Source organism: Anopheles gambiae, chromosome 3 (genome assembly GCF_943734735.2).
Source record: "Anopheles gambiae chromosome 3, idAnoGambNW_F1_1, whole genome shotgun sequence".
Taxonomy (NCBI): Eukaryota; Metazoa; Arthropoda; class Insecta; order Diptera; family Culicidae; genus Anopheles; species Anopheles gambiae.
In genome coordinates this window covers 33,919,402-34,496,117 of record NC_064602.1, presented here as the reverse complement: position 1 = coordinate 34,496,117, position 576,716 = coordinate 33,919,402, and the positions used below count along the sequence as shown (strand labels likewise).

The 576,716-nt window shown below is 45.7% G+C and overlaps 12 protein-coding genes and 2 long non-coding RNA genes across 40 annotated transcripts in view; 4 read left to right on the top strand and 10 right to left on the bottom strand.

The window, feature by feature from the left end:
- The window catches only part of LOC1271428 (zinc finger protein 74), a 14,893-nt gene extending 14,558 nt beyond the window's left edge, over positions 1–335 (top strand). Inside the window, exon 5 of the mRNA XM_061657957.1 lies at positions 1–335. This exon is cut by the window's left edge and continues 679 nt beyond it. The gene's annotated coding sequence lies outside the window, so the exon portion shown is untranslated.
- A 155,155-nt stretch (positions 336–155,490) lies between these two features.
- Positions 155,491–161,451, top strand: LOC1271429 (uncharacterized). 5 transcript variants are annotated; one of them, XM_061659229.1, is made up of 5 exons: positions 155,491–155,735; positions 157,889–157,955; positions 159,985–160,191; positions 160,527–160,637; positions 160,734–161,451. In XM_061659229.1, the coding sequence occupies exons 2-5, from the start codon at positions 157,895–157,897 to the stop codon at positions 160,961–160,963; spliced, it is 609 nt and encodes a 202-aa protein (XP_061515213.1). In that variant the 5' UTR covers positions 155,491–155,735; positions 157,889–157,894; the 3' UTR covers positions 160,964–161,451. The 5 variants fall into 5 exon arrangements, with proteins under 5 accessions (XP_061515213.1, XP_061515215.1, XP_061515217.1 ...); XM_061659231.1 differs by lacking the exon at positions 155,491–155,735 and adding an exon at positions 155,871–157,115; XM_061659233.1 differs by lacking the exon at positions 155,491–155,735 and adding an exon at positions 155,872–156,992.
- Positions 161,452–163,361: 1,910 nt separating this feature from the next.
- Positions 163,362–179,601, top strand: LOC4578026 (uncharacterized). Its single transcript, XM_061658324.1, has 7 exons — positions 163,362–164,329; positions 174,594–174,874; positions 175,397–175,981; positions 176,067–176,517; positions 177,350–178,491; positions 178,555–178,697; positions 178,758–179,601. Exons 1-7 carry the CDS (start codon positions 164,239–164,241, stop codon positions 179,512–179,514), a joined length of 3,450 nt encoding a protein of 1,149 aa, XP_061514308.1. The 5' UTR covers positions 163,362–164,238; the 3' UTR covers positions 179,515–179,601.
- A 2,251-nt stretch (positions 179,602–181,852) lies between these two features.
- LOC1278533 (uncharacterized) lies at positions 181,853–184,276 on the bottom strand. The gene is made up of 3 exons (XM_559772.3): positions 184,089–184,276; positions 183,953–184,022; positions 181,853–183,858 (listed from the first exon to the last, which is right to left on the bottom strand). The coding sequence occupies exons 1-3, from the start codon at positions 184,139–184,141 to the stop codon at positions 182,158–182,160; spliced, it is 1,824 nt and encodes a 607-aa protein (XP_559772.2). The 5' UTR covers positions 184,142–184,276; the 3' UTR covers positions 181,853–182,157.
- Positions 184,277–192,978: 8,702 nt separating this feature from the next.
- Positions 192,979–484,638, bottom strand: LOC1271433 (CUGBP Elav-like family member 2). 17 transcript variants are annotated; one of them, XM_061659156.1, is made up of 13 exons: positions 483,066–483,341; positions 482,211–482,456; positions 425,598–425,839; positions 421,447–422,641; positions 337,703–338,118; positions 312,387–312,469; positions 295,916–295,964; positions 213,284–213,462; positions 205,913–206,204; positions 203,915–204,088; positions 202,246–202,275; positions 199,773–199,931; positions 192,979–199,454 (listed from the first exon to the last, which is right to left on the bottom strand). In XM_061659156.1, the coding sequence occupies exons 4-13, from the start codon at positions 421,956–421,958 to the stop codon at positions 199,183–199,185; spliced, it is 2,166 nt and encodes a 721-aa protein (XP_061515140.1). In that variant the 5' UTR covers positions 421,959–422,641; positions 425,598–425,839; positions 482,211–482,456; positions 483,066–483,341; the 3' UTR covers positions 192,979–199,182. The 17 variants fall into 17 exon arrangements, with proteins under 17 accessions (XP_061515140.1, XP_061515137.1, XP_061515135.1 ...); XM_061659153.1 differs by lacking the exon at positions 482,211–482,456 and adding an exon at positions 464,023–464,291; XM_061659151.1 differs by having other exon boundaries at positions 483,175–483,341.
- On the bottom strand, positions 233,785–238,160 carry LOC133393584 (uncharacterized). Its single transcript, XR_009766268.1, has 2 exons — positions 234,378–238,160; positions 233,785–234,294 (listed from the first exon to the last, which is right to left on the bottom strand). It is a non-coding gene; the product is annotated as an uncharacterized LOC133393584 (long non-coding RNA).
- Positions 292,399–293,112, top strand: LOC133393583 (uncharacterized). Its single transcript, XR_009766267.1, has 3 exons — positions 292,399–292,718; positions 292,800–292,906; positions 293,014–293,112. It is a non-coding gene; the product is annotated as an uncharacterized LOC133393583 (long non-coding RNA).
- Positions 484,639–499,975: 15,337 nt separating the features above from the next.
- Positions 499,976–510,476, bottom strand: LOC1271434 (uncharacterized). 3 transcript variants are annotated; one of them, XM_061662714.1, is made up of 6 exons: positions 510,203–510,476; positions 509,685–509,924; positions 504,093–504,314; positions 503,874–504,025; positions 503,446–503,808; positions 499,976–502,040 (listed from the first exon to the last, which is right to left on the bottom strand). In XM_061662714.1, exons 2-6 carry the CDS (start codon positions 509,752–509,754, stop codon positions 501,330–501,332), a joined length of 1,518 nt encoding a protein of 505 aa, XP_061518698.1. In that variant the 5' UTR covers positions 509,755–509,924; positions 510,203–510,476; the 3' UTR covers positions 499,976–501,329. The 3 variants fall into 3 exon arrangements, with proteins under 3 accessions (XP_061518698.1, XP_061518699.1, XP_061518700.1); XM_061662715.1 differs by having other exon boundaries at positions 510,040–510,266; XM_061662716.1 differs by lacking the exon at positions 510,203–510,476 and adding an exon at positions 510,002–510,159.
- Positions 510,477–515,034: 4,558 nt separating this feature from the next.
- LOC3291976 (ABC transporter G family member 2) lies at positions 515,035–529,438 on the bottom strand. Its single transcript, XM_061653101.1, has 15 exons — positions 528,825–529,438; positions 526,517–526,842; positions 525,437–526,452; positions 525,268–525,368; positions 524,705–525,204; positions 521,326–521,541; positions 520,681–521,255; positions 520,516–520,611; positions 520,146–520,445; positions 519,488–520,065; positions 517,434–517,672; positions 516,804–517,378; positions 516,647–516,742; positions 516,260–516,556; positions 515,035–516,185 (listed from the first exon to the last, which is right to left on the bottom strand). The coding sequence occupies exons 2-15, from the start codon at positions 526,741–526,743 to the stop codon at positions 515,584–515,586; spliced, it is 5,418 nt and encodes a 1,805-aa protein (XP_061509085.1). The 5' UTR covers positions 526,744–526,842; positions 528,825–529,438; the 3' UTR covers positions 515,035–515,583.
- LOC1271435 (ATP-binding cassette sub-family G member 1) lies at positions 519,128–522,910 on the bottom strand. 3 transcript variants are annotated; one of them, XM_061659135.1, is made up of 6 exons: positions 522,650–522,910; positions 521,326–521,541; positions 520,681–521,255; positions 520,516–520,611; positions 520,146–520,445; positions 519,128–520,065 (listed from the first exon to the last, which is right to left on the bottom strand). In XM_061659135.1, the coding sequence occupies exons 2-6, from the start codon at positions 521,529–521,531 to the stop codon at positions 519,464–519,466; spliced, it is 1,779 nt and encodes a 592-aa protein (XP_061515119.1). In that variant the 5' UTR covers positions 521,532–521,541; positions 522,650–522,910; the 3' UTR covers positions 519,128–519,463. The 3 variants fall into 3 exon arrangements, with proteins under 3 accessions (XP_061515119.1, XP_061515120.1, XP_061515121.1); XM_061659136.1 differs by lacking the exon at positions 522,650–522,910 and adding an exon at positions 522,361–522,615; XM_061659137.1 differs by lacking the exon at positions 522,650–522,910 and adding an exon at positions 521,626–521,804.
- A 218-nt stretch (positions 529,439–529,656) lies between the features above and the next one.
- On the bottom strand, positions 529,657–532,832 carry LOC5668142 (ATP-binding cassette sub-family G member 4). Its single transcript, XM_001688222.3, has 3 exons — positions 532,623–532,832; positions 531,485–532,558; positions 529,657–530,714 (listed from the first exon to the last, which is right to left on the bottom strand). The coding sequence occupies exons 1-3, from the start codon at positions 532,729–532,731 to the stop codon at positions 530,113–530,115; spliced, it is 1,785 nt and encodes a 594-aa protein (XP_001688274.2). The 5' UTR covers positions 532,732–532,832; the 3' UTR covers positions 529,657–530,112.
- A 592-nt stretch (positions 532,833–533,424) lies between these two features.
- On the bottom strand, positions 533,425–536,323 carry LOC5668141 (ATP-binding cassette sub-family G member 4). The gene is made up of 5 exons (XM_061659134.1): positions 535,366–536,323; positions 534,726–535,297; positions 534,404–534,654; positions 534,145–534,313; positions 533,425–534,059 (listed from the first exon to the last, which is right to left on the bottom strand). Exons 1-5 carry the CDS (start codon positions 535,608–535,610, stop codon positions 533,458–533,460), a joined length of 1,839 nt encoding a protein of 612 aa, XP_061515118.1. The 5' UTR covers positions 535,611–536,323; the 3' UTR covers positions 533,425–533,457.
- A 1,375-nt stretch (positions 536,324–537,698) lies between these two features.
- On the bottom strand, positions 537,699–552,172 carry LOC5668139 (ATP-binding cassette sub-family G member 1). Its single transcript, XM_061659133.1, has 7 exons — positions 551,063–552,172; positions 542,262–542,376; positions 540,900–541,089; positions 540,435–540,819; positions 539,024–539,575; positions 538,686–538,942; positions 537,699–538,612 (listed from the first exon to the last, which is right to left on the bottom strand). Exons 1-7 carry the CDS (start codon positions 551,331–551,333, stop codon positions 538,268–538,270), a joined length of 2,115 nt encoding a protein of 704 aa, XP_061515117.1. The 5' UTR covers positions 551,334–552,172; the 3' UTR covers positions 537,699–538,267.
- Positions 552,173–554,282: 2,110 nt separating this feature from the next.
- Positions 554,283–573,276, bottom strand: LOC1271437 (ATP-binding cassette sub-family G member 1). 3 transcript variants are annotated; one of them, XM_061659129.1, is made up of 10 exons: positions 573,121–573,276; positions 567,289–567,884; positions 560,693–560,810; positions 560,021–560,601; positions 559,818–559,940; positions 557,493–557,689; positions 556,626–556,794; positions 556,439–556,539; positions 555,994–556,149; positions 554,283–555,343 (listed from the first exon to the last, which is right to left on the bottom strand). In XM_061659129.1, the coding sequence occupies exons 2-10, from the start codon at positions 567,632–567,634 to the stop codon at positions 554,999–555,001; spliced, it is 2,136 nt and encodes a 711-aa protein (XP_061515113.1). In that variant the 5' UTR covers positions 567,635–567,884; positions 573,121–573,276; the 3' UTR covers positions 554,283–554,998. The 3 variants fall into 3 exon arrangements, with proteins under 3 accessions (XP_061515113.1, XP_061515114.1, XP_061515115.1); XM_061659130.1 differs by having other exon boundaries at positions 568,199–573,264; XM_061659131.1 differs by having other exon boundaries at positions 573,009–573,264.
- Between the last annotated feature and the right edge of the window lie 3,440 nt (positions 573,277–576,716).

The following is a 576,716-nucleotide window of genomic DNA, read 5'->3' as shown; positions in this document are numbered from 1 at the left end:
AGTACTCTTTCTTATGGGGTTTTAAAATGATTGTTTGATTTTCGAACACCTAATGCACTTACCTACTACACGAAAGGCTGATGTGTGTACTATTACTATTACAAAGGGAAATGTGAAAAGCAAGAGGGAAGGAAAAGAGAGAAAGAGTAAGATTGATAATTACTGTGCGCACGAGCTGCAGACAGACGGACAGAGATAGTGTAAATAGGTGTCACAACTTATCCCGATCTTGAGTTTTATCGAGACAGAATGGAATGATTGTACATAAGTGTTCCGCTGAGCAGTGGAAATTGTACAGTGCAGAAATAAATAACTTTATTGGAAAACTAATGAAATTCTATACGTGTTTGAAATCTTATTTATGATTAAAGAAAATTGAAAGAAATTAAAGATATTTGATGAAAAATGGCTATGAAATAGCAAAACGGTAAGTGTAAATTGGTGTAAATGAGCAATTGGAATATACGGGAATTCTCAAAACTTTGGGTCGTAAAAATGGTATTTACGTAACGTCTTTACACGAAGAACATTAAAAAACAAAGAAGTTATTTAACTGTTTTTTTTAAAGGAGTAAAACATCTCTAATACATTCAATTATTAACAAAAATATTAACTTTCTAAGCTCTGTCGAAGTAGTAAATATGTTTTGTAACAATAATATCTGTTGTTTAGGTGTAAAAAGGTTCCTTTTGTTATCAATTGTAGTAAAAGACGAATGATGACAACTTTTCTTTCGTTCAAACAAAGAGAAAAAGCATTTGATTGAACCCTGCTGTACGCTGCAAGTGATCTACTTTTTGCGCAATTATTATAGTCGCTTTTCCTCTGCATATGATGTATTTATCTTTCTAGAGCAGGTGAGCTGCAGAGTAAAATAAAACAAGCCAAGCACTCACATCCTGTCTCATGCCGACCGTACCGTGCTTATCATTTCTCTATTTGTGACAACTTTTTGATTAGAGTTGAGAAAGGAAGCATTTGTATAGCAGCCTTCGCAGTCTTCAGCTAGATGGCCCAATCGCCCACCTTCCGTCTACGGAGAGCGTACGCTCGTGCGCTCTTAGCCAAGTAGACTGGCGACGATTAGGATTGGTCAAGTGGCAAAATGAGTTATTGCTGTTGCGCTAATAAATCTATCACAGAAGTGTTGGCCAGTTTTTCCTTCTCTTTGAATAAAAAAAAAAGAATGTACATGAGTGAATAGGAAGTACTGCCGTTGCTGCTGCTACACCATTTAGTGCAGAATTCGCTGAAGGTAGTGGTTGGTGCTTTGCATAAATCATCCTTTCCCGTCCGACTCGACGCCTGCTTATTATCTCGGCCCTCTGCGGGTTGGATTGTGCTAGCGCGGATTTTTCTCCACTCTCTGCGAGGTTTTGAGGAGTTCTTGCGACCTTTTCCCTAGCTCGAGCCAGTCCCCCCCCCCTCCCCCCCGCCCGGTTTGTCCGGCAACATTTCACGAACCGAGTTGCGCGGGTTGACAAATTATTTCACGTCAATTGCGTGTCGCGCAGTACGTGGCCAGCCAGTGCGTGGTGTGGTGAATTACAACTTGTTTGTTTTTTTTTGTTTGTTTGTTCAAACCCTTTCACGTGCTTATGAGGGCGTGAGGGTGAATTCTAATTACCGGCAGTGCGACCGGTTGCCACTGGACTGTCTCCGAAAGGGGTGTTGGGCACATTGTCAACCGTAACGAGCGGGGTAATTTATAGGAGGCTTATGCTAATGGTGCATGTTAGAAAGGCGAGAAGGGCGAGGGCGAACCGTAGCAAAGCGAAGTGTAAATATTGGTTTAATTTGTGTGTTTAAATGTAATGAGGCTATTGCTTTTTATTTCACACTTTATTGACCTGGAAGTATCATTGGAACGAGTTATTGCTCGAGCAGTGATGACAGTTTCATGAGTTTTTATGTACATTATTAGATGTATTGGACTTGGAATGTATCTTTCAGTTTGAATTTTTCGGAATGATATTTGAACCAAAATTATGCAACCTTTTTTAATTTGGACCCTTAAAAACTGGATCACGCTTCTAATATGCAATAATTGCCTTTTGATTGGACAGTCCACGAAATGGGATACGAAAAAATGGTCCTCATATTTCAACACGATGTGCGCGTGTTTTCGAAACGAAACTGTCACCTGTACCGAATTGTAATACCGACACACACACACCACATGCGATCGTTCGTTTTTTTTTCGTTGTTATGAAAATATTTTGTGGCTAAACACGATCCCCGTCTACCTCGGGGGAGATTGAGCCAAGTCCTCACGTATCAACGCCGAACACAAAATAACATAGAAAACCGTTTGAATGACACACGACCACGGAACCTGATTTGATATTGATACCATAACTGAGTTCGGCTCGGCTGGTTTGTTTGCTTTTTTTTTTGGGAAAAAACGACCATAACTGTCCGCACCATCTACCATCCATGGCGCCCATACAGCCTTACCGTCCCGAAGGGGTACTTGTTCCACTTCGTTGCGTCCATTCGTACGATTCCAACAAGAAAAAAAAGAGCCAATTCATGTCTACACCGGGCCCGTAATTGACATATTTTCGTTTGATCGAATTTCTGATGTATCGATACGATCGACGATCGATCGATGTGCGTCTTATCGCACCGTACTGAAACGTACCAACCATTATGATCAGGTTGAGCCGTCTTCTGTCTCGCTCTGTTGCTCAATCTTGGGGTGTCTGTACTTGCCGTTCAAATGCGACCTTCAGTGTCCTTCAGCAAACCACACACATATTGAGCTTTTTTTTTGTTTGAAACAAGGATTTGTTTCCATCTCGCGTGTCTATGGAAATCATTCGCATCAAACTGTATGAAATTAGTTAAATTTATGTTTTGCTTTTCTTGCTTACTAATTTGAATGTGACAATCGCCGGTATCGACGCCTGGGAATGGAGCATACCTCGGTGATTGATAGGGGACCGATCATCTTTCAAACGAACCCGTTCTGTGTGTGTCACCTTCTCACCCACGGTTCGCTTCAGTTCGGAGCATTGAAATCTTACAACCGCACCGCAGACTAATTGCTTTGCTCGCACGGACCAACGGGATTGGAGTTTGGTGACGAGTTTGGATGAAGTTTTCGGTGTTTGGGATGGGAAGGAGAAGGCAGCTCCGTCCTTCCCCCATCCTCCCATGTTCAAGAAGCGAAGCCAAACCGATCCGAGGATCGAATTGTGGGAATTGGTTCACGAAAGAATTGGCAGCGTAGGGCCGTTTACGGGCGTTTCGGGCCAGCTCGAGGTATCGGTTTTGCTTATCTGAGCTTATCGATCATTCCCGTACCCGGCTGGTGAAGTACAATTGAACGCGATCGTTCACTCTCGGACTCAACTCTGGATGCCCAAAAGTGATCGGAGATGACGAGACGAGCACAAGGAAGAAACGGTTTCGGGGCCTTCGCCAAAGCTAACGAGTCCCCTGAGAGAGTCGGGACATGACGCGGTTGTGTTGCAGAAAATCGCAAAACCATATACATTTCACCGGTCCATGCAATGGTTTGCACGCTCGGCAGGGATGGGAGGACGTGGGTAATGGTAATATTTCGGCCTCGGCACTGATCCGTGGTCAACCACGGAATCGAGATGGATTGGTTTTGGATCGATCGGCAAAAAAAAACGAGGACAGTTCTCATCGAACTTGATCGGGGGGTTTTTGTTGTTGATGCTGATGCGATCGACTGTTGCGCGTCTAGCGTTTGGGAAGAGACGTGCCGCAGCAAAAATTGATACTGACGTCCGAATCCATACAAATGACGCGAAAGTTAGCGCCTAATGGACCGGGTGACACGTTCGATTAATGTGATTTTCGTGTTTATCGCTCATAAGGCGCATGCCGTTTGGGAATGCGATGACCGTAAGAGAAGCGAGCAGGACCTTTCTAAATTGAGAAATGATTTGAACATCTCAATGCCGAAAGCATTTTAAACGGAAACCATTCCAAAAAGCACTGCCATTCGGGACAGCAATTGAGTTAAATTTACTGTCGGGCCCGTAATGAAATAATCATTTATGAATACACTTCCCGTGCTCGTGACAGTGCCCCGCTCCCGGGGAGGACAGAAACTGCGCGCCACAGTAATGAGAAGCATAATCAGAAAAGGATGCTTCATTACTGCGCAACCCACCCAGCTTTTTTATGTGTTGTTGCTGGAGTAAGCAAACCAAAAAAAAAAAACCCTCCGCATAATGCATAATGGTGCGAGAGGGTCGTTGTACGGGGCCGCTGCTTCGTTTGACGAAGGGCTCAGATCCGATACCACCACCGTTGATGCACCAATTAGAATTGTATTGTTTGCGATTTGAATAAAAGTGAATCGCATTGGGGAGAAGCGGAGAGAGAGGGAGAGAGAGAGAGAGAGACGCTGACAGACCGTGACCGTCACCAATGCTGATAAAACGAAATCACCGATAATCATGCAGAAATAAATGAGCGAAAATCAGGTGAGGTCCGCCGGGATCAAGACGTCTACGGTTTCGCGACCCTTGCGCACCATTCTGTGTCTGTTTGTGTGTGTGTGTGTGCGCGCGCCAAGGTTGCATTTCCGCACAGGTTCCGCCTGTTCCCGCCCTGTTGACAAGTTGTCAGGCGCACGATTCATATAAAAAGTCAATCATTATAATTGAGGGAAAAATTTTACATTCATTATACACGGTGAATGTGCCCAGGAGGGGGGAGGGGGGATGATGTACTGCATGGCATCCAGCACGGGTAGTTCCGTTCGTAGATCGTGAATTGAAGAAGCAATAAAAAAAAGATCGAAAGCAGAAGTCCCTTCAGGTACTATTACGAGACGCTTTCCACGGGTGATTGGCCCATAGGGTTGAGCTAGCTGGTGGTAGGTGGTGGAACAAAAAACGTAAAGTATACAATCTTGCACCTGAAACGCTTAGTTACGCTTGTGTACACAAACGGAAAAACGGGTTGGGCAGGGTTTTGTGGAATTATACAATTGTGAAAAGTAACATTTGGGATCAATAACAGGAGAAAACATAAAAATAATTAAATGATCGGTTAGTTTAATAATAATTCATGAAGTTATTCATCAAAGACTTGAAGATTAAGATATCGATCTTACACTGTTTTCTCATTCTTGAGTGATACAGATATTTAAACATCAATCCAAAAGTGTTTAAAATTTTAGAATTGTATCACAAAACTTGTAAGAAAAACTGTTCCTAATTCTCATAAAACATTTTATTGCAAAAAAAGCAGTTTCAAAATTGTCTAAAGCATCTTCTTTTGCGCATTGGAATTTCCATTCTTGCATTCAGAATAAATCGCCTCCAGAAACCCCTGTAAAATCCCTGCAAGACATCTTCTCGTAGGGTGTGGCACGTTCAATCGCTCTTAACATCAATGTGCAGCACATTATCTGATTTATGATGTTTTTTTTTGCGGTAGTGTGTGATATCACCAGCATCCCTCCCGGGTAAAGGTGTCGTGATACGTCGCGTATCAAGTGGCAGCGAGCTACGATTAGACATCGGCCTACCGGCGATACAGCAGACACAATCGGACCAATTTCGCTCCGAACCTGTGCCATTATTTTGCACGGGCTGCTCGATTCGCTGCGGCATTCGGGGTGCCATCAGACGACTGGACCGCGCAAAGATCCATTTACTTAATTTAATAATGAACGCCGGATGCTTTCAGCATCGGCTGCTTGCTGCTGAACGCTGTGCCAGTTTGTTGCAATTTTGTCGCACCGCTTTGAACAGATTGTGTACGGGATGAATGGTGCATAAAAGAGGGGTTGACTGAAAGGCAATACGGTGAACGTAATGAGACAATTATGGAGCGGGAGAGATGTTTTCTTGGAGGGGTTTTTGCTCGTTCTGGTAGCGAAAGAACGTTTCCTCCGATGTCGATGCGCTTAATCTTCCACAAACAAGCCATCATCAAGTGCATCCGCCCGGGCTCTTAATCCACCGTTTCCTTTGCAATGAAGATGCACCGCAAATGCGGAGTGCCTGTTCGGGTTTGTTGGGCTTGTAGTGGTGGGGGGATTTTTTTTGCTGTTGCACCCTTAAATCCATCGATTTTGTAACACGCCAAAGCACGCCAATACTCGCGCGGCCATTAAGGTGGTGGAATAAATATAAATTTCAATAATTCAAACGACACACCACTTCGAACGCACGGTGCTGCGATGGGGCTGGCGCGAGTCCTGCCAGCCAGTAATGGCTTAATTTGCAGCCATAATTAATTGCTTCATTAGTGCGCGAAAACCGAGGGTGCGCGCAAGGGGTTTTCGTTGCGTTTCGGGAGCCATCGAAATCGATCAGCGATCGTTCGAATGGCGTTGATGATGATTTTTAAAACCGTGGTGTCGGGTCGGGTGGCATGCGCCGGGTGTGCGTATTTGTGGGCTGCTAAATGTTATGGTAAATTTTGCAAAAATGGCCACGCTAAAACGGCCACAAACATTCACGAGACAAGCGTTATGCGTGTTTGGGGACCGTTTCAAGATAAATGCGCGTAAATTTGCAAAATCGCTACATTGAGAAGAATCATCGAGAGACCTATTTTAAGGCTCATCGATTTTTGGGAAAAGTATTGAGTCGACCATTGGCAGGGATGGAAGGCATCGCAAACCGAAAAACAAACAGAAATAAATGTAAAATCCTGGACAGAAATGCTTAGTCTGCATCATTTTTCTTTTCCTTTCCGCCGGACCTTTTCCTTGTCCCAAAAAAACGAAACTTCCCAAACGAAAAGAAGCAAAAACAAGCGGAGGCAGGCAAAGATGAGGCCACATGAGAGCCCCACAGCAATTCGTTTCGTTCACCCGGCGGCACACTTGACTCCTGCGATGATACTCCAACTCGTACTCGTGCGTACCGTGGGGTAACGCGCGGCAACAGGTAGGCGACCGCGGGCGACGGGATCGCGCCCAAAGTGATCGACAAAACCGATCAAGTGCATGAGTAAACATAAATTTCACGGCAACCCATAGCGTCGTCGCGCCAGGGAGTGTGTGTGTGTGTGTGTCTGTACCAGGGAGCTCTTGGCAGCTCTTGGCTTGGTGCCGCGAGATTGCGCGCGTGAACAATTCCCACCGCGTCTGGCTGCCGGTGTGGCTGCGTTCGAGGCTGCGGGACTACCATTGCTCGCCACCGGGAATCGGGACCACGATTCACGAGCCTGGGCTTGGAGTGCCGTGGGTGACTTTCCTTCAGCGATGATAAATTAAAAATCTAAACAATACAGGTGATTGTAATGTTTGATTAAATGAGGCTACACGGCGAAGATGCTGGGAGTGTGTACGGTCGCTGAGGAGGAAACTAATTTCATTTGACGCACGGCACGGCGGCGACTATGGCGGCGACGGCTAGAATTTCGGCTCTCGCAAGGCAAGAATACCCCACGAGCAGGCAGGCTCTTGAGTCGGGAGACGAAATGATTTCGAAAGCAATGTGAGCAATCGAGCCGACCGGGGTGGGATTTGTAGTTCAATTTCTAATAATTCTAGGCCCGACCCGGGCGACCATTTCGAGCATGGCCGGGCGCCTGCCGGGGAGAAGTTAGTTTTCGAGGAACAATTAAAATGTTGAATGTCTCTATTTGATGTTTTGGGCGATGATGATGCCACCGAAGAAGACGATCTCGAGGTTCGAACGGTATTGAGATTGCGGTAGGTTGGCGATGACGATGCGCCCGCTACACGCTGCGGCAGAATGGAGCATTAATTGCGCACTGTGGGGAATGTGGTGAGAGAATCGATCGTTTTTGCGGTCCAAAACGCGAACAAAAATGCAACATTCTTCGGCAAGAGGAGCATGGAGTGGCGCAGTGGAAGTTGAATGCTGTTGTGTGCTGAAAAGTAGCTGAGCGGACGCAACCATCCCAACCACGCGTGCCACCAGCTTTCCAAGGGACAATGTCAAACGTGGGGAGAGAAAAAACCGCGCCAATGATTAATACGCGACGGTCACACACGGCAGAGGGCAAAGCGCATGCAAAGCCACTGTGTGTTGGTTGCTCCCGGTGCTGTCCGTTCACGGTATTGCACTGACATTGTTTCTCACGCACGGGCTTGTGTAGCATAGGAGGCTCAATATCAGTCAACCGTATCGTTCGCGACAACCAATCCAAACGTAATAAAAGTTCAATTTAACACCTCGTGCGCGCGCGCTCGACAGTCGTATTTGGCAGCGGTGTATCGAGACGGGCTACTAGAAGGAGCTGCGCGCGCGGCTCACAACGAGCTTGTTGTGGTCGATGCTGGTCCTTTGGCGTTGCCCCGTAAGGGTGTAGCGAAATGACAATTTATATTTATTGTAGGTATGATTTAAGTTAACCACCGTTTTATCCTGTTCTGCACATGTGGCCGGCCTGTCGCTCGTCAGAAATGCGCATGACCCAGCTGACCACACCGGCCATTCGCGCGGCGGCAGGTAGGTCTCGACCCCGGGAGCAGCAGTCGCTATATAGTGTGCACCCGTGCCTGCATTTATGGCGGGGTGTAGTTTTCAACCAGCTCACCAGTGTCACCCAAACGGGTTGACTTTGGAGCGGTTTTGTAGGGTTGCACCACGTTTAAGTGGTCGTAGCAAACGGTAGTCTTCATTCGCGGGGACGTTAATCCAAGCGAATCTGACCATCATAAATTATACAGTAAAGCAGCAGCAGCTGCTACGGAGGCACGGATATTCGTCCAACTGTTCTCACATGCTTAAGGTGTCATAGGCTTTACTTAATACGTTAAGATTGCTGTAGAATAGCATTTGTCTGAGTGTAAGTTTAAACATTAAAATTTGTAAAAAAAGGAAAGAGCCAATTTTGGTTCCAAACTTTGACTTTACTGGCACGAACAACAGGTGGTTTTTGATAATTTTCACCATTTTACCATGAAATAAAATTATTTTAAACAATGACACTATAAATAAATACAGTAGCTCTTCTTAGAGTGCAAAACACATTCCTGCGAATCTCTTTGAAAAATACTCCTTAACACAGCTGCATTCCAACGTAACAATAAGTCCTCTGGCAATGGTAAATCATCGACATCTAATGCTCGCATGTAACCCACCATCCTTAAAGGCCATAAAACAGCTCCTACCTGCCCTGGATTCCGTTGTTTCGATAAGGAGTCATCGTCACAACAACCGCCACAAACAACTTTCCCGTCGGATCACTATCGGGGTGCCAGCTAGGTAAGGAACTTCTAGCGCTACTCGGCGGCAGCTACTACCGTGTTTTGCTGCCGCCCGCCAGCAAACCAACCACCGAAACAATAAAATTTAAATTAGCACCCAAATACGGCATAATTGAGTATTTGTTACAAACCGGGCCAGGTTCACCCGCAACTCGGCCCGCAACATAAAAAGGCCCCACAGCACAAGCAAGCGGATGGGAGGGGATAATATTTTTGTTTAATGTTAAAATCAAAACATGCCCTACGATATGATCGTAGATTGTTTGCCGTGGCGTGGAAAACGGTGTGCGATGAAAGGGCCACGGGCCGTTGGTTGAATGAAAGAAAAATGGCCCTAAAAAGGAGTTTTGGATCGGTTGCCGTTTAGGTGCCGCACTTTCTAGTACACACAGCGAGTTGGCATCGGTATGGTCGACTCGAGGCATTGTGCACTGCGGCTTCCGGATTGCGCGTAAGTTGTTTAGCTGTTGCTGCATTTTCTAATGCGCGTGTTGATTTACTGGAAAAGGAGGCTTTCCTTTGGTCCTCGCAACCAAGCAGTACGGATTGACCTAATCCGCGAGTGTGTGTGTGCGCCGATTCCTTTGCCACCTTCGCTTACGCCGGGTATGGGCCGCGTGCGACGCAGCCAACTCGTCTCGTTATGAATATGGAAATCGAGCGCTTTGCTGCCGCTGTGTCCGATATGCAGATTTGGCAAAACAATTGTTTTGTAAGTTATAGTCAATTGGTTTGGCCCGGGCACGGGGCTGGACAGGTTGCACCCAAACAAGGGTTGCGAAGTTGCGAAGCAGCAGTTGGAAAAAAAGGAAACCCCAGCGAGCCGTTTGTTTTGCGTTTTGCGACAATGGCGATACGATCTGTGGTGGCCATCGGGTTTGGGTGTAGGAGTTTTGCAATCCCCCAGTGGGGTAGTGGCATGATTTGAATAAATACCCACTCGGCACTGGTAGCCACTGTCAATGTTGCCTGCGCCATTATTGATTGTTTTGGCCCGATCGGGCTAAAGTGTTGTTCATTACGGGTCTAATGTGTTGCGCTGTAGTACGGCCACCGATAAAGCAATGCGAATGGAAAAAAAGAAAGGAACGAATGCTGTGGAGTAATGATTTTGAAGCCAGAGGAATTAAATGTTTCGCTTGATTTTGAGTTGCAGAATGTTTCTTCTTTTCATTTGCAACACACACCTGTACCAGCTGACTTCGTTCCGCGATGACACCGTGGCGATTGCTGCTGCAACAAAGTAGCAAGCCCCCGCGGCCAGGAATTCGCGTTTGGCACGCCGGTCGCAGAGGATGCAGGGAACATAAAAGAACTCAACGTCCGATAAAGCGACGAACTCTGCACGGTCAAACAAATAGCGTGCCAGCACCGCCTGACCAAACGATAAGACACACACTCACATACACATGTATGATCCCAGCATGATCAAGCGAGAGAGAGACAGAAAGGGAGGAGAAATTTCTCTTCTATTAACCGATGATTAATGATTTGTTTGTTGCGTTTGTTTGCAATCAATGCTTTCATTGTTTTGATCGAAGTCGCTGCTGGTGAGCGGAGAGGGGGAGGGCAGTGCCAGGAGGCGGCGTCCAATCGAACACCGAACAATTTCGTGGGAGCCGAGGTGGATGATGAGCCGACGATGATTGTGCGCCCACCTCCCGGCGGCTTTGATTCGTCGATGGTAGGAGAGTGGATACGATCTGAGCTGAGGTTCGTCGCTTGCACACCCAGGTGGAGCAATACTGGGGATAATAATATTATTTAAGTTTAATTATTTCTAATGCTTGAAAGGCAATGAAAAGGAATAGAAAAGAAACACAGTCTTTATAAAGCGATAAGTCATGCTAAACGTACAAAACGATGGGTTAAGCGAGGATCTTTGTTTTTGAAAGAATATTACGATCGGTTTTACGGCGAGCTAAGCCAGAGCTAAGCAGCAATAACTAATGGACGGCAATCAACGCGCTGGATGGGGGAAAAAGGAGCCATGGTGCCATAAACGGCTCATCAGCAGCAGCAGCAGCAACAGCATATACAGCTGCCGTTGGGCCGTCTAGTTCAAATCCATGCGCGCTCAGCCTTCCTCTCCAGGCAGCCTCGGTTGCTCGGTGTCATTATTATTCATTAACTGTCATCAAACTGAAACACTCATCGCCACCGCCACACACTGGCGCGCTGTGGGAATATGGGGATGGAAGAGTGTATGTGTTTGTCTGTTTGTTTGTTTTTGTCGGTTTTTTTTATATGTTTGTCTACCCCGTACCGTGCAACAGGAGGCTTAGGTTTGGCGCGTTTGGCCCGCATAGATCATCACGCCCGGTCTATCTAGCACCGTCGGCGACAGGCGACGAACCCCCGTCCGTTACAGGTCATCGAAGTTTCGTGTCGAAGCAATCGAACTGGGGCTCTGGGCGGCCGCCCAGTGCAAGGGGCGCTCGTAAAATTGATTTGATTTGATTCTTATTGGCTTCTTCTTGCGGTGGAGGAGAAGCCGCTGCACAATGTTCGTCGTGGTGTCGTTTTTTCCCCTTTCCTTTTAAACCACAAATTCAAATCCCCGGCCTGAAGCCCAAATTGAAGGGGACCCGCGCGCGCGGTGGTGATGGTGGTTGATGGCGGAGAAAAATCAATAAAAACCGGACCCTAGCATCGGTTCGATTGTTCGATTCGGGCGAGAAGATCGGAATCGAACGATAGCGAACAGGTACAAGGCACAGTCGTCCCCCAGTGGGCTGCCTGGTTCGTTTTGGCTTTTTTGGTTTGTTTGAGAAGCGTATCACAAGATCACGAACGAGCTAAGAAGCTAAGCGTCTTCCTTAAAAGCATTTTTATTAGAGTTCGAAGTGTACCGGTCCGGGGTTGCGATGGAATATGACAGGCAGTTGTCGACCGACACGTACGAGACAGCCTGCCGATCGATAGAGCAGTACGGGTACTTATGAAGTTTCCGAAAACGCCCCGGGGCCGACGTTATCGACGGTAAGAATCTGGGAAATTCGTTGTAAGCTCATCGGATTTATGATAATGTATCCATTTTCGGGGCTGCTTCGGGGGTAAAATAAGGAGGCACAACGGGCCCCTTCGGGCCACGGGAATGCCGTCAAAGGCGATAATTGGTGCTTCCAGTTTGACACTGGCATTCGGAGTTTGACGAGTGTTTTGAATAGAAAATGGATCAGTCAGCGTGCGCTAGATGTGAAATGCAGCGTTTGCAGTCGGATCAAAAGCTCAACAAGCTTGAACCATATTTCTGACAGTTGTAGATGACACGCAGCAGTCGGTGGTGTAATATCTCTCCCCCCCTTTGGTGGTAGAAAATTGCAAACACACGCGATCGTGCAGCAACTGCAAACAGAACCACATCTAATGGTGTGGTGGGGCGCAATTTTGCCCCGGATCGGAACAAAATAATCAAGCGAAGAGTTATTGCTAGGCTCTCCCGCATCTACCCCACAACAAAGTGCCACAATTGAAGGCGACCATTTCCGTAGTCCACTGCCTGGGAGTATCCAGCTCTAGCGCTACTGGAATGGCCGAGCTCCGGTAGCAATGCTTGGGAGGTGAGGAGGAGTCACCGACACCATAACGCTGTAATTCAAGCGTCTGATTATGGCTGACCTTAATCATCCAGTGCAGTGCGCGCGAGCCCGTTCGCGCTAAAGAACGGCTCAACTGGACACACACACACACACACACATAGAGGAAGACAGTCCACAATGTGGTCCACACTGTAATCGATATGTTGCTATGGTGTATCGCGCGCACGGGCTCCGGATGTTACTATCCGATCATGCCGACTCACGCGGCGCATCATTTGCTGGATGGGGAGTTTGAATTAGATCGCCGCAATTACACTCTCTTATCTGTGGCGTGTTACCGCGACCACCGCCAAACAATCTACCGGCATCGATCATACGATCTTGCCATTCGTCTTGCTCTTGGAACTGAGCGCCCTCCATCGGTGAAGGTGCGAGACGTCACAGCGGATGCTCCGATCTCCGGCCAATGAGGCACGCGTTCCGTCGGCATTTCATCGTGCGGAGGAGTGTGGAGATACGGAAAAAACCCGTGGCGCGTTTTTTTCACTCCCCCCCTCCCCCCCCAGTGGCGGCAAAGTGCAAAAGAAATCAATAGAGCGCCCAACCCGTGGCCCGGCCAGGCCAGGCTCATGGAGCGATGCTAATAAAGTGAAAATTACCATTTATATTCATGCCTTGCCCCGTGTGCCGGATCTTCAAGGACTTCAAGGTCTGGCCCATGTACGGTGCCGCGGCTTCTGTGCTGCTGCTGCTGAGCGCGGGCGAAACAGCACACAATAGAACCGGCGAGGAGAGGGTGAGTTTTGTGATCATCATCACCATCCATCCTCATCCGCCGGCTATGCCGACCATACCGTTAATAATCTGCTTCGTATAGAGTTATTATTGAATCAAAATAGATTTCAATTACCCGCACCCGCACGCCAAGCCTCTTTGGGAACACGCAGATACCTTAGTTTGGACTGGAGCCTTCCATATTAGTTACACTGTATCGATGGATGATGAGGATCTAGAAAGAATATGAACACTTTTTGGTGGATTTCGAGACGGTTTGGAGATCGTAACATACTAGCGAGTCACTTTTATTGGCAATATCTGCCACCGGATCGCATCATCTCTGGACCGATGATGAATTTTCAATTACACCTCATCAATCAAGAACCTCACACTTCAATCGCAATCCCAAAGATGACGAATGCGATCGAACGCGACAATGAAGGCGACGAAGACGCACGAGCTCCCTCAGCAGCAGCAGCAGCAGCAGTTGCGCCCCGGGTGGAAGACGGTTGCGAGACGACTCGCATTGATTTCATACGGCTCCCCCTCCCGACCGGCGCGCATGATGTGGCATAAGACACCGGGCAGGGATGCTCTTTCCCGAGACAAGAGAAGGCGGAATCGATCCATCCAGCCGGCGGAGCGGCGCGATGACGAAGCGAAGCCTGCGGAGATAAAAGAAAATGACTGTCCCGCTGCTGGTCTCCCCACTGCCCTGGCCACTATCCCCGCTATCGCAAAGCAGAACAGCAGAAAGGGAGCGTCTTTATTGTGCTATTGTTGTGTACCGATAATGGGATTTCAATAATAGCTGCCGCGTTTGCGCAGAAGTTCGTTCGGTTTGTTGTTGGTGGCGGCAGAGAAAATAAGCTTCAGTCGAGGTGGCTGGCCTGATACCCGGTCCCGGGAGCTAATAATCAACGGGTTAGGTGTGTCCGGGCTGACTCGTCTGTAAGCCGATGGCGCGGGAAAAGGGGTGTTGAACGAGGACAGCAAGAAATGGTAAAAGTGAGGTTAATTTAAGGAAAATTAATCAAACAACAGATTTTTCAGCTCATTTGAGTGTTCGAAATGGCGATGGTATGGTATCGCGGCAAGCAAACGGTATGGATTGGCAGGTTCTTCTCCTGGACGGTGTACGACGTGTAGAAGGACTTACTTTGCTGATGCAACAGGATGTTGCTGTTTGAAGGAGGGAATGCGTTAATTATATTTTTATGCTGTGTGTCAGTCATTTATGTGGCTCCAACCATATTGTGGTGCAGTTTTGAAAAGGCTGTTTGGTGGTAGAACACGCCGTTTGGTAACAGACGCGGCTGTTTGGTGGTAGAATAAAGTCCAAACTTTTTGGTGAATTGAAGAATGTTTTAAATGTGATCTGAATAAGCAAAATTTGCTTACGGTTACTCTTAGCACACTAGTCGCTCAATGTAGTAACTGGATGGAGTGTATGGTGTCTTAAGATATAGTTGATCCGATTAAGAGTTGAAGTTTGGATACTCTAAGGCATCGTTATTTCTCAAAAATATTGGAGCAACTCCAATACAGATATCAGATAATTTTACCGGTATCAACAAGAGATAGGAAAAAGATATAAGATGTAAGATGCTATGCTATAATTTGTATGGATATTGGAATTCCTGTTGTAATTCTGGCATAAGTACACTAATTCTTTGGTGAGGTTCTCCTTTTAGAATTCCCATTACCATATTCAGGTTTTGAAGAGTTTCCTATGTATAATTCGTTTCCTATGTATAACAAGATCATGAGTTTCTGGGAGAATACTTCTCTTTAACAGTTTTAATATACCTGATCTTCCAAATGTTGCGAAATGTGGAATATAAAGGGTACTCCAGGTTCTTGTGATAAAAACACTTCAACACTCCATGATCAAACCAAAACCCATTCTAAATCCATTCAAACACATCATCAAACCAGCAAATAAGTTCCCGTTTTCCTCCATTTTTGCACTCCCCGGCGCTATAAAAATGTCGCCCCGATTGATCGTACCCGGCTACCCGTCCGGACGAACGCATCATACGCGAGGCAACACATCCTGTGCCACTGTGCACCTCCGACATGAATGAGCTGGCGCCATGTCGCCAGCTGGTTAAACCACTACCGATTCGCCGTTCCCACACTCCCTTTTCTCCCGCAGCTTCCACCAAAGGCCGACAGTCGTGAATGAAATGGGACTTCCTTCCCGGCCGACCGGCCGGCGACGTTGTTGCGGAGCAAGATACGGGCAAGATATGGGACTCCTCTCCTGCTCCACGTTTGCAAAACCCCTGCCGATCTGATGCGAGATCGAAGTCAGATCTTAGAGCCGCACCGGGACGTGCACGGTTCTCGTCGTTGCTGATTATCCCTCGCTCTTTGACAGGGCACTGACTGGGAATGACACTGATGATGATTACGATATTTTAAAATTTTAATCCATCAATGTTGGCCGGTGGTGCCCCTTCGGTTCAGAGTGGAGCAGCATGGGGAGGAGCATGTGGACGAAGAACAGAACCGAAAGCATAGATCGCAAATCACCGACCGTTTGGTTCGGAAGCGAGCTGTAGCCGCAGGCACTCACTCCGGCCAAACAAAACGCCCCGAGAGCAAACGGGCTGACAGTTGGGTCGCAAAACGCAAACGCTTGGGCCTTAAGCCCAGATGACGACGTGGACGCGGACGACGACGACGACGACAAGAATTTGTCTCATTAGGGAGCGGAAAAAACGGAACCGCATGGTTGTTCTTCTTCCTTTCCGCGCTCAGTTCGATTGTTTTGTGAGCCTCGAGCCTTTAGGGACGAGTAGGGGAAACGGCCAGAACATACGGGACGACAGATCGGTTCTGACTTTGCGCGGCCGGACGCGGAAGGAGCACCGTGGTAGTACCCTTCAATCCGGATCCGATCCAATTTATTTATTTAAAGTATAAATTCCTTTCGGTGACTCTGCAGTGGCACGAAGAGGGGAGGGATTTTGAGTCGGTTTAACCTACGATAAAGCGCCCGCTGTACAGCATTCGCTCTCAAAGTGACAGATTGTGGGGATCGCATGGAACGGTACGCTTTTTAGTTTTGCCAATAAAAGAGTGAGAGAGAGAAAGAGAGCATCATTGTCTCTGTTGCGCCAGTGTGTGTTCAGCCCAGGCGGGTAAGTTTCTGAGCAGATCGCGTTTGAAAAACTTGTGAACTTCCGAAGTTGTCGGCCCCGCGCTGATGAGACCCGCGATGGTGGTGGGCGCATAGCATGGCGTGCAGGGCAAAACTACAAGGCAAAGAGATGGGGAGCATAGTGCCGGTAGAGGCATTATGCTAATATCTATATTACGCTCGACCACGAAAGGAAACGAGAAATGACTCCCAAAGCCAGTCGCCCGAGAGTGTCCCGGGCGCGTTATCGAACGGTCGGATCGGGCGAGCTCCCGGGTACGGGTACGGGACGGGTCGCAAAATCCTTTGCCCGATTCGGGTGCACAGCCCGAATTGTCGACTCGGCCGATGTGTGGGGAGCAGGGTGGTAAAACAGAAGCACTGTAACGCCGTGCCCGAGGAGCCAGATCGAACCCGATCGATGGGCGGCTGCAGTAGACGACGACGACGACGACGCTGACGCGGACGACGGGATGCCGTGTTTGGAGCCCACGATCGACTGTGGGAACCGCGAACGAACATTGCGAGGATATAATCTTAATCACTTAATTTCGTTAATCTTGTGCTTCTCGCTGTCGGCAAGCAGTTGGAAGAGCATTGCGGGGCGGTGCCAAAGGGGGCGAGTTTGGCGAGTACAGTACGGGGCATTATTTATGTTTTATGTAGATCAAGTTTACGTACACGTAAAGGTTGCTGCTTGTAAAAAAATGAGAAGGAAGAGGGCAAGGACTGTGTTGTACTCGGGGCGCTTGGCGTTCCTTTGCGCGGGTTTTGCCGGTGTTATCAAACGAAGCGAAGATGTAGCGGGGGAATAGGGAGGCTGAGAGCAGGGGAGGAAGAAGTGTTACATGGCATTACCCCGGGATGGATGCGCTTGCGGATGATCTACGATGGGGGAAGCTAACGCGTTGCGCTAACGCCTTCGGGGGACTTCTGGCGAGCGCGAACGGACCAGAGCCAGGACCAGCAGGCGGATCAAGCGGATGCATTCTGACGGTGGGGGTGAAATTGAGACGCGGTGGAGTGTAAAAAGTATCGAATTATCGACCATCTTCACCAACGGGCTGCTGCCGGTTGCGTTGCCAAGATTCGAGCGCTTTCGGCTTTCGCGTGTACTTCGCTCGGGTGTGTGTTTTTCTTCCCGAAGTTCCTTGAAGTGCAGCATGCGGGCGACTGAGGGCGCGACGAAGATGGGGGAGGGAGAGAAAACGCTTTATTTGCATATTAAAAACAATTAAGTCTTAATGCATTTTAAATCACCGTACTTGTAGTATGTAAATCAGGCTACGGTGTTAAGGCTGAATCGGTGGCGGATCGCGTACTGCCCGCTGCATCTGGTAAGGTGTTGTTGGCAGAGGATCTGGCGATCATTCGGTCTTTTTTTTTCCTTTCCCGTTTCGGAGATCAGTAGGGGTTGCGTTTTTGGGATTCTGTTTCGTTGTTTGCACCTTCGATCTTGCTTATTCTCGGGCGAAGGTGGCGGAGACCATAAAGGCCCTGGTGGGACATCAGGTCTTGGTGATGTGGTTGTTGCAGGGAACGCATTCGAATGAAGTTGTTTATGGTAAATTGTTGAGCCAGTGGTACATGTCGATGACAACGAATCTATGGTCGATTTGCATGTTTAATCGATAAAATTCAAATCGAACGCGCTGCGCTTGATAACGCTGAGCTGTGTACATCCGGAGTGCGCCTGAAGTAGGTGTTGTTTTTGTGGTGGGATGAAATAATTTAGGGCCTTAGAAAAGGGGGCAAGATGGCGTAACTCGTGAACAATTCTGGATGTTTCTGCTGCAAGCTATGACAGTAAATCGATTGTAAAATCCTTTTTGAATGTTTGCAGTGTGTCTGATGTTGGAGACTCGTAACAATCTTAGTATCACATTACCAAGACACATGACAGAATGAGAAGAAGAATGATGACCGCGTTGAAGATCGTCAAGATGCAATCGATCTGAGTAACGGAAATTCCATTTTGACCAGTTCGCGCTTCCAATAGTCCACAAAATGCAGGTTACCGTTATTGCTTTTCCATTCCCTACAAATGATCGTCTAAAACAATGGACGAGAAAAGTCGGTAGAACACAACGAACGGACAAAAAACTGTCGAGCAACATAATCGGAAAGTCAATTTTTAAAAATATACAACCATAAGCATACATCCTCGGACCAACAAAAAAAAATCCCCCAAAAGATGATTGCAACATCCCGTAACGGGTCTGTGGGGCAAATCCGGCCCTGGTTGTGATTTATCTTATTCATTCAGAATGCGGTTCCCCGTTCGGCAAGATTCCTTGCATGGGAAAGCGACGGGAGGTGTGTGCAACAAAAAAGAAGGAACCCCAAACAAACAAAAAGAAATTAAAAAGTCCAATTTCATCCCCGCGTTCACATGATGGTGAGCGATGACGATGAGTCGAAGGCTTCCGCGTTTTTGGCAGCTTCGGGAAACGGAATCAGCCGCCTCCTCCTCCTCTACCAGGCGACGAACCCGTTTCCAAAACGGTAGCAATCGCCTTCCCGAAAATTTCGCATCGGATTGCATCGTTTTTGTCCATATTTTAGCGTTGAAAGAGACGATCGAGAGAAACACACATAAATTTCCTTTTTCCACCTGTAAACACACACATAGACACATACACGTACAAAAGAGGTTTCGGTTGGAAGGCAGGTTTTTTTGGGGAGGAAAGCGAAAAGTGCATCTCACTTGCCGCAACAGCCGTGCAACGTGAATGGAAGGAAGCAAACACACGGAACACCCCAGACACATTATTCAATGGAATAAATCACTGGTCGAGGGTGCTGGGGGGTGAAAAAAGGGGCAAAGAGACGAAAGTCAGAAGCCAACGGGGCCAAAACCGTTGAGTAAAGCTCCATTTATAAAGTTTGATTTCGTGGCGTGGGTTTGGGACCGATCGATCGACCAACACAAAAACCTTGGGAAACGACTGCAAACGGGAACCGAGTTTCAACCGTGGACCGGAAGGAGATGTCCTGAATCGTGAATTGATGTGCGGGACTGGCGATCATTTCAAAAGAATAACTGTTCATTGCACGATGGAATCGTTTTGGAGCAAAAACAAAAGTCTGGAAAAGATGTTACGAATGTCTTAGAGTCGTTTGTCGTTTTGGGAACGTCCTTCTAAGTCGATTGTCGAAAGAGATGAAAGAGAAGTAGCTAAAATCAGAACCATTTCCGTGACCAGTTCTGGAACCAATAGCTTTGGGGCATTGTTATGAGAAGTAACTTCTGAAAAAACAACACGACCTGTATGATAATCACGTCATTGTTCCGTCCGTTAGTCTGGTTCGCTGACTTAGAGGACGAACGGTGAAGGAAACTGCTCTTTTTTGTGGAAAATATTCCGCGCTCTATGTTTGCGCTCGTTTTGATGGTCGAAAGGGAAACCCTTTGCCAATACGGAATCCACCATCCTGAGGTCCTCTCGCGGTGAAATACGGTTCAATTCATAAATATCAATGTGCCGCGGCAGTCTCCCGTTAGACCTTGAAACAGGTAACACAATCGTTCCTTGCTGCGGCAAAGAGCCGCCATTTCGGCCATTGAAACGCTTCTCCGTTCAAGCATCTGGTTTGCAGGCTGTGGCGGTGTCCTTTTCGAAAAAAAAAAAAACAACAACCGTGCGCTCGCGCTCCGCCCCAAAACAGGACGTTAAAAAAGTCAATAATTTTTACTAAAATGCTACCGTTTTCGGACCGACGCGGTCGGGCGGGCTTTTTGAAGTTTGCCGATTGTTGACTTTATTGTTTTCGCCGTAATCGTTGCCAGGTTTGTGGATGAGATCAGGGCAAGGGAACACATAGAGAGAGAGGATTTGGCCTTGTGTTGCTGCTGCAGCTACTGTTTGAGGACAGCACCGTATAGAGGGAAGCATAATTGAGAACATATTGGTTCGAGTCGGCGCGCAGCGGGTTGATTGTGTTTCGCGCGGTCTCCCCCAAATCCGGCGATCCGGGACGGTAACGATCGCGTTTTTGGGGTGGTGCATCAGCATCAGCGGAAGTTGCTACTCACCGTGGCAGGATGAATTAAGTCAAAACAGGAGGTCAGATCACAGGAAAAAAACTCTCTTCCAATTACAATCACACACACACACACACTGGGACAAACACCGCTGCATGATCTGGTAGTCGTCGCCGCCGCTGCCGCCGCTCGGTGATATCCGTTACGATAGTGTCTATTGATCACTGCGATACGTTACATGCTTTACCCGTCGCGCAAGTCACCGGTGGCTTGCGTTTTTTTTTGTTGTGCTCCCTGCCGCTCTCCTTTTGGAGGACAGCGGTTTGGGTATGTGCATTTTTTTTTTCGGCTTGTTTTACTTTGAATGGAACAATGCGTTATTATTTTCATTCATCGATTCCGCAGCTTCCTGTTTTGGGAAGGTGGAAAGGTTTTGGGAAGAAGATGTGCTGGATACAGAGCTTTTTTTTTCTTATCTCACCCCTAACGTACAAAGTTCTCCTTATGGACGGGTTTGTGGTCGTTGGAGTTGACCGTGATAGTCACCGCTGTGGAGGGTACATGCACCTTCATTATGGGTACGGTTCTTAAATCTTTTTAGGACATCTGAAATGGCCGAATGGCCGGATACAGTTGCAGTATGTGGGGCAGTGAGTGATTGTTTAGATTTCAATTGGAATGGAACACATTTTGTGAAAAGGTGGGTTCTAGTACATTGCTAGGATCCCAAAAGTAATATTTTTTATTTTATTTTGTGAAAATTTTGTTTGTTCGTTTGTTTCAAATTTGTTCAAACATCCTACTATTTGCGTACAGTAATTGCATAACTATATGCGTAATTATGTATTATGTTTACTAAAAGGAATTAGATTAGATGGTTTGTTCCAGTGACTTTGAACTAGTGATGAGCCTAATAAAGTTTTCGTAGAAATCGATTCCGGCTAGCTTCGAAGTATTCCGGAATTGATTCTGAATAGTAGGTCTGCAATCAGTTTCCGGCATCGATGCCAGAATATGCTTTGGAGATGGATCCGGAAACGAAATCGGCTCCATAATCGAAACTAGCTCTGAAATCAGGATCGGCTCCGCAATCCGCCCCACAACAGGAAGTTGAGTCTTATGCTTTTTAGATTTTACTGGTAGTCTAAAAAAATCCAAATTTATTCTTATGGAGATTCCACGACTGATATTTTCTGAAATTTCTGATTTCAATTCCGGAACTGATTCTGATGGGTTATTTGCTATGCGACGAGGGAGCTTTTTCCATTTCCGGAGCCAAATACAATTCCGGAATTAAATCTGATTCTGGGTTCGGAATTGGCATTGATTATACGGACATTGATTATAAAGAGGTAGAAATATTCAGATCATTAATTTAAATACCAAAAAAGTCTGTAGTTTCGCTTAAAATATTTTTACATTTTTTTAATACATGGTGTGCGAAAATCGAGGAAATATTTATCCAAATTACCGTCCCGGAACCAAGACTGGACATTATGCTTTCATTAGCAGTAGTTTTCCGTTTTCGAAAGCGCCCTGTTATGAGCAAATGATTGAAGCGAAGCAGGAAAAGTACAATAATTTCGCACTCGTTCACAATTATAATCCAATCAAAGCTGACCCGGCAACAAATCACCGCCCGAACTCGGTGCGGATGTGCCAAAAACGACACGGCGCGAAAGGATACAAAGAGCTCACCACCAAAAAGCCGTGTGTGTAGTAGTAGCCGGCAGTGGGTAGTTTTGACGAAATCGACAGAATATATGGCACTTTGGTGGGGCTGCAGATTAACCGGCGCAACTGCACATTATTGGTCATTTTTCTCCGATGATGCACTCAGCAGCGCTCATCTAGAGTCGCTTTACTCGTGCTCACTTGCCTGATGGCGGTTTTGAGGCGAAATTTCATCCCTGAGCAGAAGGGATTAATTTAATAATGCTAATGATGATGGACGAACGGAGAGTTTTTGGGGGATGTGGGGGCATTCTTCTCACCGAATTGGCGCGCACAGGTGACGGTTGAGCAGAAATGGCGTGTAGTAATGCTTCACCCGAGGCTCAGCGCGACCCGAGCAAGCGCTGGGAGTGTTCTCACGGGCGAGAATACAGACGATCGGGTTTCGGATTCTGGTGGGATACAAGCATAAACAACGTCCCCCTTCTACCAGTACGATGCGCTACAGATGCTGAGAAAGTATCGATATCATTACTTCGCACAAATCGGGTACTCGATGAACCTGTCCCGTTTGGTCTGGCTGATCAAACGGAAATATGTCGCGCGGGACGACGCGATTGCTGGCTTTGCGCTCCTCCCGAGACCAATTCGGAGCGTTGCCGATCCATTTCAGTAGCGCAGCTTGAGTGACTTCGTTAGCGAAACCGAATCAAGCGTGTATGGCCAGAGGAAATATTGCACAGTACGCTCGGGGAGGGAGAGAGAGGGAGAGAAAGAGCGGTTGTGAGAAGACGTTGGTGAACCGTGAAACTACCACGACTCCATGAGATGACTTCCAAGTTGCAGTTACGCTTTCTTTACAATATCGAATCCTTTGGGAGTTGCTTTTTTGCATAATTTAATATAACCGTTCTGTGTGTCTCTTTCTCTCTCTCTCTATCTCATCGTCATTTCCTTCCTTTTTCGCGACGAATTGGCATCGCGACAGGATGCATACGTTCACGGGGCAGATGGGATCGCATGTTGATGATGTCTTTATAATGATCTATAAATCTCCCCAACGGAACGAATGCTTGCAGTACGTCTGAGTGTGTGTGCAAACAACGGATGAGTCGTTCGGATTAGGCACTCGAGTGTGCGAGGAAATGAGGCTCATGTGTTCATCAGCTTCAGTGATCTTTTGGTCTGGTCGGGCTAACGATGCTCGGTGCTTGATTTCTTTCCCCCGTTTCTTGATGCTGTAGAGGGAGGAAAAACAGTCCGGACGGACACTTGATTCCAATATCCGGGGCCAATTCTGCCGCGATATAGATGGAAACCTGCCGCCGCGCCTGATTGCGCCCGTTGCCTTAACATGATCTGGTTGGGTCTCGAGCAGTGTTCGGCATCGATTTTCATTCGGATCGCGATTTTGTGCGATTTGTGTGATATCGAGCTTGTTTTCCGTTTTCCGTTGTTCGGCGGGCAGAAGGAGAATGATTATTAAACAGGGCTGAGCAACCTTTTTCGGGGTTTGTCTGCCCAGTAGCCATTAAAGCGGAGAAACTGAACAAATTTTATATTCGTTTTATGACATTTTAGTACTTTTAAGAGCAATACCACATAATCTTATACACATTTTTAAGCAAAATTGTTCATCCCTGTACTTCTGCTTCAGATTTGTACATCGAAGACCAGATTTGTAAATGATCATTGAGCACTGAGCAGTGTCGTCAGTAATCTGTAAAATTCTTGTCTATTAATATCCAATAGAAAGCAAAAAACAGTCTTCAACCTCTTCACCAAGCCATACAATGTTACAAAAACCTGCTCCAAAGCTAGCAAGAAAAGACTTTTTTGCTCGGCTACAAACTACCATCATCACACCCAAGGTTCCAGGTTCAATTTCAACCATACTCGCTCTCCCTTCCCCTGAACGGTCAAATTATTAGCTAATATACTAAGCGCAATATTTTATTCAAACAGAAAATCGAACCATGTCCCCTGTAAGCGTGGCTCTTCCATGCTCTTCCATCCTCTTGCTGTCGTCTCTGGATGAACTACGGAATGCTGGTGCCTGGTTAGGTGGCATCGTTTACTCCACACAGCCGCAGGATGTCACGCAGCCACAGCACCGTCGCATAGCAAATAACGCATTTATTTAAATAGATGCAGCATAAGTAATGTACCTCCCTGTGCGCTGGTGACGGAATTTATGCACTACATGGGCGTTGAACACGAAACCCCGCAACAACAAAAAGGGGAACGATAAGCTGAAGAGTGGGCACGAACGGGAGTGACTAGACGCTGGCTTTCGTGCTGAAGCTTTGATTCTTGATGGACGAAGAAGAACGGAGTACTGTATTTTAGACGACACCAAAGCGTAGTTTTCGCGCATACTGTTAGCTTAATCAAGCACCGATCAAACAAATGCCGTGAGTGTTCGGATGATTCCGGCCTGGAGAAGGTGCATCTTTTCGCGAGATCATAAACACGTCATACAACTTCTAGGTTAGCGTCAATAGTTCGCGTCCGAGGATGGAGGATTGATAAAACAATCAAGCAGTGCTTTCACAGCAATTAACATCTAACGCCATCAAACGCACTTTCACGTGCAGTTTATTCATTGAAAGTCCCGAGCGAACCATCATTAAGGTTTCGCCAGCTCAATCCGGACCGCCAAGAATGCGGGCTTGTTCTGTGGGTTGAAAAATTGCGCACCGTGTCTTGTTGCACGAAGCGAATTTGCCGATTTATTGCCACCGCTTGCCAGTGATGCCGCCGCCGATTCCCTTTCGCTTGGCCCGCGCACAGTGGAGAGTAATTATGAAAACGTCTCTGTAAATGACGATCATTACGGTGCCCGAGGACCGTTTGGGGCTTTGGGGTGGTACTTTTGTTGTGTGTCGAGCGAGTGTTTGCCGTAACGAAACGCTACGTGCAATTCTTGCACCGAGAGCGTATTTTGTGGCCGTTCGATCGATCGATCGATCACCGGACTCGAACGAAACAAAACCCCGGTACCCCACCGCCAGCAATCCGGTCGTTGCAGTGACGCTCTGTTTGGAAATGATGATAAATGAACCCGTTTTCGGGTTAACACCTTCCGTGCTGGGAGGGGGATTTGAGGGCCGATAAATCGAACGCCGTTCGGTTCGGTGAGACAATTAATAACCTCTATGGGCTGGTGCCGTCCGGGCAGCAAATGTGGAAAAAAGGAAGGATAATTAAAGCTTCCAGCATTTGAGTCGCGTTACATTCGAACGATCATTACTCATGTGCAGGTTGATCAGCAAAACAGAACCTCACTACGGTACGGTGGCCAAACCCTTACCGAAAGCCAAAACGGGGGGGTTCGTGTTCTAGCGCGCCCTCCGTACGACGGGGAATTGTTTTTGTTGCCTGCAAATGATCATTAACGCTTAAGAATTCGGGTGTGTTTGTGTGTGTGTCTAAGGTCAAGCCAGCGTTGTGTGTTCTGTGGAAAATAATTACGCAAAAGACGCGAAACGCATTACCGTTATGCTTCGCGGGCAAGAAGGGGGGGGACGCGCCTAATGGGCCATTCGTTCAGGTTGACCCACGCCCGTTGAGGGAAAACTAGCCGTGAAATCAATTTCTCCACGCAGTGTGCTTTCGTCATGAAAGTACGAGCGGGTGGAGGAAAAATCCATCACCAAGAAGAGATGGAAAATGGTTGCTCCAAATCGCGCGACGCGACCCGCTTTTTTGCTTCACCCTGATCACCTGATCGGTCCGTGCAGTGGATCGGAGCAAAATCGATCGATAATCCGGTGGAAAACGAGATCGCCAACATTTTACTTAATTATTGGTGCAGTGTACCCTCTGTGTGCGCCTTTCTCTCGCGCGTACTGGGAGGTATTGGTGGTCCGAAAATGGGCAAGATTACGCGGATTAGCTACGACCGGGCAGGGGAGGGGATCGGCCACCCCGGACTTTCTTTGGGTCGCCTAAAGTCTAAAGCAAAACGAACCAGGACCATTCCGGGGGTTTGTTGTAGATCACGATGTTCCATTTACATCGCACCGGTGTGGCCGATTCCATTCACAATCTTTTATCCTCCCACTCGCGTGCACCACTCGCGTTTGATCTACTTTTCCCCTTGCTTCGGGGCTTCGAAAACAATATTGTACTTTCCTTCGCAAGGTTCTTGCCCGCGATGGCTCGTGCTTGGAAGCGTGATCGTTATCTCACGTTTTCTAGCGCCACTGTACGCCCGGTGGGTCCTCCCTCAACCCCCTCCACACCGGTTACACACATTCCAAGCCTTTTGCGAGGTCTTTTGCTGCCACATTGCCCGTTCCTTTTTAGCGCGCGTGCTTCCATTGTGGCGCCCCTTTTTCTAGGCGAGCCTGCACGACGAAACTGCCAACTTTGGTGCGCGGTTTGCTGCCGCCGCCACAGAGCTGGTGACGGGTTCGGTTTTGCGAATTGCACTAATTAACGTTTTATTTCGTGTTTACGCTGCAATTTAGAGGCGGGCACCGAAGGAGACCGGGGTTTATGAAAGACGCGCGAGGGAAAGCACGTGCCTGTCGATTAGGGAAAATGGGACGAAAGAAAAGCCTCTCTGGGTTATCAACCTGGGTGGCGAGGCGGTAGGGAAAAGAAGGCTAGACAATTTTCACCTTGGTGTGGGATTTGCAATACGTTGGTGGTGGTGGTAGATGAGCGTGCTTGCACAGTGTGACACATAGGGATCATTTTTCTCTTTTTGACGGCAATAAGAGATAATGTCCCGAGGCGGATCCGTAGTACAATTGTCAACTTGTACGACTTAACAAAATGCCCGTCGTGGGTTCAAACCTCATTAGGACCGTCTCCCCATTAGCAAGGACTTGACTAGCTGGCTGTGTGGTACCTCAAGTCTCGAAAGCCTGTATCCGACGGTATGATCACGTAGCTTGTTGCGCCAATAAGAAGAAGTTACTGTGTATTCCAGTTCAGTTTTCAACGTTCAGAATAATATTTAACGGTTGAACTGTCAAAATATCTGACATGACATCTGTTGAAAAGCACAATGAGTGTTTAATATTGCTGCTTATGTTATTAATCAAAGGATACTAAGATACTAGCAGTTTTAATAAAAAATTTGACACTTGGAATCATATCAAAACTCCATACACATACCATGAACTATTTATCTCGATTGAACTCGATTATTTCGGCTTGCAAAATATGTAAAAAAATGCCGATTCGTCGCAGGTTTGATCAGGCTATGAATAATTGATTATTATTTTGCCGAAGAAAAACTAGTTTGTCAAGAAAGGTTTGATTCAATACTGTATATGTCCATGCCCGTCGTGGGTTCAAACCTCAAAAGGAATGTCCTCCCATTAGCAAGGACTCGACTAGATGGCTACATGGTACCTCAATATGTAAAAAAAGTATTAAAACCAATTTCAAACAGTAAAAAAGTAATCTAAACAACTTAAAATACATTATGGTTCCTCCGCACATGATGAAATTCAATATGGCGAAACGTAACTCACAAATTGACACAATCTGGATGATATATTATATATTGTTCCACTGACATGCCTGGATTCCAGATTTCTTGCTTAAACTATCAAAGGGGTCAATGAAAATGTTAAACAACTTTTATCCAATTTTATATTTTTTTCATTCAAATGCACCATTAAAATAACTGCAATCGTGTAAAAATAAACTGTATGACCTTGCCTTGTACTTCTTGTTCCCACCGTACCGTTGCCGTGGCGCAATACGTCCACGTGGGCAATAAGGATGCTTTATTAAAATAGTTTCATTGCGCGCCATTTTTACAAAAAAAAAAAAATCCATCTTGAACGCTTCTATGGCGAAAGAATGAGAAGAGGAGAGAAAAAGGGAGAGCCACATATCGTCGTGAGTTATTCCCGCACGCGCAGGTATACAGGTGAAAATGTGACCATAATTGACATGGCCGACGTGATTTGTGGTTCGGCCGCGCGCGCTTGCAGCAAACGAATCACGCGTTCGCGTGTGCGGCACGTCTTTGGCTCGGATGCAGGGGAGAGGGGGATGGGTTTGTCTAATTGGGATCGACACTATTCTATGACCGCTTTTGCAAGCCAAACGGTCAGCCAGGCAGGGCCAGCGAGGAGCAAGAGTGCAGAAGTTTCTTCAGAAATCATTCCGGATGAATGGTGTCTATCATTAAAATGGAATTAGATAGAGTTCGGAGACGGCCAGAAACATCTATGATTAGCACGATGACCGCAAAAGCGGTGGCTTCTTTCGTTTCGTGTGTGTGCCCTTGTGTGTAGAAATACGTTACAGCTGGTGGATGAAAAAAACAGTATCCGTCAAATTTTGTACGCTTGCGGGAGTTAAACGCGCTATTCTGGGATGCGGAGCAATCACCACCCGAACAATTTATTCGTGAATTGACCACCATGAGCTGTGGTGTACCTTTGAGTAATGCAGCAAAAAAAACGAAACGGAGTAATTCAATCAATAGCGCTTCGGATCGCTTCCTCTGCGGTATCCGCATATATAATCCATTAAATGACGACAACAATCTCAACCTTCTCCCTCCCCCAGAAGGTCTCGGAGAGCGCAAAAGAGGGCGCAAAGGTCCCAAAGAGCGTTCCACCGGGTACCGATCTCCTCCGGTCACGGCACATTCCCCACGCATTTGCCCATTTGGAAGCGGCTTTTCACGTTTCACGGGATTACAATCAGCGCTTCTGGTTGCGCGCTTTTGGTGGGCCGCAGCAGGCCCCCGCCAGCAAGACATGCGGTCCATAGCGCTCCGATCTTTATGAAAATCACGAAACTTATGCTGTCATGTCACTCGCGTGAACCCGAAAGTCATTTATCATCTCATCGTACCACCTCGGCTCGGCGTCGTTCTTGCTTTCTCGCGTTCGCGTTTTGCCGTCGTTAATCGCCCGTTGTGCCTTGGTGTTGTGCACCGCAGCTAGAAGGAAAGGCTGGCTGAGGGAACGCAAATCCTCAGCGCAAGAATTCAAGTGCCCAAGAACGTCCCCGCCCGCGATTGTGCTGAAGCCGAAAGGGAAGATCAAACGTGCCATAAAGCTGACCGAAAGGGGCACGAACCCGCCCGGGCCCTGCTCGAGCGGGTCGCTCGATTCGATGCGCGCGGTTCTCGCGGTCGCGGATGCCACTTTGCGCAAACGGTTGAACGGATGCGAACGCGTTCTAAAGCACCCACTGGCAGCTCTGGTGCAATTCGTTTGATTGAACCGTTTCGCTTCAAGGTGGTAGCAGTTATTCAATAAAAATTGAAAATTTCACTGCTCTTTGCAAAAAGCGTCGGCCGGGTCTCGTGGCAAGGTGAGCCTTTTCTTTATCGCGAAGGTACACAGGGTGTGTGTAGAGAGAGAGAGAGAGAGGTGGAGAGAGCGATGGGTGTAGGAGGGCATCAGATCATGATGCTCGTCGGTACGCGGTCGGGGAGAAGCAAAAAAAAACACACCCGGCATAAAATAATTCTACCCGTAACGACCGTTTTGATCGCACCCTGATCGACATTCCGAACAATGTTCCGAATGTCGATCAGTCTTAGCGCGGACACCACATTCGCCCCTCTTCGATTTGATACGATGGGAGCGAAGCTTATGGAATTATGCGCTAAGACCGATTAAACGGGTGATTTATTTCGGGTCAGATCGCTCGCAATGCTGCTTCTCCTCACGGTTAGGGATTGAGGAAGTAGAGCGAGGAAGGGAGAGAGAGAGAGAAAGAAACAACTCGTCGGATCTTAAAACGTCGGCTTTTCGGACCGGACCGGTAGAAGTCGGCGGTCGTGAAAGGTTTAAGCATTGCCGCTTGACCGGTTAAGATCACCCGTTTTCTTTCGTGTTTAATTCCACATTTTAGGCCCGGAGTAGGTCCTTCTCGGATCAATCAAGATCTCAGGGCAGGGGTTGGATATGGTTTACAAAAGGAAGCCGTGATGGGCTACGATCGGCCGAATGGCTCAATTTCTGAGAATGAAAGGTACGGGGCGAGTGATACAATTTGAACTAGATCGGGTTGTTGGGGATGTTATTCTAAAAATGTTGTACGGTTGTCGCTCTTTTTCATAGAAGCGGACGCTTACAACTATTACAGTTTTATCGAAATCATTTCATCAGCATGTAGGTTTGCTATCAAAAATGTTAAAAAGATGTAAAGAGTGTAATAAAAACTAAACCTATCATCTGTTGACATCTTTACGGGCTTTTGGTTGCTTTTTTAATGTCAACTGTAATGACAACCACCGGTCTCGTAGTACAGTCGTCAACTCGTACGACTTAACAACATGCCCGTCATGGGTTCAATCCCCAAACAGACCGTGCTGCCATACGTAGGACTGACTATCCTGCTATGGGGGGAATCAATTAGTCACTGAAAGCCAAGCCCACAAGTGGGTACAGGCAGGCCTTGACCGACATCGGTTGTTGAGCCAGAGAAGAAGAAGAATGACAACCACAGTTTTGATACCTTTCAGGACAATAATGTGAGTAAGTTATGAGGGACATCTTTTTATTTTCACAACAATACTGCAAAGAAAGTCAAAAGAAAGTCAGCTTTTACCGAAAACATTTGCCTTTTTCATCCAAAGATCTTTCGATGTCCTTGCTTTTTGTTTCGTAACCTGAATTTTATGTTCTTTGTTTGATATCTTCCTAAGCCCGAGGACGTTTGTTGCTCAAAATTTAAATTCTAACGGTAACGAGCAGCTAAAATTGAAGCCGAGAAAGAAAATCAACCGTCCCTTCGATTCGATCCAAACAAAAAAATGCGCCCAATTGCCAAACAGGTGATATTCTTAATGGCAGGTATCGTTCCCTTTGGGTCCCGAGGGTCGACCTATCTTACGGCCTATTGCTTTTATCTGACACACACACACACGCAAAAGGTGCTGCTTGTTTAACTTTACCCTTGTGGTAAGGTCTTGGACGTCTTGCCGCTTGATCGTTTCGACCAAAGTTCGTTATTCGTGGTCTGCTAGAAGGAGCCCTGTTGTGTTACACCTGTCGCGTGAGTGGTGTAGTTGTGGCAGTGGGTCGTCTTTGAAAAATCATCCCCCGACAGTCAGGCGCAACCTAACGCACAGTCGTATGACACGATTTCAATCGCGCACGATAAGCAGAAAATAAGGGGTTCGTCGTTCGGTTACAGTCTTTCGTTTTATTCGTTTCCCGTACGGGCAATATGTGCTCACAATATGACCGGTGACACATGAACCACATTTTTCGGGTGAAAAGGGGGATCTATACGATTAATCGAGAACAACAAAAAAGAAGGGGGAAACACGAAGCAAAAGAAAACGCACGGAGACATTTTTGGCGCGAATGTACGCGTTGTTAATTTGTAACCGTCAACCTACGTTCGCTGGCGAATGCTTTAAATCTTCGCCCTTAAAAGATGCTGCTGCCGGTGGTTGCGAAAAGGGATTGTGTTCTCAGCGGCAGCAGCAACGGGCCAAGCAAGCAAGGGATCTGAAGCTGAAGCTTTAAGCCCGCGATCGAGCTGAGCCCGAAAGCAGGGGTTTAATAAATTTATTAAGACATCAATAAATATACATTTAATAATGAAAGCGCATACAAGCCGCACTGCACCGTTCACTCCCGCATCTCCCGGTTAAACTGCAGGCACTGGATCAACGGCAGACAAAAGGAGACCGAAAGAGAAAGAGAGAGAGAGGTGAAAAAAGCGAAGCACAAGAAAGCACCGATGTTGGCGCAATAAATCATGCGCTGAATTACAATGAAATATCGACGTCCAATAGCCGGCTGGAGACGTCGATTCTAGGGCGTCCGGCGAAGGCGATTTGCGTGTCCGAGGGAATGTGCGTGTGCCCTTGTGTTTTGCGTGTAGGTGTAAGTATGGTCTAACATTTTTCATTTCCCATCCCGCTTTTGGTATGGTTCGGAGGAGGGGAAGAAGAAGAAGAAGAAGTGAAAAAAAGGTCGAACATCCCTGTTTTCATTCTATCAAACTTTCCCGCAGAACGCATTCTATGGGAACAATTTGTCCACCTAGCCAGACATGCCGTCGTGCAGGCGCAACGTGACCTAGCCTTCCTTAAGGCCAGGAATGTCCTCGGGACAAAACAACACACAGGGACAGTGCGATAACTCTTCACGGAAGCGCATGTGCGCGACCGTTCATCGCACTCGAAGGTCGATTGCGGAGACCTTCTTAATGCGCTTTAGTCAGGGAAGGGTGCTGGCTGCACGTAGCAGCAATATAGCGCTGCAACGCGATACCGATGGTCAAGGCAGGCGGGCCTTCTTCTTGCAGTGCCTTTCTTGGTGCTGCTCTGTTCCGAACGGAAAGGTTAAGTCAATATGTCCGGGACAGCGTTTGTCGTCGCTCCCAAAGCCCCCTTTGCTGTCCCGGCTTCGTGTTAATCTTTCCCCCTTCGCTGATAGTATGGTAAGCACCGGCATCATCAAAGGAGTAATATTGAGATGTTATGAGTTGAAGATAAATCCGTAACATCGGTAACGATCGTCGTGGTACATAGTCCGCGCAGTCGACGCGCTGCGGCCTTGTTGTTGTACTCCTTTCCCCGCCGAGGTGAGGAATCTTGTAGGACTTTCTCTCGAGCGTTAACCACAAGGTACATAAATAATGTGCGTGATAAATGGCCACTAACTGGGGGGAAAGGATAGAAAAGATAGAATGTAGTGCACGGAGTGTGTAAGCTTTCATTGCTGTGGCGTTACGCAATATTAAAGTTTTGATGTGGAAGTAACACTGAAATGTACCTTGTTTAGACTTGCCAAAACTGGCGCAAATGAAATCCTTAATTGTCTATTATACTTTTTTGATGATTTTCACTCCTAAAATGTATCCCTTTCAACCATCCTCTATCGATGAAAGTACGTGAAAAACGTGGTAAAAGAATATTATGAGCGCCGGAAATCAAATCCAACACTGACACGCTCGAGAAACATTAAATCGACCGTTTCCGACAACACCAACAAGCAGAAAAAAAGATGGCTCGTGGACAAGATCCGTTCTATGGCACCCGAAACGTCATGCTGTTACTTATGCCCTCTGCTCGTCCCTATGCTTTTGCAACCCGTGGCACGGGAAAACGATACACGCTAGCACGAGCTCTCGAATCCGAAGCTCATCGAATCTGGTTGGGCACGGCACGGGAACGAACGCTACACGGAGAGAGAGAGTTTTTTTTTCTAATTTTTTACTTGATTAGAAAATAGTCATGCGTTGATAATTTCATTGTAAACATAATTACGGTTTGATATTCGCTCACCGGGCGGTGTGTGTGCTGTCCCAACCGGGGCAGGGCTGGAGGCTGCTGAAATGAATTGCTTTATAATGGTGGTGGTGGTGGTGTTGGTGTCCCTGATTGTCTTGTTGTTGTTGCTGCTTTCTTTCATTCTCGAGTGCCCTCTTCAGGGGATGCTGTCGTTAATTTTTTGCTCTTCCTTTCACTCCCAACTTTCTGCCTTTCTCGTGCACAACACCTGATCTTCGTGTTTTTTTTGTTGTTGTTGTTGAGCTCCCGATCGCGCAACCGAAGAAAGGAGGTTTCTCGCCTACGGGCGCATTGAAATCCTTCGTATTGCAATCAGGTATGGATCGGGAGTTTTTTTTTACATTCGCTTTGATTGCTGCTGTTGTTGGTGCGATGTTTTTTTGGGATGGAAAGATGATATTGTACCAATTCCCTTCGTACTCTCGCTTTCTTCTTGTCCCCCTTTCTTCCTGGGGTGAGCTAGAGCGTTTAAAGCGTTACACCAAATGTCGACATTGACTTCGGTAGATCGGTGAAGCATTCCGGGTGTAATTGAGTTAATGACGGGTGCCCTTCAGGGGCTGTGGAATTTTGGGATGAAATCGAGAGCTTCTGAAGAAAACCGTTTTATCACGCCAACGTTACCAATAATAGCAGACAGGGCAGCAGGAAGGGATGCGAATTCGACAAACTAATCAATTATTGCATGCTTATGATTTGAGCAATGTAGGGGCAAGCAACGCTTTGATTAGCCACAATCAAAGCGCAAGAAAGCATGTGTGGTGCGTTCTGGGAAAACGAAAAACAGTCGCTAGACCACACTCGACGAAAGGGACAAGATTGTACTTGAGACAAATTGTGCAGGGGTTGCAGTAATTATCTTCACTTCTATCGCACACATCACGCTTAAGTGTTACTTTTGAAAAAAAAAAACTACCCTACACCCCAAAAAGGAACTGACAGTTTGACGAAGATGGCCTGCACAAGCACAATCAATCGGCAAACCCGTACAGCAGCGTCAGCACTCAGCCATCGCCCGTCATACGTCAGTAAGGATCCATTGTTTCGTATCCCTCCGATCGCCCGATTAGTGTGTGTGTGTGTGTGCCCTACCCTTATAAGGGTGTGCTTCCACCTCGAGCATCGCGCGAAGAAACCAGGGGGAATTATTAAAACATTAAAAATTAATTCACATCACCTTCACGCGGGAGTCACGCAAGCACACACACACAAAAGCCTTCATGATCCCCGCGGCTTCCGCACATTTCGCAAAATCGATCGCGAACCTGTCAGGCGTCGTCTGCTTCGTCGGAAGCCTGCGCAGATTGGTCTCGATACCGGATGCCCGGCGCTGCTGCAAACGTTAAAAGCCGGCAGCATAAAACCATAAAACGCTCATCCGCGCCGAGATAATATTGTTCTAGTGAAGTGAGTCGGGCGGCCGGGGATTGACCGGTTTGAAGAATCTCGCCGTCAGCACCGTTTGGCGTTACGGGGCACGTTACACGGTTTGTGCGTCACCATACTCGGGATGCTCTTTGCGAAGGACATTAAAAAAAATTCCATACAACCACAAACACTCACACACTTAAACGCTCTTATACGCAATGTGTTGTGCACTTTCTGCGCCTGCATCTTTTATCTCGCGCACAGGAGGGTTGGATGGATCTTGTCCTTCTCCTTGCCACCCTTGCGCCCGGCAAACCGAGTGTCTGGGACTGAAAACGGATGCTGTAATAATAAATTTTATGCTTTTCACTGACATCGGTCGAGACCCACACGTGCGTGGTGGAGCAAGTGCGTAAGGGGTGGTTGGGAAGCCCGGGCCCGGACGGACCCGGAGGAGCCATATGTCGATGGCGATGATGATGATGAAACGCATAAAAATGCACTTAGTGGGGATATCTTTTTTAATAGAACTTTGGACGCCACACGGCAAACGATTTCCTCCGCAACACGGGAACAGGTTTAAGCTGCTGGAGCTGTTGGTGTGTGCATGCGTTTCTGTGGCGCTGGAGACGAGAGGGGCAACATTATGCGTATGCGCGAAGGAACAGCTGCAACGCAACGGGCGCAAACAGGAACAATCTTACGGTGACATTCTGATCGTGCTCGGCGCTGGACGGAAATGAAGAGGCGATAAATAATAATAATGCAAAAATAGCATTACACACATTTTGGAGCGGTCGGGACGAATGGTGGTTTGAAGTTGAAGCATTTCAATCACATGATTGGAGCAATAGGAAAATAATTAATAGATAATTTTACAAATCGTTTTGAAAACGTGGTTATATCTGTTATAATTTTCCAATATAATATGTTTTCAAGTTAATATGTTCGACAATATTAGAGTAATAATAAGTCTAAACGAAAACTACATATGAACTGCAGCTTTGAGTTTATTGTTATACACAAAAAAGTGGATTTTTTCTGAGGACTATTGCCTCCAATTCGCTTTTATGTCAGAAAAATAAAATTTGAAGCGTGATGGACACCAGGGTAAACATACCTATAGTGGTGGTAGTGGTGGTATTGCACTAAAATGCGTTGTATACGATAAATTAAAAGTAATTAAGTTATTTATGTTAGTGTGAAATTTTCTCTGGCCTTTAACAAAGGGTTTAAAGTTAAATGGGGCCATTCCGTTACTTGATGACCTAAAAATCCATTATTTTGTGAAATGTGTCAACATTTTGCCAAAATCCTTAGGATTTCATAACGGAGCTCATATCTTTGTTAACGTTTTAAATGACCACATAACAACTCAATTTTTATTTTTTTAACATAATTGTTATCAAACGATATTGTTTTATTAAAATGTATTGCCTTTTGACCATATTTACGTGTTTTTTATGTGTTTTTTTACGATAGGGCCATTATAGGTACACAACACAGGGGTGGTCTTAGTGGTCTTAGTTATAAAATCAATAAAAACATGACATTTTAGTTTTTTTTATCGACGATATTTTTGACATTCATTGAGATAAGCAACAGAAATAAGTTTTCAGTAAGTAATTTACCACCCAAAGATCAAATTTCGCTTATCTGGCTGAGTGAAAAATCGACCTAAAATCTAGCTTTCTCTTCCGGGTGTGGGTTGATGACAGGTGTTATACAGTACTGTAGTCAATATTTTTATCAACCAATTATTTTTCATCATTTTCTCGTAAGATCATGTTTATGTAAGAAATCGAAATTATAGCAATAATTCTTGCTATTCATACAAAAACAGCCTCAAAACTAAGTTCCATTGATATTAAACATTGTTTTTGAGGCATCTTTGTTAACCACCACTATAGGAACACAAAAAAGATAAAACATATTCCAATTGGTATGTGTTAAAATATTCATGAATTTACCTTCCTGGCACTTTAAATCCATTAAAACACATTTGTACCACTACAAATTGCACCACTATTGGTGCATTTACCCTATACAAACAAGAGTAATATAGAAAATTCTATAAAAGTAAATTAAAAGCAGAAACGTTTCACACGAACGTTAAAAAAAAGTAATCATAATAAAAATTCAAAATTATTACGGAAAACGTAATAAAAATTAAAAATATTTCGGAAAACGTAATAAAAATTCAGATACATCAGTCAGTTTAGGTTCAAATTGCACTACTTGATCGTGTGTAGTGTAGACAAACAACTGATTTGAAAGTGTTTATTTTTAAAGTTTATGTTTTACACTTTTTTTATCACCGCCAACGCTGTCTTTTTTAAAACATTTTTTTAAATGTTGTTATCGCTTTGAGCAAGTAATTTAACAAGTGATATGAATAATCCAAGAAAAGGATCGACTAAAACATTTTTTTAAGCGAAATTAACAAAGTCGTTTGAAGGAGCTGTGTGTTTGAGGGGCTCCAAGAGATTCCAATTAGTTTAATATTGTTTTTGCATTGCCATCATAATAATGATAATTAATTTAATCAAAGCTGCATAGCCAATGAAGCGCCTGCGTAATGAAATGGCCCTTAATTTCCCCGCTCCGATAGTGTTTGTCAATGAGTATGTGTATATTTGGTTCGATCTAAAAGTCAACATCGACACGACACCGCAAGCAACAGCAGAAAGAAAAAAATCGCAGCATCCCGACCTTCCGGTGCATGGCAGGCAGGGGTTTTTCTTTCCGGGCGTGTTCCGGTTTGCAACCGCACCATTCTTAACTTCATTCGCCTTCCTCCCACTCCCCTCGTCCGCAGGATTGAAAGCAGGCAACGAAATTAAATCGTAATTTAGCTACCGTCCATCGCAAACGCTTCCATGCTTGGCGCAGGCACTCTGCCCAGGGATGGCAGAAACACATCTCCCCTTGCCATCCCCCATCAGGCCAATAAGTTCTTGCACCGCTTGCACCTTCGCACTGTATGCCACACCACCAACGGCATATCGGTGTGTGGTTAATATCTCCCCGTGCCCAGCATGCGCATCGCGCCGTGGAAGGTTTCGCGCCAGTCGTCTGCGGATTGCGCGCCCTCCGGGGGCGAAGGGCTACGAAATTTATCGTCCTGACGTGGCCGAAGGCTATAATTATTCCGCTCTTCGGGTACCAATCTTTTACCGATTTCCGATCTGCTGTGCAGCATCCCGATTCCTTCGCCTTCCCGTCAAGTGGGGTTTGTGGAACGGCTTCTGTTCTGGTGGTGGTAGCCAGTTTGCGCTGGTGATAAGGCGACTGGTGCCACTCCTGCCGGCGGTGGCGGCGGCGGCAGTGGTGGTGTTGATGGTGGTACACAATCAGTTTTATGGCTTCTGTCCCCACCACACACGGACCGGTTTTGGAGAGTGGGGTTTGCGTTGGTAGCGCCTTCTTATCGCTTCCCATTTCCCATCCCGCTGCTGCACCGTGTGGTGGTGGAGCGACTTATGAAAATCTGTGGCGCGTAGTTAATAACAATTTTCAATAATTTCCGTCCGTACCGGTAGGCCGTAGGAGGAGGAGGAGGAAGAAAGGGGTGTTGCCGACTGACGTTCTGGTTTCGATTCAATTCGATCCGATCGCAAGCCTTATGGCAAACAGGGCAGAAACGGCAAGAACAATGAACGACCACGACCGGTAAGTCGGTAGCCCGCAAGAAGATGTTGCACGTCGCAACACATCCTCACACACACACACACACACACACACACACACAAACCAGCGGTAGATAATCACCGTGGTGCATTGTGGATGGCCGGTGAACCACTGTCCGTTTCGGCCTGTGGCAATTCTGTCCTCGCGATCATCGACTCAACCTTCGTTACTTCCCCCTTCAACACCCAACACCAACCGTTCGACACCGAAAACGTACCAACCAGAGTGCATTTTCAGTGGCATTTCATTCATCATTCACTGAACTGGGACGGGGCGAATGGGGGTTTTTTTGCAGCCGGGAACATGAGCGACCGGAAGGTTCGTACGTTGCATCGCGTTGAAGTCACCGAGTGGCGAAAGACTGTGAAGGCCGGCCGGGAGAAGATGAACCGCGGTGCGAGCAAGAGAGAGAGAGAGAGAGAGAGAGAGAGAGAGAAAAAAGAGAGGCAACAGAGACAGGAACAGACACCCCAAAACCAATCATTACGTTTCCGAAGCCCTAGCCAGCATCGTTGTCGTCTTGGTCGTCGACGACGCGAGCTCGGCACGGGGTAGGAGTTTCGGTGTGCAGGCGGCGGCTCTACGGTAGCAGCCTCGGGGCGCAGTTTTCTGTTTCTGCGTGGAGTAATGAAAAGCGAATTGGCCTGAAATTAACATTTCTTATCATCGCCCGGGCATCACAGATGGTTTCGGATGGTGGTGGTGGTTGTTGTTGTTTGCTGGTTAAGGCGAGCTGGTTTGGCTGCCAAAGGGTGTTTCGTGCCAATACTGGAGATACAGAAATGCGGGAAAGTAATGCAAATTATATTAAAAATATTCTCGGTAGTATTTAAATCCGTTTTCTGATATGCGTAAGATTGGATCCAATTGGAACTGAGGAATAAATTTAACAAATAAACCAATAGGATTTTATATCACAAATCAACCTGTGGTGGACTTTTCTCCTATAACTTAAACCTTCAATGTGCAGACCACAGACCATTTTCTCTTTGTTTTATTTTAGCACATTCTGGACGAGTCACCCTTTAAATATTCAGCCCACTGCATTCCGCTGAGCGGGTATGTGTAGGCCCTTTCTGCACAAACCAAAATAATAATAATAAAAAAAAACCCTCCTGGCTATTTATTGCACCGTATCCCATAGTGTGCAGACAGGGTATGCTGCTGTATTACTACTGCAGCGCACCGTGTCCACGTTTAAGGTGTTCGAAGGTCAGCCAAAGCAAAACAGCTGCAGCTGTGTACAAAAAAAGGGCAACTACTAGGTCCTGTGCGCGACCGTCTAGACGCGGTGCTACTGATAACTGCGACCTTTTAAAGCTGGCGGACTTCGGGCGACTGTGAAATATTACGCCATTGATGAAATGAGCTTGTACTTCAGGTTGCAGTAACTATTTGGGGTTTTTTGGCGTACAGTTTCCAACAGGATGGATGTTGAAAGAGTAGTTTAATTGGATGTAATAATTGCATCCACGCACATACGAACCGAATAGCAGCATTCTAATTGAGTTAATATTGTTTGAGGGCGATGCTTATGATTTCTTCACGCTTACCTCAGTTGCTCTGAACTAATGAGATAGAAAAGGGAGAAAAAAAATCCCCGCACAGTACCCACCGATCATGAAATTATGTTGTATTATGTGTAGCTCATCATCGTACTGCTTGCTTTTGATCGGTGGAAAACGAAGAGCTGAGAGCAAGAAAAAAAGCAGATCCAAAGGCATCCGAAACTAATCGCGCCCATAATGCTCATGGTTCAGTATTGTCCCGGCCCGGCTCAAAGGCTTCCGGATGGAGCACATTAAAAAAAAACGATCCCCTTCGTGAAGGCTTTCCCTACATGCTCATAGACTCACCGCGGAGGGTTTTGATGAATAATGAGCCTCCATTAAGGAAGGGTTTCATCCTTTCGTTACACAGACCCGTGGCCACCACGGCAACCCGTCGTCGCTTGGTCTACGGATGGGTCAAATTGAGACATTTTCATCATCCCCAACCCCCACCAGACAGGGCCCTGCCGTGGCCCAACCTGACGGCAGGTACGATAGACGGGAAGGTTTTTGGTCTATTAATTTATTGTTATGACTCTCCATTAATATATGCCCGAGTGCAGAGCCTTTGGTTCGGAAAGTGTTGAAATTAAAGCGGGAGGTTTTATTATTTCACCTCTTCACAGATTGGAGCTCATTAGAGTTGGTTGTGTGGGAAACAGACAGTCGCCTCCTTTGCAGGAGTTGCTTTGTACGCAGCAGCATTCGTCATATTGCGTCCTTGTGGCAGTACCGCTGAGAGCTTAAACGTGTGCGTTTCGGTACTTAATGGATGATAATTGTTCCATCACCATACGACGCCAAATGGTATTCGTGGAAGAGATTGTGTCTTTCAACACTACTGCTAGTGGACTGGTAATTTCCTTCTAAAGAACACTTTACAAAGACACACAGATCCCAGGCGGTGTCTTTGATGCGTGTTGGCGATTTCTTCCTTCTATTTTTTTTACGTACGCGGTAATAGTTTTTAGGCGTTTAGCAGCTCTCGAAGATTAGGATTATTCGAAGATTAGGACCATTAGGATTATTATCAGCGATTAAGCACAAAACAAATGGCGCGGGACTTGCGGGACTTGCGGTTTATTATGCTATTGCGAATTCTTCACCATGCTTGCCTGCTTCCAAAGAACTGCTCAAGGAAAACCCCAGTGAAAGAAAGCAATCCGAAAAAAACACATGTATCTGTCATCATTGCTCGGGAAGACCGTTTAACCGTCTCCATTCGCGAGGGAGCGTTTGACGTATCGACGACGGTGTACGGCGCAATGATGTACGATTGCGCGCTAGCGCATCCCGTGTCGACGTTTTACGCGTGAAAAGGTTGAAAGCTATTAAAATTTATGCTTCTAGCCTAGCTCACGGTCGCGATCGAGTGCCCGCTAGATCGCTAGTACTTTCACGGGTTTGCGAGATTCGATGCGAAATGCGAAGTGATAGTGTACCCACAGCAGTGCCTTGCTCCTTGCCTTGCCGCACTCCTTTATGTGGTGCAAATGCGCTCCTCTGGTGAGTTGGATTTGCGGATGAAAAATCAAACCTCAAACATGCTAGGGGGGAAGAAACAAAACCGAGGAGGGGGGAGCGCAGGGTTAAAATCCAATAAATAATAATACGAGAATATGTTAAAAAATAAAGATAATGATATATCATAAAATCTAGCTACTGCCATCCGCACCGCCATCGATCAGGCAAGAAACTCGGGCTGCAGCTCTAACTGCAGCAACAAACAGGCCCCCTTGGTAGCGATCGCGGCAGATCGGGGAGAGAAGCAAAAAAAAACGTATGTGTGGCAGTTGCAACGCCCGTGCAGAATGTGCAGAAGCTGCGCAAGTTGAGAGCCAACGGGCAGTAATGTTTTGAAAAGATATTTATATTCATGAAGAGGGAGGAGTCGCATAACGCTACACGCGGGGTGGAACACGAGGGATTGCAGGCGGGTGTACAGATACACATACTAGCCATGCTGCTGCTGCTGCTGCTGCTGATCGTTTTGGAAAGACGAGCGAAAAACGGAGCTGGAGAAAAATTATGATGCTGCAAAAGCTAATTTTCTCTTCATTCATGCTTTTGCCCGCTGCTTGGGGGTCGGGAAGATCGGGAAGGAAGAGGCCCGGGAGGGCAAGGGATGATGCGTTTCGTACGTTAGCGCTTCTGCACTAGCAAGAAGGGCTTCGGAGTGGACCAGTTGGCTGGCTGGCTGGCGGGCTGTGTACAGTGGCCGGTTTATGTGCTCTCGTTAGGGCAGCACCGGGTGAAGGTTTTGAATTGGCGTCGCCCATCACCCCCTGAGGGCGAACCGTTTCGCCCCGAAGCGAAGATGCACCCGCAGACGGAGACGGCCGGAACATGTGCGGTGTGTGTGCATGTAGTTCGAGTGCGCTTCGCCGTACCCGTCCTTCCGTGCGGACTGCAAACTACAACCAGAAGCGTTTTTCGGACTATTTCGAACCTATCCCTCTCCGGATGAGGTTGCCGCCTTCGGTAGTAAATCATCATGTTGAAATATGGTATTTGGCTGCGACTGTAATCACGTGTATTGAAACGATCGCCACACGGCCAAAGTACACGGTAGGACCCAGGCCCAGATAGTGACGGATGTTGTTGCCGTCCGTTTGCTACCGCCCTTTCTAAGGCCCAAAGGACGCTGTTGTGAATGGGCCGGGATTGCGCGGTATCACGAGCGTTCGTTCGCCGTGAGCGCGAATGAATGCTTCAAGCTGCCGCTAGGCTTCGGCCAGCTTCTGGTATTTGAACTATTCGTCTCGGATCCGCGCACGTGGTTGTCAGCCCCGCTTGGAGAATCTAATAGAGACCTTTCCGCTTGTTTACCGCTTGTTTTGCCATAATTGCCGGTGAGGCGTGAGGCGATGCTTGTTTTCACTGTAGGAATATTGTTTCATAACTGGTTCGCGCGCACACACGGTGCTAGGGTTGTGTGGCAAGAATTTTAATAGACACCAGGGCTCTAGAAATGACAAGCAAATCGAGAGATGCTGGAATGCAGCTCACAACGATACAATGTCGAAAACTGTGTCCTCAGACTTTTGGTACCAGGCTCGTACCTCAGCATTAAGCATTTTTGCTAACCAAAGTGAACGTTGTAGATAATTCCCTTGAAATGCTGCTTCCCCCTTAATCAATTATCCCGCACAAACACACACACACACACACACACACACATACACAAAAGATCGTTAGGCAGTAACAGCAGGAACAGCGACTGTCAAACTACCGGATATGAATTATTTCGTACCCGAGAGACTGATTGGGTGGTAGAAGCGACGAACCTTCTCTTCCCTGGTGCCGAACCAAGCTGCACAAAACGGCACCAGGAATTAAGCGGTGTGTGATTAATTATGTGTGGTGCTGGAATAGCGATATATTCTGCCTTTCTACGTGCGGTGGGCCTGCCAAGAAAGGCTTCCAGTGTTTATCAGCCCGGGCTGATCCTTTCACCTTCTCCGGTTGCAAATTATTATGAAAGCAGCCTTGTCTCGTGGTTTTTTTTCGGGTTCGCTGTCTCTCTCTCTCTTTCTGGCTTTATTTCCCCGAAACTTGGCTCCACTTGGCTTTGGGAAAAACAAACAGCAAAACACACACACACACACATGCGCGTAGAAAAACGAAATACATTCCGCACATGTTCGCGCTGGAAAGTGAATCGACGGAAAGATTATTTATTGCACAAGCCCCGGCTTGCAAAAATCGGCAAACCCATAGGGACCCCTCACGGTGTGCCCCTTGCCGCAAAGGGTGCCCCCACGAGGTGGGAATAAAAAATGGACTCAAATTTGGCAACAGCCTGGCGTGTGCGTTTTCGTGTGGTTGTTTTGTTCCGTTGTTTTGGGGGCACCGAATGTTGCTTACCGTTTCCTGGTGAATTGTGCGCCTTTTGCACCCGAAACCCGTTTCGCTCTATGTTTCGCTGCATCAAACGGGATCGACGGCTGCCGGCTGCATCGATCTACAGTGGTTTGTGTAGTGATAAAACGTGAAAAAATCTAACTGTTTTGCATACATAAGTGGCGTTTTCTTTAAATAAATGTGTTTATTGGAGTTGTTTTCGAAAAAAAATGAAGACACCTGATTTAAATAACCGTTGGAAACATGCTTAAAGATAATGATAACCCACCAGTGTAGTTCCTGCTCCTACTTTTCCGCTGCTTTGTGGCGAGTTTGTGGCGAGCACAAAAATCTACATCGAAACCCAACAAAAAAATGCCTTCACACAATCCTTTTGCGTACAGGAAATACGGCAACGGGCAAACAACCTTCGCGCGAAAAAAGGGCCTCACAATAAACCATACGGAACACCTGCTGGAAATGGAGGTTTCAGTTTCGATATGGCATCGCATGCTGACCAACTGCGACTGTCCCAGGACCCGGGGGCCGAATGGGCACAAGCAGGACAGCACTACACCACTGGGCGACCCGTCTACCGGCTGTCTTGAAGCCTTCGAAACCTGCCAGCCACGGAAACGGTTGGATATATCGAAAATGTTTTAACCGTTCCCCCCTGGGGGTGGGTTGACTCGGTCGGAATTTCATACTGACGTTGGGGCGCGAAGGGCAGAGAGGAATTACAAAAAAAAAAACAAACCCATAATGAAATAAAATAAAAACACACATACACAGTCCACACCGCACACTGCCTCAGCATGCTCTGGTGGCAATTTTGGAATTCGGCAGACGGTGAAACGATAAGCAGCCGGCTGGGCTCATGTAGCGTGTATAGCGTTTAACCGAATGGATTATAATGATCGCGATAATGCGAGACTGCTGGTGAACTGCTGCTGGCAAAGCTTACCGCTCACGCTCAGCAGGTACGATCACTAGGTACGAGAAAGGGGAAAAAGGGCAGGCAAAAGGCCTGCAAAGCATTACATCGTGTTGTTATACACGATTGTTCATAATTAACTATGCATGATTTATGGAAACAAAACCGGAGTCGAGCCCGCGGGTCGAGCCTGGTGGTCCGCGGTATCAAAGGCCCTGCGGTGCACACATCTAGTTGTGATGCCGGCTCAGCGCCAGTCTATCAATTAGATCGACACAAATTTCATCAAGCTGATTCGCCGATTAAAGGCGCTCTTGCACCACCACCAGTACCCTTTTCCGATTGTTTCAATAAAAACGGTTTGTTGCCTCTCACCAGCAGCACAATCGATTGATTATGATCAATGATCGATAGTGCACCGTTTGCCGTGTGATCAATCATGCGTCAGCTCTCCAAAATTTTGCTCCAAAACAACACCCAAAATCCGTACAGGAAAACAATCAAGCTTGGGAGACAAAACACGCCAAAAAAGGAAGCTCAATCCTGGGAAGCGTTCCGGTATTGGGTATGTGATCAGAACCCGCCCAGTCCCACCGATCGTCGGATACGTCACGCAATGGTCGGCAAAAGATCAACAGTGCCGGCATCTTGCCCTTTTTTGCGATGCGCGATCTTGCGACGGTATGCGACAAAATTCCGGCACGACAATCGGCTGCTGCTGCTGCTGCTGCGAGATCCCAAACATCAAAGCGAAGCGTACCGATATCTCGGTGTCCCGGATATTCCCGGCCGCTTCCACGGGTGCCCGCGCGCGCAAGGATCTCCTGGAGATGCAAGGAACCAATATCTATATTTATGTGCACCACGGTAAGCCTTCTGGTTCTGGCCGGCGAAACACGCAGCGGCGAATGACGGCACCACAAGGACGCCAAATCGATTTGGTCAATCTAATTTGTGAACATTTCTCGGGCCCGGAACGCACAGGAATTTCATTTCAACGCTGAAATCTCACTTCGGGATGTTCGGCCAGGTCCCCTAGCCGCAATCCCGCCCGTGAGGTGTATTATTATTTTCATTAAAATACACGTGACGTCGAACGGGCGGGCGGTGGCCGCCTTTTGCTGACCCGTGGGAGATTCCAGCTCGTCCGGTGTGACGCTGTGCTGAGGGAGCGATCGGCTTGTGAGCGATCGGAGGAATTGTTGACATTCCTGCAGTGACTGCCGGCAGTGTCAGCGTCAGTGTGACGACGGCTCGGTGTGACTGATATAAATATCGAAAGTGTTTTGCACCGAGGGGCGAGTAATTGCCTCTTTTAATAGAATGGAGCTGACAAGGGTGTGAGGTGTAGGGAAGGTGTTGAGTTTTCGTGGGGGGAGAGGGTCACATCCCCTCGCTTGTTAAGCTATTAGTGAGATATGCTTTGTTGCAGAGCGGCAAGTCGTCGCGGTACTGATAAAAGGCATTCCTTGCTGGTGCCTGGATGAGATAGATCGGGTTTGGGATCATTGGAGAAGATCACTGTTTTTTTTTAAGTTTTGGAGCATCCAGGGAAACCGAAAATGAAGGTTCTTGGGAATCAAGGGTCCTATCTGAGGATCCGAAATTCGCTGGAAGTACATCTACCAGCGAGACGATGTTAATGGAGTAATCGGTAGGAAGTAATTGATCAGAATTACAACGAACAAAGCATATTCAGCAGCTGTACAATTCAGCTCGATAGCTTCAAAATGCACCATCGGGTATTTTGAAAGTTAAGTTGTGATCTTATCATTAGAAAGTTCTTTGTGTAAGAGAAAGCCCTCCTAAAATCTGATACCGTACAAGGACTCACCCCAAACCCAACAGCAAAAGGTGAAAATCAATTAATATCCTTGAGCCCTTCTCCCTCTTTTCCGATGTGTCACTTCCGCCACTTCCAAGAGCAATTGGCCTGCCGCAGTATGGCGGCTGACGTGATCACCAACTGCTCCCGGTACCAATGCAATGTGTTCCTTGTGGGCAATGCAACCGACACCGGGTGGTCGATTGAGTGGCCAATCTAACGCCCGCTCTTGCACGTTTGCTCTCTCTCTCTCTCTCACACACACACTCACCAGAAGAAAGCTCAAGTGAGGGCACACACATACACTCACTGTCAAACCGAGCAACAGGTGACATGCTGTGCCGTAGTCCTTGAAGATGCATGTAGCAACGTAGTCCCGGGGACTGTGCAATTATAAGCCAATTAAATGATTCCATTTTCGGGCTCGTACCCTGGTGGTCGGAGCTATTTCCGCCGGGAGCTCTTAAGCGGATGCGGTTTTGCTCGGGCAAAAAAAAAAGGTTTTTGAGTGGCACTGGGGAGGGGTGAGAGCAATTGTATGCAGGTCGGTGTACAAGATCCTTACCCGTAGGTGGTTGGCGTTGCAGTGGTAACTGTGGATCTGTTCGCGCCAAATCCAGACACCGACGGTGTGCGATTGTCCTACTGTTCGAGGTCAACGGAAATGGCTTTGAGCTGGCATTGAACTGTCAGTGCACTGGTGGTGGTTTGGTTTGCTGCTCTGCCGTGTAATATTGAAGGTTGTAAATTGAATCGTTGTGATCGGTACCATATCTATCGACAATGGATAAGGTATGGAAGAATCTTGGAGATCGTGAAATAGAGCCTTACGAGAGTATTTATGCATTTCAATCGTTTCTTCTTGAAACGCTCATAAACTCTCCATTGAAAGCCGGCTTAAACAGCGTGTCTTGAAGTTTGGCTCAGAGTTTGCTCAGCTTATTAACTTAGAATTGCAAAATCTTAAAACCCAAAAACCGCGTAGGCCACTGGCCCCAAAACCCACCCGAGAGACAAACATAAGGAACCGCAAGTGACCGTGGATCACCTCGCTGACCATTAGCGAAACCGGTTCGCCGCGCAGTTCCCACGCTTTACTACGAATAATTACATAAATCGCCGGCGATTGTGCAGATCGCACGAAACGAAGCTAGCTGTGAGCTGTGCAGAAAATGGGTAAAATCAACACCAGAACGGGACCAGCAGGAGTGTGATGTTCTAGTTGAACCCCCGGTAGCTCGCACCACCCTCTCTTTCCGCGTGCTATATGCAGCCAACTATGTCCAGACCTTTATGACGATCGGGCGATGTCGGACCTGTCGGGAGGTGGCCGAACCAATATATTCCCCCATCCGGAACACAATGGGCCGGCATTCATGTCGGCAGGTTAGCGTTCACACGCTTAATCTTCACCTACTCGCCTTGCCCCCCCCCCCCCCCTCCCAGACACGGAAACAGATTTGTCGAGTGTTGGAACACACTCCCGCCGCGCGATCGGGTCGGTTGGTGTGGTCCGGCGAGGTCCGTGAGATTGTTTTACGCTTTGTAGATTTCGGACTCCATTGTTTCAGCCCGAAGTCCGACAGAGGAGAGGCCCACAGAATCGTGGAGGAAGAGGGACGGAGAGTTGTTTATATGTGCATACATTTTCCGGTCATTTCCCCTCCGAGTGCGGGTCGGGGAGTGTGTAAGATGGATGCACGCCATCTTTGCTGACTGTTTTCAAAAGAAATTGACCTCTATGTAGCCGATGGAAGTGGCATGAATCTTCATGTGTGCGATGGTAAATTACGCGGGCGTCGGTTCTGGTGGGCAATATCCCCCCACCGGTTTGGCTTCTTGGACCATCACGCGCGCTATAAACACATCCTACACACTTGACTGGTAATTGTGGGAATCTACGCATGGGTGGGTCGCAACTTCAAGTGGCGCGCGTGGTGCAACGCAACCATTCCTAGCCGGCGAAGGCACTCTTCGTGGATGCAGTGTGTGCTAGCTAGAGATATCTTTTAGCAGCAAGTTCTTAAAGCTTAAAGCCTTCAAAATAAGGGTAAAACATATTCTGCCACCGAAAAAGGATACAAAAAGCGAAATTCCAAAGCCCCCCCCCAAATTTCGGGGCACCCTTTCCATGGGGCGAGCCTTAAAATTAATGGTCAGCTTCGGCGCGCAAAGATTATGCTCATTCCAAAACTAATAACCGATCGAACGCACCGGACACACCCGTCGCTTTTGTGGCCGTGATAATGGGGAAGAATCTTCTCCAAAGAACAAAAAAAAAAAAAAACAACACCAGGGAGTGGAGTGCAATAAAACCCGAAACAGCTTCCGATCGCAACGGGCAGAGCAATTGGTTGGTGCTAAAGGAAGGAGCGCGGTCGAGAATGCGAAGAAGGGCTGCTTTTAAAATTAACCGAAACTCACTGTAACGAACTAGGGCTCAATTTTTTGGGACTCAACATAGCCGGGCTTGACATAGCCTTGAGGGAGAATTGGGAACCCTGCTTTCACGCACACACATACAGCAAAAAAGCAACAATGAAAAAAGGACCGAAAAAAACATAAAAACCGGGAGAATAATTCCTTTAGGCGATGGGACGCTTCACAGATGGGACCGGAGTGTTGTGACCGGCCCAGAAGCTGCTGATTGCAGACAGCAGCATCCTGTTTTTGGGGATGATGATTGGAATTCTGCACACAAACACACACACACACACACACACACACACACACACACTTATACGCACACGCACTGACCGGATGCGCAAATACTCGGGCTCAGATTCGTTGGCCGTGCAAAACCCGCCCTTTACGCTGCGGTGGATTCTGTTTCGCTTGGAATGAGCAATTTTTATCTTATCTCTTGCCGATGCAGTTTCTACCCCTGGTGCAAACGGTTTTTTTTTCCAGTAGCAGTAGCCGACCGGAGACCATAAGTGCTAGCCGTAACGACCATAACGAAGACAGCGTCACCGGTGGTGGACGGATGCAATTATCTCGGCAGCTTGGACCGGGTTCAGCTCGGCTCGGGCCGCTCAACTCCCCGGGAGCTATTATCATTACGGGAGCATGTGATTAGAATTGGATTTTGTTGCTTCATCGCTAACGGGGAGGAGGCTGGGCATGCCATAAATCATGGCGATCGGTTCGAGTCGATCAATGGGTCGATTCGTTCTGTGGCAATGTGTTTCTTAAAGTGCCTAAGGACTAGGGAAAAGGCGAGAGAAGTAAATTTTATTTCTACTATTTATGAATACTACTAAAGTGACTAGCTAGCAATAAAATTAAAGTTATTTTAATAACTTTAACAACCTTTTTTAATCATTTCAACAATTGTAATATTTGATAGCACGGCGTGATAACATAAAACCTCTTTATTCCAGAAAACCTTGTCTATCTTCCAATGATTATTTTGTTTCTTTCACTCTCTATACGACTCTTTTTCTAATTTAAACCCTTCCTAAGCTACAATAAATTATGAAATCTCGATAACACGAATCTTCCCAATCGATCGCGATGCTAATTTACATGCTCGCCGCAAACTTTTCACGCCAACCAACCTGTCAGTAGTTGGAGTTGGGGAGGGAACCAGTCCGACGCCATCAGTCGCCGGAGTAATTCCAGTGGCGTTTGTGATAATTCTCCCTTTTTATTAATAACGATACGAAGTTGTCGATATCGGTCACCGAGGGCTGCCAGGACTCCCAGGGCAACTTAGGGATGCAGCAGTAGCAGCAGGCGAAAGCTGGGCGAACCGTGATAATAACATTCGCAAACGGGCGCACACACACACTGGCTGGAAGGAAACGCGCACGCCATAATGCAATCCGATCCGGTCGAATGTCTCGTTACGATAAAGCTGGTATCGATTGTGATCTTTGTAGCATGAGAGAGGGGAAAAAAGCAACCTTTTGCAATGTTGCTGGCAGTATGTGTGTGTGTGTGTATTGGTCGCCGCTGGCTGATACGGGGTCTCGGTACATTAATCTACCGGGATGGGGTTTCAATCGATGTGGCCCCGTATAGGAAACCACCGCTGGTCGCTGCAGTGCATTGCTACTTGCCAGTACGGTTGCTCATTTGGTGCGACCGATTTTTGCCAGAAGGCACTAATCTAGTAATTGATTCTGTGTGCCCTTATCTCCCGGCCACTGGCGGTCGCGATCGGCACTGGCAGTTCGGTAGCAGTTATGTCGCGGTAATAAATACTGTCATTATGCACCGCAGCGCCAAGGCAGTGGGATACCTGAGCCTGGATGATAAGACCCGGATGGTGGAGACTTTCCCGTGCCCTCTTTCGATGAGGCAGCAAATTGGAAAAGTCTGTCTTTTTATTGCAATTTGCAGCACAGGAGTATTGTTTTATGAATTGCACAAATAGTTACAGTAAGGTGTAGAACTTTTCCAACAAAACATACCCACGAATGTAACACGCTTCCGTGCTGCACAACATTAAACATTGCCTCTGTTTATTGCTTTCTTTCCCCTCCGTGCATGCTGAGCTTGATGAGCTTTTTTCGCTTCTGTTTTCGCCCACCGTTGCGTTTAATTCGATCGATCTCGGGATCGATCTCTGAGCACTCTTGCCTTCTTGCTTCACTTTCCTCCCCCAAATGCCCTCCGAAACAAAGCGATATCGTAAACATAAGAATAATTACATAATGACAGCAATAACAATAAAATATCGACGCAATTGTCTGCACCGGAGTTCGCTCGTTTGCGGTCGCCATGTTGTGGTCGCCATCAAGATCAGTTCGAAGTGACGGGGGAAGCATCCACGACGGGGTGGATGAATGGAGCCAATGGTGCGGGTGGAGACAGAGAGCGCGGCCTTTTTTCCAGATCGAAGCTCTATGCCGTACCTCGCCGGATTGAAACAACCGTAGGCGAATGTTCTTATTTCTCGCTCATTTCGAAATTCTTCACATCGGAGGAAGACACCGACACACGCACACGTGGATGGAAGACACCGAATTACCCAAGCGTACGCCGCCATCGGTGTTTTTAAAAACAGATAGAAAGAGAGCGAGCAAACAAAAAGGCAACGTTACCAGTTTGGAGTTTTGTTTTTTTGTGGGTGAGGACAAACCGAACAGTCGCCGGGCCCTATAACCGCCCACCCCATTGTTTTGCTGGCTGAGTGGCCTTACCGGACTGCGATTGGATCGCAAGCCGTGGGCCCGACCATACCGAGCTCCATGCGTATGTATGTGGTGTGTGGGATGACCATGTGGGAGGACCATTGCCAGCGCAAAATCGGCAGAAGAGCCCTTCGCGGCGAAAACCCTTTATGATGCTGTTGAGTGTTTTTTTTTCTTCTTTCAGCTTTTCTCGTCTCGTAAAATCGTAGGGTTTTTGTCGCTCATTCGCTCTTGGAAAGGTTGTGCTGTATAGGCAAAGTAGCGTGGAGGACGCAAATTTATTTTTTTCGCCCTCCAAAAGTACAGCCTCCTCTCTCTTGGACCATTTGGTGCTGCATTCGTTCGGTACGCGTATGGAACGGAACACTCCTTTCTCATTAAATGGCGAAGAGGTCAATTTATTTCTTCATTGTCAGAGCGGGGAGCCCTCGTAGGTGGCATAATGTCTGGTGTGCGGGTGCGGGTGCCTAAGCCGGTCATGGGAATCGGATAGATTTCCATTAATTTGTGCGCGCATCGGTGTGCGACTTTTGATGTGGAGCTTTTTTACATGTGACAGGGTCAAGCTTGGGGTTTTGGAGCGATCGGTGAGTTACTTTATAACCCACATTGTTTCCATGATGTGACACAAAAAAGCATTACTATGTAATTAATGTACCAATACTTCTGGCTCAAGGTTCCTGCATTGAAAACGATACAGGCTCAGGGTACCGTATGGTTGGTTTAGATTAGACAGAGATTATACTGAACAAGTTAAACCATATGACATTTTTGAGCTCAAATTTCTGGTTTTTGAGTTATTTCCCTTAAAGTGGAGCCTTAAACTTGCACGAGTTTATAGGATTTTGAGAAAACTAGCTTTAACATTCTTCGGATTTCGCCAGTAAATAACGTTTCGGATTGTTTCCGATCCGAGCCAGCCGAATTCTCCTCCTAATAATTCGCTCAACAGTTGACTTCAATGTTCTCCGCTGCTTTAAAACTCTCTATGTTGCTCTAGTTCAACGTCTATTGGAATATACCAGCATAATATGGAGTAAGCCGGTCTCGTGAAACACTCGTCAACTCGTAGGAATTAACAAGAGTTCAAGCCCCAAATGGACCGTGCCGCCATACGAAGGACTGACTATCCTGCTTCTTCTTCTTCTATTTGGCGTAACGTCCTACGCGGACATGCCGGCCTATACAGGCGTTCGAGACCTAATTCATTACCACGCAGCCGGATAGTCAATCCTTGCAACGGGGGGCGGTCCATTCTAGGCTTGAACCCATGACGGGCATGTTATTGAGTCGTTCGAGTTGACAACTGTACCACGGGACCGCTCCCCTGCTATGGGGGAATCAATAAGTCACTGAAATCTAAGCCTACAAGGGGTACAGGCAGGCCTTGACCGAGAACGGTTGTTGAGCCAAAGAAGAAGATGAATAAGGAGTCCTACTAGTATTAGCGGCATTACTCGGCTTAAAAGAGGGAAGAAACTCTTCACTAGGGTCGATATTCGGCCTTTTTCTCCAATGTCCCCATATGCAATGCGTTGTCAACCTTTGGATTTTCCCAAAGTTTTTTTTTTATTGATTCTTTAGAAAAGAGACGGCATAATGCTCAGTCTTGCTTCACTGCTGGTTTGATCCTTAGCACTATCGATGTTCCTGACTGTATCTCTACCATTAATCTGTACGTTCCTTCTAGGTCTCTCAGTCTTCGTCCACTATTAGCCATCCCCACTCGTCAAAGCTTGTACTGTCATAATGATCCCTTACTAAACTGCCTCAGACAATATAATACTGATTCCGATCATTTCGACTTTTCGTGTTCTTTACCTTCCTTCCGTTCCCACCTCCAAGCCACCACTTCTCCCACTTTTAACACTTCCTAAATAGTGCAAGTTTTGCTATGCATTACTCTTCACTGATTAGAGCTAGACAACGTTAGTTAGTATCCATTTATTTCAATATTTGAAAGACGTTAATGTCGTAAAATAAAATATATAAATAAATAAATAAATATACAAATAAAGAAATAAAAAATAAAATAAACAGATAAACATTTCAAGCATGTCATCACATAAGGTTCGGAAAGGACCTTTAATTTATTGAATATATAGTTGAATATATACATTTCATGTTCTACTTATTAGAATTGATAAAAATGTATTGAATGTAAATGCAAACATTGTATGTAGAAAATACTTTGAAAAATTATAAAGGCATTCTATTTGAATCTAAAAAAAGTTCTTCAATACGATCGTTTCCAAAATTACCTTCAGCACCTTACCCACTTTTCCCTATAAAAGGGCACGATATCCTTTTTGCACAAGTGAAACGTAACCGCTACTTTATGGATTTGTGCGCAGAGACATTGATTGTCCGCTTCCCCCCCACGCCGAACAAGACACACTCTCGGTGCCATATTTGTCAACTGTAAAATCAACTGTCAAAGAACATATTTCTCGGTCGTTCGGCGAGGCTGATTTGCGCATACGCACCGTACCGTACGAGCCGGATTTCGCATAAGGGCTAGTGGACACCCGATGCCGATAAAAATAATCAAAAGAGTAGCTAGCTGGGTGCGCGGCTCGATATGGTGCAGCAGCTGTACAAGGCGCTCGGTGGACACTTGTATCCCTCTCCTGCACCGGTTGATCCCATTAGAAATGATAATTTATTCGCGCCAATCTATCGTCATTTTTCGCAGCCCAGACACCCAGACCCGTGGAGAAGAGCTGACTCTGCGCTAGGATGTGCGAAAAGCGGATCGCTTCTGATCGCGTTCTGGTGGGACCCCGGGTTCCGTCGTGTCGCAAACGATCGACAAGTCGCACCGTCGCACATCCCAATATATCACTTTGATTGCGGGAAGATGTACGGTTCACGCTCGGACGTCAGTCGGCCTCAATACACACACACGGCTAGGGCAAAACTGTCAACTCTGGACGAGCATGGGACAAAAAATCGACGGCATGTGCGTGTGTGATACAAGCGAGTGTAAAACATCTCCCATCCTTACCCTCCCTAAGCCAGCAATCGAGCCGCAGCGTGTAAATTCAATTAAGGACCCCCGCTTTCGGGACAGTTCTGTTCGGAGCTGTGCCGGTATTTTAACAAGCTCGTTCACACAACTCCCGCCCGGTTTCGACGCGCACACACTCCCGTGGGGATTATCGGGGTTTTCCGCACACAAAACGGGGCTTTCGCGATCACCACACACACACGCGCGCGTCCACCATCAGCAGAAAAGTGGTGAAAATCAAGCGTAGCAAGATAATCGCCATCACCTTCCGACCGATCAAACCGAACCACAGATGGCCTCCCAAGATGGAAAGCATAAGCACAGGGAGAGAGAGAGAGAGTGAAGTAGGGTTGAAGATAATCCGATTCTGGTGCAAAAAAAAGGTGGTTGCAGTGTGTGCAGAGCCGAGTGCATCGCGCACAACATGACAAGCGCATACGGATACGACAACAACATAAAAGCTTATGCGCGCGCGCGTGTGCAGCGACAACTGCATGGACGGTTTCAAAAAGGCGAGATAGAGAGAGAGCGGGCAAACGCAACTGATGAGACGTTTGGACACACAGCGCTCTTCATCGCTTCGTGGTGGGGCCGAACCGATAAATCTCTATCCCGAGAGTGTCCCGGGAAGAAAGTACACACGTACACGATTAGGTGGGGGACCGTCCGACTCGGTGCGCTCTGCACCTTGCAAAACGATATTGGAAATGACGAGCATAAATAAGGCGACAGCAACGACGACGACGATGGTGAGCCAGCGGAATTTATTCACTTTGATTAACTTTGGAAATGCAATAAAAATAAACAAAACCACCGGTTGGAAGGGCTTGGTTGCTGTTGTTGGGCTGTGAAGCGATGAAAGGAAGGGGCAAAAGGGAGAAACTTTACGTTCCGGAGCACCCATGGTGGTGGTTAAGTGCGATGCGAACCGAAAATCAGTGCATTTTTCGGTGCATCGGTGGAGTTGTGTTGCGCAAAAATCTTGCGCTGTTATTTATGTTCTCACCGCGGAGTGCTTTTATATGCCCGTGCGCACTCATATCGCGAACGGTCCTAGTTTATTTTATTTTTTTTAGTACACCCGAAAAAGCACACAGTCACGCGTTTGTGGTCGCTGCAAAACGATAAGGGAAAGTGGGGCAAAGTGGTGAGCTGGGGCGATATGGTGACCTGCATTTTTGACAAATTAACTCGTGTAAAATGACTTCTGACGAGTGAAAAAACATCAAATTCAAAGTAAGATGCACATTGTGAACTCTTCATAACCCAAGACTTATAAATAAATGAATAAAATAAGCAATAAAACAATGTGTCAAAACGATGTTATTTTGATGGTCTCGAAAATAAGCTTTCGTACAAAATTTAAAGGTCGTTCCTCTTAGAGTCAAAAGGGTCGATATGTTTTGACAGGAGCAAAATCATGATGCTGTAGTGTAAGTAAAATTCGCTACAAAATATATTTGTTTACCATAACAATCTTGTACTGTATGTATTCTCAATCAACAAGACAAAATACTGACAACGCGTGAATTATTCAAATTTTCTTGTAATTTACTAAATTATGCAACAAAACACTTTAATACAAACCTTAAATCTCTACTCTCACAATTTAACCTAGAGGCAAGAGCTAAAACCAAAGCCTGAAGTACAATGTGTTGGTCCATTTTGCCCCATAGCGAGACCATTCTACTCTGCACAATACATTTTCATGACTTTTGATGTTAATGTTTAAATTTAATTGAAATACATTAATATGAGATGTTAATACGTCGAAGCATCGATTGCCATCAGAATATCACTATACGTGGTTTACCCAATGCTGTAGATAGCAAAATCCTTAACAGTGCTCAATTTTGCCTCGCTTTCCTTTATTCATCAAGCAATTGTTTTTGACGTTCTCCGTACGGAAGGACTGCACCACTTTACAGGTCACATTCTGCGCATCGACCGAATGCTGCGCATTGCAGTATCGCGCACAAACCTTCCATCGCGCGCGCACAACACGATATGGAAAATTAATTCAATTTTATGGGGACAAACTCAGCAATCGCGGGCTACTAGCTCTGCTCTGCTCCCATTTCGCGTGCGTACCGCCGAAAAGCCCTCGATTTTGTGCTGCAATCATGTGTTCTCTAGTGTTTCTCCCGTGTGTGAAGAAACGGTGGCTGGTGGAATTTTTCGGGGCTTCATCGCGGACGTGATTCGCATAAATTTACACGACACGTTGGCCACGTTCACCTTGCATTGCGGGTGCAGCACTTATGGGGTAATGCTTCATTACATTGTGATGGTTTCGATGCGGGACGGCGGGCAGAGCACAAACCCATAAATGGGAAAATTGACACAAAACGCTGTTTTAGGGAGTTGTTGTACCTACGTTCCTTTCGGTGTAGAGTAGGTCCCTTTTCGGGTTCTGATGACAGCTGCGGTGGCAAAGACGGGACCATTACAATCAGTGCTGATGCGCGCATCGTGTGCAATGCAAATGGCTCTGTGTTGCTGCCAAAAGTGGTTTCCCTGCACAAGTTCCAAGGACCAAGTGCTCTCATCATACTGCGTATCCGTCCCCACAAACGGAGCCTCGTCCACGGGCAGTCGAAAGTTATTTGCTCGCATTCCACATTTTCGCCTTCGATTATTGGCCCGCAGTTTTGCAGCTGTCATCGAGACGCGCGAGTGTGTGGCTTTTGTGCTGGCGGTACATTATGCTCCCGAGCATCTCCCACCAACCGCCGGGCAACTGGCAGGTGAGGGGGTAGCAATCCGGCGGTGGCATGGAACTGGTTTTAATTGGTTGATTTCAATTTGAAATTTAATTGATTGTCCCTACGCACGACGGCGAGCAGTCAGGTTCGTCGCTTACAGTTCCCGGTCGTTGAAGTTCTTTGCGTTTGCTTTCCGTTTTACAGCGGCTTTAGGTCACACGTACGAGGAACAACCTGTGAACGAACTGCCGCGCGGTCGTCCGGAACTCGTTTTCCCGTGATTCTGTTCATTCATCGGAAGCAAAAAGAAGTATTCCCGCTTTTTCAGCAGGCCCGTGTGTCTGGTTCCATCCATCCATCCATCCATCTGGTACACTGGGTGTGCAAAATCCAATTTCTGTGAAAAGCCATTTTTCATAACTGATGATGTGCCGTGTGCGGGTGGGGGGAGGTGGAAAGATTCTAGAAAATTACATTTCATTACGATGCGATTAAAAGTAATTGGACGGTGGCGGACTCGATACACGCGGTCGTCCGGTGGTTGCGAGCGTATTGGTGGTGACGTGACGGCTTTTTTTATCCGGCCAGGTACGGGGTTCAACCCGTTATCGATCCGTCTGAGTAGATGAGACAAAGGGGAGCAGCATGCATCCTGGTGATCGATGATTTATCACTCGCTGCAATGCGGTCAGCCAGCGGTCGTCCGTACTGCTTCTCTGTCTCGCTCTCTACCGTCCTTATTGCGCGTTGTTTGACCCTCGTCAAAACTGATTAATTTGACGGTGGAAAGCTGGTTATCGGGTGGAATCTTTACGGGAGCTGTACATACACACGGCGCATTCCACCGCAGGCAATCTGGTGCGATCTTGTCCTGCTGCGATCGGTATGGGAGAATCGATGCGGATCAATACACCCCATACGATCAGGCGGATGAGATTAGAAATCACTTCGTTCCGGTAGCCCGCCGCACGTTCGACAAACCAGTTGAGGTATGCAGTGCATTACATTTCATAAGCAAGCAAGCAAGCAAGCAAAGGATAGCACAGCAAGTGCACCTTAAGCCTCGCCAAGGCAAGACACTAACGGCAGGCCAGGATGGTCCTGCAGGAATGGGAATGGGAAAGTAATAATAAACCCCGGTAGCTTCGCCCAGAGGGATTCATCATAAATAACTCACTCGCGGGAGAGTCAGCGGACGAATGCGGCGTTGTTGTTTTTCTTCCACGCTCTTTCGGTGTTTCATCGGCAGGATATGGTGATTGTGAGCCTTGTTTTTTTTTGTTCTTTTAATCCAGAAGCTGATCGATCGATACGATACGGAGGATGAAGAGAGTGGAAGATTGCTGCAGTACGAGACGGCTCAGACGTCCCATTTGTCAGCGAGCCATAAGGTGAGCAGAAATAGATTGGAACGAGATACAACAGGGTAAAGGAAACTTGATATAATGCCGAGATGTCATAACGATTAAATTGTTCAGTTATAGTATTCCATAACAACGTTAGAATAGTTCATTAAAGACTAAAACGATGTTTTTGTAATGTAAATTGCATGCATTTAGGCGTATAATTCTATTTTAAGAAAGGGCAACTGTAAAAAATGAATCTTTTATGATCCTTACTTGTTCGTCTCTTGATTATAGTTCTTTTACACCAGGGGTCTCCAAACTACGGCCCGCGGGCCGCATGTGGCCCTCAAGACCTTATAATGCGGCCCACGATGACTTTGCTAGAGTTAATATAAATATTACGTTATTATGACTTTTTCAAATAGAATTGTATTTTTTACTTTTCTTAGACAAAAATCAAGCTTTGGTTACTCGAAGCTGTACTAGTAACGTTAGTATTTTGTTATCAAAACGAGATTTAAACGTTCAATCATCATTTAAAGGTAGCGTCAAATGGCCCTCAACATAGTTATTTTTGAACCAATGCGGCCCACGAGCTGAAAAGTTTGGAGGCCCCTGTTTTACACGATAATTATCTGTACCTGATGCCTATCTTTTCCATCAAATTCCGAAAGCTCTGCTGACAAATCGATGTCCAAACGAATCTCTACAAGAACAAATGCCCAAACGAAGCGACATTCTCCACTTCGATCACCTCTAACAACAACAACAAAAAATGCATAAATAAAAACGCCACCACGGTGAGGCAAGTAGACCACCGGCAGCCCCGCGCGAAGATCCGATAAATCAAGCGAACCTAGGCAAGCGACAACTTTTCTTCAATTATCCTCTTAGGTGTCGCATAAATCAGCGCACCGGCGCTAATTAGTCCGATCGCGGAACATGCCCGGTCTTGCCACCGACATCAGCAGCCTATAGCTTGTCGCTTGTCTAACGGCCCAACTGGAAACGGAGGAAACGAGAGGAAAACTAGAGCCAAGTGAACCAACGACAAACGCGAACAGTGCTGCCACTTTGGGGCAGCAGCAGCAGCAGAAGAAAGAAAGCATTGATCGGGGAGCGTTGGATCGGTGTTTTACGGGGCGCTCGCGTATCCATCGGCCATAAATCTCATCAAACCGAGCGAGTGAGTGAGGTGAGGCAGCCACTCTCCGCACTCCCCTTGCAACTAGTCGACTTCTTGATATGCTAATGGGTTGCATTTAGCAATTTCTGTAAAACATAATCTTATTAAAAGTGGCAATCCCGTCCGACATCGTTCGCAGGCTGGAGCTGCGGCCTCACAAAACCCCCAATCGTGCGGGTGGCGTGTGTCTGTGAGTACAAATGTACAAGAGTGTGTAACATGTAACGGTTACAGTTTGCAAAAATGCTGTCGCTTCGTCGTCTGTCCCAGACCCGGGTTGTCTGCTCCCACCATCCCGCGTGTTGGGGCAGACGGCAGAATTACGCTGCAGAATCTCACCGGTCGGTTGGACCGGGGAGCTCGGGACGGTGTGGAATTTCGCACACAATCACAAGCACATACGGCAAGGCGAGACAGGCGCAGGTGTATTTTTTGTGTGTGCTGTTTGTTGCTGTGCGTTTGTCCACTTCCAATTCCAGCTCAGCTTCTTTTGCTGCTGCGCTCAGGAAAAAAGGCAACACCCAGAAACTCGGGCGAGAGTCAGCGCGGAGGGTTTGAGTTCGGTTGTTGGCTCACTGATTTATCGCCACTGCACTCATTTATCAACATTCCTCTGACTTGTCGAATTCCAACGGCGCTTTTGAAGGGCGCGCAACGGGCGCAATGTGTGTTTGGCCGCGATGTGGCCGTCGTGTTTTTTTTTTGCCTTGCTTTGCATCGCGTGACCGTTTTGGCACGGAGGCGGCCGTCCGACGGCGGCCGTATGATTTATCCGTTCTTAACGAAATAAATCGAAAAAGAAATCACCTTTGAAAGGACGGATTACGACGGGGTGTATGTGTGTGTATTTTTTTATAATTTACTTCGCAAACCACCATTACTAGGCAATGATAAATGTAACGATGTGCATTGTTTCCCAGTGCATCGTGGTTCTACACGCGAGTACGTCTAGCACGCCAAGCATTAGGGCATTAGGTGCCGCGTTAAGAGTGTTAAATAAACTCGCCAACTCAACACCACCGACTTGATGCTGGACCTCGTTTGATGGTTTTAAGCAAATGAATGGCTTAATAGCGGCGAGCTGATTGGACTCATTTTCCGTAACGTTCTACCGGCGCACTGAGCGGAGCATAAAAGCAACAATCAACCATGCAGCTCATTCGTACTTCATTGTCGGTTCATTTAAAACTTCACATCACATAAGGAGCGATCATAAAGCACGGGAATAAACCCCTGTAAAGTGATGGTCCCATCATAAAAGGCAACCCGCGTGAACATAATCCATAAGTCCCGGTTCCATGGTGATGAACGGTTGAAATGAGGTGAAAAGATTGCTTCGTGTAATTCGTTTCGGACCGCAGGTACGGTACCGTTTCGGAAGGGATAAAAATGGATCAATTTCGCGATTGAAGATTATTATGATCTGGCAAAGCGATTGATGCTGCTGCCAGTGGAAAGTGCTCTAAGCGAAGTCAATAATGTTTTCACCGGTTTGCTTGTTATGGAGCGTAAAATTGCTGCTGAATGGAGCGTCGTTTACGGAGATGAATAATACAAACATCGTTCTAGTAAATGATCTTTTTAAAAAGAGCGTTAAGTCATCAGCGGTATTTGTTGAGGATTTTCCGCAACAAAATGTTTATAATGCAGTGAGAAATTATAATTTTGTGCCTTAAGTAATGGAATTTTCTATTGACTTGATGGTTTTTAGCTTTTTGATAAGAAAAATTATAAATTTGTGAAATTATGACAACATGAAGACGTATCAAATCTGACAATATTATAACATTATTCAAAAGGATTATGACCATAAGCAGATCAAATGTGTGATCGTCTGAAGTATTGAGTAAATCTGAATCAGATTCATGAAGCTGAATGAATCTTTGGAATGATTCAATAAATCTAAATCTCGGTTTGAAAGATTCATGAATCTCAAATATTCATTTATGTTCAAAGATTGATGAATCTCGAAAGATTCACGAATATCGCAAAAAATCATGAATTTCGAAATCATCTTGAATCTCTAAAGACTCATGAATCTCATAAGATTCTTATACCTCGAAAGATTAACGTATCTCTAGGGATTAATAATGGCGTGGTCATGGCAGCCTATGCAGACTTTCAAGACTTGTGGGAAAGTACCACGTACCTTGATAGTTTGTTTTGCTACGGGGAGATGGCTAATGCAATGCTTGAACCCACAACGGGCATTTTTAGGTGGGATTGGGAAAATGCAATATGTTGGAAATCAAACATATCTAAAGGTTAATGAATCCCTCGAGATGTATGAATTTTAATGGACTTATAAAGCTTATATAACAGATTCATGAAGCCCGGGAGATTTATAAATATTTAAATATTCATGAATCTTTGAAGATTTGTGAATCATTAGAGATTTGTGATTCTTTGAAGATTCATAAATCTTTGAAGATTCGACTCGAGATTCGAATCACTCATCACTGAAGATTCATATGAATGAATCTCAACGAAAGATTCATGAAACCTGGAGTCTAGTCTGGAGTGTCAAAATAAAGCATCATTCTGCAATGGATCGTTGTTTAGGCACCATTGTCAGCGTTTCACCCTAAGTCTTCAGCCTTCAGTCCGTCAGTCAGACAGAAGATCAAACGTCTTTGATCAATTTAATTATGAAAATACTATAAAATCAGTCGTAATTACAAATTGAAATATTTCGTTGTATCTTGTATCTGAAACACTAACATTAATATTTGAGAATTCCATAAGACACACATCAAGAAAAGCTTGCAAACTACATCTAACAGCGCTAAAACACCTTAAAGCGAGTGTTTGACCGTTTTGGTTGCAGCTTCTGTAAGCTTTATTACATTAAAATCTGACTAATATCACTTTATGTCTTTATTTTAATCGATAGTGCTTATGCTTAACTTAATCTTTCATTTACTTAATTTTCTCATCATCTTCAGACTTTGTTGCGTCGCTCCCTTCATCCATTCCCTGACAGATCCCTCTCAAGCACGTATGATCGATTGTATCACTCCCATTACCAGTGCAGCTTAAAAAGTGCAACCACTTCATCAACCAGTCTGCACGTCGCACTGGGCACCCCCGTTCTGGGCGTGCTGGCTCTTCAACTGCCGCGTATGTTTACATTTCTTCCCTACAGCCCATGTCACTACACCCATATCACCAAGCCCCTCAAACATCAACATTTGACTGAAGGTGTCGGTGTCTTATTGACAGTTGAACTGACCGACTGGGTTGGGGGATTGGGGGCAGGCTGATCACTTAGCTTGTAATAATCCCCCCGATGGGTGGGTGCGACTGTGTATAATTGATTAATTTCATTTAATCGTCACTCAGGTACGGTACAACGCGCGCGCGCGCGCGCTCCAATACACAATGGGCATTTGCCGGGATGAAATTCAAAAAATCAACTTTGTAATAGCGCAATTCCAAATAATAGGTTTTAATACTAAGGGTTAAACTAAGAAAAATACCAAATATGAGCTCTTTATCTGTTCTGGTTCTCTAGAAAACACCTCTCAAAGTCGAGATTTGTTAAAAAAACGCAGAAAAATCTTCACTTTTTTGGAAAACTTTAAACATTTGTAACTTTTTCAAATATGAACCGATTTTGATAAATTTAGACATTTTATAAAGGATATTTAGTCAGCTTTATAAACACATGAAAAATTTTGAGCTAAGTTAATTTTATGCAAAAATATACGATAATAACTGAAGAAACCTCCTGAAAATTTTCATCATTTAAATTTTTGACTTAATGCCATTATAAAAGTGGCGTAGAGTGGCGTTGTCTCATATATGTCACATCATAGTGTAATATATAAACTATCAATCTGTGAAGAAATATTCTGCGAAAGTTTGCGAACGCGAATTTTATTGAAGTTTTTTCACATCAACTTTTTCTAAAAACAGACACATGCGTAACTAGGCGGCTCCATAGGTGCCTAGTGTAGCGTATTTCGTGTATTCTACAAAAATATATTCTACGTGCTTTTGATCAACTTTCATTTCAATTACGAAGCTGTGTATCCTAGTTTCAGCTCATGTACTTATCTTATATGTAAATTTCTATTCTAACCTAACTTTATCATTAAATATAATGAAGCAAATCAGAACCAAATACCTTTTGGTCCTACTGCAGATTATAGAAGGATATAAGGAAAGTAATTCTTAAATTATACGCATAACAGGAAAACGTTATGAATGCAGTAGCATCTATTGGCGTTTTGGGAGAAGAAACTCCCAAAACTCATGACAAACTAAATATAAGGATAGAGGGGAGATGCTACAAAGAATATTTTGCAAGAAAGAAAATGCATCCAGAAGGACATTTTGTATAATGAGCTGTATTCCTCTGATTCGTTAACCAGTTCAATATCAGTAGCTACACGCACTAAAACAAAGACAGGGTTTAACTTTACAAATGAAGTAAATACTTAGTTTGTAGCTATCGTGCAATTTTGATTTTTTCAGATAGTTGTAAAACCAAGAAGGATTTTTAGTTTTATTACCCCTTCTGAAGGCAGTACAGCACTTGGAAAGGTATTGGATGAATATTCAAAGACAAACAATATGTGCTGCTTTTCATTACGAATTTGGGAAGTACTTTATTTCAATGCACCTGCTCTATCTAATTATTTAAATGCCTTTATTCATGTCTTTAGAAAAGTGAACTAGACGTCAGGAGCTTGTAATAGCATCCACCTAAGTTGTGTATGTAAATTTTTAATATTTGTACTACCTGTGAGTAAAAGTGACGAGAATTAGCTACAATTGTCCTATACAAAGCAGAAAAAATTATCTTATTCAAAATTATTATGTTTTGTTTATAAATTAATATTATTATTATTTATTTAATCTTCATTATGGGACATTACAGTATATTTTAAAATGGTTTATACTATTAGCAACAAATAATACAAGAAAAAAAACACACAAAATTAATAAAACTAAGCAAAGATCCCTTAAAACACTATTTTATGTAGCGCCACCTGGTGGTATGGATGCGAACTACAAATAAAATGTTATTTACTATCATAATACTTTACTACAAACGATAAAAACTAACAATTTCTGCAAAAATAATTTTATCCCGCAATTTGTTCTAAACTGCCCATTGTGCAATAACAAGGTGAGGTTAATGATGTACGATGTACGTTTCAATTACCACCCACCCACCGCCAGGTTCCGTACAATGAGCACGTGGCCGGGCTGGGCGGCAATATTTTGCCACCGTTGCGCGCACGCCTTTAGTGCGCGATTGGGGTTCGCTACGATAAATGCGAACACCGGGGCCTGGCGGAACAAACGGCCATGTTACACACTTCCTATTCACAAGTCACCGGGGTCGCATGTTTATCTGGTGTCCATTAAACCGAGGACCGAGGGGCAGGAACAACTGTTTTTGCGCTTCAGTAGCGAAAGGGTCTGCGTCTCACCTGCGGGTGGAGGGCCAAGAGGATCATAAACGAATTGCTATTGCACCCATTGCTGTTGGAGCTGCTGTTGGACCGGAAGAGCCCCGTGAACGAAGGGGGGAGGGGGGAAAGGCACAGTAACACAGCATCCCCCGAGGGCGCAAGCTCCTTTTCCTTTTGGGCGACACTCGAAGGGAAAGGAATTTATGCTCCGGTTGCATCCCATATAGATAGCGGAATCTTTTACCGGTTCAATGGCCACCGGAGCGTGCGGCTGCTGCCACACAAGGAAGGGAGACGCGATAGAATGGGTGCAATTTTTGCATCTTGCAGCATATGCATGCTCGCGCGCACCACAAGCACAATGGAGTCAATGGACCATACCGGATCGCTAACGATCGCTAACAGATCGCAACAGGCCCCGGTCGCTTTCGGGGACCGATTATCGTCGTGCATCGGAGCACAGAGGAATTAGGTCCAACCGCAGGACCGCGGTGCAATGAATGCATTCTGAACTGTTGCAACTCAAGCTGATGGTTATGCAATATCGCGACGGTGTGGCCGGGCTTCCATTCAAGCCTATCGGCCGCACGACCGTGGCTACGGGGCGTGCTCAAACATTTAGCCGGTGGATAATGTGCGCGTGCGGACTAGCGGGCAGCTGGTTTGCATGCCAAGCGCAAGGTTCTAGGCAAATATCTTAGATTTCTTTATGGCTTGTTGTAAGTGCCAACATCGAGATTACGGATCATATCAGGGAGCTGTACTTTCCAAGGAAGTACAATCTAAAACACTTCCTAATGCAAACATGTAACGACACAACGGGTTGTGTTGATGTAGTCACAAAGGCTACACGTTTTGAGGTTTCCAATCTCCAGGAAATAAGAATTCGTTTTTAATCGAATTAACTGTCCATGTCAGACTTTTAAAGTAATTTGGAATCACTATTTCGATTCAACTGCTTGATCCATTGGCTACCGAATCTCTCAAATCTGCAAATTGTATCATTTGTTACATTCTTTGAACATAATTTTGGACAGCATCTTCATTTGCAGTACATCGTTTTACCTCGAATCCAAAAAACATGTGATATTTTGAAGTTTCTAGTTCGTATAGGGTAAATGTACCTATAGTGGTGGTAGTACCAATAGTGGTGGTATTGCACTAAAATGCGGTTCATACGGCAAATCACAAGTAATTAAGTTATTTAAGTTAGTGTAAAATGTTCTTTAGCCTTTTACAAAGGTTTTAAAAGTTAAATGGGGCCATTCCGTTACTTAGTGACCGAAAAATCCATTATTTTGTGAAATGTGTCAACATTTTTCCAAAATCCTTAGTATTTCATAACGAAACTCATATTTCTGTTAACGTTCTAAATGACCATATAACCACGCAATTACTAGTTTTTCAACATAACTGTTATGAAATGTTACTGTTTTACTAAAATTATTTGCCTTTTGACCATATTTATGCATTTTTAAGTGTTTTTTACCATAGTGCCATTATAGGTACACAACACAGGCATGTTCCTATAGTGGTTATAGTTATAAAATCAATGAAAACAGGTCGTTTTAGATTTTTTCGAGGATATTTTTGACATGTCGTATTGTTTTCACTAAAATAATCAACAGAAATGAGTTTTATGTAGGTAATTTACCAAAAACAGGCCAAAATTGGCTGAATAAAAAAATGACTTCAAATCAAGCACACTCTTCCGGGTGTAGGTTGACGACAGGTGTGATGCAGTACTTTTGTCAATAGTTTCATTGATCAAATTTATACATTTTGTTACGATCAAATCACGCAAGAAACCAATATTATGGCAGTAATCTGTGCTATTCATACGCAAACAGCTTCAAAACTAAGTTTCATTGATTTTATACACCGTTTTTGATGCATCTTTGTTTACCACCACTATAGGAACACAATACGACGACTATAGGAACCATACCACCATTATAGGTACAACGAAGCAGTCACAAAAATATGTATTTTTTCGTAAATTTGATGTATTTCATGATAAAAATAGTTGCGATTGCGTAGATAAAACATATTCCAATTGGTATGTGTTAAAATATTCAGAAATTGTCCTTCCTGACACTTTAAATCCATTAAAACACATCGGTACCACTACAAATTGTACCACTATTGGTACATTTACCCTATGCGTTTACAAACTGTTATGATTAGTCAACTTGCATTGATTGATCGACTTCAGTTTAATGTAAGAGATGATAGAGTTACAAAACAAAAGTCTAATCCATTTGGTGAACATAACTTGACAATTCATTAGTTAAGATTTAGTCTTGAAACTTCTAATTCTTGCAATCAGACGATTCAAAACAAGCTATTTGAGCCTTGAATGTTATTGTTATGGGTTCTTTTTTTCAGAATTGCTCCCAAAACCATGGCAAGATCTGCAGTCGAGTGTCCACCGTGCACCCTGTCAGGCACCGCATCCCAACATCGCCCAACAACTCTATAGGCCTTTTGTGCGTCAATGTGTATGATTAATTATTTCAGCAGCCGATCCGAATCGATTGACTCACCGTGGCATAAGGGGTCCCAATAATTCGCCTCCTTTTGTTATATGATGTCATTGCCTGTAGGAGGACGCAGGTAGCACCAAATCTTCGTCTGGAATGCGCGTGCAATGTGCCTGGCGAGAAACGGGTTCACTGGTTTCAGGTGGGTTGTATCGAAATTTGATCGATGGACGAACATGGCCGGCCATGTCGCGCACGATCACCGATCGTTGACACATTCATCTCTAACGCACGTCCCGCTCTTTCACTTGTTGCTTGTTTCCTCTTGGCCCCATTAGGGGTTGCAGGTAAGGCAGATTAAAATCAATCAAATGTAAATCGTGTCGAGATTTTTGTTGTTACTGTCATTACTGAAACGGTCGCAAAAGGGCAGGTTTTGGGGGTCTAGTCCGGTTCCTGGTGGATGCAGTGCGCCAGTTTCGAGTCGATTTCGGTACGGTACTTCGGTAAGGCACACGGCTGGTGGGGTGTTCAGAGGGTGCACGGTGAAGAGAAATCGATTGAATAAACTGTAGCGACTGGTCCGTAATCCGCGATACTTTTTACACTGCACGCGATCGCCAACGATCGAGCGATCGACATCTTTCTGGCGGATCGGGCCCGGTTAGGTCAGGACTGGCTTGACCTGCTCGAGCCGTCCAGACACTGGCAATCGTTTGGCCGAACAAGTGTACTCTACTGGACACTGGAGAACACTTGTTTCGGTGCGATCGTATTTATTATTTTTTCTACCTCTCTTGACTCCAGCAGTATAGACCAGCAAGCCAGCGCCGCGGACAGGTTCTGGAAACGGGCTCAGACAACCCGAGCAGGGCCGTATGAATGGGACAGGAAATGGTTGGCACACGGTGGATTTACGGTTACAGTTACCACCGCGCTGCCTGTTGCGGTTTTGTGCCAGTGCTTGGCTGGTGTGTGTGTGTGTGTGTGGAGTGTATTAGTTCATGAGAAAATTGGAATTACTCGATCCGATCCGAAGAATTGCTGATAAATTATCTTCTAGCGACGTCCTGAGGTCTTGGGGCCGTGCCGTATCGCCGTGTCTCGCCTGCTGCCCGGTGTCTCGGCGGCTGTAGCTGTGGCAGGAGATTTGTTTTCATACGGATTTGAATACGTAATTGAATCAAGGTTACCGGTTCAGTCCACATCGATGGATTTGCTGCCACCTCCACCCTAACACACACACACACGCCCAACCGGTTGCCGCTGGGACGATGGTTGGTTCAGTTATCGACACGAACCGATACAGACACTTGTGTGTCAATTTCCTTTCGCACCAAACGCACCACGTAGACCCACCAGACGGGAGCCGGGACGGTTGGTACCCCAGAAGAGGCAAAGTAATCGGGCTCGGTAAGTGGCCGATGATTGAAAGTCGATCATTTTCGAGCCCCATTGTGGCGGAGTGGCCCAATGCGGATGAACTCATCTTGGGAACTCGTTAGCAGGAAGCAGCCGATCATTGTGCGCTGGTGTTGCGCCGTTCTCTGCTCCGAGAGCACGCTAAGTGTCCCGGGGTCGCCATATTCCCTCCCCAATTACTCACGCTGGGTTCCAAATTTGCTCCGATTATGAGAATGAAGCGTACGTACTAGTCTCACGATTGGTTACCCGTTCAGACCGTCCTGATGGAACTGCGTGTTGTCGCTGGTTTCGCGTCCAGGGAAAGGTTCACGATTCCCGCGTGCCGGGAATAGGGGTGGGAAGTCGTGGACCATATCCGCCATTCAGCCAATTGTTGACGAATAATTGAAACTTACTTAATCATAAGCACTCCCGGGTCCCTGTGGCCCGAAAGCCCAAGTGTCTGGAAACGGTTTGCGCCCGGTAAGGGGTCCGTTTTGTCAGCTGGGAGCTGGGAAAGGGGACGAGAGAGAGAGAGCGACAAGAGTTCCTTTTGGTCAGTCTGAGCGATGAATCAAATCAATGGAAGTCACGCTGTCTTGGAACAATTTGTAAGAGAAAAAAAAGGATGAAGGCAAAAACGGGCCATCACCCGGCCATATCATTAATGATCCTTGTCATTAGGATACAATAAGAATACGCACACACACACAGACACTCACAACGAGCGCGAAGTGTGGTTCAAGTGCGCGAACCGTACGAGAACGCAACCGTGCGCTGGGGGGACGTGCGATGCGCGCGAAGCCTCACGGTGGCTCCAAGAAACCGTCACTAATTTCCTTCGATCTCCGCACAAACGACCGAACGTTGTCCGCGCGCTCTGCCGGCCACGGTACGCGATCGAAAAGGATTGCTTTTGTCGGGCGCTGAATCAAAACCACAAAACGCGGGTGTGATCCGCGGGAGGTTGTGCTGTGTGCGCTATATTGTTTGGGCCAGCCGTCGGAGACTGCAGCCGTGCTCTCACAGCTGTATGCGGCTTCCGATTGGAGTCGGAATGTGAAGATGAATACGGCTGTAGCTAATTAAAAGCATATTTTCTACGGTGCATACCAATGCGGGGGTCATCTTTTTTTCTCTTGTGGAACGTGTTACAAAGTGTGCACCGAGAGGACCGACGTTGGACCAGATGAAAGCCGCTGCCGATTGGTATGCACTTCATTTAACATATTGCTGTTTTGAGGTTGAGCTGGGCTTTTGCTTTCAGGTTTTGTAGGTGCAAATTTTACCCGAACGGGCCGGGCGAATCGGTCGGACAGGAAATCAAGAGAGAACAAATGGACAAGTTGGTAAGGTTTTATATCTTTGCCGATCAGCTCCTCCCTCTGCTGAACTCTTCTCGTAACGGTCGGATTAGATGTAAAGGAAGCAGTTGATCACGCGGAAAGCACAAACGTAACCAATTAGCCCCGTTCTAAACCGGATTCCAACGTGTGGTGGTGGTGTTCTTTATGGTGTTGAATCGAATCCATCATTTCCCTTCGACATCACTGCTTGCTCTCTTCCACCGAGTTGAACTCCACGCTCGACGATGTGATGATTGAATTTAAATCCTCATCCGATCCGGATCCAAATGAGGAATGAGCGCACGGCGGTTGCGCGCTGTCCAGTGTCTACCCGCAGTCGATCGATTTCCCGATCGGCAGACGCGTTTTTCGGGCGCGCTCAGTCTATCGGGAGCAAAACTTTATGATCGATCACCGCGCCTTGAGGAGACGACTGTGGAAAAACACAACGCACACACAAACACCCGTTGAAGAAAGGATGGTTAATTATGGCCCATCCGTGCGTGCGTTTGGTGTACGGCGTGTTTGGTGAAATAATTGATTGACAATTTCCTGTCCTCTCCAGTTTCTTCGGTTTCCCCCAGCGTGATCATCCTTTATTACAGGTACAGTTCCGTGCGCTGGTTCGAATTTCATATTACACCGGATCAAGGGAGTGCACGATGGCGGGGATGTCGTACACCGATTAAAAGGACTTTGCCGATGTGACACACCGATCCAGGTACAGAGCGGGAACCAGTTTGCTCGACTCGCAGTGGTGGTTGACTGGCCAATGGATCGTTATTTCCAATTATAGTTGACCGAATCACTCGTCGCACTGTAAAACGGACGAGGTTCTTGAGAAGATGAGGAGGAGATGATCGATTCTTGCCTGGGTGCTGCATAGATAGAGAAAGGATGGAGTTCTTGAAAGATACTACGTTCTATTAGAGTAAAGCAGACTAGAAACTGAAAGAAGGAACATCTAGAAGGAAGAAGAATCTGGAGGAAAGTAAGAAAAGAACAATAAGGACATTGTGCTATAATTGTTTTAACTTGTTTCCAGAAGATCGTGAAAATGGTCAGAGAGTCACCATTACAATAACGTCTCTCCAAGATGCAGTCGGTCTAAGATATTAAGCTTGTCTGATATAAACATTTTCATGATTCTCGAATGTGGAATATCTCTTTGAGATGAGTGTATTACAAAGGCGTAATCTTAAAGCAGCATGTGCGATAAGGCTTCTATATTCTTTTAGACGAACAATTGAATGAAAAGAATACAAGAATATTGTATTTTTTGAACAATGGAGGCCACATTTCAACAAATACTTTCTTGGACATTCTATGATAAAACGATTAGAAAGATCATCTAAGTTGAATGTCTCTGTAGGCTAAAGATCTCTTCGAGATATAGCTTGGAGAATGTTCATAGTGTTTCAAATGATGATATGTTGAGAGTATATTATCCCATTACTGAACTTCTTCAAAATATAGACCCAAAAGTAAGGTAACATAAGCTAATTCATAAGATACTATACAAGATTGTATCAAATAGATATACATCCTGAAAAAACATCACATACGCTCAACATATCATTGAGAGTGTTGCGGATCTTATTCAAATCATGTGAATATCCTCAAGCAATTGTTTGAAACTCTTGTTGCATATCCACCAACATTAGATCACCAAACCTGGCAGCCTGTGGCACAGAATTCGTGCCGACGTGATGAAGGCTAACCAGGCGGCTACTTGATCACACGAAAGACAAATCAAAATTTCATCTCACCATCGTTTGATCGACTCGCCCGATATCTCTCGCTCAAATCAGTAATTATTCCCCAACCAACCGTGATCGTAAATCATTTCTGTTCCCTCACAACCCCCAGGCCTGCCGAAGCCGAAACAACAGCTCATTCCAGCAAACAAGAAACCAATCGACACCTACGTCCGGGGGGCACATATTGGGACACATTTGCGAACAGTTTTGATAGCTCCCTCGCCGCGCAGGTGTACCACCGCTAGTTGTGCAGATCGTGCTCGCCAGATCGATTGAGACGTCAGCTTTCATTTATCATTCAGCCACCGAATGTGGGTCAGCCGTCGGTGGGGTTTGTATGACCCCAAGGAGCAACAGTAGCAGCACACGCGGACCGCAGTGACAACACTGTTGCAGGAAGGATCGTACAGCGTCAAAACCAAACATCGACCTCATCGTGTGGAGAGTTCCGTGGTTTGCGCAGTGGTGTCTCTGCTAGCAAGAGAGCACCTAGAGCCGCTGCACTTGCCCGCTGTTAGTTCGACAATGGAGCAGCGGGAGCTCGTAGACTAGCAGCTATTACTAGCATGCTGTGAGGCGTACCTCCACACGTTTCCGAGCAAACCCACCGCAACGCTGCCCGAAGATCTTTACCTGTCCGAGATGTCTTTGGAGAGCTGTCATAAAGATCATTGCCCGATAAGATCTCGGTTTGTGAGAGAGTCCGCGGAACGGTGCACGGTTGAAACCAGTTCAGACCGAGGCAGCAAGTAGCACTGCGGTAGCCGACTCGGAGCTCTTTTGCCCGCGGTGTGTGTGTGTGTTCGGTATGCGTCTCCGGAGAGGTGAAATCCGATCGCGTAAATGAAACAAATATCGCAGGCAAATGTACATCATATTTTCTCCGGCCGGAGCCGGAGCCCGACCCGATGCGTGTGCCTTCGTTGCGTGCCACGATTCGGTCCCTACGCCGTTTACAGTGCGTTTCGTGCGTTTGGCCGGAATTTGTCAGAAGATTGAAGTTACATTCAGCGAGCGAAAACAACAACAAAAAAACAAAATATCAACTTGCCGTATTGGAATGCGCCCTTTCGGGTAGTAACCCGGCTCACGTTACCCACCCCAGGGCACAGGAAAACCACAGCATTCGAGAACGGAGCATTTAAATGTGGGGAGGGTTTTTACTGGAAGCAAAGGAAAACGCAAACAAAAATCCACAGCCACGACGGAAGTGAGTCAGCCGGGGCGATTCATCGGGCCCAAACATACGGCGCGCGCTGTTGCGGTGTGCCTCCTACACCCTTGGGTGCGTGTGACGTGACGTGTCGATTTGGTCGTGAAAGACACGGTGCGCACGAAACGCTGCGAGGCGCCTGCAGAGCCGCCGGAGCGAGTGTGCGCGGTGGAGCGATAATTAAATCAAGTGTCGTACCGTGTTGCGATACCACTTAAATCAATAAATGAGTGTATGAGTACGACTGTATGAGACTTATAAGGAGGGTGGAATCACTCCCAACGGGTAGGGGAAATACTGACGATGACATGGAGTAATTTAATATTGACAACTATCGGTACTACGGTTTCCGTGAGTGTGTTGTGTTTCCAACGGCGCGTTTAAACGGCCTTTACATGCTGCTTGGATCGTGCTGAGTGGTGTGTGCACGCGAAACTGATCGCGGAAAAGCGGCCCCATGTCGTAATTTATGGTCACTATGCAAAACGTGCCTGACAATGGATTAAACGCGCGTCTGACAGAAACTACCAGCCAATAGGCGCAAGACATCAATGCGCTCCGAAGCGACGACGAAACCACAAAACAGTTAATGGGAAACAAATTGCGAATGCTAAGCCTTTTTTGTGTGCCCCTTTTCCCGGTGGTGGCTTGGGTGTGATCAGCATTGGTGACGCTCTTCCTGCAAGAAGTTTGTTGCGAGCGACTTTCCTTTTCATCTCGACAATTGTGTAGCATCTTGTCACACGCCGTTGGCAGTCCTGTCAGGTACAATCAGGCTGCGGTTGAATCGTGCACAGGTGAAATGCTCACTTTCCCTGTGATCTCGTCACGACACGCTTCAAACATGGGCATGCTAGAACGGGCCTTCAACACGGGAAAACAGTGGACGACATTGAAGATCACCCACCTACAAAATTAATTGGCTCGCGAAGGAGCCAATGCTTCACAAAACGGCTCTATTTGGGGTCCTTCGACGACGACCATCGACTAATATCTACCACCTTAAATCGGATTCCAAAAAAAACTGAAACCAACCACTGGGTGAGTGTGGTTTGGCAGCCTGCCAGCCGATCGTAAAGTCAGCCTCACTCACGTTGTGTTGTGACAGTGAGATGCAGGCAATGGACAGTAGCATTGATCCTTTCACTCACCAAGCTCCGAACGGAGAAACCGAGATCAATTCCCGGTACTTCCCTGGTGTTTGAAGAAAGAAACCAAAAAAAAAACGACCTCCACTTTTCGTGCACTATCAGTCTTCCAAGACAAAACGCTCGGCGCTGAGTTCGGCGTATTGTTGCCACCAGTTTCCGGTTGCCACCGGGGGAGAGCACAACCACATTCCAGTCGAAACAAACGATCGAATGCGTGAGGGAACCCGAAAAGCGCTAGACCAGAAAACATGACCCCATACCGTGCTGCGGCAAATAACCTCCGGCCCTGCGCAGACACGCCAGAGCAAGGCAAGCCGTGGCGGGGGTTTATTGAGTGATAAACGATCAAACCTATTAACAAGTACAAACTGCTTCCAAATTAAAATTTCATCTCGCTACGCTCATCATCTGGTAGCTGGGAATTGGTTTGCGTACCTGTGGTGTGTGTTTTTTTTTTTGGTGGGGCAGTATGTAAGAGTGTATCGTCTACTAGAGACACACGCACGATCGCACGGGAAACGCTTGGGGTGGTACGGGCTGGTCGAAAACATAGTAAAAACATGACTGCCAGGCAGCCAGCAAAACCAGCGGGAGAAACCAAATCACCTGATTGATGGACAGCGAAACGGGCATTTTGGGAGTGAAATGGAGCGGTGGAAGGCTTCGTTTGTGGACAGGACTTCTGTTTGAGCGATTTGTTTTTGGGGGGTTTTGTTTTGACCTCCCTTAAACAACGCAATGGGTAGCGCTGGTTGCCGCAGGGGCTCCATGGGGTCTTGGTGAGGTTGTTAAGGTACGCGTAGGTAAAAATGGGTAGCAGCATTGGCACTGCACCAGACCAGCAGATAGCTTAAAATTGATTCCCTCATTTTTCATAATCATCCAACGACGGTGGCAAACGGAACGGGGAGTTTTACCGGGAAAAACGGATTTGTTTAACGAGACGCGGCGAAAGAAACTTAGGCGAGAGTAAACTCTCTTTATTTAATTATGAATTTGAGTTTGACTTCAATGACTTAAAGTTCATTGTTTTGGGCAATTGCCTAATCCTTTTTACCCCCAAATTCACACCCAACAAAAGCTCCATTCGATGGACATAACAAATTAATGTTGTAATCGTTTCTATTTTTCCGCACAAGCTCCCATTGCAACTCCACAACTCCAAGAAGCATACCCCGTTTAAGGTTTGTCGCCGCAACACCCGCGCGATGTCTTTCAGTTCGGTGCGATTGAAGGGTTTTGCAGGTTTCGTGTTGATTGCCACCACAGCACACGACGCCGTCATGTACCAGGTTGGCTCGCGACAAGAAGGTGCGATAGAAACTACATAACTAATAATACTGCCAGGCCAACATTGGGCCGGGGCAAGACAACTAGAACAAAGAAGTCAATTAGAATATCGTCCACAACGGGCGCGCTCCTTCTTTCGCGGGCTCACACTCCGGGGCTTGCAGCTAGCGTGTGCTGGCTGGCTGGCCGTGTGCGCAAGACTCTGCAAGACACACGGTGCACGTTGGCGGACGAGTCTTCGCTCGAGTTGTGGACGCTCGAAACCCCGTTCGACACATTTTAATTTATCTACTTTTCTCATGATCTCGGCGGGCCCCTTCCCAAACCACCGGCCCCGTTTGTTGTTTGCAGAGTTCCAGTCAGCCAGCCGGGGCACTCCGATCGGAACCACTTTCCACAGTGTCGAGCCGGCTGTGTGTGTGTGTGCGAGCGCGCTTAGCACGCTCTCGCCCTAAGTGCGATTAAATGTCAACGAGGGGAAAAGGCTTTAAATTAAATGTACACATGCGATAAAAGTATACTTTACGCGAAATATTGATATCAATAATGTACGCCTCGTCGTTCGTACGGGTACGTCTGTCAACCCTCCCTTCCCTTTCCGGGTCCGCCTTGTTGCCAGCACCAGGGCGTGATTTGTCCAGACACTACCACCACCACCACCGACGGTGTATCAATAAGGGTAGAGAAATAAATTCAATATTAATTTATTGGGAGAATATTACCAACATGATATTGCAATAAATCTCGTTTAAGATATGTTTAGTCGGCTTTAATTACGTGCAAGGAAGGCATTTCTTCTTCCCATCGCGAGGCTCGCCGGGCGCCTTGGGCGCCCCGAGTTTTTTTTTCCTTCCCTTCTGGTGCTTCAGCACATAAAAGAAAGAACCGGATGAAAACGGTATGTAGAACCGGGGAAGAAACTGTTAACACGCGATATTGCACCATGTCGTCTTGGTGCACACACTGGCGTTTCCCCCAACTCTGGTCTGGGTGAAAAATCTTAATAAAATACCTCGCCCCGGCTCGGCTGTTGTGATAAAGTTGAAGTGTAGAGGAGAAAAATAAGGCTAGGTACGGGATATCTTGACGGCCGAGATTGTAGGACGGGCTTGTAGTTGTACCGATACGGACGACCCAGCATGTGTGTGTGTCCAGTTCTTACCGATTTGAAGCTCACGCTTACAGCCTCCAAAACAACCAATTTGATGATTGATCGTAATTTAATGTACGGTTACGGGCCAGCTCTTACTTCCGGTCGACATGGGGAATGCCACATTTTATAGCGCTGGCGCTTGGCGCCACCCCGCACGGCATGCTACGGCCAAAAGGTGCGGGCGAGATTTTGTACGAATTGAAAAATAATTACCGCTCGAACAGGCAACAAACTGATGCGAGCATCATTAATCACCCTAGTAACATCAAGCGAAGCAGTGACATCGGGATGTTTGGGATGTTTGTTAGTTGGTTAGCAGCCGATGGGTAAGCAGTTCGGAAAACGATGCGCTGTTTCCGGTAGAGAACATGTGTCGTTAGCTTCATTAGTTCGCACCAGGAAGTTGTAAAATAGGAATTTGTTACTATATCGCTTCAGCATGGGTTTATAACAAGTGCGCTTCCTGTCAGGGTTAAGTAGTCTTTGTTAAAAAATGGGATTTTGTAGAAAGAAAGGTATAACCCCAGGCGTTTGGTACCTTGAACAATACATCCATACGTAGCTAAGATGATATACCAAATCAAAAGTCCCAAGTTGTACAGTTTCTTTCTTCTTTGTGCCCGCTTTAGATACACCGGCTTACGCTGTGTTGCATAGTCCAATCGATATTTACCCAAAATGCTATTGGGTACGGTTCCTTGTACGGCACACGATTACATATTATGCAATTTCTGCACACACAAAAAAACTCCCGTAATGACTTACTTTAGGGCATTCGGCTTAACTAAGCTACCGTTCCGAATTGAGACAAAGCTCATTTGCCCTCTCTCCCCGCGACACGCAAGCTTTGGTACCTGTATTGTCCTTCACAGCCGACACGGAGGCCCAAACAGACCGAGGCAGGTTGTCATAAGCGCTCGATTTGACAAGTCAATTAATGGCACGGGGCTGGTTTGAATAACCGAATTCCCCAAAGTATGATAATAACTCATTCAACCGTCCTTGGGCTTCTCCCCTCACCACCACCAGCTTTGGCAGTCCCTGTTTGTGTGTGTGTGTGTGTCCGGGCGGCTGATTGCGACCATACAGGCCCTGCGATTCGTTTCGGGCAAAACACATGTTGTTTTCTAATATCTGCATTGCACGCGGCCATCGCGCGAACAATCAAGCCCAGGTGTGCTGGTCTGTTTTGGTTTAGTGTAGATAACGACATTTTCTCGATATGTTGTGGCAGCTGCTCGCGGCTTGGAGCTATGTTGCTTGAGTGTGTGTGTGTGTGTCTGTTTAGCCAGGGCTAATGGTTTAATTTATTAAGGGTCGCGGTTCGCCATGTGTGGCTGAATCGATTGGGACAGCAACTCCAATGCTTTGTTTTCGCTTCACAAGGTGATTGGGTGGTTTAGAATTCCGTAGATTGTGAAAACCGTTTACAGATAAGATAACGTACAAGCGGAGCGCACGTTTGACAAGAGCGTTGGTGAAACGCATTTACAATAACGTCTTGATTGTGGCACGAAAACGGGTGCAGAGCGCTGATCTTTTCCGTCGTAAGAACGCTTCTCGTCCCACAATGATGCCATACCCATTCCGCACTAATGACGCGTTTTGAGGGTAATTTTGCACCATAGAAACTCTCCTGTAACGATCCCATCGCCCAGACGCCATTTGATGGTGTTCTTTTGCGGCGGGCGAAAAACGAAACTTCAACCGCAGCAGTATCGCGCGTTGCACAGTGGAAGCAACAGGCTCCCCGAAAAACAAGCTGGAAGCGATATAAAATTTAATGACAGAGCACCCTTTTTTCTTCGAGCTTTTCACTCCACTCGGCGTACACCGGGGCGCGCGCGTTCACGGGAAGAGGTACGGGTAGGTAGGCCTTTCATCCAGTTCAGGGTGCTGTTGCAATTTTTGTAACTCAACTTCAACTCGAGCCTTCAGCTTTCTGTATTTCCGGACCTCATTTCGCAGTGTTCGTTTCATTTGCGGTGGTGCCGACTGGTGCCGACAGGCTGCTGGTAACGCAATGGCACAGGGTAATATAATAACCCCCCAAAATTCGCGTTCGCATTTTCGGAGCAGCAGACGAGGGACGCGAGCAAACGAACGAACGCAAACTTTCCACATGTACGTACGTTGACGCGCCAGGCGTGCTATCATTGCTGTGGTCTGTCGGGAACTTGTCATAAATTTCCTATACCAACCGACCGCATCCAAGGCACCGGCAGTGGTACGACCCCGGAGGGGACCCATCGTCCAGTACCATGCCACACACACACACTCACAAAAAAACTACCCGACGATCACGACGATCCACCGATTCTGCAAACAGAGCAGCCTCATAAAGTAGAGACATTTCGGCAAGGGCAACACACAAATGGAAATGGTAGGAATTAAATTCCGAATTAACCGCAAAACGGAACAGTCCCAAAATCCCGAAGGTACTCCTCTGCCCCTGTTCTTCCTCTTCCCAAATGGAAATAAGTGGAATGCTGCTGGACAATCCGTTTCTGGCACGTTGAGCTTTCTGGCGACGACGACCACCGATGACATTCAAATGATGCTGTTTTGTTGGTGGAAGAGTGATCGTGTTGTCGTTGTTTTTATCGCTTCATCAAGAGCTCGATCATTTCTCCCTCGGGGGAGTAAGCGTGGTTTGGAGTGTTGGGCAGAAGAGCTACTTCTCGATACAGATTTGAGCTGTTGAGAGAGCGATTGAAGAGTTGTAACGACAAGAAAGAATAATAAATAAGCGAAATGAAGCCCTACTTTAGAGGGCAAGGTTGCGTGATGAGCAAGAAGCGTTGGAAAATTTTTGTTCATTTGAAGGTCAGCGCTAGTATTTACAGGTATATACATCATTTTATTTGGGAGAATGATTATTCAAATGAATTGGATTATTCAAATGGACATATTCAGTAAATCAATCGTTTGAGAGTTGAGCTACTTACAGCCGTTACCGTCAAATTTTGGCCGTAAGTCATGTATTTTTGTCTCGTAGGCGTCAATTTTTGGCAGTGAGCATCAATTTTTGTCTCGTAGGCGTAAATTTTTGACAGTGTGCATCAATTTTTGTCTCGAAGGCGTCAATTTTTGTCAGTGCGCATCAATTTTTGTCTCGAAGTCACCAATTTTTGTCTCATGGTCACAAATTTTTGTCTCTTGGTATTTTTTCGTTATTTTAATATTTAATAATTCCAGAATGCAAAACAAAATTAAAAAGGTTATACAATGCAAAGGAATCAATTCAGGAATTCTATATTTCACATAGTTTTACGTCTTATTTATAATAATATCAAAACAATTTAGAGAAGATTAATCCTCGATTATTTCTTCATTTTGGCATCGTGGCACATCTTCTTCTTCTTTTGGCTCAACGACCATTTTCGATCAAAGCCTGCCTGTACCACAACTTGTGGGCTTGGCTTTCAGTGACTTATTGATCCCCCCATAGTAGGATAGTCAGTCCTACGTATGGCGGCACGGTCCATTTGGGGCTTGAACCCATGACGGGCATCGTGGCAAATAGTTAAATAAATTCCTAAAATAGTTCTCACAATCCCTACGGTTTATCATTGTACTGCCATTTTCGATTAAGGAGTACAAAGTATATCCATTGTTCAAAAGCAATCAGCTGTGTTGATCTACGTACCTGCAATTTAGTAACAAAAATTGAAGCATTTTCCTTAAAATCCAAAAAAAAAATTATAAACCACAGATTTTTATTGAAATTAAATGTTACTACAATTAAATAACCCTAACTACGCGTCAAATCAGGTAAACTCATGTTAATATATTAAGAGGCAAAATTTCATGAACAAGCGACAAAAATTGGTGACCATGAGACAAAAATTGGTGACTTCGAGACAAAAATTGATGCGCACTGACAAAAATTGACGCCTTCGAGACAAAAATTGATGCACACTGTCAAAAATTTACGCCTACGAGACAAAAATTGATGCACACTGTCAAAAATTGGTGACTTCGAGACAAAATTTGACGGCAACGGCTGTATGGTCTTGAACTGATGACGCACTGAGTACAAAACTCCCGCTTTACATGCACGACTATTGGCTCGGCGTTAATCAACCTCACCTGATTTCGACTTGGTTCATAAGACACTCATCGTAGACTCATCGGAGAACCCGAAAACCACCGTTATGCGCACGAGCCAGTCCACGTGCCGGATTTTCGGGTACATAATGCTCAGTTAACTAACGCCGAGCGTGATCCTCCGTTTCTGATACACTGCTGGCTGTGTACGCCTGTTTAATGGTTGGTGAAATCGAATTACAAACCTCAAACCTAACTTCCGATGAGCCAGCAATCCGTCATCGGATAATGAAAAGCTACACCCAAGAATCTACACCTCTCCTCTTGCTTTCTTTCCCTCCATCCCCCCCCCCCCTGGGTTTCCGCTCCGTCACGCTCCACATTGACTTTAGAGCTCGAGTGGTGTTTCGCAGCTTCTTCGACGTCTTTTGCGGGAGTAATTGATTTCTTGCAGCTCGCGTGCCCGATACACAGGAAATTCGTTCTAAGCTTGCCACCACCACCCCACCTGGGGGAGGAGGAGGATTAAGCTACACGACCCGATATCCAGTTCTAGATTCGATCACCTCGATCAGTAGCGGTTCATTGACCATCCCCGGCCGGGGAGTTAGAAGCCGATTAGAGCGCACCGTACCACACGTATCGGATCTGGCGTGCAAATTTCTGTATTCACCCCGGGATTCCCGGGGTTCCATTTTACTTCTGTTGCTCCCATCCCGAGAGTTCAAACGGGACAAATCGGAAACGACTTGTGACTGTGAACATTAAAAAGACCTCGGCAAAACATAGGGCCTGGCCCCAGCCGTATACATCGGGGCGTGCAGGAAACACACTTAAATCATGAAATAAATTGAACCGCGGGATGAAGGGAAATTCTTTTCCATAATTGTAGGGTGCGGGCTCAGGCTGACCGCTAAGGATGACAAAAAGATCACCCCGTTCAATCGGGCAGGCGTATTATACGGTAGCAGCAGCGGCGTCGGGCGGTGGCGTTCTACTTCTTTTATGCTAACTTTAGTAACAGTGCAGGTCACGGCGCGGACGACACGCTAGAATGCCAGCATTCCGCTGCATTGTGCAGGTGAATGATGATCATTACACGTGACGAATGAGTGCTGAATGCAGGGGTGATTGCGGCACAGGGATGATTTGCACGATAGTGATACACTGGCGGTAGTGACTGGTCAGCAAAAAGAAAACGGGTGCATCGACACCCATTTGGCAAGCGGTGGGGTGGCGTTTCCCGTTTCCCAGGGCTCGGGCGCAGCGAGCGAAAAACGATCGCTGCTACAGGATCGATCATCGGCAGGATTAGTAGTCGCGGGCAGGAAATCGCCGATAAGGCATTATTAATTGCTTAAGAAAACCTACAAAGATTTAATATAATGTACCGACTGCGGTGGCTTCCCCGACTGCTCGCGGTTGGTGGGGCAGCCCACCGTAAGCATACTTTAATTGCTCCACCCCATTAGGCGGAAGTAGCAGCTTAGCTGAAGCTGAGAAATATAGACGCTAAGATGATTGAGTTGGGCACGATTGGAAAATTGCACACGGGTGTTGGGCACGCGCGCGCGCGCGCCCCTTGCCTAGCGCACGAAACAGGTCACAGCCACCGGTGCGGAACAACTTTATCGGCACCTTTTTTACGCACACACAGCCAAAGGTAAGGGTGGAAAATTCCGGTTCGATGGAATCATAAACAGTTATGGCCCACCGGCTTGCCCCGATGCGTCGGCAATATGCAAGCTCATTACCGGGAAGACGTTGAAACGATGAACTTAAAAAAAGAGGTACAAACTATGGATTCCTTTGACGCCCGGTCCCGGGAAGAGATGCCAGCACAGTAAATTCTTATTACAGTGGGCAGCCACTGTGTTGCTGCCGTCACGAAAATGCACTGAAAGAATCTAGCCAACCTTAATGCCAACCCCGCTTCGTGGGGTCTAATTGAGGCACCTGGGATTTTAAGACCATCGAGGCGAGGTGGGCCCCGCCGATGGAGTTTCGAAATAATTCCACTTGTTATTACCACCATTTGCCGGGAATAAATGTTTCAATTAACGACGATCTGAGCCGAACTGAGCCACTCTGCGTGTCGGTTAATTTAAAAGAGAACCGAACGCCGCGATCGCTAAAGCCTGCTGATGGCGGCGAAGATCACGACCGGAAAGCGGAGGGGGTTCGTCGCTTGCTCGTTGCATTCTTGCTTTACGGATTGCGGTGCTAATTCCACAATCGCCAGGATCGCCTCAGTTGCTGTGGCGAGATGAATCTTGCCGGTTCGCTCAATCGTCACTTCTACCGCCCCTCTACGTGCTTCTATCGTGCCACCACGGCATCGCGTGTGTGTTTTATGCGAATGTTATTTTATATGCACCTTTAAACGGCGGCCATCAATTCGAACCCGCGCTCTGCATACTCGGATATCGCAACCGATATCGGCAATCGGGTTGCAAGGGAGCGTAATTTGATGCGGTGATTTGTACACGGCACTTGCGCTTGGGCTGTGCCATAAAGAAAATGATTGAAGGCGCTCAACAGCCCATTAACTCGTACGACACGGAGACGGCCGAACATCGCATCGAGAGCAGGCGTTTGATTCGGTCACTGCCGGGCAAACCCGACCGTACCGGGAGCGATCAATTGTGACACAAAGTAGGTGTGCGTGTGCAGAGAGACCCCTTCAGGCGTGCGCAGAGGGGGTTACAACTAGTGGCAGGCCTTTCTGTTATTGCACCCGACCCATGTACGATCGCACCAATATTGAGCACGGGAATATTGCTCCGATTGTAACTCCCCGCGAGCGCTGCCACTTGGGCCAAACCGACCGTACCGATGCGTTCGCGGCTGCCGCTCAGGATATATTTCACATCCCAACTACCAGTTTTATGGCAGAATAAATACACCCTTTCGTTACGCCTCGTTTTGCTGCTATCCTCCCTCAGTTGGTGCAGGAGACACGCGGGGACTGCTACGTGAACTGCTGCTGTACACGATCCGGGGCAAACATTACGCCTTTAGCGATCGGGATCAGGGCCCAACCAGGGGGAAAGGATGACAGTGGAGGACACTCATTCTCTAGAGCTCGGTTTCCGCTCGGAATGGGGCGGTATCTTGGTCCGGCATCGCGGAAGAACACACGCACATTATCTGGGTAGATGATCGCTGCGGGGCTGGCTGGCGATCGCGGAATCGGACAAAACAGTACAAACATCCAAACGCGGCCTCCAAACGCGGGAATATGAATGAATCCCGAATGCCCGTTGGCAGTTTTGTATTCTTTCGTATCTACATTATATTACAATTAAAATTCCATTTCGCCATCGAGCCTTCGAGGTGGTTTGCCGGCCGTAGCTAGTTTTCTATTAATCGTTGCGTTGTAGAACGATTCCGAAGAGAGAGAGAGAAACGACACACAAAAAAACCAATGATCGGGTTCGTCGCTTTTTTCCGGCCGTTGATGTCTTTTGATGCAAAACGCCGCGTTTTGAGGTTTTGAGGAGTTCATATCGAACGCAAACAAACCGTAGAAAGTAATCACATACATGGTAACGCTGAACATTCATTAGTTTGTTCGTGTCTCTCTCTCTCTCTGTTTCTCTTTCTCTCTCCCTCTCTATAGTGCTTGCAGGTATAAGTAGCAAAGTGGAAATTAAATTTTATTTTCCCGTTGCTCCCTACACAGCATCCAAAAGCATGAAGCTCCCCCTGTTTCCAATGTCCGGAGACATTCAGGCACGCAAACCGACCGTTCAAGCGTGACTATCGCCAACACCGGCCATAACCATCGAACAGCAACACACACACATGCGCGCGCGAGGTCGTACATGGAAATGGGAAAAGCCCCGGGCTTGCTTTATGGTCTCGTGATCTGCACCAATCGTTCCAAATTGGAGGTCACGATCGTTCAGCGCAACAAACGCGCGGGGCCAATCGTTAGGCTCGTTCCCTTTGCTGACTTGCTGACAGCGGGTCAGGTGTGCCGCTGCTGGAGACTTCCGCGTGGCCGCTGTGCGGTGAAAGATGATTTGCGAATCACAGAACAGGAGAAGGAGCAAGCTTCTGAAACTGATGCCCCAAAGACGCTCGACAATTAATTAAGAAATTTAAATTGAACTTCGCTTAAAACCGTGAGCGGCGTTCGATGACGCGGTGAGTCAATTAATGTGGAATCGTATGGGAAGTCGCAAAAGCTCTAAGCGGCTGCAAATAGTTGATTCAAACGCTTACTCACGGCGCACCGGACGTTCGGATGGGTGCGCCCGTCTCTGGGGAAGAGCTCTCCCCCGGGAGGAGGAAGCTCCTCTTGTGTGCAAATAAATTAAGTTGTTTTATTTAAAACTGGGATAAACCTTTCGGTTCGAATATGTGTGCGGACGAGTAGTACCCGCAGTAAATAGAATTGACGATTGAATGCGCAAATCCGAGAGGCCACCGCCACCAGCAGCAGCAGCAACATTCGAACAATACGGTCACGATTTCGCAAAGGCAGCCGAGCAACTGCGCTGCCAAACATAAACATCGTCACCAATGTACCGCAAACCCGCGAACGTGCCCAATGGTTCGGAACGAGCTTTTCCCCCGCCTCGAAGAAGACGGTTAGATTTCCCGTTTTGTTTTCCTTTCCGCGTGCATTCCCCTCCATACACCGCGCCCTTCCCTCCCCGGACGATAGTTCAAACATCGAGAGCAGGTCACGGCGGTATGGCTTCCCAGGATCGAAGTGAAAAGTGAACGAATGTAGAGTGCAAGCAAACCCAACAGTCGCTGTCAACTGATTGAGCATGCATGATAAGCAGGTCGATCGAGTGCATCGAGGATGGAGTGGTACACACACACACTCACGCGGACAGAAGTAACGGCCGATGAAGGCGCAAATCACGCGAAGGTAAGCAATGAGGTTTGCAAGAAATTAAACCAAAAAAAGTATTAAAAAAAAACCAGCAAAATAAACACTCAACCCCACAATCAATGCGCCCGAGCAAAAAACAGGAACAGGGTTCGTCGCTTGACGAAAGTCTTTCTCCCGTGCGCGCACGCCCAGGTCGCGAAACAAATTAAAAATCGTTTAAATCAAACCGTAAACGACGCCGTGGAACCCCGCTCCGCGGTGTGCCTGTGAGCTCCAGAAGCGCACCCATTACCATTAATAAATTCAACACTGCTGCTTCAAACCACTGCCAGCACTCTCGCGCGCGGTGAAATTAAAACCCGAGTCCGGGTTGGGGCCCGATATTGGACTTAATTTGTTTCTATTTTATTTTCCTCCTGCGGGACACCATTTCTCACTTACCACGGCCGTGCGCCGTGGTTTGGCGCAAACGCGATTGCAATCGCGAAGAAGAGTGACCCCGTCCTGTCACACACACACGCGCGCGCGCGTCCACACACGTTGCGTTTTTGCAACCAGCAGCACAAGCAACAGTCATTCATAGTTCATTAGAAATGGAAACGTCCTCTCGAAGCGAGTGAGCGCGTTGCTTCGTCCCGAGCTTTCTTTCCCGGCCAGTCCACCCTTCGTACCATCCTGCCCTCATCGTTCATCGTTCGTGAGCTACGCACGTTTTCTTCGCCTTCGATTTGCTGCGAGTGTCATTATTTATCGCAAAACGGCCTGGGTGTCCTCGTGCGGTGACGATGCGACGGGCGACAGCGGCAAAAAAACCCGATCGCACATTCCGTCGCTGGCCGTCGTTGGGGATTAAAAATTACCCTTACACCGCGCCCTCTCCCTCTCTCCCATCCCTTGTATTACCAGGCCGGTACGGCCGTAGGCGCCGCTTGCCCTGTGGCAGCGATTAGCTGGCATGAATGACTGACTGGGTTACATTAACTAATCACTGTTTTTGCCCTGCTTGGACGCAGCACACACACACACAGAGAACACGATTCGAACGGTTGTTTTCTTTGCAAAAAGGAAAAAAAAACTTTTCCCTGCAAAAGTTTACTATTTTGAGGAATAGTTTTACAGAAAGCTATTTGCACTTCGTTTCAGTACAAATTTTGCATAAAATCGATGCGTTTTTGCTTCCCATTTCTTCCCCTTTCTATGCGTCATCCCATACTAGCAGAAACTGAACTGTCTACTGGGCCTGATGAAAGAAAAATTGAGTCATTTGTTAAAACGTTCTACAGCACCACCACCCCATCACTACCCCCAACCAGCCATTCAGCCAGCAACCCCTTTTAAGGTGCATCCAATTTGCTTCCCATTCGTGGTGCATTCCTTCCAATCGCAGCAATCAAATAAACTACCCGGGTTTTTTTTAATTAAAACTCTCCACCGATAATAAAATCTTCCGCTCATTTTTTCTCTTTGTGCTCCCTCTTTCTCTGTCTCTCCCGCTCGCTTCTGTTATAGTTATGGAAGATCCACCCGATGCAACAACAACAAAAAATCGCGATCGTTTTAATTGTGGCAATGCTGGTGACGGTGGTAGTGGTGATGGTGATGATGGCAATGCAGCCACCGTTGTGCAGCACCTGTAGCACGACCCCCACCTCCCCTCCCCTCCCCGTTGGAAAGGACACCCGATCGTTAATGTGTTTTTAATTTTAATTCCTCAAATTATGACCACTCGACCACGGGCGGGAATGAACTTTGTGCCCGGGGTGGTGGCTGGGCGCCGTAAAGTTAAAAACAAAACCAAAGCGAAGGAGAGGTTTGGCGCGATTGCCGAAAAAGTCGTGCACCAGTTCTTTTTTTGTTGCTTTCAGGCTACTATCGTTCAGTTGATGACAGAATAGGGTAGAAGAAGGAAGAGAGGAAGTGTGAGATGAGTGGGACACGGGGGTAAAACGAATTAAAATGTTCACCGATCAGCAATCCGCTGATCTGTTGGCCCTGCTTTTCTTTATATTTTTGTTTGGCAAAAAACCAGTTCCTGCCTGATCTGGGGCTTTCTTTGCGCCGAAGGAGAGTTTTGAGATCAAGCGCTCGTGCACTCACTTGTTTCGCTTCCTTTTCCTCCCGATGCAGCATCGCTTGCTGCAGTGATGGGTTGGCGTGTGCTTCGCTCTAACCGGCCAGCACAACCCCGGCGTTGACCCGGCGGGGTCAGCCAATATTTGCTTTTAAGTTGTTATAAACGGTAATTTCGTGATCATTATCGGGTGGTTTGATTTATTTTTGCTTTCTTCGGGATAGCGAAACAACCCGGGCTGGCGATGGTTAGACAGGGTAAGACAGCAAAAGGTGCAGAGTATGGCACCTTTGCGCGGGTCAGCGGAGGACCCGTGATGCTTTTCAAAATGATTTTGCTTCAAAAATCGCCCCTGGAAGCTATGCAAAGAAATATGAGGCACGTTCTTGCAGCTAACGACGCTTCCCTACACCCTTAAATCAATAACGATCTTCTGGCTGGCAACCGCCAACACTGCAGGTTGTTTTTCCCCCCGAAACAGGCCCAAAGTTTAATAGCGTTGTTGACCGTGCGTCGAAATTATGTTGGGCTATCAAAAAAGAAAAATTCAACATGTCTGCCGATTTGATTGGATTTAATTTCGGGACATTAAACCCGAAACCCCGCGCTCCGACAATGTTGCGTGCTGGGGGATTCGAAAAGAAGGATCGAAAAAAAAAATGCGGGAGCGAAAAGAAAAACTTGACTGTTTCGTGTTTAGGATTCGATCTCGACTTAACGACTGCTCGATGAAGATGATCTCCCTTGGAGCGTGTTTTCTCCTAAAGAGCTGCTACCGTGGCCAGACGACGCCGGCTGCAATCAGCTGTGGCTGCGCGTCCTGTTTAATAGCGTTATGTTATGTGTTTTATGTTGTGTTTATTTGATGGGTCCTTTCGGAATTCGTTCGATGTTGTGTCGATTCAAATCGATCGCGTTGACCTGATCGGTTTTTTAGCTCATTTTGAAGAAGATGAAGACGCACATTTAGACGCTCAAAATTTGACCACCGGCCGGAAGCTGCCGGCACTAGAGTGTGAACCGAACGCATCCTCTGCTGAAGTGGCCCGCGCGCCCGTGAGAACCAAACCGCAAGGAGATCGAACGGTGCTATCCCAAGATCCATCCGAGCGTTATGATGTTTTCTTATGGGTATGATAATTGCTCTTCCAGGGTTGCCCGATGGTGGCCAGCCGAGAAATCGATCCCGGTGCGGGCAGCAGCAATTAAAGCTTTCTTTCTGCTTGCTTAGATTTAGGCGAGCACGATAGAACGCTGGGCACGGGAAGCCAGTAATAGGGCTATTGGAACCAATTTTGAGCGATTTTATTGTCATGCTGCTGCTGCTACTGCTGCGTCTCCTTCCATTGAAATGATGTCAGTTTCTCACGGAAGAAGGACCACTTCAAGCGGGGCTGAACTTTGCTACACTTAACTAAAGAAAGGAAGCAAATAAAGGTGGGCAGGAAAAAGCAACCACCATTGGCCATACTTTGTATGTGAAGAGGCAAGAGCAATGGCGCGATTACATTTGCAACAGTTGTCCACTTGTCTCGCCAATTGTTATCCGTAATCCGAGCAGTGACTTTCAAGAAAAATAGCAGCTGTTGCAACCGTGATTGAAGAGCCGTATTCTTTGGCGTCCGCGAAGGCAATCGGAGAGGATTAATCATAAAATAATCCCACCCCGATCTGCCGGTGGTGAAAGTGTCCTCTGAGGGGCAGCCTCAGGGGGGGGGGGGGGGTAAAGGGAGCACTCGATCGATTACAGTAAGTTGCCACCGATCGATAGCACACTTTCGCGACCGCCCTCCCTCAGACCAGATGCAGATAATGTAGTATGCGGGACACCAACTTCAATTGAGCCGATCGAGAGAGATTAAAATGCCGCCTCACACACACACACACACACACACACACATACACACGCGTCTACTAAGTCGAATGCCTTGTGTGAGTGTGATTTTATAAGCAAATTACTTCACATCAAAAGCGCGACAGTGATCGATACGAGCCCGCCTGCAACTAATTCGCTACTTTTAGTATAACTTAATTAATAATTGATACATTTTTGATTAAACATTGATTCGAATCGATCGCTACCGGAGCTGTGCCCGTGTGCGTTGGTAGAGTGCAGCAACACTAATGATTGTTATTATGTGACCAGCGCGTCCATTAGTGTGACCATTCGGGTTCGGGCGCACTGTGAGGCTTTGACCTCCTGTCTCATGCTGTCGTCTTTGCTGTTTGTTCGGTAGCGAACGGTGACGAATCGGTTCGACAAATCTCGCATTAGCGCTCTTGAGGACCGTAAGCACCGGGGGGCTTGAGCACATGACACATGGTTGCAGATTTGCACTGGCTTGCACCAAAAGCTCCCACGCCGAAAACAACGGCCCCAGCACCGTCAAGCGCCCGATTACGATCGGCAAATGCCTTGCGCGCGGTCTGCATTATGCATTAAATTGTACGCTTTTGTACGTTCGCGTGGCTGCCGGATTATTCCTCGGGCCGCTCGGCCACTCGATGCATGTTTAACGTTTTGTTGAATCGATCTATCCAGCCCCTTTGTGGGTGGGAGAGAGCGATCGAGCGGGTACAGGTTCATCATCATCGTGCAACGAAACAGTTGTACGCAACAGCCTAAATGGACCAAGCGCTTTTAGTGCATCGATCCTGCGTGATGGTAATGAGGCAACGGTTTAATTGTGGCAGGCAGGAGGGGGACGGCACTTTAATTAGTACCAGCTGGCGGTAGTAGTCGTAGGCAACAACAAGTACAGCGTTCTTTGCTCGCGATTGCAAGGTGCACCACCAAGTCTAATCGCATTACACCGATCTATTGCGCACTCGCCCCACTCGGTCGGCGGCCAAGCGGCAAAGGCATTCGCTAAAGTAAACACAACGGAGCTTCGTCGATCACGAGCCCAATCTTACCCATTTATTAATTTCATCCCCGATCGACAGGGAGCGATTCTGCCAAAACCGTGCCAACGATTGGGCGAGTGCAGCCGACTGCCGATTCACAATCGCCATTTCGCGTTTTGCGCTAGAAGTAGGCAATAATTAATAATGTTGTTCACTACGATAAATTACCGTGTCCGTTGTTCCCGTGAAGGCTGAGGAGGGGAGGAGGGGAGGAAAATAAATAGCGAGCGTGAAAATGAGATATAGAGCTCCGATCATCCCGAGCGAAAAACGGATCGGATCAAAGCAATCGACTGAGAGAGCGCGGGGAAAGACTTCGATGCGACGAGGATCGACGAACCCGGCCAAGGGTTTTGCGTGCGCAATATTACGTCTGACGGTGGTAGTGGTAGTGCTGGCAAACCGGGAGGCGTTTAATTTGATTATTTTCAAATTAGCAATCGCAACGATGCGTGCGCAGGCTCGATTCGGGGCAGTGGCCCGACCTTCACTCGCCGGATATTGGGTAATGCTCCCGCTCTCGCGCACTAATGCTATGCTCCCGCGCTAATGCTGCAGGTGGCTGATGAGGTGGGTCTGACTCCTTCAGGATGATAATCAAACTACGAACGAGCGCGCGCGTCAGGTTGCGATACGTTGAATGGCGAGCGAGTGCCGATCATTTAACCATGCTGACCGCTCTGGCATTGATTGCGCGTGCGGGTGGAGTGTTGATTGAAACTTTCTATAAATCGTTATCAAAAGCCCATTAGCTTACTTATTGCTTTAATTAAAACAGGAGTGTATCAGATAAAATTAAGTGAAAAAATCATTATTAAATTGCATAATTGTGAAGAAAGTCATCATACAAGCCCGTAAAGCTTTTTTAACAGCTTCATTCTTCATTTCACAGAACAAAACCTCAACTTTTATCAGCAAACGTATACGTTGCCGTCAAACCCATTTCCTATTCTCCATGACTTGCCAAAACGCAACGACTGATGGACATGGCATGATTGTGAGCTACCAAAGTTTGTGCGCTTCCCCTCCTGATATTCCCTTCAAAAATCTCGTTTGCACGCTCACACAAACAACACAAAACTCGCCATGCCCATGCCATGTTGTGCATTAATTTCCCTTCCACACTTGCATGCCATGATTTGATGCAAATCTGTTGCAATTTACTCACGACAAGAGAGCGCACGGATACAACATGCAGACATGCTTCATTTTGTGCATCGCTTCGGACCGGAGGGGGGCGAGAAAGCAGCGAAGAACGCGGAACGAGGACAAAAATCAATTTCCAGATGTGATTCATTTTCCTCGCTTCCACCGCCGTTTTACAATGTACGACGACGACATTCGCTCGAGCGTCATTTCGGCAGCGGCGCGCGTGTTGTCAGAAAACTCATTCCAGAACGCATCCCCGGCCGGCCGGCCACTGGTCCTGTCATTAGCAGCGCAAGCATCGTCAGTGCACCTCATCTTCATCCCGGTTTTTGTCTGGTACGGGTTGGTTTTTTCCCCTTTTCCTTTATCTGTCTTGTTGTAAGCGTTATGAATATAAATGCAACAGTCACAGAAGTGGTTCCGCTGTTACCGGCTACCGGTGTTACGCTGTCGTTTGGAAACGCTGTCTGGCAAGTAGCAGCAAAGAAATGGGACGTAAAATTGATTTCAGGTCGTCTGTCGACTGTGTTGAAAGGAAACGGCTTTCCAGTTTCCTAAGTGTGGTGGACTTGGCTCAAAAAAATGGCATCATCATTTTTCTTTGCGTTCAGTTTTGACAGCTCGCGGCGAAGTGTATGGGAGATGTTTTTTTTCCATCCTAGTGATGCATACCCGAACATGCATCAAGCTCGTCTGGATCAATCCCCGGTCCATTTTCTATGAAGATATTTCTTTGCGTGTTTAATTAGCTTTTGCAAGCTAAGTGGTTTATCGTGTTGAGTAATTATAAACGATTGTAGGAGAGTGTAGATGATACTTGTTTAGACTCGGGGGAAATGGTTAAATGGTCCAAAGATGTAAAAGGCGTTTTGTTGAGATACTACGATGCATGCAAATATTCATAAACCTACCAAATATTTATCAAATACTTTCTGAAAAATCATTAAAAATTATTTAATGCTGATAAAGTACATGAACCCGTTCATCATACTAGTCACCTTTTAATACAGCAACCAACAATTGTTCAAATGAAATGATAAAAACATCTCTCATTAGAATTCTTATCATGCAGGTGGTGCGTTTGCAGGTCCATTGAACCCCTTTTCAAACGGTATCAAACACGTGCCAATCGTTTAACCTGCCATCCGGAAGGAAATCAAAGTTTTTTATACCCATCTTTTCCCAGGGGGCCGTCCAAATTAAACTCATCCCTGGATGAAAATTATCTTGTGTTTTGTGTCATAAAATGTTGCAGCTGTCTACCGGTTCCGGAGTGCCGTTAGATTTGACGGTATATCCCTTTTTTTACCCGCAAAAATTAGCGACAGGGTCATCCCACCTGTCACATGAACTCAAACAGAGAGTATACTATAGAAGGGAAAAAACATTATTACCAACGATAACACGTGTTCAGTGAGTATTTTTTTTCTTTCTCTCCTGCTGCTCTGTGTTTTTCAAACTAACATTTTTATCACCGTACACGCTCAGCGGGATAAAAACACATGCTTCCGAATCGATTGCATTATTTCAAAGACAAGCTGTGTCAGCTGTCTCTAATGAAGAGTGGAGCGGGGTTGATGAAGCGCTTAAATTGTTTGTGGTAGCAAACCAAAAAAAAAAAAAAATACCAGCAAGATAATTGATTAGTCTTTTATCATGCGTTTGACAGCAATGATCGTTTCATGGCAATAACAAAGAAGCTTTCTTTCTCGTTAGCAAGCACCTGACAGTGTAGCGAAATAATTATACTATTTTGGTTTCAATTTTCGATGACGAATTGGCAAACAACTTCAATGCTGCTGCAGAACACGAACCCTCAGAATGTAATTATTTTTAGCTCAATTTCTGATGACGATTTCGCAAAGAACTTCAACGCTACAACAGAACACGAACCCTTTTGGATCGTTACTATAGAACTCATAAATCGTGCACAAATCGCAATGGAATGTTCGCACGATTGTCACTACATTCGAAGAACCACTTGAACCTGAGCAGCGCGCTCGTTTGCTGAGGAATCGGTACCGAAGATCACATCAAAACCACCCGCCAATCGCCACTCAACCGGTGATGAGTCCCTGTGATCGATCAAACACCACTGTTCGTCTCACTTCAAACGCTTCAGCTGCTCAGTAGGGGAGCAGGTAGGAAAAGGGTGTTAAATTGTTTGCGCAAAATCGACGTGCCGCGGCACAGCGATCCAAAAGGGTGTCGGTCAGTCGGTACGCACGCCTTTGAACGTCATCGCTCATTACATTCAAGTACAATTGCTTCGTCCACACCCCCGAAAGGTCCGCGACAAATCGGCACCCTTACCCCGAGTACCGGAGGTTCACTGTAGAAAGTATTGTGTATGTATTTGTGTGTGCTTTCCTCTTCCGTCCGATTAAAAGACACCCATACGTTGTGAAGGGACGTGATCTTTACGCATGTGATCGTGTGCCGTTTTTTCACACCTTTTATGTTTGCTCTGATTTCAATTCCAAGCTTCTTGGGGTGCGTGTGCCGCGTATGGTTCGATTTTTTTTTGCTTTGCTTTCTTGCGTAAACGTGTTTGTTTTCTGAAACAGTTGCGCATATTGTTTCACAGCACCGTTCGCGCTATCGATGGATCACGGTTCGAGGGATTGAATTTTCCTTTACATCCATCCGATTCGTGCTTCGAGGGTGCAAACGCTCTTCAATTTTCTCTCTGCCACTCTTTTTATTTAAAACACCGTCCAAAAAGGATGCCGCTCGAGAGGATGAAGGTGATTATGAAGGCAAAAGGGGGACGGGTATTTGCCTCCGGCACGCGGCAAAACGCGGCCCACCGACGCTGATGGTGATGCTGGTGGTTTGTGATTTACAAGAGTTTCGCGGAACAAATTTCTCGATTCGGTGTGCCCCGCGTGTTTGGTTTGGGATTCGATTCACTTTATTCGACATTGATCGATTTGATTGAAGAAGAAGAGAAGGAGAAGGTTTACCGAAAAAAAGTGATTAAATTACACTTCCATTCCATCCCGAAACGGTGGATGTGGTCAGTGCGGGAAGATGTGTTTGAGCTGGTTGGGGATCACAAAAAGCGTCGCCACCTTTTCTATGCATGTTTGAGTATGGCTCTCTGCCGTGGCACCCGAAAGCCTGGGATCGAGAGGGTGAGCTTAGTCGAGTGGGCCAAAGCGGAAAAGCAGAGGGCAGAAAAGCGTCCCGAAAACAACAATCCCCTGATGCTGGTACACATCCACCAGTGAGCTCGGTTTCCAATCAAGCAGCAAACAATGTAATCATAATGTTTTTCTTACAAAATAACACTCACCGCAAACCGTGCCGGACGCCGGACTGGGCTCCGCCGTGGGGCCAACGGACTCATATTGTTCGGAATCGTCGTAACGATCTGGAGCGCCGCGCAACCGCCGTGACCGGGTCGTGCCGAGATCTCATTACCGATGATCTCAAGTGGCTTCGCGTCCGTTCTGGGGAAGGAAAAAAACGGGGAAAGAAAAGAAGAAGGACGTTTGTTTATTTTTTCAACCGTTCTAGAGGGGGCGATCAACCTGCCAGCCAAGTCATCGCTACGAGGGCCAAGGGTAGGGAATTGGTGTGGCAGCTCTACATTTGTGGTTGTGACCTAGGGGAAATTGAAGTCACGCGGCCACATAATCCGGGTTCTGCCGTTCGCTCGGCAGCACCGGTCAACCGTATCCGGAGCGTCACTGTTGAACCACTTTGATTCGATGCTTCAGCGCTCGATTAGATTTGTTTGGTTTTTGCGGGCGCAGGGCGTTCGCGCTCAAGAGGCCCCGGGCCTGTGTGCGAACCTCGCTCTTTGGGGCGTCACAATATTTCACCCCATTACACGTTATAAGCCAGCTAAGGGCTTCTAGATCCAACGGGGTCGCTCCGCTTCCTGTGCGAAGTGGGTCTGTGTGTGTCGAGGCGAAGGGTGTACACCCCTACTGCGATCGAGCGAGGACGGAGAGAAAAAATGGGAGCGACAGGAACGGCTTAAATTACTTACCGATCGGCGACCTAATCCGATTTTATGACGCAGCGAAATGATGATGGAATAATGTGCAGAACATCCAGCATCCATACGATTCCAGCACAAACTGTGGGGCAATGACCTTTTTGGAGGATTGGGTGGGATTTTGGGGTGAACGATTGTTTGGATAGCAACGGAGGAACAATTTACCCTTAACTTTGAGCGGTTATGGAAACAAACGTCAACCGTGGTAAGGGACTAATGATGAAAAATGGAGCATGGAGTTTAAGAACACGCGCGGACGTGACAAAGGTGTGAGAATTAAAGGTGCAAAGGGATCACTTTTTGACAGTTCGTTGCTGAGTTCAAGATATGCTTTGAGATTACCGAAAATCTTGGAGCTTAATTTCATCACATAGACCTTACAGGATCGTGCTTAAGTCTTCGATTGGACGAAGTGTTGATTTTAATATGGAGCAACATTGGATGTGTCTATAAAGGGGTTGGAACGTTATATCCTATTTTAAATCTACTTATGACATCTTCTTTTGACATTTGCCGAATATTGATAACTAATTCCAAAATTATGCTCGGGACAGATATCAAAGTCTGAAATGGAGTCTGATATAGGGGCCCTACACGATTCTGGTCAGTTTTTTTAAAAGGAGTTTGACAGTTGAAGGCTGAAATCATGTAAACACTCCATACAAAACCGTACACAAAACTAGCCTGCGATTTTCAGTCTTCATTATTATAGCCTCAAAGCTAGAATTAGATTCGAGTACTTGCTCGAAAAAATGGCAAAACAAGGTGGTGTTTTCATTTAATCCTAGGTGCACTAAAGAGATCATGTAGTAGGATCTAGAAGTGTAAAGTATATCACAGTATGTTTTTATAATCAAATTTCAACGTCACTTTTTGACAAGGTGGGTCTTTTGCTCACCTTAAAATCTTCATTCAGAAGCAAAAGCGATTGAAATCTGTCTTCTTAATACATACACCTCGCGATAAGCCCACCTATATATTACACCCACTTAGAAAGCTCTTCGAAAACTGTTATAAAATGCAAATAGCTGACAGGCTGAAATTTCAGCCTACGAACTTAAAACGAAAAGGGACCCCATAGTCAGCATAGCTCTGAATTTAAACCATTACGGAGTTTTTTTTCGTAGTGACTGCCGCGTTTGTAAAACATGCTTTTAATAAAAATGCTGCCTGGGTTTGAGATAAACAGGCGTTACGCGTAACGCTAACGTAGAGGATTGATTCTTAGTTTACCAACGTACGTTAATATTGGGGGAAAGCAAATGTTTTGTTGCGAATGAGTAATGTTCAGAAAGGCATCAACATTTCAGTTGGCCGTCAAAGGTTCACTCATAATTGAAAATGTTCAAAAACTGCTTAATATTGCTTATTAGGGTTCACAAACGGTGTATCTGGAATGACATATTCACCACATCTGAGATACATTCAAACTACAAACCAGTGCCCACGCGAAGACAACTCCATCAGAGCACTCCAAGTGCTGCACAATAAATCTACCACGAAGAAGCTGATCCATCAGCAGGTAATAACAAAACTGTCACATACCATTAAACACTCGCTTTATCCTCCAGAACAAAACAACCCCTCGGGGTGATATGGCAAAATATAAACATCTCCACTTACAAAACATCCCCCCCTCCGGTGGATAGATCTCCAATGTCCACTGTGGGCCCAGTTCTAAGAATGCTGCAGGCAGTAGCAAGGGCGGTAGCAACTACCACATCTTGGAACAGCTCTCGACCGAGCGCGATCCGCTCAAAATCCGCTACTGTCGCTTGCGCTATGACAATGGTATTTTTCGTCAAACAGAACATCTCCTATCATTAACCGTACAACAACGGGAGCTGAAGGTGAGGCGGCTAAGCTACCTTTAGGTCCCGGTCGCCGGCAGACCGTACCACAGCAGTTGCGTGCATTTTAATGTGGGGCAATTAAAACATGTATAATCTTCCGTTTGCTGCTGCTGTTGGAGCGGACAATCTCCAGGGGCTGGACACTCTTCCCCCGGAGGCTATCTGTGTGAGGGGGTTTAAGGTTGGAAGTGGTAGAGATAAAGCAGAGCACGGTACAACCAGCAGCTACAGCATCATCATTGTCGCTCCGGCTTGACAAAATAGCTGCCTCAGCGGAATGCATTCATGATGGTGGGCAAGCGACGAACCCGGCCAGCAGCTCCCCTGAAGCAGTAAAGAGCCCAAGAGCAGACAAACTTCATTGTAAAATGATGCTGATGGATTTGGTTGCTGTTATTTTTTCCTTCACAATCTGTCCTTTTCCCCGCACAATCATCCATACAAACATACACATACAGAGCCCTCCCGCAACATACCGGCATGCCACCGCGCGCTTGCCAGACGACCGGCGGGATGCGTCCGTTGTGACACCCAACAGCCAATTACAGTGTGTTTAATTACGGCAGACATAAATAACTGCTGCGCGGGTAGATCCACCGCGACCGTCCGACGTTCAGTGATGCTGCGGAAAAGGGGCAAAAACGGCGGAAGAAGAGCAAAGTAAAAACCTTGAAAGAAAGCATCGCGCCGCACCAAAGGCAAAGGTTAATGGAAGAGCTTTTCTACCGTGGCATTGTTTCGCCTTCACCGAGGGGCACGAGTCGTACACGCGTCTTCCCGGGCGAGTTTGACATTAAACCGGGATAGAACCTCCACCACACCGGGTAAAATCTTTAAATTGTAACCTTCTGCTGCTTCCTTCTGGTGCTGCTGGTACTGCTGGAGATTGATTTCAGTTTTCGGCACACGCCTCGATCTGTGCCGGAATCGGCTGTGAAATCGAATTACTCGATCGCATCGGTCATTGGATAATGAAAATCTACACCCAACTTCCTCTAGGCACGGTCGGCGCTGTGTTCGTGATGCTCTCCCCATGCTATGCTCCACTTTGGCACGGGCCGTTGGGCTTTCGGACTTTGACGTATTCGCGTCAGTAATTGATTCCTTCCACGGGGATCCACGGCCAGTGTGGCTTGGAGAGGCTGCCCAGAAGATCACGTGCCCCCGTGAGGCAATGATGCCCGCGCACGCGTTCTAGAGAGCTCACGGCTCGGTACGCTTGCGGTAGCGGTTCATTGACCAGCTGACACTACCCCGGGGCGTGTGCTCTCCCCCCCCCCCCCCCGCTCCGTCGTGTAAAATCCGGCGTGCAAATTATGGTACACATTGTGGCACGCTGCCACAAGAGCGCAAGATTTTCCAAGACCCCCGAATGGAACGAATCTGCTGCTCCTGCTCGGAAAAGCAGCCCGGCCTAGCAGGTCGGAGATTGATTCCCGATCGGACACGAATCGAATACGAAATCCGTTCCAACGGGATTGATTGTTTTCTTTGTTGGATTGCTTCCACGGAAGTTCGATCCTATTCGTTCCCTGCTGCCCGGGACGCGAGATGCAATTCAGCGCATCGAATCATTGCGCGCTAGATCTTCCCGTTCGCGTTCCTCCCCCATTTTTTGTTCCAATGTCGATTGTTGTCGACGAGGGGGGCCATTAAGCGAGGTGATGCCTTGCGCGATGCTATAAAGCATCTATCTTCCACTCGCCCCTGGAATTGATCTTCAGCCCTTCAAAACGGGTGAGCTGGCATTGCTGCCGCCTAACAAGTATCACGAACGGGAAAACGCTTTTGATGCACTTGCGCTAAAAGGTGCGATGCTTATCAATCAATTTACCGACCTTTACTGACACCGAGTGTCCCCGTAGGATGATGTTCTGGTTCTGGCAAGTGGTGTGCCTAGAAATTGACGCCGATCTAGGCCACAGAACTCCGGTGGACCACGCTGGCCGGCTAATTAATAGCTCAAAACCAACGGCATCCCAGAAATTACAGGCATCCATCATCACGGTGCCGTCGTCGATGTATTCGTCAAAGCGCCAAACGATCCGACCCGCCGCCGTCCACGCGTCATTTGAATGATCCCCCCGGCCGGCGTGGTTTTGGCGGACGCGGAGATCATACACAGGCAACAGCGACACACACGCGCGCGCGCGCACGGACACTCTCATTACGAATGTATCAATGTCTAATGATGATTATCTTTCCCTTTTGGAGTTTCTCCGCTTACCGCGGTGGTAGTTGGTGGAGAGTTTTTTTTGTTATGTTGCTTCTTTGCGAGCACCACCGATGCTTACTTCCCCTGTTGGGTGGTAGATGGACCTCAAAGAGCATGAGGTCAGCGCGGTATCATGACGCCGTATCCATGGTTGGAGCTGTCTGGCGTCGCGGTCGTTTTTTTACGAGCACGTGCTATCTGTTGGGCTCACTTTAGAGGAAGGTTTAAATTCACCTTCTTTTTTCTCAAACATAGGAAGCACGACCGACGAAACGAAACCGGACGGTCAGCTTCTGCTAAAACCCGAGCTAATGATAGACAAAACACCTGCACCTACAGCTTCCAGCCACCTTTTGCCGCCCGTTGGTCGTGGTGGTTGTGGTGAACATTACTTTTTTCTTGAATCCTACCCTGTGTCGCCGCCATTTCACAGTGACGCATGCCACTTTGCCCTCATTTTTGGCCCATGGTCCGTCCTGCCCAGGAGGAGCAAACGACAAAACTTTCTCGGGCGATAGTAGTGCGGTCACCCGTTTTTGGAGCGCACGCAGGTACACGTTCCAAAGTAACCACTAATCACATCGTTTAATGATCTTTTTCGGGATTTGATGCTGGCGTAGATGGAGAACGAACAACAACAACAAAAAAACCGCACACACTGACACTCGCTTCCCTTAATTTCCCTACAGCCTACAGTTTAGACAGCGACAGGGAGTTTTTTGGAGAAACACCTCTCGAGTGCTTCTACACACACAGGGCACGATCGGGAAGCGTGACCATCCCTCCCTTTCCCTCCTCCCTCTGAACCGATCAGTCCGAAGAAATTGATGAAAATTACCATTTAGTGGCAAGTTGGTGTGAACCATAAATCAATTAGAAGCGATTAGCGCAAAACTCCCGAAACATTTTCCGCCCCTTCGGTGTCGGGGGGAAGGTGTCTTCCATTGTGGCACGAATCGGTGGTCACAAAATGTTGTTGTTACTGGTGGGAGGTTGTATACTACACACAAATCGCCTTTTCTAGCCGAAAAAAAAGCTACAGCAACTCGTGCTCTAGTGGCGTGAACCTAATTATTCAAATCCCAATCACTTCCACATAATGAAGGTGATTAATGATTGTCGCCCATGGAACGATCGCTTTTACATACTTACTGCTGCACAGGAGGGAGACCAGGTAGGGTAACTTTTTTTTGTTACTGTGGGTTTGGGTGTTTTTAAAGGGCAATCGTGAGGATAATTGTGCCCGGCACGGTTATGTTAATGTGTGTTGTTTTCGTCACAAAAATAAAGAAAACATGTGTTTTTTGTGTATCAACGATATGAGAAATGGATTTTGTTGAAAAGGATCAAGGGTGTGTTGGAGGTTAGAGCGACGATTATGGAGGAAAGCTTTATTGTTAAAATGAGAAAATACTTAACCATTTGGTACGAATCATGCAAGTTCCAGATGAGTTATTGTAGCTTACTCGTTGAATGTGTACAATTATTAGAATAAAGGTTTGGCCCTAGAAGCTTATCAAGTCCAAGAATAAATAAAACGTCCAAGCATAAAGCGTTGCTTCCAACGCACTTTATTTTGAGTGTGAGTCAATAATTGTTGCCATCAAAGTTCAAAATTGATAGGATTCATTAAAACATATGGAAATGACTGTTCCAGAATTGATAACCAACGTAAACAAGTTTCGAATCATCAAAACAATCGTAATAATGTGACTACTACCGTTATGCTTCAAATTACGGACAGCTTCAATTTCCGGACCTTGGCATGTTTTTATTGAATATCTTCACATATAGTCCCTGGTCATATCGCTTTTTACTTTTTTAATAATTACCAAGATGTACTAGAATAAATTAAAAATGTGCCTGACCCCTAGTAGGCCCTGATGCCGCAGTAAATAAATATTTTCTGTCGATCACCACCAGAACAGTTTTGCTAAAAACCGATGCCAGTGTTATTTCTTCAATAATTGCTATTAATCGTGTTTACGTGCAATGAAATTAACCACAATCCATTGTGGAAGTATTTATCAACATGAAAACAACAGTGTTTTATCATATTGTGCTCTGAATTTCATTAAATCACGTAATTAATCCGGATATTCGAAGCAAGATTTTTATCTTGGTTTAAATTCCAGACAACCGAAATGAATTGCAATTTTTTGCATAAAAATATGTTTTTACACAGCGATAATAACAAGAAAACAATGATATTTGAAAATGTATGTGACAAATGCATTGACGGCCTTGCGGGAAAGACCGTCAATTCGCGTAGCAGTTCTTCAGTTCTATTCATCTACGAGTACAAGAGAAAAACAACATCCAAACCCCGTTGTTTGTAAGACCGTTGTTCTGTCGATCTAGGAGGACTCTGACACCCAGAATCAAGGGTCCAGACATTAAAACAAGTTAAAAACTAAAAAGGTGTAGTGTGTGTGTACCTTTGAAGGTTATAAAAGGAATTTGGAGGCTGTCCGGAATTCGAATCAAATCGTCCGTAAACATGAGCTCAAAACTGTCCGGAACATGAATCAAAATATTGTAGCAGTTTTATGATGCTTAGCAATGTTTCGAGTAAAATGACTGGAAAGCTTTTTTTTCTCCAAAGTAGAAGGTTTACTCTAGTAAAGTAAGTAATACAGAGGTTTGAACGATTAAAATTGAATTAGTAGGAAAACATTTAATGCCAAAAAGCGTCCGTAATTCGAAGCAGTACGGTATTTAGGAAATTATTGATGAAACGACATAAGTGAACAAATTTTAGAGAACATACACTACAGAAATGAGATTTAAAATTCTAAAAAATGATATTAGAAATGCATTACCAACTTAGCAAATGTACAAAAGAGAGCAAATTACGTCTTGAAGACTGATTTGAGGACACCCTTTTATCAATTGTTAGTAAAGATTGTACATTAAAAACCAAATTCTAATAACGTTCAATAGATCAATTGCGCTTGTAGCTTTAAAACGAATAAAACCAGCATGTTTAGACACCAAAGGCCAATTTTTAAGTTATAATTGCAATGATATGAAGCATTCTATTGATAGATAACACGTGGTGAAATTTATGAAATCGATTTTAACAACATCCATCGGTTCATCATGCCACTCAATAGTCATGTAGAAAAATTCTTCCTATGTTGTTGTTTGAATTGTTTATAGAGGCTTTGGCTCCAACGGAGTTCCTTCGCATCTTAAATACTTCCTATACTACAATCACACAACCGAACCACAATCCACATCACCACTGTTCGCTTCAGCACCCACAACCACCCACCCACCCTTGCGATCCCGTAAATAACGACCTCTAATCCGTTCGACAACTCAGCGAATTCAATATCCCTCCCCGAGGGTTCCGCGAGCGAGGTTGTAGAGCTCCTAGCAGCAATAAAATTAAATCATCGCAAACCCCTGCGTGAAAGCAACACCCTTCGGTCCTGCTCCTACTGTGCTAGCTGCCTGGCCAATCGTTCACCCCCATCAAGCAGAGCCCGTTATCTGAGCTCGCCTATCGCTGCACTAAACGGTTGCAACGGGCAAGCAAGCCGAGACAGTAATTACCCGTGCGCGTCACGATTTGTTAACCGACCATCTCCAACCAACTGGAGCATACGCAGCAGACAACGCTTTGACAGATTCAAAGTGATGTGAAAACACTTCTCATATTGTCTTATCGGGGCCGTTTCATCTCCGGGTGCACAGAGTGGTGCAGGTCGTACGTACGCGATCTGTGCAAAGTCCCATACACTGTGCGCAGTCCCGGCCTGCTGCTGCTGCTGGTGGACACCCACCTGTCTATTTACAATCATAAATTTCGCGCACCTCCACCCAACGGTGCAAGCCGTAGCCACGGGAACTGTGAGCTTTTTTGTGTGTGTCTCTGTGTGTGTGCGAATATCACAACAAAACACAAAAGTGCCCAGCAGTTGCCCATTTGCCCCGAGGAATCCGCGAACCGATCGTAGATAGTTCTATTAAATTTATTATTTTTAATAATCGATACGCTCGTAAATGTTTTGTAATGTGTATGGCCTCTCCTGCCGTTTGCCGTTTCATTTCCCACCCCTGCCCAGGGCCCGATAGAGATCTTTTCACCTGGACCAGCCGCGTTTAGTCTTAAGACGTGTAGTACTGCAGAGAAGTACGACAGTCACACCTAGACAAAAAAAAACGATTCAATTCACAGACTAGCACTTCTACGACAACGACGACGACGTTCGATCGACGGGTGCTGCGCCTGGCTGCCCACCGGATCAGCTTACAGTCCCGTGTCATTTATGCGCCCCGCAACAGTGGAGCAGCACGTTATGGCTCGAGACGTACAGTCACCAGCTTTTCCCATGGTGCTTTTTGTTTACTTTTTCCCTGCAGACAAAAATTGTCGTTCTCACCACACAGCCCACAACACACCAGCAGCGGCAACTGCATCCCGTGCACCGGACGCGACCAGATTTTCTCACCTGCAGTTTGCGCACGACCAGGCACGCACTCTTGTCTAGCGGACAAGTTTGCGCACGGCTGGATTCGGTCGCGCATAAATTGACCTGAATTTGACAAATTCCTTGCATCCTTTACGCCCGCCAGCACACGCAAACCACGTGTCGTACTGGGAAATGATAAATTACATCCGTTGTTTTGTTGTTGTTGCTTTAATTCTGTTTCTTTTCCGATCGATTTTGCATGCTTTCCAATAACTTGATCCTGTAGGTGTGGCAAGAGGTCAAGGCTGGTGCCTCATTGGTTGCTCTAAAAACATCACATTACTGCACATCAAGATGACGGTTTCTTAGACCGTACTGGAATAACTCCTAATCAGGTGTACGTTTTTTTCTCTTGCTTTTCTTTTGTCAACATGATAAATTATCGCCTGATGTCTTAATCTTTGCCCATGGCGTAGTGGATTGAGCCGCCCCGAATACGAACTGGGCACCACCAAACACTCATAACAACGGCCGAGAGGTCAGCCAGAGCTCAAACGCACCTTTTTCCCAATCGTCACTCAAAATGGTATTCGAACTGGTAACAGCAACCATGCGACAACAGCGCAAAACTTGCACCCTACGACCCCACCGTCACTGTCATGTGTTTGCGATGATTAATGTTGTTTCGGGGCTGGTGGTTTTGCACGATCATATCTCGTGCAATGTGTGTCTGTGTGTGCCTCGCTCAACACACTGGGCCGGTGAGTTCACACTTTCTTCGCCTCACCTTTCACACCCTGTTGACGACAGCCAGGCTCTAACTGGCACCAGCGACCTTTGGGTGCTAACGAAACGCGGGAAAGAATAGCCACCACTGGAAGGCTTACTTTCCCATTTGCCTCGATCGCTGCACGATCCCCACGCCACGGTTTTTCCACGGCCAACATGTCACACGATCTCTTCTCGATCCCGATTCAGGCGCAAATTTTCACGCGCCCGCCAGGTTCTGGCGGCTGCCTTTGCCTTTGAAGCCACCGGAGACACCCGTGATCGTGAAGATATGACACACTGGGAAGGGGAATTTTGCATTGATCGTTGCTATCAAGCACTTCCTCAATTTGTATGCTCCAGAAAAGATGGGACAGAAGAACGACAGCAAACTCACACAGAACCACTTGTCGCTTTATGCTCGGCAGTTTAGCGCAGAGTGACGTGTGTTCCGGCGTGCAGACTCCTGGTCGCTCGCATATTCTCATGCAAGAAATAAAAGCCCCTTCCGCTTCCTTTTCGCACGCCGGGCTGCGGGTCATGATTTACCGCCCCGAGACGCGCTCTCCGATTTGCTGTACATGGCGGCCATGGCGCCGAACCCGTTTCCGAGCGCAAAGTACGCTCGTAGGCAAATCTTCTCCGCAGGCCCAAGCGCTCTGCGTGCGTGTGCAGGAATCGATCCGCGGAGAGTGACAGTGACTTCATTTCGTTCGGGAACTATAATTGGAAATAATGATGCCCGATCGATCGAGCGTAGAAGCGGTAGCGCGACCGGTCGTGTAATATGGAATCAGCTTCAGCAAAGGTCCGATCGGTCGATCGGCCGATCGAACAGGTAGCGCGCAACGCACAGGAATCGAGCAAATTAGAGATTCTCCCAGGGCTTTTCCAGGAGCGAACCTGGGCGACAGGAAATTGTCAATCAATTATTTCACCTAGAAGGGGGTAGGCCTGTCTGTGTCTGGATCTTCGGTCGCGGATGCCCACCACACTCCCCCGGCGCGATAATTAGTCTCCGTTTTTCCGCATCACTACCATCACCAGTGGGCACACAGTTTTGAAGCCGGCACGAAAGGAAACCGCACAGTTAAGCGATCGTTGATTACTGTTTTCGCATCGTTTCTGCAGTGCGGTTCTAAAAGCCATACGCACACGCAGGCGGGTATGTGGAACTGCAAATGGCACGTCACGTCCACACGTCCGCCGTTGCAAAAGGTAAAGTTTCCATAGTGTTCTCTATACGGCGGGCGACATAGACATCCCCCCGCGTCTGTTTGTTGCCAAAATAATTGGCAACAAATAGCTCGCTCAACGCATTGTTGTGCCGCTTCTGCCAGTCCAAAACTTATGGTCATAAATCGGGTAGGGGAAATTCTTTCTACGCCCTCTCGCACGCTGCACACATTGCTGTAGGTGCTCTCCTTTTTGGTGTTCCAATTTTTTTTTTGGCTGACATTTGAAGGTTCGTCGCTTGCGCGCAATCTTTCGTTTTCTAACGTCAAACGTGCGGCGGTAACGGGAATCGAGTGCAGTGGCTGAGCGCAGAACCGGGACAGATGGACCGGACGGCGGTCGACACACACACACACACACACGGTGCGGCGCATACAGCGAAGAGCCCAGCAGAGGCAGAAATAATTACATGGTGTCACATTTTTGCACCCGAGCGACCTGCTGCTGCTGCCTCTCTTGCGTCTGCCACCGGTTTCGGTTTAGTTGGTAGAGCTCAGGCTTTTGGGTCGCTTTATGCATGCTCTCCGCATCGCTCCGAACTTGTTCCGTGCAGCCAAAGGGAGAACCTTCCCGGTTTTTTTGTTGTTGTTTGGTTTCCTTCTTAGGCGTTTGCAGCCGGAAAGATTGTTGTGTTTGGTGTTTGATGCACCAAAAGCTTGCTCTTCTTGCCCCACGGAGCTAAACTCTTGTAGTTTGATGTAGTTTTTTTTGCTTTCTTATCGTTTGGCTTTTGAGAGAGAGTAGAAGTGGCAAAATGACAGCGGGTCGCTCTCGGCGGGATTCATGCGCACCGGGTGGAATTTCGCAACACACACACACGTGAGTGTGCCGCTAGTGGAATGTGGCGATGTAAACAAGTTTTTAATTAGCCATCGAAACACTCCATCTCGGGATTAGTGTGCCGGGCGGGCACTGGAAGCAGCGCACTGTGGTTGCAACATATAATTTAAGATAAGCACCACCACCAAAACACGCGGGCAGAGAGAGATGTGTAAGCTGCTCGTATGAGTTTGTAATAATAATCTGTTCTACTGCGCAAACCAATCTTCCCTTGTTGCCACATTCTTCCCCAAAAAACGCTGGAATCCCCGCTGGTGGGTGTGGAATTGTTGCAAACGGCCCATCATAACACACCATCGTCATCATCATCGTTGCTCGAAATAATGGCAAAATTGTCCCGTAATGGTCTCCGGCGTGCTCATCCATTACAATTCATACCCAACTGTGCGATGCGCGCTCTTCTACGAGCGTCTTCCAACTCGCTCCTTCCAAAAGATTTCTATCGCGCGGGCGCGATATCTTCATCCGTCATCCGAACGGAACGGAACGGGCACCTCTTAGTTGTGCGGTGGGAAATAAGAACTGAGCGACACGCTTGACCCGCACCCACCACCACCACCGTCTGGGACGATGCTTACGATAATGAATGACATTTTGAACTGGTTGCGTTTGGAAATTACGCATTTAGGTACGGTAGTGCGCGCTTCTGTTACGCTTAAATTTTCCCCCGGAATGTCCCGGAATCTCGGCCCTCACCGGTTGTCCAATTGTCGTCCGGGCTCGTTCCGGTGCGAGCTAGAAAGTTTCAAGCAGCGTCCAAATTATGGTTATTACTATTAGATTGAGATAATTCACGTAATAAGATTTAACCGGATCGAATCACATCGAATTGGATTCCCGTACGGTTTTGACGTTTGCTTGTGAACTACGTGCCACCGTGGTGTCCAACTGGTACTGAATGGCTTCGGCGTACCTCACCACACTTATGAATGAAATACGACCTAAAGGGAGGGGGGGCAGATTTTTGGATTTGGGACCTTTATGCGGAAATCAAAGATTAACCAATTATCACACACAGAGAGCAACAAACGGTGTGTGGAATGGAATGTGCTCGATGCCTTGCTGTCTGGTGCGGAAGCTCCCGTTTTTTGTTGTTGTTGTCCTTTTTCGATGTGTCTCTCTGTATCGCTCTCTTGCTTCCCTCATTACACTGCAGCTGGGGGTGGGCACCAAGTTTTTTTGTTGTCGTTGCCCCCGCGGAAAACGACATAAATCAGTGCGTGTTGAAACGAGCCACTGCGCTTTTGCGCCGCTCCCCCAATGCGAAAGTCCATTAGTCCTTATTTGGAAGAGGTCTATTTGAATGTTTTTTGCTGAGTTCTTTGCACGGGGGGGACTGGTGAGAAGAAAGCGAGCAAATGCAGAGCAGATAGGGTCGGTAGAGGTTTGACCGATGGTATCTTGTGTTTTGTGTAGAAGTGTCTGTTTGCTGCTGTACTCGTCGTGTTTCACCATTTGTTGCTGGTTGAGTTTTATCTCAAGGAACAAGACATTGTGTAAAGTTTGCTATTTTTATAGCAAACTGGTGGAAAGGTTAACAAAATCTAGAACATCTTCTTTAGCCATCATCATCATCAATCAATTATTTGTATGCAAAATTGTAAACTAAAGGAATCTAAAATCTTGCTTAAGCAAAATACAATTGGACTCAAATAACTTTTTTCCTTTTCAAATAACAATCAAGAAAGCTTTTAAAATGCTCTTAACGTTTAAGAACGCATAGCTTACATACCAACTACCACCATGAACCTTGAACAGAAGTGGGAAACTTATTTCAATTAGCAATAATTAAGTAATCTGATCGGCTGAATCGTTTGATATTTTACCCAAGGTTTGATATTTCCAGTTTCCTTACAATGAAATAGGTAGATTCTGACAGGCTTTATACATTTTAAAGTTAAAACATTTTTTTTTGTGAAAACTGTAAACTCTGCAAAGAAAGACAATTCAATTGAGCTCCAATCGTTCTGGAAAAATAAACCAGAATTTTGTATTATGCAAAAATAATGATTTTTTTTTCCTATTTTTACTCAAAGACAGAATTAATTCAACATAAATATGTTCAACATATTCTTTCCATTAGTTCGACCCACAGTGGAGCTCGAGCAATGTAGCGTACAATGTTGTGCGCTTGCTTGGATGCAACAGTTTTCGTCACCTTTCGAGTAGTTGTACACAGTATAACCTTTAGTGCAATATTGCATGCAAAAAAGTACAAGGAAATCAGCTCGAAAAGGGAATTTCATTTATTTCTTGATTAGTTGAGAACAAAAAGCATCAAACTTAGGTTTCTTGTATAAAAAACGCTCTTGTAAATCATTAAACGCATTTAAGACCCTTGAAAATGAAATAAAATTGAGCTTTTCCACAGTAGGACAATAGTTCAATCGTACTTTAATGGTCCTTCTTTCATCCGATCTTCAAGACGTTGATAAAGTCTGGTAACGTCAGTCATTCCTCTTAGCCGCTAATTCCTCGCAGCAGACGGACAAACACCCAAACGTCCGATAATCTTAATTAGACTCACGCCAGAAACGATACTTATCAATACGAACTTACTCACCACGCCACAGTCAGTAGTAATCGTTCTCGGATCCTGGGGTTTTCCGACTAGTCCGGTCCTTTTTTCTTCGAGCCGAGCTAAGGCGACATACACACACACACATACACCGACCAATCATAGCGACGGACTTTCGCCGAACAAAGTAAGATAAAAACTTTGCGTCCCGGATTATTTCGTCTACACTTTATAACGGCAAATCGCTTTCCGAATTTCCCCCGTCGCTGAGCACGCGAACGTTTGTCTGCCCGCCCTCAGGCTAGAGCCAACCTCTGAGTGTTTGAGTGGGCCATCTCAGCTAGAAAGATAAGTGCGACACCGAGCTGTCCGCTGGACCCGCGACCTGCGCCCCCAGGGCGGATGCGATTTCTTTGGACAGATTCCGACAGGAGGAAAGTTTTAAGGCAAATCCCTTTCTCACGATAGGAAATAATCACTATGTGTTGTCTCACCGGGGTGGCCTTGGCTCCCTTGGCTGGCTGTTTGCTTCGGTTTTGTAGTTGTGTCTTGTGTAGCACACAGCCGATTGAAAGGGGAGGAAGACGGGAAGGGAAGGAAAAGCAAACGAAAGCAACTAACAATGAAACAAAGCCCGCACCCCCAGCCCGAAACACACAATACACAATCCGTATCCGGCTTCGGGAAAGCTGGCTTATTGAAATTCGAAATTACATCGTCCCGGTTGCTTTTTTCCTTTCAAAGAACGATAGATTTCGGAAGATTCGATTCACAACAGTCCCGGGTGTGCGGGACTCTGTGTACGCCTGCACAAAGTTTCTGTGGACGTGAACTGATAAACTCTTGCCGCACTTCCAAATCTATCGCTTTGGTTTGTGTGTGCGGCTACACCAACGATGGTATCGATTTCCGTGGAAAAGCATTGCAATCTTCAATGTGTTCAAAGTGTTGTGCAGACAAAATGAAGGTAAGAAGTAGACAATGGAAGTGTCAAGGAATCCATTTCCTGTAACAAGGAAACATTCATTTCAGTAAAAAAAAGCCACACACAGCATAAAAAAATAGCACCATATCTTACCTAATGAATTATAGAACGAATAAGACACCTTCAACCTCGAAGGACACACCGTACGGAAAGACACTCTTCATAATTCAATCTTCATTACTGCCACAATTTATTTCCCCTGCTTCAGCACCGATTGCAACAGCCCCGCAGCAGCAGCAGCAGCACCCTTGCACCCCATTTGGCATGATTATGACAGGTTATTACAATTAAGCGAAAACGTTTGCACCACGTTTCCGGCCGCGTTCTGTAGCGCGCGCGCTCTTGTCTTTAGATTGGCGCCATCTTTGCTTGATTAATGCAGCAGCAGTGTAGTAGTAGCAAACCCAATGCAAAGCCAGGTTGGTAAAGAAAGGAGAAATAAAACAACAACAAAAAAAGGTAGCAGATACGTTGGGAAAATCTGCACCCCTCCCCCGGGACAGGGCCGAACGAACAAACGCCCGTCAGGAGCGCCACAGGTGCGCCATCATATCCCGGGCGCTGAGCGCCACGCGCGGATGCGGGAAAGTTTTCTATTTATTTATAAGCCCGTAAATGAATGCAGACACTTTCGCGGCCGCAGCAACTCCAGCCAGGTGTGGGCAGGTGTGAGTGAAAAATTGAAAATAAATCCTTTTGCTGTGTGCGGTAAAGCGAAAGGGCTGTAGTACGGCAACGACGAGCCATCATACTTTCCACAAGACCGGCGACCGGATGAGTGTTTGGGCTTGGTTGGGGAGAAAAATCGAAAGAAACAAACAAATCGAGCAATTTCCTCAATGTTTCTACCGACATCGACAAGTACGGATTTTTTTAGCGGATTTCTCTCCAACTTTTCCATCTTCCGTTACTCACCCCGCCTTGATTGGTGTGCATCGCGAAGGTTCTGTTTACCTTTGCGTAACGGTTTCAAATTGCTTCATATTGCTACGGCGCAACGGTGAGTGGAAATTTTGTCACGCTTTTCCACCGCCCGAGGGCCTTGAAAGCCTTGGCAGGAAGAAAATAATACACCAGCCGGCTCGGCAGGCACGTCGACCGGATACGCCACCGGGCCACCACGCCGCGTCTTGAACCTCGGGTGCCCTTTTGTTCTTTGCCAACTGATAAATGAAAAATCATCCTACGAAACCACCGTGCACCACCAGGAGCGCACACGGAGACTAAATTGATATTCCACACACGCCAAAACCCCGAGAGCGTGTACCCGAAAAAGCGTCCGAGAGTGGTCAGATCCGAAAAATCAGTATGCAAATTTTGCATTTCTGCCACATAATCGTTTCGCGCAAGGAGGATGTATCGGCGTTGCGGGAAGCAGTTTGAGTGGGGGAATGGAAGGGCGAGAAACGTGAGCATTCATTAGAGCCGGCCCATGAATAAGGGACATCATCAACTTTTCACCCCGGGATGAGATTTTACTTGTGTGAGGCACGGCCACTTTTTTTCTCGGAATGACCGGGGGAAAAGCATGCTCAAACTGCTTCGGAATTCCAATTCGATGTGTGAGTGGGATGGAATAATTTGGCAAACCGCTTTTGCCGCTCCGCTTCGAGCATCGCCCAGGAATTTGCTGGAGGTGATTTTGACGTGTAACAACGGTTAAATTATCTTCTAACTTGCCACTTGCTGGGAGCCGGGTGTTGGGTGTTACCAATATTTATCTCGAAAGTTAAAACACGCTCGTATTCGATTTCACGCAACGAGTGGTAAAGTTTTTGGCCCACACCTTTTTACTCGAACCCAATTGTCACCTCGATCGCTTACAGCCATCTCTTGCAGCGTAAGAGAACGGGGAACGGTGGAATTCGAAACGACTTGTGCAAATCTTGTTATCAATCCTCCAAAATCTGATGTAAAGAGGTTGGGGTTGTTACATCCAGTGGGTTTTACAAAGGGGGGGAGCGAAAACTTTACACCGTACAGGACGCGCGACGACGACGACGACGGAGACATCCAAAATCCCGTTGTCCATGCGCTCTGTCTCTTCCAAAAGGGATCTTTGTGATCTCCTGTGCTTTTCTGTACTGGATTGGGTTTTGGGTGATGGTCCACCACCACCAGCCGGCGCCAACAGTACGCGGACACGAGTGCTGGCACTAATTTAACTAATTTTCTTTGCAACTTTGATTACATTTGCTACCCCGAGCAGGGAGCTTCTGTTCTGTGAGTGTGTGTCTGTGTTTTTTTCTCCTTCTGTCTGACTTGTCTGCTGTGTTGGAATATTACTGTACAGTGGAATGAATAGCAGGAAGTAGCTACCGTTAATCTGGGCCAGTGTGTCCGGTGGGATTTAAGCGACTCGCCCGTTTAAAGCCGTGATTGTTGGTGTTACATTTTACGCACCGTTCTTTCGGTTGTGGGAAAAAACAACACTAAAGTTATGGTAATGACATTTCATGAATCTAATTTTCGGCAACAATGGGCAGGTTTTGTTGAGAAAAAGAAAATATTTGGGAAAAACAAGTAAATTTACGATTGAATGACTGGAAGAGAATTATTTCTTCAGTAAAAGTAAGAAGATTGAGAACTTCCATCACATTACAGTTTGAAGCTAATTAAAGAACGTTAATAAGATATGTTTACGCTTCATTGGAAAAAGTATGTCTCATTAGAATATGTCCAGAAACAATTCAGTTCAATTTGAATGCAGTATTCGATCCAGTAGCCGGAATAGGAATAGGAGCCGGTCTCGTAGTACAGTCGTCAACTAGTACAACTTAACAACATGCCCGTCATGGGTTCAAGCCCCAAATGGACCGTGCCGCCATACGTAGGACTGACTATCCTGCTATGGGTTGATCAATAAGTCACTGAAAGCCAAGCCCACAAGTGGTACAGGCAGGCCTTGACCGACAACGGTTGTTGAGCCAAAAGAAGAAGAAGCCGGAATAGGTTTAGTATCATTTCCAGAAAAGATATGGGTTCGTGATCGATGTATGAGTTCAGAATCAGTTCCGAGGCTAGTTTGAATTCAAGATCAGTATCAGGTTCGGTATGAGTTCGATGTTGGTTTCAGTGTATTGGAACTGTATCAATCCAAGAAACGGCATGGAAACTTTATCAATTTCTAGGACGTTATGGGTGCATGGGACTGGTATAGGTTCAGTATCAGTTCCAGGACCCGAATGGGTTTAGTATAGCATCATGATCAGTTCCAGGATCGGGATGGGTTGGATACCGTTTCCAGGACCGGCATGGATTCAGAATCCGTTCCAGGACTGGTTTGGATTCGGGATCACTTTCAGGACCGGTATGGGATAGTAACCGGTTCCGAGACCGGTATGGGTTCACAATGACTTCCAGGACCGATATAGGTTCAGAATTAGTTCCAGATCTGGTTTGGGTACAGAATCAGTTCCAGGACTGGTTTGGATAAAGAGGATCAGGAACTTGACTAGGAATTACATTGGAACCTGTACCAATCTATGAATATGGTCAAGTGGCTGGATAGTAAATTGGCTTAGTTTAAAGGTAAAAAAATACACCGCTACAATTCTGCTGCGTGACCCTGTTAACAGACGAAATTATCTAGCTCACTTAAAATCGTCAAAAAAAAACAGATAAAATAACAAATGATTGCGAAAAACGTACCCTAAATCACAGCCCGTCACGTAGTCCATGGTTGCCGAAACGAAAACCAATAAAAGACAAATTAAAGTGACATGAATAGTAATTAATTGCTGCTGTAAACTGCCAACCCCCACCCCCGGAAGTAGCGTATCGATAACGATTTGATAATGAGATTAGCAAACGTCAGTTCAATTCACAAACTCAATACAGCAAAAAGGGAGTTTTATCTATAAAAAAGGCAAGCCAACAGCAACAACAACAAACAAACATTCCCGATTTAATGACATGAAAACGCCCATTTACCCATCTCGTCCACTTTTATCCCCATAAGCCCCTCCATAAGCCAGCAAAACCACATCACTGAATCATTGGGTCCGCACTGGTCCGACTGATAGTGAACAATTACACTTCGTATGTACCCGTGTACAAAACAAAAAAGAAAGAAGCAGAAGAAAAAAAAACCGAAACGGAAGCAATTTGCTCGCCAAACCGTGTCAACCGATGTGCTCACATCGTACCATCGGCACACACAATTAGAGCTGTACGATATGTTTAATTAAATTCCTAAAATAATTTATGACTTTAATAATGAAATATCTACCGCTCGCGCGCATTTGCCCACTGCCCACGGGAGCGACACAGGATCGCGGTGACACGGCTACACGTGACCCCAAACAATACGCTGGTGCCTTCGGAGAGCTGGCAGTGGAAACGAAACGCAAAGGCTCGCCCCGCTGCTGCTGGCAAATTGTAATCCAAATCGCATCCACCCAGCATCCCGACGGTGATGCAATCAGAAAATGGTTTGGAAGCCAACTGGAAACTGGGGAAAATCACACAAAGGGGAAAGGGGGTGGGCTAGGCCGATTAGATTCCACCGGGTCCGGGATGAGGCTTCACAGCTCACTAAAATGTCGGCGTTTTTCACGGTAACCTACTTTTCCTCTCACTCTCTCTCTCTTTCTCTCTCTCTTGACACAAGGAATTCAAGTTGTTTTCAGCGCGCTAGCCAGATAAAGAGCAGGAATTATTTCATCCTATCGAGCGTGTATAAATCACGGGAAGGTCAAACGAAATGGGCCTGGAGAGTCTGCCCAGGCCCAGGAGAAGAATCTTTCTAGAAGAGCTGAATAGAAATGATAAAATTCTATCAGCGCATGCTGGAAATGCGGGGAAAATTCCCCTGAAGAAGCACTACAGGTGCGTAACGTGAATGTTTTTGAAGCGTCAATTGTTCTTCAAAGAAGTCTCAATCGACGGTGGATGATGGGAAGATTGCACAAACCAAAGTTCCGAGGAAATGGTAAATAATAGAGAACAGTTCTATGGAAAATAGATGAGCTGTTGTGCAATTTCCCATTTAGCATATACAAATAACATCGAGCAATAGTGAATGATGATTCATTTTTTCAGTTTATATTTTCGACCGTAGTACAATGTGTTACCGGAGAATCGGAATGCACGGTTGGTTTCCCCATGTTACATCACGCAGGACCACAGTGTAAAACAAGAAGCAGCAGCCAAAAAAGAAGAAAAAACCTTTCAAAAAATTCCACTGATTTCTGCGTCAACAATCAACATGATGGCTGGATGGATGGTTTGCATTTTTTTGTTTTGTGTGATATATGCATTGGAGCGAGGTTTCGATTTTTCACACAAAAGTTCACCCAAACCCACGCCCAGAACCCATCCGGCGGGGGGTGGGCAAAGGTAAAATAAATCATAATGCATTTTTATGCGAACAAATGATGATGCATTGACAATTTGTTGTTTGTTGACAACGGCAATGAAAATGGAAAAGGAATGCAAATTTTTTCTCTCCCTTCTCTCTCTCCTCTGCCCATAGCAATCCATTTTCCAATCGACAGCGACAGGTGCGAGGGGAGCGAAAAAAACAATAAGCAGTGCCGGGAATGAGGAGTCGCTGGTCGGTGGCATGAGGCACACGTATTCAATCAAGCCCGGGTTGCGACCGACAACTGCCACCGACAACACCTGAGGTTAATGCAGTGCCTTGTCGGATGCAGGCGCGTGCACGCAAAATTCCACCCATCTTCCCCCTATTCCCCCAACTACTTTTTGGCCACATCGTTGCTACTCTACAGCGAAAGTATCGAGGAAAAAAAAATGGAACCTCCAACGCACAGAAAAAGCCCGTGCGAATCTCATGGAATCCAATTTCCATCTCCATGGCTGATGGTTCGCCAGCCGTGGGCCGTGAAGCTTGCTGTTTTATTTGTTCACTCGTGCACCGAGAGGATGCCGGCACGGTGGACAGAAATCGACGAGAAATGTCATCAATCATTGACTGTTTATTTGTCTTGAGTCGCGCGGGCATGGCCTTACCCGCCGCGTGCCGAAGGTTCGCGTCGCCGATGTTGCACCGTTGTGTGAAGCGCGTTCCTCTCAGATTCATTAATTACACCGTTTCTCCGGGACCGGGAGGGTGACAAACACAGAAGGAAGGGGTGGTTCGAAAGGTAGCAAAAAATGGGCCCACAACTGCGAAAAGGTCAACCCCCGGTAGCAGCTACCGCGTGCGTGGTTGTGGCTGGGTAGAGTTGGTATCCATTAAAATCAATTAAAAAAGGATGCACTATTGAATCCAATCTCAATCTGTCAAGGGGTAAACAGTGTGCATTTGCGCTTGCTGCTTCTGACAGGGAGAGGGCACATTGCTTGAGACCTTTATCAAACGTAGAGCTTGGGTTTTTGTTTATTGTTTATAGAGGAAGGTAGACTTAACTTTTTGACCGATCGACAGAAGAGTCAAACTCATCCTTTATTTAGAGAGAAGGAGTTTGAAGCAATGAAGTATTTTCTTTGAATTCCGTTCTCAAAGTTATGCTTTAAAGATAGATATGCACAATTAGAACATTTAATTAGAGACCTTATTATTTAAAAACTTAATCTCAATCAGTTCTTTACTTACATACTAGTAATGATTAGTATTAAACCATCATGAAGAGTTTATTCAACTTGGTTTAGAATTAACTCTTTGCTGAGACTCGTAGCTCACGCATCTTGAATCAAGTCATATGTGAATTAAATCACTCTTTTGTGAATGTAGAATCGATAATTGACTTAACCCTCCAAGCAGTCTAGTTATTATCTTACAGTGAATTAAATAATTCGTGAAATGAACACTTTCGACCGATATCTCTCGCAAACTGTTTCAAAAGTTAAGTCTCGTGAATCCTCCCAAGAGTAACCTCTCTATGAGTTGTTTAACTCACTTCACAGCGAGTAGTAGCTCACAGTGAAGCACAAAGAGAAGCAAATGAGGTTTGTAGACTCAGTATAAAAAATTACCAACATAGAAGGGAACATTGGAGTACATTGTCCGTACTCGCTAGTGTAATTTCGATTTTCACTAACGCACATCTGGGGGCGGCTGGCCATACAATTTGGAGCAGCTTCAGAAAATACATGATATTTCCGTGTTTTTTTTTTCTTAAACTGGACTGAAAAAGCTTTGTAATTGATAGATAAATATGTTGTGCAAGTATTTCAGCCCATAAAAAACGGTAAAAAACTACTTAAAATTGAGATCCGGCAAGACCATTCCCTCGATGACCAAAAAAAGGCTTCCACCAGCCTCCGCCAGATGCACTAGTGAAAATCAAAATTACATTAGCGAGTACGGACAATGTTACTTACTTACTTACTTACTTACTTACTGCGAGCTTGATACCCTGTACGACAGTGAGGTCGCCGTACATCTCGTATAGCTCGTCATTATAGCGGCTCCTCCATTGTCCTTCCACACATACGGGGCCAAGGATCCTTCTGAGCATCTTCCTCTCGAACGCGGCTAAGAGGGTTTCATCAGATTTAGACAGTGTCCATGTCTCAGAGGCGTATGGTTGGCGTATCGGTATTCATACCGGTACTATATAGGTGCTATATAGTGCCAGCTTCGTTTTCCGGCTGTAGAATGTCCGGTTGGCAGCCATCAACCTTGCGCGCAACTCAACCACCATGCTATTGTCGTTGCTGACCTTAGATCCGAGATATGTGAATTCTGAGACGACTTCAAATGTACGTTCACCTATCTGTACGTCGTGCATATGTTAGTTTGGATTTGTTATTCGTTGGGGCGCTGATGTTGCCACCAGCAGTTTGGTTTTTGTCTCGTTTATCTGCAATCCGAGGTTCTCTGCCGCCTGCTCGATCCCTTTGTAGGCTTCTGCTACATAGGAGAGCCGCAGACCAATGATGTCTATATCATCAGCGTATGCCAGGATCTGGGTTGACTTATAGAAGATGGTTCCCGTAGTCTCCACCCTCGAGTCGCGGATGGCCCTCTCTAGCGCCAAGTTGAATAGGAGACAGGCAAGTCCGTCCCCTGACGCAGACCCTTGATGGTAGCAAAAGGTCCTGAGAGTTTTCCATCCACCCTCACATGGCAAGTGACGTTGGTCATAGTCATTCTAGCTAACCTTATCAGTTTGGCCGGGATTCCAAAAGAGCTCATAGCGTCATACAGTTTTACGGACAATGTACCCAGGCCTTAACTCTTCACTCTGGGTAGTCACTCAGTCAAAGAGAGTTAAATGCTTCAACACTCATGGACAGTTTATAAGACTTCACGCTAACTTAATTCTGGATCAATTCACCATTCATCAACCAGAACTAACGATCAGCTTAGAACTAAAATGCCTTCTACGTGTATGTGGACGACCCAAAACGAATCCAAGTGATATACCATCCAGTGCCATACGAAAACTTTAAATCATGCAGGCCGTTTGACAACTCTGCCTTTACTAGCCCACCTCCCACCACTATAACACATACACACAAACGCACAGGCACACATGGCTTTGAAGCTGACAGCTTGTTATAATGAAGCAGTAAGCAAAACAAAGACGAAATTGATTTTGACAACCGTTTTTCTACACATTTCCAAACCGGTCCCGCGCTACCGAGGAACATCAATCAAACTAGGAAGGCTTGTGGCGTCGGCGGCGAAAGAGAGTTGCGGTAGTGTGCCGCATTTTCCGGACATCGCCCGCCACACGCAACCAAGCGCATACCCGGACGCGAGCCGGACGAGCGCGCGGTGAACCTGTCAGCAAACTCGGACCCCGGAAGCGTTCGACGATTTGTCTGCCATGGCGCTTTTGAGGACGAGCAAAGGGTTGAGTTTGATGCAGTTAGAAATGAAAAAAGAAAAAAATATAGAGAAAAAACAGTACTGCACACAGTTGCATTCCATTACCCACACCCTTGGACGCCCTCGACGGAAAGGTGCAAGCGAACGTCCCATTTTATTGGACTTCCGTTTGCGGAAATTGCGTTCTGCAGCAACTGTTTTATGCTTCCTCTCCCTGCGCCACTGCGCTCCCCAGCAGCTAAACCACTTCTGTAAGATGGCTGTAGAGCTGGGGCCACCATGTGCAACCCTTCTGGTTGGCTCCCCCATCCAAGGCCTTCCCTTCAAAGCGGAGGGGAAATTAAATTTCTACCGTAAATAAGCATGAAATAACCTATCTTTCTATCCGTGATTTCGTAATTGAATATTCGTTGTGCAACTGCAACTGTCTTCGGGCTGTAGTGTAGTGTGAGTGTAGTGTCTTTGAACGGTGCGGCAGCAGTGATGTTCTCTCTGCTGTGCTCTGCAGCAAGTGATGGATGGATTCGGTTGTTGCATCGCACTGCCGCGTGCTGCGGAGGCCTTCCTTGCGTTCCTTTATGTCTCGAACACTTGGTGGTCTGCAATTTCTTCGTCATTCGATCGCCTACTCCGCACGTATTCTTAGGATCTGTCAGTCTGTTACGCGTTCGCTCTTCGCACGTTCTTGCCTGCCCCTACCCGATTGTTGAAGAATTGCAACGCTTGGCACTGTTCTATCTGGCTGTGTCTTTTTCTGCTACTGTTGTTTGTTGCAGTGCGTCAGCTTCTGTGAGTTGAGTTGCGTCCGAAACGCAAAATTCAATTTGCCAGCAGCTCGCACTGCAGGGCTTCTAATGTGAATGGGGGTAAATAGGGAAGAGACGGCGAAGGGTATTGCTTCTTCGTGCAAAAACGGAAATTGCAACACTCTAAAGGTGCCAAGTGCGGTCTGCCCACTGCCTGCAAATGTCATTCGATTTAGTACAGAAGAAATAAGATGGACTTGTGAAGATAAGGGCGTACTGAAAGCAGGTGACAATAGCGTGTATAGTGTCTATAAGTGCACAGTAGTAATATTGCAACAAAAGGCTGAGGAGTATCATAATGCACTGTGACAGACTTAAGGTAAGGTATGGCTGGATAATTCCCTTTCAACAGTTTCTCTTTATTTTGCAAAGAAAAAAGTCATTGAGCTGAAGCAGTAATGCCTCTTCCCATCAACTGTTGGTTCTGTTCGGAGCCTTGAGCGCCTAAAAGTATGCTAAAACTGTACATTGGAAGTTAAAAACGGGGTTATAGTTTAAGAATCGTTTGTCTTGTATGTAAACACCTGAACAAAATGAAATAAGAACACAAAATAAGGAACGAGATTCGTACAACTAACGATTCTTAAGGCCGTGGGACATTATCCGCACTCGCTAGTGTAATTTCGATTTTCACTGGCGCATCTGGCGGCGGCTGGTGGAAGCTTTTTTTGCTCATCGAGGGAATGGTTTTGCCGGATCTCAAATTTAAGTAGTTTTTTTTACCGTTTTTTGATGCGAAAATGGCTGAAATAGTTGCACAACATATTGCCCTATCATTTACAAAGCTTTTCTAATCCATTTTAAGTTAAAAAAACATGGAAAATCACATATTTTCTGAAGCAGCTTCAAGCTGTTAGGCAAAATGTTTCGGTCAGCCGCCGCCAGATGCCGTAGTGAAAATCGAAATTACACTAGCAAGTACGGACAATGTCTCCCGGCCTTTATAACGATCCAAGGAACACAATAACGCCTTTCTTTCCGATGCGTGTCAATTGCAGAACTGATTAAATTCCTTGTCTATAGCATTCACAGTCGAACAATCCAACAGATTGAAGTGATTCTTCCATTTCCCTCTGATGAGTGACAGGACTAGAAACGTTTCGATGCAACACGAAATGCACCTGCTGGCCCAAAACCCAATAATGCACTTTATTGAACCCTTTCCCATCTACAAAACCCAATCCATCCTAGAGCCTCAAATTTTCACAATCCCCAAACAACTGTCGTTGACCGGGCGAGCAGATAAGTTTCCCCGAAATAATACATTGCAAGTTCGCACAGTTTGCCCAATTCACTCAGCGCAACGAGAATGATTCTTAAGGATGCATCTTGCGAGTGGGAGATGATGCGGGAAGGTAGAAGTTCACTTTACAACTTGACCCCTTAAGCACCGTTTTCCGGAACAACAAAACTCTCATCATCTTCACACATTTTCATGCTGTAGCTGCCCCCCGGAAGCGTTTCCCTCCCTTCGCTCTCTCTAGCGGTTGCGCTTCCGGCACCAAACGAACAAGGTGCCAACAAACTGCAATAATGCATTAATTTGATTCCGCTCCTTCGCAGTACCCCCACAGCAAAACACACACACACACACACACTGGTCTCGCTTTTTCCTTGTTACAGCTGCACTCCGAGCTCAATTACACATACCTTCCAATTTCAGCACAAGGACGATGTGAGATGGCAGCCGAGGCGGCGGTTTGCCATCACACTTCCCTCCCACCCATATGCCACCCACTAAAAACAGCTCCCGCTTTCCAGGGCTAAGTGGGAAACACAAGATTGTGCAATAAACTTTACTTTACACCGTGGGCCAAAAGTTTCACTTGTGGTGCGCGGCTTTTGACGGCATTGGGCGGGAGAGCGTGCAATTGTGCATCTTGCACTTATGCTCGGCCATCCCCTGCTCGTCTGTCTTTTCTCCTTCACACACACACACACACACTACGCCTTCAAGATCTCGCAGCGAGTGAAAAAGTGCTGGAAGCAAAACGGCACACCAAGTGCGAACGGAAACGTACGGGTAGTAAGTGAATCCTTCTCCGCGGGTAAGTGATTCGCGCGCGCGCTTGTGTATGTGTGTGTTTGTGTAGTAAGGAAGAATTCATTCTTTCCCATTTAAGAGCAAGACACAAAGAGGCAAGCGAGTAAATGAACCATTTTTCCGGTGCCATGGCTTGTATGAAACATCGAACAGCATTGTGGAATAATTTCATCGTAAAATTACTACCACTAACCTCGCTTAACAGTTATCGCTGTTTTCGCAGCCCAAAATCCTTCATTATACGGTGTACAGCCGCAACTAGCACCAAACTAAAATGGAAGCTAAATAAAAAAAACGTAAAATCAACAAACTCCAGAGATAGTAACAAAACAGTGATAAAAACTTTCATCCATTCTTCCGCGCGCCACCGCATCCGGCCACCAGCTTTCGCCAGGGGTTTTTTCGGGGGGAGGTTGATGTGCTTATTAAAAATTCACAGATTAGTGCTAATTATTTTGCGGTGGTCAAAGAGAAGAAAAAGACGCAGGGTATGAGAAAGGCAGAGGCAAGCCAAATGTGCTTGCAAATGACCATAATTAGACACCCCGCTTCTGGTTGGTTATGTTTTTGGTTGGGATTTCCTTTTTTTTTTTAGATTTTTCCTCCAATTAAAGCCATGTCAGTCGTTAGTGTTGAACATGCAACGACCTCTTTCCCCTCTCTCTCTCTCTGCCACTGGGCGGGAAGTGTGTGTAATGCATTTTCAGCTAGCTTCCTCCGTTTCTTTTCTCTCGAGATCATCTGCTTTTGACTTTTAATGGCTTGCTTTCCCCCCCCCCCCATAATAATCGTTTTGATGCGAACTGCCTTAAGGATCTCAACGGGGCCGCCAGCAATGGGTGTACTCAAAACAAATCACCAGCCTCAGTCGATTGCGGAAAAAGGAATAAAGAGCGGACGGGGGGAGGGGGAGGGGGGTAAAAAAGACACACGTACAGACAGATTACGTTCCCGAGTGTGTGTGTGTGTGAGACCATCAGCCGTAACAGTGTATGATAATAATCCGCTTTTTTTCGCAGCGCAGGCCAGGTGTGGGTAAAAGGAAAAATGGGGGCAAAATTTTAAAACATTAATCCGCTTTGCACAACACTACAAAGAGCATGGGTGTGTGTGTGTCCGTGCGTGGTTCTGGGTGCGATTTTACCTACCCAAGGGCGGCCCATCGCTCGAAGCACTCAAAAAAAGCATTTCAACTCGTACCTCGTAGTAGAGCGGTGTGGTACGGGAAGCACACATATGCGTCGGGTGAAGATTTTCGTTCTGTGCTCCCTACCACCAGCTTTGTGTACATTCCAGTATGGAAAAGTGGTTTCATCGCTTGAGGCAAGTACGCTTCCCGGGATGGCAAGAATCCAACACAACCACAGCCAGTAGGACAGTATGAAAAACCTCCCACAGCTGGACGATAATTCCATCCCAGCCGTTTCGGGGTGTTGATGGCCGGCGTCTACCAGCCCTTCCAGTCTGGACTGTCCGGTGCTGCAAGGGATAGGATAATATTTGCCAGCGTATGAAAATATTTCGTCGCCCGGGACGCGTATTGACGAATGAGTGCGTGCCCGAGGAGGAGGACAATATGGTCGGTGGAATTCTCACTCGTACGATAGCAAAAAAAAAGGAAAAAAAAAACTCGCTATAAGTAGTCAAGTGCGGCGGTAAAAAACAGCACATAAAATGCTCATCATCGGATGATGGGCAAATGTGGTACCAACAAAAAAAAGGAAGCAGAAAACGAGAATTCCCGGATAAAGTACACGCACGCAGGAAAGGATTTAAGCTGAATTGCTGTGGAATTTTGCCCGTGAGGACTTTTTTTTTGTTGTGTGCTTGTTCCCTTCTCCAGTTCGAATTTACTTTCATTCCTATTGAAGCGGTGGTGAAATACCATGAAAATGGGCCTGCAGGAGCGGAAGACGCAACATGGGAAATTATGCCTTTTTAAATTTTACATCGTTGCTTTATGACATGGCTAAAATGCTTATGGCCGAATGCAGATGGATTGGGCCCTGGAAACCCCCAATATCGCATCGGTACGATTGTGAGTGGAATCTGGAACAAAATAACCAAAAAAAAAAAAACAGCATCCTTTCGCGTAGTTTAGTAAGTGTGTATGTGTATTATTTGCTCTGGATGGGGATTACACGGTTGCTACTGTCGCGCTACGGGTCTCGGGTGGATCGAGCGGATTACGTTTTAAGTAATTACCTTACACGCGGAATTTATGCACCGGCGGTGCAGCTTTATCCTCTTGCACTCGAGCACACGTGACGGATGTGGTTTGGTGGTTGTAGCATTTCGTCGCGTTGCGATATTGTGACGCTTTTCGGGAGCGAGTAAGCCTCGATCGACGGTTCAACTATAACGCTACAAGGGGAAACAATTACACGTCATCCGGCATGGTATTTATCCAAGCGATTAGGTTAAAGAATTTTGAACCGGAATGCTATTTTTGCAGACTTTTTGTACGAATTGTTTAAGATTTACAACGAAAAGTAAAACAGATAACAGATCAATCAAATCACATAGAATTTTGAAAAAATCAACACAATTTTCTGATTACGCCTGCACGTAGGCAATCGTAATGATAGGGACGCCTCAAAGTATGCAAAAAAACCCTAATGCTGCCTCTTAAGCTGTTGAAGCTCATTATTCGTGAAGTGAATGTTTCTATAAAATTCCAAAAAAGATCCAACTATCTAATTGACATGCTCCCTTTGTCGAAAAAGCTCTTAATTGCGTTTTAATACTCCTCATTGCTATCACAACACTCACACGCAAGTTGTCATGAGCAGCCCCTGTACATAATCCCACCGTAAAAGGAGCTTCTGCGTGGCCTTATCAAAATATTCCCCGTTTGGCTCACTTGCCTGTGAGACCTGCACGCCGGCACTGCACGCCGTCGCTGCACGGCACTCGGGATGTATAAATTTATGGTGCATGCTAATCAACTCTGCCTGCCCATGGCCAACTAAACCATTGGGCCAGTCGAAAAAGCCGACGCAGTTCGGTGCATTTCGATCGCCAGCCACAGATCGAGAGTGTCATTCCCACTAGCAGTGGCATCCCTCGGTACAACTACCGAGCACAGCACTTCCCGATAAAGTGGACAGCATCGCCGCAAACGACGCTTTGGATCTTTGGCACGGCACAATCACTGTTCCGGCACTGTTCCGGCACCCTGGTCGGGGGCGTTGGAGCATCATCATTAGACCGGTTTGCAAATGCCAGATGCAATTAACTTCATCGACCATCGGCGGGCTTGGCGGGGACCCAACCAAGACACAGGCGTCGGTGCTGGCGCGCCAAAGCAAACCTGCGTACGCAAAGCTACGGCCGACACGAGCCGTAGAATTAATTTATAATGTAATAATCATGACACTGGCCAGATTCGTTCGGCCGTTTCGGACGGTGCCGTGGCCGTTCCGGACGGTTTGTTGCTTTCAGTTGCAGTAGTAGAGGTTTTAGCACTAGCATTTGTGAGCCCGTTGCTTGTTGCACTCTCCAGCCGTGTGTCTGGGACTGGATTTCCATTTCAAACCCGTAAAGTGTCACACGGGCAAAGTGTTGAAAGTTGAACCGTCCCTCGGATGCGGGGTGTTGAAGATGAGCAGCATTTTGTGTGCCATCAGTAATCAAACGATCTTATCCTGCTTGCGATCCAATAATGTACGGTCGATTTATGTACCATATACAATGTGCGTTAGGCAGAGAGATGTAAAAATCGAAGCAAATGATTGCATAACTTTAGGCGCATGCCGAACGCGTTGAACCTTGCTCCCAAAACGCCTAACATTACGGAATTTTCGTAACAAGATTAGCTTCATAAAACCTTGCAAACAGTTCCAAGCGCTCTTGGCCTTATCACCACACACAATCGGGATCGGAAGCCCTGCAGGAATGTTTCACCCGGCCCAGCCAATTACGGTCCTTTTACACCAGCCAATGCGCTCACCCCAAAAACTAGCAATACCAGCCCGGCTAAACGCTTACCAACCTCTCCCACCCCGTTCCATCTGCACTGATTGGCCCCTTTGCCACTTCCGCTTTCACGGCGTTTGACGGGTGTACGGGAGACCATTTCGTTGTTTCAAACCGTCCCGCCGATGGAGACGCATGATGTTTCAATCAATCGGTAAATAAATCATCAAAGCAAAATACAACACGAGCCCATAGACACACACACAAACACGCACACACGTACATTCGGTACATTCATCCGTGGATGGCAGGCCCATTAATCTCAATTTGGATCCGATTTTTCTCCGTCACCGGTGCGCGCGCGTTACGTTCCGCATTTGCTCTGCAGCATCGGTGGTTGCCTTTTGGGGGGGGGGGGGGGGCCGCTTGCCTTTGTTTTGCCCCACCCATCCCACACGGTGATGTCCACGGTTTAATCGATCCAGATGATGCGCTATTCCTGGGACGGGTCTGGTCCACACGGTGGCTGCAGACACACGCATCCGCATCTTGCACGAAGCGGAAAATAAGCCGCCGGAAAATGGCCTGGATTTTCGTTCGGTTCGTCCGTTCCTGGATTTTTTTTTGCTTTTTGCTTTTGGTCCATCTTGTTGCAAAAGGCGCAACCAGAGACTCGAAGAGGCCTTCGATTCGAATCAATCAATCAAACGGTAATGATCACCACCGCCGCCACCGACCAACGCCGACACTCGTGCAAGCCGAGGCGTTGCGTGTACGAGCGACCGTGCCTATCACGATATTGGTCGCATTACACTCCGTTACTGGCTCCGTACTGTGGCTGGCGGCTGCCACAGTGGGAAGCCGTTTTTCCTTCTGCCGCCGTTTGTTCCGAAGTTCATCACAAGAAACAGGGGCACACACACGCGCACGTACGGAGAGAAACACTCGGCATTGGGCTCTTGTGTTTGCGTTGTCGCTTCCACTCTTTCCTGATCACGTTGTTCAAACATCGTTTTCCGGTTTTGATCTCGTCGTGCGTTGTGTTTTTTTCCTTTTTGCTTGCTCCACTACCATCAATGCTGCTCAACCGAATCTGAAGGAAAAAGATTAATGCACTTTCGTTCTGCAGCACGATGGTTGGGATACGCAGTGCGTAAAACGGAGAAAAGCCGAGACACCCTGGCTGTAACGAACTGACCTGAACCGACCCCCTCCTCGCTCCCACACACGTTGGACTATAAACTTTAATCGAGAACTCAATCAAACGTCATAAAAAGGGAATTGGTTTTCTTCCGCTTCTTCTTTGCGGCTCGTTTGAAGGTTTCCCGAAACCCGGAGTCGTCACACCGGAACTGGCGAACAACACGCCGTCGTTCCCTTTGATGATCCGTCCGAGAAATGGGTTTTCGTCACCATTAAACGGGAAATCTTGTATCGAGGTCGAACGAAAGAAATCTCTCACACACACACCAACGTGATGTGTGTGAGTCTTAAATCCGGTTCCGGCCTGTTCGCACGAGCTTTATGTGGCTGTTTGTTCAGGCAAATTTGATTTCTTATCGGTTGAACCACATCCCCATTGGGCTCCGTTTGATACTCGGAGCATGGGCGGAGAATGGTTTTGTTGTGTGTTGTGCCCCCCAAAAAAGCGATTCACTTTAACCTAAGCTCTGGATGTCGAAGGAAACACTGTACACCCTCGAAGTGGGTGTGAAATGTATGCCCGGTGGTGAGGTGGTAAGATGCAGCGCCGTTACCCTCGGTTGACATTTTTACGACCAACTGTTTTCCATTCCGGCTTTGCTTGTTAATCATGTGGCCTGCGTTGGCCCCGAACGGCAATCAATAACCACATCACGATCCATCAAACTTATCAGCTAGCAGGAGCTCGCAACAAAACATGTAAATAGGATCGTAAACAAAAAAAAAATACAAGCCACTCACGAGCTTTTCCTTTGTCTTTGTGTGGGATAAAAATGAGGCGGAAAAATGTTCTACCCAAGAAAATGATTAAATTTGCTCACAGCGCAAGTAGCTTGCAAGCGATGCTGTCGTGCTGGCTGCCGTATGTATAAGCTGCTTAAGGTGAAATGCAGCACACGAGATTAAATCGCATGATCCAATAGTCAACAAGTCAACAAGCAGCGCCGGTCAGCCTCGGGCTGCAAATTAGCAAAATCATCTCCAACCCCCAGAACAACAAGCACAAGCGGCAAGAGCATCAGCAGCAGCAGCAGCCCTCATGTAAGTTGAAGACGTGCTGCATTATGATGCTGGTTTGGTCTGATAAACCTGCCGGCGCATAACGAGCTGCCTCCTTGTACTTGTGTACGCGATGCAACAAACGAGCAAAGCGGGAGAAAAAGAACGTCCCACCACGTCCCTCGTCCGCCGTATGCTGCATGTGTAAGCGTATAGCAGGGAAGATTCGGTGCAGTGTTCTAGCTGGCAGCGCGGGGCGCAACATGCGCACCCACGGCCCATCGCCTCAAGTGTCTTCAATCTACATCCGTCTGAAGGAACCTCCCGGCCCCACGGCCCATCCCGTCAGCGCCAGACACTTCGCTCCGTCCGTGTGCAACAATCATAATATCCGCTTCCGTTTGCGCCCTTCGGGCGGGACTCTCGAGCACAACCGTGTACCGGGGCTGCTTCACCAAAGAAGGAAAGCCACCGTGCAGCGGCTAAGTGGAATGCATCAGCAACAACGGCACTATTACCCAGTCAATATTGAGGTATTATAATTTTCCAATTTCCAAACCCAATGCATATTTTGTGCTCGGTTTGTGCAACGCGGTGGGCCGGAAATCGAATCGGAGTGAAGGCGGTAGCAAATCGTAGTAAGCCTGCCAAGTGCTTTGTCATCGTTGTTATGCCATATGAATGATGTATGACATTTTAATCTTTTGAACGAAACAGTCTCGTGGGAGAAATTCGTATTGTTTGTATCGCATGTTTTAAAAACAGAAAACAAATAAAAAGCGTTCTGGAATATGACAAATAAGTTTGTTGTTTCGCACAGCATCATTTCCTTTTACTTGAAGTGTACATGTACGCCTAAAAGGATGCTAAAATCAGAAGATGTGCTTTATACATTGAAATACGCCTAAAGGTATGCAATTTCTTTAACATAATGCTCTTTTAAGTCGAACTTTAACCATTTTAAACCATGTAGACCATTTTTGAACGAAATCATCTGAATTTCCATCAATTTTAGCTCCTTTTTCGTGCAAAAGCAGCTCTACAAGCATTTTCTTGCCTCAGAAGCACCGTACCGTACCCCGATCGAGCACAAAAACTAGTCAAGGATGGGTACACATTTTCGTAAACATGTTTGTTTATGTAGGTATGAGCTCGTTTTCCACAATTCCATTCCGACGGATGCACTCGTACGGATGCTTCTAGTGCATCGTTTCCCTCCCTAGATATTGCAAACACCCACAAATGCACGTTGGTTTGGGATGATGGTATGTGTTGTTTTTTTTTTCCTCTCGCATCTTGATAATGTTTTGCTACCAAGCTACCGATGCATTAAGCTTTCCTTAAGGAGCTGCAACAGAAACCAAGTCCTATGGATGGGATGGAGGGGGATGGCATTTTTATTGCCTTTGTTGCTTTTATCGAGAAAATCCCCGTCGTCACACCTGTGCAGGACAACGCGTAGCGCCCCTGTGAGGTGTGGTTGAGCATCCAAACTAACAAAACCCACAAACTGAGTTACACTGCAAATGGCCATCGATAGCTGTAAAGGAGGAGAGAGTGTGTGGGAACAATATTGGAAAACTATGCAAACTTCCTCACACTCTAGCTCCTTTAACGGATGGCAAACTACATCTTGCATCGTGTACGACATTTATGGGAAAAGTTAGCATACAGCGGGCGGAGACTCCACCACACCCGTCGATTGGTTAGCTCAACTGCTAGATTATGTCGTTTGGGTGATAGGATCCGAATCATCACCATCACCCAGTGACTGGTGACGACAAAACCTCCGATAAGACTTTCCGTATGGCAGTGTCTATAAAGCGGGAGGTAAAATACCCGGAAGACTCCACCATTAGGCAAGAATCAGGCACGGGGGAGAGAAATAGGGGCAAATGGTGGTTGATATTTTGCTCATTTGCTAACTTTTTCAAACAGCACTTTTACCTCGTGGTAATTGTGCGGCTAAAACTACTCGACAACCGCCCGTTCCCCCCACGTTTTCACCTTTCTCTTTGGGGTTTTTTTTTATCTTCCACGATTCGCTGGGATAGCATCAAGCAACAAGATGAGCCGGCACAACCTTCCGAAACCGAACAAACCGGATTATACGGATTTGATTCCAGTCATGCTCAACGAATTAGATTGTCGAACAAGGCGAGCAGGGGGGACGTGGACGTGGGCAAAAAGTTTCGCGCAGGACGGCATCCCCCGTTATCGACGACGTTTGCCCACTCGACTCGGGACCACCTCCTTTCGTGTATTGGATTGCACTAGTTTTCCTTTTCTTTCCCTCCTTTCGCTCTTATTCTTGTACTGTGTTTCGACCGTGTTAAGGTTCGGACATGCTCTAGACATGGGGCAAAAAATAAAACGTACGATAAAGTCCAAAACCCCGCTGACCCCGTGGCTCTTTCGAAGCTTGGAGTAATCGAAACTCATCAACTAATTACTTCCTGTTTATGTAGTTTGTTTGCGCTTATCGCGAGCACACTCTCTCTCTCTCTGTGGGTGTGTTTGTGCTTCATCCACTAAATCCCCTCAGCACCGCGTGTGATCGGGAGTCAGTTTCGCGCAGTTTTGTTTACCGACTTTGCAGGGAGCTTTTTTCCTTCTCTTCATTGCTGCATTTGAAGCCATCTGAATTGGAGCTCTGAATCTTAAACGAACGTGGAAAACCCAAACGATCGAATCATTTGGGTCCGAGGTAGGACTTTTTTGTTGCGCCTCTTTCAATGTTAGTTTTTCCTGTTGTTTAACGCTCTGTTCCTCATGTTTGGTACGCGATTTCAAGCGCAATGCATTAATACGCCGAGATAGGGTTTTTTTGTATGTTTATATCCTATTTTTCCCTCACAGAGCACGATCATCGATTGGATCTCGTCCCTTTTTGAACCACCAACTACCACCATTAACCTCGCCGCAGTGTAAGAAAGTTGCTCATTTGATTCCGTTCCGATGTTTATCTAAGCGAAGCGGCGAGTAGTTTGCTTGCTGTTTTACTGTTTGTTTCTTTTTCCTCCTGAGGTTCTTTCAGTACTAACGGGCCGGAGAAGGAAGCCAGCATCCTGCTTTGGTGGACGATGAATTCCACTGATGGATGGGGTTGTGGTGCTTTCGTGAACAACTTTTCCCTTCCAACGGAACTGATGGCCGCGCACTCGAAAGGAGTAACAGCATCGATAAGCTAATGAAGTAGCTGATCGAAGTGAAGAGTTGCTCAGGTCGAAACATGGGTACCCGCTTCACTGGATTTGCTGCTGTACTGGGTTTTTTTTACGGGAAAATGTACCAATAAGAAGAAGCGAACTAGTTCCTGTTTTTGGGCTATAAGTTTAAATGGACTCAACATTAAAGGGGAAAGATTTAAAGAGGCTGTTAGATTAGCTCGTAATTATATTAAAATGTTTGAGAAAAAACATGTTCTACAGCAATAAACTAACGTAATCTTGTACAATATATCATTTCCATTGCAAATTGCACTTCCACAACATGACACATTTCAAACGATAAGACACCTACCAACTATGCTGCTGTTGCGAGCATATTTCTCCCGGGGTTTTTTTTCTATTCCTATCCCAACAACCTACATCAACCTGTACGAGGGTACGCTTTCATGTGAAATAGATTCAACAATTTTATTACATCCATGCTATTTCCCCCCTTTTCGGTCCGTTGCGTTGTGTGAGTCGTTTTGCTGTCCGTGTAGAGCATCCTGTTCTGACCTGGGTTTACACCTGGGTCGATCCTTGAGCTTGACAGCTGGCCTCCGAATGGTGTTGCCCTGCCCTTTACAGGTGCAACGTTCCTGCAAAATGCTCACCCTTGCGGGATCATCTTCTTATCGCCATTCCAAAAAGAAGGGGGAAATTGTCTCCCAACAAACGACGACGACGACGACGACGAAACGCGTCTATCATCGGGCACATCGGGGTGCAATTTGATTTTCATACTTTTGCACCCTGCTCAGCTGGAGCTATTTTGCTTTTGGTTTGAGGCATTCCTTTTTTGTTCACACTGTCTGTAAAATATCTTTCGGTATGAGTATGAGTGTCTTTTGCTTCCTGCTACTACCATTTTCTCCCTTTATTAGTTGTCTCGCCCGGCACTTCAAAGCGGATTACAATGACACAATACACACAACCAGGTAGGAGTGCATTTAATTTAGATGAGCATTGTGGACGGCTCACGTGGTACCGTGGTGGGCCCGGGTGAAATCATGTAGAGCGAGCGTTGTGCATCAAGATGATATGGATATTGCATATGGCTGCGTAATTGATTGAATCATCCGGATGTTCAAACCCTCAGTCCCCGGGAGAGGTACTGCTGCAGCATACCACTCGTCCGCTCGGTGTGCTATGCTGCAACGGTGCCCAGACATTCCTGCAGCACGGGGAAGCTTTGTTTGCAATTAAATTCCTTACCCGTTCGGTTGGAGCATTATTAGAAGGAACGCTCTGGGGGTGCTGGACCCTTCGTAGGTAGGAGTATGTTACAGTGTATTATTGTCTCTAACAAGGTGAGCTAGATGAAGAATGCTTTTCTTTGCTGTATATTACTGTTTGCAGCGTACGAAACACATTCCACAGCAAACATTCTTTCACTGTGTTTACCCTTAATAGGGCTTATTGTGATACTGTTGGATTTTGAGATAGGCAGAACACACCCGCGAGTTAGGCAAAGAATTAACAACGCCTATGCATAGGCAACACGCATTACATGTATTTTCACATTAGACAGAATTCCCATTTAGACCAGTTCAATCCCAAAGAATCCAGTTGGAATATAGCCAACTTAACAGGATTTAAACAGGAAAATGTATGTATCGCTAACGGAGCACGTCGGCTCCTGATAAGAACCCCCCAGAAATCACCAATAAATCGAGTTAGAATTCCAAAGTTAATACATAGTTCTTTCTCCAGTTTTTTTGTGAGCATTGCTCTTCTAGAGAAATTCGATTCTCTTTAAGAGTGGCAAGACCCCTTTGGCAATATTCGTTGTTAGGCGGAAGTTTGCATCGGGGTGCCAGCCTTTTTCAAGGCTTTTGCTCGGGAGTACTGCTCCCCTTTCTAAAAATACAGTCCACGAGACGGAGTAGGCCGTAGAAACCTACAGATACGTTGTGATCATCACTTAGAATTACTAGCAAGCCATCGTTTTAAGAAAGTACTTTCTGAAAGTTCAACAACTTAATAGTGGATGCAAAGTTTGTTAAGATAAATAAAGCTGAAATATATTCAATATTCAACAATGTTGCTATGGATCATTACATATTGCACAACAAAAATGCCTCAGGCAACGGTTTTGAAGATTATTGCTGCACTCAATTGATGTAAAATATAAAACAATAACTATTTTGCGGAAGTTTTCCATTGATTTAAGTACCCAAATTTCAATGAACTCCTATATCCAATATAACCATCATTTGGACTACAGTGTTAAGGTAGACTGACGTGACTCTGTCCTTAAAATACGCCTAAAGTTAGGCTAAATTATGCTTTGAAGCTTTAGTTACACAATTATGCAGCGCAAACCTTGCAATTCATAGCACACGCTTTTCGGAAACATTACAAACAACAAAGCTAAATTGATTTTTATTTCAACAAAAAGGTTTAATTTTTGCTTACGCCTAAAGGTATGCAAAATACGATGAAATTCCTGCGCCATTCAAATCAGCTGCTGTTACCAAATCCGCTGTCGAATACGGACTCAAATAATTGGACCTACGCTAAACCATCCCAACGCCTTCCATTGAAGAGCATTGAACACTTTCCCGAACCACTCCCCCGAACCGCTCTTACCCCTTAACTAAGCAATGCAATACACCACATACATTTCTGAATGAAAAACTGGCACTGTTTACGCAAGTAAACCCGAGAATCCTCTTATCGTTGCCCTTCCTTTGCACCACCTCCCCTCAATGGCAGTGGAAAACAATCCCCACAAATATCCTAAAGCACACACACACACAGTTGGAGCATTTTCCCACCACACTCGGTGGTGGAAAATGGCCGACGCTTTTCCTTCATTCAACGCGCCGCGGTTGCACCGTTATTACATCGCACCGAAATCGCGCAACCCAAGGACTGGTACCGCCTATCGGTGCGGAAATTTCGGTTTCGGTTCCGTACCGCGTTCGTGTTTAATTTTATATCGTTATAATTATCGAACGCGAGTATGTGTGCGATGCTCTGTATGGAGAAAGCGGGCCCGTTCTCGATGCTTCCGAAGAACTCGTACTCGCAGCCGTGGCGCAAAGGCTTTGTGCGTACGTGAAGCGTATTTTCTCTACCGCCGTGGAGCTGGGTGTGATGTGGTGTGGCCGTGTGTGTGTGTTCGGTTCAATGCATTTTGCCTGCGCCTAATGAGTTAAATCAAAAGCATCAACTCGGGCGGTCCTGAGGGTTGCAGATAGGCGCACATAGCGCGCATTCCAAAAAACCCCTGGCGAAGTAGGCGACGAACCGGGTCCATGGGGTACAGGTAACTGCGGTACAGGCGAATGCATCAAGGTGCCCGGCACGGTTAGGAATGCCTGCCCGTGCAACATCATCATCATCAACACGCTCTGGACTTCATCAGAGCAAACGGGCCACACTGGCCAGTAGGGCCACCGCACCATTAGCAAGGGCCAGTCTCCGTTTTGTGCTGGAATCGGCCAGTGGGATACTGGCCGATCCATCTGTTAATGAGGTCAAATAGATAAAGCCCCGACCGGGTGCTGGATTGGATTATTTATATACCGATTCATCTTTGCAGAAAGCACCAGTAGGATGAAAAGGGGGTCTTGTTTTGATGAGAATTTTAGACACTTTTTAGGAGAGTATTCAGACTTTCTAGATTTTTATAATCAATTTTATCGCTTTGTTATTTACATCAATTATTTACCACAATAAATCTCGCTTACGAAAGCATCATCACAGCAGTGCTCCCGAACTGTTATTGTTCTTCCCCCCTTACCGAACGCGTTGCAATTTCCAGCCAACCGGTCTCATTATAGTTATTAGCAGGCCGTTTTCGGGCCACCGAGCGTAAAGCGGACCCCTTTTTCGCGGGCTGAGCAAGAGGGACGATAAGGCCGACGCACTCACGTCACATTTACCCCGAACGATCGATGCTGGGTGCAGTTTATTATACACACACCTTTTGTCCCATCATCCCACAGCAACGCCCGGCACATCCGCATGTGTTTCTCTTCCCAACGTTCGGTCCCGTCCCCAGTGCAGTGCCGCATCCCGTGCCGGGTTAGTTATTTTGGTTTTGGTCCAGTGAGCTTCCCCAATGTGCGTTTGAGTGGAAAACGCTCCTTGCGAAAAGCGGGCCCGGAGATGCGTTCGCAGTGCGTGAACGACGTTCCCGGTCCCGGAACAACCCCTCTGTGCACACGATACACACATAATCTGTGTTGTTGTTAATTGATCTGCCCGTGTTATCCTTGCCCTACACAGGAAGCGGAACGTTTCGGGGTGCACGAAGCAGTGGTGTGAGATCTTTATTATACATTGCACGGCCGGAGCTTATCCTGCTGCTTGAGTAATTATCACTGTTGTTCATTTTGCTTCTTTTTAAATTAAAAAAATAAAATGTGAAAACAGACTACACGAGGGGAGTAGTTTTGCATGGCATTGAAGGTGTTCCCTCCAGGAAGAAATTCTTTATTCCTGCTGCATTAAGTCAATCGTGCGGAAAAGCACCTATAATGGTTGGTTGGCAATTTTTCCAGGCTGATGATGTTTGCATTGCTACTGTGGATCAGAAAAATTGCCCCAATCAAGCCGTTTGAACGCAAGTTTTACGTTGCAAACAGGCAATACCTTTGATGATTTGTAAAAACGATTGCCTACTTGGAGGCGCGTAGCAAAGCGAATAGGGCCGTAACTGTCATACTTTATCAAATTATATAAATACGCAACGGGAAGACACATAATGGATGCGTTTATTATTCTTTAACAGATTACAATTTTGTTTAGAACGAACGAAGATTATTGCGGGTTAGTTATGCTTTTTTTTAATAATAAACCGAACGCTTGCATGTAGGCAAACGAATGCCGTTTGCATCATTTTGCCACAGAGGAGTGGAGTAGGTTAAATGAAGTTATTAAAAATACAATATCAAATTGGAAACAAAGCTCTAATAAAACAAGAACAAGTCCATAATACGTTAAAGCCTACCTGTTTAAAATTCTTTAAAATAGTACCAAGTCGCAGTAAGGTACAGAAAGCGTGTATGTTGCATATATTTAGGCGCTTTTAACTTTCAATACGATGTTGAGAAGCCAGCATTTGCAACAACAGATAAATTTAAATTAATAAATACACACAACACAACACTTTTAACATCAACTAGAACGAGTGGATTAAAAAATAATCACATATCTTAAAGTTGACAGTTGTACGAGCTCCAACGGGTAATTAATTAGCTTTCTCAGGAAATGATTCACTGCTACCATAAAATACTCTCCTTCAGATGCTAACGAGACTTTTCGCAACATTCTGCTCTGTATTCACCATTCAACGACTTCTTTTAGTAGTAAAATTTCTCCTCCTGCACAACCGATCATTAGGCTTAATTAATGTCTTCCTTTCTAAGCCGTTCTGCTGTCGATTTTTACACCGAATCGAAGCTGCTGCTCCGCATTGTAAAATGTTTCCCCATCCCTTTCCTCTGTGCCTTAGATTAATTAGCTTCCGATTAGAACCCCTTTCGAAATAGAGGCGAAAATCGATCAAAATTCCATCGTCCCATGCTACCAGCTTCCGGCATCTTTTCCCAGTAAGCTCTTTAACCAGGTACCAGGAGCCGCCTTGCGGGAAGATAAATGTGCCCGGCCTTTGTTTTTGTAATCCAGATCAATCAGGCACCCCTTTGACGAGCTAATGTTCGGTACTGAACTTAAGTTCCCGCCGTTGCTGCCAGGTGTGACAACGATTGAGTTGGTTTGACATTAATTTATGGATCGATGATTAGTCGTAAAGTTAAGGCTGCTAACGACTACTTGGTGGGTTGAGCTAGTTGAAGCTGAGAATGATGGAAATGAATTGATTTGAGCATATTTTAAACAAAGCATTGAGCCACACTTTTATGAGAAGATTTTTCGATTCAGGCTTTATAAAATGAAATGAAATGAGGCAGAAGAACAAATTTCTATCATACTGCCTTAAAGCTATTTTTTAACGCAAAAATACATACAACTTTTGCAGTATAATAATATATTTTCATGTAAACTATCAATTGAAATTGCACACAGCAACAAACAGTATAGGCAAGGCTTGACGAAAATGTAACAAACACGTTCTAAAGATTGTAAAAAATCAACAGCAGTTCAATCGCACAGAAACACTTTTCGCCCAACATGTTCGTTGTCCCCGACCAGGCAAAAGTTTAATTTCATCAAAAGTCAGAAGTAATTTTGAGTTCACTTCACACAAACACATCCAAACCCTCCCATACAGGAAAGTACTGGTACAGTTCTGCACCGGCGTTTTCCGATCGATTGCGTTTCACTTTGTTCGTGTTGGCTTTCCACCCCGCCACGGGTACAGCACCTTAACACCCGTCACCCAGTTTGGCCAGTTTAAGATTTTCGCACGACAGTTTTTCATTTAACTTTTTCTCGCTCGAATTAACTTTTCCCACTTTGAGCTTGAAGTTCGGCGAGCAGAACACCGATATCGACGAGGGCGAGAGAGCGCGAAAGTCGTCACGAAACTCGCAGCTTCGCACGCCCTGCTCCGGCGCACATTAAACTGACTTTCCGATACCGAGCATGGTGTGAGACGGTCGATTCAAGGGTAGTGAGACCATCCTTAAACCAACACCTAGCACGCAAACACGCACATCGCCGTGCTGGAAGGAGCACTCTAGCACTCCACACTAATTCCCCGCACCGATAATAGTAACGAATCGTCTCGCATTTCCCACCATTTTTTCATTTTTGTTCCACTCTCCCTAAGTCAAAGTTGTGCAGCGTTACGATTTCGACCTTCGCTTTTGCACCGACAAGATTGCATCGTGCCAAGGTGCTATCGTTCAAAAATCGCATGTGAATATGGTATCAAGCATTACACGCTCTGCAGTTTATCACCGAACTTGCTTCCTGGAGGATTTATTTTTTTCTCTCTCATTGAGACGACTCGGAAGTACGAAAATACATCTCAAACTCCTTTCTGACTAACTGAGATCTGCCACTGAGTGCGCAGTAGTGTGCGCCGCACATACACCAAAACGAATAAGAGCCAGAAAGCGTTACCAAAAGACTTCGCACAAAGTCAAACTGACTGACTGACTCCTCTGCACATCACGCGGGAAACTGGCGTGCCTTGGGCGCATCTCTTTTAGCAGCATCCAATTCATTATCATCGTCTCCGGGTCTCGAGCGTCACCGTAGGACGGGGAAAACTTTCTCACACGAAGACATAAAGTTGATTTTAATCAAGTAAAATGGTGATATCTCACCTCCCACATGCACCGGCCGACACCCGTGTCTCCCCATTCCCGATGTGTGGGTGTTGGTGGTGAACTTTTGCACCATGCAGCAGCAGCACAAAAATATTGCACAAAAATTTATAATCATCAAGCATCACCGTCCGACGCTGCTTTACGGTTTGGTTTTATTCATTTTTTTTTTGCTTCTCTGCTTGAGTTGAATACTTTCTCCCCTTTCACGAGTTAACAGTGAGCAACAGGTACAGAAGGTTTGGTTGGGTTTTAGCGGATCTTTTAGACACATCCTTCAACCAAACACACATACACATACGTACGTACCGTCTCGCAATCAAGGGTTGACGGTAAACTTTTTACGACGATTTGAAATGAAAAAAAAGGCAGCAAGAAAGAAATATCACAGCAGTTGGCACAAATCATCAAACAGGTTCCTGATCTCGCTGATGCTTGAGACTTGCGACCGTGGGGAGTGGTAACTAACTAAACAGTCGCTCTGTCGCTGCTCCTCAAGCAAGGATGCAACTTTGCTACCTCCATTTTGTATTTCAAGGGCCATTAAGAGGTTGTGGAGAAACGGGAAAAATATATTTACAACCACTTTAGCGCCTTAGCTCGCCGTAGCTCGGAAGACGTCAGACAGTTGCACTCTTCGTCCCATGACAACGTTAATAAAGTTTGATTTGATATTACTTTCGTTGACGTTGCGCCGCATGTTGTGCTGTGGTGCTTTGCGTTTTAAAAATAAAACAGTTTTAGAGCTAAACTATTGCCTAAGTACAATACAATAAATATGGTCAATCAGCTTTTTTTTTATTTATAATTTAAATATGTTCAAGATTCGAATGGGTTTTACTAGATTATTATCGCATTGCTTAGATTGTTCCATGAACTATTAGTTTGTGAAGAAGGTTGCATACATTTAGGCTGCGCAAAGAAAGCATCCCTTCTTAAGATATGCAAATTGTGTTAAAGTACGTTAAGCAACGCCAGAAGTTATACTATTTTCGAATAATAATAAGCAAAGGTGTTAATAAAGCAATAAATTGCATACCTCAAGGCGTCCAGCCATATATACAACCGTAACTGAACTTCTTAATCTTCTTTAGCTCCAAAACTAATGATTGTAAGCTTGTTGAACAATCCGTAGCGAACCTTCCAAAACATTAAATGATGCTTACAATGCAAATCTCCCAACCCACAGCTAAATATTAATATCACAACAATAAACTTATTTTCACAAGACTTAACAACACTCCCACCACTGATACCTTCACCCTTAGACGTACACTTCACCCCGTACCAAACTTAGCAACTCACAAACTAAGACATCTTGACACGATGTCAATTCCCTTATTTCCAAGACCACGATCTCACTGCAAGTTTCATCACGTTTTACGCAAACTTCCACCCCGGCGTGGTTTTTGATAAGCTAAATTAAATATTACCACTCTCCCACGCCAACTCCCCACCAACCTTGCAGTGGAACCATTTCCGGAACCTCCGGGACGATGCCGAGCGCAATGAAAAAAGTAGAAAAAAGTGTCCGCGCGGAAGCGTTGCTCTGCGCGAGTGCAACTTTCAATAGTTCTTAATTTGTTTAATCAAGACGTAAACTCTCACCGCGCGGCCCTGGTACTGAGGTGCGGAAAGTGAAGAAAAAGGAAATTCTTCACCACTTTGGGGGCAAGAAGAAAAACAAACGCCCGAGAGTTGCTGGAATTTGTTTTGCTTGACTCGATGCAATACGGGCCGTACTGTGCGACATCAACTAGAACGGAGAGAGAGTTGAACAAAGCAAAATTAATGCTTGTTCCAAATGCACACGGCAAACGGTTCGCTGCGCGGTGCGGTGCTCGGGCGTATTACACTGCACTGCTCAGCATAATTGCCATCAATATTTGCCATGCTAACGATGCACTTAATTATCGCTGATTGATAGTGCCATAATCGTTCCTGCTGTCCAAACACCGGAGTGACCGGATCGTGGAACAAAATTTATGATTTGTTTGTGCGTGTCGGTGTCTAGTCGAGGTGGGTTCGAGCGATTGCAACCGAATAAGTGCGCTAGTTAATTGAATTCATGTGACATTAAAACCAACACCGCTCGGAAGTCATGGTGAAGGATTAAGAGATTAGTGAATTTCAATACGTTTGTAATGTTTTGAAATTTTCCCACACATCGATTAAAAAATCGCTTTAAAAAAAGCAACAGCTTTAATGTGGAAGGCGAAATGAACTCATTTGCTCCATCAACACGGACTTCCAAAAGCCAAATCAAATAAACACATTAAGCTCATCTTCAAATACCGATCCACCCTCGCTCGGTGTGTGTATAATGCGAGTCGAGCAGCAACAAAAACGGAGAACGGACACAAAAAATCGCCAACGCAAACTGGTTGGTCCTCGAGCATCGGGAATGATTCTGCAGCGGCCATGGTACTGCACCGACTGCAGCCCCAAAATGCAGCAGCAAACGAGCATCAATAATAGATCGAACTTGACTTCTGTCGACTTCAACACACACACACACATTCACAAGGACCAATTCCAGCATGGTCTGGTCGCTTGCAGCAACCGGTGCAGCATCCGAGATGGTCAAATTCCATTAGCGAATTACTATTGCGTCGTGGAAAAAGTGCCAATTTCCGTTTGGGTTTTCAGGGCTCATCTCCTGCCCCCTCTCGCTGTCGCTGATTGTGTGCGCATCTCCCTTTACCTGCTCTTGGGCGGGGGTTGCAACGACTGCAAACGGGCTGGCTCGATAGCTATAACCTCAAACTGACGTGCAACATCACAATGCACTCATTGCCCCGTTTGCACTTCGGTGCTTTGCGTAGCGGGGCGGCACGGCACAGGGAGGAACTGATCTGGCAACGTTCGATCTGCTGCTCTCTTTTTTTTTTTCGTTACGTTTCTCTTCCTTTTTGACTACACGGTGGAGTTAGCTTGACGTTCCGAAACCCGGTACCCGTCCTGGGAACGGAGCTGAAGAGAGCCACCGTTTGCTTAATTTGATCAATCCAATCTGTGTTCATTTTGCCGGGACCCGTCGTTTTTGGGAGGAATGGTGGTGCAGTTTGTGTGTTATCGAAAGGCAGGCTAATAGGAATTTATTTTTCAGCGGATCAACTGTAGATCAGCTCTTTATTTAATCAAGATCAAGGGTGAAAAAATGATGCACAATGGAGCTTCTGATTTGATTATCGATACACACGCCTTGCGGATTTGTGTAGGGAGCAGAATGGGTGAGAAAAAGAGCATTGACACTAGCTGCAAATGCACTTATTTGAATTAATATAACAGCCCCGATGAACGTATGCAGTCTTACATCACGAAGTAATCGACATTTTAAGGCCGGGCTACATTGATCGTACTCGCACGCGTAATTTTGATTTTCACCAGCGCATCTGGCGGCGGCTGACCGAAGCATTTTGCCAAACAATTTGGAGCCGCTCCAGAAAATACGTTAATTTTCCATGTTTTTTACTTAAATCGGAGGAGAAAAGTTTTGTAAAACGTAGATACACATGTCTTGCACGCATTGCATCCATTTTTGCAATGGAAAACGATGGAAAAACTACTAAATTTTGAGATCCGGCAGGTCCATTCCCTCGATGACCAAAAAAAGCTTTCACCAGCCGCCGCCAGATGCGCTAGTGAAAATCGAAATTACGCTTGCGAGTACGATCAATGTAGCCCGGCCTTTACACTATTTGCAGCTCCGAATTTTGATTGAGGTTTTAGAGCAAATACCCGAAGAAACAGCAATTATCACTTAAAAAGAAAGAATACAAATGAGAAATAGATGTGAAATCATATTGATTTCATCATGAACTACTTGAAGAGCAGATGATAATGATGAATGGTTAGAAATGTAAGTGTCCGGGCAGCGAAACGCTTGGTTTGGTTTGGTTTCTTCCTTATTGACGCAAGTAAAGTGAAAAACTGTTAACATTTGTCACCGAATTCTTGCTATGGAGAAAGGTTCTTTGGCTGTCGCTTCATAAACTATTAAAAAAAATCATCAAAATTACTCAAAAATAATAAAATACTATTTGCATACCTGCAGGCGTATACTTTTAACAATTTACTAAACGACTCTAAATGTATGCAATATGGTGTAAAGAAAACTCAGCACTATAATCGCAGCTTTAGTTTGCTGTACGATGATGTTCGTTACATTACACATTGAAATCTATTCCACAAAAATATATTTAGAATATTTACTTGACGTTTTGAGACAATTTTGTTTCATTTCAAATACATTAGAATTGCATTATTTCAAATTGAATAAAATATTTTATAAATATTAGCAATGATAAACGCCGTCTATTTTACATGCAACCTTGCACAGACTTGTTTAATTTCGGTATCATTCTAACATTGAAGCCCTTATTTAATGTTTCAACTCCACTATCATACGAGCTGGTTAATGCAGACCCTTTGTAGCAGTCCTCATTACGCACAACCGGCGCGGAAGGCATTCATTGCAAGCTAATGCGCCATAAACAGGGCCCCCACCACCAGCAGGCAACCTCCCCAAATGCACTAAAATGCATTAATGCAACAGGGACTAACCATAATGTGCATTGGAGGGGCCTTTGCCACTCTAACTCCTAACTCTCTTTCCCTCCTAGACGTTCACGGGGCTAATGTGTATTTCTGCGAGTGGAAGTAATTTCCACCGGAATGGTTTAAATTTAGGGGTTCAGCAGCACGGGAGCAGTGTAGTACAGAAATCTATTAAACAAATGACTTTACTGCACAGCTCGCCGTTCTCCGTTTCTTTCTTCTCCTTCACACTAACAGCACCAAACAAAAGTCCCTCCCGCAGTGGCAAAACAGCCAAAAGGTACCCCAATCTGCCGGGAGCGGTAGAAACTTTGCTAAACTGCAAAGTCAACAGTAAATCACTCCCTCACGAATTGAATTGAAGGTACTTTAGTTAATTACGCCGCTGCATCTGGAACGTAACGGCAACCTCCCGGAACACGAGTGCAGGCAGTCGTATGCATTTCGAATCAAAATTAGAAGGGAGGAGTGCTCGCCAAATGCCGGCTGCAGTTCGGAGAAGACCGCTATCCGATTGAGGAAGATTGAGCTAATTCGAGTGCTCGTTTGGTTGTATTATCTCGACGTAATCTTTCCCCCCAAAACGCGTCTTTGCTTCATCTCTGAAAGCAAAGCGACTGATAAATCTTTATTTACTCAGTCAATACTCATCCTGACGTTCTATCCTCCCCCCAAATAAATCGTATCGCAAACAACGAACTTTGTCGCCCCAAAACAGAACCATCTTTCTTCCCAGCTTTAAATAGCTTTGCTTGAAACTTTTGCCCCCGTTTTTTTAGGCACAAAAGCGGGCGCTCGATTCGATTTCATGCATAACCTCGTCCTACTGCCACCTTGCTGGCGCAAAACTGAGCTCATTTTTGCCCAGCTTCCTTGCGTTCTAGGCATGGTGGAAACAGCGAAGCAAGCAAGAGCATCCGTTAATTGCTACCAGCAGACACACACACACAGCGCGAAAATCGAAACCATTCGCCGCCGTCCCGCAGCAAATGATGTTGAACGCTTCAACACCAGGGAACGCTTCTCCCGGCATGGCATCTCACCTCTCCCCCGCACTGACTAATGCTGACCAGCTGCCGCGCGACCCGGCATTCTTATCACAGCCAGCGGACTCTCCTGGCAGGCCTCCTGGCCTGATAAATGTGACCGAAAAGTTCTTCAATCGGAAAATGATGCGAATAATTTGAATAATTTGATCACGATCCAGCTCAGCCTGCTTCCGCCCCGTTTCCCCGTAATTTGTCTTTCAACTTTTCCCTCGCCCACTGTATTGCCGTCCAAATTGTAGGGGTCGAGTATTTCCACTGTGGGTTGTGCTGTTTTTTTTTATTCTGTGTGATGAGTAAATAAATAAAAGAAATCAACACTTTTTCGTCCGAAAAATCGTCATTCGAAAGTTGGGAATAAAATGAATAACAGCAATTGCTATGGATTTAAAGGTAGGAAAGAACAAATAGGAAAATGGAAGTGACATAATGAAACGTTCAAAACCTCACGCTCAGCCAAGGTTTATAGTCAGTATAATAGCTTTATTGTTTTATCTTTATCGTACAGTGTAATAAAAAAGGCTGTTTATACATTTCATGAAGAAATTTTGAATTATAAAGTTCCAATTCATTTTTCGTGCCATTTGCTTGGATTACTACAATCACCGAACTGAAATATGCTTGATGCTTTAAAATCAACAGTAATATCGGTTTATAAATAAAAACAAAGAATTGTTATCCAATCAGGGAATATCCGAAAAATATTAAATTATTGAACTCTTTAAAACATTTAAATCACCAAAATAATGTTCAAACCATATTCTTGAAATGTTCCCAAATTATATTTTATTTTCATATTAATTTAATATTCTTGAAGATAAATTAATATTATAGTGTTATTCAAAAAAAGTTTAAACTGGCATTACTTGCCCTTCGATACCTTTTTTAAAGCACACAACACATGGTGGCAATGGTCAACACTTGAAATAAATTAAAAACAAGCCCAAAAATCCCCAAAACCTGTGGTCTGCCCCACAACTCTTACGCACGCAGGAATAAAATAATATTCTGCCCCCTCGGAAAATATAAAGCAAAAAAAAAAACTGCCGATGGTTCCCCACCGCTTTCTAATGGAACGCCACAAATCGTTTCAATTCCAATATCATTCTCAATTAAGCTAAATTATTATTGTCCCCGCCAACCTGCCAGGGTTCCACCTCAAACCTTTTGCGTTATATTTTTTGTTTTCGAATATTTGCACACTTTTCCTGAAGTTTGTTTCAAGAGGAAATCCCATGGTTCCACTCAATACCGCACCGTTGACTGCAAAATAGATACTCCAACGCTATTCGTTTTGCGAAACGGTACAACCATCCACCACCGCCCGTCCGTTCTGCACTGTGTTTTCCCTCGGCACCGCACTCCGCCGCACAACGTGAGGAAAAGCTCGACCCAGAGCAGAGCAATTCTCCTATTTTCCCCCTCTGTGCACACGCAAAACCATAAGTAGATTTATGGTTAGAATTTAATTGAAAAATTTGGAAATTTATTCCAAACCCAGAAGCCCCAAAAACAACTCAGCACACCCGAGCGGGTGGCCCACATTTTGCTGGTGCTCGTGGGATGTCCTCCACGCGGGTTCACTGGATGGACCCTCGTCTTACCACGTCCTTCTCGTCCCCGTGAACCACCGAAATGGACACGAGACGAGATTCAATAAACACTCCACCACAGACACACACACACATACACACCCGCTCACCCGGACACACTTCATTCGTGCCAAATACCGTCGTCTTTTCGGGCGCTCTCAGTCAGTGATTTGTGCAGCAAAGCTCCTGCCCTCCCGAAAATTGGTTTTCTTGCGCACTCGAACTCCGAACAACTTTCGCCACCCTCATGGGGAGGGTACCCTGCACGACCCAAAGGGAACTCCCCCAGTGCCGGAGATCGAAACCACTTCAACCGCGCGCCGGATGGAACTGTCACGTTGTCTCGGTATTTTGGGTTCTCCCGCCCGTGCTGGGCTGTGTATAATTGATAGTTTGACTTTTCCTCGTGCGGACCCACTATAAATCGTACTCGGGCACTTCTTTTCGGGGAGTGAGGGAGGAATCGGCCCGGCAGAGAGGTACTTGAGACTGTGTGACCGAGAAGCGGGTAGTATTGTTTATTTGTGCTTGGCTTCGGGGTACCGAAGATTAACATCCCAAGCGTATCTGAGCTTTATTTATTTTCAGAATAATCCATCAGTTGGTAGATTTATCGGAGCTTCTGTCCGAGTGCCACACAATTAACTTCAAACTCAGCTTAGTATAATGCTTGCAAGTGGAAGGTTAATTAGTTATTGGTAGCAGGATTAGGTTAGATAAGGCAATGAGTTAATAACTAAAGAACAAACTGAAGAACTACATAACTGAATAATTAAAGAACTACAAAAGTAAAGAACCAGGTGATTACAGAACTAATTTACTAAAATAAGAAATAATCAATGAATATGTAAACCAAGAGTAAAACCATAAGAACAGAAAAACTGAAAAACTATTAGCATGGAAAACTAATTAAAACTGGAGGCCTGAGCAATTCAAAGAATGATATTAACCAACTGCATAAATAGCGTAAGAATTAAAGAATTAAAGAATTAAAGAATTAAAGAATTAAAGAATTAAAGAATTAAAGAATTAAAGAATTAAAGAATTAAAGAATTAAAGAATTAAAGAATTAAAGAATTAAAGAATTAAAGAATTAAAGAATTAAAGAATTAAAGAATTAAAGAATTAAAGAATTAAAGAATTAAAGAATTAAAGAATTAAAGAATTAAAGAATTAAAGAATTAAAGAATTAAAGAATTAAAGAATTAAAGAATTGAAGAATTAAAGAATTAAAGAATTAAAGAATTAAAGAATTAAAGAATTAAAGAATTAAAGAATTAAAGAATTAAAGAATTAAAGAATTAAAGAATTAAAGAATTAAAGAATTGAAGAATTAAAGAATTAAAGAATTAAAGAATTAAAGAATTAAAGAATTAAAGAATTAAAGAATTACAGAATTAAAGAATTAAAGAATTACAGAATTACAGAATTAAAGAATTAACGAATTAACGAACTAACGAACTAACGAACTAACGAACTAACGAACTAACGAACTAACGAACTAATGAACTAACGAACTAACGAACTAACGAACTAACGAACTAACGAACTAACGAACTAACGAACTAACGAACTAACGAACTAACGAACTAACGAACTAACGAATTAACGAACTAACGAACTAACGAACTAACGAACTAACGAACTAACGAACTAACGAACTAACGAACTAACGAACTAACGAACTAATGAACTAAAGAACTAATGAACTAAAGAACAAAAGAACTGAGAAATAAAAACTAGTTAAATAGCTAAGGATACAATCAAATAACCAAAAAACATAAGAACTAACTAACAAAACATGTAAAAAAACTTAATAACGCAAGAACCAAAGATAGTGAAGAACTTCAGAAATAAATAACTAATCTAATACAAAGCTGAAGAATTAGAGAACAGAAAACAACAGAAGCAGTAGTGAAGTGAAGTGAAATGAAGTGAATAAGTTAACGAAATCAATCTAAAGATATTAACTGTAAAACTATGAAAATTAAGGACTAACTTACCGATAAACTAAGCATTTGAAAAAATAAGAAAAAATAATTAACATTTTAAAACACAATGTTAATTATTATAAAATGTTAAATTAAACAATGTTTTGGGATACAAAATCATACCAAAATCATTCAGGACTAAGACAGAAGCACGCTACGCACTAGAGTAAAGAGAAAGGTACTAAAAAAAATGAAGCTCGAAACAACCAATTACACAGCAAACCGGCGGCACTGCAACGCAGTTAATCTGAAGCCTGTCGCAGAACCGAAAATTAATCAAACCTCTGGCGTCTGTTTGCTTAATTCGATTCAAGCATCCGTCGAAACCACGTGTCCCCGCGTACAACTGAACCACTTCCCTTGAGCCACTCACAGGCGCAACCACGCACGATCGGCCCCATAACTAGAGCACACCGCTCTCCGGTCCAAAAACCCGTTAAACACCGTCGCCACAGCTGACCGAGCATACATCCGCTCCTTTTTGCGGATGCTGGATTCGGTTACGCGGGCGAATGGCTTCTCTTCTGTGACTGTGGCTGACCTTGGCTACGCACCGCAGCCGAACCGAAGAAGCAGCAGCTGCTGCTGCGCTCGCATCTTGGCACTACCGCCGTCTGTGGTGCGTCGCAGACGGACCAGACAGCACCAACAGCAGCAGCGACAGTACGCTGCGGTCTAATTATTTTGATCTGAGGGTTTTGATGACGCACGAGGGGGAAGGTTTTATTAGTGCGTTCCATCCCTCCGCACAGGTACTTTGCATGCGAGCTTCTGCTTCTCTCCCCCCTCGTACGTGCAATAGCTTCTGCCCGTGATTGACGGTTTGGCCCGCGTACCCGAGAGTGAATGCACACGCGCGCCGAAGGTTACCCCTCTCGTTAAATCTGGAGCCTCGGCGAGCAGCGACGTTTTATGCGCTCGCTTAAGGTTAAGTTCTGGAGCTCAAGGGAGAGATATTGAATGGATGGGTTTTGTCGGTGGCCGGTGACACAAGTGAAAGATAATTCCGTGAAGGTGTTAATTCGGGCAAAGTTATGCGATGTAATGGGTTTGTGCAATGGTCGCAAGCTCGTTTAAAGCTAGGCCCCGAGCTGGTGATGCTCGTAATGCATTCCCAGCACGAAACATTAACACCTTTACGAGCAAATCGGAAATGACATTAGGAAATGACATGGATTGAGTTTGCCGAACTAAATCCAATTTAACAAGCATCCATTCCACAAGATGACTATTCGACAATCAAATGTGGAATGCTACGTGCGTGTCCCACTGCCTGTCTAGTGACTCTAATTAAAACTTTCCTCCTGAACGTGGTTACACTGTCACCCATCATTGACAGCACCCGGGATCGAAATTCACCCACCGAAACAGACAAAACCGATGCGTAATCAGTAGCAGGATAAGCCTACATTCCTGCCCGTCGCAGCAGAAGTCAGCCGGTGTGTGATTTTCCACAAACGATGTAGCATTCTGGAACTAAAATTAGTTCTTGGGTCCAAAGTGGAGTTTCAGCCACCGTTGCATACAATGGCACTAAGCAGAAAAGCATTCCCATTGGACGTTTTTTGTTCGAAAGGCTTAAAAAGCTACTGGAAAAGGTTATAAGATACATTTTCTATGAATATTTGCATACATTTAGGGTTTTTTTTAATGAGATTTGCCTACTTTTAGGATTATTTCAATTAAACATATGCTTAAAAAGCATTTTTAAGCCTACTTCACACAAACAAACGCATAGAAACCAGCTTAAGAAGACCTAATTCTTGAGTTATTAAACCACCTTAACAAGCCTGCAACGAAGGTTTGTTCCTTCTGCTAGAACCGTCGAACATTCCCTGCTCAAATGTGAGTACGTGCTAGACAAGTTCATCGGAACGGAACGATATGCAGCACGAAATAGATTTGTTTCTTTGCCCCCCAACACCCCAAAAAACGGTCCCCTTCGCCGCAAAAACTTCTAGGGGAAAACGCATCCACGCACAATTTCCAATCCAACGACATTCGACGTCCGTTCTTCTCCTACGCCTGCTCTATTGAAGCGTTAAAATGCTGCCACCGAGACACACAAAACCGTTTTCCGACCACCCGGTCAGCCGAGGTGAAAAAAAAACAATGGATTTCAATCCTCATTGAAGGATTGTAACACCGCATCCTAATCGTACGGCACCGACATCCTCGAATCGCTCTTGCCGTCCTTGTGTACGTTGGTACACGGGAGCCTCGGCACACATACGTACGAAGGGATTTTACGGGCATTTGCGCCGGCCCGTAACCGAAAGACAGATGTCCAACTCATTTAGTGTCTGTCAATGGAACGGACGGACAGCCGGAGCGGGACAGGCACAGAACGAGGCACAGAACAACAGACCGACGTCGTTCCCATCTTGGCCGGTGTGTGCTGGTGGAGCAAAGCAGTTTCTAGCCCGGGAAGGTGTTTGCCGGAACGTGCCGGAATCGTGTCCCGCCAGTTGTGTCGTGCGCGAACAACGTACGCGCGATGCCAAATGGTGAGAGAACCCTCGTAGCGTAGGGTTCTGAAGTTTAGATCTTGGAACAAAGCGGTCTTGAAACATGTCGCACCCGATTGTTTGCATGGTTTGGTTTGGATGCTTTTGCACTGGGTTGGCAGTTTGGTGTAGTCGGGTGTTCGCCAGCCGGGAGAGCGAAGGGGGAATTGGAGCAATCAGCTCAATCGGTTGTGGGTGTGATTTTTCGTGCCAGGGAGTTTGGATTTGTGACAGAGCGTGTGGTTCTTCACTGTGATGCTTCGTTTGTATTGATGAAATTGAATGTTGAGAAAAGTTTTTAATGGATTGAATGGCTGTTTTTACGCCATTTGGGCATTTGTTTTGATATTTAGAGCTTTAGTTAAGGAGGTAGCTTTTTTACATTATTTTAAACCTCTTTCATGCAGAAGAAACCTTGAAATATTTAATTTTTAATAGCTTATCTTGTATCTAGTCCTTTATTTGAAAGAAAGTTGCACCCTTTAAAGCAGCGATGTCAAACTCATTTGACCCCTCGGGGCAAAATGCTACTGAAAATAGTAGCACGGGCCGCAGCCAAGTATTTTATGATATTATATGATCCAAAAACCAGATCTTTATCAGTTTCAACAGAGTCATAAGCCCACCTGTTTTTTTCTCTGAACACATTGATCTTGGTAGGATGCCTCATGGAAAGCTTGTGATCGTTTGTAACAGCCAATCAAAATTAATACGTGTTTGTGCTGACATCTGATTTCATCTGTTCTCTAAATGTTTTGCACAAGTAAGATGTTCTAAGCTGCATCGATACGTAAAGAGGACTTCGACCTTTCCTAAAACAATATGCCACAAGAATTAAAAGCTTGCGTTTTAAATTCCTGTTGGTTGAGTGATTTTGTTAATTTTTCCAAGTCGGTTTCGTATAGAAATTTCTTTTTTTGTCACAAAGTACTTTGATGTTCCAAAACCTCATTCCGTAAGATACTTCCGGACATTCCGGGTTCTATACATTAGTATGAGATTGAAGCTAAAATGCGAGTTGTTTCTTTACAAAAATATTCAATTCAACAAATAAATGTTGGCTCAAGCGGTCGTGGGCCACTCCGAAAGACCTCGCGGGTCACATTTGGCCCGCGGGCCACTAGTTTGACATCTCTGCTTTAAAGCATGGCACACAATCACAATCACAAATAAATGTAAGACCTTGCAAATAACCTTCCGTTAGTTATCCGGAGCTTTTGCCATTGTTGACAAAGACTACCGTGTAGGCATGGTTTTCGTTTCTTCAGGATGCTCAGTTCCTGGCTAAATCGTCAAAGCGCAATAAAAAGATAAAACATAATTTAAACACTACCTCCATCAAAGAAGAAAAGCGAGGTCAACAACTCAATAACCTCACAATGAGTGACAGAAAAAGGATTAAGATGTACTTATTTTTCTATTTTTTACATGAATAAACCCAATTACTCGCCAATTACAATTAGCCGGTCTCGTAGTATAGTCGTCAACTCGTACGAAGTAACAACATGCCCGTCATGGGTTCAATCCCCAAATAGACCGCGCCGCCATACGTAGGACTGACTATCCTGCTATGGGAGGAAATCAATCAGTCACTGAAAGCCAAGCCCACAAGTGGGTACAGGCAGGCCTTGACCGACATCGGTTGTTGAGCCAAAAGAAGAAGAAGAAACCCAATTACTAAGTGCAAAAAACAAGAGCCAGGCAGTTCAAATCTTAACGGTCAATTCGGGTGCAGCCGCGCCCTCTGTTGCCGGTGCACCGAAACAAATCTAAACGCTCGTTAGATCGCTTTAGCAGGGCCGGGCACCCAGTGTTGCCTACGTGTCTGTCGTTTTTTGAATCGAATTTACTGTACAACGGTCAGTAGACTAATTCCGAGTGCCAAAAACACACTCCACTCAAGCACACACCAAATCAAGAACAAACCCCTCACCATTAAACCACCCCATTTAAGTTTGATCTTTTATCACCCTAATTGGTGATTAGAGCAGCATGCTGCCCAAATAAAACCTCAACTATTGATTTCCGCTTCAAAGATCATTCTGCCTCCCAGTGTGGGGCCACCAACCAGCCTGCCCCCCGTCCAAAAGGGACTGGCCTTTCAATTAAATCCCCCAAGCCTTTCCCATTCGATTGTGTGTCCTTGCTCCGCGCATTCGGAAACCGTTCCGGAGCCGGATCATAAAAAGTCAACCCGCAGCAATACCCTCCCACCCGGGCGAGCTCATTCTAACTGTTACTGTTGTTGTTGTTGTTGTTTGTTGTGCCGTACCAGAACCGCGATCACCGCGCGCTGATTCTTCCCGTTCGCTTCAGGGTTGATCCACATATGACTGCGAGCGAAGGGTGGGTGGTGGGTGAGTGGTATATGATCTCATCTCAAACATTCGCTTTTTTTTAAGAGAAGAAGGCCACAAAATTGAACCACCTCCTCCAGCTTTTCGGCAGAATCTTGAGAAAGGCACACATCACCGAAAAGACACTGTTTTCGATTGTATTCTACGGCGAGAACGGGGAAAATTCGTTCAAACTACGCGCGACTAGCTACAGAGAAGGTCGCGCGTCGTGCGTGCGGGTGGGTGGCTAAAGGGGAACACTCCTCACGCCGCCTGGAAAAGGGGGAAGCGCTGCACGGGTCACACAAACAGCATCCAACACAGGCAGTGAGGGTGACCGGTATCCCATCTCCCTCGAAGCATGGGCACACGATAACTCTTAGTTTCTCTCTCTCGCTCTTTTGAGCGGGGTGTGAGATCGCGAGAAAAAAAACTCATCTCAAGACACCCCCCTTTTTCACCCGCAAAACACCGCCCCCCACCCCCACGATCCGATTGAATTAGAAGGGAAGAGAAGCTGAGATCTGATGATTGTTGTCTGCTGTGCGGGAGCATAACGTAGAGGCAAACGGGGCAAAATGAGCCTAAGGGGCAATATGGGCACCCTTTATTTAAGCATAATTTCACAGCAAGGATAACGTGTAGTCTTTGCAGTGTTCTATGAACACCATGTAAGTTTTATAACCCGTAATTTAGAATAATAATAATAATAATAATAATAATAATAACAATAAGAAGAAGAAAAAGAAGAAGAAGAAGAAGAAGAAGAAGAAGAAGAAGAAAGAAGAAAAGAAAAGCATGTATGTTTTACCACTTCGAAAATAAGTTTTAAGTAATGTCACATGGATGCGTGGAAATTGAACAAGGCATATTTTGAAAGCCAAATGAATGCGTACTTTTATTAATATAACAAATATTATGAAAATGCTTCACGTGGGGCAAAATGGGCAGTCATCCTTGGGGCAAAACGGGCAGTCATGCTTTTGGCACTTGGTGAGGCTATGGTGTTGTATTTGTTCACACAATAACGTTAACAGACACAGCTTCAAAAGATTCTATTTAGTAGATTGAAACGTGTATTTTTATTTTAATCATACATTTCTGCAAAAAATTGAAGGGCTTTCATGAACAGCAAAACACAAAATAGGAAAAGAATACATTTCACGAAACGTGCGCAAAAGCTTTGACCTTTACCTAAGCGCTATTGTTGTGTCCCACATTGCACCAGTCTTTTGACGATTCACGTTTTGTTTACATATGCCAATTTTGCCCCAGGGCTATGCCCATTTTGCCCCGCGTGTCAAAATAGCATCACGTGAAACATCATCTCTTATTTTACACCTTTTTTCATATGTGCACGTTATTTCAGGCTATAGGTCGCTTTAGACCTTGCATGAAATTGAACGTGAAATTTTGGTTTTTTTTTTTTGCTATATTTCATTGAATATGAAACATAATGTCGCTTAACGTACATCAAAACAAAGGATATTCAATTCCCCGACTATTTAAACTGAAAAACATTTAGGAATAATGAATTGAATGCATTTCCTTGTGATTCCCCGTTGACCATTATTTTTTCACCGAGAACAAAGCGGAGGAAATGCATTTAATTTATTTATTCAATATCCTTTCTTTTGGTGTCCGATAAGCCGTATTCTGATTAATATTTAATGAAATGTGTCAGAAAAACTTAAAATTTCACGATCAATTCCAATGGAGCTGTAACGCGAGCTTATGTTGGTATTTTTCATTTTTACTTTCATTTTCATAAATTTCCATGAATGAAAAACGTTGCAATTTTAATCATTAGATCAATTAGATCAATATGACATATAATGTGATAATAATTGTGTTTTGTGTAAAAAATCCAAGCAATAATCGTTAATCTGCTTAACATGCCCATTTAGCCCCGCTTTCCCCCTACCTCCGGCGCGTGTGTGTGAGCGGGACGGTGTACGTCTAGTTGGTAGCATACGAGCGCTGCGCTCGATCTTGCGAGCGGATGCGGGCTTGAATGAATCAGTATGTGTTGACGGTTGCACGCGATCAGCACGTTTGTGGTTCTGTGTCGCAGAGCTCGCATGGGTCGCAGCGGGGTCGCTGCGAGTAGTAGTAGTACCTTCGTTCTACTGTAGTGTAGTGTACTAGTGTGTCTTGTGTCCATCAAACCAGTGTTTCGATCGATTGATTCTATCCTTTTCCCCCCCTATCTTTCCCTCGCGTAACACGCTCTCTGTGTTTGCGCTGCGTTTGTGTGTGAATAGTGATTAGAAAGAAGGTGCGAATAAGATCCCAATTATAATGTTCTAGCACGGGTGGCCCCCCAAGCGGGGGAAGAGGGCCTTGAAGATCGTGCGAATCAGACAGAAACAAATGAAAAACGGTGTGACTTCTGGTGTTAATTATTTCTTAATCAAGAACCGTGCCGCACGAGCAAAAACCACCTCCGAAGGTGATGCATGTATCACCACCCTCTCTCCTCTCTTTCTCTCTCCTGGTGCTCCCTCCCTTCACAAACCGTTTGAGATCCGTTTGCTTAAACATCGAACAATGCTCGAAAGGCCACAACAACAGCACGGCGCGCTAGGCAAGCAGAAAAAAAAACCAAGCCGTCCAGACATCAACACACAATCGGCGGGGCCCCAACAACAACGACAACAAAAAGCGTTCTCTCTTTCTCACGTTTCTCGGTGCTTGACATTTACCCAGATCGGTTTGGTGCTATGCTGCTGCTGCTGTGTGTGTGTGCCCCTGTGCTTCTGACTTACTATTTCTCGATCGCCCTCCAAAGCACAACCTCTTCCCCGGCGGCCCCGGCACATTGATCACATTGAGTTTTGCAATTGAGCGAGGAGGAGGAGGGGGGGGGGGGGTAGGCGTCCGCCCGCAAAAACCGAACGCTCCGAATATTGGGTCGTGCGCGGTGTGGTCACAAATTAGAGCGAACCACCCTTGCCACCCTCTCCCGCCCATGCACCAGGATCGATACAAAAAAACATCAAAGACGTAATATTCTGCCCAGCCCAAAACATAAGGAGGCCCTGCCCAAAAAGGCACCCGCTGCCTCTAGTGTGTGTGTGTGTGTGTGTGAGAGTGTGTGTGGATGCAGTGCAGGCTCCCTTCTTTTAATGTGGGTGTGTCGGTGGTGTGCATTAATCATACCGCACCGATGCTGCTCCGGTTGCTGCTAGCAACACCACCACCAAGTCTCAAGGGTCAAGCGGAGCGCAAATCGTCATCGAACAGTCGCGCGGCGTTCGTCGCTTCTCGCGTCATTGAAGTCTTTCGTAGTGAACGTATCTAGCGCGCGCACAGAGCGCTTGCGAGAGGGAGAGTGCGATCGAGCGAGCGAGTGAGCGACGGTTCAACGGCGTTGTGTCCCGCGGACGACGCTACTGCCACGGGTCTGCCTGAGTCAGAGGTCTCCCGCGGCACGGATTCGTTCTTCGACGTTCGCCCGCGGACGACGGGTGTTGTGTTTGTGCCCGCAGTGTGTTTGCAGCAGGAGAGCAAGAAGAAGCAGCAACAACAAAAAGTAAAAGTTGTTTGCGCACATGCAAAGTTAGATAATAGCAATCATCTTTCGTTACATCTTCCTGTAACATCTTCCAGCGACTAGCGGCGCGGGCGCGCACGTGTGTGTGTGTAGATGTGAGTGGTGCGTGTGTGTTTGTTTCTTGCGTGGGCCAGCCCAGCAGGAGAGCAGCGACTCTTATGCGATAATAAGTGGCCTTTCCCGTTTGGACTGCTTGTTTGCATGTCGGCCGCTCTTTCGCCGAGTGTGACTAGTTTTTTGCATGTGCAGAATCCCACTGGACAGTGTTATAGTGAAGTCTGGCAGATACGCTAACCGTATGCAAATAAACAAAAAAACAACCCTGCGTGCCACAACATAAACGATCCCCCGGACGCATGGATTCAAAATCTAAAGGCCGGGCTACATTGATCGTACTCGCAAGCGTAATTTTGATTTTCACTAGCGCATCTGGCGGCGACTGGTGGAAGCTTTTTTTGGTCATCGAGGGAATGGTCATGCCGGATCTCAAATTTAAGTTGTTTTTTCATCGTTTTTTATGCGAAAACGGCTGAAATACTTCCACAATATGTTTGTCTATCAATTGCATAGCTTTTCCAGTCCAGTTTAAGTAAAAAAAATGGAAAAATAACATATTTTCTGAAGCGGCCCAAATTGTTTGGAAAAATGCTTCGGTCAGCCGCCGCCAGGTGCGCCAGTGAAAATCAAAATTACACCAGAGAGTACGATCAATGTAGCCCGGCCTTAACGTTTGAAAACCTTTTGTGCGGCGCCTCGTTTCTCTCTTCTGTTTTTTTTTTTCTTGTTTGTGTGTGGCATCGTTTCTCAAAGTGTCATCTCGCGCATAAAAATTATAACTTTATCACCGTTTCTTTCCCTCTCGCCTTCTATCACAGGCCACGATGTTTCTCCGGCGGGTCGATTCGGTAGTGTTGCTGATATTTGGGTGTCTACTAATTATAGGTAAGCCTGCAGGAGCTGGGCGTTACATAACAACACCCCTTTTCTGTGCTGTGTGCTCTTGTGTTGGGACGCTGCTGTGTTTTTGTGTGTTGTGTTGGGGATTAACTTCACTTAAGGAAGTGTGCAAATGTCGCACGATGGTGCGAACCAAACACTCGTGTGTGTGTGTGTGTGTGTGTGTGTGTGTGCCTGTTGCCCATCTGCCCATTTTGCGCAGGGGCGCACACACTTTGGTTACTTCATCTTTCTTCCCCACCAGAAGGACGTTTCCAAGGCGGGCGCTCGTGCTGGTTTACGAATCCGTTACGATGCGGCGCTTCCAAATCCGCGTGATTTATGTTTTATGGGTCCTTCCCTGGCTCCCTCTCCCTCTCTCTCTCCCTCTACTGCAATTTGAAACAAAAGCGCGCCTTGGCCGGTCTTGGCCTTGCCCATCGGTTCGGCAATTTCCTTGACTTGGTGTTTGATTTACGCGCGCCGGGCGATGGCGGCGTTTTTTTTTTTTGCTCAATGCAGGGGTGAGAAATCAACAATCTTTAAAGACTTTGAATTGTTTGTAAATGTAATTGAACTTTTTTTCAATTTATTTTATGTATGAGACTAATTTTTACAACTTATGTAATATACCAATGAAACTAATTATAAGTAAATATTTAAATTGTGGAAACATTTTACACCGTTTTCGAGCCCAAATAAACAATGTTGTGCTGCTTTTGAGCATTCTTCAACTGTGAGTAAACATTAAACGGCCAAATGAAATACTGGTACCTATCTGAACTTCGTTCAATCGTAACTAATCGTTAATTCGTTTGCTGCATGGATGATTGCTTTTTGTGTGTTTGCCAATAATTTACCTCGATACCATCAATAATTTATCGTTGACTTTTCAATAAGTACAAAATCAATAATATTCAAGCTCCAAATAATCCAATTGCAACAACATAAACAGCAAAGAAACGAACCAAACGCAAACGTAATGCAAACGTACGTTAATGTTTGGGACAGCAAATGTTTAGTTGCGATTGAACAATGTTTAGAAATGGTGTAAGTAAAAATTTTAATTTTTGGATATATCACACATATTTTAGATTAGCTTACAGGCAATGCGTTTTGACGCATTTGAATATATAAAATAAAATATTTAGTGGCAGCTATGACACTTTATTTTAAGCTGTCTGTTCAATTTTGTTTCGTGATTTCGGGTTTCGGGAAAGCAGTCAAGCAACTCAAATAACATAAATTCAGGATATTTTTTGCAATTAATTGAGCTTTCATTAATTAAATTATGTAAATTTTATCAGTTTTCAGTTTACGATTATCACAATTAAAAGATTTGCTAACTTCCAAACAAATATTTGACAAAGTTCAAAATAAAATTTGTTTACAACCATAGAAGTCAACACCAAATAACATTTTATCAATTGCTCTCCCCTGGCAAAATCACATTGAAAGCTTGTTTGGTCCATCTCTTGCCAGTCTTTGTTTTCTGTTCGTCATTTTATATTTTTTATATCACCCCACGCTGCATGCGCGCTCTCAAATCGCTAATAGATGGGCTGATAGGCTCGTTTCAGAGGCTCCCAAATTTAGCCTCCCTTTGCCGCCTTTGCATACTTAATCGCTGGCCCGTAATGCTATGCAATTAAAATATTAATATACACACACCGAACGGTCTGATTTCAAGCCCCTAACCAACGGAGGGGCTAATTTTGAACGACTAACGCTTCTTTCCTTTGGAGGGATTGTTAGGGTGGATTTCAGAAACCCGACACCAAAAAGCGATTAATTAGACGGTTTCACTCTCAAATTAATTTATAATTATTGATCTTAAGAAGAAGAAAAAAGACCCCACAGCTACCCCTTTGGCCAATCGCAGCCGGCAAGCGTTTAGTACCATTAAATTGAATTTACGATCGTCGTGTTTTCTTCCCACCTGCAAGAGCCCCCCCTCCTACGCACAGCAAAGCAGAACCGAAAATAACTCTATTAATTTTATCTCTCCCGGTCCGGCCGTCTCGTTATCGTTCAGATGGGCACGAGGAAAAAAATCGCACCAAGCGTGGTCGGAACGTGCGGACATCGAACGCACCGCAGACGAACGCCGGGTCCGAGCCGAGCCAAGATCTCGATTCGAGCAGCAGCAGCAACAGCAATCAGCAGGATGTGCCCGTCATACCGCCCGGCTTTCTGAGCCCTTCCGTGCAGGAGTATCTCGAGCTGGGCAAATCCATTCCAGGTAAGTCGTGGCTCATTTAAATGCTAATTTGCCGCCGACAGTTGGTCGCTTCTCGCTTCGGAACCTTGAGTTGCGTTTGATTGATGTATCTTTTGGCAGCCGGTATAAACAAGCACCCAAAGCATCCCAAAAAGCACACACTATTGTGGCTGGTTCTGGTTTGTTTAAGGATGTCCGTTTTGTGGGTCGATTGTTTGCGCATGTTACTTTTTCAGCTGATAATTTTTCATTATTCTCACTGTTTCGCTCCAACAAAGTTCTATGGCGCCATTACTCGAAGGCCACCAGCTTTAAGTACCTTTTGTTTTTTTTTTGTTTTGCTCTTCCTGCAACAGGCCGGCCAGGAACTGACTACCCAATACTGGCCAGCATACCGTACACGAACTTCTACTGCGACGAGCAAGAATATCCGGGCTTCTTCGCCGATATGGACACGAGATGCCAAGGTAAGGCAGCGCTGCCAAAAGCCAATCGGCCACACTCAGCGCTCAGCACGCACTAATGTTCCCTCTTAAACACTCTTCACACGCTACCGAAACAAGGATGGCATTATTGCGACATCGATGGACGGCAGGCGACGTTTCTCTGCCCCAACGGCACGCAGTTTTCGCAAGCGGTGTTCGTGTGCGACTGGTGGTTTAACGTGCGCTGTGATCTTTCGCCCCGGCTGTACTCGATCAATGCCCGGCTGTACCAGCGGCCCAAGTTCAATCCGACGCAACCGCACCGAGTCATCACCCGCCAGCTGGTGGACGAGATTTTTAATGTGTAGAAAGAAGAGGTAGCGGTAGAGCGGGGACGAGGGAGAGCGGACTCGTTCCTCTTTCCGACGTGTTAAAATATCATCACTATTTATTTTTTAGTTGGCCCGTAGTGTTGTAAGAGACGAGCGCGTGCGCGCGCTCTAATGTGACTCCGTTGCGAAGTTGTTTCGTTTGAAGTGGTTTGATTTACCAGCTCATCAATTCCCACTAGCCAGCTAGACTACACACACACACGCAGACAATTATACACATACACACACATACACATACAAGATTCTATACTTTTGTTACCAAATCGGATAAACCACGCAATCCTTGCCGACAATGATGATCTTTTGTAAATGTTTTGCCTTAATTGACTCCATACCTTCCTACGTACCGAGAAGATGCTACCTTGCTAGAAGAAGCTAAGGCATTATCCGTAACACGGTTGTATTATTGTGTAAAGTAAATGTGTAAAGTGTAATAAAGTATGTAAATATAAATTTACCACCAACGCGATGACTGCTTTCAATTGCCTTTGAAGAGAGAAATGATTAAATGGAAGTTAAAAGTGCGAATGAGGTTCGTTTGCTGATGAGAACAATTATTTTTATACGCCAATTAGCGCCCCCGCTACGGGGCATGCTAAACAGTGTTATGGTAAGCGATTGGATTGATACAGCACAGAATGTAAGATCGAATCTCGTTTGGAATCGTGTCTACTTCCAGTTCTACTTAGCGAAGTGTTTTGATGTCACCCTATATGAGCAACTGAACCATTCGGCTAACCATTGTGTGCGAAAAAGTAGATAAGTTTATTCAACAACATTTACTACTCAACAAAAAAATAATTAGTCAATAGATATATTTATCAAAATACTACAAAATATATAAATATAATAAAATGAAAAACTAAATTAGAGAAAATAGATTATAGTAGACATGCTTAACCATACATTACATTACTTGTGCTTTCGTTTTTTACTTCTAACCCTTTTACTAATACTTTAATTTTTGCAAAGCACTTCAGTTAATTTTTTATGACATTTTTTAAATGACAAAGTGACAAAATATCACACTTTCCTCCTCAAATGAAATGTGTTGGATCTAAAAGACGCATTTAACTAAATTATTCCAAATAAATCATAAAACATTCCTTCAGGGAAGCCGTTAAACAGCAATTGGAGTCTTTACTGTAAGCTCTTGTTAATAATTCCACATGCTAAAATACGAACAATATTCAATCCAACTGAGTCTATACTGAAAGTAATTTGCATTAATTAATACTAGCGGATAATTATCGAGCATTTTGTGGAAGATTTCTATTTTAATTGCAACTTTTTCCCCATTTTAATAGGTAAACTAATTATTCAAAATGAAACTCTCAATATCTGTTCTACTAACACACACAAAATCTCGTCCAGGATAGGTCAACCGAACAAAAAATAGATCACTAGGTAAGTTTAGAAAGGTAAAACGAGACCATCGTCAGCCCTTTGACAAGAACAATACGATACAAATCGGATAAGGAAAGTCCAATTTAAATCATCATCACGGGGCTCAACCGTTAATTCCCCCTTTTGAACCCTTCCCAAAAGCTAATGACAGTTACACTCTGTCAAAACAAGTACCCCCCAATCTCTCCATTACTTATCAGCTTAGATTTGTCCCAAAAACACATACACACATAAACACAGAGAGTTTGGGGATTTTCCTCTTCCACTTTCTAACACCTCACACTTCGTTAAAAAGCCCACTTCCCGCTTCTGTTGCGCATTCCCATAACCTCATTCGCAGAACAAACAAAACGCCCGGACTTCCCGCGCGCACGTGTGTCCAAAGCAACCGACAAAAAAGGAGGTTAATTTCCGGACGCTTGAAGTTCTCTCTTGTGCCACATACGAGATATGTTCTGCGGCACATTAAGTCACCATTATTTTGCAACCGTATTGAAACGTTTAAAAAATGTAAGGCGACAAAGAAAGAAGAAAAAACCCTCCTGAGATCGGTTTGCAGAAAGCTTTCGCCACCAGACGGACGCTTTTTTAAACGGCGCACAAATCAAACGTGCAACCACAAAAAGCTTCCCGTTACTCTTTTTTGCTCTTGCCTTAAGAAACGTGCTGCCGCGCGGCCGGCGAAAAGATGCTCCGGAACGGTTTGCCAACGCTCCGGGGTTGCTTTCGGTGTGCCTTTGTTTGGTAGCAACCGAGCGAAAGCTTTGCCGGAGCGAGCTTTTTCTCGCGCGTCTGCGTTTGTGTGGGGGAAAAACTGCCCCAGCAAGCAGAAAGAGAAGGTTTCTGGGAGAGTGATCGCCACCGAGCGCAGCCACCAAACAAAACCCGAACATACGGCGGAGGAAACACGCTGTGGAAAACGCGGCCTCTCGGACGGGCGTTCGGACAGTACACGCCAGCGAGCGAGCGACCGAGCGCCACCAGGTTCAGTACGCCAGCGACCGTGCTCCCGTACAGTTTGGTGTGGTGGTGTCAGTGGTCAGGATCGGGTTTTTGCGGTAAACGATCGCCACCGTCCGGCGGGCGGTTTTGTGTGTTTGCATTTTATTGTTTTGCAGTTCCATTCGCGCGCGCGTGCGCACTCCCGCGCATCACCGATTCGTACAACAGCAGTTAAATCGTTCCTTGTAGTGCACGCGTTTGCACTCCGTAATTGCAAACCCGCGTTCATATCGACAGATAGACAGATAGTGTTTCAATTAACTAATAAAAAAAAGCCTACCGTGTGTCGTAACCAGGTTCGTCGCTCGTCCACTTCGTCCTGTTCTTTTGCACCGGGGCGCGTGTGTGTGCCAGTGTGCGCATGTTATGCGATCGCACTGTGCACATCCTTCCCACCCGCGTGGTGCATCAGCAGTGCTTTCGGTTCGGTTCGGTTGGTGAATTGCGGGCGACACCGATGCGGACCCCGTTCGTAACGGTAAGGTGCAGCTGATCTGCATCAGCTGTAGCGAATCGTGTGGAGTGTCTAGTGTCCGCGTGTGTGTGTGTGTGTGTGTCTGTGGATGTACCTGCACTGTTTGAGTGGTTTGAAAGTTGCATTTCCAGAGTGATTCAACTGATACGATAACGACACTTTCACTCTTCCTACACACATACAACCCGTGCATATATAACATGTGCCAGTGGAAAACGAATCGCTTTGGTGCAGGTAACTTGAAAAGTGAATAAAAACGAAAAGAGGAAGAAAAAGAAGAAGAAGCAAACACATTCACTTGCACAGCATCACTCCACGGCACACGTAACCCAGCCGTGTGTGCTCCAGTTCCGGTTCTAGTGCGGTAATGATACGCCGCGCCGTTCTAAGCAAAATGAACGCAAGACATCAACGATGGCTGAGGCAACGAACGCTGCTGCCACTGTTCATGGTCACAGGTAAGGGTTGTTTTCGCAGCGAGCAACGAGGAGGGGGTAATTTTTGCGGCTTTGCCATTCTGCGTGTGCGTGTGTCTGTGTGTGTGTGTGCGTATGAATCTGTGCACTCCGGTATGCGGAGCGCCCGGGCCCAAGAGTGTCATGTTGTTGCTGTGGCGTAATAAAATGCAGCTCGCACAGTTCCTGCTTCGCACAAGTTCGAGCTGCATTTGAATTTTTCGAAGGGCTACCAGAGCGCGCTGCGCCACTTGAAATGGACCTTTTCTTCTGGCTGGCCGTGCAGCTGCTGCTGCCGCTACTGCTGCCGCTCGTTTGTGTGCTGCAGGTGCGATCGTTCGGCAGGGTGGTGGGTGCGAGCGCGGTGGTGGTGGTGCACCCGGGTCCGTACTGAATTGAAAATAGTTTGTCATTACTGGAGTCGTGCGGGACTTGGTGGTTGGCGTTTGAGGTCTTTTCAGACAAAAAAAAAGAGCACAACCACTTCCTTCGCCTCGTTATAATCGAGCTGTTAGCTGGGCGATTATTGAAGGAAGGGACCCATTTACTACCCGCACAGTTTAAACTACATCCTTGTTTGTCGCCGGTGCTGAGTTTTGTTTGCTTTTCTTCCGAGCGGGGTTGCCGTAATAAGCTGTTGCAGTTTGCTGTTCGTAAACGATCGAATTGCCTGGCAAGTGCAAAGCCGATGGGACAACAAAAGGAAGGCCTAATTTGAAATGTAATGACCTCCCTATTTTTCATACCAGACCACAAAAGGGAATAGTTGCAACAAAAGTTAGAGATTTTTCAGTAAAATTGTACATGAAAATCTAGTATAATCTATTTGATTATTCAGAATAAAAATGCAATTGAATTAACAATCAACTAACTTACAATAATAAAAGTAGAGAACATGAATTGCACAATTTTATAGTGCTGTGTATAGTGTCTTACAGGAAACTCGCTAGCACATTCCACCCAAAGATTAAGCCATAAGAAACGAACCTGCTCAAGTCCTTCGATTTGTGAAAGTTTTGATTTGTACACGATCTATTGACATTCTGGATTAAAAAATCAAAAGATTTAATCTAATTATATAAAAAAATAAGTAACGAACCTTTTCCAGTCTTTTGATATTATAAAATGTTTGTTTTTTTTTTTAACATGATATCTTCTCATTTGTGATGTATACATCAAAAGACTCAATCCAATACTCGGCCATAAGCAACGAACCCCTTCAAATCATTTGATTTAAAAGTGATCTTAAAGATCTATTATCATCATGGATTAACAAATGTATTGATTTATTACAATACTAAGCAACGTACTCCTTCTTAGCTTTTGGCAAATTTAGCAGTGTTTGGTTTTGGTATGCTCTCTTCTCAGTATTCATGTACACATCAAATGATTTAATCTTATTTGATGCAACAAGTAACAAACCCCCTCAATTAGTTTGATTGTTTCACTCTTAACGTGTTGATTTTAACACAATCTCTTCTCATGATGAATTAACAAATCGAAAGATTTAATCCAATGCTGAGCAACAAACAACGAACTCCTTTCATGACTTAGGCATATTTGAAAGTTTTTGTTTTAACACGTTCTATTCGCAGTATTGATTTACACATCAAGTGTTGTAATCCAATTTTAAGCAACAAGCAACGAACCCCCTCAAGTCTTCCTTTTTTTTATTCAAAGAATGTGTTTTAACACGATCTTCTCTTAGTATGTAGATTAGCACATCATATAAAATTATTTCAATTTGAAGCAACAAGCAACGAACCCCCCGCTCATAAGTCATTCGATAAAACGAATCAGTCATTCCAACCCGCCGCAACCGTCTCACCCGCCTTCCAGATCTAGAACAAAGCAATCATGCCCTGACCCAATGCTTACGGTGAGCATAATGCAACCGACCATCGGCACACAACATGCACGACGCGCTGCCCCAGGAAAAGAAAGCCATAAATCAAGAGAATGTGGCGCTGAAGAAGGCGGAGAGCGGGCGGGCTCGCACACGCTCGATGCTGCGATGCCGTTTTGCTTCACTCGATCGCTTCACTTTTTTGTTGTTGTTTTTACGATCGCCTTCGAACGATTCGGTGTACCCCGTAAATGTCAGGCACCATCAGGTGATTTCGGGTGCCCGGTGTGGGTGCTGCGCTCTTATGCTGCTGCGGGTGAATGTGTAACGCAACGTTAATGCTAACGCAAACACCTCCGCATACTGCTGTGTGCGCCCCTCCTCCTCTCGTGCCGATCGGAAAACCCGGACACACGATCGTGCGGGCCCATACACCACACACATGCAGCATGCCAGGGCATAACGGGGGCTGCTGCTGAAGAAATAACACAGCCACTGTGAAACAAACAAACATAGTAGTGTACAGTAAGCGCACAGCAGCATAAGAAAAAGCCGATCTCATACACACACACACACTGTTTTGCATCGTGCTCTTGGCTGGCTGGCTGGCTGGCTGGCTGCTCTAGGCTCTAAGCTTCCCCAACCAGATAGGTTACCCGTCTGCAAACCCCCAGAGGCCTTTTACGCTCGGTCGGTGCACGGTACACTGATCCGCAATGAAACTGAAACAACAACGGCAGCAAAAAAAAATGCAAAAGAAAAAAACGGGGAAAAATTGGAGTGTGAAATAACGAGCCTTGCAATATTGGTGGTGCCCCAGCACCGTGGTGGCCCACCAAGAAATAACCGGAGGGTTTCGGTGAAGCACAATGTGAGGAAAACAGATAAACATCTCACGTCTGCCACGGCACTTTAATTCCAAAAGCCACACGGAATCGCGGAAAAGTTCGAAGTGCGTGCGCGTTCGACTCTCCACACACACACACATACACAGACACGGATTGGGTAGTAGTGCAAACAGTGCAAGAGGATGGGAAGCAGGCAAAAAGCGTGTGTAAACGCACGAAGCAAATAAGAAAAAAAAACATACACATCTCACATCATCTTCCCGCAGCACGGCGTGCAGCACTGTGTCACGTAAGAGAGCGTGTGTATGAGATGCTTTGGGGCACACTATTTGCCACCCTCCTCCTCCCGCCATTCGTGGGTGCATATACATTTTTTGGATGGATGGTGTGAGATAATGAGGAAATACACAAACGCACCAGAAAAGTTCGCCCAAACTGTGGAATTATCTGACTGATATGGGACAGGGAATTGAAGCTTAGAAGCGCGGAAGCAGGCACAATGCAATTTTGGGGGCTCTGGGGCAGTCGCTTCCTTCCGAGTGTGTGTGTGTGGTTAGAAAAGGCGGCTGCTTTTTGCGAATGGAAGGTAAAATGACAAATAAAAAACAGAGGGAGCGATGGAATAGGAGAAGGAAATGACGAACCGCCGGCAGGGTGTAGTAGCAGAGATAATGGATAATGGGGGGTAGTAGTCGCGCCGGCAGCTATAAATAGTGCCGCTCTTCTGGGTTGTAGTAATTGGCCGTAATTTAATTGGCGGAATGTCACTTTAAAAGTGAATTTAAAACGAGATGCGCTGCACTGTTTTGTTCCGTACGTTTATCTAGAGCAGAAGAAGCAGTAGGAGGCTAATTAGTAATGTTGCTTGTAGATGCATTATTTTGAGATCGTTTAATCGGATATGATCTTCACTTGTATGGCTCGATTGTTTCGTATCATTCCCGTAGCGATCGAGAAACAGGGTTTTCCAGGGGTTCTCATAGTTGTGGGACACTTTCTTGACTCTTTCCAATAGGAAATGTACTTCATATGCTGGAAATTGGACTCTATGGCATCCGTTTTGGACAAACTCATTCGAAATTCCTATTAGATCTGCCCAGCAAAGGGTGCTACATTACATTAAGTTCATTTCAAGTAAGAAAGAGTCAATAAAGTGTCCCACAGCTATGAGTACTCCTGGAAAACCCCTGTAATGCTTCACGTGTCAAATTTGAGACAACATTTAAATGAAAAAAAAACTGCTTTGATGCACAAATAAATCATGCTAATGTACGCGTATGCATTTTCCCCATTATTCAACTCTGCCAGGCCATGGAAAATGGAAGCAAGAAATTTGGGGTTTTTTTTTCTGGTGAAGGTGTTATTTGCATATTAGCCCCCGCCGTCTTACTGTTTTAAGCTGTCCATCATGCAAACAAAAAAGTCGTGTTAGATGACGGCGATTAGCTAATTTATGCACGAGGCGGTTGCAGATGTAACACGATCTGTGCACGCGACCCCTGTGCACTGCATAATCTAGCGTTGGCAGAATGGTTTCTGAATTTAATGGCGTGTATTGTACAATATGACACAGTGATGTGTTGTTTGCGCTGTTTTTTTTATGAATAAATTTAACGGCTTTTTGCTCCAAAATCAATAAAAAAAGCTGTTGGTTTGGATACCTTGAAGAAGAATTGAGAAGCGTCCATTCGCGATCTAAGCGATCTTCCCTCTTCATCTCCCCCTGTCATGTCATTTTTGCAAAACCTTTTCCTCTTTTGCCGCTTATTTATTCCTCCCCATACCACAAAAAAAAAACACAATATTTTGCTAAACCTTTCAATACTTCCATTATTCCCTCTCGTTCGCAAGCAAAAGTACGTCACGCGTGACCGCTGTATCTCGCGTAAACGATCAGTAGCCACCACCACCAGCGATAAACTTTTGCATATCAAGGCAGTAAAAAATTTGGCACGAGCAAAACGGGAAGTAAAGAAAGGTTTCTGCAGCCCAGCGCAGATTTGGTTCACGGGTCGCGGGACTCGACGTGAAAAGGCTTAATGAAATTTCTAGAAAGAAAACGTTGAAAGAAGAAAACTAAAACCCAACCCAACCGGAAAACTAAACCAACAAAAAACCACCCTAAAGTCAATAAAGATAAGATCGCAACAGCAGCGCCAAAAAAAAACAAGCCACTGGCCGATGCAAACTAGAAAATACGTCTTCCCGAGTCTCGATCGGAGGTGTTAGCGCCAAATTCAACAAAAAAAAACAAACACACACAGCACAGGAAGGATCATCCCCGTTGGGGATGGGTTTTATGTCGGATTTCCTTTCGGACATATACAAGAGGGGGGTTTCTCGCTTGTTGCCGGACAGCAAAATATGTTCTTCCCGCATTGGTGGCGCGTTTGTTAGTTTGTTGGGGTGGCGTGGTGGGTGATTTTTAGAAGACCAGCAATTATCCCGCTTTTTTCACGGTGGCACAATCAGTTGCATTCCTCGCCCCGTTAAGCCTAATCTCACTGTTGGGGTCAATTTTTGCATATATATTCCGCCCGTCGCTTTTTGGGGGATGGTTTTATATTTCACCCTTAATTCCACTCCCGAAAAAAAAACTGCTGCTGCATTCTTTAGGTCAAGATATAGGTTGTGTCTTAGCAATTATAAGATTTTATTCACCTTCCCGGCCAGCAAGCCACACGGTGTGACTTTCTCCGGAAGGCCATTCTCCCTTGCGGGTATAGACCGGCCTGGCGGGGCCTGGCCTGGCGAAAACCGGCCCGTTCTCCCGCAGCAGCAACAATGAAGGGCAGCAGCAGCAGGCAAACTGGGGAGGGAAAACGATTAAAGGGGCCGGTGCTGGCAAGAAAAGTTAGTTCCGCATTCGACCGAAAAACAGGTTTGATCGTTTTGTTGTTTCGTCGTCGAGCACGGTTCGTCCGGCTTCCATTCTCATTCCTCCTTTGGGTGGCGTTTTCCAATTCCCTTCGCCCGCCTCCCCTCCCTTTCCGTCTAGGGAAGAAAGGCAATATCAAAAGTGTAAAGAAAAGGCCCCCCCCACACATCACAGCCCCGACTTACTATCAAAATGGATTGTGTGTGTGTGTTTGCAAGATCAGAGTAGAAAGTAGAGCGACAATGTGTCAGCCTTCTGCTGGGGCCGGATTGATGACGTTTTTGAATGAAATGGTCGGTCGTTTAAGTTCATTTTTTGTGGTTGATGCCGATTGCAACCGTTTTGTAGCGACGATCGTCCGAGCGTTCATTTGTATTCCCCGGTGTCGCGCTGCTGCTGTAGTTGTTTGACCAAACGCTTCCCTCTCCTTTGCCCGCGTCTCGCTTAGGCAAACTCAATCATCTTTCGAATCGCAGGTTTGGTGTCAAATGTAAATCCATCAAAAAAGAGGGAAAGTTTTTTCGCGCACCCGACCCCCGAGCGCGATCGCGTGTCAATCCACCGTTTGATCGCTTTTTCTTCTCCCGCATTTGAGCGCTACAAATTATGCTCGCGCGATTGACATCCGAATTGACACACGCATTAGGAAAAGGAACAAACAACTTTCCTTCACCTGTCCCCCGTTTTTTGTACGCATTGAGAGAGTCCCCCCCTTTGGGATTGTGTGTTGTGTTCTTTCATTTTCCAAACCTCCGGCGCGATTGCAAGCATTTTGTTCTCCGGTTGGCGGTTGCGCATCGCATGCGAACTTGAGCTCACTTGCCTGCTGTACTTGCCGCCCCCCCTGATGACCCAGTTTGATTCCACCCATTCGCCATCCCGCGCCAAAAAAGCGGTGACCAATTGCGGTTTGATTGCAGCAGCAAGTGCGCTGCCCTTGCCTTGTTTGATATGGAGTGCCGCTCTGTGTTTTTTTGTTGCCTCCCTGTTGACCGACCGCAAGGTCAGTCTGAGAAATGGAAAGAGTGTAGAAAGAGAGAGAATGAGCGATGAAGAGTTTGAAAAACAGGGTGGAAGCTTTCCGATCAGCTGTGCGTGAGATGCGTGAGCTGGTCGCGAAGCCGCGGTTGCGCAGGTGAGAACCGGCGAAGGTTCGCCGTCTGCTCATTACACATTAATCAAGATGAAGTGTGTGTGTGAGTGTGTGTCTGTGATGAAAGGGTTGATTTATCGAACTGCTATTAGGGGCGGAGTTCGGGAAAAGGGGTGTTGAAAAATCCGATACATTCGACCGGGGTTGGTTGATGATTTTGATCGAAATACACATCATTTTAAGCTGACATTAATTAGGTTTCGTCGAACAGAGTGGTTAAATAGATCAGCAGCAGAATGGATGGACAGGAAAAAAAGAGAAAATCGTCAAAGTTAATATATTTCACACCAATCCAGATCCACTTCCTATCCATTCTCAAAATAAGTGAGATGTCAACCATTCCTTACTTTTTTAGCATTTTTTGTAGCAAAAGTTTTAAAAAATGTTTTTTAAAGCTTAAAAACACGTAAAAAGTTAAGAGTAGTCTTACAGAAACATCAAAATTTTGCTCTAAAATGGATAACAGAAACAGACGGAAACAAGTTTGAGTTCGATTAGAGACACGATAAAAGACTAAAGCTCGAAGACAGATTTCATTTTAACTTCCACACTAACTACTGAATGATTGATGACCGTTGTACCATTAATGCCCTTTTTTATGTTGAAAGCAATAGAAAGGGAAAAACTACTTTTCCACGACTTTTCAACAGATTAAAAAAAAAAACAACCCTTTTTTGGTACAGTTGGTCGCATAAATCAAAAGCCATTTATAGAAATCGAATCGACAGAAGCAGCAATTGGAAGTGCCTTAATGTGATGTATAAATTAAACACTTCGTGTTTCTTCAAATTAGATTCGATTGGTAAAAAAACAAGAAATCAAGATAGCCTTGTATTAAATTAGTTTCACCGGCTTTGTGGTCGATTTGGCACAGGAACTGTTTTTTACTTGTTTAATTATATTTTTTAATTAGCCATGACGTTTTCTACCAATAAAAATGACCGTAAAAATAATAAAATTTGCTGTTGATGGTCACTTAATCCTTCAGAATAAAGCAAACATCAACCGCTTACGTCATGAATAACCCATTTAGCGAACAAACTGTTTCTAGCATTTTGTTGCATTCTTTTCCAACATTCCTTCACCACACACACACACACACCAAAGAATACCATCCAATGAGCTAAGCGCTCAACCTTGAAATGACATGAAGAACTCCCCCCAGGTTTGTTCCATTTAGTTCATCACGTGCATTTCCGCACCACCATCATCGCCACCGTCAAAACTGCTTTACCGACAAAGGAAAGCTTTTCTTCAATTGAATGTGCATTCCTAACAAGTTAATTGGTTGCGATCGATTAAAAAGCCGCCCGCCGCAAACACTTCAATCTAATAATGATTTTATTATAATGCTCCAATCCCGCCACCATGGCGCAGCACGCGGTCGTGATCTTCAAGATCAGCGATCATGGATCTGGGCGAGTGAAGACAAAGGCACAGAACTCCCCCCAAGCCATTCTCCCCCATAAAGCGTGTGCCGCGTGTCGTGGGAATGGCACAACAGAGAGAAACACGGCGTTCTTGCAGTGGCAAAAAAAGCAAAAAAAAAAGATCTTTAAAACAGGGACCTAAACCAATCTCCGTGACGAATGCACGGCACGGATCGGGGGCGGTAAAACACACACTCCAGAACGCAAGGTCACCGGCGGCACGAAGTTTCCCTTTGTGTTTTTGTTGGGGGAAGGGGGAGGGGGGGGAGGTTCTCCAAAACCTGATGATCGCTTAAGCACAAACAGACACAGCGTACGCGAGCGGAACAAACCAGCGGTCTGAGAAAATCCTTCACCCTCATCCACCACCCCCAGCAGTTGGGGAAACTCATTGTTGGGTGGGGTAGCAGTAGTAGTCACCAACACCCACGCCACAACACACGCCCCGAGGACAATCATTTTCAAGCTGGTCCGGAAGGGAGTGCCTCAAACTGTAGAAAACTGCAGCAGCAGCGCCGGTTTGTATAGCTGATTGTCCCAAGGCAATGAGGCGACGAACCCGACGAGGGGGAGGGACGGAACGGTCAGCGGGCTAATAATCAAGTACAGTGGTGGACGGTCCCCGGTGGGTAGATTAATTTTTCTAGAGCACTAAACCACTTAACTGCAATTGCTGGCTCCTTTTATGGGGAGCTATTTGGGGGAAGGGGAGGAAGAAAAAAGGGGGCCCAAGTGAACAACGGGTCGTCGGATTAGATCGCAAACACGCGGGCAGACGCACGCCGGCCGCGACCGTCGCATTATAGTTTTGCCTGCAGTCTTCGTCTTCTCTTTTTCGGCTTCAATTTCTGACCCCAAAAAAGGTTGAAGAATTTGCAGATGAAACGAACGAGCGAACCGGGCCGTGCTATAAATTCCACAAAACCAACAGTCAGTCGGGGCTGCGGAATTCTGCCCGGTCCGAAAATTGGCCTACAATTTACGATGCGACGACCTGCTGCATCGTTCGCACGTTCGCACTTTGCCAACGCCAACGCCACCGCCGACGCCATGTGCGAATTTGAGCGCTTAAATGCGTGCCAATTGGCAGAACTGGCCGTCTTTGATTGCAACACACGGCATATGAGTGTGGCTCTTATATGAGGAGCAAAGCGAGTGGCGAGACGACAAAAACCTAAAAGGAAATCGATGATCTTTGATCGATCTTCGAGCCCAGAAATCGCGATTTCATAATTAGAGAAACATCTCTGTCCCTACCCTCAACCGCCTCACACACCTCGAGTAATTGATTTAGTTCGCTTCCCAACCCCGTCGTCGGGAATTAATAATCTTAAAGCCTCGCAGGCAAGCCCCCCCACCGGCCCCAAGGGTCACAAGAAAATTTCTAAAAAAAAGCTCACACAAGCGAGTGGAAAACCACACAGTGAGTAATCCATTACCAGCGGAGGCGCCACGGCTCCGACACGGCTCAGCTGCGGTTTGGGAGGGGGGAGGGGGAGGCGACGCGAGACGCACCGGCCGCAGAATGCGTGCGAGATCGTTGATTGAGTAACGGTTTTGTCGCCGTTTTTCTTCGATCGCCGCGGCCAATGTGTTTTTTCGCTCTTTTTTTATTCGCTTGAGAATCACTCATAAGCCTTGGAAGTGGAAGTTTGGGGCGGCATCTCACGGCCACCGCGGTGTGTCGAATGGCATGCGGGTGATCATCGTCCCCCCGCCGTCCCCTGCACTCCACCAGGCCGGTGCGTTTCTAAGCTCCGTCGCAAGTGTGCGCAAAAATTAATGTGTTGAAAACGAGCGTGACCAAATCGGCTTGGCCCACGGTCGGTCATGGTTGGACAATGTGGGGTGTACTTACCGTGACGCAGATGATGAAGGGTAGATGCAGGGAGCTCCATCCTCCAGTGTGTGTGTGTTTAGAAAACGGAACACAGCATAATTTCGAATTTGTCCACATATTTTCCACATTAAGCTTCGGCCGGTCAGCCGGCCCGCATTTCTATTTTTGCTTGCTTTTAATTTAATGACGGCCTCCCGGTGTGCGTGTGCGTGACCTGAAAAACAAAATCAATCTCAATCAAAACGCGTCTAATCTTCTTAATTATTTCGCAGCAATGTGCATCATCGGATTAGAGGGCACGATGATAAGACCCGGCCAGCCGTCAGCCGGACCATCAACTCACCTCACAGCCGACGGCGTTGGTCCTTTGTCCAACAGCAGCAGCAGCAGCAGCTCATCAGCGGCAACCGAAAGGCACCGGAGGCTGATCCCTTACATGCAGTACTACGTAACGTCCACCGCCGGACCACCGCCGCCGTCCGGGGACGGTGGGGCGTCCGATACCGGCGACTATCAGCCGTCGTTCAACCCGCTCTATAATTATAGGCCGATCGTGAGTATTGCCTTATGCGGTATGCAGATTGCTAGGATTAAGGCTTCCTCCCCCCTCTTCCTTTCACGTCCGTGAAAGGGAAAACGAGAGCACTATTTGGATAGAATAAACAATCCAATCTGGGGGCGGGGAAGGGTAGCTTTATGTAACCGGCCGCGAGCCAGCCGCTGGACAATGGCAATGGCGCCCCGCGAGCGGCACAATGGCACATGGCCTGCCCGGATCTGGCCGTATCGCGACCACGCGATCTTGCGTCCACAAGAATCTAGTCCAGATCATGGCCCGAGTCACGGTTTTGCAACAGCCGCCTTCCCTGTTTTGCTTGCGCAAAAGGGGCTTTGGTTTCGTACCATCGCCTGGCTCGTGGACATGTCCTGTGTGACGTGCAGCACTAAAAGCACAGGAAAAAAACGAGGCAAATGTCCGTTCAATACAAAGACACATTCGTTATTAGTTACATGATTCTGGCGTCCACTCACAAATGCTTCCTTTCACCTACCTTTTTTCTCCACTGTTGTGTAGAATGTTCCTGTCCGACAGGAGCCGGCCGCGGGGGCTGACATTCGAGCGGCCTACTACACCGCGAAGCACGCGAAACCACAGCAACAACCACAGCAACAGTCGTACCGGACGCAGGAGGAACCGTACGAGCTGCCCCGCTCGCCGGTCGTAGTGCACCGCAAACCGTACTACGGCACGGCGCCGGCCAAGTTGATTTCATCCACCGGGCTTAAGTCACTCCCGGCTTCGTCCTCTTCGTCCTCTTCCTCCTCCTCCAGCATTAATCCATTCACGTACGAGTACAATCACCGGCATCATCCGCAGGGCGTGAAGGTGGTGTCCGTTGGGGGTGGATCGGCTGGTGCGCCAACGTCGTACGCGGTGCTCAGTACGGGCGATCACACCGGCAGTGACCTATACGAGCGGCCCAAGTATGCGGTAATTCCACGGGAACGTGACCAGTACGAGCAGGTGGTAGTGCCGCAGCGCTTCGCCGTCCTGCCAGCGAAAGTGTACGGGCTGGAGGAGGGGGCCGATGACTTACCCGCCGGCGGTAAATACTTCCTACCGGCCGGACCCGGAGAACGCAGCAAACCTTCGGCACTGGTGAGTGTGTGTGTGTTGATTGTTGTGGTTGCTGGGTGAATGCAACAAAATGGTGTGTCATGGCTTGCTTTGTTTACCATTTCAGTACCAGTCAGTGCCGGTAGCGTATAAGAAGAAGATTATCAATCCTTTCCTTCCATCGAACACCATTCCGGGACCGTTCACACCGATGACTGGCGGAAGTAGTGGCAGCAGCAGTAGTAGTAGTGGTGGTGGTAGTGTGACAAACACATTCAGCACCCAGCATCAACAGGAAGGTACGCGCAGCGGTTCCCAAACGTCATACGTTAAAAGCGCTGTCACCGAGCAGCCGTCAGTGGCCGTCTACTCGTCGTACGATCATGGCGCTCCGGTGCAGGACCACCGTGGCCACGGAGAGCCCGTGGTTTCGTCCCCGTATGTGGTGGTGAAAACTGTGCCCAAATTTTACTACGAAAAGCCAAGAATTACGGGTCCAACGCCTGCACCATCGCCCTACCCGGTGTACTACAAGGAGAAGCCCAGCGAAGGACGTAAACAACACTCCAATCACAGTGGTAAGAACTAGTCTTTTTTGTTGCTTTTTTATAAATACTTTGAGCTAATTGGCCTCATTCGCCTCTTGGTGAAAATTAGTGGTGTGAGTTCGGAATCGGACCTACCAGATTCCGATTCCGGATCCGATTCCAGAGTCGATTTCAGTGTCGAGCCGATCGACTCGAGACTTCGGAGCCGATCCCGGAGTTGAATCCGGAGCCGATTCCGGAGTCTACTCTGGAATCCGGAATCAGAATCGGCTGCGGAATCGGAATCGACTAGGGAATCACAATATGCTCCCCGGAAACGTTATCAGAATTGACTTCAGAATTGGGATTAGCTCCGGAATGAGAATCAGTTCTTAATTTAAAATATGGAGTTTCAGAAGCGAAATCAGTCCAAGAATCTCCATGAGAATTGATCTTTTACAAGCAAATTTGGATTCTTTGTGACTATCAACCATCATCTATGACCCAAAAGCCTATTTTTATGAAGATGCCGAAATTGACTCCGATTTCAGAGCCAATTCCAGATTCCTTAGCCAATTTTGATTCCGGAACCGATTCTGATTCCGGAATAGATTCCGAAGCCAATTTCGATTCCGGAACCGATTATGATTCCGGGGCGATTTCGAAGCCGATTCCGATTCCGGAACTGATTCTGATACCGAAACCGTTTCAGATCAGTTCCAGAGCCGATTCCGAACAAATTCCGAATCCGAATCTGATTCCGGAATCGATTCCAGAAAACTTCGGAGCTAGCCGGAATCGATTCCGACGAAAACTTCATTTTTCCCATTGCTATCACTCTATCACTTTGTTTTTTTACTAACGAAATAATCCTTTTTTTAAGGTTACACAAGGCCACGGATACCTGGAGTGGTCCCGGTTAGGCTGGCGGTTGATCCCAACAATCACGTCACCGATGGACAGTCGGAGCAGCACCACTCACACCAATACTACAAAATCGGCCAGCAACTGTACAAGGTGCAGCAGGAGCATGGCGTGACTCCGACGAAACTTCAAACAGTTCCACCACCTCCTCGCCAACATCTTACCGAAACGATACTGACGCAGCACGCGACCCCACAAAAGCCCGCGGAAGTCGCTGGAAAGAGTCCACCCACTGGTCAGTACTACCTCACGCCAAACTACAAAGTGTACAAGGTGCCGGCCAAACATCATCATACCGTACCGGAACATCCGGCCTACCAGTATGCGCATCCCCAACCCGTCGCTGTCTACTCCAGTACCACTCCACGCCCGGTAAGCTATTCGAGCGTTTCACCCAGCACCACGCCAGCCCCGGTGCACGAAACGCCATCCTACCCGGTTTACCACCCATCGGTAAAGCCCCCCCGCCACAATCGCACCGAGTACGCCAACCGGCAACGCTTCTACCCACAATCGATGCGTCACCCAAGCCAGCACAAACCACGTCCGATCCCACTAGCTCCGGCACCGGTAGACCACGAACAAGCGCTCGGCTTCCCAGCAGCTCCGGCACCCGGTTCTTCCCTGGCGGATCTACTCAAAAACCTGCAGGACAACAATCTGCTGCCGAAAACGCTCACCCCGGACAACATTGACAACTCGATCCGCACGCTCGTGAAGATACTGAACAATTTGAAAGCGAACGGACATCCCCAGCGACCCCCCGTGGCAGAGCCGCCAGAGACTCCAAGAGAGCCGACGACGTACGAGCGAACGAACTACACAACGGTCGAGCCGGAATCGTACGTGGACACGGACAAGTACCGAGCGGGGCCACCGATGCTCATCAACAAGATTGTAACGCCCGGACCGAACACTGGCCGGCCGGGCATTGACTATCCCGCGCTGGCCGAGATCCCCGAGACCAGCTTCTCGTGCAAGGAGCAGCGGTACAAGGGCTTCTTCGGCGATCCCGAAACGAACTGTCAGGTGTGGCATTACTGCGACCTGAACGGTGGTAAAGCTTCCTTCCTGTGCCCGAACGGGACCATCTTCAGTCAGGTGAGTGAGACGGAAAGAGACTGAGAGAGAGCTTTGGTGGTTATGTTTGGTGGTCGTTTTTAGGTGGCATTGACCTGCGACTGGTGGTTCAACGTCAAATGCTCCACCACGGCGCAGCTGTACGTGCTGAACGAGCGGCTGTACAAGTACATCCTGCCCTTCACGCCCAAGTTCCCGGAAGATTACAGTGGACCACTCGTTGATAAGTATGTTTTTTTTCTGACTTATCTGTTAACAGTTTACTAATAATTTCCCTTTTCCCACAGATATCTTGCCCTCAAGTTCCAGGAGATGGAGGAAAAGATGAAGCAGCAACGAGCCAAGGGTGCCAAGCAAGGTTCTATTGAGATCCCGAACGCAGTCCCGGAGAACGATGAAGTTAACGGCAACACGCTAGAGGACAACGACGAACGATACAACCAAAATCAACCCTACCCGATCCGGTACGCCACCACGGAAGCAGTGCCGGAGCGTGCCACAGCAACTTCGGTCCGTCCATCGGATCCATCCCCCTCCTCCTCCTCCTCCTCCGTTCCGATCACACTCGAAGACATCGATGCGGAACTGCACCGTGGTAGTAACGGTGGTGGAATGGTCGAGTCATCCAGCCCCTCCTCCGGCAGCAGTACGATGGGACCTGTTTCCCCCATGATGGACGTATCGGAGGAAGAGCAGCAAGAAGACGAACGGCGATCACCGTCCGCCTACAGAACGTCCTCCGTTCCCACGACAACCACACTGATCATCGCGACCGAGGAACCACCGATCGATCCGTTCCGGTCGGAGGAGATGATGATGATGCTGCGCCCCGAAGGTCGGCAAGAGGACGATGATGAGGAGGAGGACGAGTACGCGAATGTGGTGGTCAAAGCGGAGCATCGGTCACCGTCACCACAGCACAGCAACAGCCTGCCGACGGCGGCCCCAATACTGAGCAAGATCCGGCGGATCGAGGTGAAAAACGACGGCACCAGTGGACATTTGATAAGAAATCCAAACTACGATCGGCGAAGGAAAAAGTAGAGTGTAAGTGATTTGTACGATCCAATACTCAGTACGGCGAAACTCAATAAACTTATTTGTACAATATTGTAGTAATTTGTAAATGTAGATGGAAACTTTGGTTTTTGGTATTTCCTTACCTTATTTGAGAACCTACCCGATTCCGATTCCGTGTTTGGAACCAATTCTGGAATAAAATTCTGATAAAGGAGCCAATTTCGGAGCCGATTCCGCAGTCGACTCCGAATTCGAAATCGATTCCGGAGTTGGAATCGGCTCCGCAATGAGAATTAGATCTGGATTCGGAATCGACCTGGGAATGGTAATTTGCCGATTGGAATCGGCTCGACAATTCGCTCCAGAATCGGCATCGGTTCCAGAATCGGAATTGGGGCCGGAATCGGAATCGACCTGGGAATGGTAATTTGCTCCGGAAACGGAATAACAATTGACTTCAGAATTTGATTTAGCTCCGGAATGAGAATCAGTTCTTCAAATGAAATAAGATGTTTTAGAAGCGAAATCAGACCGGGAATTTTCATGAGAATGGATAGTTTGGACAAGTAAATTTGGATTCTTTGCGACTATCGATACGTAGCATGATTGGACCCTAACGTCTATTCTTATGTATATGCCGAAACTGATTCCGATTTCGAAACCGATTCCGATTCTGGAACCGATTCCTATTCCGAACCTGATTCCGATTCCGGAGCCAATTATCGATCCGATTCCAATTCCAGAACCGATGGCGGACTTACGATCCAGAAAACTTCGGAGCTTGCCGGAATCGATTCCGACGAATACTTCATTTTTCCTATCACTAGCTCCTGTGATTCGTGTTATCGTGGTTCTCCCGGTTTCCCTCCAAAACGCCATGCCAGGTTAGCTTCATTTATCATTTTGTCGTGATAAATTAATGCCTCCTTCGCTCCGCTACCGGTCACCGATTGCCTGTGCCGAAGGAAGTATGGAATCGTTGGCCTGAGGGGGAATTAGTGTACCGGTACGGTAAGTCAAATACACACGCACTGTGTGCTACCGTTTGCTCGGTTCGGTAGAGCACCCGAAAAGACAACGGAATTCGAATTCCGTATCGGATGGGTAATAATCCTTGCACCAGCAATCGATTACGCATGATTTACAACGTCCTTTTGCACAAGGAGAACTTCTTCGTTTGTTTGTGTTTGTGTGTGTCTGTCTGGGCGGTTTAACCGAGCGTGTAAACCAAAGTAGGCCAGGTCAGAAGCAGGAGAAAAATCCAAACCCCCTTCGGGAAGGGGGGTAAGTGTGGATGTGGCAGTTGAAATATATATACATTTTGATCCGGTTTCGTTCGATTTGGGTAATTAATTTTCATGTTTCTCTTCTTTTAGGGCTACAGCATTGAATATGTTGCACCATATAAACTTAATGCTTACATAACTATAACGCCACAAACGTTCCCGATACACAATCACATCGATTTGCCTGCCTGCCTTGCCTGTCGCACGCTTCTCGCTTGCTCCACGGCTTGCTGCGATTCTTTACGCACGCTCGCACATCCAATCCACGGAGCGTGCTTGGGGGAGGGAAAGGCGCGTCGGTACATCTCTCCCTATCTGCGATATGAACATGGGCAAGCAATTCTCCAACCCCGGCGGGCGGGCCAATCGGCCAACAGCACAGATTGCAAACATTACATGCTTTGCTGCTGCTGCGCTGCTGCTGCTGTACTACACATGCTCTAAATCAAATTCCATCCAGGCGCGCTTTACATGTTTGAACTGTGGATTCGAGATACCAATCCAGGGGATGGTGGTATTGGTTTCCCAATACCCAAAAACCTCATTTCCCCCTTTCCCTGCCCTGGGGGTGGATCGAAATCATTCCATGTTGTTCCACCGATTTAACCACCACTCTCTTGCGCAAACATGCACGCAGCAACAACGGGCTGTTTGAGCACAAACGAACGCACCGACAACACGCCGCCAGTGATTGTGTGGTAGAATGTCTTAATCTAGTGCTTTTAAAATGATTTAAGTGGAAAAATGTGGGGCAAAACATTCCACATCTATCCTCAAACTTTTGTAGGAAGAAGAAGAAGAAGAAGAAAAAACGCTCTCCAGGTGCTGATAATTGTGCAGCGTCGTGATGCAGAGAAAGAAGCGTAATTCATAAATGAGGAACAAGTCGTTATAAATCAGGCAAGATTAAGTTACCTTTTAACTTCTGCTTTCAGTTTCTTGCTAGAAAAGGTTTCAGTTGCATTTGAAGATTGGCTTGTTGCACTTCTATCGGAGCATATTCTATGTTCTTTCTGTAGCACCAGCAGCGACGCCGGATGATGATAATGGTTTACACCACACTGCACAGGTTGGTGTGAAATGGTTGATAATTACATGCAGTCCTGTATTTCTACTTTCAGAGGTTTTTGTTTTTGCTTATTGTTATTGCTCGATGCATTAGCTTCTAGTGCCTAAGTTGTATTACCCTGTGCAGGATAGTCTTTTCTGTGTCCCCTACAGATGGGGAACATGCTGTTAAGCCGCCTGTTTAACAAGATATGCCCTGATCGTAACGCATAGCCTTCGAAAGGACAGCAGAATTTAACTAAAATTGCATTTTTTTTTACAAAATTAACAGCACAATCTCTACGTAAATCTACTTTCTCTCACTTTCCGTAGCTTAACTTGCCTGTACGTCATCGTTTAAAAATGCCAAAATGCACAGCTCCGGCTTAAAGTTCAGTATCGGATCATCGTCATCGTCGTCGGAACAGTCCGAGTCGTCCGAATCGCTAACCGGTATCGCTTCATCCTCCGACTCGTAGTACACGAGCGTTGCATTCGGGTGGGTTAGGCGCGTAAAGTCGTCAAACTTTTTTCGCCTCACACTCGACTTGATGCCGCTCAGATCGAGATCCTTCGTGCTGATGCATATCTTGCTGCTCGGCTGGTCCGATGCTCGGTCGGGGTGCGTTTGCTTGGGGCGATAAATTACAATACCCTGCGTTTTGTACTGACAGCGCCCATTTCTGGTCAACATCTGGTGGAAGTAGTCGGGCAGCGGATACTGGACGGTCTCGCTTGGAGAAGGTGTGGGGGTTTGACCATTTTCGGCGGATGGTTTGAGTGTGGGAACTTTCTTCGCGTTTGTGACAGGTGTTTGGTGGTGGTTGTTGGTCTGTTTGGCAGATGGAATTAGTGGTTTATCTAGTTCAGAATCATCGCTATCAAGCGTGGAGGACGTGGAGGACACAGATGAGCTTCGTTTGGTGAAATTTGACCTTTCTTTTGTAGCGGGCAGCTGTTTATCAGCAGCTTTTGGTGCTGTTTTGCTATTTTCCATCTGTTTGAAGGTGTTTTTCATGTGGTCCGATACGGTTTGTTTCCGGGCATAAGGCGTAGACGTGCGAATTGTGCTCTCCGTCGTTGATGCAGACGATTCGCTACCGGATGATTCCGAGGAGTCGAGGATAGTTCGTCCACGCTTTACCTTTTTCGTTGGCTTAAATTGAACTCGGTGCTGCTGTTTCTGCTGCTGATTGCCACTTTTGCTCCGATTCTTCACATCATCGATGACGCGCGTTTTGGGCACCGAATTCAACGCACTTTTCAAGATGCTGCCCACATTCGTCTTTTTAAGCGCGTCGATGTTGACACCCTTACTACTGCTGCCTCCTTTCGCAAGCTGCATTATCCTGTCCCTTGCCGATGCTTTCGACAGTTGCGTGGGCATTTTGAATGGCGTAATGTTCGGAATGCTTTCGACCAGACTGTTCAAATCCAACCTAGACACTGTGCCCGGCGACCCACTGGCACCTTCCGGCTCGATCGTCAGGTAGGAGGAAATGATCGTCTTCTCTACCTGGTGCACAATGACCCGCTTGCTGCGATTGCTGTCCGAGTACACGCAGCTAGAATGGTTTTCCATTTCATACTGTTGCTTTGCCGTCTCGTTCAGTATCGAGACGTTCTCCTTGTGGGTCACGTCCATCTGGGCGCTTCCATCGTACTCCGTGAAGCGTGTTTCCCGCTCCTGCGTTATCTGCTTGCCCGTGCCGGGCTGACACCCCTGCTGCAGCCACCGCTGTACGTGATCAACGCTGAGGGAAAAATTGCTATTAAAAATCTGCTCCATCCCGTTGCACTTCCACTCGGCGGTCCGTTGCTTCAGGGCAACCTGCAGCTGGTCCTTTAACGCAGCGTAACTGCTGCCCGACTGTTCATTCTCCTTGTCCGACGCATCATCATCATCGCTGCTTTCGCTCGCTTCTTCGACAGTTTGCTGCTGGTCGTCAGTTTCTTTATCCGTTTCCCCGTACAAGTCAACCGCATCGTCGAGCGTCAGACCGTTCTCATCGTTCTCGAATTGTTTGTTGTATTTCTAGCAAAACGAAAGTAAACTTCATTATGTTTCCCAGACACACACACACACACACACACATGCCGTTCGCTTTTCCGAGGAGCTTTATACGTACATCTAACAAGTTTTTCCACGTAATATAACGATTGGCGATGGTTTTATCGTCCGGGAACACACCCTCCGCCCTGCGAGCAAACAAAACACGGTCAACATTTGTCTTCTACCCCATTTCTCCCCGTTCGATCTCTTACTTTGGACTTTTCGATTTCCTGTTACTGGCCGGTTTAGGATTGTTAAGAGCCATTATAAAACCTAATCCGTAGCTTAAATACACACTAATTTTCAAAATATTAACAACAAAACAGCACACATACAATTTGGAATCCACGAACGCTTCGTCTGGTGATGGTTTGTAAACAACAATTTAAACCTTGTCAACCGTCATTTACCTCAAAACGTCAAAACGTGCTCCCCGAGATTGCCCGCTAGAGGGCGCGGTAGTGTTAATCTGCGCGCGTCATTCAAATCGTCGCGCTTGAATGTTTGTCATCCAATGCGGCAGAACCGTTATTATTTGAAGACAACGGATTTGTTACATACAATGTACCAATTGTTGAAAAAAATAAGCACAAATTCACTTAAAATTCATGAAATTATTAAATTTAACAAAAACTTGTTTTAAAAACACAATTGAGTAAAAGTAAAATATAAAAAAAAAACATCAATCAATACCCTATCCCTAGTAAAGTTGTCGAACGCCATAAGGAACGCCTGCTACTAGCTCTTTCTATCAATTATACCCAGCACTAATACGTATTTAAAAGCCCAAACCTCCATCGATACGTAATGTTTGATATCAGCCACTGAACAAATACAATTTTAAATGCATTAAATGCACTTGAGCGGCTTTATTAAATGCTCCAGGCTTGACAAAATTCCCCAGAAAAAACGGAACATCAAAGATTCAAAACAGGCCACGTGGTCATAAATGGAAACAGCTTAAACATGAAACAAATGCTTAAAATTAAATTAGAAAGACAAATATAACTCATTTCCCACCAGTACCGCAAGACCATCTTCCCCTTTTCCCTAGCTCAATTTCCCAGGACTTTCGCATACGTCCAATTACTCCGCTCCGCCATCGACCCCGTCCCCGTAATGAAACATTTATTGATTACCGCGCGGCCTTTGTTTAACTGCGTCCCATGTTAGGTGCACCCGTAGACAATGGCCGTTTTACTCATCCCCGGGTAGCACCGCGCACACAGGAGTTGATAAATCGATGCAGTCCCAATTCCGGGCCCGGTCATGCAACGCGTTTTGCGACCGACCAGCATACGAGCGAGTTCCAAAGGCCGGGAAAAGTATCGACAATAAAATATCGAAAGGCTTTGCTCCTCTCGCTCCAGGACACCGAGTCCATCCACCACAGACTACAGAGGACGACGACGACGACGACGACGATGAATGTCCTCGCTAATAGCCCGGTGGCGGGATCCATTTGGCGAGGATGGCAAAATGGACAGGACTGTCCGTGGTAGTAGCGTAACATTAATTGCGTTCGGTTGCATCTTTGCGCTGTCGTGCGTGTGTGTGTGTGTGTGTGCATGTCCATCCTATGTAACCCCCCTAATGATGGTCCGTCACGGCATTCGATCATCAGTGTGCCACCCCAACCGACCGACGGACATTGGCCGATACAGATGGGGAAAAAACGGGGCCACAAGTTATTGCCCGGCACAAGACTCCACCGTTGTGTACCGTACTTCGGTACAGTACACATTTTTTCTGTTTTAATTCCCCCTCATTACATCCCTCCTGCTCCACCGGAACTCGGTAGCTCGGAACACACTTTCCGTAACAGAATCTGTAACCGTCCGTACCCGTTGCTTAAGTATGAAATATTCATCAACCAGAAAATGTGAAATGTGCGGAGGAAAGAAGCTCACGGCTCGTTGCCGTCCTCTCGGCGACTTCGGTTCTCGGTCAATGGTAACGGTAGCGGTGGTGTGGCGGTACAAATGAAGCGTAATAGTTGCCTTCCATCAATGGTTGGACGGTGAAAAAAGGGCTGTTGTGTTGTTATGTGTGGTTCAATAATTCATTCGGCCATTTCGAGTACTTCACATCGATGCATCGATTTCGTACAGAAAATTGCATCGATCGGGGTTGACGTAGATCGGGTACACGATTGGTCGGTTGATGGTAACGCATCACAAATTACGAGTGGCTGTAAAACAACAAAATTTACACACAAAAAAAGGTAAATTACTGTTAAATAGTAAACATTATCACTAAACAAATAAAGTGAAATTACAACGCTGGTTATGGTTTGTGAATCTGCCGAATCAGTTACTTTATCGGAATAGACACTGCATTGGTTCCCGAATCGGAATAGGTTTATGATTTGTACCAGAACTTGAACAAGTTCAGATGAAGGTCCGAAACGGGAAAAAATATCGGAATATGTTAAGGCCGGGCTACATTGATCGTACTCGCAAGCGTAATTTTGATTTTCACTAGCGCATCTGGCGGCGGCTGGTGGAAGCTTTTTTTGGTCATTGAGGGAATGGACCTGCCGGATCTCAAAATTTAGTAGTTTTTCCATCGTTTTCCATTGCAAAAATGGATGCAATGCATGCAAGACATGTGTATCTACGTTTTACAAAACTTTTCTCCTCCGATTTAAGTAAAAAACATGGAAAATTAACGTATTTTCTGGAGCGGCTCCAAATTGTTTGGCAAAATGCTTCGGTCAGCCGCCGCCAGATGCGCTAGTGAAAATCAAAATTACGCGTGCGAGTACGATCAATGTAGCCCGGCCTTTACAGTGCTGGTATGGGACTGTGATCAGTTCCTGTACAAACGGATCGGTTCAAAGACTGGTAAAGGCTGAGAACCAGTTCCAGGACTGGCATGGATTAGGTATCAGTTCCCGAACCGACATAGATTCAGAACCAGTACCAGCACCGGTATGGACTCAGTATTAGTTCCTGAATCATTATGAGTTCTATATCAATTCCTGCTCTGATATGAGTTCAGTGTCAGTTCCAGATCCAGTATATGTTGGTGATCGGAACCGGTACCAGTATGGGATCAGTATCAGTTTCAGGACAGTTATAGGTTCAGAACCAGTCATTGGTTCTGCCATTGGTTCATTGGTTCAGTATCATTTCCTGAACCGATATCTGTATTCCTGGACCGATATGGGTTCAATGCCACTTGTAGGCCCGGTATGGGTTTGTAATCGGTTCCTGGACCGGTATGGACCCAATATCAGTTCCTAGATCGATATGGGTTCAGTATCAGTTCTAGAACCGGATTGGGTTCAGCATTAATTCCAGGACCGGTTCAGTATTAGTTCCTGTACCGGAATGGACTCGTTTCAACTTCTGTTCCAGAACCAGTAAGGATTGATGACAAACTCCAGGACCGGTATGGATTCAGTGTTAGTTACTGTAACGGTATGGACTCAGTATCAGTTACAGAACCATTATGAGTTAAGTATCAGTTCTAGGATCGGTATTGGTTCACTATCAGTTTCAGGATCGGTATGGGTTAGCTATAAATTACAGGACCAGTATCGGTTCCTGCACAGTTTCTGTTTCTGAACTAACACTGGAACATGAACATTACTGAACATTACTGGAATGAACTAAGTTCTTGGACCGACATTAGTTTAGTACAGTGGAGCGCCGTTTATCCGGGTACCTTTTATCCGGCTGTCCTGTTGTCCGTGCGGTTGAGAAATGACAGTTCAATACAATGGTGACATTGCGTAATGAGGAGGATATTTGAAAAAGCGGTTACAAGAGCACATTGTCGTAACAAAAGACACGATAATTCAAGCAAATTTCGAATATTCTTATGGAAAAAAACATGAAGGTAATAAAAACTGGGTTATTTTTATCAAAACTTTTTTCGGTTTCGGACACTCCTGAGGCAGGCCAAGACCGCAAAGCGGTTGTAGCGCCGGATAAGTAAGTAAGTAAGATAATTTTCCAAAAAATTATCAGGATTTGGTGATAAAATATATCATATGACTCATTTTCCGTGTTATTCGCATATCCGAGCGAGGTCAAGTCCCGAGAAGCCCGGATAAACGGCGCTCCACTGTATAAGTTTCAGAGCCGGTATAAGCTCCGTATCAGTTCTTGGAGTGATATGGTTCCAGAATCAATTCCTATAGCAGTATGAGTTCATGATCCGTTCCAGGACCGATATGAAGTATCATTTCCAGGCCGAATATGGCTTCAGTAGTATTAGTTTCATCTAATATGGGATCGTGCTCAGCTCCAGAACCGGTATCATGGGTTCATGATCAGTTTTAGAGGCAATATGAATTCAATATGCGTTCCTGGACCGATACGGGTTTAGCATCAGTCCATCATGCAAGTGCGTCCTTACCACCCAGTATTAATTTCAGGATCGGTATAGGTTCAATATGAATTCCAGGACCGGCATGGGTTCGATGTCGGGTGTCAGTTCCATTTAAGATTTGTCCTTATTTCTGAAACGGGTTTTTAATTCTTTTTTTATTTGCATCAACACCAATGTCGGAGTCAATGAGCTATGCCATTTTGCCCTTGAAGTTGTGCTGAGTAGCCCTGTAACCGAGCAACATTAACTAAAGCCCGACTCTTTAAACATAAAAGGCATCATTTTATTTTATTCCTCAATAATCACTTCAAAGTTACAGCAAGAAGTGTCACAAGATGGAAAAGCTGTGCTGCCGGATATACCCTGGCCGTCATTATCCCACACGACAGGCGCTAAAACAAAGCATCAAGTGGCGCCGTGTAACATCATTTGAAGTTCGTTTGGAAGATGTTCCACATCGATGAGATTTTGGTGGGAAAATGGATTGGAAAATTACTTCCACTTAAAACGGAAGACGACTCAGACTCAGATCGAATCCACAAAACCGTACAAACAATTTCATCTTATTCTGTCCCTTTTGTAGCTTTCCTGCGAAATTTCCCCTTAGCAAAAAGCTTCCCTGCTTCCTTGGAAAACCACTTTGCAAGCTCTGTTTGTAATGCCTGGTAATATTCATTAAAAACGCTCCGGAGCTAGTGTGCCCATCGCTGTGGAAAAACAGCGCCCATGAATGATTAAACAGCGGAACATGACAAAACGGGCAAACTAATTTCACCGGGCGGCAGCGGCCGATTCCCTTTCATTGCCAGTTGGTGGTTCGTTCCACGCTGTCGCTTTTTCGATTTCGCTTTTAATCCAATCAAAATAAACATTTCAACCGTGTACCGGAGAAATTGGGGAGGACCAGTGGCCGGTACGAAGCGCACGACACGACACGATTTTCCTTCCTCTATGCAAACGATGCAAAGAGACAAAGCAATTAGGCATCGGGGCTCGTTTTGGTGCTTGTAAACAAATTCCAGCAATAATGCCACAACGGCCATTTGGAACGGTCTCCTGTCTCCTGGCCTGTCTCAGCCCCCATTCTCGGATACACATAGATCGGGTGCAAAGGACGGAGTAATTAAAAGTTCACCACCTTTTGCGGACAGGCAGAACACACGGCAGCGCGTCAACGTCGGAACGTATAAAGCACTCATAATAATGGCCACGCGCCACGGACAGAGAGGGAGAGAGAGCAATTACGCGCGCAGAGGGGGGATGGGGACGGTGAACAGTGTCCTTGTTGTCAAGCGGCAAGCTCACGCCTCACCGAGTTCGCCGTCGTCTTCGGCGCGCCAAACGAAGAAGGATCGCCATCAACACCATCATCATCATCGTCACCCGACAGTCCAATAGTGTGGTAGTCGTCGTCGTCGTCGTCGTCCTCATCATTGGGGATCCTTTCTCTCTCTCTCTCTCACACTCTCGGTGCAGCAAAATACGAAGAAGCAATAACAGTCCATTGGTGAACTAATTTAGTGATTATGCAAATGAATACTTCTCCTCAAAAGGCCGGCGGTCTGCTTCTTCTTGGGAGGACCAGCAGGTCTTCTCGGGGACAGCAGGTCTTCTTGGTCCAACAGCAGCAGCAGTAGGAGCTAGTGTCAGGGCTAATTGAAGAATAATAGATAGTTTCAATATCCGATCTGGGAGCGGACACAGGCGGACACAGGCAGACACAGGCACGCGCGCTGGGCAAACTCTGTGGCATCATTTATCACACCGGAGTAGGTGATAGGGCCGGTGCCGGAAGGCGCACACACACACACACACCAAAGAGTAGACAGACGCTAGTTTGGACTAGAGATGAGTTCTCCGGATCGTTCTCACAGTTCCGCTAAGGTTTTGGCAAGATTGATTCGGATTCCTGACTTCAATGGAATTGCTAGCTCCGCTGGAATCGTCGGAATCGTCCGGAATCGTCTGGAATCGTCTGGAATCGTGCGGAATCGTCGGAATCGTTCGGAATCGTCTGGAATCGTTCAGAATCGTCGGCAACGTCTTGAGTCATCGGAATCGTCCGGAGTCATCGGAATCGTCCGGAATCGTCTGGAATCGTGCGGAATCATCGGAATCGTCCGGAATCGTCTGGAATCGTTCAGAATCGTCGGCATCGTCTGGAGTCATCGGAATCGTCCGGAGTCATCAGAATCGTCCGGAATCGTCTGGAATCGTGCGGAATCTTCGGAATCGTCCGGAATCGACTGGAGTCGTTCAGAATCGTCGGCATCGTCTGGAATCTTGTGGAATCGTCGGAATCGTCCGGAGTCATCGGAATCGTCCGGAATCGTCTGGAATCGTGCGGAATCGTCGGAATCGTCCGGAATCATCTAGAATCATACAGAATCATCGGCGTCGTCTGGAATCATCAGAATCGACCGGAGTCATCGGAATCGTCCGGAATCGTCTGGAATCGTGCGGAATCGACTGGAATCGTCCGGAATCGTCTGGAATCGTGCGGAATCGACTGGAATCGTTCAGAATCGTCGGCATCGTCTGGAGTCATCGGAATCGTCCGGAGTCATCGGAATCGTCCGGAATCGTCTGGAATCGTGCGGAATCGTCTAGAATCGTTCAGAATCGTCGGCATCGTCTGGAGTCATCGGAATCGTCCGGAGTCATCGGAATCGTCCGGAAACGTAGTGGATCGATACTAGTGAATGTGCGTACGACTTTAATAACACGATCGTTAAAGAATCGATTTCGGAATGTACCAAGCCCACATACCTACTATGAATACAACCATAAGTCACAGTTGGCTTAAACGATCAGTAGGTGTCAAGTGAACTGCGCCTTAGCTTAGAACAACAAAACAACGGAACAATACGAAGAAAAATGGTCCTTTTTCATAACCGAAACTATTCTGGAGTGATCGGAGTTCACTGTCTCCCTACCGATCGCATCGAAACACTAGAATACTGTAAAACGGGCAGTGTTAAAGGCCTTTTATTGCCAGTATACTATGCTCCAAACATTTTAGGGACAATTCCGGACAATTCCAGCCGATTCCCACACTTCTGAACGATTCCAGACGATTCCGAACTGTACCGGACGATTCCGGACGTGTTTGAACTTACCTTTTGGAGCTGGTTTCCAATAATTGATGCCGCTTTTCAGTGAATTTGGCCCAACTCTAGTTTGGACGCGTAGGCGAGGAAGAAATGTTCATGTCTTGTCTTTCGATTCTTCAATTATGGTGCAGCCCTGGCAGCGTTCTCGACCGCGTGATGTACAATGATTTTCTTTCGACACTTTCTCGTTCTGATTTCTTCACTTTTTTTCGGACATTTGTTTCACAAGCTTCACAAACAAAAAAATGCAACACACATTTCACAGTCAGTTGTTTTCAGTTTTGTGATTTTTCACGAGTTTCTTCCTCCATCTCTCTCGCTCTCTGCCGAAGAAACGAAACGGTTTTATTCTTATCAAATTTCAAAGTAAAATCAAATAATAGTAGTAAACCATACAAAGAAAGTTTTTTGAAGTGTTGGTGTGTAGAAGAAGCAAGGAGCAAAGAATCATCTTTATCGAGGTGGGAGAATGATAAAGAAAATTAGAAGGTTTTGAGGGGAGGGAGGCGGGGTACTATTTCCCAGTGTTTTCCCCCCGTTGGCACATGATGATGAGCAAACTGATGTACTAAGGATAAGAAGGTGAAGGCAATTGAGGCCCAAAGGATTTGGGCTTTCGAAAAGTTCACAATAGCTGCCAAAGGACACAAAAGGGAGCGTTTGGGGCCATAAATAGCCCAAAAAAACGCAACATAAAACTTCAGGAACGTTAACCTGGTTTCCTGAATTTTGCTCGGTGATAGTCGCCTTGTTGCCGCAGCATTGATGAGATGAGACATTGTTCGCTTTTGTTATGTTGTGTCTTTGCTTTTTTCAGGATTATTGAACTGTTTTTTTTATCTCTTTCTTCCCTTATTTTAAGGAACAACCAAATAAAGAAAGCATTATTTGTGTGGGGACAACTGATTTGTGATAACAAATCAACTAATGGCGCTGCTGCTGCTGACTTTACTGCTGACCAGCGAGAGGTAAGGTAAGGAAATCTTAATGCCAAGAGGGGAAACACAACGGGAATACACCCGACCCGACCGAGAGCTGCCATAGAGGGGACACAACATTAACGGAGGAAACAAAAGCCGGAATAGGGACCCTTCTTCGCTTCTTTTCTTTACTCCTCTTTCTTCTCGTGTACAGTTTTTCTTCTTCTCCGCCCTCTTTTCTCGCCTCTGTTGTATATAATATATATATTCATATATAAGTACCTAGTGTATATAATATATATATAGTTAAGTTTTTCTTCTTTTCTCTCTGTTTTTTTTTATCTCTCTTTTTAAACCGAATTTCGCGCACCTACGGCTGGGCTCTCTCTACTTGTTTTCTTTTCTTTTTTTTTTACTAATAGACTTTTTCACATCTTTTCTGTTTGTTGTGTATGTGGTTGTGTGTGTGTTTTCTTTTTACTACTACACTTCTTCCTTATTTACTATTTCATCAAATCATTGTTTCAGTGTTTTTTGTTTGTTTCTGTTTTATTTCGAACACATTTCTTCTCTTGTTAGGTTTCGATTTTTTTGTTTGTTTTTGGTTGCTCTCCTCCCTTTCGTTTTTTCATTTTACATTTTTCCTATAAACTGGCACATTTAGTATTTTCCACACACCGCTCTTTCACCGCTTTTGTTTGTTTTGTGTTTTTTTTTATTTATTATTCTTCTTCTTCTTCTTCTTCTTCTTATCGGTGTAAGTGTACAGTTTTTCTGAAGCTTTCCACAGCAGGAGGGAAACACGCTTTTGAAAGTTATCCGTTATCTATACATCATCACGATCAATCTGATTGTGTGTGAAAGTTCGGACCAAATCACACACACAAACACCGTGACTCTTCTTACACAAACCAAAAGAGGGTAGCCACTAACACATTTTTAAATCTTTGCTTTTTTTTACAATAGTACTTTTAACATTCACCATCCAGTGTGCTTGCTTTCTTTCCCCTTTTCTTTGTTGAACAAGGGTGCGTGTGTTTTACTTGTTTTTTTTTTAATCCTTTTGCGTTATTTTGCAACTCTCTTTCTTTGCTCTATTATCTACTGTTGCACTGTCTGCACGTTCACACTAATGATTTCTTCTTTTTTGTTTGTTTGTGTAATTGTCTATCCTTAAACATCCCATCCTGTTGTGATACACACCACACACACACAAACATTCACACACACACACAGACGCGAGCTACACAATATAGTCCGTAGATACATTACAAAGCACCAAATACCAGTGCCACACACACAACGATGAACGACGAGTTTCGTTCCGCTGTTTGCCGCTGCCGTTTCTGTTTGTTTGTTTGCTTCTTTGCCGGAGCACTACTACTAACTACCTAACTAAACTAAAACACTACTACAAACACTACACACAGGCTCTCTTCTGCGCGCGCTGCTCGCACTGCTTCGTATAATAGATATAGAAAATAAGAAATGAAACGTTGAGTACGAAGAAAATCAAGCAACGACAAAACAAAAAGAAAAGATAAAGTCAAAACAAAAAAACAGCACAACAAAGAAAAGAGCAAACAAACGAACAAGTGAAAACAAAACGCTCAGTAGAGAATTAAAGAAAGCATAAGTAACTGACAAAGAGCGAAGAAAATTATTACTATTTAATTATGCTTTTGGCCCTTAACTAAGAAGCGGAAAAGGGAAACCAACCCCACTTATCGAACGAAAATGGTTATTAATTATACAAACAAGATTTGGTTTTTTTGCCGTGTTTTCTTTGTGTTTTTGCTGTTGGTGGTGGTGGTGGCTGGTGCTGGTGGTGCACATTCCACTGCGCACTCTACCTTTCGCGTATAATTTTTTTTGCAACTTTATACACTGTACATTATACAAATGACGTTTGCGCATTGAAGATGGCAATGTACGGTTGTAGTTTGTGACAAAATGGCGACGATGAAACAGAAATTAAACACTCTACACATCACCTCTACCTCTCATCCTCTTCTATCTGGGGCCTTAGTGCGTTTTTGCTCTTTTGATGGAGGCGCCCCGTACTTCTGTGCTGGTGTGGCCCTTTGATACGCGAATTAATTTATCCTACAATTTCTAAACATTTACAAAAAACAGACGTTCGTCGTACGCGGAAAGTAATGTGTTTGTTAACCTTTTCCCCCCTCCGATCACATCACAAGACTGCTTTCGTTTTATTTTGCTAATAATTGTTGAAAAAGAGGATTTTTTGTAGGGACGACCACGTGTCTTGCAAGCCGTGAACCAATAAAACCGGTTTTCGCACACAAAAAGGATAGCACGATCACTACACTTATCAAAACCGGACGGACGCGGCATTTGGCTGTTCTTAAAAAGGCGTAATTTAAAGAGCATTCTCTGAAAAAATCGAAATGAAAGAGCATTTCGTGACAAAAACGGACATGACCCAATCAACAAAGAAGGAAAGAACGATCGATCTATACCCGAAAACAAGCGACACTAATTTGTGTCCGCGTATTTAGGGCAACTAGAAGCACAAATGGGATCAAATTTTCGCCAGTATTTCACAAGGACATGCTCCCATGTGGCCTGGGGCTGGGGCGGTTAATTGAATGTGATGCCAAAACTTAACACCTAATCAACCGCAACTTGCCCCGGAAGCTTGCGGGCCGCTTCGTGCAGATGGAAGGTTAGTATTCGCATACACTCATCATCACCTTGCTACACCTTATCCTTATCCACACTGCACACTGCAAGAGTGTTGGCTTACACGTACACCGCGGGCCGTGAGCGCACCTTGTCGGATTTACATAATTAAATAATTAATCATAATCAATGGGGTTTAAATTAGAAGTAACTATCGGACGGTGCACACGGCACGACCCACCCCCATCGCATTCGCTCACATTCACACCTCAATGCCAACATTATTACACCTATTGATGACACACAATATTGGCGGTTGTCGTCGGAGGTACTGGGCATATGTGCACCGTGTGTAACTGACCTCCATCTTCTCTTCTACCTGCCGCTTCTCATTGGCGCATTGTTTTCCACGGTACACACGTGTCTCATTGTCAACCAGATCTGACCTCAACACGCTTGTTAAATTTCCTCTGAAACCGCTTGCCTTCTTGCCTTGGCACCTGTTCAAGATGGATGCAGTGACCAAGCGCAACCAAGGATACTGCTTCCTCTCTCTCTCTCTCTCTCGCACAGAGGGAAGTAAAACCACGATATTAACACTGGGCACCGGTCAAACATATACACACACAAACACACTGAGTGCCTCCAAACAAAACAAAACCACACCAACCGGGTAGCCGGGTGTGTGTGTGTGTTGCCATTACTCATATTGCGCTAATTCCACGCTAATGAAAATTGATCCGCCAACCGGATGTGTGTGTGTGTGCGATCCCTTTCTCTCAATCTGCCACCCACACACACACACACACACCGTCAAACCACACCGGTGGTGGCTTGACACCCAACGCGAACTAATTGCAGAGAGAGAGAGAGAGTATTTCGCCACCGGATGTATTTCGTTCCGGATTTGCCCCGCAAACGGCCGCAAACCTCACACCTGTCCTCCGCCGTCCTTTTGTAGCTCACTAGGGCTACGATGGCAGGGAATGGGGGGGGGGAGAGGAAAGCCAATGAATATGGATATCCTTCTGGCAAATGATTATAGATCAGAGATCAAATGACGTGCCACATAAACTAGTTGTGTGCACACGGGAGCCGCCATACAAATTCAAACGCTTCCACCCACCACCCACTTGGTAGGGGGTCAGGTCAGGTGTGTGGTTGTGTGTGTGCTTCTTTCACCGGAACCAATGCCACAAACCAACGCCCGCGCCACCGTGGTCGGCAGCGCGAAAGGGAGTTTTGAAATATGAGCTAAAACCGTAGGCTGCCGCCGCCGCTAGCTGATTAATACCAATGTGGCAGCAGCGTCCAGGTGGTCGACCATGGGCCGGGATGTCATTTGTGGTTATCTGACCCTCCCATTCCCCGTTCGTCCTTTCCTCACACAAATCGAACCGAAGCGAACTTCCCTATCAATTTATCTAATTACGCCTGTAATTTGAAATTATAATCATTATCAAGCATGTGTGTCCACCAACAGAGAGCGCGCGCGCGTGCCAAGGGTTTTTCGCATTGGTGCAGCAGCCCCGATACACACACACACCGCCCGTCCGGCTGTGATCGATCTTGCAGGCTTGCAATGTACACAGCTGTTGCTGTTGCCCCACGCGGCCACAAAAAAAAACGGAACTGCTGAATGAATAAATGACATTTAATTCGATTGTACATAAACAGTTATACATGTAATACGCCAAAACACAATTGACGTGAGCACAGAGAATGTACCCAGCCCAGTGCGCGTCCCTTTCCTGTTTTTCTCCCTATACACGCGCGGTTTGATTTGGTTTTTCCATGGTTGTACCCTCGGAACGGGTGCACCTTGTTCTTGTGTGTGCGTGCCCCGCTTCCGGCACACTACCATTGACATTGACGACAAGCAAGGTGCGAGATAAGTACGGGGTTTTACACATCGACACAAACGCGCTGATACTTCTTGATACATCAAACACAGCTAACTTCCCGGTGAATGAAACACGATTTTCCTCTCTCTATCTCGCTCTTCAATTGCCTATCATTACCTAGCTCGCTCTTTCCAGGTGCTTGATACCGATCTGAACATTTTCGAAGGAAAACAGAAAAGGTTTCTACAAACCAAACATACTTAAGAGCTATGAGCGTTTGCTTTAAGTTCGCTGAGCTGTTTTTTTGTTTCTTCTTCTACATTTTAAACGGGAGATGACATACACACACACACACCTGGGTTGCGTACGCAAGTTTCCTGAACTAACTGCTGCACTGTGTAACAAATGCGCGTATTTCATTTCTTTTTTTGAACTGATCAAAGCCAATTGCTGTATAACTTATACATTGTAGAAATAAAGCAAAAAAAAAAAACGAAAATTAAGATTAACAAATCAAAAAGGAACATAAAAAGATAATGGGAGCAATATTCAAACCCAAAGTACAATTACATATTGTAGGGGGAAAATCTACCTTTTCCTCAATTTCATCAACGAACTTAAAACGATACTTTTGTTTTTGTGTATCCTGCTAAGTGCACAAATTCACTAAATTTATATGCAATTAAACAAACTAACTAACAAAAAAAAAGAAGGAATCAAACGAATAAGAAGGTTGTTTAATTACGATTACGGTGTATAAAGTACTGTTTTCAAGGTGGTACTGTCGCTTCACTTCGAAAAAGTATAGCAGCGAGAATCTCTTTTCAGGCGTCTTGCAACAGTTAACAAAGAAACATGCATTGAATTATGTTTAAACAAAGTTAAAACAGTTAAACCAAATAAACAGAAAAAAACCCTCATTCATTTCGGGGTATGCGCTACAGTAGTGTACCCACCACTCTTCTGCATCATGTGGGATGTGTTTACATGCAATATTTAACGTGAAGTTGATTCTTACGAAGCAAGTTTTTCTTTAGTGGGATGCAACATAAAACAGATAAACACAAAAAAGAAAACACCCCCATTTTTAAATAGTAATATTTGAGTCCCCACCCTTTTTTGTACGATTGCTCCATTGCTATTGCTGCTGTTCTTAATGTCCGCCTCCAAAAAAATGACAACAAAAAGAGCAGCACTGACTGATAAAACTTTGCAAGAACAGCAGCAATAATGTTAGTTATGTTGGCAAAGAAAGAAAAAAAGGGAAGGGAGCGCCACAGACTTTATACACCTAGCAGTCAAAAAATTGTGAGCGAAGTAGTGCGAAGAACACTTCACGCTGCTTGCAGATCAAAATAATGAAAAAAGGATGATGAATTAAAAAAAACTACAAAGGAAAAAGCTAAGCAAATAACAATCATTGTGCTAAGGATGAAAATTCCTCTACTCTAGTGAGAGGGATGATAATAACGAGAAAACGTCCAATCCATGGGCTCGTGAGTTCAGAAACAGAATAATTAATAATAGCATAAGAGATAAAAACGAAAAGTATTCCATAACGCAGTGAAACGAAAATCAAACCATGTAAAAGTAATTGAATCGGGATGGGCTTGAGTAGTAGTAGTAGTAGTATAAGAGAAAGTTGAAAAATAATGGCCATTTGACGTGAAAATCAGTTCAAAACCTCACACTAAACCGCCGCTAATAAGATCGCAAGCGCTTGGCTGTCAGCATTTGTACCGCGCACAGACTTGTTTGTGAAACTAACCTTTGCTTTAGCTACCGCAAAATGTACGATCGATCGTACTTGATCGTGCGTGTCTGTGTGTGTGTGTGATAATGTGTGTAAAACTTATAGCGTTAAACCTAATCAAAGCTAGAGCGAATGATCCTCAGCGCGAAACTAATATGCTAACTTGTTCTGACTTGTTAACGTTGCCCGCCGTTTTCCGCTTACAGAACCGTACCGGCGCGTCGTACAGCCCGGTTTGCTGTACAGATACAGGGGCGGTCCCCACACACATACACACACCGATTTGTCTCTCGTACTGGGCTGGTGAAGGACTGTGGTGGGTGGCGTATTTTTTCCTGCAGCGAACGGGCAAAGAATGCACCCATCGTGTGACACTTTCACGACTTACTTGTGACCCCGGACGACAAGTGATCCCGCCGGTTGCTGCTGTTGTTGCTAGTGGTGGTGGTGGTGGTGGTGCTGGTAGTAAATTTGAGGTTGTTTGTGGTGACAAAGCGGCTACTACTACTGCTGCTGCTGGTGCCGGCACCGGCAGGTGACAGCGTCCGGATGGACGCCGGAGCTGCTGCTCCCCCTCCATGCCGATTGATTGTTGCGCTTGCGATGATCGTGGCGGTAGCGGTGGCGACGGCAGCCGCGCAGTACCTCAGCAGCTGCGCGTTCACTGTCGCCGCCAGCTGCCCCAACTCCTAGTAGGGTTTGGAGGCGTCCTTGGAGCGCTTGAGCTGCACCTTCAGCCGCTTGGTGCCGATCTGGAACCCGTGCATCGCCTGGATCGCGGCCTGGGCCGACGACACGTTGTCGAACGACACGAAGCCGAAGCACTTGGACAGGTTCGTCTGCTTGTCGATGAACACCTTCGCCGAGACGACGTTGCCGAACGGCAGGAAGGTCGAGGCGAGATCGGTGTCGGTGAACTCCTGCGGCAGGTGGTAGATGAACAGATTGCAACCTTCCGGTCCTGTTCGGTGGGCGTTGATGGATGGGTGAAAAGTAGAGCAAAACATACGAATTAATAAACAACTCAGTTAGTTGAAGGTACACAAATACACTAAATTTAGGATTGTAGTAGGAAGATAGGGAGGAATTGAAACGAAAAATATCTAAAAAAAACCAAACAAACTCAGCCTTAAGCAATTTCTAATGTGCAAAAAGGGGGAAAGCATTTAGAAAGCGATTTGGGCACTCTGAGAACTCTGCGGTTCGCTTAACTCGAAATTGAGAAGGGGCAGGAGAGAAGCGCATGGTGTTAGTGTAAGCGTTTAGTGTTGATACGTACCTTCAATCTGCTTCCCGGCGGCGGCAGCCACCGCTTGCGCTAGCGTCGGCGTGGTTAAAGGCGTCGGGGTGAATGCGGCTGCAGTGGCTGCTGCTGCACCAAACTGCGGTAAGGCGGCGTACGAAGTCAGGCCCGTGGCTGTATCAGCACCGGTTGTCCCTATACCGGTCACAGTAGTAGCAACAACAAAGCCAGGGGAAATAAAACCAAAAATCGGGCAGATAGAAGGAAAAATAGAGAGAGAGAGAAAGAGAAAAAGTGGAACACAACTTCTATTAGTGAAATGAGAAGCGCTTTTTTTCCTCCATCGTCCGCAAAGGGAGGTTGGGTATGGTAGGGTGCTTATTAGGTAGTTAAAAAAACGGGGGGGACATTTTAGATGATATTATTATTTGCCAAATGGGGTGTGTCAAGCCAAAACAACCGAAACCGAATAATCAATGCACAAACCTATATGGTTATATATAATGGTTTAGTATTTAAAACACACTACAAAACGGATCGTTCCGTCAACTTGGCTAAAGAAACGTAGGAGTAGGAATTGAATAGTGTAAAAGTAATTTAATAAAAAAGATTAATTTATACACAAGATAAGGAGATCGTAGATAAAGCCATGCAGCGGAGCTTGAAAACATGATATTTAATTAAAATAGTTGCAAACATTAACAACAACTTATAGCGTATTATTACAACATGTTTTTTTATACATACAATTTAAGGTAAATGAGTAATGGTTTACTTTATAGATGTTTTTTGAAATTTTATATTACAAAAAAAAAATAAAATAAAATACCATTTACATCCTGTTTGACGCATCGTACACCCACCCACCAGCAGTGTTAAATGAAGTGCTATAAATAACGATTTTTCTGTCACGCCACCCATGTGAAATTGCCCAGAAGCTACCTTTCCCTCCCCCTTTTGGCAGACCTCACTTATTACTGCCAACTGGTCGGCAGGTCCGTCGGCCTCGCCTGCCGCCTGGAGGAGGATGGAGCAAAATGGGGTCTAATTAAATTTTTATGAATTTCATGTGAGTTTTTCCACTCATTTGGTAGGTCCAACCGACCAACCGGTGGTAGCTTAAAAGGATGTTTCCGAACCGAACGGACGGTACAAGCACATGCAGGTAGAGCGGGGCAAAGCGATGGGGAGCTAGCCCCCAGTATGTGCACGGTCGATCGAATCCATCTGTGTCGGACGGACTGGGGACCCGGACGAGTTCACCATCATCATCATCATAGAGCGAGAAGAGGCGTGTGTTAGTAGTTTCAGCAAAGTTATGACGGATACATTACTCGATTCTGAATCGCAATGATGTGTCGCGGTGCCACAGCGGGACGATAATAATGAACACGATCGTTGTGCGACTATTATGGGTGTGTCTGTGTGTGTGTGTGTGTGTTGGTCTGTCTAGCTATGCCACGAGTCGTCGTCCATCTGTACATCCGTCCGGGCAGGATGGCTCGCTCGGCCCGTCGTGCAAACCGTATCATTTTGTGTCCAGAAATGACTAACACACACACACACTCGTTCGTTTGTGAGCAAAGTGGGTAATTATCATCATTTTAAATTTTCAACGATTTTTAAAAGGGTTTTTCGCGCGCGCGCGCCAGGGAGAGACGGGTGCGGTGATGGAAGCATGATGGTACAAATTAAATTTTCACACACATGGTCGGGTATGATGTTAATGGTTGCAAAACCGCAGATCACATTTACGCGCGTTGTAGAGAGAACGGACACACACACGTGTGACGCCGCCCGGGACCAGGAAATGTGGGTTTTTTAGTTTTCCGGTTCGCGCGTGCACACACACACACGCTGTGTATTATTGTAAAAGGCAAAGTTAAAGCTAAACTATTACCACGAGCGAAGTAACTAGGTATTGGAGAGTTTCTGAACAGCTGGTCAATGTGTGTGTGTATGTCCAGAAAGAGTTATTAACAATGTAGTGTAACACAACGCGTAACATTCAGAAAAAAACATGCACTTTAGAAAACTAATAAAATAAAATATAAAACGACCACACAAGAATTATCTTAAAACAATACACGCAAACACACACATAAAAAAACCAAAAAGCTTTAAACAAAGAAGTAATGTTTGTATGGTGTTATTACAAACGCTGTCGTTTTAAAGCGCCATATACAATTACAGAAAAAAGAATAAAAATAACAAATTACCACAAACAACCAGTAAAAAATAGGGAAAAAACTGTTTAAATTGTCAAAATGATTATGCACATTATATAAACAGAGAGAGAGAGAGAAAAAAGAGAGCAAAAAGAGATAGAGCGAGCGAGCAAACGATGGGGAGCTTGGGAGGGAATAATCAACACACCTCATGCCAACCAAAACCGAACCAAAAGACACACTAGAGAGCATTCCAAAACAAAATAAAACAAAAAAAAATACGGGGAAAGGAGGGAGCTTCTTAAGATGGGAAGAGAAGGAGCTGCTGCAGCGGGGCTCACCTGACGTTGCTGTTTTCCCTAACAGACCGGCTGGTGGTGATGGGTGTTGTTGTTGTTGGTGGTGGTGGTGAGAAACGTTCGATTTTGAATTGACGTACAAAGGAGTTTTTGAGGTAACAAAGCACAATGTTGTAATAACATGTCAAATATGTGGTTTGTGGATGTGCCGACGAGGAGAAGCCAGATTCATGTTGCAGAAGGGGACGGAACACGGGAGACACGGACACCAGTGAAAAGAAAGACAAAGAGAATCGTTGTTGTAGGTATAAGAAATCACACAAAAGACAGAAAATATCGATTTGTTGATGTGTTGAACTGCTCAAAATGGTAGAAAAATCACTTTAACTGTATCTAAAATGTCCCTTTCGCTGGAAATGAAACGGTCACAGCGCCACCTTTCGCCCGGAGCCGCGCGGGAGCGCTATCATTCATCGGGAATTGCAGGAATCGACGCTAATTTAATTTAATATAAGCACGCTTTTGCCGCGCACCGCAAGAGTGCAACGATACACACACACACACATCTAGCTCGAGTCGCGTTTTTGGAATGGGGCGAAATAGGGCACAACCATTGGCCCCCCTCCCGCACCATCGGCCATCGATCGAAGGGCGGGTCGCGTTCACAGTTGGCGAATCCATTCCGGTGTGAGCCATAAAACAGTTTATTGCCTCGACAAGGAGCACACTTTTTATGGTACGCAGGATGATTGCTATCCTCCATTACGGCGCGCAACAAGCGCTGGTGGTCCTGGTGGCACATGCACACACACAACATCACAGACAGTGCAGAAGGGAGGAGGAGGCTAACCTTCCCGGGCGAGTGTGGCCAACAACGCACAGGTGAAGAAGCCATAAAACAGATAAAAGTAAAATCGTTCATCTTTATAACTTTTACGACTGTTTTAATGGGACATTGTTGTTGTTGCTGTTGTTGGCTGTTATGATTTTGGTTCGACGGGTTCGGGTCGGTGTTGCGGTGTTTTCCTGTGCCATGGCCACATCGAAGCATCATCGAGCGGGCGCGCGCGGTTCGATATTAATTTTACTTTTTTTACGGGATTTCCATTTTTTTGCTGTTGCTCTTTTAGCCCCAACATGGACGCCTGGGTGTAAGGGAAACAAAAATGGCCAACCACTCTAAACAACAACAAAAAACTGTACACCGATGTGCACTTGAAGGTAAAGTTTCCATTCCATTTCTTGCAGCCCTGTGTTGATAAGTTCAAGACGCGCACAAGGATTTACTTTCTAAGGGCTAAGGGCTTCCATTTTTCTTTTCGCATAAGTGGGTGCGCTACTTGAGTGTCTCAAGTGGGACACAGAGTGCTTTACGCGTAGGATGGACATTTCAGCAACGAGAGATGGGTGGGGCGAAATTTTATTGCAATTGTGCGCTTACTCCGGTGAACACATTTAGATGTACTAAAACTTTTCCAAAAGCCTCTCACGCAAAGCCTGCGCAAGATGTCTTAGACGAAATCGTTGAAGCAAAAACAACATCTTGTTGGTTTGAGTTATCGCAAATCTAGAAAATAATATCCTTGTCCCCCACTGAATGTCCTTCAACTTCTATTTAGAACACACACACAACCTGTGAAACGTCAACGAGTCAAGCGCTCTCCCGGCGCTCGGAGGCTTGACAAATTAGCGTACGACAGAGCATACTTACACAAGGAGGTCGCTGCATTGCTGATGGCCGTGGCCGGCGTCTGGGCAGCGGCGGCGGCGGCCGTTTGCAGCGACGGTTGCGTGATACCGGCTAGCGTCACCAGATTCTGCAACGAGATCGGCGCGAGAAGGCTTGCGGCGGCGGCGGAGGTCGTATCAGTCTGAGCACTAAGTCCTGCCGAGGATACACCGAGAATGACAAGAAAAGAGAGAGAGAGAGAGAGAGAGAGAGAGAGTGAGAGAGTGAGACCAAAACACCATCAAAAGCTAATCGTTCAATTCGGACGAAAGGAGCGATGGACACGCTTGCACATTGCGTGTGTGCGGCTAAATCCCACCCAACCCCACCCTTTTTCCTGATAAAAACCCATTCATCTTCGTCACGTAGCTGTGTGGCGGGTCTGTGTGTGTGTGTGTGCGGAGCAAAGATTTTGAGACACACACACGGTGATGGTGGTGATGGTGGTTCACATTCAGCGCGTGACGCAACATCGTCGTCGGTGTGACTACCCATTTGCGGTTATAGTTGGAACCGGCCGGTAGTTCCTGCCGTCTTCTAGCGGGCTTGAAAGGATTTGATGCCAACCAACACCACCACCCCCGAACCTCGACCAAAACAGGCCCAAAGTCCAGCAAACGGCGTGCGTGACGTGCGTTAAATTCGTTTATTTATGATCCATTGAACAATGCCAACACAACACGCTCATTTAAGAGGGTTGTGGAAGAAATCGCCGCAAAGTGGCGGAGTCGCAAAATTATAAAAAAGCTGACAGAAAGACAGAGAGAGAGAGAGAGAGAGAGAGAGAGAGAGAACGCATCGTGTAATGGGGTTGGCACCGTTTTGTAATCGTTTTCCTCTCCCCCAGTTTTTTAAACCGTTTCTTATTATTCTGAGTAGAAGTAGGGGAAACACACAGACCCTAACTACCACATACATCAATCAGGGGGGGATGCGAGCTGTGCCAGCCATCAGCACCGGTTCCAAACCAGCACGTGGATATTAAATCATTTCTAATTCCCATTTAGTGTGCCAACGGGTTTTTGATGTCCAGCCGCAACCCTGGCCGGTCGGTGACGGCGCTTTTAGTGTTACGTTAGCTGGCTGTGGTGTGGTGATCCTTTCAGCAATTGCCACGTTTAAATGAAGGTGACCAGAGTGACGCGTACCGGGAGGAGGGAATGCCCACCGGATGTCGGTACGGAACCGTCGTCATTTTGCGCCTTTTCGACACTATCGTTGCACGCACGCACCCGCGTTACGGACTAGAGTGTAGAGAGCAAAGTTAGCGTGAGTACCGGAGAGCACATATTGCGCTGGTTTCTAGCTTTCGTGCGGAGGTTTTGTCGTCGGCACCGGACACAACAATGGCAATTTTGGCAGTCGGTACACTGGCAATGAGCTGTGTGTGCGTGTGTGTTTCTGTCCCCAAATTTTCACGTGCTGGAGCGATAAAATCTGACCCATAATGAACGTAAAACCCCGTACGAACAGAGTCCACACCAACCTGGACCTGGACCGTTTGCCGTCGGACGGGGATATTGAAGTCGTTCTTTTCGAGTTACGGGGAGCATAGGGAATCAAGAGAAGCAGGTAATTATGTAACAGAACATCTGTAGCGCGCGTAGAGTGTAAGGTACGGTGTGCCCCGACGGTAACCTTAAATCGATTAGGCAATCTGATTTGTTTGATTAACTGGATTGTGCTGGCGCTACCAGGTCCGACCCCTACCCTAATCTCATTATGGCGTGGTCTTTCCTGTTACTTCGCTCTAAACTGATGCCACTGCTTGCGCTCTACGCCGAGCAACGGGGACGGGGTAAAAGACTTGATTGATTATTTAAATGTGTTTCCTCCCTTCTACAGAGACTTGGAGGATTCCACAGACACCCGTTTCTAGCACATCTAAAACATCTTTCTAGCTCCCCGTTTGCAAACTGTTGCTGTTAGGTGGCTTCGTGACTTGCAGCTTCAATGCGGTGACGTGCGCGGGCCCCGTACCTTGCAAAAGATGCTGCTGCTGGGCGACGGCCTGCAGCTGCTGCAGCAGCGAGAGCGGCGGGGAGATCGCATCGGCCGCCAGGAACGGGGTCTGCTGCTGCGGTGGGTTCGGATGGGCGGACGCGGTCAGCGGCGTTACCGATTGCGTGATCGGCTGATTGATACCGGTCATGCCCCACAGGTTCGTCTGCATCTGTTGCATCCGTTTGGCATCCTTTTCCTTCTGCGTGTCGGCAAACTTTACCACCAGCGGTGCCGAGCAGCCCTCCATCGTCTTGCTCTGGTGTAGTTGCTGGAAGAGGAAGAAGGAGAGCAAACATTAGGATTAGTGAAAATGCTGATAAAAAGGACGTCGGTTTGGGTTTCGAAATGGATGAGAAGCATTAAGAAGGAGGTGTCGTTTTTTTTCTTGGGGGATATCGTACGATTGAATGGCTAAACATGGAATGAATAGTCAAATAAGGTAAATGAATCAGCGCGTAACTGCAGCGATTTATCAGTGGTTGGAGGTTAAATGCTGTTCATTAATCGTAATGGGTCGAAATAAGTTGTTTATAATCCTTTAAAAATCATCTTCGGCACTGGTGAGTTACGGGAATTGAACTCACGACGACCGTAATCAGAAGTCTTCCATATAACAACTACACTATGCGGCTGGATCATTCCCTCACCGCATAAAACTATACAGTATCGTCCACGAAATGAAGCAATTTAAACAACAACAATCCTGTTGTTTTGTTTTATTTTCTGCTACTGATCCTTACCACCAACATTCCGCGGGCCCTTCCCACGCGCAAAAGAACACGTGATAACACGTTTGTGGCGCATATTATAATCATCGACATTAAACCAACCGTCGTCAGAGACGCCAGAGCGCGTCAATATCTCTCGCCCGTACCGTACACAGCCGAACGAACGTCGTCGTTTCGCTAAATGCGAGTGTTAATTTCTAGCCGAATTATACTTAATGGCCGTGTCACGCTTCCACCGTTGTGCGGTAAAGTCGATCCCTGGTGCAACATTTAGCCAAGCGCGGTAGCTGACGACGAGCAGCAACGGCGTTCCCGTCGTGTGCTGTTGTTATCCTTAACCTGAGCAGGCCTCGTTCGCCGTAATATCGTCGTTGTCGTGTCTTTTGCAGGCAGACAAGAGAGAGAGATAAACAGGGGACAGTTGGGGGTCGTTTTCTCGCCGGTGCAAGCAAGTGGTGCGGAAAGGTGAGAAAACCACGCCATTCTTTGTTGTAAATGAATCGCGTGTGGGTAGCGTTTGTGTCTCTTTGTAAGTGTGTGTTTGTGTGATACCGTGCTTAAAAATCATAAAATTTACATAGAACGTTTCCGCCGTTCCGGCTGTTTTTGGATGATCCCAAGTGTGTCGTCATACTTGGGGTTGTGGTGTGTCATGTTGCGCCGCTCACACTCCCTCTATTTCTCTCTTTTTGGCACACTTTCCACCACACATTGACAAGCGAACCATTCTCGATACCAAAAACTCGCACCGATATCTTCACAAAAGCGTAAGGCGAACACGAACCGTGAATCTTTCGATTTCCAGCAGAGCGAACACCAAAGCAGGAGTCTTTTGGCGCAACACACAAGGGCTCATTAAGGGGCAGCGTTTCTTGACAAGTGTCCCCGGCGTCCTGCGAGAGAAGCAAAGCGTTTTTGAAGCGTGGGGAAGGGAAATGTAGCAATAATGCTTGCCACTGCTAATGACGCCCCATTGACGAAAGTACGCCTCCTACCTTCGCCCCGCAGAAATGGGTGTGGGTAGGTGCGTGGGTGGTGGGGTACATGCTCTCGTTACAATCATGAAGCGAACATTTAACGGGCACATAATTATAAGCTTATGAAAAATAAAAATTACATTTATTCCCACTACAACACAACACAACCATTGAACGTTGTGTTGGGGGGGGAAAAGGCGGCTTCTGCGGGCAGCCCTACTCTCCTTCTCAGCAATTCAGCGGGGGGGTTCAAATACGGCTCGCGTTGTCAATTCGAAAGCAATAAGAAATAATCGTTACCGCTTTGGCCGGGGGCGCACACAAACGATGCCAACGCACGACACGGGGACGCGGCTTGCCTATATTCATTTTATTTCCATGTTTTTTTTCCTTCGATGAAACAAACCGAATTGATGGTGTTGTAACATAAATAAATATCATAACGACCGTGCGCTTCTTTCCGTTTGCCAAGCAAGAAATGGGAAGCGATAGCTCAATGAATGGCAAAGAAAAAGTTGCCTGTTATGCTTGTGGCGCTTTTCTTTCTGCAGCAATACACACAAAACTATCTCCCCGGGAAGGACGGCCCGTTAACGCGCACGCCAAGAAGCAGGCGTCAGCACTGGAAACAAAAAAAAAGGAAAGAACGGGAAACCAACCGTACCCAATTTTTATCATAAACACACTACCAGCACCACAAACGCGATTGCGAACTGAAGTATACGACTGGCTCTGTTTTAACACTGCAAGAAGAGAAGGAAAAGCGCCCGCCTTTCTTCCAGTTTCTAGCGCTCTTTTGACGCTTTCCGTGCTGTTTAACATGGCGTGTTTTTTGGCGAATGTGAAAAGATGACGACTTTTTCGTTGTTGCTGAGAGGGTTGATGTTGTTGATGGCGATAATGGTTGGGTTTCGCCCTGAGAGAGATACAAACACACACACGCACACGGGATGTCAAACATAACAAGAAGGGATGTGGCACAAGAACAAGCAAACGACAACAGTAACACAAACAAAAGAAAGTAAAAAAGAAAGTAAAAAATGTTCCCATTCCAAAACAACCATCACAATCACATAAACGATGATTATTGTTATTGATGTTTTGCATGGCGTTATGCTGCGGTGGCAATGTTGCTGCACTAATGGGGCATCCGCTCATCCCTCCTCCATTTGTTCTTACAACAGCGAGAAAATACAGGCTAAAAAGGAAGGCAAGTGGATGGAAATGGTTTTAGCTTACGGGGGGAGGGGCTGTGTTTTTGGCATCGAAACACAAGCGGATGGAACAAAACTCACACAGGAAGAGGGATCAAAAGCAACGAACTCGTCAGGATCACGGACACAAACGACAAACTTTTTCCATCCCCACCCATTTTGCGATGAGGACACAGTCACCGCTCGGACACACAGCACCCTGTGAGTGTGTTCTGCTGTGTTCTGACCCATCATTAAATTTTACTGCACCGAATGATGAGTCGCAGACAATGTGGCGACCACCATCGAGCGTCTCTGACCTTTCGTTAATCGTGATGGGAGGGGAGAATAAGTGTAAAATGTTTTTTTCCTCCGCCAATCAACGTTTTTGTATTATTTTATTTTCATTTTTTGAGGATTCAACAACAAAACCCCGCCACAAACAGATTCAATTCAGTTCAGTTCAATTGCATTCAAAATCGGGAGGGATGATTTATACCGCTTTAAAATATGCATCATTATCGCGCCGAACATCACAAAATCCTCATCGACACTTTGGAGTACCCCAAAAGAGAAAAAAAGTATAGATTATTCCTAAATAAATATCGCGAATGAACGGCAGGCAAAACAAAAACAAAACCTTCCAAAACATAATCGTTTGAAGTTTGTTGAGTACTACACACGCCAAAAATCAACTATGAATTTAATCACCCCGAAAGTCATCACATCGTCGCCGTCCTTCCCGGTAGGATGTGGGTAAAGCGTAAAACGGACGATTGAAGCTGGCATCATTAAATGGAAAAACCACTCGATTTAAGCCCAAATTGAATCTCAATTTTTTTTGTGGTGCAGAGTTGTTACAACTTGCCCCAAACAAACCAAAACTTCATACCGTAGGGCACCACCACCGCCACAAAACATATAGCAGCAGCAGCAGCATTTTTAATTCATCGACGAGAAATCTCACACTCACAGCATCACTCCCTCTCCACTCAGGTTGGTATTAAGCCACATGCAAAGGCTAGTTGGCTTCCATTTTAACCCTTTTTTTGGCGGGGATTGAGAAAGATAAACGAGACAAAACCACTTGTGCGAGAGGGTTTGCGAATCTCTTTCACCCTCTAGCTGAGATCCCTTTTCTCGTAGATACTACGTTACTACGTCAAACAGGATTTTTTTCTCCCCCCAAAAGCATGGCGTGATTTGCATAATGTTGCCCTCCCCTCATTCCCCATGTGGGTAGATTGAGTGGGGAGTTTTGCACGGGCAGGAGTTTGAGGGAAATCTTTCTAAACATAAAAACCACGCTTAGTATGCAGCAGCAACAACGCAACAATCGGTACCGAAATACATCAATTATGCACCATCGTTTGTTGGAAATTCGTTTGCCAACTTTTCCCCCTGTCCCTAACGCGCACACACCAAAACGCAACAGCTTAAAACGAAAGGGCACCGCGCTCGCACACGGTTAAAGTAAACTTCAAACTTCGTTTGTGGTGTGTTTGGGAGGGGGACGACCTTATGGTAAAATAATTGAAAATCCACGCTGTAATAACTCATCCCGACCGCTGGCTAACAGATTAATATAATAAAAATCGTTAATTCCACATCATCAATCATAATGCGATCGTTTTGTGCCGCCACCAACGGCACCCGGACCCTGGACGATCGCGCTGAAGGATAACGAATCATTAAAAACGTTTTGCATTCTACACCCAGAGCGCCCTCCACCTCGTCAGTCACCAAATGGTGCGATGGCACATCAAAAAGGTGCATCCAACCTTTTGTTTTCGGTTGGACGAATGGCTTTCCTTTTTCCCAGAAAAAAAACGAAGCTTTTCCCTGGGAATTCAAATGAAATGAAATCGATATATTATTGGCTCGGGTGGGACATGGTTTGATGGCTTCTGTTTTATCTCACTTTTTTTGTTGCTGCGTGTGTGCCACCAACAAACGAACGCACGTGGGGGATATATACGCACAAATCCAAATCTCAATCAATCGATTCAGTGGACAGGAAAAACGGGGATGGCTCATTTTGCCTGGCAAATGTACACATTTTCGATTTAATTAAACAGAACCAATTAATTCGATTTCACTAAGGCATCATATCTCATGCGTGTGTGTGTGTGTTTGTGCGCCCCATTAGCGTTTCGGGGGCATTTTTGCGTATTACGGTTGATGGTTTAATGATGGCCATTTATTCTTTTTTTTTCTATTGAACGCGTACAAAGCGTTTCGTTTCTATTTCGTGTAATGCTCGATCCAATCATCGCACGCTAATTACACACTGGTTTAAAGAGAGAAAATGTATCACATTACAACGCATTTGAAGTGTATTTTCAAATACACTTCAAATACACTTAAATTAAAACTGTGTTTATGCTCAAAAGCACTAGCAAATGTGGTGGTGTTATGTTAGTGATTGTAGTTAAATCGTTCATCGAGCTTAAACTCTCAAAAGAGTTCTCGATTTGACATGAAATTTACTTTGCATTTAGTGAGTTACGAGTCAGTGTGCAGATTCAAATGCCTCTTTGCGACTTAACTCTCATAACAATGATTTAACTCACAAAAGAGTTCACTCAATACAAATGAGCTAACAATCTGTGCGGAGCGTAAAGTAACTCATTCTCAAGCTCACGCTCACGGGAGAGCTTTGTATCACTGAAACAAATGAGTCAACTCGCTGTAAGAGAGCTAATAGTAGTTATGGAAAGTAGCATGGAAAGTGAATAGTAGTAATCGAGCATGAGCTCTCGAAAGAGTTTTTAAACTCACAAAAGAGCTAACCCGATGCAAATGAGCTACTAGAAGGTACGGAGCTTTAAATTACTCATCTATATTTAGTTCTCGAAATAGTTATACACCCCTAGAATGTATGTATTCCACTATCAGCTAGTTAACGAGGAGTATTAAATCACTCATCGAGATGTGAGCACTCCGAAGAGCTGTTTTTCTCACAAATGAGTTCACTCACTGTGTGTCAGTTGCTGCAAAGAGTTTAAATAGCAAAATATGTAAATCAACTCTTTGTGGTCATAAAACTAAACCATTCGACAGCAAATATTTAACTCATTACTAAGTGAAAATTATACACGTGAGGTATTTTTTCGGTTTGTTAATTTTGATGCTCTTCCCCAAACCCTCTTTCAACCCTCGCGTGTCGCTACTGAAATTAATTTCGTTGATATATGGTTGCGACTGTAGCGTAACATTCCTTGAACAAACAGACACTTCTTCCTCCACCACCGGCGTTACCCACCGGCAGAATGGGACTTTAACTGACCAACTGACTTGTGCAAAAGCCCTGCCGGCTAAAACCCATCAGCCACACATTCACTCACAACCACCACCACCAGAGGCACAGGCCAGGCCCGCGCGCGCACCACATTCATTAAATTGATATAGAAATAAATAATGGATTGAGCGGTGGGATGATGCGTGCTGCTGCTGCTATCGGGCAGGATAAATTTACCATCGCTCTTACGGGCGATAGTGGTTATAATGGTGGTGGAATGGGAGGGCAAGAACACCACATGCTAGATATGCCTGCTTTCAACTGCTTTTGCCCACGCTGCTACCGAATGATCCGCACACCTCCCTCACAGTCCACAGCCCGCGAATTCGTGCTGAGGGTGGTGAAAGCGATAAATAAATAACCCATTTTTTATCTCACAACCCCTTCTTCTCTCCATATTGCATTGCCCCCCTCTCGCATGGTCTGAAAGCAGCATCAGAGAGCTTATCACCCTTTCTTCGAAGTCATAAATCAAATAGGAGGGTTTGTGGTTCGGCGTTTCACCCGCACCCGCCTCTGTGCCCGTCTCATCATCGACAGAGAGGGAGAGAGAAGGAGAGACGGTGCATAGTAGTTGGTAAAAACGTTATGGAAAGATACACAAACACTACATAGGACGGAGTACAGCTCTGCTGGGTAGTGTTTGATATCGAAAAAAAAAACAAACAATCTCCACAGTGTATGAAGTGTTTCATGGTTGCAAATATATATATAAAAAAATGATTTATTTATCGATCCGACCACCCAGGGTCACCCGACCTGGATCGAAGGTTTGCTGCAACACACACACGTTTACACTGTGAAGCCACAATTTCCAAACCACAAATTGCTGCAGTGCTTATGGTTTTGGCTTGCGTGTGCGCGCGTCTGTTTCACCTTTAAGGGGGGGGGGACAGTTACAAAATACACTACAGTTGAACTAGAAAAGGATTATTTGAAGCTTACTGTAATGGAGGCGACGGATGAGGAGACGCGGGTTTGGCATTTCTAGCAGGGAAGGAAAAGTCGGAGTCAGCTTCTAATTGTTCTCGTGTTCTCATTAATCATCGCTACAGGAGACCTCCTGCGACCTGTGTGGGACGGGGCTCTTTCACAGGATTTCCCAGAATGGCTACACAAGCACCCATACAGACACCGAATACACTCACCTTAATTGCACCGATCGCGGCCTGTTTGGTTGCGAATGTTACGAAAGCACAGCCTTTACTCTGCCCGGACGGGTCGCGCAGCACCGTACACTCCTCGATCGTACCGTGGCCCGAGAACAGCTGTCGAACATCGTTCTCGTTGTACTTTTTGCTAAGCATGCCGACGAACAGCTTGCGCTCTGGAAGGTGGAAAAGAAAGCGAAAAAAGAGGAAAAGAACGGATTAGTCACTTGTCGGACCGATGGAGACGCATGGTACCTGGTGGAATAAACACGATTATTAGAAGGAAAGTATTTTTAATATTTTTTGCAATGTTCTATGGCGTGTTCTTCTGCATAGTATTACAACGACCCGCGCTTCAAAGCACTGTTTAACAATAAATCATCCCGCTCATTCATCTTGATGTCAGATTTTTCTTAATAACGCACGAAAAAAGGACCATCACCCTCCTCTTATACCGTTTGTCCTCCTTCTGTCAGTCTTTTCGACCCAAACGAGGGAAGGATGTTTTACATCATCAAGGGTGAACGATTTCCATTGACTTGGCTGGTTGGCTGCCTTGTTCACGTCCTTCTACCATCCCGTTAGTGTCACTCCGTGTTGTGTTTATCGTCACCAGATCGTTCCTATTTGCTCTGATCCGATCATCTTTGCCGAGTCATTGATTGACAATCAACACGACCGACCGAGCAACATAAGAATCACTAATGAAATCCGCTTATAATTTTATATTGCTTTTCAAACAAGGACACATAAAGAGACGCTGCAAAACGTGTTGTTGTGCGAGGGGAATTAAATTACTATTTAAGATGTGTAAATAAAATAGGCTTTTTTTATGAATAAGAATAAATTACTCCCTCAACCATTCCCATGTGATCCCCTGTTTCCTCATTGTTAGACTTGCTTCTACTTTAAATTGGGCATTTTAAAGAGGGCACGAATACTGCGCATTAACATACACCTCTCCTCTTCTCAATTGGACGGCAGATGCCCTGCCAATTGGCCAGCTTGTATTAAAACCTTTTTAACGCCATCCAGCAGCAGCAGCCTGTTCCATATTGTTCACATAAAACTTCACATAATGGCTAAATTATGCTGCCCAATCTGTTGATTGGACGCGACCCTCGGTGGTCTCTAATCTACTTAAACTCCATTTTTTTAAGCACTGTTTCTTCCGGCACCAAATCCGGCATATCCGGCCCCGCTGACGTGCATCGTATTTTCTCCAGATGAATTGTTTGTCCATTAGAATACCTAACACGTACTGTAGGGAGCAACCACCTTCTTGGAGCGATGCAGTTTGCCCGTTAAAGCACATTTTTGAGCTCCCGCGCACAAGCTGAAGCGGGCAGGAAAAATTTCTATTTTTATTCAAACCTAATAAAAGACGTTTGCTACGTAGAATGGGGATGATGGGGGGGCGAGACAAAAAATGAGCCCGTTATGCAAATGGACACTGCAAATACTTTCCAGCGGGCATTATACCAAAAGGAGCTACAGAAGAAACACCCTCGTGGAGTTGGACGCGAAGATTGCAGTGTCGGCTTCTCGGCCTTCACGGTTGCGCGCAGCAGTTCGCGCCGAGGAATTCGCAAGTGAAAAGCGGAAAAACGGCATTCCTGGCGTTAGCATAATGGTCGGCAGAAAATATGAGGCCAATTCCTATGCGGAATGTGCTAGTAGTAGCAAGCACATCTTCACACCTTTTTGCTCGGCAAGAGATTATGTCACCTCGGAACTAAATCGTGACCCGTGTATCACAACTTCATCTGGGCGTATCGCTTATGCTTCTGTCGCAGAAAGTGGTAAGAATTTGGGGAAGTGAATAAGCCACGGATTGTATTGTGAACAGGAGGAATAAATGTCAACAGTAGAAGGAAGTTTAATCGGAGGACAGAAGTGTTAAGCAGTTCTAGCTTTGTTTTTACATTGACGTTAATTGCTTGTAAACCTGTGACATTGATAATTCAGCAAAACAAGCTAAAATACATTGGCATTTTTAATATATTTATAGAAGGAAATCAATCAATAAAGTAAATAAAGCAAAAACAAGTAAATAAGAACATTAGAAATAATAATCAAATCATTAAATTTAAGAACCTTCAAATTGAAGGAGTCAATATGATCAGACAGTTAAAAAATATTGAAGCAAACAACTAAAATTACTTGTTCAATTAAATCAGAATGAAGCTTAATATCAAATTCCACTATCTGTACATCATTTTGCGGTTGCACGCCGTACATCAGTACAAGCAGAACTAAAACAAGGATGTTTTTCCCGTCTTATTTCCATGTACCAAATGCGTTCCAAACAAAAGCTGCAGCGAAAGAAGAGCATGTGGTGGTTGTGCTGTGCTTTGCAGTTAGTTTACTTGCGATGGGAACTTTACCCCAAACTTTAGGGACGAAACTTTGAGCGCATTGTATGCATTTCAGCGATCATCCAGGCAGGCAGGCATCTTCGACATGCGGAAGTTTAGAGCGTGTGGTTTAGTTTGGGCCAAGTTTGCTCATTCGGGCGAAGGTTGTTTACCAGTTCCGTGGTCGAACCGCATCGCAGTTAATGTGCGTTTCGACTGTTGAAAAGAAAATGCATCTAAGAGAGAGTTCCTCTACCCCAGCACTACACCGAACAGAGCAAGTAAGGGTACTAGGAGTAGCATAAAGAGGCAGAGGTGGAGAGAGAGATAGTTATTAATCCAACGTTCTGCTACGGAAAGCAAGTAAGAGTTTTTTTCCTCCAATTGCCGGCAACTAACAACACAATCATACAGCACAAACTCCATCCAAACCAAAAAGGGATTTTTAGATTTCCATTTTGTGGTTCGTGAGGCTAAAATCCACGCTGGAGGGCCGCTCATCCCTTCACCCCTGTGGATGGAAGGGCATGCAACTGCCACACCGAACAAAACATGAAAATCGTTCCATTAGTCTTCGAAGCGTTGAAGTAATCGGTGAAGGATACAGAGAGCATTTGCGGCTTTTGGATTTTTACCTTCACCAGAATTGGTGTTCCTTTCCTTCCCGTCGTAGCGAAGGATAAATGAATCCTTTCGACAAAAAAAACTCACACAAATCGGCTCTGCTTCTAGGTCTGTGTGTACTGGCGCTAGTGCGCCCCGGACTGAATGATGCGAACTAATATGGTTTTATCTTTTGTTGTTCCACAATTCTGAACGAACAAAATGGGGCGCATTTGACGGGCTTTTCTCCTATTCGGACTGACTTGAAAAGCAGACTCATTACATTACATGATAATCTATATGGCTCCTGTACCGCACCGAGTTCCTCCAGGAGCTCCTCCAGGAGAAACTCCAGGAAACTGATTGCTGGAACAAGCACGGCGGTACGTGTTTAACACATCCGGATAATTTGAGTGCTTGGCAAAATAGGCTTGGCGGCTTGCACAATCCGGAGCCGAGTTCCGAGCGTCGTTCTGCAATTTTCCGACATGCAGTGGTGGTTTATTGTTTCTTCAGAGTGCTGGGGAAGAAAATCCGACAAGATGATGGAAAATTGCTGGATCTCACTTCGCACCGTAATGCAGATCTCGAGACAGTGACGGAGGTGGTGCTGCAGGAGAAGCGTTAGCGGCAGCCAGTTATGATTTGAATCGGCTTTTCTCCATCGGGCGTGTGTATGATGTCTGTGCGTGTGTGTGTGTGTGTGTGTGTGTGCAGCATCGGTAAAACTACTGGAGCTTGATCTTCTACCGGAAATTGATAGGCACACACAATGCGACGCCGTACCATGTCTTTCTATCATAATTTCCCCCTTTGACAGTACAGCGACGAAGAGGCTTAGTGTGTTTTACGCTGTAACAAGCAAATGCCCCCGCTGCTTCTTGTTCTTCCCTTTCAGTAACGGTTAAGTCGGTTAGTATCGCCACTAATTGGCAATTAGCGAGGACTGCGCCTCCGTGGTATAGCTGCCGTTTTTGAAATGCACGATACATATGGCCGAGGATGTGTACTTTGTTCCGATTTGCCCATCCGAAAGGTAGTTTGACTGGAAAACCGACAGCCAATAGAGTATTATTATGATTTCAAAACTCGCCCGCCGCTTTTGCGGTCCGAGGCCACATCTGTGCATCCCAGGCGTTCGGATGGAAATATTATGTATAAATTCAACTCCCAAGTCTTCTCCACTCCCACTAGTTTTCCAGCCCGTTGCCACAATTCAAACCATGTCAATACATCTCCTTTCTTTAGCATCTTTATCGCGAAAAAGGGAATAGGAAATAGAGAGGTTCGTCGCCTGGTGTCAATGGGTTGAAGGAGTGGAAGGTGGAAGAATCAGAGGACGACAATCCTTACTAAAATTGTCGATGAATGTTGAGCTCCTCACTAAAAGGCCTCGCTTACTAAATATACTTATTCCCCAGCACCGGGACAAGCCTTTTCAAAACCGCGTGAAGCCGGTTAGCAGCAGCAGCAGTGACGGTGAATTCTATCCTATTCAACGACAAATAAACCTGATATCACGCTCCCGCGGCTGGGTATTACTGCGTTCGAATAATTGCTACACACGGAGCAGAGATATTGAATTTTCCAGAGCTTGTCAGTGAAAAGTGGGGGAAACAGACATTACTCCTCCCTCACTAAGCTTTGCGCTTTTGTGTTTATTGAAATCACAAATCCTCTTACACACGGGGCAGGGTGATTGATGGTACAAAAGCGTGAGGGAAAAGCCGTTTTTCTATTTCAAAATTTTATAATTATCTGGACCCGTGTCTAGTTGTCCAGAGCGACAATGTTGCTATGATGTTGACGATATTTTGGAAACTTTTTGTGCTCGGAAAAGCGGTTATTTTTGTAGTCGACAAACGGCAACATTCAGAAACCATGCAATATAGCATACAACAGATAAAGTTACATAGGGTTTTGGAAATTAAAAACAGAATGCTGTCCATTCACATGCCAACCACAAAGAAACAAAGAACCCACGCCCGTCATTGTATTTGGACACCTGTGTTATGCAAACCTTTTGCTGCTGATAACAATACACGTGCACAACACATCATCGAACGAGAGGATTTGTTTGCCCCTCCTACCACATCCTAATATTGTGGAAAAGCGCACAAAAAAACCGAAATAATTTGCACTCTCACAACCATTCTCTGTTGTTGTGCTAGTAGTGTGTGGCTGGACATTAAAAAAAAACCCCAATCTGCTGCACACCAGCTGCAAATGAAGTTCGCAAAACATACGCTTTGCACCGCAAACAACAAACCGCTCCTCAGCGAAGGAGAAATCACGTTGCGGGCTGATAATCCGTGTGCAGGAGGATACAACCACAGGACCATGTTCTCTCCCCTTCAGAATGATGTTATCCGATACTTTAGATTCGAGATTCGATGGTTTGATGGTTTGCCAGGGAAGGATGTAGTGGAAGGCCTGACCGTATGTAAGCGACGAGCTCCCATTACATCTGAAGCTAACGTTGAACATTTCCCAGCCCAAAAACAATGAACTTCCACTACAACACCCCCAGCAGCTCCATATTCCTTTCCTCGATTTATGGCGAACGGGATTTTTAAACTTCTCGCCCCATAATCTAACGCCTCAATGGAGCAAGCAATTAGAATTATGATTTCAGCCGGGATGATGTTGATGGTGGCTGTCTGTTTGTGGTGCAATTTCCCTCCCAGTTCGGATTTTCCCGGATCGCTCCGATAACTTCCAACCCAGCGTGCACTGCGCGCGTTTGTTATCGCTGGAAAATCCTCTCGTTCTGCAGTTGCAAGAGCAACTTTCCGACGGAAAGCGGGTGTGGGGGGCTGCATCCGATCCTATCAGACAACCAAATAACACCCAAAACACCATCATCGGCACAGCAGTAGCAGCAGCAGCGGCAGCAATGATACATATCTCCGAAATGCAAACAATAATCGTACGAAATGAGCAAAAATCTCATCCCGAGTGCTGCGGAGCACTTCTGGTGCAAATTGGTAATCATCGAGCGCATCGAGCGTTCTAGCACTCTTCATGGGTCGCCCTTTCCCACCAAAAAAAAACCAACCATATCACACTTGTGATGGGTAAAGTTGGCATAAATCCGGAGTCGACTCCGATCCGACTCCGATAAATTCGGAATCGATTCCGGAAGGTAGTTCCGCCCTGCATTATCCGAAGTCGTTTGGAATCGCCCGGTATCACCCGGAGTCGTCCGGAGTCGTTCGGAGTCGTTCGGAGTCGGAGTCATCCGGAGCCATTCGGAGTCGTGCGGAGTCGTTCGGAGCCATTCGGAGTCGTCTGGAGTCGTTCGGAGGCGTCCGGAGTCGTTCGGAGTCGACCGGAGTCGTTCGGAGTCGGAATCGTCCGGAGTCGTCCGGAGTCGTCCGGAGTCGTTCGGAGTCGTCCGGAGTCGTTCGGAGTCGTTGGGAATCGGAGTCATCCGTAGTCGTTCGGAGTCGTTTGGAGTCATTCGGAGTCGATCGGAGTCGATCGGAGTCGGAGTCATCCGGAATCGCCTGGAGTCGTCCGGAGTCGTTCGGAATCGGAGTCGTTCGGAATCGTTCGGAGTCGTTCGGAGTCGTCCGGAGTCGTCCGGAGTCGTTCGGAGTTGTCCAGAGTCGTTCGGAGTCGGAGTCGTCCGGAGTCGTTTGGAGTCGTCCGAAGTCGTTCGGAGTCGGAGTCGTCCGGAGTCGTCCGGAGTCGTTCGGAGTCGGAGTCGTCTGGAGTCGTCCGGATTTGTCCGGAGTCGTCCGGAGTTGTTCGGAGTCGTTCGGAGTCGATCGGAGTCGTTCGGAGTCGTTCGGAGTCGATCGGAGTCGTCCGGAGTCGCAGTAGTACGGAGTCGTTCGGAGTCGTTCGAAATCTTTCGTGGTCTTCGGAGTCCACCGGAGTCTTCTGGATTCTGGATTCATCCGAAATCGGCTACAGAAGGAGTCATCCGGAGTCGTCTGTTGTCGGCCGAGGTTGACCTTCGAAACAAAGGCCTGTATAAGAAGTTGCACACGCAAAGTGAAATACAAAAAACTCAACGAAAGGAAATGTCTGATCACAAGCACAAAGGATCCTGTTGACTCCGACCAACTCCAATTCCGGTCGACTCCGAACGACTCCGCTCGACTCCGGAAAGCTCCGGACGACTCCGGGCGGATCTAGTAGTTCCATTTTGCCGGAGTCGGAATGGGACTAACAATAGTTGGAGTCGGTTCGGAGTCGTGGGAGGGTTCCAGAGAGTACATCACTATATCACACATATGTTAGGGAGGCACAGCAGCAGCAGCATAAAAGCTTGCCCCGAATCGGTTGGTGGAAAAATTATCACGGCCTCCTCACAAACCACAGTGTTGTATCCGTTGGATGACCTGGGCCTGCACTGCTTATGCGATAATGATTCGCAAATAAATGTTTCACACTCCATTCCGCTCCCGCTCTCTACGCGCAAAACACGCCTTTTCCGCGGATGCATTGGTTATGCAACGGAACGGAAGCACAAAAATTGCACCCTTCAGGGCAAAATGGGAGCTTCCGCGGGCTCGCACACCGCTCTTACGGCGTATCAATTACGGCGCAGCATTGAAATTGCACCCGTCATCGCAATGCCAATGCGCGTGTTGTCTTCCAGTGCGCGCCTCTGTTATCTCCATCCCTAAAACATATTGGACGCCGGTGTGGTACGGCCCCACAGCAGCTTGCACCCCAAAACACACACAAACCAGCAGCAATCAAATACGAATGGCGCGCACAACATTGTGTACCACCAGCCGGCACACAACACACACACACATACACACTTCAACGTTTCGCGTGCTTTGTCATCGCGAATATCGCGGCGCTGGCGGCATCGCCACAAAATGGCAGATAGAATGCTCCAACCATCCATAATTATAACGATAGTGATTTGTCAAAATCCTACAATCTCATATCCGCGCGCCTCCTTCCTTTGCCTGCTTCCCTCTGTGTACGTGTGCGTTGCATATGATGACGTGGAAACGATACCCAATCTTCGTTATATCGGGCGGCGGGTGTGATGTGTGTGGCGTGCTTTAGTATTTGCTATCGTATTTAGCCACAACTCAGCTCAGAGCAGCTGTTCGGAGGAGGCTAGGCTAGGAGCTGTGATGGTGAAAGGGAAAGCATGGCCAGGGATGGAAGGAGTCGAGGGAATCGAGTTGCTCCAAACGCGCGAGAACAATAGCATAATAAATGTGCAAACAACCACCAGCGATGGCAGGAACAACACAGGAGCGGAGCTCGTCAAACACCGAAAAGAGCACCACTGCCTCCTCACATACCATTGCTAGTGGTGGATATGGATGCGGATGATAAGGGAAGGTGGGAAGTAAACATATTTTCCTTCCCGTAGTGGTGGTGCCCTAGCAGCAAATGGTGGCGGGTTCCGCGTCGCACCGGTTGAACGAAAACGGTCGCTCTGACTGACAACTTCAACTCTCCAATTCGAAACCCAGACTGGTATATCACATCCCATATGAGCATGTGTCTGTCTGTGTGTGTGTTTGTGTTTGTTTTCCACGTGGTGAGATGCGCTTTTCCCCAGTACGCTTTATCTTATTTTTCAAGCAGCAGCAGTAGTAGTGGCTGCAAAAGTGTGCTCGATCCCATGCGTTGCCCCATCCTTGCGGGAAAGCTTGCTCCCCATTGCCTCCTATATTCGCCACGCTATTTGATAGTTGATTTTTCCCACTCTTAAATCAACAATAACGCGAACAAACAACCAACCAAACAATCGCGGAAAGTGATACGTGCCCCATTTATCGGCACAGGCTGTGTGCTTGTTGTGCTGGGGGTTTGTGTCCTGGTGGCACTTGATGATGCCTCAAAACGAGCTATAGTGTGTGCGGAACACGCTGCAGGAGATGTTGTTGTGCCTTTTTTTTATCGGGACACAATTCTCACAAGAAGGGAACATCGAGCAGTAGTCGTGAGCGTCGTGTAACAACACATCATCATCATCATCGGTGGCGCTTCGGGGTAAAAACAGGAGGCCAAATATTTACATTCCAGTTAGCGAATGCGAGAAGAATTGGTTGTAATTACACGAATTAGAGCCCCGCTTTTCGGCACTGTCCAACAGCTTCTCGGAACGTAGTACACACACAGGACAGGGCAGGGAAAACGTGCAACAGTGTCATCTTGCCTGTTTTCCTGACACATACACAGCCCAGCAACAAGATGGATGAAGCCGGCGCTTCGTGGACCATTCTTGCCGCTTCCTTTTCCCCCCATTAGAAACAGATTCATGATGGAAGTGTGATGGTGATACGACCACCACCACACTATCAATCAATTTGATAGCGGAAGGAAATGCTTTCGGGCTAGAGAACAACAACAAGTCGACACTGTGGTTTCAGCCGAAGCTGGTTCCGGCTGCTCTGTATATGACGATGACGCGACGACACGCGCGCTAATGAGATGTGAAAATGATGCGGCTGTCGCTGCTGCTGCTGGTGGTTCTGGGTAGTAGTGTGATAAGGATTTTTTTTAATTAACTATCCCCGGATACCGAGAAAACTGGCTAGAGCGCATTGTCATTCATGACGGTTGTGACTTCGGGGGGAAATTAACTAATTAAGAGTAACTCTGTTTCCTTCCGAAGCATAGGCATTTCTGTTGGTGAAGTTTGCTTGCTGCAGAAGACAGGATTTAATTAGATCCTTTTTTCCTGCAAGCATGATGTGGCATTCGATACATGCCAAAGGAATCATTTGTAATTGAAAACTGTTCTGCATGTCATGTGCAATGATCTATTATTGAAGGTAGTGCGTAATTACAATCAACACGAGAAATAACACAATTTCCTTTTTTTGATGCTTAAACGCATGTTTTCCAACAGTCATCCCATTGTATGACACTTGTAGCATACATCAGGTATGTCACCACAAACATACCACTGCAGCTTCAATGACGTATGTAATTCTATATAAAATTTGAAATACAGTTGATGCCGCTAAATTTTGACTCTAATTCACCTATTTTGGTCTCGAAGGCACCAAGTTTTGGCAGTGTGTCACGATTTTTACCTCGAAATCTTCAATTGTTGACAGTGCGAATCAATTTTTGCCTCCAAGACATCAATTTTTGACTGTGAGTCAATCGCTTTATTAACAAAATTTTAAGTAATTTCTGAAACTGTGTGTTTTGAAATGATTGAAATTAAGTTAAGCAGTGAAACATATTATTGATAGAATTTAAAATAAAACAGTTGTTTTGCCAATTTTGGAAGTTTTAATGGAGTGAAAAAAATTGGCACGTATTTTCAGCTGTAAACAAAAGCTTTTGAATTTCTAAATTTCATAATTTTTTCTCAAGAAACAATCAATTTACACAGTTTTTGTATTTTTTTATGAGATGTAATATGAGATGAGATGTAAGAGATTTTATGAGATGTTAAAAAATCTGCTTAAATACCTTGTAAAACTGTCACGATTCCTACAGGAGTCAAAAATTGATGACTTACAGACAAAAATAGGTGCGTTAGAGTCAAAAGTTGACGCGCACTGCCAAAAATTGATGCCTTAGAGCCATAATTAAGTGGCAACGACTGTAAATTAAAACAAAAAACAAGCGACGAAACTCAGTTTTGTCTACACTCGGTTATTGCAGGTCGTTATATGGTTTGATGGAGATTATCAGTTCAAAAGTCTGAATATTTAGAAAATATTTTATTTTTGAAATATAAATAGACCAATACTTCCTCAATCTATATTTCAATATTCAAATGACAATGAGCTAACTCACACAATAATGTACTACTTTCAACTATACACTCAGTGACACCCAAAGTTTTACATTTCCTCACTAGAAAAGTGTACGAAATTTATGAAGCTCCAAAGAATGAACATCTTCTGCACGAATAAATTCCATTCCCTCCTCCAAAAAAAGGGAATCCGATGCTGCAGCAGCAGTAGTAGCTGTCCGGTATGTGTGTGTCTGTGTGTTCATTTTTGTCTCACGTACTTTTTGGCCATCCGGCTGACTTCCACTTCCTGAAAGGGGCCCACTCCGTCTTCCGTTGGGATAAAAGGTGCGGTGAAAGAAAAGAATTATTTCTATTCGCCCCCTGCATCACTGGGTGGGGTCGTAACCCCTGAGAGGAAGACGGCGTGCGGTGCGCTGCAGCTATATATGTGAACTAATGCGTGAATTATATTCATACGACGTCTTCCCCACGTTCACCAGTGCTATCTCTACGCGCTACTCCCTTTTGTCCCGATGCAAAAGAGTGTTCTCCATCGTTGTTCATGAAGTGGCGTTTCTTTTCTTCACCCTTTCTCACGATCTCTACACTCATCCGGCACGACGGTAAGATTGGGCACATCGACATGTTTCACTATTCCCTTCGTACCGGGGGAAAAACTTTCCGAGAAGTCAGTTACTGAGCGGGGGGTTGGCTACATTTCAATACGCAAGAAAGGATGCTCGGTTTTGGGGGGAAGAATTATTGAGCAACGAGGGACGTGTTTTTGTACGCCAACTTCCTCCATAGTTCTGGGGCTTCGAAAATGGAGAATGGAGGTTGAGTTAATCTATCTCCTCCTAGCTCAGTGAACAAAATGCAGCCGCATCGATGGTGTAAAGATTTATACCGATGACCGTCGCACACTCTTTTCGTCGCATTTCGGGTTTATTGATGTGGATGCAGCGGTGGGTGGCAAAAAATATGCAAATAATGCATCGGGCATGTTAGGGGAAGGTAACGCCCCAAAAAACTTAAATTAAAAAATGGCCTAGCATGTTTTATGACGACAAAAACCTGGACGGAACGTACGCAATCGATGTTTTGATCGGTTGCATTTAGTACGTTGACAGGGTGGCAAGGCATCACACAGTCATGGTTCAGCATAAATCAGCCATAAATTCCAATCTTTTGCTTCGGAAATCCGGTTTAGGATGCCTGGTGCAACAATGACGAATGTGTTGATGATGCAGAACAGGTTTAGGCAAAAGAAACTCACAAAAAACTACAATAAAATACAATGGAAATGAAAAGAAAATGGAACCAAATGTCCTTATCTTTACCATTTTACTTAGGCACACAAATATTGTCCTCAGATTTAATGTTCTTGTGTGGCAAGTTGCACTACCAAACTGAATTTTATCAAGCGAAATGGTTTAAATATTCACTCTTTTTTCTTCCACTTTCCAAAACCCGTTGGCCCTGCAGCCACAAACGGGAAACGTCCAGACGGAGAGAGAGATTTTCGTCTGCCGCCGCTCTAATGGTGGCTGCAGTTAAAATGTAATTAAAACCATATGCGACTTGACTCTTAATTTTTCCCATTTTCCCCCTCCTTTACGCTGTGCTCTGACATGAGCGCCACGGACGCCAGTGTGCATGTGTGTGAGTGCAGTTGTAAATGCTGATCATTGCCATCAAATTTTACGACTCGACTCGGTTCCCACCACCGCATGATCCGCGAAATCCACCGGTGCCCTGCTGTACACTAACACCGAGCATAATACTTCCGCGTGGCCATAAAGCGCGAAACGAGCGAAGGCACGACAACGACGAGACACTTTAGCCTTGCCTTTTGCTCTTGCCCAGGCTCCCCTCCCTATAGGAAGGACGTGTGCACAGTCAAATACAACAGTTGGTCAGCAACAAGCCTGGCTGCTGCTGCTGCTGCAAATTGCACACAATTGCACACTCATTGCACACTGTCCACTCTCCTCCCGGGGGGGAAGGAGTGTTGGCTAATCGTTTGTCATCGTCGAAACGGCCAGAGCTAATGCCAATGCCTAGGCGTCAGACGAGTGCCAACACGTGGCGCTTAACATAGACACTGAAACCACACAACGGTGACGTGACAGCCAGAAGAGACACAAAAGCAATTTAAGTTGCATTTAGTGTGGCTGCGAAACGCACGCGACTGCGTGTCAGAAATTTTGGAATTCGAACAACGGGTTTGAATATTGCCCTTTACGTTCAATACATATAAAACGAATTTTTGCGTATCTTTTAGGTTTATAGTCACGCTTTTAATTAATGAAATTTTAATGCCCTTCGAAAATTGCACCAGACGTGTGTGAATTACGCTAGTTTTTGATTGAACATTCATGTTTTAGTAGTTGTGCCTTCCTCTCACGCACCGAAACGCAATTTAAGCGGCGCCCGTGTGTCAAAAGGCTCTGCACCGCGGTGATTAGCGCCAAAAACGCGCAAATTGGTTCAACAGCTTTCCGTTGCAGGGAATTTTGAACGAAAGGAGGAGGAGCGCGTCATTAAAATCCCGACAAAACCTGCTCCCGATATCAATAGCAATCACCACCGAAAAATTGATGAAATAATTCAATACCAATCAACACGCGGTGCGCGGCAAGCAAAACTGGTGCTGCTTTTACACGCAAACACACACCTGATCGTATGTGGTGGTGTGTGCAAATAATACATTCGATGCATTTTGCCCATTAATGATTAAAAAGCTAAGCTCCCAAGCTGCTCGTTTTGGGAAAACGTTTAAATCATGAATTAATATATGTCAATTAATTAAATCGTAGGGATAGTTATTTTTTAGGGCAATTTAAATTAAAATCAGAAATGAGTTTTGCCACAGCGTTTTTTGTGGTTTTTGTGAGCAAATTGAAAAAGCGGGGTTTTCATTAAAAAAAAAACACAAAAACCACAAAAGTCATAAAAATAACAACCGCATAACACACAAACACAACACACGATGAACTCGAAATCATGTCAGGCATTTTGTAATTAAAGATAAATAAAAACAAACGCACACATACGAACACATTTCGGTGCGCAGGGTTCGTTGCTTGCGCCGCTTTTTGAGCCAGCCAGCGCGGCCTCTGTCTCCGTGTTTGGTGCATTTTTAGTCCCGGTTTTTACATTATCATTATCCTTGTGCGCTCTCTGGGAGGGCTGGGGTGGAGGATGGATTTGCATAAGCACCACTGCTGCTGCCACACAGCGTACCACTTATTCATTCATTACCACAAACCTTGGCCACATTCCCGTCCTTTGCTCCCCTATATCCTGCACAAAGTCCTTCGCAAGAGTCTCTGTGGCTGTTTGGATCTGTGTGCGTGTGTGAGCGAGAGCAAAGGCCACACCACAAAAGGGTAAAATCATAATTGTACTTAGCGTGCGGGCAAAGAAGGAAGGCAGTTCGGTTGCACACTCGGGTTGATGTGCACGATGCACCGACCAAACGGAAGCATATTGTGCTGTGCTCCCCCCCCCCCCCCCCCTTATCCACACGGGACCGTGCATAAAGATGTCCAGGGGACAAACCCAGAGCCCCACAGCAAACCATTGCAAGGCGGAATGGAGGAAAAGTCATTGTGACGACGACAACGGGAAGGAGCGCATTATTCTATGCTCCCAGGATGGAATTAATATTCTTTATGCGCTCTCCATTCCCCCGCCGGTGTAGGTTCGAAGCGCTCGCGAACCAAACGCACACACATAAACTGTGGTGAAGCACACCAAGGGGAGGTGTGTTGGTGTGTCCTCGGCGGCAGCGAAATCACGTAGCTGTACTTAAAGTTTTCCGGCTTCTGTGCCGGTTGTTTCGCCGGATTTTATGCGATTGGTTGAATGCATCTCTGGTGCGGACCCGCTTTTTGCCTCACCCTGAAAACCTCTTTCTCTGGCTCCACTATCCACAGAGAGTGGAACCAAAAGGAAAAAGAAAAAAACAAAACGCAGAGAGAAAGAGCGCAACCAACATGTTGTCGGTGGTGGGTTTATGAAATATTATTTTTAATGTCAGTGCACATTTTAATTTTCCACAAAACATGCGCCTGTCTTTTACATGCACCACCACTACCACCACCACCCAGTAGTGCAGCCCAGTGGTTGATGTTAGTTTTTGTCCAAACAGTTTGAGTTGGATTTTCTGTGTGTTGAGGATGGTTTGGGATTGTCGTCTAATTTCGCGTTCCGGTTACTGGTTTTGTGTCGTTGAGTAGTCCCCTCCACTATGGCACAGGAAGACTATTTGCGGCAACCGCATGCATATGATGGACTGGGGAAGGATATGTTACCCACAAACGGGACTCAAAAAAAGGGGAAGTAACAGTGCCAGGAAGTGGAACTAGCAAATGTTACCCCCCATACCCGTATGTAAAACAGCTTTAAAATAGATTCAAAGTTGGGAAAAATGGGTAATAAGGTGCATAACTGCAGGGAATTTAAAATTCCAGTCATACAGGGCTAAGAATTTTACAGCTTTTTGTATACTATTTGACTCTTTTAAGCCATCCACAACGATGAAATTAATTTGATGACTTGGATTGAGATTGAGTTAACTCTAGCAAAGCATTTCAGCCCAGTTCGGTGCCCTTTCGACGCAATCCAAATTAAATGCATCGCCAAAACATTCCTCCATCATTATTCCTGAATCAACTTGCCCGAATGGACAGTTTTCGACAGAGAACAAAAGACCAATCCAAACCAGCATCCAGAACAGCGTTGCAACAATCCCTTATCCGTACAATAAGGTGCAGCTGTGCAGGAGGCAACCCATCCAATCCACGGCTGAATAAATGCTTGGCATTGAAAAACCCCGATTTAGTGGAGCTTCACAACTGCACAAACCTGCAGGAAACCAGCAATGTGGGTGGGGGGAATTAAGAAGTGAAAGCAAAGCGAAAAGCTGCCTCCCATTGGCGACCGATAACAATCGGAGAAGATGGAAAGCAGTAGAAAGAAGAAAAAAAACTATTTTCCTGTAAAATTTGCTGCCTCAATAAACACACCACCGACCATTATTATTGTTCGGCATTCTACGGCCTGGTTTTGGTTACTCTCCTCCGGGGGAGGGTTGTACCAGTTGGCTAAGGAATGCGGTAACATACTTCACGACAGAAAGTAGAAGCAACAAAAAAGAGGCCTACATTCGGGCTACCCCGGGTGAAGTTCTTTAGCAAGTGATGTGGAAAGCACGACGAACCGCACACGGCACGGCACGGAGCGAAAGGATAGGAATAACCCGACCGAAGCAAACCGTAATTCTGTTGATGGATCAGCAGTTCCTTTGTCAGCTAACAATTTCCTGCACTTCCATTGTTCGCAATCACAACTTTGACCTTCTTCTTCTGTCATACGGTGTGTCGTTGAAGTGGGCAGCGAAACTACAAACTGTTTTCGTAGGTCTTAAAAAAAAAGACAACAAATAAATGAAAATTGAAATAATAGGAATAAATACGCATTATGTGACAATATGAAACGATTTTGTACAACAATGAGAAAAGGAAAAACTAATTATTACGATGAAATACTCAGAAACATAAATCATTTTACAAAAAATAAAAAAGATGAAATGCAAATATACAACAAATTGAAGTTCCTGATTTCAGCAGGCAATTTTTGCTACCGATGCTGTGGTAACGAGTTCTCGGAAAGAAAGTAATTAAAGTGTATGTCAAACCGGTATACAACAGACAGAAAAAGAGTCAATTTATGTACAACATTGTGTATGTAGCAACAAACGCTGGTCCGTATGGTTTAAAAAAAAAATCCAAAAACAGACAAGAAAGCGTAAACCGAACGCTTCATAGCTCGTTGCAAGCCGAAGCCGATAGCATGGAACCAATGCACTAACATCAACTCTACGTTTTTAATGAGATTCTACCTTTTTTCGTGGAACTATAACACACTCCCAAAGGGAATGGGCATCCTTTCTCAAGGCACTGGAAAAATCATCGATAGGCAATCATCAACAACATTATTCATCAGCACAGCATCGCGATCGTTTGACGTTACAAGTTATCAACTCGTATACATTATATTGCATTATCTCAACAGGCATACCACCGTGTGGGCGTCAGCAAATACAACGCTACACCTCTTGAAGACTCCCCTGAATTGGACAAGCTTCCTCTAATAGATACAAAAGGGAACACACAGAGAAACTGTGGCATAAGTTATTCCTCTGCACTGCGCGTCTTATCTGGAACGACCAATCGCTGTGTTTGGTGTGTAGGAAGCACCTGCCTGGGCACACCTGCTCTAACGAGCACTCCCACACTGCTCATCACAAAATGGTCTCCTATTTCAACTGCAACAGTACCCGCACACATAAGTCTGTTAAGTATTTTCTAAGGTGGAAAAGAAAAAGACACCTTCACAATTGACGCTGCTGCTGCTTCTGTAGAGGCAAATAATAATGCTTCATATTGCGATGCAAAAACAAGAAACACCCATCATAGCGCACGTTCGGTACGCTACCACGTGATAAAACATCTTCTTCACATTACATACCACACGCAGAGGGGGAGGGGGGGGGGGGTAGGGGAGAAAAAATGAAACGGCATGAAATGAATGTTCGGTGTCAGCAGATGAAACACACCATTCTAATCTACTCTCTATGTGTGGCTGTGTCCTTTTATGCTTTCAGCATGGCTTTTGGTTGCAGTGCAGCATTATAATAAGTGGAAAAATGGGGAATACGGGGAAAGATTTTCTATTATTTGCACGTTGGAGAAGAGGGCACAAGAGGAATGTGTTTTGCAAGATACAGAGGGGGAAAATTCGCTTCTATTATTAGAAATATGAGTGACAGGTGTCAATGATCTCTTCAATTTATTACCGTCTCGCTGGTTTCTTTTTAATGATTTCGAGCTAAAAATGGCGTGGAATTTGAAATAAAATGTCAAATAAGGTGAATGAAATCTAGGGAGCAGTTTTCTTATTTGCATTTCCAGTTTTCCAAATCAGATACAGTGGTTGCCGCACAATAGTGCATCCGAGTCGCCTAATTTGATTTTAAATGTAGACAGTGTGTTTCAAATTTTGCCTTTAGCGAACATAGTTTTGTCTAGTCGTCAAAATATTAAATAACAATTGTAATTAATATTAAGTGGTCAAAATATTACAATGTTTGTGGCGATTTTGGAAGCTCCCAGAGACTTTAATAAGATGAGAAATAATTTCCAGTTGAATTGAAACTTGGTTAAAACTAATTCTGATTTTCTTTAAAAAAAAAAACATTTGAATTATGTGTTTAATTTACCGATAAGAACTTAAAAGAGTTTAAAAATTAGCTAATGCCTTGGAAAATATATAATATCTTTATAAAATTTATAAGTGGAAAAATGTATAATTTAAAGACAAAAAGGGTAATCCAAACAGTCAAAAGTTTAGATTTTACAGGCAGCAATTGTTGCAAAACTGTCAACGGGGCCCTTTACGATTGTAGTCCGTTCTTTATATGAAGTTTGACAGTTGGAGACTGAAATCATGTAAACACTCCATACAAAACCACACACAAAACTAGCCTGCAATTTTCAGTCTAGATTATTCTAGCCTCAAAGCTAGAATTAAATTCGAGTACATGCTCGAAAAATGGCCAAACAAGTTGGTGTTTACATTTATCCCAAGGTGCATTAAAGAGATCTGGTGGTGGAATCCAGAATCAAAGTGTATCAAGTGGTCTCATAGCATGTTTTTTATAACCAATTTTGAATATCACTTTTTGACAGGAGCCTTCTGGAACAAGCTTTCTGGAGGCTTGACGAATACTCAAAATACTCTTAAAATCTTCATTCAGAAACAGAAGCGATAAAAATCTGTCTTCTAAATTCATACACCTTGGGATAATCCCACCTGTATATTATACCCATTTAGATAGCTGCTCAAAAACTGCTATACAATGCAAACAGCTGACAGGCTGAAATCTCTACGAACTACGAACTTACGAAGCGTACGAACTTAAAACGGAAAGGGCTCCACCATTAGAATCTTAGAAGCACAACATTTTGTGGCAACAACTGTAGCCGCCTAAAAAGCGAAATACTTTCTTGCACGTTATTGCCAACACGTCTGCGGACAAAAGTGTGAGGCATTTCTGTGCGGAAGGAGCGTTCCCAAAAATCGAAACAATTTTATTCCCTGCTTTCCCTTCCGTACTTGGTGGACACTGTCTCACGTTGCCCACTCCTTCTGTACTTTCCGGGCTGGATCAGCAAGAAACGCACACACGCAGGGAGTATGAGGGATGTGGCAAGTTTTGACATTCCCCTACCGTAAAATTTACTGCATACGTGATAAGAATGTGGAAAATTTTCAACACCACCACTGCTACACACCGGCAGGGGCACAACAGCGCCCTGTGTCGCCATCTTCAAAATGGGATGTACACTGTGGATGGCGGGGGTTTTCAGCAAACGTTTTTATGATTGCCTTTTGGTACTCACATAGGAAAAGACCGTGTTTTATTTCCTACGCCGAGGTGCACACACCTCAGCCGGTGTTCCGAGCTTCACATTTGAATGCATCGTAATTTTTCGGCTCTTTTAAATTGCACACCAGAAACAGGGATCAGCCAAATTTTTGACACACACATACCCCGCAGCAGAGCATTGTGTGTGCCGAGAAAGGAGTAGTGTCGAAAAGATTTGCCCCGAAAGGATGGGCGATACGGCAAATGGGAAGATTTATTTTGATTTAAAGTCGTCACCACAAGCGTGTAAAGCGTTGCACATTATGCACAAGGTCTCTCATCCTCTTCGGTCATCATCTTCAATCGAAGCATCCACACGAGACTGCACCTCTCTCTCTCTGTCATGTCTCGGGCGCGGGGCGTGCGAATGAATTGTTTCAATTTCAATGCGACAAATTGATCACGTACCGCCAGTCAAACGTCTTGTCATGATTTACACCTTTTGCGCCGTGGACGGCGTGTTGAAAGACTTGCAGTCCCGCACTTCCCGCAATCGTGCAGTCAGTCGCGTTTGCCACAGCCGCAAAAGGAGTAACGGCCTGGGCAACACAATTCGACATTAATGGGCGGCCGGCAGAGGTCGACAGAAAGAACGTTTGACGAATGGTGCGCAGTGTTGATTATTTGCAAATCAGTGACTTAAAATCGCTGACGCTGACGCGTTTGTTGTAGTGTGTCGTGAAGAAACAGAATTAAAAAAAAACTATCCTTCAAAAATTTAATATAAAAAAGCCTCCTTCCATCCCGCTTCAAGCAAGGTGACAAAAAAATCATCAAATTTCAAATTTTGTCCGCCGTTGGTCCGCCCGCGTGGCGGGCACGTATTATATTGCACTGCGCACGTCCAGCGACGACCCACCCCATTGTGAATGCAAACATGCTCCCGGGTCAAGACAGTAGTAAACGCACCGGGCACCTAAAAAAGGCCTGGGATTTGCATATTTCATATTTTTTAATTTTGGTTCTGACACATTTTAATGCCTTTTCAGCAGTGGCTCCCTGCTCCTGCGCGCGTGTCCTGTGCCTCCAACGGGGTTTGGCTTGCACCGGGGGAGCGGGCGGGCTTAGCTTGCGGCCTGCAATGCAATGTAACATACCCGGGGCACGAGGGTCTGGCGCATTAAGCGACAAGAAACGAACCTCTATCTCTCGCACCGGCTCTGACTTTTATGATCCATGCATACTGCGCTGTATCGTTCGCGCAAGTGACAGAAGAGGAGAAAAAAAGGTCAAAACTACAAAATAACAACAAGAGCAGAAGCAAAGAACAACAAAAAAAAAAACTGCTAGCACAAATTGTCAACGATGTAAAGTTTTACGTTGCGCGGCAGCCGCGGAACAAAGAGCGCGAGGATTTGTTCTTTTTTCTAATGTTTGAGGTTTTTATCGCACGCCTCTCTTTCGTCTTCTCGCGCTCTGTCCCTCTTCGCAATTCTATCAACCGGAGCTTTATGGCCATTTTATTGCAGTGTTTATGAGGGTTGAGAGGGCGCTTGATGCGGTGCTGATGAGACGACGGAAGCATCAGTAGTGTCCCAGCTGCTGGTGCTGCTGCTGCAACAAATCTCCCATGCCCATACCGACAAACGTCGAGAGCGCCACGCCGCCAGCCGTTTGTCGCGCCAGCGAAATGTGCCCGGGAAAATGAGTGTTAAAAGGATCAGCAAACTTTCCAAGCGCTGTCATAAAACGGAACAGGCAGGCTGGCTGGTTGGCTGGCGCTCGCATAAAACAGCGCCGCTGGACGGCGGCGGGTCGGTTTTGTTGGTCGCCCGCGTGGCAATTAAAAATTTAAAACTAATGCAATTCAAAACATTCATTTTATGGTCCAGGCTCTCACTCTCTTTCCCGGATTTGTCACGAACTAAAAGAAGAAAAAAGATGAAAATAGGCGACGAAACCCGAACACGGGAGGGCTGTAATTTGATATTAGAGAGCTTATCTCACCATAAATACGTTTAACTGACTGTATGTTTCGGTGTTGAAAAGGGACGAAAACGTTCCAACGAGCAGGTTTATTTGCTTTTACGCATTTCCCGGATTCGCTTACCTGGAAGAAAGATAAATAAAATATTTGGATTAGACTTTGGAATGCACAGTGTACGAAATATTGAATTTATCACAAGCGAGACCGTCTCAACTGCTGCCGACTTTCGACAGCTAAAGCGCTCACAGGTTCATCCGTTGGAACAACATTTCGATTTGCCGCGCTACAAAACACACATACACACAGCGAGAGAGACCTACGCAAAAGGTAGTGCAGAGCAATCATAATAAAGTCATAAGCCATAACCGACAACGACAATGTTCCGCAAAGGTACCACCACACACCACACGTACCACGCGCAAAGCAGTCTTTAGATTTAGTCATTATTCAAAGCTGGCGCGCGGTTTCTGCTGCTCGTGCTTGCCGTCGCCTGGCCCTCTTTGATAACTGTGACGAGTGTGTCCGTGTCGTACGAGATGGGTGGTTTTGCATTCACAACACAAACAATAGTCCGCCAGGCGTACCCCGGCGGGACCATTCCCAGTCCTGGGTATGTCCTGTTTGTGATGTGGTGGGCCGGAACCGGATTGTTTTGCGATTCGTATGGCAACGCGGCGACGAACGCACTTTCTACCTTGCCGAGTTGAACATTCATTCATTACAACACCCGAGCGACGTGTGTATGTTAATGTACTTTGATGTTGGCTCTGTAACAATGATATATGCGCATAATGGTACTGTCTATGTGAATAGTTGTTGTTAGTAAGGCGACTATGATGAGCTGGATGATAGAGATATCGACAGCCAGATAGCAGTTGTCAATTCTTCGCCCGGGCGACCATAACACCGAGACAAGCTCATCATAATGAAAGTGAGAAAGCTGACAGGGGGAAAGGACCGTGTGTGTGTGTGTGAGTGCTTTATATACCGTGGAAGACCACATTCCGGATTAGGCCGCCGTGAAATGATGGAACACGGGAAGGACACACAAAACTCACTAGAGCTGCTGCTTGCCAGACCGTAAAACCGACATTCAAATGAGCAATCATACACAGTCCCCACAAACACAAACTTCCAAAGAATAATAAAGCCGGCTAAAGAAAAGGCACTCCCACCAGCACACGTTACACGGTAGCGGGTAGATTACCGGCGATGGAAATGAAGATGTCGTAATTGAAAGGAGACGTGTTGGGTAATGGAAAAAAGGTGACAGAGAGTAAGATTGAGGTGGTTACTGGTTGTGAGGAAGAAGTGGCCTTAAGGTCACAGATCACAGAGCAAGAGGGATTGTAAGCACCGAGATAGACAACTGGGAATCGTAAGAAGGCTCTAAGAATGCAAATTATATAAGACATCTTGAAGAAGTTCTTTAGAAACTTTCACACATTAATGAGTTGGAGAAGAACAATTGTTATTGAAATTGAAATCATATCCTGTATATCATATGGAACATATCAATCTGATGTCAAAATTATAAATGAATTTAAGTTAAGTTGTGTTTTGGAAAACTTCTGACATCTGTGTTGATGTATTCCATAAATTGTTGCACCCTATTTATTGATGTCCCGGCCTTTAGCTAGATCAGCAAACTCCAATATTTCTTCATCGGCTAAATTTTGTTGAAGATTACTCCCTACAGCAGCGGATAACAAACTGTTTTATATTATGATCGTATATTTATGGATTATTCAGCATTAAAATATTCCAAGGACCGTTTAAGCATACTAAATAAATCAAAAAATGAGAAACAGGTCTGCTGAGCTCAGAGACCGAGATCTCGAACGCTCCAACAACTCAGCAACAGCCCAACAATGATTGCGTTGCAATAGTACTATGCTTCGCCTGTTCCCACCAACAATCACCATCTCCAATCGAGCGAAAACTCGCCCGACTGTCAACCTTCGCAGCAATGATGATGGTGGTTGTGGTCCCCAATTGACAGTGACCCCCCCTTTGGTGGCAAACCCGATGCAGCCACAGCAAAAGCAATTGAATATGACGACGACGACGACTCTAGGCAACTAGGCATTTTGCTGACTTTTTGCTCATGACATGCCCCTATACCAACGAAATGATTCCCATGCATTATTCTTCCCTCCCCAATCATCGCGATGATTATGGCAAACGTGAGCGCTGCAAGTTTTTTGCACTGTAAGAGAGCAGCTTTACACTCTACGTTCGTGCGATTCCGTTACTGCCACAAACTGCAAATGCAAACACACACACACTCAGTGCGTTCGTTTGCGTTTCTTGCGGCCGAGGCAAATAATGGAAGGCGTAATGGAAGTCTGCAGCACCGGTTGGGAATGTGTCTGGTAAAATTGCAATTTTGCTGAGTGTGCACCGGTTGCGGTTGCAAGTGAGCAGAGTGCGTCAGTGTAAGTGTCCACATCGTGCGCGGATCGCATATGCCGACATAATCATGTGCTTCGCGTAGATCTAGCCGGTAGTTTTAAAGGGGGGCATTCAGACAAACGGCAATGTTTTCGATTAGTAAGATAATTTTGCAACTCGCTTATAACATGTCGCACAAAGTAGAATTCACGAAAAGAGTGAACCTTCTGAATATCTCCAATAATCCCAACGAAACATTCACTTGCTTCAAACACCACTGTTTCTGGATTGTCGCATGCATCTGTGAGTTTTGCGTAACAAACTTCGACAATAAATGCGTTCTGCCAGCCGACGCAGGCGTGTCAAATAAATTTGCGACAAAGCCGTGCGATGACAGCCAACTTACACGTTTGGCAAGAAGTAGTGAATTTGCAAGCCTTGGGAGGTAGATTGTCTAATTAGAAACGAACAGTTTCAGCGTGGTAGGGATGTTCTGAATGTGCTCTATTTATGTGCTTTCAAGGATTATCTAACAGGTGCTTAATTCTCGTTAATCTTTGCTTCCAACAGTGGGGGTGCATCTCTCTGGAGGCCTGTTGCGGACGTTGGTCCCCCAAAAAACCTTTTTCCTTTCGCATTTGCTTCAAAACCACCACGGGGATTTTGATGCTTTCAATCAACGGTTGTGGGGGAAGATTAATCCCTATGACCTCCGCGCTGCAAATACTTAACACGAGCAGTACTTGGTAGGCTCAATTCGTTTCCACCATAAATTAATTGCCTGCTGACTTTTATCTTCATCTTGGGACCTTCCCCGGGTGTGGTTTTCCACCGCAACAACACAGGCTTGGAAAATCAACCCACAAAAAAAAAGACATCGAGGACTATCACCGCATTGTAGCACCGAAAAGTGTATGTGTTTTGACTGCCCGTAGCACACGCTACATCACCTCAACCGAGGAGCGCTTTGGTGGTGGACGAACTCCCCGAAGCCGTTTTTGAGGGATCATTACTTTAGGAGCAACGAAAAACATTATCAGCACCTCGTGAGAGTGTGCTACTCGCTTCTGTTACTCAAACTACTAGAGCAAGCAGAACAGTAAGATAAAATGATGGCCAATCCTAAGGTTGAGATAGATGCAAGGTGCGTGACTTCTGCCTTCTTGCGGGATTGTATGTCGTTTTTTTCCTTCCTCCTCAAAAGCATTCCATGAATCATTCCCGTCCAGCGAAGAAGACGACCAACATACTGCTGCCAGCGCCAGATAGCAAACGCAAAAAGGTTAAGAAATCAACCACCAACAAATGACCATCATCCGACGGCACCATCACCAATGAGCTTCAGCAAAACGGTAAGACAAACGTGTATCAACTGACTGCAACAAATATCGGGCTGCGAAAGTGAACTGCCGATTGGGGGGGAGAGGGGTGGTGCAAGAGGTTCTTGTTTTTGCCATCGGTTCTTTATGGTTAACCCCGAGATCAGCAAAATAAATCCATCCATCCCTCCCATACACTATCGGAATAGTTTGCGGTCTTCCTTGAAGGGTAAGATGTGGACACTCGAAGGGGAGTTGAATCCTCTAGCCGGAAGATGAAGGAAAAAAGGGGAAAAAGAACAAAGTGGAAATACCATTTCTCTCTGTGTATGTGGTGTGCACCACGTAGTTCTCCAAGGAGCGTGTTCCCAACCGACACGCTTCCCCGAGACACCTGGGCACAGTGTGTGTCAAGATGATATAAAATAAAAACATCCCCAGACAGATCTGTACGTATCAGTCGTATTTCCCGGTCGGGAGAAGCCCTTGGAATACCGGCAGGATGTGGCAGAGAGGAACCTGACGGAACCGATCTGCTTTTTTGACAGACGGAAATTTATTATTTCACACATACAGGGTCCAGATGGGGGAGGGCCGGTTTGATGTTGGGAGATGTATGTGGTTAGTGCCTAGACAGAACACAAAAAACGAATTATTCACATTCGATTTCAAGGATGTTAACAGTTGCCCGGAAGTACCGTCAGGTCCGCTTCTACTAAATAACGACAGCGGAGATGTCCGGAAAGAATACAAAGCAGTGGGAGAAAAAAGGAAAAGAGCACACACTTATTAAATGTGCTCGAGAACAATGTGATAAGAGGTATGGTACTACTGGAACCATAGAAAAGATAGCTCTACAAGGATACGGAAGATAAAGAATCCATCCAGTGCAACCGATATTCAAACACGCAGCACACATACATTCTCGCTTCTTAGTTAGAAAAAGTCCTCCACTCTCTCCTGGGCACTCTCAAGTTTCTGTATTGATTTCTCCACAACAACCGCAACTCCTGGCAACATCAACAGAGCACAGCATCCAACAGCAGACACACACTGAGCATCAGAAAAGGATCATGAAGCGCTCGGTAAAGCACAACAAAACACACACACACACACCGAGCACATGCAATGGAGTCAACCACAGGCTAAACCTCCGAGAGGTCGGGACGGTTTGTTGTTTGGTGTAAGGAAAGTGCACTACCGGTGGCCGGAGCAAAGAGCAGCAGACACAGAAGCGGTGCGCATATGATACCCGAAACCACCACCACCACTTTTGCATGAACTTTCACCGTCCCTGCCCCCATCCCGATCTTTTATACAAAAAAGGGGAGGTTTTCCTAAACGTTCCAAGCTCATTCACGCTTTATTTGTTTTGCAAAACCCGTTCTCTCCCCACACGCATACACACACGACTTTGGGGTTTGGGGTTGTATTGCATGTCCAACGGTTCAGGAGGTTGCGATGACGATGGAACAGAACATTGCAAATGGTTGCAATGAAGAGCAGTGAGGAGGAGGTTTTGGTTGGTCTTGGCGGGCACATCCCTTACAAATGCACTCACCGATCGGTCCGGATCAACCATCCAGAAAGTAATGCATGACTCCACCACCGCCAGCATGTGATGGTGGAAGGAGGATTTCTTGGAACTTAACAGCAATAATGGGAAAGACAAGGACTAGAAAGGCGAAAAAAGTTCAACGACCGTTAGATAAACAAGTAGTCAAGAATGCAGGAAGGCATGCTTATTCATCGTAGGTACAGAATAGTTTACTTTTTAGGAACTATTGGACCTAAAGTATGTTGGAAAAGTTATGCTTTTCCTAAGTTTTCTCCTTCATCATTAAATATAAGCTGCTTTGTACCTTTTCCAGGAATACTGAGACCGTGGTATGCATTCTGAATGCTTGTAAATCTATCCCAACATGAAATGATGCCTGATTATTGATGCTCCTCTAGGGAAGAACAGTAATCCGTCCCACAAAATCCCTTTTCTTGGGAGCAAAAATTGTACATTCAACAATAAGAAACGTCACTAAATCTCAACCCTCACTTGACTGTTTGCTGCTCCTCTTGCCCGAGACTACTACTACGGAGTGAAGATAATGAATTTATAATCCCAATACCAGACCAGAGGCTTAAAGCATGCCTTTGGCTCTGCAAATCATTAAATAGGAACCTCGACGGCGGTATCACAGCAAACGGTCACTTGGGGCTGGCTACTAGTCGGACACAGCGGAGCGCCTACATGTCGTTAAGGTCTTGGTATTTTCTTTCAATTATCCGTACACCATCATCCTTGACCAGTGCTGGCGACTCTCCTGGAACCATCCAGCCGTCTCTCAATGGAAGCTCTGGGAGGAATTGAAAGCGTGATCGTGAGACCGACCGATGGCAATGATAATGGTACAACAAGAGGCAAGAAGCCACCCAACGAAAGGCCAACGAATGAGAGAGCCATCAGCCGTTTCCGGTTCCGAAATGGTGAAGATCACAGCGGGCCAAGGACGAAAGCGGATGACGGAAATTGTAACCATTGCTGCAATGTTTCTGTCTGTCTTCTGTGTTTGTGGGTGAGAGTTGGAGTTGACTAGGCTCCGGAAGAGGGAAGCCGGTACCACGATGATGCGTAGTACGCCAACGACATCCCGAGCATTTCCATTCCCACAAGGCCCAGCTGTACTGCACTATTCATAGTTCTATCAACTATCTTCAAACCGATTCGGTCGCTTCTAGTCTTGGCTCGAGAGCACACTACCCAATTTCTTGGCTAGACGACGACGACGACGACGACGAGGGCAAACGTATGATGCGCTCTACGACGTCTTGCTTCCGTTATCGTCGTTCGACATGTTTCATCAGCCCCGTAGGCAATGGAGGGCTGCCAGCGTGCAGCCCGAGACAGTGTCTCTACGGTCATGTACATTTGCATCTAATCAGACAGATTGAAATCATAACCGAGGAGAGCAAGGGGGAAAGGATGAGGACACGGTGTGCGGCAGGAGAAGCCACCGGGGCACACAGAAAAGCACTCCAAACACCGATGAAACGATTACCACACATCCGGTTCGGCTTGCCCGGGGAATGTTGCATATGCAGCATAGATCAAGCAAAACGGGAAGCAAGACAACAGCAAAAAACACACTGCTTGCATCAGAGCAAAAGTTCTACCAAACGAAAGCATATATATATATATGTATTTGGTACAGAAAAGATGTGGTCGGTGAAGAAGGTGGTTAACTACCCGGGGGTTCATGTTTATTTGGAACTGCATAATAGAAGTATTTTCCAGCCGGGTCAAAAAGCCTCTGACCTTCGTTTCCGTTTTTGGTATGTCTTTTGGGCTGTGGTGAAGTTCTCATCACGTACTGGTAGGCTCGTATTTAGTACGATTTGTATATTATTTTTCGCTATGATGTGTCTACACAAGATTCTTGATAAGTCCCATCAGACAGTATGAATGCACACACACAGTATCAAAACACACTTTTGAGAGTCAGTATACATTTAGGCGCAAAGAAGATGCCTTTTTTGATATCAAAGAAAGGATAATGCTTGTAACAAAGGCTTAACACCAGAGTTTTGTCTAACGAATTGCATACATTTAGGCGTTTTTGGGCGTATAATGCATACTTTAAGGGTTTAGGTTAAAAATTTGCAGCCAAACGTGGAATTTGCGGACAGGGTAACAACGTATTTTTGAGTCCTTAATAAAACAACCGAAAACAATCCTGGAAAATGGCAATGACAATGGAAAAACCCCTGGATACGTCATGAACAAAGGGACTTAATTCAACCATTTCAGCCATGATGACGTATTCGTTTAATTATATTTAGAAAGCACCCTTCATGAAACATAAATGAGCGGTCGAGTTATGTCGTGCTATTCTTTAATGAATGAACGGTTTACAGAAATAAATGTTACGGTCATGTAGGATTTTCTCTATTCATACTTACATCCCATCTTTTTAAAAAAAGGGGAATATACTACTACATGCTATAGAATACGACCAACGGGTTTGCAGAGGATGCATATAATGGGATCTAATTTCAAAGCACATACACTATTTATACCGAGCTAATTCATATAGTTTTTTTTGCCGCACAGCTATCCCCCTGGGGCGTAAAGGTTGAATGAAACATGTTTCTCATTCATTTACAAACTGCTGGCGTCACTGTGGTAATGTGGACGTGCTGATACTGGGGTTCGTCCACTCGTCACGTTAACCACCCCATCTAGCCCGGACAAAAAACCCGTGCGTCCTCTCTTACACTCTCTCTCTCTCTCTCTCCTTTTCCCGGAAGATGAAAAATCATTAGAATTTGCTAATTGAATTAAAGTTCCCAGAGTTTGATGCATTAATTTTCGTCCAACTACTACTTTTGCACCCCGAACTGTCACAGTGGAAAGTTGCTCCAGTGTACATTTTTGGAGCTACAGTTCCATTGCATTCCACAGTTGCAGCAGCGACGAGACATTCATTTCGTGCGGTCGCGTTATTCAATTTGCTACTACAGCTACTACACAATTTAGCTCGTTCATTCATCCGCAGCTGAAGTGTGACCTCCATACATCCTCTTCTTCCAGCGCGCAGACCACAAACACACATACGTTTCGGCTGAATTTGTATCGGTGTATAGTATGTGTGTGTGTGTGTTTGTGTGTCCTAAAGTGCTGCGAAATGTTCCAACCTTCTCTTCCCAATAAAAACGAAAACGTGTGTCCATCAAAAGTGTTCTCGTTCGCTGAGCTTTATCAACGCCGAGGACGGCCGCATTTTCCCGCATCCGCACAAGAATATGGATGAATTTGTGTGCCACAGTGCGGCCGGTAGTTCGCAGAAGGAGGATTACGGGGGGAGGGAGGGAGGTATCAAATGTGGGACACAAGGATCAGCCCTCGGTGACCAGCTCTAATCCATTTTCCCAGCGGCGAGAGATTAATTCGGAAAACGTTTATCACTGCACGCGACGAAAACGGTCAGCACTATAGCACGAGGTGGACGGAGGTGGACGACGATGTGCAGCAACCGTAATCCCCCCCTCCCTTTTCCTCTCGAAAGGAATTTATACCACCTCGTCGTTCCCCAGCTCGGGCGGAAATTATGTGATTCTGGCAAACGCGACAGAATGATGGTGGTTTGCGCTGCGCTGTAGTTTACAAAAAAAAAAAAGAAGCTCGTTCCAACTAATGCACCGAGAGCGAAAGAGAGATGAGCCCTTTGCACTGCACACTGGACCACCGTACCCCACTGCAGCCAGCGGGGCAGCAATCCACCGAACCGGGTGAAAGGATTTCCGCCGGCGTCATTATTATTCATCCCTCATAAAGACCGCGCGCACCGGGGCCATTTACCTACAGACACAGTTTCGAAGCACACACACACACACACACATATACGCAGTTACGCAAACACTGGCCCCCGTCGTCCGATAACCGGAGGCCCAAGCGACTGCTGATTGGGGCAGGCGTTTAGAAATATTAGTTTAGGCGCTCACGAGGACGAGAAGCTCGCTGTGCACGTGTGTTTCCAACCCATTGGGCTTCGTTTGGGGATAGAAAAAACCACCCCACGGTAACACACCGCTGACAAAAAGCATCAGAGATTGCGGTAGAATGCAATAAGGGAGGAGGGAAAGGAAACAAAACGTGTGGGGAGTAAAACTTCCGGGACATTGGGAAAATACATATTTTAAGAGAGGATTATGCATTTCCATTCTGTCGTGATTTGGTGGGGGCGGGTAGCGGTCGTTCCAGTGACACACTTTGCTAGCTTGGCCGTCCTCCAATCATATTGTACAAAGGACACACACACACGGACACACAGACACAGAGACACACATGCACCAATCACTCCTGCGTGCGTTGAAAGTCAGAAGCTCAACGCTATTACAGATTGGTGTGCCGTAAAATGGATAAAATGGATTTACCTCTCTCCCTCGCAAAAACGCAATCACAAACATTACGCAGCAACAAAAGCTGTCCAATTTCCACGCACACACACACACAAAAGCCTGGCGAGTAATTTCATCTCCCGAAACTAATCGATTAGAAATTTGTGTCCAATGCCTTTTCTGCAATTCGATCACATCCCGCCGGTTGGGTACAATATTCATGCAAATGCTACGCGCATCCTTTCCCTGAAACACGCCCGAAATCCCGAAAAACCTCCACAAATGTCCGCACAAATTGGCTGTGCGAAACAAATCAAAGAACAGCGCACTTTCCCATTGTACAACGGCGAACTGTTTGGATTCATTTTCAAAACGGCCATCATGGCCTTTTCCTGTCCGCACACGCTAAATGGCGGTAAGTACGACCAAACCAAATAATTAGCCACTTTGCTCCATTTAAACCTTCCGGCCCCTGCCCATTCCCTGCCTTCCAATTATCCAACAACTACCGCGGACTACGGTAACAACCGGACAAAAGAGGTCCGGTGCGCTGCTGCTGCTGCTGGCCTAGGCTGCGTGTCCTAGATTTTCACTTTGCAACTGCATGTAAAATATTGTAAGCAAATGCTAACGAGTCGGTTTGCAACGTTTCGGCAAAACGGGAGGGGGTTTTTGTATAATGCACGGCGGCCCAGTCCGTCCCTACCCTGCTGTGTGTGTGTGTGAGGTGGAGTTGGAGTTGCAAAGCACTGTGCACACTCTGACCGAATGGGGGGCACTAATCTGTTTGCTCTGTAAACTATATAATTCCCGAACCCGGCGGGGAAGCGTCCACAAACACACGGTAAAGGCTGTGTATCGACAACTACATGGGGGATGCGCGGGGTTTTTAAGCGGGTTAGGAGCATATTTTGCATTCAATTTAAATTTATAAGCCACATCTCCTAACCATACATTGTAGCGTGGCGCTCTGGAGAGAACCGCTTCAACTAATTTTGCTAGTTCCTAAGAAAGCTGCATCGAATATTAATACTATCCTAACGTCACTCAAACAAGCACACTCGAGTGCAAACACACACACTCGAAACTCGCTCGCATAAGTGCAACATTCGTTTGTCACATGTGTCACACCTTTGTGTCCGCAGGGAGAGAGAGCATCATGTGCATATCACCTTCATTCATCTCGTCAGCCCGGTGACACTTGAAGAAAACATCAATTGACAACAGCACCGTTCACAGCAGCAGCATAACGCATGTGAAGTGGACTGTGTTCACTGTCCAACCGCTTGCCGCTAACAAGCCACCACTTCATAATCAATAGCCGCCTCCCTACGCCCGTTTGGCTTTTGTGTGGCGTACTATGTCAAACGCATAAAACGCATATTGCCTCATGCTGATGATGCTGCTGCTGCTGCTGCTGCTGTTGAAAGACAGAATGACAGAAGGGGACAAAGAAAAAAAAAGCGCTCCAGCTGCAATCGATAGCACATTTTGTCGTAGCGCTTGTTCCGCACCATTGCATCCACTTGAGAGATTTCTCCTGCCCGCGCGGCCCTTCCCAATAGGACATTTCATGCGTCACAATGCAATCAAAATCACATTTACATAATGCTCATTTTTCGGGTGTTTCGGGATGAGCAAATCATAAAATGTCGCCCATCAAACATTCCTGCCAGTGCCATTCCGGGCTGGTGGAAGTGTCGATGGTTAGCAGGAACAGCACAGCAGTGTGGTGGTGGTTCAGTACTTCCACCATTTCCGCGTCACATCACAGAGAGACATGTTCGTCTTCCACTAGGCGTGTGCAATTGCTGCTGCACACAAACGCATCGTGTGATGGTGGTGTGGTGCCCCCATATAAATTCGTTGTTTCGTTCGTTGTGCATACACCACCCCCACATAGGGGTGTGTGTGTGTGGAATGGCGAGGCAGTTCGGGGAGCGAAACCGTTGCAATTTTATTACCGCATCACCGCAAGGCAGCAGCGGCAGCAGCTTGCCTCGCTGTCGGCAATTGGAGTCGATTTAAAGTGCACTAATCGCTTCCCCCCCCCCCCCCGACGCTCTCTCGCGCGCGCTCCTGAAGGCTGGCTCTGGGAGCTAGGGACGGGATGATGTGTTCGGCAATCTCGCGAGCTAAAACGAGCTTCGTCATAGATTAGTATATATTCTACGGCAACAGTCCCCCCCACGCATACTCACGCTCACACAAGCAAGCACTTGGGGTACACACACTAACTGTGCCTCTCTGCCGACGCCCCGACCGCTGTCTCTCTGTATCTCTCTGGCCAAGGGCCAAAAACGTTACGCTGGACACACAAACGGGAGGAGGCAGAGAAAAAAAAAACAGTGTTTGCCACAGCGCTGGGGGTAATTTGCTGGTTCAGTCTGACCTCCTCCATCAACCCTCTGGTTGCAAGGCAAAACGGGTCTCTCTCGCTTGTGCCGTTGTAACACATTCCAACATTCGTTTGTGTGCGCTTTTTTTTTTTGCTGCTGCTTTGTTCTATCAGGTTCTTTCTGACTCGTATTTCAGTCAACCTTCGACTGCGGGCAACATAAATCCAGCGGATGCATCGCGTTCACCACGAAAGGGGTTTTCTGTGCTTGTGTTCGGTTTTGTCATCGCTAATAGTAGGTTTCAAGAATTTTTCTATTGCATTGCAGCAGCACCAGCAGCAGCACCAGCAGTGTCCGGACAGTGTGAGTGACCCAATGCAGATATCATTTGCTTTGTTTTGCCTTCTTTTTTTTAGCAATAGGTGGAATGCAATAACAATGAAGGGCGTAATGATGAAACACACAAATCACTGTTTGTCTTTCCTCACGAGACTGCCTTAGAGTGTGTGTGTGAAGAACAGCACACACTGGGAGAACAAAAAAAACGCATCTGCTCGTTACAAACGCTCGTTAGATGGTACCAACAGCATATTTTTAACACATTGCTTTGCCTTCAATCACCACCACCGGCATCATTGCCGAACTGCTGACATTTGTTGCGGGAAACCGGAACGCTTAGACGTCGACACATCGTAGCCCTTTTTCCTGGAAGCTATCGATACGGCCTCGTCTGCAACGAAGCTCGTTCGTTCGTTTCTCGCACTTACCTACAAAGACACGGAGAGAGAGAGAGAGAGGGAAAACAAACATTTATTAATCAGGTGTGAAAACGATATATGCCATGGGTCATTTGGTTGGCGAGGCGAGATAGGTTTGAGTGACGGCGCTGGTTCGTGCGATGGTCAGGATGTTTACTTTTCTAAAGAATAGAGATGGTGGTAGGGCAAAGTTACACACATAACCAAGTGTCTGTGAAGGGAGGGAGATCGGACAAAATTTAATACTGCCGTCCGAGCTAGCGACGGAACATGGCTGGTCTTTCCTCTTCTACATCGTTACAAGCTATCTCGAGAAATGTGTAATCTTCATATGGACAGCAGCAGCTACATTGTCTCCATCACACAGTGAGTCGCCTTGGGATGTTTGTCGGTTTCAAGGGACTTATCTTGAGATCTTGAGAATCTAACGAGCACACGGCACAAGGAGGGTGTGGGTTTGGTATAGTGTGAGCGTGTCAAGCAAACCTATGACACTGACAACTGTAAGTAAAAAACCAAACTATACGCTGTATTCAATATTGCGTTTAGTGTTTTCGTCAACGATCATACCGAAAAGTTTGCTTTATTGTTCCCCAAAAAAGTGAGCCTCAAGCTCCGGGGTTTGTGGTGAGCAATGATTTCATTGCACGCATCCCTTTTTACCTCCCAACCCCATTGCCATTTTCGGAAGTAAGTGTGACTTTTAATGACATTTGCTTGCAAACACTCCCTCTCTTCCTGGATGGATTAACACACTTTCGATCGCAAAGCACGTGCTTTGAATCGCTGCATACAAAGCGCGATGCCTTTCCGGGACCGTCCCGCATTCCGTAACGTCCCAACCATTGCCATTTTTATGAAAAACAAAAGCTGCCAATGTCAATCGTATGTCAAATGGCTGTTCGGCAAAGGGAGCGACTGCTCCATGTGAGCGGAAAGCTAATTTTAGCGCTGTTGCATGGGAATAAAGTGACATTTTTTTTAATTAAATCACAATCCATTAGGCAGAGTCTGCAACTGTGTCATAAATGTAAATATGAAATATTGGCAGACAGCAAAACTTTACCAAACTTAGACTGATGATGCAGCCAGACACACATAAACACACACACAGCACAATCAATAATTTCAAGTGTCAAAGCAAAGTTTTCTGATTCCCTTTCCGATTGCCGACGAGGACCGCGGCCGACCGAGCATCAGCTGCAGGAAGGCGGCGGCGACATGAAATTAAAAACTTCCAGCGATGATTTATTTATCGTTCGTCGTCGTGCGAACACAAACTTCAATCGAAAAACTTTACGTTCGCGTTTCGAGAGAAACGAGCAAAGTTTGCTTATGCGACTGCTTATTGATGTATCGGAATGCGCTGAGCGTGAGCAATGATACGTAAGCGAACATAATTTCCCTTACGATGGTAGAACAGACACCAACACAAACACACACGTTACAATTAACGAGCGACACAAGCTCTAGAGCAAACGGAGATTTCCCCGCCTGGTTTTGCTGCTGACAACCATCCCCAATCATGAGCGCTACCATCATAACGAGTGGGACTGTGGTTTGCTTGAGTACAAAATAATCAACGCAATTATTATTCTACACAAGCTACACATGGGTGACACGGCTGTTCGATCCCTTCCATCGTCACTGTGTGGCGCGCGGGTGGAAGATTCTCCGCTAACTAACAGCTAATAAACATGTCACGCAAATCTCGTTAGGATTACGACATCAAAAGTTGCAGAGAACGAGTAGAAATATAGAGAGAGAGAGGCGCCAACCATGCGATGGCAGACACCAACAAAAAAAAAAAACAGTACTCGTCACGTGGATAGATACAGTGAGTGTGAACTGCAGCTGCACGTAGCTCGTGGGATGCATTGTGTGCAGCTTCTCCACAGCAGCCACACACCCTTCTGTCACGGAGTTTGCGTTTTGTTAATCACCAACATGAAGCTCTCTGAAAAACAATCCCGAATTGTGATAGTTCTAATGAAGACAGCAGTTGTCACATTATGCGGTCAGTGCGCGTTGCCCGTCCCCTCCACAATCAAGCTAAACAGAAATCAGTTTTAAGGGGACGCCCCAGAGGGATATAACAACATAAATGTTAGTCCACTGGTACTCGGGTTCTAATTTTTAGCACGTGCCTCACATCGGTGGCACGCACGAGCAACCTTCCGTGCTGGTAAAGGTGTTGTTGTCAACACGGAGTCAACAGGTTTTTATTTTTCTGGGGATCTGTCAGTGTTTCCCGTTTTGATCCCAAGATCGTTTGTGACTTCTCGGAGCTGTTAACTAACACGTTTGTTCAAAGACGCGCGCTGCACATTCTAAGAGGGAAGCAGATTGCCGTTCAAAGGGTTTAATTTAATTAAATACACACACAAACGTGCAGCCTTGAATGCTCCGGAAAGTGTTCGTGCTTCGTGGCGAAAGATAAGTCTTAAAGACACTTCATCATCGTGATGCGTTACTCTTAAAAGCTTTAAAGATACTTTCAAGATTAATTCATTTAATTGTATCAAAATGTTTTAGTATGTAAAATTGAAGCTTGAAATGCCACATTTTTCAACACATTTGACTAAAAGTTTAATCGAATTAAAATATAAAACGTTCAGCATGACATCATACTTTGCGCCTGAAGTTATGCAATTGTACAAAGCACGATACAAAATCTATTTATTAAGAGTTTCTGAGTGCTCTGGCACACGAAAACTCTGCCCCAAGCACACGTAAAGCAGATTTTTAATCAAGAGTTGCCCTCCAATGCCAACGGGAACCCACGGGTTAAGCCATCTAGCATATTCCACCATGAAAGGAAAGCGCACAGCACTGCACACGTAACGCTCGTGAATCATTCATTTAATTTTCGACCAAAGTAAGAAGCACCATCAACACAATACACACTGTTCGGAAGCCATTCCAAACAGCAGCAGCAGCATTCCCGGGAGACAGCCCAAACATTCAAGCACTGCTGCAGAGTGCAAGTCCACCACCGCTTGCACAAGCACAAGGCGACGAAAACAACAACTGCTGATGATATTATCCTCCCAAAAAATGAAACCGAAAAACTCATCGAAAATCCCCGAAGAAAACGGTAGCGACAGTTGGGAATGTTGGAGACGGGAGGAAAGTGTAGAAGGACGCACAGGATGCAGATAAATCGTACCCCATTGATTTTCCACTTTCCATGGGAAAGTGCACCGAACGAACAATGCACGGAAGAGATGCAGTGTGGTGTGTGTGTGTGTGTGTGTCTCGTTACTCGGATGTGCACCCCAAAAAATCCCTCCCCGGAACAGTGGTGTGTGTCTGTTTCGAACTTTTTGCTCGAAACAGTCATGCCAAAACTTTTAACATAACTTGACCATATTCAAAGCGTCAAGGTAGCGAAATGAATTTATGCTGCCCCGAGTTTCGGTTTGCGGCAGAGCTTCGTGTTTGCGTGTGTGTGTCCCTCCCTGTGATTCGAGGAACGTTGCTGAAGATTCTACGCTAGAGCAGCCTCCTCTCCTCCCAGGCACTTTCTCCCATGCACCGAAGAAACGGAGGAGATTGAGAGAGAAAACTCCCCTTGGGTTTCCGGTACTACCGCTAGCATTTGCACCGAACCGGAAAGTCATCGAAACATTTTGCACCGAATGGCACACACACACGAACGGTGTAGTGTTGGTGAACGTTTTTCGGCCACTGCCACTTTTATTGGCGCATAAATTCATTCTCGCTTTGCTCTAATGGGGAGTTTTTTTTGTTCTCCATTCAGCACAGTTTCCTGATATAGCTTTGCTTCATTGCTACCGGGTTCTCCGGGTCGGAAGAGTTTGATCGGTTAAACACAAGAAAGCAGAAGTTCTTTTGGAACCGAAACCAGCAGAACAAGCTCCTTTCTTCTCCAGAAACACCGAACTGATACGGCGAAAGGTTTGGGACTTACTACGCTCGATTCGATATTACCCACAGAAAAGTCTCACCACACATAAAACGCCACCAACGCCGCCGTCCGGGTTTAACACGAACGTATCAAAAAGGTATGCACACCTCGCTCTGGCACACTTGAGTGTTGCTCCTTGTTGGCTGCGGAATCGAAACATGTTGAAGGGAAGAAAGAGCGTGTATACGATTTGCCTCTGCATGTCGTAAAATAAATTTCCTTTCGCTCCAATCATTCCGACGCGAGACCCAGGGAAAGCCAAAGACCAGAATAACTAATCGCAATATACGACGACACACTCACAGGTTTACTTCCCATCTTGGCAGTACAGCAGCAGCAACAGCAGCCCAGAGTGTGGTGTGAACTGGCGGAAATCTTGAACGGACAAACAAATGGTATGCGGGGTGAAAAATTGAACCGGAAGAAAATGTTGCAACATTGGCCTTTCTCATTGGCGACGAGTTCGATTTGGCTTGGCTTGGATTTGGCATGGCATGTTGTTCCATATCGGCACTGCATTTACACTTCGGGAGGGTTCGGGATAAGGAATAATGAATGGGCGCCAGCGATCGCTGGATGCTCTTGCAGATGGTAAATTTTGCTCTTTTGTTTCGGTTGTTTAGATTTAAGAAATATGTGAACAAAACTATTTGAGGGTGCGACAGATGCCAATGTTTGAGTTGACGAAATAAATTATTGTAACATAAAATTTTTACTGTAATTTTGTTTAATATAGAGAAGAAAATTTGAAGAAATTAGCGATTATTTTCATGTTGTAAAACAACAAACTTTGAAAAACTCATCGCACTAAACGTTAATAGATCAAACCAGACGTTTAAAAGGATATTAAAGATGAGCGGTTTGCATACCTTCAGGCGCTTTTACGCAACCTTTTCATTCCATCCCGAAATAAATGACCTTTGGCTGATCGTTTTATTGCAATTGCGAAGTTTTCATAGATATTATGCAACATAAAAAAGGACCATTGCGCCTAAAAGTATCCTCCTTTCGCATGAAAATCTCGTTTGCACGAAAATCGCGTAAAAATAAACTCGCGCACCAGCCATGCAAGACACAAAAAAAGCATACCTTAGTTAAAACTCGCGGCAAACCAGTGTACACAGCCATCCTGATCAGCGCGCCATAAAAGTTAAACAACCGAACTAATGAAAGGTTTAAGGGATCGAAACTTGAAAGTGTCACCCCGGGAGTGGTCTGCCTTTGCGCAGTGGAAGCCGAGATTGTTCTCCTTTTTAAGAGCGAAACTTATATTGGAATGCCTTTCGCCGAAGTTAATTTTAAGCTTCTTTTTTACTTTTTTTTATTTTCCTTCACACACACAGAAGCTTCATCGTCTTGCGGGTGTTTCAAGTTCATAAAATGGAGCAGCAACTTTATTTCTTTCTGCCGAACGACACAATGACTTATCTTGCGTGCGCGGCGGCATAAGCGGGCAAAAACGAAAGCAAATCCCTGTAAAGTTTGGCTACCGAACGGGATATCTTCGCCCGACACACGCCTTATTCGCTACTGCGCTGCAGTTTCGGCAAGCAAAATTTCATAAAACATCAACTGATCCACTTTAGATCGGTTGAGTGGATGGTGTTGGTAGTTTTATATCTTTTACCTTTCCCCAACACTCCAGCAGTACAGAGAGTTGTAGCAGCAGCAGCAGCCGCAGAAGGCGTGCGTATTGAAAAGACATTATTTTGCCAACTTGAGGATACAGGAAAATGGGGACAGAAAAACTTTTCTCATTTGTTTAGGCACCTTGCACATATACACACTCGACAGCTGCCAAGTGGCACTTGGCAATAGCAGGAGCGGTAGCAGAGTTGCAACGGCACCCCAAAAAGCCGCCCGGCAATGCATCCTTGCCCGGACGGAGACCAAGAGTTTCGATTTTATTGGTTTGGCACACGCCGGGGCAAGATAAGGCAAACTGGAAGGCCCAAGTCCTCCAAACTCACACATCTTGTGTCTCAAGGGCCTCGGGACGTCTTGGTTGAAAGGCGGATGGGGGGTTTTTAGTTTGCAATTTAGGTCCCAGCAAAATAAACTTAAATCTTCCGAATGGGCGCGTTCTAGGCACAGCGGAGGAGACAGAACAACCCAGAAATGGGAGATCTTCAACTGAAACGAACTCATAATATCAGATGACGATGACTGTCCTCTTCCCTATCTCTTGGGAGCAACCAGGAGGGGATTGCAACGACGCAACGTAAACACAAACACAAACGAACGTGCAGGCAGCAGCAACCGGGCTTAAGACTATCGATTTCTTGAGCAAATCTTGAGCATCAGTAGCAGTTTATTCAGCGCTTCAATAAACCAAGCGGCGGCGGCAGAAAACAACGCAAACTGCCCTCTCGGAGGAGGTTAGCAGCAGCAGCAAGGCAAGGAAAGCACAAATAAATGAACACAGGCGGCGTCGTATATCGAAGCGAACCATCAAATGAGACACCGTCAACAGACAGAACACGGATGCTACTGCTACTGGTTCAAAAATTGCACCACCACTGGTGCAAGCTGGGACGTTAAATCAATGTTGTGTTACAACCATCCCATTCCGTCCGGCATTACCCCCGGTCGATGAGAAAATAAATCTAAGACACACTCTCCAAAGCGACGAATGTGTCGGCATGTGTGTTGGGCGGAGGCATCTTCTCCAAAAACAGCAAGAAAAAACAAACGCTCGCCTCGTGGAAGGAAGAAATGCTTACTTCAATCGGATGACCTACTATCTTAGTTCCCTAGTTGCGGGGTTCAATCCACTCCAATGAATGGGCTAAATTGTACAATACCATAAGCGAAACATAAACCCCGAGGCAAAGAGGCACAGAACCATACGGAACGGTGGAAGTCAGCAGAGAACAGAACGGAAGATGAAGAGTTTTTGTATGTGTGTTCCTTTCTTCAGAAATCTTCTTGCCAGCTCGGGACGGGGATCATCCACGAAAGAGCGAAGGAGCGAGAGCGTAAGAAAATAATCGAGATGAAAGCATATAAAACCATATGAGCAGCGGCGGCGGTCGCTAGATTTTAGATACATACACACACACACACACAGAGCGTTCTTCTTCCGTTCGCGTTCACGCTGTCCACAAGCACGGGCAAAAAGATGACCGACGTCTTTGGTTTATTGAGGCTGTGTTTACGCTCGGTTGTAAAAAAAAGGAAGGTTGAACCAGTTGCGGACACGCTGGCAGCAAAGAAGATGATGGCGTCCCGCTCCCTGATGCGCTCTTGACGCCGTGTGCATATAACATAATAAAGTTATTATAGTGCTGGATAACATGGGTTGCTTCCGCTGGCTCTTCCCTTTTGCCGAACGGAGCAACGGGATGAATAGAAACGGGTGAAGCATACGACGAAAAAAAAGAGCGATGTCCAGATGGAGAGCGTGCGCAAACTTCTGGTGAAAGATTTCATCACAACAAGCTACAGACACACAACAAAAAAAAACTAACACCGAAACTTTGGAAGTTGTACATCACAACTTTGCTTCAAAGTTATCCGCTTCCCTTCCAGTTACAGGCGAAAAGGCAAAACTGTTTTAAACGAGATTAATAATAAGTTTTGCACAGATAGAGAGAGAGAGAGAGTGAGAGATGGGGACGAGAAAACAGAAGAAGCAAGCAAAAACCGACAAACTAAATTGAGTTGTGGATAGTTTGAAGATTTATCACCTTTGCCGGTGATTGAGTTACAAACCTTCGAAAGAGCTGTTACACATCCGCAGCACATCGTAAACATTGACAACACATTTTACAATTCTATTGTAATGTACAACCCCAAAAAAACATATCCTCCCACTTTCAACTGCCCTGGAGGGCTCTGGAGGAAGCACCGAGGGCAAAGAAATTAACCAACAATGACCGTCAATTGAGCAATGTAAGGAAGGAAGAAACAACGCCGGCAGCCAATGCTCTCCTCCGTTCTGGCTTATCCGTAGGTACACATCGTCATCGAGAAGAAGAAGAAGCTCGGTGTTTTGCTTATGCACATAAACACTTCCATTACGACGACGACGTGGACAGCTAACAATCGCTTTCTTTACCGTGGTGCTCGTTTTTCTTGCTTCCCTCTGCTATTGAAGGGATGGAGAATATGCAGGCAGCAAAACACAGGAATAAAAGTCACGTCCCGCACTGAGAGATAGTAAGGGGCGAGGAGTATGTGTGGCGAGAGTATCAGCAGCAGCAGAAAATGACGATCACCATAAGACGGAAGTAGAAGCTAAACAAAACACATGCAGCGGAAAGACACACTGCAGCTAAAGGTTCGCTTTGGTCCCGTGTGGGGAATTGCGCTCTTCCTAAGATAAGAGAGGTCCCGCACTAATGCATACAAACAGACACAGAGAGCAGGCAAGCCAACTGCGGGGAGGTTGAACGTAATGTGCAGTGACGAAGACTTCATGCACACTTCCTGCCACTTCCCCGTCTGTGGCAGCAGAAGATGGTAAATTAATTGATATTCATATTACATAAACTATGCTTCTACTGCCCACAAGCAGTCGGTCCGGCACGTCCGCAGCATACCCGAGAGGTTCCCGTGGGATGGTTAGTTGGGATGTCCTGCCGTAGCAAAGTGTCTAGGAACGACCATTCTCTGCAGCGCACTAATTTCACCGATTGGAGAAGAACGAACTCCTCGTTTTGTCTTTTTTGCGCCATGGACCTGTGTGTCATGTAGATTCCGAACGGATGAGGAAAATGTCCCCCCGTTTGTGGAAAGTGTCGCAAAGTTTGTCTTCTTCCCGAAACAAGAGAGGGTGGATTTTTTGTTTTTCGTAAAGGTTTTCCCAAGAAGAAGAAGAAAAAAAGTACAAAGACGGAAAGTCATTTTCATTAAACTCCACTCAACGCGAAGTACCAGAGCAGCAACGAATCCGGAGGACGACAGGGATAAGGATCCTCACCTCTCGTAACTGTGTGCCCGTGCTACTGCTGCTGCTGCTGCTGGACGGTGTCTTTAGAAAGACATTTTTCTTTCCCTTAGCTTCTTCGAGAGCTAAACTCTGCAGTACTTAGGAGTGTCTCTGCCTCGGCAAATTCTCATTAAAGACGGCACACTACGGCCAGAGTGAGTGTTTCTTGGAAAGTTCTCCTTTCTGCTCCCACCACTACTGGTGCGGCAATAGTCGTAATGAAGCACCGCAACAGTACCACCACCACTTCTTGCAGTGTCTTTGCTCCATCCCAGCTAAAGATAACTCCTTGGAGACAAGTGCTGCCACTGTTCCGGAGAAAGAGCCCTCTTACGATTCCTCCCCCAGCATTCTTCAACCTTCTGCGCATTCGTACATGTAAATGTTACGTCCTACCCGCCCGCCCGCTGCACAGCCAGTGCCCGTGAAGTGCATAATAATTAGTGCCCAGCCAGCGCAGCGGCAGCAAATGCAATCAATAATCGCCCTTACCGATAAGCGGCAACAAATCGAGCCGAAAGGACGACGCCGAGTGCTTTCGGTGTCCTCTGTTGTACTTCGTTTTCATCCAGAGCTAACGGCAGGGGACAAGGACCGACACCCCGAGCATCGACTGTCGGTGCGAGAAGAAAAGGCGAAGAAAGTGCAGCCTAGTGTAACTTGGCCCGTTGCCCGACGGGAGGGTTCGATGAGTACGTCATTAAATTAATGAGCGCTAATGAAATAAATGTCAGATCAAATTGAAATTTTTACGACCTCTTCCGATTCACGCCGAGACCGACGGTTACATGGCCGGATAGAGGAGAAATGTCTCTCGTTAGAGATTTTCGGGGACACAATGGGGCGTAAGGACATTAGGGGTTCGCATTTTAAGGCTGGGTTAGGTATGCAAGGGAGAGTAAATTAATGTGCATTTTAGTGCAGCAATTGGCAAATTGCAGTTCAAATCCGGTGCAACCAAAAAAGGAAATGTACTTCAGAAGAGTGAGACTGCGCTAAGCACTCGTTTGTGTTTGGTTCGTGTTGAACGGTAGTGTGTGCCTTGTGTGATTAATATTGAAGTTTTAACGCTACGGTATGAGAGTGGTCCAATGGTGCTGTGACATGCGCTGCGTCTTTCTACAACACCTGTCGTGGGTTCAAATCTTGTAAGTTGATGAGCGAGTTATTTCTCGATTTTAGTTGAGTTCTCGTTTGTATGAACATGTAATTTGTTAAAAGCGATGCGTTTAATCTTAACAACCTTGTTTGTTCTGGATAGGAATAAGCACACACCATCCAACAAACTAATACTAACCTGGCACTTGGTATGGTGTCGGCGTCGGTGCCGGCAACCAGTAGGCTGCACTGATCGACGGGTACGATTTGGCGGATTCCTCATTTCGCAGCGGACAGATGGGGCCAACTCCGGCCCCTCCGCCGCCCACTCCTCCTCCACATGGACTGCTGGGTGATTTTGTACGACTTTTCATGATTTCAACCAATTGTTTCACACACACACACAAACACACGCGACGCGTAGTTACATTTTTTTTTAATTCAATTTCAACAGATATAACCGATGAGAACACCCACCGAAAAGAACAAAATGATTTCGGAATTGGCATTTGGGGATTTACAGCACAGTGCGAAACGGGCAATTGTACACACACACATTGATTTATCACGTTTTGTTCGTCGCAAGCAGATGTTCCCGATAGATTTCATCGGCACACATAGGAACCAAAGGAGCGCATCGTGGTGGTTTAGAATTTTACCATTGATTACATTTTCCCAGAAACACACACACACATACACGCACATACAGAGCACCGTTTATGTTGCATCAGAGAGAATAGAGTTTTGAGAGTTGTTGGTGTGCATATCATTTTTCATTCAATTAATAGCCGATAAAAAAAGCATTAGAAAAACAGGCCAGAACGCTCCCACGTGAATACACAGACAACGCTCGTATTACAAAAACCATATTTGATTTATTTTCCACCAGTTGAATTTCAAATGTACCATTCGAGAGTCGACGGGGTGCGGGTGAAAATACAGCACATTGTAATACAAAACTAAATCAGCGAGCGTGGTGGCACAAGGGATTTTTTGTTGTGTTGATCGAAGCACAAACGCCATGATTGATTTGATGATGGCGCACTGGTGCACGTTGCGGTAATGTTAGCTACCAGCAGTAAGCGGAAAATAATTATGTTACACATATCGTTTCATTACTGCCATTACCGCTCATTCTTCTCTGCATTCAGCCCTCGCGCCTGTCTGGCGTGGACAGAAGGTAGAGATAGTAATTATCGGCGTAACCAGACCCCAGAATGGGTTCACAAAAAATCTGTTTAGGTGGTTTGTTAACTAGTTTGCGGAACCAAAAGCGCACAAAACGCAGCTTCCCCTGCTCTACTGTATGCTTGTGCACTAGCATCAAGCATCAACGCACCGAACTCTGGGGGTGCCTATTTGTTTGTTTATTTGTTTATTGGAGTACGATTTTTGCTCACTTTTCCCTTTCGTAGGCAATGTGGTTGCGATTTTTTTTTTGCGTATGTGTGCAAAACATTAAATCACACGGTGTGTTGTGATTGGACACAGAATGAACACTCATACAAAAAAATCGTCCTGAATGAGTAATGCTGGGAACACAGCAGGGGGGAGATGAAGCAATTCCAAGCTACGTACACGTACACAAATATATACACACACACACACGTAATTATTGGCAAATTATGCTACGGCAAATGAAGTAAAACACGTCCTCCTCTCATCCACTCTACAATTCGCTGTACCGCAGGGGGTAGTGTGTATCATATCAGTGATGAGAATGATTTATTTCAATTTTTTTGTTTTTTTTTTCAATCGACAGCCATCACATACATCTTTATTTCAGATGTTTTCACGCAGGTTGCTTATTATGTTCATTTTTCCACCAGCTTTTTTGGTGTGTTACTCTTTTTATAAAATGCGGAGGAAGCATCACATCCAGCTCTCTACGCCACTGCGTGTGATGAAACAGTTTAATGTGAACAGCAACAATAAACAAAAAAGATGCACACGGCCGTGTGTTCTCACCACAGCAACAGGAAGATCAAAGTTTCCACCAAAATTTCACCAACAAACCGCACGAACCCGAACCCGGCCGGCAGACCGAGCGCGAGCGTTATGCACGGGTAGGGATGGGTGGCGACGAGCAGAAAGAACACCAACATTGATTTATGTGTCATTATAATCATACGCACGGTTGATAATTTTTGTTAATTAACAACATACTGCAACACATACCCCACATTCCTCCCCGCAATGGTGTTACACGCACATACGTTTCTTCCGCTTCGAGCACCCTGCCCTTCGTTTCCCTTCAATAGGGAAAAATTAAAACATGGAAAAAACACACATGATACACAATTATCGCACTGTCTATGTGTGAATGTGGTTCGCTTCGGGGCGAATTATTGATATTTTTCCAGCATTTTATTTCACCCCAAGGTGAGTGTGCGTTTCGCTTTTCGACACATTTTTCCCGCCCAACCTCAATTGGTGGGGTAAAACGCAACCGCCGCTCTTTTTACACAACCCCATTTCCACCCAGACAGTACAATTGATATCGGTTGCACTTGTTTTTTTTTTTCTTCGCTTCTGTGCGTGTATGTGTCGTTTCCTGGCTGCTCTCGATCTATCGGGAAACTATTTCAGAGCAGTGTTTTTGATTGGATGCACAATCCATTTTGGGTGTTTTGCATATATCTCTCGGGCGACGATCAAAACGAGACTATTGATACATAATTTGTTTTTTTTTTGTTTGTTTTCGCAGCGCTGTAATCATTCTATCATTAACGCCAAACCTCATATCACAAAACATTCACGAACACACGATCACACATTCAGAATAATGATGGCTCGGTAGAGACGACGGTGCAGAGATAGAGAGAATAGCACAAGAAAGATTGATGGAGGTGGTGGTGGTGGTGGTGACGATTGCTACACAGAAAGGCTGGGCGCGGCGGCGCTGCAGAGGATGAAAATTACACTCAATTAACACACGACAAAGATAAATCATAGATAAAGAATATATAACGACAGCCGGCGGCACGGGCACGCTTAATGGTGAAAAACAAATGCCGAAAGGATAATGGAGAGAGAGAGAGCGAGGGCGAGAGCGAGGGAGAGAAAGAAGGGATGTCTGATTTTTAGATAACACACACACACATACACTGCACAGAATGGAATCATCCTCGATTGAGCTGGGTTTGTTATCTATTATACACACACACAAACACATACAGTTTTAGTTTCACCCTCGCCTCGAATGGGTTGATTTATGTAACAACACAGAGACACACACTTTAATGGCTACGTCCAGTGATCGTTAATCATTCACAGAAGCACATAAAAAACACCGTTTTACAGATTGATGTTTGCACATTCTTTTTTTGGTTGATTCGCTTATCTACTCTTTTTGTTTGTTTCTTTTTCAACGAGCGAAGGATTATTGTTTCATTTTTTCGTTCTTAATTAGTGGTTAAATTGGTTTTTAATAATTTATCATTTTGTTATGTTTCATTTGCATAATTAAAAGTAAATTTTACACAAATGAAAATTTAATTAAAAATTATATAATACAAACAGAACGAGAAAATGACACCAATTGAGTTTGTAACGTAACCCTTTGCTCAAAGTACACATAAAAACACACAAATAAACACAAACACCAAATAAAATAAAAAAAAACACAAATACACAAACACACGATTATTAATATTCCAAATTGTCGTTTGATTTCGTTCTGTCTCTCGGCCGCTGTTTCTTCGTTCGTTCAAGCGCCGGCGGCGGCTCAAGTGAATGGCTTAAGAAGCGCAAAGTCAAATTACAAAATCAAAGCACTTTGTGCTCGTTTTGGGGGGGGGCGCGCAAACGGTGCTGTACCGGTAGCAACGTCCCGATGCAAACTTCGAACCGGCAAATCGTGGAATGAACCGCGAGCACTGCTTCACACCCGACCGAAGGCGCGCACCTCGAACAGTGCCGCGCACGCCACACACCGGCGGTGAGCAGGAGAAGAAGCAGGTGATGGTGGGTACAACAGCATCTGCAGCACAGCAATAAGCACACGCACACCTTTTAGGGGCTCCTTTTCCCGATCATCAGCGCGCGCGATCGATCGTTTCGCTGCGCGATCTTTTTCTTCGCTAATCATCACCATCATTGTCATCTTCGCCGTAGTCTTCTCGTCGTCGTAGGTTGGATTTGCCTGCCAACGTCACCGCCTCTTCGGACCGGAGCCTTCGGTGTGTTGGTGAGGCGGAGGTAAAATGTCACCACATACCACGAGGCCGCACGAAAGGCATAAAAATAGAGCCCCACATCGGGGCAAAAAATCGACAACGTACAAAAGGAACACAAATCAAATAGTTCCCAAAAGCTAATGGTGCAATTAATGTTAGGCTGACGATACTCAAACACACTTAGAAACAGTTGAGAATGGTAAAGAACACCCGGAGCAAGACACGGGGACACGGTGGTGGTGAGGACAGGGAAGATTCTTCTGTCGATTGCAAACCGGGACGCGACCGATCCGAGCATCAATATCCGCCTTAAGTATTCGATCTGCGACGACAATTCGATGGCATTAGACAGTGTTACACGAGCTCGGTTAGCACAGGACACACACACATTTACACACAAGCACACAGACACACACACAGGGAATTGTTGTGTTAGACACACGGTGAACAAATCGAGCTGGTGGAAAACCACAGATTCCATTACGATCAGGACGCTAATTATAAAACTCAACAAAAACAGCACACACACAAAAAAAACAACCCCACAAAGCGACAAGTAATCGGTACATAAGCACAGCCTCCGAGCGCCCAGAATCTGGTCACCAATCTCATCCTACCACCGCACCTCAACACGATCGAGCTGTTGTTGTTGTGTGGCTGCCGCTAGTCAAAGTATCACACGAAAAGAAGGTGCTAATTTTAGGATGTGGCTCGCATTGGCGATAACCAGAGCAGTGCAGAGTCTACTTTTTTTGTGTGCTACAGAAAATCAATACTACGTGACGGATGCTGCTGCGAACAAGATAACTGGATGTCTGTGTGGAATGTTTGCAGGCGGGAAGAAGTGGAGTTTGATTAGCACTGCGACCGTAACACCACACACCTTACCAGGCGAAAAGAAGGGGTGCCAAACACTTAACGATCGATACGCAGGCCTAGTTTGCGTTAAAAAGAATACTTTACCCTTACCAATTGACCCGCTCGGGCGCTGATGGATAGTGAAAATGGAATAGTATAACATTGAAGGGGTAGTTGTTACGCAATATTCCGTAAAGAATCTGTTATATTACTTGATATTCATCCCATAAACGATGTTGTAATGCATGTTGAAGTGTTTTGCAATTTTCTGTTTCGTTTGACGTCGTTGGTTATTTTTAAGTATCTTTTTTAAAAGCCAAGTCAGTCTACGTCAAGTTTTAGGATGTCTTGATTATATCATTCAAATAACACCGGATATCCATGCCCATGAAACATGGGTTGAGATAATCTTATAATAGCTAAACGCTTCAATTCCTTGCGAGAACTTATTTCCCACAAGAATGTATCCAAATTAGTATTAAATAAACTTGACAAAAATCCGACGTCAACTCCAATCAAACTCCAATCCAACTCCAATAATTTCAGAATCGACTCCGAAAAGTAGATCCACCCAACATTTTCCGGAGACGCCATGAGGTAGTCGTCCAGAGTCCTTCGGAGTTGTCCAGAGTCATCCAGAGTCGTCCAGAGTCCTCCAGAGTCCTCCAGAGTCGTCCAGAGTCCTCCAAAGTCATCCAGAGTCCTCCAGAGTCGTCCAGAGTCATCCAGAGTCGTCTCGAGTCGTCCAGAGTCGTCCAGAGTCGCCCGGAGTTGGAGTTGCCTGGAATCGCCCGAAGTCGTCCAGAGTCATCCGGAGTCATCCAGAGTCGGAGTCGTCCGGAGTCGGAGTCGTCTGGAGTCCAGAGTCGGCCTTCGAAACAAAGGTCTTTAAACGAAATGTACGCGCAAAGTGAAAGACAAAAAAACGTTACGAAATGAAATGCCTGATCACAAGCACATTGCTCCGGACTGCTCCAGTTGACTCGGACCGATTCCAATTCCGATCGATTTCGGGCAACTCCGAACGACTCCGGACGTCTCCCGGTGACTCCGAACGACTCCGAACGGCTCCGATACAGACAACTACGACTCCGATTCTTCGCGAAACTAATGGTTCCCATTTTGCCGGAGCCGGAATCGGACTAACAATAGTCGGAGTCGGATAGGAGCAGTGGGTGTGTGCTCCAGAGAGCACATCACTAATCCAGATGCATCCAACTTATGATACGAACTCAGAATTAGAAGCTGACAATACAATCACGAAATATCCCGTAGCAGTTAATGATGATAATGCCACACCAACGACCACATTTTTCCAGCCATTAAATACATCAAACCAAGGACCGCACGTGTGTCCTCCTTTGCTCTCCCTTGCAACCAGCAGTAATTAAAAGCTCACGCTGCTTATCAATTAGCCAGAGAGCAAAGTATCAATCCCGCTACAATCTGTCACTAATTAGAGATCGAAATCATAATAAAATGACCCTCGCCTTTGCTTCCTGATTCCCCTCGCTTCCAAAACTTGAAACACACGCTCGATGAATGTAAATTAAATTATTTTTAGTCATTTCACAAACGGGAACGCTGCTGCTCCAATCGACACCACAACAGCACGACAGTCAACTGCTAATTATCAATACTAGTCAAACAAACCAGCCTCAGAGCCTCGCAAAAACCAGTCAGCTGAAATAAATCCGTCCAGTCATAATTTATTTTCCACGCATCAATGAGTTCATCGAGGGGTTGTTGCACGTTGTTTGATCCGCTGTCCTCCACTGTTCAAGAGAAGAGCCCAATTTACGCAAACAAAATAAGCACAAAACAGCTTTTCCGAGAGTGTTTTTCTCAGATCCCAAACCAATCGAGGAGTAGTGTAATACGATGCATGCCAACCATCAGTGCGAAAGTATCAAAGCACCATCCAAAAAACCCATCAAACACTGCAAGTGAGTGACGGATGACAATTTGATAGGGGAGAAAGAAAAAAAAAGACCCCCAGGCGACAAAAAATGCATCCACAGCAACGCAAAAAAGGGAAAAAAGCTGTTCCATCACAGTCACCTACCCCTTTTTCCCGACCCATTACACGCCCGGGAGTGCAAAGCGCAATAAACTCGTTTCCCTATTAAGCGCAGTCAATTTCACTTCTTCACATGTTCAAACATATTTCAAACATCGAGCTGCTCGAAAGTGCGAGAGAGTTCAATGATACACCACGCGATCCATTGTACGCTGACAACTACTCTTGGCATTCCTTGGTGCAAAAGGATGCGCGCGGTGCGCAGTTTCCCATTCGCTCATCAGAATTTTATTTGCACAAGATCGTGACGATACACTCAACCCGCCAATCGAACGCGAAAACGCGCGTCAGATAAATTGAGTCAGCACATCTCCCTCCCCATCACTGGCTGAAGATGGCCACGGGCAGGGGGGTGTAATGGTGGGGGAGCATTCCGTTGCCGCTGCTGGCTGCATACCCAGACATGGTGGGGCGGGAAAATTTGTTGCATTTTCCCCCATCCGTGCACGGTGGCGCAGCAGTTCTTGTGACAACAGTGGACGGCACAACCGTTGAGATCGGTGTTGGGCGAAAAAACGCGACACATTCTACGCGGTGGAAGAAGAAAAGGAAATGACGCATGTGTGTGTGTGTGTGTGTGTGTGTGTGTGTGTGTGTGTGTGTGTGTGTGTGTGTGTGTGTGTGTGTGTGTGTGTGCATGTGTGAACTGCACTGACAGTAAAAGTGCGGGTTTTGATTGTGCTGCAGCCGGTTGAAGAAAGGTTTTGTCAGCGTAAAACGTTGCACCAGCGCAAACAAAAAACTTGTTTTTACACTTTTATCAGTCGTTGCTGGGAAGAGATTCCTATTAGATTTTGCATTTTTATAGTTGAACCCTTTTTCCAACATGTTTTTTTCCCTCGGTCAATGGGAATACAATTTTGCATGCAAATGCAAGTGCACTTTTCCCATAAGAAACGAACAAGTCTACTAATAGTGTGTAAGAATCCAATGAATGCGTTCGACATGTGTGTGCTTTTAAAATTCATACACACTAAAATGAGCACACCGAACGGATCCTTCTCCTTTGTGACATCTTCTAATTCATTTGCTGAGTCGGGACGGGGAAAACAAGGAAATAAAACTCAACCAACAGATGACATACAGACACGGCTTCTTCTCTCCTCATCGACCCTCTTTTCTTGCCACACACACACATTAGCCATATTGATTCTACTGTCACACACTGAACCCGAGGATGGGTTACCGATCCCATCCACTTTCATTCCCGTCGATTGCTGGCGGGCCAGTCTGGCTCACTCTCTGACTGGCTGGTTGGTTAAAACATCTTCAAAAAGATGATGCTCCAACCAGACACACGCACACACAGACCAGGCCACAAGCTCCCCGATATGCTGCTGCCTGAGCTTGTCCTTCCCTCGGGGGCTCTGACTGGCTGGCTGCAGCCGAGGGAAGCAAAAATAAATAAATCAGCAATCAATAGTGCTAGAGAGCCCGGAGGAGCGAAGCATTGCATTGCCCTCTCCATTTCTTCGCATTCGTTTGACGCCGATGCATAGCGGTGGGTTATGTGCGGGTTTTCATCCACTTTCTCCCTAAGCAAAAGGGGAGAGGAACCGAACATACACAGCATAAACGCATCGCACACACGCAGCCTCTCGTTCGTTCCTGATCGTTTCGAATTGATGACCTACGCAATTTGACTTCCACTTGGCAATGATGCCAGTGAGTGTGTGTGTATGGGTGTTTACGTGCGATGGATGCTTAGAGAGCAGTTGACTTTCGGGAGGCAAATCGATGAAAACGTCATGCTGCACACGCACCATCTCTCGCTGGGGCACGTAGAGAAGAAGCTTCAAGAGTGGGATCAAAAGACGACAAATATATTGATTTTTTGGTGAGTACATATCTTAAAAAAAAAAGTTAGTTATTCAACATACATAAATAAATCGAAAATTTGAACGGAGCATCATACAAATGCTTCATAAATTATTCATTATGCAATTATTTGAATACGTCTTAAAATAAACACATGAAGTAAACATGAATTTTATCTTGTAAAGCGCATGTTTTTTCCTCATCCACACATAAACTTTAACCGATAACGCGGTTCCCGCTCACTTCATCTTCCTTCTTTCGCCCGTATCTTAGCGATCCGTCATGTAAAGCTAGCGCAACCGACGCTGACGACATGAATGCAGTTTGCCGCGCTTACATCACGCGTTCCGTCGTCCGTCGTCGTGGTCTTCGCGTGGTGGTGCTTTCGATCTCGAATATGAACGAGTAAAGCAACGTTGGTAGAGTGAACCGGTTTGCTCGCCTTTCGCTCCGACCAGCTCCGATGATGAATGGAATAGTAAAATCATCTACGTCAAAAGCATAGCCACCCGGTGGAAGTGTGTATGCTGGAGCCTGCAGAGAGTGAGAGGGCATGCAGCGCCACACATGCTTTGTAGCCGAATGTAAAGCTACAGTGATAGAGTAAAGGTACAACCGTGCATAAAAATACAATTGATAGCCTCGTGGTGTGCTTTGCTCCCCCAGTACGACGCCATCACACACTGTAGTAGATGAAACCTGCCCCAGAGCCCGATCGGAAGCTTCCGAAAGCATTCGTTCAAGGTGACACCGCCGTGTGCTGTGTGAAAACTCGAGTATGCACACACAGCAACAAGCACGACAGCACACACAGACACACACACATACAAGGTTGCATTTTGAAGCGTTGCAGTGCATTCACCGTGCAACAAAATGCAGTGGATGCAACACGAACGCGATGTCGCACGACATGGGAGTGTTGTGATGCTGGTGTAAATATGTAGTTTTTCTTGAATACTGTAGAATGATGCATGATATTTACATTCTCCAATCAAATTTTATTCAAAAGTAACAAAGTTTTAATGTCTTTAAAGTAATTTTATAAAACAAAATAATTCATTATTTCAAAATGTTTTACGGTCTCAAAAGTTGGAGAATTGAATATTCTGGAACCACGATTGAAAAAAAATGAAAAAAAAAACAAACAAAATTTGCATTCGATTTCACCCAATGTCTAAATTGATCTTTAGTCTTAACGCATGTTAATCAGGCATTATGAAAATTTAATGAAAATATATTGTGAAGATGAGGATCAAATGAAATCTGCTATGACAAGAGCCGAGTTCTCTCCTCAAACCCGATCCCGAGCTCTTAAAATAACTCATATCGTCGTCAGCTGGTTGACAGGTGGTTTTACTCGGATTAGGTAGCCGCCGCCGTGCCTCCCCCAATAGCAGTATCCCACCCACAACGGGGTATGTCAGATGAAAACGAATGTTGCTAATTTGGTAAAATGCTTTTCATTCCCAACACAAATCACTGCTACCGCTCCAATATCAAAACGAAACATGTGAAGAATGAAAAACCACACCCTTGTGCGTGTGTGCGTGTGTGACTGTTTGCCACAGTTTAACCATTTCAAAACGGTTTCATGAATGGAGATGCTCTCTGCAAACATTATGAGGGAGGTTTTGTGAGTCCGATGACGATCCCTCAAGACGAGGAGGAGGAGTTAGTTAATTTCCTGTCAGGCGTTTTTTTTAGTTGAGTGATTTAGCGCTATTTGTTTGATGGGTGCAGCATCAGCACTGAAAAGAATACACAAACGCACAGCAGACCAACGGGCGACAGGAGGAGTTGATGTAATCCCAGTCGTTTATACCGCTTCGGTGGCTAATGATTTACGTTTGTTGTACACTTGCCCGTACCATTCCGCGCCACCTGTCGCTTCACGCACTGAACAAGAGCGTACAATTGACGATTAATTAACCACACACAAACACACACACACACACACACACACACACACACACCCTCCTATCGACACATATACAAGACCAGAAGGGAGGCACACCAGCGCAGGCACCCGCTGGAACAACTTTGGCATCTCCACTTCAACTTCAAGTGTCTTCCACCAGTGTGTTGGTACATACCTGTACATCTTGCAAACATTACACTTCGCTTCTTCTTCTTCCTCTTCTTCTTCTTCTTCTTCTTTTTTAAGTTTCAAAACTCCCACTTCAAACCTACGGCGCACCGGAGAGACTTATTGCCCTCTTCCGAATCCGTAAAGATCGGCTGCACCGTCTGGGATGATTTTGGTTTCCTCTTCACCCTCCCCCACCCCCCGCGACCCTCTCCATACAGGTTGTTTTGCAAACAAATGGTTCGCTCACAAACAGAACAAATACACACATTATTATTACCTCAGTGAGGCTACGCCACAAAGTCGTAAGTAGTTGCGCGTGGCAACACGAAGGGGCCAACATTGGGGGTTTCGTTAAAAAGATGCGTCTTCTACCGCGACCCTTAAAACATAATGTGGGCCCCCCGACAATCCAAGAATGTTTCGCATTCCGGTGCGCGAGATGGATCATGCTGGCAGCAGTATGTGCAACATTCCATTATCAAGCCATCAATTTCAACAAGTCTGTTTGCCAAATTGCATATCCCTCTCACGTCGCGTCTCATCTCGCCGGAAGAATACAATTGGACCTAAAATGGGGGGTTTTATGTTGAGGAATGTTTGTCAAAATTTTCATAAAACACACCAACATGTGCACAAAGCAAAGCAATAAAAAAGAGGGAAATATTTAGGCCTGGTTTTTTATGTCAGAAAACCTCAACACTATATTTTTCACATGTTGCACCAGAGAACCGTGATGAAGATATGGTTCCACACAACTAAAACAAAAATAAATTTAAAAAAAAAACCCCTCAAGTGACACACAAAAATGCAAATTAGTACTTCACCACACCAATTTGCACCATGATGGGTTTCCTTTTTTTTCGTTTGTACCAAAAAAGCGGTATTTTTTGTTACTAAAATTCAAACGCACAGACAGGACACGAAAGTGACGAGAGTTCTCGGTTGGGCGTTGGGTGGGAATTTATCATTTTCGTTTCTTTTTTGTTGCTTTCTGTTGCACTTGTTCTGCTAACCGCTGCATAAAATTTCAACGCATTTAAGGAGCACTGGGGCGGGTGGTGTAAAAAAAGGCCGGTAGGCAAAAATGTGTACACACACCAGGTTTGGTTTTGGGGCCTCTTTTACCATGGAATTTCACATGTTTGTTACCCTCGAAGCGACCGCAATTTTATGTTTTTTTTTTTTTGTTGCCTTACCGATAATGTTTTATCTGCATTTGACACTATCCTTTAATGTGGGCAGCAGACGGAACAGCAAAAAAAAAAAAAAAAAAAACAGACAGTAAAACTACGATCACACATTTTGCTGGTTGACTGACAAGAACCACTTAGCGGGAGCACACAACACCATGATTCAGCCACACCTCGGAAGGGGGTTTATATGCGCTGGTGAATTCGCCGCTTTTTTGCGGTGTGTTTCGTCGTCCCCAAGGGACCTCCCCCAAAAAGTGCACTTTTCCACCCCGCACTGCAAGTGGGTTGATAAATATGAGTGTGTGTGTGTGTGTGTGGAGGGCGCGAAAACAATACGGTCAATTGAAAAGCACAAAAGAACACTTTTTCAACACTTTTCTTATGCGGTCAGCAACAAACACAACAGCCCCCCCCCCCCCGGTGGTTTGGTTCCAATGGCGAGGAAGTTGAAAGAGTTTAATGAACTCGACACAAACCCATCGTAACAGTAAAGTCATTAAAACCAAAAAAAAAAAACACAAAAATGGATGCAATATTGCATTACTTTTGTTTCGTTTTGCTATTGTTTGCTTTATTGCACTAACGAGGCCCGCGCTTCGACACTTACTGAATAGTGAAGGCAGCTGGCGATAAATCAAATGCTTGAGTAGTAAAGATTGAGTCATAAAATACAGCCCTCGGTCACACAGGCACAGTAAATAATTAATAACCAACCGATGTCACAAAAAGTAACCAAATTCGTCCACTTTAAGCTCGAAAACGTACGCTTAAAAACGCTTTAAACGCTAATCAAGACGCTTGGAAATTAATTAAATTATCGATTTTTGTGCTTCTCTTGCAAAATTGTTCCGCCTGTGACGATACAATTCAATCTCAATCCAATAAAGCATACCAAAAACAAGGATTGTTTATAATTGAATGAAAAACATTGCCCACCAAAAGCAGCAAAATCAACCAAAGCAGAAAGAGAAAAAAAACACAAACTTCAAACAAAAATTTGCATCAAACACAAACTGTGTTAAAGCTATGCCTTGAGTTTGTGTCCTAATTTTCTCTCCTTAGTTGGTAAAAACAGGAAACAAAAAAATGGCGGAAGAAACGAGGCTTTGGTAATTAAGGCTAACGAGAAGTGTATGTGTGAGTGTCGAGACTCGCAAAAAACGAGCATTAAATCTTGCGCACGAGCCTATCAACCGTGGCTTAATTATGTTCACGTTTGATGCTACACAGCATAGAACTTCAACGTACAACATATAGCAACCGCGCTTGAGCATATTAAAGTGCGAAAGTTTTACAGAAGCTCAGCAAAAAAGACACCCTGTGCCTGTCTTTACGATCAACTTAATAACAATCATGAAGTGATCCACAAGAGAAGTGATGCACAACATCTTCCAGAAAACGATACACCGACGGCAATGGGAAGAGACAGAAGAAGAATCGCAGGGGGGGGGCGTGGCAAAAAGGTGTTGACGAGTGCACTTTGCGAACGTGCAAACACACATACTGGCTGCGCTGTTTGTCGTCGACTGACACACATTTAGTTAGTTGTTCGGTTCCGTTTAAAGCCTAAGAGCGCATGGCGCGCGCTTCTTTCCACAAATAACCATGTACACCCCGATGGCGTTGAAAGACTTCTTCCATAGTAGTGGTGGGAGCTTTGAATCGGACCTACTCGATTCCGATTCCGTGATCGTAATCAAGTCCGGAGTTGGTTCCGGAGCCGATTCCGGAGTTAAATCGAAAGCTGATTCCGGAGTTGGTTCCGGAACCGATTCCGGAGTTGAAACCAGAGCTGATTCCGGAATCGGATTCGGAATCGATTCCAGGATCGGAATCGGCTCCGGCATCAGAATCGTCTTCGGAATCGACCTGGGAATCACAATTTGCTCCGGTAACGGAATCAGGCTTGACTCCAGAAATGGAGTTAGCTCCGAATGAGAATTAGTTTTTGAATTGAATGAGAATTCGTTTTGAATGTCGGAGCCGATTTTGATTCCGGAGCTAATTCTGATTCCGTAGCTAAATCCGATTCCGGAGCCGAATCCGACTCCGAGGCAATTTCGATTCCTTAGTCTATTTCGTTTCCGGAGCTAATTCTGATTCCGGAACCAATTCCGGATCCGATTCCGGAACCAATTCTGGAACCAATTCCAGAGCCGATTCCGGAATCGATTCCGGAAACTGATTCCCGACCTACTATCAGGAATCGATTCCAGACAACTTTGGAGCTAGCCGGAATCGATTCCGACGAAATCTTAATTTTTCCCATCACTATTCCATAGCTCTCGGCTTGTGAAGTGAGGTGTTCTCATATTTCAAAGCGCCTTTCATTTGCCGTTAGTCTTCTCGTTCCCCATTATCCATTGTTTTCTAATTTCAGAGAGTGAGAGGGAACAGGTCTTGTCCGAGAATGCAATTATCGTACGCACTTCGAGACTCGTCCTCACCATCTCCCTCTCTCTCTCCTTCGATTTCAGCAGAAAATAAACAATGCTGTGGCAGAAGGAATGTGAGTAGGATGTGACGTTGATTGTCGATGACTAGCGCATTCGGGAAAATTATGCTCTTGCTCCTCAGGTTGTGAATATGAAAACGCCACGGCAGAGAGAGAGCACAACCAGCAACACAACTCCTCCGAGAGAAATTTGAACCATAACCCCCAACACCCCAAAGGATAACCATAGAAATGCGCACCAACAAGGTTATTAAAGCGCCCGGCTAATTACCGAACATCAAACGGAGTGACTCCCCAACTTCTTACTGAAAAACACCCCAAAATTGTGATAACTTTTAGAGCGTCGGTGTACGCACACCACCCATAAGATCACACCAAAAGCCACATCTCATAAACCGAATTGTATGGAGTGTGGGTGTTGTTGCTCCGGGTGATGTGTGGAGACGTTCCTCGCCAGCGTTATTAATTTTCGCCAACAGAAAAGACAGAAGCCGGAAGCGTATTCGCTTCTATGCCTGCTTCCGGAAAGTTGGTTAGGTCTTCTCCCCCTCGGGGAGGGCGCAAAGGTTATTCGACCCCCGTTTTCGGTAGGGACATTTCATGGCGGGATTTCTTCGTCGTGTGCCGTCGCCACTGTTGATGATATTACACATTTGGTGACCGACCTTAACCGACAGACAGCATAAATATGCTGGTCGCTTGGATACACACACACACACACAATAACACCGTCCAACCTGTCGTGGTGGAGAGGTTTGGCCTTTCGCCTTCACCCAAATCATTCTAGCACCTGGCACACGCACGCAGATGACGACACCAGCACGCGCGTCACGCCGCGCGGGAAAACTTGTGTTTGATTGTTTGCACACTTAAGAGCAAAATACACGCCCAAACCACACGAGGGGTTCCGCTCTTAACGCTTGCTTCACAGTTCACACACACACACACACACACACCGACACTATCATAAACATCTAATTACGAAATATGATGCCTGCCCGTACGAAGGTCTTGTGTTTCTGTTGATGAATCGTCAAGTTTGAAGCGAAATTTCGCTAGAACAGACCAGCGCTCGAAACGATCAAAAACTAGGTGGCCGTACTTCGTTAAGCACTAGTTCCTTAACATCCCGCCGGCCATAAAGCGTAATTAACTCTATCGCCGTGTGGAGAGCACGCAAACGGGGAGAACGGTGTTCAGTCACTTCTTTATCTCGTCATAATAACAATAACAGTCTCTTCTCCTAGTAGACGGCGGCGACTGTAAAACTGTCTCCACACTTGTCTGGGTGTATCATCCACAGAAGGTGTAGAGAGAGATTAAGGGAAAAGTGTTTACAGAGCAGGTGGAAGAGTCAAAAACAAAACAAACCCTCCGTCACACATCAACAAGCGAAAGTGACTAACACGGCCCAAGAGCCACAAAACCTCCTCACATTGTCAAAGTGAGTGAGAGATAAAAATTAGCCCAACATACATTGAGGCTAGTAATGAACCTGTCTGTGGGGAGAGAGGCAGTAAAAGAGGATGTAAAAAGGACAACAAACAAAAGTGCAGAAGTGGAGCAGCACTGCATGCATGCCAGAGCTGGTTTTACTTCGCATACAGGGGGGACCATAACAGTCGCTCTTTCTCTAGACTCTAGACTTTGAATGAAAACAAATCCACAGTTTACCAAAAAGTATTGTATTTCTAATTAACATTTCCCAAAACATCTGAGCTGAACCACCCTGTTCTTGGTTCTGTCTTTTGTTTGTTGCCTACATCCCCCGCTCTCCATACATGAACGTCATCAGCAAACCTTTATCCGACACCAGTATCCTGGTCACGGCACCAAGCGTTTGTACCACAGACACCCGCCGTAAGAGACGACCAGCAAGCTGGTGGTCTGCTTATCTGCTTCATTCCCTTAAGCACAAAATAGCACCACAGATACCACGGTGTTGCACACGGTACACGAGCATGCACCTTCCTCGGTGAAATTTGCCTCCACTTATCCAGCCCAAAAGCTTAAAAACAGCTCGTGGCAATGTGCCACCGCCGTGCAGCTCTCTCCGTACAGCTTGCAACCTGTAGAGCCGTCGTGTGCATCTGGCTCGCGGGGTACAGTGGCTCAGTTTAATGGTCTTCTGAGGATATGTATGTGCATGTGTGTGTGTGTTGGCTTTGTGTGGGACAGGTGTTACAAACGCTTCCAGCCCGCACACACAAACTCTCATTTAACTGTCGACCGTTGGGAAGCGAAGCCGCGGGATGAGCCGCTAAAATCCAACTCCAAGAGTCACTTACTTACGACCGGCTGCCGACTTTTGTCAGCCAAGTGCAAGTTGGCCACCCGCCTCTTTGGACGGATGGTGCGAGACCACACAGGAGAGACGTTTGGCGTTGAAAAACAGTTAAAAAACAACACACCGTCATGCTGATGAGTGTATCAGTTTTTCTATCGTGTGTCAATCAAATGTCGCTGTTGTTGAAAAGCGAAGATCGTTTAAAAAAAGCAGTGGTCGACAAGCAACAATAATATGTTGATAATATTTAAACAATATGTTGATAATATTTAAAATCAATCTATCAATAAAAGGGATCGTCCATGCGTTACGTAACGCTCACAGGTGGATCGAGCATGCATCTTCTGGAATGACATGTGTTCCACATAGAGGGGATGGAAGATTCTAAAACGTGTCATAAATGTACATGAAAGCCGTTACGTAATTTATGGATCTTCTTCTTCTTCTTTGGCTCAACAACTGATGTCGGTCAAAGCCTGCCTGTACCCACTTGTGGGCTTGGCTTTCAGTGACTAATTGATTCCCCCCCATAGCAGGATAGTCAGTCCTACGTATGGCGGCACGGTCTATTTGGGGATTGAACCCATGACGGGCATGTTGTTAAGTCGTACGAGTTGACGATTTATGGATACGCTCAGTAATTTATGGATAATTACTGATTATTTCAAAATTATACCAAAATTTGAAGAAAAAAACAATAAAAACACAATTCAATTAGGAGTTTATACTGCTCGGCTAGTGCCGACCACTGATTGAGAGCAATTAGCAACTGAACGCGCCGCTATCTTCGATCTTCGTTCGTGCACAGTAAGTTGCATAAAGCACTCCCTCTTCCCGCATCATTTTTCGTTACTATGCAACGATATAGCCCTAGCACAGCTTAGTCATATTAAGCTGCCAACTGGCTAGCGTGTAACTTAAAGAGATATAGAAAACCATATTGCCCTCTGGCAAACAGAAACAGCCCCTACGGGGCTCGCGAGTTCCGCTGGGGACCTGCACGAGCGGATGAGTTCAGAGCTTGCTCTCTCTGGGAGCTCTGCTGCAGGCTCATATTATTGTCACAGTAAATTAGAAAGAAGGAAAAAAGTGAAAACTCCCCCACTTCTTCTACGCGGTCCACGGTTGTCTTCCCTTTTTTTGCTTCAATTAAGACGGCCAGGTAATGAAAGAGGCACCAGGCACCAGGCACCAGGCATTTACATACACAAGCGCAGCGCGCCATATTTTGCGGTTTTGCACACCGGAGACGTTTGCTCAGGGTTTGCCACCAGCGTTAAACTCTTTATCAACATTGCACACTACACAGACACACAGACACGTGCATACAAAAAACATAGAGATATTCCGTGTGCGTTGGAGACACAGTACTGCGTCTGCCGCACCAACTCCAAAGTTGTCGCAATGAGCGCAATAGACCCAACAACAACAACCAGTGCCATGAAATTGATGGTCGGTAGGCCGGTACCAGTTATGCGTGCGGCATACACAAACAAACCACCACCGTTGAGTCGTTGTCGTAAGTAATAGCACTGCCAACCCCAGCCCCGTGTGTCTGCAACTTTGCCTCCTCCTCGCTGGAACTAAAGCTAAGTACGCAAGGAACGGAAAGACGACGCAGTAAGTATCTTCCATACCGAATGGCGAAAGTTTTGCGGCGGCGGAGTCTTTCTCTCTCTCTCTCACTATCATTCAAATTGCGGTTACGCAAAAAGGCCACTAAAATAGTTGCTTTATGTTGCATTGCGGACGACCTCAGGCGGACGATTAAATGCCTGCTTAAATCATCGTTTTTACCGTCCATCTCAAGAAGAGGAACTGATTTAGTGAGGAACAACAGTTGCAGTGTGTCTTCTTCTATTGAGTCGCCTAAAAATTTGTTTTAAACTCAACATTTCTTATCGGAAAACCATGTTTTACCTTGTTCAAAATTTACATGTAACGCACCATTCTTCTTACCAGCCCTTACTTACTATACCCCACACAGCCCTTCCGCTCCATCGTCACAGTTGGATGGGCCCCAGTCAGTGAGGAAATTAATAAGGGCTGCCGTGCCGCTATAGAAATTGCCCGCGAAGAAGCGGAAATGTGACATAACACACGACCCGGCGAGGCCCCCGGCCAGCATAAAATAGGTAACCGTGTGCTCCCCGTTCTCTCTCTCTCTCTCTCGCACAGTCTCCACAGCGAACCGATTGTTCCCACCACAACGACCGACCACAACAATAGCATAAAAACGAAAGACGGTAGAGCGGGAGGGGGGAAAAAGACACCAACCTACCGAACAACAATCCGAACGCATTGCTAACCCGCTAACAGTGTATTATGCACGGTAATAACACAGAAAAAAAACGCCATACTGGTGAATCCCAATAGAGGCGAGGGAGTTTTGTGCGGGTTGAGTTGGTCGCGGTTTACCACCCATTATCTCTCCCTCAACCGGGGGGCTTTTGTAACGCTTCTTCTAAGGCAGGTGAATTTACCTTTCCCGGTGGAGTAAACCGGTAGCGCTAGAAGAAAAAAAATGCATCATTCCGCATTTGTGAGGCAAAAAGCAAAAGTTAGACACACACACACAGCACAACAGTGTGGAGAAGCTCTCTGGATGCAACCGATTGCGACGATCGCGACAGTCGAAGCATTGTGTAGCACACTGGGCAGCAAAACAATAGCAAGAGGTTTAGAAGGTACGAACCAACCACAAAAAAGAAAGCATAAAAGAGACAGAGCAAAACGCTCCGATTTGAATGTTGTTTTGATTTTTTATGCTCCATGAATTGGCACACGATAACGCTTTTTTTTGTTGGTTCATTTTCCCGCTTTTCTTGCATAACCATCACCCCCAGCCCAGCGATTTGCGTCGCCTTAGCATGTCATAAAATCTCAAACCACCGACTGATAGATATGCTGCTGCCAAATCATAACGTTCACTGTTGATTCGCTGGCGCACATACACGCACACACAAGTACACATGTTACAATTATGCAGCATCACCCACACACTCTCACATTTTCCGCTCACCGGGTGCACAACCGATGCAGACATTGACGGATGCATGTTACTAGGGCATGGCGATGATGATGGGGCATGGCGTGTATACCACACCCTTCGCGCTTGATGCGTTTTGCGACTCATCCATTACGGATTCGACGAAGTGCATGAGTGCATCAAAAAAAAAAAAAAAAAAAAAACCCTCCCAACACGTCCCCCGCATGAGAGGGAACGATCTCAGTATTTGCATACGATCGGAACGGCATATTTCAAGCATATTCATATCGCTTGCCAGCCGTTCGCACCGTTCTTGTAAGTTGTGGTGTGGATTGAAATGTTATTAAAGTAGGAATATATTATTTCGATCATAACAAAGTTCTAAAAAATAAATAAATTTGTTAAAATACAAACAAAATGAATCGCAAAAGCCGACGAATTCAACCATTATGGCTTTAGGTCACTTTTTCTTCCCAAAATAAACCGAATTATTGGGCAAATCTTAACCATGGTCCTAATAAGCCAATTCTGCAGCGCGTATTGCATACATTCAGGCGTAATTTTAATGTTTTTGATACAGGGTTTTCCAGAGGTTTTTATAGTTGTGGGACACTTCCTAGACTCTTTCCTATTGGAAGTGAACTTCATACGTTGGATCTATGGCACCCTTTTTAGACAGGCTCGTTGGAAATTCCTATTGCATCTGTCCAACAAGGGTGCTGGAGAGTACAATTCCCATTACAATAAGTTCATTTCATGTAAGAAAGAGTCTATAAAGTTTCCCACAACTATGAGAACTCCTGGAAAGCACTGTTAAGCATCAGGAAAGGCATTACAATACCATTTTCATAACTTTGGAAACATTGTGTTCAGCTCGAACACAACAAGGTATCAAGAGAGGTTTGCTTACAACTGAAGACACTCCTTTCTTCAAACAGGTTAATGCCGCATCCACTTCAATCGTGATCTTTGTTAACATACTCTACTCCCAAGGTGTGTCCACTCACTTTCCGGTGCCCTCTCTCTCTCTCTCTAAACTTATCACACATCTATTGACGTTATCCTTCCTTGAACGCTCAATAGCACGTACTGACAGTCCCTCGCTATTTGCTTACTTGCCGTTGAAAAAGATTCCACCACTACCTTTGGACCCAAAGCTAGACAGACGCTTCACTATCAAACCCACACGCACATATATCAAACACTAGCACAGCAAGCGCTACTCAGTGGTAAGCGCACCGTGTGCAGCGATTAAAGCCCGCGACTACATCTAATGGGCTGGGAAAATAAAGCTGGCACGGAAAATTTGCATACACAATTGAGGACAACGCGACAACGACGGAGCGAGCTGATAGACAGAAGATGCTTGTGTCGGTGATAGCTGAGAAGCACAAGAACGCAACAACTAGCATCGCGTACACAAAGCCGATCCACTTGAAACCGACCAATAGAACCTGAGTACACTTACTCAGTATTCCGTTTCTAGGTTTATAGTGAGCGTGCAATTTTTGTTTTGTTGCCTTGCCGCGTTAATAGGTTAATATACACATGACCCACTTCTCGCAACGCAGCAGTAATGAACGGTAATGCATAATTTCAAACAGAAGCTGCCGGGCGGTCCGAAGAAGACATAGCCCAGTGCCGTCTTTTACTTGACGACTTGCTGTGTGTGTGTGTGTAGCACAGAGAAGTGTGTTTTACGAACCTTAAACAAATCTCATAAAAGTGTTTCCTCTCAATTAATTTACGGTCGCCGGTTGAGCCGCCGGCCGACGGTGAGTTACAGATTTTAAACGCCCGAGGGGTTCATCATCGGCGAAAGAGTTAATTCAGTGGCAGCAGTTTGGTTTTTCTGCTTTGCGCGGCAAATGAGCAAAAAAAAAAAAACATAAACAAACGCCACATAAATCAATGCACAGAAACACATAAAACATGATTGGCTCAAACGCACGTTTGAAGGTAGATGATTGAAAATGGTCTTAAACATGAAAAACCATTTTCTATTTTTAATTAAGTTTCTATCGGCGCTACTTTTTTTGCTTTGCTTTCCCTTCTAACAAATTTCCCCGAAAATCCTAATAAAATAAAACATTAGAACCAGACCCCTCCCCGCCCTGGCTCTTGATCATCCAGCGAAAAGCTTTCCATCATGCGTAACCTGCACTCGCGGGGAAATTCGGGAAGGTCAAGCCGGAACAAAATTAAGCGAATGTAAACAAAAAAAACGCGGTCTAGGAATTAACGTGCCAGCAGCAGCAGCGGCGTGCTGTGCTCTTCTTAAAACAAAAACGCCGGAAAGTAAAAATAATATTTACCGCACCATGCGACACGGAGAGAACGTCCTCTACTCGAGATGGGCACCACCACCACACCACGCCAGGCGCTATTTACTTTCCATTCATTTCCACAAAATTGAACATCATAGCAAAACAGTCATCGTCAGAGAGGACAGCGACCACTGGGCGGCCGGCTGCTCCACTACCAACGAAGCGCGAAAATCGACCATACGTCTCACTCCCGCGTCCTTCGCTGTAGCGCGTCCTACTAAAAAGCGATCTCAGATTTCGTTGTGATTATTGTATTTTGGTTTGGTTTTATTCGCAGACAGTCGTCTTAATGGTGGCGGAAGAGGCGGAATCGGAAACGTAAAGTGTGTATGGATGAGTTTTCCGACACCCTCCCTTCTCCCTTCTGGCTGTTCTGCCTCCCTTCGATCGTAACTTATGCCACTGGTGTCTCCTTGCTCTCGCGAGCGATGGTATTATTTTTAGGATCCCAATTTCTTCATCCCCAAAGCACACACAGCAACTCCTCCCAAGGGCGGTGCACAAACATGAGAAGTTTGTTTTTGAATTTTTATTCCAATAAATGGACTCCATCGCTCGTCCCGAAAAAGAAAAAAAAAGAAAAAAAAGGAAAATTGCCCGAGTCGTACGAGACCCAAAATGCCAACATTAAATACGATTTATTCTCCCTCATAATGCGGCTGGCAGCTCGCTCTTGTGGCCTGTGGAAGCGCGTCCGAGCAGCGTACGCCCACTGGTGGGCCCACCAACCCACCCAAACCGCCAGAGCCTGGTGGAATCGATTGCGAAAAGAAAATATGGAAAATGCGCTGCGGGTGGGCGGTTCGAGAACCCTTCCGTGACCTCACCACACACCCGTCTGTCTGCTGCTGATTTGCTGTTTTAAGCGCTTTTTCCGGACGCACGTCTGGTACGCGGTGGTTTTCCACCATCCGTAGACACACACACACACAAGCAGACAGCCCATCCCAGACTACCACCCGCTTGTGGAGTTGACCCGTTGGAAATTTGAGTGGAAAGTGATCTTAACCCGCCACCACACTACTGCAGCACGAAAACGGAAGGGCAGCTTCTGTCTTGCTGCTGGAGGAGACATCACACCAGCAAGAAAACGAAAAAAAGAACACACAGAATGAGCCGTACAATGTCGTCACGAGCAGAAATAGCAGTGGCAATAGCGCGCGCACACAGCAGCAGCATCAGCAGCAGCAGCACCCAAACCCACAACCCATAATCGATCCAATGGGCCGTGAAATTGTCTGCGTTTCGTTTCGGGAGGGTTTTTGTTGGGGTCCCGCGGCCAACTGAACTGATACTGCTGTTGCCAGCCAAGAAGCGTTTTTCTTGCCGTCACAAGACCTTTTTTTATAATTGACCTCATTTTGAAATCTTCTGGAAAAATGTGTGAAGAAAGATTTTCATTCCAGAAGCGAAGACATTTCGCATTTTGGAATTGAAAGTTCAAGCTTTGCAAGTGAATAAGTTGTACAGAGTGTGTTTAGAAACCAATTTCCAATGTATTGAAATACAGCAGAGAGTACCTGAAACTCTACCTAGTACCTACGTACTAGTACCTCTTTCAAGTCGGCCTCTGCTTGTCTTGGATATCCAAAAAGGCCTAGAGATGTCTTCAACTTCACGCAAAACGTCCGTCCAACGCTTCATGCAGCTGAAAACGTGACACTTTGCATATTGACGAACCACTGATGCTAATCAGTGTTGCTGTTCCATTTGCAGTCAAGCACAAAACACGTCCATTTACCGCCTATTTACTCGGACCTCACTGGTGCTACACATCGTCTCTTGCCATGTGGGGGGGGGGGGGGGGGGGGGGGGGCAGTGAGAGCATGCATGCAGGCACTCTACACTTGTTCACCGGATAGCCGCCCCAGAAGGTTGGACACAAAACACTAAAACTCGTGACCGATCTGTTAAACACAGCTCCAATTACCACCTCGCGAACTATTGGAGCTCGTGGAGGTGTAAGAGGACATCGGAGCGGGTTGGAACTCGATGCGCATCAGCAACACTAAAGACCCGGGCGCTAATCAAGTCGACCCAGCACACGGTGTGGACATCCTCCTCTCTCAGGGAACATCAGATTTGGAGATTGGAAGCGTAAAGCCAACATCAATCCTCTGGAACTCTGCCACGGGCATACTCCAGAAGTATCCGAAGACACCGAATGACGCAGAACAAACTCTGCACAAACACACACGCATTCAGCAAACACAGTCGCTGTGTACGACGGTCAGGGCGGCGCGTTGCTGTGTTCCAGGAGTAATTTCAAATTCAAATGACATTGTCGCGCAAGCGATCGCTTCGGCTTTCGACATTCCCTTGCAGAGGTGCGTGAGGCACACCACCGCAGCAGTGTCGATAGCACTCCCCCTTCTTCTGTTTCAACGTCCGGTCTGTGGCTGTTGACGACGACGACGTGCAGCAAGTACGTAATAAGGGTGACTTTTCTATGGCAGAGTTCCAGCAAGGGAACTACAAGAAATTTTGTGAATGTATGGATCACGACGAGCTCACACAGGACCTTCAAGAATGCTTAATGTACACACGCAGACACACAAGATCACATGATCATCCCGCACACATCCCCACAAGGTTGGGGATCTCACACTCACTCGACACAGGACGAAGATGACAACGATGATGATGACAATGGTGATTGAGATGGCGAGGTCTCGGTGTAAGAAATGGCCGCCGGTACCACTGACGTTGGAGTTGCTGGAACTGGTGCTACGGACGCAGTGGTACCGAGCAGTCGGTGCTGTTGTGCAATGCCGGCCGCAATCGAAGTTGCTACATCCGGCAGGTTGTTACTGCCAACTCCACCGCCCCCACCACCACCACCACCACCTCCGTAGAAGTGCAGCAGGGGCGGTGATGTCAACTCGTCGTAATGCACCACCGTTGCCGCCGCCGTTGCCGTTGCCGTTTGATTCATCAGAACTCTGTCGTCGTTTCCGTTTCAGATCACTTATACAGCTGCAGCCCACCACCAACACAGTCGATGACAACGACTTCCAGAACTAGGCTACTGGAACATGCGCTCCCTCACACACACCCACTGGAACGTGCGATCGATCACTTAACAAAATGCACTAACGTTCTCGGCACCGAACAATTGCAATTGGAATTAGATTTTCGCGCACAAACACACGCATACACGTTTTGTGTGCATGCAGCTGCTCGATCGATCGATCGCGACTTGAACAAAATAGTGCGCGCACACGCCAGGAATGCACACACTAGCGGCGTGAGAGCGGCCTGCTACGCCACTATCGTGCTCACTAACCCTCTTTCACGAGTTGTATCTCTCTCTCTCTCGCTCTTCCACTCCCTTGCTGCCTCTCTCTCTCTCTCTCTCTCTTTCTCTCTCTCTCTCTCTCTCTTTCTCTCTCTCTCTCTCTCTCTCTATCACGACAGCTAGACAAAAACACGCACGAAAACTCCGGTGTGCGCTCACGACCGACGCAACACAACCGCTTCCCGTGCGGCAAAACGCGACTGTGTTTGGTGTGTACGCGCGGCGGCCCTCGAACACGAACAGTGCACACGCGGCCGTTGCTGAAACAAAACTCGCGACGCAGCCAAGGCAAAGGCTAATGTATATTGCATGGCTGGGGCAGAGCATACAATGGCGCGGGAAACGTGGGCAGGCCGCAGGTTTGGCCCCTGGCGCAGGTCCGCGCCATTTGTTGTCTATTTGAACCCACCGGGCGGGAAGAAGCAGAGAGGGCTGCATGAGTGGCAAACGCTTTATAATATCTCTCGCGTAACTCTTTTGCTCTCTCTCTCTCTCTCTCTCTCTCTCTCTCTCTCTCTCTCTCTCTCTCTCTCTCTCTCTCTCTCTGTTCAGTTTGAGAGCGTCAGGAACTCAGCACGGTTGTGCATCGAAAAGCGACAACAACAAAAAAACAAGGTGTGTGTGTGGAGGGAAGACTCGGTGGAATTTAATCGTGTGCCTAAGGTCTGCGCAAAGGTCTGCAAAGGTGTGTCACGCCAGCTCCAACCAACACAGCAGAGCACACCTCCGCTCTGGACGATGAGCGAGCTCCGCGTTTAAAATTCTCACTCCGTTTGACGGCCCGAGCCCAACCGGCGCGATCCGCGATCAGTATCGTAGTTTCCAGAAATCTGTAAATCCCTGGCGCAGGCACACATTCGCTCCGGCAGTTCTCCGCCAGTCGGTAAATCCATCAGCTGGTCCGTTACAAGCGATCCCAAGATCCCCATTCAAATGCAAAGCATCAATACTTATTCGGGCCTTTTTCTTCACACATACCTACGGACTGGGAGTTCTATGCACGATCCCGCATCCCATACACAGCGCTCCGTGCAAGGGAGCAAGGGCTCTGGAGAAGCAAAGCGAAGAGACGAAAAGAAACATAAATCACGCTCAAGACCCATCATCACGTCGCACAGTGAGATCTCTTCAGAGCAATGGGTGGACCTTCGGTGATTTAGGTTTCACTTTTCTCGGTTGCTTATGGATCGTTTGCCTACTTTTATGATTTGGATGATCTACAGATGACGATTTGGACATATACATGGCACCACTGTACCAAAACATTGTGGACGATACGTGTAGCATAATATTTGATGTTATTTATCATTCGAATTATTGTATGAATTATGCTATGGACGAAAATCCGTAAAAGAAGGAAAAAATCTTATAAAGTAGTTTTTTGCCGATCATAAATGTTTGTTTTGGTATAGTTGAATTTCAAGCAAATAAACCCTTAAATATTTCATATTCAATAAGAACTTCTCAAATTATTCCAATTGTCATATTACTCCAACTAATGGATCGAAACAAATGAAATTTCGAATTGTTACTAAGTAATTATCTTAAATTCAGTTCATCATCTTGCGTTTTAAATATTGGGGAATAAATATATAAGTTATATGTCCACCCAAATACTATCTTGCGTCGAGTAGCGCTAGGGATTAAAAGAAATACATACAAGGCAGATCAGACAAAACGATTTCATTATTCCCGCGATGCGCTACTGCACATCTTTTCCAGCCTGGAGCAAAACCAGCTCAGAGCTTGAAAGCGTGGGCATGTGGGAACCACAAGATCAGCTGTAAACAAAGATCACTCACCGCCGGGTGGCACTCAAACAACCGTGTAGCGTACGGTGAGTGCAGCATGGAATTAGATTTTCTCTCACGATCGCGTGTGCGTTTGCGAAGATCCAACCACGATCTCTAGTGGGATGGAATTCCCACTTGTTGGTTGGTGCTCCCCACCACATGGACGGGGGATTTTTATTGGAGAGATCGCGTGTACAGTCACGGAGATCGTGTCAAGTGCAGTAAGATGGACAAACACATCTACTGTGTATGCAACACTCAAACAAGTTGTTGTACGAATGACAAATGTGCGTAAATTATATGAGGGAATTACATTACGAAATTGAATTACGAAAGAAACGCTTCGAATCTTTCGTGTAGTATAAGTGCAGGATTCATTAAAATGACGAGCATATTAACACTCTTTCACGGTTCATTTCAAACATGCCAACAATTTCCTGTCACCATTTCTTCTGCCCCTTTCTCTCCCGAATCCTCTCCTGGTCATTCTCTCGACAGCTTGGAATGTGCAATAAAAGTAAAACAAGCCAGATCAAACATCAGCACCGAAAAATGCTCTCCCTCTATATGACTAATAGGCTTGCCGCCGCCGCCGCAACAGCAGCAGCAGACGACGAATGTATCCGAACGAACAAACGGCATCATTCTTCGTCGCTCCGTTCGGTTTGAGATTCACGCACGCAACAAGTCGGCGCTGCCTCTACCCGAGATTGCTTACAGCTGACGTAACGCATACGTGTGCGCAGACATTAGAGCTCGAGAAAGACCGCGACCGCGGACAGTCAAGCAGGGAGGACACGCATGGTTCCCCGATGTCATCGTACATGCATGTCGTGTGCTCCGTGCAGTTAAAAGGAACCCATTTAGAAAAGGGGGGCAAAACGAAGAGTCCGAGAAAGTCCGAACAACCAACCACCACTGCCGGGGTTTTGATTGATGCCACCACTCTCTCTCTCTCTCTCTCTCTCTCTCTCTCTCTCTCTCTCTCTCTCTCTCTCATACTGTTTCATGTCGGAGGATGTGGCGCTTGTCAAAAACGTCCGTTCCTATGCGACGAATACATTACGTCGGGTCGTGTTAAGATGCGCTTCTTCCCTGCTGACGTCCGGCACACGACGACAGTTTGAAACTGCTGCTGAATGTATCACTCAGTTTTGAGCCTCAAATTGTATCGTTGTAAGACGAACAACTGGGAGGCGACGGTTGCTAAATCATTCCCAGCTGGAGCTGCTGCAAACAAGCTACTGAACAGTTCACTGACTATAGATGAGCAGGCAAATTAGAATCTCCACAAAACGCCCGTTTGTGCTTCGGCGGCGTTTGTGCTTCGGCGGCTACTGCATGATTAAAAACTATTTTGGACTCACTTATGGAGAAAACAAACCTAACTGCTGACTCTACTCTCCCAAAACCGGAAGATGAAAGGAAACTGACATAAAGGATTCACCTCCTCGGTACACATTGGGAGATGTTCTCGGGGCGGTGGCTTGGTAACAGTTTCTATTTTCGCACATCAAAAGGCTGTACGATTCAAAATCATCCTTCTGCTATATGCACACACATATAAACACAGTTGAAGACATGAATAAGGTACGCTCTCTGCCTACCTCTGCACCTGTCCGTACAGTCCTTTTTGGTAGGACTCACTGAGTCAGGCTTTAGATTTTTCATTTCCGCAAATCAATGCCGGTTCCATATTGCTTTCCCAAAACTAGGGGCATCGCTTTGTAGACAGATGCACACACTACACATCCAGTGTGATTTCCTTCCCACTGATGGCTGGGTAGGAGGCAGCACACTTTCTCTCTGTCTCACCGGAGAGACCCTTTCTTCGACTCAAAAAAGCGATGGTTTGGTTTGCCATCAACTTCCGAACGGTTGCACATGCGAAAAGCATATGCTATAGAGCAAGCACAACATGGCTTACACCCCAGAAAGAATGGCTTCCTCCTGCACCACTTTTAACGTGATGGAATACGTCAATCGTTCACAAAGCAAGAAGCACTCCAGGGTGGCGCGTGTGTCTTTTGCACAACGCATATGCTGACTTCCAAGCACAGTAATATGCGCACAGAAATTGCACACGCTGCAGGACGTCTTCGCCGAAGGCAATACGATATATCACGCTCAAATGTAGCTCCAGCCCAGGTCGTAGGTAGTTTACTGTGCCGTACAGAGGGTGGCCTCTAGTAACGGACAAAAGCATGCATTCTTTTGGTAGTGTGCACCAACCCAAAACGGTCTTCGAAAACTAGCGAAAACATGATGACAAATCGAAATGAAATGGGTTCACTATCAAGAATAGGAGTTGTGTGTTGACGTGTGCAATTATGGTTTGTGTAAAGGAAACAGAGGAATCGCGCTGTAACGGTTCTTCAAAATTCAACCAGAAATGAGAAGTGTGCATACAAGCACCACAAAGGTGCATTCATTATGCAGTTCTTCTGAAAGGATGCTGGAAGGAAGCAGAACACACATTTTAAATAAAAGCTCCACTTCCAATCACAAACAAGTACAAAGGAGATTGTATATCCAAACAAGCTCCTATTCCTGAAGGCTTAACTCTTCCACACAAAACACCTCTGTGGAAGTTCCTCCCGGAGATGCCCAAAAACTGAAAACTCACATGCCTTGATCTCTCAAATCTCCCGCCGAGATGCTGACAAAATCTCGACTCGGCTGCTACTGATAGCTCATTTAATAAGCTTCCAGGCGCACAGAAAAACGCCACACGACAAAACGGCCATCCGGCTTCCATTCATAATGAAAAGCCAACCAATTTACCCAAACGCTGTGTGTTGTCTCTGCCCGCGTTTCGCGACCGTCGCTGCCTCGGAAACGAAGAAACCCTGTGTAGAGTTTGTATGTTTCGTTGATTAAATTTCCTACCCCGTTTCCACACTCTCGTGGACATCGCCGGGGTTCGTTCCTGTGGTTTCGTTGCTGCCACACTGACGCCGCACAGAGGACACGCCGGCGCATGGTGCTTCTTTAACCCGGAAGCAGCAACTTGACCACTTGCTATAAACCACCGGTCCCTCGGACCTGGACGTCTGGCCGATCTTTTCACTCGCTCAACACCCGCTCCCACCAACACGCTGCAAAAAAAAACGCGACCCCGCCACCGGATCTCTGCTGACCCCGAAGAGGCGCAAAAGAAACCATAATTAATGAGTAAACGCTAGTTGCTACAACTATTACCAGAGTGCAATGGTGTACCACTCGCACCAACACAAGTTGCTGCACCGCGTGGGAGTGGGAGAAGCGTAGTGAAAGAGCAACAAGGCACAAATTAAAGAAATATCATGACAAACTATACGCTCCCGGGCAATGTGATACCCGCTGGAAAACAGGGAACAGCCGGAACGTACCGTACCTTGCGCTGCCTTTGCTTGTACGGTACCCACTAGTTTGAGGTAGAATCTGTAACAATCAGCAGAGTACGTAGCAACACAGTAGCAGAAGCAGCAGTAATAGTGGAGACAGCGACAGTTAAGTCTGTCCCATGCCCCGTCTGTCATGGCACACACTTCATTTTGACTCGTGCTGACGACAGCTCTGGACCACTCGGGTCGGACCCGAAGGGCAAAGCAGAGGAGTGCGCTCGTCACACTGCCTTCGGTCGTCCGTTTTCATGCTTAAGTGGACGGACGCGGTCGAGCGCTCGTGGGAAGATGATTAAATTTCACTTTCAGTTTCTAATTAACAGCGTAAAAGCAATGGTCCCCCCTCCTGTCCGTCCGTCCGTTTTGTTCCATCTAATGCTTCTTCTAATTTCCAACACCATTGCACAGAGACGTGGTATAAGGGAGCGCACAGAGTATCTACAAAAAGAAAACATTTTGTTAGAACATAGTCAGCCAAATTCATTGGAACACACACACTCACGCTCATTTTCTAAAATATTTAACCTCGAGCCGTTTTGGGCAGCGGATAATTAAGTGGCTGCCAAACACGGACACAGCTGTTCCGCCACCGATGCGACAGTTGCCGGCGGCCGATCATGATCCTAATCCGCGTGTGTTTGCGCGAGCGCGCGCTCGCTTGCGTTATACATTCTAGAGATGGAGAAACGTTGCTTCCGCCTACACACACACGAGCGTACTGTGCTACCGGGTAAGCAACAAGCGGGACGGACAATCTTTTCACGACCAGTAAGCGCACATCCCGTTCTTCAAGAGAAGAGTCAAAATTAAACGAAAAAGAGAGAGGGAAAAACACCCCGCAAACCAATTGCTAGTTCCCGCCAGCACACTGATTAATAGCCAAAGTGACCACCGACAGCCCCCCGGAGAACACAGGCATGGCATCGTTATAACGCGCGTGGCAAAGGAGAGAGAACCAGGAGCGGGAAACCGAAAGAAGCTCATCCAATTTCACCAAACCCCAACCAATAGCACACGCAGGGCGGGATGGATAGGAAGCGCGAGGGACGAAAAATCGCCCATTAAAAAATGGTGACAACATCCATAATCGCACTCCGACACCAATATAAACGCGCGCCCCCGGGGTGGCTGGTTTTGTGGGGTCGGCAGACGCATTCAGCATAAATTAACAGGTCAACCGCAAAACATGGTTGTTCTCGCACGATCATCACACCGGCCGGACAGCCCGAAGACTGCCGGCGGGGATCGGGAGATCGGAAGGGGTGACACAAAAACCCAACCACGGGGCGCGGTGTGTGACGTTCCGAAGCTCAACAGGAAGAGGAAGCGGCACATGTCCGCACATCCGCCATCTGGCGCGTAAGCGTTGGCGACGACCACGGGGTAAAAAAGAGTGACATAAAACATAAACCTCCGACTACTGGAACCGTGCGCGGAATGTGTCGATGTGTGTCGTCTGTCGTCTAACCGCCATAGCGGTGGTGGTGGTTGGTAACAGATGGGTAAAGAAGCCGTCAAAGAATGGAAAGGAAGACACCATCGCCATTCGCACTAGCAACCGGAAACGGGTATCATTGTGCTGTTATTGAACCAAGAGAGCAATAGAGAGAGACCACTGTGCGCAGTGGTCGTTGCATCGCGCTCTACGGTCACGTGTAGCGACGAACAAGTGTCTGCCGCGTGTTTCCCTCCGTTCAATGCATTTGGCGTTTAGTGCGTTCGGGTGGTCCGAAGATGCAACATCCTTTCGATTTAATGCTAAAAATAAAGAAAGAAAGAACAAACGCTCCCAAAATAAGACCATTTGTCGTTGTGTTTGAAATGAATCGGTTCCTTGAACTCGCCGGGGGTTCGCAGAATGAAACATTTCCCATTTCACTCTAACCGGTGCATTCGAATTTATATGTCAATGCCCTGCGGTAAACTCGGTGCGCGGTAAGAATGCTGCACCCGCAAACAAACAAAAATAATTAAAAAAAAGAGTGACAAATTTACATCCACCCCGACCCAAACACACCCCACACCCAACACACACACACGGGGAGGACACGCATGCCACGGTGATTTCCTTCCGAAAACGCACAAGACGCGCGGTTTCTATTTTAAACCCACGACGGCGGCGACGACAACGAATGGAAATGTTTTCCTTCAACCTCCCCCGAATCTGACACCGAAATCCGAAATCCCAATCGCCCCACAATATCGGGATTTTGCACAGTGTGTGTGTGTTTGTGGTGTGTGTGTGTGCCGCAGTGCGGTCGCCGTCTAGCTGCAAAGAGTGGCATCAGATGCAAATGACAATTTTACACCCAATAAATCTCGCATTGCTTACTCCTTCATGGCCACCAACAAACCCACTGCAACCGCCGGTGTCGTAGCTGCTGAGAGATGCCGTTTAAGAAGATTCGATTCTCCCCGCTGCTTCTCCAACATGGATAGGAGTTCGCAACCGTCCAATTGTCGCCACCGTTCGCCATCGTTCGAGATCGTTGGTTTCAATTAAACCGGCCGCAGCAGAAGCAGTTGCGCCAAACCACCTCTCCCGTGGTGGTTGACATTTACGTTGCTCCGATATTCAATCGATTCTTTTGGCTTCTTTTTTTGGTACGGCTGAAGGTACGATAAAGTTTTCGGGGAGGTTTTAATTAGTTAAGGATCAACCGGCTAGGCGTGGTTTGCATTATGCTGACATTCGGCAGGATGGCCCTTGAACAAGTAGAGATTACTTCAATGCTTTCCGATGCGTTAAGACGGATCTTCTTATACAGTCGAAATGGAAGTTATTAAATTATCTTGGAATTCTTGTTGGTTTAATTTTGGTTTTCTAAAGTACATTAAAGCGGAATGACTGACAATTGACATCATTTGATCCCCTACAGTTGTCCAGGGCGATGCCCAAACTTGGCCTACCCTTAGACAACATCAACTAGCAGTACCCAAACGGCACTGCGCTTGCAATTCATCTCGCTCGGCGTGTTATCCTTTCCGATGTGTCATAAAACGTGCCATCCATCTGCGCGTCCCTGAATGACCCTGCAATTGACATTAAATCTGGAAAGCTACTACCACCCTCCAGGGAGCGGCGTTATAAAACTGCCGAAAACTAGTTATTACCAGACAGACTGCGCTCAGCTACAATTCATAGGACAATGCGCGCTCCCGGATAGTGCAAGCTCCCCATAAACTAATACCGCCTAGCCATACACACGATAACACGGTGGCACTAAACATTGAAACGTATCGAAAAGCACAGCGGCACAAGAAATGGCAAAAAAGAAGTTCGGAGCTGTAGTTTAGTGCTGTTTCTAAAATGCTGGTAAAAAAGTCTCCCAGCGTAGGCTCGACGAGGCGGACACAGGGACGCAGCCCTTTTGTTGCTTTATGCTCTGCCGCTTTATGTACTCGGACATCGTTTGTTACAACGGAACCGTTGGCGCTTTTGGCGCTTTCGCTCGCTCGCTCGCTCCGTTCGCGTATTGCAGGTTGGAGTGCAAAATAAAGCATTTCTTAGGACTCGGACAATCACCCGGTCCGGTCCTAACCGGCAGCACAGTGTGTTTGAACTGGGCGCAACTAACGGCTCCCGGATACCCGGGGGTTAAGGAGTATGTGAAAAATTGTTTATATGCACTACACGTCCATAAAATTGGTTCAGCGTGCACCGAAGCGGCCGTCTGCTGTAGGAACGTACCCGAAAACAAAAACAAAAAATCGAAAGAATCTGTTTAGCTCCCGGTCCCGGGAATGGGTCGTGAAGAGGAGGAAAATCTAAAACAATTCCTCCAAGCAGGCGGAACATAAAAAAGGCTGCACAATCGTTGCTGTCATCCGTGTTCTCGCTCTCCTTGCACTACTACCGCAGCAGCAGCAGCGGCGGCGACTGAAAGAATTGCACTAAAAAGTGACTTTTAAAAAATGTGTTTGGTAACGGCAGGGGACCAACAATCAGGAGCTGGTGAAGCTGCCGTAAAAACAAGCGAGAGTTTGCTTTTGAAGTAGTTGTCCTACGCTTGGGTACATACAACACAGGCTGTCCCGGTGCAGAATATTATGAATATTAACCGGGAAAAGTGCCGCAGTGAGCTTGATTCCTGGCTGTGTTGTACTACTTTTAAGCTATGGCTTTTGGACATCAGCAGCTAGTCCCAGACATTTGATCGGTGTATTTTGCAACGTTGATTGAGTTTTTCCCAGCAACAGGATAGAGGACCAATCCCTACAATATGATACAACGCTGTTCAATCCCGACCATTGATTTGTTTACTTACGCACAACACTAGCGCACGTCGCCCAGATGGTTCAATGTAATGTTCTACCCAGCTCGTCACTTACCTAAAAGAATACAAGTAAAAAAGCAAACGATTAATATTGTAAAACTTGCACCACAAAGCGGACAGTTTGCACCTTGCTCTTGGCACAGCATCCGATCACCGAACCACCGGCACCGTTTGCACATGGAACTGATGAAGTACGAATAGCCCGACTCCTGCAGGCCGAGCGAAGCGATCGGCTGCTTCATGCACTCCTTGCACTTTTCCTTGCGAAACATGAACACATTGTCCAGCGTTTGAAATGCGTGCATGATGATTTTGCCTCGGTAAAATCACGCTACAAGAACAAATTTCCCACCATCAACCAGTCAAACATGAGCGGCTGTTGTGACTTAACGAAGAAATGTTTAACCCTAAAAAGGGGGGGCATTCTTCTTAACGAAGCTGTCACACCGCCGCGACGGACTCTACTGTTGTTTACTTCAAAACCTCGAAACGTCAAAAACCGTCACAACTACTCTCAAACGACGTCGCCAGCGAAGGAAATTCGCACCGATTTGGAAGCGATAGCGAGCTTACAAAAACTGGTTTTTGGCCTGCAAATGGAGTATTTTAACGTCCCTCCAATATTCTGTAGCGTATACTCTTGTGATTACATACTGAATATGGAATTAGGTTAGTTAAAAAAAAAGCTCAAAACACTTATTCCATTTCTTCTAGAAATTCGTTTTACATCTTTTTCCCTTTTACTTTCAGCCGAAAATCCCCCAAAATACACTGGCTAAGCTCGTGGTGAACCGGGTGGACCTAACATACGAAAATCCCATTATTGAATTACCCACCGTACTACCCCTGTTCCGCTGGTAAGTGAAATTAGCGAAATGCCAATCGTGCAACTAACAGCGTCGGCCATTTCCTACCAATAAACATGTGTTCTTTATTTACTCGGAGTTTTTTTTTTTGTTCCAAGGGCATGAACCTTCCTTCTCCCGGTGGCAAATATGCGCCGAACCTAAACCCAACCGCCACACAGTCAGCAGCAACATCATGGAAAAGCAAAATCCTTCTCGCGTCGAACCTTCTGTATCCTTTTAACTGGTGCTGATTCTCCCTTCCCGCTTCTCCCTCAGCCAGTGCAAATTGTTGCGGTTGTTTGAAGAAAAGAAAAGCGCCGCGGCGTTGGGGACGAGAAAGAACCGAAAAAAAGGAATCCACACAGACACAAATGGAGACTCCAGTGAATAAAATGCAACATTCAAAAACCAATCTACAGAATGTGCCCGGAGGATGCCCGGGCAACCTCGTGCGAACCTCTGTCGTCCCCTCAATCCCGGCGGTGGCTTTCCCCGGGATTTGCCGTGCCTCGGAGTTCGGCTCTGTTTCTCGGGTCAGCATCATCAAGCCCTTAATTATTAAAATTAAATTTAATGAAAGGAATCATTTCTATTTGAATATTTCCAGCATTGGAGCTGGAGAGCCGTTTTGGTACGGGATCCTTGGAACCTCTTTACCCAGCGCGTTTTGCTATTCATTCGCATTTTGGATGGATTTGAATTGCAAAGAAGAAACAATAACCGAATCTGAGGATTTTGCAGCGAGAGTTGTGAGTATTTTAAAAAAGGAGAGCTCTTTAAAAGGACAGAGGTAGAGGGAAAAAACACTAAAATGCACTGAGTTATTACAGCTCTTCCCCAAGTCTTCAGAACAAAAGATATTATACGTTTTAGAGGGGGGAAAATGGTCGGTAGACATCAAATTAATTGATCCGACGGTAGACACTGTCCCGGACATAATGGACAAGGCCATTTCAAAATCGAAAAGACGTGCTAGCTCAGCTTGAAATGATAATCAGGCTGCTGGAACCGCATTGACGCTTGTTATCGGTTACTTCATTTCCGTTTGGCGGATGGCGGTCACGGTTCTCATCAATCTTGGGCTTTTAGAATCGAGAGCAAGTAAAAAAAAAGTAAAAGGTTCTGGACTCCTAGATACTGGCGGTATTAATGTACAGAAAAGTGACACCAATAATTGAATTCTTCAAATTTCCGGACCGACGCGCTTCAATTTCCCAAACTTCTTGTGCATGGGTTTCCCCATGCTTTGGGGACCTTGCGGGATGGGACGGATAGATCGGTGTCTCGGTACAAGAGAAGATCCCCCTTTTTGCCTGCTCTAGACTAGAGTGAACCGAGAGAAAAAGGCAATTTTTCATCTTTTTTTGTGTGTGTGCTGGCTGCATTCGTTTATTTCTCTTGTGTCTATCAACCTTTGCCATCGTTAGCAAGTCCTTAAGGGGTTTGCTTTTTTACTTCATTTTCTGCGTAAACCTTTCTCTACGTTCACACAGAAACAAGTTACGATTGGAGAGCGAAAGAATGTGATAAACACGAGGTAATAAGTAGATACGGAATTTGTAGATCGAATCGTTCGCCTAAGTACTTCTGAGAACCATTGCAAAATACGCTGTACAGCAGTTCGTCCACTTTGTCCGTGTGCATCGATAAAAAGTGGGCAACCGACACAGAAACCTCCCATCGACACAACCTGATGTTTGTTTCTTTTTTGCTGTAAACCCCACTATAGAACGACTCTTAAAAAACACAGGTAGACTGACTTTCCATGGGATACCCGTGTCGTGTCTGGCAAACATTTATCAGCCTATACATTGGTCCCGCGTCAATTGTCGTCGTTTGCTCCCTGGTTTTGCTCCCCTGGTTGTAGAACGATATCATGTCACGATTTGGTGGTCCAAATTTGGAAAAGCCAAAGCGAAAACGAAAAAGTTTAATTGGGAAAGTTGTTGTTATTTGCTGGCAAGAAGAGCGTCAACTAGATTGCCCTTAACCGCGGGTACAAGGAGTTCTGGGGTGTGTTGCTCTGTGGTCTGTTGGCACCTTTTTACACCTGGCTTTACTGCAAACGAAGGATGGAAGGAGATCCATATGTAAACCCCATCGATAGGAACAGTGAAGAGTTAAGCGGATGATGTTTCCATTACGACTATCACTGTTTGGGGCTAATCCTGTGCTAGGGCTTGATTTATTAACAGGGAGGGAAAAAACGAAGCTTGGCATCGGCGATTCCTTGGCATATTAGCACAGTGATCATCCAGTTGGAATGGTTGATACTCGGACACAGTGATGGCTAATCTCTCTCGCACTCTGGAGCACATCCTGCCGCATCAGGAAGAGATTAAAATTGACATAATCCTCCAGACCCTATGCTCCAGATATCTCTCTGTACAAGGAATCAAAACTTCAAAGTCTGAGACTGCACACTGCTTCCAACTCCAAAATGAACTGCGTCGAAGGGAAAGAAGGCTTAAACCTAGCGCTTATCGCTTACACTCTGGACAGAAATTCCAAACAATTCACATTTAATTTAAGGCATGAGTGCATCCACTTCCACTCCAGGCATTGAAGCAGTCAATGAGGCATTGCGGAAGAATTGAAATTGACATTCGCTTTGCTGGAATGGTATCGACAGGATGGGGCAGAAGATGGTCCTGTGCACCTTCTCCAACCCCGGAAGGATATTCCCCACCATGTTTCATGTTTTGTGCTGTGTCGGTGTGTGGTTCGGGTTAAACCGATAAACCTAATTCCCGGCACAAGAGAAACTTTTGCATCTCTCATACGCAACACTCCAGTCAACGTTCATTTGAGGTCAATTGAATTTAATTAAAATACTATTGAGTGCTACTGTTGGCTTGAGACAGTGGAAATGAAATCGGTAAATAATGAAGGGGATAGAACTCAAACACACACACACACACTCGGTGCCGTGTGTTGTAATTGGAGAAATGGAAAGAAAAACCGGCAAACAACTCAAGCCAACCCAGCCCCGTAAAGTGAACCCGCTTTTCCACTTACCATTTCGATTCTCGCTGTCAGCCGGCTTCATCTGGATCGGATGGTGCATCTGTGTTAGAGAAAAAGAAGAATAAGAAGAAAGACACATATTAGTGTTGAAGAAAGTAAATTACCCGCGGGGGGCAAATGGGGTACACAAGAGGCAGTAGTAGTTGCGATGGCGACTGCTGCCGTCACAGGCCACCGATTGGCAGGATAATGGATATCTCCACCACTAGAGTCAGCAGCGTTATTGGCATGCTGTGTGCGTGTGTGTGTGTGTGCGTGTTTGTAAAGGAGCATAATAGTAGGGAAAGCACACTAAATACCCTAAGCAGTCACTAATTCGATTCGGATCGGACAGCGATGAAATTAGTCCCGTGAAACACAACCTCCCGCGTGCGCGCCTACCCTATATTCCCACGCAATGGCGGCTTCACTGTGCATGCTGCATGCGCCATTGGTCGCATAATTAGCGTAATGGACAATTTATGGAGTGAACAAGGTGCGCATTTTCCGGCTAGCAGACACACACACACACACACACACACACTCACATAAATGGCGAATCAGATTACGCGCTACGCAGGCACGCATGTATGTGTATGTGCGAGTGATGCACATAATTAGGAAATGATTAGAGAAGCAAAGCCCAAAGCTTCCAGTCTACCTCTCTCCCCATCCTTGTATTGATGGTTTTGATGAGTGTTGCGAGATGATGATGAAATCATCATCACACAACTATTAGCACCGGATCTAGAACGGAGAGCACGTGTGGAGGGAAACGTTCCGTTTGTTCCCGAAACTAAAACAACAACCCCCAACACTGGCAGGATCAGGCACTATCGTTTACACACACCATTGCCCTGGAAAGCGGCTCGAATTAAAGACAACGCACACTGTCCCTGGTAGAAGTAGTAGTTTGCCCTGCCCTACCTGCCATCGGAGCCTTATCCTTTGCACCGGATCTAACCGACTGGAGTCGGGAACGGTGTAACCACGCAGATCTGCTGCCAAAAGGTGCTCCATCATCGAGTGGGTAGAGCGGTAGAGCAAATATTTCCTTAATTAAAACTTTCTCTCACACCAAGTTCACCCTCTCTCTGCTGTCCTGTGAACGGGCGCTGCGGGTAAGGATGCAAGCGGGGAGATGTAGTTATTCTTAAGTGGGAAACCCCAAAACTTCCAGCAAAACCTGTACATCCTTCATCTTCCCTAACCTACCAATCGGAGGAGAGGAGAACTCCACCAACACAACGACAATAAGTCACTACACCCCGTTGTTGCTCGAGTGCACCCCACAGTATTGTTGTCTTCGCAGCTTCTTGCGATGCTTTCCTGGAGAGGCCCGGGAGGTCCATTATTTCTGGCCTGGTGTGTGGTTGTTGTGTTGTTGTGCTGCTTGCTGCAAGGGTGACTATTGGGTAAGTGCTTTGCCGTTGCGTAATGGGTGTACAGTCGGAGTCGATTTGGGAAGACATCTTAAGAAAACAGCCCTCCAAAGGACTTTGCGTAACTCACTCTCTTTCTCTTTCTCTCTTCCTCTCTCTGTCTCGTCTCACGAAATGGGGACAAAGGAAAGCAAACAGGGAAATAATTTTGACTGTTGAGGTGCGAGTGGTATTGTTTGTGAAGTAGTCAGCGAGTCAGGTTGTTTGACTTTAGCATTTAAGCAGTACTCGGGGAGCGAGAAAACACTTATAGTTTTCTACCAGCAGGGTGGATGGGTGGGCTGGTTTTTAAGCAGTTGTCGACTCGCCGGGCGTTGGAGTAATTCAAAGTGCAAATTTGTACTGCTTTATCGCTTGTCGTAAAGTTTTCTTGCTCGTTTGCAATTGTTGGTTGTTGGTTTGCAATTGTTTTGAATAGTTTTAATAAAAATGTGAAAACCTAACAAGAAATTGATACATTTTAGCATGAAAATCGTAATACTACCATTATGCATCTTCATCTGCATAACTTAAGGCGTTTCGTTGTATAAATTGCATAAATTTAGGCGTTCCGTTGCATGAATTGCATAAATTTAGGCATTTCGCTGTACGAATTGCATAACTGCAGGCGTATTTGGTTTATAGCTTCCATTAGACAGTTGAAATATGTTTGCTCTTTGTTCAATCTTCAAACACACGCTCATACACTCTAGCTTCAGGCGTATCCGACAATAATTGGAATAATAATGCCTGCGGGAATGTTTCACTGCCGAAACCTTGACAGCGTCCACACCAAACCGTTAACACGCTGGACGGAAATAGCCCAAGCATGACAACGCTACTGGCTGGAATTCTATTCCGTGTCCATATTCCGGTGACGTTCATTATTTCATTGCACAGAAATAGCAAACAGGCAGAAGACATTGCATCCAGCCTGCCAGCTCCTTCTGAAACGTACGTCCTTGATGGGATGCTAAACATCGAGCACTATTTGTGCTGTCCACTCGCAAGCCACTATTGCGAGAGACTGTTGTTGCGGGAGTATCATGCAAGTAGTAGTGCACCGAGCCGCACGTTAATAATACACAATAAACACATTATTATTCAATAATTGTGTGTATGTTTGCACCGTCAGGCGATGGCGTGTGTTCATGCTGTCTTCAGCCTTTTCGTGGAACGAGTTTGAACGATGGAGACACAGCGGGAGCGTTCCAAGAGACAGTCAGCTAACTAATAGTGCGGATAATGTCGGCTTTTGGGACGTTTGTGCGTGACAGAGTAAGTCTTTAATGAACTGTGTTGCAAACGATCCATCTTTAGCCTATTTACTATTATTTCATTCCATTTTTTTCAGGTCTTTTGCATTTCAGGCTTCTAAAATATATCTCTATTTCAATTTACGGAACCGCGTCTCATCTTGATTGGTTTCGATTTCGACTCCGCGAGATGTGATGGAATGGAAAGAACCACATGCACACGACGCATCACCACAACCACCAACTATATCGTTTAAACTGATCGCTTAACGAGGTTTACATTTCTTTTATTGGCACTCGTCCACTCCGGTCACACACACACGCCAATATTGCACAGTACGATGGCTCACATGCCGTGCAGTAGTATTTTTCCCAGTTTTCGAAACCGTTGCGATATCTATTGGGTAAATTCATTTCGGGCTTTTCCGTTTTTCCTTCGCCTCCCACACTGAAGTGAACTCGACACCACCAAACGCCACGACCAAACACACTAATCTCACGCCAAATTTCGGTAAAAAAACCATTCCCCCTAGCAAACGTGCCGGCCATTCACAATCATCAGCAGCAGGACGACGTGCTAGTGGACATGTATGTGTGTGTATGTGTGAGGTAGTAACAGTAGTACAGTGGGTTGTTCCAACAGTACGTCGCCATGAGTTTCGGAGCCAAACCTCGTGGAAGAGATGCATTCTGAAATGATTCAATTAAGGGTTTCGATGGCGGTAACGGTCGGTCGTATCGAGTTGGTCCTGTGTCGGATTGAGTGAGGCACTCGGTGGAGGTTTTTTTGCGTTCATATGTGCCACCCGATGGCACCTAAATTTGAGCACTCTACGATACGCCGGCCTGTGCCCGAGAAATATAACGTAGCACATTTAAAACACAGGCTTCAATTTCGGTTCGTTCTGTCCCGGGGTATGATTTAACGTAGCAGTCACACACTATACGACGTCCTGAAGTGCGGTGTCCTTTTTGGGGACCCCTTCGCGTATCAACACAACCCGTTCTTCTATGTATACTTTTGCTCCCCACAAATGCACAAACCACGTGTATCCTTACGCCCCCTTCTAATTGAGTTCGAACGGCGCATGGCGTAAGCTATCGCGGTGTTGCGTGACGATACCTCGTGCTAGATCCTGCACCAAACACACATAGGGAAACCACCCATTTCCGGTCAGTCAACGTCTTTATCGGCGCTAAACTGCATCATCATCATCATCATCATCATCACGGCTACCGTCAGCTGGGAACGAGGATCATTACTCTTGTTAATCGTGCCCGCTCGTTCGCTCATCAAGCAACAAAACCCTTCCAATACACTAGCACACATATGCTCCAACCGGCCACAAAGTCTATTGAAACGTACATTATCGGTAGGTGGAAGGCGACGTCGCGCTTCCATCAAAAGCTGCACCATAACGGAAAGGACAATCCCTTGCATGCACGACCATCACCTGCCAGAGTTTGGGGCAACGAGTGCAGTCAATTTACTTCCAACCGTTGGAAGAAGGGTTTTAATGTGCAAACTTGGCATGGGCATGGGCAACTTTATAAAATATGAACTACCAGCCACTGAAGGTGTTCCTCCACAGATGAATGTCGCCTCAAAAAGGTACAAAAAAGGGCAAATCAAACTTACTCAAGCGCTTAAAAGAACATTTTAAGCAGCAACGAAACACGGGCAAAATATGGAAAATGCATGTACACACACACCAAAGCCTCCATGGGCCAGCGCTCCCAAGCCGAAGGTGGCGAACCTCTGTTTTACCCCTAGTAGTGCACAGGCGGTGGTCCAACTTTTACACCCACCAAACCAACCGCCCCCGGTGTGGTGGTGTGTTGGTAAATTTATTACTTCCCCGAGCTCCCGAAACTCAAAGCCACAGGTGAGGTGGTGTGGCCCATTAATGAAAGTTCCCCCCCGTTTTCCTTGGTGATGTGTGGCATGCATATCCCCTTCCAAGCATATTTCCAACTAAAAGGAGAGAGAGAGAGTGACATGCATTGAAACAGGGCGTTCAGGGTTGTGGTGCTCGTTAAGGGGGAACGAACCAGGGCAGAGGTTTAAACTTATTCGGCCCAACCTGTCGAAACTTTACTTTGTGAAAGCAGTCAAGCCGATCCTTCCGATATGTTACCAATTTTTGTTTACTTGTCAAGCTCGGTACCACCTCCACACAAGATTATTACATGGTGCATCATCCAGCTAGAACCTGTTTCATCAAGAAAAAGGAAGAGCATCGTATGATAAAACGAGCCTTGCAGTTTTACCTAAGCCTTTTTCCCGCTTTAAGAGGCTAATTAAGGCTCCCCGTCAGATGCTGCTTAAAAGCTGCCTCCCATCTCCGAAAGCGCTGCTAACGAGCGTAGTGGTAATAGCTGTGTTTCAGGTATGATAGTACAGGATACGCTTACGGTGGTTATGCTGCAGGCCACTGAGAACACATCATGAAGGTTAAAGCCCACCGTGCTTAAAGCTCGAGGGTTTTGCGCTCACTTGAGTTGCTTTATATCGTGTCATGTGTGTGTGTGGTGATTGCAATTAAAAGCTCCTTATAGTGTGCGTTTTTAATCTTATTCCAAGTAAGACTTTATGCTACAGATGGATGGTCTGTTTGGTGACATTCTATGGATATGCACTCCAAGAACTTGTGTAGCTCGCATGCTGTAGCTGCTGCATTTATTATAAATAGTGCTGAGTGCTGAGAGCTTGTGGAAACTGACCCCACAAAAAAGCTCATCCAAAACAGCTGCCAAAGGTATAGATTTCTTCACCGGTTATCTCTCCCTTTTTAATTTATTAAAGCTTCAATTTAAGCCTAGCCTACATCATCTCCGCTCTTGTATGAAACCTCCGTTTGCCGAACAGGCTCGACCACCACCTAACAAAGACAATCGGGGCTCGTTCCGTTCGAGCCCGACTGCCCGGGGGCAGTAGTCGTGCAGGAGCAACAATTGCACAGAAAACAAGCTTATGAAGGGATTAAAATGGAAAATACCCATCGGCTTAGAAGCCAATTACGGGGTCACACGACACACAGAGGCTGGCAAAACTGGGAGAGAAAAACGTGCTTGTGTGTGAGTATATGTGTGTGTGTGTTTGGTTGCATACAGATGTATGAGAGTGGCAAGAACCTCGAGGGGAAATAGACGGCAAGACTCTACATACTAGAGGCATGTGTGTCTCTGCCGCTTGCGTAGCTGAAAAGTGTGTTGGACCCAGCAACAGGTCACTCTTGCCGGTTTGCCTGCAGGGACCATATCCTTAAGCACATATAGCACCGGCAGTGCGTCGTCACAAGTCACCAACCTTCCACCCTCACCGATCTATGTATTGTGTTAGAAGAGTTTGAAGGAACGACACGACTACACGTCGGAATCGGAATCGAAATGTCACCTCTACTGCGCAACGAGTTGGTAGCATAATAATCGGTTCTTCACTCTTCCACTACTACTATCACCAACACTCCCCTCCTTGTGCTCCAGAATTTCCTGAAGAGATTCCCTGGAGTAGAGCAGTGTCCTCGGGTCCTTTGCCTACCCTTCTCTGCCTTCTCTTCTGGTCCCTTGCAATCGCTTCTGGCGAGCTGTTCGGGGACGGGGGCAAGAGAATCCAAATATAAATACGAGACAGATTAAATTCAATTAGAGCGCATCGCTGCAGAATCGTTGGCACACATCGTCGGGGCTCGGGTTGAGAAATCTCGACGTCGTGTTAGAAAACCGGTCACACACGCTTCTACTGTCCGGCTGTTGTCTCGCTCTCCGAGTCCCAATGGTGCAGCCAGTGGGGGTTTTTGAGGTGCCATCGTCGACAATCGACAATGCCTGCAGAACACGACCTGGTGTGTATGTGTGTGTGTGTGTGTGCACACACACTCAATTCTATCCAAACTCTGTCCACTCTCGGACGCTGGAAGGACAACATTGATGGGAAAAGAAGATGTGTTGCCCATATAATCCTCGCGCCATACATACTCCCTCCCCAAAATCCTACCCGCAAAGGATTAACAGGATTTCTACCACCACCACCACCACCACAAAGGGATTTATCCTTTTGCACAGACACACAGACACTCGTCCTTTGAGCGCGATTCCCGGTGTCATCAGGAGTTTGGGGTTTTAAAATGCGACGTAATGCGCGCTCTTCACATATGTATAAAAGACTTCCCCCGCTCTGGGGTTGATGATGATTGCTGCCTCTCTGAAGTCGGCACGCGAACGCGACACAGGCAGAGAACCCAATGTTGGTTATATAGAAGGGAATGTGGATGTGTTGTAGGTAGTTTGTTTGGGATGTTTTGTTGTTGTTGAGTGGGAATTTTCCAAGCGTCCACTCAATCGAAAGCCAACACAAAGAACGTACCGGAATATCGTTCGTATTAGTTCAGCGAGTTTTTTTTTTATTGTATTGCAACCACTCTCCTTAAAACAATCATTTTGGTTTGGTCGTTCATCAGTGGTCGCCGTCTAGACTGCTAGGGGAGATCCGGTACTGTGAGTGTGTATATGGAGGGAGATCCCGAGTAAGCCCCAAAGACCCGTCGGCAAGTGTTATTGCCGTTAATTCCCTCACCTGGGAGATATAAAAATGAATTTTAACGGCCATATTGCAACCATATCCGGGATAAGCGGGAAGACCTGGGTTCGTCGTCTAGTTCCTTCACGTTTGAACGCTAATGCTAAAGGCTTCGGGGGGTTTTTTTCGTCCATTCCAGGCTGCCTCATGTCGATCTTTGTCTTTGTCTGAAGTTGAAAACTTCCCACTCTCTCAAGAATTATCACCTCTTGTTGTGAAAATCGGCGCCGAGGGTACACTTGCCAAACGCTGGCACCATGCTCCACCGAAAAACCCACTTGACGCTCGTGAAGCGAAGGAAATAATTGCACGATTATGACACCAGAAGCCATGCCATGGAGGCGTTGGGAAGGATCCCGTTGCGCTTTTGGCCGTCCGTCCAGGCGTCGGGAAGATGGTGCAGAAACACACTGTTCTAAGTTGCTGCTCATTTTCTTCGGCATTATCGGCACCCTGCCCCAAACCTTTTTTGTTGTTTGCCGGCATGATTTGGGGCAGTAATTTCTACTTTCGTATCGTGCACACTTGCCCCAACTCTAATTCGAAATGGCTTCATTTTGGTCTCGTTTGCCCCCGATTGCCCGCTGGCTAGTTCTTCTTCAGACGGGGTTTCCGGTTAATGGTCCATCCCCCCCAGAGCTCCAGTCGCTGTTGTTGTGCTGTTGTGCTATTTAAACCCCTTTCAGAATTGCCTGCATCAAAATGCGAGAAGAAGCGGAACTGGGTTTGGGTTGCCTTTCTCGAGGTTCGACTGATGCTGGGCCGAGAGAGGTTCGATAAAGGCTCACGCCACACCCGGCTGCTGCACGATATCGCTGGGTAGTTCGGATGAGGTTGAAGAAGCTGTTTAGAAGTTTAAATAAATTCCACATGTGCGGCGCACACACACACACAATCTCTTCCCTTTCCTCGAAAGGAGTGCGCATACGCCGATCGTCGGTCATGGTGTCTGATTTCAGGCGTTTCAGTAGCTGTGGTCCCACTTCAAAACAGCCCTGCCAGCTGGCCGGCCATAGATAAGGGGAACGACGCTAGCAACAAAAAAGGAATGCTGCCGCAATGCTGCAAATTATGGGAAAGGTTCACTCAAGCACCAACCAAGGACGGTCCCGGGAATCGATGAAGCCTTTAAGCAAATTACCACCGGCTCAAAACTGGCAACTGGGCCAGCATTTTAACCGATTTTATGTGCAAAAGAATCTCCAACGGTTAGTGTGTGGGGGTTTAGTACGCTCTGAAGAAGCTGTAGCAAATTTTCAAAAGCTTTTCCAACACCACACCAGAGAAGAACGATAAGGAGAAAAGGATGGTTTGCTTCTCTGGGTGTGAGTGTGTATTTCTTCATCGCTTGCCTTATCTCCCCGAAAATAGACTACAGTGCGTTTTTGGTGTGTATCAACGGCGCTTAACTTAACATTTCCAACATTTCCAGCAGAGTATGCGCCAACCTTCATTAGAAAGTTCAAACACGAAGACACAGCATCGTCGCCTTGATGAAGATGATGATGGCTGCAGCTGAACAGATTGTGTCCCGCTCCGCTGTAGAGCAATGGCGGAAGAAATGGGGCGAGATCACTCGAAAGACGAGACGCCCCTCATTGCACACATTTACCGGTGATGGTTGCAACCGGCGCGGCAATGTGCTGATAAAATTAGAACATAATCGTTTTTCAACAGCTAAATTTATCGCAAATTACTCTTCAATCTTTGCACCGCACGCGCCCAGGCGCTATGCAACCGGGCGTACGTGTGAGGCACGGTTGAGTGGCGAAGCGCCTGGTCGTATGCAACCGGCGCAGCGCTAGCATACGGAAGGAAGTGGCACACTGGGTGCGAGTTGTAGAGCGATGTGGTGAGATTTAGAAATATTGGATAATTTTTTGTTGAAATTAATTAATTTGATTTTTAAGCATTTTTAAATGAGAATTTTTTTTCTTTAATATAAAAAAAACTTAATAGCGTTATTTTATAAAATGACATCATAAAGTTTTGAAATTATGCATGAACACGATTTAATAGGAACATCATAAACCAAATAAATGAGATGCCAAAAAGCGAGTTAGCACAACCAGATGTTGATACCATAAAAATAAAAGGTGGCCGCTAAAGCTTGCTGAAAAAGCCCGATAAAAACCGAAGGAAGCACACCTGAGTTTTGAAGCGGTATCATCACAATCTAAAGCATCGCATACCTATCTTAATCCCTGCTCGCAACCCATCCTTCACCGGAGCGTTCATAGCAGTCGTTTGCCGCCCCCGTGACGCTGCACACGGTGAAAAAGGAACCAGCGGTGACAGCAGAGAGAGAGAGAGAGAGAGAGAAAAAAGGAAGCTAAAACCGTACCTTTTAACAACCAAGGCACAAGAGCTGATGCTGCAGCAGCTTCGGTGTGCTTCGGTAGCAAATTTGTCGCATTCAAGCAAGTCGGTATTCAAATGAATCTTTGAACTGCTCACATCCGGGAAGGAGCGGGATTGCATGATGGTGGCACAAAATATAGTGCCAGCAGTGTTTTACCCCAAACCATCATCTCCGCTTCTTTTTCAGCAATTGATGAACCAAAGGTATGTGTGTGTGTGTATGTGTGTTGGCTATATACACTCACACAAAGGAATAACCCAGGCACTGGAGGAGAGTTAATGAAAATGCATTTAGGTGTCATTCATCTTATCCACTTCCTCGTTTACCGAGCGCGCAGTTGGTTGATTCGTTTTTTTTTTGCTATTTCAGAAACTCAAACACGACTCGAGCACTTATTCATGCCGTACAGCACTGCTGGTTCCGACACACTCCCGACACTTTCGGAAGATGATTTTTATCCATTTTCGCTTAAGCACACATACACGGAAACACTGTTTCCTTTCAATCATCCCTTCCAGGCGATTGGTTTCGTAGTGAAAGCGGGTGTGTAAATGAGCTTTTTTTTGCAAAACGAAAGTCTAAAGCATGCCAACGCTCTGCAGTGGTCATTTCTTTGGTGCCCCTGTGCCCCTTTGTGAGCTGAGAAATGATGGCATTTTTCGGTGCTGACTGGCCTTTCGTTTTTTTTTTTGAGCTGGACAGGTTCCAAAAAGTATTTAAATTTTTGGTCTGTTTGTTTGAGAGCATGAGTGGCTTATGTTTTGATGAATATTTGAGAGTTTCTAGCTGGTTAGATTTAGCAGAAAATATATCGAAATTTCCCCGCCTAAAAGTATGCAAAACTCACTCCATTTCATACCTAAAACCCACACACAACGCATCAAAACAACAGCGCCCCATGGAAAGCAATTAATTTTCAACTCCATGTGGCATCCATCGGTGCCACACATAAACACACGCTCGTTCATGGTTGGTTCGTACGCAAACAGGTCGTGATGTCCAGAGAGACTCCACATCGAGACTACCCTTGAAAAACAATTCTCAACCTATCTGTCCGTTTCGTACAGCCAACAGCGAGCTGGCAGTGGATTATCACAAACACACCCTCTTTACAGCTTGCTAACGCGTCCGGGACGCGATCCAGCACACGATCGGTCAAACAAACGCGCTGTGTAGCGAGCCCCATCCTCCCGCGTGCAATCGCACATCACGAAGTAGAGTCGACTGATTATGAGTTTAAACGATTATGATTATGTAAATTGAAAATAATAGATCGATTAAAGTTTAATTTCCACACAGCTTCGATCAATTTTACAGTTTGTTGCACACTGGACTACCAGGCCGCCACACCTTCCGGAACAGCAGAGCATGCAAAATCACTACCGGTCGTGTTGATGTGAAGGATGATGATGATGATGGAGGCGTTGTGTGTGTGTGTCACCGTGGATCACGAACGCTTCTCCAGCCCTCGGGGTGCGCTGTGTTGGTGCAACACCCGTCCGTTGCTAATTACTTAATTCGTTTTCATGACGGCGTGGAGAGAGTGAGGGTTTAGACATAATAGGACAGCCCTCCCACGCGATGACCACTCTTGTCAGTGTGGGATTTTGTAGCTTTTTTTCGTTTTTTGTATTTAAATAACAATTAAAGGCAGACTTGTCGGTCGTTGCAAGCGATTTAGCACTCGATTAACAACTATTTTCACGATGCGGATAGTATCTGTTTTATCAAAAGCTGAACACTTATCAAAGTAGTTTATTTACTCTAAAAGACACTACAAGAGTTTAAAATAATCTTTGTAAATAGTTTAAAGAATGCTTTATAAACCTCTTTCCGATGTTTGTTAGCTGTGTTATGGCAAGCAGATTGCATACACACCAAATTATGCTAATACGCCCCAAGTTATGCTATCCGCACATCACTCGCCTTTCGAAGTTTGCTGTACAAAAACGGAACGTTTCGCTGCTTATTCCCAGAAAGCTCAAAAAACGTAGCCTCTCCCAACAAAAGCCTATCGAACCCGGAGAAAGAAACTTTGTCGGCATCTGTTCGGTTAAAAAAATAAATAAATGATACCAAACCTAAAAGTAGATGCCTGGCTGGTGAAATGAGTGAAACGAGTTTAACATCCGGTTTCTCAAGCTGTCCGTTTTTAGACATTGTGAGGGGCCATTTCAAACTTTTGTGGAATGGAAAATTCTCCATCGAACATCGATGGAAAATGGAAAATACTCCTTGTCGCTACACCAGACACACACACGCATCAAACCCACCCCCCGCAGAAGTGATGATGGTGAAAAGCTTTTCCCAAATGACGCACCCGGGGGGCGGTAAAGGATGGTTCATCGTTTTGCAAATTTCCGTCCTTTCTCATGATGCCTTGAATGTGTCTTTGATGAACCATTTTCCTACAAACAAGCAAGAAAAACGGGGGGAGAAAGAATCCGGTAATGCAAAAGGTGCTAATACTCCCGCTCAGCAAGTATGTATCTCGAGTTTGTTGAGCTTGTGCCGTTTGCTGCAAAACGCAAACGGATACGCCATTCAATACGCAAAGTCGTACGAAAACCAGTGCACGGAAGTTGATGTGCTGATCCAGCAGTGTAGCGTAGTGTAAAGGAAGTGAAAATCAGTGCTTTTTCGTAGATTAAAGAACCGTTCTGGAGTGGGTGGGCGCGAATATGAGACTGGATGTGTATTAATATAAAATTACGGTGATTTGAAGGATCAACTTAAGGGGCTGCTGTGGAGCTTGTATGCAGGTAGTAGCAACGCTCTCCCACAGCTTCCCCGTGTCGTTTCTGTCGAACCTAAGTGGATCCTCCGTCGATGTGGGCCAGCACAAACGAAGAAAATCGATAAGGAGAAAAGGAAAAAATCTAGTTTCTTTTTTTTTCTTGTCAGCCCCACAACGTTCGAGCAGCATCGCAGCGCACATCATTGGAGAGCCAGCTGCAGAAAGGAAATATGATGCTCCGTACATTCAAAAACACTCGCACTGCTTCATTCACTGCCTTTTCGGCCCGCTCTCTCCGATATGATGGTGGCAGTGGTGGTGGTGGTGGTGGTGGGTAAATGATTTGGCAGGGATTTTCATTTTGCTTTCATCAATGCTCGACATCGAACCTCAGCCACGCTGCTGCTGAACCTTTCCTTGCTGAAGTTGCTGTGATGCGAGCGAACCATGTTTTCCGGACGCGCACTTACACGAGCTTCACGTGTAAGTATGTGGCTGCATTCAAATGACTGTTTGTTTTTTTTTTGTTCCCAACCTTCTCGCCGCTTTTGAGTACAGTCATCGATGTGCTTTGATTATTGAGAAACTCCAGAAGCACTTCCCGGGAACCGGCCAAATTACTCTGTTGTGATGCTAGGGAACGAAGTGATGCTTCCGCTGCTCCGAACAGGATCAAATCATCATCAACCACCCATCGTGGCGCGGCCGTTTGGAAAGAATTTTTCCAGCACGCAAACCAAAAATCGCAAGTCAACAGGACGGGTGTTGGAATAAATGAGTGTTGAGCATTTTTTTTTTTCGTTCCCATCAACCTTACACTATATCTCGCTTACAAAGGCTTCAAGGGCGGAAAGGGCCCGGATTTCCGGTGTGTGGTGGTCGCGTGAAGCACTCTGTGGAGTTGATTTTTTGTTGGGATAAAGTGAAACGGGCTGCGCTTTGGTGGTGTATCAGTGTTGTAATATTCGTTCGGCAACGTTCGTTTTTTTTTCGGTCGTCTGCCAGCAGTCGGTGGAGTGATTGAGACGGTGAAAGCATGACACGCTATCGGGCAAACTTTTCAATATTTGCTGTTTAATAATGATGTGAGCAAGTTGTTTCGATTTTCCTTTTTTTTTTTTTGCTCCACTTGCACAGAAATAGTCATTCCCGGGGAGGAGGTTTGGTGCATGTGAACTCGCTATGAGGGAAATGTACCGATGGAATGGATCAAGCATATCCTGGTTTGAGCCCGGCTTCATCACTTCAGGGACACAGTTTGGTGAAACATTCAACATACTTTGTTCGGTAGTTTGTTTTGTTTCAATATACCTTCCACGATGGGCTTTGTTGAGTGAGGTTGTTAAATCGAAAGACTTTGCCCACAAATCCAACGAAAACTGTGGCGACGGGTGGCACGGTATGTGTTCGTGTATGATTGGGGAAAAGTTTTTCTGTTCGAGAAAGCATAACAATTTGATGACACACCCTACCAACACACCAAGGCTAAAGCTGTCGTCAACTGGGAAAGCCGTTTTGTTGACAGGACACAGCTGCTGCTACCACATGGTGCCACTACAAAACCACGGGAGGACTAGTGCACCCCATAGATTGTGTTGAGGTCCACCAGACAAAAAAAATAAAAATCAATATCCATGAATTATTGAAAGCTCCCAACCCAACGACAAGGCATCATCATCATCAGCGTGTGTCATCCTTTAGGGTCACCGCCGTGGTTGGCAGGGATTTAGCCGTGATTTAGTCGCGAGTCGCGCTTTTCACACGCAAAAAAGCAACCTAACTCATCAAGGGCTTTGGTGCGCTTGGACACCTTCAAACGCGCTCAAAAGACGATTACTTGCCGCGTATCAAAGAGGAAAAAAAAACGGCTCACAAAGAAAGGGGTTTTGGCGCGGAACGATCATGCTTTTGATGTGTGTGTGCCGCTGGGGTTGTAAGCAAAAACGGAGAGATTCTAAAGAATTCTTCACATGACAGCACGTCACCAGGAGCAAGCTCGATGAAGCTTTGTTCGGTGCTGGTATAATCAGGCGTTGAGGTATTCATTAGCATGGCTTTTAGTCTTTACTCTTCCCCTCAGGTTTCGTTCTCTATCAGTCCTTTTTTTTAGATGAATCAACCTTAAATATTTTTTTGGTTTGTTTAAAACATAAAAAGAGGAAAATTAAAGTTAAAACTTGTTGTCAGGTATGAAAACCCTATATTTTGTGTCAAACAGCAATATTGAACACTATTTGTAATACATATTGCATACTTTCAGGAGTGTTACAACACATTTGCCTAAATTAAGGCGCATACATAGCCCAACCGTGTGTTCAATCATTTTCACTCTTTCTTCAGACTTGTCATGCTATAATATGTCTTAATGCACGGTCACGTTATAAGCAAGCTCGTCCATGCCTTGTTATAGCTACTAAAAGTGTTCTCGCCGACTAAATATACGCGAAAATAAGCAGACATTGAGGTATCTATTAGCATCGCTTTATACTCTTACCCCTTTTCTATGTTATACACATTCATTTAAAATTCTATATTTCTCGATTTTTTTTATTAAAAAGAATCTTGTTTTGAAACGCAAGCTGAAAACACAAACTTAGTACTAATCACATTTTGTAAAAACTGTTGCATACTTTCGGGAGTATTTCATCTAGTTTGCCTGCATTTGGGCGCTAAAGAATCATACGATGCCACGTTACAAAGGATTTAATAAAATATTACGAACAAATCGTAAAACACTGCCGGTTTCCCTCTTGCCCCTACTGACGAGTTTTCAGACCATTTTTTTGCATTTCATTTTGCGATGTTGATAGCTTTCTACACTCTGGCTTCCGTTGTACTTGCATCAATCATGTGGCTCCCTTCCATCCACTGCTGCTTACAAGTACGCGCCTGACAGTGATGGAGCGAAGTGACTTTCTGTGTATTTGTGGAGCGCTTTTTTCCTACTCTCTCTCATCACAATTGATTTGTCTGACCGTTGGTCCGCTTGTTCTGTGCGCCAAATGCTCGCTAAAAAGTGATGAGAATGACATGAATTTAACAATCCCGAAGAAGAAAAAAACCTCAGGCTCGTGAGCTCCATCGTTACTTCATCGGCACACAGAGCAAAAAAGCAGGGCTACGTTGCACATTCCTTCTCCCATTTTATCGGGCAAGGTAAAACACGACCATGCGATTTGGCAGCTCCCCGTTGATAGCTGCTCGGGCAAAGCGGACAGATAAGCACACCAGCCGTTGAATAGTGCACACCACACTCGTCCAATTCATCCATCCAGCACTTGACAGTGTCATCACCACACACACACACACACACACACATTCCGTGTTTTCCCTCCCCTCCCCGATGTTTCTCGACCATATAAGCCGAGTTCTTCTACTCCCGTTGTGTGCTTTTGCTACATAAATGTTTAAAGAAGCTCTTATTCTGCTTTACAATAGTGCAGCAAACACGGTGGTCGTAGTAAAAGATTTGTTTGACTGACTTGGTGCACTCTCCCCCCCCCCCCCCCTACACTAACAAACGCTGTGATAAGCTAGATATTACTGCCCCGTGCTCGCGAATGGTAGCACATACGGTGCTGATGATATTTCGCAACCAGCTAGCTGGCAGAGAGCGCGCGTAAGCCTGACTGCGGCGTGGTAGTGTACAATGCACCGATGATGTAAAGCTCTCGTTTTTTGCCGGATTTAGAAGCTCTGGTTAAAGCTGTGACGAGTGCTTAGGTGCAGCGATGGTTGTGTGGTCAGCAACACACCATAGAGGGACGTCGACATGGGACGCACCACAGGACGCCACAAAAAGACGTTGACTTTGACGTACGCAAATACCCGACATACACACACGAATACACGGAGGTTTACACTGAACGAATAATCATCAAAAACGATGTGTCGCCGCATGGGAAAGGAACATAGCAAGACGCACTTTGGACTGGTCGGCAGTACATAGAACACATTTTTTTTTGTGGTTGTTTAACAAATCTCACGGGATGAATGAAATCGACGGCAAGCAGCAGAATGGTGTCAATATTTTGAGCAGTGATTTGATAGTGGCAGGCTCTGGATGTTCTGTATCTGTGTGTGTCGGGCTGCTAAAACATGTAAATGTAAATCGGCAACTCTACTTACCCCGACGAGCGTCTTGATGTTGTGCAGCGCGTCCTGCGCCTTGAGCGCAGCCTTGCGAGTGTAAAACGTCACAAAACAGCACCCTGTGGAAGAGGTAGAGAGACGGAAACAGAGAAGCACGATAAAGCAACGAAAACAACACATTGGCACAACATTGGTACGGATCGGAGCACAGGTAGAGACGAGCGCGCAAATTTTGTTTTTTTTTTCTGTAGATTTGTTTTCTTTTAGGGAAAAAAAGCCATTGGCACACAATTGACAGGGGATGTAGAGAACATTGCATATGGGGATGTAATGGATTGAGGGAGCGCAGACAAAGACACAATAAAACATATCGGTCAGATTGTATATGTTTAAATGCCTTTTTTCAATCGAGAGCAGGATGGGAGAGAAGACGCACTGTCAGTGTTTATGAGTTGATATATATACAAACAGTAACATTGTTTCTTTATTTTAATGTACAAAACGAACACATTGAAACCCATTGGGAAGGCGGCTCCCAACGTTTTAGGCAAAAGGACGGAGCGCGCGACGGAACAACAGTATGTACAGCGTAGTACAATTCCAGCGTCATCGGCTTCACATACGGAGAAGCCAAAGAGGCGAGCACACACACACGTGGCAAAACACAAGCACAGTACATTGGAACATGTAAAATTATCATTAAAAGAGAAAAAGAAAACCCCACGCAACAAAAAAAAAACAAAAACAAACATAACATATAACACAGCGGCATCGAACTTTTTTGTTTGGTGTTGGTGGACGCAACGGAGTAACTTTAATGCTCGTTAAAAAAATAAGGTGATTTACGAAAACAGGCGACGAACCCATAAACACATCGGCACAGCAGCAGCAGCAGCCACAACAGCACAAGCAGCGTGAACATGTTGGCGCGGCTTGCTCTTCTCCTTTGGTTGCAGATTTATTTTTTTCACGCCAGCACGAAATAATACAACTAATAATAATGATTGCACTCTAAAGGAGCATCATTCCGCCAAAGCTAATACCTCCCTTAATGTCAGCATGATTGGATTTCTAACGGAATATGGATGTGTATCCCTTTTGTCAAGCATCCCCCCCCCCCATTTTTTCCTGATTCCATTTCGCGTGGGGATTACTACCCCAAAGCCAGACTGACCCCGAAAAAAGATTGAGCGGGGACCCCAAAAGCGTCCAAAAGCTTCAAGAAAAATGACCTTCCGGTCTTTTCGCTTTCCTTCATCATCTTCTAGCTCGCAAAAAAAGAACTCACCCCAATGCTCCCAACAAAAGAGGCCACCCTTAGTGCGCGATCTAGTGACAACCGGATCAAGCGGACGGATTTACGCCATCGTCCACTGCCACCGCCCGCCCGGTCGACCGGATATTAAAAAGATTCAATCGCAGCAAACACAAGGACACACGCGGACAGCGGTTCGCGGAAGCGCTTTGACTTAAAATGAACCCTCCCCGAATGGCGGGGAAACCCCGGGCCAGGTTTTGTGTTGGCCGCCTTTGTGTAAAGCTGTCACGCTGAGTCGTCATGAGGCAACAAAAAAACGCGGGAGACAAAGTCAACCCAAACCCACACTGCTGCTACTACTCTCATCCTCTTCACACCGGGGCCGGAAGTATTTTACTTGGCTTGGTAGAACCCCCGGGTACATGGGCTTCGTGTTAAAAAAAGATAAAGCAGCAAACAAACTGTGTGTATATCAGGGTGCACCACACAGCTAGAGAGAGAGAGAGAGAGAAATGCGTCAGAATCAGCAGGCCCGGCTATTGTACGGAATTTTGTTGATCGAACGAAACGGATTCCACCAACGCCACTAGCGCCCCTGCGGCGATATGTCGTCCGCTCATCGTCAATGTTGATGAATTTTGAAATTATATATGGATGCTATGCGCAGTGCCGCGCCGCCCCACCGTGGCCTGGTGCTGGCATTCGCGGAAGGAACCGATTCGAGCGAAAGCTCATTCGTTTGTGCGGATCGGATGTATCGTTTAATCCGTTTGATTAGAGAAAAAATGAGAAAAAATGATAACATGTAGCTTAAAAAATAACAAACAACAATTTTTCAACAGAAGATAGCTTTATCTCTTTGAAGATTTTATTTATATATCTGCCATATGAGTACATTTGAAAAGTTCTTTTTTTTCCACAGAAAAAGAGCATGTTTTTCATGAGAATGTATCTCATTCTGTATGATTTAATAGAAATATGAACGAACTAGTGATGTGAAATGAATGGTTTATTTGACACAAAACGCCTGAAGGAATGCTTCGCGCGAAACAAAGCGAGTATATTAAGCTTTTTAGTAGGTACAGAAGGCGCATTAAACAAAAACGTAATTGTTTCGTTTTTAAGAAAACGAAAAATAAAAAAAGCGTTCAATGGAAGTTTAGCCATATGAAGTTTCATTTTATGTATTTATATTACACATATTGTGGAAAGATAAAAATACGTTTTTGATAGTAGATGGTCCTATGAGCGAACGGGGTTTCCAAAGATGTTTTAAACATGTATTCTTTATTCTGGATAATGTACTGTAACCATGACCATTTTATTAGTAAAAAAATCAACTAATTTAAGGCGACACAACACCTGACGTCATGCGCCTGAAGTTATGCTTCTCGCCAAAAAAAAAGTTAAGTTGTTAAGAATTTTACTTTACACACAAGACAAAAAAATCGCAAAAAATGAAACAACATAACGTGAAAATGAAAAAGATTGAATTAGTTATAGAATCTAGTGCTGGAGAACGTTCTGTTTTTAAAAGGCTTCTTTGATACAAAACGCCCTAAGTTATGCTTTTTGCGATACAAATCTTGTGTATTAAGATGTGTTGTATACACAGAAGGCTTAACAAATTAACACCAAGCGATTCTTACGTTTTTGTACGATTTAACGTCGGTCCATTTGAGGTTGCTGATTATGTCATATAAAAAAATAAATTAGACATCCTTAAAGTGTATTGCGTGCTTGATGGCTTCATTTCTTCATCATACTTCCCCTGCCAGATCAGGCCTGCCCCAAATCAAACCCACTGCCCACCTCGTCGACCATAAGCAATATCTGGTCAACGAAGAGTAAATAGCTTTATAAAAACGATATCGTAAACAGTACACTTTCCACCCAATTTGTATGTACAGTAGTGTGGGCGATTTGTTTTCATGGGCGAGAGTATTTTCATCGCTTTATCTGTATACACTTAGCAACAGAGAGCAGATACCTGCATCGATCGATTGGTCAGTCGAGAGAGGGTAGACAAGATAGAAGATAGTAGTGGGTTGTTAAAAGAACTCGAGATGAAAATTGTCCACCAACCACCAGCAACAAAGGACAAAACAAACACACTCCTCAACCCATTTGTGGATGTGTGTACAACATAGCACAACACACAACGGTACGGTTGCAGAGCATTCCTTCTTATCGGAAGGATTTAGTTGCAATCAGCAGAAGGAAAGCTCGTTCCAATTCCATCGTTTAATTCACTTTACCCCATTACACGCACGTCTGCTACACGCAATTCTTCCTAAAAGTGACAGTGGGGAATGTAAGGGAGGAACCTATCTAGTTGACCATCGTCCACACAGCGTACATTACCGCGAGGTTCGGAGTTCCATGTACGCAACCGTCACGGAGCTTGATAAAGAAGCAAACGTGTAACAGCAGCTTACGATAACGATGAGTTACGACGAAATCGGTCACATCGGTCTCAATCCGTCTCGGGAGGCGCACAAGAGCACAAGAGCGCACCAGCAAAATCACCAGTGGACAGGCCTTTAATGCTTTGAGTGGTTCCAGTTCTCGCATTTCTCCCCTTCAGTTCAGTCTGTGGGGTTTTCGATACGGAACAGATCGGAAACAATCACCATCATCGGTCGTCGGTGCGGCCAACAACAGGGATTGAACACAAACCGCTCCTCCCTCTGGAAGCCTCTCCTTCCAAAGGTAGGATGAGTTCTAATGAAAATGAGCAGAGTGGTTCCGATCGATTGTTTTTCCCCCTTTCTCCCCCCCCCCCCCCCACGTTGTCAGTTCACAGATTCGGGCTGCAAAGGGATGTGTATCGATATCGTTTACGAGGGACGTTGTCATACGACGCGCTGCTTCGTTTTCTATTGATTATCTCGCAACGACCGAAAACATCACCACCAACGCCACCGCCAGCAGCACGACGAGTACAACGAGTGTTGCGGATTTAACGTGTGCGTGTTTCGTATGGGCCCACTTCTGGACTACGCAGGAATCGTGTCTTGGGTTAAGACGACCCGCTCACTGCCCAGAACGAAACCTAATTAAGTAACTAATCTTCGGCTTGGAGACGGAGCTGGGGTTTGTTTCCTTTACCTCCACCAGGAACCAGGACCAGGACCATCACCAGCACCAGAAGAAGGACTGGTTGGTCATCAACCGCAATGGTCACTCCCTGTTTGAAAGTCCATTTCACTCCAGCGCGCGCTCTCTCTCCCTCTCTGGCTACACGCGTGTAACCACCGGAGGCGTCCAATGTTTGATTTCTCCTCATCACAATCTTATCCGATTCTTCCCGTTCCCAAGCAAGGGGTGAGAGTGGTGTTTCTTATACCCCATCCAATCCAGACAATGACCACCGTGTGTGTGTGTGTGTAGGAGGCGGAACGGGGTTTCCCCATACAAATAGTGATCGTTGTTTGTTGTTCGGTATCGCCTTCTCGAATCGATTCGTTGCTGAAGCTGAAGGCTCTTGGGTACGGGTCTTTGTTTTCCATTCCTACACACACACACACACACACACTCCCTTAAGGGAGAGGAATGGGGGTGGTGGTTAGTAAAAGTAGCACCCAAGCTGGACTCGTTTTGTGTGTTTGGCTTTGGTTTTAGTTTAGTTCGTTTGGTTTGAGATTTTGTGGTCTAGCAGGGAAATGGATTCTTCCCGCATTCTTCATGCATCTCTCTGGTATGGTTAGCCACACGGTACGATACACTTTCAAGATGACGCAACTTTCCTGGATCGGTTTCCTTTGGTCCAAACAGGATAAGGGAAACACACGCCTTAACAGAACGATTCCGACGGCACGGCAATCGGTTAGAGTTTTGGTGTTGATGTTCAATTTTTTGGAAAGATGTTTGTTTAATTATAATTTCAGGTTCAGTTCAATTTGCAACCGGCACGGGAGGTTTTGCGTGGGCTGAGCCATAAAAGCATCTTGCGTGTGAGGGAAAACAAACACAAAAACAAACCATTAGATAATCGAATGAATTGCTCTTTCAATTTCTCCCAAAAACCAAGAAATTGATCCCCAGAAGCATTTGGGAAAGGTAAAGAAAAGCCAACTTTCAAACTTGAAATGTTCAAACCCCTCCCCGGAAGGCCTTCAGACGTCAGACAAAAGAAGGGAAAAAAACTTTATTTACCCTTTCACCAGAACAAAACAAGATAAAATTCCATATTTCCATCCCCTTGCCAAAACTCTCCTCCAGCCGAGCACGAGGAGCCACGAGGTATAATCAATGATGGGAGCAATGAAGAGTTGGTGTTGATTTTTAGATAGCAACACAGTGCGCCCGAAATGAATTGATTTCGAACGGCAGGAGGCCTCCCTAAATGTTGGCAGCAAGCAAACCCACTTATTGCCCACCCGGCTGGCAGCTGTGGCCTGGGATCCGGTCTCGTTCGATGGGCTGTTGACTCGACCAACATTTCCAATCAGGATTATTATTGATTGAATGCAAGCAAGCAATCGCCCATCAATTATGCACATCCGAGGAAGTTGTACGCAAAATGTATATATGCAAACCAAATGGTCTGCTGCTGCTGCTGCTTTTAACGCACCTGAACCATTGGCAAGATGTACTGAGTTCTGAGTGAACGCAGAATAAAAACACGCCAATATCTTTAAACTTTATCGGTTGGGGATTGATTTGAATGGTTGCTTAGCAAAACCTTCGGAACGACGACTTCGTTCCCTTACCCCGAATGGTGCTTTAATAAAACAACACTGGTGGGAAAATTACCTTCGCTTTGTCATTATTCTTGCAGGTCCTTCGTCTTCAGGCCGTACATTGCCGGGCACGAATAAAGGAAACGAAGACCTCCTCTTGGGGTCATTTAAGGCCGGCACGGGAAATACAATTGCACCTCCCGCGCTCGTGTTTCGAGGTTTCGGGCCGATGATGTAACTTCCGTTTCGCCAAGGCAAATTATAGGTTCTTCATCATTACCAGAACCGTTCCCGCCTCCCCCTCTCATGTAGCTTGTAACATGCTTGTTGTCAGCGTTTTCTAAATAACTTATGAATTTCGCCATCACGGCGAACATCGCCGTTGCATCGTCGACGTCTTCTGTGCAGGGTGTGTCTTTGTGTTAGAGCAAGGAAGGCATTCACAGCTGGACGTCTTATACATCGGTGTGTTTGTGTGTGTGTGTGCAGTGCCTTTGTGCCCGGGAAGAAGGGCTTGAAATTGACGTGCAACCACAATTGCATTGCATCGTTCGGTTGGAAATGCGCAAAACTTGCGGACCCTTCGATTGGAACCTTAGCAGCACACATGGCACCACAGTTCTGCGGGGCCCCGATATTACAGCTGCAGTGTGTTGGCAACAGCTACAAAAACATACGTCAATATGTTTGAATTATTAAACACCGTCTTACGCCGTACTTGCGCTGGCGCTGGTGTTTTTGCTCCAGCTCTCTCTGAGCCCCACCGAAGCGAACCACCCGAGCCCGTGACGTGATTCGAAGCGTGTGCTGAATTATACATTCCAAGATGGCGCTGGGCGCGCGCTCGCTGCAAGTTCCGGAAGGAGGTTTGCGGATCGAAACACGATTGCAGGCCGCGAATGTATTATTTTTCGCTCATTACAGGTCGAGCGTAAGCTGCAGCTGCAGTTGGACACAGGAGCGTTTGGTTGGGATTTAATGCGCTCTTTCAATGGGAGTTTGTGGTTGAAATTGGCTGCCCGCAATGTAGTTTGTATTTATGAGATGAAAGCTTTGTTACCCATTTCCATAAAATGCATTGTAAGAAACATTATATAATGTTTAACAATAATTATCGATAACTCTATGGTGAATCTATGAATTGTTTTGAAAAATACAATTAATTATAAAATATTGAAAAAGCAACGTATTGTTGAAGCGTCTCTTCTCTTTCAGTTATAAGAGATACTCTTATGCTCTAAAAACTTTTAAATGATGGATAAATAATCATTTTTAAAGCCGAAACATGATTGTAGTGTCATTTTACTGATTTATTCCGTTACAATCTGATTAATTCTTTGAACGGGGAAGTTTAATATTATTGTACTAAAATACGTCTACTACGACACATTAACATTAGTTAAGTTATTTATGATAGTGTGAAAAGTTATCTAGTCTTTTACAAAGGATGTATTCCGTTACTTAGTGACCGAAAAATCCATTATTTTGTGAAAGGTATCAACATTTTTCCAAAATCCTTAAGATTTTATAACGATACTCATATTTTTGTTAACGTTCTAAATGAAAATATAACAACGCAACTATTAATTTTTTAACATAATTGTTATGAAATAATATTGTTCTATTCAAATTCATTGACCTTTCACCATATTTACGTATTTTTAAGTGTTTTTTTACGATAGTGCCATTATAGGTACACCAAACAGGCATGTTCCTATAATGGTCCTAGTTTTAAAATCAATAAAAACAGGTAATTTTAGATTTTTTTCGACGACATTTTTGACATGTACTGTTTTCATTAAAATAAGCAACAAAAATTAGTTTTCTGTAAGCAATTTACCAAAAAAAGCCAAAAATCGCTTATCTGGCTAAGTGAAGATTGACTTTAAATCAAGCAAACTCTTCTGGGTGTGGGTTGACGACTGGTGTTATTCAGTACTTTAGTCAATATTTCCATCGACTAAATTCATACATTTTTTACGATCAAATTACAAAAGAAATCAATCTAATGGCAGTAATCCTTGCTGTTCATACGAAAACAGCTTCAAAACTAAGTTACATTGATATTACACAATGTTTTGAGGCATCTTTGTTTACACAATACGACGACTATAAGAACTATACCACCATAATAGGTACAACGAAGTAGTCTCAAAAATATGTATTTTTTCGTAAATTTGATGTGTTTCATGGTAAAAATGGTTGTCATTGCAAAAATAATACATATTCTCTTCGTTATGTGTTAAAATATTCAGTAATTGTCTTTCCTGACACTTTCAATCCATTAAAACACATCTGTACCACTACAAATTGCACCACCATTGGTACATTTACCCTAATTGATAATTTACAATTTTTAACAACATTTTCCAACTGGCTTCCATTTCTTATCAGTTTTTAATTTTTACTCCACTGTTTCAGTAAATCCACACAGAAAGCAATTTGGATTGATAACTGATTTTGAATGTTGATTCTTGGGTATTGTATGTCTTGTTTCATGGTGTGAAAAGCAATATATTTTTATCAAATCAAAAATTTATTTTTAAATAAAGCTAGTTGTAAGCTTTATGAAAGTAGCTTAATGTTTCAAAAAAAAAAAAAAAAAAAGAGTCAAATAAAGCTCACACAATTGGTATGGTAAACATGAAAAACAATTAACACTTTAAGCGCCGCGTCATATGAAATCGCCAATTCTCTTGATAACGAATGAGGTAGGAAAGAGAGACCGAGAACGACATGTGCTACGCCGCTTATCGAAATGAAACAAAAGAGTGATAATAGTCGCACGAACAATTGTCGCTCTCATCGCTCTCTTGTCATGCGCTACGTGCTCACTCGCAAACTGTGACGTCAGGCCGGCGGTCAAAGTGTTAAACGAAGACAATATTCGAATTAACATATTTGCCCTCGATTTAACAATAAGATTCTGATTAAAGTTCACAATTTAATTCCACTCTCTGTGCTGTCTGCCAATATGTCCCCAATACCTACCACAAAGCGCAAACAACCGCCCATCAAATTAGCCTCCCAACACCCAAAGAAACAAGCCCCAGAAACGACCCAATTCACCGGTTTCGCGAAACCGTTTCCTACGGGGCTCACCCCACCCTCAGCACAAGAGCACTGGTGTAACTCAATCAATTAAAACCGTTCATTCTAATCGGCAAACCGGAACCGAAACCGGATCGTTCCGGTGCTTGTGAACCCCGAATCGGTTAATATTCCCCCCCTCGCGTTCCATGACGACGCGCATGTATTACTCCATTCCCGCCGAAACTGACTGGGCGCCTCCATTTCGGCTCAAGCGAAGCGGTGTTGTGTTTGTCCCCGGGGGCTTGTCTTAAATTCTTACTCCTAACACCTTCTACCTTCAGGCGCGCGCGCTAATGGAGATGGTGAGTGATCGATTACACAAGGACAGAGTTTGTTGGGGGAGGGGGGGAGAGCTAAGGGGGTGCAGAACCCACGCCACTTAAAGCGACACGCCAGGTGCGTGTGTCGAACCGGCGCCGACCCGGTGTTTTGTGTGTGTGACGATTGACGTTTGACGCACAGCGGAGGTGGCAGGCAGTGTTGTAAGTAGTAACAGCTTCGCCGCGTTGGTTCGTCGCCTGGTGTCACGCATAAATTGCGCAAAAGTATCGTTTATGAATAATTAAACACGCCCAAACACAGTTCGCGCAAAAGTTGTACGCAGCGCAACGGGTTCCACTACACACCGTGGGTAGTGTGTGTGTGTGTGGTTGCGTGTGTAATGTTGTGATCCCCACCCTCCCCAAAAATGCCCACTAACTAGCCGCGGCATAAGTGTGACCGCGGCTGCACCGGAGTGTGGCAATATTAATTCGAGCAAATTTTATTGGTCGTCGAGCAAATAGTATAATTAATTTCATGCCCCACGCACACACACACACAGACCCCGGAGAGTTTGGAGTTCAACTACAACAACTACACCGGAACGGACCCCACGGTGAGCCCGGAAACACGAAAACGACAGGTTTAGGTGACCTGGAAAGGGAAGCGAAACGAGACGAGAGAGAGAGAGAGAGTGAGTTGATGATACGCTCATCTCGGGTTACACACCTTACGGGTGGCCCAATTTCGTGCACAGCTGAAAAACCACACCAACCAAACCTTGCTGGCTGGTGTTGGTGGCTGACTGGCTGGCACACACACACAAACACCGCCACACCCTGAGGTCTGGTTGTTAATTTCATTTATCGTTTCTACCTTGCTGGGCGGGATTGGAACGATCGTCGAACGATTGGTTTGTTTGTGAAAATGCGGGGAAAGGTGGTGTGTACGTTAAACGAGCCTCCATTTCAATGTCCGGAACCGGAAGTTAACTTTCTAGCCAATGTCCGGCTTTTCGCGGTGTTTGGATTTGGGCCTGATCGGTCGGTTGCTCAGGGCAGGGCAGGGCAGGGGCGTCAAAAAGGATGGTTCACCCGTTCCGTGGGTGAAATGAATTATATGCAAATTATGTTTAAATTCCAATTGACATTGTCAAATTTATGGTAATTGCTTTATTATGCTGGCATTGTGGACTGTCCCCGGGAAAACTGGGCAAATTTGGAGAGATAGAGCGCAGTGTGAAGGTTACCGAGCGGGTACTCGGCAATGAATCATCGGTATCGGTTTGATTCTCCCGACGCACCCCGGGGGCGCATCTAGGATCAAAGCAACAGTCCAGTCTGAAATGAACTCCCGCCCCCAAGGGGTCGAGCAGCAAATGGTTTTAGCTTCGTCAGTTGGTTCCGAGATGGTTGCGTTCAAAAAGGATAAGGCTTAATGATGCGTGACAATTTCTTGCCTGCTCAGCGCATTCGGGGAAGCATTCCCTGGCATGCCCTGCAGAAGAAGAGGCTTTGGCCTTTACCCGAAAGGTGTGTTCCCTCTTTTCATCTTTGGGTTTCTCGGGAAAAAAGGAACGTTGGAGGTCACATAAATTAAGCACATTTTACGAGCGGGCTCCAAACACATCGACCCTGGGACTGGGGTTTTTGATCCACAAGAGAGAAAGAGAGAGAGAGAATGAGACAGTGTGAAGCGAACAAGGCTGCATTCTACCACCACTTGAAAGCCACACTCTCTTCTCCGGAAGGAACTGGAGACATCGCAAGGTACACCACCCAAAAATGAAATTGGCGCCGGCGCTCGTATGAGTAAGATTTTATTGCCACTAATAAAATGGCGAGCGAAGAAATCGGGTGTAGGACACACGTCAGCTTGAGAGGTGATCTGAACATGTGCGTGTGTGTGTGACTGCAGTGTATGAGGACACAGCAACCCAACGGAGGATGCCGTCCCGTGTACGATCGTTACCTTTAATGTTTATTGCAAACCCCTGTCTCCCTCGTGCGTTCTTTTTCCATGACGATCAACTGTCGCTCCTACACGTGCAAGCTTCAAAGCACTTTTTATGACGATCCTGTCACCCGCGTTGACGCGTCATCGTTCACCACCAGAAGCGCACTTTTGACTTGTGACGTTTTACAGAATAAAGATACGATGGTTGCGCTGATATGTTTTCAAAAGTTGACGTATTAAATACGAGCAGGGGGGCGGGAAAGTTTCGACTTTGTCATACGATGACAATGTGTGTTTGAGAGAGAGAATGCGAGCATCACAGCAATTGTAGGTAAACTTTATCAGTTGAACTCACTTTATGAGAGCAGCATTATATTAAATGTAGACGGCAGTTGGCTAATAATGCCTTAAGCAGGCATTACCGTAAACATGAATGTTGAATAATAATGGCACATGGCATGTAACAAATGATGATAAGAAAGTAGTTATAATTGATGCGCGGAGGGCAATCATACCTGCTAGCATTGTGATTTGTATGAGTGATGAAATCAAATAGCTGATGCTTTAATTAATTTAATCGTTTCATTTTGAATTGCTGGCGTTATTTAAATAATTTACCTAAATTTATATTTTTTATTGCAAAGCGCCTAAAGGTATGCAAATGGTATATACAATCATGGCTATCGGAGCAGTAAAGAGCATTGGCAAGAGCTATTTTCATTACAAACCGCCTAAAAGTATGCAAACGGCGTAGCAAACCATGTCCAATGCAACATAATAATCCAGTGCTTAGGTTGATTGAGTTAAGGTGTTGATTGAGGTTGTTGTATCATTGCTTACAGGGTTTCTTACAATTTATTGGTTGGTTCCCTTCAATTTTTGGTGGCTTCCCATATTTTTGTGATGCGTTCCCACGATTTTTTGGCAATTTGCCAGAATTTTTTGGTCCAATTGTATTGACATCCAATCGGAAAAAAACCAATAAATTATGGGAACGATCCAAAAATCTATGGGATACGATAAAAAAATCGTGTGAATGCACCAAAAAATCATGGGAACTGACCAATAAATCGTGGGGAACCCTGTAAAGCAAATAATCTTTTCATTTCAAATTGCTAGATTTCGAATTCTTTTACTAATTTACCAAAAGTTGTGCCATTTGCATTGCAAAGTGTGCTTAAAGGTATGCAAACTGCATAGCAATTTGTGCCTAATTGTGCATATTTAATTACAAAGCGCCTAATAGTTTGTAAACGGTATGACAGACCATGCCAATAGCAGTATTAAATTTCTTCCAACTGCGTATGATGATATGGATTTGTTGATTGGAGTAATCAATCATACTTAAAGTAATTTAATTGTATGTTAGAAGCTTTCCTGGACTAATGTGCCTAAAGTTTACTATTGTTCATTCGAAAGCGCCTAACTGTAGGCAACCTGCTTAGCAAACCATGTTTAATATTGCATTGCATCCTTTTCCATTACATATAATGATTGAGATAATGTTAGACATATAAACGCACGAACGAAAATTATCTGTTAACTATCAATTCAAGACAATAGAAACGAATGTGTTTCTTTAAGAGAATTAAAGTCACATCATGAGCTTTCGTTACTGTGTCCACTGGCTCATGTGCCCCTAACTACTAACAATTGCAACATTCGGAACAACGCCCTCGTCGGGTTGCCAAAACAACGATGAATGCCCCCGCACACAGGCGATGAAAGTGTAAATGTTCGAAGGTTTTCTTCGGCAAACCGGGCAGGGTGCCAAAAAGCACTCCCCCAGCACTGCCAGCAAGCAGCCAGACCCGGCAGAAGTTTGATGTCTCTCCCAGGGTCTTTCAGAAGCTTCCACAGGCAAACAAATTGGACCGTTTTGCTGTGTTAATAGCCGGTGTGTAGTTTCGGAGCAGTTGTGTTGCGTGCTGCCTTATTGCGCCGGGGCGGGCCTGTGCTACCGAAATGGACAGGTGGCACATGATCTCGGTCGGTGGTTCGTTGTCGGCTGCACAGCTGCGGTGTGGTGGGTGGACACACATAATTACAGACAATCTCCCGGGCGCACGCATACGGCGAAGGTGTCATTTTGGAAAAGTGACTATGTTTATGGAGCAAACGTAGAGCCGTTGGGACAGCCATATGGAACAGAATGCTTTCCCTTGCAGCATTTAATTTTAATCGACTGGTGAAAGGAAAGGAATGCTAGCATATGGTCGATAGTAACAGCTTTCCGGAGCTGTCCCGTGCGAGTGATAATGACACAGACAAGGCCATCCCAACAAAGGTCAACAAGAAAAGTCAATCTTCCAAACGATCAGGAGCCATCAAAGAGATTTTTCTAAGGAAATATCAGAAGTTGGCTTTAAACAAAAAGGTTAACATCAATTAGGCAAACATTGTAAATGTGCTGTGAAAGTCATACACCATGTACTAGTGGAATTCAACAGCCTCGACATGCATAGCTAAACGGTTTTAATTGCCGTGAAAATACTTCCACGAACGTGTCCGCTAACATCAAGTTAAATGGGTTTTACCACATTCTATGGAAGAAGAAATAAAAAAGCTTCAGTTTTATAGAAAAAACGAGAACAAATCGAAACTCCCGCCCTGAAATATGCAACATGGAATTGTTATCAAATCGATAGCTGTACACGCCTTTTTATATGTGTTTGCGTGCCTCAATTTTTGCTGCTTTCATAATTGATTGGCTTTCATCGGAATCGATGGCGGTGACTAGCTAGCCAGCAGCAGCCGCCGCCGCCAGCTGTGCCAGGCTCTGTGTTTCGATTTAATTATTCATGCTAAACTATCGACAGTGCCGGCTCTATCGCGGAGAAATGTACCCGATGGAAAGAACTGTCCGCCTTGTCAAAAAAAAGGGAATGAAAAACTCGCGTTATTAGCTAGTCGACTAGTGTTGAAGTGTTTCTTTCCCTATTACGTGATAGTTGTTAGCAGCAGTTTTTTTGTTGTTGTTGTAGCTCCGTTTTATAGTATTGTTCTGTATCTATTCCGTCCTACCCACAGCCATGGATTATCGCTAATTAGTGCTTGGCTAGCTGTCTACATTTGACACACAGCAACTGATGTGCTCGTTATTTTCAATTTTATTTCACTTTAGATTTTGCCTCGTTTTTTTTTTGTTTTTTTTTTCATTAAATTGACCATTTTCTCCACATCAAGTCGTGATGTGTTGTGGTGATGTGTGCCCCCCCGTAGCAAGGAAAAACGAGGTCAATGGACAGTTTGCAATGGTGGTTGGAGTGGAGGAAAAAGCAGACTAGCTCAATTATGGCGCATGTATTTGATTATTTGTGGAATTTCATTTGATTGCTTTGTTCGGGACGACGGACTGGGGGGGGCAAAGTGGACGTCACAAAACATTCTACTGAGCGCTGCATCGTTCTGAACGCGCGCACACACGCACAAAAAGGGAGCAAAAAAACCCGGTCCCATTTCTAGGATCGAGTAAAAATTGATTCAAAATAGCTAACGCCGAGGAAAGAAATAAAAAAGAATTTCCCCATTTGCTAGCAACTGCTCGAACTCACCCAACTGACCAGTCACCCAACTGCGGACACAGATATCAACCGTTTTTATCTATCAACTTCCATCTCTGGCAAATAAAACTCACCGGACTGACCCACGCTACTCGTTACAAGCTCGAGCTCGTTCTACTACTGTTGAGCTTTGGACTGTTTTTCGTTGTCCAGGAAAAATCGATTTTTCCTAGAGCTCGTTTTTTGTTATGCATCTCCCCGATCGATTAGTTCCTCGATCAATATGTTCTATTGCACACAGTACAACTCTGTGTGTGTAAAAGTGGTCTTTTTTCGATTCCCAACATATTCAACGCACCAACCAAGCGAAGGGAACACAAAGTATTGATGGCTAAAAATAGCAACACAAATCAACATCGTCCAGCAGTGGAACGGGTTCCAGTATGAACTTGCGCCCACCAGAGATCCAACACAAGGGGGAAAACGGTGTGCAACTGGCATCATCTAGCGAACCACCACCAAGTGGAAGCAAATTGGCAACGTGAGGGCTGGCGAAAATCGATACTTCAATAACCTGAATATATCAATTGATGCCATCCCTTCGAAAACTGCCATCACTGACCGGCGCTCTTCACACGTGGAAAGGGGGGGTTTGTGGAGTCCTTGTGGTTGTTGAATGGTGCAACACAGCTCCCCATGAATGAGTGGTGCTCCGTTCTCGATCATCGATTTTAATCGAACTTCTCGGAATTAGAGCTTCGGGAAACTCTTTAGCTGGTGCAAGAGAGAGCGACAGAGGCATGGGACAACGAAGTAATGGTCAGTTGGCGATCGGTCGGGTCGGACGGTCTCGTTATCTGTAATTACTTCGGGCAGAGTGCATTCGCTCTGGGTGTGGGCGCGGGTGCGCTCTAATTAAGATTGTCAACTTAATTACAATCGCCAAAGTTGCTTAACCCTTTCCAGCGACTGTCGCAAGAGAGCTGGAGAGCATTGCAGTGTCAATTTTTACTACTGGCTCGAAGCTACGAGGAAAGGGAAAGAAGACCATCGCCATCGCGGTGTGGGTGTCGGATTAATGGAAAGAGATATGATTGGTACCCACTCTTCCCTTTTCAGTTTCTCCATTTGTGGGCAAGTTACTAGCAACATTATACCACTTTTTACGTCTCCAAACGCTGGCGCTGCTACTGTATCGTCCGTTCGAGATGCAACCGGATAATTAGTGCAAGTAGCAAAAGTTGCACTCAGGTGGGCCGAAGTGCGGGCTGGCTGAAAGGATTTGATGATGGGTGAAATTGGTAGAAAAATAATCATCTCCTTATTAACTAATTAAGCTCGCAATGAAGTGATTTTCACCCCGCCAGATCAGAAACAAAAGGTCTTTCTCAACTTCATCAAAATGGGGATTGTTGGGGGAAAAGTTTCACCATTTCTGGAGGGCAAAACTGTTTACGAAATATTATTTAGCTTCCACGCGTGGTTAGAGGAGGAACTTCTAACACACAAAGTTGCGCCCAAATTGCGTGCTGCCGGTGAGCCGGTGTGTGTCTGAGAGAGGTGGACTGATGTTAATTAGGAACTAAACTTTTTGTCGTAGCAGCGCTGTTGAGAAAAATGGGGTTTTTTCCTACTCCACTTTATAACATCAACCTTAACCTTTTGCGTGTGTTCATTTAATGGTTCATTTGGAGCCTAAAAGAGAAGAATTCTTCATTTTAATTCGACTTCTAAAATTAAATCCTCCAACTAACGCTCATCCAATGCACGCTTGTTTCGTTAGTTTAAAATGCACAAATCTTTAAAATAACCTTCTTTGTTCCTTCTTTTAAATTTTCCATTATCAGGTCACTCCTTGCAGAGCACCAAACCACCAGGTCAGACCAGGCACAAGAGCTGGAATTTAAATTTCGGAAGGTAAAATCGTACCTCATTCGTTAGGACGTTCGCGTTAGGTTCTTTTTTCCATATCCAATTCTGCCTCCAAAAACTCGTGACCTTTATTCCCCAGGTGGTGGTGGTGCTGGGTGTGGTACGTGACTCTGCAGCAGATGATCTTTCTCACGTCCTTCACTAAATATGGGACAGATATTTGACACACACACACACACACACGTACAGGGAGCGAGGAGAACGGCAGTTTTAGGGCGTGGAAACTATGCAATCTGGCACAAACTAGGTTTATTCTGGAAGCGGGCTTTTCTTCTTCCCCTTTTTCATTCGCTCCGTTTGCTTTTGGAGCTCGCTCGCTCGCTGGAGCTTCAGGAGTGAGAATAACACAAAAAAAGAAGGCAAAACCTTTCTCCAGGGTCGCCCGTGCCTGGATTTGGAGGTCCAACTCCTTTGTTCCACCAACTCCCCCCCCCCCCCCTGCCGCTCTGAATGAGGGATGAAAATTGGAATCATTAAAAATTGAAATACTCCCCGAGTCGTTCTCGTCGGGGGGCCGTCGAGGACGGTTCTCGTACGGCGTAAAAAAAGGCTTCTACATTGTCCGCTTGGTTTCCTGCGGAGAGTGGGTTTTTTACCTTCTGTGTCATCGCTAAATCATGAGACAATGTGTTCTTAGTTTTGAAGTTGCCTTCGTTTTTTTTTTTTTTGATTGGGTAGTTTTGAAGAATTGAAGTGAAAACCAAATACGAAAATACCTTTGAAAATTCTTTAAAATGTCTCGCCCAAATCGCCCAAAAAACGAATTGACGTGCTGCGACCTTCCCACGACAGCACATAATCGGCACACACTTTCTCTATGCTGCCAAGATTAAACCTTTTTATGGCTCAGAAAACCTTCAGAAGGGAGAAAGGCCGTTAAAAGCCTTTGAAAAAAAAAAAAAAAAACAGGGAACACATACCAACCAGATGGTACACACTTTGTGGGCCACCTTTAGCGCAACACTCGCGGAGGGGGGGGGGGGGGGGTGGGAGGTTTTTTGGCAAATAATCTGCTCCCACCGGTGTCACCGGTTTTTACGCAGCCGAAAGACGAAAAGAAAAAGTTGCGTCGCACAGCACTTTCAGCAATAATCCTCGTAAGCAGATTGTCAAATTTGCAATTTCAGCAAGTGCTGCCGACATGAAGGAATGGTTGCTTCTTGTTTTTTTTTTCGTCCCAGCAAGAGACTTTGGACTTTTATTTTTTTAAAAAAAGGACACAAAAAAGGTGCACTGATCGTTACAATAAAAGCAAATCTGCAGCATGAAAGACGTGAGAAAATTGATCACCCCGCTCATGGATCGGGTCGGGTGTGTAGTCGGAAAATAGGGAACCTTTTTGTTCTGCGCTGAAGCTTGCCAGGCATAACAGTTTTAAGCTGTATACCGAGCATTAGCTCACGTATTAACGGGTGGTATGTGGGGAATGCGTTGTACCTTTCACGTTTAAATTTTAATCATAATAAACACACTTTTTCCGCACAGCGCTCGTATCGAGAGTTTTGTTTGTGTTTTTTCCTGTGGCAATGTGTCCTGACACAGTGCGCTGCTTTAGTTTTCCCGTTTTTTTCTATTGCTTTTGCGCCCTGACACAACACCTTAATTTCGGCTGAAGCTTTTGTCGAAGCAATTTCAGCGCACAACGCTCTCTGTTGGCTGCCCTAAATAATGCGCTCACAATTAACCACCAGTACCACACAGGTCCCCCGGATATTGGTTGTGTGCTTACACACACATACACACACGGAAATAGATCAGAGTTTGGTGGCTTTGGTGGCCACCGCCTACTGTCTAACAGCCCAGCCAGCCCTGTGTGACATTAATTTAGCGTCAATTTTAAAACGAATGAACGCGGTACTGGCTTGCTGTTTGCGCTTTAAGCGTTGAAATGCTTGTCCCAGTTTCCTCGGTAGCAGCAGCCACTCTTGACCACCTTCCTGTACCCGCTGGCGGTTACACACAGACACACATACACACACAAAAAAGGGGAATGAATTTTTCAGAAGCCTAATTTCGCTTCGAAGCTTCCAAAGCCAGCGAAAGCCAGCAAGCTGACCGACGGGAGCACCAGAGCACGCAATTTTACTCAAACCGACAATTTGACTGCCCTTTCATCTTTCAGGGGTTTGGGTAGTAGGAGAGGAGAGCTGGGAGGGAGAAAAATCATCCGCCGGCTAATTACAAATCCAACCGGACCTAAATCAAGTTTTTCCCATGTAGAAATTGACCCGGGCACGGGACCTTCCCAGCCCGCCCACTCGCCCCGGGGTCAATGATTGTGCGAGCATGAAACATGAAAGAGAACCTCAAACAAGGGGTTGGACGTTAGAGATTAAGGGAGACGGAAAATGGGGTCAGATGAAGCGCGTGCGGTGGTGCGTTCCCCTGGAAAAGGCTACAAGGTTATTATCACGGTTAATCCCTTTTTTGCCATTATTAGCCCGGCTCGCCTCGGAATTACTGGTTTGGCCGGTGTGCTGCCCGCGTTTTTTTTTTTTTAAAAACACTGACACTGAAGTCAGCCCTTGAAAGGCTGCAAAAATTCAAACGCCAATCTAAACCGATCGGGCATCGCTTGAAATGAAGTTTTGGGGAAAAGTATTTTCTTTCCCCCCCGTTTCCCTATTTTTCGCAAAATAACTCCTCGGAATTCGTCTGTTTCAAATACGCCTGTCACTGCGTTTAAAGTTTGCTTCTACTTTTGTCTAAGGACCTAACTGGAATGGAATCTTGCCTCTCGTTCTTCCTTCGATCAGCTAAATCCGGATCGGTGCAGACGGTGTTAAAAACCGGTGGCGCTTTCACGGCGCTAATGCCCCACAAAGACTTTCGCCAATAAGACTAAGGGCTATAAGGAGCTTTGCTGAGTTGAGCCGTGAAAGAATGTTGATGGCTTTGGTTTTTTTGTTTGGTTTTTGTTTTGGGGCATTATTACTTGACTGTTTTGCTGTTTGAACTGAAATCCATTCGCTTAAGCAATGAGGTGCACAAATAAAAAGGAAACACAAATTTAATACTTTCATAATTCGATTAAGGTTTTTGAATACTTTGCATAAAAACACAGAAAAGGCCAAACCATGCAGATATGATAAAGGAACAATGTATGAACGCTTTCTTGATTAATTTAAAAGCTTAATCTTAATGCTAGCCTTGCCTTCTTCTTACCACAAAATAATAGTTTAAAATAGTTTTTCATACATTACAATTTTATGAGACTTAATAGAGCTTTACTAAGCACTGTTCAGATGTCTTTAATGTGATTGAAGCTCGAAAGTTATGGTGTAAAATATCAAATAGATCCTAGAGAGCGTAAAAGTAAAAATAATAAATTTTGAATTTCGATTCTTAAACGTATATGACTTTATTAACCACCGCATAATCCTCTCATTTCACGCCGATGATGTTGGAAAATGTGGAAATAATTGATACAATACAATTTTGATCAAACAATCTCGAAAAGTGACTTAAATTTCAACTCAACTATCGTTTCATGAATTTATTCTTTATCATATCAAAGCTTGTTTTCCAGTTACTATAACAAACAGACGTACAAAGCATTCATTTTTATCTACATCCTACTTTTAATTACTGCTTCATACCACAAATTACTGCTAAATTCATTATAAAATTCTTCGATCGTTCAACATGTCACTGAAAGTGAAGGTTCGTGTGTAATTAAAATTCTTCCAACAAGATCTGCACTTCACTACGAGTTTCGTAGATTTTCTCGGCCTTATTCAGACAAAAAATCAACACATACAAAAAAAAAAACAAATCTTGACAAAAAAGTTAACTCATTGTTAGGTAAACGCTCAACGCGGCTCCTTTCGTTCTGACCCAGTCTGAACAGACACGCACCACACATGCTCCACATTTTGATTACTGCTCAGTGTCCTGTGTTCATCACCAACCACCCATAACCACAAAGCACTCAACGCACCCACCCATTGGGTTAGCTTCTTCTACAAAAAAAAAAAAACACCCACCAACCCAACCTTCCGCACCAGCCGACAATCTGGTTTCAAGCATGTGAAGTGCGTTTTGATTCAATTTCGGCTTGAATTTAAATTAGAGTAAAACCAATACACCCGGAGGACACTGCAGGAACCGCCGGGGAGGGGAAAACATGTCAAGTATGGTAGAAAAGTGAACGAAACGAAAGAGAAGGCTTTCTGTGTGGATAGAAAAGAAACAAACCAAAAAAAAAAACCACCACAATCTCTGCCCGCTGAAAAATAGCGCTTTGTCACGTTGATTTTCCTCTTCAGAGGCTGATGCTCTCCCTTCTTTTACGTTCGTTTTTATTTTTTGTTCATCCTCTCCGCTCACTTTGGGTAAATCCTTCGGGGATTCCGAAAATAGGAAAAAGATGTTAGCCAAACGTGCGTTTCAAGTGCGTCACGCAGTGTCACGCCGATGTCACTGCGTCACGGGAGCGCTGGTGGGGGGGGGGGGGGGGGAAAGAGATGACGACGTAAGAAAAAAAAAGACCCGGAAAAATCATCATCTTAAATGGGTAAGCAAAAGCCTCAGAACACTCACTGTATGTGTGAGTGTCTGTGTGGAAAACTGGCGGAAAAGAAAAGGCAAAACACGGAAGTGATACATAATTTTCCAAAAACCCCAAAAGAAAGTCTTTGCGTCCCGACCGCACGGAAAACAAAACATGACAATAAGGAAAGGGGATGGCACAAACAGGGGTGGCACAAAAATGAAGCACAAAAGGGGGTGGAAAAAGCATATGAACCAACCAACCGGCGGCTTTGAAGAATCGGATTTCACCCCCAAACGATCCGGGACCGGGCTTCTTCAGATCACTGATTTAACATTTTCTTCTTTTAACAGAGAAAGACTGTGGAGAAGAAAATCGGGGTCATGACACGTTCAAGTTCCCTCTTTCCCTCAGTGGCTCAGTGAGCTGCGAACGAGCGCAAAGCGAGTGATGAGGTAATCGAAAAATGTTGCAAAATTTTTGTGCGGGTTGTATGTTTTTGGCTTCCCGGGGAGACGTGTTCCAGGGGAGGGAGGGTGGGTGTCCTACCAGTGCCTGGAGCGGCTACAAAATGCGGGCTCCGTACGCCACCGGGTGACGTGAGTGGATTTTTGTTTCATCTGTCCCATCATGTCCCGTGTTGTGGATATTGATGGGTATCAGGACGTTTTTGGGGGAGGGGGGCACACGTACGTATCATCCTGCTGGCATCGTGCAGTACGTGCGCCCACCAATTGGAATATTCGATAAAGAGAAAACTCATCGCGGTAATCATGACTACACATTGGGTAATTGAAATTTTGTGGAGGGTTTTTTTCTTCTTCTTCTCATGAAATGTATAACAAATCTTGCCAAAGGAAATCATGGAAATGTCCCCCCGAAATCATACGATTGAACGTTGGCATAATGATGAATCATGATGTATCTGTGTTCGGAGATTGAGGCATTGCAGTTTGCTGGTAGGTCCTCTCTTACACTCTCTCCCTAATTCGATCATCATTTTATATCATTAGATGTACATTTCTCCTGCGGTTTTGTTGCTGACATTGAGGGTTGTGTTTTCCAAAATGACGGCGTCATTAATTCGGGATAAATTGTAATGTTTAGAGACTATCCATAAACTACGTAACGCTCACATGCGACTGGTATTGATTAAAATGATTACAATATCTCTATAAATCTGATTCTATGCAGGATCTGTTCCAAGATTTATACAAGTTTAGAATCAGTTCCAAGACTGATAGGTCCTTAATCTATTGCCCGACTGGGATGTGTTCAGGGTCAGTTCTATGACCGGTATTGGCTTGGAAAAAGTTCCAGAATCGTTATGGATTCCGAATCAGTTTCAAAAACCGTACATATTTGGGAGATATTATGATCAGATCCCAAACTGGTGAGATCAGGATCAGAAGCAGTTCAAGTGCTGATATAGGTTTGTTTGGATCAGTTTCACGACCGATATAGATTCCAGGGCCGGTACGGAATCAAAATTAGTCCAGGAACTGACCTGGATCCAAGATCATTTCCAAAACCAAAACAGGTATAAATAATAGCCAGAACTAGTATAGTTTCAGGTGCCGGTCTCGTAGTACAGTCGTCAACTCGTACGACTTAACAACATATCCGTCATGGGTTCAATCCCCAAATAGACCGCGCCGCCATACGTAGGACTGACTATCCTGCTATGGGGGGTAATCCAAAAAAGTCGCTAAACGCCAACTCCACAAGTGGGTACAGGCAGGCCTTGACCGACATCGGTTGTTGAGCCAAAGAAGAAGAAGAAGTACAGTTTCAGGATCAGTTACACATACTATGAGGGTCATACTATAAGTTCGTGGGGGCGGTCCCATGGAACAGTCATCAACTCGAACGACTCAATAAAATGCCCGTCATGGGTTTAATCCTAGAATGGACCATCCCCCCGTAGCGTAGCAAGGATTGACTATCCGGCTGACTTAATGAATTAAGTCTCGAAAACCTGTATAGGCCGGCATGTCCGCGTAGGACGTTACGCCAATTAGAAGAAGGGTTCGTCTTTCGTTCGTGAACTGGAATGTGGTTGTATTAGTCTATGTAGTCTTAATAATTCAAAAATAAGAGAGATCCCCTTTGACTCTGTGGTAGAGTTGATAGACTCAACCCGATGCGCAATTAAAAGAGATGAGTCTTTTAATATTCTAACCTTATCTGTTGCTACATTAGAAGGAATAAAACAATAAAAAAACATGTTTGGCGTTACGTAACTTATGGATAAACCCGTAAGTAGTGTAACACATAAATCAAATTTAATGTATAATAATATCTCAAGATTTTCCGTTGCATTCCACCAAAAAAGTAGGATCCTTTAACGCATTGTTCACCCCTATAAGTGAACGATGGTTCGATTGATTTGGCCAAAGCATTCTTTCACCCTTCAACCTTTGCCTAACTTTCGAAAGCTAAGCAAACAACACCCATATGACAGACCGGGAGACAAACACACAAAAAATGCTGCCCCAAAAGGCACTCTAATCTGTGCTCTTTTCCACTTGAATCGCTGTGAGCGGTGAATGCACTTGTTTCCCCCCTTGTGTGTCGGTCTCTTGTGTCTGAAGCGTTCCCGAAGTGTAGAAAGTTTTCAGTTCAATCCCAACGGACACACAAGAACCAATCCCCGGAACAAAAACGGTAGTAACTGTTCAAAAGTGTGATGCCTTTATTTTGTGACCTTTTTTTGTGTGTCGATTCCCATGGTCGTCCATCAGTCTTCAGGCATCTCTCGTTTGTGCGTTACACCGTGGAACCGGTAGAATAAATCGACCCGGTATTGCACTGACCATTGGGGGCCTGGCGGTCTCTCGCCAATCTTCACCATGCACTCTAGTGCAAAGGAATGAAAAAACGAGGTTGCACGGCCATTATCAGCAGCTCGGCCATCCTTCAACACATCGTTCTCAAAAAAAAAAGTCGAATGACGAAATGTCCGGTGGCACCATTTTCTCACTCGCTTCGGCTTTCTTTGCTGGAAGGTGCACCCCGACGGGTCAGCACTGGTACCACTGGTGTGTCCCGGTCAACATCAACGAACGGGCAAAATGAGTAATGGATTGGAAATCAACAGTTCCCGGTTGCGCTCCCGGATACGTTCGCCGCGGGCTCGGTGGCATTGTGTGTGGCAACTCCCAACAACCCTTGGTCTGCTGCTGCTGCTGCTTTCGTTCGTTTGCACAGCTGAAGAACGTTGATCGGATCTCGGAGCGCAGCTGGTCAAATGGCTGTGGCAAGTGCCAACAAAGGGGAAGAAAGGGGCTGTACGATATGTCACAAGCATCAAGCGCATTCGACGCCTCAAGCGGTCACGAGATTTCCAATTCCTTTTCGTCCTCGAAGCCACCGTTCACTTGTCAGTCGCGTGCGCTCGCTCGCTCGCTCAGGTCGTCCGGAGCGTTACGGATTCTGATTCTGAGGACGACGATGAACGTGTGACACTGGCGCAAGCTACGCGGCAAAACGCGTCACCATGATAGAGACCGTTTTTGCCGTGCAGATATACCCAAAAGAGTTTGAGTGCTTGTGTTGCCACAGTGGCATTAAAAATCTCTTACCAAGGACACCAGGTTCCAGCAGGTAAAATAGACGCCTCAATTTTTTGTTTTGAAGCGATTGCAGATATTCTAAAAAATCTATCTTTATTGTTCCGTGTTGTTTGGGTTTCTCCAATGCTTTTAGGAACAATGACGTGACGTCCCCGAGTGCGCCACCCGGATCACATCCGGCAATATACGTCGTTTTTTTGGAGCACAAAACTGTACTTTGTTCTTCTATGTCCCTTCCCGTTCGCTCGATGCTCGATTGAAAGTACTAAACACACTTCAAGAAAAAAAAAAAACGAAACTTTAAAAGACGCCTATTCGCTCCAGGTGACTGAGGTGACGTCAACTCGAACCCGACCCCTCCTGTTTCCGACAAAATTCCTGCGCTCAATACGGGAGCAACACCCGACAGGGGAATCAAGCAACTACAGTAAAAAAAGCATCAAGATCTACTTGCATGTCACTTGCGCTGTTTTCGATCGCCTTGCTACGACTACCACGGCGGTGTTGTCTCTTGAGTGGCAAATCAATTAACGGGAAAATATCGTCCCATTCCCACGCCTTGCACACACGCTTATCGCTCAGAAAAAGGACACTCACCCTTGCTCTGGCCGGATGTTTTGTCCCGCAGCACGTTGATCTGGTGGACCCGCCCGAACTCCTCGAACATCTCCTTCAGCTGCTGCTCGTCCATCGACCGGGGCACCTGGCCGACGAACATCTTGATATAGTCCGGATCGGGCTGGTCCCCGACCACCTCCTCGTCACCGGGCTGGTGGTGCATGTTAAGGTGCATGTCCTGGTGGCACGGGGACGCCGTACCGTCCGAGCCGGCGGCCGACCCCGTCGTCATCGCCGTCGCCGTGTTGTTGTTTATCACCTTCGGATTGTTGTTGTTCAGCGTGTGATTGTTATTGTTGTTGCTTCCGGGGCTGCCGAGGTTCAGGCTGGTGACGACGACGTTCGCATTGATGCTGCCGGCGTTGGTGCTGCTGTTGCTCATGTTCAGCATGGCACTGTGAGGGAGAAGAAAGAACAAAAAGCACGTCAGTCAGTAACTGTGTTTTGGTTGGGGGTTTTTGTTGTCGTCGTTTTAAGTGTATCAAACAGCAAGATGGAACTGGTGGAAAACGGTGGCTTGTTATGACAGAGTAATTTATCTTGAAATTAAATATCTTTATTCAAAAAAATAATAATTAAAAACTATTCATACTAAAAATAACACTTTAAAATATTGAAAGCTTTCATAACAACAAGGATAATCGACCTTCTTCCAATCACAACAGCTCGTTTTGTTCCCCCCTTAAAAAGCAACCGGAAGTGTCTGTTCGCAAATTCAATTTCAAAAATCTCCCTGCATCAAATGATTGCTTCCGCCCTGGGTGTTGGCCCTTTCCTTCCCGCTTCTCAACGACACAATCAAGAGCGGCGGAAGAGTAGATGAGAAACAGTAGAAAGGAACCTTGGTGGTTCACTCTCTCTCGCATCGTTCGTTATGAAAATCATTTGTCACGATGTGGCAATTTAACGGCAGACGCTCTCCGCTGCTGCTTTGCTTGCGCTCCTTCCCTTGGGACGATTCTTGGACCGGCGTGCGCGTTCACCGGGACGTGCCCCGAATGCTGAATGAAGCCCCGTCGGTGGCCATCACCATCATCATCCCATGAAACAAGCGAAATTGGTTGTTGGATCAGGCGAATGACGCCGGCAGAGCAGCAGAGCAGCAGAGCAAAAACCTAATCTCGTCACACCTTATATTGGGGAAGGATGTTTATGCTTTGTGCCTGCCCTTGCCCCCGGGGTTCGACAGAGGGGTGTGAGAGAGCCTTTTTTTGAGCGACGGAGACAACAATTCTATCTCGATGAAAAAAACGAGCACGACCGTCATAATAATGATTGGGGAAGCGATGACGTTCAGCAGGATGGGTCATCCGTGCCATCTTTCCCCCCCCCCCCCCAAACAAGCAGGGGGGGGGGGGGGGTATGGTAAAATTTTTATCGTTCAATAAAACGGAGCGGCGGACGACGGCAAAACAAAAAACCCAAGGCTGACATAAAAACGCATCACTCATTAAGCGAGGCAAAGCCATGGAGAGAGCCTTGCGTTCGGGGACACGGAATGATGGTGATGGTCAAGTGCTACAACCGCAAGCACGTACAATATTAAAGATGACCACACACACACACACCCTCCGCCGACAGTGTTCCCGGGACCGGGAATGCTGATTAGCGCGAAAAGATCCGCATCATCTACGTCGTTGGCGGGGGAGCCAAGCAATCAAGCCGGAATCGTCCAACAATAAAGGAAATGTGGCCGGGGAGCGGGTTTTTTATCTATCATCCGACAATCGACGGGGATGAGCTGCGGTCAGCTGGGATGGTGCACACACACACAAAAAAGGGATAAAATGTCCCGGTGGCTCGTAAACCAGTGAAACCATCTGTTGGGACGAGGTGGGTGATAAACAGCGTGACAACAACGATTTCTCAAAACCGCGCACCATCCGCAGCATCATCGTCGTGTTGGTTGGTTGGTTGCCATGGTTATCGCAGGAGCAAACAGGACGCAAGAGCACGTGTTGTGTTGTGCGCAAAAGAATCGTTGTGAAGATGCGCCACGCGTGCGGTGGTTGTGGTGGCTCTCTCTCGCTCTATCTATATATTTAGATCGATCCGCCAATTTCAACCTAAACGTGGGCGACCGCATCGATGGACACGACACACCACTTTGCTATTATCAAATGTGTTGTGGGCCACAGCGTTGGAGCGTTGTACGTGTATGTCCGTCCCCATTCATGCAAGAGGATGCACTTCTTCATTTCAGTATCTCTCTGTCTCGCGCGCTTTTCCCGGTCGCTCTAGCGGACGCCGCTCGTCACGGTCATCTATATTGTGATTTTGCGACGAAGACCCTGCAAAAAGTGGGCATGGGGATGAAATATTAGATTCAATTATTTTCGATATTGCATTTGTGTTCGCCGATCCGTGGCGAATTTAATGAACTCACCCGTGCTGGCTGTGTGCTGCTGGCCTCGCCCTGCTCTGGGCACGTATTCTGAGCATGCCGGGGGGGGGGGGGGGGGGGGGGGTGAAAGGACATGATGGGGTGTGGAAAATACCAACCTCTAGACGGAGCGACAGGTAACATGGGAAGGCAAGAGCACAGCACATGGATGATGGAAGATGAGTCCGAAACGAGGATGATAAATATGTTCGTCCTAGCAAACACCGTTTCTGCCTCTTCGTTGGCAGACACTACCACCAGCAACGATCTACGAGAGTGTAGTTTGCCACAACTGTGCCGTCCGTAACGTGTGTATCATACTTTTTTGCACTCATCCGCGAAGCTTTAACTCCAAACAAGCGTCCCCGGCACGTGGCCTGTCAGAACGGAGCCTCGGTTCCCGTCCCAAGCGGGAAGCGCCGAATCAGGTTTATAAGAATGGGTTTTTTACGAGCTGCTGATCAATCAGTATCGAGAGTAGCGGGGGTAGTCTTCACCCTCTGCTTCACTTGCTGGCAGAGCACAAACCAGGTTGACGATTGATAAACGACAGCGCAGCCCGCACTTCGGTCCAATTCTTCGTTCTCGATTGTTTTAGTTTTTGCCTTGTGAAGACGCACTAAGGGGAGTGTGGGATTATAATTTTCCAAATCACTGAATCGAAGACGAACCCACGATTGCTGACACGCCATCGCTCTCGAATTGATGATGGTCGTTTCTTTGGTATCTCTGAAGTGGATGAAATAGACACACACACACAAACGCATCATCTTCAACCATCAATCACGCCAGCTTTGCTGGAGCAATAAAAGGAAGTACAGGTATTGGGATTGAATGGTCCGCTCCTTACAGACATTTCCCGTGTGCAAATGGTGGAAAAGAGGATAAAAACCTTCCCCCTTGCCTGTGTAGGAGCTGGCGCAAGTAGTACCCAAAAGCCTGACCGGAGAGGGAGTCCAAGGAAAGGACTTTCGAGTCCACGACTAATTGTACCGAACACGGAGGCCGAATTCCAAAAATACCGAGCAGCAAAAGTCATTTGAATAATTTGCTCTGCTGCTGTACAACTTGCTTTTGTTTTCACGCGCCGAAAACAGAGCCTGAGGAGCGAGGAGAAGACTGGGGCTGAAATCAAATTAAACAGGCGCGGGGGAAATGTGGCACCCTTATTGAATGGTTACATTGAAGAGGCCGAAAATGAGGAGCCACGCGCGCGCGCGAAACATATTTGACAGACGCGCGCCGACACGCACATTCGGCACCTTGTCCCTTCGCACAGGACACTTAATTGAATCCAAAGGAAATGGAATTAAATTGATAACACAGAGGAGGAGCAAGGAGGTCTGTGCCTTACCTTCTCCAAGAAGCGAAGAAAAAAACGTAATTACGAATAAATTGAGTGATTTAGCAGATGGCGCGCGTGCTCACTGTAGCTGATATAATTTCATTACGCGCGCGCTGGTCAAATGCGATTGCTCTCGGACACGGCCACAATCAGTGGGCCAACAGTACAACACAACGCTGATGTCTGCTGTTGTGGGAGGGATTTTTTGTGGGAGGAAGAAGCAAAACGCCCACGGTAAGGAAGACTATTTTTGATACCGAAAGTTCAACTTTACGCTTCTGCATTCCAACCGAACGTTTGTGGGGAATGTTGAACAGGCAGGGGAGGCCGGATGCTGCTGCTTTGTGGCGTTGTATTTCTCGCAATGGTGAGTGAAATTGGGGAATTTTACTAAGGAAAAATACTTCTCGAATAGGACGAATTTAAACAGGGGTGGGTGTCATCTGCCTTAAAAAAAGGTGCCAACAGGATGGATAATGATTCCCGGTAAATGCTATTACAAAATTCGATTCGAAGTCATTCGTAACGTGAATTAGGCGCTTTTTTTGTTTCGTCATCATTTGATTATAAAATTTAATTAACAGTGGCGTTTTTAAGAAGACATTTTTAGAATTTGCTAGAATATTTTAATATTTTTTTCGAGCTGGTCTCGTAGTACAGTCGTCTACTCGTACGACTAAACAACATGCCCGACATGGGTTCGATCCCCAAATAGACCGTGCCGCCATACGTAGGATTGACTATCCTGCTATGGGGGGAAATCAATTAGTCACTGAAAGCCAAAGCCCACTAGTGGTACAGGCAGGCCTTGACCGACAACGGTTGTTGAGCCAAAGAAGAAGAAGAAGAAGAATATTTTAAAGAGATGCATGATTTGCGTGAACAACTTCATGCAATTAAATGGTAGAGTTTGAGCAAAAAAAAGAATAATAATCAAAAATAACGCTTTTTCTCCATCAAAAGCAAACACAAACGGTAACAAAGTGAAGGAGAAACGTTCCTATTTCGCTTGTATGTAAACACAGGCCACTAATTATCACTAACCGGCCGGAGCGGGAGGGAGCGGGACGACCGGTTGTCGATTAATTACTATTCATGCTAAAGCAAAATTGCTTCACAGCTAATTATAAACTTTCCCTGCCACACCAACCGGGCCAATGATACTTTCGTTAATGGCAAGAACGTTCCAAGGAAGCACCGGGAGCAAAACCAGTTGGTTGCAAAAGAAGTTTTTCGTCTGCAAATGCAACATCAACATGCTACATTGGGTGGCCGGTTGGCAGCGGGAAACCATGCACAAGACGCACAAGCACAACTGGCTTGGTAGCTGCTATCTTCTGTTCCAAATTAACATCAAGGTGTAGGAATATTTTAAAAAGGAAGCATTTGTTTTACAGACAAGAGTTTGATCAAACACACAAAACGTGGGGAAAACTAAATTCAAGTTGCATTTTCCCATCCCCATCCGGAGGGTGTAGCGGGGCCGTTGTATCACGTACGGACAATCTAATTACTTTCGTCGCAAAGCCAAAGGACATCATGGTATGTCGTAAAGCGCTTCGCGTGGTCCACGTCAAGGACAGGAAGGAAAGCAGACCGAAATTCCTTTCCCATCCCGTACCGCCCAGACGCAAGCGTGTGACGAATCGCTATGTTCCGTTGTACATGCTGCGCTGTGTGTGTGTGCGTTTGGCTGCATTTCGGTTGCGCAAGTGTCGACTTTACCATGCCGTCTCTGTACGGAGCAAATGCTCAACGGGGCTAAAGCAATTCGTTTGACTTGAGTATTTTGCAGCCTTGGCTACACACCTCTCCCTTCGTTGCAATGCTGCGTTGAACAGGTTTAAGCGCGAGCCTGTCGTCTGCCCCTGTCGCGTTAACGTTATCTGACCCCAAACAGACACCAACTTTCGCTTAAGAGAGTGAGAGACAGTGTGGGAAAGAAAAGGTTAAAAGAAACTACCAGACGACAGGGCAACACAACAGGATAAGCAGCGAACGTCCTCGTGTGTCTCGTGGCTCTCCTGCTTCAGGTTCCCCTGTGTACACAGCACAACCAAAGCCTCGACTGCTGCCCCGGTGCACCGGTGAAACTAATTAATAACATTTTAAAACAAAACTGAGTAAGTCTTTAAACGTTTATCTTGCTTTGCGAATGCAAACGGAAAGTGCTGCCGCGGGAAAGTGCTGCCTCCTTTCGTGCCCCCGCTAGCCGTCTCGTTGGCGTTGTAAGTTCGCTTCCAACAGTCGTCGGTTGGCGTTTCTTTGCTCCCGTTCCCTTTTTTTTTGCTTGCCGTAAGCGCTCGTGAAAGATTCTTTCCTTGGAGGGTATGGAGTGGCTGTTTTCTTGCTGTTTGTTCCGCACTTCCTGAGTCCTGTTCCCCTTTCAACACGCAACAGCGGTGGTGTGGAATTATGAAAAACCAACAGTGTGAATAACGGTCAGGTCCATCTCTCGCTCTCTAATGCCCGCTCCCAAGCCAAAGCTTGTCGCCTTTCCATCGTGACACTCGAGCTTGCCTTGAAGTCTCTGTTTCCTTTCCCCTCTCTTCTCCACTATGTGTGTGTGTATTTTGTGTGGGAAAGTGTGAGCCACACAGTCCAAGGATTAATGCCGTAATGCCATTACAAGATCATTCTCGTGCTCGTAGTTGTACAGTTTTGCAGGGCGCACCTGCAAACTTAACGAGCAGGTTGACTTTCTGGCTCTGGGATGTGTCTGTTGCGTTTCAAAACCCCTTCCTCTACTGCTTTTGAAAGAGAGTTGTATCTTGCCTTCTAAGTTTTGCTTTCCTTTCCGATATTGTACACCCGTTTTGAGCAGGGGGAAGTTTCTAAAAATAAAAACAACATTTAGTAAGTTTTTATCCTTTTTGACGTTTATTTTTTCTTACCGATAATACTCACTCTACTCGCTCAAATGCTCAAAGAAGGGAAAAACCGCTCTCATAAAGCGGCAAGATATGTGTTCGGGTGGGGATTGTGGTGCATGCCAGCTGTCATGTCGCTTGCGTCGACGGTTTGACCAAAGGCTAGGACGTGGGGGCCAGCGTACTTGCAGCCCTTCTGGAATGTAATGTGACTTTTTGCTGCCTTTTTGTGTGTGAAAAGGTTAAGCACTTCAGCCACTGTGTTGGACGGACTCGGTCATGTCGGGAGTAGTGCATCGAAATAGAGAGAAACAAAGGCGACAGAGAACTACGAACATGCAGCAGAAGACAGTTGGATAGAGTTGGTAGGGTTAGCATCGGGTCAAGTAGTTCTGTACAGAAGTGTTTTGCTTTTTGTTACTGCTTTGCACGAAAAAAAGCATGGACAAGACCTTGTAGAGACAGTAAACCTACTGGAACTGTTAGGGGGTAAAGTCAGCATCCTTTTGCTGTAGAAGCGACTGATGAAAAATGACCTTACAAGCGAACCTTTTAAGCCAAAGATCAAAGACAGCATCCGATCGGCATACTAAAGGGCAAACAGCACGTGCATGATCGTTGGGCGATACATCGTGATCACAAAATGGCGTCCATCACACACATACTCTCACTCTCTCTCCAATACTTACGCATCCTCCAGCTCGTCCGGCGACGCATCGATCGTCATCGTGCACGGGTACAGCTCCACGCTCTTCGCAGCATCCAGCGTTTGGTGTGCTTGGTAGGTTAGCATCTTCATGCCCTTGCTTTTCGACCGTAAAATGTCTTGCAAATTCCGTAACATGCGAAATAAAGCTAAACGCGAGATCGTCGTTCGAGCACGGTAATGTGAGTAAAAATTCAATGTCAGTTCCTTTCACACCGTTCACCTCTCTCAAAATTTGAGTTTTCGTTTTAAAATAGTTTAAAAAATAATAATAAGAGAAACTAATCACTGTACCACACTTGCTAGGGGGTATTACTTTTGTAAGAAAATTTGACGTCCACTGAAACCGACAACACGACGGACACGACGGACGCGGGACAGGGTCACGCACGTGGGACTTGCATTGGGGACGTTTGCAAGGAACGAAAGAAAGGTAGCTGTGCTTTCTCCTCCCTTTCTTATGGAACTTTTGGAGGGGGGTGGAAAAAGCAAAAAACACACTCTTGCACAAAACGCGACCACGTGATCAACACGTGGTTCTTTCTTTCTTTTTTTTCGATTTCGGGTGGCGGCTTGATACAGATTCACCGTGTGCGTAGATCTCAATTTTTACACAAGCGCATACAGACACACTCACACGCAACTTTTACTCAACGGTGTGGAATTAGTGAGGTTAAGGGATCCTGTGACGTAGCACAACGGCACACAAGCGCGCGACCGGATTGAAAGATTAACGCGAACGAAATGATCGAGCAGGTGCGACGAGATGCGCTTCGATCGTCTGTCCCGCCGGAGATAAGCCGAACGCGATAACGCAATTGAACAGGTGTGTGCGTGTGTTGGTGAGCGGCTCTCCGTGTGCTATCCGTTAGGTGCGCTCAGGTGCGTGTGATACGTGCGAGATGAACGTTTGAACGTCCCTTGATCTCGTGTAACGCACACTACTACACGGCATAAGCTCGCAACGAGAAGAGGATCGTGCAGCGAAGGTGATTAGCGTATTGCTGTCCTGCTCCTGTTGCAGATTTAACGCTTTTTTATTCTTGCATTTAAAATGCCTTTCCATGAATCGTTCGCGAAATAGGAACTGTTTTGCAATCCTTGCAGATGTCTTTTGTGATTTTCCCTTTAAATTTTGACCCACATATCCCATCGGCAATCACGAGAAATTGGCTTTTGTTGACGCGAGAATGAGCGTGCGAAATCGGGCACGGGGAGGTGTGTCTGTGTTTGTCCTTTCCTACCCACTTTAACCCACTTTTTTGGCTCTTTTATAACCTTGAAAGTGTCCGTCCCCGCAAGCTCGTCTGCTGTTTTTGTTCATGTCTTTCCCTGGAAAGCAAACCAGCAATTCACCGTCACCGTTATCAGCTGTTGGTGGCAGCACACGCTTCAAGCCAGCAAAAATAACGGCTTTTTTTGTGCGACACGGTGTAGGTGGGTGTCCAAAAATTTTGTGCAAAACACACACTCTCGCCCCCCTTTAACTCGACAACGAGAAAGAGTGCTGTCGGCGCTCTCTCTTTTGCTTCCAATTTGGCAGCCGAGCTACCCACACACGCGCTAGCTCTCGAGGTCAAAGTGCAACGTGTTTAACACATATACACTCACATGTTGAGAATTTGTTTCCGTTGGAGAAATGGCCACACACACACATACGCGTGCCAGAGGTAAAGTTTGCCTTTTGCCACTCTCTCGCCAGTGCTGGATGTCGTTTATCAGTGTTATCATGCAGAGAAACCATCCATAAAAAGCTATAAAAAGTTATAGTACGCTGTGTTTTCGAAGATTGGTCTGGGAGGCGATGTTTTTTGGGTGTGTTTATTTCTTTGGTTTTTTGAAATGTTGTGTGAATCTTGTGTGATGCTTGTTTGTGCAAAACTAGTCCAAACGACCGCAATCAGTGACACGTGTGGTATATTTGGCGACTCTTGTGACAATCAACAAACGTGTGGTGGAGCATTTGAGAGGTTAGTAGGACATGCGCTTTGGGATATTTGTCAATTAACTTAAGTGACATTATGTAATCATCTTTATTATTATTGAATATTAACCTTGTGCTAGTCGGTGGCTATGTTCAGGATAAGACATTTGGATGCTGGGAAGATACACCTTTAGAACAGAGCATATCTGCTCAAAAATGACTAAACTACTGACCAATTAACCTTAATGTCCACATCATTACCCTTCACAATGGTAAAGCGTTAGGTTGAGTAATTGAAAAGCTCCTACCAAAAGAATCTGAGGGAAGTAAGAAATACATACAAACTATCCTCATTTCCTTCCCTATCTGCCTGTGTGTCAGTGGCTGAAAGAAAATTTGCCATCACGACGGAAGCGTGGAAAAGCGAAAAGCGTTTTCTAGCCCCAATCCCCTTGGGGTTGTGTTACAAAGCCAACCACCCTTACCTTAATACCTTTACATATATGTGGCAGGGATAAGCATCGCGGCATACAGGCCCGAATGGAGCACATTGTCATATCTTTGCCATCCATCTCATAACCTTATTTTTACGATAAAATGATGCCTGCTACTGCTTTTGTAATGCACACACACACCCACAGCGCACACCCATGTGGTGGGATAAAAATTGAGGTTAAAGATGAGCTTCCGGAGCAGGTGCTGGAGGTTGCAAGAAGAATAACCATCTCCCGGTGGGGAAGGGAGAGGCCACCACAGGAAGTGAACTATTCCAGAAAGCGATGGCACAGTACGCTCCGTCACGCCGGGTTGATGCTTATCGGACACGACCTCGGTTTGAAAAAATAAAATTCTTAACCATGCCTTGGGAAGCGCAAACTCGCACAAGTGGGCCACTTCCGTCGAAAATCCCGGTGAGCATACCTTTCCTGGCTACTGATGCTTCGCCTTTTTCTGATGAACCGTGGTGTGGTACCTGCTAGATGCCAAGATTGGGTAAAATATGATGAAGAGGAGAGCGATGGTAGTGAGTAGTTTCTCGGTCATGAGACGAAGGGAAGATTTACTTCCGGCAAGAGAGAGAGAGAGAAAGAGAGAGTGGTGCGAGAAGATACTTCTGATGATTTCTAGATGAGGAACAATTGACGTCACTGAGCGTTATTTATTGTAGTTTCCATTACGATCGATAATGAGTTCAGATGTGTTGAATTTGTGATAAGTTTTTGCTTCGACACATCGTGGGTTTTGGAGTTGATTCTAGACTTTCAAGGGTGCTTGTCCTTCTTTGCAAAATATACCATTATAAGACCTAAATCTGAATGAGTTGATGGGACATTAAGAAACTTATTTAATTATTAATTCACTTTTGTCCAGAAAATAAATCACATTCCTTTATATAATGTCAAAATTCAAATTCATCGCTTCCCTGAAATAAGTCAGTACTCGCTTAACTAAGGAATAGGTATAAATATATTTGGAAAATGCCTCTTACTAAAACAACTTGTGATTTAACTCAGTAAAAGTGATCCAAAATTCAGAATTATTGCTTTCTTCAAATTATTCAGCTTAAATCTTCCTATTTTGCATGCAAGTATAATCTCATATTCCAAACACACACACACATTTCCTCAAGAAACCATAAAACCAATACTGCTCCAACACAGCATCCCATTGCTACAAACGACTACAAAGTTGTTGACCTAAAGAAAATGTGTTTTCTTCCCCCTGGGCGCATACCAATCCAATACTATCGTTAGCATTAACGAAATGCTATACGAAATTACTGATCTTGGGCCACGAACCTTCTCCTCCAATCCATCCTCAGGGCCATAGATTGACATTGACGTGACGTTCACGTTCGTCCACATTCGCTTGACTAGATTACGGGAATGGATTCGGTGACAAACGTCCAGCACAAAAGGCGGCCAAACTTCCAATCCGGAAACCATCCTCTGCATCTGCAAACCGATATTCTTGTCACGTTTCACGGTGGGGCCGCATGAGTTGTGTTGGTGCCTGAAGAAGGCAAGCGCATGAGGCGCCGGAGGTTGCTTCTGCCGTGAAGCCTTCATAATCTCTAAACATGAAAGCAATCAGTTGCCCATTTCCGGTCCTTCGGCTTTCAGGCTAAAGCCTAAAATTGCTATAAGATAGCACCGAGGAGTTTTTGGTGGCAGTTGGTGCCACCGGCAGAACGGTCTCGAAATAATGATAAACTGCGATTGGGGTCACGGTTGTTGCTTTAACTGCCATTGGTAATCTGGCTGTGCCGGATGTGTCTGGTTTAAAGTGAGGACAAACAATGTAATAGCTCTTGTGCTTTTCATATGACTCATTTTTGTCCTTCTTTGGGTCAGTGAGGCACTAAAACGCTCCAATATAGACTAATAATAAGTTTATCACTGCAAAGTAACAACTATTTCAAGATGATCGATTGCAAAGATGTAGATACAAGTGGTACCAATAATCGTTTTAATCAGGAAATTGAAAAAGGTGGTCCTGTAATATCCTGTAAGTGCATTCCGTTCAAAGCCCAACTTCCAATAATTATGGGCCAAGGTACACAAGCTCTAAGACAACCCGCTTGCAATTGCTATTTATGTATACCGTCCGCATGCGGGCGTCCAACAGGCAATGGTTGATTTTCCGGGAAGCTACACTTCTGTGCGGTAGCAACAGAATATTGTTGCAAAATTGACTTCCGCTGCCGCACAAAGGCAACTGCCACCGTTGAGAGCTTCCTGCTTACCATCTTGGAGACAAATAGGCGACCGAAGCGCCTTACTGTCATCCTATCCGATGTTTGCATGGACATCCTGTGACCTGGGAGCAGCACACCTCCCGGGTAAAGTGTTTATGTTTGATGTAATGGACAATCTATCAGTTTGTCCTCCAAGAACAGCTAATCATACACAGCAGATACACACACACACATCAATTCCCGTTTGAAGTGTTGTGGGCACGCTGGCACCGAAGACAATTTCCTTTCAAAACTACGTCATCCGGCGGAAGTGGGCGCCGGAATCGATGCGTTCCAGATATGGCTATTTAGCCTGGCTGAATACTGCATGCGTCATGCTCTGTCTCTCCTGAAGCAGGTGGTACGATCTAGGTGGTGATAGGAATCGCTCCCAACGCCATAAGCTATTGATTGGCTTTGGCCTTTGCGCCAACCCAGCCCTTCGTTAGTTGGTGTTCCATCAAGCTCGGCGTGTATCGAACGGCAAACCCAAGACGTTTCACCGGATTGGCATCGTAATTAATGAACTGAACTCATATCGGGGCTTCCTGAGGACGTTCTCGCAACCTCTGAAGGGGATGTCGGATCCATCCAACAAGCTACGCAAATTAAGTTCTTCCCATCGCTTTGTGGCTTTACCGGGGGGAGCTTCGGGTGCAAGTGGTCGCAATTCATCATTTTACTTTCAATTAGCCTAAAAACTCGATTAAAATCTATCTTCTTCGGGGGAGTGGATTCTAGGCATTGTGCTACTGCTACTACTACTACTACTACTACTAGGTTCCTTCATGCATCGGTAAACAATTTGACAATCGCCATCCCATTGTAGTGCTTAGTGCTATTGAGCGAATAAGCTCACCCCGGAAGATTGCGGGCAATGTAAGCACTCGTTGTGGGAAAACGCACCTTGTTGGGAAACGGTGCGCATGCAAAATGGAATGAAATTTATGACCCGCAAGGGAAATACTCAATGGACAACGCTTTAATCCCGGGGAAAGCTATGAGCGACGCTACCGTAGCCGTCATGTGCTCTGCGAACAGACACGACGCCATTCTTGGACAGCGAATGGCAAAAGAATTGCCCTTTTTCTCCCTTGGGTGGGACACTCCACTCCCGATTGGGGCATTCGATTGGCTATTGTAAGTTTCAACAGTACGCTTCAGATCCCAAAAGGCGTTGATTCATTGCAACAGCCACGTTGCATAATTGATTTATATCGATTGTTTGCAAATTATTCCTTGCCATCTTTCAGAGCTTTTGCAACGCTTTTGCACCCGAGCTTGTGATGCATTGCTCGAGGGGCTCGAGGCGCGCGTGGGAATTCTTGGGAATTCTAAGGGTAGTAAATTGAACCCAATAAATAACAACTTCACTATTGCCATTGGAAAGGTCATCAATTTATGCACGTACATATTGTGTGGCGGGAGGCTTTCTTTTTTTCTGCTCCAATCCTTCAGGAAATAGATTTGATTGCGGACAATCAGCCGTAGCGTGGTATAGCATCTTCCTGGAATGTCCTGAGTTGCGCATCCCGATTGCAGGGATGTGTCGAACGGCTCTGCACAATGGTCACGTTTTGGTTGCACATCCCGCGTGAAGAGCGTTTCATTTGTGAGGCTTTGGGAATGCTCTGGGATTAGGCAAGATCGTGTCCGTGGGTCGTGTGAGCGAGGGTTCGTTACAGCGACAGTGTGTAGTGCCTTTTCATAGATTCAACGGCTCAGGCTGAATAGACGGACTGATGTAACATTATCTTTTCTGCTGGCCAAACGTGGCCACATGCAGGGAAAGATCTGAAGGGATACATGAATGCCTACACAGGGTAGTAACTATGAGCTCGCGTGGTTGATGCTAGTTGCTATCGCAACAGTTTCATCCACTGGAAAGAGTGTGTGTGTGTGCTCAACTACTGGATGATACCCAGAAATGGACAGACAGTGAATGCGACTGACTGCCAAAAATTCGTTTCTCTTCCCCCGAGCTGAAATACACTTGACGCTATCGCGTCATCTATTTGAAGAGTGGTCGCGTTGGCATACTGTACGTCGTGTCTCGCTGCTCCCCCCTCCAAAATTCTAGCCAAAAGTATATAACCATGGAACTAATGTTTCACATTTCCGGCATACTATCGCCCGAAGAACGCGAACCATGGCCATGTCAGCATGCCACTTTCGACTGGATAATAATCCGGTCGTTGGCCGGCCGAAAATGAGATGCAGTAGCATCCACCACCACCACCATCACCAGACAAACCCATTGTCGGTCAGCACTCTTTAGGTCGTTCATTGTTTGGCAAATTTATGATTTCAATGTTTTACGATTTTGTTACAATTTTCAACACATCCGGGCACACTGGTTGGCGTTAGCTCACTCTCTCCCTAGCTCCCTTTCTCGGCAGGAGCTCTATGACTGCTGGCGCCAGTGTTTGACAAACCGGGGTTGATGATCAGCAATGGCCCCGGCAAATGGGGAACAGAAGCAAACCGGGGGTTCGGCAACACTTCCGATGTGAGGTTAGGTCATGTTACTGTGCCAATGGACATGTACAAAGAACATGGCAGCAGTAGCGGTAGTAGCAAAAAATGGCACCGACTTGTGAAACAATGAAACTGGGCGGGTGAACCGAAATCTGATTTTCAAACTACGGAAGGAGCCGGTTCCATTTTGCACTTTTTGAGGTTAGTTCACAGTAGTGTGCCACTGCTAGCCGCGCTCTGTTAGCAGTACTCTTTTGTTTGATGGGAGTAATTTTCAGCGAACTCCGTCGAACCATTGTTCGGGACTTTCAGGGCATTACACCGCAGCACCGAGAGTGTTGTGGGGGAACTGGTGGGATGTCTGATAAAAGTTCGAAATTAGAAGTCACTGGCGGATATTGGCGGTGAGTGTGTGGCTGGGTGGGCCAATGTTCTCGGTTCTTTTCTTTACGCTCGAAAGCCTCGGACCATGTGTGCCGAACGAATGCCGGCGAAAGGATTAAGCAAATGGCGTATTACACCGTTGCAAACGCCAGTCTTGGCAATGGCGCTAGAACAATGGCGCTTAGAACATGTTCGGTCCCCAATCTCTGCTCCCAAGGCATTAATGTCTTTGCTACGAGTAACGAGAGGCGGGTGGTGGGGGCTGGGGAAAGAAATCATACTCAGTAGTGGTTCTGTACGAGAGCCGCAACACACAATAGCGTATTCTACACTCGGGTACGTGAATGCAGTATGTTTTATGCTGATGAGTAGAAGCAGTTGCAAAGCAGTAATGGTTACAGCAATAAGTTTCAATGATGAATAGATGCTGTTTTTAATTCCGAGAGTAGTGCATAGCATATGGAATGTTGGCCAGGTTTTTGATAGTTTGTGACAACTCCCAAACAGACCTATTGTGCTGTTTAGTTCACTTATAATCATTCAGAACGTACTCAGGTAATATTGAGCTGAGCTTCGTGTTAAGAGAAGATAATCGATACCATAAAGCCACATTTGGTAGGAGAATTTCATAATTTTAAGCCTTTTAATCAATTTTCTTAGGAAGGCATTATTGTCACAATTTCATGTTGCATTATAAACCATTAGGAACACCGACCATTGCGTCTATAATCATGATTTTATTCGTTTTAATTGAAGCCAATCAAAGCAGATACAATAAAGCCACATTTGGCGGACAAATTGCATAACGTTTGGCGCTTTCGTGTGTGTCCTATTTGCAAAGCTTGTCATCTTGATATGCGTACTGGCATGTCAGATGAAAGTTAGTAATACTTGAAAGAGTTTATCAGAAACTCAAAAAACGTCAATAACTTCGCAGATCCTATGGCGAAGTGATTCGTATTAATACAATTTTGTAAACATTGTCATAATTAAGACATATTTGACAGGAAAATAGCATACCTTCAGGCGTTTTCTTGTCTTCCTTTAAGAAAGAGTATCTGAACTGAATATATATGCCAGCTTATCAAGATTTGAATAACAATATTTGACATTCAACATGAAAACGTTGAGCAAAAATGAGCTTTTCAACCAATAACTACAGCTAATCCTTATTAGACAGAACTTTTAAAACATTTTATACCAATTTGATTTTAATACCAATTGAGACCAATTTTGACATTTGAAGTAAAGCTAGTAGAAATTTTTACCCCTCCATTTGCCATGCAAAGTGCATAACTTGTCCCTTTTTTTGGATATTCCTCACAAAACGTCCCATCCACCGGATAAGAGCACCGTGCCAAAACAAAAAACGGTGCGTTGCAGCTAACTCATTTATTAATGCACACTTTGGCAAACGGTTCGCGTGGCGCGACATCGCTTATAATTTGGCTAATAATAGTCTCCGTTTCTGCTCTGCTGCGGCACTGCACTGGCACTGGCTGGAAAGCGGGAAGCGTTGATGGTGATAAATGGCAAGTTTGTCCCAGTCGTTGGAGGCTGTTTTTCTTGCCAACCCCGCTCTAGCTGCTCTAGTGGTGTCCGTAATGCGAACGAAAGTGAACCGTTTAAACCGATCGAGGGGAAGTGGGGGCTGGGGATCGGGAAATGAGCAACATTTTGGGCCATCCGACCTCTCGGCCATCGCGAGTGCCATCGTCAGCGGCAGCCGTCACCGCAGCAATGATTTACGGCACCAAGCAGCGTGCGGGAAAATTGGGGAGGGCCGTACGGTGCTAGCAGACACGGCAGGGCACAGCGATTGTGGTCGTGGCGGCATCTGGGTAATGTCTGGCAATGTCTTCTTTTTTTTACAGTTGGCGGACAGTTTGGAGCAGTGTTTTTACATGCCGACATTGGGTTGATTTAGCTTTCTCGGCGTGATGTAGCCCTCTGGTAGAGTGGTGTTCCATGCATGCCATCGATTTATTCGACAGTTTTTTTTGTCTGTGTCTGAATTCTTCGCTTCCCCCGGCGCCGGAAGAGATTCCATCGGTGGATCCGGATGCTAGCCGAAATTGAATGTGCTAAGCAAAGTGCTCCCGGATCCCTTGTTGAAGGTCATTTATATTTTTTTATCACTCAGTTTCAGCCCCCACGGGAAGGGGGACGAAGCAGGAAGCAACCGAAATTTCCTTTTTCACACTCTACCACCAGAAGCGGGGAGGATTTTAGTGAAAAAAGGGACAAAATTCTGCCGTCCCTGTTTTGTTGTTGTTCAACTTGCACTAAACTCGCTGCTTACACTTCGCGCGGCAAAGCGCGCATGAAAATGCCGGAAATAACGCCTATTTTTTGCATGAGTTTCAGCCTCCCCCTTTCCACCCCAGCGACATCATCCCGGAAGTGGTGGAAAATTGAATGAAATCGATCCTCGATACTCGTTCAATATCCGGTTGCCGGTAGCCGACTGACAGTGCACGGCACGGAGTAGCCGGTCGCTTAGCCGTTACAGCCGTTCCCGCCCTGGACGAAGCGAAGATAAGAAAACGATAAACCTATTAAATTATCTTTCCCGTACTTTCGCTACCTTGGGATGGCGCAAAATGGTTAAAGGCTAAAAGCGCCCGATAGAAGAAGAAAAAAACAACCCCATCCCGCTCGTCCCTCTGTGCGCGCTATCGATCCTTTATCTGGAGGGTCGCGTACGCCCGAAGCCGGGTTTTTTTTTCCATCCTCCCGCTAGCCTTCTTTAAATCGGCGTACATTTTTTATGCGTCCGCTGCTTTAATGAAAACCTTCCGCTTGCTGTCGCCGGTCGCCGGTTGGAAGTGCTCACTCTAGGGGGTCTAGGACGACGGTCGCTGTGTGTTTGCTGAGTGGCATCGTTTCCTACCTATCTGCTACGGGGGTTGTTCCGAAGCATCACACTCAAGCGCGGGAGTGTGCTATCCGTCCTTGGCCCCAAAAGCACCCCCGGAAACGTGAGTAAAGCAGCAGCGGTAGCACATGGCGGGCATTTGAGAACAGGGGTATAGCAAACTAGCAATACCGGGCCGGGCGGTTTCTCTTGAAATGGAAAGAAGGAAAAAAACGAAGCGAGCCAGAAACAAAGTGCCACTTAACCGCCATTATGCAAGGACGATGACAACGCGGCGGCGGCAGCAAGAGAGTGCTCAGTTACCGGGGCTCGGTGTATAGGCATCTTTCGTATTCTTTTTTTTTTTGGCATGTGTGCCAAGTACTTCCCGCGCCCCTCGGTCTGGCGGCCACAATGAACCGTTTTGGGGAGGGGTTGTGTGTCGTTTCGGCTGGCAAAATGTTTTGTTGTGAGGTTTTGCGTACAAAGCGGTGGATCGGACAGCCGCACAAACTACTTTAATGAACTTTAAGCACTACTTCCAACTGTTAAATTCGCTGAAAAGAATTGTTTAAATGAATAATTGTGAATTTGCATACATTTAGGCGTTCCTCTTTGGGGGCCTCAACTTATACTGCAATTAAAAATAAACTAGCAGCGCCTAAATGTATGCTATTTTTTGTCTCATAATCTTACGAAAAAGCTCAGTTTCATCTTAAAATGGATTATTTTAGGCCTATGCTCATGTTTCCATTCGAAAGACATGTAAACAAATCAATAGATTGATCACAGCATCATCCCAGCGGCAGCATCATCATCTTCCTCAACAACAACGGCGAATCTGTTGTCGTCGTAATTTTGAATGATCTTTCGCAGATTTGCCCGTACGCGTGTACGCCATTCCAGTCTGTTCCACGCACCAGCTTTCGAAAAATATTAAATTATAGCGCAAGCATGGGGCGTACTTTAACCAAGTTTTTTTTCGCCTTTTTCTGTTTCCAACAATATCCTACAGGCTCAAAATAGGCAAAAGAGTGCCGGTTGCTGAGAGGCGCCCATATCTAGGTTAACGAGGCATGGGGCTTATTAAAAGTCTTGTTTCGTTCGCCATACGCTAAGCGGCATAATCTGATTCACCTTGAAGAGCGTAGCAAGTGGGAGGCAGCGGATGTTGCTGCTGCTGTTAGCGTACGCTTAGCACCGGGACACGGGTAGTCTTGTTCTACAAAAATCACATTAAATTGAGAGCTACCATGGAAGCGAGCGAGCAGCGACGAGGAGCAAGATCTAGGCTGTAGAAAAATTGGATCCGTATTCCTATCGTTTCGTTTGCTACTATTATTGGCTCCCGCAGGCTATGAGGGGTTTTGGTTGTTGTTGTTTTTGAGGTTATGTTGTATTCTCAGCATCCAGGGGGTTTGCTTTCACGGTCCGAGACGGATCGATCGATGCTTCGGTCTAGCTTCAAAGAGCAACGGCAGCAGCTTAGGGCTGATTCAACAGGTTCGTTATCTCTTCCTACCTTTCTCGCGGGCGCTCAAAAGTTAATGCACCCCAAGAAGGTTACCGCACGTGGGTGGTGGTTGTGCTTAGTCAGTTTACTACTGCACGGATGTTACAAGCTTCCTTAAGGGCGCATCCAATTTTCCAATCCTATAATAAGCAATCGCTTGAAGGGGCCCCACAGCAGATCGCTTTAAGACAATCGATGACAGTGACGTAGTAGCCGTGCCGTGCAGTTCATCGACATTGATTCCGTTTCGAAGGACCAAAAGTAAGCGCAGTTCGTTAGTGTAGGACAGTTGGAAGTCGTAGCTATACACGTTTGATGAGCTGTACAACTAAACAAAAAAAAAAAAAAAACGGACGAAACGAAACGACTGCCCACTCAATGAGCGAGTACTTGGGGGTGTATTCTGTTGCCTTTGCCCCAGCAACGCTAAACAGTAAACGCATTTTACTTTGATTTTTCCGCTGCGAATGTTTATTCCTGCTTTCACTTCTTCAAGTGCGGCTGGAAGGTTAGAGTTGGTCCCCGCAGGGAGAAGAATCTTAAACACACTTACAAAACGAGGAGCTTATGCGGAAAAGTTCATTTCCGTTTCTTGGTTCCGTTCCTTCATTTCTACCAGGCGAAGGTGGGTGGAAAATGTAGAAGCAAAAAATGGAATTTTCCCCTCTTATGATCTGCAAGGGGTGTAAGTTTGTACTTTCTTGTTAGCTGTTTTCCCGAAAGGGCGTCCCGTTGCATCATGATAAGTTAGCGTGTTTCTCTCTCTTTCTCTCTCTCTCTCTCTCTCTCTTTCTCTCTCTCTCTCTTTCTCCTTCTCTCTTTTATGGCGAATGGGAACGTTGGCTGGTGAGTTACTTGAACGTAACAGTTTCTCCCGCCCCGTTAGTCATTCGCCAGTGCCTAGCCCTCGTACTTTGGCCAAGAAGTTTCCGCCGCGCTTCAGACGGGAGGACGAAATATTTTCTTTCTTTACCAGAAGTGGCTTTCCACTTCACGGCGCATTCTTTGCTGCGGCAGTTCATGCTTTTGCTTCGCTGCGCCGTTTCTATGCTGCCAGGAACGAGCCAGCCAGGTGGGATTCCTCTCACAGGTGGGATGCATCTTGCGCTTGCACATCAATTGTGTTTGTGTGTGTCTGGATTTTTCCGTAGCGATTTTGAATCCGTTTTTCGAAAGTCCCCGTTTTCACATTCGGTGGGAACGGAGGCAGACAAAAGTGTCACCCATCGAGAGCGCCCGAGTTCCGGGTTGCTTGGGAGCTTCGGTACAAATTTCCTGCCCATTACCGAACGGGTTGTATGTTCCGAATGAAAAAAAAATGACGAAAAAGGTAAAAGTTGGGAAAAATCCAGCACTCCAATACTTTCCTACGGTTGAAAGCAGCCTGCAGCCTCACTTCTCGCTTTTCTGCGCGCTTTTTCGAGCGGGAAAATGTAGCTGAATGGTGGCTTTTCGCGACCGAACGGTCCGTGATTTGCATCGCTTCACTCGTACTGCTGCTTCGGCTGGTTGGTCTGGTGCATTTTGGATTAAAGATATTCATACGCTAGAGCCTGGCAGGTAGGTTGCTGTTGCATCATCTTCTTTTGACAGTTTTCCATCACGATTTCGATAACAACCAGGCACCAGATCCAGCTGAATGGCGCTGCTGCTAGTTTGGGAGAAGGAAGGAAGGAAAAACTATCTCAACAATCCTCGTTTTCGTGCAACTATTTCGCGTTGCACCGTTGGTATGTACCGTGTTGGAGCGAAAAATGGGGAAGGTGGAGCTGGCAGCAACTGTCGGTGATTTTCTAGCAATCTTTGATAGATTTTTTGCGCCCAACCTCCACCGACATGCTGGAAATCGTTGGAATGGATTGTCGCGGAAATCTTTTCAATGCAGCAAAAGCATATCAGTGGCACATCTTTTCGGTGGGAGAAAAACTTTCCCTCACTCTCACACACACACACACACTTAGGGGGTGCATTTTGTGCTTCTTTTGCCGTTGCAAAGTGATCGCGCGCGGTATCGCTACCGTACCGACTTGGCTGGAGTTTTGTCAGCTTGATTGTTTTCTCACGCGGAAAAATGCACCGAAAAACCCCGCCCAATCTTTGTGGCATCATCCAAAGAAGGAAAAGAGTTGGTGAACCAAAAAAAAAGGCCCTTTAGCTGTTGCTTGGTTGGTTGGGTGAGCTTGCGTCAAACAAGACGCCGGCGCGCCTGATCATGCGGCGCGTAAAATTTAATCGTTCTGCAAATCGGTTGGGGTTTAAGCCATGGATTGCAAGCTGACCCGGGGGCGGGGGTTGATCCCGTTTATTGTTCCCGTTCCGTCCTCCGGATTGGAGATTGTTCGATAAAGCTAGGCTTATTTAACTTTCAGCATCCGTTTGCCTCCGTCAACAAGCATCTGGTTGCCAATTTCAATAAAACCGATTTTGGTTCCCATTCCTTGCTCGGGCAACGGGGGATGTGTTGCTGTTGCTATGCTCCCTTGCTTTGCACTATCTTTCTTGCTATAAAACACGAGAGGAACATCGTCAGAGCTGGCCCATCCATGCCCCCCGGGTGGTAGTAAAAATCAAACGAGAAAACCCCCCCCCTCCCGTTCGTTCGACTCAGTTATTTGTCCCGGCGAGGATATCCCATCCATCCATCCAAAGGCGCCGGGGATTGTTGTTTGTTCGTGCTCGTCCAGGCTTCGATGCCCGCCAGGCCTCGGTGGTGGCCGGTTAAACAAGGAACAAGGAATGGAATTGGTATTAGGATGTCCAATTTTTATCGATTCCACCCTGAGTTGCTCCGTCGATGGGTCTCGTCCGGGTTCGTCCGGGTTCGGGGTTTATTGTTTTGAGCTGTGAAATCCTTGCCGGGGCAGAAGAATTTTCCGTTCCGATCGATTGATTTCGCGTCGGCGGAAGGGTCGCAACCCCCCTCCCCCGTTTGTACGGGATGTTGGAAAGCGAAAAGGTAGGTTTTTGCAGCAGGTCTATTTGTTATTGATTTTCCCCTAAGGCTAACCGGCTTGCTTTCGGCTTTTCATTTCCTTTTCTTTTTTTTCTTCTGCGGACATGGTTCAGTTAACTCGTACGTATCATTTCGTACAATCGTTTTAGTGTGTCTGTGTGTGTGTGTGTGTTCGGGGCAAGAAGATGTTAAGGATCAAGCACAAATGGTCGTTTAACGCCACTGATGAGGTGATGTGAGTGTTATTCCAGATAAAAAACACGAGAAAGGAATGAGGATTTGACTTCGAAACGCAATGAAACAGCAATGTGTCTGGTGCGGATCTGTAAAAGATTAGTTATCTTGATACGAATCCATACGATAACTGTTTCTACTACCATTCCCAACAACAAAATGCTACAACATTCCTTCACTTAATCGCTTTCTCCACGCATGAAAAGAGTTATTTCTTTCGAAAAACAGTTGGAAATGCTCCCTCGCCCATTGCAAAATCATTTCAGCACTCCAAACTCCATCTCATATCATACTTCTGTGCTGGTTCTTATCCAAAGGGAAAGGAAGAAACTTAAACTAACCCTCTCTTTGGTTGGAATACGTTGTGAACCTCTTGAGCTTTTATTTTATTTTTTTAGTTCAGCCGCACTCAAACTCGAGCTACCGTGCAACCTGCATGCACTGTGCAAGTCAACGCAGGCACAGGCAAGAAGCGGAACATCAGAACCTTCGGGGGAAAATCGTTTAAAAGTATGCTTCCCGAAACAGGAAGATTTGTGCGCCGGAATGTGTATGTGAACGTGTGCTGGGGAAGTTTGGAGTAAGGTGGAAGGTGTCGGGGGGAAATGGGAACTCATTCTACCTCGTTTGTACACAGCGTTGAATGGGAATGATTTGCCCTGATTTGTAGCCGTTTAGTGAATTCGCTTGGCAAGGAGAAGGACTGAAAGGCTCTATTATGAAGCATTGTGGTTTTGAGTTGAAATGTTTATGATTTAAGAGCTTTATTTTAAAATCCTTCACCTTAAGTGATTCTAATTTTCGATTAGGAATTAAAATAAAGAATCCTGTCTATTGTCCTTAAATACCTAAAGTCCTTCCTTTTTTTCTTCAAAAAATCCAGGTCTCTTATCTCATCATTATCAAACCAATTCGAATTAACGCACAACATTCAATCCCTTTTCGCCTACGTAAACCATCGTGTAAATCACGTACGGATGAAACTATTAAAGCTTACTTTAAATACCAAAACCATTCGTGACATCGTTTCACTTTTATTACGCAGAATGAATTCCATTCGATGACAATCCTATACAAGCGCGCGCTCGCGCTCCATAAAAGTGTCCTCGCCGGGTTGGCTTCCAGCTTAAAATCGGGTGGGCCTTAGAGAACGTGTTTATCGCTCCTGCCACACGAAGACGAAAACCATTTGGCTGAATTAACGAACCGTTCAGCCGCCGGGGAGCAGCCGGGGGACATTTCTGGAAGAATAAAAACGCAAGGATTTTATGGTCTACTGATTGGGATGTGGGTTTTTTGTGCCTCTTCTCATTGCCGTCGTTGGTCTTCTTCAATCCCGCATTTATGATTCTATGGGTGCCATAAAAGCAACACCAGAGAAAGGAAAAAAATCCCGAGACTAGTTAAAAGATGATGAAACTGATAACGGGTCCGCACGCACACACAGACAAAACCTGGGAACGAAATCGTCCAAAATATGATAGCGCACACGCCACCGGAATAGGAAAAGAATTAATCATTACTTGATCCCTTTTGGGGCTCTGCTTTCCCCGGTTGACTAGAATTTCACATTTCAGTCACGTATTGTATGTATGTATGCATGAAAGGAGGGACCTCAGGACGGGATTTTATTCCACCGTGTCACAGTCTGGGAGTTGGTTTTGGGACAGCACAAGGGAACAACTCTCCGCAGTGATCCATGTAGGTGCCATCCGTGTAGTTTCCGCCAGGCAGCAAAACCATTCCATTCCGGCGTCAAAAAGTGAACCCCCCAAAATTGGGTATTTGGCTGTAAAATGATAGCAGTCGTGCGAGATGGGCGAAAAGTTATTTCTAATCATACTCGTTACCAATATGTGCTATCGGTTCCATTTTGGGTTTCCAACTGCAACTGACTGTAAAGGCAGCGGCAAAACGATGGTCAGGAAACTTTTTCTATCTCCCAGCAGATGGGACAGGACTCGCTACGTAATAAGCAGGTGTAGTCCGGCACTAGAATTGCAAACCATTGGGCTTCAATAACGAGACCAGCAGACAGAAAAGACAGATCTACACACATTACTGGTCGCACAGAAATTCTTGATTGGGTTGTACAGTTTGATGATAAGCTCTGCTCTGTAGCGACTTTCCAAAAAAAAAACCGAGATATTAATTTCCCAGCAATTCCGGCCCCGACTGCAGCAACTGCAGCAATGGTGTAATCCGAAAAGTTGTACGGGATTTGTTAGTGAGGTTTCTGTGTTGACATTCATCGCACAATTTTCCCGGATTACAGGGTGGTTACGTTTGCCCCCTTCATCACCCGTACGCTGTAAAATGTTGTATCATTTTGGAAATAGTTTTTGCTGCTTCCTGTGTTGCTCTTTATCCAGCAATTCTTGGATACCTTTCAACTGCAGTTTTTTTTTGTTGCAAAAGAAACAGTTGCAATGTAATATTTTGAGCATTCTCGTGCCATCAGGAACTGTCAAGCAGTTGATGATCACGGAACGCAGAAACCATCCATGTGCGGGCTCGGGTTTATCAGAATAGCAACCACGAAGCTCATACTTATTTCATCATCAAAATGCTAACGCACCAGTAGTTCAAAGCGGTGCCCATTTGCTAGGCAAATGGACACTACTGGATAGCCATCTCCGGCTGGATGTCCGTTAGAAAAGGGATTTCTGCTTGCGAAACTTTCTTCCCCGCAACCGGTCTGACTTGACCGCCACGAAAAGGAAGATTCGAAAAAATCCCCTGCTCTCGCTTCATAAAGCGGATTACCACAGCAATGCAATTATTCATTTATCGTTTGGACATTGGATTGAAGGTTGATTTTGGTGTGGGGGCTGCAAACGTCCGGCTGACCCAACAAAAACGAAGGTCAACGAACGCGCGCGCACGCTTTCCAGGAACTAGCCAACCTTTAGGTTAGTCGGTTTAGTTGGGGCTCCCAGTTGGGGAATGGATTCGCATTTCGCCCCGCGCAGTAACGACGTTGCACAGATTTGTAAAGCCAATCTTGGACGCATAACCCTTGGACGGTGTTTTTTGTTGTTTTTTCTTCCATTTACCAACCAAGATGCTGTACCATTTTTCGTTGCGGCGGTGCTTCATAATCTTTCACCCAAGGACGGGCCCACTTTTGAGGGTTTTACTACACCGTGGGGTTGGAAGCCCCCGCCCCGAGCGTACCACGTCCGGTCCGGCGATGATGGATGATGGATCGTTTGACTTGAGAGCTTGTAGAAAATTGACTAAATCTTCCGGTGAGCTTAAGCCTACTTCATGGGGTTGCAGCACCATCAGCAGGCTTTATGGGGTAAGCAAAGAATTTCCTGGACCATATCTAGTTCATTTGGATGGGCTTTGTGTTGTAAAAGTATGTGTTTGAGATATGGGTCTATGAAGTGGAGCAGCAAGCAGGCACTAAAAAGACGATTTTTCAACGCGCATTGCATAATTTAAGGCGCGCACAGGGTTCAGAAGAAGTTATCATTTTTTCTTAAAGCTTCTTTAAAGAATATTTTTCTAAATTTCATTGCCAGACAAATTTTCTTTTCATCGTTACGTATCACCTGCTTGTACCTACAGCAGTACGTTAAACGTGCAAGGACGTTTTTTACCATCACTGCACTTCTTGTGCCCACAATGGGCGTCCGGCTCTAGGGACGTACTGTAATTATTATTTTAATTACACTTTCATCAACCCCCGTTTTGCACTTCCGCACCAAAGAACTGCCAAAGAGTTGCATCTCTTACACTTGTGACAGGAATGTAGAGGAGCCCGAGTGCTCGCCGAGATCAATTTACCAAGCAGAGCCATAGAAAGCAAAGCGATTTTCCATTGCAGAGTTTCCAGAGCGTCAACAGGATCTCTTTGCCTTCAATGGGCCAAAGCAAGCAAGCGTTTCCTTCGCTTAGTGGACGGAACACCACCCCGTGCACCGAATCCATTCCGTTTCCGTTTCATTTCTACTTCATTTCACGCTCGCTGTCGGAGTGTGTGTGTGTGTGTGTGTGTGTGTGTGTGTGTGTGTGTGTATGTGTCGCTCATCGTTGATTGCCGTGCAGGGTAGTTTAGAGCTTGCTATTTTCTGCACCATGTACAACCTGCCTGCGAACTGTGCAGAACCATTGCAAACACAGAGAAAGAAATAGCAGGAAGAGAGGAAAATCATTCAAAGCTTAATTGCACTTGTAAATTATGCAGTTTTATATTTACACGTGTTTTCTTCTTGCCTGCCGGGTTCGGTTCGGTTTGCCATTCTGCTTTGTGTTTATCCATTCGTACACATCTGATAAGGGGTGCCGCTCCAAGGGTGGCCGACACACACACACATACGCACTACGTACTCAAAGCATACCGGTGGCCAGAAGGTTGAAGAATTTGCTCCCTTTCTTGTACCCAACCGAAGCCGGTTCGAGGTGGTATTTGTTTTCAGCATTTCGAATACCGTTCGTCGTTTTATTTGCAATGAACAGAGGAGGCAACGATGCCAACGATGGTGTACCGTATGGGACGAGGGATTGGAAGCCGAGAATGTGAAACACACAAGAAAACGTTTCCGGTTCCGTTTTTGTGTTTTTTTCGTACGCCCGGCTTTCGATTCGTCTGCAGGCGGATGTGCTTGGTAAATGGGCATGGAATGGATTCGAATGGGTAATAATAATTACCACCTTTCCTGACCTGTGTAAGTGGAGTGCTTAGCTCGATGAAAGATTACAGCGAATGTATGGAATGTTGCAGCAGGAAGAAACGATATGGCACGTTTAAAGCGTTTTTAAAGCATACAAAATAGCTAAAGTAATACATCGTATTCATTTTGTGAATTAAAATACTTCGTAGAAAACAGGCATTAAAATGTTACGCCTAAAGGTATGCAACACGCATTACAAAGCGCCTGAATGCATGATTTCTGTGAATCAGCTGCTCTGTGTAACGTTTAAATTTACTTGGAATGTTGTATTTATTCATTAAAACTTTTTCGCCAAACAAGCAATGTGCATTTCACGAAACAAGATCCTCTTTCTAATAATTTGCTTCAATCAGGAGAAAATGAACCTTCGATTGGCCTAAAATGCTATGTTACGCCTAAAGTTATGCAATTTGCTTCAACATGCGCCTGCACGCATGCTTTCTGTGAATCATTTCCTCCTTTTTTAATGCGTAACGTTACAATTTAGTTGGAATGTTGTATTTATTCGTTTTAACCTTTTCCGAACCAAACAAATGTGCATTTCGTGTAAAAAGCCATCCTCTTCACAATGATTTACTTCAATCAGGCTGAAAAAAACCTTCCATTAGCAGCACTGGCACGCTTCTGCAGATAATAATTGCTTCATTGCACATTTCTTCCAACGTCGGAAATCGCTTGAAAGCGGATCCTTCCGGACCGACTACTCCATTAGCACGGTGCACGATCGAACGAAGCAAAGCGCCGTTCGTGCGCCGTGCTGCCAACTTTGCATAAAATGGTTTGCGGCTCGCACGTTTTGCCTGACTGATCCGGTAATGACAGTGGACAGTGTGCAGACATCGTGGAAAGCGAGGGAAGCAGCCCACCAAGAAATGACAGCACCATATCGGAAACATATTTCACTTAAAATGCGATAAATTTAATGGAGTGGAAACATCCTCCACCGCGTGACGTTCGGCCTCCTTGCTTTTGCATGATGTGGAAGCGCACTGGGCACACAAGCATCTTTAGCCCATCGTCACACACGCATCGAGTCTCAAGGGAGACCCGAGAAAGAGGCGTCGAACGAGTGAAAAGATTCTTTCTGTAGCTCTTTTAATGCCAACAAAAAAGGAGCCAACCAATGTGATGACTCTGCTCAGCCATCCTTATCACCAAACCACCACTGTTCGCTTCCACACTACATGCACACGCACTACGTTTACGCATCCGGAAGAGCGTGTTTGAGCCATGACACAGCGATGACAAAAGCAATTTCTATTCATGCGCACCGAAATACAGCATAAATTGAAGCGATTTGAATAAATATGAATTATGTTGCTCGACCCGTTTGCCTTGCTCCCGGGAAGGTCCATTCACCCTCCCTCCGGTGGTTGATATTTCTTCATGCGAGCGCGGGCATTCACTGCAGTGCAAGTAATGCAAGTAAAGCGACGAATGAAATATGCTGAAACGTGATGTATTATCATCACGGTCACGGCTTGTTCCGGCCCGGATCACGACGGAGACGGAATATTTGCCCAACACTTACTTCGCTTTTCACATGCTAATCATAATGAAGTGCACGCGTGCAGACGAATGGAATGTCCTCCCGTTTGGCACATTTTATCTCGTGTGCGGCTGGCTGAACGAACGAGCCGATTTAACCAGTTTAAAGGTTAGCTTTATAGGGGAAGTAAATGTGCGATTGTCGTACCAGTGCCCCAATCTCTACTTTTCCGGTGGGTTTCGGAACGTATTTGTGGCACAATTTATAGCCTTTCAGACGATCCTCAATTTATGGGGAATACGCTCTCCGTTTCCATGGTTCCCCCTTTTTTTTTGCATTCCTTTTCCGGAAAAAAAAGCGTTCGAAGGCAAAGATACAGATTTTGCACCGTTCAAAATCGCTTCCCTCCTTTCACCATCAACGGTGGAAAATGTGTTTTCTTCCGAACGGAAAATGTATAGCGTTTGCATTTATTGATACAGTCACAGCGGCGGCCCCTGGCCGCCCCCAATGTGCCCGTAAATAACGGGATGTGTGTGTGTGTGTGTGTAACTGTGCCCTAAAAGCAGGCCCCCCCTGTTACGGTGGGTGTGGACACATATTTTTCTCATTTTTGTGATTTTTTTTTCGTTCCCCCCATTACTCGCCCGAATGTCACACAAACGGCGCAGCAGTGTGGCACGAACATTTTATCAGCAACAACATATTTGCGGGGAGGACGTGGATATTTTTTTGTTGCTTCGGTTCCGTTTTGAAAAACGGTTTTGGTATTGGATTTGGAGCGCGTTTTAAATTGCGCCCGGCAAGGGTGTGGGGCGTGTTTCTGGGTGTGTATGGGTATATTTTACGAAAAGCCAATCGCAGCGTGGTTCCGCTGTTTATTGGTCGTTGTTTCGCGGTTTTCGGAGTGTAAAATATGTCTTCCTGTTTGTTTGTTTTTTTGGTTCTTTTTTGCTGCTCCTCTGTTTCCCGCTTATGATGGTTCCATAATGAAGATATTGCTTATTATGGTCGCAGCCAATGATGAAGAACGATATCGTTTGGGCAGAGGGATAATTCATGAAAATGATAAAGACGATTAAGTAACAGACAAACAGGGTGAACTGTAATTACGTTGTTTATGCAGGCAAGTTGCAATACTTTCAATCTATGCGCTTGTTTTCTATGAAAACGCCTGAAAGTATGCACTGCAGTATTATTGTTTTAAGTTTATCGATTGCTTCTATTGCCATCGTTTGCTGCATACATTGCATAACTGTAGGCGTTATACTTAAATAACTGTTTTAACGGTTTGTTTTGATGTTTTGGGTTGGCTATAAAAAAGCGTTTTTATCAAATAATGTCAACCGAAGATAATTCAGAAGGCTTTCTTCTTCTTCTTCTTCTTCTTTGGCACAACAACCGCTGCCGATCAAGGCCTGCCTGTACCCACTAGTGATGGGTAATCCGGGGCGGAGTCATGGATCAACTTTGACTCCGTTGCGCAAAATATGACTCCGACTCCGGATCATAACCGGATTTGACTCCGGATCAGTCCAGATCAGTCCGGATCAGTCCGGATCAGTCCGGATCAGTCCGGATCAGTCCGGATCAGTCCGGATCAGTCCGGATCAGTCCGGATCAGTCCGGATCAATCTGGATGAGTCTGGAGGAGTCCGGATGAGTCCGGATCAGTCCGGGTGAGTTCTACTGAGTCGGAATAGTTCCGGTAGAGTCCGGGTGAGTAGTTTAGGTTGACGTTGCAATTGCTAATTCCCAAAATGACTCTCCATTATCGTTTAGACAATTCTTGATGAGTCCATTGACTTTCAAGTAAGGTATCGATTATGTACGAAAAGGTTTAACATTTTAAACGAACTGATCGGGACTGATCCGGAGTCAAATCCGGATATGATCCGGAATCGGAGTCATATTTTACGCACCGGAGTCAGAGTTGATCCATGACTCCGCTCCGGATTACTCATCATTAATGGGAACACTGTCTATTCGGGACTTGAACCCATGACGGACATGTTGTTACGTCGTACGAGTTGACGACTGTATAACCAGATCGGCCCTCAGAAGTCATTAATAACTTGAAATTGTTAAGCGGATTGCGTATTTTAGGGCGATATTTACTTGCGATAGACGCTTCTTAAATTATTATTGCGTAATTATTAAGGTTCGTTGATTCGCACCTCTCGTGCCTTAATCATTAAAGCATCCGCTACTTCTCCCGAAACATCTCTCCTCCCTAAGTTTTCCCCGGTACAAACCCACCTAGAGCACCGTTCGGTCGATAGTGAAGGTGCAACGTGCGCCCCCAAACGGGCGTCGAATCAAATTAGCGTAGAAACGAAGAAAATCAATTATCGAAAGTAATATTTTACCATTCCCACGGGTTTCGGCAGGTCACGGTGTTCGACCCGATGCCCGTTTCGGTGCGGGCAGCACAATACAACGCAACGCGGTCGAGGCTTACCTTCGCCGAGGCAGCGAGCCAGCGCTTTCTATCGACATTAATTAAAGCCACATTGCAGGAGAGTTGTGCAATGCGGAAAGAAAAAGCAACCAGCTCTCCCATCAATGGAAATGAAAGAAAGCCCGGAAAGCTGCTTCCCAAGTTAGGTGCGAATAACAGTAGGACAAACTAACTGTGGAGCGCTTTTCTTGCTTCGTTTTTTTACTCACACTATTTCGCTCACCAAGTACAAAGTAAACAAAACGGGGGCTTTACTTCGGTATACTTGCCCACCCCGAGGGAAGTGGAACAAAAATAGCAAAAAGAAAAGGCACTGGAGTAGTTGTCGGTGTCGACCGAAAGGCCCGACGGGAGTGAAATGTTACAAGCAAATTGATAAATTATATTTGCCATAAATATTCATTTCACTCTGGCGGTGGGAGTTTTTTTCTGCTTCTTCTTCTCTCCCCGAACCGGAAAAGCCAGTGGGCTTGTGCTTTATACCCCCTCCCCCCATCCCTTCCTCCTGCTTGGCTCCATTTACTGGCACCGGAGGAAAAAGCGCCCAGCAAATGGGTCTCTTTAATGGCGGAGTGCGCTCAGTTTGATGCGGCTCGCTTTGCCGTTCGCCTTTACTGTGACCGCGAAGGAGCAACATTTTTCTTTAGCTTTCACTTTTCTTCGACAGGGAAGGATTTTCCTCTGGCCTGCTGCTACCACCACGAAGCCGGCCCGTATCTTGTGCTCGATCAGGAAAGTTGTATCGCGCATCGAGCAGCAGCCTAGCCAGATGGACCCAAATGGAAATGGTGACGCGGCGGGACACGCTGGGTAATTCGGTTAGTGCTGCCAGGGCACTTTGTTTCGAGTGGTCTAGGGTGGTCTAGGTCTTTTTTCTGTTGATGTTGTTATTGTTGTTGCGGGTGAACACAACCAACAAAACAAAGAAGGAAGAAGGTCAAGATGAAAACTTGATAAATACCATTTGTTACCCAAACTTACCCCACCTTTACGCCAAATGGTAAGGCTGAAAGAAAACGCGAACTGAAAAGCACGGCGAGCCGGGGTCGCTGAAAGCTCTCACCCCGGAAATGGGTGCCCGAGTGACGAATAACCACCAACGCCAGCCAACGCCATGGCGCAGAGGCCGACTTCTAACGAAACGCTTCCCATCAGCGGCTACTTACCTGTAAATGGAGAAGAAAAATTGCGGTAAGAAGGTGAATTAGTAAATGTTGACTGAGTGCGCAAGGGAAAGACATTTGGAAAAGGTCGTGAACATGTAATGTTGTGCTTTTGTGTAAGGCTTGCTGGCTGGTTTTTTTTGGCTCCTTTCTTTCGATACCTTTACGCGATACTTCTTTCATCCCTTTGGCTTGCCCGGTGAAGAAAGATTATTCATAAGACCGTTCTGAGGGCGAAAAGTAATTTCCCCTAACGGGTCCCTTTCATCAACTTTGCACTGATGTTTGGAGAGTTTGGTTTTGATGTTAAGAAAGGCCCGTAAGGTACACCGCTTTTCTAAAGCTGTAACGAGAACAACCCCAACACCGCCACAACTGGTACAATAACCTTTGAAAGCTCAATTCGATTTGCTGAAGAAATGGGAAGGTGGAAATGGAAATCGAAGGAGCGAATTTTAGCATTCAGCACCGCGACCGTGGTGGGATCTCCGACACACCAAAGGTAATGAAATTGAAATCAAAATTAATGGTCGTTGTTTCTTTTTTTTCGTTTGCTTTCTGAAGCGGACGCACGCGGAAAGAACAACCAACTCCGAACCGATGGGGGTACAACCGTCCGGAAAAGAGTACGAAAGCGTGACGTGAAAGCACGATTCTTATCACGATTTCTACGTTCGAAGTATTGGGAATTCTGATGAAAGAAAGAAAATGAGTCCTTTTTTGCCCCCACCTTAAAGGGGCGGCCACTCTTCGCGGCATTTTATTGTACAGGGGTGTGGATACGATTGATTACGAGTGTCAATAGGCGAATAAATTACCTCGACAACCATTTGTTTTATAAAGTGCACGATGAAGAGTAATGCTTTCACCTAGCGAATTGGTTGGTGGTGGCACAGGCAAACGGTTACCGTTTGTAGTGGTGGTTATTTATGAGTGTTCGATTTTATTTGTCGGGTGCCATTTTTTCTTCTTTTTTTTAGTGGAGAGTTTGCAGAGTTTCTATGGAAATTGCCCTGGGAAAAGTGGCGTTTTAAAGGAAATGCTGTTAATGTGTAGATTTATATTGCACGATGTGAATATTCTTCTTCTTCTTCTTATTCTTCTTCTTCTTCTTATTCTTCTTCTTCTGCTTCGTTATTGATCTTTTCTACTTCTTCTTATTCTTTTCCTACTTATTTATTCTTCTAGTTCTGTTTTTTTCATGTGCTTTTTCTGTTTCGTAGTTCTACTTTTTTTACTTCTTTCTTTTTCTTTTCCTCCTTTTTCTTCCTTCTACTTCTACTTCTACTTTCTATTTTTCTACTTTTTCTTCACTTTTCTCTTCTTCTTCTTCGTCACCATCATCACTCATCTCCTTTTTCACCCTTCTTCTTCTCTTTTCTTTATCCTTTTTAATTTTTATGTTCTTCTGCTTATTCTCCATCCTGTTTATATTTTATTTTCAAGCGTTTTGCTTTATATTTTCTTGTGTCGGTATTTTTACATTTTATTTTTAATTGTATTAATTTAAAAGTGTTACTTTTTTCATTAATCTTTTGTCTTATAGTTTCATATATCTTTAAGCAAATATTAAAACAATTTCTTTGACTATTTTCTTTTCTTTGCAAGGTATTGTAATGGACATTTTCAATTTCTTGAACCTGGTAAGTACAATTTCAGATGTTATCATTCTCGATTTCCGTAATGTTTAATTAATTTATATGTAAATCGTGGCCTGGTTTCGATTTCATTTTCGCATATTGGTCGATTGCTATTTAAAGTTTATCGTGGATTGATTTTCCGCCAGCCAATGTACACCAACTCGGCAAACATTGGTTGAAGCTTTTCTCAGAAAATTCCAGCTCAAAACGCCGCCGATAAACTCGCATACCAATTTTGATTGCTTTTACGGAGAATTCTATTTCAAGCTATTTGCGCTCACATTTCACATTGCTTCTTCGTTCACGGGCACTGGAAAAAAAAAACAAACAAACCCGTGCGCAGATGCTTTGCTGATGCTGCAAAACTATAAATTATTTAGCTGCCGTGACCATGGCATGGCAAAATGGTGCCGCAAACCAGCCAGGGAGTATGGAAGCTTATATAGAGCTAACACGAAAGAGCCTCATAAAATCAGCTCCTTAGACACTCCCACCTCTCCATTCGTACAAGGTTGCACACTACATATTTTACGGAGCTTAATAATGCATTCACCCCAGAAACAACACGAAAACCGGTGCAGGCGGCGTTGAAGTTTCTTCACTGTCCATCAAAACCTGGTGTATCGCCTGAATCGCCAACCACCAGGTCCAAACACACACACACACACACACACATCACGTCAGTCGGCTCAAGTTACTGCACCTCGCACCGTTTCCGTTTCCGTTCCGCTGAAGCGCGTAACGGGCATAACTGAAAACTATGCTACCAGCTTAACATACATCATCGCTGGTTACAGTTTACGAGCGGTGGCGTGTGGCGCACAGACACACACACAGGGCATCGGAGCGGGTATGCTGAGAAACTTAAAACCATTCCCCAGGTGTTGGTTTACTCGATTTTCGATTTTTACTGGCCCCCTTTGCCCCACCTTTGCCGTCTTCCATCGGTCGGGCACAATGTCGTTAGGATGATGGCCCGTGCTGCGGACGCCGCTTTCCCATGGCGGGATGGAAATAATAAAGGGAAAATTTATTTGAATAACTTGCTCGCCACATAAACAATCGTGGGGGTTTTTCGCAACGCAGCGCTCCTTTAGCGTCGTCCTGCTATTTGTAGTAAAGGGTTCGCTGAAGTCGTGCTGTAGCACAACCGAGGTGTGAATATTTAAAGCTGGCAAAAGGTGGCAAAAGTGACGGAGGAAATTGAGTTAATAGTTAGCCGAGCTAGCGCTGGGAGTTTTGGCGCGGCGTAGCGAACTGACTTAACCGCACCGGCACCGGGGTAAGCTTGTCAAATGCGAATCTTGTGTGTATGTGTGCTGTGCTGTGAACGACCCATAGTTACTTTCTCGGTTACTTATGCTCGGTTTTATTCATGTTCACTACGGCGTTATTACTTTATCAAGCACTGGGTGGAGTAGCGCTGGTAAAAGCGACCCTTTCGGGATGGATCCGGCCGTGTATGTTGAACATGTTGAAATAATATTATTACAGGTTGAAATTGATTATTATCGTCCCGTGTTGTTGCGGCGCAACGATACCGTGTGGAGCATGTTGGATTATGTTAGAGTGAGCCTTCACGATGCGGCGAGATGAATGGGTAAGCGGATGCGGAACCAAAAACTAGATGCTTGATGGTTTAGCATCCTGCCAGGCAAAAGTCAGAATAAATACCAAAGAAGACACAACACAATAGGATGCAATGCAAACATTGACCCAAACAGCAAGGTTCGTCTACCGCCAGGCGTTCGGGGGGGTGCGAGTTGTTTATGCTTCAATTTTTGGGGAGGGTTTTGTTTTATTTCGCCCTTGCTGTGTTTTGTACGTTGAAAACAAAAACCGGGGGAAAAGCGCGGGCTTTATTTTCCGGGTTGGAAAAATCCCATTTTTTAAGGGATCCTTTCGCCACTCCAAACAAACGGCGGGGGTTTCCGCGGTTTTTGTATTATAATTGAACCGATTCGGCCCGCGTGGTTTGATGTTATTCTGCAAATATTTTTCAACATTGAGTATCATCATTCAAACCAACGGTGCACACAAACACACACTTTCCCACACACAAAGGCATGAGGCACCTATCCTGCGCAAGAACAGCATAAGTGCTCGGTGAGAAACTTCACAATCGACCTATTGGGATGGGGGAGGAAGTTTTGGGAAAAGGGAACGAAAAAAGAAAAGTAATCAAAGTTTTTGCAACAAACGCAAATGCGAGAGTTTTTGATTTTTGGGTAAGGTTTTACCGGTTCCTTCTCCCCCTTGGTACATGTTGCCCTTTACAGTATTTTTTTTCTCTCTCTCTTTCTTCCATTTCCCCTTTTACCAGATTGAGTTTTGGTTGAGTGTGTTTGTGGGAAGGATGGTGTATTTTTTTATTGTTTCTTCTTTGCCACAAGTTTCATGTTTAGAAGTTTCTTTCACCCGCATTCGGCAAAACACGGCAAACCGTGCACACGTGCGGCAACACACGGTCTTTGGCCACGTAAAGAGCACCAAACCGGTTGAGGTTGTTGTTTCGGTTGTTGTGTATGAAAATATTATTATTACCCCCTTTATGCAAGCGATGTTATTGAAAGTTCAACTGTTTCCAACTGGCTGTGCGTTGAGCGAGAGATGAAAAAGGGAAGCAAAAAAGAAATAAGGGAACAGTAAAGCACACGCCTCTAAAGTGTGGACTTTCGCAAACGTTAAACTGTTCGTGACTGGCAACATGCATGAGTGAGGAGTGGAGGAAAGTACGCGGGCGAAGAAAAGGTTGACAAGCTTGTTGAAATCGTCAGCGAAGCTGTAAACAAGCGCTTACAAGCTTACATACTTTGATTGGTTTCAAGTGAGCAATCAGCCTGAAAGTATGCAATTGACGTTACAGAGCTCAATTTTTAAATCCTTTTTTGTTTTTATTTTAAATATTAACTGCGTATTCTTTGTAAATTGTTATTGTTGCTAGCTGTTAATAAAATATGAAATATTTAAAAAAGTTAGCCAAACAATACAATGGAAAAAATACCTCAAACAGTACAACATCGAGATGGACCATTGTGTAATTTTGTTTACTTAGACCGGTTCGTCACGGAGCTTAGAAATACCTGCTATCTCATGGGGTTCAACTCATTCCCTTTTATAATATTGTCGCGCTTTTCTGACCAATTCTGATCGCTCTTTTTCGTAGGTGAAGTGCGTTTTTCGCCTCTTGAAGGTGTTTGTTGAACAAAATGGTTTTTCAAAAGCGTGTGTACACCCTCATCCGCACCAACGTTTTGTCCACTGATTCCACCCGCGAACAGTGGGGGAAAATCCCTCCCTGCTAAACACTAGCACGAACTAACGGCACTGAGCGTAACGAACGAACGATGGATGGTCTTTTGATCCGGCCGGTCGCGCCACTTTCACGGAAAAAAGCCACGCACTTTTCGATGGTCTCCAAATACTTTTTTTATATTTTTTCCTCTTCATCCTCTCAACACTCTCCTCGATAACAATGCGGAAAAGCGCTTGAAAAGCATTTTAATACCTTTCGCTTCTTTGTGCTACTTTTCAACGAGGGCAACGACACAATTGTGTGGAAGTGGCAGTGGGTACCTCTAGCCTGGCAGACCTGCGGGAGACGAAAAAGAAAACAGAGCGCCGCCTGTGACCCGCAGGGGAAAATGAACACCTTGGTGTGATGAAGAAAACCCCGAACCCGAAATTCCAGGAAAGGAAACCAACAACTGAGCAAACGCGCAAGCGAATCAAGAGCATCGGTATATCGATCGTCACAGTGTTCGGGAACCGGGGGGCGAAACCGAAAAAGAGAGAAAGAAGAACGCCGAAAACATTTCGTAATCCAATTAAATGTCTTGGTTTTCGGTGGCCCTGTGTGTGTGTGTGTTTTTTGGGAGAAAAAAGTTTTTCTTTTTTTAAATACTTCTTCAAATTTGTTTTCGGTGGACAATGTCTACCTTTTTTCGTGCTGCTTTATAAACGTTGTTTGTCACACTTTTTCACGCAGCTTTCTGTCTGTCTGTCACCATTTTACGATGCAGCTTACCCAGAGCAATAGCTGCAGGGCAAAAAGGAACACGTTTGATGAGCGAAAGGACCGCAGAAAGGATTTCTTGTGTTGTCTGATGGAAAGCGCCTTTTTCCTATTTTTTTTGTTTCTATGCGAAAAAGTTTTGACTGATGAGATTTGTGTGCGTTTTTGTTTGTTCGTGCTCATTGCGTGGAACGCGGGTCTCGGAAGTGTTGATTGGTTTGAAAATAAACTTTTGTTTGTTTCAATGCAGAGATGAATATTTTCACCCATTTATTTTCACTCATAAATTTCTCCTTTCTTTCATAAAGGATTTGGTTCAAGCTTGAGCGTCAGATGAGTTCCGTCGTATAATAAAGCATAAATTACTACTACACTAAGGTTTATTTCCATGCATCTTTCTGCAAAACGCTACAATAAACCGCTTTTAAGGTAAGGTTTGTCTTGGGGAAAGCATACATTTAGGCGCATGTCATGACTGAAATGACGATCATATAATAAAGCGTAAATTACTACACCTTTAAGGTATATTTTCATGCATATTTCTACAAATCGTACAATAAACCCCTTGGAAGGTAAGGTTTGTCCTGGAGAAGGCATACATTTAGGCGCATTTGATGACTTAAAAGACGATCTCTTTTCCCAACTACGATCATACTCGTTTCATCGCCTGTTTGCTTCCATCCATTCAGCCAAAGTGTCTTCAAGTAACGATTCCAGCCACCGCTTTGTGGTTCGGACATAATTGCAGCGCAAAATTGTCTTGAGACGAACAAATTGTACACCGCCACTATTCAGTGCAAAAACTAATTACTTATTTCGTTTTGACCCTAGTCAGCCCATCCTGCCACCTCAAAGGTTGATTGTCTACAGCTCCCGGAGCAGCCTGAAGCTTGCCGGGAAGCTGACTGTAAAGTCAGTGGGCTAGTGACACCTCATCAGCGTCAGTGACACCGCAAGAAAGCGACGGTAAACAAATTTTGATAAACGTACCCCACCTCGATTCCTCGATCTTGCCAGCAGAAAACATGACCGTCAGCGTAAAATTCCACCCCACCGAGGGTGCCAAGTGGTTCTGTGACGTGAAGCAATGGGCTAGGGCTTTCCTCGTCCGCGCTCAGCTTTGGAACGGAGTGAAAATGTAATGACGCGGAATAATTTGATGCGTCCTTGTGCGCGGACACAGCCCGCGAAAGGGCCGTGTAGTTCATCACAGCTCTCTACAGAGGTTATGGCTTTCTTCTTCAAGTCTTTAAAGTTTTCCGTTGGAAGGTTATCGAGGAGGGCTCGAACGCTCCAAAGAAAGAGAATAATTTCAAGCAAGTGAAATGAAGAGTTGTGTATAAATCAAGCCTCTTGTAGTCGCTGCTACAAGAACTTAAGAACTCGTCATAATTGGGGTGCGATATTTTGTTACGCGCCTTCCCCGATTCCAGGAGGGGCTTTAATTATTCACAAGCATTTCCCAACCGTTGGTCTTCCGCTTTCACTCTCACACAACCGCTCTAAAGAGACCAACTGTAGCGGCAGCAAAACTGCTGAGCCGTGTACAAAATGCTTCCCATTTGCAGTTGACTGACAAAATGGGTGTAAATCGTTCACGGTTGACTCGCGGTGTAGAAGGAGAGATGGAGACATGTTCACTCCCCATCCACTATTCGCCACCTGGCAAAAAAAGGAAAACCCGTGCGACTCGCGGGTGTGGAGCAAACGGTGGATCTTCCTCTCGACAAGACGCTTCCAATTATAAGTCCACAAAGTCTACCCCACAACACAACTGTTAGCTAAAGAGAGAGAGAGTGTGTGTGTGTGTGTGTGCGCACGATGATAGCAAGAGACACAGAAGCTCCGTTTCGTCCTCCGTCACCGCCGCGCGTATACGCCTTCATTAAAATGCAAATTTTCTAACCAAACACACAACCAAACCCAGACGGTTGCCATCAATCCTTCGGGTTGGCCCTGGCCACCGCGGCCCAAACGGGGGACAGCATTTTCCCTTTTTCTCCCTGCCGTGCAAGAAAACTGCTTGACAGTTAGACAGCTCAGCTGAAGCGGAAGTAGTGCGAACAACCTGGAAGGGAAAGAGCGAGAGACCGTGGACCCGTTTATCACTACCCTCATCAGTATCGGTGTTCGTCACACCGTTTGACGGAATTTACGACGGCTCTCCGCGAATGTGACGGCTGTCTATGGGTCTGTGTAGGATGGGATTTGTTTCTTCTTCCTTTTTCTCCACACCGAGAGGATTAAGTGATACGTTACAGCAAATTTCATTGAGTGAGAAAATGGTTGTAAAGTGTTTCCCTGTCCTTCTGATAATACAGTGCCGTTCAAGCGGAATGGGGGAATAGATGGAAATGTTTTCGATGCTCTCTGCTCCCGCTCCCTCACCGGGTGGCTTGTTTCCGTCGGTACGACACACGAATGTTCTTTTCCAGCCCTCACTTGCCCGGGCCGCCTTTTAAGAGCAAAACCCCAACACAATTTCACAACCGGCGTCCTGGACGACACATTACACCGGAAAGGCATTATTATATTAAATATTTTATTCCACTTCCGACCGCACTCGCAGTTGCGCCGTGTGACGTGCAGAAAACTTTCACTAACATCCTCCTCCTATCCCCCGCCACATCCCTCTCTATCTTTTTCTGTGCGGCCTACCAGGGCAGGCGTTTCTCGGAGGGCACTTCGGTGCCGAATTTCTTGCGCCATTTAGGGATCGTTTTCGGGGATTGGCACGGACTTTGCGAGCGCGCGCTCGCTCCCGACTTGTCAACGGGGAAGCGCTAGACAACAAAAAGTTTTCCATCCTGGCTGCGTACTTCCCATACACAACACGGGCACATGGGGCCCGTTGGCGAGGGAAACCGTTTGTCGGCCGGGTTTTTGCAAAGTAATGGTCTCTTCCGCGTACCGCTCATGTTTCGCTTCGGCATTAACCTTAATGGTGGTGACAAAACTTTTGCGGGCAATATTTCAAAAATGTCCTTAAGTCCCGGGCCTGGTGTGCGACACTGCACAACGAGCAAACGAGTCGAGTTTTCAACTTCTTAGCCTTTTTCGGTAATGCCGTAGAGTTTTCCCGCCGTGCACAAAACTGCTGGTACTGCTGGATGGGAGCTAAGAGCTGTATATTTACTTTCGATTGTGTATGTTGTTTTCCCATTCCAATGGGCGTCCTCAAGTGGCAGTCAAGCACAGGCGAAAATCCGGTCTGCTTTTCCCCCGCCCCGCCTGCTTGGTGAGTGGGTGGATTGCGTGAAGCACGGCAGACGCATTAAGCGTATCACACAACCCACACTAACGAGCTTTAAATTGTGGCCCACCCGCCCACGATCGCTATCGCACGGGGCTCACCAATTAAAACCGGTCACGGCAATGGAATCACTTCCCCCGTTAGCGGGAAATGGGCGCCAAACTTTGCGCTGCGGTCGGTGCGGAAACGTGAAATCCATTCGTGCAATTAATCGCAAAGCGCGCTGGCCTGGTTGGTAATGTGGAGAATTAACGAATTAACAAATGGTGGTGCTGGACTTTGTCAAAAAAATACAACTTCCACGCTTTGCAAAGTGTTGAAAACCAGTTGCGCCGGCAGAAGTGTTTTGTTTTTATGCGGAAATGGAAATGCGGCGAAAGGGAGCGCAATAAAACATGCTCCAGAAATTTTTGAGAATTTATTAGTGCTCCACTGCTCCACCAAGCTGAACAGAGCTAAAATAGATCATTATTATGGCACGGTTGTGTTATTTTGCATACTTTTAGGGGAGTCAATGATAGTTCGCTCAACTTATTCAATTCAGATTGATATACTCCTAAATGTATGCAATGTACTTGTTGCACATGCTACAAAAGCTCCAACGACAATTAAATAAACATAAAAACGCCTAAAGCTATGCAATTTGTGGAACAAAAGTAAACTTTTCACATTTAGCAGCCATGTGTGGAAATTGTGAGGTGTTGAACTACTAAACAAACATTCGGAGCATTAAAATGGTTCCATCCGGCTTATTTGACCCATAAAAAGCATGAAACCCATTAACATTGTGCTGCCCAAAAGGAACCCTTGCCACTCACGGGCATGTTCAGTTGTTTTATACTGTGATTAAATTAAGATAAAATTTACGATTATTACTGCTTAGCGGAGACCCGGCAGTGTGCTTAATCTAACAGCTACGGGGGGGGGGGGGGGGGGGGAGCTTTTTTCCCGCAGAGAAAACGAAAACCAAACCAATGGCTGGTTAGTTTCACGTTAATTGCATCTCAAGGCCAAAGACATTCCATAAGCTAGCTGAAGATAATTAGAATATTTGTGAAATGTGTTCGGTAGAGTCCATTTTTAATTAGCTTTTCGTTTGACATTGATTTCTGTACTTTTTTTTAGTGTATGGCAAGGTCAAATAATCGTTTCAATGTCGTTCAATGTCAATATCCTGGAATTTTCCAAATGTGGTTCGCTCAACTCTGTGCCGGTGTCAATCATCGACCGCAAAGAATGCTTCTAAATCGTTCGGCTATTCAAGAGCCATTGCCATTTCATTTTCAAACTTTCATTTCCGCCACCAGCGAAATGTGGTTTGTCTAATATGGGTCAAGTTTTTTGCTGTTTGCTTTGGAATTGCTCCGCAAAACTCACTCCCGGTCGCTAATGGAGGGTTTATTTTCTGACACCTTGTGTTTTTTTGTTTTTTTTTGCTCCCTTCCGTCAATGCCCCGGTGTCGCTCATTCATTTGCACAAAGTTTGCGGCCTCATTTCCATCCATTTGTCTTTAAAAAAAATATCTGCGGTTCAAAGTATCGATTTTCAGGTCATTTCGCGGATCGCTTATGATTTTTTCATGCACTCGTCTCGTGTCTTTTCAAATTTATGGATTCTCGAATGTCTTGGCTGAGGGTGTCGTTGCCATCGAGGGTGGAAGAGTGAAGGTCTCCTTTTGAAACTCGGGCAAAACTCGCTGATGGTGGTCGGGCGAACCGATTGGTGATTGAGAAATATATGCAAATTTATTCAACACTTTCCACTTTCTGGGCCGTCCTTCCCTGTGTCGATGGGGCAAGGGAATGTGCGCAAAACAAGCGGAGACAGAGCACCAATAGACTCAAGAGGGCAAAGTGGTGGCCGCAGCAGACCAGACCGAGGAGGGAGGGAAAAATTGAATCAGATAGCACCGATAATACGGAATCCAACCGCGACCGATTGTGAATTGAACCGCCCCCGGGCACACAAAAACACATGAGAAATGGCGTCCGTCGTCGGAGCTATTAGTCAATGCAAATCACCTGCTACGGTGCTCTTTGGCTTCCAGCCGAACGGGAGCTTTTTTTGTTGTAGTGTGTGTGTGTGTGTGTGTGTTCGTTATACATCGTCTCCTTTGCCCCGCCAAGTATCCTTGAGCATGTTCTTTAGCGAGCAAGTGGCACGTTAGCACCCGCCGGGGAGAACGGTACGTGAACCAGCACTAATGGGTCAGCACTGCTCGCCGCGCCAGAGGGTCGACGGAAGCCTGCAGCGTTGGACGGAAAACATTGCGCGATGATCGGGAGACTTATCAGCATCAAACCATCGGTATCCAGCTGGGAAGGACTCCTTTTTTGCGCGCTTTGTCGTATTCCCGTGCCAACGCAGCAACAGCAGCAGCAGCAGGAGTCAAGTGGAACAAATTGCTGAGTGATTTCCTTTCTTTTTGGCTGACGTAGCACATTATTGCACATCGTCAGTCACATTTTAGCCCACAAGCTTGACGTCAAGGGTTGAAAGCAGAGCGAAGGTTTGGTGTTTGAAGTACGTAAACATGTGTGCGGTGACCCTGGGAGGTTATGTGTGTTCAGGCAGGCCTGGAAAATGAACTTATGATGATAGTGGTTTGAAGGATTGTTTTCCCACTTGGAGAAAAATTGGGTCAAATCAAACATAAGTATCTTTGTCTTACATGTGTATCATGGCTGAGCGACGAGAGAGCAAACAAGTGACAGTCAACTGTCAAATGTCAACTGCTTGCAAAACAAACAAATTATGAAGATTTGATGATGTTAACCTCCTTTTTTGATGAAGATTGTAATGAGGAGACGAAGAATGTTTTAAATTGGATTCAATTTTGAACAAAAAAAAAATATTCCAAACAAGATATTAATGTTTTTAAAAATACGCCTAAATGTATGCAATTTGTATTGCAAAATGGTTTGTTAATTATGCTATTCTACACAAATAAGCTTTCTAGGACTGCTTTCATAATTCCTAGAAGTATTTTTTGTATCATTAGTTATTGTTACAAAATGATGATAAAATGATTATTTATTTCAAGTATCAATAAGCTGACTAGATAATTTTAAACAATAAAGAAGGCTATAGAGGTATTTTTTTGCTTTAAATCTATAGCCATATTTGACGTCTTTCAATGAAGGAAACTCAAAGCTAAACGTGTCTCATTTTGACACCTTTTTCCTGGATGCACACCAATTTCCAGCTGAAAGCGTACATATTTTCCAGCGCCTTCCCAAACCACTGTGCCACTCTCACCTTTATACGAGGGGGGCAACTCGCTTTCTTCGTTTGCAAACCCGGAACGGGACGGTGTTTTCCGGCTGAAGAAAAGATTTTCCCCGTGTGCAGCGTACAAAAGTGATAGCAAACGAACAGAAGAAGAAAAAAAAAACGCTGCAAATGACTCCCAAAACGAGCCCTCGCTGGGATGCTTTTTGTGCCGCGCCCGAGGTTGCCAAAAGGGGAGGCGATTTCGAGGGACGCCGCGACCCGGAAAACGAACAGCACTGAAAGCCCCCAAAAACCTTCGCAGAGGCTTTTAGGAAGTGTTCGGAGTGTCCCGCAGGGATAGGCCGATGACGGGGGAGGAAGAAAGTAAAGAAAAACATAACAAAAAGCGGTTTGGCAAACGGGAGACTAAAAAACAGAACCTCACGTTGCCAAACCGGTGCGAAAGCTAAAATTTTGTAAAGGCAGCGCGCGCGCGCGTGTGTGTGCGTTGGTGGGCAACAGGGGACCCCTTAATGGTTGGCCAACAAAGCGGGCAGGCGAGAAATAAATAAAAGAACACAAAGCAAAGACGAACCGGGGTATGAAAGCAAGTCGTCAAACGCTGATGTGTGGCTCCCCGGGTGATGGTCGCCCCTTGCCTTGCATCGTGCGCCCCTTTGCTGTGTGAAACATGCCCTGCAACCCGTGGAGAGCGCGTGGTGAAAGTGTCCCCAAAACTCACTAAACTTTGAGCCACCAGCCGTCAAAACCGTCGCTACCCATCAACGGTGACAACACAACAAAGGCCGTAAAACGGGACGGCAACAGCTTGGGAAGGTGGAAAATGTGTGTGTGGATTCTATGGTCGGTTCGGATGGAAATGGGATAGTGTTGGTGACGGCCATCGGGGCTTCCCTTTTTCCTGTTAGCTTATCCTGCTCCTTCCTTGCGGCAACATCCTTCCCGGAATCGACACGTAGATCGAGGTCGAAATGAAAATTTTATTATATGTTTAGAAATCGTCATCCACGTTCTGCCGTGGCTCTCCTTCTCTCACATTCTCCATAGTAACGCTCCCTTCCAGCTGTTCTGGATGTTTGCCATGGATTTTTTTTTCCTTTCCTACATTCTCCCATTCCAATCGTGAAAGAAGACGAATCATTTCTGCCAGCAGACACACGCAGGCCCTTCACAGGCGGGAAACATCAAACAGACAGACTCGGGGGGGATCGTGCATTTGAAACGGGGAACAAAAAGAATTTTGGTCCCCGTGTTCACCTCCCTCTTGAGCCGCTTTTCTCTTTTTTACTTCGAGGTATCATATTTTTATGGCTGGTGGTTTTGCTTGCTTTCTTGCTCGGGACGATTCTTTTATAGAATTTCACTCGGGTGTTGCTGTTTGATTTGTGTGTGTGTGTGGATCGGATAGCAGGAAGCTTAAATGCAAGGGGAAAGGATCATCACCGGTGCTGTAGTTATCCATCCATCCTTCATTTTGGGGCGCTTCAATTTTCTGTTTCTGCGACAAACTGGGTGCGATTTTACGCCGACCAGAATGCCGAAACCGTTGCCTGGGGTGAAAAATAAAGGAAACCCCCCCCATGACAACCATTTGGACCGCAACATAAGGACGAGACAGGGTATCAATTCGATGGTGGGAAATGAGTGAATGTCGATATAACAGAGAGAGAGAGAGAGAGAGAGAGAGAGAGAGAGAGAAAGTGAGAGAAAGAAAGAGAGAGAGAGAGAATGTAGAAATAGGAAACGAACCCACAACAACAAAAAATCGGATGCGCCTTAAACGGGATGAGAAAATTGTAAGTAAACTGACTCGGGTTCGCATTCTTGGATTTGGTACGGATGAACAAGACATTCGGTAAGGAAGATACCGGATTTGATTTCTGCATATTGAAAGAGCGTTCGTGTAAATGAGCCATTTTCCGGGGAAGAACTGTTTGTTGGGGAAATCGAATCGAATTTTGGGAATCACATTAGTTCCAATTTTTCTTATTCAAATTTCGAGGGAGATGCCGTTATGCTGTAGTGTCATCTCTCTAAATACAGTGAAATCTCACTAAGGTGTAGGCTCTCCTAGATGAAATGTTTCTTTAGGATGAACATCTCAACGGTCTTGTTATATTCCATGTCTTTTATGTCTCCTCAGGATGAATGTCTAGCTATGGTGAATATTCTCTAAGCTGCATATGCGATTTGGCTGCCTAAAATCCCCAAGATGATTGTTTGGATGACAGTTCACAAGAATCGTCAAAGGATGCTAGGGTTTTACCTTGGGGTTTTGGATAGTTCATAGCAACATCTTCATTAGTTTTCCTCAATATGAATCACTCTCTAAGCTAACGGTTCCTTGATGATTCACCTTAGAGAGATTTAACTGAATGATGCTGTGTGGTTTTCATTTCACACACAATAATTCTGTTGCTAGCGTAACATTTTCGCAAATTCAACTGAGTTTTGTGTGCACATGTATATATTTTTAAATCTTTTGTATTGATGATTTACACAAAAATTCACACAATTTACTGTACAATCACAATCACTTCACTCAATATTATTTCTTCAATTAACGAATCTGTCTTGTGCAGCAGCAATGAGATGAGTGACGGCGTCAGTATTTGACACTTTGACAAGAGCCACCTTGTATCGATGTCATACATCAAACAGCTATGAAGTTCCACCAAGTTCTAAACAAGCCTTAAAGTTCTATCATGAACCCTACACAGAGTGCTAATCAGCCGCAAAGTTCCAAAGAGTACCGTGTGCATCGCATCGGAACGATTATTCTTTAAACATCCCCGAATCAGCTATGGAGTTCGAGCTGGCTATTTGGGTTCTTTCTGGGTACAGTATTTGTGAAGTCAATATGTTGAATTTCGAATGATTTTGGCAGAAAAATAATGTACAAAAAAGTGTCAATTTATGATTTCAAGTGATGTAAATTGGAACCTCACATGAACAAATCCAAATCTTACATTTTAAAATGTTTTCCATCAATTCATAAGCAACAAAAGATTTATTTCAAGTGATACCTCCATTTTACGATAACCATTCCATTATCACAATGAATGAATAGCTCATCTTGCTGCAGTGCATGCTGAATCCTTCAATAAAACCTTATGCTTCCATTAAGCACTCTTACGTTGAATAGGGAATCAACGTTCCGAATTTTTTATCGTGCTTTGAAAACAGTTCAGTTTTGTTTTTTTCCTGCAGCATTCCTAAACCAACTGGGAGGCCTCTTTTCTAGACGCATCCTCTGTTTTATGTCCCCCGCTAAAAGGATGCATGACCGGAAAAAAAAATCATGATACGCGTACGAGAATAAAACCCTCCCAAGAGACAAACGCAAAATGCTCGGGAAAGGGAAGAAGACCCATTTTACGATTTGCAATTAAACTTCTCATCCCGTGCGTCATCCCTGCTGCTGCTTTCGTGCTCTGAGTGGCCACTCGTTTCCAAGTTGCAGCAGATTGTATAACTCATGAGAAGGGAAAACAAAGCAGAGCAACAGCAAAAAACACACACACCGTACCGGAAACCAGGCTGCAAAACAACGCGTGGTTGTTGTTTTTAAAGTCAATTTGGTGCATTAATACGGAATTTATTATCCCTCATCAAACCTGGGCCTGGACGTGCTCTGTGACACCAGTCCGAGTCCCCGGGGGATGCCTTCTTCGGTGGAGAGGCGCCAAATCGGCCAAACCAAACCAATGCCGATGCGTGTTTGCACACATTAAGGCGAAGATTGGGTGCGAATAAACGCATTAAATGTTATTTCATTTTTGCCACGGGGGTATTTCCCTCCTTTTCTTTCTCTCTCTATCTCTCTCTCTCTCTCTCTCTCTCTCTCTCTCTCTCTCTCTCTCTGCAAATGGGGAAGCGCGAATAGTCCGATCCGTCCGACTACTGGTCCTCCGCTGTCAATCGTTTTCATTTCTGCCACCGGCTCATCTCATCCATGCATTATTCATTTTCCCGCTGGCGTACAGTGTGTTGCGTTGGAGAAAAAACCTTCGATTATCTTCCCAGCACCGTGTGTGAGTGTGCCGTGTGATGAAAATTTCCGGCTCATATCGGGCGAGGCACACACCACACGCACGCCAAAGGTGATCCTTTTTTATCCGCGAAACTAAAACTCTCCAGAGCGGCATGTGTATGCCTGTATGTGACTTTGGGATAAAAATGCTTAAAAAGGAACACACAAAAAAGCAGCAACACATAAACTCACATTGCTGCTACTGCTTCTGGTACTACTGGTACCATCAAAGCTAAGCGTGAGTGAGAGGAAAATAATAAAAATAAAGAACAATAAACAAGCCAGCTCATAGCTGGCTTTTCTCGTTTTCCCCTGGTTTTGGTAAAACAATACCAGCTTACTCACCCGCCACCCTGGCTGACAGAGCGATGAGATGAAAGCAAATGTTTATTAATACACACGCAAACCTTCGTTTCATCTTGCTTTGGGATGGGTAGATTTTTTGTTTTACCGTGCTCCGTCCGGAGCATTTTCCAGCACGCACGCACGCTGTCGCATCCAACGACTTGCTGCACCAGCGCAGATATGAGCGGATTATTATTGCTAGAGTATCCGGTTTTTTGCGTGTGATGGTGTGGGCTCCTGGTGCTTTGGAAGATAACAATTAGGATTCTATGATTTTATTATCCTGTGCGTGCGTAAATTTTTATCGAAACCTAAGCACTTCATAAGGATATTGCACACGACCGCTCCAGCTATGTTGCGAGTTGCTCTGCTAGGTTTGGGGGTTAATAGAGATGAAAAGTTTTTCCTCCATTTTTCCCACTACAAAATGTGATCGGAATGGTAGCAGCAGTCGCCTCACATGAGCAGGCACACACACACACACACGCAAAGTGAAAGGGGCAATAAGTTTGAAATTTTTACGAGAGGGGTTACCCTCGTGCGAATAGGGCCGGGTTTGCGACAATGCATACGCCCAAAGGATTAGGAAGAGAACCCCTTAGCTTGACGTCGAAGAAGCCGGTCGGTCTTGCGGGGAAATTATCTACGCCTGATTGAATGGTGGTCGTGTGCGTGTGCGCTTATGTGTATGTGAGGTTCGGTGTGGGATACCGATTAAGGGCGGCTCTTTCGCTTGAGCCGCAAATAAATTGATGTAAATGAAGCGTGCAAGGGTTGAAATTGTCACCCTGAAAGATGATATTTTTCGGTCCTTTTCCACTTTTCAGCAGAGGTAAAACATTTAGCTGAAACAATATTGAACGTTAAATTTTAACTATGAATTTGAAGATAAAACTTTAATTTACAGCAATACAAAGGAATAAAATACTTTTGTTTTGACAATTGCATTCATTTAGGCGTTTTCTTTTTGGAAATGGATCAAATTTGATTAAAAGCAGTGATGCTTAAGCATGAAAAATACAGTACGAAATGTTAATTTTGAATAATGAAATGGAGGAAAAATTTCATCTCAAAGCAACACAATCTTATAAGAAACTTTTGTTATGAAAATTGCATTCATTTAGGCGTCAAAATTTATTAAATGTTGTGTAGATAATAAAACATCCTCATTCCGTAATTAATTCATAATTGCTTCATACAAACCTATATGCAATTAAAATTACTCTACATTACACGCTTTAATTCAATATGCTAGATCTTCTCCACAATGCAAACCATTCATAGCTTACGCTTTAAGTGAATTTATTTAATTTTACCAAGCGTGTTTCCTTCAAATTCGTCTCACTCCCTGTACCCACCTAGCAGGCAGATGTATATTCTGCCACACAAACACATTAGCATAATGTTCAATGTCCTACGGCTAAACCAGAGATTTCCATAGCCACAGCTCCCTAGGTGAGAGTTTGAAAATTTATCCAGAAGTCTACAACACACACACACACACCATCGCCAACCGTCGTTTGTTGTGGTGGACCTGTGGCAGGCCAAAATTAATATCAATTTCACCGCAATTTGCAGATAATGTTTTCATTTAAGAGTGGCTCCGACAAAAAAAGAGAAAAGAAAAGAAGAGCATAATGCTGCCGTTGATCCTGTAAGCACTCTGGCAGTCTGGTAGGAGAGGAGCAGCCGCGAAGAAATACGCATTCCAATTTGCTTGATAACAAGATAAAAATGAATTCCACCTCACGCTTCCGTTCCGTTTTGTGCGCCCGCCAGTTCTAAGGAAAATGGTCGATTTATGACACTGTCTAGCTTTGCGGAGGCTCACCAGCAAATGATCTCCGAGAGTGTATGCGCGATGGGGAGGGGGCATCGTTCCTAAGAAGTTATCCCCTCCCGAATAGATGATCACTAAACTGCTTGATCCACTTAAGGACAGGGCGCGTTGCCTTTTGCAGTCTAAAATAGGACGAGCTGTTCCCGCAGGAAGGCCAAAACAGGCTGAAAATGTGATTGAAATTATATCTCCAGCGTGAGCGCATAATGTGATACTTTTCACGGGGGAAAGGAAACAAGAAACAGCGCGAGAAAAAATGTCGCTTTGTGGTGGCCGAAAAATGGACAAACTTTGTGGCGCGAAAAATGCGAACAAAACACGAATAAAGCAAAAAAAACCTACTCTGTCAATTTATTAAACTCACCATCGATTGGGGAGCTTCAGCCCAGAGGGCCGGTGACTTGAGGTGTTTGGTGAGAATAGCCCCCCCTTCAAACGACTTTCCCAACAACGGGTGCCCAAAAAATGGCGGGTCAGACCCTGTCTGTGCTGTTGTATTTCCACCCCCGCTCCGGGTGGCGCTTCATTGTATTGCGGTTGATTGATTATTGGATGATTTTTCATTTGAGAATTTTCACGCACCAATGGCGGCCGCCAGTCGCCGTTGGTGAGGCTTGGTGTGACGGGAGACCTAAGATGCTTTCCATTTTTGGCTCGTTTTTTTTTCGTTTTGCCGGCAAAAATTAGAAACATTCATGCAAAGAGCGGAACGGTGCTGGGTGCCGCGATGCGGCAAATGGCTGCGTTTGATTTATGCTGGTCGTTCGTCGGAGGGCCTCATCTGTAGACAAGCGGTAGAGAGCTACACAATTACTTGCAAGAAAATTTCCCTCGCTCCAGAAGTGGAAGCGAATTTGGTGAAAATGAAACAAAAGCAAAGCTGGCATCGCTACTCATCTTGAAAAGCTGGGCCACCCAAAACGCCTTTTTCCAAATGGTGATCTAAAACCGCCCTGGATCGAATTGCAGCTAATGACTAATGGGAGATCATCCATTTTGTTTCGTTTTGTCTTTGCGCTCCACTCACTTTGCCTTTGCATCGACGTGAAGCACGATTAGGCTTTGGCGGATGTATGGAATAGCAAATTGAAAATACAGAACAACAGTGGTACGTGTATGGTATTCGAGATTGAAATAATAATGCATTATTCATACACAAAACGGCAGGCAAAAGGAAAATGGGAACCCCACGACCAATCATTCATCTTGTTTGGCACGCACTTAATAACATCCTTTAACTTGTATATTGTTTCACAACTGTTACCAACGCCTTCCGGATCGATCCTTCAAACCTTTTGCGGGAAGGAAAAGTGCACCCGCGCAGACGACGGGACGGAAATCAGGATAAAGTTTGCTCCCTCCCACAAACAAAACTCCGGAACAATTATTAAAGTTGTTGCATGCACAAAGAATTGTGCGAATAGAGGGAGCGAAGGAAAAAAACAGATGAAATTAATTATTACGAAGCATAAAAATTCATCGGTTGAGTGTTGCTTCTTTTCTTTACATCAGCGCACTTTACTGTTCTGCGAAAAAGCGGAGCAAAAACGAGTAAACCAACAACAAACGGGCTCGGCAGCAACTTCTGCGCCAGCAGAAAGGTGGCGAGCATATTTCGGACGGGGCCGTTTGGTGCGGCCACTTCGCTCTTTTGCTGAAGGATTTTTCCCGCGGCCGGTTTTGTGGGTGTTTTGTTTGGCCAGCAGGGTCTTGGGGTTTGGCGTTGAAATAACCCCGCAATCCGAAGGGTTTGCACAAGCGTAGGCGCGCGCGCGCGCTGCACAAGGGTGTGTTGTTTGTAGCTGCGTTTTGGTGGTTGTTGCTTCGGCCAGCCAGATGGAAATGTAATGTACAAAAGAATGCGACGGTGTTGGATGAGGGAAAGCAAAAGGAGGGAAAAAGTTGCTTTTGCTAGAGGTAAATGGTGCATCACTGAAAGGTCCCATCAGGCCCAATCCCATCAAGCGGCGTTGCGTGAGCCGAAATTATGAGCAATTCGTTGCCCAAAGGAAAGGCTGCGTAACGATTAATTAAGATGAAAATGAGATTTTTCTCATTTTTGGCAATCTTTCTGCGTTTCCGTTTCCGGTTGTTGGGTGGTTGGTTGGAAGAATGTTGACCATGCTAAATAGCATCATCGGTTGGATGTGGAATGTAAAGGATCGTACTTGAAAGGGTTGGCATGATGCGCTAATTAGAATGAAAGGTTGAGAAAGGTTGTTGAAACGTAAGCAATTCGTTTGGATCGAATCATTATTTGAACTTTGTGTTTGCGATAATGTAATCCCCTCAAATACTGATTCAACAATAGCGCCTTAAAGTATGCAATCAGCATTGCAAATAGACGATTTTAAGACCGTAAATGACCATTTTGTGTGATTATTGAACGTATATTTTGATTGGATGATTCTACTGATAGCTTAAATTTAAGTTTTATTATGTAAGCGCCTTAAAGTAAGCAAATGGCATTACAATTCCCCATTTTTTTCATTATTTTATTTACTCTTTAATTTGTTTTTGACGTTTTTAGGGAAGTTTTTTCTTTATTTGATTCTATCAAGCTGCCCAAACCTAATAAAACCACCTATTTTGCTCCTCCACACATCCGCAAGCAGTACTTTCACTCAAGTCCCCCACATGATTGCTCGTTATTCGATACTTAATGGTATCTCAGTATCAAAATCAACGCTTAGCAGCAGCACGCTGCCACCATCCTTCAGGAGATGACCCCTTCCGTACCACTTATCAAACAGCAATTGCTTCACCCCCTTCCCAATGCCTTCATCAAATAGTTCGGCAGCTCCCGTCCCGGCCATCGGCTCGATTCAAACTCGGGTGGCAAAGTTTTTCTCCCCTCGCCACTCCGACTTTCCACCCGTCCGAATCGCTGAGACGCTGACACAGCCAATTAGTTGCCAATTAGCAAACGAACGTGCAATTCACTGTGCTTTCTCTTCCGCTTTCCTGGTCGCCCTGTTGTCCGACCATGGCGGGGGAAGGGATCCATTTTTATCCGTCAAAATAGCAACGCTTTTCCACACATACACACACAAACATACGATGGTGTTAAAGTTGTTCTCTGCTTTTTCCCTTATCCTTTTTGTTTTCGTTCCTTCTCCTCGTCCATTTTCCTGTATGGCGTTCTGTTGTACTCCTGGCAGTGTGTGTGGGACGAGGATTAATGTCTAATCTAAAGTTTTGCTCCCTGTACTCCGCGTATGTGTGTGTGTGTGTGTTTGTGGTTGTTGCGTTGCTCATCTAAAAACGCCGGGAAAGATACTAGCAGTGAAACAGCTGAACCGAAACAAAAGCGAAACATGCCCTGTTTGCTCAAAAAGGATGGCGTTTGCGTTTGAAAATGATGGAAAAAAAACTACAACCATGCTCCCCACCACCCGCCCATCTGACAAGTTGTTGCTGATTTAGCTGACGCTCGTGCTGATTTATGCGCCAGACAAGCGTCTGGTGCCGTGTTTAGCTGTTTATGTAAAATCTTTCACTGTGGCATTAAAAAACGGTGGCAGGCAACGGAGGCCCCACTCCCGGCGTCTACGAGCGTCTGTAATTAAACGGCGCGTCTGCTTGGCTGGTAACCGCGAAGTAGGAAAATCAAGCATCAAAACCGGGGAGCACATGAAGCACATGATGGAAATGTGTTTTGCGCTCCCACACCCCTCCCCCCTCGTCAGACACAAGCCCTCCATGGTGTTGTGTGAGCGCGCGCGCCAGGGAAAGGTCGCAGCACGAGGCCTCCGCAAAACTTTCAACGAGATCGGATTAATATGTTTTTCTTGGCACTTTTCCTTGTGCGAGCGAAATCGCGCGCTGGTTGCCCACCCTTACGCTTAAGTAATCCCGTGAGCGCATGGGACGGCTGCTGCTGCTGCTGCCGCTTGTTGTCGCCTGCTTGTTTGTTTGCATGCTTGCCGGCATCGGTCGTTCTTATCTCGTTAACTTACTTTTATCATGACTCTTGAGAAAACGACACTTTGCAACCGGGTGGTCTCTGTGTGCGGGGCGCGTTTGAAGGGGGAAGCAAGTGTGAGACAGCGTGAGTGAGCGAGTGATAAAGGAGCGCAGCGGGAAACTGTAGAATGAAGTTGAGTCTTTCCACATGGTGGCGAGGCAGACAAAAAAAAACCCCCGTCCGATGAAAAACCGTCGGTGTTGGAAAAGCGATTAGAAAAGTCACCCGAAAACGGAACCTTTCGGGGTTTGGTGTGCAATGTTGCTCCCGGGGGGAAGGGACTGCCAACGCTTACTGGCAGAAGACGAGTGGGATGGAGTGGAGCCGGGAAAATGTAAGTTTATGCAGCGTTTGTTGTTCGGCTTAGGGCCGTTCCGGGAGCTGCCATCGGCAGACCTGGTCCCGTTTTTGCAAAGGATAAGCGATTTTCCGTTTTCCTGTGCCGGCACATGTGCGTCGTGAAATTGCATGGAAACATTCTTGGAATACGCTTGAGGCTACATTGCTACAAGCGAAGCGCTGAAAACTTCGTTTTCACAATTTTTGAGTAATGAAAGGAATTATGAGCAGAAAATGCTTTGGTCTAATCGTTGCCAAATCCAAACAGTGCGTGCCGAAGATTGAAAGTACGTTAAATCAGTGATTTTAATGATTTTTTTAAATAAAATTATCAATCAGAGCTCAGAGTTTTGTCAAATAACGTTTATACCAACAACTCAAAATCTAACAAGATGGTAATGTGATTCTGATTGATGTTGTTGTATAAGATAAATGGGGAATAACAAAACAGTGGCTTATTAGAATAACTTTTTTTTATATTTTACTTCACTTCAAGCCTCAGCGAAAATCACAAAATCCTGAACTTCTATCATCCGTCATTAGATTCTGCCATGTTGGAAACTCTCCAAAGCATCCCATAACCGTTACTACTGCTTTGATTTGTTACTTGATCATCCAGCCTATTTCCAAGCAATGAAAACACCTGACACAAAAGTACGCAAACATGTTGTACCATCAAAAACCCAAACAAACAACACCAAAAAAACATCATCACCTGCTTTACCGAGTAATGGGACGAGTTTATCATGCAACAGGCTCCTCTCATCCATACCGATGAGCAATAGCTGATTTTGGAAATCGGAACCCGCAGTGCAGGAACCGGAATGGTGGAAAGGTGCCAAAGATATCAAAAATCCCATCAACGTGTCGCACATTACGCCGGCGCTCATGTTACCGCTGCACGATCTCTGATGAGCCACCACCACCGAAATCCACGACCGACCGACTCTATGCGCTGTGCAATCTGCAAACACTGACACTTCCGACCGTGTTTCACTTCACCGTGTTGTGCTTTCGCAAAATGGCTGCTTAAAATATCATATTTCCGATCCCTGCCAACCCCGAGCCAAGGCTCTTCGATACCAACCGAAGTTGGCTCGCCCTGCTCCAAAAATCCGCCCTCACCATTAACTTGCCGAGGGAAGAATGCCAACATAAACATTACTTTTTATCGCCCGGTTCGTGTCACTTATCACCTAACCGCGCGAGGGATGGCAGATGATCCTGGAGAAGGTGACGGTATGTGTGTGCGTGTGTGTATGTAGAACGTTTTGGGCGTGCGTGAAAAATAATAGCCATAACGAGATATCCGATCCAGCACGAGAATCCGATCGTACGGACCTGGCAGGGACCGGTTTGCCCCACTTCCAAACCTTAAGGATGGAATTCGATGGAAATTTATTTTCCCACTCGATTATGTTTATGAAACCAATTTGCGCGCCTCGGAAAGTAAACAGATACATCAATTTCATCGTCTGCCCTTTTCTGCTTTGCGCATGAAGCATCGGGGGTGTCCTTTTGCAGACCATTACGACCCTGAGGGGACTTCTTTTTTTTTTGTTGCTGTCCGCCGTCCTTCTCTGGAGCTCTTGTCTATGCGCTTTAATGGCGTCCGGTCTCACATGATTCCCTTGTTGGGGAACAAATAATGAACGATTTTCCTCTGCTCGAGCGATGTCCCAGCAAAGCAGCCAGCATGATACGAATGTGCAAGTGTCAGGTCAACAGTTTCTGCCTTATTGCATTCTCGCTCCCGTGCACCGGGGCTCCGGGGAGACTCCCCTCGACACTGCACCTGATCGTGACGGGGAGCATTAGAGGGTTCGATTGAAAAACGTTGGAACTCCTCCCCTTTCCAAGAACTCCTTTGCAATCGACAGCTGAAGTACCAACCGGCAACTAGAGAAGGGAATGGATCCCAATCGGCATTATCCTGAAGAGAGCCAAAGAGAGAGCGAGACAACGCTTGAGGGAAATCAATTCATGACAGGCAGGAAAACGGATAGTGATTGATTCAATCGAGTGTCCCCTATCGAGTTGGATATAGAGGAGGAAAGATCGAAGGAACGCTTCTAAAGTGCGGGAGAAGGCTGAGAGGACAGCACGTTGTCGGCATTCGTTTCCGGCTTCCGGTTCAGTGAAGCGCCCAACGACTCGGCCCGTTCTTTCCCGTCCCGGGTACTCGGGAATGAATTCCATTCTCTTCATCGTGCTCCTCATCCGGTTGCTGATATTTTGTGTCCGCTGGGGATTTTTGATTTTTCAAACAGGCACCTGACTTCAATATGTGTGTGTGTGTGTGTTTTTTTGTTGTTGCGTGTTTGATTTTCATCTTTTTTGATTGACAGACTCTGTTTTGTATGTGTCGCTGCTTCCGTTCCGGTTGATCGAGATGAAGGTTGTCGAGGGTTGTCAAAACGGATATGAATTTCATGTCGCTTACAAGGCTTGTGATGCAGACAACGGCAAAAAAGTAGAGCCTAAAAAGACAAACATACGCTTTGCAGATGAAATGGAAAACAAATTCACGATTTGGGTCTTGGGAGTGAACGATATACTTTAAGGTTTAATCAAATGTCGGTTTTTATTTTGCCGTAGACGCTGATGAAAAATCAAGGCAAAATCAATTTCCTCTTGAAAAGGTTCTATATGGCGCTACAAAAAAAGATGATTGGAATTAAATGTAGCAAACAACACCCTTTTTTGAAGTCCTTTTAGGACCAACACTGCCAAGCATCGCCAGACCGACCACTTAGCCAAACTGTTTGTGATTACCTTTGCCGACACATTACACCTCCCTTTCCGTAAACGTCAACCACACCGGCACTGTGCTGCATCGTGTGCAGAAAGCTGTGCAGCAGTCAGCCAAAGCTGACAAACCGGCACGGTATTTAACTAGACGATGATGAAATAAAATTTAATGATTATTTTATTAGACCGTGAACGGTAAGGGAATGCTGCTGCAGATGCAGCAGCACCGGAAACGGCACCAAACCCGACTCTGCATCAACGGTAAGCAGTTGCTCTCTATAGAGCAACACTGAAAGCATTCCTTTCTAGCTCTTTCATACAATTCAGGGCAGGTTGACACCTCGGGCAAGCGAGCACCCGACCCCGACGAGCTCGAGTGAAGTGAAACATTAATTACAGCGTCGGCTAGGCAAAAGTTTTAGCACAAAACGGCGGCACTCTCTTCATCCGGACGGGTTTGTCGTCGCTTAATGCCTGCAGGAGAGCCTACAGAAAACACCACCAAGGACAATCACACCTGACAGCGGGTCGCCTCCTCCGGCTCCTCCGACAAGACAAGCAAATCCACTCGACGACAGCAAATCCCCAGTCCCTGGGTTTCGCAAAACGAGCCATAGTTTAGGTTGTGTTTTTCGATTTCCTCCACCCATTACATAATGTCTCTTTTAAACAGAACGGGCCCGGGTCTCGGTTCAGGCTCGGTTTTTGGGTGTTGTTGAGGGATCCGGTTCTTAATACCTTTTAAAATTACATGGCCATTTACCCTGAAAGGTTCCTTGCGCCGAACGGGGGAAACTCCGAAATCTTGCTGTTTTGAGGCTCGGCAACCGTTGTTGCTGTATCGGCCAGTTGACACAAACGGTCATCGCACGGGAAATTCACCGTCGCCGGATAAGTGGTACAACTTAATCCGGCCGGTCGAAAAGCGGCTGGTCCGTTTTTGGTAAGGTCTTCCGGCCGAAATGGGGTTCTGTGTGTGTGTGTGTATGTGTAGCAGCAAACAACAGACACTCTTTCAGCACCGTTGCCAGCATTCCGAAGGATCCCTGTTGACGATCCTCCAACCTGCCTTCACACAAACGCACACAAAACAACTCCGAACCTCCTGCTGTGTTCGTTCGTAAATCTTGAGTAATCCAATTATGGATGAAGCAGGCATTCATCTAATTAAATGCATCGATGAGTTAGACCGCCGAGGTTTTGTGTGCACTCTGCCGAGGTTGTTTGCACTGTCTGATCGGTGTGTATCTGTATACGTTTGGGTGTGTGTGCGTGTGTGTGTTAGCTTTATACCGAAAATAAACTCATCCTGGTCGGCCAGACGAGCAAACAGAACCGTCAAACCTTGGGTACTCATCAACTTTAGCAGCAACATCATCATCATCGGTATCCATGTAGTCATCATCACATTGGACAGTATCGGATGCTGTCTCAAAATAGCAGCAACTACCGTACAAGAACGGGGACTCTTGATGAAGCACCAAGCACCAGGACACAATGTATTTTGTCGAGGTAAAACCGCACCGTTGCGTTCTTTTTTATCCCGGTCCCTCTCTCCCCGACAAAGAAGCTCATCATCATTGTCTACTTTCGGCGAGGGGATATTTCGGACATTCACTCTAAATTCAACACCAGACGAAGTCGATTGCTTCGTTGGGCGGGCAGTATCAATTTTGAGAGGGTTTCATGGGGGATTTTTAAAGGAACAGAGCACACAGCACAACATCGTTCAATCAGGCTAATAGAAGCTAGAACTTGCAGCAAGTCTCCCTGCTGCTGCTGCTGCTGGGAGGTTCTCATTTCCCTGTAGTAGCCTAGAGTGTTGATGTTTGTTGGGGAGTAGCATGACAAGGCAGGCTTACAATGGGAACCAGCAGATTATGACTAGGTAATGGAAAAGCAATATTTCGGTCATTTGCAACCTCGAGCCTTTGTTTTTTGGGAGGAGGTCCGCTTTGTTGGAGGTGTCTATTGATGTCGTCTGGGAATGTTTTCATTACCGTATTCAAAGTTTTGTTGGTGTTCGAACGTTTAAACTCGAGTATCTGTCTAGGGAGTGTATCGATGGACACGATTTTCATTGTGACATTGTGCTCTCAAAAATTCATTAAAACAATGTGAACAAATCCTTCTTCATTAGAGTGAACTGAACGACTGTGACAGTGACTCCTAGTGGAGTCTAAAAATAATATCCCATTATTTCTTGTGTCTGACTTCAGGATTTTGACCTCCAAAAGGTCGATGGGACCGTTGAGATTTCAATGAATATCCCGTGTGTTCTGGAGTTGTCCACGAAAGCAGTAGGGCGTGGAGAATTTGAGGGATTTTGAATTCAGTGTTTGAATAAGTTCGTCATTGCTAATCATTTGGTACCATTTGGGAATACCTTGTGGATCCTACACACATGAAAAAAAAATCCCTCCTGAATGATTCTTGGCTTGTTTTGGGATGCGTCCAGATTGGGCAAAGCCAATCAAACCGGGCCCTAGACCTCCAGCAGAGGATATGGTGATGACGAACGGATGAAAGAGCCTGCCCGAATATTTTGCCCCCATCCTATTCTCTTGCTTCTCTCAATCTGCTCCACCGGAAGCCCATTTTCTGCCATTGATCCACCGAAGCCCTCGATAAATGGCCAGCAGAACCTCCGGTCCAAGGGCCGGCTCATCATCGCATCCCAGCAAGGATCCCAAGTCTGTTGGCCGGTCTGTAGCCGACATCTCACCCGGGTACCGGGAGGCTTTCAAGGACTCTTCTTTGTAAACTGTGTCGCCCAGCGTCCTCTCTCCAAAAAAACGAGGTACACAGGACCCATCCGTAGTTGAAAACATGGACGTTCGAAATCTAATCAAATAAATGTTGCATGAGATATTTCCGATGTACACCGTGTGTGCAAGGGCATACCATGGTGGAGAGGAAAACACCGCATCCATGAACCTGGATGACCGTTTTTGTGGTCAATGGAGCTGCTGGACCAGAATGCTCATTTGGAGTGTGTGTGCCGAAAGTTGTGGCAGCACGGTGAAGCACGGTGGTGTGGTGTCTAGCGCTTGGCCAGTGGATTAGAAATTTGGTCACAAGTATGGTTCTGCTCGGTTCGGATCAATTTCGAACTAAGAGGCACCGGGTGGATCCGGTCGGTACCGTAATGGTCGAGATGATGGCACACAGTGCGGTGACGGTATTATGCATGGTAAACCGTCGTCACCATCTTCATCAGCGTCATAATCGGCATTGGGCACACTCTTGGGCCGCAGTGTGAGGCTATTATGTTCGAATAAGCTCATCTTGTTTTGGGGTTTTTGGCTTTGGAAATGTTCTGGAATTGACGAGGAGTGTTGAAGAATATTTGATCGTAGAGCTGATTTAGGTCATACTCTCTTCATGTCCAATAACATCTAATTTCTTCTTTATGACTTTTTTCATATTTATAGACTGTGATGCAAGCTATAAACGCCTGAAAGCATGCAACCAGTATGAAAAAACTAGCTCAAAACCGTTCAAATAGGAAAAGATTCGCATCAATACCGATACCGAGCGGCCAAATACACAACATATTTGTTCGCAATATGAAACTTGTGTTGCCGATTAATAGCTCATCGCTCTCCATTTACCATCGTGGCCGGAGGCAGTGCTGAACTCCCACGGTGCAGTCGGTGGATGTTATCGTACAAAAAAGCTGGAAGCAGAAAAACACATTACACCCAAACAATTTCCCGCTCAGCTTCCATCATAATCACCGTCATCATCCACACTGTTTGTGTGTGTATCTGTGTTTGTTCTGTGCTTGTAACTCCTCCCAAAGCCCGAGCGTTATTATCGTTCGGAAATCGAATATTAAACGACATGTTTTGATAAACGTAATCAACAAAGCTCCTTTAATGATCGATCGTAAACGTTTGCTGTTCGGCCCTGCCGGGCATTGGCTGCTCCGGTACTTCCGGCATCTCCTTCCGAACGTTTCTGTGTGTATTGATCAGAGTCGAAGCGATTGGAACTGCTGGACAACATCATCATCACGATTGCTGGCGCCGATATCGTCTACGCCAGTTGCCCTTTCTTTTTCACTTCCGGCACGTCCAGAGTGTGAGAAAGCGAACGCAAACGGGGCGCTTGTGGAAAGAAATTAATAAAGCACTTCCAACTTTTATTTACTTTCTCAAGCGGCAACATCATTTTCGCTTCGCCCGTGCAAAAGGTTGTTCATTGCTGTTTCGGCTGATCATTTTCCTTTTTCAAAGCTCCCCCCCCCCCCACCACCGGCTCCGAATCCCTTTCCCTTTTAATGGTGCGCCAGGAATAAAGTACACCCCGACGCGGCTTCCGGTGTGCGTCCGGCGGAGTGTGGTTGTTCATTTTCACCCATGCTACAACATGCGTCTTCGCACACGAGCAAAACAACTTCATCGACACCACCAGAACAGCGTGCGTCGCAGTGCTGCTGCCGCTGCCCATTTATGATTCTACTGGGTCGTAAAACTTTAAGTTCGTGTTCGTGTGTGGTATGGCAATGGTTTTTGAGAAGTTGAGTTAAACTTAAATGAGCGCGATTTATACAAGTGGCGGGGCGCAAGCATAAACCGTCAAAATCAACCCCTCCAAATGCATATGGAGCACATTCAACACCGTTTCAGCAGTGTTTCCCTGGGCGGAAGGGAGCTAAATAATATTCACAATCTGCTCATCGATCGAATTTTCACCCACAAGCGGCTGGAACGGTGTGTGATGTACAGGGCGAGGAGGTTTCAGTGGGGATTTTTTTTTTGTTTGGTGCACATTCGAGCGCTCTAAATCAATTTAAACGCAAAATCGTATTCACATGCAATCGAGCTTCCGGTGCCGTGCAGTGGCGGCGCAGGCCCACCCCCGGCCTTATTCAGCCGGTTCAAATTGAATTTCCAAAGTGTGAAATAAAACCAGCACAAAACAACGACCCCGCCGCTAAACAGAGTTGATGGCAATTGGACAGCGCTCGTGATGAGCCCGCGAGCCAATGAGAGTTGGTTTTGTGTTGAACGATAATGATTTGGTTTTATGTTTGAAAGGATGTAGCTGTACATTAATTTTAAAAGTAATTTTACCGACTATTCATTTCAAAACCTCTAGCTTTAAGCTCAACATTAATCCAAATGTATGAAGCTGGGAATTAAACTAGTGTAAATTTCGCTTTATTTCAAAACATTATCTCTATCACACTTTCACCCTTTCATGCTAACACACAAAACCATTGCACAAAAGCAAGACAAATAAACACTCCGTACAAATGCTTTCGCTATAGTAAAAAAACGCGCCTCTATCCCGTGCACGGCAAGTGTCAGTTGGCAGCAGTTTGAGCGGCAGTAATAACGACGTTGTCGTAAAAAAGTTGAATTAAAAATTAATATCGACAAAACGTCAGCTTGCCACAGTCGTCAGGGAAGGTAACAACACACCCCCAATCGCCTTAAAAAAAAGGATACTGGTAAGGGATGGTAAGGAAGCAATGGAGGTGGCAAAGCCGAGCCGTAACCATCGTCGTCGTTGGCGTCGTTGGCGTCCGTTTATGATTATAGTTTCATAATTTTATCGCGTGTTTAAAATGAAAACTTTCACGGCTTCTACACTGGCGCCAGTCACACTGGCTTCGAGGCGAGTGAGCGTGTGTGTGTGTGTGTGTGTGTGTGTGTGTGTGTGTGTGAGTGTGTGAGTGTGGTGCTATCACGGTATCACAGTAGGATTGAAACTCCGGGGGGGGGATTGGAAACAGTTGGAAGATTCGCACAACACCCGTACCCCTTTCGGAAGTGTGCGAAGTGGATCGCGTTTTTAAAGCAAGAACTTCCAACGCACGCTGGCACTTGGCGCTGTTTGACTGTATTGGAGGAGTGAAAATTGATTTTTGACATTTTGCAAATCACGTTCCAAGCACGTAGCAGCACGAAGCTGATTGCATTCGGTTGCTCCGCATTCTTCCAATTGGCTTTAAGAATTATTCCAATTGGCCGTCTAGCGTAGGTTAAAACGGCTCCTGCAATCGATCGCTCAATCTCCAGCAGCATTAGAACGCCATGAATCGAATGGTAGGTGGATTTTGTTGCTGCACTTATCGAAACGAACATAACGCTTAGTGGCACATAAAGCTGAGACACTTCGCAGCAAAGCCCCCCGGCAATGATGGCTAACTACCGCTCAATGCAACAGCTTACCGGACGGAAAGGGACGGCCTTTGTAACAAAGGCTCTTAATCTTGGCCCATCAAAAGTGACCGAAAATGTTGTCGCACCTTTAAACACAGCCGTAGGGCGGCATCGTCGGTGGTTTATGATGCATGCAGCACACTGTGTGCCACAAAATCGAAACGAATTTTATAGCGCGCTAAGGTTACGAGCCGAGGCATAATCGGCAAACAGGCGGGGTTTGCCCGCGGAGCTCTGTGTGTCCTGCGCGCCTACGCGTCTCGGGCCAATGATTTGAGTGAATTTAATTAAATCGTAAACGTGCGACACGGGAATGTTCGCGCGGCTCCGTGGACCCGCCCCGATGATCGTAAAAGTACTTGGTGGTCTTTTGTGACTTTTTTTTTGGCTTCGATTTGCTTACTGAGATTTAGTCATTTGCGCCCTTGTGGAGGAGGGTGCAAGAGCAGGACCAGAATGCAATAAACAAGTGTAATAAAATTGACGACGAATTGTGCAGTGGGGTAGTGGGACGATTTAAGTGTAATAGTATCACACCTTTGTAAAATAATTTTAATAATTTGTGTGACTTGTATCAAAAAATGCTAAAAAAGAAATAACTAACAAAAATATAAAAATAAGAGTGAAGATAACGAATACGCCTAAAGTTATACTAAACGCAATGCAAAAGTCCATTTTGAGTGGCTGCCAGCAGCGGTGGACACACTTTGCAGTTTCACACCTGACAGTGTTGGTCCGCGTAATGGAAGCAAAATATTGATTTTCACTCAAACATATTACTCTGCACACACTGTGGGAAACACATTTTTACTCTTTTTTGTATGAAAGCACAGGGATATTGGGGGGAAAATGTTAGTTTGGTAGTAAAAGCACACATTTCTACTCATCTTCCGCTGACTCTTGTGCAAACCAGGTTCCACAGCGTTTGTTTAGGGATGCGAAACTTACCTGGAAATAGAAAAAGTAGAAAAGAGAAGAAAAAACGCTTTAATACGATATCCTTCCAGCAAAAAACAAAAACTGGTGCGGCAGTTATTGATCGAATTCGTTTTGGGAAATGCAACAGGAAGTTTGTAGCATGGAAAATAAAAAAAAACTAAAACCCCTGTATTCAGCGTTGCCCTTTTCTCCGCAACCGATTCCGATAGTAAAATGTAGAAAACAAACTACGCTGTTTTTCTCTCTCTTTCTCTCTCATGCGCCCCCGTAAATGTATCCCATTTTAATGGTAGTGATAAATATTTCCCCTGACACCTAATCTGCCTCGAAGATAGATTAAAATAATTTTTACCTCGCGCATTTTTACTCGCCTGCCGCTTCTGAAAGTGCAAGCTCACCTGTTTGTGTGTACGATTTTGGGGTGGAAAACTGTTTTCTAACCAGGGCAGCCCCAAACGCAGCCTGTACCGCTTTCTTTCCGTTTTCCAAACTCGTTGGTACGGGTACGGGGAAGATTTACGGTGGCGCTGGCGGTACCGGAGCAAAACCGGAAGGTGAAGAGAGAGAGTGGGGCCAGGGAAAGGTGAGAAGTTTTTATTTATTTTAGCTACTTTGTGTCCAGGAAAATCGGTTTCCAATTCCACCGGTGAAGGCGCGGGCAGCCAAGCACACACCCAAACACTCCCAAGCTCCAGGGCTGGGTTAGATATGGCTAGCTCAATAATCCTTAAACCCAAAGAACCCCAGAGGGTTCCCGATCTCTCTTTTTCGTCCTATCTCAAAGAGTCCGATTTAGGGACGCATTCCGGAAGGGGCAAGGACGGTTTTTCCCCGTTTTCGAATTTCAGGTTTATGTTCCGAAACGAATGGAATGGTTTCGTTTTTCTCGATTAAAATTTACAGCCCTCCGGGCGATATACGCGAGGGGCAAAGCGGGAAAATGGAATAAAAAAGTAGCTCCAGTAGAGGGAACAGAGAGAGAGAGACAGACAGAGTGAAACAGTGGAGAGGAAAAACGAAACGTAAATCGAACGGTAGACTTTCGCACGGGAACGGTAGACTTTCGTTTTGGTCACAAGGGAAAACGAACGAAGGCAACTCGTGGCAAGTGAGGGGAAAGTGTTGGCAAAAGCGACGTTCAAATCGAAGTTGTTTGTTTTCCTTTCGGTTTCCTGGTTTGTTTGTGTGTGTATGTGTGTGTCTCACTCTCTAGTAGATTTAAACAAACGGAGGCAGCCGGTTTACCGCTTGCGGATTTTGTTGTGGTACCAATTGCACTGCTGTAAAAAGTTGCATTTTGGGCACACCGAGATGGTCGGTTGTTTGTAATAGCTAGTTTGAGATTTATATCAAATGCTTGGCACACAGGAAAGGATGTGGGTTGAGTGTGGTTTTGGTTTCATTTAAAATAAAGTTGACTTGGTTTTTTTTTAAATTAATTGTCTGCTCTGTTTGCTGTCTACTGAAGCTCTCCTGTAGGTTTACAAATTAATTACATAAATTCAGGAGTTAAACGTGCCTAACATTATGCAATGCGCATTGCAGAAGGATCATTTGAAGAGCATTTTTCAATGTACATGGAAAGTCGTTTGACGTAAGTATTTGTAATAATCAAGCAACGTTCAAAAAGCAAATCTCTAGCGAAGAATAAACGCCGACTTACGAGTAAGCACCTTTTTACTGCCCGTTCCCATTTTACTTCGCTGATGGAAGCTATGCAATTCGATCCAATTTTTCTTCCATCACTACACATCTACGCACGAATCGTGCCCGTCCACAAAGCACAATTTATGACACCAATAGGACGCTCTATACACCTAAGCCAGGCGGAAATAAAATCCTGCAATCCGACATCAAACGACACCAAAAGCAACCGTGTTCGTGCCACATATGATAAGGGCATAAGGCGCTACAAGGTAAAACAACGCAACACGTTACCGCGTACACGCGTGCGCTCCATTACGGGCGGCGGAAGTAATATTTTTACGCCCATGGGTGGTGGTGCTGGTGGTGGTAATATGACGTACCGGATTTTTTGATTGATTGATTCCAATCAGCGCAGCTGAGCAGAAGAATACGGCTCGCCCGATCATGTTGTACTGCGTGTAGGCAAAGACGCGAGCATCATAAAAAAATCATATTTCTCCACTAAAAGGCACTCCCATGTTTCGCACATTCCCATTTCGCCATAGCAACGGCGCGCAGGTTATCAAGATATCGAGAGACATCAAACTGTCTCCAAAATGGGGATGTTGCCTTTCTGCGCCTTCTTTTCATGCCTTGTCTAAGAAGGATTTTGTTTGTGGGGGTTGGTCCTCCCCAATCGATGCCGATCCAGTCGCTCAAATCGATTCGAATCGAATGGGTTCAATAAATTTTACGCAATCGCACAGAAGCAGCGGGAAGGTGACAACCCGTCCCCATGGCAGAAGAGAGGTGCCTTTTGGATCGTTCCCACTTACCATACCAAGTTCCGGGTATTGGTGTGTGTGTGTGTGTGTGTGTATGTGTGTGTGTGTGTGTGTGTGACTCAGATGATCCAATAAAGACTACCAGCGGGTAGCAAACGAAAGTAGCGTTCTGTAATCCTTTCGCCTGGATTAGGTCGTTTGGGGTGCTGTTGCTACTTACTGCCTAACAGAGCCGCTTGCGCCGTTCGTTGCGTGTGTCCCATGGAATGCCGATGGAATGCCGCGAACCAGCGGAGCCCATGAAATGTGTCAGAAATTTATGCAAATTGGCATCCACGTATACACAGAGGCACACAATCCGGTGGTGATCAAAGTTGTTGCCAATTTCCTATCCGACGTTATCCGACTGTTTACTAGCTTGGGAGGGGGGGAAGGAGCGAATGGTGCCGCTCTCCAGATACCCACCTCCATTTCCAGCTGTTTTTCCTGGTTTTTGTTTTGGAGTGTGAGTTTTCTTATCATTTTATTACTGTTTTGGAATAGTTTACCTTTGATTTTGTTTGGCACCGTTGTTGCCTTGCAAAAGATACATTTTATTGTAAATTATTTCAATGTTATACTTTAACTTACTCTGGATTCAGTTGGAATAAGATTAAAATTGTTATTTCTTCCAAAAAGAGGTATCATTGCTCATATAAACATATCAGAGACACTTCAACGTACTTAAAAAAGCATGCTTTGTCAAAAAGGTTGCAGCAATTTAGGCGCTTGCTTTTCAGATCATCTAAAAAAAATTTAAGAATAAAGTTTTGTCATTCTTCTTCTAAACGCCCACATAATAAGCGTTAGTGACTTCGCACAATATTTTCAACCATTAAAGGGCATTAACAAGCTGAGAGAAGGTAAAATAAAAGTCCAACTTTCATTCCTCCCGAGATTTTCACTTGCTTTGCCCTAAAGTACTGCTTCATTTTCCCCATTTCAAGTCGAACGTGCGCAAAGTTGTGCGTTGTGTTACAGTTTCCTTTTCTCTTTCCCTCAAGAACTACATTCAACTGCTAGCTTCTTATTGGTTTGGTCCGTTCCGATTTGCATTCCAGAAAAGTTATCCCTTTTTTTTGCATTTATTCCTCCAGTACACTTTACGCTCCACGGGGATCCTCTTACCATGGGCCAGACCGGGGGCGGCGGTTTGGGTTCAGTTATTGGTTGAAGAATGGAAAACTTATTCCAGCCAAGAAGATATTTCAGTTTCTTTACTGCACTGCTGCGTTGGTGCGTAATCTTATTTTTGTAGGAGGGATATTTTTTCTTCAGATACTGTCACTATCACTTTCCGATAACGAGGCACAGCTTATGGCAAGGAAAAAGGATGGTAGAATGGTAGAAAAGAGGCAAAGATTGGATTCATAAATTATCGATAATTTTAAACATTTATCTGCCCTGTGGGGATAAGTCTGGGAGATTACTGCTAGCTTCCTTCTTACCGTCAATAAACGACTTTATTTTTACTATTTTTCCCTCTTTATCTCTATCTCTCGTTCTGCGTAGTAATGGTTCTGAAGTTTATTAAAGAAAAGGCATAACTCTACTCAGTGTTTACTTAAAAAACTAGCTCAAACCTCCAAAACATCATTCAAAGATATTCTTCCTGAGCACGAAAGGCTATCCCATTAAAGGGCTGCCTTTCTTTTGATGGATTTCTTCATCCGAAAGCACATCGTTTTCTTGGACTTGGATAATTGAAAATAACATTATTTCAGTCTTGCGAAAGCTTTCCTCTAATTCTTGCCATTGAGCTTGTACGCGCAGGGGCAAAAAAGCGAAACCATTACAAACGCACCTATTGCCCAAGAACACGCAACCCACAACCTCGTCGAACGGCAAGTAGACACTGTTCTGCTTCTTGAACTCGTTCTCAACCACCCCACTCCCAAACCGTGCAAGATCGCTCACGTGTGAGTTTGTAGTGGGCAGTGGATGCCGCACGACGTAAGCGTTTAAGCAGGACTGGGCCTCGTTTGCGTGCCACAATTACGTAAATTTAGGACAAGGGTAACGACCGGAACTCATTCGTCTCGTGCACTGGGACCGCGCAGAAAAACACAAGCACCGTGGCGGGAAATTCGTCAGCCCAGCCAGCCAACCACCCTCCGCCATGCAAAAGAGGGAAATGGTCTGTTAGCTTTTGCGGTCAGTATTTAAAGGCGATCGTTCAGGCGGAAGATGGTTATCCTGCCGGCCGGGTCACACAACAAAAAAGCGCAAAATCGGAAATTATTTCGAAATTTATAGTTTTCAACACGTCATTTGGCCGGATGTTTGGCCCTGTCTCCTGGTCTCCACGTGGCCGTTCGGAAGCTTCTCACAGCTGCTTGACGCCGCTTGTGTAGTGAAGTACCCTTACAGTATCTTTCCTTTTTTCCAACTCCCGGAAAAAAGCAGTTGCCTTAGGATGCAAGAAGTTTGCTCCTTGGTGACTTCCCTCTGGGCGGCACGTGGGGGCATTATTTTGTTTCTTTTTTTTTTGCTCCTCGGCTACCATACAAAGCTGACGAAGCAGGAAACTTCGGCGGAAAACGGAACGAGCACATACACACACACACTGAGCGCTGGGGGTGACTGTTTTTCCTCAGTGGCGCAGTTTGAAAATTAATCAGCAAACATCAGACTCGTTATGCTAATTGAGGCAGTCGGCCCCATGGGTGAATCATTGGGAGGGTCATAAAAAGAGGAACCGGTAGTGGAAGGCGCATAACACAACGAGAAGAATAAGTTACCGAAGGGAGGCAGCGGCGCGCGCCAGACAGTAAAAGTGAAAGCGAGCAGAATGGAGGCACAGGCACACAGGCAAAACTCCGTCAAAAAAGCGAGCAATCGTGAAGCGAAACTTTTTTGTGCGCCGTCAAACTCTACCGAAACCCCGCGGGGTCTTCCTCCTTCCTTGCGACCCACCGGAGAAAGATACCTTCACGTCACGAGGAGCACCCAGTAATGCGCGCCGTGGCACAGTGGCACACAATCGGGCACAGTGTGTTGCAGTGTGTCCAGGGGGAAAGGTTTTTGTTTTTCGTTCGTTCGCTCTCCCTAGTGTGTCGTCATGAAGCTACAGCTATTGGAAGAGGAGCTACTTTCGCTGCCCTTTTTTTCTCTCTGTGGTGGTTTTAGTGGAGCCAATTGTGAAAGTATAGCGCAATGGTAAAAAGTAAATTTACACAGACGGTAACGATTGACAGCAGGTTATTTTTACCGTTCTGGTCGCTGTAGTGGCTTTATCATTTGGATAAAGTTCGAAACGTAGGATGAAGATAGATCTAATAAACATCCTAGGTTTAGCTGGTGAAATTTGTGTAAAAATTCTATGAGTTTTGAATGAAAAAGTATCACCCAAAATGTTCCAATAGCTATAGCAGTAATTCCACACAACAAAAACGCCTAAATGTATGTATTTCGCATTACAAATTACCTTTTTCAAGAATTTTCCTGCACTGTAATCGTTTTGTAAAGCTTTTTCACTTTGTTTGTGTGTACGTTAGCGTATCAAAATGACGTATGGATCGTTCCGAGTTGGTTCATAATTATTATAAATCTTTTTCCTACCATTTCTATGGAACTTCATAACATATCCTTTTCCTATGAAAATCCCACCACTCGCATGAACCAACTCCGACTCTTTCCCTAATTTCCTTCCCTCCAAAACACTCAAACGCAACCACTTTGCGTGAGGGAAATGATGAAACCCGAACGCCTCCAAAAAACAAAACCAAACAAAACCTGAGCTCCATTTCAGAGGGTTGGCGTTACTCATTTGGGTTAAATTTATTCCACAAACAATGGGCCCGGCACGCACGCCCATTTTCAACTTTTTGTGTGTGTGCAAAGGACACCCTTTGGATTCGTTTGAAAACCGACAGCCGCTGCCCACTGGCCGACGCGTTTGTAGCACCCTCATCGGTCGCACACTCATCCACAGCGTTAAGGGCTACAAGTTCATTGTAATTTATGCAAATAATAATTCGTTTATCCTTTTGCACGGTTTTCCAGTGCTGCCAGAGGTTTGCGGAGGACCATGACTTTCCCTTTCAACGCTACGCGTGATGATTGTGTAGGTTAGGCACTAGAAAGGACTGGTTTTTTGTTCTGCTGGCTGGTTGGTTAGTGAGTGAATGAGTCGCTTCTGTCATCGCGTTCACTAATTGGAGTGGAGAAGGGCTTGTAGTTTCCGGTTGTCAGTTCTAGGCAAGTCGTCCGAGCGATCCTGGTGAAAGTCAGAAAGCCCTGACTCACTGTGATACTTGGGCGGATGTCGGCTAATGAAGTGTACGACCGCCACCGAGACGGATGTTTGTTTGGTGTATTAAACTTGGCTTAATCGTAACTGATCGGTTGGGAAAAAGGGTGTAGTAAATTAACACGTTACAAACTCAAACAACAATGATACTTTCATGAGTTTGCTGTGACAAATAGTGCAAATGTAATTCTTCATTACATCATTATTTGATTCGTATCACCGATCGTACACATTCATCACTCAACATAGTGTAATGTTTCCATAACCGTCACAGCCTCTCTATCGCCTCAATTTGTGTGTGCCCTTTGATGCCTCACTTTCAACACGTGCACGCTGGATGCGTGCACGATAACCACATTCATCCAAACGCATTGGACATGGCCGAAGTTGACCAGAAAGTCTTAATTACATCATCGGACATCATCTCTTTGCAGCTCCGGCTGTGTACGTGCGATAATTAGGTTTACCCGAATGCGCACCACTACACTGCGGACGGTCGGTGTCAGTCAAAAGCATCAGGACACATTCGGCGTGATTTAATGAACTGTACACTGGTGCGCCCTTCAGACGTGTGTCTATGTGTGTGTGTGTGTCCTTTTCCAGGGATGCACAGCGTGCCAAGAATCATGTCCAGGTTTGGCAAATGCGAAACAATTTGTTAAACGACAGACGGTCGTCACAAGCATTGCCACTCCATCGAACGCAGGAGGGTGAAGGAGTAGTAGCTTGCGTTAGATCTTCGGATCAATGGCAGCATTTCGGCAGGGATGAACCACATCCCTTCACACACACATACACCCGCGTGACGAACGGCTTATTTGCTCACTTGTTAGGCGCAAGGGCCACTTGCGCGCTCCAGTTATATAAAACACATGACGTTGGTTGTTTGAAATGGTGATTAGTTTCGGATCTTGCGTCGTGTTCCGCGCGGAGGTGAAGCGAGACAACCGAAAATACACCACTTGTGCCTGTGAGAGTCTGCGGATCTGCAGCTTGTGCAATCAGCATTCACAATCCGTTGTGCAGTGCAGTGCGCGTTGTGATGATGCACATGAATCTTCAAACTCCCCTGCATCGTCATCGACGGCGAGAAGTGCACGGCGTTGAAACAGCAACACTTATCAGTCATCCGAGTTGCGGTACGAGTACGATTTGGGGTACGATACGGTTTTTACACTGCTTCCTCGCAACATAACACACCGACCAGTCCGGCTGACCAGTTGGATTGGGTTGATGCTCGACCGAAGGGCTTCGCAATCGTCCGAAAATGCATATTGGGATGTAGCTTGGAGGGTAAGGGTAAAAAATCAACATTGATACGAGTTCAAACATCCCTCATCCAATCCGGGATGAGATGAGCATTGGGAAAAGAGTCGGAGAAACTTGAGAGCGAGAGAGCACAGTTTTTGGACTAATTAAATGAAACCTCACACGTTAAGTGGTCTGTGAGGCATCAGTAAGGGCAACCAGCCAGTCGTTGCGGTTAGCTCTGGAATCTGGAGGTTTTTATGCCTATCCTTAGAAGGTTTCATATTCTTGCTACCAAAGCTAACATTAGTTTGGTGAACATTGCGCTGATGATTGTTTGTGGTTTCCTCGAATGGATTGAGTTCCTTTATCTGGCAAATAGAGCGCGAACAACTGTACTTGTAAAATCCATAATCTAATTTGAATACGTTTTAGTAATAGTCGTTTAATATGAATTTGTTAACATCAGAATGCAAGAATTTGATATAAAAAGTTGATTTTGTCATGGGAGTTGCATACTTTTAGGCGATGCTTTCTATTCTGAAGCAAAGACCTTCCGTGAAGTAAATTATTACATCTCAATTTGATGCACAATCAACTCTTTTTTATTTTTTGCCCTCCTTTATGCATATGGAACAAGATGATTACCTCTAACTAATATCTATTCACTCGCTCGCACCTCATCAGCAAAACACACATCCGCTGTTCGTAATAGTGCGTCATTATATTTGCCCTTTCCTGTACCATAACGATCATCACGCTGTAATAACATCAGCGAACAAATCAGGAAAAAGGGACAACTGTCATTTAGAACGATGGGAAAAGATGTGAACTAAAACTCTGCGCCCTCTTCTTCGCATTTTATGCCGAGGTTTCCGGCCTCGGAACGGATTTCCGTTTACGTTTCAGAACGTCGCACGCGGGGGACCACGGTTGGTGGCTTTCGATAATGACTTGATTTTGGCAAATCGTTGATAAAGTCGGCAAAAGGTAAACTCCTCCGGATGGAAGCAACAAAACGGGAAAGAGAAAAAAACCTACGAAGGTCAGCAATCCGAATCAACCCGGCCTACCCTTTTTCGAGGGCAGGCGAACACCATTAGTAGGACCATTATCGAGAGGAACATTTCATGCATCAGATACACAAAGATACACACAGACGCGCACGCTCGCACATGTCAGCAGAATTGGGTGTGTGTGTTGTCTTCTCTCTCTTTGCGAGAAATTCGCAACCATCAGCTGAATTTGAAGTTGTCCATGGCCACGTTTTTGCTCCCTTTCCACCGACAGAAACAAACCATTTTGGACTATTTGTCCTCACGTAAATGGGATGGACGCTTGACCGTTTTGTAACAGAAGAAACACACACACAGACACAAACGACGGCAAACCCATCCATCCATCCATCGAGGGGTTTGCGGATAATTTATCAAAAATAATTGCCGCCAAAAGGAGTCTCAAATGTCCGAACGTCCGCCGAGAGACATTTAGAGCTGAGTCAGTTGACAGTTATGGGATGCGGATGTGTCGCTGTATCTCCCATCCCCCCACGGTCATACTCCCGGGGCAATAATCTTCCCAACTCACCGCTCCAGTCACTCCGGATGGGAATCAAAAGCTATCAATCGCCTCATCCCGGGTTCGGTGGTGGAACAACCCCAATCACGGAGGAAAACCTCCACACCGTAACGTGTCACTGAATGATCTCTGATTTAATCCCTCCCGACTCTTGGCACTCGGTACTGTTTGCCTCCAGGGGTTTCCTCCAGAAAGGGGATCCGTTTGTTCCCACGTAGGAACGTTCTTGGCCCAACGGACATCTGTCCTTCATCCAGTGTGTGTGTGCTCTTTAACTAGTCTTTATTCTTTCACGTCCCATCAGTCAACACCCAACACAAGACCCACTGGCAGCTTAATGTTGCTGTGTACACACGACTAAAAGAGGTCCCCGTGGGGGAAAACCCACATCACTAGGTCCGATAGATGGATGAAAAATCGACTAACCACCACTCAATGGACGACAAATGATGAAAATTTATCACCAAAGAGAAGAAACCGACAGCAGCCCGGTACAGAGAGAGAGCAGACCGTTGTGTGTGTGTCTGTGGACGGCGACGGATCAAAGTAAGGAACCCGTTTGATTCGGAATCGATAAAGCTTTAGAACTCTCGGGATCGGTCCCAACAGCGAGATCCACTGCACAGCAAACTGGGACCTACCCACGGGTGGGAAAAATAAAAGGCGATTACACCTTTTCCAAATCGAGCATTTTTCATCCGTCCATCCGCTGGTGGGAAGGGAAATTCCAAGGTGCGCACCGGCTGTCATGCTACAAGGCAACGAGCTGTCGTATGTGTGGGTCGTTTCGATCGATTGCAATGTTTTACGAAGGTAAATATTGCCAACCCAACAACAGCAGCAGCAGCAGCAGCAGCTTTGCCATTCCCTGGGACTTCCTCCACGGCAACAGCAACGACGACGACCGGTGAGTCTTGCTTAGGGTCTTCCTAACGATTAGCCCGTAAACCTGCCTGCCTGGTACCCTCTGGTACCGTCACTGGACCGTGTTACCATCACCGGTTGTCCGAGTAACAGTTGCCAGTCCAGTCCACTTCCCATTCTATCGTTGCGATTCAGTAATCTGGCAGCAGCAGCAGCATTTCCCGGCTACAGGACAGGTTTCCGGGCGAATTTCCTTCGACGGACCGGACACGATTAAATGGCAACGCAGAGCAAGCAGCGCACCTTGCAAAGGCTCCCGAGAAGAGGGGGAAAACGGACTCCAATTTTTCTTCTCTTTTCTCGCCCCAATATTTTTGTGGGGTTAGATTCGGGATGGGTATATTTTGTTGCTGTACGGCTTGTTGGAGAATTTCTAGTTGTTCTTGTCGCTTTGCCTCACTGCTTCGTTCTTCAAGCAGGGCACAAACACCCTGAACTGGACGACAATGCCAACATGTCGGCCTGTCGAAATGGTCCAGTTCAAGAGTTTATTTCGGCTCGGTAACACAAACGGGAAGGGCCTGCCCGAGCATACCGATGTGTCTGGTTTAGTGCGTGTTCAACGGCGCGGGCCTTAACCTTTCCCAGTTAAACAGGGAAATGGGATGTTAGTGGTACAGGTACAGCATAGTTTCTCAACCCCTTTGCCGAATTGTCTGCCGGCTACAAATGAACAAATCTGGAGCACCAAAAAACACGCAACAAACAGGCCGAAAAGCGCTACAAGATGTCCACCGTAAAAGGGTCAGCTGCTACGACAAGAAAGCGAAAACAAAAATGGTTCCAGCTACTTGCTGGTCTGTGTGTCCACATGTTTACGTACATTTCTACATGTCTGTATACGTGTGTCTATTGTTGTTGTTGTTGTTGTTGTGGTTTCCCATTAACATCCATCTTCAATTTGATGTCCCTTTCATCGTGAAATTGTTCCCGGAACTCTCCACACCACAAATCGGTAAACCTGGTGGAAATTGTGTCTCCAATCAGGCCCGAGCAAATCATGATAATGAGCTTATTTTCGCCTACCGAGAACTTACCCCTTTTACGTCCATAAAGGTGGAATGGATTGAGACCACCCACAAGAACCAGCCAAATCTAATCAATCGTCTCCAAGTGTGCCAATCAATTTTCCATCCAATTACACCCCGAAAAACGTTTGTGCCGTCGTTGGACCGAAGTGGCCATGGCTTAACTTTATTGAAAGTCTGTTAAAACTGATTTTTTTTTTATTAGAGACCCATACAGCGTGAGTTTCGTATTTTGTTGTTGTTTTCATCATTTTCATTCCCTTTCTACATTTTCCCAACTTCACCAAAAAAAAAAAACATCATGAAACTCATCCTCGTCGTGTTAAGCACTCGTGTAAAACCAAGGATTATCATCTACGGGGCATGAAGCCGCTCGTTCCCGGTCCTTTGCTTTGCCTCGTCTTCCCCCATTGATTTACCTCGCGCTTGCCAAAAAATCATCATCAGTCAAAAAAGGAACAACAAAAACCCCGTGACACACAGAGGGACAGGGAGAGAGAGAGAGAGAGAAAGAGAGAGGGAGAGTAAGAGCCATAATCAAATTCTGCGGGGATTGACCGGGCACAAAACAGCAATCTTTATCATCTTGATTGACGCTTTCAATTTTGGCCACGGGTCGGTCGGGAAGGGGCAGCAGCGGTTAGCGTCGGAGATGATGTTACACCCGAAGTATCCTGCCTAATCCTTCACCGGCTTACGCAGGGATTAGCGCGCGGCTCGGGGCTTCGGGCACGGTACGTTTTATCATTAATCTCGGCTCGGCGTTTATCAATACACTTTTGGTGAAGAAAGGAAGACGGGAATGGGGGGCGGGTTGTCGAAGCTTCGAGCACTACGAAGGGTAAAACAGCGTAGTGCCGTGTGTTTTACAACAAAAACCGATCCAGCTCAACACAAAAAAGGTATAAACATCGAAGTGGATATTTTTTTGTTTGATTCGGTATATTGACAGTACCTTCAAGATGATCGTTTAGATCGTGTAGGCTCCTAAAGGGGATTTTTTCTTCGAGAATTGTTCCTCACTGGGAAAAGGTTGTGCCCCAAAAGAGGTGAAAAACATACACATACACAAAACCGCTACATCATTTCCATCGAACAAAACACAATAATGTATGTAAATCACCACCGGCGCTTGGTTCTCCATCATTTCCGTCGAACGGGGAGGATAAAAAAAACCCCGATTTGGCGACCCCGGTTGTGACTTTCGTTTAGCATTATCCACCCTCTCCGTAGCCCTGTGCCGCTTGTAAATCTTGGGCTTGAGCTACGAAAATGGTTTCGACAGAACGATTCAGTGTTTACTAAGAAAAGCCACCGCCAACCAGCCAGCCAGCCAGCAGTTGTAGCGTGATGGTTGTGGTGAGATTTTTACCACAAAAAGTTGAAAAAAACCCTGCTTTTTGCATTCTTTTAAAATGATTCGCAAATGAACACACCGCAACCTTTCATCTGGAGGGGGGGGGGTCGTCTGGTGGTGCGATGAAAAGCGGAAAAAAAGAAAAATCATCCTTACCGTTCCTTTTCGTTGATGGTCGCTTTGATTTTCATTCGATTTTCCGCCCAACGATAGGAACTCAAGCGTTCGAAAGAATGTTTCACTGCAGGAGTAAAGCGGAGGCATAGGAATGGTACTTCTTCTCTTTGGGGGAAGGGGAGGGGGAAGGGAAGAGAGAGAGTGCAAAAAAGAAAACGGAAGAAACATAATCTCTTCAACTTTGAAACAACCCATCACGCCCCGGTGGAAGACCTTCCACCACACACACCACAGAGTCTCTCGTCGCCCTCTTGAAACTTCCTCCAAAAACGTTCGGTCACGACTGGGCTGTTCTCACCCGAGTCTTGGTGAGACCCTACACGAACGCACCGAGAGCAGGCGGGAAAGGTGTGCGTTTGGTGCGTGAGATTTTCCATGGGAAAATCTTTTTTTTTTTTTTGCTACACTCCCAAATCGGCTCAACTCGCCGTTCCTTTGCTTTCGCTCCGCATGGGAATGATGCGGTAAAAAATCTGCATGAATCCGCCGCAGCACGGGCAGGCGAATGGTACCTATTCTTACTAAGGGCAAAACAAAAACAGAAAACGAAAAAAACGACCCATGAAACAACAACGACAACAACAAATGCCATCGTCGATCTGCACGAAAATATGTAAATTATTTAGCGGAATGCGCCCGCATCCGTCCGCATGCAGCCCGGGGTCTGGACTGGTGGTTGGCCGTCCTGCCATTCGTCTGGATTAAGTTGATCAAGGTAAAAATGAGTCGAGTTGGTTTGCTCTCCCTTTTGCTCTGTAGCTCGCTGGTAAACTAACGTTCTTTAAGGAAGAGACAGCAAAGGCGCACAAAATAATCAGCTGGAATTTTTTGTGCTTTTGTGTGTGCGTTTCGACCAGAATCTATCGTTTTGATATGCTGCTTCTAAAGCAAAGCCTTAGCGGGAGAAGGGGGGATCCTTGATAAGGCAACAATCCACAAACAACGTCCTCGGTGCTCGGCCTGCATCATCTTCCCACGTCAACTGGAAAACCCGAAAGAAACCGTTTACTTATTCATGCAAATGCTTGAAGCTTTCGCTTTCTTCCGAAACCAAGCCGCACTCGGTGTTTTCGCACCACTGCAATCGAGCGCACCGGATGGGCTGGTGATCTGGTAAACAAATTCCCGACCCTTCCCCCCCCATTCCTACCCCTCTCCGTGTGCTATGCCGTCATACACCCCAGGTTCCAGGGCAAGCAAGTAAGCAAATCCGGTATGGCCGGTTGAGGTTTACTTTTTTTGTTGTTCTGCTTTTGATGGCTAAGTTCGTCGCTTTTGCAACGACTTGATCAGTACAATAAACAGAGTCGTAGCCTTTTTGCAATGACTTTCTCGTGATCTTTTCCGGTGTGTTCCGTAGAGCGAACGAAAAGGAGCATGACGGTAAGCCGCAAAGCTGTGAGGAGTAGTTGGTAGTTTGGTGTGGAATATCTAAACGACATGATCTTCATTAAGAGCTTGATGCAATGCTCAATAGTTTATGAAATTGCTGGAGTAAGAGAGGCGTAAGCGCAACAACAACCAGAACAAACAAGAAGATGAATCTTTTTACTCTGCAATCAGTTTTTTATGATGATTGCTTACTTTTGCGTAACAATTTCCTGCCTGCCACATCTGCAGTACGTCAATTTGAATAATTATTCACACTTGATTGCGTGCCCCTGCAAGAAGGACTGTGGATATGTGTGCTCCAAAATCCTCCCAGAACTCTTTTGCAAAATCATTTCAATTACAGTACACAATTTATCTCCTCCTCTTCCTCCTCCTCCAACCAGGTTGAGATAAACTTCAACGTGCGCTTCAGCTGAAATCCAATGTTGAACACACAGCTCAGCGCGTCATGCTTCTCTGCCTACGTGCGGAAACTTTTACGTGCGCCAAAATGGCGCATTCATCGGTAATCATGTGGCGCGTTCCTTTATGCACGCTTATCATTATGAAACTCCAAAGAAGAGATGCCTCTTCTACCATCACCTCCAGCGCAAAAAGTGAACTCCATTGAGGTGAATTTATACGAATTTCTTCGCAAGCATATTTCGTGGAAAGTATGTCCCAAATATAGACTCCTGCTAGCGTTCGCGCATCGCGTGTGTTTTTGAATCCTGCATAACAATCATCCCCAAAACAGGTGCCATTAGTGTGGAGTTTCTTGCCTTGTCAAACAACAACAACAACAACAACAAAAAGTCGTTAAAAACTTTTTGCTCAGCTTTTCACCAAAGAAAAAAAAGTGAATGTGTGCTTAAAAGTCTAAATTTGTTCAGAATTCAGGCAAAAAAAAAAAATCCTGAAGAATGTATGCCTTGGGAATAGACTTGGCAGGAATTTGCCCTACCTGTTGTGTCCTCTTTGCGTATCATTCAATCAGCCTCCGCCAACGCTGAGCTATTTCAATTCTCCCCACTTGGCATCTGTCGCCGAAAATGGCGTCCCTTTCAATGGACGTGACACATACGCGTCATTCAAGTGAAAGTGTCAATCAGCGGTCCCTATGTATGTGTGTGTCTACGAGCTCTCTTGTGTCCCTGGGGATGTAGCGAGAAAATGTCGCGGCTTGCTGTGTCGAGACCGAGTCCGACGTCACCATGAATGCATCGACATTCAAGTGGCTACAGAGATGTTCGATGAGCGTGTACTAAGCGAAAGCCGTGCAAAAACATTGCCCAACCAAACAGCAGCTCGCCCTCTGTATGTATGTATGGGCACTTGTGTAGTAATAAAATCTACATATGTTTTCATATCGCTGTCATATCGTAAATTTATTGATTCCCGTATCCGAGCGCGCGCGGGCACACCTCCTGGCGCTGCGACAACAACCGCCCGGTGAACACAGTGACGCTGAATCGCACACACGGCCATGACAGAGCAATATAAGCACTGTACGCCAATGTACGCAGACAATGGTGCAGGCTTTCCGGGCTCATTCTCTCGCTCTCTCTCTCTCTCTCTCTCTCTTTCTCTCTCTATCTATCTCTCTCTCTTTCTCTCTTGCTCGGACAGACACAGAAGCGGAACAAAAGCACGCCAGATACAGCATGGAATGTCCTGAAATGCCTTCCGATATGTCGGAACGACGCGCACATAAGTTATTCCGGTGCGACGTACTATTTGCGCTTTCCCACCGCCACCATCATCCCACTCCTCTCTCTCTCTCTCTGGTAGAGTCATACATACACACACGTACAGGTGTCTTTTGTGGCTCGTAAAGGTACACACAGTAGTCGGTGCAAAACATCCGTACTAAATGGACTAACTTTGCTTGGGACACTGTCGGTACGTGTGGATTCGGTCGATTCATGCTGGTGGTGGTGGTGGCGGCGAGATGCCACGACTGATTGTGCTATCTGGACGGGCACAGAACTACTCTAGGCACGATTGTCGGATTGTCCTGGTAACGTCATCCACCGTCGCCGTAGGGAACTTTGAACGCACACGAACCATTCAGCCCAGTCCAGTGCGGTGGACATCGATTGTGGAGGCTATGTACCACAGCCAATGTTTGTCAGTAGAGGCAGGGCTACAAGACTCGTGTAAAGGGTGGAAGGGTGGACCATGGGAAAGGATGATAGCTTTAAGGTTCCGAGTAACTGATGACCACGAATGCGCATCAGCTCCGGAGGACTCCGCGGACGGTGGCGGCAGCAGGTGGAATTATTATTGCTATCATTATGAGGCTTCTCTGATTATTATTTCCAAATGCACCGGTCGAACAATCGAGACCGGTGTTGGGAGTATGGGGGAAACAATGTTTGTTGCCGTGGCGTTGTACGGTCATCAGTAACACTGGTAATGTGCAAACTGAGTAGTTTGTACCGCCTGGAGAGTTTCGAGCACGGAATTGAACATTAATGTTCGCTTCGACTCATGTCTACGCTAAAAGTATGCATTCGATTTCCCATCCACCCCTCTCCCACGGCAGCATGAAATTGATCTACACATCGATCTTTGCTCCCAAACTGGTCCCCATCTGGTCCATCGAAAACGGGGATATCGGAACTTATGAATCACAACGAGCACTTTCCTACGGTGACACATCGAAGCGTGCGTCCTTTCGGAGCGACTTTGTGGTTAGAAGGTGTGGTCGAACCTGCAAGCGCATGCATCATCCACACACACTGTTATCATTCGATTGCATCACAAGTGCACAAGGTGTGTATGCTTTTTGTCTGAACTTCTGAACTCTGAACTCCGAACTCCAAAGCGAGAACGGAGTACACATTTCATGGCACACAGACGCTAGCGGAACTTGTCGCATGATTTAAGGGTTACGTCAGTGGTATCGATGCACCGGTCGAGCGAGTAGCAAAAAGAGCCTCAATGAATGGATAACAAGCTCGGTGACTGTGGAAATGGAAAAAAAGGACCAGGCAGGGCACGATCCGCAGAAAAACAAAAAGTCCCAAAATTTTACGACCATACCACACAAGAGGGAATATAAGAGTTTCTGTAGCAACCGTGGAAAATAGCTAAGAGAACGGAAACACTACCGAAAACATTGATAGAAGATTCGGTTGGTTGGTCGGTTGAAGCTCTTTCACACTAAAGAGGGCTCTTGGGCTAGTCTCCTTGGCCATAAAATCCTGCTTGATAGAGTTCCGAGGGTAGCAATGGTCGTCTTTTCGCCAAACCTCATTCTCAAGATCGACAATGGGTGAAACTTCCCGGTCCGAACTAATTCATTATCTTATGCTCCTTTGCTTTCCGCAATGAAAGTCGCTTAACCTTACACATCCTGCCTCTCTCTACCCGCGTGTCTGCCAGTTATCGCATCAGTCCGATTTATGAACAGAAATACAACAGAACGAGTGTGCATGCGTGCGTGCGTGTGTGTTTGGCGAGTTTGGAAGAAAGTTTCGATAAAGTCCACCAAAGTGGTGGATGGATGGTAGAAAGGAGAGGTCCTTACAGGTTTCAAGCGACACCCGGCGGTCGCTCGTAACTGCGGATGGATGTGGTTTGGTTCCACACCAGTACTACCAGTAAGAACCACCACGCGGCGACGGAAATGTCTCGTTACGTTCTTGGTCCGTGGCCACCAGGCCGCGGCGGAAAGTTTTCGGGTTCGGAATTATGATTATTGTTTCCCTTTTCTGGAAGCTTTTGCGGGCTAGCGTTTCGGGGTTTGGCGTGAGCCACAAGCCAGACAGTTACTCAGCGGGCCCTTGCGATAGGCATCGCCTGAATGTGACGACGATATTCAGTGCTATTGTGTTGAGCCGCCCGCCCTCCGGAGCCGGGGAAGTTCCACATTCCGGTGGCAAAAGTTTCGTACCATGACGCCACGGGGCCGTTAGTATCGATTGGCAGTGTGTTAATCACTGTCGCTAATGTTTCTTGGGCTGTGTTGTTTTGGATTTATTAGCTTTCGGAATTTCTAACTGGAGTGGAGAGATATCTGATCGACTGCCTTTCTTGTTTGGGATAGATTAGAAAGCAAATGGAGTCCCATTTGGAGACGTTCCTTTGGAAGTTGGAAGTTAACACATTATTTTCAAATTTTTTGATTAAAGTATGTCAAGAGTAAAAACTGAAGAGTTTTGAAATGAAAACCATCCTCCTATTGAAGCTACTTTGTATGACTTTTGCTACAGTCTCTCTTCAAACTCTGACGCCAGCAACCTGTCCCAGATGTAGACGGCACTCGAGCGAGTCCCTCGAGACTAATCCACCCTTTTTCCTATCGACTTCGTGAGCGCCCTGACACCGTTATCAGTCACACTCTGTGCAGCCCATTTATCTTCCTTATCGGTCGTGAGCGTGTGGTGTCCGTTCCCATGCGTTGGCTCGAAACCTGAGCAACGCGACGGCGTACCATCGCTCGACCGTCAAGCATCACCTCAAATTGCTTGCAGTGTGGGCAAACATTGGGTTGAGTGGAAGGAGGAAAAAAGGGAAAAATTGTAACCCAAAACCAATTCACCACAACGTTACATACACGCACACCACGAAATAGATAGATAGTAAAAACATAGCAAGATAGAGAGAGAGTTCACTCACTTTTCCTTCGACGATACGCCCATCATCTGCACGTCGTCCACGATCATGGCGTCGCTGGTCCCGTTCGTCGTACGGTGGCTGTTTGCGGCGATGGCGGCTGCTGCTGCTGCTGCCGCTGCCGCCGCTCCAGTGGTTGCGCTCAGGTTACCGAGGTTGGCCGTACCGCCATTGCCACCGTTGCCGTTCGTGTTGCTGGTGGCGATACTGCTGACCCCCAGCAGGGCGACCGCTTGCGGGCTGAGCAACCCGACCGGTAGGCCACCGCCGCCGGGTACGATACCGGCCGCGGCCGGCGTATTGTTGACCACGTTACAGTTGTTGTTGTTGTTGCTGAGGCCGGGCTTCTGGTAGGGCAGCTTGGTCCGGAGCTGGTAGCCGGCGAGCAGCTTGTTGTTGCCGTTGCTGTCGATCATCTCGCTGCCGCCACCGCCGCCGGCCGTACCGTTCGAGGGCGAGTTCTTGCCCGAGCCGGGCGAAATCTTGCCCGCGAGCGCCTCGAGCGAATTCAGCATCGTGGCGGTAACGGGTAACGGTGCGATACCGGGGCCAACCGTAGCCTCCCGGGCGAGTGGAGGAGATACCACGATGCTGCCGGTTTGGTATAGGTGGGAAAGTGCCGCGCAGGAGTCGCTTTCCTGCCGTCGACACTTACGAACACACGGGGGGGAGGTCGGAGAAAACCGAAAACCAGGAATCAATCGCGCAACTGTGTGATATAAACACACAGATCACAGAACACACACAAACAATGATACACTAGCAAATTTCCCTAAAACGCTGGGAGGCTTAGTGACAACACTGAACACGGCTTTGATCACCCCAAAACTCACACACAATCACAACAAACAGAATTTCCACGCTTTCTCGTCAAAGGATAAGATCGCAATCGCTTTGCTTTACTTTCTTTTTACTTTCTTCTCTTTATTTCTTCTTGCTCTTTTAATTACTTCTCCTCGCGGCTAACACACTTACACACACAGCCTAGGACACAAATAGACACACACACATGAACACAAATACACTTGATAACGCACACTGCTCTGCGGCATACAACACTTCAACGCGCTCTTTTTTTACGAAAACGGCCCAACCGGGAAACACTTGTTGAGTGAAGCGACTTCGTCTCCCTGTCGCTCTGTCGCAGGGACACTTGCTTGCGGCAAAAGGCAACAGCAGGAGATAACGTGCTCGACCACTGCAAGAGAGAAGAAAAACGGGGTAAGGAAAACGTAAATAAACGTCCATGGCGTGTGGTGGAAGGCGGTAAGAAGGAAAGGTGAGTTTTTCTTATCTAAGATAAACGTTCTGTATATGTTTGTGAGTACGCAAGCCCGGTGTGTGTGGGAACAGGGGAACATGCAGACAAATGAGTTGTTTCGCTGGGACAAGTTTCTTGCGCATTTGTTTGCTCTGTTCGCTTTGGTGTTGTAATAGGTGGACCGCGTGGTTCAAATTGTGATGTGTCAGCCTCGTAGGGAGGGCATTTTTAAGTCGATGTACGTCGAAATACTGCACCATAGGTACACAAAAGGATGTAGAGGATGTTGAAGTGGTTTAATATACCTAAAATACTTTCAACAACAAGTTTCACTACAATATTTCACAATAAAAAAAAAATGGAAACTTCCACACAACCTTTCCCTACTCAAGCCCTTTCATAAAACTGTAAAACTTGAAGCACATAACACGCAAGTGCGCACCGAACAGGGACGACTAAACCGCGGATACTGCGAGGCGATAAGTGACACGGCTGATTAGTGACTAAACGACAGAAATCAGGGAACTGACGCTGCCTGGAACGTGGGGGCCTAGGGTGCCTCGCATTACGAAGCCAGCCCCGTTATCGCATCACCCTCTCGTGCGGTCGTGCGCCCTGTTTGCTGCTGCTTCTTCGGTCGCGCTACGTCGCGTGTCTTATCTATCTCTCACTCTCTGTGCCCTGGGACTGCGTTTTCCCTAGTTTGCTGCCTGCCTGCCTGCCAGCACACTCCCACTGCACATCCGTGGGCAATTTTTATCTTTATCAATTTTTAGGGACTCACGCACACGCACTCGGTGCTCATCGACGTAGGTGTCAGGGGTTGGCAAGTTTTGGAGGAGTATTTTGGTAGTTTCAGATCGAAATAAAATTAATTCAAACTGATAGAAAGGTCCTGAACTGAATTTACAAGCTACAAATGCGTGTAAATTGCATAAAAGTGAAAAGATGAGTTTTTTGCTATAATTGTAAGTCTAGCATACTATTCCATATGTTAGCTATTTTCATCAAATTTGGAGATCTGATTATCTGATGGTGAAATCAACATGATTCCTTAATGTTTATTGTACGTTTTCTTACTATCTCCTTATTATTTCCGAGTTTACAAGTCCAAAACTGTCCAGCAAATCGATCAAATTATACAAAATTAAAAATATTCTTTTATTGCTTTTTAAAAGTATTAATCGTTGCATACATCGATACACTATTGTTTATATTTTATTAATTATTTTTAATAGTTTGCGTTTAAATCTTCAAAACTCAATTGCCAACCCCTGTCCTGATAAAAAATAATAAGGAAAATGCTTTGATTGCCGATGGAATTGATTTCATGTAATTTCTTTTTCATCTAAAATCAACTCCAGCACACACATGTACACCCAAAAAAAGCACCCACGATGTAACACGCCTAATTCTAAACAAACACCAACTTAAACACACGCTTTGCGTCAAACTTTAGTCTCCCCACTGTGACTCGCTGTGCCGCTTGCTGTCGGTTCCCGCGGCTCCTGACGGCTGTTGCCGTTGGCTTCCGGCAAGGGCGGCTTGATTTTTCACCCGCTAATGATCCGCTTACGAAACAGCTGCTCAACTGGCAGACTTTTCACAACAACAAAAAAAGAAAAAAAAACACGACTCGAACATGTGTGTGTGTGTGTAATGCACCACTACGCCCCACAGACAATGTGTATTTGTGTACGTCCTCGGTGGTATAATTCGTCCCCTTTTATTTGCTTGCTGTTAGCACCGCGAACCGAAAATCCCTAAACACCAGCGCCCACATGTCACGGGGAAAAAGGGATTGTATGTGTGCGTGTGTGTTAGTGCCCCCCCCCCCCCCCCCCACTGGGGAGGGACATTCTGGCGCACTTATCTTTTCCCCACGGGTATTATTTAAGCCCGCCACCCGTGTGTGTATGTGTATCAAGCTCCTCACGCAACCGTGGCCTGACGTAAGGACACGCGCGTGTTGAGAGAAAGATGCGCTGCCGTGGTGTTTGTTGTTTTGCTTTTTTGTTATTTTCTTTCTGTTGGCTGTATTCATCGGTCAAATAAAGAACACCAAAATAGACAGCCCTCCCAATGCTGTACGAGGCTTCACTCGTTTTAATTACATCCCATCGCGTGACGGCATCGTCGTCGTCGTCGTCGTCGGCCCTTTGCTTTTCAACGATCCTCTTCATGTCATGCTGCCATCGCTGCCAGAAGGATAAACAAATACGCCAGCCAGCCAAACAAACATGGGTCAACTTTGTGGTGCTGGTGGGCTGCCAAGTGCCTACCAAGCGCCACCCAGTGACAGTGACAGTTTTACTTAGGCCAATTAATATTTCATAAGAACTTAATGAAAATCCACCTGTACCCGGGCGGTTTGGTGAAGCGTTCGCCGGTACTCAACGCCTTACTGCTCCTGTAGCATCGAAGGTCCGGGATGAAGTAGAAAAATAACGAATAAATCGCTTGCGTCCTCGATCTCGGGCATCGGCCTGAATGTAAGTATTTTCCTGCCCCGGGACAGGAAAATGTTATCATTGTACAGCTTATCCAAACAATTTACACAATCCTTCCCATGCTTTGTCCATCCACGAACACGGATATTTCTCGTCCATCTCGGACGAGACAAACAAACGCGATCGAGGAGGAGATGGTTTACGATGACCAACTCGACCAATACAAAAGGCACTTCCTGCACACAGCTTTACCATTCCAGTACCGAACTGTTTCCTGTTCCATCCGGAGTTTAATTACCACCTTCAGCCGAGCACGGGATAGATCCGTTGCTCCGAATGGGAGCAAAATCGAAGGTTGGCACGGCACAGAAACAAAAAAAGGGGAGAAAACGCACCGCGCGATGCTTCACTACAACTACAGCAGGACGCTAATTAAAATCTACCGGTTTCTTATTCCGCTTTTTTCCGCGTGCTGGTCGTGCAGGCGCGGCTGGCAGGCGGCGAACGAAGGAGATTATTTTTCCGCACTGTCATGATCCTTATTGGCAGCGTGTTTGCTGCTGCCGCTGCTGCTGCTGTTTTTACTGGCCGCCGGTATGTGCCGCGCACTGGTGCAGTGTCGAGTGTGGTGGCCGCACCTTTTACTACGCTACGATCTGCTGGGACGAGATGAATGATTCAGGCGCTGAAATGAGAAGCAACAGAGAAAAGGAGTTGAAAAGAAAAGTTTCAGCCAGAGGAGTAGTAGTGGTGGTAAAGAAAAAGGAGGCTGAATATAATACGTTCGACCGATCTGGGTAGCCGATAAATTATTGAGTTTGGTCGTTAGGTTTGCGCTCGCTCGAATGGCTAGTGGATGATAGTGGGACCCGGTGCAGGAAGGATGAGATTCTTCACTGACCGGCAAGAATGACCGAGTGATATTCAGGCTCCTGGCCCACGAGTGTGTATTAATGGAGGCGGCCCGGGGTGGAGAAAATCTCCTCCATCTCGTTGGAAGAATGCCCGGATCGGCCAGAGAAAATGAAGAACATTTATTGGAAATCATGTATTTGAACTGGAGTAACTGAACAATCGGCTTTTTTTTGTGTGCGCTCCACAAGAATTGTTCCGGGAAAGTAAACGAGCGTTGTACGAGGGCAGCAAGAGAAAAACAACGAAAAACAAAACAAATAATGTTCTTGTTGGATGACGCAGTTTCTTTGCGCGATACGAAATCTATTTCGAATGATGATAATCCGGTTCGGCTTGGATACGTCAAGCAGGAAGTATACGAGCTCTTAATAATTGAAGAATTGACTTGAATGTGCGTCATAAAAAATGTACATTTTTGTCTGTGTGAGTTTATTGTTGGACGCATTCAATATCTAATCGTTCCACACCTTCAGTTTGTACTGATTTTTTTTATTAGAATTACTAAAATAAATATTTGATACTTTTATGTTGGTAAACTCTGGAGCTACTGATCGTGAGAGCTTCTTCAATGCAGAAATGCTCAGAAGTCACAAGAGGGCTTTTAGCCAACTACAGTAGAACGTCGATTATCCGGGGACGGATTAACCGTATGTGACAGCTGTTCAATTATACGGCGAAAATTTTCAGCGATAGTCAAGTGGGCAACTAGTTTTTGTGCAGCTCTGTAGTGTCTAGTGGTATTTTCGAAAATCATTTTTGTTCATCAACAGTTGTTAAACCTACAGTTATTGAATCAAATAATATTCTTCTAAAGATAAATCGATTAATTCAAAGTGAATTAATCATAAAACTAGTGGATTTTATAATTTTTATATGAGTTTCTTGTACATTTCTTGGACGATTATCCGTGCAAATCGATTAACCGGCAACCGTCCAGTCCAGAGCTGCCCGGATAATCGACGTTCTACTGTACCCAAGTGACATTTGCTCGAAATTGTTTTCCCGTTTCTGCTTGATTAGTACTCGATACACCTGAAATTGTGGATTTGTGTGTGATCAAGTGTGTTGAAAGCGCTAAGATTTGGTGAGATCGTAAATTCGACTTTCTTCTATCGATTGACAACGCCCTCAAGCTCATTTTACATTCGTAGCTTTGATTTTTTATGAAAATCAAAAGCAAATTTTGTGTGACGTTATTTTATGAAAAATCGATATTATTTTAGTATAAAATGGCTGCATTACCAACTATAACTATAGGAAACATAATTTAAGAGCGAATCTAGGAGAAAACAACGAAAAAGCCGCATCACAGTTGATTTTAAAGGCCTTTTTCTAAATTCCCTTACACTAGTGCAGTTTAAGGGAAGTTTAAGGCTCCAGTTTAAGGGAATTTGTTCGAATTCCCGATTATTCGTGCTCGAAAATGTCAATTGGGTACTTACAAAACGACATAGCTGCGCCTAAAGCTATGCAAAAGTTAATCGTACTCAAATCGGCAAATTTAGTGTTGAATAAACAATTAAACGCATCTTTGATTCCATGTTTTAGATTTTGGAATAGTTTACGAAATCAGAAAAAACAATTTTGCTGATGCTGTTTAGCCTGCTACTACGCAAATTAGGAAATTGCGCCTAAAGTTATGCAATGTATGAAGCTCGGTATACAAATCAGCATTTTTAAGCATGCTTCAACGAATAGAAACGTTGAAGATTTTCAATAAAAAACCAGTCATTTGATTCAGCATGTGTATAAACCTGTTTTGGAGGAATTTATTGCCTGCCGGTGATTTTGTACATCACGCCTCACTAGCATGTAAGTAACGTCACACGGTAACGAATCCAATAAAAGCTTTGTTTTATCGTCACTCGTGCTCTGCTCGCGATGCAGTCATTTGCAATCGGTAATCGGTTTCTCTAGTAGTTCCGCAGATCGGTGCAAACAAGCAGTATTGCCCGCGCTCTTTCGCCACATCGTTACCGCGTGTGTGTGTGCATCGAATCGTTCGTACGGTCGCTGTACACTGCTGCTGCTGCATCCGGAATAGTACTACATCAATATTCATGAGTAATAAAACACAGATGTACGAGTTAATGCTTAAGAGCGGGTGCACAAAAGCAAAACAGCAGTGACAAAGCTCGTGAAGCGAAGGGAAAGCTACGACTGGCAGCTTCCTAACCTTTCCACCCCTCCCCTTCAAAAGATGCTAGATCGTAGAGGAGGAACTCACTCACACACCGTAATCGAATCCTGTCGAACGAAATTGTCCCACCTCAGCCCAGTTCCAAATGTGTAGCTTTTTTTCTCTCTCTCTCTGTTCGGGGTTTCTCTATTTCATTCTTTACGATTGTTCACTATACACTCGACGGCGCACCAACAATGCATATTCGAGTGCAATGGAAAGGCGAAGCCACGGAACTAGTGGGCCAAAAGGATATACCGCCCAGGACATAATCAACTAAATATTCTCTCTTTTTTTTCTCCTCCCCTTTCGACGACACTGTCTGCCATTTCGCACACAGAAAAACGGCGCCGGCTAGTGCAGAGAGAACGAAACACAAGGGGGGCTCGGGACTCTTAATGGAAAAATTCAATTTCTATTATTAAATTTAATGACGGATTTCCATTTCGCTTCCAGCCACGGGCACGGCGCAACAAAACATACGAACCGGGCCCGTTGTTCTCCCGTTGGAGCAAAACTACTCGGGGGGGGGGGGGAGGGGGGGGAGAGAGGGGTAAACTCCAGGGGGAGAATGGACACTCTACGCCTTACCGGGAAGTGGAACTACTTGCACGACTCTTTTCCGTGGCAGTGGCAAAGCTCGCCCTTTTTTGTCCCGACTTCGGCTTCTTTTCCTTCTCGATTTTCGCTTTTGTGTGCTTTCTCGCTTTCCCTTTGAACTGGCTGTTCACGGGGGGATTGTTTTGCTGTCACTTTTTTCCCCTCTTATGCCCCCCTGTCTGCCCCGTTTTCCCTTACGGTGAAGGGCTAGCTCGAGCTCGGGACTTTAATGATGTTCGACGAAAACGAACGGACGAACACGGACGGTAAAAGTTGTGTAATTTTGTTCGCCCCCTACCCGCTCACGGGGGAAAAGCCATCGGTTCACCTTCCGCTCGCTTCTTTGATTGGGAGAGCTTTCACCCTGTCCAGTACCTCATCATTTGCCACTGCTCCACCGTCCAATAAACGTGTGCTCGCTCTACACGGCGCTAAATCCAAACATTAAAGGTAAAGGTTAAAGTCTGGCCATGGCTCTGGACGGTAAATGTCCCTCGCTCACGACCGTCCCTTTGTTGACATGGTATAAAATGGCGTGTGTATTGTAAAGAGCAGGAAGAACAGCGAACCGGTCAGTTTATACTGGTTCAATGTTCGAACCACCCCAGGGACACGATTCCCAAGCGAAAAGACTTGTTACAGAGCAGCCAATAACCTTTCGAGCTATGATGTTGGATCACTTTGGTAATGAAAATTGTATACTTTCAGGCGTTTTTGTATATTAAAAGTGCCTTGTTGCCCCCTAACGTTATGCAATTCATATTACAAAACTGTCCTATTGGTAGCTTTTGATACGTTTTGTCATAAATGTAAAAGAAATAAAAAACATAGGATTACATAAACCCACCAACCCAGGAGAGCTTTCCCAGTTGATTGTGTTTACTCCTACGGTAGGCACCCTTGTGCAAGAAACAATACCATTAGAAGCCTGCGAGTTGGGACAGAAACACAGCAACAACAACAACAACAACAAATGTTATAATAAACAACTGGCCCGCATCGCACGTCCTTCTAATGTCCCCGAGCCGATGCGCAACCATGAAGCGTGAAAGTAATAAAGCACAAATTGATTCAATCAATTGACAGGGGACGCACAACGGCCACGGGACCTCTGCCTGGATAGGTGATTGGGGCCTTGGCACGACGTTCGCTTTCTCGCAGCGCAGGACATGCAGGACATTGTTTTTTTTTGTCTTGCATGTCCCGCTGTGCTGCTCCGGTCGGCCGGCATCTAGCTGATCCAATTTCGGTCCCGCACTCCGGAAATGTCGACATGGTCAACGTTTTGAGGGCGGGGTGGGGGAGGGGGAAACTTTGCAGCAAATGAGCTCCACCCCCAGGGGTTCTCCCTAGAGAAGAAGGTCACCACCATCCCGAATTGGTTTGATTGTTGATGGCTGGTTTGCGTTTATGATGTGACCGATTAAATATTTATCCTTTCTTTTTCGGTCAGCCAGCAACATGCTATGCTACCACTACCGCCTTTGTCACATTCTGAAAGGGTAGGGACGACCGGTCTATTGTTTGTCCCTTTGTTTACTCGTTCCTGTCAATCATGTTCGAAGCATCGATTTTGACGACGAAAACAGTAGAAAAAGGGAGACCCCCAATATGGGGTAAAGAAATACAAAAAACTACAACAACAACAAAAAAAAAAATGCAAAAATGACCTCCCACGAACGGGCCTGTAGCCGATGGGTAGGCAAAGTGAAGAACCCTTTTGCTCCCCCAAAACCGGGAACAGCGGGGAGAAAATTGCCTTTCTATCCTCAATCAAGCCCGATGGTTCCCTTTATTTGTGTCCAATGCTCGCTTCACCCTCCCCAACAAAAAAGGGGGGCGAAAGCATTCTTATCGATTGATAGTAAGGGGTCCCTTCTGTGCACGTGCAGCACACACCACGAGGAAGCAGCCAGCATTATGTGGTCTCAAACAAAAAAAAGAGGGTGAAGGTCTGCTGCTTTTATGAGGCCTCCGGTGCCTTCCTCTGTAGCAGTGAAGCGTGTGTACCTTCTTTCCAGGGAATCATAACGTATCGATTGCATTCCCAAACCGATCCTTGAGCGTTCAACCGTAGTCGAATCATCAAACTAATACCAGCGATTGCTGTCACGATAAATTTTCCCCAAAATGACATAATAATAACGATAATATACCTCCCGGAGGTGGTACCGTATGACGAGCGGACATGGGCAAGCATGGGCATGGATGGTGGCAACCGATTGGAGGATTTAATTCAGCTCTCGTGTGTGTATGTGTGTGTGTGTGCGTATGTGTGTGAGCATGTGTGTGTGTGTCTATGAAGAGTGGAACAAAACGATACCACTACTACCCACTTCAATCTGTCTCAGTTCGTGTTTGTATGACGGGTATGACGGGGCCGGTTTTGGGGGTAGAAAATTAATAACGAAATATGGGTTATTTATTTTATAACAATCAATCGGCCATTTCCAACAGGAGGGTGGAGGGGTCCCATCGAAAGGGAAGAAAACTAATCAAGTGTATTCAATGTGAGTGCTTTTGGGCGCAAACGGTTTGATTAATGAAACAGAGGATATGTTTTTATATAGGAAAGACCGCTTAGACAAACAAGAAAAAATGAACTATTAGAGTAATGTGAGTGATGAACCTCACCGCAAAAAATGAATGCTTGGGAGACTTTTTGCTTCTTAGTTATAATTTAAAGAGCTTTCTGCATTAAATACGAATCGACGTTATAAATTAAAGATCACGCCACAGATATTGACTGAAAACAATATTAAACGCCTAAATGCACGCCACTCGCCATACAAATTGTAATTGTTTTCGCAGTTGTCATTTTTCACTCATCAGACTAATCGATTGCATACATTTAGGAGTACGATAGGTATGGTTAAGCAAGAGATAAGTAAGCTGAAATTTAAATTTACCCTTTTAGTAAACGTAACGCTACCATTTGAACGACTTTATTAACGATCAAATATCATTGCACAGCTCACTGAATCTCGAAATGTGTGTGATTTTAATTGAAAATGAAATTCAAATTATTTTTTCCAACTGATTTGCAGCTCGCTGTATCGTGCAAAGCTGATACTATGTAATAAAGCACGCCTCAACAATTATTACCCAGTGACACGTAAAACAATTTGACTTGATTTTCCGATATTATAATACTATGAACCACGATTTGAGCGAAAATGGAACAGTAAAAAAACTCCCCCGTTTCATTTTGCTGTCCACATTGCAGCAACATTGACGTGCACGGACAGCTCTGCTCGATGGGCACCGCAGGGAACAGCCCCGAAAACCCGATTGCGCACAGCACCATTGATACACATTTAATTGATTTTTATTTCCGCATTGACACTTGCTAGTAACTCGGCGGAGATGCGCACAAATAAAAAAAATCCCTCCCCGGGAATGCAGAAAACTACTACAAAGTATCATACACCGTGCAGAGTGACAGGCCACCAAGCGAATTGACGTGCCCGCACCAGCAAGCTCACCACTCCAATCGCTCCTGCCAATCGTTTCACTGTTTGAATAATTAATTTTGCGATTTTTTGACATTCCCACCCTCCGTGAAGCGTCGAGGGGGGGGTGGAGGTTTCCGACAGATCCGAAGGTTTGCCGTCTGCGTGAAACCCCGAAATTCGCCCGAAGCCCCGAGAGCTGAGGGTTTATTAATGTTTTATTGAGATTAATTGAATTCGCCCAGCTTGATTTGATTATGTGTGATCATCGGGCATGTGGGCGAAGGTGTGTGTAGGAGCTGGGTTTGATAATGGTTTGACGTTTCTTCGGATAACCGCTGACAAACCGTCAGCAGCTACCATCAACCCACCTCACTATCACTATTTGGTCGATTATTTCGAAACCATATCAAACACTGCAAACTGAAATGGGGGGAAACCCGTCCACAGCCAAAAAAGGGGGCACCGAGCGGGATATGTCGATGGTAAAATTTGTGCTGACTTCGGTTCCCGTTTCCCGAACAGCAGTGCCAATGGTAGTGGTTTTGGATTTTAACTGTCACTTTCAATTTCTTGACAGAAGTGCTGGAATGAACGTGCCATCGTGGCGGTCCGGCCGGCAGCGCAAACGTGCGCATCAATTATTCCTTCGAGCAGTGCGAAACGTTCCAACTGACACAGGTGGCAGTGTGGCAGGGCGTTGGGTTTGGCTTTATTTATGTCAATCAATGGTCCTTGGATTCCTGGACTCTAGTGCTCGATTGGGAAGGACCTGCCGGCACTACAACTATCAACCAATTGTTGAAGCTCCGGTTCGAGTCGGGCACGTTTTGATATTAATTTATTCCGATGCTCCGACGATGCTCCGACAGTCCCCCCGACCGTCTTGCACTGCAGTTAAAAAGTGCAACGAAATGGCAGTAGAGGGGAGGCTGGCTATTATTACGTTCGACAACTCTGACATGTGCTGCTGTTGGGTATCTTTTATTTTTGAACAGGACACACACAGCGTGCGACAATACGTAAAGGACATCGGAGTTGGAAGGGACATCCGAGGCTCATCCATATCCATCACTCCGCCGAACTTACCGGAGAATGGTTTTATGAAAACGCTTGTTGCGCTGGGAAATAATTCAAAACCAGGGTCCATTGTGTGTGTGTGAGTGTGTGGCAGGTTTTGTTTCACGCCGTTATCGTCACATCACGTAGAATATTAATTGAATTTACCACGCACATACACAAATGCAGCAGTGCGCATTGGGTGCACTTTTCCTCTCCTGCACCGCGATACATTGTGTCTCCCGGCGAGCCGTTGACAATGCCAGTGACATGCACCAAAGAGGGATCGAACCCGCTACCCACATTCGTCACTCAATCCGGCCGCGTGTGTCTCGGTTTGATTGGTGTCCGTGTCTGCAAAACTCGATCGATCGACTCACCATGCTCACCGCGCACCGCAGGACGGTGAGCTTCAAATAATTGAAATATCTATTTCGGTGCCAACGGGTGATGCTACAGCGAGTACTACCGCCACCCTCCAATGCGTGCACAATTGTAGAAATAGAATTGTGTTGTGAACACACACAAAAAATAAAAAAAAAACAAAACCAAACGGAAATTGTGCGATGGGAAATCGTTCGTCCCCAGGAGTTCGTCTGCACAAACGAAGCTATACCCGCGGATCGTGTGTGGTTGTCGATCGCGTTCTTCTTTCTGACAAACCACACACACACAATGTTGTTTCAATTTCCTTCCATTCGCGGGGAATGGACCGGCCGGCACAGCCGAATCAAAAGTGCGATTGGTCCGTGGCTCGCGTTTGCATTTCCTATTTATTTATGTTGATTAAATTATGATTGCAACGCAGGGACACTGGCGCTGGTGGTTAGCAGTGTGTATATTCGTATTTTATTGAAATTATTGCCCTTCAGCGGTTATGATGGAAGAGTGTTGGTATTAGATTGCATCAATGTAATCATTTTTGAAATATTTTTTAAACGAAAATTTAACAGAAGGATGGCTTTTCGCTTTGCAATTGAAATGCAACTCAAAATTAAGAACTAGCTCGACTAATGTTTTTTCCCCGCGGCACTCTGCAATCGAGAGAAACCCCACATCCACCAGGGGAAATCATCTCGTCTGCCTGGTGCCATCCCTGTATCACGTACATCGCTTGAACCCCCGGTTTTGAGTGTGCCTAACCCCCCTCCAAAAACAAGAGCTCCCAAATCGATTAGGACCGCCGAAATGAAACGCGGAACCGCTGATGTTCATTTCCGATACGTGTGTGCACCCGGACGACCCGAACGCGAACACCATACACCTCCCTCCACCAACCAGGATAGCTTTGGTGTCTAGCCGTTCCGGGTCCGGTTGATGTGTCCCCGAAACCGATCGCTATCGCACTGGTAGAGTGCAACCCGTGCGCCGACTAACGAACGGCGCGGGTTTTTAGGCAGCCAGCTGCAGCAGTCTCCGGCCGGGCGGTTGAAATAGCGAATCGAACCTCCGGAAAAAAACGCTCCCAAATAAAATAAAGCGAACAAATTTAAATGGCGAGTGGATGAGGGCATGTATGATAGTGCTTCTGTTGTGCATTGATTACCTTTGGCCGTTTTTGTTCTGAGTGGTCGAGTGGGGCCAGTGCTTTGTTAAAGGGTGGACATGTATGCATGCAAAGTTTTCCGATGAGCGGATGCTGGTCTGGAGTAGGCAGACAAAGCACTACGATGTGCGTGTGTGTGTTTCTATGTTGGATATTTTAGCTCTGTTTGAGTGGTTGTGTTCACATGCTGTATGTGTTTAAAATTCAGAAATCGGAAAGGCTTCGGTGAAATTTGCTAGAATTGTCGGACAAGTCGTTGAGAATGAATTTTATGATATTTTAGAACGATAATCAGGATTTATCAAGCAACTGTTTTGTCTTTTTTTATGTTGTTCAATCCTCTATGATCTTGTTGAAGGTAAAACAGGGCTTAGTAAACGGTTTTAGGTTTTTTTAAAGCATAAAAATACCATTGCAAATATAAGTAAATATGTTCAATTAGCGTTAATTTGGTCAATGTAATGTTCTAAAAAGTAATAAATGATCAAATGTCCTTTTCAACAGATTAATTATTATGACAAACTCATTTTTCCTAGAACTTATGGCTACTGAGGGTACCACATGTGTCCTTTGCTAGTTGCTGCCATAATTAATGACAGGTGAGATGTCACCAAAAATCTCAAAAACATGTAGTTTGGGAATTATCATTTTTGAAAACATTATTTTTGTCGTTGTTCAGCTTTTTGAAGCCTTAAAATTCAATTATTGTTGCTAAACATATTGAACTAAGTCCTCTCAAATACGCAAATGATTACTTTCAACATCGCCAGCATCATCAACGTATATGTAAGCACATATATGTGGGCAGTGCTGCAAAATGTCATGAGCATCACGAGATTTTCACTAACGAACACAATGATCATATCCATGGTAGCTTGATGCTCATTGCTGATAGTCAATAAAAGTGCCTCATGACATGCAGAACACGACATGTGAATTCTTGAGTCCAACGCGATACTCTGACTGACAAGCTTATGTTTGTTTGTCTAACGATGGACAATAATGCCCTCTCGAACCATTTTAGCAATGTTTTACAATGAGTTCCTTACAGTGGATTACAATTACATAGAACATAAAAATGTGCACTATGGAACCAAATTTAACACAGAAACACGATCATTAAACTCAGTTGGCAAAATCCTTGGCTCAAAAGCATCACTGACTGCGTTGAAAGCACGGCACATGAGTAGGAACGGGTCAGAGGAGCCAAATTGCGTTCTACGGTCGTCGAGGGCCAACATTGCCCGAGTCCGGAGCCGCCTGGCCGGAACGTACAGGTTGATGGCAGCCAGTAGTGACGGAGAGTCAATACGGCCGTCGAGAAGTCCCGTGATGAACGACAACCTGACTTTTCGTATTCGCTCACTTAGGGTGGGTAGCCCGAGTAGTAAACACCTAGTCCGGTAATCGTGCCTTTGGTTCCATGAGCGAAGTGCAAATCGTGAAATTTTGCGCTGGATTGATTCCAATCGAGCTAATGGACGCGCTGCAGTTGGCCACCAAACGATATTTGCATATTCCATCAACGACCGGATAAGTGAGCAATAGAGCGCCTTGGTGCAATTAGTTTCAGTCATCAACACTCATGACTGAAACGAAGCTCAAATCAGATCACGTACACAACTGAGATGATCAGCGAGGATACTCAAACAGTTGGAGAATCAATCACATGCTTGGTGACATTTAGTTTAGCACCCAACTTTTGGTCACTCACTTGGTCACGACATTTTTGTCGGCGATAATCATGACATTCTTGGAATATACTTGGCGCGTGGGCTCTAGCAACAAAATAAGCATACTTTCTCCCTCTATCTGTTTTGATTATCTGTCGGGTCGAACAGAGCAAGATAACATGCTCATTTTGTTTCTTGGAACCACTTGCACGCCCCGCATATCTCCATCGCGGTGATCACCGACTGAAAATGTCGCGACCAAGTGACTGACCAAGAGTTGGTTGCACACAATGTCACCAAGCATGTGATGGTCGCACCAACTGTTTGAGGCTCGCCTCTAATCCTTACAGTAGAGCTCGTGACGCTGAGATGATTTTGTTTCAGCCGGAATTTGTCATGCCTATGTCAGTGACATTTTGCAAAACTGATCACAGCAAAAACGCAAACATGTCATGAACATGTATTAGTCACACCAACCGTTCGGAGTATCACCTCTGATTATCCCAATTGAGTAAGTGACGCTGATATGGATTTTGTTTCAGTCAGATTTTTTTATGACATTGACAGTGACATTTTGCAACACTGTATGTGGGATCAAAAAATCAATCAAACAGAGCCAGATTGGAGCAAAAACTTAAAAAAAAATTTCACTGAAACTCTTTCCCGTCCACTAAACACTCACACACACGAAAAAAATTCAAACATACCATGCTGTCTGAGAATGTTGATTGCAAAGCTGTAGAAACGAACCTTTTATTTTTTTGTGCAAAGCTAGGATAAAGGATAAAATTTTACTTTAATTCCCCCAAAGCCAGCGCACAGCATCCAAAAGCAACTGCTTTTTTGTCTCAAATATTGAGAACAAGAAAAAAAAAATCCACACTATTAATTGGAGCACAGTCTCCGTTACTTCTGCCCCAGTGGAAGCCAGAATCGATCCCTCTCCCCAAAAAACCCGTAATCCCATTAGCTTGGGTGCATTCGGAGAAATTACTCACTTGTTGGAAGCCCCGGTGCTCAATTTATCGTTGCCGGGGCAGAACTTTTTACCTTGATTCAATTAGAGCAAGCATTTACTCCTTTATTTCTGTGCTCCGGTGGCTTCCGGCTGTGGTGCATCCACTCGGCGAGCGATGGTACCATAGCGGACGCCGTAATCTTGCGGGCGCCAGCCAAAAGATACGAGCTTAATTGATCAGCGGATTAGCAGCGGGACGACATCTTTTGCGGGCTTGGAACGAGTCGTTCCCCTGGTTGCAGAAAGCAGCCGGTTGCTTTACGCTAAGTATCCGTTTCTTTTCTTTTTTTTTTGTGTGGAAAACAGGGAGCAACAGGATGTGAAGCGCTTCCCAAATGAGCACCCAAAAGAGCCAATTTCCGATTGATAAATCTTCCATGGCAGGCGGCCCACGTAAGGCCACCGGATAAAGTGCGGTCGGAGACCGGATATCACCATGGAGGAAAGGTATCCTTTGCCCGTCGATATCTTTGGCCGCAGCCGTCGCCGGAAAGCCTGGTAAGCAGCGGTCGATGTTGCCGTTTACATACTTTCCCTCCCCCTTATGCTTTCAAGTAAAAGGCCCCCGTTCCCGGAAGCGACGTGATTACACCGTCATAGAGCGCAGATCATCATCGATCGGAAGTGCAGACAAGTGTCTTAAGTGCTTACAAGGTGTGTATGTGTGTGTCAGGGTTTCAGGGTACACGGACATAAATTGCGTCGACCGGAACTGAAACCCGAACGACGATTTTGCCTACTTCTCTCTCTTTCTCACACTTGCACACCCAGTTCACCCGAGATCTTCATAAAGATTGGCAAAAGGAGATAGCGAACGGAAGCCAGCCGACAATATTAATTTTGTGGCATCCGTTTTAAGCGTTTTATCTGCCGATTTCCTTTACCTCCTGGCCTGCTCCAGCTGTCAGGTGCATTGTCTTATTTCGCACAGGCCCCACACAGGTGTAGATGGGAAAAGCACAGGATAGGAAGAAAGTTCACATGTGATGAATCACTTCAGCTCTCCACAGCCTGCCGACGATGCTGAGCGCTCCGGGAATTGAAAATGGGGCTCTGATATTAAATTCAAATCCAATTGAGCGACGCACATTGGATCCGATCTGGTACCGGATGTGCCTGTGTGTGTGTGTACCCGGGGCCAGAAGATTGATACGTTACCGGAGAAGGCGCAGAGAGGCACTGAACACAGCACAACGCACCTTTCGCTTCCGTATTTCATCTGAAATCGAGCGGAAGATTGTTGATTGGCATCAGGGTTGATGTTGATGGGTTTCGGCGTATGCACAACCGACTGAAATCAAATGGAATGTGAGTCGAGGGGGCTCTCGAATGAAATTGACGTGCAGTGTTACGCGCTAAAGGTCTAGGCGAGGGGTCCCACCAAGGTAGGCAGCAGGCAGGTGGTTAAATTATTGTTTCAAAACGCACAAGCGTATACGGTGGTTGGAGAAAGAAAATTGCAATTTCGATTTACAGTTTTGTGCCGATGCCGGGGTCTGAGAGAGCATCGAAAAAGATAGGTTTAGATTTATTTTGATTTCCTTTTAAGGGAGAATGATATTAAATCTTTTAGCATGAGTTGTTATTAGCTCTTAAAGAGTTAAGAATGGTGTTGGAACACAAATTGGGTGTTTTTCATCGAATTTTCTACGTGTATATATATTCCAAATATGGAAAGTGATAGCAGATGTGGATGAGCCACGAACCACGTCCGGCTGTACGCGTGCTGAAGCGTCTACCGCACGGCCACCAGACCTGAACACATATCTGTGCGTTAATTTTCATATTTATTCCAACACAATCCTGAAACGTTTGCGAATAAACGACGTTTTTAATTTATCTACTCTGTAACTGACCGCCAGCAATCGACCGTTAGCTCGCAAAAAAAATCAGAAAATCATATTTAAACTTACCCCAAATACTGATGTGACAAACCTGCACATTTTCCTGTGATTAAACCATTTCAATCAAACCAAACTCGCTGTCGCTGTCTAGTGCGCAAAGTGTCAGAGCGGCAAGGTGCAGCGCCAAGATGGCGTTTTGGGGAACCGTGTCTGGCAATTAAATTTTTAACAACCACTCCAAACGAGCTGTCATTAAAATAACAAATTGTTTCATTTTCATCCAAGCACGATGTTTTGCAGCGTGGTCGAGTGTACTACCAAAACAAAAACCACCACATAACCAGAGCACATAAACCGGACACACAAGCCCAAATCGTATATCGTGCATCGAGCAGGAAATATCAAAGCAACTTTCAAACACCAAATGTGTTTCGCACACCTCTCTCGCTCTCTCTTTACCACCAATTTACATCGATCATAAATCAACCTTCCCACCCACACGTTGGAGAGGCGCAGGAAACGCATCACTTGCGTGTTAATATCGGTATTTCTCACCCATTGGAATTTTGGAAAGATCCAAATCGGCGGATTCAGGAGATTTTATTTTTGCCGCGGCATTGACAGTGCAGGCAAAAAGAAACAAATGCGCGAAGGGATGAAGAACGCGGGGCGGTAATATCGTTAGGAATGTACATAAATTGTGTCACCGGCAGTGGTGTCCACTTGGCAGTGTAGTTGTAACCATTTAGCGGAGGAACTGTCCGTACGATGGGCGACATAATTCCAGGCAAAAATGTCAGTGTGTTAGTGTGTGTGAGTGTGCTTATTTTTCCCAATGTAAGCCCATTAGTGCACGAAAAATAAATGAAGATAATGTAGAGTAAAAACAAAAACAGAGAGAGAGACAAGCAAAAACAAAAACGAATCACACACGATAACTCACATATTAAATTTTTCCAACACATGCGTGCTGATTTAATTTTGAATCCGAAAGCGTTCCGATGGACGGTATAAACACTTACTCTTACTCACACATAACACTCACACACTAGCACCGCAAAACCGATCATCCAATTTTGGATGACGGAATGACGGAGCCGAACGAGACAAAAAAAATCGCCAAATTCGTTTGGTGTGCGTCAGCACAAGGGTCCGGTTGGGGTGGGGCTGGCTTTTTTTGACGCACTTCGAATCCCCACGTGTGTTCCCCCAAGCGATGAAACGCAGCGGGGAACCACAGGGTGGTTGAAGTGACCAGTGTTTTCACGTTGGAAAACTTCCTCGCGCCAAAAAAACAGGGAAAAGAGAGAGAGGATAAATACGCGTCCCGCGACGTGTAGAAACATAAACCTCTTCCTCTCCTTTCCTGTTCATGTTCCTGTTTCGAGCGCTGTACATTCGAGAGCACATGAGTTTGATGAAGCTGACATGTGGCACACGCGAGTACACAAATAACCCCAGCAGCATAGCACCAAATACACAATTCTCTCTCTCTCTGTTTCTCCCACTGTGTGTTGGACACAGCAGGGATCCCCAAAACCTGGGAGGAAGAGTCACGGACGGCCAGTTGGTCCGTGTGGCACTGGTGCAAGTTGTTGGGGTGTCAGTTTCATTTAAAATTCGCTCCCTTCTTTTCCTGTCCCCAAAATACGGGGTTCCTTCGGCACCGGCAATCGGGGGCAATCAGCAGAAACAGATGGTGACAACATCAAAACTCGTGAGGGAAAAGGAGACAAGAGGAAAAGAAAAAAAAACTTTTCCGAAATAAAATTGTAAACACAAACTGTACACCGAAAACGCATTCACAACTGCAATGCGAACCAAACGCGAATGCAATGGTTGCAGCTCGTTGAAGCCATAAAACGGCGATATAAAGCATCGGCTAACTGCTGCTTCAGAGTGCGGCACAGCACGGCGATGTTGATTTCTTTTCGTGTGCTGGTATGCTGTTGGGATGTTCAGGAGGCTTAGGGGGTGTGCATTTTAGTGCGAACAGATAGTTTCCGGGATAGTTTTATTTTTTGGACTATCATTGCTTCTCTTGTGCTTGTTGCCTTTCATTCGTCATTTTGTTGAGGCTGCCGGTTGTGCACCGCTTCTAACCCTCTATCCCGAAGCAATAGCATAGAAAGCGGAACAATTGCATACGAAAACAAGATCATGGCTTGACGATTTTGGCAAATTAATTAAATTTTACTCGTCCGCTGAAGCGCCGCGCTGTGAAACAGTGCGCCTCCCAGTCGTTCTGTGCGGGTCGGGGTGTCACAGAGTAACGCACGGAATTGGTCGGTTGCTGTTTTTGATGGCAATGGAGGTAATTTTTGGAGTGCCACGAAATGGTCACAGCAAACCAAGGCTTTAGGTAGGCACACAGTGCGTTGATTGGATTCGCATTTCATTGTTGAAAGGGATTATGTTTGTGAGTAGGTTTTTGTTATGATTTGTTGGAATTGAACCATTTCTATTGATGTATTGTCTATTTTCACATTGTAACTGTTCATATTGGATCACTTTAAAGCCGCAAAATTTTAGATTTGAACCTTTGATTTTGTAAACGTAGTATTCAAAAAGCGTAGAATGTGAATAAATCTATAAAAATGTGTTGTTTTACCTTTACTTTTGAGGTAAACATCAGTATTGCTTTCATCATTCAAATAAACTGTGACATTTCATTACACAAAGCCATTTAAAAATCATTCATCGCTCTTTAAACACCAGCAAAAAAGGACTCGGCTGCTCGGACAGCCATACAGAGGGCGGCCGTGTAATCGCTTCACCCGCGTAATCTGTATTTGCATCCCCGATTTGCATAATTGATCGCTCGCGCATTGGTTCAAGCACGTGGCCGTACACCGTCGTGGCTACCCTTGAAAACTGTAGTGGCAGCTGCAAATCAATCAACACGAGGAGAGGAGACACGATCACATAAATCCACTGCGGGAACCGATAAAACACAGCGCCGCGGCCTACGGATGCTCGGTTTTTTTTTCGGTCACCGCTGAGCAATACTGAGTGATACATTTTAATGAGCAAAACATGACACTTTAAGCTGACGGCTGTCAGCGTTTTGTTTTTGAATGATTACGTCGTCGCGGACGGGACGATCGAGAGACGGGAAGGGATCTGTCAATCGGTTGGATCAAATTGAACTCGATGAAATATTGACCTTCAGGGTGGTGAAAAGCTTCTCCCGCGCGCGCGCGCCGCTCGTCTGTCAAATCATTTTTGAAGGCACTTTCTTTAAGCGTCTGAGTTTCTCCGAAAAAAGAACGACAAAAACACACTAACACAAGCAATAAATGAATGATAAAAAATCGATCGCGAAGCGTTCGACCCACCCCGAAGGCAGACACAAAACGCTGCCACTCCGCCGACACAGGCGATGTTTACATTCTGTCAATGCTATAAATATTAATGATGTTGATGAACCCGCAGATTGAACTGTCTCCGGCAAAGCTGAAATGCTGTTTTTCCCCCCATGCCACGGTTGACGAAAATCAGCGAAAACGAATCGATCGCCGATTTCGTCGTTTCGGGTTTCGGCAGCAAAAGTGAAAGCGAGAAAGTGTTCTGCTTTGCCCGTACGATGATTGTGGCACTGGGGCGTGGGGTTTAAGGGGCGTAGTAGAGGAAGGAAAAATGCTGCTGAGAGCTAATTAAAATTTTCCACCCCGATTCCAAAACGATACAACGCAGGGGCAAGGTGACCAATGCTGAACGTGACATCTGTTTCGGGGAGGCAATTTTTGGTTGGGAAAATTCATCCGAATCCATACGAGTGAGGGCAAAGCATGCTTCAAGTTCTTTTTATCAGATCGTAGGTATCACCATCATCGGAAGCCCGCCCTACAGTGCGTGGATGTGAAAATGTCTGTTCCAATTTTCACATGCCTTAGGCCTGTGTAGCGACCCCGACGAGCTAAGAGAAAACATGAAATCACTACCACATCCAACGCAATGTATTTTGGGAGGATTTTCCCGCGCAGACTGCTGCAAAGAGCTGGTTGGTTTGGGGGGAATGGTGGAGGGGTTTTTGCCGATGATTTATCGCCACCATCGGGGTGTAACCGTGCTCGGACGCTGGGCGCGATACACTTGGCGCGTGGTTGCTAGTGGTTGCGCTCCCGTCCCATGCACGGCGTGACGTTGGTGACACAAGTGACGGAGTGGTTTATTTATCATTTCACCTTACCGCTGGATATTTGTTTCCTTCCGGCTGCCGCAAGGGGGCCGACGGCGGGATGAAGATGAAATTCTGGCGTTCCAGAGGAAAAGGAGGAGGAGTATTAGGTGGCGAATGTGGAACAGATAAAGATAGATCGTTTGTAGCGACAGATCGGAGCTGTGCGCAATAACCCTCACATACACACAGAGACGCGGGTCTCACAGTGAAGTGATGGGGCAGACGCATAAACAATTTTGGATTTTAATGATATTTACACAGACTGTGTGTGAGGTGGTTGAAAAAAAAAAAGTGAAAAAAATCTCAATAGTAATTTTTATGGATCTTAGTTCAAATCTTATCGTTGAGATTGTTATAACTATTTTAAAAACATTTCTATTCGAGTGGCTCCGAAATCGAATCGTTTTGTGTGTTAAGGCTGAGCCGTTTAAACATGTAATTGACATCAAATTATTTGGAGTTAAAATGTTGGCCCTATAATGCGGACACTACATGAATAAAATACCGTTGTTGTCACCAAAGTTTGGCACTAAGGCATCCATTTTTGACTCTAATGGACCTATTTTTGTTTTTAAGTCACTTTTGTAACTACAGTCTGTTCCCGAGTTACACGGTTCTCGGACTTACGCGAATTCGGAGATACGCGATTTTCTATATTTGGGGCCCTTCACGATTCTAGTCAGTTTTTTGTATGGAGTTTGACAGTTGGAGGCTGAAATCATGTAAACACTCCGTACAAAACCACACACAAAACTAGCTTGCAATTTTCAGTCTAGATTATTCTAGCCTCAAAGCTAGAATTAGATTCGAGTACCTACTCGAAAAATGCAAAATAAGGTGGTGTTTACATTTATCCCAAGGTGCATTAAAGTGATTGGGCCGGTCTGGTGGTACAGTCGTCAACTCGTACGACTTTAACAACATGCCCGTCAAGAGTTCAAGCCCTGAATAGACCGTGGCCCCACACGTAGGAATGACAATCCTGCTACGGTAACAAAAAGTCACTGAAAGCCAAGCTCACTTCACTAATGGGTACAGCGATTGTTGTGCCAAACAAGAAGAAGAAGAAGCATTAAAGAGATCACGTGGTGGAATATAGAGTCAAAGTGTATGTAGTCCAGGTGGTCTCATATTATGTTTTTTAAAACCAAATTTGAATATCACTTTTTGACAGAACGAGTGAAAACTTTTGCTCCATCGAGCTTTCTGGAGGCTTGTCGAATACACAAAACACTCTTAAAATCTTCATTCAGAAGCAGAAGCGATAAAAATCAGGCTTCTAAATTCATACACCTTGGGATAAGCCCACCTGTATATTACACACACTTTGATAGCTGCTCGAAAACTGCTATACAATGCAAACAGCTGACAGGCAGAAATTTCAGCCTACCAACTTAAAACGGAAAGGACCCCTTTGACAGATTAAATGTCAAATAAGTATAATTCGGTATAAATTGCATTTTTGCTAACAAATTGAAACTGCTTAGAAGCCAGAAATATTAGAATTTTCTGCACGAATCATATCAAATAAATGATAAAGTGTATAAAAGTACTAAATCATATCACCAAACTCTGAGTAATCAATAGTATTTTAGTCAAAAAACGTTCCATTTTAATCAAAATCTTATCAAGTTGTACCTATAGCGTTTTTAGACAATGCAAAAAAGATGCGTGGAATGCAAAGGGTTTATTATCTTTTTTTGTTAGTGTTAATTCGCCAAAAAGCATGTAATGTCGCTTGTTTTGCCTGCATTTAGGAGCTATTCGTAATCTCTACACTAAAACTGTCTTAAGGATGATGATGATGTAGCAACATAAAAGAATTTTGTTTCCTTTATAGAGCAGATTGATTTAGTTTCCAACATTAACTAAATCAATAAAGCAATATAGGTTATATCTCGCACATTTGTAGGCTCAACCCTTTTTCTCAACGCTCCGTTCCGTTAATCGTTTTGTTTGATTTCATTAAAACTTTGTGTCGCAATGCTCTTCAACAGCAAACAAACAATCGCTTTCCAATTTCTATCAAGCCGCACTCGTCCGAAATCCCAAACTCGCTAGGATTTGACACTTACAGCAGATTATCACACTTCCCGCGCACAGCCCTTTGCACACGGCCGCGCGCACGCACGCACCGCACCTTCACAAACTAACACAAACAAAGCCGTGCGCGTGACGCTACCGTTCATCGTTCGCCGCGTGATAACAAAATCCTTCCCAAAACAAACCTCTCCACCTCCACCTTCCTTCTCCCTTGATGCACGCTAAAGCACCTTACCACGGGGGAAGAAAATTCGCACAAATTCGAAAGTAAAATATTGACTCTACCGGACATTTCCCAGGCGCACTTGTGTGTGTGTGTCGTGTGCTGTTTTTTTCTTCTTCCAGAAACGCTTAGAAGATTGGCAACGGCTAGAAAACGGTCGTAAGGGAGATTCAGAGCAGGAGAAGGACGGATTTGCATTAACAACTCGAGGCAAACTTCTCGACAATCAAAAGTCCCTCCCGCAACCACTCGAACCACTCGCATTGTTAGGGCACCTGATTAGGAAAGTGTTTCCTTTTTTTGTTGTTGCTGTTGTTGTTTCGGTTGTTTTACTGCTTGCCAGGCACTTCAGCTCTCACACACACACACACACACGCAAGCACGCTATGCGTCTCTAGCATCAAGCTGTCAGCAGCAGGGCTGGTGTATGATTGGACCGCTCTCGTCTCATTCAAGCCAGTGACGGCAGGAGACGCCCTCGGGGAAATCGCTTTTCAATGTCGGCACCCGATCCTAAACATACATTGTGGAGTGGTAGAAAATGACAAAGAGGGGAGGGGCGAGGACTTTAAGCAGTGACGTCCACTGATGCGAGTGCGTATTGTAGTGGGAACTTGTTATCCCTTGCGGGGTCGAAACCGAAAAAAAGAAGTTCTCTCCCTCTGCAACAATCAAACAACCAAACACTTGTCCAATTTAATGCAAGACAACAACACTGTGTCAGCCCATTTAAACTGCTCGGGTGATGTGTCTGTGGGTGTACACAGGGCGTTAAACAGATCCCTATTAATGGCAGAGATAAACTTTCCCCCGCGTCCATTCCAATTCCAAGCGCGTCGGCGCCGAGTGACGAAAAACAATTGTCTCTAATTAAGCGTCCAACACCGTGCAAGCTATGCGCTCCCGGGCTACAAACCAAACCATTGTCCTGCCAAACAGCCCCGCCCGCTGGGGGCTTCCTCTACTCGAGAAGAATTATCTCAAAATAATACACAAATAAACTCACAGGAACAGGAACGCAAAAAAATGCTGTTTGACTTCCGGACTCCGAACGCTCCGGTGCTGGTGCAAAACTTCATCCTTTATCACCGCGCAGAAGGCATTCTTTTATTTTCTCTTCTGTAGCTGGTATTGCAGCAAAGGCGAGGATAAAGTTCAGCTTCTAGACAAACACACACCGACACACACACACTGTGAAGTACTGATAAAACAGGCCTTGCTCCGGAGGCGACTGTTCCCGTGCGCTGTCATGTCTTTTTCTGTGTGGTTCAAATGCTGAAGGAAAAATCCTTTCCCCTCTTTCGCCATATCATAACTCTGCTGGCCTATGACCCCTTTTCTCAACTGACTTTATTCCCCTCTGTCTCTCCCTCTTCCTTTAAAATGTTTGCAACATATTCAAATACACATCACCACTCCTCCCCGGCCGCTTTTATTTGGTTCTCTTTGGTGTGTGCGAGCTGAATGTGGGCAGAAGCTGCACACACTCAACCCCACTACCCCACCCATCTCAAGGACTTTAATCAAGAGCATCATCATCAACATCTATCTCTCCTCCAGCCCCGGGCCAACCCGCCAGCTTAGATTGCCACCCCTATCTACACGCAGCTGTGACAGGCGCTCGTGTAGATCACGGGGTGGCAAGAATTTTCAATTAATTTTCCAAACTTCCACACTCCTACCTTCAGTGTGAGTGTGTGTCTGTGTGTGTGTGGACTACACTACACTCAGCTACAAACGTACTGGCGGCATTTGTTCGGTGCAAACAAATATTTATTAATATTCTTTACGACCCACTGCCGCGCCCTTCCAAAAATCCGCCACATGAAAAATTCATCCCACATACCGACGGGACGAGCCATGAAGGTTCCGTTGCGTCACATTTGTGACGAATGTGTGTTTACCCCCATTGCAGCATCGTAAGGTCCTAGCTGTGTGTGTGTGTGTCCTTCCATGCTTTCCACGAATCCTGTACGGCCTCTGTGGCACTGTGGATCAACATAATTCACACACCGAATTCCTACTGCGCCTGAGAGTACGAGTGCTTCCGCGAAATCTTTCTTCCAGCAAGCACTAGCAGCAGTTGAAATGTAATGAAGAAGTTTGAAACATTCTACTTAAACACATAGACACACACACACACATACGTACAGATAAAAAATTGCGAAATTCTTCAACGCCTAGACGTAATGTTTAAAGCAAGCGTCTTGCCGGAGCTGATAAATGGATTTTAATTAATTTTGGAACTCAAATTCGTAATGTGTGATTTCTTCCCTCGAAGCAGCATCTCTTCTTCCCTTACTGACCCACTTCAACTCATTGCACGTTGCTTTGATGATGTCGATGTCTCATAAATTTCGGCCCGATTTCTGCAAAGATCTGTCTCGCACCTGTGATCCATCATACGTCCACAATTTGTCTCGCTGGACCAGAGACAACTATCACCTAATTTTCACCGCTTGCCCCCACTTCCTTGCAAAACATAATTTTCCCCGAACCTTTCCGCAGCTATAAAGTGAAGGGAGGAAATGCTCATCATTACAACCACACGCCGGTGCACTAAACACACAGCGTCCACACCATCCACGATGCGTATTTCTTCGGCGGTACATTTTCGTTGCAGTTCACGCGACACATTGTTGCACATATTGGCGTGCAACCAAAACTCTGGGCCCGGGTCCCGAACCCTTAGAAACCAAGCTTCATCATTTCTCACTGTCACCGGCCCTTGCCCGGAGACATTCTTCGGCTCCGGTGATCGCAGAATCGGTGCACAGATGGCAGCGCAGCCGTTCATCATATGGATCACGTTCAAACACACACACACAAGGCGAGCGCGAGCAAACACACTTTAAGCGAAAATTGTGTGAAGATCACGCCACGCTTTGCCAACGGGAAGGCCGGGTCACCTGCGGCCTGCGAGTGGGCCACCCATAGGGCTTGCAAAAGGACACTCTATTGTAGCCGGCGCTGGAAATCATAAATCTTGCTCCCTGTGCCACCGCTCGCTTCTACTGGCGTCTTTTTGTGTCGTCTAGCAGCAGCGCCCAGTGTCATTTTATTTGCGCGGGAAATGCGCGTCCTCCCGTGCGTGGTGCTGTGCTCTTTTTTACACTCAGCCTGCCCCATCTGCTAGGGCAAGATTCCACTATCGTTGACACGAAGTCATCAGTCCTCTGGGGGACTGCGTATGTGTGTGTGTGGTGTCTGAGATGCGATACTCTTATTGTTTGCCCAAGCTCTTACAAAAGGACGGCGGCGCACCCAGGGCGAACAATGTGCACAAAGACAACTGTGGAATGGAATGTCACCATATGGATATACGCGAACTAAACAACTGGAACCACAAACCCCACCGTTCGTTAGTGAAAATGATAACGCAACTCCTCATTGTGTCCTGCTGCTTCTCTTCTTTTCCTTTTTTGTACACCAACCAGGGCTAACCATTTATAAGCAAGCATCAAAGCATACGAAAAGCGAGCGAGTGTATGAAAGATAAATTATTTGTAGTAAAAATGCTACGCCTGCCTCTTACTTCGCGTGGTCGTGATTTAAACTCACTGTGTTTGCGCTGTTCGTCAGTACGTGCGGGGAGTGACAGTAAAAAAAGGCAAACACTACAAACAACTGTTTTAATTTCAGCAAGCGCCAGCACCAGCAAGGGCAAGACGTTTTCTTGACACGGATGCTATAAACAGGCGACTGTGTTTGCAGATTGCATCGTCTACGGGCGCGAGCCTTTCCTGTGCGATGGAACGGACAGCAGCCGGAGCAGCACGTCAGTGGCACGAACCTCAATGGGTCTCAGATAAGGGCTCGAGGGCATTTTTGCCACGGTTTTGATTTAATTTAATGAACTCGCTTGCTTTGAAATCTTGATATGCTGGAGCTGCCCATTAACAGTGAATGAGTTTTTGAGGAAATTGTTTTGAAATGCTTGTTCGAACGATATTTTTTGGGAGGGAGAGAAGTAATTAAAGACAATTTTTTTAAAAGATATTAATGTTTTCCTCCTCAATTTGTTGTGCGTATAACGAGCACATTTAGAAAAGCAAAAGACACTCCAAGCTAAAAGTAAATTCAAACCTCCAAATTCGCCTTTAAAAATCAATAAACAAGAGCAAAAGCGCCTAAAGTTATGCAATTTGCAACAAAAGACATAACTAACAGGCTCTTCTTTAATTCCCACTAAATCTTTCGTGGTTTTCTCAATTCTGCTTTCACTTTCAAATGCACTTGGTTCAACTCTAAACCACCGTTTACACTGGCAGCTTTAGTCACTTTAACATAATCTTATCCAGAACGACAAACCAGAAAAAAAAACCCGCCCCATCGCTCGACCTTAAACTCTCCGGCCCTGGCTGAGCACAAAGCGGCCCTGGCGTGGAAAAGTGTGACACAAACCTTGTCCATCGTCTGTCGCCTGTCAGATTATGTAACATATGCACACACACACACACACGCTGGATCCACTCCATACGGCCCGGGGACACACCGAGAGCAAACCGCTTTATCCCTTCCCAGCCGACGTTATCATCTGCCCGGAGAGGTGATTAATCTTTCTGCTTTGCGGCACTGGAAACATAAAAATAACGCCACACACACACACCCTCAGATCCGCTACAATCACACCCACTCACCAGCCGGTCCCAGCAATCAAGCGACCGGATATTACATACGAGCACACTGGTACAGAATCCTTCTCTCTTTTCCGATCGACCTACATCGGTGCTGCCCGGCCTGCCCGGGTTGGTTGTGATGCCGGGAGGGAGGTAGTAGTGCACGGTGGACAACAGTGTCTTTTATTCCGCCCAAGCTCCACTCATTAAAAGCAATTATCAACTTTTGCCATCGCACTTTTCCGACACTTTGGCTGACCCGGGACCCGTGTGAGCGCAGTTGCGTGGGCCACACGCTAGAAGGTTATATTTCCTATTTATTTTTCACATTACACGGGTTTTTGCTTTTTTTTTGTTGCTCCTCGCCGGTTCATTTTTATTGAAAGCCATTTTAATCACGCAGCCCTGTAATCATGGACACACCGGACGGCCAGTGTGCTATTTTATCTGTGTCACACTCACACACACATATTTACTGCCTACCCTTTTAGAGGTTGGACCATTATTACTGCACTGTGCGGTGTGTGCACTGTGTCACACTAAAACCTCACTATTTATGATGCCCTCAGGCCGCCCTTGGGGCGTTCCCAACGAGCTGGGCACACAGTTTAAGCTTTTAAATCGCGTAAACGTATGCACCAAAGCGTACCGGCTTTTCTTGCTCCAGAGTGTGTGTGTGTTGTTGTGATGGGCACTTTATCAACTAAAAGCAACCATTACACAATGCTGATCGGTTCCGGTCGAGTGCAGTAGAAAAAAACGGGTCAATTTAACCTTTTTTTCATTTCTTTTTCCTCTCCGTGTGTGTAATAATCACAAGGATGCAGGAAGCAAATAAATAAAGAACAGACAAAACATGCACATCGAGTATGGGGAAACACTACCACACAGTAGCAGAATGACGTCGAGAGGACAAACCAGAGAACGCTACGCAGAAGGATGTTGCTGTTTACTCATCCATCGGTTTTTGCGCCATCGCCGTCGTTCATTTTGCGTTACATTTTGCACCACCGCCCTGTGTATCTGTATGCGTGCATGGATGCATCAGGCAGGATAACGAGAAAATCGGCTCACGCGCACCCTCGGCTCTGCCATTTTCCACGACAGAGATCTGATCCACGTCCGTGATAAAGCTTCCCCACGGCCAGTGAAAACGCTGTTCGGGGGGAAAAGGCTGCTTACCAACAGTAAACCCACCGGTAGCCGCCACCACAGAACCACCCGATCACACCCGAAAGCATCCGATATGATGATAAATGGTGGTAATAATTGGAAAATAAATGGGCTTTCCATTATGGTGGCCTGCGGGAGCGGCAACAAATTGGAATTATCCAATTGGAAGTTAATTTCCACACACACACACATACGAAAAAATGCCCTTATCGCTCCGTCCCTGATTGTGGCTGGGTCAGCGAAGGATTGGCGCCGTAACGAAAACCTCTTGCAGCAGTGCTGCAGCATTGAAGTCGGGTTGATATATCCGTTTGCGTGGGCTGAAGAGAAAGGAATTAAAGTTGTTTTTTTTCTCTCTTAATTTTCCCTCATTCTATTGTGTGTTACTGAAGTAGTGCGAGGCGTGTGTAGGAAACAATTTGAAACACAATTTAAATGATATTGCTTTTGGGTGCTTTTTTTTGGTCCCTACGTAGGAGAGAAGAATTCGATGAATTCAAGCATTCCTGAGAGCTTATTAGCGACGAAAGTGAACATAATTATGGCCACCAATTCGGTGCGGTTTGGGGAATTGAATTGCAACGGCAAGCAGGGGGATACATTGGAAACAAAAGATAGAATAATAAATCGTATGCACGTATGCACCCTCCCTTTAAAAAAAACCCTTAAATAACTCCCCGCCCATAGGAAAATTCACTCACAATCCCCGGTATAATGAGCCCACGTTTTTTGCTCTGTATTAAAAGAAGTACATAATTTCATCCACCCAAATAATACACCCCGGCTCGGAGTGCATGAGCAGAGGCTCAATCGCAAAACCACGTACTCATCCCCCCGATGCAATGAAGCAAAAATTAACCCGTTGTGGTGGTGTGCACTGTGCGAGAGCGATTGCGATAGTTTTTCAATTAAACTGGAGCCGGCAGAGGGTTTGGAAGCGATACAGAGACCTGCATCGGGTACGGGTACGACAGTTCGCCGGAAATGAGTGGCTACTAGCAAGGAAGAGGCAAAACAGGCTCAGAAAGGGTTTTGTTGGTGAGGAACTTGTTAAACCCCCATAAAAAGGTAGGAAAAAACAGAGCGTAATGAATTCTTTTATACAGTTCAATGAGGCTCGTCCCTTTTTCGTTGCTGTTCCGTCTCAAGAATCCGTCAAATGGGTACGGCATAAAAAAATAACGAAACCCCATCCGAAACACATTGGCTGTACTGGAGCGCCCTCGAAATGATCCACGGGCATTAGTGTTGCGTGCTGCACGGGAAGCGCGCTAAAACTAAGAGCACTCTGCTCTGGGGGACGGCACTGCTCCATGGGCATAGCCAGAGATAGGTAAAGCCCCTAAGCAACAGTCCAGAACAACTTCGCTGCGATGGGCTGCTCGAGATGCTCGTAAATCACACAACGTCTTAACGATACAGCTGCTGGAAGCTGGTGCAGGAGAATGCTCAGGTTCGTCGTCTACGACGAGGTTTGTTGCCTTCCACGGGTGGCAGTAGCCAACAAGTGTGCGCAGCCTAGACGGTGGGCTGTCGCCGCCCTAAGAGGCAGTAAAATAAAAGCCCAACACTAGCAGACAGCTCGTGAAATGCTCCCTTTGCTCGGTGAAACAGCGTGCAATTGAGCAAGTCTTTTCGCTTTAAAGCCACTTTATGTGTGTTTCTTGTTGGGCTGGTTTTATTGAAAAACTTAGTGCTTTTCATTGCAACCTTCTTGTTTGTTGCTTTTTATTCTTTTAAATCTATTGCACGGATCCTTCACCAACTCACGTCTACCAATAAAACAGTATCACAAACGGACGCTGTTAGCTTTTTAATCATTTCCATTAACTACCGGGCGTCTCCATCAATCGTACGATGCGCTTCCCTGCCCGTTGAGGTAGAACTGCAAAAATCCCTTTACTTTCTGTTACGCTTTTATTTGCTTGTTGCATCCTTTTCCGGGATCGAAACGCAAGTGGACAAAACACGGCTTAACACAATTTCATTCGCACAGCAGTTCTGTGCAGTCACGCCGTGGTTGCGATACGGGCGAGAACATGCGACAAGGGTTTTTCTTTCATTCGATTTCAGCTCCTGCACAACCGATGTTCTTTCTTTCTTGCTGTTGCTGCTGCTGTTGCTGGTACAATTTCCTCCGTACGCCGTACTTTAGCAACACATCCACATCCGAAACCAGCAGCGGCGGGAGCGTGTCCATTTGCTATTTCCCTTGTGCCCGCCAAGCCACTGCAGCACTGCGCCCTTTTGGATGCTTATTTTTTGCCTTGTTCCTGTTTCGTGGCTGTGTTTGTGGATTTTTCTATCATCTCATTGCGAATGTGCACTGTGCACTCACTTCCTGACACATCCTGGTACATCGACCGCATTGAGAATTGCAATGAGCTCTTGTCGGGGGATTTCGCTTCTTATTTGTACGTTCCTTTTTTTTCACCCGGTTATTTGTTTGCACACAGACTCATGATCGGACACAGTCAACAGTGAGAAGAAGCAGAGAAGAAAAAAGGAACAGCAAAATCAACCAATAACAACACAGCTGATGATAATGCTGATGATGATGATCATGCTGGCGATGGGGCAGGGATTTCACTATCACAGCTTTCTCTCCTTCTGCTTTTCTGTGGGTGTCGCTAATCCCGGATAGTCTAGTCCATTCGCAGGGCAAAGACTGTGTTTCCTCGTGACACCACGAAGCCACGCGCACTGCATTCAACCTCAACGTGGTGAAGCATCCGGACCGATCCGGCTGAGCGATGCACACTCTATAAATCCTCGAACCATGGGTGGAATATATTTCTTATGCTGTGTCTCGTGACACTCGACAATTTACGATAATTGCTAGTGAAGGCGCGTGCATAGTGTACAGTGCGGGGAGCAGGTTCGAGGACACTGGCTGTACTTATGCAGCTCTATTGAACAGGAGAAGGGCACAGTACTTCGAATGTCCTGTTGCTTTGGCGGATAAAAATAAAAAAAAGGAAATAAACATTCTGTCCCACTGCTCCTTCTTCCAATTGCACTCGTTCCCGATAAAAATAATCCCGTTTAATATAGAAAAAAGAAGGTTCCGCGCCTCTTCAAACAGGAAACGACATGCTTGTGAACAGTATACAAAAAAAGAAGATAAAAGACAGGGGCAAAAGAAAGCAAGACAGGTCAGATTACGGTCACCAAAACCTAACAACAAATAGTGCCGCTACTGTCGCACTCGCACCATTTGTCGCGCCCAGTCATTCGATTACCCGTGCGCGCACTACTGTCCGGCGGAGCTGTCGCCGGGAGTACAGCGGGGGGGAGCAAAAGAAGTACCAAAGGACACACGAGCGACGAGCGACAAGCACGAAATATTGCCATCCATTTTGCTCGAGTAACATTTTTATCATGTGGTACATAAATTTTCCTTCCTGTTGAAATTTCAAACCCGCACGCCGCCGTCTCGGCCGCCGGAAACCTTTATCGCCCTGTTCCGTCCATGCCGGGCTTTTCCGGTACACCCCTCCATCACAGGGTGAAGCACGGTTAAAACAAAGTGGAAAATCGTGGGTCGCGGCAAAGGGTGGGCATGAGTAAATCGACTATTCTTCATTGCTAGAAGTACCACGATGAAAGGTTTTTTGTTTCTCCTCCCCCTCCCAATCGATGGTAATGTTTGAGCTATGCATGTAAAATATGGAATGTATTGTAAGGATGGAGGTGTTTCAAAGGCGCGACAGGGGTCGCTCACAATCCGTTCCAAGCAATTGACGAAATTTTTCAATTCTTCTAATAGCTGGGGAAAGTATTTGGAACGCGAGAGCTTTGTTGTATGGCTGTTGTATGGCTTTTGATTTAAATTTAGTCTGCAAAAGGGTTGTAAAAGTGCTTAGCAAACTACGGAAAACCATTAGAACACTCTCCAATTGGGTACTGAACAGAACATTATTCAATTGGAGTCATAATAATGAAAAAGCTCTTGAAAATCAAATTAAAATGCAAAAAATGCTTCCTAATAAGTCAATATTGTAATGCAAAATGCATAAATTCCGGGGTTTTTGGGTCAGGATAGTTAAAATACCCCTAAATGTATGCAATGTTGTCCTCTGTCATCTTTGTTGAAATCACTTTAATGTTAATAATCACCAAAACTAACTATTGCTTGTAACAAAAATGTTTTTTTTGTATTTCTAATAAACATTACAATTAACTTTATAACAACGTTTTTATGATTGCCGTAGTTGTGTAGGTGAGATGGCAAAAAGCCTCCAATAATCATATAAAAAAGCAACAAAAAAACACAACGAAATAAGTGAATATTGTTATGCGGAATGCATAACTTTAGGAGTCTGAAGCTAGCGATGATAGAAAAACTCATAAATGTATGCAATTATGTTTATTAAAATGAATGGTGAAACTTATGAGGTCCTTATTTTCACCTCAACTATGCAACATTTTGATTGGAAACAGCTTGAATTTAAGCGTAATGAGATTGCAGCAACTTTATTTAAATTAAACATGCTGAGTAAAAAGCTAACGAACAATGTTTTCAGCACGTTAAACCTTACTGTACCGCGTAGGTCAGTACGAACGCCGCACAAACCACACCCATTACCTATTCTCACCTGCACCCGTACCATTGCTCAATGCAGAGCATTTCAGTACAATGCAAACACACACAAAAAAAACTCCGGACTCCAACAACACAAGAATATTAACCGTACACCGAACGAAGAAAATGCTCCATCCGCGGGGGCCGCTGCAAGCCGCGCGGTGAAATAGTTTTCCGGTACGAATTTTAAAATATTAACCAACCAACCACTGTCACCTACAGTGAATCCATCATATTTAAATGAATTCCGGCCCCGGTCTGCTTGCCCTCGCACCTCTCTGTCCATTTTCACTGTGACCACAGGAGTTTAGCTGTGGCTGTTTCTCGCGTGTTGCCCTTTCGCGAACCGGGGGTTTGCGGCACGAATTTTCGAAAAATGGGAAGAGTTTTTCTCCTCTCCTTCCCGTTCTACCCGACGGTAAAAGTTTCCGGCGCAGGGGCCGTTTCTTCGCATTTGACTTTACCCTCTCGCGCATTGCAAAAACACGTTACACATTGCAAGCAAACGGGTGCTGTAGGATCTTTTTTGCCTTTTTATAATGATGCACGGACCGCTTTTGTCCACGGGAAGCGGCAAGCATTTTCTGCCCGTTTGGCAGGGCCAAAGTTCACAAACACACACACACACACACCGGCACAGAAAAAGGCCACTGTCCATTATGTAAAAACCACAATAGGGTGCACGCGGACCGCTGCGCACGCGGCTGCATTGTTACGCAGGAAGCGAACCACTGTGCACACTGTGTGGCTGTGTGTAGGGGATGTCACGGAAAACAAAACACATAATAACGTCACACGAGCTTTTCTTTTGCCTGCCCACAATACCCCCCTTCTCTCAACGGTGCATTCCATTCGGCGCCGAATAGAGCAGTAAACTCTCCAAATATGAAACCCGAGAGTGCGGCGTCCGGAAAAGAAGAAAAACAAAAAATGCTTCTGAAAAAGAAGCGCTTGGGAGGAGTTGTTTTTTTTTCCTCTTCGCCTTTTGAATGCTGCATGACTGCTCGCGAAGTCACCAAGTCGTTCGGCAACGGTGCATGGTAGCAAGCGATCGGCCACAGGAAACGCTCCAAAGCTCAGGAAGGCGTCCGCATCTAGCCGAGCAACAGACAGGATAGCGTTCGGACAGGATGGGACAAAATGGAATATCCTTTCGGGGGAGGTTCGTTTCCTGCGACGGAACGAAGGAGTCTGTGTGCCTGCCGATGCCTGCCGTTCCGTTCGACTTCCGGCGAAGCTGAAGTCACAAGGACCACTAGCGTCGCCTAACCCTAACCCTCCTCTGGGGTGTGTGCCAAGCGGGTTTGCTGGAGGAGTAATAAGCTTTGTACCGCCTGCCGCATGCCTGGACACGTATAGAAGCAGGTATTTATTTGTCTCGAGCAGGAGTTTCCCAATGCACACACACGCTGTCCTGACGAGGCGACGAACAACAGTTTTGGCGTCATTTTCCACCCACCCAAAGGTACCAGGTAATTTGAGCATCCCCAATCTCGCTGTGAGTTGGGCGGATTGCTCCAACTCTTTCCCCACATTGGCGGCTCTGTTACTGCAGCTTTACCATGGGAAAGGGAGTTGTTTTTGTCTTCACTCCCAGCATACCCAGCGGTGGGATTGCAGATATGGCCCGCTTCCGAGCCACTTTCCAGCGCTGCAATCTTTGCACCAGACTCTTTTGCGTCCGTTTTTTGTTTTGTGTGTGTGCTTCTTACAGCCCCAAAAGACCTCCAGCGACCTCCAGCGGGGTACAATGAAGTCTAAAACATTGGAACCGAGTGTTCGAGGGACTTTTTTTTGTATTCGTTTGGCAGGGAATAAGGCACGAACCTCTGGAGCTTGGCGTTCAACACTTTCCGCAGGAAGTTTGTACCTTTTTGCCTGTTGTTGTTGCTGCTGCTGTCGTCTCGTACAGCCTCTCTCGCTCTTCAAGGAGAAGGACCAGAAATTTATTGCTCTTTTGTGGTTCTCTGGTGGTTTTTACGATGCCTTTCTCCTGCATGCACCAACTAGCAGCGTCACCTGGTCGGGTGTATGTGTGTGTGAGCCACAACGAACACAAAGCGACACAAAACTCGTGGGCGCACCCACCCCAACACAGTTGTAGTACTTTTTTCGGGGGTTTGGGAAAGCGTAAACGATCCACGAAACCCTCTACAGACAGCACACAGACAGCACAAAAACCAGCGACCAGATTTCCGGAGTTTAGCTTTACTCGTTCCAACTAAAAGCGCAGCTTTCTTCCCCATTGCAGTGGCGGGAAGGTAGGAAGGAAGCGATTCAGCCAAGACGCCCAGCAACACCTGCAACGCAGTGTCTGGGGGTTTTATTTTCTCGCGAAATTGTCCACCACTGAAACTTCTCCCAAGTTGTTCGGCTGGAAGTCATTGTTTGCTGTGAAAAAGGACACCGTATTTTTGTTTTGTTTAATAAGAAATGCACACACCCACACACACACGTTCTCACAGGTCTAGAGACGACGAGTTTTGTTGCAGCAAATGCCACCTGCCACTGTTGCACTGCACAGTTGCGCTACCCCTTTGCTGTGCGGTTTGCACCAAACTCCAACCAAACACCGGCACAGATTGCGCCCACCCGCCCGCTGTTTTTCTAATTATTGCTGCCCTCCGTCATTAACATTTTGCCAGCCCGGACTTTATTCTGCCGAAAAACACCTTTTTCCCCGAGCACAGCCGCGCGCGTGTTTAGCGAGCAATTACTCAAAGATTAAAGCGCCGGACGGGTGTGAAAGTGTTAGTCCACTTTCGTGGAACCGCTCGAGGAGCAACCGTTGGGGTGGTCGCAACGGCTGTTTGTTCTTTTGACCACTTGATTCTGGAAAGCTAACAAAGCTGCAACAACAAAAGCAGAAGTAAAATGGGCTCTCGCTCGGAAGAAGTTTCACGCCCCGCGCACAGCTTGTTATGAAGATTTTAACCATTCTAAACATCCTCCGCTTCGTTGAAAGTAAGGGCAAGCAGACACAAACAAAAAAAAACACACCCACACACACCCAGAAAACGGTTATCCACCTTATTGCGCGCGGAAGTTTGTGAACGTTAGTTTTTCCTTGTTTTTCGCCAGTTTTGCCCGCAAATAAGATCCATTTTTCTGCGGATTTTATCGGTGGTGCAGAGAAGCAGCAGCAACAACAAAAAAAAACAACCTCCTTCCGCCAGCTGGGCCGGAAGTGGGAACATCGGTCTATAAATATTTCCCAGAAAGCGAGCATAGTGAGGGAAGGACAAGGAAAGTTTTCGGCAGAAACCAATTTTCAGCTAGAAAGCCCGGTGTGCTCTGTCCCTGCTACCGAATGGCTGTACGAACAACAAACGGATGCTCTACGCCTTTCTACCTCGGACTTGGGCCCAACTCCAAGTCCAAGAAAAGACCAATTCCATTCAGGCTTAAACGAACCGGCATTGAAGCAGGCCAAACATTTTGTTTAACCAGGCATTTTGGGAACCGTTGGTAACAATGAAGTGAAGAAAGAGAGAACAAAATCAACAAACAACGTCCAGTGGATGATTCGTAATGGACCAACCATTGCGAACGGCATCAAGCATTTCTAGGGAAACGATTTTCTGCTCCGGTGTGCGTAAGCGTATAAAGAATAGAAGCACGACCACGGCATTCCTTCCCAAATTCCTGCCCAGTCATGGTTGGATTGATTTTCCGTTTCGAATATTGATCGTTTCGCTAGCAAAACCCTGTCCGTACTGTCCTTCGTCCCTAGAACTGTTGCCTTAATGAGCACATTAAGTTTTGCACACTGCCTACATTTAGGGGCCGGTTTGAAAACCATTCCGCTTGTAAAATTGGATCCACAGCTTCGTTGTGATGCTCCACTTAAGCGCACTACTCTCTACCGATGCTTATCCTTGCAATTCGCACACCGGTATCGTTATCATTCGCAAAAGCCCCTTCAAACCCAACCAGCCCCTGAACCACCGCAACGCGAATCAACAGGACAGGAAAGTTGTTATTTATTTATATCATTTCACGGTGTGTTTGTCACCCACTCGGAGCACGCGGAAGTGGGCGCCACTTCGTGACGTTTCACTTTATCTTGCCGCACAGATCAACCCGCTCCGTGTGTGATAGCTTCTGCTAAGCACTCAGCCGCTCTTATCCGTCCAAAAATCAGCGTTCTCGAGCATGCTGCGGATCCCGTTGCAGCGTGAACAAAGGTGCGCGAGTCTCAAACGGTAAGAGGCAAAAGCACACTTTAGCAAGCTTCTTGATGTATTCCCGGTGGCAACAAGACATTCGTCTTCATTTTCGGGGCTGCACAAACGCCGCAACAAAACACATGCTTCCCAAGCATACTGGGGGTTTGCTGCGTACGGGGGCATGGAATTTAAAATGAACCCGTACGCCACAGCGCAGAGGATGTAGCTCAATGGCACCCCGATCCTGTTGTTGTGGTTTTTTGTGCATGAAACAAGCTCGTGCGAGACACACAACAACCCCCGGGAGGAATTGCCAACAGCAACGGGGCGGACGCGTATTTTGCGTGTAGAGATAGAGTGTATCAACCCGAGCCTGTATGGTTTCTACGGGCCATGGTGACCCTTTTTTTACAACATATCGTGCTTGCCTTTTTCCCAGAACGGAAAGTGAAGAAGCCTGCTCGCCCTGTTGGATGTGTTGCTGTAAAGATAAATATTTTGAATTTTTAATTACATTCCACAGCACTCACGGCTTCCCGGTGAAGGATGTTTCAAGGGTTTTATTCAACAACAAAAAAAAAACAACCTGACACAGATCCACAAGATGATACATTTTCAGTGTGAAGTGGCTGCCCTTGCTTGCCACAAATTGCTCCCCCCCCGTTTAAAGCTGTGTTTTGCAACCGGTCCAGATCTGAAATTAACACACCGGTAGTGTTTATTTTAGTGATAACGATGCGTTAAGCGTTCGTCGCCTGCTGCTGTGTTGTGTCACATCTTCATCTTCACCGTACGCAGGCCAGATAGGCAAGAGTGATAAAAATAGTAAACAGACGAAAAATGGCCTCCAAAGACCAAACTTCATTCCAACGTACACGCGGATGAGCGTTATCGAAAGTTACAAGTAATATTTTACATCCGAGCTATTTACATCCCATTTAATGGGGCACCCTAGTTACCGGTGGATGTAGTACCACAACGCGCCACCACTACACTAGCAGTAAAACATGCATTTGCCTTTGGTTTTACGAACCCCGTAAGTTCCGATCCTGCTTAATGTATCGTAAAAAACTACATCTTTTTTGTTGCCGTTGTCGTTGTTACTGATTACTGCCAGCAAAGGGCGGTCCATCATAATGATGCTGGAAATATGAAGCCAAACCATAAAGAATGCGAAGCTGAAGTTTATATGTTATATTCACTCCCGTCTCACTCATCGTACGAATAGGGCGTGATGGTGGAAGCGGTTGGCCCACCGCTCGGTTTAGTCGGTTAAATGAGCCTGAAACGCTATTGACATACCTGTGCCCATACCTTAAGCTCATTAGAGTTAATCATGTTTATACTGGCGCGCTTTTATGTTATAGAATCGGTGTTGTTCGCGGGTAGGGTTGCGAGCGTAACTCCCGTTTTGGTAACCCGTTTGGTTTCAGTTTATAGTGTATCAGGTTTTTCGAGCGGAAAGGGGGAATTGCTTTTATATGGTTGTACAAGAACGCGATAAAAAAATGGGTTTTGCTAGCACAAGCTGCTTAATTTTGAGTTGCTTTAAAGCTGAAGTAATGCAGATTACATACTTGTAGGCGACAGTTGCACCTTGCTATCTTAAGCGCCTAAAATTATACACACTGAATGCTAAAATACGCTTGTTGCTGCGCTTCGAACAACTCAACAAACCTTATGATGTTTTATTCATTAAAGTGTGTGTTGTGCCTATTAATTCGTGTGGTCGACCTTTCTCAGCTTTAATTTCGTTTTTTTTTATATCCCGAGCAACAGCGAGAAAGTATTACCCCGCAGTATCACGAAGAAGGTAAACCACCCTTCGTGGCCTGGAAAAACGATCTGGTCGTCATTTAATGGGCAAGTAAAGGCGCGCTCCATCTTCCGTGCATACCAATGAGCGGCCTAGAAATGGAGCGAACAGCCCAGCCATCACCACCACCACCACTAAGGTCCAAAAGAAAAACATCCACCAAAGAGCCGAAGATAAAGAAAGTCGTTCTACTTTGCCCATTCGCGTGCCGATTGCAAATGGCACGTTTTCAATTAATATCCAATCGATACGATCGATCGCGAAGGTAAGCGTAGCTTCTGGGGAGAAGATAGGGCTCTTCAAAAGGCTTTAGGTCATAGCTTCCGAGCTAGGGCAATGTGCCATAGTAACGAATGGAATGTTGGGTAATGTCTGGCAATTCTTAAGCGTGTGGCTAAGAAGTAATACAAAGGTTATGCATCAACAACCGTACTTCTTTAAGGGCACTCACAGAATAGAGCAGCAGGAGTAAGTACATTCTCCAGTAGACTCTAGCAATTCTACGAGGAGAGTAATTTGGTGTACAAAAATCAATACATTTACGGTCTAAAATTAAACGACACACAACTATCTTGCGATGTGAATTTTATGAAGTCTTCGACTTAAACACTAACTCTACATGAAGAACATAAAAACCTTCCCTAGACATTTTTATTCCCTCGTCGATTCTCATCCCCTCGTCCTGCTCAAATCAGAAACGGAAACTTCACTTCAAACAACTCTATAAATGCAAACAAACGGCATCATCGGCTCAGCCACATAGATCCCAAAAGAACCGAAAGAAATTGAGCCCTACCCTTAGCCATTGCGTGCGTATGGCCCCTGCACACGGTTTAAAGCCACGGGAGGGTGAAAATCTCGGAACTCACAGGCGTACAGGAAATTAAATTTCTGTTATATCATTTCATCGCTCACCCTCCTGCCACCCTGCCCTTCGACGAATCAAATGAAGCGATACCGTAAAAGCGCGCCCGAAGGGTGTCCGCTGCAAGCAGCGATGGCAACGATTCGTTCCGCAGGGTTCGCACTGCCTGTGTGCGTCCTTCGAACGCGTGCGTCCACGAGCCAGCGTAAGCGAGAGAGGAGGCGTGTAAAAATATTATTGCACACAAAATCGGCATCGCCCATCGCCCATTCTTCCCGTTCCAATTTCACGGCAGGAAGTGGCGAGAGCTGTCTTGGTGGGCTTATTAAAAGAATCGCACCACCCCGCCAGTTTCCTATTTGACACGCGGGGAGGTTTTGCTTTAAATTTGTAGCCCTCACAAGCGAACAGGCTTTTTAAAGTGGGGGCCGGTCTCATAATCGCTTCCAGCAGCAAGTTCCGCCGTTGCCGTTGCCTAGGGACAGAGGGAGTAAAGGATAATGATGGAACAGATGGGCACGTTTGGGCTATGGAAACTGTGGAATGTTACGCTTCAGAACTAATTCCATTCCAAGCCTGAGGAAACACTTGCCCATTGATTAGACGTATCCTTTTTTTTTTTTTTGCTTCATATCGGGGTGGGCGAGAACGTTTCAAAAGAAAACCTCAACGATGAGAGTTTTGAAAAGGGGTGAGAGTATTCAAATTAGATTTATTCGATACGCTTCAATTGGGTTCGTTTGAAAACTTGTTTTTTTTTCTCTTGCAAATTTAAAAATAACTTCCCATTGAATTTATTATCCCTATCCCCCATAAATTGCCACAAAGTCATATTTCTTCTTCCGCATTCCCCCTTTGAAATGTAATCCCCCTTTAGGCCGTGGGGTGTTGGGAAAGCAAACTTACATCAGATAAGCTTCGGCTGACAAATAACACTTGCGCCACATTCTTTCGCATTAACACTCTGCATGAAGCGGTTGACACTCGCTGGTGTGCACCTTTAATGTGTAAACAGGAATAAAACCACACACAGACACACGCTCTCGCTCTGCCACACACACACACAAACACACTCACAATTACACTAAAATGCTTATCACGGCACCGTGGTGGCGACTGTGCATGTGTTTACAATTAATTCAATCACACTTTTGCCGGCTTATCGAAGCATTTCGCTGCAAAAAGAAACATTTTTCAAAACGGATTAAATTAGCATTTTAGAGAGAGAGAGAAGCACTTTGAAGGAATTTTCATCACAAAACCACCAACACACACACACGCGCGCACTAAGTGGAGAACCCTTTTTCTGAAGGCTCAAGGATCAAGCAAACTTTCCACTAGCACCACCCGTCACAGCACTCCACCATCATTCGCTGTGGTTTGTACGCACTCATCACGGTGTGTGTGTCGCGATCAAGGCGATGGCAGCACAAAGACGGCTTTGATTAATTTCTGCTGGTTAACCACAACAAACGCGTGGCAAGGACCTGCTGCTTTCCATTTGCCATTTCCCAACCCCCTTTGCTCGAACGTCAAACTTCGTCGTCGCGTTGATGAGGTTTGAGGCCTCAGCGTGTTTTATTTTTCCCTTCTTTTCCCCCTTTAAGGCTAAGAATGGCGAGGCTTTAATTACACCGGGGTAGTATCCCTCACTTGTGTCGGTTTCGTGCAAAAAGCGAGCGAACTCCCGTGCGTTGCGCCGTTAAATTGCAGAGTTTTAAAATCGCACCTCACACGTAACAGCTGAACATGACTCCCGCTCGCTAGGCTCACTGGTGCCACAGTCTTTCGACCGGTTTTCACTTTAATGCACGCAATGCACACGTCATTTCCTTACCAAGTTGCGGGTTGCGTATGGAAAAACAACAACACTGGAAAGGCTGCGCTCGCACACAACCACTTCCCACACGAATGTGTGTTATTTTCCTTTCGTTTTTTTGTTGTTGTATTCTTTCCTTCTTTAATTTTCCTCACACACAAACGCGCGTATTTCTGTAAACCACCACACTTCGCTGATGACGAAAGTGAGAGATTTCTGCCCGTTACGCGACCGACACGACCGACCAAACGACACCAACAAGCGGTCTGGTAGCAAGCGACGCGCACGACCGGATACCCACTGCAAGACTGACTGCCAGAACGTGAGCGGTGGATTGATAATTTCGTCCGATTTTTCATCGGCCGCCTGCTGCTGCTGCTGCTCGGATCGGTTTTCGCCGCCGTATGCCTTCTCAGCTCGCACGAATGAATTTTCCCCGCCACTCGAGAGGGGATTGTAGCAGGGACGCGCAAGAGGGTGATCGAAGGAAAACCGATGCACGTCCATCGGCCGTGAATAGAGCGGAAGGAGAGAGAGCAAAAGACGCGTGCGAGAGAGCGTTTGAACACTTTTCGGAAAATTGCATTGTCGCTCTCTCTCGCGCTGCTCGCTCTGGTTCCGGGTTTTCGTTACCGGAAAGAAAGGCGAGCGAACATGTAAACACCACTCAGCGCACAGACCACTCACAAGGTGCACGATGCTTTGGGTTGAGCGAGAAGCGACACAACACAACACACAACAACAAAAAAACAACCTTAAAGGTAGGAAGCAGACCGAGGCTCACCTTTTCACTGGAAGGTGGGTTTTCCCAGCCCATCCAGACTCGTCATCACTTACGCTGCACGGCGCAAACCTTGCGTTTAACCTGTATGCGCCTAAATGCACGCACCCCCGCCTATCACCGATCGATTAATAGGCTCGTGTTAGGTAGGTATTGAAACGAAAATCACTTCCTTAATATCACAAACGCGAAAAACGCGTACCGTTCCGGTTCCGAACCGGCGGCCGTCATCCGTACGGGTTAGAAATTTCGACTCGACTCGGGCAATCGAATCCCGAAAGGCTCGCTCCAAGCGGACTGCCAGGACAAGGCGATGTGTGTTTTCCACGATAAAAAGGGCACTCACTCTCATTAGTAAGTAGCACTCTCTCTCTGTCTCTTTGTCCTGTCAAACTCCCTCGCTCTCTCTCTTTAGTGAGAGTTTCCCTCTGTCTCACACACACATACACCTAAAGCAGTGTGTTTTGTTGATGTTCAGGATGCGATTTTTTTTTCTTCTAGCACAAACGCACCGTCGGGAAACGTCAAAACGGTCTAGCCAGCCGCTGGAGGAATTGTTTTCCCGCCGGTGCGCAGGCGCCCGGAAAACTCTGCTGCTGCTTTTGCTGTAAATGTCAGTTCCATTCGAGTTAGGGAAGTCGATACGGCGCGGGTTTGGCTTGCTTTTGCCGGGTTTGTAAGGCTGCTCGACTGCTCGAATCAAGCATTTCCCAGGACGACTGCATTGAGGAAGATCCCTAATATGCGATTTCTTCAACGGTCCGTCAGCGTGTGTTCGTTGCAGTTTTTTTTTTTTAATTTTTTTACAATATTCTCCCACAAACACTTGCAATAACAAATGCAACCCTTTTTGCTTATTTTCGAGCACACAATCGGTTCAAAAGTAAATCGAACTTTTCCACATACAGAAAAATCTTACTTACAAAACTTCACACCACAAACTGCAGCAGCAAAGCTGGCAGCGTGGTAAAGTTTCACTCGACAAAAGTTACCCTTCCCCACACCAAACAACAACCAAAAAAACTCCTTCTGGTGCGGGTTTTTCCCCCTTTCTCGCTCTCTTTAGCTCAACCGATTGAAATGTCGACAAAGTAATCTCGCGTACAGCACGCATCATTAAAAAGTAATTCATCACCAAAAATACTTTCAACCTTCAGAGCCGAATGTTCCCTGCGTTACCCGGAAAAAATCACGGCAGGCAGGCAGGCAGGCCACCGACACGAGACACGAGAGAAAAATGACAAACTTTCCATCCTCGAAAGTCCTGGTTGGATTGTGGGTGGGTGTGTGTGTGTGATACGCGGACAGCGACAAACGGTGAACAGTTTTCCTTCGATTTTTTGTTCTCTCTTCTTATTTTCGTGTTGTCCTTTCACCAAAAAGCCACTGCATGTGTGTGTGGTTTGGCTCGATTTTTGGTCCTCCATCCACTTTGCTTGTACCGTAACCTCAAATGTGGCCTTTTACAGTTTACTTCTCCGTCTGCCGTTTTCCCTCCCCGTTTGCCGCGTTACAACGGTTCTGTGACGAAATGTGTGTCCCGCTTATAACGGTTGCCTTCTTTCTTTCTTTTCCTTTTCGTTGCACCACCGTCACTGGACAGGAAAAACTTTAAATAAGATAACATAACTTCCACCTTCATTTTCTGCATTTGGGACAGTAACAAGAGCTGGGGAGAGTGTGGTAGAGCAATCGCTTCAAATCAACTCCCAATCTTCAGCCCGAACGGCACAAGCTGGGTAAAAAATCATAACAGCCAACACACAAAAAAGAGAGCACACAGAAATCACTCGTTTGCTGATGGGCAAAGTTTAGCCGGTTCAATCCCGCAGTCGGTAGAATCGGCATCATCAATAAGGTGGCAAAAAGGTGCCAACCTCTTTGCAGCGCACCGATGGCAAATCGATTGCTTTGGCAAAGGTTTGTGCTGTGTGTTCCTGGTAAAACACCCAATTCAAATCATTCGCTTGATACGTGTGCGAGGCTTTCCCTCGTTGTGTTTAGCCGACTGGCAGTATAATTTATTCATGTAAATGTCGAATGTGAGCTAATTCAAATCCAGCCCTCCTTCGTGTCTCAAACGCTCAAACTGTTTAAATTTTGCAATTTAAAAAAACGGACCTGCTCTGCTCTGTGCACCTTTGCGCTGTGTTTAAATACTTTTTACGTATTCATCGTACGCATACACTTCCTGCTAACCACATAAATTGAACAAAGAGACAAAGAGAGAGAGGCAGAGACCGAGAGCAGAGGAAAAATGCAAACAAATCGGTTCGCTAATTTTTGGATCACTTCCGAATTTAATTGCTTGTCAATTGATGTTATTGCGAGTCCAACCTTTTCCCTCCCGAATCCGCATTTGATGCTTTTTACTATTTAATACGATTTCACCGTACCAGGACACACCATAACACTCAACCAAGCAATAGAATGGGCATGCATTTGGAGGTTCGCCCTTAAAATTAGCCAAAAAACCCTATGTGCGTTTGACCAACGCGATGCTCTATTTAGCAACCGGAGGACTCAACCGAGCACCCGTCAAAACCCTTTCCCTTTCCTCGCTCATTGAGCTTCGAATCCCCTATTACGCCAGCAGCGGCCATTTCATCCTGTCGAACGATACATACGCCCCGCTCGTTTTTTGCGCCCAATTTTCCTGACGCCATCAGGCGCCAACCGGACGCCAACCGTGCCAACCGTGAAACAATGGGCATGAAATTAAAATTCATTATAAATTAACACCACACGGCCCTGGGTCCAGCGGGCACCGACCTTTCCAAACTGAGCCTTCCAAACGTCTGACCTGTCGCAGGACTTATTGTACGGGATGGTGGAAAATGGGATGGTGGGAAATCATCCCACCCCAGTGATCACTACCGCCACGGTTCACGATTCGTCTGATGAAGCTCCGTCCACAGTTGACCAGTGTCCAGTGTTCGTTTTTTGCAAGCCCAATAAAGCCACTTAGCTGGTGGGCGTATTTCGACCCCCACGATCGGCTGATGCACACGCACCGGCTGACGGGTGCTTTCTTAATGACAATTATTATTAATTTTATTTCGTACTACCGTGCGTAACGGCGAAGTAGAAAACAGGAACACTCGCATGCACTTGCCCGCGACGTCCGACTTTTGATTGAGTGGTGAATAATTTGTAGCCATTTTGTATATTGATAGGCAATTTTGTGTGTGTTATGAGATCGCATTTGTGCTGCTCTTCCGTTTGAGAGAATTATTAGATTGTGGATGAAATTCAATTAGGATACAGTTGAGGTGGAAAATATGTTCTCCAATGTACGTCGAAAGGATATTCGGTAGTTGTTTATATTCCAATTAAATTCGTATGATGGTTGAGTCCTGAATGGTTCAGTCGGTAAGTTCAAAGTCTTGTAACTAACAGATTGTATATCGAAACCTCGTTCGGACCCGCTTCATTACATGAAAATCTGATATGCCTCCAAGCTTTTTCTGTAATCCTTGTTCTTGAAGCGTGTGTTTGTGACACTAAAAATGTTTTCTTTCCCTTTCGTTCTGTATATTTCTCTTGTATGTTTCTTTTTTTCTCTAATTTTTGTAACATTTAATGCAATTGTTACGCGTACCTTTACCCAAACCGTAGCTTACTACTTTAATAAAATATTCTTGCGTGGACAGCACTTTCCACGAATACCCCTATTAAGATGATTTACTCGTCGAATCCCAACCCTAACCGTGCGTACAATCACACTCTTCACAGGCTTTTTCAACCCACAAGCCAATGTTCAATTATTTTTATTATACCGCCCAAACGCCCGTCGTCCCCTACGGCCATATAATGGTAATAGAATCAATTCTACACAACTGGCCGTCGTCTTTCTTGCTTTCTCATAACGATGTTGGATTATTTATTTGCTATCACCTACTGCTTGCTGTTAATGTACAGCACCAACCACCAAGTCACTGGACTTGTTCCAAGGGCACACGGGAAGCGGCGAAGAAATGTTATTAATTTCAACGGAAGTTTCAATAACACACAGCCGCCGGACCGCGTACCAAGAAGGCCAAACACTACGAAGGTCTACCGGGAATTGGATGCCACAGCTCCTAATCAACCGCAGTGGAATGGCGGGTAACTGGGTATCGATACTTTTTTTTATCCTTTCTTGCTCCATTCGTTGCTTGAAAATTGTGACATTTCGGTACGATTAGATGCAGCTGAACGGTAGATAATAAGCACAGTGAACAGGAAAGTGCCTCAAGCCCTTACGGGTGATGAATTTTTAATTGCTATTGTTTCATACTCCCATCCGCTCACATACATTCTTGTGAGTTGTGATTTTTTGTTTTGTTTTGCCAAACCCAAACATTATATCACACGAGCGTGTATGATGTTGACGGGAAACACTCGATTTTTGGGTTGTTTTTTGCTTGCGCAAAGTTCGAGTTCAATCGCAATGGCTACCGACGGTCCCGACTGTGTGTGAGCAACCTTCCAAAAAACAGGTCCATCACGAACAGACAGGCTGCGCTCGTGCGTAGTACGCTACGCCATGTCGATGTCGATGAAGCTTTATCCCGGTTGTTGCGTACATCCTTCTTCGGCACAGCGTTTTCTCCCTTTCAGCGACCCTTTTTTTGGGCCTTGTTGCTAGAAGTTTGATGGTTTTGTGAATAATGCAGCATGTAGAGGTGAGCTAAAGGAGCACCAACATCAACCAAATACAAAAAAATTTGCTGGATTTTGCTATACCAACGACCTAACCAGGGTGGAAAAGCAAAAACTCAAGTGGTCGTCCTCCATAACCATGGTGCGTCAGTTTTTTTTTGTTCAACTGTTCAGTAGTGCAAAGCTTAGAACTATGAAACTTTTATCCCACACACACACACGCACACACACACATAGGTACAGTGTCGCGTCATTGCATCCCGTACGTCACGCAACAGTAGGACGCCGGTCTGTCATCGTTTTTTGCTGCTGAGCACATTCCGTCCCGGTTCGCGTGTAGTGACTTTCCCTGCCGGTGTACACCTGACGTTGCTATGGTTTCCCTCCGCCACATGTGCTGCACGTCGAATGGGAGGCTTACATCGACACAACATAGCGGTGGAATGGGTGCAAAAATCACATCCCATCTCCCATGGATGCAGGATGCAACTACAAAAGGATCCATCAACGTTTGCATCAGTTTGAAGGCAGACCGGTGCTGATGTATGACGCTTTTTAGTTGGAAGGAAACAGGCCTTTCTTCCCTCCAACAAAAAAAAAACCCCGCCACACACACAGTCAGTCAGTCAGTTCATAATCGGGATGAATACATGGAGTTTCGTAGTGAACTCGTCGATGTAACAATATTGCATCGAAACTTGCTCCTCCAGCTCCAGAGCATCAACCATTAGACCGGATGACTCCTGCATGCGTGTCTGGGAGTCCCTAACTAGCTGGAAAACTACCGTTAATAGTGCCATGTTCCACTCATGCTGAGCTGAAATGCAAAAAAGTAACATCGCCCCAACACACACCTGCAATTCCTCCGAAGAAGTCGATGATGCGCACGGTAGAGACTCCCGGAATAACATCCCTTCACCATCCACACGGAACAATAATCTACACATCCGACAGACACACGCACACACACACACTCGTTACCCGGAAGTGGCCACCTGCTGGTGGAATTGAATCAATAAAATTTTCGTTACTTGTCAAACACAGGACGAAAGTCCTACAGGATACGGGGACTGGCTAGGTTGACATAAGAAATACGCAACAGAAAGAAGAGAAAAACACGAAACAGGAAGCTTGTAGTTGAAAGTTCCTTCACCATTGTTCGCTACATCCACGGAAGAACTAGCAGTTCCGTTTGTGTGGAGATTGTGCGGCCTGTCCGTGTGTGACAAACCGCCAACCGTACCACGTCCGGAGCAGTCTGAGAGTGGTTGACGTTTGTAAGTGTTTCGCTAGTTTGACATCAAAAGTGGTAAAATAACGAGCCACCAGCCACCGGGCACAGTTTCGTGGATGAAGAGGAGGAGACGCCCTCAGTGGGGGGGGGGGCCTGGAATGATTTTCCATCTGTTGACACATGCACACGGTGGAAGCGATCGAAGGTGGAGCGATCAAATCGGCGAAAGACGATACAGAACTAACAACGCTTGGTACCACCTGCAAATCGTGGTAGCGGTTCCCTTTTTTCCACCACCGAACCGGATGTGTAATGCTGCGGAGACGGCAGTCACTGTGCGATTGTGATTCATAACGCAGGTGGGAAAACTGTTTCACCGTATGGTTTGTCAATCGCTTCGGCGTGTTATGTTTTGTGTGTCTTCTGGTGTGGTTCGTGTGGTAAGGGTTTCTTCTACCGCAGGAAAGCTTCCCCGTGCAAAGAAATCTCACTCCACGATAGCACATGTTTCCCAAGGAAATGTGTCATCTTTGTCGTCGTCGTCGCTCTTCGGTCGTCTGATAACAATAAATATTTGTGTGACAGTTCGAAGGATCGGAATCGAGACGCGCTACAATGGTTGTGGTGGGTTGATGGGAGAAGCTGATAGACGTTGCTGAGAGCGTCTGTGTGCCACGAGTCCTCCTTGCTGGGAGCTAGATGCTAAACCATGGAAATGGTTTATAAAACACACCCTAGGTTACTTTATTTTTCGCCGGCAAGCATGTGCTGCGTGCAGCTTTCCTTTGGTATTCATCGATTCATCTTCGTTATTCGATTGATTTCAGGAATCTGTTCGGATTTTGATCTGTATTGTTAAAACCTGAAATTATTCTTTCGATTGATACAAACATGTTTTTAAATTCGTTAGATTTGAGGTATAAAGTTTAAATAATGTTAAAAGACGCTTTAAAAAGAAACAAATGTTCATGATTTTTTAACATTTGTAGCTGAAATTGAAGAAAAACACGCCTAAATGTATACTACCTGCATTACAAAATGTTACTAAATAGGGTAACTTACTGTATTTAACGAATTTATTCGAAAATATTGTTCAAACGTCAGAAGTAAATGGTTGTATATTCTTAAAACAACTCTATTGTTTGCAGTACACAATCAGGAAATCACCCTCCAACGATTGTACGCACTGAATAAAGCCACCTTTTCCGAAAGGTAAATTAATATTCAAACAAATCCGCCTCTATTTAAGCAGCAGCAACAGCAGCTAAAGCAGATTTGTTCAACATAAATAGCACTTCACTAGCAACAAACTCGTTGCCTTTTTATTTAGCCCTGCCTACGTCACCCCTTCCTCACGCGGCAAAGACACAAAAAAGGGTAAACACAACAATGAAAGTGTTACAACAAAGTGGCGGCACTATTTTGCCGCCCTCGCTTTGCCGCCCCGGGGGCCGAAAGTACTCATCCTTTACTGTTCTCATCTCGCGCTAGCTACGGTGTAGTCGCACGGCGTACGACGGCTATGACGACGGCCTCGCAGAAAGGAAATGAATTGCAACATCCTTCTGGCCAGCTGAGCATCGTGGCCAACCCCCACGCTCCATCAAAATAGCAAGCACCGAAAACAGACAAACGAAACGGAGCGAGCGAGCAAAACTGCTGGCAGTGAACCGTACCGTAAGTACAATATTTCTCGAAATTAATCATAAACTAAGCTTCATTAATCCTGGCCGGAGCATTACGGTCGCCGCAGGCGGTAAAGTGCTTCCCACTTCTCTCCACCTCCCTCCTCCTCCTCCCTTCTTGGCTCTCCACTAGGTTGGAAGGTAATTTTTAGCTTTCGGAAGAAAGCGTTCGACAAGACACGCGGACTAAAAGGCAAACCAGGGACGATGGGTAAGGGCTTAGGGCCGGTGGGTGCATTAAGCATTTGCCGGCTCGCCATTGATTCACTCATTCATTGGACGGTGGCTTTCGACGGTTATAAAAAGGTGTTCGGGATTGGGTTGGTTACCAGGCGAAAACATGCTTGTACCAATGGGCCTGAGGCGTTGACGGGTTGCCTTTGAACGGGGGATTCGAGGCTTGGTTTGGATTTTTGGTCCACAGTGGAATAGTAGCAAATAGTGCCAGAAAGACCCAGATGACTGTTTTAGCAAGAAAAAGTAAGCATCTTAGTGTTACATTGATTTTGTTTGTAGGTTGCATATATTTAGGCGCCTTAAATAGCTTACATGATCAAATCAAAAGAATAGCGCCTAAAACTATGCAATTTTCAAAACAAAAGAAGCTTATCTTACTCTTATAAACCCCTCGTTAAGCACTGTACATAAGCTTGTCCCTTGGGTATTCCCTTGCTGGAAAACTGTAGTGGAAAACTGATTGCTTGTCGGAACGTTCATCCCCTTTCCCATAACAAACCCCCTGGCCCGATGGTTGCTACCGAGTGTTAACGCCCGCGGGGCAGGACATTCCAAACTAGAGTGCGACCGAGCTGAAAGCGGAACCGGAAGTGCGGAAGACAAAGATGAAAGTGCGCTTGAAGACGCGACTTGCCGTTGGAAGTAAAATTGTAAACAATCAACCGTACACGCGTTCCCCTTCCCAACTAGCCAGGATCAGGGGGGGGGGGGGGGGTGCTTCTTTCGCCGCTTTATTAGTGTGACCGTCCGTTTGGTTGGCTGCATTCTTTTCTTACCCGTCATTTTCTAGCCGGGCACTTGAAGAAAGCTATCCTCACAGTAGAAAAGACATGGTACGCGTCTTTTATTACGCGAACGCTTTGCTCTCAACAGTACGGAGCGACCGGTACGCGAACCAAATCAATCCTACCGAGCAAACGGTCATGGCGGGAGAAAAATGTGAAAAATCATGCTAAACAATAGCGAGCGACTGTGGATCCTATTTCTTTCCTCTGCCCATGATACTGCGCCGCTGTTCCGCCGAAACAAATGAACAAAATAGTGTACATTCTTTTCCAAGTGTCCGTTTTGGTGTTTGCAGCGTGCGCTTCCTTGTGTGCGCTTTCCCGTTGACAAATTGTCCACCAATTTGCGATGGTGAGCTACAAACTGTAGTGAGCGATTTTTCAAATTAAACACCACATCACACAGCCACCGTTTAGAAGTTCGGCTAGTTCGGCTTGTGCTCGCAACGAATCGCATTAAAATATGCAATGAAATGAACGGTTCCTCGAAAGAACCTCATCAATTGGTTGAGCTCAGCTGTCCAGTTTTTGTTCCATTATTTACTGGTGAAGCCTTATTTTTATCCTTCCTTTTGCATCTCCAATGCCTTTTTAGTTGTGTTGACTTCTGTTATGCTTCTTTGCTTTCCATTTGCCAACTAAACGACATGTAATTTTAAGTTCGTCGGTATACGTTTTTCATTTTTCTTCCTAGAGGTTTTGCTTCTCTCTCTCTATCTCTCTCTGTCTGCAACTCTAACGCAGTTCGATAAGAACACGTTTTTGGCACGCCGCTTCTATTGCATCGTTTCTTCTTCTGCCCAACCGTTCCTCTTGCCTTTCAAACAGTGTATTTCGTTTTTACTTTCCCTAACAAACCAAAGAAACCCCCCCCCCCCCCTTTTCCATCGTGTATCGATTGGCCAAGTTTATAATTAACTTTATCGGCGGCAACAGATCGTTCGCTAAACGTTTGTCAGCTCCCACCCCAGCTGCAGGGAAGCGGGAGCCCCGCACGATGGTGTTCAATTTCGAAGCAAAAGGTTCGAATTCTCGCCCGCTTACGGATCGGATGCGTCGAATGGTTTTGGTGTGAACTTTCCCCGCATTCCCCCCCCGGCAGATGCCACCAATACGAAACTTGTGCAAGGGTGTAGCGGAGGGATCGGTAGGTTTGCAACAATTTGACTAAATTGTCATCGATCGACGGACTGCGAGGTTTTTTTCTGTCTGGTGCCGTGACTAGGATACGAGCGCGCGCGCTCGCATGCTCGTGTGTATGTACAATTTGTTGTACAAGCTTTTTTGTCGAATGAAAGTAGACAGCAGCGATGGGAGGACATTGCGCTTGAGAATCGAGACGAAGTCAGTGTCACAGACGGGATGCAAATATACTCAGAAGTGCCTTTCTTTTGGCACTATCAGGGGTAGTCAAGCAACTCGTATCGAACAGTGGAAACATAATGTTTAGTTAGTTAAAAAAATAAAATAATCAGCCATTGGAACAAAGGCTTAAATGTATGTTTGTTCCATTATTACATATTTTCCCGTCATATTGAATTTTCACCATATGTCACAATGTGTTGACATAAGTTCATCAGTCAACTGTCAAACTCCATATAAAAAAAAACACTAAATGAGTTAATAAAACCCCAAAAAATGCATTTGCTACGCCAACGATACAATATTACTTTTTAATTTATATGTTCTGTTAATTTTTGTAACCTTTGGAAGGTTAGAAATCAACTATCCTATTCACTTGAATGCTCCTAAAGTATACTGGGTGTCAAAGCCCTGCCCAAAAGCAATAGAATGTAGGTGGGGCACTTATCGGGATTTGTCGTTAAGTCTGTCACATTCGCTGACCAGAAATAGCCCAGTCAATGTCGATTTAAACTTACAATATTTAAATACAATCGCACACCACAACAACAACGGCCAACAATACAATTGCAACGTGCAACAGCCGAAAGCGGAGGTAAATAAAAGCAGCATATGATAGGGAAAGTGCATTAGAGCGACGATTTCGAATATTGTCACTGCTGCAAGGAGAAAACAAATTAAATTCAATCGACTTTGAATGCGACGATGGTCTCAGGGATGGGCAAGAGCGGCGAACATCGTTGTATGGTAATGGGATGGTTCTATTTTTACACCATACAAATCAGACGATAGCGGTGGCATGACATGTTTTCGGCAGGCTACACGGCTTGTCGGGCACCGTAATTGGCTCTCTTTGCACGCGTTAATGTAAAGCAGCTGGTAATGGGCATTTACAGCCCTGCCTCAGTGGAGTATGCCTTCGTCTATTTTTTGTCCGATTCTTAGAAAATTTGCTTCAACCAGCACGTTTCACGGTGTAAATCATCGTCTTACCCCGTCGCCAAGGTTATCGATGGTACGGCTCTTACCAACGAACATTCCATAAACAAGCATTTCTAGTCGCATTCCTGCTCGGCCACCTGGAAAAAAAACCGTGGCGTACCGTATTCGGCACCGATTCATAAAGCACTCACCACAGTAAGGGCTTTTTTTTTTGCTGTGTGCGTGCCATCGGTAAATCCTTAGCACCTTACGGCCACGCGAAACGATAATTCGTTCCGTCAGCCGCTTTCCCTCACCAACAGTGACACAGTTCCGCGTTGGCCACCGTGTGCGGCGACTAGCAGGGCACCTGTTGCGATAAATTTTCATCGAGAGTTCTGCTCTCTCTCACTCTCTTCCCGCAGCCAGGATTCGCATCCCAATTGCATCGATTTATAGCAAAATGGGACGATTGGACTGAACGAACGCGAACGGCAAATGGTCTGGCAATGTCTCAAAGCGCTTATTTATGAGCAATTCGCAGCTGTCACCCGCTAACCCGATCCACACACATACGACTCTCGTCGATCGTCAATCGAACCAATCACTCAGCGCGGTCGCCGTTGTTGCGCCCCATTTTGAGGTTAGTTAGTTAGCTAGAATTGAGCCCCAAAAGCAAGCCAAAGTCCCCTCGGATGCGGTGAGACGGAAAACCAACCCATTCCAACAAGTGATTGCTTCCGGGTGGAGATGGAACGATGGATGGACCTGGTCGACGGTAGCAGCCCACAAATTGAATTTACTAAATTGAATTCAAAACTCGATGCAGCAGATGCAACAAACGTGTGTAAGAACTCTAAACGCGTGCTCTCGCCAACCCACAACCACATAACAAGAGAGAGAGAGAGAGAGAGAGAGAGAGAGAGTGAGAGATAGAGAGAGAGAAAGTGAGAGAGAGAGAGAGAGGGAAAGAGAGAGATAAAGAGAGAGGGAGAGAGAACGAGAGACAGTGAAGTGAGCAAACTGAAGGGAAATTCTATGTAAATTTAATTCCTCATCTCAGCGACTTCAACTGCAGCAGGCATGAAAACTCGAACGAGCTGCCATATTTCCTTCTGTTTGCTCTCTCACACACACACACAAACGTACTCCAAGTAGTACCCACACACAATTGGGCACAAAATTACGGACAAAGCGCCTGGCCGGGGCTCGCCGTGCCGGTCCGGGGTTTGTGTCTTCATTTTTCTTGTCCAACGAGCCGATAATTGAATTGCAGCAAAACAATTTGTCTCGGTGTCGTCTGGTTCGCTTCGGGCGCACGGGGATGCACTACCCCCACCCACCGGCAGGAGGTGGACCGGCAAGTGCCACTTCATCAACTGCAGATGCTTGGCGTCTTGGCTGGGGTGTTCCAACGGATGCAAACGACCCTAAAGATCAGCTGCAGTGCGAGCGCAGTGCACGCTTGTTTCGGAAAAGGAGTTCCGTGCTTTGTTGAGGTTCGTCTTGAAGAACGACTTCTCAGACTCGGAACGCATTGATTGTACTTAGGGTGAAACTTGCTTTGAAGAGCTTTTTGTTTTTTTAGTTCTTCAACAAGATGACTTTTTGATAAACATTGCATTTTGTGCAATTTATCTTAAATGTATTCGCAGTCGACATTTTACTGAGGAAAGTTACTCATTATGCCTGCATTTTGCTTAATAATCATGTTATGATGTGCGTATTGCATGCATAAAGGTGCTTTGAATAAATTTTTTTTTAAACTTAATTTTTCATTCATATCAAATGAAAATGTGAAAAAATATTTAAAAAGACAACTGGTAATTGATTGCTTGTATGATACACTCTCTTGCCTGTGCTCATATTATGTAAACAACTCCTGAAACCACTTACAACCAAGGCCAACACATACTCCCCCCGTCGGCGCATTCCCAACTGCGGATCATTTCCAGCTGTTTTCGCAAACGCAAGTGCAGGCGTTCGTACGTGACACAGAGTGCGGTTGATCGTTCCTGGCAGGTGTTTTAATTAGCGCTACCCACTGCACGGCACAGCAACACGCGCCATCGAAGGTCCGAAAAGGGAGTTTTTTTTGTCGATGCTTTCATTGCAAAAAAGAAACAGACCCACTCACTCATCAAACTAACATACCGAAATGTGGTGATGTAATGTGTGGAAAGATGTTTTACGATCATTGAGCTGAAAAACACACACACACACTCAACCACTCGTCGGCAGCACGCTAGACCGATAGGATTGAGAATAGGTTTATGGGTTTGTTCTTGATGACGATTTATGACGAATGGGAAAACGTGGCACCACGGGCTAGAACGAACATTACGAAATGAACATTCCCGTCGCACGCGGGAACACTTCAACCGAGCGGCAAACGCGAACTGTGAACGAGAAATGTGACGAATAGTGTTGGGCGACCACACATGAACAGTAAAACTCAAAAAAGGATTATGTTTCGGATTGGCATAAAACGTAGATTTGTCTAGTTATCACCGTGTTATAATGTTTATTATTTCATGTTCTGCAACTGTGAATGGATTTGTTTATTTCATTTGACAGTTTTTAGAATTTTTAATTTATTTTGAATACGATTATAGTTTTTTTCTGACACTAAAATGTACATAAAACTACAATATGTCAATTCCATGAGATGGAAGTAATGCACTAAAATCACACTTGCTTTGTATGGGATGATTTTGTTGTACATAATTAAATATGTAAAAAAAATCTTGTGTATAACACTATACATAAAACATTTCTACGAGTAATTTAAAACCATTTAAGCAGTGCGGCAAGGCCGTCTATCCGGAAAAAGTATGGTATTGAGAAATGTGGTTTTGCTTGGTTTTTTCCTACTATAGTACGTTAATGTCGCTTTAGACTTAGCGTGAACGTGAATGTGAAATTTTGGATTGTTTGGTATATTTGATTGAATATTTATCAGAATATGACTTATCGTACGCCAAAAGAAAGGATATTCAATTACCCAACTATTAAGTAAACCATACTGAAATAATTAGTTAAATGCTTTTCCTTATCATTCCCCAATGACCATTATTTTCCACCGTTAAATAAACTGCAAAACAATCAAACAAATTGCGTTGCAGAGCTACTTATAGTTTTTTGGTTGTTTTTCGATATTTTATCTCCCGATTCATTGGTAGTTGCTTGTATATTTTTGAAACAATCCCTCAATTTAATTACAGGGTTCTTCAAGTAACTTTCGAATGCAAATGTTGTTTTTCATCTCGTGCAAGAAGTTATTCCTCTTTACTCTGGTTTTCGTGATTTTCATAGTTTTTATAATAATTTTTAATTTCATCAGCATGAATTTCAACACCTAAACTGTTAACGGGCGATGTGATCCGGCTTCAAACCTCGGTGAAAAAACGATGACAGCAGTCCGTTGAAGTGTTGAAAATCGTGCTGTAGAAATTAAAAATTACAGGGTTTTCAAGTCACTTTCGTATGTAAACATTGTTATTCATCGCGTGCAACATGTTAATCCACATCAATCTTATATTTAATTTCTATAATAAATTTCCATAATATTTTTTTTATTTCTTCAGCATTATTTTCAACATGACACAAGGTGGATTGAGTCTTGACAGTTTTTTGTTATGTGTTGAAAATCATGTGTTGCCACTGAAAGTTAATTTTGATGCAAATACACCATTTGACAGCTGATGAAAGCTGATTAAGTGCACATTAGAAAGTGACTTGCAAAAACTTGTATTATGATGGAATTGAAATGTTAGATGGATATGGAATAACAGATTGCACGCGGGAATACCAATGTTTACATTCGAAAGAGACTTGGATCGCAAGACAAAATCATACAGTTTCTGAAAGCAACAACAAACACTATAAAAAACCCTGTAAAAGTTCAACATAGAACTGGATTCATAAATAGTTACACGATTAGGAAAGTATCTATTTGATTGTGAATATTTTTGAATATTTTGGTTGTCTTTTTGAAAACTTCTTCCTTGTTTGTGTCGATGTTTTGTGGATGTACTAACATAATTTGTACCTAGCAACTGCCATTTGCTTCCTCATTTTCAACACTGATCTTAATCTACACCTTCGAACGTATCTTCAACCACACAAACCCAATCGAACATCTACTTCGCTTATTGCAAATTTTGTGCCAACGGTGCACAACCCACATCAGCCCCACAAAACTGCAACTATCATCGATTCCACGCCGAAATACATTATGCTGGCCGATTTTTAGGCTGTTTGTTGTCCGGGAACACCAGCACCACGACCACCGCCACCACCATCGCCATCTATCCTCGCTGCTGCACCACATTCGGCCCGGTTTGGTTTGGTGTCACATTTCGTTTCGTCAGCGGTTCGGTGCGTCGGTGTCGGCGCTGCTCAAATACCGGCTGTGTCAATAGGAGGCTATGTCGTCCACCCCGATGCGGACGCGAGCTCTCGCGGCCCGGGGTTTGAAAACCGTTGCTGTTTTGAAATGCGCTGCCCCGTGCACACGATCCCGAGCCGAGCTGGTCGACGTCGCCGGCCTGATAATGCTGATAATTGTACCTTTTGCGCGGGCTCTCAAGCAGCGCTACAAAACAGCGCACCCTAACACCGTGGTGTACGTGTGGTGTGTGTTTGTGTTTACTCATCGGCTTTACTGCGGCCTCGCGAGCACCAGATAAGATAAGACACTCTTGGTGCAGGGTTCGTCGGGGTTGGAACGTGTGTGTATGTGTGTGGGGTTTTGTTGAAAAGAAGCGATGAGTTTTTACGAGAAATAAAAAGAAAAAATAAAGACTGTTCGAGAAGTGCGGCATCTAGTTCGAAGGCATAATGGGGCGCCGCGTGCATGATGAACGCATGGCACGTGTTTGTGCCTGTTCGTCGGTTCCGTAGGGTTCGTTTCGTCGCATCATAAAATCTAGAAAATGCACGAAAATTAAATGCACCATTTTAGGGGGGTGAGAGCCCGGAGGGACGAATAGGAATTCTATGTTTGGACGTTTGGTCGGCGCGTATGCGCTTCCTAGATTCTGTACCATCAGCAAAACAGTGCGACAAATAGAGCAAACGTACACGTACATACATACAGGAATACATACAAGAGAGCAAACACACACAACACACAGCGGGCAAGCGCTAGACAGCAGGCAGACCACAACAATCAGCGGTGTATATATGAGTTGCGAGATGATGGCAGGACGGGCAGGCAGGCAGCAGGTCCGCATGATTTAAAAATAATTGCAAATTGAGCTGAAATTCTAAGGAAACAAGACGAAACAACGCGCACGGCGAGTGTCACGCACGAACGCACGGATAAATCGAGAGCAGAGCGAACGTGATAGCAGCGATCCGCGTGCAAGCAAATGGGAAGAACGGATAGAACACACCAAGTATTTAGATACACCACCAGGAATGCACCTTCCTAATGATCATAATACGGATGCTACAGACACACCAGGCGCACACACAAAAAGAAAACGTCACAGACAACAGAGATCGTAACAGACGACAATGACAAATACAGCATAGAGAGAAAAATAGGTAGAGTTCCGTGAAAATCAATGAAACGAAACGAAGGTATGTTAAAATTAGGCAGGAAAATTCCTTCACTTACCACTTTCAGATAAATGTTAATGTCCGAATGATGTCCAAGCAGTGTGGGTTTATGGGCGGGACTGGACGCAACTACTGACAGGGACAGGACGGTACGGTTTGTTTTTTACAACATATATCGATTCAAAACTACAGAGCAACACATAAGCCACATATGTAGTTTGCTTGGTACAGGAAAAGTGGTGAAAGCATAGCTACATTTATACCACAATTTACACACACACACTAAAGTGACATTGATCGAGAGCTGTTTCGATGAAACAATCACACGATCGTTATTTTTTAAACGATCTTCTATTATCAAGGTTAACGAACGTTACCAAGGGAACAGGGCTACTTGGACTACAACACGTTGCGAGCGAGCATAAACATTGAGCACACATACAGTTAAACACACATACATACAAACAAACACAAACACACACACACATATACATAGACACATTAAGAACAAGATCAATGCCAATGCGGGGGTAGCGCAATGAAACATTTAGTGTAGCAAACACAACATTTTTCTTTACTACACCAGCGGGTGCACAGTGATTGAGACGTTTTTAATTTGCTCCTACACGCGACAGCATTTAGTAAACACACGTACGTAAGCACAGATACACAAACACACACACACACACGGATAGTAGGGTTTTTTTCTTGCTGGTGTTGAAGTAATGATATTGCAGGGGTTTCCCCCCTACTAATGCACGACAGTAAAGAAGCCGGTTGATATGCGCCTTGTGGAAGTTTGCAGGTGTGAATTACAATAATCTGGTTTCTGTTCACACTTCCCAACCGCACCGTGTGGACCACCACGTTGCCGTAGAAATCCCAACCGGGTGCATCGCCCACCCTTGCTCACCAGAAACTCTTCTTAATCGTTTGCAACCTAGCTCGATGAAAGTGAAAGATCTCTTCGCTACTCGAACAAACACTCAGCCTACGCCTACGATGGGAACAATCGATCTTACGTTGGCGTGAAGCGTGATCGGCGAAAGAATGTACGTAAGTATTCGCGACCCTTTGAACACACAGAACACAGGAACAGCAAGCGAGAGTATATGTGCGCGCGCGCACACCCTGAGTGGAAAGCGCCAACGTGAGAACTGATGAGACGATCGTCTCCGTCGCTGTTCGGGTTCGTCGTTCACAGCCGGCGCGAAGACCGTCCCGGCTGTTGGTGGTGGTGGTGGTGTGATAATCGTTGCTGTACGAAGAAGATGACACCCCAAGGGGCCATGAGGGTTTGGTCGCCGATCTTTCCCTGTAGGACCGAGGGGTGAGAGTGCGAAAACACAAGTTCCGCGCTGTGACAGACATCCTGTTTCCGCTTAAAGGGGCCTCACCCACGCTCTGAAAAAAATGTGAAAGCAAGGGTTTGTGGTCGTTTTGTGGTGTGTTTTCTTTGCATTCTTTCCCGCGTGACACGTGGTTGGGAAAAAAACCATTCATTCGCGCGTTCCACCGGATGATTGTTTTGAATTCATTTCCGATGCATTCGGGATTTTCCTTATCGCGGCAGCACAATGTTGTACTCTTTTTTATTTTAGAATCTCGCTCGGCTTCATGCGAACAGGGGCTGATGGCACTCATGAATGATCTCTTATGTGTGTCTGTTGTTTGTGTCTGTTTCTGTGAGTATGTCGTGATCGATTGTTGACAAAATCCGGCTCCGATCGATTGATAACGCTTGGCACTGATCTGGTACGTGACTATGTAGACTTTGTTGGCAGTGTAAATATGGTGGACGGAATTGTAAAAAGTGAAGCGTCATAGAGCTCTGAATGACACTGTGTCGACTGTGGCATAACATTCCAAATAAACTTACAACAAATCACATTATTCGTTCGATGACTAGGGCATATTTTAAGAGCTCCCTGATGTCGTTCTTACGTCACAATCATCTTGAAAATAGGTCAACTACAAACAGACTAATAATGGTTTCATTGTAATAATAGAACTCATTACATCAGTTCTGATGCACAAACAAATAGAAACCAAATGCAATTTTTTGCTTTTTTCATTCCACTGGCTTTGTCACAGTTGGACGTAGCATTGATGATTAGGACGTGATGGTCTGTGATGTATCTGATGGATATTTGGTGTTACTTATGGAAGATATTCACCCGATCACGAAACAACCATGTCTAGGGTAAATGTACGAATAATGATTGTAATGAACTAGCCTCGTGAAAATAATAAATTTGCTCTTCGCATGACAAATTCAGCTGAATTTATTAATTTTCCCGTAGCAGGAAAGGTTTCATACCTCCAGAATTGATCCAGATCATTGATATATAAGGGTCTTTACCAGATATTGATTATATTCAATAGTTTATGATATTTTTCGAAAGATGCAACGTTTCCCAATCTCAAAATTTGTCAATATTTAAATAAGTTTCATCTTTTTTTCCAAATTACTAAAAAAATTATTTGGGAGTGACAAAAATAGGAACTACAGTCTTTCGTTATAGACTACATTTAGCTCTCAAGGCTCAAAAGCATTGATTTTTGACAGTGCGCATCAATTTTAGGCTCTAACGCGCCTATTTTTGTCTCTAAGTCAACAAATTTTTTGACTCTAGTAGGAATCATGATACATTTACAAGGTATTTGAGCAGATTTATGACAACTGTGATTTGTCATCACAAACACAGTACAATAACCATATAAATTGATTGTTTTTTGTGAGAAAAAAAAATATAATGAATTATTCAGCGATTATCTGCAGCTGTAAATACAGGTCAACTTTTTTAATGCCATTTAAACTTCATAAATTGGCATCCCATGAAACATTTCCTATAGCTTTTCACACTTAAACATGTCTAACGAATGCTTTAATATGAGTGTACTAAGCCTTATATTTTTTACATGTTATTTGAAGATGCTTCTTCTTCTTCTTCTTTGGCTCAACAACCGATGTCGGTCAAGGCCTGCCTGTACCCACTTGTGGGCTTTGGCTTTCAGTGACTAATTGATTCCCCCCCATAGCAGGATAGTCAGTAAGGCGATTATAAGACTGTCTTATAAGATTTATAAGATGCCAGGTTTTAACCATCTAGTAAACATATTCCTAAGCATGTTTTAAGACTCGTTATTTGAGACTGAGACATGAAGATCAACTGATCTTATTAAATACATATTAAGTATGGAATGAAGGGAACTTCGAACAAACTATACAGGCTGTATCTGAGATACGCTATTAGCGCAAATCGTGAAGAAGCGGTTTTCAGCCATTATATATTGATTTTTCTTTTCCTTTTGCTTGCAGGTGGGTGGTTATTATTTAAATTCTAAACAACTTTTGTTTTTTAATCATGTTGCTATTTACTGATATTGTATCAAATCAATAAAATTTAACTATTAAATAAGAACTGTTAAATTTAGAAACTCACGATTGTGTAAATTTGCATATACCAGGATCCGCGTATCGCGGACACTACCTGTACGTGGAGAGTCTTAAAATTTGTTAATCTGCATAAGTGCATACTAAAGCTATGTGATGTTTAAAACTATCTTACCCACACTTACATCACTACAAATCGACTGAACTTGTGATCAGGCAAGTCCTCTTGATCTTAAGCCAATGGAATCCATTTTAAAGCATGAGATTGTCGATTTGTGTATCCAAAATGTGTCAACCATGTTGATGTGTAGATAAACCAATTCATAATTTACAAGACAAATAGAAAAATGGCAATTTCCCAAACGTGTTCCCCGTCATGTTTATTACGCCACAGCACAGAAAAAGCTTTTTGTGCAAATTTGGGGCGTTTCAATGAAAACTATATTTTTAAAATAATTTATTTTCAAGCTAAAAAGATGCTTATTATTGAGGCCCTTTGATATTTTTAAAATTATTATAATATATTTCAACAGTAAAATTTTGTTGGCATGGGTTTCTGCTCATACGCAAGCGATTTTCGAATCAGAAAAAATATTAAGACAACATAATAATTCTCAATTATTTCTCAACCATTATTATGACTTCAAAATTGGGATAAACTTGGGATAAAATAGTTATATTTTTTAAATTCTGTCAATACAATAAGTAACTACTTAACTTAAATTCAATAATTTGGGAACACACAGTTTAAGCCATTAAGTTAAATTTTATAAATAAATAAAACGATTGACTTACAGCGAAAAATGTAAGCCTTAGAGACAAATTTTGAAGTGCACTGTCATAAATTGATGCCTTAAATACACTAACAGGTGAGTTAATGTCAAAATTTAGTGGAAACAACTGTATATCCTTAAGAAAGCTATGAATACCAAACTTTTCAAACGCTCACAAGAAAAGTTACATTCTGTGTAGAAGTTTGCTCAAAATTCACGATCATCGGTACAAAACAGGTCTTTACGATTCATTTTAATAGTATGTACCAACCAGCAACACTTCATATGCCGTACAAAAACTCGCCCCAAACTTGCTAGTCGTCTTGATTCATTGCACATTTCAAGCATCATGGCACTGGCACCATTTCCCGCAAGTGTGCATCCACCAACGCCGCAAACTGGAAGCTCCACGCGGATTATGATAAATACGCCTCCATCAAGAACGCTCCACCCTCCACCCCAAACGCACTCGCACATCATCCTGTGCGCATCTTATCACCTTCACCGCCGTACAAACGATTCTAACCTGTCCCGGTCCAGGGGGGCCATCACTTTCGCCAACTCCCCTCCCCCCCTACCAAGAACGCACGTCAACTGTTTGAGGTTATAAATATCGCAGCGTGCGTGTCACTGCGTGTCACATTGTGCTTGCGCTTACACAATAAATAGATTAAGATTAAGATGATGGAACGGCGCAAACACACACACACACACACACACACATTTCACAAGTTTTGGGAGCGCATCCTGCCGCTGCGGGTGGAACTGCAGACACGAAAAAACATCCTAGCAACCCACACAACACCTCGCAGGATCGCAAAGGACGGCTCGAGGGACGGCTTGCAGCAGCACAAAAAACCCAGCCTCATGGTGAGAATGATGCATGATGCCCGCCACTTGAGCGTTCGTTTTCCTTCCTCTCCCGCTCACGATGCGTTTGGTTGAAAAATCGGTCTGCGAGAAAGTTTTGGTATAGTCGTTGCGAATAAATCGTAGCGCCGATGGTTCGACGAACCGCACACACGGCCCACCATAACGCTAGTCCCTACCCCGCACACGCGTCACATCATTGCTCTCGAGCGTGAAGAAGTTGTAATCTGAGATATTCATCGTTTGCCATTTTCCTGCAAACGTTCCGCCATTTCACTTAGCAGCGCGTTCTCTGTACACCTTCGTACCGCAAAGGCGGGACCCTACTGACGCTGCCGATGGAGCCCTGCTGTCGTCCGTTTGTTCGCAGACCGCGCCGTGTCGCATCTGCCTGCGCGCGTAATAGGATTTGTCGTGGGTAGTGAGCAAGACATATTTTACGTAGCAACACCTGTTCCTTCGCGCATTGTTCGGTGTGTGCAGTCGTCAGTCTGTGCACGGTGCGGTGTGAGATGCATGCATGTTATTCTTCGCTAAAATCACACACACACACACACATGCGCACACAAACGGTATTGCGCATCAAATGGCTACCCATTGCTGAAATCAAATTCAATCAAACACACCCGGGAGGGATGGAACAAAAATGTCCGCCTGCACACGATAAAGTGTAATCGTCGTCGATCGACCCCCTGCCAGTGCAACCGTCGTCAAAGTGGGGCTTAACAGCAAAACCGACCCGTCCCACGGAAAAAAGAACACACTCCCAACTTAATTAATTAATTACAAAGTGATTGCGTTCCCTTGGTGAGACACGGTGCGGAGGAGAGAATCCTACCAAACCGCCAGCCCAACCGCCAGCCGGGATCGCCGATGGACCGGTTTTAGACGAAAGCAGATAAAAATCAGCATGGATCTGGTGTAACCGACCGTTAAGCCGAGGGAAAATTGGAACGTGCTGTGACGCTAGCCCGGCGATGGTTTGCTGTTCGGCCACGTCGGTCGAACAAGGGCGACATCTCTATTTGGTTGTGCCGTTCTGCACGTTGTAGGACTGATTACTAAAAGTATTATAATTCAACTGTAATGATGTTTTGAATCAAAAACGTAAGGAAAGTTGTTTTATTGGTAACAATAGAAAATTGGAATATTATTTATTGTTTATTTTGAACGCTCCAAAGGATTCAAATCCACAACGTGTAGACGAACTGTTAGACGAACCTTACTATCTGATGTTCCCTTCATTCATGCGTTGTCTTGGCAATCACACACCAGCGGTCACTGTCCTTTTCCATCAATTGATTCATCCCATACGATTCCCTCCTGTGCTATACTTCCCTCCCCAAAACATACCACCCGAGGACAAACAATCGATTTAATCTTTTTAATAACACTTTCGATCTCCACGGGCGTGTGATACTGTGGCCTTTATGCAATGTCCCTTAGTTTATTAGTTCGAAACTAATGAAGGAAAGGGCACGGGGTAGATAAAACAACAGGTGGATTAAGCAGCATGAACTAATTTCGCTTCAGTGTGTGTGTGTGTGTGTATTGTTTTACGTGAAATCACTTGAATGTGATTAAATTCTGTGTGGCACTGTGCTGTACGACGCAAACCGCCTAAAAGTATGCAAATGAGTGTACGATATTAGACAAAGGATTTATCGACCTGTTCGATGCAAAAATCATGATTTCTAAGCTAATTAATTAACTAATTTAGTACCAAATTGCATTGCATACATAGGGCTTACTCTTGATTTGTGATATTTCACTTCTTTCGTCTGATTCCGATCCTTTCCGAACAGATTCGCTGACCTGCGCTTGGTACCAGGAGCCATCGAATTTTCAAATAAAGGCGATTAAGAAATTGAAAATCTTATAGGAAAGACGCCACCCCCGGGGGAGCTTCTCAGCATGTTGACTGGAAAGGTGGAAACCATGGAGAGAATTTAATTAAAATCAATAAGTTCTCAACCGCTCCCTACGGTCAACCCGATTTACGAGGCTTCCGGGCGACGAATGATTTTCGCTCTTTACATTTCTACTTATCGCCTTTGGCCCATTCCACCACAATCTAAGCGCACCTATCCTATCTATCTTGGAAGCTTGGCAGCTTCCCACTCGATTTGTACCTTCTATTATTGTTTTTTTTTTTTTTTTTGCTTGCCTGCTAGGTGGGTGAGTCAGGGAGCACAAATTCCATTCTTCCACTGCTGACCTAATTGGCACCGTCGCCGCACTTTCCTCCACGAACCGGCGCCGGATGCGGTTGAGTGCAGAAAGTAATGGAAATCGAAGCCGTAACATAAAACATAATTCGCCGAGATAAGAGATTGGCGTTCGGCATCAACAACAATCAAGCTGTCGGTCTGCCGTTTCCCCCTCGACGGACTTCTACGGGCGTCTCTTCTCGATATATGGAACGACATATCGCCCGCTACTGTTGCTGAACTGTCGATGCCAACATGCCAATAGAACACTGGCTCTTGCACGAGTGGATCACACGTGAAAGCCACCCATCCTCAAAGGTTGGGTGATTTTCAAAGTGATTTTCACTGTAAGATTGCTTCCATTCCACCTTTGGCCACCGCTGGGATTGAAAGCACCGGGAGTGGCTATTTGCATTATGCTGATGAGCGAATCGAATTCCACAGTTTTTCGATCAGACCGTGTGAAGGGGAATATTGAAAAAAATGTAGCTTTCCTGTACCCTCCTTAGCATTACACGGGCGAAAAAGGGACACTACCGCGCCGCCGGCCATTGAAGCGATGAGTTCGTTGCGGGGACACCACTTATGGAGTGTTTTAACGATATCAAATTGTTATGTTTTCCAATAACACATGTCCGTCGCGCGGTGAGACGCGGGATTTTGGACGCAAGTGATGGCCCCGCCCTTTCTTTTGCGTCTTCCCTTTCTGCTCTGCTCGGCACCCGTTTTATTGAGTAGTGAAAAGTTACTAGCAGCCGGTACTGAGATCCCTTGCTTTTTTCCGTTCCGTAGACACCACACCACACCAGACAGATTGTCGGAACGGCATCGGGCATCCTGTGACGTGAAGGATGTATCAATAGTCAGCAAAACCGTTGTCTGGTGTGCCCGAAATGAGGGCGCTTGGCGAGGGTCTGGCTTTTGCTTGCACTGCAGCTTGTGAATGTAACGGATATGAGTGTAGCATCGGCGAAGAAAGGGGAGAAAGTGGGGTGAAGAAGCAAAAGAATAACTCGAAGGACACGAAGGGCTGCATATAAAGCCCGAAGCTCCCACTCTCCCCCCCTTAGAACACTGTGGGAGGGTTTGCGGTTTGGTTGGAAACTCATTTTATGATATGAGATTGGATCGAATCATATTACCGAGCGGATCGCTTCCTCCTCCCCCGTCTGCACAGTCTTCTCGAGGGAATGTTCCCTCCTTTACCGTTTCGTATCTCAACTCTCCTCCCTCACCCACCGCAAAGTCACATGAAATGAGAAAGGTAAACAATTGCAGCGAAGCCAAACGGGTTCGGAAATGTGTCCTCGACAAAAACCGGAACACGGGGAACATGTTTATCCGAGTACATGGCGCGTCACCGAAGACGGGGCAAATATGGTATGGATTTTTATTTGAATTGATTGGAAACGAACGCCACCTTGCTGGTGATTGGGCCTTGCGTCGTGAAGGGAGGCAAGGCACGAAAACAATTGAGTTTATGTTTCCCCTGCTTTCATTTCGCTTGATTTTTTTCTTCTCGTCTTCTTCTTCTAACGAAGCACCAATGCGTGACACGTGTGTGCGTTACATCAATCTGGTTGATGCTCATGGGTGAGTTCCTCATAAAGATACCAAGAAGGAGGTGTAATTTTATTAAGGTAAAACGCAACAATTTGCCAGGCTTAGGCAGGCAGTATGTTGAAGCATCGTCAAATACTCGATTGTACATCAATTCAAGTCATTTTATAAGGATCGTCAGTTTGATTTGAGCAACAGCAACAGATTGAAGATGACATTATTTAACGAGTGTTGCCATCAAGCCATTAAGCGAGCAAGAAACCGGATTTTAAAACATATTTTTAGCACAGTTTAGCTGCTGCACTAAAGCTAATAATACGACGCCTATAAGTATGCAATATTCCTACAATGGACAACTTTTAAGAAAAACACTTTCTAAAATCGATCAACATTTCTTTCAAATAAAATAATTTTGTTGACATCGATGTCGCATGTTCAATTCAACGATGATACAATATTACATAAATCAATATCTAAAAATCAAAATCATACATTAATGATCAACATTATTATTAGTTTTCATATCCAACATTCTTTAAAACACAGGTTTGGCTTTTGATTAACATCAATACAGTGACAAAATACCACAATAATTTGGAAATTACATACTTGGACTATAGGTACATCTAAGCTGTAAAATATATAATTTTTGGTAGTTACTTGAGTTAATTTTTGAAAATTTTGGAAGAATAAAGTAAGCAAATTCTTTTTTTTTTCTCCGTTGAATTTTGCAGGACAATCACCAATACATTCATAGCGGAATTTGGGGCAAGTGTGCCATAGGGGCAAGAGTGCCACCAAACATTTTTTCCATAAAAAAAACTTTAGTAAAATGATCAATTGTGTATACAGTTGGTTGCGTTCCAAGGACTAGGTATACTGAGCCGAATTTCATATAGATCCATCGATTTTCCCCATTGTTTTGAACTGATTTATGTTGAGTTTCAAAATTGAGCAGAATATTATAGTTTTATAATCAAACCAAAAAAGCTCTCAAAAATCATGGGAACAATCAATCGAGAAAATATGTACACCACCGTAAAGCTGAGACAACGTGAATTTTTTTGTGGGGTTAGTTGGAAAAAAACTTTATTTTTATCACTGAAAAATCCAATTTCAAATAAGTTTCAACTTTTGGGGCAAGAGAGCCACCTCTATTTGGGGCAAGTGTGCCACCATCTTTCGAAGGCGCGAGCTATCAAAAATGTAAACATTGTTGTAGCGTGCAATAGTATGGTTCACTATTATGAACATATTCCGATACAGTTTGTGATGAAAAAGGGTTCATTGGTGACTCAAGACATGTAGGAATACATATTATAGTGCTCCAAACGTAACAATTTCCAATTATCTAAGAAATACTTTAAAAATATTTACTTTAATATTAATAGTACTTTAAGAAATACTAGAAATATTTTAACCAGGTGGCCGTCTTGCCATAGCCCAAAAAACAACGTCTGGACCCTTTTTAAAACTCTTCAAATACAGTTTTGTTTGCACCTTTTTCAAGCGAAACTCATTTATGAGTGAGGAAAAAGATGTAAAATGGTTATGAGATTCAAATCGGCTTTTGACAAACACGTTTTACTGAGTTATAACATGAAATGCTTAAGGTGGCACACTTACCCCAAATTCCGCTACATATTCTCTAAGTTAGCCGGTCTCATGGTACATTGTAATGGCTAAAAACTACCACTTCAGACAAAAATATAAAAGAATTAACTATGATTTCAATGAAAATCTCGAAATTCAATAAAAGCTAATATACGATGTACGCTATTGCCGCATTCATAGCTTATATCGTAGAATACCTGTAATGCAAAAATTAAGTTGCATATCGCTAGGCGCTTTGTAACCACGCCATTTTTCGCATATTAGAAAGCTTTTCCATTTTGTTACATTTTCCAAATGAAAAACAAACAATCAGGACAATAATTTAAAGAGCTGCATTAAATTAAATTTTATTCTTCAAATTACACCAATCCAGGCGCAGTCGATGCCTAAACTACCTAATTTTCAAACCCGGCTCTCCACACCACCACGGCTCTGTTTCGGATTAAACGCACGATTAATTTGGCAACTTAACGCCCTGTTTCCTGCACGACTGCTTAACTGATTTGACAGCGTCCCGCAAACATAATCCGCTCAAGCCGTCATTCAATATTCACATGTACAACGCGTTGATATTAGCAGTACTTGGTATTGTCGCTGGCACGGCCCCGTTCCATTGTATTCCCTTCATCGCACGATGTCACGCAAAACGCATGATACCGCTGAAAATGATGATGCTTTGCTAGTTGGGCAAACCGAACGTTTCTTAAGCAACACAACGACGCAACCGCTTACTTTATTCAAACGGAAACTTAATTAGAAACTGTTGATATCGAGCATCATACTTACCGTTCGCTTGCCAGGTCTTTGCCTCCCTCGCGTACGTTTGAGATGGGGTAAAGACAGGGAAGGAAAACACCGGAAAACGATAAAACTAATCGCCTAGAACACGGCTTCCCCACAAGAACGGTTCATCCGTTGCTGGGGAAAATGCTGCCGAATAAAGCCTCCGAGCGCCAGCACAGCATGTAAATGAGCATTTTCCACTCCGCTCCGCTTTAAGCGTGTAACCCCTTTTTCCCGTCAGTTTTCGGAAAAAGTGTGGGCTTGGGTGAGGAGGGAAGCGGTTACGCAACAGCACACACATCCGGCCGGTCTAATTTGAAACCACCCCAGTACCGAGAGAATGGATGACAGATTCAATCTGTCACAAATCCATGGAGCTTACCGTAAGCCTCCCCCCGATGACTCGTACTCTGCACCGTGTCTGGCATCATATTGCGTGTACATTGTGTGAGGAAGCTGGGTGTCGCTTTTTGTTCCCTCCATTCCCAGGAGCTGTGGGGGAGCTGGTTTTGGTGTTCGATCAAAATTAACATTGACGTTTTGCTGATAAATTCCTCCGCAAAGTGCCTAGCGGGCGTTGAAATCAAATATTAAATCGAGCAAACATTCAACGCAACCGACGGTGGAAGACGACACCTTCAAAGGAGTTGATGGGTTTCGGGTTGAAGTTTGGTGCGTCAAGAGCATAGTTCTGTGGCTATCTTTAGCGTGGTCCAGCTCAAGAGTGGCAAGCGCGCTGCCGGACAAAGGATGGAGCTATGGAGAGACTCTTAAGAGACGACCGCCGGATTCCGGCCTCGGAGAGTGCTCGACACAGTCCTTACTTGCGAAAAACGGGGTACTTAAAGGTGTATCACGTGGCACTACTAGCAACGGGAAGCGCACTACTAGAGACGCGAGCGCCTGGAAGGAATTCATAAACAACCATAATTGAAGGCGAAGCGTAACATTAGAACACCCCACTCCCAACGGCGCAGATAAGACGCTTTTGTGTGTGTGGCCTGCTTGTAACAATTGCATTCCCTGCGGGCAGGAAGTTGTGCTGCCACTGGCTCGAGCAGTGGCAGTCGGCAAAGAAAGGGAGAAAATTACAGGCATCCTATAAATACACAATACCCAATAGTTTGCCGACTAGTGTGACAGCCATTGTCTGAGTGTGCTGCCAACGTTCAGCAAGCGTTCCGGGCACTGGGGAGCACCTTGGGGAATCATTATCCTTGCGGGTGGGGTACGAGCGAGCACGGGACACATTCGTGGCGTTGTCATTTTCACCATTTTCCGCACCGGAAAGGGCCGTACAAGAGAAATGGCACAGACACCTACAACACGGGGAACGAGATTTAGCGCTTTAAGCGTAAAATGATGACGACAATCACACACGATTTACAAGCAATTTGTGCTGCGAGATTTACCTCGCGGCGCGAACATTCCAGCATTGTCGCTTTGTCCTCTTTCGATGGGCGCTTTGGCACCATTTGGCATTTCACAACTCGTAGCATTCCACTACTGGCTTGCGTTGTTTATGAAGAGAGCCATTTATGGGTTGTTGAAAAGAAAAGGGAACAGAAATTAAACCATTCCAAACTAGCGATAAGTACCATAGAAGCGGCACTTCTGATAATTGAGTGCTGCATGGCTCGACAAAGAGTGACACAGTTTTCGAACGTTTCGTTCCGATAAATGGTACCCTAAATCCGTCCACCATCTCAAATTACAGGTTAATTTGTGACCGACGTGAAAATGAGGCAAATTTTGCGCTCTCAAGCTGCTGCTACTCCTTCTTGCACAAATCAATTGCCACTCTCGATGCAGCACTCCTGTGCGGGTCCTTGCGTTGATTAATTGCAACCATCATTACATTAATGCGTCAATATATAGTTCGTCGGTGCGATTGGATTGATTGGTCTCGATCGAATTCGAACAGCAATTAATTTAATGTCTATATACGCACACACATACACACATACACATGCACACAGCGTCAGCCCAGTCACGCGATACACATCAGAAATCACTTTGCAAAACCAGTGAAAGGGAAAACTTAACCCGGCCACAATTGACACCAACGCTGCCAGCCCTGTGCGAGAAGACGTCTTTGTCTGCTCCACTGTTGAAAGGACATGCTTCAATGCATCCTTTTCCCAATGGAATCACACACACACACACACATAGGCTCACACGCATTTCGAATGGAAATTAAATTCATCTCAGCGTTGGTAAATATTTGTTCAGCGGCGAGCAGGCCCGGATTGCTCGGGCTGTATGCATGGCAGCAATTTACACGCTGCAGGACACGACCGCTGTCACATGTATGTAAAGTGCATACGGGAAAGGAATGAAGACATTCACGCAAACACACACACATACCCAAGCACGATGCATCGCATAATGGTTGGCATCTTCGACAGCTCACTCCAGCGACATGCCGTTAATTGATCTTTGAGATCAGTGGCGCTCGCCTTTGACAAATCCTTCCTTTGGCGGATGGGGGAATTTATTATAGAGCATCTGCTGCCGGTTGTGTCGTCCTTGGATGTCCTTGGATCCTTGAAGAGCCTCTTGTGGTGGGGTTAACTGAAGGCAAGATAGAAGATATTGCATAGATGTGCGATATGGAACGTACTTACGAAGGCCAAGGATCGAATCGATGGTATAATGGCAAGAACTCTGCTTCAAAGGACGCACGCAGATTCGTATCGAGTTATAAAGAATGTGCTGTTGGAAGTTATAAGTAGGTTAATAAGCATTGATAATGAACAAAACTGCATACTTTAAGGCGCATTTAGTAAACTCGATACACAAGCACGCCTACAGTTATGCAAAACTGTTAAAATTGTTTTAGTTTAACAGAACATACAGGCTAAATTCCATTAAGATACTTTCAATTGCATACTTTAAGGCGAAATGGCGTAACGTAGCAATGTCTGAAGTTATGTAAAACGCATAAATGCTCGTTAGTTTAAAATAATTAGATTATTTCTTAATATGTTCGTCATCTGGCTCTTCATTGCGGTTATCCACTTTCTCCTTAAAGGACGAGGTTATATATGGCCACTCGATAAGCTGTACTAATTGCGTCACAGAAACACACACCCAGGAAGTAATGTCAATCTGAAAAGGTTCTCCAGCAATTTGGGTCAAGTGAACATTCAAGCTGTGATGCGCTTCGAAGGTGACGGTTATTGTTGCATCTTCTCTTCACAGGTCACAGGGGATCTTTTGAAGACAAAGACCGAGCCGCTACACCGAGTGCAGGAAACCGTAACACCACACGAGTGAATACCACCTTCAAGTGGTTTTATCTTCTCCAGCACACGATACTGTTGGTGTGTTGATGCTCCAATTTGCAACACCGAGGAAAAAGTAATTGGATTATTTGAGTCCAAAGATTAATCGGAATAATTATCAAACAAATAGTCTGACCCGTATGTAGGGCGGGGTGGAACGTTACTGGAGAGCTGCTAACACCACTCCAAACCCCTAAATGCACCGGATCTGGATGTGCGTTTGATTTATGGGTATCCATCGCGCGCACAGAACACACACACAGGGCATGGTCAGGAAGTGCAAACTCATCTCGCTACGGTGTGGTACCGTTCTAGGGCCTGCTCATCCATACCCAGTGAAGAAGAGGCTACAGCCATATTTTCTTAAAAACAAAGCACTAAATCATTCTGTTATCTCGCACCGAACGAACGCTCCAGGGGGTGAGTGTCTTGCCTCCCCCCCATGGGAAAAGCAAGGATCGGCAGCCATTGTGTAACGTTACTATTGTTTGAGGAGGCAACAACAAAAAAACGCCTCCAACATGATGATTCGAATCGGTTTTTTGGAATCATTGAAGCAAGCTCACCTGCTATCCACGGTATTGCAATTCACCTGAAGCCCAGGGTCAAAAGCTTAAGCGTTACATTTAAGCTGCTGCTACTGCTACAATGTTTCGACACCGGAAAACATCGATTTAAATACCCTCGACAGCAGAAAGCAAGCCACGGACACATTTCTTCAAAAACCATCCAACCATCCGGTAAGAACGGAGTTGTCTTATCCACTCATCTGATCTTCATCTTCATTGTCCGTGCTGTCCGTGCGGGGGCTGGTACTAGGCGGAAGCGTAATTTATGTAAAGCACAAGCCATGAAACTCTGCGAAAGCGATCCTTCAAATTGCTTCTTGTTCGGGTAAATATCCAGGGGGCAGATAAATCTGTTCCGGCGACGGCACGAGTATTTGACTTTGACCGTTTCTTTTCCACTTTCAAAAGGTACGCGCGCAAAGTGTCATCCACGGGGTTGGCTACATTCGGGTGTTGCTATTTCCCCTCCTCTAGCACTAGATTGGTGCTGCTCAACTTTCTGTTCGTCCGTTTGAAGCAATAGTGATTGGAAGTTCTTTTGGAGCGGGGCAAACGGAACGGAGTGATAAGAAAAGCAGAGCAGATTTTCCCTGTCGAACTGCAAATGCACACAGGCGGCTTCATCGGCAGTGGAAGTGGTCGCCAGTTGACACCAAAGTGCCACCCAAAACCCGGCTTGGAGGAAAAGATTGTCTTCTTTAGAACAGGCGGGGTGGCTTTGTGCTGAGGCATCAGTTTTCCCACTCCCATTCGTGGGTGGGTGAAGCGAAGAGTGTAACAAAAAGAGCGAATGGTCGTACAAAATTTCCCCCGAGCGTTCAAAACCCATAGTTTAAACAGAGCTGAATGCAATCGAAAGGCAAACAAAGCGTCTGCTTCAGCGTCTGCCAGCATATCGTTTCTCAAGCGCAGCGTTGCTTTCTCTTTTTTTTGCCTTCCCATCCCGAAGCATGCCAGCATTTTTCCTTGTTTCCGGATACGATTGATGTTCGGCCGAATGGAGGGGGGATAGGGATGCGGCGGCTGCTACAGCCCGAGTAAACCAATGCTCCAAAGGCTACAACCGCAAAAGATCTGTGCAGAATCCTTGCTCTTAGTATTTTTTTCATCTTTTTTGTGTTCGCTTCCATCGAAGAAATCTATCATCCTTGCGGGAAGCGGGAGCTGCTAAGGATTGAAAAGCAGAAGAAATTAAATAAAAAGTAATTTTCAATAAATATAATTTGATATCATCGCTCTGTGCAGTAGGAGGAGCGCAGCAAGGGAGGTGAGAGTGATTGTGAAGTGAACAAACGAAACTCAATACCTTTCGATGCGATGCTCTGGCAAGGGAGGGGGGGTCTTGGGGCGCAACGGAACAGAACAAACGGAAACCAGTTGCAAGTAAAAGCTGCCGGTGATGGCCGCTTGCAGAGCAGGGGTTTTCACATGATTATTTTTACATTGCTTATATTGCTATCATTGATTTAGAAGTGAAAACATGCTAACACTATTTCAATAAAACATCTCAATGACATTGTTAAGAACCAAATTTAATGAGTAATATCTAGCTTAATTGATAGAGCCAAGAAAGCTTTGCGTTACATAGCCATACAGTGGTTATAGCATACATCTAGGTGCTATAAATTTTTAATTTCATCTTGGCATATTGAACTCGATATTGATCAGCCAAAACGTTTTAATTAATTTTAGAAACTTGTAGAATTATACTTGAAGTATTAACATTTAGCCTGAGCTTACTAAAGGGCGGATAGCTGAAACGCCTGAAAATATGCAATAAATTTGTCCTGTTTTTATTATAGACTGCTTTATTTCTCCTACGAAAGCAGTTAATTTTACATATTGCATACTTTTAGGCGTAGAAAAAACGTAACGAGTTATCGAGGCGATTTTTTCCATTTTAAGGCGGCGCTCTGGTACCAATCGAACACGACTTCGACCATATAAAACATATAAAAAGTATGGGTTTGACAGATTCAATTTGATAACCGATATATCGAACATGTCAAATTCCACACTTTTTTCATGTTCGATTGGTGCCAGAGCGCCATATAATTATCGCACGCTTCACAGTAAACAGTTTTGTTTACAAAAAACGCAGTAATCATTTAAAACAACTAAATTTTTGGCACTAAGGTACCAACTACGTATTTTTTATAAATTATATTACCAATTGTTTGCATTTTCTACCTAACAACACTGCCCCTGTAAAGCAGAAGAATCCTCAAGGCAACTGCTTGCTCATTGTACGGAACACCTCCGGCAAGCCAGAACGAGATCAATCTAGAAGAAAATCCACCACCAGAAAAGCATACGCCAGCTCCATCTAAACCATTCGTGTTCCTTCTTTATCTGTTTTTTTTTTTCGTCTGCTGTTTGCTTTTCCGCCCAAGCTACCGTATCGAATCTATTGACCAGCTGCCGTACGTTTGCACTAAGAATGTGTATCAGATTGAGCACTGTGTTACACTCAGTCCGGCGTCGGCCAACCATTCGTCTGTGCAGGCCGTTAAGGAAGAGTAATATTCCTTGGAACTGGATTATCCTTTCCTAGCCGAGCTGAGAGAAGTGAAAAAAAATGAATTAATTTTTGAAAGTGTTAATTAAAATCTTATTTTCCAGCAGCAGCGAGCAGCAGTAGCAGCAGGGATTGTTTTTCCTTCTCCTCTCAATCCGTATAATGTCCGAACAAACAGAAGAAAACCATTCCCCAGTCCACAATCTTCCAGCCTTTCAGCGCACACGTGAAAAAAAAAGATCTTCTCAAATTAAAATCCTTCCCCGTTTGCCGGTTCGACGTTGCCAGCGGATCTGTCAGGGAAGACTAGATTTATTGAATTGTTTGCCTTTGCCTTTACATCCATTTGCTAAATGCTTCTATTTGCTGCAGCAGTCGAACGCGAAAACCTCTCACCAGTTCGCACCTTTGTTCCCTTTTTTCTGGCAAGGTGCAGCAGCGTAGTACCGTACTTCCATTCCCAAATTTAGCACCATTTGTCAGACACAATGCACAAATTAATTAGTCTACCTTGGGCTCCACAAAGGCACACCTTCCATTGAGGGGTTCGGCTTCCCATTCCTATCTGCAGGCGCATCCATGAGTTTCGTGTTTGTTTGTAGCTCGAAAAACATTTGCCTTCTTGCAATTTACAAAATTAATATACAGCTTCAGCTTCTCAGCCTTGCTTTACATTGCAAGAAGACAACTTCAAGCCACTTCTTAAAATATTATGTTTAAAATTTCCTTCCTCCCCCATCCACAGCTCAGTTTCATGCGAGTGAGAGTTTCTTCAAGGCGCAAACTTGCACTACCCACTTCCACTAATAGACCATCCCGTTTTCGCTTTATTCACTTTTCCTGCTCATCCTCCAACTTTGCGCTCTCTAGCCTTCACTAATCTTTCCAATAATGCGGAAACAGGCAAACGGAAGAGTCGAACCCAAACACACAAACTATCCCAACCGAACTTCGATACTTTACGAATAAAAGGGAAAAGGATTTGTAGCAAAGTTACTTTGGCCGATCGGGGCGAAAGTTCCCAGGGGCCAGTTTCCCTGCAAACGAAGTTTTTGCCCACTACACACATGCATCTCCAATGATTTTGAACCAATCGAAGGAAAGGGGGAGGAAGATTTCCGTTGATGGGAAAGTTTTAAGCCACACGGAAGCACGAAAGAATGTCCGAAAACTGTTGTAAATAAATTATTTTCCAATGAAGAATAAAATCACCCATTCTTCGCCTGATTTTCCAAACCATCCGGTCGTGTATTGGTGTGGCTTGTTTAGCTCCGTGACTGCCGCAGTCCTCGTCTGAGTTCTTTCCAAAGTTTTTCACGCTGCCCGGCATTTCGCGCCGCTAGGTACGACGCTGATTGGGGGAACTTCTTTGGTATTGGTTGAAAACCCGACCGCGTCGACCCAGCCCTGCACGGTGCCGTCAATCCCCTCAGTCCACTATCCTTACACAATAACCACGCGTCTGCCAAGAAACGGCCACTTACGCAACCTTTCTCGCTTGAGTTACAATAATTTAGATCAATAAATAAATGAGCATTTCTCTTACGTGCTACAAGTTTCGTACCCTCCCAGTTCCCTACAAACTTTTGAGCACGTTTAAGGCCGTCGGAACTGTCCATTACCGAAGAAGTATGGTGGTATCTGAGGGTTCTGCGGTACTGCTGCCAGTCCGAAGTTTGTACCCGGTACCGGTGCACCAAACATCGGGAACGGTTGCACCGGAAACTGGCCGCCGGGAAAGCCGGGAAACGGTACATTAGAGGGAAAACCCACTCCACCACCGACCGGTTGCTGTGGAGGGAATCCCATCGCCGGCCGTCCGCCAGAAACAGCGCCAGGGAATCTGCCCGGAATGACGGGGAAAGGATCGCGCTGCACGACTACTGTCGGTGGGTTCATCGGGTTGAACGTAATTGCGTTCGGGTTGGTGGTGACCGTTTTATCCGCCGCCAGTCGGAAGTTGATCGCAATGTCGTTGGAAAGATCGTGCCCGCTGGCTGGCGGTGATCCTGGTGGAGCATCACCGACGGGTCGTTCCTGGTTGGCGTTGAGGTTGGGATTGTTGTACCGGTTCAACGATACGATGATGCGTTGACGATCATCCTGTTTGGGCCATTCGCTCGATACGGATTGAACGGCGACATTGACGTTCGGTTCGACAAAGTCCTCTTCCGAGCTTGATTCCAGCAGTTCACTATTCTCACGGTTGCGCTGAACGGTCGTCTCGGGTGAACCGTCCACTAGCTGCGCGCCCATCGGTCCGGATGCTGCCTCGAACGATTCCAGTCCTGACCACTTTTCTGAGGACTGTTTGAGATGTGCGTTATAACTTTTGTCGTCTATTCTATTCTATTGCACTAGCTTAGTGATCTTAAGTCTTGAAAAAGAGGAAACTTTAAGGCATTAATGGCCAAGCATTGTTACTTCTAAATGAACTTCTGTACAATCTAGGTTGTTTTTGCTTAGAAATGTAAAATATTTACAGTAGATTTTTAAGCACGCGTTATGTGTTCAAACCACTCAAAACAGGCTCTCATGCTTGTCAGTTTTATTGGTTACGTCGGAAAACTCCGCAGTAGTATTAAGATGTATAAACTTTGCAAAAAACAAACTCTTTCTAGCGGCAAACGAAAAGGGTCAGAGTGAAACGTTACAAAATAGGAAAGAAATAGAGAAGTAGAAAGGCACAAGAGGTAAGTTCTTATCAACTTTTATTTACATCGTTCACTGTGTAAAGCTTAACTGGTTAGGAGTTCTCGTAGGAACGGAAATCAGGAAGAACAAATCTTTCAACAACAAACTTCTATCACGTTCCATCGCCACACTGTACAGTAGAAGAGCAGGGTTTTTGGGGTTGTGTGTTACAAACATTCCTGGAAGAAATGGAATATCATGCCATCACACCCTAAAACTCCACTCTCCAAGGCATCATCAAGCTCCCATTCCCTTCCCCCTCTCCGTGTTCTATTCTCCGTGCCGATGTAAGATGCATTGCGATGCGTGAAGTACAGCCGCATCTGGAGCCGCACCACCGACGTGTGAAGTGTCACTTATTGCAACCGCTTATAGTTCTGCTACGTTTTGTTGGTACGACATTTGGCAAGAAGACGGTAATGAGACAAAATGTAAAATAATGAATGGAACCATTCATACCAGAGCTATGCTTATGTACATGCTACTAGAAGGTAATGGAAAGATCGTCAAGATATGAAGGTTAATCGGAATAGAGCAGAGCAATCAGAGAGACACAAGCTTGGTAGGGAATGAATGGTACATGGTAATCCAATCACAGGAGCTTAACGTTAGATATAATTTTTAGAAGATATGCGAGCATGAGATAATGTATAGATAGTAGAATAGTACGAAAAAAGGTGTACAAAAATCGAGATCCTTCATCCTTCAGATTCGCTACAATACAACCACCAAAAGAAGGCATCTCCAGGAAGACTGTGATGGAATGAGAGATGGCAACACCCGACGAACGGCTTTGTAGAGTTACAATTAATCGGATGCACATTTGGGAGAATGTTTAGAGGGGGTTGAAAAGGGGAGAGGGGTAGATCAGTCCGGAAGGAGCAGAGAAAGTATTAGAGCGCAAGCGCTGCACTAGCGAGAGCTGTTCAGCAGAGAGTTAGGCAGCGTCAGCAGCGGCTGAGGTAGCAGTAGTAGGTTCCGCAGCTTCCGCAGCATCGGTAGAGCTTTCCGTATTTACCTCCTCTGCCTCCTCCGGTGCCAACCTTTCCTTCGCCTCGTCAATGTCCACGTTGGACGTATCGATCGTGTTCAGATTGTCATCGTCCACCGTCGTCTTGTCTTCATCGCTCGATTCCAGCTCGGTATCGCGCTTGGGCGCATCGGTCGCAGGTGCAGCCGGTTCCTTGTCCGACTCCGCACCATCGTCACCGTTACGATTGCCCACCTCAACATCGGTCGGTGCTTTGGGGGTCGTAGCCTCGGCGCTACCATCGTCCGTTGGCTTCACGTCGATGACACGCACCTTAAAGATTGAGGTACCGAACTCCGTCTTCTTCGTGTAGTACGTATCATTAATGACGACCTTGTGCCCATCGATGACCTACAACGAAGAAGATATCATTACATGAGTCACATAACCAATGCCAATGCCCGATTGGTACTTACCTTCACAGTGGAGGTAGTGTTAGTGACCCCATCTTCCGACGAGTCATCCGGAATTTCCACTGGGAAGAAGCCTGGTCCGGATGGCAGGTAGTCACCACCGTAGAATGGATTCCACGAACCAGAGAAACGATCGCGGACACGCTTTAGAAGATCTGCAATGTTTTGGATATATAATTGATGAATTCTATAACAACCTCACAAATTTCCGATGCTACTCACCATCCAGATATCCGGATAGATGCCACGAGAACGGATTGTACGATGGGAAGTACACAGGTCTGGCCGGCACTGGTGCAAAGTCACCGGTATCTACCACACCATCAAAGCCTTCAAATGACGACGGATAACGGTTGTAGTACGTGGGGCGATGGTGTGACAGCGGCACCACAATATACTCTGCATCATCCGAGGCATCAGAGTTTGCATCCTTCTCGTAGCTCGCTGCCAAAAAAAGAACGAAAACATCAGTGATTTTAAAGAAATAGGTTAACCATAATGCTCATAAGCGAACAATTTATCGGCCATTCGTCATCTCCGAAAGCGTTTCAAGTTTATTGCGCACCATTTGGAAAAACTGCTTCATCATTGGCGGGGAGGGAAGGCCGCGAGACACGATCAAGGTGAAATCGATTTGTTACGGAGCAGAGTAGAGGATGGGCAAAAAACCCCCTCGCTAAAACGGGGTGGAGCCTTACGTTTCAATCGCTTTTTCGGAGTACCCCTTTACCTCCAGGTGCTTCGTGCAGTGGGGACGAATAATTGCAACCGGGGCCACACTAATCGGCCATAATTGATGTGCTCAAACGTAATGAAGATGTTGGAGAGGTAGGAGCACCATCAGCAGTAGATGTTGTTGTTATTATTCAAAATAAATGGAAAACGATCATTATTCATCCGAGGGCATGCAACTAGGCCGTTTCTTTGCGATGAAGATCTTTTGGAATGACACTAGCGCTCAGTGTAGAAGTGTTCTTCTCAACACTCGAGAAGCACCTTCCATACCCTCCACTTGCACACATGACTCGCTAATTTCAGACACACTTTCGTTGCCATGCTGATCAGAAGCGAATGGCGGAAGAATCGTTCACATAATAATGATTCCAAAAAAAAAACGATCGCGATGATGAACAGCGATGAATCACACAAAATGACAGAATCGCGTGTGACCAGCCACTTAGATGGCGTGGCCAACACGCAGGGAAACGCTAGTGCTGGGCCGAAGCACCAGGCTTTTGTTTCATAATTGGTGCAATTTGGAAATGTATCTCCCATGAGGGTGCCCGCGTGTTTTTAAAATTATCAATGGTAAATTGGTGTCTATAGGAGAACGACGATGTTCCAAACAAGCTGCAACCCATATGGATGTGCACAATTTGCATTGATAAGGAAAAATTGCTGTATTAATTCATTTGAAATTCATAGAAATGTTTATGAAAATGGTTGCTGAATGGTTCCAATAATTGTGGTAATGTACTTGTATATTCATTTCAGTAATGGTTATTACCTTGAAGGGAAAGAGACTCTTTTTGATTCTTTCCAACACTTCAATTATCACGAGTATCTAAATATCCTATTTGATCTACATAAACTCACTCTTCTCAATAAAAGAAAGAAAACTCATCCCGAGAGATCAAGACCAAGATGAATTCTTGTCAAACCATTTCTCAACAAACTCTCCTCCGCCCCACTAAACATGTCGATCACGATCGTACTCTGTATTGTATTGACACTGTTGACATTGTTATTAGCGACAGCGCGTATTCTACGACGTGACTGTTGCCTCCGTTCAGCCGATCGACCAGTTCATGAGCAATGTTGACCTACTCTGGACCGTGTAAGATCGTGCCTACAGGCTGTTTCCATTCTACAGTACAGTACATAACAGTAGTTACACAAGCACAATGACCTACTCGAAGCTACCTACCGGTACACCCGAAACACAAGCTCAGGTCGAGCCTGGGTTTATTGCGAAGATGCATCCATCTCCAAGAAGATGCCCTTCTCCGCAGGATTGAATTGGCAAAAGCAACACAAAAATGGCAACAATTGAGTGGTAGTAGAAAAAAAACACGATAATCAAATTATCTGTAATTGCAACACTTTTCAATGCACAATGCGTTTGCTTTCGTGAGTGATGTATAACGTCTAACAATACGGCTTCCACGCGCGTTTGGAACAATCAAATTCCGTGTTTGCTGCTGCTCGTTCGTCTTAACATTTTGACAGCAATGCTCAGACGGAGTACGCTCAAATGTGTGAGCATTATGTGTGTGTGTGTATGAGCTTCAATTTTTCGAGGTAAACGCCATATCGACACCTCACAGCTTCAAGGGTTATTAATCGTGGGTAGTTACTTAGCACGACCACAAACGGCAAACGTTTCGGTAAGAACTGGTTTTACAAATGTCACGTGCCGGCAGTGTACTTTGCAACCCCACATCTCCCACAACAACTGCACCGGTGGCTGACAATGCAATGCACCCCCCGTACTTACTCAACATCTAGCCGATGGAATCTGAAGCCTGCATCAACACCCTGTAAGTTCTGGAATTGTATTCAAAACACGCAACGAAATAAATTCAACAAACAATCTAATCGCTGCTTGCACATGCCGCTAGATCGTGGTGTGGGAGGTCCAGTAACACACATACGGCCTGTCTGCATGCCAGACGTCAATTGCACAGAGAAATTAGGTGAACCATTGCTTTCCGTGTGCAAAAGGTTGTGGAGTGAATTCGGTTTTTAGTCCCTCCCTGCCCTGGAATTCCCTTCAAAACGGTACCAATTGTAAATCATCGACTCAAATCAAAACATTTCCATCCAACTACAGCGGTGGGTGTTCGAACTGTAATGTGCGAGCTTTCTCCCCCTCCCCCCCCCCCCCCCGCGATGGAACTACAACGCCGAAGAATTTCAAATACTTGACGAACGCTTCTTGGCATTCTTGACTGGCCGCCCCTCCAACCTTTTGCCACCTTTGTCGACCGCGAAAGTATTTTAATTAGCTTCATCTCAATCGCCCAATCGTTCAAGTGTGCCTTCCGGGGCTGGAAATTCCTGCCAAGCTTCTCGATTGAAATTCGCACAAATGAAAGGGAATGGAGGGTTGGGGTGAAGTAGATTCTATATTTTCCTTTCAAAGTTACTTTAAAGACGTTGAGCCTGGTTGCATCCATTTCAACGGAAGAGATGAGTTAAAGATCGTTAAGGTAGCATGTCCACTCTCCATCGAGGCTGTTTGTATATTACTTTATACAACCAATGATATTGTTCGTGAAATCTACATCTAGTTCACTTTTAACATCGAATTTCACAGTATCAAACTTTGTGGACTCTTCAAACTCAAAACAAACTCTTTCGTGGATTTCATGATTTGCATGGACCGAAACAACACAAATATTATTTAAACATTCATTTCAGTGATCTATCATCACTGTGGGCAGATTCAGTATCGTAGAAGTTACGTTGCTTTGACAACCCTGACTAATAGCGATTATTTAATGAGGCTATGCTCTTGCAAAGGAGCTGCAAAAAGCCACATTTAAAACCATATTTGATGACAAGAAAAGTGAGCTTGTCCAAGGTCCCCCTTGGCAAAACGCCTACATTAGACGGATTAATCATAAAGAGGTTACTAAGAAACTGTTATTTAAATTATGGATCATCAACTGAGACCAGTTCTGACACACGCTTCCCCAGTTTTTGCTTCTTTCTAATCTCTTTCCATTATTCAGCAAAAGACCATCTAAATCAGTAACAAAAACGAAACAAAATTTCTGGTCGTACGCCAACACCTACCAACAGATTGGCGCGCATTTGCCTGCGGTCCACTTCAACGCGTTGAAACGACCCCCTCCGGTCGATTGAATTCGTTTTACACTACAGCAACACAACACCCATTGCTCCATTGCCAGCCCACACAAGGTACCAACAGCGACAGCGAGAACTCATCCATCCGCGGTCAATGAAATAGCGACGCAGCACAATGATGAGGCAGCGCACACAACGGAAGACGGACCGAACGGAGAGGGTGCAGGTCGTTGTAAGAGTACAGCGTGTGAAAAGGGTTCCACTACCCCTGCGTAGCCGGACCAATGGACACACAGCACAACAATCAACCGAAATTGTTAATAAAATTGTATGTCCCACCACCGGGGAGGGCAATACGGAAACTTCCCGGCAGGGCGAGAATGCATGGATGCGGCGTAGAAGTCATGCTCACGGGAAGTGCATCTAATGGATGGTAGACACATCGTACCAGGTTCAATCTCTACCGAGTCATCTCGGAAGTGAGCTGGTGAGTGCTACGCCACCTTCCTAATTTACTTTCCCATTAACCGCTCCGGTGGCAATCATATGGTGCCCCGATGGGTCATTACTTTTGAAGTGGAAATGAAAAACATCTCAGCAATACAGCCACAACGCTCAGCTGCCGGTGTGATGTTGATGACGCACTAAATTGCTCACCGCAAGGTACCCCAAACAAGATGAAAAAATAAAAAAATAACGTCCACAACACCTTGCCAAGGTCAAATGAAGCAGTGACCGTACAGATGCTGAACCGGAAGATTCGAAGAAAAGGAAATGAAACCAAAGATGCTGAATATCTAGCGCAAAAGATGAATGAAGCTCATCAGTGCATATAGCAGACGCTTTGGCGTAGTTTTCCGCTCATAAACATCTTCGCCGAAAACGGACCCAATGTTGATGAGTGAGGCCGGCCGGTGGTATGGTTTATAAATACGTGCGCCCCGAGGTGGGCAATCAAACAAATCTCCCAACGGGGCACGTACGGTGGTTTTACACACACACGCTAGGTACATATCATGCGCGAGTTGGATGGATTTTAATTAGCTCCAGCGTGATCGCACGCGCTCGCGCGCGCTTCTACAACAATTTTGGTCGGAATTATGCAATCTGCTAGAACGAAACAGACGCCAAACGGAAGCTGCGGCTTTTCTGGGGGCTACAAAATGGCCCATGGCAATTAAAATCCGTGCACAATCTGTTGGGATTAAAACAGATTGGCTCTTAGTTCCTGTTGTGCGATCGCTCTTGAAGCATATGTGGCCCCAAGATCTTGGTTGATTGAGCCTGTTTTGTTCTTTAAAGTTGCTAATGACTTAAAATCCCCAAGAACTTAAAAACTACATCGCAAACAGGGTCTCGATAACTCTCGCATCGCTTTTTGGGGAATTTTTGGGGGCTCAAGTTATGGTTCTCCAAAAACTTGTTTCGTACCAGAACCCTAACTGAAGGGGGCTGGTAGGGAGATACGATACGTTCCAGTCGTCGAACACCACGTCACGGTTTCAGGAAATTGACTGCAAACTACGCCTCCTCCAGTAGAAGCCAGCCTTCGTGCATGGCTCTAAAATTACAATTGCTACCGGCATGAGAGAAACATCACACGCACAGCAAACCCAATCACGAAAGTCACGAACATTGCGCTGTGAGAGAAGCGAATCTTTATCTAACATCAGACTGGCAGGGGGGCGCGAATTTTTATCACAGCATTGAAACGTCATCGAACGATTGAATGCTCTAGAAAAGATCAGCTCAGTGTGTTTTAGTTTCTAGAATATTGAAATTTGCACAGTGGAAATTGATTTTTCATGTCCCCAACGATCGATTGGGCATGAACACCGTTTACAAACTGCGTCTTGGCGATACCGGTTTTGCGGTCTATCTTTAAATTTAAATCGCCCTCCACCTGCCCTTGCACTGGCACTGCCATATGGAAAGTGGTCGACATATTTTATGCTTTATTCACACACACACACACACACACACACATACACACAAACATACCTGGATAGGCGACGGTGGCGGTCACGGTCAAGGCAACCACCAGCAGCAGGCTGGTCGCGAATCGACGCATTTCTGTCGCACGGCGATTGTTGGGGGGTGAAGACGGCGAATTTTCCAGAACTTTCCACCAGGAAACCTTCACGAGGATTGCGTATTTACCGACGTTTGTTACCTCTCACTGCACAAAACTGCACCGCACACACACTCTCTATCTCTCTGTTTGGCTCGTAGGTTGCGTTTCTGTAGAGAGAAAAGCGACACAAGGGAAATGCATTGATTACTTTGATCCGTTTGGTGGGATTCACATCAGCCACCACCTCAACAATATCAACAACGAAATGTCATAACACAGTACTTTTAGGCACAGACAAAACACAGCCGGTGGGAGAGATGGGACCGATTGATGAGACCCGGTGAGAGTAAAAACAGTAAACACCAGTCACTTCCTACCAAGGGCTGCAGTTCACTGGAATGAGATTGCGCTAACCACACACACACCCACCCCCTTTCACACGTACCTGTAAGGGTCGCACAATACACCACACTTGTTCGTTACTCTCCGAGCACGTTCTCTCGACTGGTCCGGTGGCAACGGTACGCTCCACGTCTATATATGCGATCTGGACGCCGCAACGTTAGACGCCGGCAGCAGTGGTGGTGATGGCGATGATGGTGAGTCAGACTCTCCCTTTTGGTGTGTTTTGGTTTGCCGTGTCGCACTGATGCGGGTTCGCTTCCACGCACTCGCAGCATTCGTGGTATCGAGTTGTGTCTCGCTCTCGCCCTCAATTGCGTTTGCCGGGGTTGGCCCGGTACCATCGCCGCCGTGGACGCTAAACGCCGTGCCCGACCGCGTTGCCGTGTTGTGACGGGACGTGTTCTCGGTGTCCCGAATGGCGAAAGATAACAAAATATTGGTTGCATGTCTGCGGAACGTCGTTGAATTTTAAACAGTAAATTAGGCATTTTTACAAGAGCTAGATAGTGACGCAAAAGAGGTTCAAAGAGAATGCTTTACATATTTTTCAATTAGAGGGAGGAATAAATAAAATTTAAGTTATGGCTTGCGTTTAACATAAATATAATATTCAAAGCGTTTAAAATAATACAATTATAAGAACTTGTAGCTCCATAACTATTCTAAGTAATGAATTTTATCAATATACTATTACACAGATGATGTGACGAAACAGATGCAGATTTAAGCTTCATAATGTATATTGGCTCGATGGTTGAATGAATAAACGAGTCGGTTCTCACAAGACGCGATCTGTATGGAGTCCCGTTTGAAAGCGTGTCTGTCTTGCCTGAAGAATTACATAGATCATGGGTGGTTAACAACCAGTAAAATAATATAAAAATTGTAATTATAACCATATCACGATTTCGACCTGCAGTGCTCAAATTTGAATAATTTGATAAAAGTGTCATGTTTTATTCTGTAATTTGTATGAAACTGAAAGAGATAATGACAATAGTAATTAAACACTCTACAGGAAAATCTATAAATATCAAGCTGTATGCCAAGTCACCAATCATCACCGTATTTCTGGAACATTCTCTCAATCTTTAAACTGTTTTTTAACCTTAACTTCTTACCCTTATACTTGACACAAAAAATCCACATTGAAAAGAACGTAGAAGCAAAAGTAATTGCTTCAAACTTAAACAATTCTAGAATAAACCTTCTATTGTATTACATTTTAGCTCCTTTTTTCCTGCTAACTTCAATACAATGTCTGTACTGAAGGACACAAAATTAGCAACTTGTCTTACTGCCTGCCATTTACAGCCGACCGAACTAGAAGACAATGTATCCGGATGCCAAATATGACACAAAATTTAAAAAAAAACTCCAAAGCCGAAGTCTTGTTTAGCGTTGACAAACACGAAAGGGCATACCTATTGAAAGTTTGACATTTCCTGCAAAACGGAACGTTTAACCCCTTACCCGGACACTGATTAAATATCAATTGATCGTAAAAAAGAAGCACAAGCTGGCCGCTTCACCTTTGCCAATTCTAGGCGAAAGATGTACACACGGCGAAGGTAAATAGGCAATCGAGCAACTCCATTTTACGCCAGTGCAACATAATCCATCTTCCTGGGAAACGGGTCTCCGTACAAGTCGATAAAGCCAACTCCCGTTGTGACATTCCAATCTGATCGATCGATCGATGATCGCCAATCAGGAAAGTTCTAAGGCCAGCTAACGCTAGAATTCACTAATATAGCGAGCGCACGATTAACACCTCTCCGGTCTGTGTGCGAAAAAAAACATTAAAAATACACTTATGATATGGCATTCTATTGGTTTGCCCCGCGCACCAAAAGCGAACGACTTTCTCGGTCCCGGGGCAAACGCAATTCCATTCGCTACTGCACTTGTACACCCGTACAGGACCCATACCCCATTTGTCAACGCAGTGGCGCGCGCCCATTGATGTCGACGCGTTTGGCATGAGGCGACCGGTACCGTTTAGCACACTGCGTCACCCTTCAAAAACCCCTCCCGGAGGTGACGGGTGCCCATCCTTAGCAAATCGTTTCGCTACCCATGACATGACGCTCTCTTCCTCTCTCTTGCTTTTTGACTGACCGTGTTTATTTGCAAACAGGAGTGTCAGCACAGAGATCAATCGCGCACATACCAGTTGAGTGACACTTTTCCTACGGCCTGCAGCAACGCAGGGGTGCCTCACTGAACTATTGAAACCTTCGGCGATTGATCGACTGCAACTGATCGGCCGTCGATCGGTGGATGAAAATCGTTCACTCATCACAACACAGCGCCTTGGTCAAGGTCACACCATGCGGCAGGTGGCGTGGTTTGCAGGTGGAGTGAAGGTTTTGCTCTGTGCACTGGTAAAGGTCGTCGCGGTTTGTTGTATGTTCTAATAGGGTGGCCTCGATTGCCACCCGGCCGGCTGCTGCTAACCGACCGAAGCGACGGATGGCATTCCTCTGGTGTGTTCTGTGATGATGACGATCACTGAACTTGGATGGAAAACTGCAACCACCTTAATGATGCGCAGACAGACAGATATGATCGAGGCGTGTTAATCTATTGTGTTCCGCGTTCAGCGCAATGACATGTTTAATTATGCCTCTATGGCCGTGGTTGATGTTCCTTAAAGAAGCTGCATGAGTGTAGCTCAGGAGCTTAGGGACAATCAACAAGTTTGAATATTTTAATGATTTATTTTGACAAAACGATCAAGATTCTTGAAGCTGAATCAAAAAATGAGAGTTCACTCGAGAATGATATTAAGGGATTTGTACTTTTCCTAGGTTGTTACTAATGATACTATTTAGCAAATCCAAAGATCCATGTATCTGGTCTCTGGAAGATGAATGCGTTAGGTCCCTTCGAATCTCTGCTCAGAAAGACCTTAACGTACATAAACGTAGAAATTTGGGCAGATGATTCGGCTAAAAATCTTTTCATGGTTGCATAAAAGTTATACCCAAATATTCATTTTCACTTTCTCTTTCACTCTAAACAATGGTCTAATGGTTCCTTATCTTCAGAGCAAGTTGTTAATGGACCAGGGAACATTCTTTGATGATTGCGCCAACAAACCAAGATCTAGTTCAGTAGATCTTTCCAGCGGTTGCTATGTACGACATCGTGACTTTTTTCCCGACCCAAGGGACACCGCGAAAGAAGTTTAACATGTTTGCAGCGCTTTACATTGCGCTTTGTTTCAATTTGCTTTGTTGACAGATAAGCTTCTAGAAGCGATCAGCGTCAACGATGACACAGGTGGTCGATGTCCGCTCGCTTAGTCAGAGCCACCCGGCGTACCGTGATACCTCCCCAGTGCTCTGTTGAGTTATCACATTACACAATAGCAGCTCTGTTCAGTTTACAGAAGCTGTACATGGGGGATGGGGAGGTGAATAATAGATGGCACCAGCAGTTACATGGATTACTCAGCACAAGAAAAAAGTGAAACTTTGAGGGGTTTTGTTTACTACAAACCCGCATAACATCGTATTGTGTGAATAACCGGAAGCATATTTGATTGTAGAAAGAAAAAAACAGTTATCCAAACTTTTTTGTTGTTGTGATCTTAAAGCTCCCGATGATTCATTTTCAATTAGTCTAAAATGACATCTTCCCTTGCGGTTAGCGGCATATTTTTCCTCCAAAACATTCGCCCAATTGAATGTTCAACGACGACTTCTTCTTGATAATTTCCCACTAAACCTCACCGAATCTTTGATTCGGTCAAGGTGGTTATGCAATGGCTTTGATTGTCGTGATTAATTCCCAATGCCAAAACGGCGCTTTAATTGCGCCCGGTACAAGATTAATCGGTGCACCGCGAAAGATGCGCAATTTAATCGCTCATGCCCGGAGATCGTTAGATTTGTTCCCGCTCCGCCCGCAGACAAGTTCGTTACCCCGTGCCAAGTGCACCGGTTTCAAGTGCACCCAACTGCACATTTCGTGGACACGTGCACTGTTCAATCTGCGTCTTTCGATCCCTTTTGTCAATGATTTATCGGGCTCCGGATTTGACGCGCTGCTAGGGACAGGGTAGGACTTGCGGTTGCAATTGTCTGTAATTGTAGTGCGAAGATGCGCACGTTTCACGCCTTGTAGGTGACCAATCGGCACATCTGAAGGCAAAACCGATCAATCCTCCCGTATCCGTGTCTCCACTGCTCCTAAGAGCAAGTTTGCAAATGTTTGCATCGTGAATCGAACCATCCCCCGCTAGAACACGTTTTCGTTTTCAATCGTGCACGATCGACGAGAATAATCTGCAACCGGATTTACCTGTCCAATTGCCTCCCTCAATGCCCGATCTTTATTCATTCATCACCTCCTGCAGCTGACGGTCGTCTTCGTCAAGTCGCAAAACTGGCCCAGATTGTGCACAACAATCGAACGGTGCTTTTTCTAACAAAAAACAAAATCCCCATCTGTTTCGGATCGGCATCTTTCGGCGATCGTCTTAGCCTTTTGCCCTTTTCAACTGGCCCCGATAATATTGGCCAATGTATCGAAGAAACGATCTTCAAACCAACAGGTTAGCCAACAGTTGCGGCGCCTCAGCCTTAGAGGTCAAGCAGCAGCTCTTGGGGTACTTGGCGTTGGGCTCTCGAGTGGCGCTTCATGCTGGAGCGAGTTGCCACATCAAGACAAATATACGGACTTTTGCACCATTCAACATCGCTTAAAGAAGCATCATAATCACATTCGAACGATCGCCCGCCATCTCCTGAGGTGACTTAATTGAACGGATCCACAGACGCCTCAGTAGAAAAGAAAGAAAACTCGAAAACACGCAACACAAACAACGCTCTAGATTTGTGCTTAAGGTAGTCAGACACATCATTTGGTCGATAAATACACTTTATTTGCTGTTTTTCATCTTTCCCACACAGACACACATTTTCACAAGAAAACTGCATGATTCATAATAGATCTGCCACCGTTCTTAGACTGCTTAACGTTAGCTTATCAAGTTAAACAACTAGCCATGAGTTGCATCCCCCACCCACCTGGAGGTTGGGGGATTATTCTGTCACATTATACGAAACGCGAGTTTCGCGCTAGATGTTGTTGACTTGCGCCCGCGTTGACATGGTTAATATTCTACAAAATTATTCATTCATAGCTGCCGCTTACGCTAACCAGAATGAAATATCGCTCCTGCAGCTTGCGCAAATACTACACCGCCCGTGTGCTGCGCTGTTGCAGCGCAACTACGACGGAACACACATTCCATGTGTGCGCGTTACCCTTGGGAGAGCTGGATTATCTATTTGCAACGTAACACTAGTAGTAAGGCCAATGAAGAAAACTCGAACTTTACTTTGTAATTTGTGATGGAGGTTGCTTTTTTATCTTTTTTCTACTTCTTTTGCTACCTTTCTACATCCCTCAACGGTTCCATCGGAGTCGTAGCCGCAGGCTCAGATACAGCACGATGTGCAGGAACGCAATCCAGATGCTAAGCCCGAGCACATCCGTCCAGTAGCGGTTCGGTTCCATGTGGAGGGCTTCCAGGATTTTACTCGTTTTGCGATAGTAGCAAAAGATCTCACTACAACCCACCTCCGTCCGGTTGTGTCCGTACGTAGCCTGCACTAACCCCTCAAACCCGTACCGAAAGTAGCTTACCAGCGTGAGTGGCTTAAAGAAATCCAGCAGCTCGTTGTACCGTATAAAGAACCCACTAAACAGTAGCGCAGGAATGATTGAAGCCGGCACAATAAATGGACTGACTTCGATCGGAAACAAACACCCCGCGATCAACCCATACACCTGCGCCAGCCACCCAAACAGCGCGCAGATGCCCCAGAACATCAACACACGATCCGTCTCGTACAGCTGCCCGCTGAGAAAGTACATGATCAGCTGAAAGGCTGTCACCCCCGACAGCATCCACGGGAAGTCGGCCACCAGCTTGGAGAAGTAGTACGCCGACACGGAGTAGTAGTTGCTCTTGTGCTCCCGCACAAACACAGCCATCTCGAGCGGGACTGGAAAGATGTGAAAAAAGACTCCCGTTACGCTCCAAAAATCCCAAGTTTCATTCGATTTATATACTACTTACATGTCAATATAACCGTCATTGCATTAGCGAACGTGATAAACATCAGGAAAGCGATCAGTAGGGAAATGTTGGACAGCACTTTGGACGCATCGTCACCGACGTTGTGAAACACAAAGCCGATCGTAAAGCCGAACAGAACGTGGCCGAAAAAGCGTAGCCCCATCAGCTGCGGATTCCGGACCGTGCCGAGTGTCGTACGGCGGGTTAGGGTGGTGAACTGGTTCCACCAGCTGATCGGATACTGGGGGCCTCGTCCTTCCACCAGAAACTCGGTCGAATCGTACTCGCGCTGAATGCCTGAAATAATTTAAAAAAACCGTTGAGCTCATCTGTATACATTTCAAATTCGAAACACATGCATTGCCTACATTTAGGCGCACTACTTACCCAAGTTCATTGAGGCGCTGACGGATTTTTCGGACTTGACCATCAGCTTCTCCACCTCGGCACATTTGGAGTCGTACTGGGACGCTATTTTTAGCACTGTAGAGCAAAAAGTAAGTTTAAGTAGGGCTTAAAATTGATAAAAAACACAAATTCCTACCAAAATCTGCCCGATTGTAGTACGGCGGACAGTGAAATCCAGCCTCCGCAAACGTCGGTATCAGCTCGTCCAGCGAACCCTGGTACATACACCGACCATCCACCACCACATAGATATCATCGAACAGCTCCAACAACTCCGAGCTTGGCTGGTGGATCACACTAATCACACACCGACCCTGCCGGGCGAGATCCTTCATGTACGAGATCACCTGGAACGAGGACACACTGTCCAGCCCGCTGGTAGGCTCATCGAAGAACATGATTGCCGGATTCGACACCAGCTCCAGCCCGATCGACAGTCGCTTCTTTTCACCCCCGGACAGCACCTGCGACTGATTGTGGGCACACTTTTGCAGCCCCAGCAGGGCAATCACCCCATTCACAATCTCGACCTTGTGCGCTAGCGGTACGTTCGTTGCCAGCTTCAAATCGGCCGCGTAGTGAAGGTTCTCACGTAGCGTTATGTTGGGTAGTAGCGTTACATCTTGTGCGGTGTACGCGACCAGCTGTCGATAACGCTGCCGGTCAATGATTTCATTGTTGACAATGATGTTCCCGCTAACGCCCTGCGTCCTGTGGGAGATATGGTTAGCAGAAGAGTTTCGGGAGCTGTTGGGATTACACTCACTTAAAGCCACTCAGCACATTCAGCAGCGTTGATTTGCCAGCTCCAGATGGACCTAGCACTGCAGTAAGCCGCCCTGTTCGGAAAGTGCCGGAAATATTCTTCAGCAACAGTTTGTCCTCCTTCTGATGCCGCACTTGATAGGCGATATTTTGAAAGTGTAGATTCGTACCGCCCTGCATTAGCGGTATCGTTATCTCGATGCTGTTCTTATCTACGCTCATCTTGAAGCGGGAAGCACGCTATTGCATGCGGCACCGTTGATTCAGATGGGAAGATGCGTCACACACAATTCTAACGCCCGCCACACCCAGTTCCGTTTACTTTTCACCAATGCTGTGATTGAAATTTGCTTCACAAATCACACTTACAACTTGATTGCTACTGTCTCTATCTTCTTTTCCTTTAAGGCAGTAACTTTAACTGCTAAAAGATCACCTACACCGAAAGGGGATAAAGACACTGCCTGTAAAGTACGCTGAGCACTACCTGAGCCACTAGCTTCCAGTCTACACGGCACCTTAGTCGCGACTGATCCATCTCGGCGCCGATTCATCTTCGGTCCCGGTAGCACGAAACCCCGCAATCCAGTAGTGGCTCATTTTTCTACTAGATTTATTGAAAATTTTCCGCAACTAGGTGGGGGATTGACGCGCGCACACACACACGTAGACGTCACACGCAGTCTGGGTTGATATTTAACATACCTGCTTGCTACAGTGCAGCCCAAGCCCTGAGACACGACAATCACTTTTCCGTTCCCTGTACGTCTATCACCTGGCCCGTCACTAGTTCTCAAACCGGTCTCGGGCGCGCGAGTGCACCGGCGGGAGTACAATTACACACACACACTCCGTGCTGTGGGAAGTGCATTTCTTCTGGCGGTTTCTGCGATTCTGCTAGCTGCTGCACCCGCTACACGATCTACCAACCACATGGTGATGCATGGATGGCATTGCCAACGAACAACGGCATACCTACCTCCAGTGTCTCGAGGGGTGGACTACTCCTACTCGTGCAGCTATTTCCGCAGTACCTTCGAGAGTTTCTTACGGCACAACGAAACCCGTTTTTTGGACTTGATAACTGACAAGCCCATGTAACGCTTTGCCTAGAAACTAGAACTGATCGACGGAGAGCTTTGTTTTCGGGGGGCGAAAATGTGCTAACGAGGACTTATCGAGCGAACGTCTGCTTGCCCGGGGGAGTTCCCAGAAACTGATGAGGCGTGTTAAATCGTTTCACATATGCAAACGCACACCCAGAGATACAGACACTTTCACATACACGTTCCGAGCGCTGTTTAACCCCTGATAACACGGCGTTCCCCCAAAGCCGTGTGACAAACTTCAAACAACACGATGCTCACCTACCGGCCACCACCAACCGACTGGTTGGAGGTCACGCTCCGCTTGGGGCGATAGTCGCGGAAGTCAGTCCGGCTCTTGCAGTTCGGGGCCTAAGGGGCTAATTTCGCATCAGACCTAGGGAGAAAATAGCAGCGAAAGGTAGCAAGGAAAGCAGAGACAGATATAAACACGCGTCAAATCCAAGCTCCAAGCTGTCCGGGCTCTAACTGGAAGGGCAAACAAAATGATACTCGGGGGCCGAGTATAGTTTTTACTCAAACAAGATATTCACACATCGGTTAGATCTCGTCTAGTCGGTGACGTCAATGGGAGTAAGAAACACAACTAGTTTTTTGTAAAAAAAAAGTCAGTAAATGCGATCTTTAATAGTTTACACTTAGTCTTGCTACAATTACTGGGGGTTCTCAGCACTGTCGCTCTATCTATAGACGGTCGGATTAATAAGCAAAAAAGCTACGGTATCGCATTTCCCGCGTTGACTATGTGTACTCTTTTGCATCTCGCTCTTGCTCTGCTGTGCTCCTTGTCTTGTCTGAGGTTGTTGCACTCAACAACACTTCACGCATTCAATGTCACGATCACCATCCAGACGCTCGCCTGCACCGAAACCGCCCAAGGTCGTTCGGGGTTTTGATGCAAGATTCCATTCCAGCAACAGCCCATTCACCGGTTGCGCCGTAACCGTACCTTCAGGCTCGCGTACAGCAGCACGTGAAGGACGGCAACCCACACGGACAGGCCCGCCACATCGTACCAGTAACGGTTCGGATCCATCTGCAGCATTTCCATCACTTTGCTCGTTTTGCGATAGTAGCAAAACATCTCGCTACACCCGAGCTGCGTTCGATTGAACCCGTACGCTACCTGGGCCAGCCCCTCGAACCCGTACCGAAAGTAGCTGACGTAGGTGAGCGGTCGAAACGCGGCCAACAGTTCGCTGTACCGGATAAAGAAGCCAGAAAACATGACCGCCGGTATGATGGACGCCGGCACCACGAATGGACTGACGTCTAGGGGGAAGACACTGCCTGCGACCATGCCGTACATCTGCGCCAACCATCCGAACAGTACGCAGATGCCCCAGAACGCCACGACCCGGTCCGTTTCGTTCGGTTGGCCGGTTAAGTAGTACACGATCAGTTGAAAGCAGCTCACCCCGGCCAGCATCAGCGGGAAGTCAGCTACCAGCTTCGAGCAGTAGTAGGCGGACACTGGGTAGTAGTTGCTCTTGTGCTCCCGCACAAATACGGCCATCTCAAGGGGGACTGTAAGTAGAGTAGGGGGATGATTGTGTGTTGAAGGTTCGTAGATTTGCAACTACATTTGCATGCCAGCTTTCCCTTACACGTCAGCACCACCGTCATCGCGTTCGCAAACACGATAAACATGAGGAAGAGTATGAGGCAGGACACGTTAGATAACACTTTGGCACCGTCGTCACCCACGTCGTAGAACACGCTCCCTATCGTCAGGCCGAACAGCAGATGGCCCAACAGCCGGAACCGGGTCAGCGTGATGTTTCGCAGCGTACAGAGCGCGGTTCGGCGTACCAGCACGGCAAACTGACGCCACCAGGCGATGGGATACTGTGCGGAGGCTCTGCTCTCTGCCATCAGGTTGTTACACTCCTCCAAGTGTGTGCTACCTGGGGGACGAGAAGTGGTTAGATTAGGTGTGCCTGCTCTCGATCATGGCGTAGGCGCAAAATCGATTACCATTCTCCAGGTATCCATTAATGGCAGTATCGGCCCGTGCTATCAGCTTCTCTACGCTGTCCATATCGTCGGTCCTCTGAGACGCTATTTTTAATACTGCAATTAGACAAACAAAGGGGTTCATTAGCAACCATTTCAATGTGCTCAATCATCTCAAACACGTACCAAAATCGGCTCGATTGTAGTACGGCGGACAGGTGAAGCCGACCTCCTCCAGTGTCGGTATTAGGTCGTCTAGTGATCCCTGGTACATACAGCGACCATCCACTACGACATAAACATCGTCAAACAGCTCCAGCAACTCCGAGCTGGGTTGATGCACCACAGTAGCCACACAGCGGCCCTGCCGGGCGAGATCCCTCATGTACGAGATCATCTGATAGGACGCCACACTGTCCAACCCACTAGTCGGTTCATCGAAGAACATAATCTTCGGGTTTGACACCAACTCCAGCCCGATGGAGAGTCGCTTCCGCTCTCCACCGGACAGTGTTTTCGCCTGACTGTGGGAGCACTTCTGTAGCCCCAGCAGGGCTACGATATCGTTCACGATCTTCGTCTTGTGGATGTAGGAAACGTTCTTCGACAGCTTTAAATCTGCAACATAGTGAAGCGTTTCTCGTACGGTAAGGTTGTGCAGCAAAGGTACATCCTGCTCGGTGTACGCGACTAGCTGGCGGTACTTGTGACAATCCACCGCCTCATTGTTGATGAGTATTCTTCCGCTAACTCCTTGCGTTCTGGAAAGCAAAAACGAGATCTTTTTTTTTATCTAACATCGGTGCAAATAATTTGCAGTTTAATCCTCACTTAAAGCCACTGAGTATGTTGAGTAGCGTCGATTTACCGGCTCCCGATGGGCCCAGAATTGCAGTCAATCGGCCAGACTTGAGCGTGCCGGAGATGTTGCGCAGCAGCTGCTTCTGCCCCGCACTGTACGACAGGTTCCGAAAGGTCAGGTTGGTGATGGTTTTCACAAGTGGTATGACCACCTCAACCGTTTCCTCCGAACTCATGTTTCGGTGACTGGAAGGAACCACAAAACAAAACAAAAAAAAAACCATCACATTAAAAACTCCACTCGTAATTGTTGTTTTAATAAACACAAACAAACGCATTTAACGACGTGCTGGACGCACTGGAGACGGAGAGCGCGTCGTATAAACATAATCGTAGTGCTGAACGCTTTTTTAATGAACCGACAATGTTTGTAAACATTAGGCGTGATCCTCAGATGCCACAGACACCACCACCGCACCACCACCAACAACAACCCACAGTGACGTCACGTGGTGCTCTGTGTGATCTGTCAAAAATTCACCTGACCGCACGATCATGCGCTTGCTCTCCGTCGTGCTCACCCTATTCCGAGACTCTCTTACAATCTCTTCTTTGTTTATTGCTGTTTATGCTCTCACTGCAGCAAACCTCTCTCACTCTCTCTCTCTCTCTTTTCTTTCGTTCTTCCACTTTACACCTTTCCATGGAGCAGAAACATGGAGGTCTTTAATGGGGTGGGCTCATTAAATCACCGGCATGACGTCACGATCGAGGAAGGTGATCTTTCCAGCAAGCGCGCACACACCATCTGGCATTACTGGTGCAGAACCCTGTCCACTCTTCCTGCATATCGTCGCAGGCACTGTGATGATTTCCTGTCACTGTGATGTGGTATGCAGTGCACGCAATTCATGCGCACCCCCTTTGTCGCCATTTCACAATCCAATTTCGGACAACAAACTATCAATGATCGCCAATAACTTCCGCCGATGAGTCGTGCTTCGTCAAACTGTCACCCTGGGAGCGAAGAGGCTTCAGCTAACAAAGATCAATTTAGGCACTCACAGTGGGGTCGGAAAAGGTCAATGTGCGCGCCACATTCTTACGCACGCACACACACTAACACACCCACACACGCGCGCATAGAGGAACACACCCCGAGTTTAAATGATCACTCACTCGGTCGGAATATGCATATTAATGATCTCCAACGCTAATGATCTAAAGCGCTGTGCTCCGTCCAGACGTAGACATCTTGGAACGATCGTTTGATCAGAAATCATGTCCAGATATTATAACACACACTCAACACTCCAGACGACAAGAACGAGCAGCTTGTTTGGTATCCACTTACTTCTTCGCCCGGATCCTCTGAAAACCGCCCGACAACTAAAACTGCCCGATATCCGGATCAAAACGCAAAGGCCCCCCTCCACGGACCACACGTTAAGACGATCGCGCGAGCGAACACCGCGAAGCGACTTGGCTGACTGAGCATAAATGTGTTGCTGCTTGTGTGCCGGCGAGTTTCGGGCGTTCCGGGCGTTCGACAAAATTTCGTTCGTAGCGCGCTCGCGCATTCTCCTCTCACGCGCGCGCGCGCACCCATGAACCGATCTCGGCGAAAACACACGCACCCGCTCTCTTTTATTCATATATACAAATGGACACACATACACGCGTAAATCTTCCACCCACCCAGCTACAATAGGAGACGGGGTTGGGGAGATGGAGTCCGTTTGGGAGAGATTTTCCACCGGTTCCGGCCACTAAGAATTAGATGGGGCGATTCGAAATAGCTGGCAGTCCACATGGCGCACATATGGGGTATCATCCATGGAATACGTGATGACAAGGTTGAGATTTTACGGTCGAGACGTAATAATTAATTCATGTTATCTGGTGCTACAACCGCTTTGCGGTCTTGGGCTGGCTCTTATAATTAATAAAAAAATAATAAATAAAAATGAACTATTATATCTTAAGATATAACATAAGTTAGTTATAATATAAACTATTCAAATCAATAGCTCTTGAACAATGCAAAAACACATATTCTGTTGAAACGCATCAAACGCAAACTCCTAGGCATACTTTTTATTTTCTTTTTAAGATTTTGATAGAAAAGACATTTTTGATATTATTGTTAAATGAATATACACTTGAATTGTTATTTATTCTACGTATTCTACTACTTTCTTCACAATAATCCATACAATTCGTTCAGATATATTTGAAAAACTGTCCATAATCCTTGAGCAACCCTTTAATGTTAGCATGGAATTTCTGGAACATCTTGTTTTGTGATACGCTTCAGAATATCAAGTCTCCATCCCCTATGTAACAAATTGTTACACCGATAGGTTTGAGCGAACCGTATTTCATGGATGATCCCTCACACTGGTCCACCGAATGCTACTATGTGTGTATGTACGGCTTAGGGTTTATCCGGACATTCTCGCTGCGTTCGTTTCTATTTACTTTTTTTTCTTGTTTTGCTAAACCAAGTGTGTTCTTTTCAGCCCCTCGCGAGCATATAGATGGGAGGTTATTTAAGCATTGTTGTGGACGAAAATATAAAACCAAACACGCATACCGCTCCACTGTGTGTCCACCGTTCGGGTGCGATCGGCAGTGAGTCAACTTCATCTCCAATGATCACTTATCGCACCACCACGCGCTGTCTTCATTTGAATGAAGATGTTTTCCTTTTTTTCGGCGAAGAATCATTCATGGGAGTAAACGAACGAGAGAGAGAGAGAGGTCGAAAAGAAACGAGGAAGATTTATGTTCGACGCTTACCGCAGTGGAAGTGGAATGTCAACTACCGATTGGAGTGTTTGGAATGAAGATGAGATGAGTTTCACTCAGTACCACGACGACAAACATACACTCACATATATATTTACGACTCTGCACACAAACGCTCGCCTTGGATTGAATTATCGAGCATATGCACTTGTTGGTAAACAAATTTACATCCACCTTTTACAGCAAGTTTCATTCGCCAGATCAGTTCTCGCTATTCTCTACGGCTCTTACGGTTACGGTAGTGACGGTGTAACGCGAACCTGATGGAATAATTTAAACCAGCAAATGCCTGCAAACACCACAACGTGCACAACGCGTGTTATGCAATGTGTCCGTCATCACGTGTCGCTTCACATGGCGCGAAGGGTATTAAAAGTGTAAATTGATTCCCATTTTTATTGTGCCACCCTCCCGATCTGGGGGGAGAACGAAACAAGTTCTCTTAATCACTAAAAAATATACTCTGACAGACATAAAAACATCCTTTAAAACTTAACATACAAACGTGTCGCTTACTCGATAAAATAAATGCCAACTTATTACGTACAAGTGTCACTAGGGATAGAGCAACCCAACTCCACCACACACCGGCAGCGATCATCGAGTTCGCTTCAGTCTCCACGCGAGACTCGCGTACAGTCCCACGTGCAGCACAAAGATCCACCCGAGCAGCCCGCAAACGTCCATCACGAACGTGTTTTCCAGCATGTCGAAGCTGTCCAGAAACTTGGGCACCTTGCTAAAGTAGCAGAAATCACCCGAGCAGGGTAGATTCGCACGATCGAACCCGTAGATCGCTTGCATCGCTCCCTCGAAGCTGTACCGGAAGTAGGCAACGTACGTGAACGGAATGAGAAAGTCAAACATCTCACGGAAGCGGACAAAAAACCCGCAAAAGATTAGCATTGGAATGACGGAACAGGGGACGCAGAAGACACTCAGCTCGAGTGGTAGTACACTGCCCGCCAGCAGTCCCGTCATCTGGGCGATCCAGCTGGTGAAGATACAGATGCTCCACAGCATTACGATGCGATCGAGCTCCATTGGTTGGGAGGTTAGGTAGTACGCACCGGCAAGGAATACGGATGGACCCAGTATCTGGAAAAGAGAAAGGGAATACTTCAGTTTGAGGAATAAGAGTAACCAGGTATGATAACTTACCAGAAATGGAAAGTCCGCCACTAGCTTGGAGAAGTAATAGGCCTTAAGTGAGTACCAGTTGTTCATTCTCTCCCGAACAAACACAGACGTCTCCAGAGGGACTGTGGAGAAGTTGAGAAGTGTTATTTATGGATATTGAATAAGAGATATTGACTTCGGCAACACTTACACGTCATGACTAAAGGCATCGAGTTGGCGAAGAATACAAAAATGAGGAAGAAGAACAGGCAAGACGCATTGCTCAGCATCTTCGATCCATCGTTACCGACGTCGTAAAACACGACCGCGATCAACAATCCCACAAACAAATGGGCCAGCAGCCGCATCTTCGTTAGTTGAAGATCACGAAATGTGCACAGCATTGTACGACGAGTCAGCGTGACAAACTGCCCCCATTCAGAAGTTAGATATTGACGGTCGGAAGCTGAGCTTGTGCTATTCTCCTGATCTCCAACAACTCCCGGTGGCATCAACATGGCATCTTTCTCGCCACAGTTCGGTCCATCATTTGGGACAACTTTCTCGCTGACCGCTTCTATCGCCTGCTGCTTGGCACGCTCTCTTAGCTGCAGCAAGTTCCCCTCGTGCTTGAGGCTTGCAATTTCCAGCGCAAAGTCTGCGCGGTTGTAATAGTTGGGACACTCGAACCCGCACGCCTTAAACGTGTCGACAAGCCCATCCAGCGGGCCCCAGTACAGACAGTGTCCCTCGGACAGGACGAACAGATCGTCAAACATCTGCAGAATGCTCGAGCTGGGCTGGTGGATGACGCAGATCACACAGCGTCCACTGGCGGCCAGATCTTTAAGATGGGCAACGACCTGCATCGCCGCTATAATGTCCAGCCCGCTCGTTGGCTCGTCGAAGAACATGATCGATGGGTTGGAGATCAGTTCTAACCCGATCGAGAGACGCTTCTTTTCACCGCCGGATATGTTTGCTACCGGATTGTGGGCACATTTGGAGAGACCGAGCAGCTTCAGGACGTCCACAACCATCGCCGACTTTTGGGCAATTGTGGTGGTGGGTGAGAGTTTCAGGTCGGCTGCAAACTCCAAACTTTCCGTGACGGTTATGTTACCGAGCAGGCATATGTCCTGCGGTGTGTACGAAACCTCGCGACGATATTTCCGGCGATCGATCGGTGTACCGTTGATGAGTATGTTGCCGGAGACATTGTTCGTTCTGGAAGAATGTAAAACATTTTGTTATTCTTTTCCATCAAAGAAGCTCTTTGCAGCCTACTCACTTGAATCCACTCAAAATGTTAAGAAGAGTAGACTTTCCGGCCCCAGAAGGACCGAGTATACCGGCAAGCCTTCCAGAATGAAACGCGCCGGACACACTATTCAGCAGTTGCTTGTTCTGTCCATCCTTATGGCGCACCTGGTAGCAGATGTCCCGGAACTCGAGTGTCGTTGGAGGAGTTGAAGGCGTTTTAGTGCGCTCGATCGCAATGGTTGTATCGGTTCCCATTTTGGTGGAGATTTTCGTTGCTATTCTACGAGGCGCGTTGTTGTCGCGAAATCACCAGTTCATACTGTGAGAAGTGCACCACTGCTGGGGTTTACGTCGCTGTAATAGGAACAAAATGGGGGGAAAACAAGTTAATTACAGCGCATGAAAGGCTAAGAGGTGCAAGATTAATAGCTCTTGAACCTGGCATCTTAATTCCCCATAGACGCTGCAATAAAGTGATGGAGCGGTATCTTACTCCGCAGTTAACGAGGTATTATTACAAAAACTTGTTGTAAGATGTACTTATATGTGACATAAGAGGGACAAAATGACCTCTTTCGGTTTACCATTTTTTATAACGCTATCTCTACTTGTTTACCGTTTGCATGCATGTGTTTTTTTTAATGGCTTAGGAGTTTGATGTACTTGTTTTTATATTTCTGTTGCTCATTTCTATCTTTTTTTATATTATCCATTGCTGTAGGTATCTTCTATTACTTATTTCAATTTCTTTTTGTTACATTAAGCTATAATTTTTTTTTCAAAACTGATTTAATTTGCCGGTCTCGTAGTACAATCGTCAACTCGTACGACTTTAACAACATGCCCGTCATGGGTTCAAGCCCCAAATTGACCGTGCCGCCATACGTAGGACTGACTATCCTGCTATGGGGGGATCAAAAAGTCACTGAAAGCCAAGCTCACAAGTATTGGTACTGGCAGGCCTTGACCGACAACGGTTGTTGAGCCAAAATAAGAAGAAGAAGATTTAATTTGCACACATTTACACTATTTTGTATCACACTATCTATTCTAAAGAATTTTCAAATATCAATCAATCGTATTTTTGTTAAATCTTGTAGCTTGTCAAACCCTGGATTGTCGATTATCAGGTACCGACAATCACCACCACGGATGTTGTAATCGGTGTTTGTTTACCCATACACTGCCAATATCAGGGCACGCTGTTTTGCTGCTATTTTTCAATTTTCACGTTATACTTTTAATTAATTCCTGCTGCACAATAATCGAACTGGGCAATAAAAAAAAAACGCACACAATCGGTCCATTTGATACTTCTGAACCATTTCATCGATTCATAACTCGCAATGCATCATTAGCTCTTATCGCGCACACGAAATGATAACATTGAAAGCGGCTTCAGCGCGCACCTTCCCCTTATGGTGTATCAAATCCGGTGTATCAAATCGACCCATCGAAAAGCGCTTCAACTTCCCGTGCGATGGCATTATCATCTCTGTACGCTTGCTATTTTGGTGCTATGCTTGTGCGCCAAATCCAAAGACTAAACATAATCTCACAGAGTGGCCCTGAGCCCAGTTCACGGCACGCACTTGAAAACTTCGACTCGAAAGGTTACGGCTAATCGGGGCTCAACCCAACACACTGGCCGGCTGATAACTCAACACGGCGTGTGTGTGGTGGCGTACGTGTGGAGTTTTTGGATGAACCCGGACCTTTATGCCATATGTTTTTTTGGTGCCGTCTTGATCTCTAATCAAGGTCAACCGATCGACAGCTACTGATCGAAAAAGAACGGCACCGTTCGAGGCAACCCGTATCACACTGTCGTTTGGCGAAAGTCATGCAAGTTAGGACTGATGGCTGCTAGCTGCTTCGTAGTTTGATTGCCGCTTTGGTGCTCTTCACTCAATGTTTATACAAACGTACCAACACATACTTGTACACTATTTGGTATAAATTAAACACGAAATGAATAATTGCATAACTCTGGGCGAAAACAGTATAAAACATATTGAACAAACTGGAAAATGTCTGCAGTTAGTACAGACCCCCCCCCCCCCCCCCCCCCCCCTGAGTTGGAAATTGAGTCCACGTTCAATTGAGTCCAGTTTTATCGTCACAACACACACCGCCTGTCTTCGGAGTTCCTCTCCAAGGCATCAATTACAGAGTCACACCAAGGGTCACAGCGAGTCCATTAAACGACACTACAAGTTTAATTTCGCGTCATTTTGCATCACTACGTTCAAGACACGATCGCTTCACGCGAGACACAATATATATGTGGAAACCACAGAGCACGAACTAGTGAGCTGTAAGCCCTTGTTTCTTACCTTCTGCGCCTGTTGTACTGGCACTGTGGCGATCCCGAATCGACTGTGTGGTAAGCCCGAACCACTCTACACTCTACACTTCGACACGCTCAGGACGCCACTGTGCTCAACATCTGTTTTCGCAATTCACGGACGGCACAATCTTTCCGGCGTTTGGACTGATAAGCAGAGCGCGGTGCGGCGTGAACGGTTCGCGCGAATGTTTACACAGGAATGTGGAGGACTTTGGCTGCGAGGGCTGTCTGCCGGGAAGTGTGCGAAGTGTTTGATTGACTCCACGCCAGCGTACGGTTTATCGACGGTCGGGTCGGTCGGTCGGTCCCTGCCAAGAGCAAGATAGCTAGTGGGCTGTGTACGTGAATACAAGACCGAACAGACCCCGGCAAGCGTGCTTCGTTCAATTAAGCTTCGTTGATAATCTTTCCTTTGTCAGTGTGTGTAAAGGGCGCACTGGACGCTTGGCATAAGAGCAACAGGGAGGACACTATGTCTCAAGTAACTGGAACTATGTCTTTTATTTGGAACACTCTCACTTTTTGAAGGTTGACCTAAAAGTATGTTTTCAATGCAATAGGAAGATCGAGATACTGCTGTTACCGGTTTCAAGCACTGCACGGAAATGGCAATCATGGGAAGAGAAAGTTGGATGCAGCGTACACCAAACCACTTCAAGTGGAGTAGTGTAGCCACATGCAGCCCGAAAGAGAGCGAGAGAAAACAGACAAATACGAGAGCGGAGCATTGTTTGGGGTAGTGTTGTTGTGGTCTACTCAAAACAACAGGGAGGAAATAATGAATAATGCATGAGGGGAGCAAACAATATTAAGTAATCTTACGTTTGACAAATTTTATTTATTATGTGGTTTAAAAATTAAAATTTAATTTCTTAACAGCAGTCATTTTAAGCAGTTTTTTAATATTATAAAGAGCATTCATTTTTAAAGAATGTACCCTTCTTTTTATTTGTCACAGTCACACATAATGAGATGTTCATTTATTTTTAATAACCTTTTATACACTGATACGTAATAATTTACACCAAGTGATTTAATCGCACGAGGAATGGAACAAATCGTAGAAAATATACAAATTATGACCGGTCTCTTATGCAATGCACAATACTAACAACAAATGCACTACCTCATTTTATAGCGTAAAAGCCACTAACGCTAACCACACTAACCCTGACCAGGCGCAACGTCACGTTTCTGCCGACCACTGACCCATATCATTAATGCAATGGCTACACTCCTGTACAAAACAACACTCGCTCGCTCAACACGCTGGCTCACTTTATTCGTCGCAATCGCACCACAAACCCGACGTAAATGATCAGCTGCATTATCAGCACCAACACTAACGCCTTCGCAATGCTCGTCCCATACCCGTACTCGTCGATATCGAACTGCTCCAGCAGCGTGGTCGGTTTCTTGTAATAGCAGTACACCTGTCCGCACGGTATATTGCCCCGATCGTACCCGTACAGTGCCTGCATCGCGCCGTGGAACTGGTACCGAAAGAACGACACCGTACTGAGCGGTCGCAGGATCGCAATCATGTCGCCCGCATTGACAAAGAAGCCCGAAAACAGTATCGGCACGATGCACGCGTTCGCTACGAAAAAGTTTTGCATCTTCACCTCGAAACAGATGCCCCCGATCAGGCCCAGGCTTTGGCCGATGACGCCTCCGATTGCGAACACACCGAGCAGCATGCCGAACCGGGCCCACTCGAGCGGCTGGCCGGTTAGGTAGTACACGATCGCGAGCAGAAACGAGGGACAGAACAGCTGGAGCGGTAGGTCGTGGATAAGCTTGGCGGCAAAGTAAGCCTCCCGGCTGTACCAGTTGTTGGCGATTTCCTTGATCGCGACGCTCACCTCATCCGCATCTGGAAGTGAAAGTGCCATTAGTGATGCGCAAAAGGAGTTAGAATGGGTTAAAGTGAGCTTGATCTTAACAGTGAGTGTGAGTTGAATCGACACGAAGTTATCATTTAACTCTTTTCGATGAACTAAAACTCATTTAATGTGAATTACCAATGTGAATTGAATGTGAATCCTTGCACTGAGAGTTCATTTTGAATGAGAGATTTAACTCTTCAACTCTACGCATTTAATTTATAGTGACCTAACATAACTCCTTCCGATATTAAGTCTCAATGTGGACGATTAATTCACAAATAATAAATTAAATCACTCATGAATTGAATAACTCTTGCAACAGTTAAACCTCAACGACTACTTCAACTCTTCGCAGAGGCCAGTAAGTCATTAAGAGTGATTTGTGAGTTAGATAAACCATTTGAGAGTTAGATCTTTTTGCACATTTTCACTCTGTGCGGTGAAAAACAATTCAATGCGAGTGAACTAAATCATTCGTGAGTTTAATTACACTTTCTTTAAATTCAAATATGAAATTTACCTCTTCACGCTGACCAACAAATCACTCGCAGTGAATAGAGTCAAACATGAGTTAAACAACTCATTCTAGAGTTTAAGCTCAATGTGTGATACAACTTCCAACGTCAACTGTTAACGTATTCACTGTAGTTTCACAGGGCTTTTAAAAATCAACCGAAGCAATTCGCAATTCTAACTCATTCACTCTGGTATAACTCACTCATTGCCATCATCACTCCACATTCGCATAAACACTTACAGTTAACCACCGACACTGCGTTCGTAAAATACACGAAGGCAAACAGCTGGAAGAAGCAACCAACGTTTGCCAGCACCTTGGCCGCATCCGACCCAGCATCATAGTGTACCGCACCGAAGACGAGCCCCAGCGCCAGATGCATACCGAGTCGAATCTTGAGGAAAAACTCATCCCTCGCCGACGACACTACCGATCGCTTCAACAGTGTGTACAACTGATAATAGCCAGCTGTCTGATAACGAGCAATCCTCTTCCCACCCTGTCCGAGCTGAGCAGCGAGCGTCGTCGGGCTGGACGGTGCACCCGCATTAACCTCCCGCATCTCCTCGTCCACCAGCTGGCACAGCATCCGGTGCGCTTCCGGCTGGTTGGCCGATATCGATTCCAGCGCAAAATCGGCCGGATTGTAATACTCCGGACAGCGCAATCCAACCCGGGCAAACCGTGTAAGCATCTGCTCAACCGGCCCAGCATACAAACAGCGTCCCTGTCGCAGCAGATACACATCGTCGAACAGCTGGAATAGACTGGAAGCCGGCTGGTGGATCGTACAGACGATTGTACGGCCACTCATCGCCAACGATTTTAGGTGTGCAATCACCTGCGTCGACGACACACTGTCCAGCCCGCTCGTTGGCTCGTCGAACAGCATTATCGGTGGATTGGTGATCAGTTCAACTGCTACCGCCAATCGGCGCTGCTCGCCCCCGGACAGACTGCGAACGACCGTGTTTCGAGCCGTATCCAAACCGACCATCTCCAAAATGTTATCGATTTTGGCCTGCTTGGCCGATTTCGGGGAACTCTGCGGCATCTTCATGTCCACGGCAAACTGCATCGTTTCCTGGACGGTGAGAAACGCCAGCAGTGGGCACTCCTGCTCGACGTACACGCTGCGTGGATCGTTCTCTTCCACCGGCTCACCGTTGATCGTGACGGTACCGATCATGCCGAATACTTGCGCACCGGACAGTACGTTCAGGAGTGACGACTTGCCCGCGCCGGAAGGTCCCATGAGTGCGACCAACCGCCCGTGTTGGAAGCGTCCCGACACGTTGCCCAATATTTCTTTCTCTGAAACACAATAAAACTGATTACCCTCAAAGGGACTCCGTTAAACATCACTTCACCACCTCACCATTTGTCCTGTAGACCACATTGCGAAATCGTATCGTTGAGGGGACAAAGTTTTGCAGCGGAGTTGCGGCCGACAGGCGGTTCAGCTCGATCTCTTCGCTGCCTGCCATCGCGTGTACTACTGCCGCATGGCGCTACCGAGGCAACACTGAGTTCGGCTCACTCCGCGCACTTAGACGCGCTCGACCAGACCGAACTAATCAGTCGCACTATACGGGGCTATGCAAGTGCACGAGACCTTGAGCGGAAAATTGTACCCCTCCCCCACCTCCCTGCACAAGTGCACACGATCGTATGCATTCCCATTCATAGCAATGCATTGGACGCGGGGACGCTCATGATGTACAAATAAACATTTTTTTCCACGATCACAGCAAACCCCACCGCCACAACCAAGCGAACATTGCGTCATCGGTTCGCGCGGAAGAAAGAGCGAGAGACATTGCAACTCATGCTGCATTGGCAACGACTTAGTCAGTAAGTGACGCCGAGTTTAGAGCGCTAACGAGCGCCGATAGTCAACAATTAGCTTTGGCATTTTGATGCCGGCAACGCAACATGTGTGTCAGGGGATTTTGTACTCCATTCCAGCGGAGCTGGTCACGTATAAGTGAATTCCAAGAAATTTGTAATTAAAAGCAGCTGCAACTACACTCCAACCCAACATCTTGATCCAGTACCTTCTAATGAAAGATATGAGGTTAAGGTTCATGCTCAAGGTCTGAGAAGCTAAGGCGCGCGTTGTTCTACTCCAGACATTGTTTTCGGATCTCCTCGCTGGTGATGAGAACATAAGGCATTCGTACTCTACAACCAACACCCCTTCAACCGCAACATTATTGGTATATTTTCAATCGAAAGCGCAACACCACATACAGTATGGCTTGAAACGCAACAATAAACCCAACCAGCACGTACACATTCTCCCAGTAGCCATCTTCGCGCGTGTCCATGAACTTGAGAAATTTACCCGGTTTGTTGTAGTAGCAGATATCCTTGGAGCAGGGAAACGCTCCCCGGCCATCGCCGTAGACGGCCTGCAGCGAACCCTGCAGGCTGTAGCGGAAGAAGGAGGTGTACGCCACATACCCGAGGTATTCGTTCATTTCGTACGGTTTGACAAAAAAGCCCGAAAACAGTAGCGACGGTATGCTGAAGCATGGCACGAAGAATGTTGCCATCTGGATGTCGAACGCGGCGCCGGAGAGGAGTCCCACCGTTTGGGCGAAGATGCCGAGCAGGAGCAGTACGAGAGCGAGCTTGCCGAACCGTTCCCATTCGAGCGGTTGGCCGGTAAGGTAGTAGGCGATCGCTAGAAACACTGACGGGCAGATGAGCTGAAGCGGCAGATCGGCAACGATCTTGGAGAGGTAGTACGCCTCCAGCGAGTACCAGTTGTTGAGCCGCTCTCGCACGAACACTTTGGTTTCGAGTGGAACTAAACGGAAAGAGAGAGAGAGAGACGAGGAGTTAGGATTCAACCGATAAACACAAAAATAAATACGACTTTTAAAACAACTCACAGGTGATAACACACGGCATCGCGTTACCGAAGAAGATGAACAGCTGGAAGAAGAACAGGCAGGCACCGTTCACCATGACCAGCGCCCCATCCTGTCCGGCTTGATAGAAGACGGCGCCAAGCAAACATCCCACCAGTATGTGGGCAATAACACGCAGCTGAGCAAAAAACTGGAACATCACACACGGAAAAGCCAATATCAGAATTAGATTCATCTGAATATTCATGAACCATTTAAAACCACTCGAAAAGCTACTCACAAAATCTCTCGAAGTCACCCGCAACGACCTACGCAATAACACGTAAAACTGTTTCCACTGAGAGACTTGATATCGGCCGCGTCTTTGGCGATTTGATTTCGTCGCCACGTCAATATCTTCGTCCAGCGGGTCGTTCTCGTCCTTGATGTTGTTTTCCTGCCGTGTCTGCTTCCGGTCGATCGCGTCCAGCTTGCCATACCGATGCACCAGCTGTTCCAGCTCACGCAACGGCTTAGACGCTACTTCGAGCGCTGCAAGAAACAATAACGCTGATAAGGCGGGGCTCATCCAAACAAAAACAACTGTGCGAATGCGACCCTACCAAAGTCGGCTCGGTTGTAGAACTTCGGACACTGGTGACCGGCTTCCGCAAACATGCCGACCATACCGTCCAGTGGGCCACTGTAAATGCAAACACCGCCCGCCAGCAGATAGAGATCATCGAACAGCTGGAACAGGCTGGAAGACGGTTGATGGATGACGCAGACAACGGTACGACCCTCGGCTGCCACTGTTTTCACGTAGCTTATAAGCTCCATTGCGGCCACACTGTCCAACCCGCTCGTTGGTTCGTCCAGCAGTATTATGGGTGGATTGCTGACCATCTCAATACCGATCGAGAGACGCTTCTTTTCACCACCGGAAAGCTTCTTCACCGCCGTACGCATCGCATTGTCCAGCCCGAGGATGTGCAGCACGTCGTTCACCTTCTTCTTGCGCACCATTTCTGATCGGTTCGGCATCTTCAGCTCGGCTGCGTAGTTCATCGTTTCCAGCACGGTTAGGTGGTCGATTAGGTTAAAGTCCTGTTGGATGTAGACACACTGCTGGCGATACCGGCGCCTATCCAGCATGTACCCATTCACCTCGATCGTACCGATGAACCCAGTCTGTCTGTTGAAAGTATAGTGGAGTGTAAAAATTGTGATGTGGAGTTTGTCATCTATCACTCTTAAGCCTACCTTAATCCGGAAAGGATGCTCAGAAGGGAAGATTTCCCAGCTCCGGATGGACCCAGCACTGCCACCAACCTGCCAGGCTCAAACCGTCCCGACACACCCTTGATGATGTCCTTGGGCCGTCCGCCATTCCGATCCTTGCGTCGATAGCAGATGTTGCGGAAGGTTAGCGTTAACCTCTGCCCCAGTACGGCATCGTCCACATTAAGTGCAACCGCATCGACACACTCACCGTCTGCCATCTCCATCGTTGCAGGCCGACTGTTCGTGTGGGGGGGTTGACACGCGACCAGCACAACCACCACCACCACCACCACCGACTAGTACCTCTACTCTAGTCGTTGTTGTTGATTAGCAAACAGCAGAGAATGTCTACGCTAATGATCGAGCGAAACTTGCTCTCGGAGCATTGATCGGCGGCATTGATTTATGGAACACTTGACACACTGGCGACACTTTTCTTACTACTTATAGCTCTACGATATGAACCACATTACCGTTCACTTCAATTGCAACAACTCATATGCACCACGGTTCACACACGGTTGGCTGACTAACGCGCCCAACCGCTCACGCTCGACGCTCCAATGCAACTGTCGGCGAACGCTGCTTTGGACGAGCGCGCGCGAATCGCGGTCCCGGTCTCCCTTCCCGCAAGGCTTACTCACACCGTTGATCGGATTTGTGTTTCAGCGCCACCTCAGAGAATCAGAGGCTCGACTGCCCTTTTTTTTTCGCGCCCGGGGCCTGTATGTGTGCCAACCATTAGAAGCAGCTTCTAACTCGTTTTCCTTCACTGTGAGAGCTACGGTGGCTACGGGTGGACCTTATTGATTTAATCAATATCGTTTTCACACACGCACACGGTAATCGGTTACGCGGAGCATAATTTAAACGCCCGAGCACGTAACGAAACCCCGCGAATGGGGTGAACAGTGTTTATCAAACTCTGGCGCTTTCAGAATTAGCTTAGGGGTAGTGCGAAACGCCCTACTCAACAATAGTGAGAATCGGTGATCGCTTCAGATCGGATGCAGTGGGTGGGAAGGATGATTAACATTTTGGTTGTTTTCGTTTGCGTGGGATCAAACTGTCGCTTATGAGAATGTTGGTCTACATTCTAGGTGGTAGAAAGCGCGAAGAAATGATCGTGAGTTTTAAGATCAATGAGATCATCCAGGCCATCCAACGCCTGTTTCTCAAATGCTGAGCACATTAATTTGCATGAAAACATGGATATTTATTGTGATATCAATCTGGTTCATGTTTATTTTCCAATACGCTTGTAATGTAGTCTATCTTCTCAGTTTATCTATTATCATGGATAGACCTCCCTTCCCATAGATGGATCCTCCCTTCTGTACCATAGTATAACAATATACTCGCTAGCGTAGTGCCATTGTTCGCAAAACAGGTTATTAAGGTCATTAAGATTTCGATTGAATTTGTCTGTTACAGTCCAAAAGTTCTCAAAACAAAACAATTGTTGTGTTTTTTAAATGAAAATTTCCTTCAAACATAAATTGTTTAAACAAAAACTCACAATCCATCGAGTGCATAACCTGTTCTTTGAAACATGCTTTGAAATATAATCCGATTGCACAAAACGAACTCATCTTTATCGTGCTCAAGCTTGAAAATAAAGCTGCATAACATCAAAATTTCAAAACATTGTTCTAAAAAAATTAGAAAGTTGTGTAACAATTGATAAGTCTTTTTAGAAACCATCTTGGTGACCATCTTGCAATAGGGCTCCATGAAATGTTAAGGCATTGAATGAAAATTTGTTTGGAGAAAACATAATTTATATGAAAGTGAATGAGCATGTATTGGGCATGAATTTACTGGTTTAGTTTTGATATTTTTTTGTATTTATCATAATTTATTGTCAATTACAATTGATACTATCAGCATCGAGAACAATTGGAGCAGTAGAACCGAGTGGAATTGATCAATTCCAGTAAGCAGTTCTAGAATTAATGGTGGAATTTATAGGACTTCAATAATATTTAAGAAAAGATAGTTATTTCTTATAAGATAATTACCATTGCAAATTCTCAATGATTTCTGGGTGATTTCTGATTTTAAATTTTTAGGATTTGTGCTACGATATTGTCTATCAATTGTTTCTTAATTTTTGTATTAACAGTAGTTTCAAACGTGTTGGAACGATGCCATCGTTGGATATTGCGATCGATAGATCCTGGAACAAATCCAAAAACATCGAAAATAATCAAAAAAAACCATGAAAAATCCTCCGAACAACATAATGAACATAACCCATTAAAACTAGCGCTAATAGACATTTCTTTCACATGGACGCTCAAAATTCGCTCTTAAAACCATTCGTAAAAGGCGCGCTATATTTACATCACATATCACATGATTACTTGCAAACATTATTCAAAAACAACTTACCACCCTACGAAGCAGCATAAAACGTAACCAGCATACTTCAGAATTGTGCTTCTTCTAATTTTTTTTGGATTAGTGTCCGTTTACCCGCCTTCGTTTTACACCGTGCAAGCTAGGCGAGAGATATGAGCCGTGTTGAGTTGTACGCACACTCCCTCCCAGGGTACGACAATCTTTTAGTCTTCTGCGTTTCTTAAATGCTACTGCTGCGAAAAGCTGATCCTCCTTTTCCGCCTCCTTGCAAAACAAAAAGCGCCTACTTGCACCACCTTACTACCTTACAATAATAACGCAAACGCTCCTTCCCGTGCTACTACCATCTACCGTAAAATTTGTATTCCCCTCGAGGCGATGCGCACCCCTTGCTTTCCAATGCGATGGAATGTGAGAGTTGTGAGCGAAGCTGGCGGCCCCCTCCAAAAAAAAAGCTCTGTGTGACGGGACGGGAGGCGGTGCAAACTGACTAGCTTCCTAGCAGAATTGGGGACAGTTAAATCTTATTCTTCATCCGGTACTGCATCACGTAGAAGGCGGACACCCGGAAGACGAAAAATATCACACCGAGCGCTATCACAGCCTCGACAAAGTCCGCCTCGAGCATGTCGACCTCCTTCAGGAACTTCTTTGGCAACACAAAGTGACAGTACGTTTCGTCACAGTCCATCCGGGGCCGGTCGTAGCCGAAGATGGCTAACGCGGCGCCCTGCAGCGCGTACTTAAGGAACGAGATGTGAAACAGCCAGTGCATGATCGGGTGCGCATCGGTCAGGTGTATGAAGAAGCCGGAAAATATCAGGAACGGACAGATGAAGAAGGGTCCAAAGATTGCGCCATTCTGTTTGGGGAATATTAGAGTGTTAAAGTTTTTGATGATTCTCATTGACTTTCGGCTGCCTCTATTTGCTTACCTTCACGTCAAACAGTGATGCGACCAGCAGGCCGAGCCCCTGCGCAACCCAGGCGACCATCAGACAGATCAGGGTAAACAGACCGACCCGGAACGCTTCCGGCGGCTGGCCGGTCATGTAGTACGTGATGAGTATGTACGTGACGGTGCAGAGCAGCTGGATCGGAATGTCGGCCACCGTCATGGCGATGTAGTACGCCCGCAACGAGTACCAGCGGTTAAAGTGCTCCCGCGTAATAATCGGCAGCTCGAGTGGAACTGTTTTGGAGAAGGGGAAAAAATGACACTAAATTAGAAAAGCCCCATAAAAACAAAGCAAATTGCGTGCTTTCTACTTACACGCCATGGTCATTGAGCTGAACGCCGTAAACATCAGAAACATGATCGAGAAGAACACGTAGTTGTAGTTGTTGAAGATCTGCGCCGCCTGATTACCGATCCCGAAGTACAGCATCCCGATCAGTGGCGCAATCAGACAGTGGATCGCGAACCGCATCGTCATCAGCGACCGATCCCGGCTCAGTATGAGAAAGGTGCGGAGCAGCAGCAGCGAAAACTGCCGGCAGAAGCTGGTGGTGTAGATCTCATCCCGACCGCACCACCGCTCCGGGTTGAACGACAGCTTTTTGGCGAGTTTCTTTGGCGTGGCCAGCACGGGCGAGACGGGCCGCTGCTGGTTGCGGGCGTCGTCGTTGTCGTGCTCGGGAAACAGGGGCATCTCGAGCAGTACCATTGGTCCGTCCGGGGACGATTCCTTGATCGGCAGCAGCTTGCTCTCGAACGTCGGCGCGAACGCTTCCGGATTGCGGTAGAAGTTGCTCTGCCCGTTCATCATCTTTTCCACCAGACTATCGTTCAGCCGGCCGTAGTCGTGCGTTGCTATTTCTAACACTGAAATAAGGTAATCAAAAGGTTACAGTTAGAACGTTGTTTCAGTTTTTTTTCTAATATATCATTTAAAAATTCAAATATCAATTATTAACTGGTTTGGCATGTGAATTGTCAAATTAAATTGAAACGTCTATTTCTATGGAAATAAAATAATATAGATATATATTCAGCATTAAAATACAAATACGGATCAAACCTTGTTACAATAATGCTATATATTTGTCTGTAATCCTATTAACTAGCCAAAACCGAGCCAAATTAACTAGTAAACACAAAAAAATACAAAATCCTTGTTACTGCCTTGTTGTCTACTCTTAACAAGAGCGCCTCATGGGAACATAAAACGTTCAGGCAAACTCATGATCAGCGCCATCTATGCGTCAGAGATGTGAAGCTTTTTGTTCTTAGCTTTGGACGCGCTGCAATGAAAATTACACTGCTGGTAATATTTACATTCCAATTAAGCTTTTTGAATATTTGATAAAACGGAAATAAATTATGAGCATAATTTTTTCAAATCAATTCTACATATTTTACATAAAAATCTTCTTCTAGTATTTGATTTTTTTTGTACAAAAAAAAACCCTTTTGAAATCGAAAATGACTCATCAACAACAGACAAATTTTGCCTGTAATGTTCCCCATATCAATAACACGCTTATCTTTCACTGCTCTGCCCGGAACGTTCCAGTGTATTATCTATAGAGCAATATACAGTATCACGAGCAGTTTAGCCACCTCATCGTGAGAAATTGGAAGAAGCTCAGAAGACCTTGCTCGATCATAATGTTTAAAAAAAACAACCCTCAAAAGTACTCCCATTAAACAAGTGCAACCGCACTCCCCCCCAAATACTTACAGTAATCGGACGGATTGTAATGCTCAGGGCAGACGATGTCGAGCTCCTTCAGGAACGACACAATGTTCCCGGTGCCACCGGTATAGATGCATTCACCCTCCGCGACCGCGTACAGATGGTCAAACATGTTGAACAGCAGCGCGGACGGTTGGTGTATCGTGCAGATGATCGTGCGGCCTTCGCGGGCCAGCTGCTTCAACAGTGCGACACACTGCGTGGACGTGGAGCTGTCCAGGCCGCTCGTCGGCTCGTCGAAGAACATTACCGGCGGATTGTTCACGATTTCCAGCGCGATCGCTAGCCGCTTCTTCTGACCTCCGGATAACCTTCCGGTGCGCGTTTTCTTCGCCTCGTGCAGCCCAATGGCACGGAGTATTTCGTTCATCTGAAACAACAAAGGTGAGGTGAGATTTTGCCGATGTGCACACATACGGTAACGCCCGCTACTGTTGCGCTTGCACTTACGCGAATCTTTTTGCTCGCCGGGCTGAGTTCGGCTCCGATTTTGAGATTGGCGGAGAAATGCATCGCCTCCAGCACGGTCAGATGGGGCTGCAGATCGTGATCCTGCATGATGTAGGCGGACATCCGCCGGAACCGTTTCAGATCCCGCGGCTGCTTGTTGACCAGAAGTTCACCCGTGAAGCCACCCTCACTGTGGGGGGGGGGGGGGGAAGAAAGAGGAACAGGAAACGCATAATGGTGATTATGATGGCGCCAAAAATATGTTGATTTAGTAGGCATGTGGCGGTCGGTGTCGGTGTACAAACGATAAGCCAGTAAACATAGATATGTACCGTGGGGGAAAAAGGGAGCGATACTGATACTATTTCCCCATCAAACTGTTTGAAGAATTCCGTGCCGTGAGATTAGAAAGCGATCGTCTATGGCGCCACCCCTTGGAGGGTGTCATTCTGAAGGTTCCTAATGGCCTTTCCAGCGATCTCGCTTGCGTGACTCATATCACAACCGACCGAGTGCTCTTTGTTTGTAACCACTGGTGTACCAAGAACCATAACAAGGGCTTTATCCTATGCGACATGAAGTCGTCGTGCAGTTGCGCTAGCAGAGCTCCATTTCATATGACGTCATACACTGCACTACACTGCTGTAAGCTCTGTATGGTGGAGTCAGTCGAAGTCAAAAGAAGACGCACGCGTATGGTCTAGCAGTACAATGCCTCCTGCGTGTCCGATTAGCAACCGTTCAAAGTGTCAATCAACCCCTGGATTCATCGATCACCACTAATGACCGTTTACTGCGGGGTGAGCGCGTTTGTAGCGGCTTATTTTTTCTACACCTCCAGCTCCACTGTTTCGCAGGCCGAAGATTAAACACCACCGTCTACGGCACGAAACGCGCACCGACTAAGCAATCGGACAATGGCGATTTCAAAGTGCATCACCTCTCCATTCCTCTTTGTTGTTAGAAACTCCGTGGAAGGGTAGGCGAGGCGTGTTGATGCTTATGCTGGTCCTATAAGCTGTGTTTAATCCAAGAATCGTATCCGAAGGCTCGTGTGCTAGGTTCTCTTGGTAACAATTCCCATAACGGCAAAAGGTTACATCCAAGGCTATGATTGATGAACAGTATAGGAAATAAATTCTACCTCCTCAACTGTCCCGTTTCTTGGTTACAAAGTAACGATCACCACGTAGCAACAGCAGGAAGTGCAAAAGCTTCTCCCGACGATCGATGCCGAGCGCCTTTTTCCAGAACTGGCTATCCACACGTCTAAGGTTGTCGAAGTCACTGCACCAGCACCAGCCACCTCCATCCCAATAAACCTGCTATTAAATGCAAATAAACTCGCACTGCAAAACTTACGTAAAGCCCGCCAAAATGTCCAGCAGGGTGCTCTTGCCCGCCCCGGACGGGCCCATGATGGCGGTTAGCTCCCCGGCCCGGAACTCGCCGCTGATATCTTTCAGTATGTCCCGACCTGCGGAAGATAATGGGATATGATACGGGCGGTTATAGATAGATAAAACGCACAGCACGCGCCTGCATGCATGCATTTAGTAGGTGTAAAACTGGGGAAGCTTTAACCTTCGCCCGATAAATGGTAAGGTGTCAGTTTTGGACGAAAACAGGAAACAGAAACATGGTTGGTTTCGTCATTTCCAGCACAAATTGGGGATGATGAAACACTACACAAATGGGATTTACGATGTGTCGTAATGAGATAGGGGGGGAAACTAAAAAGCCTGATTGAGGCCTAAAGTTGTGAAATAAGTTTGGGTTTAAACATTTAATCAGGGGTGAAGGTAAAGATGAGTGTCGGAGGAATAGTTCTAGAATTTTTACACCATTCATTTGAACGCGGCTTGTGAAAAAACGCTTATCGACAGATCGAAGATATTGCGTTCTCATCAAAAACCTGTTTTTTTCTCACATAAGCTAAACAAACGGTTATGCAAGTCATATGTATTTGTACATCATTAACACGCAAGATCAATTGCTTGGAATATACTATATCGAGACTTCACACGCAACAAAGTAGCATCTTGCAACTTCTAATTCCAGTCTCGGCGCCTACGAGGCGGACCGTGTGCACATGACATATTTGTGTGCATGACTTAGACTTCAGTGAATGCTTTCCCAGTTGCTCCTACGCAAGGGAGTGATATACTTAGAAATTATTCTTGGTGGTGGCCGTTCCAAAAAGAACTTTGCAAGGTAGTCCCAGTCCTTTTGTTGACTCAAAGATTTCATTCTGGTTTGGTTTATGGTTTTATATACTTTACTGTTCACTCCAATTTCACTGTCTTCCACGAGGGACGGTAAATTATGATAAAATTAACCACAAAATGAAAAGATCTCTTCTGATCGGGATGTTGGAATCAACCAAATTCGTTCATTTTAGGTCCCAAAAAAACCCTATCCCTAAATTTGGCTCCCTGGTTCACAGTTCAGGGATTGATCTTGAATACATTGACACACGCACACATGCTCCTTGCTCTACGCAACCAGAACCGGTTATCGATGCAAAGCCAGCGGAAATCCATGCAATAACTAGGCCAGTCTTCAGGCCACCAGTGCAGGAAAGTTATAAGCCGATCAGCTGCTTCGGTTGCATTTGCTTTAGCTAACCTCCGCTAAACTCCAGCAGAACCAACCAGCCTCACTCTTAGAAGAAGGCATCACACATTCAACGCAAAGCTGAACGTGCCCAGAACAGGTTTTCCACGGGCAGAAGTTGGAAGCCGAGAGAGGTTCCACGTTGGACTCAAATTTCAAACCTCCCGTGCTCCCGTACTGCTGGAACTCCGCCAAGGGAAGAACGCCGATCAATAACATCGCGCTGCGTGTTTCTTATTCTCCTTTCCTCGGGTAATATTCAACCACTACGTGTCAGAAACCGGTTTCGAATCAAGACATTGTCGTCACGTTGATGAAGAACACGCTGGAGAGTGCATCGCAAACCAACAGCAGAGCAAAAGGTTTTTTGGGACACCGAAACTTCCAAGAAGGATCTAATTCTAGAGCACGTACAGCACACAAATGCTGTGCACAAACTACGCCCAAGGCAGTACGATTTGTGGGTGGAATCATCATCATCATCATCTAACCTCGTGATCCTCGTGATCCTCCAATTGAGCTCAATTAAAACAATCGAACGAACGTATCTGTGACCGCCGGCCGTTCGTCTTCGCTTTAAAGCAGCAGCTGAGCGCATTCGCTGTCCTTGCCTTGGCAAAAAAATGGCACACGGGTCAATGTTAGCTGTGGGGAACGGAAAGATTATCATAAACTGTCCAGTTCCCTGGCCACCATGGGAATGTGTCATCACAAGCATGGACTCGCGATTGCTTTAAGCGACAAACTGGGGAATATATTTGCGTACATCAGATGCGCATCTGAATGGATTGGTGTTGGCTGTCGCTGCTACAATGTACAATCGTATCAGGAATTGCAAATCTTCCTTCAATCCTGCTCTCTACACCTGTTGCCAGTGGCCGAGAGACATTAACCTAATTCTCTTTCCGCGATGGTGGACTTGCTCTTGACAGCTTTGTACGGATGACCTTCGGAAAATCCTCCAACACTTGCAAAGCGCGTGTTCCCGATCATCAAAAAAACAGAGGTTATGTGCGTCATAAATGTTTATATTCTTTCTCCCATCCCCGTGACGAATGAACCACGAAATATACCTAACCTAACGCAATTCGGCAAGCGTTAAGATCGCCTTGGTTCGTTTTGCGTTGTTTGCATTCGATTCGGTTCGAAAAAAAATGGGGTTGTTTGTAAATTGCATTAACTGCAGTAGGGAATAGGCAATTGAGAATTGGGTGCACCCGCGTGTGTGTGTGTGTGTGTGTGAGAGAGAGAGAGAGAGAGAGAGAGTTATGGTGTTTGGTTCTGCCACACGATATCAATTCGTAAACAAGGTGGAAGTTGACCTCAAACTTGCGGTCCGCGTGTGCACGCTGAATGTACAAAAATCAACGCTTTTGTGTGGTGAAATTGATCGAGCTGCCCGTTTCTGTATCGATTTATTTTCGTAAACAATCATTTACAACAACCCATTCTTTACACATTTCAAGCATCTCCAACCTTCACAGCCATTCAACAATCATATCAAACAAGCTTGACGTAAAATTATATTAACCGTTTGCTAACGTAATCGCGTCGCGAATCTCCCGTACCGCAACGCAGTTGCAGCCGGGCGCGCGTGCTCATATGCTTCGCGCCGCAGCTCAAACGCATACACACACACATGCACATGAAATGCAAAATATTTTATTTAAAATGCAGCACGGTGCGCCGTTTCGTCGCGCTTCATTGCGCAGCGAGCGATACTTTCGCGTGCGCTTCCATCAAGCGCGGTTTATGCCCCGCGATGGAGTGCACATTCGCTGCACTTGTCGGTGGGCAGCACAATGGAATCTAAGGGTGACGATCGTGCACTAAGGGACGAACCAGGGAGGCAGAGCATGCTCGCCAGAGAGCAATGAAATGGATTCATTTTCTAACGACAACACATCTTGTTAGCTTTGGATACACAGCGAGTAGAATTTCTGCCCTTGCTCCCAGTGGCTGTGAAATTCAATGCTCAATGCGTGATGTTTCCCGGTCGAGCTTATCAAGCCCTGCGCGAAATGGAGCGTAATTGCAGCGCGACAAAGAGGGCCAATCGCTCAGCCCTATCGGCGATTAAACGTTGGCGAGCAACTGTTTGCTAGCGCGCTCAGCAATCAATCCCCTCCAATCGCAAGACATTCGAACTCGCGGTGACTAAGAAAACATACCAACCGGGAAGTCAAACAATTCGTCTGCCAGCACACAAGCGCACCGGGGACACCGTTGACCGGAACGGCTCTCGGGTGGGTTTGATTATCAATTCTTTTTTTTCCTCGGTGCGTTTGTGTGTGTGTTTTTGCCGGTCGTGAATTTGCAAAGCGATGCGTCGTCCCACTCAGGGTGGACGGGGTTATATTAGAAAAAAAAACAGCAAATACGGCCACCATCGGATTGATAAGTGGTAGCCAAGTGGTGCGGCCAAGCGAGCTGTACGCACGGGGCGGTCAAGAGGACAGTGGGATGAATAGTTTTAAGGTCAGCTAAAGTTTTTAATTTGAATTAAAATTAATTTAACTTGTAAAAAGCTTCAAACCATGGCTTGTGATACATAAAATCGTCAAAGATCGTAAGCATTATTTGTTCAAAACCAAGTCGCTTCAATGACAGTCAGTTCTAGTTTTGAAGTATAAAAGAAAAGAATTGCCTACTATCAATTCCATTGAACGACAGCTCAAAGAGTAGCATAAGATCGAGGAGGCTTTTCCTTGAATTTTTCGTTCAGTACAAAAAAACATGATCGGTCAGTACTGCCGTTTAAGATCTCTTCTCCTGGTCGCTTAAGAAATAGCTCTGTTTCAGCACATTTTATACGAATAACCGGGGTTAAGAGATTGGGAGGCGTAAATAAGTACATAGATATGGTTGATGTCAAACTTCAGATGATGAAAATATAAAATATAAAATATATCTCTTACATACAGAGAAACCCTTAATCTAAAGTACTTATATGATTCTGACTAGTCAAAAAAATCCTATAAGCTATGCCTATCCTATAAGCTTGTATCAATATAGCACCGCATAAGAAGAAATGAGCAAACAAACAAATACAGTGGAACGTCGATTATCCGGGCAGCTCGGGACCGGGCGGATGCCGGTTAATCGATTTGCACGGATAATGGTCCAAGAAATGTCAAATTCATTTAAAAATTTAAAAATTCACTAGTTTTATGATTAATTCACCTTGAATTAATCGATAAATCGTTATTAGAATATTATTTTAATCAATAACTATAGATTGGACCACAGTTCATGAACAAAATTAAATTTCGAAAACACCACTAGACACTACAGAGCTGCACCAAAAACTGGTTGCCCACTTGACTATCGCAGCAAATGTTCGCTGTACGTTTGAACAGCTGTTACATTTATGCGCACGGTTAAGCCACCCGCCGGTTAATCCGCCCCCGGATAATCGACGTTCTACTGTATATCGAAGAGGAAGAATCCTAAGCTGAAGCAAGAATGCGAGTCCTAGTCCATATTAAAACTAATATTGACCCCATGTCCATCCTAGTCTTGATATTTCTCGACGTGTTCGTACGGATCAAAGTACTGTTAGCGAGAGCGCTTCAGATTCGGATTTCAACAAATGCAGCTTCAGATCTGTACAAATTTGGTAAAATACTGCAAAAGTAGCCACTAATCCATCTCCAAAAATAAGACAGAATGGCTAGAAATGACTAAGTTTGGTTCCAATTTTGATCGTACAAGACTCTGGAAATGATTAGGAGTGGATATGGGTAACAAAGGACACTCTTGAGATTGCTACCATTGATGTGCAGCATTCTCGTTTTTCGTTACCTTTTTTTCAGCCCATGCACTTTTTACTAATTTTGCTGTAAAAAATCATCATTTTACTCATTGGTAATCTAACACCATGCACTGTATTTGCAAATATCAACATGCCCCGCATATGCCACCGTCGATTGAGATACGTGCACGAACGCCGGCATACACACACACACGCGCAACACAGTGCCACACGCGCTACCCTAGACGCCTTTGTCTTGGGCGAGATTTGTCGAGAAGTCGAGTGCTGCGAGTGTGTTTATTTATTAGGCGCGCCCAGGGAGGAATGGTTGAAACGGGGTCAACTCCGACAGGCCCGCGGGTATGATTACGCGTGGCGCGAATCTTCTGGACGGTCGAGGACGATTCTCTTCCCCTCATAACTCATCACTTCTGGAGTGCGGTTTCCGCGGGAAGAGGACGGTTTGCATGATCATCTTTATTTAACTCCCCACTACCCCCAGATTGTGCCTGGTTCTCGAGTGTTTGTGTGTGTGTGTTGTGCAACCGCTCCCCAGAAATACCCCGTGGGATTCGCAACCGATTTGAAATTGCAATAGAAACAACGGCTCTCTGTTTCTCTCTGTATGGGTGTGGGTCCGCGGTGACAGACGCCACACCCAAACTCGGGGCCACGAACAGAGAGCGCATCCTTTGTGTTTCACTCGCTCACCCGCACGCTCCAGTTCCGGAGCGCCGTGTCTCGAGCTCTCGGAGATCATGATCTCGCCTCGTCCACGCAAAAGCTGGTCGGAACCGGTTCCGCCGCTCCACACGCGCGCGCGAATCTGCATCTCTGGGGCAGTGCAGCAACTGCATCACTCGGCCGCACAAGGGCAATGCATGTTTCGATTAACGCCCTAAAGGCCAAAGACAGACTTGACAAAGCTGGACTGTGGGGGAGCAGAACGAGACTCGAAACAGAGCTCGCAAACCAGCCGTGTAAACAGACGGCCGGAATCGACAGCACACTCAACGAACAGCACGCAGCAGTGTGGTTTAGATGTCACTCACACGCACACCGCCATCCCCATAGAAACGCAGGGGATCGTGTGTACTTTTTTCCAACGATAAACGAGCGTCCCGGCAACATGACACCGATCCAAACAGTGAGATGGAGGGAGAGAAAAAACGAACAAACAAAAAAGCCAACACACAGTCGAAAATAATCTCGCCGAAGGTTATCTGAAGTTCGTTCAACCCGTGCAAAATGCGTGCAGGCAAGGGACGCGATGTGTGTCACTGTGCGCGCGCGCACATCCCCGTCGTGCACGAAAAGCCGCGACCACGCGGTCGTTTTAACAAACGACGGAAAAAAGGAGGGAAGGGGAGCGTGCAATATGGCGATCGATGATCGTACCGAGCAGATCTGGGCAAGAGATGGGTTGGCAGTGCGGCGCGCGATGACATAATAATTAAGAGGTCTGGAGCCTAACGCACAGTACAGCGTATGCGATGTCTAAAACTGAAAGCAAAACTAGAACATGAGAATGAATGGAGTTGTTGTTGTTCTTTTATTGGAGTTTTTGTGAGAAATGACATGCATGATTTTCTTAACTTTCGTTTTCTAAAAGAGAAATTCGGTAACTCAATGTTAAATGATTTTATATTACAAAACTTTCGTTCGTGCATGCCGAAACCCACAATACAAACACAAGCCTTCAACTCGAACCACTGCGAACCTTAACATTTTTAAAAATTCAAAACTGTGCCTTCAACCGTTCAAAAAGTTAACGTTGCGTGCAAAACACACACATGCGTGTGTGCGTGATCTTTCCTTAGACCGAGCCAACGGTTCGATCTAGTTGGCTGTGGTTTGCCTTCAAAACGCCATCATCAAGCCAAACCTTTGCGAAGAAGAAAGAGAAAGAACAGAAAAGTGCGGACGATTCATTTTTGGTCTCATGTCTCATGAATTTTAACGAAAGAGCCCCAAAAACATTTTTGATACCTTCCCCAAAAGCGGACCCCAAAACAACCAGCAAAAACCGAGGAGAGAAGGAAGAATCATCTGCGAAAAACATAATCGCGTAGGCAAACAGCGTGCGCACCAGCCCCATGCGCAAGAGGAAGGATCGTTTGGCGAGCCATTCTTAACCAGCATGAAGTAGGCGCAAATGAAGAGGCGCTTCAGGAAGAGAACCAACATAAAGAAAGAGGCGAAAAGAAGCGTGTTGCCAACTTCACTTGACAACACACGACGGCAGAAGAGCAGCAGTGCTGATGAGTGAAGCTTTGGTCCGGTGCGAATGATTATAAATGTGTCCCCTCTGTGAGGCCACGCTTCAAACCGCGCTTCCTTGCCTTGTTTCTAGCAATGAATCAGATATTTAATTAGCATCCAGCACACCCTACCATGTGCGTCGTATGTGTGTGATTGATAGAACGAACCAGACACGACATTGACCGGCTTGCACGCCGATCGTTTGAGTTCGAGTCACTGCTGCATTGTGCTGGGTTCATTCAATCCAACCTGCCTGTTTCCACTCGGACCAATGGCACCTACACCAATGAAAGCACAACGAACTAACATTTCAAAAGTGTAAAACAAACACGCCCTTTCACAAGCTGCTGCTGCTGCTTGGTGCTTAAAGGCACGCTTCCTAAAAGTACGATCTTGCACCAAATGTACCAGACGGAAAATTGTGGTCCCGTGAGCAGGCCGAGGGGGTAGGGTTTAAAAATAATTCCCCAAAAACCTCCTCGTAAAAGTGGAACGGCCACATGTTGACGATAATTTAACGACGGCACAAAATGTGTTTGTTTTCACTTTTCGGGGGTGTATGGCGCGAGCACATACAGACATAGTGCCTGTGTTGCAGTGGGAGATAAGCGAAAGCCTGAGGCTGGTGCGCTTGAACATGAATAATGGGGCAGTACAGGTTCTTGTTGGTCCTGTAGACACAATAAAGTATAGTGTTTGGGAATAAACTCTTCTGTGAGGAGACTAACTTTTGAGATGCTTAGAACCTTACAAGTTCAGTTAAAATTCCCAAAAATCTTCATTCTTTTAATGATCTAGTTGTAATCCTTCAATCGGAAGATCTCTCTGATAAACGCAACGCATTGGACAGTGTCATGTCCGGCACGACAAGAGCTGCATTTCCAACATGCACAATAAAAAGTGACGTTAACACACGTGCCACCGTCACTTTCGCTTTTTAACATCTGCCAAAACGTACAAAAAGAGAAAACAGTTAAAACCATACACGAATTTACACCTGTTTTTGCCGCTATCCCTTGCAAACTTGTTCGAGACTAACCAACCGATTGGCCTTCTGCCAGCTGGCCCCTGCAAAAAGGCCTTCGAAGTGACTTCTATTAATCCTCACGGCTAATATAGCTGCAACTATGCCACCAGTGAGCTTCGAAGGTGATCCTCCCGAACGCCCGACAAGCGATAAGTAACGCCTGTCTGTGAGGCCTGTCTTATCAATATCTCCTACATTACACCACTCCAACCCGAAGAAGAAGGGGGAAGAACGACACGGTACACCTTCTGCAGACACTTCGTAACAAGCGCTCAGTGTTGATGGGATTTTGGGTTGTTGTCCCCAATTTCCGTACAACCAGCTGCAGAACGAAACTGCCCTTTTTGGACTTGTACGCTACGCTATCACCCCGAAGACACCCCGACACCCCTCAACACCTGCCCCGTCCGTGGATGATGGCAGGATGGATGGGATTGAGGTTGATAAGACGTCCCACCTGTGAAACACCTGTAAAACAAGAGCCGGCAGGTCGACGAGTCTTACCTTTGCGAAATATTCCATTGCGTACCGAGTACGACAGGTTCTTGAAGCTGACCGTTACCGGTTTGAACAGCCGAGCGGCAATCAGCGACGGTGCCGCTATCTCCTGCTCCACGGCCGGTACCGCCGGTATCTGTAGGGGCTCTAGCTTTGCTGCACCGGCCCGCCGACCACCGACACCGGATACCGGGGATGTTCCCGCCTCTGGATCTGCGGGTCCACCGTTCAGCTCGGCCGAGCTGGCCGGGTTCATTTCATACGATTCCTCGGCCATTTCAATGGCTCGGCTCGAGGAAGACGTTTTGGATGTTTTCTTGTTTTGTTCACTAGTTCTTGCTCTCTAGTTCTCTGTAGCTGATGCCAGACACTCAGTCACACATACAGAGAAACTAATCCCAACTAATGGTCTACCGGTTAAGAATGCGCGAAATGGTTAGCACATGGTTGGGATGTTGGCAACCAGCAATTTGGCTAAAAATACGTTTCGTGCCAAACTAGAACCTAAGAAACACACTCTCTTAGTAACACATCCCACGAGAGCTATCTTCTCGCTCACCGTTCACTCTCGGGTGCTCCACTGGACCATTCTACGACGGGTTCGACGCTAGCCAAAGAGCCCATCGATTCTGTTAGCACAGCGGGAAACGCATCACTCTCCCCCAGTATGCGCTTTTATTCTTCACACACAAAACCTACACAAAACAACACACGCACGCTGAGTTGCACAAAGAAGGGCTGCGATGCGGTACAACCAAGCTTCCTTCCCAAACGAATAACGTCGTGATCCCTTCTTCCCTGCTCTTCTTTTCTCCGTGACTCGGGTTCCGAAAACCAAACAACGGCATTCGGTATCAACACACTCACACACTCCGCCCTTTTTCTCGTCGAGGCTCCCTAAGGTACGATGGCTCTAAGTGCACCCGCACCGAAATAACCACAAACAACGGCACAACGACCGCGGCCACCGACCGACCGACGCGGGTGAGAAGTCGCGGATGGGTTGTTCGATGCAATCGGACCGACCTGGGAATGAGCTGGGCACGCATCCACGTTCGCTCGCCTCTCGGAGAATACTGAAGGCACCGAGCGGCTCAGCTGATCCGCGAAGCCGCGCGCACAACAAAGCAACGGTTGGAGCAGCAAAGCGGCACCGCATGGTGGGATTTTGTTGGAGGTTGGTTTGGTTAAAGCGTTATTTTATTATTGAAACTTAAAAATAAATAAAACAAATGATAACGTAGCACAAACATGATGTTTGCCATAACATTTTTTAAAACGCACTAAAATGTGCACAGTAAGCATCCTAAAAACGATATAGAAACTCTCTCTTTTGCTACATAAAATCATTAAACGCCTCAAACACAACTCCGGTTTCATTTTTACACACCGCAGAGTTACGGCCCTTCGAACACGATTCTCATCTAGCCTGCTGTGCTCACCAAAACCAAGCAGCACGGTGTGCGTGAAATGACTGCCCCCAGAGCGCACCTGCCTTTCGCTCTCTCGCGCGTAACACGCAAACCAACTCCAACTGCATCGCACGCGCAAACAGGGTTACTTCTTTTTTGTTGTTTATTATGCAGACAACCTTCTCCGCATGCACTCGGGCTCATGTGCACATCCTTGGCCAGTCGATGATCTTTAAGGTTCTTTCCGTGCAATAAAACCAGAAATAAGGTTTCTTCAAATCACCAAACAGTAGCCGAGAACACGGATCTACGGGGATGTTCCATTGGGCACTCAGGCACCACGATTATGCTGACCCGGCCAGGCCATTCCGCCACAGCATAAGCGTGTTGATAACGGGCGCGTATCGCATTTTTTAGCAAACATTTGAAACCGCTATGGGGAAGCAAATGACCCATTACAAACACAGCCGTGTGCGCTCTCGGTACACTTGCACTACAATGTACTTATCACGACTGGGCGGCCCGAGCTTGAACAAGAACGACGCTTCTGGGCGGATGTCAATGAGGGCATCGAAGTTCGGTTATCTTTGAACTGTCCTGCTCAACTGTTCAGCGGTGCAGCTGAAACGAATAAGACGCTGTGCCAGATTTTCTGTGTCCATCAGCTGACGATGGGGAGAAGACAGCTGCCTTAAAAGAGGCCATTATCAGCATAAGACCAGGTCAAATTAGAACATGGACTTGGACCTGAAGTAGGCTTGGATGTCTGTCATTAAAACTTTCAACCTAGAAGTCGTTTTTTGTGCCTCCAACTATTGAGACTCTATCAGTTTACATGCTTCCGTGCCTACTTTTAACGCCGAAAGTGTGGCCGTGCTGACCTTTGGAATCGAATTTCATGCCCTTCAGGTTCGCCTCCCTCTAAGGTTATCACGATTCAAATTCATTAACCAAACACATTAGTGACACTAGCAATGCGTCAAACGCGTCAACTGAACTGAAAAAGGGCTTCAATTGAAACGCTGGCCACTCGCCACCATTTGCTGATAACGCGCTAAACACGCTTGCTGTAGCAGTGTGTTGTTCTACCAGTAGATTCCAGCGATTATACATTTCTTTCAATTTACGTCATAAGCATTCTAGGAAGGGATGAAATGAAAGGGAACAAAACAATATCCCCATCTACACTTTGAATTGTTTTGCGATCATTGGAATCGATGTAAAGGTCATCGAGGTGGTCTATTTACGATACAAAGGAACTTCAATCGACCAGCAGATGAGGTGAACAACCCGTTAGTCGTCCTGAACCCGTCCAAATCTCCAGCACGTGGTTAAGCCTCGTAACCAGTGCAGCAGCTGTTCCACATTTTGCCACAAGTGTCCTCGAGCGGTCACGCTCCCTCTCTCTCTCTCTCTTACTCTCTTTCTATCTCTAGGCTCTTGATGATAAGCTGGTCTCGATTAAAACTGGTCAATTCGGTAAGTAATCACACTTCATTCTTCTCCCAGTGCTCTGTGAACTTATCGCCAGTGGCTGTGTGCGACCGTCTTCTATTGGGATGTAGTCTTCTTAACCGACAATAGTCTAAGTGAACAATAGCGCACACACGCCGGACAGAAATGACAATCTTGGACGGGCTCCTAGAGCGATTAGGCTAAGCTTATCAATGCTGGCAACGAGCGACGAACCGATGAGTCTTTGTTGGGTGCAAATCAATCATGTACTTCAGTGGAGCTGTTGAGAGCGGCATTAGCTGCCGTTTCCTGTAACAGTCACTGGGCTAAAGCTGGTCAATCAAAGACAGTTGGACAGGTTTCTTTGTGCTATTATTATCGTTTTGTTGTTTTATTGTTGCAAAATCACCAGTGGATTAACGGCGGATAAACTATTTCTAATATTTACACGTTCTTTTTCTCGTTCTTTTACGCACTCTGTTTGTCTCCCCGAAGATAATGGAACGATAATGTTGTGATGTTTTTTTTGTCCTATCTTATTCATATTCCTCCTAATACACTCTAAACCTTCACACCCTGTCTGTCGTACTATCTGGCTAGCACTGAAGATTCTTGGCCAATTCGTAGTCTTGAACATGGAACAAATCACGGTCTACAAAAAAGTACAAAAAATTTGTGTATATTACTACATGTATATAAAAACTCCATTAAACTCCACATTCTCCATACAGTATATGGTATACAAAAGAAACAACAGCAAAACACCTTTTGCTAGTGCATTTGATCACAGATATCGATTGCTAAACTTACAAACCTACACAACCACACACGTGTACTACACTTCTTCTACCCTTGGGCTAAGTGTGCGCATTCATTCTTTGCAGATTCCTGGGTGTTGGGTTGGGTGATACAATTCTAGTGCGTTTTTTTTTCATTCTTCGTTTGCTTTCCATTACAAGATTGCAAGATTCTAGCTCTCCCCTTTAGGCTTTTCCCTTAACATACTGCTGGTTGGCTAAGAGACGGCAAAATAATTAGTAAAAATCGATGGCCTATACCCGCAATTCCCTTCGGTTTATCGCTTGTTCAGCTTGTACCACAGCACTAACACGGTGCTGATGTACATCGTGATGATGATCAGCATAATCAGCACAAAGTTTGACTGCATGTCCACGTGCTCGATGTCCATGTCCTTCTGGAACAGGACCGGGTTCTTAAAGTGGCAGTAGATCTGCGTCTCTGGACAGTGCAGATCGCCCCGGTTCATGCCGTACACCGAGTTCATTATGCCGTGAAAGCTCGCCCGGTAGTAGCTGATGTGCCACATCCACTTGAACACGGGCGTAATGTCGACGTACCGGGTGCAGAAGCCAAACACGGAGAACAGTACCGCCAAAATTGGACCGATAAATACGGCGAGCTGGAAGAAGTAGTCAAAAGAAAGGGGAGAAAAGAAGGATAAAATTAGTATTTGAATGGCTTTTTTATAAATTATTTGAAAATTGTAACGGATTTGCAAAGGTGTTCAGCTTCAGCGCCATCTAGCGTGCTAAAAATTGAACTGCCATACAACTTGCACAGCAGGGTTGCATGCAACCTTTGCACGAACGTTCAGGGTTGGATCGAATGTTGCGGCTACAACTACATTAAATTATGGTTTTGTTAATTTTCAGCTAAACTGTCACAAATTAATTTGCCATATTTTTTAAATGACAAAGGATGCAAATGAGCTTATCATGATTTGTGGGTTTTGAGTGTTTAAGAGTTGTATGACTGCATTGAAATTGAAAAATTGAAATTGATGAATGTATTACTGGATAGTCTGCAACAATACGCTTATACATTTTAGTGAAGGAATGTTTAATTCACTACAATCAGTTTTAACCACTACCAGACGACATTCAAGCCATTCAACATTATCTCCTAATCTTCAATATCAGTGTCTATCACAATCATTCGTTTTTTTCTCTCTCTATCTATCTCTTTTCCTTTTTTGTTGTGCAACTCATTGAAACCCTTTATTTAGCTTAACGCCTCAATCTCACGTTGCATCATCTTGTCACCACTTACCTTCACCGACAGCGTTGCTCCGACGAAGAAGCCCCACGACTGGGCGCAGATCGAACCGGCCACGCAGAACAGCGCGAATATGCAGAAGCGCTCCATGTTTACGTAGTTGCCCGTTAGATGGTAGCTGATCACGACGTAAATGAGAGAGCAACAGATCTGCCGAAGCCGGAGTAAAGCCGTACCAAAACAAAACCGAGAAGTAAAACAAAACACACACACACAAAAAACAATTTATCACTTAAGGTGCTACGAAAAATCTGCCCGTCATGGCGCATGGACATTGGTTCGCGTGATTCATGCAACACTTGAACTCCAACTTGAATCCAAAAGCAAAACCCTCAAAAGGAACACAATGCATGTGAATGGTTTCTGAAGAGCGGGTGGACGTTCAGCTTTTTTCATCATCATCATTGCAACACTTTCACCAGCAATTGCCCCGACTTACCTGTATCGGAATTTCAAGAACCAGCACGGACAGGAAGTACGGGCCGAGCTTGTACCACCGGTTGAAATGCTCTCTCGTTAGCGATTCCATCTCGATTTGAACTGGAGGGAAACGAAAAAGATGTTGAAGTAAAAAACACAGTTTCAAAAAAACCCGCTTTCTTCCTCTTGAAGACGAAGATACTTACACGAAAGCACAACGGCCATCTTTCCAGTATAAACCATCATCAGCATCGATCCGTAAAGGTAGACATAGTTCGCCAGCACCTGGTTAGCGTTTGGCCCGACACCAAGGTACAGGTAGCCGAAGATGGTGGCCACTGCCGCATGGGCAATGATTCTACAGAACAAAAGGAACTAAGAAAAAGGAGGTGGATACGAAATTAGAGCGATTAAATGAAGAATGACCTAACGATTAGCTGTCCCCATTAAGCGCTACTATTGGTCACCTTGAGCCACCTTGATTTGCAAATGCAGCGCACTTGAACTAGTTTTCCCGTTCCTTGTTCTGAAAGCCTGAATCGCAAATGCTTTCTAACACAGTCGCAACACAATCGATCGACAGCCGTTATTCGCACTTACATTCAATCTCGATCGCACGATCGGATGGATTGATTGGGGTATAATTTTGCAACCGGCAAAACGCCTTCTACACGGTACCAATTATCTACACGCTATTATGATTATTTAACCAATAAAATTATCCAACGTGTGAGCATTGTATACAAAACAATCCACCAACCGGGAACACATAAAATCAACACGCATCGCCCTTCCCAACAATCACCATTCAGACACAGGCGGTAAAAACGGCCGAGAGGTGGTTTGAAATGTGGAACACTCGTTTTTAATTGAGGATTGTCAATAAACCTGACTGACAACACAGCAGGCACAAAACAATGGGAACGCAATGGAAATAATGCTGGGAAGGAGGAATAGTGCTCATTCCAGGCATTGATTTTAAAACACTCTATTTAGTGGCGCATGATCTTGAAACACCGATCAGTTTCACACAATGGTGTGTTTAACATCTTCCAACCGCTCGCATTACTTACATAATTCCGCCTTGTCATGAGCAAGTTCCGGTAGAACAGGAGTAAAAATTGCATCACCAACGAGGCGGGTTTCGTTTTGGAGAAGATGTCCTCCTCCTCGTACGATGAGTTGTCCAGCGCTTCCTGCTGCTTCTGCAGCTTGCACATCTCTTCCGCCTTGCCACCGCCACCGATCGAGTAGCTTTCCATCAGTTTTACTGCAAAAAAAAACAGAAAGAAAATGAGAGAGGGAAAAATAGACACCAAAGGTCAGCAATAAACGGTGAATGGGACATTAAATCAATGGCTGGCGCTTTTTGAAAATCTTTGCAAACTGATCCGCTGAGCGCTTTTGGGGGGGGCGATTGTTGCGATCACACTCAACCCTGTGAAGAACCAAATTCAATCGACTCTCCGCGTGTGTGTGTGTGTGTGACTTAATTGAGCGAAAGGTACAAATTAGCGACCTTTTATCTATTCCACCCAATCTGGGACAGCGTGTGGAGTAGTACTCTTTTTTATACCAATGTTTCCAAACGAGATTGTTTGCTACGGTCAGCATTTGTATAGCCAAGCATTAGTAGCTATAGCAAAGTAAAGGGAAGAAGCAAAAGCCACCCCACAAACTGTCACGGACTGCTGACTTTGTAGCAATAAGGAAGGCAAAACTGAAAAACGGGCAATAAACGTGTAGCGGGCCCAAGTCCACGCCACGCCGTGCGTTGTGTTTGGTGAGCAAACGAACGGAACGAATTCCCAGCGCAAAAACACACACACACACACACACACACACACACACACACACACACACACACACACACACACACACACACACACACACACACACACACACACACACACACACACACAAACACACACACACACACACTCATTTTTCCCGCCAAACGGATTTAACCAAACCAACTGAAAACCAGCAGCGAGTGTTTGTATTTTCCAACAGGCTCAGTGCTGTTTTATTTGCTCCGCCGGGCTCATCGAACAGTAACCGGCAGAGCTCGTCAAAAGTGTGCCCCGGGTTTTTGTGTTTGGATATAATTAAGTCTCGCCATATCCACGCGCGCGTGGCTTGCCTGCGTTCTTCTGGAATATGCGACACAGTAACAAAATTAGCACCTCGCTGCTGCTGTTGGGTGCCGTTGAAGATGATTCCGAAAGGCACCATCGGCCACATTATGTTTAGAATGCATGAGGTAAGAATTGAAACGACAATAAACCGGCTCTTCTGCGCCGTATAAAAGAAGAGATTGGCTTGGAGTTACGGAGGCTCCAATCTCTTAATCAATTAGTAAACCTTTTATGGCTGACCTGTGTGCCGAAACAATCAGCAAAGGGTGTGACATTCGGTTGAGACTGAAGGTCTTGAAGGATTTACACAGTGGTTTGTGAGAGTTTTGTTTCTTGTCTCGTATGTTTGCTTAAAATATCTCTCTCAAGCTCACTTCCAGTTCAAACCTCAAAAACCGGGTTTCAGGCAAGTCGTTTGCATCATAATTCTAGAAGAATCAAAACAAAACACCCAACCTCGTACACACTGTTACTGTAAATTACTGTGACAATGTGTGGAGTTCCAGAATCAATATTGAAGCTACAACCACCTGCTAAAACCAACAATACAATAAAAATATTGCGTGTGAAATGTCACACCAGAAAGGTACAACTGACTGAAACAATCCAGCTGATGAGGATTCCAAAGCAGCCAAAGACAAGCAGGGCGACATGATCTTTACCCCGGATATGCCATTAATTACGCGCTAATGAATTGGGAAATTTAAATTACCAGCCTGACGGTAGATTGAACACAACGCGCAAACATAGCGAATGACCAAGCCCTACCGATTGGTCAAACAAACCAATCAATGGTACAATGGAAACTGAAGACAGCGACAGAAGAAAAAAACAACTATCTATCGATCGGTTATGATGTGATGTTGATCGACCCAAGAAGGTAAGTTGCAGTGTGCAATTCGTGGCCGCGACGTGGTTAAAAAGGTTGCTCTGAGGTGTTGCGTTTCTATCTAAACCCAACTGGCCGGGCTTTGCAGGGTGGTCTCGGGTGTGCACTAACGCACTCAGTTCAATGATTGATCCGAAGGCTCGTCCTCGAGCGAGCAAGCCACTTCTAAGGCTGATGAAATTGGCTTGCCGCCCTACCCGTGTTCACGCGCGGTGTGTAATTAATAGTTTGTACATGTGCGCGTTAAGTGCAAGAACCGACCAAAGACGCGGAGGTCACCGCGCTCCGATCTCAAGATGGCACGGCAAAGCAGAGCAGAGGAAGTGCCGATAAAGGGCCGATCTCGAAGGGGTGACGTCCAAGAAGCTTACCGTTGTCGTCGAACGTCGAATCTAGCTCGATGCAGCGGCTGCTGATTTCGTAATATTTCTTGAGCGCCGCCTTGATCACCTTACCGACGTCGGCCCCGTACTCGCCAACAGCGATCTCCATCACTGGAAAATAAGAAAGAGCACGAGAAAAGGCCTGTTAGAAACATCCCACCCGAGTAAAGCATCTTCATCGCAAGACTCACTAAAATCAGCCGGATTGTGATAGCTCGGACAGTGGTAGCCAAGGTCACCGAGAAACGGGAGCATCTCCTTCGTCGGCCCCTGATAGAAGCAGTGCCCTTGCACCACCGTGTAAAGCTGATCAAACATCTCGAACAGCAGCGCACTCGGCGTGTGGATCGTGCACACGATCGTCCGTCCGTCCTGAGCTAAGCGTTTCAGCAGCGAAATGCACTGCGCACAGGACGAACTGTCCAGCCCGGTCGTCGGTTCGTCCAGAAACAGGATCGGTGGATTGCTGATCATCTCCAGCGCGATCGCTAACCGCTTCTTCTGCCCGCCCGACAGCCCCATCGTTGGCGTGTTGCCCTTCTGCTCCAGCCCGAGCATGAAGAGAATCTTCTCGATCAGCCTGCGCTTCTCGGCCATGCCGATGCCGAAGCCGAGCTTCAGATGGGTCGCGCAGGTCATGGCCTCCGTCACCGTCAGCCAGGGTCGCAGGGCGTCGTGCTGCTGGATGTAGCAGGACAGCTTGCGGAAGCTTTCCGAGTTGTGCGAACGGCTCTTGCCGTTCACCTGCACCATGCCGCTCACGCCGGACGACCTGTCGGGAGTTGGGAGAAAAGGTGCAAACATGATGTTGATGATGGGTTTGGGCTTTGTGGAGGGAAGATCACTGCTGCCTCACTACTTACACATAACCTGCCATAATGTTGAGCAGCGTGCTCTTGCCCGCACCGGACGGGCCCATAATTGCTGTCAGCTCGCCCGACTTGAACGACCCGTTAAGGCCGTGAAGAATTTCTTTTGATTCTGCGAGGAATGAAAGATGAGGAAGAATTAATAAAAAGAAAACATGAATTTAATAAGAGAATGTTATTTCCCTGTTGTATTGTATTACAGCAGCAACAAACCATTCCAGTCGTGGGGTTATTGCATTTTTCTCTGCTTTCGTGTATATTTTCCGTGAGATCATCGTTGCGCCCAATTTGCGTCAGACGAGGAATCCATGCTGATTCGAAATTGACTAACTTTATCACCGTTCAAGGTCGATCGAACGAAACAATTTGGAAGCTTTAATTCGCACTATTTCACGGTCTGCTCTGGGGTCGATATCGAGGATCTTCTCAACCGACGTCGACGATGAAACGCTCTTCAATATATCATCGATCACACAGTGATTTCCAATGATCGCACAAAACATAAACCCCGCAAGCTTCAAATTCCATCGAAAGATTCAAGTTTAATTGAGCTCCAGGAGGTTGTCCAAGAAGCATGTTAATGCCCCTTTTTTTGCTTTCAAATGAGGTAGAATTAATCAAAAAAAGTCCCAACTTGATTGTTGTTACTAGGCAAGATACCAAGATTCGCCCTAAAATAATCACCAAGTTCCTGCTGGCCGATGAATCCACTCTAAACTTATGCCAAACTCATTTACTTATTGCAAAGAAACCGGTTTCCGAAATTGAATTGAAACCTTTAAAAAAGCCCAGAACTGGTTTTTACAGAGCCACACCAAGAACCGGCGATTCGGTTTAGGTTTAGGTTTTTTTGGGGTCTTGATCGTTCTGTTGTGGAACCGCAGGGATTACCCTTACGCTTTTAAAGCCTATTGGGGGCATAAATTTACATCGAGATAAACTTGGGATAAATTTACATCGAGATTTGTGGTAAGCCGCTTCAATATCCAACTCTTCCACTGTTGCTAACCCGTAAGTTCCGGGTGTTAGACGACAAACGATCGGACGAACACGCGGAATCCTGCCTCCGTTGCGTTACACGATTCTCCAACCGCTTGCTTCAATGCTGCAGGAAGCTCGGCCACTACTGCCTGGAATTATGCAACCGAGATATTCCCGAGGCCCTGCACGGAGACACCAGCACGTGCGGGACTCCCTTCGCCACGATGCGGTCGACGGCTATCGATACACCGCTTCCGCACCGATCATCGTCAACTGCAAAAGGCGGAAGAAAACTTCACAATCTCGATGACGGTGGTGATGGCAAAGAAAAGCCAACCACCATCATTTCGCCCGAGCATTAGAAAGTGCAATTATTTCCTCTAGCACGTTTTCCCTCCCTTTCCACGAATGTTCGATGGTAAAAAAATGCATCTGCATTTGTGCACACTGTAAGCAAAGCACAACCAGCTCAACTTCAACTCGTATGCAGCGGGTCCGTGCATACGCGCGTGAACCTTTCTTCCGGCCAACGACATTCAAGTGTACCGAAGGAGAGTGCAGACTGAGAAGGGCGCGTAAGAAACGAACTACTCGCTGCTCCACCCTGCTGCTTGTGTGATCTGGCTGTCCCTCGCAAATCATGCGTAATTTCATCACATTTTCTTCATTCCATCCACTCCTAGCCGTCATGCACCGACGAAGCGTCTTGAGAAGCAGACACACTCAAGGACTGGTCAGACGACAATGAACGTACGATCTGAACGCGTACGTACGGGCGGAGGTCATTTCTCGTCGGCTTGCTTTTTAAATTAATTGAACTCCAATTGAACTCTGCGAATGGCGCGAGATGGGTGGCTGCAAGCGGAACTCTCTCACCCTATAGTGCGCGGTTGATGTCTTTCTCATCGTCTGGTTCAATATTGGCACAGTGTAAATGCTTCTTGTTCTGTTGACAGCAAGCACCATTCCATTCCGACGAGCGCCTGCCGGAATGGTTCGGTTGGGATTTAGTGTCTAGTTTTGACATTAATTATGATCAAACAGTACGTAGAATGTGATGATGAGGAAGGTTTCAGCGCGGCAATCAAGGGACCGTTCGTTCACGATCGATGCCAAGGTTAACACGCTGCTGCCGGTGATGTACGATCGATCGGTGCGGCAAATGCCGACTCGTTCGAGAAGTATATGATCACCTGTCCTGCCTAATACCTACTCCAAACCAATCGACGTTCGGTGGATTTTGTTGATATATTTACCCACCATAAACATTTTATTGGCTGATAAATCTTACATTGTAGCAACTGCCCGGTGGCGTACATGCAATAAAAATACAATAAATTACCCCGAACGTTAGATGCGGCGTGAGCGAACTACGTAAAATTGGAGAAATAGGTCCATTTTGTTTAACGATCTTCCTAACAACTTCATGTTTGAAGCTAAATTGCGACCGATTTAAACGCATTGCACGCCACATTCAATTGTTAATAGCAACTGGAGATCGTTGCGGAATGTTTTCTTTTTATTCCAAGGCTTCTCAAGTTCACCAGACACCTGCCCACCTTCAGCTCCATCGAGCGCTGCATCTCGCTGGTAGGTGTGAGCTTCTATTTCAAGATCATTGACACCTCCCATCGGAGCGTGTGGATTGAGTTACGTCAAGGTGCGTTCGCGTATGCAAAAACAGCATGCGAGGAACCCCCGTTTCTACTCCATGCCATATTTCACCGTACGCACATTGATAAGCCTTCACTCGCACTGGTAAGAGATTTATGTGGATAACCACCTGCATTACCTCATCTAACGCACATGCACCAAGCTCTCGAGGTTCGCTTGGCAAACAGGCGACCTCTGCAACGCAACCGAGAAAGAGAAAGAGAGAGAGAGAGACACCGTACCAGGTGGAATGCATTCACTTGGAAAGTGGAAGATGCGTCCGCAGCGCTTCGCGTAATGATTCTACGCTTTGCGCACGTGCCTGCGTGCGTTGCTCCACGGTGAAGTTGCCGGGGGTCGGCTGGGTCGGCAGCTCCAACTCGAAACGAACCGATGGAAATTCTGGCGTTTTTGGGTCAAGAGCTCGCACCGATTGACCGTTTGCAAATTGTTACCAAATGCACCGTTCGCTTCAACAGCCATCATAAATAATGACTGGAAACTATTCGATGGTGGACCGACCCTCGGGGACGATCGATTGTGCAACCCGGGCTCCCCTACCGAAAACGTGTGGCTTTATAGCTTGTTGATCATGTTCAATTTTCCTTCACCCCAGCAAACACATTTCACATAAAAAAGGTTCACAAAAGTGGATGACTGTTTCCAAAGATTGGGTGGAAGATTTGCATATGTGTGATCGTTATTAGGAGCGTGCACGGCTTTCGGTGGATTTCGATGCTCTTTTGGACCAAACTGGCAGCCCTGGATTCTACGGTGTCCTCCTTCTTGCTTGGAACCGGTTTGCTTCGGGGTGCTGAATATTGATAGGGTTTAAATTTGCACCGAAAAATACGAAAAGTCATCGGACACGACGATGGGAGGTTAATGTATTCTGGTCTGCCGTTTCTTCTTTCTCGTTACAGAACATCAAACCGTTTGGGTTTATATTGGGGCATTTTCCCCGGTTGGTATCGATGAACGGGGTTTTTGTTTTTATTTTGCAAACGATCAAAACATATGGTAAGTAACACTCAACTCCCAGGAAGCAAACGATTGCCCATGGCTGCGTCCTTTGCAACACATTACGCAACTCGGGCGGATCTCGATTCCATAATTAGCATCGATTTGCGATCGCGATTTCCGAGCTTTTGGAGAAGGTTCTGTAGAGCTGCTGTAGAGCAACGCATTGGGAACCATTCCACAACCGCTGGTCTTTAATTATCAGCCAAAGCAATGCGCATTCTATCACTCTCACTGATTTCTCTAACACACAACGGGTTCTTTTGCATGGTCCACAGTACCACATCTTTGGAATAAGCCGGCGCAGTCACGGCTGTATGCACCAGGCTAGCCAGCGGACGCACCAAGCTCATGCTCTATAATTATCGATCGTTATGCACACATAAAGGGGGTGGGCGACAGCGCAACATTGAGAGCTCGCTGGAGAGCTATGCAACCACACATAACCGCCCTTCGTGTGCGTAACACACTGGCAACACTGGAGGAGCTTTTTATGAATGTACTGCCACCACCACAACTAACCCAGGCCCTAACCACGCTCTAATGATCGTCCATCGCACGAAGCAATTCACCTCGAAATGTTTATACATCGTGTTTGAAGGCGCCAGCCGCACACTCCTCGCACTATGTGCTCACACACATCCGTTCTGATTGCATCGACTGGACCACCTTGGATTGGCAAGTTGGTTTTTTTTATGGCGCTGTGTGTGATACCGACCAGACACAGATAAAGAGAGAAGAAAAGATTGCGCAAAAAAAAAGAAACGAGGCCACTTTTGCTACGTGAGGGCGTTTCGGTTTGTGTGTTCTGTTAGAACTACCCTCGTGCATCGACGAAGCACTCAACAAGACTTTGAACATATTCCGTACTTCAGGTACAGTTTAAGTATGTGCCTGTGTCTTGGTCCAAACGTTCTTGGCTAACGTGAGCCAACGTACGGTTCTCATTAGAATGAAATCTGCCCGCAGGCATAGTTAGGCACTAACCTGACCACCTAACCGACATAACCACCTTGACACCTTCGCCTGCACTAAGCCCAGTGCGCGGTGGGCTCATCGGAAGTAGGACGTCCTTGTGTGATGCAGTTTCCTGCTCTCCTGTACTTTTGTAGCGTTACTTGCATAAATTCTTGAAGTGTTTCGTGTTAGAAGATATGGTTTCATACCAAAATAGAAGGATTAACTTGCTTATTCAACAATGCATACAATGCAATTTGTCTCATATCCCAACCATTTGACCCGTAAACACTCTCTAATAAGTGCATTTTTGAAAACTCCTTCATGTTCAGAACATATTTGCTCCTCTGGTTCGAAAAAAAACCCCTCTCAAATCTGAAATACTGGTATTTACAATCAGGGATTTCATAGAAACTATCAAATTTGAAGTGGAAATTCATGTAAGTCTCACATCACGACTTTAAGCCTTTTCTTTGCACAGGAATGCTGGAATCCCCTGCAAAAGTCACCTGAACAGCATTGCAAAAAGTGACCAGAGGAAATTCTCACAGGAAACCACTGCGATCGATCGACAGATCACGAGGGAATCCACGTTCACGTGCGGAATGCCTCAAATAACACGTTAGACAACCTGCCCCACTGACGGGAAGATTGCCTGCATAAATGTGCCAACAAACCGGGATGCTAATACTCATCATCACTCCATCAACACCATGGGGCTATGCTAATAATGCCAACTCCTTGGTGGCTTTGAACCAGTAAACCATCCCTTTGAAAGTAATGGGTAAGAACATTTGAATATTCCCTACTACCTCTCGTCCAGCTTCAGAGATCCCACCGGCTGTGGCGGTGTAAATGAACTGCACGACAACGAATGCAGCGGGCATTAACGCCTAATGTTATGCCATTCATTAGAGGGATTTATTTGTTTTCAATCCATTCTCGCAAGCCTGTTACAGCACCCGCCTATCTTGGTAGCAGCGCTCGTGACCGGTTATGATGATGTTGAGCTTCTGATGTTACAGCGGCACGAGGGTTACTACAACGCTTTACTGTGCTAATGACTGGTCAAGTAATAGTATACTTAGTATTTATTTTATTCTACTTCGCTGCCGATTGCAGAGAGCACTCCGCATTTATCATTTAGAACACTTTTATTCTCGCCACGGCGTAATCGTAATCATTGACTGGGTTGATAATCGTAATTAGCGGATATGCTTCGCCGGGTGCGCTACCTCATCAAAGCGGTGATTTTCAAACTCAGCCCACCGCAAGCAAGGTAGAAATAAATAATGCATAACATTGTTTGCGTAGCTGCTCGTCCGTACAGACTCCATGAAAAGGTATTTGGAAGGGCATTTCAGCTTAGATTGTATCATGCTGGTTGAAAAGGTTCATCGTTAAAGTGCTGTTCCGAATTTAAATGCACGAAACCTTAGCTCTCCAGTGTTATCAGACAGTTGGCATACCCTTTCAATCGAATTCGCCTATCGTTTGTAGTCGCTGGATCAGTTTCTCACCATAAAATCCACTCCAAAGTTGGTTTCCAGCTGCTTTAGCAACAGATTCGAAAGGGAGAAGAAGGTCCACTTTGCTTTGTTTTCAGAAGACAAGCAAGGTTTTCCAAAAAAACGACCTGACTGACGCAAATTAAGATTAACTGGAAGCAAACTCGTTTAAGGCGCACCAGTGCTGTGGGAATTTGATCCACTGGACTAACGACTTTGCAGCGCGATTGACCAAATTGATACAGGTTTTTGAAACCGGGCATGCGTCCAGACTGCCCCCACTCCACATGCAACACCTAACGGTACGCGAAGTGTCAACAGAATATTTGACCATGGACCACAGATCGATGCCAAAACTGCCTAAGGTCGAGGTAAGTCCGTTGCGAGACACCGTCTTCTTAATCCCTCGCAGGCCTACGCACATAAAATCCCAACCCGTCCGTGTCAGAAACTCGCCCCAAACATACTTACCGAACTTTGCCTTGGCAATGTTGAAACGCCTGACGTCGTAGCGAATGTCGCGAAACACGATATCGACCGGCGGCCGCTTCGGGAAGTGATAGTCCTGCTTCTCGAGCAGCCCATTATGGTACAGCGTGTTGTTGTTGCCGCCCTCCTGGCTGTCGTTCAGCTCGATCGAGTCGTCGATCGAGGAGCTTTCACCGTTGGCCGTCGGGCAGCAGCCGAACGCACCGGATAAGCTGGTGGTGTTGGCGGTCGTCGTAATTGCCAGTGCCGTCGCCGCCATGGCTGCAGTCGGATTGCTGACGTTGTTCGTGGGTCTAGGATTGCGCACTTCACTCTGCTGGACGTTCATCTTCGGCACATTCGGAACGTATCGGAAGTAGTTCTTCCTGGCGCACACTTTCACCTGGCGTGGGTTTTGGATTCTTCTTGTTGTTGGCAATTTGCGTATTCACGGTTTTTGGCACAGAGTATTGGCACGAGATGATTGAGCAAGCTACAAAAACCAATGTCCGAAACGATTCGAATACGTCAGTGTAGCCTTATGTCACTCATCTATGAAAGCTTTTTGATACGCACATTCACTCACGATCTTTAAAAAACTGTAACAGTTATAAACGAAATATGAGAAATTGATAAGAAGCCTTTGAACTAGCAAGTCCTCTAAACCAAAGAGTTCAAGTTGTTTAGAGAATATTCACACTTTTTCCCGATCCTCGCTCGGTAAGTGCACCTTTGGTACTGGAACTCATCTGACCCAATTTCGGTGCAGCTAGCCGGCTCCGCGGGTGCTTCCCCTCTTTATGCGATTGATTCTAATCTTACCGACACCAGCTGCACCTTATTTACAAACAAAGACCACACGAAACGAAAACAACTGCCAGATCCCTTACATCCCTAACATCCCAAAGGTTACCTCGACTGAATGCCTCCCAAACGGCGACGACCTTATCGTGCCAGAACGGCTCTCCGGCGTGTGCTGTGTACTGCCCCTGATGCCGGCAACTGACTACCGCAACGTCCGAGGCACGCTAGTACTCCACGTCAGCGGTCTACCGAACAACTGAGTGAGAAAATGCGCACGTGAGGCGGAACTCTTTCCAACGCTCAGAACGAATCCGAACCTAAACCCACAGTGCTTCACATCGAACAACGAGATTAACGCAGCAGCAGCCGTTCTATCGCATCCCAGCATCTCGTTTGAATACAATTGCGGGCATTAATTTGCTGGGCCGATAAAATGGCGGCATGTGCGCGCAGGTTTTTCGCGCTAATCTCACACTCTCGATCTCCGCACGTCAATTGGAGCGTTAGTGGAGCGTAACGTAACAAAACATGATCTTTTCTAACATTTTACCCATCGTGCGTACGTTGCTGTGCCCTACGATCGGAGTGAACGAAATCCCACTCCACGCACTAAACAAGGAAGTACGCGGAATGCAAAACAAGGGGAGTTTGTTACGCGAATTCTAGCCTAGCTACGCACAGCACAGTGAACAGTGAAAAATGTGATACTCATCACGGCTAATAATGTTTGCTAAACGATCGACCTTGCTATCGCCATCTGTAACGTATCCTGAAGTCGGTACAATCTTTGATAGTAGAGAGCTACTAGCAGTGTGTTGGAGTTGAGGATAATATATGCATCGCGAAAGATCTATTACTCATAGTTCATCACCGCCACGCGATCGACCTTTCGATCGTTGGTTCGATGGTGGAGGAGAGGCAAATAAAGAGGAAAAGATAATTACCAGTTAGTTCCTTAGGAATTAAGGGCGGTAATGATCTAATTGTCTCGTCAACGCTAGTAATGTTGGATAGTATCAATATTACACAATGAATCAGACACGTCGAACGAAGAAGGGATTGGGATTTTCTTCTAAACCAGGGTAGTTCCATCTGTGGACAAGTCTTTAATCACCCTGCTGAGATAATCCTCGCAGCAGCAAATTTCCAATCGTTACCAGATCTCCCACTGATTGAGAGCCTATTTCCATACTACATTTTACGCCTCAAGTACCTTCATGCCTCATCTTTATAGAACCCTATACGATCGCTTTAGTCGTCTATTTTTGTATCGTCTCAAACATTCCCGCTCAACAAAATACCCCAGCGTGAACTACCATCTTGTCGCTTGTTTTCAGATGCATCCGGCAAGATATACACTCATTGCCTATTTCTATCACTAAACAACTAACCTCTAGCTTGGATCGACTCGCTCTCGAGACACTCACGACCCAGTCGGATGTGCATTGTCCATGCACCAATTACCCTGAAATCCCGTGTCAGCCTATTACACAATAACCAACGACACCATTATAGCCCCAAGAGCAACCTATTAACCAAATTTGCTTATCATAGAACAAGCGTACCGCACACAGATGGGGAAGTTCCTTTGCCGGTTCCGGTCAAAGTCGGCACAAACCAGCACGAACCATTTTGATAATGATTCACTTTCGTTAGCCGAGAAGAAAGAAAAAAAGAAACAGAACACAAAACAGCGAGAGAGACGCTGTAGACGGCTCGTGGTTCAATCGACTCGCTGGACCCGCTTATCACCATCACCTGCAAAAGGGCAGGCAGCTGACAACAGCCGACGCCTCTTCGGACGATTATGGGTGTGTGTGCGTGTCTGCGAACTATGGAACGCGCACGGTCCCGGAGGTTTCGGCCCCTAATCACGACACAAGCAGATGATCGTACGTGTATCGCTTCCAAGCTGCCAGGCGTCTGCTTTCCGGATTCTAAGCGACTACTAACCTTCCATCCATCATACGACTGTTCCGTAAACCTTCCGACATTAACCAACCTGGCCAGTTTAAAGCCGCAGTTTGCTATTTGCATTCGAGAGCACACGGCACGGGTGGAAAGCTAAAGTTCACCGTAAAGTGCCGGCAAAAAACAAGACACCGTCAATCCCTATCGACGACGCGACCACCGCTGGTAGAAATGACACCGATGCGAAGGGCCTCTTGCCACACGTGGCGCTTTATGGAGAGTGACAGCTAGAATTCATTAATCTTTTGCCGCTCAATAATCGATCCAATTGATCATCTTCGCCGCCTAGACTACGGGGAGTAACTTCAACTGCAAAAACGATGATCGGTTTAACAACATTTTTCACTCTCATGTCACGCGCCTGAAGGTTCCGTCACTGTCGCCGACTTGCTTGCTCCCACTCTGAATGACACGAAAAAACACGGAACGGAAATTAAACCTCAACCGGCACACTGGTGACACATGGTGAATTATTACGGCTCAGTTTTATCCCCTCTTTTGTGTACGCCCTTTCCAGGAGGTCGCTGGATCCGAACGGCTCACAGTCTTTTGGAGGATGCACTGCACGGTGCAATGCGTGATTTGAATATTAATTCTACGCCCAATGAATGTCTCTCTCGCTTCCCGGCAAAGATGTGCATTTGCTGTGAAGCTCCCAATACACCGACCTTTGCGTGTTCGACCCCCTCAAGGGTACAGACTCTACCCTTCGATGTGGTGTGTTCTTACATGTGTTAGAATATTACTAAGATGCCTTAATGTAGAAGGCGCTTCTGCTGGAGCACCCGAATGGGCATTAAAAGTAATGTTCATCAAACCGCATGGGAGCGAGCGGGCACGCAGGCAAGGGCAAATGCTTATGACCATGGTGCTACCTTAATGCATACCATTTCGGATCGTGCTTCTTTTTTGCATCCCATTCCCATCCCAAACTACATCAGCCCGTCTAGAACAATTTAATTACACTCCGGCAGTAGGCAGCACCTACCGCAGCGCGGGTTGCGTCTTAAATTCTTCAGCCTGAGATAAATTCGAGCAGATAAACAAGATGGAGTCGGTCAGGCGTCATACAAAAACATCTGGCTTTTTTCTGTTCGATTGCGCCTTTGTGAAACTCGTTCTTGGAGTTGGAACTATATGGGTAGATAATTGCGCAGCTCGACGATGACTAACCACAAATTGTGGGCCACCGAGAGGAATGTTCCAATCTGCTTTTGGTGTGTCAAATACAAAGCAAAACACATCTTCCACAGGATGAAGACCTACAGGCTTTTCAAACAAGCTTCCCGCAAGCATCCGCTTCAGTGTCATGGTCACCATGATAAGCTCGTTACCAGGAATATGTGTCATCCGTCATCTTCACTCTTTGTGCTTCCGTTCAGTGCAATAGAAAGTGCACTGATTTTGTTTGTGGATGAGCCTAGCTCAACGCAATAATCTACGCCTACCATACACAGCGATAAAGTGCACGAGAGAACAACAGCAAGAGACGAACCTCCGCCGACCGACACCGCGCTCAATGACGGGGTGGTTTGTTTTGCTACTTTTACAACTGCCACCGAGTTGCAACGGTGCATCGTGTACGGTGCAGCATTGGGCGAATGTTTATGTTCTCCTTCACGTGTCCGGTGGAGGGTTTCACCCCAAGCCCGATCGTGCCGATGCTTTCCGTTGCTTCCCCACCCAAAACACGAACCCGGTTTGCCATGGCAGAGTACCTCGCTGCACCCGTCTACTCCACAGTGTCGATTGGACGCCGTCTGGGTGGTAGTAGTGAACGGATTTTATGCAAGCACAGTACTTTTCTTTTCGTAAATCGACCACGGTACAAATCGAACGCGTTCGAATCATTATCATAGCACAATTGTCTGCCCGGTTTGGTGCGGTAAGCGTTCTGAAGGGTTTCGTCAGACACGGTCGGTGCTGTCAAGCCCACTTCGCAGCTGTAGTGGTAGTGTAGTGGCACCGACAGTGTCAAAGTTTAATTACTCCCGGAAAAGATTTAAACGGTCGCTCAGTTCTACTGTCAACGATGACGTTGCTTGACGTTGCCACCAAAAATAGTATTGTGCAACAATGTTCAACTTTTGTACAAAATCAACCACAAACCGAAATCAACAACAACAACAGTGACGAGTCATGCAACGCGTGACTCCCTTCGGCCGGGTAGCATCAGCAGCAGGCCACGCGGGGAATTGATCGACTCGCTGCTCTGCGTCGGTTGTTATCGTTTGTTCACTGTGGTTGCGCTTCTCTTATCGCAGCGCGGCGTCGTCGTCGTCGTCGTAGGAAATGTAAACAGAGCCCCCTAGAACCCCGTGGCCACCCTATCGCACCACCCCAATGCGCGCACGCGGGTAGGAGCGTTTTATTGCAGCACGCGGAAGCGCATACAAATAGTGTGCGCAATTTGCCATTCCGTTGTCGTGCCTGCGGAGCTCGGCTCGACTCATCTTTGCTCCGCGGAAATCGTGCCAGATTTCATCATAATTCTTTTCACTAAATGACGCACACTTTGGGGGGGTGGTTTGTTGCACAAAAAGGGAGGGTGGAAGGAATGGCCAATGCGTGTGTGTGATCTTCATCCCAAAACACTTTGGGGTAGGTCATCGTCATCGTCCAGAAATATCGATGGTGCGTTTGGTTCATTGTTCCAAAGGGTTTGGATGGTTCGACCGTTCGCGACCGGCTGTGGTGCAGTTGGCATCTTGCCAACCGACACTCACGTAGAACTGGCACACCCATTCACACACACACACACACTTAAAAACGCACTGAAGGGCTAGAGTATCGAAAATCGATTTCAAAAACCAACAAGAACGCGACGCAGCCAAACAAACACTTCAGTTCCGGTCAGTGCCTAAGGTTTTGCCCTCCCATCGACCCATCTACACTAGACACACGCGGCTTTTCTTCCGTCGTGCATCACACAACACAACACACGCCACCGTCACCAATCTAATCAATCGACCAGCCCGATCCGCACGGAACACTCGTCTGAGCGAAAACACTTCTCTAAGCACACAAACACCGAGCACGACAGACACTTCTAGCACAAACCTTTTCTAATTTCTCCCAAAAACAACACTTGTTGTTGGTAGACCGGCGCGATCTACCAGTAAATGGGCAAGTAAATGGGGGACAGACGGAGCGTCGTCGCCTGCCTTGTTGTTTGGTTCAAGCGCGGTCGCGGCTCGGAGAAAACTGAACCCGCGATTACGAACTGCGGGTATATAGCGATGCTGCTGGCGCGTGGTCGTGCCTGCACGGTGGGTGCCAGCGAATGGTCAAAATTGCTTAGAAAGGTTTCATTAAAAAATAAATAATTTAATTTGAAACATGCTTTTTGGGGGATTTTTTGGGCTTTTTATTAGTTTAAATTTAACCTGCTGTTGTATGATGGCTCAACTGAACATGAGTGCTCTGGAATATAGCTATTATCGACGGTCTATCCTATAACACACAGCACAAAAAGAATCTCTTGACACTTTGGGAAAGAAACTGACCTATTTAACAAAATTTAATTAAGAAATCAACTCAATTTTAAGCCATCTTTGTCATCTGCAAAGAGTTGAATGTAGTCGCTAGACTCAAAATCAAAATATACTACCACTCTGGAATATAGCTCTGGAGTGTTATACCCAAGCTAGCCCAAGATCTTCAGATGTTCTTATATCTCGAAAGACCTTGCACACGAATAAACTCTAAAAAAAGACCCATTGTGATGCACTTTTTGAATGAAAAGCGAAAGTTAAAGAGCTTTTTAATCAGCCTATATTGCCATTAAATACATTAAAGCAGTGCTAAAACGTGCAGCAATAAATCAATTTGATCCTAGTTGGTTGATTGATTATTTGATGTTTTATACTTGTTTTGAGTGACCTTTGCAAAGAATGGCAAAAAGGGCTTTTCATCATTTATCATTTATAGTATGAAAATTATATACATATTAACGCTACTTTATTTTAAAAAAAATCAAGTTATGATACTTACTGGTCTGCTGCCTCTTTTTCACCTTTTAAGGCTACTGCTCGACACTGTAGTTTATTTTTTATTCATATAATGTCACATCGGACATAAACGCCTGTAGAATTTGGCTGTATTTCATTCGTTTATTCAGAACTACAATTAAATTCTGTCCATCTGTCTCCGTTCCCACTGTTCCTCACGGCCGCTGTTGGTGAAGCACACCGACGGAACAGCCGAACGGAAAACCTTTGCACACACACACACACACTCGAACATCGATGCACGATTCCGAACCGACCCTTCCTCAATGCCAATGGCGTGAGCGTGAGCAAGAAAGGCACCGTGAGAAAAGCGAGCAACCGCGCGTCGCAACGGCAAACTGCATCGAAGAATGCAGCACATGTGGTACAAGCCTGGCCGAACTTTTGTTTTCTTCTTTTACTTTCGAAAGATAAAAATTTAAAAAATTCCCCATTCCCCTTTCGCTACCCCTCGCGTAAGGCAACATCCGCCCGTGACAAGTGGCTGGTGCAATTGGTGCAAGGTTTAAGCAAAGAGAAAGAAAAAACAACGGTTTCGTACGGTTTGCAATTATTTTTCGTAGCAGTTTGTGTGGTGCTGCACAACAGTACGCATACATATGCACAGAAATATATATGAATAAATAAACCCCCAAAATAATTATGCCAACGGCCAAGGGAACGCTACCCTAGAAGGTCGTTTGCTGCCCTTTCTGGAGATCGCGCCGGGCGGATGGGCAACTTTCTCAGCATTGTTCTCTCGTTCTTTCTCTCACTCCATCTCTCGCTTTCGTTGGTGAGTGACAATTGAGGGACGCGCGTTTTGGGGCCCTTTTTTATACGCTCCCCGAAAAAAAATATGAATCATTTGCCACGATCACCGCAACCGTGAATCTTGACCACAGTTCAGTGGCTCGATGGGAGGGAGGCTTTTGTTTACCAAAACCATCGCACTCTCTCCTTCGGCACGATCATCGACATCGGGTTGCCGTCACTTCGAGTCGGAGATTCCCTTTGCGTGAACTTTGCAGCATCTTTTTTCCCAGCTTTTGCACTTGACACATGACATTCGAACGATTTCCTGCTGCTGCTTCCCGACGCAACCGTCGATTGTGCAACGGAGCCTGTACGTTGGGTCGGCAGCTGCGGTCAGTTGATAAGCGCATGGCAGTTGCATCAAAGAATTGTATTAGTGCGAAATTCACTCTCATCCACTTGCTCTCTAGCTCTCTCTCCCTGTCTCTCCCTCTCTCTGTCGCTCTATCGACAGTTCATGGTCAGTGGATCGATCGAAGGGCGCGTGTACGGTCAAAACCCTTTTCCTGCTGCGGACGCACTATTTGTGCATCTAGTTTGATCTAGTTTGAGGGGGGGAAAAGCGAACATGATTCGCTCACCATATGCAACACCAGTACCGATGAGAACTCGACCAGATTGGGATTTTGATTAATTAAAACCCCTGTTTTAAAATGCGAAACATAAAGTGGGCGCCACCGTAATCAACCATACCGGATCGATTGGCTTTATCGATGATCCAAGGAACTACAGCGGGGGGCACCGTGTTCTTGATGATTGATGCAAGACAACTGACTCACCTGAGCGGTTCCCCACCGGGGCTGACCCGAGCTCGGTTACTAATAGGATAAGTGGTTCTCAGTTTCCACCCCGACGACCTATATTGTGGCTGGAAGGCGTCGTTCTTTTCCCCTATCCAGGGACATCAGCATCACCGAGCATTCGGCAAGTGTGTCACAGCGGCGGCGTGAAGTAGTAAACAAAGCACCGCACGGCAAACTAGCGGATCCGCGAACGCCCTCCAGCTCGTGACGTGAGTTACCTTCAGCTTTGCAACCTATAGTCGATAGACTAGTGCACCGTTCTATCTCGCTTCTCGCTGCCACCGTTCCATCTACGCTATCTACGGGCACCTTGTCATTAAACGCGGACGCGTTCAAGCTCGTGCTCCAATGGCACACGTACAGGACGTCACCACAATTTCAAAGAATCGGCCAAGCTCGTACCGCTGCAATAGATAAGGAACTTGATTTTCAGCCTGGATTCGGGAAGGCAACGGTGCACCTGGCTTTTGTTGATAATGGTTTTGGGCTCGATCCGAAACGGATGATACCGTGCCTCCAGACCGTTGCACTTTTTGTTTTGCAGCTCCAATGCACCCGGGGCAGGCCCTGGTTTATCGTGAGTCAGTGATAAGACGCGCCGGTTTTAAGCTTATGGATTGACGAGCTAGGACCGAGATAACGCGCACGCACATTGAGGCTTTTGGGGCTATGAATGGGTTTAAAAAATCGTGTTAAGTTACTAAGGAGTCGGCATCGGGAAACCCTTTTTTGGGAAGGCCTCCGAATTCTTATCGTTCAAGGTCAGGTTCCGACATTAACGGAACCGGCACGATAGACTGCGACGAGTACCCGAGACATAAATCATTTCCTACTGGTTATTGTTGATAGTTTTGTTGGTAGTTAAAGGCATTTGCTATCGCTTTGAGCTTTGCTCGTTGTCTGTGTCTGTTCCGCGCTGTAGACATTGGACTTCGACGGACGAATGTTTGGTTTTTGCAATGTCGTTGATCTTAAAACATCTAATTATAGCTTTAATAAGCAGGCATTAGCCCCAAATGCCTACCCAAACATATACTTGTTGTACCCC

Coding starts and splice junctions, on each gene's coding strand:
- LOC1271429 (XM_061659229.1), top strand. CDS start 157,895: ATGTTTCTCCGGCGGGTCGATTCGGTAGTGTTGCTGATATTTGGGTGT. Junction 160,192..160,526: donor GCTGGGCAAATCCATTCCAG/GTAAGTCGTGGC, acceptor TTCCTGCAACAG/GCCGGCCAGGAACTGACTAC. Junction 160,638..160,733: donor TATGGACACGAGATGCCAAG/GTAAGGCAGCGC, acceptor TACCGAAACAAG/GATGGCATTATTGCGACATC.
- LOC4578026 (XM_061658324.1), top strand. CDS start 164,239: ATGATACGCCGCGCCGTTCTAAGCAAAATGAACGCAAGACATCAACGA. Junction 174,875..175,396: donor TCTATAATTATAGGCCGATC/GTGAGTATTGCC, acceptor ACTGTTGTGTAG/AATGTTCCTGTCCGACAGGA. Junction 178,698..178,757: donor AGTGGACCACTCGTTGATAA/GTATGTTTTTTT, acceptor CTTTTCCCACAG/ATATCTTGCCCTCAAGTTCC.
- LOC1278533 (XM_559772.3), bottom strand. CDS start 184,141: ATGGCTCTTAACAATCCTAAACCGGCCAGTAACAGGAAATCGAAAAGT. Junction 184,023..184,088: donor AGGAAATCGAAAAGTCCAAA/GTAAGAGATCGA, acceptor GTTTGCTCGCAG/GGCGGAGGGTGTGTTCCCGG. Junction 183,859..183,952: donor CGTGGAAAAACTTGTTAGAT/GTACGTATAAAG, acceptor TCGTTTTGCTAG/AAATACAACAAACAATTCGA.
- LOC1271433 (XM_061659156.1), bottom strand. CDS start 421,958: ATGCTGAATTCGCTCGAGGCGCTCGCGGGCAAGATTTCGCCCGGCTCG. Junction 338,119..421,446: donor GGCGTATCGTCGAAGGAAAA/GTGAGTGAACTC, acceptor TCTCCCTCACAG/TGCCATGCTGAACATGAGCA. Junction 295,965..312,386: donor ACATCAAGACGCTCGTCGGG/GTAAGTAGAGTT, acceptor TCTCTAACACAG/ATGCACCATCCGATCCAGAT.
- LOC1271434 (XM_061662714.1), bottom strand. CDS start 509,754: ATGCGTCGATTCGCGACCAGCCTGCTGCTGGTGGTTGCCTTGACCGTG. Junction 504,315..509,684: donor CGCCACCGTCGCCTATCCAG/GTATGTTTGTGT, acceptor TTTTTTTGGCAG/CGAGCTACGAGAAGGATGCA. Junction 503,809..503,873: donor ACACTACCTCCACTGTGAAG/GTAAGTACCAAT, acceptor TCTTCGTTGTAG/GTCATCGATGGGCACAAGGT.
- LOC1271435 (XM_061659137.1), bottom strand. Junction 521,256..521,325: donor AACATACTCAGTGGCTTTAA/GTGAGGATTAAA, acceptor TTTGCTTTCCAG/AACGCAAGGAGTTAGCGGAA. Junction 520,446..520,515: donor TAATGGATACCTGGAGAATG/GTAATCGATTTT, acceptor CTCGTCCCCCAG/GTAGCACACACTTGGAGGAG.
- LOC3291976 (XM_061653101.1), bottom strand. CDS start 526,743: ATGGGAACCGATACAACCATTGCGATCGAGCGCACTAAAACGCCTTCA. Junction 521,542..524,704: donor AGACTGAAGCGAACTCGATG/ATCGCTGCCGGT, acceptor GGTTCCTTCCAG/TCACCGAAACATGAGTTCGG. Junction 517,379..517,433: donor AATGTGCTGAGTGGCTTTAA/GTGAGTGTAATC, acceptor TATCTCCCACAG/GACGCAGGGCGTTAGCGGGA.
- LOC5668142 (XM_001688222.3), bottom strand. CDS start 532,731: ATGGCAGGCAGCGAAGAGATCGAGCTGAACCGCCTGTCGGCCGCAACT. Junction 532,559..532,622: donor TGTGGTCTACAGGACAAATG/GTGAGGTGGTGA, acceptor ATTGTGTTTCAG/AGAAAGAAATATTGGGCAAC. Junction 530,715..531,484: donor CGCAGTGTCGGTGGTTAACT/GTAAGTGTTTAT, acceptor TTTCACTTCCAG/ATGCGGATGAGGTGAGCGTC.
- LOC5668141 (XM_061659134.1), bottom strand. CDS start 535,610: ATGGAGATGGCAGACGGTGAGTGTGTCGATGCGGTTGCACTTAATGTG. Junction 534,655..534,725: donor CTACAACCGAGCCGACTTTG/GTAGGGTCGCAT, acceptor TGTTTCTTGCAG/CGCTCGAAGTAGCGTCTAAG. Junction 534,314..534,403: donor GGGTGACTTCGAGAGATTTT/GTGAGTAGCTTT, acceptor GTGATGTTCCAG/TTTTTTGCTCAGCTGCGTGT.
- LOC5668139 (XM_061659133.1), bottom strand. CDS start 551,333: ATGGCCGAGGAATCGTATGAAATGAACCCGGCCAGCTCGGCCGAGCTG. Junction 539,576..540,434: donor TTACAATCCGTCCGATTACT/GTAAGTATTTGG, acceptor ACCTTATTTCAG/TGTTAGAAATAGCAACGCAC. Junction 538,613..538,685: donor CATCACTGTTTGACGTGAAG/GTAAGCAAATAG, acceptor TTCCCCAAACAG/AATGGCGCAATCTTTGGACC.
- LOC1271437 (XM_061659129.1), bottom strand. CDS start 567,634: ATGAACGTCCAGCAGAGTGAAGTGCGCAATCCTAGACCCACGAACAAC. Junction 559,941..560,020: donor TCACAATCCGGCTGATTTTA/GTGAGTCTTGCG, acceptor CTTATTTTCCAG/TGATGGAGATCGCTGTTGGC. Junction 556,540..556,625: donor GATGGCCGTTGTGCTTTCGT/GTAAGTATCTTC, acceptor GTTTCCCTCCAG/TTCAAATCGAGATGGAATCG.